We start from the raw sequence: 576716 nt of genomic DNA, 5'->3' as shown, positions 1-576716 counted from the left end.
TTTATATTCCTATTTTTAACTTGGCAAATGACTATACTTAAAAATGACTACAGTTTTCAGCTACTCTTCTTTCTACCTAGGGAGGGAAATGCAGCAAAACATTTTGGTAAAATTCAACAATGTGAGGAAAAAAAGAATTCTCAGTAATTAAAAGTAGACATGAACTTCCTTAATCTGGTAAATGGTATCCACAAAAAATATTTAGAATCCTACAAGAAGAATTATAATTAGTATTAAAAATTTTGACTCTTTCTCTTCGAGATGAGGAATGAGAAAAGAATTTATGTTGTCACCACTTCTAACCAACATTGCATTGGAAGGCTTAATGAGCACCATGCAATAAAAAATTTAAAAAGAAAACAAATTGGAAAGAAAGAAAACAAAACTGCCATTATTAACAGATAATATGATGATGTGCACAGAAAATCCAAAGACGGTAGTAATAGAGTTGATCAAAGTACCAGAATGAAAAATCAATATACAAAATAAACTATTTCACACAACACAATCAAACAGAAAATGAAACCTTTAAAATACCATTTGTAAACATATGAACAAATATAAATTTCTTAGAATAAACCTGACAAAAGATATATGAGACTTTTACAGAGTAAATTATAAAAGGTTTCTTATTAAAAATATTAAAATAGTATTAAATAAATGGAGAGATATAATTTGTTTATGGAAAGGAAGACTCAATATTATAAAGGGATAAATTTCCTTCAAATTGAATTATAAATTCAATGCAATCTTAATCCAAATACCAACCACTTTGTATGTGTGTGTGTGTTTGTGTATGTGTGTCATTTCAAAAGTTGTTTCCAAAAATATGTATGAGAATGCAAAAGGCACTTCAAAATAAGGACAAAGGTGAAAAAATTTGAATTACCGTACAGCAAGATGTATTACAAATCTGTGATATTCAAGACAATGTTTATTAACAAAATACAGACAAAAAGATTAACAGAACAGAATGGATATCCAGAAACTGTGCCTTGCGCGTATAATTTATACTAAAAGTGGCACTTCAGAGAATGGGGGAAGACAGACTTTTTTGTAATTTAATAGAGTTTTTTTCTTAGCAGTTTTAGGTTTACACAAAAATTTAACAGAAAATACAGAGTTCCTACATGCTATTTCATCCAATCCCTGGTTTCCTCCATTATTTATATCTTGCAATTATAACATTTCTTACAATGCTGAGCTAATATTGATAGATTATTATTAACTGAAGTCTATAGTTTATATCAGGATTCAATCTTTTGTGTTGTACATCCTATAAGTTTTGACAAATATATAATGATACGTGTTCATCATTACCATATTATTCTGAACAATTTCATTGCCCTGTGCTCTACCTATCATCCTTCCCTCTTTTCCACTCACAACCACTGGAAACCTCTGGTCTTTTTACTAAAAGGCACATCTTTAAATAAACGGTCTCAAGATGCTTAGTTACTCATAAGTAAAAAAAAAATTTTAATTCAAAGCTTTTCTCATATCAAACACAAAATCAGTGACAAATGAATTAAAGGTCTAAATGTATAAGACAAAACTGTATGTTTAAAAAAGAATGTAAGAGAATACCTTCATGACTTTGTGGTACAGGTGAATTTCATAAACACAATACCAAAGTACCAACCATAGGAAAACATTGTTAATTAAAATCAAAACTACTGTTTATCAAATGACATTATTAAAAAAGTGAAAAGATAAGTCAGAAACCAGGGGAAGAAAAATATTTCCAGCAACATAACTGACAAAGAACTACCAATACGTTAACAAGATATAAAGGACTATAAATCTGTTGCAAAGATGGTAAAACCAGTATTTAACTCCAAGAGTTCAATCAGGTTCTCATGCTAAATATTAGAGAAAAATCCCCTCTTACTTCAGGCAGTGAGAGAAGAAAAAGAATCATTTTCAAATACACAAAAGCACTCTGTTTAACATGGTCTGCTCCTAGTAAAAACTCCTTAACCAGAGAATAACCTATCAAGGCATTGTAAGAGTCCAGGAAGAGAAATACCCAACTTCACTCAGCTCTAGTCTTCCACATAAGAGAAGGACAATACCCAAATACAGCCTACTCCAAGGAGAGAGAAAAAACTGAGAAACACTTATGAAGTCTACAGTCTAGAGGAATAGTCTCTCTAAAATTTAAGACCTAATCACAGGACTAGTGAATGCTTCCCCTCTCCCACACCTCACCACCACATTACTAAAGACTTCTTTACAGCAATTTCTTTTAGCAAAAATCACAATTTGAAAAGAGCAAGCAGCAGAACCAGACATGGCAGGGATGCTGTAATTATCAGAATGAGAATTTAAAATAATTGTGATTAATATGCTGAAGGACTAATGTTTAAACAGAAGAAGAGATGGGCAATGTATGCAGAAAGATTAAGTGTTAAGAAAAAACTAAAGGAATACTATAAAGTACTATAACAGAAATGAAAAAATGCCTTTGATGGACTAATTAGTAGACAGAGCACAGCTGAGGAAACAATCTCTAATCTTGAGGATATTTTAATAGAAACCTCTAAAACCGAAAAGCAGAGAACAAACAGTAAAGGAAAACAAAGCAAAACAAAAAAGAGAAGACCCACAGACTGTGGGATAACTACAAAAGACATGAAACACAAGCAATGAAAAGATCAAAAGGAAAAGAGAGAGAAACAGAAGATGAAACAATAATAACAATTGCTTCCAAATTAATGTCAGATACTAACGCACAAATCCAGGAACCCCAGAGAACACCAAGCAGGTTAACAAAAACAAACAAACTAACAAAACACCCACAAAAAACATATACCAGAATGAGAATTTAAAATTAATTGTGATTAATATGTTAAAGTCTCCAATAGTTAAAGTAAACAGAAGAGATGGACACTTTAAGCAGAAAGATTAAAATTTTAAGAAAAAAAAACTAGAAATAGTACTATAAAAGAAATTAAAAATTCCTTCAATAGGCTCATTAGTAGACTAGGCATGACTGAAGAAACAATCTCATATAATTTTCAAACTACATTAAATCAAGGATAAAGAAAAGATTCTAAAAGAAGCCAGAAGAAAGAAAACACCTTATTTATCAAGGAGAAAAGATAAGAATCATATTCAACTTCTCCTCAGAAACCATGCAAGCAAGGAGAGTGAAGTAAAATATTTCAAGTGTTAAGAGAAAAAAAAAAACACCAACCGAGAATTCTATACCGCGAAAAGTTATCCTTCAAATGTTAAGGAAAAAAATACATTATTAGACAAATGACAATTGAAGAAATTGTTGCCAGTAGAACTGCCTTGCAAGAAATTTAACAGAAGTTCTTTAGAGAGAAGAAACAAAATATGTCAGAAACACAGGTTGATCATTTTAAAAGAGAATTAAAGAAGGAAGAAGTGGAGGTCAAATAAAAAACTTCTATTTCTTATCCTAAATCAATCTAACGTAATAGCTTATACAAAATACTGGCACCAATGTATTCAATTACATATGCTTATGCATATGCATATAGCATATATATACTTATGTACACATATATATACACACACACTTATGTATGCATAAATGTAACTGAAATGAATGAAAGTAATGATAGCAAGGATGAGAGGTAGAAAATACAATTATTTTATTGTTATAAGTTTTACTATTGATAAAGTGGTATAATGTTATTTGAAAGGGGACTTGGATTAGTTATAAATGTATATTGCAAACCATAGGCCAACAAGCAAGGAAGTAAAAAATAAGTTATAACTAACACATTGAGAAAGGACAGAAAAAATAAACATATAAAGTGCTAAATGACAATCAGAAAAAGAGTAGAAGACAAAAATAAGAGAATATAGGGACTGTTGGAAGGGCACGATTGTGTTTTGAAATGTGAGGACATGAGATTTCGGAGGGGCCAGGTGTGGAATGATATGGTTTGGCTGTGTCCCCACCCAAGTCTTATCTTGAATTGTAGTTCCCATAATACCCACGTGTCATGGGAGGAACCCAGTGGGAGGTGATTGAATCATGGGGTTGGTTTCCCCAGGCTATTCTCATGATAGTGAATAAGTATTCATGAGATCTGATGGTTTTATAAGGGGCTTCTCCCTTTGCTCAGCTCTCATTCTTCTCTTTCCTGCTGATCTGTGAAGAAGGATGTGTTTCCTTCTCTTTCTGCCATGATTGTAAGTTTTCTGAGACCTCCCCAGCCATGCTGAACTGTGAGTCAATTAAACCTCTTTCCTTTGTGAATTACCCAGTCTTGGGTATGTCCCTGCAGCAGTGCGAGAACAGACTAATACACGTATACATTATATCATCTAACAACATCAGAATACACATTCTTCTCAAGCTCACATTTACCAAGATAGACCACATTCTGGGCCATAAAACACACTTTAACAAATTTAGCATAATAAAAATCTAACAATGTCTGCTCTCAGATAACAATGGAATTTAACTAGAAATTAGTAACAGCAGGATAACTGGAAATCCCAAAATGCATGGAGATTAAACAAAACACTTCTACATAACATTTGATCCAAAAAAAATCTCAAGTGAAATTTTAAAAATTTTGAATTAAACATAAATGAAAGCACAACATAGCAAAATGAATGGAAAGCAGTGCTTAGAGAGAAATTTATAGCATTAAACGCCTATGTTAGAAAATTTAGAAAAAATAAGATTTAAAATCAATTATCTAAAGTTTCCACCTTAAGAAACTAGGAAAGAAGAGCAAATGAAATCCAAAGTAACCACAAGAAAACAAATAATAGGAATTAGAGCAGAAATCAATCAAATTGAAAACAGGAAATCAGTGAAGAAAATAAAACTAAAAGCGGAAAATATCAATAAAAGCTATAAGTCTCTAGGCAGGGCTAATCAAGAAATAAAAAGAAAGGTTACAAATTACTAATATCAGAAATAAAAGAGCTGATATCACTGAAGATCCCATGGACATTAAAATGATAAAGGAATACTATGAACAATTTTAGTCCCCCAAATTTGATAACCTAGATGAAATGAACTAACTTTGAAAGATACAAACATTTAAAATTTACACAAGAAATAGATAATCTGAATAGGCCTACGTCTACAGAAGAAATTAAATCAATAATTAATAGCCTCCCAAAATAGAAAGCCATAGGCCCAGATGCATTCACTGGTGAATGCTACCAAATATTTAAGGAAGAAATTATAACAATTCTTTATAATCTCCTTCAAAGGACAGAAGCAAGTGGTAAATCATTGTATGAGTTACCAAAACCAGATAGACATTACAAGAAGAGAAAACTATAGACCAATATCTCTCATGAACATACGTGCAAAAATCCTCAACAAAATATTAGCAAATTGAATCAAGGAATGCATAAAAATTATACACCACAACTCAGTGGAATTTATCCCAGGTATACAAGGCTGGTTCAACATTCAAACATCTATTAATGTAAAACATATCAATAGCTAAAGAAGAAAAATTGTGTGCTCATTTTAATGGATGCAGAAGAAGGATTTGACAAAATCGAACACCCATTTATGATAAAAACTGTTAGTAAACTAAAAATAGAGGGGGAACTTTGTCAACCTGATAAAAAGTATCTACAAAACACCTACAGCCAACACCATGCTTAATGGTGAGAAATTTGAAGCTTTCCCACTAAGATTAGGTACAGACAATGATGTTCCCCCTAATTACTCCTTTTCAACATTATCCCAGAAATTCTAGCTAAAGCAATAAAACAAGAAAAGAAACTGAAAGGTATGCAGATTGAGGAGGAAGAAATACAACTTTGTGCACAGATAACATGATTTTCTACGTAAAAAATCTAAAGGAAACAACAAAAAACTTAACTAATCAACCATTATAGCAAGGTTTTAGAATACTAGATTAATATGCAAATGTCAATCACTTCACTATATAATAGCATTGAACAATTGAAATTTAAAATAATAAACACACTACTATGTACATTAGCATGGCAAAATAAAAAATACTTAGCTAAAAATCAAACAAAACACATACAATATCTATATGAAGGAAACTACAAAATTATGATGAAAGAAATCAAGCAAAAATATAAACAGGTATTCCATGTTTATTATGGATAGGAAAATTCAATGTTGTCAAGATAGAAGTTCTTCCCAACTTAGTTTATAGATTTAATACAATCCCAATTAACATCTCAGCAGGTTGTTTTGTGGGTACTGACAAACCAATTCTAAAGTTAATATGAAAAGGCAGAAGACCCAGAATAGCCAATGGAGAGAGGAGAGGCTTCATGAAGACAGCTGACTAGTGGCATCTTGTACTGCCCTTTTCCACAATGAAAAGAAACAAAATAGTAAGTAGATAATCACACTTCAAATATATCATCTAAGAGAGAACACTGGAATTCTACAGAGAAGTGACAGGAAACTCCAAAGTAAGTAAGGAGTGGAAAGCTAGACAGTCTGCTCAGTGAGTACAAGCTGAGAGCCTGGATGAGCTCCCTAATGCAGGGAAGTGTTAAGTGAGTAACCCTCAGCAATCATCCAAGCCACAGGAAATCCTCTAGCCTCTCATGGGGTCCAATGCTGATACAGACAGCTGCCTGGAGATTGCACAAAAACATTTATTCAAAGAAGGAGCTCATACTGGGTCCCATATACTTCTTGAGCACTATACAGCTACAGCAAGGTGCCAGATTAAGAGCCCACCCTCCACCAGACTACTTCCTGCCTAGGGGCCCAACAGCCTCTGCAGCTCCACATCCCTGGAGCCCAATAAACATTCCCAACCCACAGCCACTGCTACAGCTGCCTGCCACCTCTAGGGCTAAAGTGTGAACCATTAGCAAAGACCCTGCTGCCCCCAGCAGCAAAGCCACTACATCATTTCAAGCACCCTAAGGACAGAGTTCTCCACCCACAGCAGCCACAACAGCAAGCTGCCACAACTGGGGCTGAAGCACAAGCAAAGTGAATGTTCTTCAGTCACCTGCATATAACTGCTGCCATTGAAAACTACCCCACCCTCCCCAGTAGCAAGGCTGCTGTGCAGCCACTGCTACTCCCACCCAAGCATTCTACCTTGGGCCTGGAGAATGTCCTGCTCCTGCTTCCACAGCCAGCACCCGCCAGCACCAACCGGAGGCTTGAGAACAGGTTCACCTGGCCCAGCTCTTTCCCCTACCCAACAGGCTATATGGGGGCCTGGGAACTATCCAGCCAAGCCCTTTACTGCTGGCACCTGAGCACTCTTCCTGGGGTCTGTAGGAACCACCAAACCAGGTGCTACCATCACAGGAGGTACCCATTAAAATGTACCACCTGTGAGCCTGATGACTGTCCCACCCAAGTATGTTGCAGCCACTGGCAACACCAGCACAGACCACTGGGACCCAAAAGTTAATTCTATCACTACTATAGTCATTACCCATTCCGGATCCACTGCCCAGGGATCCGGAAACCCACCAACTTCCCCAGCCTATCTCTGCCACTACCAGCCACCTGAGCAAATTGCCCAGAAGCTCAAATATAAGTCCCCCTGGACCCATTAACACCTGTGCATGTATACACTGCCATGGGTCCCTAACACAGCCATGCATGGCTCGCCACTACCATACTGGGGCCCAAGGACAGGCCCACCTGTCATCTCCATCTCCAGCAAAACTTCAATACAGCTTCTACTAAAAACAGCACACTAAGCCACTGAGGAAACCACAGACACTACCAGTGCTCTTTACAGCCAAATAAAGCATACAAAATAATGCCTGTACTACTGAATGCACCCAAAACCACAGCCAAAGTACCCTACCCAACCAACATGATAGATACCTTTTCAGCAAAAAGACCTCTCCCACAAAAGCAAATTCAAAACAACTGTTACACCACGTATGCAGATATCAACATAACGACATCAGAGATTTGAAAAAAAAAAAAAACAAAGAAAAATGACACTTACCAAAAAAAATTCTCCAGTAATACATTCCAGTAAAAAAATAAAATCCCAAATAAATAATTCAAAGTAATGATATTAAAGAAGTTCAATAAAACACAAGAGAAAACAGAAAAACAATACCAATAAATCAGAAAAACAATTTAGGGAGGATATACATCATAAAAAGAACCAAACAAATTCTGTAACTAAAAATTTCATTAAATGAAATACAGAATACATAGGAAAGTTTCAACAATGAACTAGATCAAGCAAAAGATATAATTTCAGGATGTGAAGACAGGTATATTGAAACAACTCAGACAAAATTAAATAAAAGACTAAATGGGAATGAGCAAAGCCTATATGACATATGGGGCACCATAAAACAACCATATGTTTAAATTTTCGGTGTCCCAGAAAGTAAAGAGAAAAATAAAAGACTTATAAAGCCTATTTAACAAAATAATATTTAAAAAATGCTCAAATCTAGCAAAAGATTTAGGCATTCAGATACAAGAATGTCAGAGATTCTCAAACAGATACAATGAAATTATATCTTCTCCATGGTACATTATAGTCAAGCTATCAAAAGTCAAAGACAAACATAGAATTCTAAAAACTGCAAAATAAAAGTGTCTGGTCACTTATACAGAAACCTCCATCAGACTTTTAGACTGGATTTCTCAGCAGAAACCTTACAGTCCAGAAGAGACTGAAATAATATATTCAAAGTACTGGAAGAAAAACTTGCCAGCTAAATATACTGTATTTGTCCATTTTCACACTGCTATAAAGAACAACCTGAGACTGGGTAATTTAAAACAAAAGAGGCTTAATTGACACACAGTTCAGCATAGCTGGGAAGACCTCAAGAAACTTATAATCATGGTGGAAGGTGAAGGGGAAGCAAGGTATATCTTCTCATAGTGGCATGAGGGAGAGAGTGCAAGGGAGGAACTGCCAAACACGTTTAAACCATCAGATTTCATGAGAACTCACTCACTGTCACTAGAACAGCATGGGGGAAACCACCCCTATGATCCAATCACCTCCTCCTAGGTCCCTTCTCTGATACATGGGGATTACAATTCGAGATGAGATTTGGGTGGGGACACGGAGCCAAGCCATATCATTTCACCCATGGCCTCTCCCAAATCTCATGTCTTTTTTACATTTCAAACCAATCATGCCTTCTCAACAGCCCCCAAAGTCTTAACTCATTTTAGCATTAACTCAAAAGTCTAAATCCAAAGTCTCATCTGAGACAAGGCAAAGTCCCTTCTGCCTATGAGCCTGTAAAATCTAAAACAAGTTAGTTACTTCCAAGATACAATGGAAGTACAGGCATTGGGTAAATGTTTCTAAATAGAAGAAATTGGACAAAACAAAGGGGCCACAAGCCCCATGCAAGCCTAAAACCTGGCAGGCACTTATTTAATCTTAAAGCTCTAAAATAATCTTCTTTGACTCCATGTCTCACATCCAGAGCATGCTGATGCAAGAGGTGGGTTCCCACGGCCTTGGGCAGCTCCACCTCTGTGGTTCTATAGGGTACAGTGTTTCTGGCTGCTTTCATGAGCTGGTATTGAGTGCCTGGGGCTTCTCCAGGTGCATGGTGCAAGCTATCAGTGGATTAACCATTCTGGGGTCTGAAGGATGGTGATGCTCTTCTCTCAGCTCCACTAGGCAGTGCCCCAGTAGGTCTCTGTGTAGGGGCTCCAATCCCACATTTCCCCTTTGCATTGCTCTAGTAGAGGTTCTCCATGAGGGCTCTGCCCCTGCAGCAGATGTCTGCCTGGACATCCAGATGTTTTCATACATCTTCTAAAATCTAGGTGGAGCTCTCAAAGCTCAACTATTGTCTTCTTTGCACCTGCAGGCCTGACACCATGTGGAAGTTGTCAAGGCTTGGGCTTGCACCCTCTGAAGCGACAGCCTAAGCTTCACCTTGGCCCCTTACAGCCACAGCTGGAGCAGCTGGGATGCAGGGCACCAAGTCCTAAGACTGCACAGAGCAGTGGGGTTCTGGGCCAGCCCTGCCCATGGAACAATTTTTTCCTCCTAGGCCTCCAAGCCTGTGATGTGAGGGGCTGCTAGGAAGATCTCTGACATTCCCTAGACACATTTTCCTCATTGTCTTGGCTATTAACATTTGGCTCCTTATTACTTAAGAAAATCTCTGTAGCAGGCTGTAGCAGGCTTTAATTTCTTCCCAGGAAATGGGTTTTTCTTTTGTACCACATGGTTAGGCTACAAATTTTCCAAACTTTTATGCCCTGCTTCCCTTTAAAACATAAGCTCCCATGTCAGGTCATTTTTTTGTGAACTTATATAACCATACACTCTCAGAAAAAGGCAGGTTACCTCTTGCATGCTTTGCTGCTTAGAAATTTATTCTGCTAGATACCCTAAATCATCTCTCTCAAGTTCAAAGTTTCACAGATCTCCAGGGCATGGGCATAATACCACCAGTCTCTTTGCTAAAGCATAAGAAGAATCCCCTTTGCTCCACTTCCTTATAAGTTCCCCATCTTTATCTGAGACCAACTCAGCATGGACTTCATTGTCCATATCACTATCAGCATTTTGGTCAAAACCATTCAACAAGTTTCTAGGAAGTTCCAGACTTTCCCACATCTTCCTGTCTTCTTCTGAGTCCTCCAAACTTTTCCAACCTCTGCCTGTTACTCAGTTCCAAAGTCGCTTCCACATTTTTAGGTATCTTTATAGCAGTGCTCCAATCTCCCAGTATCAATTTTTTGTATTAGTCTCTTTTCACACTGCTATAAAGAATGACTTGAGACTGAGTAATTTATAAAGGAAAGAGGCTTTTTTGACTCAAGTCATTGCAGCAGGAGAGACAGAGCACAAGGGAGGAAATGCCAAACACTTTTAAACCATCAGATCTCATGGAAACTCACTATCATGAGAACAGCATGGAGGAAACCACCTCCATGATCCAATCACCTCCCACCAGGTACCTCTCCTGACATGTGAGAATTACAATTTGAGATGATATTTGGGTGGGGTCATGAAGCCAAATCATATCAGATACGTAGCTGGAAAATATTCTTCATAAATAAAAGAGAAATAAAGTTTTCCCCAGATAAGCAATAGCTAAGGGAATTAATCACCAATAAGCAGTTCTACAAGAAATGCTTAAGTGAATCCTACACCTGGAAGCTAAGGGACAATATCTACAATCATGAAAATGCATGTAAGTATAAAACCCATGGGAAGAGTACACATAAATAGCAGAGAAAAAAGATTCAACTGTTACCAATACAGAAAAGACACCAACTACAATGGTAAATAGTAAGAGAAAAAGAAGAAATAAAGAATATTGAAAACAATCGAAAAACAGCTAACAATATGATATAAACAAAGCCTCACATATCAACAATAAACTTGAATGTAAGCAGATTAGACTGTTCACTTAAAAGAAATATAAAGAAACACTGAATAGATTTTTAAAATAAAAAGAAAAGAAAAAGACTCTAATTATATGCCGCTCACAAGAAATTCACCTTAGTAGTAAAGACACTTATAGAATGAAAGTAAAGTGATAGAAAATGATATTTCAAACAGAAACCAAAAGTGAGCAGAAGTAGCTATACTTTGACAAACTGACTTTAAGTCAAAAACAAGGGAAGTTTGTAGTGATAAATGAATACAGTAGAAAAAGTAGAAAGATTTTAAATAAGCAATCTAGCTATGCATCTCAAGGAACTAGAAGAGCAAGAACAAATCAAACCCAAAGATAGCCAGCAAGGAATTATAAAGATCAGAGTAAAACTAAACAAAACAGAGACTGAAAAACAATACAAGTAATCATTGAAACAAAAGTTGGGTGTTTGAAAAGATAAACAAAATTGATGAACCACTAGCTAAAATAACCAAGAAAAAATGAGAGAAGATACAAACAAAAAAAACTTAGAAATGGAAGAGGAGACATTATAATATAAATACCGAAGATTATCAGAGAACTATTATAAACAACTATAAAATAAACTGGAAAGCCTAGAGAATAAATTTATGCACACATAAAACCTATGTAGATAAAATCAGGAGGCAATAGAAAATCTGGAAAGACCAATTATGAGTAATGATATTGAATTAGTAATAGGAAAATCTCATCTGCCCAACCCCCAAAAAAAGTCCGGGACCCAATGGCTTCACTATGGAATTCTCCCAAACTTTCAAAGAGCATATAACGTCAATTCTCCTCAAACTCTTTTAAAAAATTGAACAGAAGGGAATTCTCTCTAACTCATTCTACAAGGCCAGCATTATCCTGATACCAAAATCAGATAAAGACGCAACACCACCAACAAAACCTACAGGCCGATACCCTGATGAACACAGACACAAGAATCCTTAACATAATGCTAGCAAACCAAATTCAACAGCACATTAATAAACTAAAATACACCATGATCAAGTTGGATTTATCCTAGAAATTCGATGATTGTTCAACGTATGCAGATAAATAAATGTGTTATATTACATCAAAATAATGAAATACAAAAACTATATGATCATCTCAATAGATCAGAAAAATCATTTGATAAAATTCAACATCCCTTTATTATAAAAACTCTCAAAAACTAGGCATTGAAGAAACATACATCAACATAACAAAGGCCATGTATTATTACAAACCCACAGCTAACATCATACTGAATGGGGAAAAGCTGAGAGCCTTTCCTCTAACAATGAAACAAGACACGAATGCCCACTTTCAAAACTCCTGTTCAACATAGTGCTGGAAGCCCTTTACAGAGCAACCAGGCAAGAAAAAGAAATAAAAGACATTCAAATTGGATAAAAGGAAACTGTATTTTCTCTTTTCGCAGATAATATGATCTTATATCTAGAAAATTCTAAAGACTTCACAATAAATTATTAGATCTTATCAATGAATTCAGTATATTTGCAGTAAAAGCAACATACAAAAATCAGGAGCATTTGTATACACCAATTATGAACTAGCTGAAAAATAAATTAAGAAGGCAATCACATTTACAATTGCTACAAAAAAAGATAATAAAATATTTAGGAATAAACTGAATGAAGGAGATAAAAGATCTCTACAAGAAAAACTACAAAATGGAACCAAACAAATGGACAGATATCTCATGTTCATGGATCAGAAGTATTACTATCATGAAAATGACCATACTGCCCAAAGCAATCCACAGATCCAATGCAATCCCTATGAAAGTGCCAATGTCATTTTTTCTCAGAAATAGAAAAAAATTGTATCATTCCTATGAAATCAAAAGAGAGCCCCAGTAGCCAAAGCAATCCTGAACAAAAAGAACAAAGCTGAAGGCATCAAATTACATTACTTCAAAATATATTACAAAGCTATATTAACCAAAATTGCATGATATTTGTTTTAAAACAGACATATAGGCCAATGGAATGGAATAAGGAACTCAGAAGTAAATCTACATATTTATAGCCAACTGGTTTTCAACAAAGATACCTAGAACATACATTGGAGAAAGGATAATCTCTTCAGTAAGTGGTGCTGGAAAAAATGGATATCCATATGCAGAAGAAAGAAACTATATTCATATGTCTCATTATATACAAAAAGCAATCCAAGATAGATTAAAGACTTAAAAATAAGACCTCAAACTATTAAACCACTAGAAAAAAAAAGCATAGGAGGAAAACTTCAAGACATTGGTCTAAGCAAAGATTTTACAGCAAGATCTCAAAAGCACAGGCAACAAAACAAAAATAGACAAATAAGACTATATTAAACTAAGATGCTTCTGCTTAGCAAAGGAAATGATCAACAGAGTGAAGAGATAACCTGTCCAATGGGAGAAAATACTTGAAAACTATTCATCTGACAATGTAGTAGTATTCAGTATATAAAAAGAACTTAAACAACTCAACATTAAAAAAATAGATAATCCTATTAAAAATTGGGCAAAGTACATGTACAGACATTTCTAGTCAAATGACCCACAGGTATATGAAAAAAATGTTCAATATCATTAATCATTAGGGAAATGCAAATCAAAACCATCATGAAATATCATCTTACCCCAATTATAATGCCTATGATCAAAAAGACAAATGATAACAAGTACTAATGAGAATGTGAAGAAAATGAAATCATTGTACACTGTTGTTGGTGGACTTTGTTCACTCTCTTTTATTCTTTTATTAATAAAGTATAAATATATTTATATAAAAGTATATAAATGAAAGTATTAATCAGTACAGATGCTATGGAAAACAGTATGAATATTTCTCAAAAAAAAACCCAAAAACAGAAATATCATATAATCCAGCAATCCCACTGCTGGGTATTTATCCAAGAGAAAAGAAATTAGTATATCAAAAGGATACCTTCACTATCAAAAGGATACCTTCACCCCAGTGTTTATTGAAACACTCTCCACATTTACAAAGATATTGAATCAACCTAAGTTCCAGAAAATGGATAAATGAATAAAGAATATGTGGTACATATACACAATGAAATACTATTTAGCCATGGAAAAGATTGTTACCAAGCCATTTGCAGCAATATGGATAGAACTAGAGGTCATTATGTTAAGTGAAATAAGCCAAGCATAGAAAGACAAATATCTCATGTTCTCACTCTTATGTGGGAGCTAAAAAAGTTGATCTCATGGTTGTAGAGAATAGGATGATAGTTACCAAAAGCTAGGAAGGGTGTATGGGGAGGTGGTGGTAAAGAGAGGTTGGTTAATGGATACAAATATACAGTTAGATGAAAAGAATCTGTTCTAATGTTTGATGGTAACAATGTATTATACATTTCAAAGTAGCTAGAACAGAGGACTTGAAATGTACCCAACACATAGAAATAATGAGTGCTTGAGTTGGTAGGTCCCTCAGATACCCTGACTTAATCATTACACAATCTATGCATGTAATAAAATGTCACATGTACCCCATAAATATGTATAAATACTTATATCAATAAAAATAAAATAATAATAATAATAATATTAAAGGAGAACAAAGTTGAAAGAGTGATATAATTTGAATTCATGACTTATAAAGATATAAGATAATACTGGTGAAATCATAAATACATCAACGGGAAGCAAAAGAAATCCCAGAAATAGGCATTATATAAATATGAACTTATTTTTAACAAAGGAGCAAAGGCAATACAATGAGGCAAAGATAGTCTCTTCAACAAATGACTGAAATAACTGGATGTCCACATGCAAACAAAATAAATAAATCTAGACACAGATCTTATACCTTTCACAAAAATTTACTTAAGATAAATTATACACCTAAACGTAAAATGCAAAAATATAAAACTTCTAGGAAATAACAAAGGAGAAAAACTAGAAGACCTTGGATATTGTGATGAGTTTTTAGATACAACACCAAAGGTATAGTCCATGAAAGAAATATTTGATAAGCTGGACTTCATTAAAATTTAGAAAATTCTCTGTAAAAGACACTGTTGAGAGAATGAGAAGACAAGCCATAGACTTGGGGAAAATATTTGCAATAGACACATCTGTTAGAGAACTGTGATCCAAAATATATGAACAACTCTTAAATCTCAAGAAAACAAAAGCAACCCAATTCAAAATGGGCCAAAAACCATAAGAGATACATCACCAAAAAAATATAGAAATGATAAATAAGCCTATTAAAAGATGTCCCACATCATATGTCATCAGAGAAATGCAAATTAAAATAACAATGAGATACCACTACGTATATATCAGAATAGCCAAAATCCAGCACACTGACAACACCAAATTCTGACAAGAATGTGTACCAAAGAAACTCCTCTGTTGCTGGTGGAAATGCAAATTTGCACAGCCAATCTGGAAGACAATTTGGCAATTTCTCACTCAACTAAATGGGATATGACACAGTAAGAATGCCCCTACGCATGATTTGAAAGGGGTTTAAAATTATATCTACATAAAAACCTGCACATAGATATTTAAAGCAGCTTTATTTATAATTTCCAAAACTTAGAAACAACCATGATGTCCTTCAGTAGCTGAATGGATAAATGAACTAAGATACATCCAGATGATAGAATATTATTCATCCCTAAAAGGAAATGAGCTGTGAACCCATGAAAAGATGTGGAGGATGCTTAAATATATATTGCTAAGTGAAACATTCCAATCTGAAAAGGATATATTACATAGGGTTCCAACTGTACGAAAATTTCCAAAGACAAAACAATGAAGACAATAAAAAGCTCAGTGGAGTGGGCAATGGGATAAATAGACAGAGCCCATAGAATTTTTGAGACAGTGAAAATACTCTGTATAATACTCAAAAAATGGATACATGTCATTACATTTTTGTCCAGTCTGTAGAAAGTACAACTCAGAGACTCATCTCTAACGTAAACTATGGACTTTGGGTGACTATGATGTGTCAATCTAGATTGTAAAAAATGTATCAATCTGGTGGAGAATGTTGATAACCAGAAGTCTATGCATGTGTGGGGGCAGGGAATACAAGGAAAATCTGTATCTTTCTATTTTGCTGTGAACCCAAAACACCTCTAAAAAAAAAAGTCTTTTTATAAAGTAAAGAAAGTAATTGAAAAGTAAAAATAAGTAAATAAAGTGCAGAAAATACATAAAATCTCCCCAAGTGCTTTTAAGATGAGGCAAAGTTTGATGTGTAAAAACCACCAATATACTACTGCTATTCTAGTTTTATAAAATGAGTAAAAGAGCGTTTCTTCTTTCCTATTCTTGGAGCCTCTTTGCATAAAGAGAATACCTGTCCTGTGAATATTTGGTCACGCCTATAAGATCATTTGGGAGTACAAATCCCCACTGATATGGATTGGCTGTGTCCCCACCCAAATCTCATCTTGAATTGTAGCTCCCATAATTCCCAAGTGTTGTGGGAGGGACTTGTAGGAGATAATTGAATCATAGTGGTGGTTTCCTCCATAATCTTCTCAGGGTAGTAAATAAGTCTCCCGAGACCTGATGGTTTTATAAGAGAAAATCTCTTTCACTTGATTCTCATTCCTTCTTTGCCTGCTGCCATGCTTTTTGACTTCTGCCATGATTGTGAGGCCTCCCCAGCCACGTGGAACCATGAGTCCATTAAACCTCTTTTTCTTTATAAATTACCCAGCCTGAGGTATGTCTTTATCAGCAGTTTGAAAATGGACTAATACAGTAAATTGGTACCAGTAGAGTGGGTGCTGCTGTAAAGATATCCAAAAATGTGAAGCAACTTTGGAACTGGGTAACAAGCAGAGTATGGAACAGTTTGGAGGGCTCAGGAGAAGACAGAAAAATGTGAGAGTTTGAAACTTCCTAGAAACTTGGAGGGCTCAGAAGACAGGAAGATGTGTGAAAGGTTGGAACTTCCTAGAGACTTGTTGAATGGCTTTGGCCAAAATACTGATAATGATATGGACAATAAAATCCAGGCTGAGGTAGTCTTGGATGGAGATGATGAATTTGTTGGGAACAGGAGTAAAGGTGACTCTTGCTTTGTTTTAGCAAAAAGACACATAATTTTGCCCCTACCCTAGAGATTTGTGAAACTTTGAACTTGAGAAAGATGATTTAGGGTATCTGGTGAAAGAAATTTCTAAACAGCAAAGCATTCAAGAGGTGACTTGGGTGGTGTTAAAAAGCATTGATCTTCAAAAGGGAAACAGAGCATAAAAGATCAGAAAATTTGTAGCCTGATGATGCAATAGAAAAGTAAAACTGATTTTCTGAGAAGAAATTCAAGCCAGCTGCAGAAATTTGCATAAGTAATAAGGAACCAAATGTTAATGCCAAGACAGTGGGGAAAATGTCTCCAGGGCATGTCAGAGACCTTTGTGGCAGTCCCTCCCATCACAGGCCCAGAGGCCTAGGAGGAAAAAATAGTTTTATAGGCCAGGCCTAGAAACCCCCTACTTTGTGCAACCTAGGGACTTGGTGCCGTTTGTCCCAGCAACTCTAGCCATGGCTAAAAGGGGCCAAGGTACAGCTCAAGCCATGGCTTCAAAGGGTGCAAGTCCCAAGCCTTGGCATTTTCCACATGGTGTTGAATGTGTGGGTACACAGAAGTCAAGAATTGAGGTTTAGGAAACTGTCTAGATTTCAGAGGATGGAAACATCTGGATGTCCAGGCAAAGCTATGTTTCATAAAGAACCTCTGCTAGGGCAGTGTGGAAGGGAAATGTGGGGTTGAAGCCCCCATGCAGAGTCCCCACTGGGGCAATGCCTTGTGGAGCTGGGAGAAAAGAGCCACCATCCTCCAGACCCCAGAATGGTAGATCCACCAATGGTAGACCCACAGTGCAGCTTGCAATGTGCACCTGGAAAAGCTGCAGACACTCAATGCCAGCCCATGAAGGTAGCCAGGAGGGAAGCTGTACCCTGCCAAAGCACAAGGGTGGAGCTGTTCAGGGCCCTGGGAACCCACCTCTTGCATTGGTGTGACCTGGATGTGAGACACGGAGTCAAAGGAGATAATTTTGGAGTTTCACAATTTGACTGCATTGTTGGATTTCAAAATTGCATGGGGCGTTTAGCCCCTTTGTTTTGGCCTATTTCTCCCATTTGGAATGAGTGTATTTCTCCAATTTCTGTATCCCCATTGTATCTAGGAAGTAACTAACTTAATTTTGATTTTACAGCTCATAGGCAGAAGGGACTTGCCTTGTCTCAGATGAGACTTTGGACTGTGGACTTTTGAGTTAATGCTGAAATGAGTTAAGACTTTGAGGGACTGTTGGAAAGGCATGATTAGTATTGAAATGTGAAGACATGATATTTGGGAGAGGTCAGGGGCAGAATGATATGGTTTGCCTGTGTCACCATCTAAATATCATCTTAAATTGTAGCTCCCATAATTCCCACATGTTGCAAGAGAGACCTGGTGGGAGATAATTGAATCATGGGGGTGGTTCCCCCATATTGTTCTCATGGTAGTAAATAAGTCTCATGAGATCTGACGGTTTTATAAGGTGAAACCCCTTTCACTTGGTTCTCAGTCCCTCTTTACCTGCCACCATGTAAGATGTGCCTTTTCCCTTCCAACATGATTGTGAGGCCTCCCCAGCCAAGTGGAACTGTGAGTCCATTAAATCTCTTTTTCTTTATAAATTACCCAGTCTCAGGTATGTCTTTATCAGCAGCATGGAAACGGATTATATACTCACCTTAAAAAATAATGCTGTAATCACATTCTTATGGGCTGGTAGCAGGTTTTCTTTGGAATATATGTGCAGTAGCAGAGATTCTGAGTCATGAGATATTCATACACTTAATATGACTAACTTCTGCCTGCCTACTCTTTGACATGACCACTCCAGCCCACATTTCACCAGCCAGGTATGAGGGCTAGAATAGTTCCCATGGCCCTACCAACACTTGACTGTAAAGGGCCTTCAAAATTTTACTACTCTAACAAAGTTATATCTCTATTGTTTTCACTTGCATTTATTAGACTACTAACAAAATTGAGCCGTCCCTAATATGCCTGTTAGTTTGTCAAGTTTCTCTTTTACAAATTCCTTTATTCATTTTTTTCTTTGGAGTGGCTTTCATTTTTGTTATTGTTGATCTGAAGATTGTATATTCATCTTCCAGATATTAATCCCATAGTCATTTTGATATTGCAAATATATTCATATTTTCTCATTTCAATATCATTCTATGCCTTTGACTATTTTCCAAACCTTTTTAACAGAAAACATTGACTTTAATCAAGGTTATCAATCTTTTGCTTTAAATGTTGATTAAGAAGTTTTTTTGTCCCAATTCATTAACCACCTTTTCATTTTGTTGATTGTTTCCTTTGCTGTGCAGAAGCTCTTCAGTTTGACGTAGTTCCACTTACTTATTTTTGCTTTTGCTTGCTGTGCTTTTGGTAAAAATACTCAAAAAATCTTCCAAAGGCCAATATCACAGAGGTTTTTTCCTATGTTTCCTTTCAGGGGTTTTACAGTTTCAAATCTATGTTTAAGTCTGTAACCCATTTTGAGTTGATTTTTGTCTATGATGTAAGAGACCAGTCTCATTCTTCCGTGTGTGGATTTCCAATTTTCCCAACAGCATTTATTAAAGAGCCTGCTCTTTTTCTATAGTGTCTTCCTATCAGCCTTGTAGAAAAGTCAAAAATTAGTTGACTGTATATACTTGAGTTTATTTCTCATCTCTCTAGTGTTGCATTGGATTGTGCATCTGTTTTTATGCCAGTACCATACTGCTTTAATTACTATTGGTTTGTAATATAATTTGAGATCAGAAAGTATGATGCTTTCAACTTTGTTGCTTTTTGTTTCTTAAGTTTGTTTTGGCTACTTGAAGTTTTTTGTGGTTCCATACAAATTTTAGAATTATTTTTTCTATTTCTGTGAAAAATGTCATTGGAATTTTGATAAGGATTACATCGAATCTGTATATTACTTTGCATAGTACAAACATTTTAACAATATTAATTCTTCCAGTCAACAAACACAGGATATCTTTCCATTTATTTGTGTCTTCTTAAATTACTTTTATGAATATTTTATAGTTTTCAGTGTACATGTTTTTTACCTCTTTGGTTAAATTTGTTTCTAAGTATTTATTCTTTTTGTTGCCATGATACATAGGATTGTTTTCTTGATTTCTTTTGTATTGAAAGAAAATATTTGCAAACCATATGTCAGATAAGGGGATTCAGATAAGGGGATAATATGTAAATATATAAACAACTCATACAATTCAATAGTTTAAAATCAAATAACCTTATTAAAAAATTGGTAAAGACCTGAATAGAGATTTTTTCCAAAGAAGACATAAAAACATCACTAATCATTAGGGAAATGCGTATAGAAACCACAATGAGATATCACCTCATATGTGTTAGAATGGCTGTTACCAAAATGACAAGAGATTAAAAGAGTTGGCAAGGGTGAGGAAAAAAGATAACTGTTCTACAATGTTGGTGGGTATGTAGATTGGTGCAGTCACTGTGGAAAACAATATGAAGGTTCCTGAAGAAATTAAAAGTAGAACTACCATATTACCCAGCAATCTGTCTTCTGGGTATACACCCAAAGGGAGTTTACCATCTTGTAAAGATATCTGCACCCCCATTTCATTGCAGCATTATTAACAATAGGCAAGATATGGAAACAATTTAAGTATCTATTGATGGATGAATGATAAAAAATTGTGAGATATACACACAGACACACATATGACTGAATATTTTTCAGCCATAGAAAAAAAATAATGCCATTTGTGACAACATAGACCTGGAGAACATTATGCTAAGTGAAATAAGCCAGACACACAAAAATGAATGACATAATTTCACTTATATGAGGAATCTTAAAGAAAAAAAACTTAAGCCTTAGAAACAGAGAGTACAGCAGTGATTTTCAGGGGTGGGGTGATGGGAGTAGAATGAGGAGATGTAGGTCAAAGGGCACAGAGTTACAGTTACATAGGGTGAATAACTCTAGAGACCTAATGTACAGGATGAGGACTCTGGATATTTCCTGAGAGTAGATTTTAGGTACTTTTCACTTATACACACACAGAGACACAAGGTAACTATGTGAGATGAGGGATATCTTTAATTTCCTTGGCCATAGTAATTATTTCACTATGTATATCAAATCATCGTGTGGTACAATTTAAATAAATACAGTTTTTAAAAAGTTCTTTTTGATTCAGGGTTATAAGAATATTCTCCTATACCCTACACATAAGCTACTCATTCACCTCAGTGCCATTCAAGATGATTTTGAAATAAATCCAAAACATCACATTATGAAATCCACAAATATTTTAGTATATATTTCCAAAATCGATGACTCCTGAAAAATAAATTCACAATACTGTTATTAAGCCTTAAAAAGCAATTCATTAATATCATCAAAGCAGCTTATCTTTAAACAGGAAAGATTAGGAAGTTTAGACATAGAGAGTTACAACACAGGACTCAATGTGTTAATGGCGTACAAAAAGTAAAAAGGAGCTATGGGAGTTCAGGGAAAGGGGAAATGATTTTCAGCACTAAAGAACAACTCACCCAGGGGAAAGAATCACTGTTTAAGAAATTTAACAACTGTTTGCTTTTGGCTTTTCTCAGAAAACTGGTTCTGAAATAGTACACAGAAGGAAGTTTCTTTTCTAACAGAACACTTGCAGATTTTTGTGTTCTTTCTCTTTTCCCTAGTAAACAGGAAATAACAGGAAGAAGGATTCAGTTGAAGCAAAGAAGTTGTACCTTCTCACTTTTGAACAATTTCTAAGCATTCAAAGCCTCTGGATACTATATTAGAATCATCATCTTCCTAACTAAATGTACTTTCTTTTTCCTAGTTTTCAAAATTTTATCTCTAGCCATTGAGGGTATCTTTGAATTGCTTGCTTGAGCCAAGCTTCTCCAGAATTACGTATTACCAAAAGTTGGCCAATGTATTTCAGCTGCTCTAGCATTTCTGAAACATTCATTCAGGCCTTGCACTCAAATTTGGTATCTTGATATAGGTGAGAGGATCTACCTTTTTCTTATATAATTTTTGCCTTTTAGGAGCTCAGAATGCACGAGGTTAAAAAAATATAACCTGCTCCATCAAATGATGATAATATTGGACTATAACCTATAGAACGGGGGAAAAAAATCCATGAGTCCATGCTGACATAAATAAGTAAGTAAAACATATTGACACGATGCATTGGAAAAGGTACAACATCATTTCTATACTATTTTTGCACAAAATGCACAACTTCAAAGAGGAACAGTCTATAAAAATACTTACCAGTTCTCCCCAAAAATGTCAAAGTTATGAAAGACAAGGAAAGACTAAGGAACTGTCACAGGTTGGAAAAGACCAGAGACGGGACAATTAAAGGTAACATGGGATCCTGAATTGGATCTTGAAACAGAAAATGAACATCAGGGGAAACTAGGTGAATCTGAGAAAGGTCTGTATAGTTTCATTATGGTATTGTACCAATGTTAATTGTCTGGTTTGGCTAATTTTACTATGGCTGTTTAAAATATTAACATGGCAGGAAGCTGAATAAAAGGTACATGGGCACTTTCTGTGTTATTCTGCAACTTTTCTTTAAGTCAAAAATTATTTCAGGAGGGAGGCTTCCAAGGTGGCTGACTAGGAACAGCTCCAGTCTGCAGCTCCCAACAAGATGAACGCAGAAGATGGATGATTTCTGCATTTCCAACTGAGGTACCTGGTTCATCTCACTGGGATGTATTGTACAGTGTGTGCAGGCCACAGAGGGCGAGCTGAAGCAGGGCAGTGCATCGCTTCACCCGGGAAACACAAGGGAAGCCAAGGGAAGCTGTGACAGTCTGTACCTGGAGGAATGGTACACTCCTGCCCAAATACTGTGATTTTCCCTCAGTCTTCACAACAGGCAGTCCAGGAAATTCCCTCCCATGCCTCGCTTGGTGGGTTCCAAGCCCACAGAGCCTTGCTTACTGCTAGCGCAGCAGTCTGAGATCGACCTGTGATGCTGCAGCTTGGTGGAGGGAGGGGTGTCCAGCATTGCTGAGGCTTGATGAGGCGGTTTTGTGTTCACAGTGTAAACAAAGAGGCCAGAAAGCTCAAACTGGATAGAGCCTACCATAGCTCAGCAAGGCCTACTGCTTCTCTAGATTCCACCTCTGTGAGCAGGACATATCAGAACAACAGGTAGCAGACAGCTTCAGCAGACCTAAACATCCCTGTCTAACAGCTCTGAAGATAGCAGTGGTTCTCCTAGCATGGTGTTCAAGCTCTAAGAACAGATAAACTGCCTCCTCAAGTGGGTCCTTGACCCCGTGTAGCCTGACTGGGAGACACCTCCCAGTAGGGGCCGACAGATACCTCACACAGGCAGGTGCCCCTCTGGGATGAAGCTTCCAGAGGAAGGATCAGGCAGCAATATTTGCTGTTCTGCAGCCTCCGCTGGTGATACCCAGGCAAACAGGGTGTGGGGTGGACCTCCAGCAAACTTCAACAGACCTGAAGGTGAAGGCCCTGACTGTTAGAAGAAAAACTAACAAACAGGAAGGAATAGCATCAACATCAACAAAAAGCACATCCACACCAAAGTCCCATCTGTAGGTCACCAACATCAAAGACCAAAGGTAGATAAAACCACAAAGATGGGAAGAAATCAGACCAGAAAAGCTGAAAATTCCAAAAACCAGAATGCCTCTTCTCCTCCAAAGGATCGCAGCTCCTCACCAGCAAAGGAACAAAACTGGACAGAGAATGAGTTTGATGAGTTGACAGAAGTAGGCTTCAGATGGTTGGTAATAACAAACTTCTCTGAGCTAAAGGAGCATGTTCTAACCCATTGCAAGGAAGTTAAAAACCTTGAAAAAATGTTAGACTAATGGCTAACTGGAATAAAGAGTGTAGAGAAGAGCTTAAATGACCTGATGGAGCTGAAAACCATGGCACGAGAACTTCATGACACATGCACAAGCTTCAATAGCTGATTCGATCAAGTGGAAGAAAGGATATCAGTGGCTAAAGATCAGACTAATGAAACAAAGTGAGAAGACAAGATTAGAGAAAAAAGAGTGAAAAGAAATGAACAAAGCCTCCAAGAAATATGGGACTATGTGAAAAGACCAAATCTATGTTTGGTTGGGGTTTCTGAAAGTGATGGGGAGAATGGATCGAAGTTAGAAAACACTCTTCAGGATATTATCCAGGAGAACTTCCTCAACCTAGCAAGGCAGGCCAACATTCAAATTCAGGAAATACAGAGAACGCTACAAAGATACTCCTTGAGAAGAGCAACCCCAAGACACAGAATCATCAGATTCACCAAGGTTGAAATGAAGGAAAAAATGTTAAGGGCAGCCAGAGAGAAAGATGGGGTTACCCACAAAGGGAAGCCCATCAGACTAACAGCAAATCTCTCAGCAGAAACCCTACAAGCCAGAAGAGAGTGGGGGCCAATATTCAGCACTCTTAAAGAAAAGAATTTTCAACCCAGAATCTCATATCCAGCCAAACTAAGCTTCATAAGTGAAGGAGAAATAAAATCCTTTACAAAAAAGCAAATGCTGAGAGATTTTGTCACCACCAGGCCTGCCTTAAAAGAGCTCCTGAAGGAAGCACTAAACATAGAAAGAAACAACCAGTACCAGCCACTGCAAAAACATGACAAATTGTAAAGACCATCAACACTATGAAGAAATTGCATCAATTAATGGGCAAAATAACCAGCTAACATCATAATGACAGGATCAAATTCACACATAACAATATCAACCTTAAATGTAAATGGGCTAAATGCCCCAATTAAAAGATACAGACTGGCAAATTGGATAAAGAGTCAGGACCCATTGATGTGCTGTATTCAGGACACCCATCTCATGTGCAAAAACACACATAGGCTCAAAATAAAGGGATGGAGGAAGAACTACCAAGCAAATGGAAAACAAAAAAAGCAGGGGTTACAATCTAGTCTCTGATAAAACAGACATTAAACCAACAAAGAACAAAAGAGACAAAGATGGCCATTACATAATGGTAAAGGGATCAATTCAACAAGAAGAGCTAACTATCCTAAATATGTATGCACCCAATACAGGAACACCCAGCTTCATAAAGCAAGTCCTTACAGACCTACAAAGAGACTTAGACTCCCACACAATAATAATGGGAGACTTTAACACCCCATGGTCAATATTAGACAGATCAAGAAGACAGAAGGTTAACAAGGATATCCAGGACTTGAACTCAGCTCTGCACCAAGCGGACCTAATAGACATCTACAGAACTCTCCACCCCAAATCAACAGAATATACATTCTTCTCAGCACCACATCACACTTATTCTAAAACTGACCACATAATTGGAAGTAAAACACTCCTCAGCAAATGCAAAAGAACAGAAATCACAACAAACTGTCTCTCAGACCACAGTGCAAATCAAATTAGAATTCAGGATTAAGAAACTCACTCAAAACCGCACAACTGCATGGAAACCAAACAACCTGCTCCTGAGTGACTATTGGGTAAATAATGAAGTGAAGGCAGAAATAAAGATGTTCTTTGAAACCAATGAGAACAAAGACACAATGTACCAGAATCTCTGGGACACAATTAAGGCAGTGTGTAGAGGGAAATTTACAGCACTAAATGCCCAGAAGAGGAAGCAGGAGAGATCTAAAACTGACACCCTAACGTCACAATTAAAAGAACTTGAGAAACAAGAGCAAACAAAATCAAAAGCTACAGAAGGCAAGAAATAACTAAGATCAGAGCAGAACTGAAGGAGATAGAGACACAAAAAACCCTTTGAAAAATCAATGAATCCAAGAGCTAGTTGTTTGAAAAGATCAACAAAATAGATAGACTGCTAGCAAGTATAATAAAGCAGAAACAAGAGAAGAATGAAATAGAGGCAATAAAAAATGATAAAGGGGATATGACCACTGATCCCACAGAAATACAAACTACCATCAGAGAATACGATAAACACCTCTATGCAAATAAACTAGAAAATCTAGAAGAAGTGGAAAAATTCCTGGGCACATACACCCTCCCAAGACTAAACCAGGAAGAAGTTGAATCTCTGAATAGACCAATAACAGGCTCTGAAATTGAGGCAATAATTAATAGCCCAACAACCAAAGGAAGTCCAGGAGCAGACAGATTCACAGCCAAATTCTACCAGAGGTACAAAGAGGAGCTGCTACCATTCCTTCTGAAACTATTCCAATCAACAGAAAAAGAGGTAACCTCCCTAACTTATTTTATGAAGCCAGGATCATCCTGATACCAAATCCTGGCAGAGACACAACAACAACAAAAAAAAGAATTTTAGGCCAATATCCCTGATGAACATCAATGTGAAAATCCTCAATTAAATACTGGCAAACTGAATCTAGCAGCACATCAAAAAGTTTATCCACCATAATCAAGTCGGCTTCATCCCTGGGCTGCAAGGCTGGCTCAACATATGCAAATCAAAAAATGTAATCCATCACAGAAACAGAGCCAACGACAAAAACCACATGATTATCTCAATAGATGCAGAAAAGGCCTTTGACAAAATTCAACAGCCCTTCATGCTAAAAATTCTCAATAAATTAGATATTGATGGAATGTATCTCAAAATAATAAGAGCTCTTTATGACAAACCCACAGCCAATATCATACTGAATGGGCAAACACTGGAAGCTTTCCCTTTGAAAACTGGCACAAGACAAGGATGCCATCTCTCACCACTTCTATTCAACATAATGTTGGAAGTTCTGGCCAGGGTAATCAGGCAAGAGAAAGAAATAAAGGGTATTCAAATAGGAAAAGAGGAAGAAAAATTGTCTCTGTTTGCAGATGACATGATTATATATTTAGAAAACCCCATCGTCACAGCCCAAAATCTCCTTAAGCTGATAAGCAAATTCGGCAGAGTCTCAGGATACAAAATCAAAGTGTAAAAATCACAAGAATTCCTATACACAAATAACAGACAAACAGAGAGCCAAATCATGAGTGAACTCCCATTCACAATTACTACAAAGAGAATAAAATGCCTAGGAATCCAACTTATAAGGGATGCGAAGGACCTCTTCAAGGAGAACTGGAAACCGCTGCTCAACAAAATAAAGGAGGACATGAACAAGTGGAAGATCATTCCATGCTCATGGATAGGAAGAATCCATATCATGAAAATGACCATACTGCCCAAAGTAATTTATAGATTCAATGACATCCCCATCAAGCTACCAATGACTTTCTTCATAGAATTGGAAAAGACTACTTTAAAGTTCATATGGAATCTAAAAAGAGCCTGCATTGCCAAGACAATCCTAAGCCAAAAGAACAAAGCTGGAAGCATCATGCTACCTGACTTCAAGCTATACTACAAGGCTACAGTAACCAAAACAGCATGGTACTGGTACCAAAACAGATATCTAGACCAATGGAACAGAACAGAGTCCCCAGAAATAATACCATACATCTACAACCATCTGATCTTTGACAAACCTGACAAAAACATGCAATGGGGAAAGGATTCCCTGTTTAATAAATGGCGCTGGGAAAACTGGCTAGCCATATGTAGAAAGCTGAAACTGGATCCCTTCCTTACACAATATACAAAAAGTAACTCAAGATGGATTAAAGAGTTAAATGTAATACCTAAAACCATAAAAACCCTAGAAGAAAACCTAGGCAATACCATTCAGGACACAGGCATGGGCAAAGACTTCAAGACTAAAACACCAAAAGCAATGGCAACAAAAGCAAAATAGACAAATGGGATCTAATTAAAGTAAAGAGCTTCTGCACAGCAAAACAAACTATCATCAGAGTGAACAGGCAACCTACAGAATGGGAGAAAAATTTTGCAATCTACCCATCTGACAAAGGGCTAATATCCAGAATCTACAAAAAACTTAAACAAATTTACAAGAAAAAAATGAACAACCCCATCAAAAATTGGGCAAAGGATATGAACAGACACTTCTGAAAAGAAGACATTTATGCCCCCAACAGACATATGAAAAAATGCTCATCATCCCTGGTCATCAGAGAAATGCAAATCAAAACCACAATCAGATACCATCTCACACCGGCTAGAATGGCGATCATTAAAAAGTCAGGAAACAACAGATGCTGGAGAAGATGTGGAGAAATAGGAATGCTTTTACACTGTTGGTGGGAGTGTAAATTAGTTCAACCACTGTGGAAGATAGTGTGGTGATTCCTCAAGGATCTAGAACTAGAAATACCACAAGACCCAGCAATCCCATTACTGGGTATATACCCAAAGGATTATAAATCATGTTACTATAAAGACGCATGCACACATATGTTCATTGAAGCACTATTCACAATAGCAAAGACTTGGAACCAACACAAATGTCCATCAATGATAGACTGGATTAAGGAAATGTGGCACATATACACCATGGTATTCTATGCAGCCATAAAGAGGAGTTCATGTCCTTTGCAGGGACATGGATGAAGCTGGAAACCGTCATTCTCAGCAAACTATCACAAGGACAGAAAACGAAACACCACATCTTCTCACTTATAAGTGGGAGTTGAACAATGAGAACACATGGACGCAGGGCAGGGAACATCACACACAGGGGCCTGTCGTGGGGTGGGGGTCTGGGGGAGGGATAGCATTAGGAAAAATACCTACTGTAAATGACAAGTTGACGGGTGCAGCAAACCAACACGGCACATGTATACCTATGTAACAAACCTGCACGTTGTGCACAGGTACCCTAGAAGTTAAAGTATAATTTTAAAAAAATTTTCAAAATAAAAAGTTAAACATAAAAAAAGTCTGTTCCAATAATACACAGGTATACTGTGGCTTGGGTCCTCCTTACAAACATGTTACCCTTTAAATAAATACTGGGCCAGATTGTGACAGAGCAGATTTGCTACACAGAGGCCTTTTTCTTGGAGGCCTCAAAGTCTCTCCCACTATGTACTGTGTATCCCTCAGGATCAGCAATAGAAGAATTACAGTTGGAAAAAATTTTTTATGCTTCATGAATGGCTTAGAGCACCTCAAATACCTCGTGGAATAATTTTTATTTGCTGTAGTTGGAGACAACAAATAATTGGAGACAACAAAAGATGGTTTTAGACATAACTATGGACTAGAGGGAGCTTTCTATGACACATGCAGACTTCTCTTTCTGGTTCCTTATGCCTTGAGCATCTCTCCTTTACTCTTCCCTCTGTCCATGTTCTGCCTTCAATTAACAACACTCTCAAGACTCTAATCTCTGAAGTGAAATTAAAGCCAGCAGTCGTCAGAAAATTCCACTGAACATGTGCACATGTGTGCATGCATGTGTGCATCTGTGTGTATGTGTGTCTCTGTGTGTGTGTGTGTAGTTTAGGAAGGTCTCATGGCACCAATCACCCAACTTCTATCTGTCCATTCACAGGAGAGCATGGCTGGACCTCAGCACAACTGCAATTAGGTGTTTGTACCTGCTGCTGTAGTCTCCCTTTCTGTCCCTTTTCTCCTTATATGACATCCCCCCATCTGCCTTTCCATTTTACATGACTAGCTCACCCTCTGCTACAGCAGAAGGAGATCCAATAACATTAATTATACTGACAGTCTGTCACATTAATATAATCATTCTTTCCATTCATGGACAGCATGAACAATTTAAGCGCTCGGGAAATTGTACATCCTGCCAAAATACTAAGTCTTACCCTGACCTCAGTGAGCAGGAAATGCTCCTGGCCAGACAATAATTTGGGGATGGGGATAAGTATTTTGAATCCACAGCCTCGAAACAAGATCTCTGACTTTGGAAGTTAATGAGTTACTTACTTTGAAAGTAATGAAAGTTAATGAAGTCTCCTTCCAAAGCTTGCTCCTAACTTGAACCTCTCACAGACATAGAGGAGTCTGGAAGACAATTTGGTCTGCCTCTGTGAACTGTTCAATTCAGATGTAGAAACATCCAAAGAAAGCTGTTTTGATGCTAATTGGGACTGCTTCTAGCCTTGCTCTGCTATCCCTGTTTCCAGAGATGGCAAATGTGGAAATAGTATCAGAAGATGTCCTTATGTTGTTAATTAATAAAAGAATGTTTGAGGAGAAAGGAAGATGGATATGTACATAATGATTTTTTAATAGTTCAGTTTTTTGTGTAGGCTTCTGACCTCCCTACGTTTCTTCCTTATCCCACCATTGTTATAATACTGTAACTAATCTATAGCCCTTATTCAAATTTCACCAGTTTTTTCTGCTTATGTCCTTTTTTTGCTCCAGGATCCCACAACGAATGTAGTTATCATGTCTCCTTGGATCTCTTCTGATCTCCAAATCCTTTGGGTTCTTTCTTTACCCCACTAAGATTGTATTTTCACTGTAGATTAAGCTGAGTTTCATTAATTGTCTTAGCCTGGCTGGGGTCAGTAGGGTCTCTTTAAAGAAGCTGCCATGCTGCAGGTAAACATGGGTCTGAAGTGCGGAACTGCTTTGTTTCTCACACATATCCACCTAGTTTGCCTAATAGGAAACTGGCTCATATATCAAGGAAGTATTGGGGCATCAAACTACAAGCACACAGATACTTTTTAAGTCTCATGCATTCTATTTAAAATTTTTAGAGATATTTTACTCAATAAATTATACATACTTATTTTAATTCAAAAAAATATTTTCCCAAATACTCTAAACAAAGTTGACATACCAGAAAGATGAACTATATTTAGTACATGGCTTGAAGTACTCATTGGCATACTTCTGCGTACTTCAGTTTGAGAAACTCTAACAGTGTTATTTTACTGTTTCAAATGCATGATACTGGATTACACAAGCCATTGTGACAAACTGCTGGTGTCCGGACATTACTTATAACACTGTTCCTATGAGTAAATGCTTTCCAAGTTACACACAACTGACTCACAAATAAACTTTTGGCCCACAATCCATTTATATGTTGGGGACTGTTTGTACTAATATAAGATCCTTGCCACAGGATTTTTAAAAGTCATTGCAACAAATAATTCTTTTAATTTCTAAGAAAACCCACCACTTCTGCAAGTTGTATGTTGTTTTTATCTCTAGATATCAAATTGCCTTAAAGCAAAACTTCCCAGTATGGATATATCTAGTTGGGAAAACAGTCTGACAACAACAAAGAGAAGATAAATGAGAAAGCAAGATTGAACATAACTCATTTACAAGAAAAGGCCTTTGATTCTGTACTTTGTCCTTCAGCTTCAGAATTCAATTTTCCTACTCAATTTTCTGCTGTTCAAATGCTGCAGTCGTTTTGTTGCTTGGATATAAATGGTGGACTCCAGCTCTGAAAGAAACAAAGTTGGTGAAAAATTCACAGGAAGCCAACTCCTTCTTTCAGTTCTTTGTCAAAGCCCTTTGTATTTTCAAAGTGATCAAAGGCACTTGCAGGTGAAAAGCCGAGAGCTGTCAGTGGTGCTAGGGAGGGCGTGCTGTGGAAATGCTATCCTTTTAGGAATACAGTTTTTTTCTGAAGGAGGAAGAGTGAGGGAATTGTATAAATAATCCTAGAGGCCATTGGAGTACAATTTTAACTTGTCAGCCCTATTTAAATTTGGGTCACTCTTGTTACTGGTTCTGGTTATAAAAAACCTCCCTCGGGGGTAAGAATCCTTTCCTCTCCTCACAAGATCTTTCCTAATTCTCCTACCTCCCCTTGTTCAGGCATCATGCTTGGAGGAGAGCAACATCATTTATGTAGCAGCCCATTTCAAGCTTCTTTTAGATGGAGATAATTACAGATGGAAAATGTGCCACAGAAAGAGACCACCTGTGGTCAGTGCCTCACAAATGGAAATGTAAAAGGTGACTTGTATGGATCACAATGCTCTGCAAAGCTAACTTCCTGAGTAATTTTAAATTCTTTTAAGATGGAATATCTCTCTTCAATTAAGATTTGGGATAATCAAATATTATAAGGGAGCCTTGGGACATAGCATATTTAAAGAGACTTGCCTGTGTGCACAACTCATGCTGAAACAGAAGTAGATTAAACTCCATGCCACTCATATAAAATCTCTGACCTGTGAGAGTTTATTATTTATAGTAGTGGGTCTGCAAACTACAGCCCTCAAGCTAAATCTGACTCATCGCCTGTTTCTTTGTTGTTGTTTTTTTCAGCTTACTGGTTAAGAATGGTTTTTATACTTTTATGTGGTTGGAAAAAAACAAAAGAAGATAATGTTTTGTGACACATGAAAAGTATTTGAAATTCAAATTTCAGTGTACAGGAATATAGTTTTGTTGGAACATGGTAATGCCCACTCATTTATGTGTTGCTTATGGCTGGTTTTATCCTACAACTGCAGACTTCAGTAGTTGCAAGGGATACTGTGTATGGTCTTCAAAGCTTAACATATTTACTATCCGGATCTTTCTGAAAAAAACTTGCCAATCCCTGTTTCATGTTCACTGAGAATTCACTTTTTCTAGTGATGTGCTGCAACGAGGTAGGGCATTCTTGGAGCAGGAGACAAATGTTATAAAGGAGAGGGGGAAATAATCCCAGAGAAGCATGAGGGCATCGGAAGGCACACCTGCCAGCATCACAGGTTGTCTCAGCTAGGGCTGTGATTTGCTTTTCTCTGAAGAACTTCATGCCTACAGCCTATATTTTTAATAGAGGGAACTAGGATACAGCGAAAGTTGCACAAATGAGGACACAGAAAAAGAGGAGAGAATAGTGGCAGCTATAACACAGACATACATTATTTTCTGTCTCTGACTCCTCTTCTCTCCCTCACTATCTTTAGTGGTCGCACTTGAGATATGAAGAGGATGGGGAAAAAGAGGGAGGAAAGTAGGAGGGAGACAGAGGTCAGGATGGAAAGGTGGAAAGTAGGAGGAGGAGAGAGAGAATTGTAGAACGAAAACTGAATGTTAGAGTAAAAGAGTAGAAAACAAAGCAGAAATCAAAGTGGGGAAGGTAGAGAAAAAGAGATTATGGAGTAGTGAAGAGGGCCTTCCAACTATCTATTCCTACCACAAGTTAAGCTTTCTAAAAGGAGGCCATAGAGGCTTTGTTAATTCATTGATTGACTGATGATTGATTGAAATGAAGATCAAGACACTAAAGACAGAGGATATAGAAAGGTGATAGAAGAGAGATGTGACATGAAAAATTAATTTTAAAAACTATAACGTGTTCAAAACCAGCTTTTGAATTTTTTGCAATTGCACTTTTAATTCGAATAAAAGCTTATACATGGGCTTAATATAGTTAGATAAGTTCTGGCCTGACCTCCAGCCATGCACCACCTCTCTCCCTTTACCAGGGGTTTCCACAGAGTACAGTTCAAGGACCCCCTACCCTACTTTGAAATAATAATCATCACTTCCTCACCTGGGGTTAGGGGGTCATTCTGATTTTACAGGAGGGAGTCGTTTTGAATCTAATTACCTGAAAGAGAGCGAACACAAACCCGTATTTGCAGTCTCTGTCCATATCGAACTTGTATAACAGTCATAAAATCGTTTACAGTTTGGTAATAACACAGATGAATTTGAAGCTCACACATTTTTAAGCTATATTGTAATTCTCACATGGAACCCGAAAACACTAAGTAAAGGGTTAGAGCATGACACATATGAAACTGTCATAGGTGTTTTTCCTGTGATGTGGGGCAATTTTTTAGGGCATCAGATATCTAGAAGAGAAGTAACATTAATTCTGAATTTTAAAACAACATTAGCAGCACGAGAACTACGTGAATAGGATTCCTTATAGCCTTAATCCATTACAAATTTGGATTTATAAAGGTGTTTGCCATAATATTCCTTTTTTTCTTTCTTGTCTTTTTTTTTTTTTTTTTTTTTTTTTTTTTTTTTTTTTTTTTTTGCAGTGGCGCGATCTCGGCTCACTGCAACCTCCGCCTCCCGGGTTCACGCCATTCTCCTGCCTCAGTGTCTCTAGTAGCTGGGACTACAGGCGCACGCGGCCTCGCCCGGCTAATTTTTTTTGTATTTTCGCAGAGACAGGGTTTCACCCTGTTTGCCCAAGCTGGTCGCGAACTCCTGAGCTCAGGCAATCCGCCAGTCTCGGCCTCCCAAAATGCTGGGATTACAGGCGGGAGCCACCGCACCCGGCCAACATTTGTTTTTCTTTGAAGAATTTTCCATCCTTGTCCACTCTGGCACACAGGTCAACTTGTTAGAAGACCAGGAGACATGGGATTTTCTACACTCACTTTTGCCACTGTGTGGTTTGGTTCAGACCACACAAAGCACATTAGAAAACACAAATGTGCCAAGTGTGCCTGCCTACCTTTCCATCACATTTGCAGCCCCCCTTTCCTATTTGAACATGGAATGCCATAACCTTAGGACAAATCAGGACTACTTAAAAGGGCACCTAAATGTTCTAATGAAAATAAATTTGAATGTCACTCATTATTTTGCATTGAGAAATGTACTAGAAATATTTGTGGTCAAAGAGGAAGTTTTACTACCCTGAAATGTTGCCTTGGAAATGCACAGTGAGGAACAGGTAAATGAAATCTTTTCCCTCTAGTTTCATCTCTCCTCTGTGGCTAAAGGAAGTGTTATATAGAAATATAATCATCAGCTCTATCCCAAAATCAACAGAAAAAATGTTAAGGACTGGATGCAGTGGCTCATGCCTAGAATTCCAACACTTTGGGAGGCTGAATGGGAGGATTGTTTGAGCACAGGAGTACAAGGCCAGCCTCAACAACATAGCAAGACCCCATCTGTACCAAAAAAAAAAAAAAAAAAAAAAATTAAAAAATTAGCAGGCATGGTGGTGCAAGCTTGTAGTCCCAGCTACTTGGGAGGCTGGGGCAGGAGGATCTCTTGAGCCCAGGAGTTCAAGGCTGCAGTGATCTACGATTGTGCCACTGCATGTCAGCCTGGATGAAAAAGTGAGACCCTGATCTCTAAAATAAATAATAATAATAAAGCTAAGCACAAATTACAAATTGTCTTCTATTTACATAAATAGAAGTGGATCCCACTACTGAAAATATGAGTTATTCTACAGCAAACCTTGCCCCTTCTGGGTAGGCAGGTTATCTTGGAAATCAACAGATGTCAGGTTAAAATAGAGAATCACAGCCTCACACTGAAACCGTCATGATAGGATTAGTCAGTTCCCTTATAAGAAGAGACACAAGAGAGCTTGCTTTTTCTGTCTCTGCTCTCCTTTATGTGAGTATACCAAGAGAAGACAGCCATCTGTAAATCAGGAGGAAGGCCCTCACCAGACACTGGATCTGCTGGATTTTTGATCTTGGACTTCCCAGACTCTGGAAGTGTGAGAGTAAATGTTTATTGTTTAAGCTGCCCATTATATGATAATTTGTTATCACTGCCTGAGCTAAGACAACCATCTTAACCATTTTTAAGTATACAAGTCAGTGGCATTTAAGTACATTCACATTGCTGTGCAACTATCACAGCCATCCATCGCCAAAAGTCTTTTCAACTTGTAAAACTGAAATTCTGCACCCATTACACAATAATTCCCCATCCTCTCCTCCCTCATTCCTTAGGAACCACCATTCTGACTTCTGTTTCTGTGAATTTGATTACCCCACATACTTCATGTAAGTGGAATCATACAGTATTTGTCTTTTTGTGACTTTATTTCCCTCAGCATAATGTCCTCAAGGTTCACCTACGTTGTAGCATCCATCAGACTTTACTTCCTTCTCAAAGCTGAATAATATTCCATTGTATGTATACACCACATATTATGTATCTATTCATCCATCAATTGGTGCTTAGGTTGTCTCCAACTTTTGGCTATGGTGAATAATTCTGCTACGAAAAGATATTTATAAATGTATAAATACCTTTTTGAGATGTGGGATATTTTTTATTTTCATAATCAGTGTGAAGGTGGGGGGGCCATATGCCGAGGTAGGAGCAATAAGAAAATCATTTATTACCTTGGTGTCAAGGTGGAAAAAAATGTCCAGCAATGCAGAAGACAGTTTCCCACAATGAAGAACTTTCCTACCTAAAATGCCAATTGATACTCCCATTACAAAACACTGCAAGAAGAAGAAATATCAAGAAATAGGCCATTGCAGTAAATCAAGTGCCAGGTGATGAAGCCCTGAACTATAGGGGAGATAGCAAAAAAGAGGAACAGGTAAGTATGAGGACCCTTTGACAAGATTCAAGGCCAACAGTCTGAGATAAGAGTTCTCTGCATGGTTTAAGACAGTTTATTGATCATTACTGGGCCCCAATTTCTTATTTATTTGCAAGATGAAAATATGAATTATTTCAAGTTTCTATCAGTTCTCACATTCTATGGTCTTTTGACATTAGATTTTGACATTAAACATGACTGTCGCACACCTAAATGAGGACGTATAGATACTTGGGAATCCCTACTGAAAAACCTGATCTTTGGAGAGCTTGTGAAGTTGGTCAAGTTTGACTTGATAATCTCTCAGCTGTCCTTATGTCAGTACTTTCCCACCAAGCACCTGCCCATGAACATTCTTATAGGTTCCTGGCTGCCTAAAACTTCCTGAGGTGCTTTGAGAGGATTTGCCTTTCTAGAGCCATACCCATGCCCACAAATATTTTTCATGTTTCTATCAATTGATAGAAATAATTAGCTACTGCCGCATAACAAACTATTCTAAAACCTAGTGGCTTATATTTTAAGACTTAAAATAATAATCAATTATTACTTCTCATGAGCCATGGGTGGGCTGGGCAAAATTATTGAACTAGAATGACATAAGCTGATCTCAACTAGGCTCACTCATAATTCTGTAATCAACTAGCTAATCAGCTAGGGTTGGCTGGTCTAGACTACCCTGAGCTGTTTTCATAGGTGTGGCAGGGTTTCACAAGAGCAGAAACAAAGCCTCTTTTAAGGCGTAAACTTGGAGCTTGCGTGCTGTCATTTCTGTTACATTATTAGCAAGTAACAAGGCCAGGCTCCATCTCTTAATGAGAGGCACTTTCAAAGTTACACTGCAAATACATGATCACAGAGAAGAATAGAAGAACTGGGTCATTTTTGCAACAAATATACTATCAAAACTTCATGTGTCCTCCAGTCTACTCTCAGGAAATAGCTAAGTGACAGCTAGTACTATCACACTAATCAAGACCATGAATTCCTCAAGAATTAGGATAAGTCTTTTATCTTGGTAATCTTGGTTATACAGTATAAGAGTTAAGGCAAGCCCTGAAGAAATATTTGTTGAAATGACATGAAACCCATTTACAAAGGCATTTTAATAGTTACCACAGAAAATGTTTTTCTGACCCTTTCTTCTCTAAAAGTTAAGTAGGCAATTTAAGGATGTGCTTTATAGAACGCTATTGTGTTGATTTGGACTGTTACACATCATTGAAAGAACTAAGTCTGTGATTGTACTATACAGCATATTTTTTAAAATCTTATTTAGCTTGTAACTCTTTTATACCATGCAGAGGACTCAATATTTCTTCACTAATGAGCAACAGACTGCTGTCAGTTAATAGCTGGACAAAAGCAGCTAAACTAACATGACTAGGGAATTCTCAAAGCAAAGAGGTGGAACTACTCTAAATTAACATATCATGTGGCTTTAGGTTTCTCTGGTTTCAACCCAAAACTGGTTTTTCTTTCCTCCCTGCCCTGAATATTTTTAGAATATTTTACTCAGTGATGAAGTATCTGTTGCAGTTTACTCAACCTGCATCTTTTCTCCTCTTATGATAGAGCCACCTTTAAAATCTTATCCACCACTTGGCCCTTACTGCCAATGATTGGATTAATTAGGGCTTGCTATTTTGATTAAAAAAACAAAATGTCTAACAATGTGTCTTGTCTTTAACACACCAGAAATTATTCTTAAGGTCAGGAAAAACATTGAACTATTTGGAACAATTTAGTAATTCTTGGGTGATTACAGACACAATTACTATAAAAACCAAATAATTTAGGCAGACCATTTCCCATTAATTTTGCAAAAAGCACTTCTCTAAGTAACAATGAAGACACTGGAACAAATAGGATGTTAAAACATTTGGCCATATATTTTTCATTGGTGTGGTTTTGGTCATGGTCAAAACTAACTGCTGAGACTAGTATTACGCCTCTTCTGTGTCCTCTGGAAAAGAGGATAATAATAGAACTTATCTCAAAGAATATTTGTGAGGGTTAAATTATCTAATTCAAGTAAAATATTAAGTAAGTATAATGCCTGGCACATAGTAACTAATCATCACTATCAGCTGGAGTTCCGTTAATTTGCTTCACTGATTAGTCATTGCTCTTACACAAAATCAACGCTTGATTCTTATTCTGAACAAATGATGACTTTATTGCATTCCAACTGAGCATAGAGCATGGTACTATTATTAATAATAGTAATAATTATAATATCAATAATGGTACTGTGAAAAATAAAAAATCAATTTATCCAAAGTTTCTTTTTAGAAGGAACTTACCTTCTAAACAGGGATATGGAATATTACTACACCATGACCCCCCAAAAGTGAATATTTAATACCAATGAAAATTAATTATGAGTAAATATCAATATCCAAATGATGTTGATGATTCCCAAGGAGATCTAAAATTGATTGTTTACGTGGAAAAATAAAGTTAAGTATCTATGTCACAGTGCACACATATATAAATGCCAGATGGAAAAACAAATCTCTATGACCTTGGGGTAGAAAAAATATCTTATTAAGAAACAAAAAGTGCCGGTCAAGCAGGAAAAGACTAATATATTGAATTCTTCTAAATTTAAGAACTAAAAAGAACATTTTGTGTGAAACGAACGGTGCCATAAATAAATTTTAAAAACAAATAATTGGCACAGAAAAGATAATTGTAACACAAATAACTGTCCAATAATTAGTATTCAAATATATAAAAATAAATCTGCAAATGAATAAAAGAAAGTCAAACAACCTAATAGGAAAATATTGAAGAATATGAATATACAATTTACAAAACCAGAAAGCTGAATAGCCACTAAACATCAGAAAAAAAAATGCTCTACTTCCCTGGCACAAATTAAAACAATGGCAATCCTTAACACATCATCAGGGTAGCAAAAAATATTTAAGTCTGGCAAAATCAACAGTTGACAAGGAATTGAGAAAATGGGATTGCTCAGGCATTGCTAAAGGGAATAAAAATTGGCATCACCTTGAGAGTACTTTGCCATATCTAGAAATTTCTATAGCCTATCTATACCACTACCTACTATACACCCTAGAGAAAATCTCCCACATGTATAATAAGACATAATATACATAATGAGGCAGGTTTAGGAATATTTATAGAAGCATTGTTTATAAAAGCAAAAAAAATTCGTATTAATTATACTAGAGTCATATAATGAAATATTACATAGCATTTAAAATTAAGAACTATAACTGCATGTTTATGTATTTTTTTATAAGTTACACAGCCTGAATGAGCTGCTGTAACAAAATACCTTAGACTGGGTAACTTATAAACAATAGAAATTTATTATATACAGTTGGGGAGGCAAAAAATCTAATTTTCACATGTCAGTAAATTCAGTGTCTAGTGGAGGATTGCTCTTTGTTTCAAACATTGCTCCTTCCCACTGCATCATCATGTGAAGGAAGGAAAAAACAAAACCCCTCAAGCCTGTTTCATAATGGCTCTAATCTCACACATGAGGGCAGAACCTTCATGACCTAATGGTGTCTTAAAGGCGCCACCTGTTAATACTATCACATTGGAGATTAGGTCGCATCATACGAATTTTAGGGGAGCACCAACATTAAGACCATAGCATGTATTGTATAGATCAACCTTGAAAAAATAATTCTAAATGAAAACAAATTACAAAATATTACATATAATGTGACATTCACATAAAATTTAAAAACATACAGCTATATTATATAAATGAACTGTGAATGCCTGCCAACTTTAGGCAAGTGGCTATATGTGGAAAAGAAGAAAGAGAAGGAAATCTGTGAGGAATTAAAAAAAAACTTTAGTTTCTGTAACTTTTTTTTTAATAAAAACCCTTAAGTAAATACAGTATGGGAGATATTAATATTTTACATAATCTGTTTTGGATATATACACATTAAAAATAATATTTGGGAGGAGCATTTCTGGCTTTTTTGAAATATTTCATAATAAAAGGAAAAGTAAACCTTACCAATCCTTTAGGAATACTCATAAAACCATTAATAAACCTAAGCCCATTATGATAACATCACACCTCTAGAGCTGTCATTCGTTGGATGATTTTGATCTTACAGAAGACAACCAAGACCAAGAAGCATCTAAGTTGTCAAACCAAGCTCCAAAACTACGTGTCCAAACTCTTAATTGTTATTCTTAACAGAGATTCTCAGTTCCTTATATAAAGCTACTAAATCTTACTTTATAAGCTTGGTTAAAAGTTGTAAAAAGCAAAATATTACTAGAAAGAAAAGGAGAAGAAATAAAAATATACTAAAGGGACATGAAATTATTAAAAGTTAAATGGTGGCTATTAAATATACATATGCATATATATATATGTAAATCCATAAAGCCAATAGTAGTGTACAAAATGGCACAAGAATATACGCTGGTAATGATATCAAATAATTGATAACATTTGTTATCATGCTCTGTGTACTCTAAAAATAGAGGGACATCTGCAATACATTTTAGAAAAATGCCCATTAAAAATGCTAACATTTTTTGTTTTATGGGCTTCATTTCCATTGTGTACAGTAATAAAAGATTTAACCCAAAAGTGTGACTCTAATCATGGCAATTTCAAACACAGTATAAAGTTGTCAGCTTTTTGGAGTTGTGGAACATATATTTCTTCTAGATGAGGTTTACTTCTTTTACACATACAGCTTCCCTCAAAGTGTGACTGCAAGTAGACTATCTAAAGGACAGTGGAGGAGGATTGCTCTCAGAGAACAAAAAATAATTATAAAATTCTTTATGTACAGAAAGGATTTGTCAGCATTTTAACCCCTGAATGTCATGCAATATATCTATGAATCTCAACAATAAAGATTAAACATAAATGCCATTAGTGTTAATTTTATAAATTTGTTTTTTACCTCAAATTCCAGTTCTTAGTTTAACTGAAGTCATATATAATACACAGAGAAAATATTTTAATAAAGGAAAATGGATCCACAGATGATAATTTGCAAGAGATGGAAAGGAGATTATGATGATAACTTTGGTAGTGTTATAAATTATTTTTTTAAGTTAACAGGAGAAAGGCTTGCCCTCTAATTCTCATGGTTAAGAGTTTGAAGAAAGCTGTACCTCTATCAGATAATGTAAAATCTAATGAAAGATTCTAGGAAATCAATGGACTATTTTATTGATACAAAATCTCAATCTAAAACTTTTAAAAGTTTCTTCATTTTCTTTACTATAACACTCCATCGTTTGGCTATATAATCTTCAGTAATATTTGACTAAATTTTCATAAATTTTAAAAAATCTATTTTATAGTCCTTCAGAGTTAAATGCATAATCAACCAGTTTCCTTGCAACATGCATCTAAACCAGAATGAAGAGCCACATTCTTTGGTCTATCTCATGTTCTCTCCATCTTGATCTTAATTGCATTATTGCTAATATTAGTATATTAATTTTTTCATCTTACATTATTTTAAGTGGTGCAGAAATGTGTAATAAAACACTCAAATGTATCTGCAAACAAGTTCTATTTTTATATAATGATGGTTGCTTGACGGAGGCTGAAAACGTTGACTAGTAGGCAGAGAGGGATGACAGTGCTTGATATTCACTTGCTGGATGAAAGTCTAAAAGAAATAAGAAAAGTGATTTAAAGGTAGCAGAGTAAATGTTGAGGTCCCATAATACACATAGATGAGATGGGTTCTAGAAATAGCCTGCCTGTATATTTTGATTAAAGAGTAAGGTTTAAATATCCTGGCTGTTGAGAGAAGAAAATCTAAACACACACACACTTGTTGAAAGGTGTGGAAATCTCTGGTTTAGAATTTGATATCAGTTCCGAGAAAGTGGCATCTCTTATAGAATACTAGTAAGCTATACCACATAGTTTGATTCTGAACTTGGCATAGATATGTGACATGGGAATAAATGTACACCTGCAAACCAGCTCATTTGATGAGGTCAAAATGAAGCCTTTTGACTAAAACTACCAGCTTTTGACCAAAGGTAAGTTGTCCTTTCCCACTAGCTTTTTATCCAGTGCTACCACCTTATTTTGGTTCCTCATTCTGGTGGACTGTGGTCATTAGTAAAATACTGTCATCAAGCAGAAATCAATGAACCCCACTTCAAGCAGTTGAACGTGAAGGATGTCTTCAAGGAGAACTACAAACCACTTCTCAAGGAAATAAGAGAGGACACAAACAAATGGAAAAACATTCCATGCTCATAGATAGGAACAATCATATGAAAATGGCCATACTTCCCAAAGTAATTTATAGATTCAATGCTATTCTCAGAAAGCTACCACTGATTTTCTTCACTGAACTAAAGAAAACTACTTTAAATTTCATATGGAACCAAAAAAGAGCCCACATTGCCAAGACAATCCTAAGCAAAAAGTACAAAGCTGGAGGCATCATGCTACCTGACTTCAAACTATACCACAAGGCTACAGTAACCAAAACAGCATAGTACTGGTGCCAAAACAGATATATAGACCAATGAAACAGAACAGAGGCCTCAGAAATAATGCCAAACATCTACAACCATCTGATCTTTGACAAACCTGACAAAAACAAGCAACGGGGAAAGGATTCCCTATTTAATAAATGGTGCTGGGAAAACTGGCTAGCCATATGCAGAAAACTGAAACTGGACCCCTTCCTTACACCTTACACAAAAATTCACTCAAGATGGATTAAAGACTTAAACATAAAACCATAAAAACCCTGCAAGAAAACCTAGGCAATACCATTCAAGACATAGGCATGGGCAAGGACTTCATGTCTAAAGCACCAAAAGCAATGGCAACAAAAGCCAAAATTGACAAATGGGATCTAATTAAACTAAAGAGCTTCTGCTCACCAAAAGAAACTATCATCAGAGTGAACAGGCAACCTACAGAATGGGAGAAAATTTTTGCAATCTATCCATCTAAGGTCCAGAGTATACAAAGAACTTAAACAAATTTACAAGAAAAACACAGCCCCATCAAAAAGTGGGCAAAGGATATGAACAGACACTTCTCAAAAGAAAACATTTATAGGGTCAACAAACGTGAAAAAAGCTCATCATCACTGGTCATTAGAGAAATGCAAATCAAAACCACAATGAGATACCGTCTCACGCCAGTTAGAATAACAATCATTAAAAAGTCTGTAAACAACAAATGTGGCAAGGATGTGGAGAAATAGGAATGCTTTTACACTGTTGGGAGTGCAAATTAGTTCAACCATTGTGGAAGACAGTGTGGTGTTTTCTCAAGGATCTAGAACCAGAAATACCATTTGACCCAGCAATCCCATTACTGGGTATATACCCAAAGAATTATAAATCATTCTACTCTAAAGACACATGCACACGTATGTTTATTGCCGCACTATTCACAACAGCAAAGACTTGCAACCAACTCAAATGCCTGTCAATGATAAACTGGATAAAGAAAATGTGACACATATACACCATAGAATACTATGCAGCCATAAAAAAGGATGAGTTCATGTCCTTTGCAGGGACATGATGAAACTAGAAACCATCATTCTCAGCAAACTAACACAGGAACGGAAAACCAAACACTGCATGTTCTCATTCATAAGTGGGAGTTGAACAATGAGAACACATGGACACAAGGAGGGGAACATCACACACCAGGGCCTGTCAGGGGGTGGGGGGTAAGGGGAAGGAGAGCATTAGGACAAATACCTAATTCCATGAGGGGCTTAAAACCTAGATAATGGGTTGATGGGTGCAGCAAACCACCATGGCACATTGTATACCTACGTAACAAACCTGCACATTCTGCACATGTATCCCAGAACTTAAAGTATAATAATAATAAAAAAATCTGAATAAAAGGATTAAAAAATGGTATTCTTAGTTACCAGATCTCAGACATAGTAAAAGGCATGAGCCGTCAGTGCAGTAAAAAGGAGACAAATAATAATCTAATAAGCTGGCTGATACTGACTCCACAGGTGAGGTCACAACAGGCATTTGGCACTAAAAAGAAATGAAGGAATAGAAATAGTGGGCAGATCTTAATATACTCTGTGCTAGAATGCTTTTGTAACTACACCTATCCGTTATGGTTTTCATAAATTCTTCTGCTTCCATTTTGGCAACTGTTCAAATATTACAATACCACCTTATCTGTTCCTCTTGTACAATTGTCCCTGCAACAGAATAATCACATTCAGGACCATATTAGCATCCCAGTAGCCAGAGCAACTAGTAGAAGAACTCTTACATCCAAGTCTCTCTTGCTATACTCTTTATTTTACAGCAATGTCCAAACAGTTGTCAATACCTGCTATGTGGTTTACAAAGGTCAGGCATGGATGTGCCTCTTATAGATCTATCTCTAGGCTATTGCATCTGTTCCCTTGGGTCATATGATACCACCTTATATGTCTGAGAGACAGGCTTTTCCTGTCTCATGGCCATAATCTCACATATATCATTTGGATAGAGCTCCTTGATAACAGGGACTATTTTTTTATTTTGATGACAAACACCCAAGTGCTCAGGACATAGTGTTACATGCCAGATATGTGTTTCTGAACTGATTGAATGTAATTTCCTTCAATTACTTTAAATATTTATAAATCAGTGTTCAGTGGCTTTGTTGTCCAACCAGCTCCATTGACAGCCTTCATACTGAAATGATTAGCTATTGCTTTGGGTGTTGAATAGAAACAACACAACTTCTAGTCCCTGATTATTCATTTAAGAGGGCTTATATTAGATACAGTATTAGTGTCATGATTGATTCCGCCTTCATGTCATAAAAAAGTGTCTCAGACCACATATGGAAATTCAGAATGCAGCAGGAATTCTAGAGCTACTGAGAACCTTGGTCATGGCTTTTAGCAGAACAGAACACAAGAAGCACCTGATCTCTTGCTGGATGCTGTAAGGGTAGATGGATCTGGGAGAGTGCCACATGCAGCTCTTGAGATGTTAAGATGCTTACACTCAAGGAATAAGCTAGACATTCAAATATATCTGAAGTTTGAATAAGATTTTGAATTCCCCAAAACTTGACAGTTGACTGATCTATGTTGTGTAATATGAGGGATTTTCAAAAAGTTCATGAAAAAAATGAAATTAAAAGATAAAAAGTAAAAGATATAAACTTTATTTCTCAACATAAGCTCCACAAAGTTCAAGGCACTTTAGTAAGAAATGATACCAGCCATTTGGTCCATCACTAAAGAATTGAGGGTCCTAGGAATTTACTCATATCAGTGCAGTCTTTTGTACATTATTAACTGAAGAAAAATGAATGTCCTTTATAGATTTTTTAAGATTAGGAAACAAAAAGAAATCAGAAGTAGGCAAATCAGGATTCTAAAGTGGTTGCCTAGTAATTTCCCATCAAAAATCTCATAAAATTATCCTTGCTTGATGAAAGGAATGAGCAGGAGCATTATTGAGGTGGAGAAAAACTCTGTTGAAAATGTAATGGGCATTTTCCTGCTAACGCTTCAACTAACTTACTCAAAACACTCTCATAATAAATAGATGTTATCATTATTTGGCCCTTGAGAAAGCCAACAAGTAAAATGCCTTGAGCATCCCACAAAACTGTTGCCATAATCTTTGCTCTTGACTGGCCCACTTTTTCTTTAACTGGACAACTTCCATCTCTTGGTAGCCATTGTTATGATTTTGCTTTCTCTTCAGGATTGTACTGGTAAGGCTATGTTTCATCAGCTTTTACAATTCTTTGAAGAAATGCTTCAGAAGCTTGATCCCACTTTTTAAAAATTTCCATGGAGAGTTCTGCTCTTGTCTGCAGCTGTTGTGGGTGCAATACTTTTTGCACCCATTGAGTGGAAAGTTTGCCCAGCCTTAATTTTTCAGTCAAAGTTGCGTAAGCTGAATACATTGAGATTTCTATAGTGTTGTCTATTGTTTATGCTGTTAATTGTCACTCCTCAGGGCACAAACGAGATTGTTTTTTTCCCTTACCAATCAATCTGGATGGACTGCAGCTGCAAGATTCAGTTTCAACATCATCTTGTCCCTTCTTAAATTACATTATCCACTTGTAAACTGCTGATTCCTTTGGGGTATTGTCCCCATAAACTTTTTGTAAAGCATCAATAATTTCATCATTCTTCCACCCAAACTTCACCATGAATTTTGATGTTTGTTCTTGCTTCAATGTTAGCAGAATTCATGTCGCTCTGACAGGGGCTTTTTAAAAATTGATGTATTATACTTAGTGCCTCAAACTAGATTCTGTCCAGACATGATATAACAAGTTAGTACAAGTTTATTTTGATGCAAAAATATTTTGAGATCCATGCAAAGTTTTTTAAAATATATAATAACTATTTTTCATTAACTTTTTGGAGACCCCTCATATGATAGGAACAAATATGCAGGTAAGAATGGGCCGGCCAGGGTTTATGGCTGCTCTTACTTCTTTCCCTCCTAGATTCTCAGTCTCTGTCTCATTCAGCTGCCTTAAATCATTTGAATATCACTCATGCTTCCCCTCAACACATCCTCTATCTCTCTCTTCTTGCTCTCTTTTTTCTAAATTACCTACCAATCTATTTTGAGTAAAGAGTAAAAAAAATTTTCTTCTTAATTCATCCAAACCAACATGAAAAGTTTTTAAAAGCAACTTTCCGGGAAAATAAAATCTAAGAAAACATAAAACAAAACAGTGTCCAAACATACGAGGTTCAGCATGGTACTTGCATAAAAACAGACATATAGACCAAAGGAAAAGAATAGAAAACCCAGAAACAAATCCACACACCTACAGTGAACTCATTTTTGACAAAGCTGCCAAGAACATACACTAGAAAAAAGGCAATCTCTTCAATAAATAGTGCTGGGAGAACTGGATATCCATATGCAGAAGAATGAAACTAGACCTGTATCTCTTGCCATATACAAAAATAAAATCAAAATGCATTAAATATTTAAATTTAAGACCTCAAACCATAAAACTACTAAAACTACTATAAGAAAACATTGGAGAAAATCTCCACAACATTGGACTGGGCAAAAATTTCTTGAACAATACCCCACCAAGCATAGGCAACCAAAGAAAACATGGACGACTGGGATCATATAAAGTTAAAAAGCTCCTGCACAACAAAGGAAATATCAACAAAGTGGAGACAACCCACAGAATGGGGTTAAATATTTGCAAACTACCCACTTGACAAGGGATTAATAACTAGGCTTTATAAGGAGTTCAAACACCTCTATAGGAAAAAAGCTAATAATCTGACCAAAAGATGGGCAAAATATTTGATTACTCATTTCTAAAAAGAAGACATGCAAATGGCAAACAGGCACATGAAAAGGTGCTCAATATCATTGATCATCAGAGGAATACAAATAAAACAATAATGATAAATCATCTCGCCCCAGTTAAAATGGCTTATATCCAAAAGACAGGCAATAACAAATGCCATCTAGGAAGTAGAGAAAAGGGAACCCTTCTAAACAGTTGGTGAGAATGTAGATTAGTACAACCACTATGGAGATCACTTTGGAGGTTCCTCAAAAAACTAAAAATTGAGCTACTATATGATCCATGATATAGTTTTACTGTGTCCCCACCCAAATTTCATCTTGAATTGTAACTCCCACAATTCCCATGTGTCATGGGAGGAACATGGTGGGAGGTGATTGAATTACGGTGGTGGGTCTTTCCTGCACTGTTTTCATGATAGTGAATGATTCATGAGATCTGATGGTTTTAAAAATGGGAATTTCCCTACACAAGCTCTCTCGTTTTGCCTGCTGTCATCCATGTCAGACATGACTTGCTCCTCCTTGCCTTCTACCACGATTGTGAGGCCTCCGCAGCCACATGGAACTGTATAGTCCATTAAACCTCTTTCTTTTGTAAATTGCCCGGTTTCAGGTATGCCTTTATCAGCAGCATGAAAATGGACTAATCCAGCAATCCCACTCCTCTGTATATACCCAAAACAAAGAAAATCAGCATATTGAAGAGATATCTGCACTCCTATGTATTTTGCAGCACTGTTTACAGTAGCTAAGATTGAAGCAACATAAGTGTCTATCAACAGATGAATGGATAAAGAAAAAATGGGGTACTTACATGCAATGGAGTACTATTCAGCCATTAAGAAAGAATGAGATCCAGTCATTTGCAACAACATGGATGGAGATCATTATGCTAAGTGAAATAAGCCAGAAAGACAGACATCACATGTCCTCACTTATGTGTAGGATCTAAAAATCAAAACAATTGAACTCATGGACATAGAGCATAGAAGGATGGTTATCAGAGGCTGGAAAGGGTAGTGAGGGACTTAAAGGGGAAAAGGTGGTGATGGTCAATGAGTCCAAAAAAATAGAAAGAATGAATAAGACCTACTATTTGATATCACAACAGGGTGACTATAGTCAATAATAACTGTACATTTTAAAATAACTTAAAGAGTGTAATTAGATGGTTTGCATCTCAATGGATAAATGCTTAAGGAGATGGATACTCCATTCTTCATGATGTGCTTATTTCACTTTGTATGCCTGTATCAAAACATCTCATGTATCCCATGAATATATACGCCTACTATGTACCTACAAAAATTAAAAACAAAAAAAAATTTTCAAAGGATGAGTTTCATAGGGCATATATTTATGAGCCAAATTTACTAAATTAAACAGGTCAGATTGGCTGGCACCACTTGCTTTCCTCCCCACACTCAGAACATTTACCATCAAAAGAAATAACTTTAAATATGACTTACAGTGGCTATATATCCACCAAAATGAAAACAAAACCAAAAGAGACAAAAAAGTCTTTTTGTAACTCCATTTACCACCAAACTTCCTGAGAGACAAGGCTAACCTCACTGTGTTCCTTCCACTTAACCACCTGCCACTCACTCCTCAACCCACTGGGTTTGGCATCTGCCTCCAGGGCTCCTCTAAAGCTGCTTCCAGGAAGGTCAGCAACAGCCTCCTGATTGCCAAATCCAATTCCCAGATCTCTTTAACTGGTTCTTTCACCCTGTTAACCAATTCTTCATTCTCAAACCTCTCTTTCCTTGGTTTCTGTAATCCTTTTTTTTGTTTGTTTCCATTCAATTTTTTAATTACTATACTTCAAAATAATGTCATTAATAAAACTAAATCACAAGCTGGAAAAGTATTTGAAACAACAATATTCTTTTTAAAAATTTTTTGAATTTTGCTAATTCTTCATTCTGGTCTGAAACAATATTCTTTTTTTTTTTTTCTTTCAGAAGACAAGGCCTTGGCTATGGTGCCCAAGCTGGTCTCCAACTCCTGGGCTTAAACGATCCTCCCGCCTTGGCCTCCCAGTGTGCTGGGATTACAGGCATGAGCCACTGTACCCAGCACTGAAACAATATATTTTTTCTTTTTATTATTATTATTATTATACTTTAAGTTTTAGGGTACATGCGCACGATGTGCCGGTTAGTTACATATGTATACATGTCTTACCAGTGAATGTTCACGTTTGTTAGTTTCAAAATATACTTGAAAAGACTAAAAAATAGTATGAGTTTCTACCACATGTCCTTCTCCTACCTCCCCCCAAACTCCTCTCTCTCTTGCTGGTAGTGATTACCACTTATTAAATCAATCTCTTTATTTTACTCTCATTTGTACTCACTTTCCCTCTTCTTACCCCAAATTTCTTCTACTTCCATACCTCCAATTTCACTTACTGAGAAGAAAGACTTTTTAATTGACTTAACAAATCCTGGTCTCTTGGCTCCCATTTCCCACTGTCTGCTGACCAACTCTGCATTTGCTGAACGGCATTATTCCTGCTACTATCTTGGCCTAGAGGAATAAATTGAAAGGGCAGTCTGCCCATCCCATCTGCAGCCATGGGTTTTTGCATTTTAAAAGTTTACTTACCCTTTAAGGTATAATTTGAATTGTAGGGCTTTGATCTCATCAGTCAGAATTCATCAGTCTTTCCTATGAACTGACGCTTGTATTTTCAGACCTCTCATGTTAGCATATCATGAAAACTAGCTCCTTTTTGCTCCCCAATATGACTGTTAGTAGATTTTAAACTCTCTGAGAACAGAAATCTATCCTGAACATGTGTTATGTAGCTTAGTACAATACCTTACATTAATTCGTTCACACATTCACTTATTTTTATCATGAAATATTTATTGAACACCTACCTGTGCTAGATACAGTTCTGGCCATTGGAAGCACAGTGGCATACAAGACAGATACAGTCCTTATCCTTAAGGGACTAGTCAGAGAAAATAGCCATATGAAAGGAAACAAGCTAATTACAGAGAGTGGCAAGTGCTATGAAGAAAACAGTGTAATGAGAGAGACACTAACATGTCAGAGGCCACTCTGTATATGAAGTTTAGGAGGCGTCTCTGACAGCTCAGCTGAGGTCTAAGTGATAAGGACAAGCAAACCACAAAAAAATCTTGAGGAATAACATTCCAGAAAAAGGGAATAACAAGAACAAGTGTCCAAGAAGAGAATGGAGAGGTAACCAGAAAGGAAGTTAAAGGGTTTTAGTTTTATTTTTAATGCATGCAATGGGAAAATATAGGAGGGTATTAACCAAGAACATTATGTGATCTGAATTCCAGTTTTAAAAATCCAGTTTTCAAAAACACTCTGGCTGCTACGTGAAAAAGAAACTGAAGAGCAGATGCAGGAGACTAGGAAAAAATGGTGCAGGAGCCTGGGCAAGTATAATGGTGGAAACTAGTATGAGCTAGGTTGGGACTGAGGAAATGGTGGAAAAGAGTTGTATTTGTGATAGATTTTAGAGTTGACATCAACAAGATTTGCACTGGATAAGGTGAGGTCTGAGAGAGAGTTATTACATAGTAGTTAATAAAGATTTGTTGATTCAATGATGACTTACGTGTTCAGGTACTTCCAAGCTAAGTGACCTTGTAAAATCCTCCAAATATGGTTTAAAAATAGAAAAAAAAAAGTTAAGCAGATGTGTATGTATGACTGCCACCAAGGGAAAAAATGGCATTTCAATTGCAGCCTAAGTCCAAATATCACACCCATCTTCCCTCCACACATACACACCACTCTCATATTTCTATATTTCTTGGAGAAAGATTTGTGCATTTTTAAGTAGACTTAAAAGGAATGTAGAATGAAATCTAAGGAGATATATATATATATGTAGAGGTGTCTGACTATCTTTGGAAGTGTAGGAGAAGGATCGTTTTATGTTAATAACAACGCAAAGGACTCCAGACTTTTAAAATGATTTGACACTTTAGCCTGGAATTAATCAAAGGGTCAAACAACCATGATTACAAGAAACTCAGCTTTGACAAGTTCATAAATACACATTTTAGTAGTTCTTTAAAGTTATGAGAAAAAAAATTTCTCTACAAATGAACAATTTTTATGTAAGTTATATCTAAAACATCCTAATTGTCCCCAGGCCATCTGTTTCCACAAGTAAAAAATAAAAATACTTAGAAGGAAAGATTTTAGTGATTTGGGGAAAAAAAACTCTGAATAATAGTTCAATTTATATTAGGTTTCAGAGTGCACCAGACCTATACATATACTTCTTGCCAAGTTTGCATTGACTGCTCTTATAGTAACTAATACTGCCTCCATGTATCTAAGAATACGTATACGTAGTAAGCTAATTGAGCTTTGAGAAGTCTTTTTAAAATAATTTTTGAGTTACACAAAAGTTGCAAAATAGTACAGTTTCTATATATCATTCCCCCACCTTTCTCTAATATATACATTTTTTATATAACCATAAAGAATTTATGAAAACTAAGAAATTAACCTTAATATAATACTATCAACTAAGGAACAGAACACATTCAGATTTTATCAGTTTCATCCACTAACTGTCCTTTTTCAGTTCCAGAATGCCACATTGCCTTTAGATCAGGGATCAGAAAACCGTGGTCCCAAAGGCCAAATTTGGCTCATTGTGTCTTTTTGTAAATGAAGCTTTATTGGAACATAGCTATGGTGACTTATTTACATGTTATTTCTGACAGATTTTGCACTAAAATAATAGGAGTGAATAATTGTAAGAAAGACTGTATGGCCTACAAAGCCTAAAATATTTACTATCTGGCCTTTTACAGAAATAGTTTACCCACCCCTGATTTAGATGTAATGTCTCCTTGATCGCCTTCAGTCTGTGACCTTCCCCTAGCCTTCTCCCATATTGCATGACTTAGGTTTCTTTTGATGAAATTGTGGTTACCTAGTTTCACGAAGGCCACCATGGAGGGGATGTGCTCTCCTCATTCTATTACTGATTACAATAGCCTTGATCACTTGGCCAGGTTAGAAAGTTTCTATTTTTCCTTTTGTAATTAATAGATATTTTAACAAAGATAATTTGAGATTATGCAAATATCCTGTTTTGACTAAACTTTAGCAAATAAATGTAAGCATTCATAATGGACTTTGCCTGCAGTAGTTCTTACTATGATGCTCTGATGGCAATTTTTGTATTAGTTTCATTCCTTTTACATTTATTAATTGCAATTCTTCTATAAGGAAGAGTTGTCACTTTGTCTTTATTTTTAATTATATGGGTATGCATTTATATTCATTTTGCGTTATAATCTAGTACTATTATCATTTATTTTGTTGTTCAAGTTGTTCTAAATTTGGTCATTGAGAGCTTTTATAGATTAGTTCCTGTGCCCTTTTGATATGCCACAATTTTTTGAAGACTTTATTTTAAACACCACAAGATACTCAAGCTAATTTGTGTTTTCTCTGGCTCAGTTCTGGAATAAAACAGTTCTCCAAGGAGTCCAGGTTCCTCTTATTAGAGAATGGTATTTAGAAAACAAAATCTGCATGCTAATTGTGCCCGTTTCAACTGAGGTATGACTATTCTAGCCACTCTCAGTGGATAAAGCTAATATAGTAAGCTTACATGTGTATCTGTATACATATTTTTAAAAGGACTCCATATTGATACCTCTGATATCAGTCCACCTCTATAGGGTTTAATCTATTTTTTTCATTTTCTTATTTTCAAATTCTACTTCTGACAGTGAGAAATATGGCTCTTTTTAATCAATTTTATGTATATACACACACACACTTATTTATAAACTATAGTATAAAAATAAAGTAGTTTCAGAATTCCTAACCCATACCTCTGTGAGGGACAAAATTGCCAATTACAGTACAGTGTTTATGTACAGGTTTTTTTAATCATTAGCTTTATAGTTTGCAGTCAAAAAGCTGTTTCCCAAAGTTACTTGGGTCAGTCCTTTTCTTCTACCCCCTTTGGTTTGATTTTTTTGGTCTGTATTATATTGCTTAAAAGAAAGTCAAATTCCTACCTTTTCGGACAAAAGACCCCAGGGCAGAGTTCTTATATATTCTATATTTCCCATCCAACCACTTAGGACTAATAACTTCACAAATTTGATTATTAGGTCATACTTGCGTTTCATTGATTAATCTTTAATTTTTTAACTTATTCAGCCAATAATGGAAAATTGAAATGACAGCACTATGGCACAGGCATCCAGTCACTTCAACTCTTTTTGAGTCACTTCAACTCTTTTGACTACTTAAACAACTGCCTTGACTCTGCTAGAACTAACTCAGGCACTTCTGTGCTGACAAAGCCCAAGAGCCCATAAATGACCTTTTATAGCAGATATATTCTTCTTCAGAATATATCTTTATATTCTCTTAACATCAATTCCTGCTCAGGTCAAGCTCAGAGAGAAGAGAAGAGAGGACATCTAAGAGACACTCTCTGACTTTTACATTTTTTTTCCTGGCCCACATTCACTTCATTTATATATCGGATATGTTAACTAAAAGTAATTTTCATAATCATATAAGCTGGGGACCATGATAAATTTTAATACATATACATTCCACATTACATTTTAGATGGAAGGGCTGCCCTAAATTTGCTTACATTTCTTTCAATCCTTATGAGGCAACATACACAAAGCATTTGGGGATTATTGTCAAGCCTCTTAAGGTTGAGACTCTTCCAGAATAAAATGAAGAACAAATCCCCTTAGAGAAGGCACAGGTTCATCATAAGCTAAGAGAATCATGGAATGGTATCCTGCCTTAGGGCAGAGCAGAAAAGTTAGCAGGTTTAGTTCCCCATTAAACCTGAATTAGGGTTAAATGAGCTAGAAGAAGCTGTTGAATTGCAAGGCTGCTGTGAGATAAAGACAGCCACTGCTACATCTTATGGTGTAGAAACCTTGAAAGCATAATTCTGAGCTGTCCCCTCACTCACTTACTGATCTGGCAGCAGGCCCATAACTAGCTCTAGGCTCAGCCCTGTACTTTGAAGAGTTTGAAAGAAATATGAGAAAGCCTTGCTCTCCAAGGACCTTAGAGACTCACCTTTACTTCCTTCATGGTCTGCCACCCGATGATAGTAACCAGAATAACCTTGATAAGAAGGTTTAACTACTCTGAAATACCTGCTGAGAAGTTAACAGTAAGTTGAAGCTAAATCACTGCATATTTTTAAATTGAAATATGCATGAAAAGGAAGATAAGTCTGTGCTGCTTAGGATAGTGTAGATAGCCAGGATAAAGAAAGATGAGAAATTCAGATATATCACTCAATCATTAGCAGTGTTTCTGAAGACACAGAAATCAAATGGTATGTGAACCAAAGGGCACTAATGTTTCACCTTAAAGTGGAACCAAATCAGAGACTGAAGATGAGGCAGGCAAAAATTTTCTAAGACCACACAGCTAAGAAAGGGAAACTTGAATAACGGGCATTGTTTGCGTGTTTTAAATACATATTCAGTTGTTTGAATTATGATTGGAGCAAAACATATCAGGCTGAAGAGTCTTACAGCCACAAAAAGGCTAAAGGGAAAGGAGAGGATGAGTGTTTTTTCAGAACTGCAAACTGGAACATGGGTCATCCAAACCTGATGAAACTAGGGTAACCATAATGGGCAGAGCTATAAAGGAGCAGTTAAAAAATATAGTGGATGAAAGCCAGCAGAAACCAAGATCAAGAACTGAGTGCATGACAGGGCTACGTAAATGAGTAACTTCCCTGTTCTGGGTAACAATAAAGGTTAAAGCAGAGAAACTACTTTAAAAGCATACAGTAAAATTTCAGTCATCCTTCATATGCTTATAGTGAATTATGTTTTCCAAAGCACATTCACATCCCTTGACTGTGTTCTCATAAGTACAGTAAGGTGTATTATCCATGCTTTACAGATAAAAGGAAGTTAAAGGTCATGAACGCCAAGTAGTTTATACTGTGTCACACAGCTAGTTAGCGGCAGAAGAGGGTGGGAAATCTCTTAATCTCTTTCTCCAATACTCTGTCTAATATATCATGCTGCATCTTCCTAGCAAACAGAGTCATCATCCACAAGCCCATTTTTGCAATCTGGGAAAAAGTCTAAAAATGTTCCACAAGCCCCACATGGGCAGGCTCCTTCCCATTCTGTGCCAAATATCCCCACACCACTGTCTCAGGTGATGCCATGCACTGGACTTGCTGCAGGGCTTAGCACATGACATTCCTTCTGCCTAGAAAAGGGATCCCTCCGTATTTCTCCTAGTTCATGGTGACTCCTCTTTCAGCCTAAATGTAATTTCCTTCAAGAAAGTCTCCCCTGAACTCTAAGCTGCCTTAAATATTTCTATGTGATATGGTTTGCTTGTGTTCCCACCCAAATCTCATCTTGAATTCCCACATGTTGTGGGAGGGACCTGGTGGGAGGTAATTGAATCATGGGGGCAAGTGTTTCCTGTGCTGTTCTTGTGATAGTGAATAAATCTCACGAGGCCTGATGGTTTTAAAAAGAGGAATTCTCCCGCACAAGTTCTCTCTCTTTGACTGCTGCCAACCACGTAACACGTGACTTGCTCTTCCTTGCCTTCCACCATGATTGTGAGGCTTCCCCAGCCACTGAATTTAATTAAACTTCAGTTTAATTAACTGAAGTCCAATTAAACCTCTTTCTTTCGTAAATTGCCCAGTCTAGGGTATGTCTTTATCAGCATCATGAAAATGAACTAATACACTATATTATATTACTCTATAAACACTTCGTATCATAACGTTGTTTTATTTTACATTTCTTTAGATCAATAATTGATCAATCATCTACTCTCCCATTAGTCTAAAAGTCTGCTCTGCTCACTTTTATATAGTAATTATTTACTAAAAATTTGTTGATTAAGGAAATGACTGCTGGACTTTCTTCTCATATGGAAAGAAATCACTAATTTTCTGAAATAATTTATTCATGTTGAATATTATGTCTAGGTCATGTATGTCCTCATGTGTGACAATTACCTGGTGTGCTTGCAAATATGTATCCCAATTCCCAGAGATTTAGATTTGGTTTATATCAAGTGGATCCCAGAAGCATTCATTTTTACATTAAGCCTCTCAGGTGTTTCTGCTATGCATAGTCCACAGACCATACTTTGAGACACACTTCCAGGGTAAAGATGTTTCCAAAGAAAATGAGTACAAAACTGTTCTATCTTTAGGCTAGATTCAATGAAAGACAATTGATATGAAGGATAAAGCATGGATATATACAGAGACAGAGACAGGGATAGAGACAAAGACAAAGATAGAGATAAAGAATAGAGACATAGAAAGATAAATAAGTGATCAAAATCTAAAAGGATTCAGAACAGCTCTAAAAAAAGAGGCACTTAAATCACGAATTATAACAGTATATCTTCATTGTCTCTTCAGTACTATCTGGTTTTCATGAGAATCCATGTGTACATCTGCTTGTATATTTTTGAATGCCTCTTCTTTCTCTAGAAAATACAAAGAACAGGGGAAATGTAGTGGAAATTGACAAAAGGTGAGTTTTTCTGGGAGCAGTTCCAATTTGAAAGGTTTATAGTGTCTTCATAGGCCAGGTGGTCTTAAAAACAACAGCAACTGCATCAACAAAAATCCTATTTTTGTAGGAGAAACTGAATAATTCCCTATGGAAAAAAGTGAAGGTAGCATTCAAATTTAGTTAGTGCCTGGACATTTTAATACAGATTGCTGGGATGCATTATCCTTACTACCAGTAGCTTGACCTCAAGGTATTTCCCCAACCTATAACTTCCTGCCCAAATGGGGAAGACCCTGACTCCTATTTCCTCCTACAAGTTCTCTGACTTAGTATCAATGCAAGCCCTCTTTCATTCAAGAAAGCAAATAATAAGGAGATTAGAATCCTGCAAAACAATCTTCCCCACCTTCTTCTCACCTCCAAGAAATATTTTTCTGCAATTCATTTTTCAACTGATCTTAGTTATCCTAGGGTCTCACAAAAAAGACTAAAGAGACTTTACTAACACATTAGTTAAATAAATAAGTTTTCTTATCTATTTTCTAAGTCCAGAAAAATTTCCCTAAGTAGAAACCCATAGGATCTCTATTTCCAAGAGGCAATTCTTCATTACCATTAAAATTTTTAGTAAAAGTACCTTATTTGCTATTCTGAGCCAGGCATATCTTCCCTAGAGAGTCTATGAAGTAGTTCCTGTTTGCTATCAAATACTTTTAGAATACTGGTGAGGTAAAACATGCCTCAAAGTGAAAAGATTCATTTTGAAATAATTGCTTCATACAAATGGCTAAGATTCATTTCCAAAGCTGATTTGAGCTGACTTCCCAATTGCTATTCTCTGTCAACTCCACTATAACTTCTTTATTCCTTTCCCATGATCAACAGCCATGGAATGAGTTTCACTGCTGTGGTTATAACTTTTAGACAGTGGAAATTGCTGAGCAAAGGTGTCCTTCAACAATCTCCAGTTAAAGAATTTGTTTGTTAGAACCGGTTAGGACAAACACTGTCAGTGCCAAGGTCTTATACAATGAAACTCCTTCCCATTTCCTCCCCGTGAATGGCATGCAAAGGTCAAGCATTTAACGACCTCTGGAATTCCAATTGTTGAACACCATCAAATATGTTGGCAATGATCACACCATTAGGTCTTCTTCCTCTCTTTCTCTTTAGCTATCTAGATGTATCTTCACAGAGTTTTGGCATTATGTTATTTAGAACAGATAAAATATGATTTAGCTAAGAAATTAGCGTTTGAAGTTTCAGAAAGGGATTGTCTTACCAGAGGAAAGTAAATGTATTGGAAAAAATAGTCAGTTGACAACTGAACTGTAGATTACTCTCACATGTAAGGGGTGGGATATTAGGAAGAGTCCCAACAGGAATTGGATGTCATATTTAAAGGAGTGACTGAAAAGACTATAAAAATGGGGGAAGGGTTAAGGAAAATTCCTAAGAGATGGTTTTCCTGAAGATTATACAGGAGGAAATAAATGAGTAGAGGGAAAACGCAGAGCCTAAAACCCAAGAAAAGCTGAAGCATGGGACAAGGGTCACCCTCCAGGAAGAATGGAGGGACACAGCCATTGTCAGTCCAATAGAGAAAGCCAGGGGAATAAATACCCAGGCCATTCTATCTTCATGGCCTCTAGTTTATCACCAACATCTCCCATTGGGTGAACCCAACTGGATGCCTGAGTACAAGATAACTTCGTTGATGCAGTCCATACAGGTCAGCTACCTGGTCTGAAAGTATGGCAGAGAAGAGTGGATACTGGTTCTGGAAGTAGAAACAAATTATCCAGGAGAAAGAAAACAATCTCTCTCTTTTTGTATTTAGTACCCCTCTTACTAAATCCTTTACTTTACAATTTCTGCAGTGTCATAACTCAATCTTTTTACTACACACACACAGCACAAACTTAGATACTATTGGCCTATTTGGGAAGGATGGAACTGGGCTTTTTTTTCAGAATTAAGTTTATTTTTAAAGAAAATGTATTTTATATTTAACTTCATGCACAAAATCTTGATTTTACAAGAAAATTTTCTCAAATAAGTACAAGACACTTCAGTATTTTGTTTAAAGTACATAAGTGGATGAATGATAAATTTGTATACTAAAAGCAGACATTAAAAGTTTGGAAATTTCAAACATTTTTATGTAGTAAAGCATGTAAAATATCCAGTTTTTATAAAGTCTGAAATTTATTTTAGATTCATTTCAAAAGTGAAAATTGTTACAAGAACAAAAAAAATGGAAATTATTAATAAGTTCCACTGCCACCTGCATTCTCTCATTCGCTATTTCTTGAAGTAACCAGTGATAACACCATGGTGTTTGTCCTTGCATGCATTACTTCATCCTCATTAAAATGCATATATATGTAATACATATTATCCCTCAAGTTGTTTTTTGTTTTTCTTTACTTAAAAAAAGCAGCAATTCTGCAAGGTCAATAAATGTGGATGTAGTTATGAGTCCTTTTTAATAGTAGCATTGTGTTTCATTGTTTCTTTGTTTGAGACAGAGTCTCATTTTGTCGCCCAGGCTGGAGTGCAGTGGGGCAATCTTGGCTCACTGCAACCTCCTCCTCTCGGATTTAAGCGATTCTCCCACCTCTGCCTCCTGAGTATCTGGGATTACCGGCTGCATCACCAGGCCTGGCTAATGTTTTGTATTTTTAGTAGAGATGGGGTTTCGTCATGTTTGCCAGGCTGGTCTTGAACTCCTGGCCTCAAGTGATCCACCCAACTCGGCCTCCCAAAGTGCTGGGATTACAGGCATAAGCTACTGTGCCCGGCCAAGTTTCATACATTAATGCATTATAATTTGCTCCCCAGTTCTATTATTGATAAAGATTCAGGTGATCCCCACCTCTGGCCATATATACAGAATTCTAATCAAGTTAGAGTGTTGTTGAAGAACCAGTTGTGTCAACACCAGAGTGTATTAGAATATTTAATCTGTCTCACTGATTTATTTGCTTTTAAGAGACTGCATAATATATTTATCAAGGCCATGTTTGAACCTAGACTTCACTATGTATCGGCTATGTGACCTTGGGCAAGCTTCGCAGTTTCTTCACATGTGAAATGGGAACAATAATAGTATCTCTCTCTAAGAGTAAAGAATTAAACGAGGCCGGGCGCAGTGGCTCACGCCTGTAATCCCAGCATTTTGGGAGGCCCAGGCGGGCGGATCACGAGGTCAGGAGATTGAGACCATCCTGGCTAACACGGTGAAACCCCATCTCCACTAAAAAATACAAAAAATTAGCCGGGTGTGGTGGCGGGTGCCTGCAGTCCCAGCTACTCGGGAGGCTGAGGCAGGAGAATGGCGTGAACCCAGGAGGTGGAGCTTGCAGTGAGCCAAGATAGCACCACTGCACTCCAGCCTGGGCGACAGAGCAAGACTCCATCTCAAAAAAAAAAAAAAAAAAAAAAAAAAAGAATTAAATGAGTTAATGTTTGCAAAGCATTTAGAATTATTAACATAATAAGAGTTACATATGGTTTGTTAAATAAATGTAAATAAATTCCAATGGCATACCTTTCTACTTCTGTTCTAGTAAATTTTTAATATCTGATAACACTAGTTTCCTTCACCACTACTCCTTATTCTAAATTGTCTTGGCTACTCTTAAGCAATTATGCTTCCTTTCATATGTACTTTAAAATACTTTTGTCTTAGCCAGTTGGAATTCTGATTGGAATTGTCTTAGAATATTATATTAATTTGGAAAGGATTAATATTTTGTTAAATTTTAAAAAATACTTTTGTCTTAACCCATTGGAATTCTGATTGGAATTGTCTTAGAATATCATATTAATTTGGAAAGGATTAATATTTTATGATATTAAATCTTCCATCCAAGAACACAAGTTTCATTTATTCAGGTCTGATTTTATGTTTTAAAGGTGTATTTTGTAACTTTCTTCATAAAAGTTCTGCTCCTTTCCTGCTAAATTTTCTTCCTAGGCATGTTATAATTTAGGGGACTTTTGTGAATAAGATGATTTTTCATTTCTGTGTTTTAAAATTTTTATTTATTTTGAAATAGATAATATATATACAGCTCAAAATTCAAAATGCACTCAAGAATATACAGTGAAAGCCTTCCTCTAATCCCTTTCCCTAGTTTCCTTTCTCCTATGGTTTTTATTTCTTAATTTTTTTAATATTTATTTATTTATTTTGAAATGGAGTCTCACTCTGTCGCCCAGGCTGGAGTGCAGTGGCATGATCTTGGCTCACTGCAACCTCCACCTCCTGGGTTCAAGTGATTCTCCTGTGTCAGCCTCCTGAGTAGCTGGGACTACAGTATTTTTAGTAGAGAGAGGGTTCCACCATATTGGCCAGGCTAGTCTCGAACTCCTGACATAGTGATCTGCCAGCCTCGGCCTCCCAACGTGCTGGGATTACAGGCGTGAGCCACCAAACCCAGCACTTTCTGTGGTTTTTAAAAGGCCCTTTCACAACTTTAAAAGTAAATAGGTTTGATCTTCATATCATAGAAATGCATTACATGCAAAAACGGTATATAGGGCTTTCAACCTACTGCCCTTTAATTATACTTGGATTTCAACATAGCCATCATCTTTTGTGGTTCAACATTTTCTCTGATTTACTGAAAATATTTGTTACTTAATGTAGGATGTTTTCATAAACTTATCTTCATGAGCAAACATCTACTCTTTGATGAGTAAACAACAGCTTGCAATGTCATTATAAAATGTCAGTGAAGGTTAGAAAGAATATAAGGTAAATAAGCAATATTTGCATCAATGTCTAAAATGGCTTTAGTGAAATAACACTACTCAAAAACTGTCACACATTCCAACTAAGAAGTGTCATGCTAGAAGAATGCTTTTTTAGGTTCCTACCTCTGCAACTCTTTTCCATAAACAGATAGGATTATTTGGCCTCATTTACACAGAAACAGTCTTTTCCATCTTGGGACTATTCCTGTCTGAGGTTGGATATTGTATGCATTGCAGCCCCACATCTCTCTCTTCCCTAAAACAAAACTGTCCTTTCCCACCTCTCCTAGCTAGGTTAATACCTACACCATGTACCAGTTCCCCAGCTGGGAAACCCTGGTAGTGGAAGTCCAGCTCACAGTGAGCCCAGAACCAATAGAGACCACCAAGCACTGTGCTTTCTTCTTTATGGCGGTGAAGGCATGTTACGGTAATTTGACTTCTATTTCGTATGGAGTATCATAGCATGCTGTTGACCATGGTCTCTTAAGATCTTCACTGAAAAGCAGGTACCTGAATCTTCAAAAGGTTTATATGCCACCCTTCACAACGTGTGTATCTTCCCAAGGCTTCCAGCATATTAGTCGCCTCTTGCTCATCTTGCCCAATTAGCATATATCATTGATAGGACAGATCTGTGTGAGGTTCTGTGGCATATCCAGGCCATCCAGATTACTTAGGTCATATGTGACAAAAATCAGACTTAACAGGGCCCTAAGGCAATACTGCAAATGAATATTACCATCTGCTTCACATAAATGTAAACAGTTTCTGATCCTCTCTTCTGATACAGACAGAAAAGAATGTGTTTTTTACATGAATGACTGCATATTACGTACCTGATGTCTTATTAACCTGTTCTAGCAACAATACCCTTCTTGCTACCCAAGCGCTGCACTGTACCAGGGCTATTACACAGTTTAGTTGCTGTAGTCTTTAGTTATTCCCCAGGATCCAACCAGTTTCTGCTGAGGCCAGACTGGCAAAGTTAATGAAAATAAGATAGGGAACACTATCTCTGCATCTCTAAGGTTTTTAACTGGAGACACCTAGCTCTGCTATCTCACCCAAGTGTCATGTTTTTGATTTACTCTTTTAACCACAGTAGGGGGCAGTTTCAGCATTTTCTGCTTGACTTTCTCCACTATGGTGACTCTTACTGCATAGGCAAAGGACCAAACTGTGTGTTGGGGTTTGGAGGAAGAAAAGTGTAACTCCAATGTGAAGTATAATAACCATAACTATACATTCAGGTAATGGGGGGATAATCGTAATATGCTCACTGGGAGTTGAACTTCAACCATAATTCCAGAATTCCTTCTTTCTATTGTTGTTGTACATGTTAAGCAGCACATTTGTTGGTTGTCCCTCTCCGGAGGGACATTCCGTATGCCTCTGGAATTAACACACTCTATCTACCAGCTCTGCAACTCCCTGTCAGTCAACCTTTCTTAGCTGCCTCTATAACTTTGCCTCTCATGATAATTTCATTATCATGGCTCCTATCAGGTAAGTGCTGCCAACTCGCTTTTATTGTTACAGGTCCCACCATTCCAATGATATTAAGCCCAGCTCTGTGACCATCTCCACTACCACCAGGCCTGGCCTGCAAAAGAGAGCCATTACTCCCCTCACCTTCTTCTGGTAGTCTTGACTGGTGTCCTCACCAGTGCATTCTTGATGGTTTTGGTGAATGGTATGTCCTCTAGACCCTTGTGAAATATCAAATTCTGTTGGCTTTTCTGGCCTCATATAATATAATATATCCATTCTGGTATGCCCACTTTCTGGAACCTCTTCATTCCTTTATATGTTGTCTGACAGGGCATTTTGGGCAGTTCTATTTTGTTCAGCATTGGTTATTATTTCTTGCAGACTTATAAGAGCCACGCTAGCAATGACTGTGATCTATCACTTGAGGCTTTGCCAGGGTGATAAATCCTGTGTCTTGAGAAACTAACCCTAAGTCAATAAATTATTGCTTATCTAGTTTTACATTCTGGCCCCCTTGACCATGTACCCTCAACATCCCAGTGGTACTCCAATGGATTTTGCCAATACAACATAGCAAATTCCTGTAGCTCCTTCTATGGTAATCTTTTCTCTCCCTTTTCAGATCCAGCACTTCCCCAGGCAGACCTTGCCAGTTATTGACTTAGCAGCCAGGAAAGGAAGTGGGGGGCAATTCTTACCCCCTCTTACTTTCCCTCTTACCAGGGAAGTGTAGTCACCTTTTTAATCTGTGAGGGTTCAGAGGAGTCTGCAGAGCCAGCATCCTCAGGGTTATCCATCCAAATGTCCCCATCCAGTATTTCATAGTCTCAGGTTTGCCCAAACAGGGTCTGTTAGTGTAAGAGTTCTGCCTTGGTTGAACACCCAAACACCTTTGTAGTTAAGCAACTCTAACTACCATTTACGGCTCAACTGTATCAGAAATCTCATAAGATATGGGGCTTTTTGTTATTTACCAATGAGGCACTCTGGCCCTCAAAATTAACCGGTGACTACATATTAATGGATCTCAGTTTCTCATTAGCTTTGTGCAAGGCAATTTAGTAGTAAGCAATTAGCTCTGCTATCCCCATCACCACCAATGTCTTTTAAATTTCTGAATTACTACACTTGCAAAGGCATTCCTCTCTACTAATGAGGTTTTTTCAGGTCATCACCAGTGAAATTTGTAGTGTTGTACCACTACCAAGTGCCAGGTCTATCTACATCCCACATTTCACTTAGGACAGCATCCTCTTTGCCTACCAGGCAGTGAGAAAACTAGTCCCAGATTCTCATCATACCACCTGTGTGGTCAAACCGCTTCTGGCACCACTTGTGTTAGCTGAGGATTTCTAAGAAGCAAATGTCAAGATGGGACCAGATATAAAATAGATTTATTGGGGAAACCTATCTTTGACGGAAAATATAGAGAAAGCCTTAGGAGGCTGGGAGAACCATCAGACTAGGATGCATGTCTGGCCCCTATTAAGAAGAGAGGGAAGAAAAAAAAGCCAGACTGCAATGAATTTCCACAAAAGTTTCAGCAAGTCTCATAGAAAATCCTTGAGCCAAAGTCACCTGCAGAAAAGTCACACATTTCCCAGGAATAGGCCTGCCTTAGTATCTTCTCTGTGCTCAATCACTGGCTGAAAGAAGCCTGTGGGAAGTCAGACTTTAGCATGAAGGTGGTGGTTAATTCAGAGGGCAGCAACTGGAACCTTTTATGGCCATGATAGACATATTGTCTTATATTTTTATTACTATAAGCAATTCTGCAATTGATATCTTTATATATGTTTTCTTTTATACATGTATAAGATTTATATAAGTAGGTGCAGGTTACTGGAACACAAGTTATATGCCTTTTTCATTTTACTAAACCCTTAATGACGTTCTTCAAAATAGTTGTAATAATTTAAGCTCCCAGTAGCATGTAATGAAAACTTCCGTGTTTTGCCAACTCTTGATATAATACATTTCAAAACACTTAGCTGACTTTAATGGATAAATAGTGAAATCTAATTTTTGCTTTCATTTGTATTTATCTGATGTCTAATGAAGTTGAATATCTTTTTATGTGTCTATTGGTTATTTGAGTTTTTTCTTCTGTGAATTGCTTGTTCTTGTCTTTCTCCTATTTTTATCTGGGTAGTCTTTTCCTTTTTGATCTTTAAAATCTGTTTTAATATACTCTAGAGACTGGTCTTCTATCTGTTGTACATATTGAAAATATTTTTTCTTTAAGTTTAATGATTGTCTTTTCATTCTGTTTATGGGACTATTCATTATGCAGAAGGAGTAATTCTTGCTATACTCAAATCTTACTATTTTGATTTGTGCTCTTGGGATCCTGTTTTAAAAACCTTTCTCCACCAAAACATAAAGATTTGCAGCTATATTTTCTTCTACTAGCAGATTAAAAACTTGCTTTTCATGCTTAGTTCTTTCTGTCCATGTGAAACTCATTTTTTATATATGTTGGGAGGTAGAAATATAATTTCGTTCTTTGATGTGTCCAAGGTTATGTTTATAATTCATGGCCATTTTCAGATTTTCAGTGAGTACTACTCTTTAAAGAGTAGTAGAAACAAGTTTGAAACAAGTGCACTACATGGGCACTCTGCAGAAAAGAATGAGTGAGAATATTTCAGATACATTTGCCTCATTTTGGAACTTCTTACATTTATAGTAAATTGTGGGGCTACAGGAGAATAAATGGGTAAATAAGCTTTAGAATATATTTATTGGCAAAACAACTTCCCACTGACCTGTTAAAAGGATATTTAGCTAAGATATTAATAGTGCTAACAGTATTTAGCTGTTACTTGAATTTGATTATACAGATAAAATTTGATATATAATTTGATTTATAAAGATAAAATTCAAAGTTACATTTATTTGACTTTAAATCAGTTGTTTTAGAATTGATTTCAGTGTGAAATGCTAAATTATGTAAAATGGAATATGTTCGAAATATTAAAGCAGTTTGTAAAAACTAAATAAACATGAAGGTTTCCATGTAAGATTATGATGAGTTCAGCTTTTAGTCTCTTTGTTAATCAATTAGGAACTCAGTTACAAGTAAAGGGAACTCAAGTCAAACTGTCTTGAGTCAAAAGAGGCCTTAATTGCCTCACATACCAGGACAGTCTATAGAATAGAACTTTCAGCGTTCCAAAACTCAAAAGCACCAGGCCTCTAGTTTGAGATTTTGCCGCGGACTATGTCAAGTCTACTCGTAGCCTCTCTCTTCATGATTGCAAGCAGCATTGATATAGCACCTCTAACACCATTTTCTCCCAGGAGCAGATTCTGTGGGAGAGGGCAAGGACTTCTTCCCAGAAGCTACAGCAAAAGTTTTGCAGTAACTTCCTTTTTGTTTCTGAAGTACAAGAACAAAGATTGGCTCCCCACAGAAAAGGTGGTTTATAGTTAGAATAAAAATGTGACTGGATGCAGGGCCTCCTGAACAAAAGGTGTTCACTATGTTCCCTCATGCTCAGATTCCCATCAAATAACCATCTCAAATAACAATAGAGAAAAAGTCCCCTTAACCCCAGAAATTGGAGAGCAGTAATATTCCCAAGTGAGAATATTTGCAGAATTTCTCTGAATATTGTGAAGACATGAACAGACTGAAAAAGAGCCCACCCTAAACCTTGTTTGGGAAGGGAATAACAGAACACCTGGCAGCAACCTGCTACCACTCCCTAAATCAATGAGTGAGGAGTGGAGGAGAAGCGAGAATCAGCCCAGAAGGACCCCTCCATAGTATCAGGAAGCATAATGAGTTCCAGAACCACAGAAAGTACAAAGCACACAGTTCTTACAGCCTGATTTACCCTCTCTATGGTCTGTCACAACTGATGAGGAGTGTCGACACCACTGCACTGGGCTCCTAATAAAGGAATCTTTTCAGGTAAAGAATGGAGATTCTGCTTTGATTAACCCCTGGACACCATAAAAATCATGACAGAAATCATTCCTTACATAAGTGGAGGTTCCTATAACAACTTCATCTAGTTCTTTCTCTCCCCACTCTCTGTGCACTTTGAGATTTCCAAAGTAGCAATTAGCTACAATAATCTCTATTTTTTCTTCTCTGTTTCTCCAGATCATAAAAAATGAACAGAGATTTACATGATCTCTGAAAGAACATATTTAAACTCCCATTTCTGACACTCATAGATCTCCCTCTATAAGCATTAGAAAAGAGTTATTAAAAAGCAACCTCTGAACAGACAAAAGAACATATGCATTCAACAGAGGTTTGTTTTAATTTTCTTGAGGAATTAGCAGATGACCACCATTCCTCATAGAATTACTGCAAAAAAGAAAAGTATATCAAATTCTTTATTATGTGGCATAAAGGTTCAGTAAAGCATTGTGCTCATGGACTAAGAATAGGAAATCAAAATAATCATGCTATGAGACTAAGAAAGTTTTCATGGAAATCTGATTCCTGAATTTAAAATTGTAAAGGAGGCAATGAAAAGCAGATTGGATGGATGCTATACATTCCAGACTTCAAGCCTTGGATCAACCTAGCTACTTATTTTTTTTTCTGTATCAGCACCCAAGCAATCAGGAAAAATAAAATTGTCTAAGTAGTTACACTTCAAATTGATGATTGAAGAACTCCACTTGGACACTCAATAGCCTCTAACAATCTGACTACATATTCCAAATTAATGTTGTTTCCCACTAATTGAGCTATTTCACGCCTTCACTTAGAACATTCTACAACAGCAAGACTCATGCTAAAATCAATGTAGAACAGGAAATGAGGATGCCAGTATGTAATCTGATTCCAAAGTTTAAGAGGCTGTGCAGTGGCCAAAAAACAGCCATATCCCATTTGTGAGTAATTGTTATTGTTTAAGAATAAAAATTTTTTTATTTTAAAAACATTTTACATATTTTACTTAGTGAATAATCTCACCTTATCTTTATTGAGAATATCATGAACATCAGTTTGGAAACTCCCTCATACCTTCCCTTCAAACACACAAACCTGTCTGGGTTCTTACTTACACTTTCTTCTCTCTTTTTATAGTGAAGGACATGTTCCTCTCCACATCAAAGATCAGTCTCTCAATCCTTCCACCCATGCTCTGCCTTCTATTCCATCTAGTCAAATCAAGAACTTTACTTCCACAAATTTCCCCTTTCTCTCCTGCATCAATAACTTTTTTTCCTTCTGGAATATTCTCATAAGCCTAAAGACATTCTACACTTTCTTTTATTTTTAAAAATAATTAAATAAGGGGCTTCATTTTACCACAGCTTTCACACCATGTTTCTGATTTTTATAGCAAAATGTCTTGAGTTACTTAAGCTCATTTTCTCCAGTTTCTCACCAAATTTTCATGCTTCTGCCTATGTCATCTGGCTTCTGTCCCAACTTCTCCACTGTCAGTATTTTTATTGAAAATAATGATTATCTCCTTATTGTGAAACTCAAAGGATACTTTTTTCTTCTTGCTTGACCTCGCAGCTATCCTTGATAACAGTTGTTCACTGCCTTCTTTATGACTCTTTCCATTCTCAGGTTTTTTACATTATATTCTTTTGGTTATTTTTCTTATAATATTGACCATTCTTCTCCAGCTCCTCCACTGTCAGCTCTTGTAGGAGACCTCTCAGTGCTGAAGTTCTTCAGCAATTGAACTTGAATCATTTTCCCTTTTCTATCGGCATTCTTCCTTCAGATCTTTTCTTGCTTTAAACATCATTTATGTGTTAACAGTGCTCAAATTATATTTCTAGAACTTGTCTAATATTCCATCTTCTCAACACCTCCATAAGGCATACCTGTTTTACCCCTATCTTTTCTATCATTGTAAATTGTTCCATTTGCTCCAGCAAGAAGCTTTGAAGTCTTTTTCCCCTTCACCCTCACATCCAATAAGTCAGCACATCTATCTGAAAAAATATACTGTGCTACCCGAATCCAAACCAGATCTCTCACACAGATGGTTGCAATAGCCCACTAACTGGACTGCATTTTCTCTTTGGCCTTTCTACAATACTTTCACCCTTTTTAGAGGATTCAGAACAACCCTATAAAAACATCCATCTCTTCCTGCTAACAACCCTGGAAATAGCTTTCCATTGCACTTTAAATTCTTATCTTTATACTTATCTCATGCCATGACCATCCTTTCTTACTATGTGTCAGTCATGCAGGATTTTTTTTTTTCAGTCCCAGACTATCCAAAAGTCTTTGCCTTACAGTTCTCTTTACTTAGAATATTCGTTCTTCATCTGGCTGGTTCCTATTCATTGTATAGTGTAAAAGTCACCTCCAGAGGGAAGTTTTCCTCTGTTTGTGCTTTCTAAGTAGCTTACTGAAGGTATTCTCTATCACAGTACACCATTTATTGACTCATAGAAAATACTAAAGTTGGCCGGGCGTGGTGGCTCATGCCTGTAATCCCTGCACTTTGGGCAGCTGAGGTGGGCAGATCACAAGGTCAGGAGACAGAGACTATCTTGGCTAACACAGTGAAATCCTGACTCTACTAAAAATACAGAAGAATTAGCTGGGCGTGGTGGCAGTCACCTGTAGTCCCAGCTACTCGGGAGGCTAAGGCAGGAGAATGGTGTAAACCCAGGAGGCGGAGCTTACAGTGAGCTGAGATTGCACCACTGCACTCCAGCCTGAGTGAAAGACTGAGACTCTGTCTCAAAAAAAAAAAAAAATTAAAGTTGCAATTATTTAATTTATATGTTGTTTATATTACATTGTTTATTTATTTTCTCCCACTAGCCATGGAAAAGGTGCCACCCAAAAGGAGCTGTGATATTTGGTAGAGGAATGCCACCCTCTATTCCAACCAAGTTCTGTTAGGAAGAAAGCAGGGTGAATAAACACCTCAACCTCAATCCCCATCTCCTCTTATCTATTTCTGTTTCCTTTTGTCAATCAGACCCAAAGAGCAAAAGAAGCTAAGCTAGATGCTGTAGACCATAGAGATCAGCATCCTAAGAAACATAACAGGACAGAGGAGGGCTGAGAAGGAATCTGAGAGGCAAATTGAGACTACCCAGGACATAGATTGAAGATAGAATGAGCTGAGTTTAATGGGAAGTCAAGAAGAAAAGCATAGTATGGGGGTTCAGTCATGGTGGTGGGAAAGATTTTAGAGGAAATAAACACAAACCTTCTTGGAAGGCCAAGAGGTTTGCATAGCTTTAGTAAAAGTCTTGGCTGAAGGCAGCTGAGTTCTCTTAAAAGCTCAGGGCATAGATACATAAGAATGTAGAGGAGTTTATCTAAAGAGCTTGCTTACTCATGTGGTCCTAAAATTAACCTTTGATCACTCATGGGCAAGACGGCTCTCCTGGGGCAGGGGTGACCAGATTAATTACCCACAGGTGTGCTGACTCAAAGTCAACCATGTTAAATAAATGCCCGCAGGGCCAGCTAGTCAGGGCCATTGCCTCTGACTCTTTACAGCACCTTCCTTGGTGTCTGTGAGTGGCTTGGACCCCTAGCTGCTCTTTGACTGAATATTGGTGTTTGAGTACGTTATCCATCCGTCATGCAAGCTGGGGTCTGCAGAACAGACCCCCACAGTAGAGAGCATTCTGTAGAAAGGGTGTGATCAAATCAACAATGGGAAAATAAAATCTTTCCTGAATTGAAGAAAGGGTTGAGTCTACCAGTCAAATAACAGACTTGCAAAGGTTTGAAAATATACTTTATAGATAATATTCCTTAAAGCACAAATCAAAGATTTACCAAAGCTCTCCAAGAAAAGAGACTAAATAAACAACTCAGTAATTAGCAAAATAAATGAACTGGAAATAAGCAATAAAACTAACAAACCAGAGACTCATATTTTAATTATTTATAAATGTTTAGAAAATTTAATGCAAATATTAAAAATAAACCCTTGAATCATAAGAATCTTATAAAATAGATTCTCAATTTCAATCATAGATGATGTTAATAAGATTGAGTAATAGAATAAGAAAAGAGCAAAATTATTTTACAGGGTTGTCAGTAGAAAGAATTTTATTTTTGGCATTTATAGGTAAGGAAAATAAGATCATTTTTAAAATAAAAATGATAATGCCAAAAAGCTATAAATAGAAAGAAAAAAGAAAACATAATCAAATATCAGAGTACATAAAAATAACCTCTAAGGAGTATTAACACAGAAAGATATAATAAGTATAACTGGGTTGACATTCTCTATTATAAAACAAAGACTAATATATTTATCACAACTCACTAAAATTAAAATTAAAGTTCAGTAAGAGAAAGTTTTAAAATATTCTCTTGATCTGTGTTTGGGTCTGTATTAGTCTGTTTTCACGCTGCTATAAAGAAATACCTGAGACTGGGTAATTTATAAAGGAAAGAGGTTTAATAGACTCACAGTTCCACATGGCTGGGGAGGACTCAGGAAACTTACAATCATGGCAGAAGGCAAAGGGGAAGCAGGCATCTTTTTTACAAGGTGGCAGGAGAGAAGAGTGAACAAAGGCAGAAGTGGTAAACACTTTTAAAACCATCAGCTCTCATGAGAACTCCCTCACTATCATGAGAACTGCATGAAGAAAACTGCCCCCATGATCCAGTTACCTCCCACCAGGTCCCTCCCTGAACACCTGAAAATTACAATTAGATTACAATTCAAGATGAGATTTGAGTGGGGACACAGGGCCAAAGTACATCATTCTGCTCCTGGCTGCTCGTGAATCTCATGTCCTTACATTACTAAACACATCACGGTATTCCAGTAGTCCCTTAAAGTCTTAACTCATTCCAGCATTAACTCAAAATTCCAAGTCCAAGGTTTCATCTGAGACAAGCACAAGCCCCTTCCACCTATGAGTTTGTAAAATCAAAAATAAGTTGGTTACATCCAAGATACAATGGGGGTATGGGCATTAGTTAAATGTTCCCATTCCAAATGGGAGAAATTAGTCAAAACAAAGGGGCTACGGGGCCCATGCAAGTCTGAAATACAATAGGGAAGTCATTAAATCTTTTTTTTTTATTATACTTTAAGTTTTAGGGTACATGTGCACAATGTGTAGGTCTGTTAGATATGTATACATGTGCCATGTTCGTGTGCTGCACCCATTAACTTGTCATTTAACATTAGGTATATCTCCTAATGCTATCCCTCCCCATTCCCCCCACCCCATGACAGGCCCCACTGTGTGATGTTCCCCTTCCTGTGATCATGTGTTCTCATTGTTCAATTCCCACCCATGAGTGAGAACATGCAGTGTTTGCTTTTTTGTCCTTGTGATAGTTTGCTGAGAATGATGGTTTCCAGCTTCATCCATGTCCCTAAAAAGGACATGAACTCATCATTTTTTATGGCTGCATATATTCCATGGTGTATATGTGCCACATTTTCTTAATCCAGTCTATCATTGTTGGACATTTGGGTTGGTTCCAAGTCTTTGCTATTGTGAATAGTGTCACAATAAACATACGTGTGCATGTGTCTTTATAGCAGCATGATTTATAATCCTTTGGGTATATACCCAGTAATGGGATGACTGGGTCAAATTGTATTTCTAGTTCTAGATCCCTGAGGAATCACCACACTGAGAAGTCATTAAATCTTAAATCTCCAAAATAATCTCCTTTGACTTCGTGTTTCACATTTGGGCACGCTAATGAAAGGGGTGGGCTCCCACAGTCTTGAGAAGCTCCTTCACAGGCTGATGTTGAGTGTCTACAGCTTGCCCAGGCACATGGTGCAAGCTGTTGGTGGATCTACCATTCTGGGGCCCAGAGGCTCTTCTCACAGCTCCACTAGGCAGTGACCTAGTGGGGACTCTGTGTGGGGGCTCTGACCCAACATTTCCCTTCTGCACTGCCCTAGCAGAGATTCTCCATGAGGGCTCCACCCCTGCAGCAGACTTCTGCCTGGAAATCCAGGTGTTTCCATACATCCTCTGAAATCTAGGCAGAGGCTCCCAAACCTCAGTTCCTAACTTTCGTGCACGTGCAAGCTCAACACCACATGGAAGCTGCCAAAGCTTGGGGCTTTCACCCTCTGAAACAATGACCTGAGCTGTACCCTGGTGCTTTTTAGCCAGGGATGGAGCTGGAGCAGCTGGGACGCAGGGCATCAAGTCCTGAGGCTGCAAAGAGCAGCAGGTCCCTAGGCCCGGCCCTTGAAACCATTTTTTCCTCCCAGGCCTCTGGGCCTGTGATGGGTGTGGCTGCCTTGAAGATTTCTGACATGCTCTGGAGATGTTTTCCTCATTGTCTTGGCTATTAACATTAGGCTCCTCATTACTTGTGCAAATTTCTGCAGAAGACTTGGATTCATTGCCAGAAATTTTTTTGTTTGTTTGTTTTTTTTTGGCTACCACATGGTCAGGCTACAAAATTTCCAATCCTTTATCTTCTGCTTCCCTTTTAAATATAAGTTCCAATTTCAAACCATTTCTTTGTGCACACATAAAACTGAATGCTTTCAGAATAATCCAGGTCACCTCTTTAATGCTTTGCTGCTTAGAAATTTCTTCCACTGTATACCCTAGATCATTTCTCTCAAGTTCAAAGTTCCACAGATATCTAGGGCAGGGGCATAATGCCACCAGTCTCTTTGCTAAAGCATAGCAAAAGTCACCTTTACTCTAGTTCCCAACAAGTTCTTTATCTCCATCTGAGACTACCTCAGTGTGGATTTCATTGTCCATATCACTAACAGCATTTTGCTCAAAACCATTCAACAAGTCTCTAGGAAGTTCCAAACTTTCCCACATCTTTCTGTATTATTCTAGGCTCTCCAAACTGTTCCAGCCTCTTCCAGTTACCCAGTTCCAAATTCGCTTCCACATTCTCCAGTATCTTACAGAAATGCCTCATTACCTCAGTACTAATTTTCTGTATTGATTCATTTTTACACTGCTATAAAGAAACACCAGAGACTGGGTAATTTATTAAGGAAAGAAGTTTAATTGATTCACAGTTCCACATGGCTGGAGAGGCCTCAGGAAAATTACTATCATGGAAGAAAGCAAAGGGGAAACAGGCACTTTGCACAAGGAGGTGGGAGGGAGGAGTGAATGAAGGAGTAACTGCCAAACACTTTTAAAACCATCAGTTCTCATGAGAACTCTCTCACTATCATGAGAACAGCATGGGAAAACTGCCCTCATGATCCAATCACCTCCCAGCAGTTGCCTCCATGGACACCTGGGGATTACAATTCAAAATGAGATGTGGGCGGGGAAACAAAACCAAACCATGTAAATGTCAAAAAAGAAAACCAAACAAACCAATTACATTGCAAACACTATATTAAAATAATATATGAGACTATCCCAAACCTTTACTTATGAGTACATTTGTAACCTAAACTTATTTTATTCTTAAAATGAAGAGAATAAAAATAAATGAATTATGCATTCAACTCCAGAATTTAGGAGAAGGAGGAGGAGAAGCATAAGGAGAGTGCAAAAACATAAAACAAACAAACCAACAAAACAAAACAAAACAAAAACATGTCTACAGAAAGCAAGAAGAACAAAAGCAAAAAATAATACATTGGAAAATATGTTGTTTTAAAGAGAGAATGGATATGTAAATGCAATTTCTACAAACACACAGATGCACACACACAGCTGTACTGAAAATATTCATGAAAAATGTTTAAATGTATCATGTAATACACTCTGATGTTATTATTGACAAATAAGCTGCATACATTTAATTTCCACAGTTTGATAAGTTTTGACATATGTATACACCCATGCAGCCATCAACACAATCAAGATGATGAAAATATCTAACATACTCAAAAGTACCCTCATGTCTCTTTGCAATCTCTTTCCATCCCCTCTCCTTCCTCCCCCATCCACAGAGAAACACTGATCTTCTTTCTATCACTATGGATTAGTTTTAATTTCTAGATTTTTAAAAATACAGAATCATAAAGTATGTGCTTTTTTGTCTGGTTTCTATCACTGAGAGTAATTATTTTGAAATCTTTCCATGTGGTTTCCTGTATCAATAGCTCATTCTTTTTTATTGTTGAGTAATATTGCATTGTATGGATACACCACAATTTATTTGCTCAATTATATGTTGATGGATATTTGTGTTGTTTCCAGTTTGAAGCTATTAGAAATATTATATTCCTGTTTAGTTTTCTATTTTTAATGTGTCCATAACCTTCTTAAACTGATGGTACAGCCACTAATGAGACATAAGCCATAGATCTAAACAGTGTCTTAAGACATAAAATGTATATCAAGTATATCAAGGAGAAGAGAGGAAAATAATAAGAAGTTATTTCTACTATGACACAGTTTAAAGATACAGTTTAAAGATCCCCTTTAGATCCACCTCTTTCTTTAAAACCTAGCAGATAAACAATATTAACAGTTCACTTTTAACATTCCTGTTAATCGGCTATTAATTCTTAAGAGGGAATTAATAGAAGTCAACATAGAACAAGAATAGAACATAAGAAGATGGGGTTGGGAAGAAGAATAGGGACAGGAATGATAATAGGGATTACAGAAGGAGAGACACGTTGACGAAGCCAATTGACAAGGTGCAAAGGACAAAATTCACCTATGTGCCAATTTCATTTAAATTGTCTCCCTTGACCCTTTGACATATATGATGCAGATACCATATCTTTTCCTAAATTTCCTCATTTCTTTTGCTTTCTCTATATAGACTGCATTCAAATAGCAGGCCTTCATTTTTGTTAATATTCCTCCCCCCAGATATCTTCACATGGTAAAAATTATCAATACAAAATGAAACGGTGGCAGTTGGTATTAGGTTCAATACATGTACAGTCAGCCCTCCATATCCACAGTTCTGCATCAATGGATCCAGTCAGTTGCACATTAAAAATATTCAGAAAGAAACTGAAATAATAGTAAAACAATAAAAAATACAAATAAAAAACAATACAGAATAGCAGCTATTTACATAGCATTTACATTGTATTGGGTATTATAAGTAATCTAGACTAGAGATGATTTGAAGTATATGGGGAGGGTGTGCATAGGTTATATACAGATACTATGCCATTTTACATAAGGGACTTGAGCATGTATGTGATGGCAGCAGCAGCCCCCCTAGAGCGGCTGCTGCCATGACCCTGGCTGCAGGTGGGGAGGCTTGGCCCAGAGCAGGCAGGAGCCCCACCCTCCCAGGTGCAGCTTCAGCTATCAAAGCCATGGCTACAGACTCGGACATCTCTGCACTCTTGGGGGCACAGAAAGGCCCCCCAGGCCCCACAGGCTCAGAGGTATCTGCTCCTGCTGCCTGGTCTCTCACCACTCCTGGCACCTGCTCTGGTCTCAGAGCAAGGTTTGGCCTGAGCCCAGGCACTGTCACAGCCTGACTGGATGCGCACATGCTTGGGGCAGCACTGACATGCCAGCCCCCTGCTGCGTTGGCCCCCTCTCAACTTTGCATTGATATGCACAGGAGGGAGGCTGAGGGGGGCTGAGGGCAACTCGGTGCTGGCCTGCAGGCACCCCACAGTACAAACAGCCTGGGCACCATAAATGGCAGCAAGAGGCAGGCAGGCTCCTGGGCTGAAGGGCACAGTCCCAGTGAGCCCCACCTACAAGCCAGGGGAGGCCTGAAGCCTGGGGGCCAGGCTGCTGGTCCAATGGACCAGAATGAGAGCTTGTGGTGCTTTCTCTGGGTGCGCCCATGGCTGCCCATGGACCAATTGCCACACACTTCCTCCCCTCTTAAGCTCATATAAATCCCAGACTCAGCCAGACTTGGGGAGATGACAGGATGACCAACTGTGGAGAGCAGCTATCCACCCTAGGGTCTCCTCTCTGCTGAGAGCTGAAAAGATGATGGGATGACCAGCTACAGAGAGGAGCTACCCACTTCAGGGTCTCCTCTCTGCTGACAGCTGAACACTTAATGAGAAGACCTGCCTGCAGAGAGGAGCTACTCACTCCAGGGTCTCTTTTCTGCTGAGAACTGAATGCTAGTTGGGACACCCTGCCTGCAGAGAGGAACTACTCAATGTTGGTCTCCTCTGAGCTGTTCTGTTGCTCCGTAAAAGTCCTCTTTGCCTTGCTCACCCTCCACTTGTCCATGTACCTCATTCTCCCTGGACACAGGACAAGAACTTGGGAACTGCCATAGTGGGGCCAAAAGAGCTGTAACACAAACAGTGCTAACACATGCCCCTGGCTCACCACATTGGGGGAAACAAGAAAGAGAGAAGAAAAAAAGACAAGAAGAAAGAAGGAGAGAAGAGCTGTGGCCCTTCAGGGATCCCAGACCTAGGACCTCCTGGTGCCAGGGCTGTGACACCCTCTTTGGGGCTTTGTGGTTCCTGGCATCTCCAACCCTCCAGGTGCTACCATTTTTCCCAGTGCCAGCTGTGGAAGCTGCTTGTGGTATGCTTCGTCCAGCCACAGCCTCACAAAAAGCTGTCACCCGTGCTGACATTCCTGGCTGTGAGCAGTGTCCAGACCCCATACTTTCTAACACACCTTTCACCACTCTGTGCCTGGCTTGCCCTTGGCAGGTGCGGGGTCCAGGCCAGTAGCACGAGCTGAATGCAGCCTTCCAGGACGAGTAGACCCTGCGCCACTGGCCACAGAGGTTTCTGACTGGCAAAGCGACACCTGAAGCATTCTGTAACACATGGATTTTGGTATTTGCAAGAGGTCTTGGAACCAATGCTTTGTAAATAACAAAGGATGACTGTGTATTGGCATACAATTTATAATATATGTATGATAACTAATAATAGCAATAGCTTAAACAAAATAGAGTATTATTTTTCTTGCACATGAAAATGTCCGGAGTAGGCAATCCAAAGCTGATACAGTATCAGCTTGGTATTAGGAAACCCTATCCCTTCTATTTTATGCCTTTCTAGCCTTAGCCTGAAATCTTTTGTTCAGAGGTAGTTTATTGGTTATCTGTGTATATGTAAGCCTATGAGGATCTGTCTGTATGTGCTCTCTCTCGCTCTCTTCCTCTCTCTCTCTTTCCCTCTCTCTCTCTGTCACACACACACACATACACACACACACACGAGTATGGTGTAGTAATGTAACAGTGAAAGCACAAAAATAATTAATATAACTATTAATTTTTGTTTAAGGGGTCTTTACCAATCTCTGCACATAGACTAGGATAATTTTAGAGCACCGAGGTAATATGCAAAAACAGTAAATGTGTAGTTTTAAAAACTAAGTCTGGGATTAAAGGAGAAGTATGTAAACCCATAAAAACTGATACGCTGTTCAGCATCTTTTTTACTGAGTGGTTCCAGTCATGCATGCACACACGTATTTTTAACTTTTAATCAGATATATCTTTAATGATCTACCACTTGATCACCTCCTTTCTAGAATCAGTGTTCCTTTGACCCCAAGATACCTGCAGGTATTGCCTCTTTTAATAATCACAGCATTCGTATGAAGTATACATTATCATTTCCATTTTGAAGATAAAACAACCTCTAGCACCACTTTTTGGGTAAGGTTTTATTGAAGGATAACATACATAGAGATATGTGAGCAAATGTGTATAATTCAATTTGTTCTTACATGCCTTTTAGCCATCATCTAGATCTGGATTTAGAACATCTTCAACATCCCAGTAGCTTCATTTATGCCCTCTCATAGTCAATAGAGAGGTCTAGCCTACAGATGGAACCTATGAGATCTGGACAAAATCATTAAGGGAGTGCCATCATGGTAGGAGAAAAAAAACATTTGAGTGCAGAAGTTCTAGGAGACAATTGAGAATAAAGGAGTCTCATGTACATACTACTTGTGAGCACCATGTTACACACAGAATAGGTTTTATTGGGAAAAATCTCACAAATGGAGACATAGCAGAGCACACATGATCCCCTAAGCTCTCATCTCCACAGGCAGGACTCCAGGAGAAGAACACCACTCCCATAGCACTCTAGCATGTGTAAGAATAGGTAGGAACACTTAGATTCCTAGGTAACCATGGAAACTTCCTCCTTAAGGAAGTGACTCTCCTAGAAGCAGCTGGTATCTGCTAGTTCTTTCATTTAGTTAATTCAGCCTTGCTAAACTACCAAAAGAGAAGAAATAAGCCTCCAGAACCATCTAGATGTCTCTCCTTGCCTAAAGAAGAAGCAGTATCAAGGAGTTGAGAGCAATCAATTATTTCAAATGCTGCTGATAGGTCAAGTGAAAGAACTGAAGATTGGATTTAGTAACAGGTAGATCATTGACCATGTAGACAAAGCCAGTTTTAATGGAGTGCTGGAGGAAATGCCTTAGTGGAATAAAATTAAGAGCAGTTGAAGAAGAGGAATTGGAAATAGTGACTATAAAGAACACTTGCAAGGAGTTTTGCTGCCAAAGGCAGAGAAAAAAATGGGTGACTTAGCTGGCAGGGGAAATGAGATCAAGCACAGTTTTTCTTCACGTTAAGTCAGCCTGCTTACAGGAATGATGCAGAAGAGAGCAAAAACTGATAGGAGGAGTAAAGGGAAACAGCAGTGTCCTGAGTGAGACGACTTGGGATCTTGTGCACAAGAAGGGTGTAGGACTTTAGAAAGAATAGAAAGGTTGATCTATCATAACAAGTTTGAAGACAGATTGCAAGTGGAAAGATGCTGGAAGGAGGGGTAGATGTGCTGGTGGTGGTGGTGGTGGTGGTGGAGAGTGGGTCCATAAAAGTTCTCCTCTGATTTCTTCAATCTTCTTAGAGAACTAAGAAGCAAGGTCACCAGCTGAAAGTGAGGATGACAAGGTGTTGGACATTTGAGGGGAGATGAGAGGCATGAAATAATCATCTGAAATTATATGCTATTGAAAATAATTGGTAAGCCATTCTCAGTGGGCTCACACTAGGAGTATAGTAGCATCTGTCAGAAAATTAAACAGCTAAAAAACCTAAGCATTATTCACCCAGAAAAAATATGAGCATGCCTGAACTCATCACTCCCACATAGCCCAAATCTGACAGTTTTCTTCCGTAACTTAACATTTAAGATGTTGAGTTACAACATGTTTGCTATGTTTGTTTTTCATTACAATATTTCACGTTGACTATTGAGAACTATAAGCCAATTTCCTTTTAGACTCTTGATATTTTGCTATTAGTTACTGTTGAACAAGAGCCATATCAGCTGTGCAGCACCTCCAGGGAAAGGGTGGATAAGTTTGTCTCTGGCAAGATGGAAGAAAAGCTACTTGTTAGCTTGTTTCTTCTATTTCCTTTTGTTAATTCTTTGTTTCAACTAGGATGAAAAATCTAGACCTCTTTGCTTCATTTTGGTGACTGTATTAAAAGGAGACCATCTAAATCAACTGAGATAGCTCAGTGTTCCCTTACAGGCACATTTATCAAGTTAAAATCTGGGTCATCTCCCCTCATGCAGAAGACAAAAGGAAATCATATTTTCAGGTCTGTCTTGATGCATCCATAAAAAGAAGGAGTAATTTTTTTTCTGTTCCTGAAAAACATGAAAGAGCCTCTATTCCAGTTGTCACTGTGGAACAAAACAGGAAAGAAAGAGACTGAGCTTTTTGGATTTATTTCATTTTGATCATTCAATATGTTTTCAATAAGATGCTAGATTTGGTTTTAAAATAAATATGAAAAATGTAATGGCAGATACATCGGGCAAAAGGTTTGGCTTGAGTTCGCAGTGGATGATAACATGGGAATACCAGATGTGGAGGGAATACATGAGATGAAGAGCAATTTTATAAGCTAAAAAATAGTGGGCTCAGCATTTTTTAGGACTCTTGGTGCTTTGACTATTCATCTTTTAATAATAAGTAGAGGATGAGTAGATTATTCAGCAGTAACCTATTACAGCCAAAAATTCCAGAAAACCCATATAAGGCTTCTTGTAATCTACAACTATGCGAATGCATGCATAAAACTAAAGAGAACTCTGAGGAAGGAATGATATGATTGTGCCCCAGTGCCTCCTGGCTTATACAATAATACTTGGCCCATGTTGCATCAATTTGCTAATATAAACATGATATTGACTACATTTTATATGGTAATTATATATCTTCAAGAGGAAGATAAATTTGAGATGCCAATGATTTAAAGAGGAAAAACAATTTATATCATACTATACATAGGAGACTTTCCATCTGGATCATTCACTGATTTTTGAACAGTTTGAAGTGACTACTGAAAGATCCAAATGAACTTTATCTCCGATATAACTTGATAGAGTTATCAGACTAGAAACTTTAGAAAGAGTGCAAGTGAAGAAATGCACATATCAGAGAACTATCACCCCCAAAACTATTGCTTGAATTAGAATTTTTAATAGGGAACACTAATTAAAACCTTGTAGGATATTTGGCTTTATCAAACCTTTGTATAAATTCCGTTGCATCTATATGCATAAAATATATATAATACATGTATAATTTCTAGTGATTTATTACTTATAGATGATAATATCTTTTTTAAGATTTATTTGTGGCATTAAACTTAAATACACTTTCCAAAGGAGCCCAGGACACTCATCCCCTCATGAAACTTACAACATTTTTCTTTTCTTGCCATATATGCTCTATTTTAATGTAGAGAGAGAAATAGAAACTTAAGTTTCAGAAGACTTGGCACACTCAAAAGCATACATGGAGGCTTGTATCCTACATTGCATATAATTACTATTTTTTCAAATTATGTTTTGGTAGGAGCTTATCCAGATTAGCTATAGAGCAAAGGAATGTTGGGGCAGGAAGTAACCCTAGAGAGGGTCAGGGCTCTAGGCCGATTAAAATTGTTTTATGAGTAAAGAAATTCTCTTGGGGAAGTTAAAGGTCATCACCAGTGTTACATTATTGTATAGCATGGTCTCTGTCTTCCGTTGTATAGTATATTTGGGAAAGTTATACCAAGTATATATAAAGACAGACTTGGGGTCAGTCTAGTCCACATTAAAATCTCTGCTAAACTAATAGCTATGTAACTTTGAGTGTTATTCAGCTTTTCTGAAACCCAGCTCCTATATCTTAAATCAAAGATAATAAATAGCATAACACATACAATTGTAATGAGAATTAGTGGAGGTAATCAATGTAATAGGTCATAGCACATATAAAATATATAATAACACAGGAAATGTATAAATCTACTATGCTAAAATTCCCAATGGTATTGTAATAGAGAATAAAATAGTCTTCTATAAATAGCTTAACAATTAAATTTGAGTGGAGTTTCATGAAAAAAATTCTTCAGACTCTTTATATTCATGACTTTCATTAGTTACAGAGGGTTTAATATTGAATATGAGGCACTTAGGTACTCTACGTGTCTATGCAAAATCAAACCGGTATGAAGGAGGTCTATGCAGATGAAACAGTGGGTGATCTTATGCACCTATTTGCAATGCAAATGAACATGATATATATTCATATACACCTGACTGAAAAAACTTGAAGTAAACTGGCCCTCTTGATTTATCCTTTTTCATTAATTGAATCTGGTAATATTAAAATCAGATCTTAACATCTTCAATGCATAGATTATCATTTTAAGTACAGACAAAATATAAGAAAAACACTATATTGTACTCTTATTTGTTTGAATTTAGTCGATCCAGATGTTCATTCTCTGCATGTAAGAATTCTGAACCTGAACATCAAAGATTTTTGCAAAGTACACCCAGCGAGATGCCAACCAAGAGTCATGACCAACTGGCACCAAAACAACTCTTTTTGGCTGATAGGCAAATTGTACTTGGATCAGGGAGAAAGCCAAAGCACTGAAGATTCTCTCACAGCTTTCTAAACAGCAAATAGTTTTATTCTTCAGAAAAGGGGCTCCTTCCTCAAAGCCTCCTTGTAAACAAATAACCCAAAACATATACAGACAGCAATGGCTCTTACTGGAGCAAGTTTTTAAGCAGTATTTAAAAGTTCTTCAGGCTGGGAGCAGTGGCTTATGCCAGTAATCCCAGCACTTTGGGGGGCCAAGGTAGATGCATCACTTGAGGTCAGGAGTTCAAGACCAGCCTCACCAACATGGTGAAACTCCATCTCTATTAAAAATACCAAAATTAGCCATGCATGGTGGCACATGCCTGTAATCCCAACTACTCGGGAGGCTGAGGCAAGAGAATTGCATGAACCCAGGAGGTGGAGGTTGTAGTGAGCTGAGATCGCACAACTGTACTCCAGCCCAGGCAAGAAAGTAAGACTCCATCTCAAAAAAAAAAAAAAAAAAAAAAAAAAAATTCTTCAAAAAGGGGCTTAAAAGTTTTAGAGAACTATTACTGCTATTGCACATTGGGATCCATTTAATTTATTGTATCATTTCAAGTCCTTTGAGAAACAGATGCCAAAATGAATTAAATGTTTGAAGGATTTATGGGAGAAAACACCTGTGAAGGATATAGGAGAGAGAAGCAGGGGAGCCTTCAAACCAAGCTGCAGGTTTGGCATCTGACTAAGGAAGAAGGAAGAAAGGGTGATTGTGTACAAGGAGCCTCAGACTATAATGAAGCTCTGCGAGTATCTCAATGAGGTCAAGAGGGAGTGCTAGAGCAAAGATTCGCCTGTAGAGGAGTCCAGTGTCAGGCAGAAATGGCTCAGCTCTAGTAGCCAGTTGTTGGCTGGGAGCAGCCTGCAAGAAACTGTGGCCTTGGCAAAAACATTATGAATCCAACATATTTTTGAATTGTTGTCCACTGGAGACTGTCAGCCAACCCCAGTACTTGCAGAAAGTTCTCTCAAAGGGATATGGGAGCAGTGCATCTTCGTAGCTACCACTGATGCCTCCCTAAAACACTACCCACAAGGATTCTATAATCGGGCTACTTAGAAAGACAAGAGAGTTAAGAACAATTAAAACAGTTATATGCAGCTTTCCATATATAGTATTATATGCAATACATTATAGGCAATAGTTAGGGCTCTGATGTTAATTTCCAGTTCCTATGAAATAAATTGGTAAAACCTTTGGTCCGGCATGGCTTAAAAGATTATAATTGCTTCAGTTGTTGTACAGCTCAGGTTTCTTTCTTAGCCATTTGTGGTCCAGGTTTCCTTCACATGTGTTTCATGCAGTTATAGGCTGAAATGGATTTTCCATTGAATAATTGACCATATTACTAATACTACTACAGAAATGATCAGTTCAACTGCATAAAGTTCTTATCTCATAAACGTTTCCATAACTATCTTCATAGTCTATTCATATAATTTTTCATACACTATTTCAATAACTTTGTGACTCCTTTATTTTGTAAAACTTAAAGATTATCCTTTGTTCTTTCTTGACAATTATTATTATGTGGGAATGGTGACTTCCTATAAAAGATCTTGTGAAGTTCATGACTATTTTTCTTCTAATAATAAGTAGAGGATGAGTAGGTCATTCAACAGTAATCTATTATAGTCAAAAATTCCAGAAAACCCATAGAAGGCTTCCTGTAGTCTACAACTATGAGAATGTATGCATAAAAGTAAAGAGTACTCTGAGGAGGAAATATGATTGTGTCATATGATGGGAATCATGACTTCCCATATAAGAGCCTGTGAAGTTCTCCTGTTACTTACTGAAGTGCTTCTGTTGTTCTGCACACAGAGAAATGTAGAGCATTCAAGAAGAAACGTTATTATGTCTTCTTTGAAATTTGCTAGGGAGCAATAATTCTAGTATTTCCTCGGTAAATCCTGTATCTAGATGAATCAACAAAGTACAGACTGTCTCTTGAGCTAAACTTTTTACCATGATGGTATAATCTAACCTTAACCTAGAATGTGCCAAGAATTTTGACAACTCCTCCACAGGAAAGAATGCATTCTGTTACAAGATTCCTCCCTGACTTACGCTGAGATAATTCTCTGCCAAGCAAGCACAGAAATCAGGTGCCAGCCCTTATGAGAAATGAAAGAAATTAATCTATAATGGGAGTTGGAATAGTGACAAGCTTTATTCCACTTTGTATCCTTCCTTTCCCCAAAGTATGTGAATCAACTGGGTCTATGTGAACCTGAGAGAAGCCTTGTGAGGATTTTTAACACAACTACCATTCTCTCGGACTCATTTTTGCTTTAACCATATTAGGACATACCAAGAAAGTTGGATTAATAACAATGCCAAATTTTAATGTAAACAATTCCTATTGAAAAAAAGACTTAATCCTTTGCTTTGTGTGTTAATGAAAGTTATCTTTCAGTCTCAGATTGCTTCAAGGGTTTATCACCGTTCTTGGACTACACAGCTTGGTCACATTTCCTTATGCAGAGAAGAGGTGGAGAAAATGTCTAAAGCAGGCAGCCAGTTGCCTCTTTTAGTTTTTTCTTTTTGCAATACTCTCAATGACCTGTTTCTTAAACTAAAGCAGAAGTATTACTTTCATCTTTATACAAATCATTGCTTTTTAAAATATTACAAAGTTGTCCTTATCACTAAAAAATATAATAAAACTAATATAAAGAGTGAATTTATAAAGTTTTACATACTCACTGGGAAAAAAGTCAAACATTACAACAAAGTGTGTAAAAAAAAAAGAGAGAGAGTGAATATTCATCTTTTTCCACTTCCCTCTTCTCCCATTTCCACTCTGTTGGGGTAACTGGATCTTTTGCCATACATTTTTATAAAAGTTCATTCATATTTTAGTTATTTTTCTGCAACTATTTTTCTTTAACAACATATCACTGACAGCCAACTGTATTAGTGAATACTTGTCAATCTCATTCTTTTAAAAGTAGTACAACATTCTGTTGTATGAACTTTTAATTTAAGTGATCTATATTAAGGAGTATTTTAATTGTCACTAATTTTCCTCTATTACCGTTAAAATCGGAAGAAATATCTTTTTCCCTATGTCTTTGCACTTGGGTAAATGTTACTGTAGGATAATCCCAGCAGTGAAATTGATGGATCAAAGGGTAGACAGAGTTTAAATTTTGATATATATTGCCAAATTGCCTTTTTAAAATGTTACTAACCATACATTTCCATAATCATATGCACGTTTATCTTTCCCCATGCACTTGTCATAACTGGGTGTTATCAATCTTTTTGATGTGTTGCATTTCCCAATTGTAAATTACTGAAATCATTAATACCTTCAGGATATATTTTTAAAGATGGAAATGTGGTTTCACCTGCTTAAGCATTCTAAGGTTCAGCAATATTTTGATGCATATTTTATAAACCAAAAACTAAGAGGTAGAAAAGATGACTCCACTAAGTAGACGATGCCATCAGCAGCTAGGAGTAGTTTGCTATTGGGTGGTCCCCAAACTGGTAGGAATTCAAACAGTTAGTGGTGGTGATCGCAAAGTTACTTTCAATGTTACATTCTTTTCAACATTTCAAGATTGGGTTTGCTGAAGTGAAAATAGCACAGGCTTTGAAGTCAGTTAGAACTAAGATCAAATTCCTGCTCTCATTCTTAATGGGTGAACTCTCTGAGCCTTAGTTCCTCAAATGAAGGGTAGTTGTGCTCTGTCCTATCTCACAGCAGAGTTAAATATATAAACAGCTATGAGGAACAAATAGACAAATGTGCCATATAAAAATTAAATATTCATAAAAACAATGTACCATTTTAAAAAGTCAAAAGACAACAAACGTGGGAGCATTTTAAAATTTGCTTCCTTCATAATAAACATACACTTCTAAAAGTGGAATTTCTGTATAAAAGGATACATGCATTTAAGTTTATAAATATGCCAAACTGTTCTGAAAATAAGTTTTACCTATCTATATTCTCAATTGACATTGAATAAAAATGTCTTTGTCTCCACACCCTGACTGATCATGTGCACTATTGACACATTTTTCCCCAACTTGATAGGTTAAAAAAAAGTTCCTTGTTGTGATTTACATTTCTTTAACAGTGAATTAATTTGAATATCTTTTCATATGTTTATAATAATTTATTTTTGTTTTTCTATCAATTTTCTGTTCTTCACTATTTTTGAAATATTTATTTTCCTATTGAGCTGTTTCTAAATCAGTTTTTAAGATCTCTTATATGTTAACTAAATTTTTCTTGTTTTACCTGTTGCAAATAATTGTTCATTCTATATTCTTTGGTGTTTGATTTTTTTACCATGGTGATATATTATATTTAATATAAAGTAAAATTCTAGACTATGTAGACAAACATATATGACAAACCTATATCTGCATATAATTACTTTCTTCTAGTGCAAAGTATACATTACCCATGATAAATCCAGGTAGGAAGAATAAAACACTAAATTCCTTATCATTGGGTAAAACATGTTAATGTTGTTTTGAGGTGATCAGCGCCGCATTTTGTAATTACATAGATATATAGATTTTGACAAGACCATTCTGCAAAACAAGCCTCAGCCAAAAGAAGGAATTTTATAATTGCTTTTAAGATGCTCAGAAGGATACATTTAGGGTAGAGCAGCATGAGGTGAGAGTGGGGAATTTTACCAGGAAAATTTTGAAGACCCTGATTCTCGCCACAAAAAATTGAGCTGCTGATTCTACCAGTCTTTTTATAGCCACATTCAATTATTTAATTGTACTAATGCTATTTATTTCTGTAAATTTATTTTCAGAGAGTGATCTAAAGGGTAAAAATCAGGCTCTAAGTTATGTTTTGATAGCTTTCAGTTCGGAATCAACATTCATCATGCATAAGGCATGAAAGTATGGTTAAAATGGTTTATTAACTCTTGTGAATCATAAGCATAAAAGAATCAGTTGATATATTTCTAGTAAATGTAATAAACCCCAAGATAATGCAGTACTTGGGTCAATCTTTTACATCAAGTAATCCCAGGAAAACTGGAGATTGTAAATAAATCTCCGATATCTTGCTCATTTTAGTTTTTGTTTATCTGGATGCATTTTGCTCAATCCCTGAAACTCATAGTTTCACAGACTCATTGAGATTTTCATGAACTATAAAAGCAATTAAATATTTAAATACAAAATTCTCAAATTCAAGATATTACTAAACTGAAAATTGTAAAAAATAACTTTTGAACCAAAACTTTCTGTGGTAATCATGAAGTAAGCAATTTATGTTTCTTAAAATTAAATTTCACCAATGTCTTTGAAATAAGAAGAAGTTAAAGATGAGTATGAGATTGCCCCTACTTTCTAGTAGCATTTTTTCCATTCGGGAATCTCCATGAAAATTTTAGAGGGAGAGAGGGCCTCTGGGTCTTATCTTATATAACATCATTGCCACTACATTATCCAGCCCACTACCTCTGGCCCCTATTAAGATGATCTTGAGAAACAATTTCTATGGATTAGTTTCAGAAGGATATGCACTTCTAAAAATAACTGCTTGGCTTTCACTTTATGATTAACATACATGTTGTAAAGGATTATGATATTTTATTTGTTATAGCCACAAAGAAACTCAGAGCCAAGCTAAGAGCCCACTTCTAGCAAAAGAACAGGATGTTATGATACACATTACAAGAGCTAACTATCCCTGCTGGTTATCTCAGTTTTATATCCTATTTTTCTTACATTCTCATTTCCTCACCTGTTTTATTTATTTATCTTTTTGGCTTATATGTATTTCTAGAAGCCACCTCAAATCCTCTTTTAGAAGAAAGGGGTAGAGAAACATTAAATATATGAGTGAATAAAGTAAATAAATAACAACACAGATGATAAGGATATACACAGATTAAGAACTCTGACATATTGGTTTGGAAGATTATCTAAGTCTGCATAAATAAAGTGACTGTTATGCATCAACCACTTTGTTTTATCCAGGCTTTTTATCATGTTGAAATTACTAATAAATTGGTTCATACCTCATCTCATACTATATAATAAATGTTTCTTTAATGTTGCTTGTGAATCAAGTCATTGTAAAGTGAATCATATATTTAATCTACTAGAGAAACTTACCATTCAAGCACTTCGTAAAGCACAGAATTTTAATATTCTATTAAGATTCAACTTCTTATATAGATGAGGTTTCCATTATGCAGATTCAGAATTTATGTTCCCTGATTTAAAAGAAAACTAGAGTGCAAAAGCAAGGTAGAAGTCCTTGTGCTCTCATATACCCAACCCCCTTACACTTTCCAAAATTTTCACTACCTACATTTTCCTAGAAAAAATCATTTAATAGTTTCATGTAATTTTTTCCAAATTAAAAAATAAATATTCATAAATAATGTGTGTAGCTATATGTGTGCAAAATATATAAAGTTAGATAAAATAAGAAAGAACTAAACAGACACTTTTGAAAGAAAAGATCCAAAAAATCAGTAAACATGAAAAGGCATTCAAGTTCCTAAGAAATCAGGGGAATGCCAGTTTAAACCATGATGTAGTATGCTCCACAGGCACCAGAATGGCTAAAACAAAAAAAGATGAAAAATACCAAGTGTTGGTAAGAATGTAAGAAATGAAATCTTTCATACACTGCTGGCAGAAGCACAAATTCATACAACCACTTTTGAACATCGTTTGGATATATATATATATATATACTCAAGAAAAATGTGGACAGTCTCTAAAAGACATACAACAGAATGTCCATAGGAAAACTATTTGTAGTAACCAAAAATTGAAATCTACCCAAATACCCATAGATAGTAGTATTTTGCTATCAAGTTGTTGCTGTCTTCTGCATATATGTTTCCTACATATTTCACATTGTATTACTTTTCTTTTAGCTTTATTTTCAATAATGAGCATCAGATAGCCCGAAAAATGCAATTCAACTTTTTAAACAAGGATTTGATAAGTTCTTAATACACTGAATTCTATACTGGGCTCCTCAATTGAAAACCAACCCTGAACCTCTTTTCCAAGCTGCTCTTAGACGAATATCTGCCCCCTTCCAGCCCTGTTCCCACTAAAGAAATGTACAGAGGTCTCCAGGAGATCATACTGTAAATACTGCCCACTGGCCCATGCTAGAGAGTTCCCGAGCTGTCTTTCCTCCAGCAATGTCCCCATTCACCAGACAAGGAAACTTTGGATGAATGAGATGAGCCTGGCCATGGGCTGTGGTTCCTCTTCAGACCATTCTTTGTGATATCTCAGACTTTGGAGTTCCTAGCTGAAGTGTCCTGGAGTTCCAAGGTGGGGGAGGGAGAGGTTGGCTAGAGCTTGGACATGTATGCTCCTATACACACATATATAGGAGACCCTTGCTGAGCATAGTGGGAGCCAAGAGTGGGGAAAGTGGCAACGACTGGGGACTAAGAATCAAACTGAGGACCAGATATCCCTGCATGACTAACTTCTGGTGCAAAATTCTGAGAGGTCTGAGAAATCTAAATTCAAACCTGTCCTTTCAGGTCATTATGAAGGTATATTTCTGAAGGTAAGAGGATAGAACACATTGTAGCCAACAATTCATTAGACTGACAATACTTTAAAATATTAATATTTAGACTTATTGACTTATACTATGCGGGCTTCATTTGTCCTCTGGCTGTGGCTCCCACAAATGTTAGAAGTGGGCCTACATGTGATGGAACTAAAATGCAATAGACTTTCCTTATGTCCTTCCCTGCTACCACTACCATTAGTTTGGTTCCTAGATATTGAAAGATAATTTTAAAGTTTTTGCCAAAGACAGATGCTTGTAGGGTGGTGGCTTGAAAACACAAATTGAGCAAGATGGTAGCATGGCTACATGAAGAGGTATGGAGTTGTCCACAGAATGCTCTTGTTTCACTGGACTATATCAATCTCATTGTGTGACTTGGTCTAGTTGATTTTCTTCTCCAAGCCACTTTCCTACTAAAAAAGAAAGGACAATCACACCTTTTTCACAGGACTACTGTGAAAAAATCCTTACATAATTTATGTGATTTGTGCTTGGAATATTGCACAGTGTTAAAAAATATGGTAAACACATTTTAGGAAGCAAATAAAATTTGGACAATCTGATTTATTTTTGTCTACAACAGCTGAAACCTATTTTACTTAGCTTTTAAGTTCTTTTATAGAGGTATCACTGTTTTTTATGTGGCTAGACATCTCAGCCTTACACCTGGTTCAGAAAGTGCTCCAGAGGGCCAGTGGCTGGGAGAAAAGTGCTATTACCTTGCTAGTCATCTTGTTCCTCAATATAGCCCTTACCCTACCTAAGGAGTTTTTCCAGCCAGAAATTCTCCAGTAGTTCATACCCTCACTTGACCTTTTCTGGCTTCACTGGGTAGACATTGAGTAGGCAGAGCTGGGTTTTTTTCAAGCTCAAAAGGGTTCCGTGTTATTTCTCTTGGGCATCCATGATGCCCTCAGTCAAGTCTGATTAGCAAGTTACATTGAGAGTTCATTTAGTAATTGGAAATGATCTGTGTGCCTTTTATGAAGGAAAGCGGTTATGAGAAACTTTCTCATACCTGGTCAGATTCCTTTCTCATTTATATCCTTTTTTTTGCTTTTATATTTTCACTTCTTTTAAAAATTAAGAAGATAGAGGTAAAGAAAAAAAATCCTACAGTATGTGAAGATAGGCAGTAGGAAAGGATTGAAATGGAAAATGAAAGAAGGGATAGACATCCCTTTATCACACTGAGGTGCCTGAATTCACTTCCTGGGAGTGTAGGCTGAATAAGTAGCACAGGTTGTTTGGAACTGAGATCCCACCACATCTAACAGACTCCAGGGCTTCTGTCATTTCATTACTCTATGGCACCTAGCTGAAAGCTTATGGTCTTCCTCTATCTTGTGGTGACCACAATGGAATTGAATTTGATACCGGGAACAGCAATTTATGAAGGAGTTTGATAAACTGGAGCACACACCAAGGAGGTAGCCCAGGATGGTGTAGGGTCAGCAAGTCTCATTGACTTCTCATGTCAATGAGAAGTAGTGAAAACACCTGTGTGTGTTTGGTCTGGAGAAGAGGTAACTGGCAGTATGACATGCAAGTGTGTCTCATGAAACAAACAAATTTAAATTGCTAATTTTTTCCCTATGAGAGATAGAATCAGTTTCAAATAATAGAATAGCAAATTCTTAGTAACATATTTTTAACAAATAATGCAGTCATGCTGCCCAGTGAGGGAATTAGTGGGTTACTCATCAGTACAATTATTCAGAAAGCAGAAATCATCTCAATGTTTCTAATTGTTTCATCATCTTTGATAGATGATTGTCTATCAGATGGGTTTTTTAAACAGGCTTTTGCATTTGGTGAGAAGGTAAAGAAAATAATGTCAATTTAAAAAAATCTCCACACTTAAATTATTTAAAGGGGAATGTTTATTCATGAGTCTCTTTTGAGACCTGTTTGATTTTGTTCCTCTCTACCAGGTGGCTGTACATAATCTGGCATATCCCTGGCCTGGAACTTTCCTGTGGGTGAATCCACTAAAGAGCATAAAGGAGATCAGTTTTATTTATTCCTTTGAGTTTTTATAAACTCTGAATTGAAATACCTACTTTTTGAAATTCATAAAATAAATGGTAATTTTTGTTCATTTGTTTTTGCTTTTTTAATTATACTTTAAGTTCTAGGGTACATGTGCACAACGTGCAGGTTTGTTACATAGGTATACATGTACCATGTTGGTTTGCTGCACCCATTAACTCGTCATTTACGTTAGGTATTTCTCCTAATGCTATCCCTCCCCCATGCCCCTACCCCATGACAGGCACCAGTGTGTGATGTTCCCCACCCTGTGTCCAAGTGTTCTCATTGTTCAATTCCCACCTATGAGTGAGAACATGTGGTGTTTGGTTTTCTGTCATTGCTATAGTTTGCTCAGAATGGTTTCCAGCTTCATCCATGTTCCTTCAAAGGACATGAATTCATCCATTTTTATGGCTGCATAGTATTCCATGTTGTAGATGTGCCACATTTTCTTAATCCAGTCTATCACTGATGGACATTTGGATTGGTTCCAAGTCTTTGCTACTGTGAACAGTGCCGCAGTAAACATACGTGTGCATGTGTCTTTATAGCAGCATGATTTATAATCCTTTGGGTATATACCCAGTAATGGGATGGCTGGGTCAAATGGTATTTCTAGTTCTAGATCCTTGAGAAATCACCACACTGTCTTCCACAACAGTTGAACTAGTTTACACTCCCACCAACAGTATAACAGTGTTCCTATTTCTCTACATCCTCTCCAGCATCTGTTGTTTCGTGACTTTTTAATGATCACCATTCTAACTGGCGTGAGATGGTATCTCACTGTGGTTTTGATTTGCGTTTCTCTGATAACCAGTGGTGATGAGCATTTTCTCATGTGTCTGTTGGCTGCATAAATGTCTTCTTTTGAAAAGTGTCTGTTCTTATACTTTGCCCACTTTTTGATGGGGTTGTTTCATTTTTTCTTGTACATTTGTTTAAGTTCTTTGTAGATTCTGGATATTAGTCCTTTGTCAGATGGGTAGATTGCAAAATATTTCTCCCATTCATGTAGGTTGCCTAGTTAACTCTGATGGTAGTTTCTTTTGCTGTGCAGAAACTGTTTAGTTTAATTAGATCCCATTTGCTAATTTTGGCTTTTGTTGACATTGCTTTTGGTGTTTTAGTCATGAAGTCCTTGCCCATGCCTATGTCCTGAATGGTATTGCCTAGGTTTTCTTCTAGGGTTTTTATGGTTTTAGGTCTAACATTTAACTCTTTAATCCATCTTGATTTAATTTTTGTATAAGGTGTAAGAAAGGGATCCAGTTTCAGCTTTCTATATATGGCTAGCCAGTTTTCCCAGCACCATTTATTAAATAGGGAATCCTTTCCCCATTGCTTGTTTTTCTCAGGTTTGTCAAAGATCAGATGGTTGTAGATGTGTGGTGTTATTTCTGAGGGCTCTGTTCTGTTCCATTGGTCTATACACCTGTTTTGGTACCAATACCATGCTGTTTTGGTTACTGTAGCCTTGTAGTATAGTTTGAAGTCAGGTAATGTGATGCCTCCAGCTTTGTTCTTTTTGCTTAGGATTGTCTTGGCAATGAGGGCTCTTTTTTGGTTCCATATGAACTTTAAAGTAGTTTTTTCCAGTTCTATGAAGAAAGTCATTGGTAGCTCGATGGGGATGGCATTAAATCTATAAATTACCTTGGGCAGTGTGGCCATTTTCATTATTGATTCTTCCTATCCATGGGCATGGAATGTTCTTCCATTTGTTTGTGTCTTCTTTTATTTCATTGAGCAGTGGTTTGTAGTTCTCCTTGAAGCAGTCCTTCACATCCCTTGTAAGTTGGATTCCTAGGTGTTTTATTCTCTTTGTAGTAATTGTGAATGGGAGTTCACTCATGATTTGGCTATCTGTTTGTCTGTTGTTGTTGTGTAGGAATGCTTGTGATTTTTGCACATTGATTTTATATCCTGAGGCTTTGCTGAAGTTGCTTATCAGCTTAAGGAGATTTTGGGCTGAGATGATGGGGTTTTCTAAATATACAATCATGTCATCTGCAAATGGGGACAATTTGACTTCCTCATTTCCTAACTGAATACCCTTTATTTCTTTCTCTTGCCTGATTGCCCTGGCCAGAACTTCCAACACTATGTTGAATAGGAGTGGTGAGAGAGGGCATCCTTGTCTTGTGCCAGTTTTCAAAGGGAATGCTTCCAGTTTTTGCCCATTCTTTATGATGTTGGCTGTGGTCTTGTCACAAATAGCTCTTATTATTTTGAGATACCTTCCATCAATACCTAGTTTATTGAGAGTTTTTAGCATGAAGGGCTGTTGAATTTTGTCAAAGGCCTTTTCTGCATCTATTGAGATAATCATGTGGTTTTTGTAGTTGGTTCTGTTTATATGCTAGATTATGTTTATTGATTTGCATATATTGAACCAGCCTTGCATCCCAGGGATGAAGCCAACTTGATCTTGGTGGATAAGCTTTTTGATGTGCTGCTGGATTCAGTTTGCCAGTATTTTATTGAGGATTGTTGCATCGATGTTCATCAGGGAGAATGGTCTAAAATTGTCTTTTTTTGTTGTGTCTCTGCCAGGCTTTGGTATCAGGATGATGCTGGCCTCATAAAATGAGTTAGGGAGGATTCCTTCTTTTTCTATTGATTGGAATAATTTCAGAAGGAATGATACCACCTCCTCTTTGTACCTCTGGTAGAAATCGGCTGTGAATCTATCTGGTCCTGGACTTTTTTTGGTTGTTGGGCTCTTAATTATTGCCTCCATTTCAGAGCCTGTTATTGGTTTATTCAGGGATTCAGCTTCTTCCTGGTTTAGTCTTGGGAGGGTGTATGTGCACAAGAATTTATGCATTTCTTCTAGATTTTCTAGTGTATTTGCATAGAGGAGTTTATAGTATTCTCTGATGTTAGTTTGTATTTCCGTGGGATCAGTGGTGATATCCCCTTTATCATTTTTTATTGTGTCTATTTGATTCTTCTCTCTTTTCTTCTTTATTATTCTTGCTAGCAGTCTATCAATTTTGTTATCTTTTCAAAAGAACCAGCTCCTGGATTCATTGATTTTTTGAAGAGTTTTTTGTGTCTCTATCTCCTTCAGTTCTGCTGTGATCTTAGTTATTTCTTGCCTTCTGCTAGCTTTTGAATTTGTTTGCTCTTGCTTCTCTAGTTCTTTTAATTGTGATGTTAGGGTATTGATTTTAGATCTTTCCTGCTTTCTCTTGTGGGCATTCAGTGCTTTAAATTTCCCTCTACACACTGCTTTAAATGTGTCCTAGAGATTCTGGTACATTGTGTCTTTGTTCTCATTGATTTCAAAGAACATCTTTATTTCTGCCTTCATTTTATTATTTACCCAGTAGTCATTCAGGGCCAGGTTGTTCAGTTCCCAGGTAGTTGTGCAGTTTTGACTGAGTTTCTTAATCCTGAGTTCTAATTTGATTGCTCTGTGGTCTGAGAAACAGTTTGTTGTGATTTTTGTTCTTTTACATTCACTGACAAGTGCTTTACTTCCAACTATGTAGTCAATTTTGGAATAAGTGTGATGTGGTGCTGAGAAGAATGTATATTCTGTTGATTTGGGGTGGAGAGTTCTGTAGATGTCTATTAGGTCTGCTTGGTACAGAGCTGAGTTCAATTCCTGGACATTCTTGTTAACCTTCTATCTTGTTGATCTGTCTAATATTGACCGTGGGATGTTAAAGTCTGCCATTATTATTGTGTGGGAGTCTAAGTCTCTTCGTAGGTCTCTAGGGACTTGCTTTATGAATCTGGGTGCTCCTGTATTGGGTGCATATATATTTAGGATAGTTAGCTCTTCTTGTTGAATTGATCCCTTTACCATTATGTAATGGCCTTCTTTGTCTCTTTTGATCTTTGTTGGTTTAATGTCTGTTTTATCAGAGACTAGGATTGCAACCCCTGCCTTTTTTTGTTTTCCATTTGCTTGGTAGATCTTCCTCCATCCCTTTATTTTGAGTCTATGTGAGCCTCTGCATGTGAGATGGGTCTCCTGAATGCAGCACACTGTTGGGTCTTGACTCTTTATCCAATTTGCCAGTCTATGTCTTTTAATTAGGGCATCTAGCCCATTTACATTTAAGGTTAATATTGTTATGTGTGAACTTGATCCCGTCATTATGATGTTAGCTGGTTATTTTGCCCGTTACTTGATGCAGTTTATTCTTCACGTTGATGGTCTTTACAATTTGGCATGTTTTTGCAGTGACTGGTATCAGTTGTTCCTTTCCATGTTTAGTGCTTCCTTCAGGAGCTCTTGTAAGACAGGCCTGGTGGTGGGTAAATCTCTCAGCCTTTGCTTGTCTGTAAAGGATTTTATTTCTCCTTCACTTATGAAGCTTAGTTTGGCTGGATATGAGATTCTGGTTTGAAAATTCTTTTCCTTAATAATGTTGAATGTTGGCCCCCCTCTCTTCGGGCTTGTAGCTTGTAGAGAGGGATCTGTAAAGATCTCTTGTAGAGAGGGATCTGTAAAGATCTCTTGTAGAGAGGGATCTGTAGAGATCTCTTGTAGAGAGGGATCTGTAGAGATCTCTTGTAGAGAGGGATCTGTAGAGATCTCTTTCTGCCAAGACATCCACTGTTAGTCTGATGGGCTTCCCTTTGTGGGTGACCCTACTTTTCTCTTTGGCTGCCCTTAACATTTTTTCCTTCATTTCAACCTTGGTGAATCTGATGATTATGTGTCTTGGGGTTGCTCTTCTTGAGGATTATCTTTGTGGTGTTCTCTGTATTTCCTGAATTTGAATGTTGGCCTGCCTTGCTAGGTTGGGGAAGTTCTCCTGGATAATATCCTGAAGAGAGTTTTCCAATTTGGCTCCATTCTCCCCATCAGTTTCAGGTACACCAATAAGACGTAGGTTTGGTCTTTTCACATAGTCCCATATTTCTTGGAGGCTTTGTTCATTTCTTTTTACTCTTTTTTCTCTAAACTTCTCTTCTCACTTCATTTCATTAATTTGATCTTCAATCACTGAAACCTTTTCTTCCACTTGATCAAATTGGCTACTGAAACTTATGCATGCATCATATAGTTCTCATGCAATGTTTTTCAGCTCCATGAGGTCATTTAAGGTCTTCTCTACACTGTTTATTCTAGTTAGCCATTCGTCTCATCTTTTTTCAAGGTTTTTAGTTTCCTCATGATGGGTTCAAACATCGTCCTTTAGCTCAGAGAAGTTTGTTATTACTGACCTTCTGAAGCCTACTTCTGTCAACTCATCAAAGTCATTCTCCGTCCAGCTTTGTTCTGTTGCTGGCAAGGAGCTGCAATCCTTTGGAGGAGAAGAGGCGCTTGGGTTTTTAGAATTTTCAGCTTCTCTGCTCTGGTTTCTCCCCATCTTTGTGGTTTTATCTACCTTTGGTCTTTGATGTTGGTGACTACAGATGGGGTTTTGGTGTGGATGTGCTTTTTGTTGATGTTGATGCTATTCCTTTCTGTTTGTTAGTTTTTCTTCTACCAGTCAGGTCCCTCAGCTGCGGGTCTGTTGGAATTTGCTGGAGGTCTACTCCAGAAACTCTTTGCCTGGGTATCACCAGCAGAGGCTGCAGAACAGCAAATATTGCTGCCTGATCCTTCCTCTGGAAGCTTCATCCCAGAGTGGCACCTGCCTGTATGAGGTGTCTGTCAGCCCCTACTGGGAGATGTCTCCCAGTTAGGCTACACGGGGGTCAGGGACCCACTTGAGGAGGCAGTCTGTCTGTTCTCAGAGTTCAAACACCATGCTGGGAGAACCACTGCTCTCTTCAGAGCTGTCAGACAGGGCCATTTAAGTCTGCAGAAGTTTCTGCTGCCTTTTGTTCAGCTATGCCCTGCCCCCAGAGTTGGAGTCTACAGAGGCAAGCAGGCCTCGTTGAGCTGCGGTGGGCTCCACCCAGTTCAAGCTTCCCAGCCACTTTCTTTACCTACTCAAGCCTCAGCAATGGCTGACGTCCCTCCCCCAGCCAGGCTGCCACCTCGTAGTTTGATGTTGGACTGCTGCACTAGCAGTGAGCAAGGCTCTGTGGGTGTGGGACCTGCTGAGCCAGGCACAGGAAGGAACTTCCTGGTCTGCTGGTTGTGAAAACTGAGGGAAAAGTGAAGTATTTGGGCAGAAGTGTACCATTCCTCCAGGTACAGACTGTCACTGCTTCCCTTGGCTAAGAAAGGGAAATTCCCCAACTCCTTGCTCTTCCCGGGTAAAGCGACGCCCCACCCTGCTTCAGTTTATTCTCTCTGGGCTGCACCCACTGTCCAACCAGTCCCAGTGAGATGAACCAGGTACCTCAGTTGGAAATGCAGAAATCACCCGTCTTCTGCATCAGTCACACTGGGAGCTGCAGATGAGAGCTGTTCCTATTTGGCCATCTTAGGTTGTTTTCCAATAAATGGCAATTTTAAGCTTTCACCTGGCTCTGGGACCTCCTCATAAATTTTGGCTAAGAATACCCAGATCATGAAATAACATTTTCCCTGTTACCTTCCAATATAGGGGGAAAGCAATAAATACTTCCCTAAGTCGTTTTTTTCTCTTCATGATTCCCTTGCCATCCTCACCCAAGGCAGTTGTGGGATGGAACTAGGGGACTAAGATAAAGAGAGTACCCTAGTCAAAGAGCTCTCACAGTGTGCTCACAAGCATCACATGCTCAATTCCATGATATGCTGAGTCCTGGGCAAGGAAGGAATTCTCAGCACTCTTGTACCTGCTACCTGACATTCTTGAGCCTCTTACCCTGCTATGGTTTTCTTTAATCAGCACTTCAGTGATTTACTTATTATGTTTATTGTTCATTGTCTCTCCTAACTAGAATGCAAGCCCCATGAGGGCAGCATCTTTGTAGATATGTGGTATAAATTTTGTTCCCTGATGCATGCTAAGTTTTTAGAACGAAGTCTGTCATAGTGTAGGCTCACCAACATTTGTATGAATGAAAGAACATGGTGAATGGGAATTCAGTGTTAGTTTAAAAAAATTCATTAACGGGATAATATTTTATTAGAATCTTATTAATTTTACCAGTAAATATTGTATTAATCAGGGAGATATATATATATATGTGTCATATTCATGAGATATATATACAGAGACTTATTTTGAGAAATTTGCTCACATAATTGTGAAAACTGAAAAGTCAAAAATCTACAGGGTAAATTGGTTGCAGATTTAGGGAATAGTTGATATGCAGTTTGAATCCAAAGGCTGCCTGCTGACAGAATTTTCTCTTCTTTGGGATAGGTCAGTTTTTTTCTCTTAATGCCTTCAACTGATCGATTGAGGCCCACCTACATTATGTAGAGCAATATGATTTACTCAAAGTCTATTGATTTAAATGTTAATCTTACCATAAAAATGCCTTTGCCAAAAAATCTAAAATAATATTTGACCAAATATCTGGGTACCATGGTCTAGCAAAATTGACACATAAAATTAACCATCTCAATGTGTCAACTTTGCTAGGGCATGGTACCCGGACATTTGGTCAAATATTATTCAAATAAATTTAGAATTTATCACAAATGTTTGATATCATAATTTGATTTACAAATATCAATCTAATACTTTATTTTACAGCTGAATGATCTCAGAGAGCAACCCCTTCCTTCTATAGGCCAAGAAATGGAGTCATTGTGAGATTAGTAACTAATTTACCCAAAATCACAGAGGACCCACACAGGATCCCAAGGCTCCTGACTAACAAGCCTATGTTCTTCAACTACAAATGCTATAAAACAAAACAGCTATAAAATGCTACTTTAAGTGTTTTGGCCTCTTTTGTTTTGTTTTGAGAAGAAGCTTTGGCATTTTATAGTACAACAGAGTGACTAAAGCCATGTTCTAACCTCAGATAACTGTAGATTTAGGAAGTTTATACTGTGGTGTTTTATGGTTTGGGGAGATGGCGATCTGACCTAGATATCTGCACTTGAATATATATAATCAGAATTATTTTCTAATTGTTTCTATTGTCTTCAAGGCAGTTTATATTTTTTGCTAAGCCCTACTGGGGATGTATAAAAGACTGGGGAAGGGTGGGCCATAATAAGGTAAAATAGGTTGGACAAGATAAGTTGGCCAATATCTGAGTAAAGACTTCAAGGAACTGTAGGAGGAAGCAAATGAATATTTGTGGAAGTGTGTTTAAATCAGAGAGAAAAGCCAGCAAAAAGGCTTCAAGTTAGGAGTCTGCCTGGCCTGCTTAAGAAACAGCAGGGAGGCCGGTGTGCTGGGAGCAGAATGGATGACCCAGTGATGGGGAAATTCATGGCAGATGAGGTGTGGGGCAAAGGTACATAGCTCATGTAGGGTCTCATGGGCCATTTTGAATTTTATTCTGATTTGAATGGGGAACCATTGGAGGGTTTTGAGCTGAGGAATGACATGATATTAATTTTAAAAGGAATGACTATGGCAACTGAATTTATACTTTGGGTTGTTGTTGGTGTTGGTTGGGGGTTAGGGGTGGGGTTTGTCAAAGCAAGGAGACCAGTTGAGTTGAGAGACTACTGCAGTAATCTGAGAAATTCTGGTGGTTCAGACCAGGTGTCTCTGGACCTCTCCAAAAAATAGACAGAGTTTTGAATGTGGAATGTGATTGGCAGAGAAGAAGTAAGGATGATTTCAAAGGTTTGCGGCCTGGGTAACTGGCAGGAAGTAGCTGCCATCTACTGAGATGGAAATGTCACCCACTGTGATTGGAGTATGTTTAAGGAGAAAGAACCAGAGTTCAGATGTGGACATGTCAAGTTTCAGAGGTCTGTTAGACATCCAAATGGAGATACCCAGTTGTTAGCCTGGAGCTCTGTGGAGAGATCTGGGTTAGAGATATAAATCCAAGAGATACAACTTTTCATTCAATTTGATTATTTATTGGACGCTCTATAAACTCTGTAAATACTGGGCACTAACCTAGACATTGCAGGTACAGATATTAAGAATATATAGTTTCTCCCTCAGAAATCTCTTAATTAATGAGAAAAGCAGACATGTCAACAAAACTGCAATATTTAATAAAAGAAGAAATAAAGGCCTATAAAGGTGCTGATACAGGGAGAATTAACTAATTCCACCCTGGGGAATAGTCAGGAAGACCTTCAGAGAGAAAGTAAACAATTGATTGGAACTTAAAGATTAAGAAGGATTTCTCTGGGTGGACAAAGTAGGATCTTCCAAGCAGAGTGGAAACCATGAGCAAATGCAGTTTCATTCTTCAGAAGGTAAATGTGCTCTGGCATGCCTTAACTTATAACAAATTAATCAACTCAATACCTGCTACATTTTCCCTCACAATTTGGAATATATAAAGAGGCACATGCTACTATAGACCAATACCTGGTCATATATGAGATTGAAGGACCTTTACTTACGAGGCTTAAAAATAAAGACTTCCCTTCATGTCAGTTGCAGGTTTATATCTAGTTCTATAATATTAACCGAGGTGTCTTTTCCTATGTTTTCTGTGCATGATGACTTTTTAAAAATCAAAGACAGAGCAGCAGCCAGAGTAGTCTAGTTTCATGGCACACAGAATGGAGGATATTGCTGAACCCAGATTTAAAAAAAAAAAGAAGTCAATTCTTATTTTTTTAAGTATGGCCCTGAGCTCATCTCAGAGCATAAACAATAGAATTTAGAATATGTTTTATGACTCCGTCTGGCACCTCCTAAACTAGATCAAGGTTCTCTAGCTCAGGGAAGAAGGGCAAAGGATGAGAAGGCACAGAGAGGATATAAACAGAGAGGTTGGTAGTGCCAGGCTCTGAAGAAGGTCCAACTTGGAAGGTCATTTCAGACAGGCGTGGAGTCAGCATTTGAGGCCTGTCTGGTCTCTACTCCTGCCAGGACTACCCTGTCAGCCAGCTTGGCAGGTATGGACCACCCAGCAGGAGTTTTTCTTGACTGTGCCCTAATCTTTTACTTTCCCAAGTTTCTCTATATGGGTACCTCCCCTTTTAAAAGCTCCAGACACAGCCAAGCACCACTATTGCTCCAGCAAAGTATGAAACCCCAGAAATCAATGGTTTGGGGAAGAGTCTTAGGGGAACTAAATGCCTCCTTATTTTTAGATGCCATAGAACAAGAGCAGTTCAGGATCAATAACCATCCCACCCCATGATAAAACACGCCCCTTCCAGAATCTTTCCTTTTTCGTTCATTCTAGGTGTCTGTCTGGAACAGCTGGGGTATTTGAGCCACAGCTGAGCTTCTGAAAGCATTCTAAGGAACAGTTTTTCACTTATCTGATTCCTTTGAAAATAGGGGTATCTTATGTGATATCTGCTATCCCAGAGTCTTTGGTCCTCTGTTCCTTCTCAAGTCTTGGCTCCCGTGTACTACTTCAAAGCCCTATAGATATTTTATTCTAAAGAAAAGAAACTTGGTTCCTTTAAGTTGTTTAAACATTTCTTTCTGGGTATAAACTTGGGTTTGTGTCTGGGAGCTCTGTTAAAAAAAAAAAAAGTCTTTAGTAAGCCAAAGCTGTTAGAAGCTTATAAGTAAGTGACATTACAATTGACCGTCAGTAAGTAGTGGAAAGATTGCACGACTAGCTACTCCTTCAGATCTGAGAAAACCTGGAGCTAGATTTTTGTACTCTCTACTCAGAAAAGCATATAGTGACTCGGGGTTTGATGCTGTACAAAAATGACATGCTTATGCACAACTTTAACTTTCTGCAACACTTTTACAACTTCTTGTGAATGAAGTAGGCAGGGCTCGCATTTGACAGATGAGCTATGTCCAGCGTGAGGCAGAGTTAAAACCCTTTTCCTGGCTCAGGAACTTCAGGCTGGGGCCTGTGTCTGCTCTCCCTGCATCCCTGTCCTCTAGCAGATACCTCTCTGCTAACATGCTGAGTGTCCTTGGTAAATTACTCATTCTCTCTGTCTCCGTCTTCTAACCTCCACAGTAAAGTCCTTCGTAGTTTTAACTATCTTTTCACTGTGCCCCAGTGAGCAGGAGTTTGGAACTTGATTGCTGATGGAAAGGCAATATTTGGATGGCTAAACACGCTTTCCAAGGTATCTCGCTGATCTTCCTCTCATTCCTGGAGATAGCTAACCTTTTTGTAAGTGTTTCTTTGAGTCTGTGGACTGCATTTAACGCTCTTGTAGGTCCTGCTTTCATTTGGGAACGGGCAGGCGGAGAGGAAGGAAGTGTATTGCAACTACCAATATTTTCCTCTAGGAGGAGCCGCGCAGCTCAGTTGAGAGTGACACGCACCAACTCCAGCTCCTTGCCGGGAAGACTTCATCCCAGCAACTCGGAATGCTTGGCCCGGGCGGCACTCGGCCTCTCCGCAGCAGTTCTCGAACTGGCCTCCTTGAACGTCCGCTTCCCCTTCGCTTCTGCAGCCTGGATCTGGGGGACGGCGGGCCAGGCGCGGCGTGACCCCTGGTGAACGGTGGCCGCCTTTTCCCACCCCTGCCCTCCCATCCTCCCTTCCCGTTTCACCCCGCCCCCTCTCTCCTCCCCAAGCCTGACAGCCCGCGAGCTGCCAAGCAGGGCGCAGCCATGGGAAGAGGAGGAGGGCTAGGGAGCGGCGGCGGCGGCGGCAGCGGCAGCAGCGGCTGCTACAGTGGCGGTGGCGGCGGCGGCTGCTGCTGAGCCCGGGCGGCGGCGGGGACCCCGGGCTGGGGCCACGCGGGCCGGAGGCCCCGGCACCATTGGCCCCAGCGCAGACGCGAACCCGCGCTCTCTGATCAGAGGCGAAGCTCGGAGGTACTGGAGTGGGGCTCCGGGAGTCTGGCTTTATTTTCCTCCTGTTGTGCCAGGGGGCCTGAGAGTGAACCCTGGGACTCTAGTTGTTTATGAAAACGGGAGGATCTGTCTTATATATTTACACAGATAATTTTTTATTCCGGATGACTTGGCTGTGCTCCCCTCCTCCTTGCGAAGAAGTTGTTTTCTGCTGGTGGGTTGTTGTAACCCAATCTAGTGTGTGTGTGTGTGTGTGTGTGTATGTGTCTGGAAGTTGGTGAGGGCGGCAGGGAGTTGCGGGCGACAGACGAACCATCACACTCTGGCGTCTGCTCTGGCCCGCGAGTAGTGTACGTGGAGGGGTTTACTCCGGAGACAGTTTTGTTAAAGTCATAAAAGTTTTGCTAGTGTGTTTCTGTTTGCCATCATCTGCCTGGCTGAGGCAGGAACTGCCGAGGCTGCTGCTGCTGCGCGGGGAAGAATCCCCGGCAGCGCGACTGGAGAGACTGGGAAGGTCGAGCTGTGCGCGTGGACACAGCGCGCAGAGCGCGCGGTCTTTTGCGCGTTTGTGCGGGCCGCAGCCGCACATTGGCACCGATGGAACTGGGGTCAGTAGAGTGACAGCCACCAGTCCGCATGAACTGGGGTAAGTGGAAATTGTGGCGAGCCGACCTCCCCCAGCCTCTGACACACTAGTGGTTGTAAAATCAACCAGGCTTAAAGTTTTGACAGAACTGCCAGAGGCTGCGGGTCAATGGGGTGGCCGCGTGTCTAGGGAGAGGGCGCTGGCGGCGCAGAGGGTGCGGGGCAGGGTCACCCACTTGCGAGTGCGTGGGGAAGTCTATTTGGGGCGAGTGCTTTATATATAGCCCGAGGGGATGCCTGCTGAGATCGAGCTGCGGGGGCTCTCGGTCTGGCGCGGACTGTGTGTCCTGAATGAGTGTACGTGTGCGCTGTGTGTGCGCGCGCGAGTGTGCGCCTGGGGAGGCGTGTCGGCGCCTGAGCCAGTAGGGTGTGCAGGGTGGAAGAGGCCACAGAGGTGCCGCCTGCCTGTTTGTGCCACCAGGAGACCTTGGAAGGGACAGAGAAAGGTAACGGAAGGCCAAAGTGTTGGGAAGTCAGAGTAGTTTCTGCATAGGATTAAGTATTAAGGGCTTTAAAATAACTAAACGCATTGCCGTGAGTGGCTGAGGACTGGAAGTGAGGTTTTGGGGAGTTCTCAGGAGAACTGCATGGGAGGGCGTTTGGGAGGTCTAAGGGATGTGTAATATGTGTGAGTACAGAACTTCGGAGACAGACACAGGTTGGAGCTATGAATTTGAAATTTTCAGGGTGCTGCTGTCCACAGTCCAGGGACTGGCTGGTTTCAGAGGTGTTCAGGCTCCCTGGTGTGTGTGCCTGGGAAGACACTCATCTTTTCTTGCAGACATGGGATATTGTGGCAGGTCAGGCTCTGTTTCCTGAGCAACTGGTGTTCCAGGCTAGTTTCCACCTGAATCACCCTAGAAGTATCTTTTTTTCTGATGATAAATGTTGAAACCTTTCCAGAAATTAAAATGCTGGATAGAAACAAAATTGATGCAGCAGACAGGATTGTTGATTCTATTTATTCAGTGATTGGGAGCTCTTTTTCCTTTTGAGAAAAGCAAAGCTCAGTGTTTCCAGATTAGATTTCAAGGAGTCTTCAGCTATCTACAGCTTCCCTTCAAATGGGCCTTTGGATGGAGCTGGAAGGATGTGTTTTGGCCTCAAGACCTTTGGAAGACATCATGTGTAGCTTAAAGGGGTTGTCCCGTCTCTCATCATCTTCTTCCACCCTTATAAACTTCTTGTTTTGCATTAATCTAAGGAAAGTTGGTGTGTCAACGTTTAGCTTTTTTTTATTGGAGTAAATATATCACAGTGAAATTATAGTTATGGTCTCCTGAAGCCCATGGAAAGCCAACACTTAATGGGCAAAGGTGTGAAATGAAAGTCTATAAATGCAATGACAAAGTGATGAGATGAGTGCATTCTTTTTTCAAAATGAACATAACTGTGCTCACAAAAATTTGTTTTAGCCAGGCTTTGGGCCCATGTTTTTTATTATTAGTTTTTAAACAGCAGACTCCACATCATAAACCACTTTAAAATGGATACTAGAGGCCTCCTCTATGCTATCTCTGGCGCCTGCTTAAACAGATGTTTACAGTGCTTGGTAACCTATGGGATTGTCATGTTGAGTATCTTGTTAGCTCAGGACATAATGTTTATAGCATAATATAATAAATGAAGCCACAGTTGCAGCATGTTTCTTCCAAGTGCATGAAGCAAATCTTGCAGCAGGGAAACAAATCTTGCAGTTGGTCCAACTTGGCTAGCCTTCTTTGGCTATCTCCTGGTGAGCAATGTTAATGTAAAGATAAATGTGAGTGACATAGTGAGAAAGTGGGACAGTAAATTGTTTAGCTTAGTGAAAAAAGCATGGATTATGTTTTTTAAATCTGCTAACCTGAAGATTACACTTCTCAGGTCGTACCACTGGCAAATTGCACAACTATGGGAATTTGGTTTGCTTTTAAAGAGCAATTTTTAAAAAGTATGTCAGTAATGAAAATAACTTATATTTCTTAATGTGTTTATGTGTGTCCATACAAGCCAATACTTTTTCTTCTTTGAAAAGAACCCTATAATTTCTGTGGTAATTATTTAAATATTATGAGCATTCAAATCACCTAATCACCTTTTCAATCTTCAATTGATAAGAATCGAAGTTTGGTAAGACTGGAGTCATCCCTCAGCCAATTGTGTAAACAAGACAGTACAGAATGTCTTTCTGGCAGGTAATTTTTTTCAACCTGAAACAGATAATATAAATAATATGTCCCACAAAAGAATTACTTAAGATGATAATTACTTTAGAGGTAATTATCTGGTGCATGAACCTCTATCTGTGAAAATGGTCTAGTCTATCTCTTCTTGGAAATAATCAGTTGGAAATCTCCCTTTTTCATTGGTCAGTCCATTCTAGGAAAGATTCATTTCTAGAAAGTTCTTATACTGAATCAACATTTTCTTCCATCCACTTGCCTATCCTTCAGGAGCTGACCACAATGAATCTAGTCTCTTTTCCCTGTGTTTACCATACTTGAAAACAAATATTATCCTCCTTGCTGAATCCCCTTTTGCCTACTCTTGGAGCAGTTTTTCATCCACTATAGGGTTCCACCCTCCTCTGCCTTGAACAAGATGCCCTTGATTGTACATTATCATTGTATTAGTCTGTTCTCATGCTGCTAATAAAGACATACGTGAGACTGTGTAATTTATAAAGAAAAAGAGGTTTAATGGATTCACAGTTCCACATGGCTGGGGAGGCCTCACAATCATGGCGGAAGGTGAAGGAGGAGCAAAGGCATGTCTTGCATGACAGCAGGCAAGAAAGCATGTGCAGGGGAACTGCCCTTTATAGAACCATCAGATCTCATTAGACTTATTCACTATCATGAGAACAACATGGGAAAAACCCACTTCCATGATTTAATCAACTCCTACTGGGTCCCTTCCACCACATGTGGGAATTATGGGAACTACAATTGAAGATGGCATTTGGGTGGAGACAAAGCCAAACCATATCATTCCGCTCCTAGCCCCTCCTAAATCTCATGTTCTCACATTTCAAAACCAATCATACCTTCCCAACAGTCCCCCAAAGTCTTAACTCATTTCAGCATTAACTCAAAAATCCAAAGTCCAAAGTCTCACCTGAACCAAGGCAAGTCCCTTCCACCTATGAGCCTGTAAAATCAAAAGCAAGTTAGTTACTTTCTGGATACAATGGAGGTACAGGCATTGTGTAAATATGCCCATTCCAAATGGGAGAAATTGGCCAAAACAGAGGGGCTATAGGTGCAAGTCCAAAGTCTAATAGGGCAGTCATTAAACCTTAAAGTTCCGAAATGAACTCCTTTGACTTCATGTCTCACATCCAGGCTGTTTTCATGGCTGGCATTGACTGTGGCTTTTCCAGGCACATGGTGCTAACTGTCAGCCCCTACCATTGTGGGGGCTGGGGAATGGTGGCCCTCTTCTCTTAGCTCTACTAGGCAGTGACCCACTGGGGACTCTGTGTAGAGGATCCAACCCCACATTTCTTTTCCTCATTGCCCTAGCAAGGGTTGTTTATGAGGGCTCTGCCCCTGCAGGACAACTCTGCCTGGACATCCAGGCATTTCCATACATCCTCTGAAATCTAGGTGGAAGTTCTCAAACCTCAGTTCTTGTCTTCTGTGCACCTGCAGGACCAACACCACATGGAAGCTGCCAAGACTTGGGGCTTTCACCCTTTGCAGCCATGGCCTGAGCTGTACCTTGGCCCCTTTTAGACATGGCTAGAGGGGCTGGGACACAGGGTACCAAGTACCTAGGCTGCACCTAGCAGGCCCAGAAAACCATTTTTCCCTCGTAGGCCTCTGGGCCTGTGACGTGAGGGGCTGCCATAAAGGCCTCTGACATGTTCTGGAGACATTTTCCCTATTGTCTTGGTGACCAACATTTGGCATCTCATTACTTATGCAAATTTCTGCAGCAGTCTTGAATTTCTCCCCAGAAAATGGGTTTTTCTTTTCTATGGCATCATCAGCTTGCAAATTTTCCAAACTTTTATGCTCTTTTCACCTCTTGAATGCTTTGCTGCTTCGAAATTTCTTCTGCCAGATACCCTAAATAATCTCTCTCAAGTTTAAAGTTCCACAGATCTCTAGGACAGGGGAAAAATGCCACCAGTCTCTTTGCTAAAGCATTAACAAGAGTCACCTTTGCTCCAGTTCCCAACAAGTTCCTCATCTTCATCTGAGACCACATCAGCCTGGACTTTATTGTCCATATCACTATAAGCATTTTGGTCAAAGCCATTCAACAAGTCTCTAGGAAGTTCCAAACTTTCCCACATCTTCCTGTTTTCTGAGCCCTCCAAGTCTCTAGAAAGTTCCAAACTTTCCCACATTTTCCTGTCTTCTTTTGAGCCCTCCAAACTGTTCAAACCTCTGCCTGTTACCCAGTTCTAAAGTTGCTTCCACATTTTTGGGTATCTTTACAGCAGCACCAGCTCTACCATTACCAACTTACTATATTAGCCCATTCTCATGCTGCTAACAAAGACATACCCAAGACTGGGTAATTTATAAAGAAAATTAGGTTTAATGGACGCACAGTTCCACATGGCTGGGAGGCCTCTCAATCATGGCAGAAGGTGAAGGAGGAATAAGGCACTCTTACATGGTGGCAGACAATAAAGCATGTGCGGGGGAACTACCCTTTATAAAACCATCACATCTCATGAGACTTAATCACTATCGCAAGAACAGCATGGGAAAAACTCGCCCTCTTGGTTCAATGACCTCCCACTGGGTTCCTCCCATGACACATAGGGATTATGGTAGCTACAATTCAAGATGAAATTGGAGTGGGGACACAGCAAAACCATATTACTGACTGTCCCTCCTAATGTGTGTTTTCTAAACAAAAGATTTATAATTTGTAGTTCTGAACATTCTATATCTATTAAGACAGTTTAATATTAATGAAATTCTTTAGCCATTTCATTACGCTCTTGATTAATTTCATACCTATAAACAAGATAACTTGTTCTTTTCAGATTATTAATCATCCATAGTCAAAGCATTTTTATAATAGCTTCAAAACATTTTTTCATGCCTGAATGTACTATAAATTTATGGAAAGTATAATACTGTGCGGGTAAATAAAATTCTATAAACAGTGCAAATAGTGACTTAATTTCTCCCTATCAAGGAATATCAACCCCAAATATACCGAAAGTAGAATGTTCCAAAGATAAACAAGTTGAAACTACATGTTATAGACAGGTAGGGACTATGATGTATTTTTTTCATAGGCCTCATTGTGTCTGCTTCCATGAACATGAGTCAGTACTAGCAATCAGGCATTTATTGAAGGCTTGTTCTGCCAAAGTCCCAGAGAGTATGCCATCTGGCCTTAAATGAAGTGAAAGTACATCAAATAAAGATACTTCCTTGGGCAACTGGGATTTGAGATGTGCATGCAGGACATGTCTAAGTCAGCCATCTACTTTTTCTCAGGAGGTAAATGGCTTGCCAATGCCACAGGAAGGTCTAAAGTGTTCACACTCCATAAGCAGGTCCCATGTCCTGTTGTAGGTCTGGACAGGAGCTGGACAAAGGCCCTGTTACTCTTAGCTTACCAAGTCTTAGCTGCCTTGGAAGAAGAGAGCAAATCTGGCTTATCCAGAGGAGAGGCCTGAAGTGTGCATTGGGCACCTACCTGGTGTGATTGATTTCTCTTTTATGTATCTGTCTTGGGCTTCCAGCTAAATTGTGAATTCCCCTTGCCACCAAGCTAAGAATCTGCCACAGCATTGTCTTCCTGCACACACACACACATACACACACACAAAAACATATATGTTGGATGATGAAGAGACAATGTCAGTTTTTCAGCAAGTCTGAATGTGAAACAAATGGCTATGTTTCTTGGTGCAGTGGGGTGGGAGGATGAGAGAGAAAAAACCAACCTGTGATATAAACTGACATCTGAGCCTACCAAAAGCCCTTTGAGAGACCTTTGATCAAGACAAGGGGATAATCATAGTGTTGTGCACTTAGATAAAATTGTCCATGCTAGTCGTGTGTGTGTGTGTGTGTGTGTGTGTGTTTCTTCACTTTATCCCCAGCATTATGGTCTCAATTCATACACATTTGCTTTTTTGCTTTATTCTAGTCTGATATGAAGGGAAGAAATAAGCAATGATTCAGTTCCTTTTTTTACATTTCAAACATTTATTTCACTACTCCCCACCTCCCAGTCCTCACCCCCCAAAATTACAAGAGACCCATTGGCAAGTACTTGGACATGCAATTTTCAAACCAAAGGTTTACTTTGCTATAAGAAACGTCTAAGTTAGGATGATATAATATGAAATAATAGTAAATTAGATGTCAAGAAACTTGGGTCCTCTCCAAGCTCTGCCTTTAATGGGCTTTGCAGTTTTTGCCAACTATTTAACCTTCCTGGGCTTCATATTTCTTGTATGTTAAAAACAAGCAAAAAGGAGAAGTAAACAAAATGACCCCTTAGAATTCTCTTCAGGGCTATTGTTTGAATCCATTTAATTATCGAATTTCTCTCTTCTTTTAAATGTAAGCATCAAAAAATGTTTGCCTATTTTATTCTCTCATCATTAATTTTTAATCAATTAAATAAAATAAAAATTTTATCAAAACCATGCTTCTTGCTTTCATTCTAAAACAATGCAATTCATCACTATCTGATGCAGAAAGTCTTTCTGAAATATTGTTTTTCTCTTTTGTTGTTGTTTTTTTCTTTGTGCTAAAGAAAATTCATTGATGAGTACCAGGTTCTTCAAAGAAGGATGGAAAAGTCATTGTTTTTTAGTCTCAACTTCTTTGTTCAGTGCTTCTTCCTACCTTTTAATATAGGCAAATAAAGCCTTAGGCCAGGCACTAATTTTACTTAGTAATGATTCATAAGAAGGTAGTGATTTTGTCAGAAATTGCTGGGCTGCATGCTTTTAATCAGTATCTAAACTTACCTTCAAATACTCCATTCCAAAATCAGCAGATAACTTCTTCTACAGAGTCTTTCAAACTTCCAGATGTGTTTACTGTTTTGATTAGGGCTTTCTTCTTTTGTTGTTGATAAGACTTCAGCCAGTTTTCTTTAGGCTAACATTATTATATTCCCAATGAATTATACTTCTTAGGTTGTGAATTTGTTTAAAGATAAATCTATCTCCAGCTGGCTGGCTTCTAAGTAAAAAGGGGTATCCTAGGGAAGAAGTGCACTTCACAGGGATTCAGTACAGGTGTAGAGAATTCCCTGATAGAGAATTGGAACACATCAAGAGTTTGCAAATTGAAAAGGTACTTTTATGTACTTATCCATGGTGGACAACCTGTGTCCTAGGGAAGAAGCGCATTTCGCAGGGATTCAGCACAGGTGTAGAGAATTCCCTGATAGGGAACTGAAACACATCAAGATTTTGCAAACTGAACAGGTACTTTTATGTACTTATCCATGGTTGACAACCTACTGTGCTAGACATTTGCTGTAGTAACTCCTTGATTTTTTCCTCGGTTGTTTATAAAATTAAACATTTGAAGTAGCCTATTGAAAAGTCTTAAAAGAGGCATCTCCTCTATTCCTTTAGAATACAGTATATTAAACAAGTGATAAAGTCCAAAGAAAAATCCTTATTCTTTTCTTGCTTTAAAAAATGCACTTTATTTTATTAAGCATTATATCTATCTTTTAAAACTTTGAATTGCCATATCAATGAAAGTAGAGTGTTATCATTACAAAACAGAATCGCAGATAGTTCTTTCCCTGTGCTTATTGAGAGAAAAGGTGCATAATTGATGCTGTAAATGATCATCTTGAATTTGATGATGGCTGGTGAGAAACCTCAGTCAGACATTCAATTTTGATTGCCATTGGTCAGAAAGGCAGCCTTTGTTCTTCGTCACTATGTGGCACATGATCCTAATTCACCCTATCAGCTGCTTCTCTGCACACTTTCAAGCTATGTGATTGTTATACTAGAAAGCCTCTAAGTTGGCCAAACTAATGAAGACTAATCTGACAAAGCATATGTGAATGATAAATTCTGTAAAGACCGTGAAGATAGAGCCTCTGCAGTGGCTTCTTCCCCTGGGGGTAGAAGAAGATACCAGAATCCCTGGGCAAGATGAAATAGATAAAGGAAAGGCATCAATTTTATACCTAGGAAATCAGAAAGATTAAAGAAAGAGAAGCAAGAATAAAGAAGAACTACTACTTTCATAGTTCATTCTTTCAATGTAGCACCTTATTTCCCATAGAGACATTGGTGAAACCATGCTTTTCTTTGCCATAGAATAGGTGTTCAGTAAATATTTTGCAGGTGGCCTTAATATGTAGTAAAACAGACAGAAATATGGAAGCATTGACAAGAAGTTTGTGGATAATTTGAGGGCAAAAGGATGTAGATAGGATCAGGTTCATAATGCAAATTTGCTATTATTCTCCTTAGATTAATGATGTCACTCAAACTTCATGACCTGCTTTCCAAGGTGTATGCTGTTCACAGCCTTGGAAACATTTAGAAGTTTTTAGTACTTGGAGCAAGATGGATATATGTTTCACGTTTTATCTAGGACTTAGTAGGACTTGGGAGACATATTTACTTTGCCAGATCTTAGTATACTTATTATGGAGCATGACATTTTAATTCTCTTTGCTTTTGTCCTACAAAGTTTAGTGTTTTAATTTATTTTTCTCAGTGCATATAGGGAGAGAATTATTTATATAATCTGAAAAGTACTTTGAAAACTACTTGGGAAAATATGTTGAATAAATAAGTTTTTTTTTAAATTAGCCTACAGGATGTAAGTCTGGCCAGGCTAGTGGTATTTTTGGTATCATTGTGAAAAATCAAAAACAGAACATGTATTTATCAATCCATTAGTGTGTTCCCAGGAATGTGCTAGACACTAGGGAATACAAAAGTAGTATAAAACATGACTCTTGACTTTAGTACCAAGCATTCAAGCTAGAAGGCAACACTATTAATGTACATTCATGGTGTGATTATGGAACAGTCGATGACTGTACAACTTAATGAAAAGTTCATTACAAACTATAAATGCTACATTTATTTAGAGAGAAGGATAATCTGTTTGGACTGAGGGATTGGAAGAGTGGCCTTCATGGGCAACATGGCTCCTGAGCCAGGACTTAAGATATGGTATTTTTTTTTTTTTTTTGGTTAGGTAGAAGGGTTGGAGAGGTTTCATGCAAGGAGTTAGGAACTGAGGACCAGGAGGTGTATCTTGAGCTCACTGGGGTTACTGGTAACAGGGAGGAGGCAGAGAGTACCAGGCTGTGGATTTGTTATCCATTGGAAGCTCTTCCCATTGCTTATTATGGTCGCTGCATATAGGCTCATCCCTTGGGTAGGGCTATTGGAGTGGCCACCCTGACCCTATTGCTGATTGGATAGTGGTGGCTGCTGTGTGGTATTTCAGCACATTTATCTTTTCTGAACATTATGTAAATTCAGTCTGAAAACTTCTTTCTTAAACAATGTTCCAAGAGGCCTATTAAAGATGCCAACAATATGACTTCCATTCAAGAATATGATCTTGAATGGGCTTTACAATGGCAGAGCTGACCTGAGATTACCTCCTCTGCTCCTGCTCTCAAGCCATGTGCTGATGCTGACAGTCCTGGCCCAATAGAGCCATAGGACCTCACAGAACTTGAGATCATCTACCAGTGGCTGTCAACCAAGCCACCCCTTTCTGCTAGGTAGTGCATAGGGACATTGGGAAATACAGTTATTATAAGAACTGGAAAGAGTTGTAGGCTTTTGGTGCCTGAAGTCAGAAATGCTAAATTTCTGTGATGCCAGGGGCAGTCCTATATAAGAAATTATTGTGCCTCCTCAAATGCCAGTAGATCCCTATTGAAATACTTGAGTCTCATATCCTCACTTTATTTATAGGTGAGGAAATGGGAGGCCCTGAGAAGTGACAAAACTTTCTTCTAGGATTAAACTTCACAGTCTCAGTGACAGATTTATAACTCAATTCTTTTAGTTTTCTTTCAAGAGCTCTTGTTGCAGCACCACAGTCCCTCCTATTAACATGGGCTATAACTATGGAATAGCATGTTGTTTATCTCTGCCATTTTTATAGAAGGATGATAGTTAGCTATGTTAACTATCTGAATGGGTGGAATGTGAATTGAGATAACTGGTACTTGACCAGCAGTTCTTTCCCCTGGGAACACACACAGATTCACCTGTAAATTAGGGTTGGCAGATGCCTGTTGAGAAGTCAACCATAGCCAAAGCTTACAAATTGGTTGACTTTTTGGAAAGGGCATGGAGTAGCCTTTGGATTCACACAAATCTGCTTGTCTGACAGGATTTGAATACAACCCTTCTTATCTTTACTATCTTTGTGACTCTCAGCCAATTAAACTCTCTGAGCTTTATCTGCAAAAAAACAGGTGATTATTCTTATTTCACAAGCAATGAGTCAAAATAGTGTCTGGCACATATTGGGCACTGCAGATATAGAGAATTCCCTACAGTATCTTTTTGAGCATAAAGACTTGAAACCTTCACTTATAAAAGACCCTCTTGATAACAGTCGCTATTTTTTTCTCCTCCTTTCCCCAAACAACGAAACTAGGGCTTCAGTGAGTCCCTGAAGTGTTTACTTTGTTTGAACTGTTGAGATTTCCCTCCTCCAGAAGAGTCTTGCTGGCCAGAGATGAGTTCCTTTTGACTTCTCTGTCAACGTGCCTGTATTATTGTCACATAGTAAAAATGGAAGATATATCTAGATGGTTATTAGCAGGTTGTGAAACTTAGATTTTAAAGTCAATAATAAAAGCCATTCCTGGGTAGAGAAGTTTTTCAGAGAGATTTCTACCTTGCCAGCGATGAGAGAGCCTCCTTAGGTGAGGTGAATACTTTAGGCAAGTTAAGGGATAACACAATATAATTTATTTAAGTAAGTTTTTTATCTGGGACTAATTTCAGGTTTGCAGAAAAGTTGCAAAAATTTTAGAGGTCCTGTATATTCCTCACCTAGTTTCCCATGTTGACATCCATAATCATGATATATTTGTCAACACTAAGAAACCAATGTTAGTACAGTACTATTAACTAAAATCCAGACTTCATCCTAATTCCCCCAGAACTTCCACTCACATCTTCTTTTCTGTTCCAGGATTCAATCCAGAAGCGTGCACTGCTTTTGATTTTATGATTTTTAAATATTGTGCATATGCTTTTTTAATTTGGGCCCTCTCATGTGTTAAACTTACCGGCCTTTGTAACCAGATAGCAAGTTCTGTAACAGAAAATACAATGATGTTGAATCCAACATCATGCTGGGCACAAAGTATGTTCTCCAAACTAATTAAATTTATCACAGCAACAAGAACAAAGTTTTACTCAGCGTACATATGTAGCTGAGTCCTCATTGGTAAGCTAAGAGGTACTCATAAGAGTGGGATAACTTGGAAGAAATTTGATTTTGAATGTGTGCCCTGAACATTGGTATAAAACAGGACCCCCTAAATCATATATGAACTGAGTCTGTACAATGTGCCTAGCATTGTGTGTGCATATCACACTTACTCCTGATAACTGTAAGGCACATAGCCTTGAGTAACTTAGCTGAGGAAATGAGACCAAGGGAAGTTAAGTTACTTGGCCAGGGATTCACAGCTAGTAACAAAGCTGAGATTAAAACATATGTTTTTCTGGCTTCAGAGCCTACACTCCTAATGCTGTATTCAATTACTCCCACACTTCTCCACTTGCTTAACCCCTATTCTTGGTGTCCTTTTTCTAGGTATACAGAATTTGAAAACTCTATATTGTCAAACTACAGCAGACCTGGATGCATGGTATATACTTCTTTGTGAGCTGGATTAAGTTTCAGTCTTGAATTTGTGGATTATTTTCAAAACCTGCCTAACATCTGTAAAACATGTTATTTTTTTAATATGTAGATATCCACATAAATTGACCACAATGCTCTTCAGAAAGTCCCATAATCCAATAATAAATAAATTTTTGATACATGGCTAACAACAGGCACAGAAGCATCTCCAAAGGGCAGGACATTGATATTGTGTAATAATTTAAAGTATTTTATGATTGTATAATGTGCCTGAGTTTTGGATAGTTGACCTCTATTTCTCAGTCTTTACATAGTTACTGCTTTTTTAAGTGTTACATGAGGGATGTGGAATATTCAGTGTAACATTTGACTAATCTTTATATTTTGAGTGGCCCAATTGAAAATTACCCTTGGTTGCCTTGGAACTCTGGGCATGATGTTCAAAACTAGAAATTCTTGCAAATCATTTGAGCTTTGGCTCTGGGAAGATAAACAACATGAATAACTAGGTTAACCAGGGCTGAAATTTCTCTAACCTATAATTCTAAATTCAGAAAAGAATGGGCTTTAGGGTTTTTTGTTTATTTTTGCTTTGATTACAAGTTGTTGGAAGCCTAGAGTTAGTATCTAATAACACAATCTATGTAAAACACAAATTATTGGCTCAGAATGATATCTGATTTCTAAGAAGATATGAGGAGGCAATCATGTAAAAACGTGCTTTTCTTCCTAGAAGGAATAAGCTGGGATTAGCCAAAAGGTAATCCCTTTAGAGTCTAATGTTTAGAGCATTGCATATTTTTAAAGAAGACATATTACCTTTTAGAACATATGTAGGAAACCATTTTCTTTGCTTATATGGCTACATAAAGTTGTCATGATTTTAAACCGTGACCTTAGATACGTTATAGAAGTAATTACAGGCACAATCTGTGAATAAAGATTTGCAAACTATGCTTCACCAAGCCTCAGGGACTATTGGATGTCCAGAGGACAGAGCCATGTTGGATGTCTTATGGGCCTTCAGTACTGCAAAGTGGTGTGCTTTCATGTTTTATACACAGCAGTTCTGAGAAAATTTAAGTTGAAAAAACAGCCTCTCTTCTTATTTTATTTATTTATTTATTTATTTATTTGAAACGGAATCTTGCTGTGTCACCAGGCTGGAGTGCAGTGGCGTGAACTTGGCTCACTGCAACCTCTGCCTCCCAGGTTCAAGCGATTCTCTTGCCTCTGCCTCCTGAGTAGGTGGGACTACAGGTGCAGGCCACCACGCCCAGCTAATTTTTGTATATATGTATTTTTAATAGAGACAGGGTTTAGCCAGGTTGCCCAGGCTGATCTTGAACTCCTGAGCTCAAGTGATCAGCCCACCTCAGCCTCTCCAAGTGCTGGGATTACAGGTGTGAGGCACCGTGCCGAGCCATCCTGTCTTCTGAAGAAAAAAAAAAAAAGCGAACAAAAATGTTTAAGCCTGGTATATATTTTCTTATATTGCATAAGCTACTTTTCTGACTGCCTCTCTTTAGAAATTCCTCTGATTTCTAGAGAAAAAAAAATCGCATTAGCTTTTTGGTTTCTAAATTCAGGCTCACTTTAGTAACTGCTAGATTATAAACTCTTAGAAGGCAAAGGGCTATGTATTCTCTACTTGTGGACACTCAATTAGTTTGCTTAAGCAATTACTTCTGTGTAAGCAACATTAATGAAGTGCTTACTATGATCAAGGGCTATACCAAGTCCTTTTTTATATTATTTAATCCCACACAAAACCCATGATCGGCCTAATTGTACACTTGGTGAAACTATGATGTAGGGAGGTTAAATAATTTGTTCAAGAACCCACAGCTGGTAAGTCGCACAGTGTATTCAAACCCAGATCTTCCTAATTGCAAATGTGTCCAACTCCCATGCTTCTAACCACTGCCTATGTGATGGTTCTTTGAAATTCCTCCCTCCAAGAAGTGGAATTTAATTCCCCCCGTCCATTGAATGTGGGCCAAACTCAGGTGACTCATTTCTATTAAATGGAGTAAAGTGGAAGTGAAGATGTGTGGCTTTAGCGACTAGGTCATTCAAAGTGGCTCCTGTCTTGGTTGTTCTGTCTCTTATACCTATTGGGCATTTAATCTGGGGAAAACCAGCTGCCATGTTTTGAGCTGCTCTGTGGAAAGGCTAACATGAAAAGATACTGTGGATCCTACAGACAGCTTCAAATGAGGACCTGAGGCCCTCAGACCAGTAGCCAGTATGAAACTGAAGCCTCTTGACCACAGCCTCCATGAGAGTAATGGAATCTTGACCCCCTAGTGAACCACAGCCTCCATGAGAGTAAAATTCAAGATGGAGCCTTGACACCCAGTGGAGCCTCGAGATGACTGCAGTCTTCCACCAACAGCTTGATTCATGAAAGACCATCAGCCAGAGCCACCCAGCTAAGGTTATTCTAGGCCCCTACTCCTAGAAAATAAATATTTGCTGTTTTGACTGCCAAGTGTTTGATTAATTTGTTACGCAGCAATAGATAAATAATGCAGCCTAACACTGTCCTGGTCATTTTTAAAAAAGAAATTGTTTTAATTTTACTAAATCACAAATTTTAAAACATTGACACAGCAAGGAGAAACTTTCCAGAAAAAAAATGCTGCCAAATTTAAGTAGTAAAATATTAATGTCCAAAAAACATAATAGTTACAATGACATCTCTAGGATTGAGGATTTTGTAAGTCAAAGGTCAGCTGCTTAAAAAACCCATAATTTTAAAAGGAAGGATATTAATAATAACTGCATTATTGAACATAGATAGCATTTTGAACTTTTAAGAAATCCTCATGGGAAAACTCAGGAAATAATCTGTTTGGTAAGTTATCACTCATAATCTTAAATTGTTAGGTGGATGTTTGCACTTTCCATGATTTGAAGAGGAATATAAAGCAAAGTTGAATTTTAACCTCTTTCCTAGTGATTTTACTCAGCTTTTCAAAGGGGTCCTAAAAGCTCAGAGGTCAAGTCATTTCTTGGTTTGCTCTACCTGACAAATTGCATTAACTCTGCTTTATAGCCACTTGCAGTTTAATAAATGACTTGGACTTTGATTAATATCTTTAGTGCTTAAGCCCAAGAATTTGTATAAGACTTTGGGATATAGTACTGTAAATTTATCTAAAGATGGACACTGGAAGGTAGAAGGAGATATGTTAGTGTTGGTTTGGGTACATGTCTAGGTACTGAATTTGGATCATCATAAGTCCTTACAGAAGATACTTGTTGACTTGTCTTTTAAAAAATATGTGAAAGTGATTTCTTAATATATTTACAAAGTGATCTAAGTGATTTAAGGAATTCATTCATGAAGTGGATATGACTAGTTCTTGTTTAGTATTCAGAATGACTGTAAAATAGAAATGCTGATTTTCCTTGCCCAGATTGTAGAACACAGATCAAACCCTCCTAGTCCTTCCCTTAAATGTTTTTTCTCCATGCAGCTTATGCCCTGAGTTCTCAAAACATTTTTTATATTGAACTGGACTGGATAGTATATGCCTGACCCTGATTCATGGGATTATGCTGCAAGGGAATATAAAGATGAATATTGATAGCCTGAGTGTGAAAATTCATCATTACTCTCATCCTCAATCATTAATTCATTTGTTCATTAACTCATAAACACACTAAATGATTCAACAGATATTTATTGAACGTTTACACTTTGCCCAGTGGAGCACTGGACTAGGTGCTAGCATAGTATAATAAGCAACCCAGAAATAGCCTCTGCCTTGCTGCATTTCATAGTCTAGGACGGAGAAAGGCATTAACCAAGTATAATTTAAAATTGTTTTAAGTAATGTGAAATAAACATATATGAGAACTTGACTCAGGTTGGTATATTTGATGGTTAGGGAAAGCTTCAAAAACGGGATATTTGAGATCTAAGTAAGAGGGAAAAGAAAGAGCATAATGGGTAGAGAAAAAATAGGATCCAGGAAGATACTTAGTACTTCTGAGAACTAAAAACAGTCAAGTCAGTGTAGTCAGAGTTCAAAGAAGGAGAAAGAACATGATCCAAGAAGAAGCCAGAAAAGTAAGCAGGGACTACATCTTACACGATGATGTAGGCTGTATTTTAGTTTTTACTTATCTTAAGAGCAATAGAAAACCATTGAAGGGTTTGAAGCAGGGGAGTGACATAATCAGGTCTGCATTTTAAGGAGGTCACCTGCTCTATTATGAAGCCTGAATGGAGGAGGATGGAAAGAGATATTCAGGGAGCTGGTTTATGAGTCTGTTGTAGGCCAGAGGTATTGGTAGCTTGGACCAGGGTGATGATGCTGAAGATTGAAAGGAGTTAATAGATTTATAATATATTTGTGAAGTAAAGTTGACTGTACTTAGTGCTGACTTAGATAGTACTGGTGAGGGATGTCATGGTAAACTCCAAGGTACTGGGCTTCTTCAACTGAGTGGAAAACACTAGAGGGAGACCAGGTAAAGGTTGAAGGAAAGTGAGGAACAGTAGTTCAGTTTGGGGATATTTTGATTTGGAGGCCTTTTTAAGACTTCCTCAAAGAGACACAGTGCAGTCTTGAGTCCTGGATCAGAGGAGATACCTCAATGTATAAATTTGTAAGACAATGGTTTATACACACTATTAAAGCCACTGAGGTAAGTGAGATCATGTACAGAGTGAAAATGAAGTGAGAGAAGAAAGCATAAGTCTGAGCCATGAGAACTCCAACATTTAAAGGCCAAGTGGAAAAGTTGACACGAGTGGGAATTGTGACTGGGGTAGATGCTAGAGGGGCATCTCAGAGGCCAAGGAAAGAGAATCATTTAAGGTGCTGATGAGGGGTAAAGTAAGAAGGTCCTGTAAATGTCCTCTTGGATTAATAAATTTGATGTTTTGAAGGACTTTAGGGAGAATGAGTTTGTTGTAGTGATGGGGGCAGAAGCCAGAATGAAGTGTCATGGGAAATGGGTGGAAGTCTTGAAAGAGAGACAATGAATATAGATAACTCAAGATATGTGGTCAAGGGAAACAAAAAGGATAAGGCTTTAACTAGAGGAGGAAATGGAGTTAAAGGAGGAGTTTTTTTTTTTTTTTGAGACGGAGTCTCGCCATGTCGCCCAGGCTGGAGTGCAGTGGCACGATCTTGGCTCACTGCAAGCTCTGCCTCCTGGGTTCACGCCATTCTCCTACCTCAGCCTCCTGAGTAGCTGGGACTACAGGTGCCCTCCACCACGCCCAGCTAATTTTTTATATTTTTAGTAGAGACGGGGTTTCACCGTGTTAGCCAGGATGGTCTCGATCTCCTGACCTCATGATTCGCCTGCCTCGGCCTCCCAAAGTGCTGGGATTACAGGTGTGAGCCACCACTCCCAGCCAGGAGGAGTATTTTTTAAAGATGGGAGACTTGAGCACATTTGAACACTAATGGGGAAGACCAGTGGGGAGGATCAGGGGTGGCCTGAAGATAGACAGAGGGTGGATAAATAATCATGTAGGATTCCTGAGAATATAGAAGAAGTTGGATCCAGAGCACAGCAGGGGGAATTAGCTGGCCTTGGAGAGGAGAGATGATCTCTATCCTCTATTCTAGAAGGAAGCCAAAGGTGATGTGTGCAGATGCAGAGGTGTGTTTGATGTGGTGAAGCCAAGTCAAAGGAGTTTTTGTTCGATGCCTTATATCTGCTCCAGAAAGCAGTTGAGTCACCAACTGAGACAGGGAGAGAGAAAGGGGCTGGCATACTAGGAAGGAAAGGGGATCATTTCAGATATTTGAGGAGGACAGAGTAAGTTGGAATATGAAAGGGAATAAATGAGTAAAATTTAGTAGGACTGCTAGTCACTGCTTGAAGGCTCAGCTGAGGCTGACGATCATGAATTCATGGTACTACTGTTAGAATTATTATAAAATATATGAGCCTTTTTGGAGGTGCTCAGCAGTTTACCAGACACAGAAAAACAGGGTCATCTAGGCTTAGGATTTTGTCAGAGAGGTATGATGAAAAGATTGCAAAGGAGTTTGGGATATTGGCATGGGCAAGGGAGCTTCTGGAGTGATAAACCAGGAATCTAAGCCTGCTAGGGAGGGACATATAGACAGGAGAAGGAGAGTATAGAGATCTTTCTGAAGGTTAGAGGAAATTTGTAATCAAAGTGGTTGATTAAACAAGACAGAAGTATAGCAGTCAGTGATCAGCCCAGGATGCTGCACCCCAGATCAATTAAATCTGTATTTCTGGGTGTAGGGCCCATCCCAGTTTCTCAGGAGATTCCAGTGCTTTCCTTAAGGGAGAATATTGATATAACTGTTATTAAGACTATTGTGAAAAAAGATATTAGCAATGTGAAATCAAGACAAAAACACAAACACAGAAAGAAGTTAGACAAAAACAAAAAACACTGAAATTACACATTTTCTTTTTCACAAATCAAAGTCAAATTCACGGGCCTTCTTCCCTGACTCATTCTCCCTGACATTAGAAGTCCAAAGGGAGCAAGTAAAGTCTTTATGGGGAAGATGGTATAATTAAGCACCAATTACCTAGGGACCAGATGCTTTGGGATTTGACTGATGAAAACAGATTAGAAGCATGGTGAATTTGTTCACTACAGTCTTTTTGGAGGGGCAACACTCTTGGCTCACTTGGCATGAGGTAATGTCAGTCTGGCTACAAAGATTTGAATGTGGGGCTTGAGTTTCTAAAAGGGGACTGATCGGACTTCTCTTAGCCAGGATACTCGGACTTGGTGGCTATATCATGGCTCACAGTGTCTTGGAATGGTCTTGAGCCCAGTTGAAATTTGTTGAAATTACATATGAATATTCATTAATGTATTACTTGGAACTCAGTGAGAAGGATCATCACTGCCAGATTTCCTAGTTAGGAAAACTTACCTTCATTCCTTCCAGTTAAATAGAAGACCATTGTATAGTTCATTTTGGGCTAAGTGGAGTGTTTATGAAATGTGTAGGGCTTATAGGCATAACTATTGCTAAAGAAAGCCCAGTAAAGCTTGACATCCCCTCTGTTGCCCTTGTCTGTCATTCCATAAATGTAATGTCAAGAGCATTTTTAGAGAAGATGATCACAGGATGATTCAGGTAGACATGGAGCAGGTTGTGAAAACACTGGCATGTTTCACCAATGTATTAGGGTTTCCAGAGAAACAGGACCAGTAGGGTGTGTGTGTGTGTGTGTGTGTGTAGATTTATTTTAAGAGATTGGCTCACACAATTATGGAGACTCGCAAGTTCAAAATGTGCAAAGTGGACTAGTAGGTTGGAGACCCAGAGAAGAGCTCATGTTGCAAGTCAAGTCCAAGTCCGCTGCAGAATTTCCCTTTGCTTGGGAGGTCAGTCTTTGGCTCTATTAAGGCATTCAACTGATTGGAGGGCAGTTTACTTTACTCAGAGTACATCATTTAAAATTTTAATATCATCTAAGAACACTCTCATAGAAACATTTAGGGTAATGTTTGACAACATATCTGGGCACCATGGCCCAGCCAAGGTGATATAGATATAGATATAGATAGATATAGATATAGACATAGACATAGATAGATATAGATATAGATAATGGATATATATAATGGATATATAATGGTTATATAATTAAACATTACACCTGGGAAGTTACAGCACTATCTTCTCTGGATTAAACAAAAACAACAAAAATACTCAGTCCAATTCATGATTTGTTGAGGGTCTGTGTAGAATATAGAAATTATACAAAAGTTTGGTTTTCTTTAGGATGGTGAGCATTTTATAAAATATGTATATATAAGGAGAGGCATTCTCTTGTAACACTTAGAATAGTCCTGTACACATAGAAGGCACACAGAATGTCCAGTGCCAGTGACATGAGACTTCATAATGATGTGTTTGAAGCCAAAGCTTTGTGTAGTAAAAAGCCATGAGCAGTTAATAAATTTCCATTTGATGGCAGCTATAAATATTAACCAGAAGACTCATAACTGTGTTTTCAACTCACATACCTGGGTTGGGGCAGAAGCAATAGTTTCAGCAGCCTTTATTTATCTGTTTTTAATTCCATCTCACCATTGTTAAATTTACCTGAAATAATTGCCATTTAACAATGCCCTCAAAAATCATCTTATTGCCTGGGGACTGATTTTCAGATTCCTGAGCCCAGTATTCAGAATCCTATATATTCCCTCAACCTATCTTTCCATGTGTATTTTCTGTTGAGCTTCAAACTGAACTACCTCTTTGCTCTCAACATATTCTATTTGTTAACTTTTGTTCATGTTATTCCCTCTAAAATGACTTTTCTCTAATTTTTTTCATTCTCTCACTCTTCTTGTCTTTCGAGGTGGAACTCAAATGCCACAACGTCAAATGCCACAGTATCTGCTATGATCCTTCCCCTTTCCAGCTACAAATTCCTCTTTCCTCTACCACTTCTTTGGCACATTTATTAAGACTCGCGATTTCTCTCATCTAAGTCTCTTGTGCAATGTCTTACTGTATGTGGCCTGAATTCAGGATCTATGTCTACAGCCTCCCCTTTAGCCTCACTCCAGTATCTTGCAGGTGGGCAGTCCTCTGTAAACACTTGTTAAAAAAGTCAAAACACATTTTTCAAATCAGAAAGAACCTAACATACAAAGCCTCATTGTCATTTTTAAATTTCATCGAAGAGCTATACATTGAATTTTTTGTGTGTTCTCTATAGTACCTAGCCATGTGCTGGACAGTGGACCCACAGTGGACATTCAGTAATTAGTAATTGATGGATTTATTCTGTATTTAACAAAATTTTCTGGATGCTTTTAGACTGAAGGAGATTGGTTTGATGACACAAGTTTCAAAAGACAATGTTATTGCTAATGCACATTATGAGGGAACTATGATATATTTTGAAGTCCAACAAATAGAAAAATGAATCAATCACGAGTCAGATTTATTGATGGAATTGTGCCACCATCAAGTTCTAAAGTATTAGTAGTGATGTTATCAGAAAATATCCCACTCTGAGATCATCTGTAGCCAGCTTTATACTCTAAAAGAATAGTCTGAGTATGTTCTGCTAGGAAAAGGGCTCAGTGGTCTAGGAATTATTGTTTTTACTTTTTCAAAGTTTATAAACTTGGCATGACTGTGCTTTTCTGTGGCTTCCAATCTCTGGTGATAAGTTTTCTCAAAATATTCCTGATTTATCCTGATGTAAATCACAATTCATAAATATCAAGAGAGACTGCCTACAGTACCGTCTTCTGATTTAAAAACACATTTGAATCAATATTTACTTATATATAATGCATTCTGCTGAATGAGGAAGTTCTGACTTGTTAAGCTCAGTATGCTTCGATAAGAAAGCAAAATCTTTTTATTGGGTTTTTAAAATGTATTTTAAGGTCCTTATCTCTTGGTGATAGTTCTTTACATATTGAAGTGCCAGAGAATAACTGTCCAGTAGCTGGACAAGAGAGACTCATAATATGGCAGTTGAAGCCAAAGCATTAAGCAAAAACAGTTATTAATATTAACAGGCTCACTGTAGAGAGAAGCCATAGTTGTCAGGGGAGGCAGAACTGCCCAGGAAACCCATCTTTGTCCTTTTGTCTACACAGGTTGGGGCAAAAGCAGCAGTTATTTGAACTCAGCAAACCTGTGTTCCATATTGAAGGCCTGCATAAGTCAGGGACCAGGGATGTGATGAAGACCAGACATGGACTTTAGGAGCACACAGTGTAGAGATAAAACTGCACTCATAATGTAAGCTAATGGGAAGCAGGAACGATGGAAGCAGCAAAGACTTGCTACAGTGGGAGGAGTTATGAGAGACTTCCCAGAAGATATGGCATCTGAGCTGATTCTTAAAAGTTCTGTAAGAGGCCAACAGGCAGAGAAAAAATGAAAAAATGCTATTAAACAGGATAGCCCATAACCGTGGGGATATACCAGAGGATGATGTGTTAGGGAAATGGTAAGTACTTTAAAGTGGCTAGATCAGAGAATGTTCGAGGGCAGGTGAAGGGAAAAGTAGGCAGGGTTCTTATATTTATATCAGTGATCTTGGACTTTGTCTTGGGACCAGCATCTAGCTGCTACCAGAATTTCTTATGTCAGTGAGTAACATGATCAGATTTGTTATTTTAGCAAGACAACTTACACTATAAAGTATAGAGAGGTGTTTGGAGTGCACTGATTGAACAGTAGTGTGGAGATGTGTTTTTTAATAATAAACCAAATGAGTAATAACATGTCTTACTCTTACATAATTAGTAAGATCTTGCCAGCATCTTTGTTGGATGAAAGGAAGCCTAGTGTTTATCACCAAATCTTTTGAGATGTCAGTATAACACAACACTGTATTCCATTTTTGAAAACAGCCATCCCTATAGTGTGTGAAGAGAATACTTAAAGTGCAGACAGACAAGTGAACACAGCACTTCTTTGTCACATGCAGTCAAGAAACCAGACAAGATATTTAAGCTATGATTATTAGTGTTGGCAAGGGTTCAGCTCCAGGGAAAATAAATACACTGAGTTAGTGGTGGTGATGAGATTGACACGAGTAGAGTTGTATTTTCCTTTTCATGCTGTTGCAAGGGAAATGAAGCTTTAAACATAATGAAATTGGTTCTTGTGAACAGCAAATCTGCTATTTCTTCACTTTTTATGGCTTTGTCAACAGTGATCTAAGTTTTGCTTTACTTATTTATTTTAAATTTTGTTTTATTTTAATAGTTTTTGGGGAAGAGGTGGTTTTTGGTTCCATGAATAAGTTCTTTAGCGGTGATGTCTAAGATTGTGGTGCACCCATCACCCAAGCAGTATACACTGTACCCAGTGTGTAGTCTTTTATCCTTCACCCCCTCCCACCCTTCTCCCTGAGTTGCCAAAGTCTATTATGTTATTCTTATGACTTTGCATCCTCAGAGCTTAGTTCCCACTTACAAGTGAGAACATACAATATTTGGTTTTCCATTCCTGAGTTACTTTCAACTCCATCTGGGTTGCTGCAAATGCCATTATTTTGTTCCTTTTTATGGCTGAGTAGTATTCCACGGTATATATATATATCACATTTTCTTTATCCACTCATTGTTTGATAGGCATTTAGGCTTGTTCCATATTTTTGCAATTGCAAACTGTGCTGCTGTACAAATGCATGTGCAAGTTGTGCAACTGCCTCCCTCCCTCCATCTCTCTCTCTTTCCTTTCTTCCTTCCTTCCTTCTTTTCTTCTTTCCTTGTTTTCTCCCTCCCTCCCTCCCTCCCTGTCTCCCTCCCTCCCTCTCTCTCTCTCTCTTTCCTTCCTTCCTTCCTTCCTTCCTTCCTTCCTTCCTTCCTTCCTTTCTTTCTTTCTTTCTTTCTTTCTTTCTTTCTTTCTTTCTTTCTTTCTTTCTTTCTTTCTTTCTTTCTTTCCTTTCTCTCTCTCTCTTTCTTTCCTCTTTCTCTAGCCCTGCCACCCAGGCTGGAGTGTGGTGCCGTGATCTCAGCTCACTGCAACGTCCAACCTCTGCCTCCCAGGTTCAAGCAATTCTCCTGTCTCAGCCTCTGGGATTACAGGTGCCCACAACCATGCCTAGCTACTTTTTCTATCTTTAGTAGAGATGGGGTTTCATCATGTTGGCCTGGCTGGTCTCAAACTCCTGACCTCCATTGATCCACCCACCTCAGTCTCCCAAAGTGTTGGGATTACAAGCATGAGTCACCATGCCCCGCACAAGTGTCTTTTTCATATAATGACTTCTTTTCCTTCGAGTAGATACCCAGTAGTGGGATTGCTGAATCAAATGGTATTTCTACTTTTAGTTCTTTAAGGAATCTCCCTACTGTTTTCCATAGCGGCTGTACTAGTTTATATTCCCACCAGTAGCGTAAAAGGGTTCCCTTTTCACTACCTTCATGCCAACATCTATTATTTTTTTATTTTTTAATAATGGCCATTCTTGCAGGTGTAAGGTGATATCACATTGTGGTTTTAATTTGCATTTTCCTGATAATTAGTGATGTCAAGCATTTTTTTCCATGTTTGTTGGGCATTTGTATATCTTCTTTTGAGAATTGTCTATTCATGTCCTTTGCCCACTTTTTGATGGGATTATTTGTTTTTTTCTTGCTAATTTGTTTGAGTTCCTTGTAGATTCTGGATATCTTGCCAATTCTGGATATTAGTACTTTGTCAGATGCATAGTTTGCAAAGATTTTCTCCCAATCGGTGGGTTATCTGTTTACTATTATTATTATTATTATTATTATTGCTGTGCAGAAGCTTTTTAATTAATTAGGTCCAATTTGTTTATTTTTATTTTTGTTGCATTTGCTTTGGGGTTTTTGCTCATGAGTTCTTTGCCTAAGCCAATGTTGAGAAGAGTTTTTTTGATGTTATCTTCTGGAATTTTAATGATTTCAGGTTCTAGATTTACATCTTTGGTCCATCCTGAATTGATTTTTATATAAGGTGAGGGATGAGGATCCAGTTTCATTCTTCTACATGGGGCTTGCCAATTATCCCAGCACCATTTGTTGACTAGGGTGTCCTTTCCCCACTTCATGTTTTTGTTTGCTTTGTTGAAGATCAGTTGGCTGTAAGCATTTGCCTTTATTTCTGGGTTCTCTATTCTGTTCCATTGGCCTATGTGACTATTTTTATACCAGTGCCACGCTGTTTTGGTGAATATGGCCTTATAGTGTAGTTTGAAATCAGGTAGTGTGATGCCTCCAGATTTGTTCTTTTTGCTTAGTCTTGTTTTGGCTATGTGGGCTCTTTTTTGGTTCCATATAAATTTTATGATTTTTGTCTCCAGTTCTGTGAAGAATGATGATGGTATTTTGATGGGAATTGCATTAAATTTGTAGATTGCTTTTGGCAGTATGTTCATTTTCACAATATTGATTCTACCCATCCACAAGTGTGGGATGTGTTTCCATTTGTTTGTGTCATCTATTATTTCTTTCAGCAATATTTTGTAGTTTTCCTTGTAGAGATCTTTCAACTCCTTCGTTAAGTATATTCCTAACTATTTTATTTTTATTTTTGCAGCTGTTGTAAAAGGAAGTGAGTTCTTGATTTGACTCCCAGCTTGGTCATTGTTGGTGTATACCAATGCTACTGATTTGTGTACATTGATTTTTGATCCTGAAACTTTACTGAATTCATTTATCAGATCTAGGAGCTTTTTGGAGGAGTCTTTAGGATTTTCTAGGTATACAATCATGTCATTGGTGAACAGTGACAGTTGGACTTCCTCTTTTCTGATTTGGATGCCTTTATTTCTTTCTCTTGTCTAATCACTCTGGCTAGGACTTCTAGAACTACGCTGAATAGAAGTGGTGATAGTGGGCATGCTTGTCTTGTTCCAGTTCTCAGGCAGAATGCTTTCAACTTTTCCCTATTCAGTACAATATTGGCTGTGGGTTTCTCCTAGATGGTTTTTATTACTTTGAGTTATGTCCCTTCTATGCCAATTTTGTTGAGGGTTTTTATCATAAAAGTATGCTGGATTTTGTCAAATGCTTTTTCTGTGTCTAGTGAGATGATCATATGATTTTTGTTTTTAATTCTGTTTATGTGGTGTATCACATTTATTGACTCGGGTATGGTAAACCTACATGCCTGGTATGAAACCACTACATCCCTAGTATGAAACCTGCTTGATCATGATGTGTTATCTTTTTTGAAATGCTGCTGGATTCAGTTAGCTACTACTTTGTTGAGGATTTTTGCATGTATGTTCATTAGGGATATTTGTACTTTTAGTTTTCTGTTATGTCCTTTCCTGGTTTAGGTATTAGGGTGATACTGGCTTCATAGAATGATTTCCTCTTTTTCTATCTTTTTGAATAGTTTCAGTATCCAATTCTTCTTTAAATGTCAGATAGAATTCAGCTGTGAATCCATCGCTCTTGGACTTTTTTTGTTGGCACTTGTTTTTTTATTACTGTTTCAGTCTCACTACTTGTTATTGGTCTGTTCAGAGTTCCTGTTTCTTCCTGATTTAATGTAGGAGAGTTGTATATTTGCAGGAATTTGTCCATCTCCTCTAGATTTTCTAGTTTGTGTGCATATAGGTGTTTATAATAGCCTTGAATGATCTTTTGTATTTCTGTGATATCGGTTGCAATATCTCTTGTTTCGTTTCTTATTGAGCGTATTCGGATCTTCTCTCTTCTTGGTTAATTTCACTAATGGTTTTTCAATCAATTTTGTTTATATTTTCAAAGAACCAGCTTTGTGTTTCACTTATCTTTTGCATTTTTTTTGTTGTTGTTGTTGTTTCAGTTTCATTTAGTTCTTCTCTTATTTGGTTATATATTTTCTTCTGCTTCGTTTGGGTTTGTTTTTTTCTTGTTTCCCTAGTTCCTTGAGGTGTGACCTTAGATTGTCTATTTGTGCTCTTTCAGACTTTTTGATTTAGGCATTTAAAACTATGAAATTTCCTCTTAGCATCACTTTTGTTGTATCCCATAGGTTTTGATAAGTTTTGTCATCATTATCATTTTGAAAGAATTTTTAATTTTCATCTTGATTTCATTATTGACCCAAAGATCATTCAAGAGCAGATTATTTAATGTCCATGTATTTCTATAGTTTTGAAGGTTTCTTTTGGAGTTAATTTTCATTTTTATTCTGCAGTTGTCTGAGAGGATACTTAATATGATTTTGATTTTCTTAAATTTATTGAGACTCGTTTAGTGGCCTATCATCTGGTCTGTCTTGGAGAATGTTCCATGTGCTGATGAAAAGAATGTATATTCTACATTTTTAGGTAGACTGTTCTGTAAGTACCTATTAAGTCAATTTGTTCCAGGGCATAGTTTAAGTCCATTGTTTCTTTGTTGACTTTCTGTCTTGATGACATGTCTAGTGTTGTCAATGGAGTACTGAAATCCCACACTATTATTATGTTACTGTCTATCTTGTTTCTTAGGTCTAGCAGTAATTGTTTTATTAATTTGGGAGCTCCACTGTTAGATGCATATATATTTATGATTGTGATATTTTCCTATTGGACTAATCCTTTTATCATTATATAATGTCCCTCTTTGTCTTTTTTTTTTTTTCCACTGTTGTTGCTTTAAAGTCTGTTTTGTCTGATGTAAGAATAGCTACTCCTAGACTGGCCGCAGTGGCTCACACCTGTAATCCCAGCACTTTGGGAGGCCAAGATGCACAGATCACAAGGTCAGGAGTTCTACTAAAAATACAAAAAAATTAGCCAGGTGTGGTGGTGTGCGCCTGCAGTCCCAGCTACTCAAGAGGCTGTGGCAGGAGAGCCACTTGAACCCAGGAGGTGGAGGTCATAGTGAGCCAAGATTGCACCACTGACTCCAGCTTGGGCAACAGAGCGAGACTCTGTCAAAAAAAAAAAAAAAAACCTACTCCTGCTCACTTTTAGTTTCCATTTGTGTGAAATATCTTTTTCCACTTCTTTACCTTAAGTTTATGTGAGTCCTTATGTGTTACGTGGGTCTCGTGACAACAGCGGATACTTGGTTGTCGGATTTCTCTCCATTCTGTCATTCTGTATCTTTTAAGTGGAGCATTTAGGCCATTTGCTTTCAATGTTAGTATTGACATATAAGGTACTGTTCTATTCATTATGTTAGCTGTTGCCTAATACTTTTTAAAATTATGTTATTGCTTTATAGGCCCTGTGAGATTTATGCTTTAAGAAGGTTCTGTTTGGGTGTATTTCAAGGTTTTGTTTCAAGATTTAGAACACCTTTAAGAAGTTCTTGTAGTGCTGATTTGGTAGTGGCAAATTCCCTCAACATTTGTTAGTCTGAAAAAGGCTATCTCTTCTTCATATCTGAAGCTTAGTTTTGCTGGATGCAAAATTTTTTACTGACAATTATTTTGTTTAAGGGGGCTAAAGATAGGACCCTGCTCCCTTCTGGTTGGCAAGGTTTCTCTTGAGAAGTCTGCTGTTAATCTGATAGGTTTTTCTTTATAGGTTACCTGATGCTTTTGTCTCACAGCTCTTGATTTTTTCCTTTGTCTTGACTTTAGATAAACTGATGACTGAGTGTCTAGGTGATTATCTTTGCAATGAATTTTCCAGGAGTTCTTTGAGCTTCCTGTATTTGGATATCTAGGTCTCCAGCAAGGCCAGGGAAGTTTTCCTTAATTATTCCCTTAAATAAGTTTTTCTAACTTTTAGATTTCACTTCTTCCTCAGGAACACCATTTATTCTTAGGTTTGACTGTTTAATATAGTCCCAAATTTCGTGGAAACTTTGTTCATTTTTAAAAATTCTTTTTTCTTTGTCTGATTGGGTTAATTCAAAAGTCTTATCTTTGAGCTCTGAAGTTCTTTCTTCTTCTTGTTCTAGTTTGTTGCTGAAACTTTCCACTGAATTTTGTATTTCCCTAAGTGTATCTTTCATTTCCAGAAGTTGTGGATGTTTTTCTTTATGATATCTATTTCTCTGGAGAAAATTTCGTTCATATTTTGTACTAGTTTTTAAATTTATTTAAATTGTTTTTTGCCTTTTTCTGGTAACTCCTTGAGTAGCTTAATAATTGACCTTCTGAATTCTTTGTCTGGAAATTCAGAGATTTCTTCCTGGTTCGGATCCATTGTTGTGGAACTACAGTAATCCTTGGGGGTTTTATAGAACTCTGTTTTGTGATATTACCAGAATTACTTTTCTGGTTCCCTCTCATTTGGGTAGACTATTACTTAAAATTGCTTTTGTGGACTGTGTTTTTTTTTTAATTTCTTATTTTTTCTTTCTTAAGAATCAGACTCTAATGTTTATTTTAGCCTAATTGGAGTCTTGGTGCTTGTAGGGGTGAAGACTCTGTACGAGATCCTTAGTTACAGAATCTTCCTGCACTGGTTTTCCCCAATGCTGATTTTAGTAGTTACATTCTTGGTGTGTGGGTGAATTCACTGTCTCCTGTGAAGCTGGAATGGCAGGGATCCCTTGACGCTTATGTCCTCCTCTCATGGTATACAGTTTATTTACTGGTCTTTTATTTACTGAGTTGATGATTCAGGCTTCAGGACAATTGGGGAGGTATCCCCCAGCAGGCACCAGTTGTGGCTAAGGCAAGTGGGTAGATGTAATACCCAATGGTGAGCCGAGGTCACAGCCTTGATGAGGGTGGCTGGAGGAGCTCTCAATTAGGTGTGCTGAAATTTTATCGAGGTGAAGAGTGGGAGCTTCCTCAGCTCCCCTGCCAAGTCAGAAAGAAAACTATTCACCTCACAGCCTCACTCCTGTCCTAGCATTTCAGCTATTCAGATCAGACAGGCATCTCTTTTTATCTATAGGAATGTTGTTGTTCCAAGTAGGGAGGAACTGTGACTCTGCCTCTCATGCAGGCCTGAATCTGGGGTTTGCTCCTCTTGTGGGCGATACTCACCCCGGAGTGTTCCAGAAAGGCTGTCTACAGGTGTATCCATGCTGTGTTCCTGTGGGGGAAGCCCCAGCTGTGTCTGCAGTGGAGTGCCAGGGGGAACAAGGACTCCTTTTCCAAGGCCCTTCATGGTCACAGAGGCTGCTTGCCTATTGGGGTATAGGTGCAGACTTTCCCTACTACACCTGGCACTGCAATTGGGTCTCTGCTGTGAGAAACTACCCACTAGCAGAAAGATCTGAAACTCATACTATTCAGATTATTTTGTCTCACGTAGTGATTCCTTGATGTGGTGTTCTCCTCTTTCCCCTAGGGATGGGCTTCCTGAGAGCCAGATTGCAGTGACTGTTATTGTTCTTCTGGGTTTAGCCACCCAATGGAGTTACCAGGCTCTGGGCTGGTGCTGGCGAATGTCTGCAAAGAGACCGGTGATCTGATCAGTCTTCAGGTCTCCTAGCCATGTATACCAGCACCTGCTCTGCTGGAGGTGACAGGATAGGGATGTAGACTCTGTGAGAATCCCTGATTGTAGATAGGTGTAGTGTGCTGGCTTTCTCAAATGCTAGTTATGCTAGTATTGAAGTTGCCACGTGGACAGACTAAGGACCTCTGGTTAGCCAGGATGTTGCAGGCAGTGATATTAGCTGTTTTTTTCTCCTTCCTGGGAGCAGTATTATTGTCATGAGTATGGCCTGAGTTGGTTGGCCTCCAGCCAGGAGGTGGTGTCTTTTGTGTTCGGCTGCCAAGGCAGATAGAAAAATACCATCAAGTGGGGGCAGGATTAGGCGGGTCTGAGCTGAGACTCTTCTTGGGCTAGGCTTGCCACAGCCACTATGTAGGATGGGGAGGATGGTTTTCAGGCTGATGGGGTTATGTTCCAGAGGGGATTATGGCTGCCTCTGTGGCACAGAATAGTTCACCAGGGAAGTGGAGAATAGCCAGTAGTGAAAGGCTTCACCCAGCTCCCACACAGTTGGTGAGCCCAATCTCACTCCTGCCATGCTGTGTTAACAGCACCAAGTTTAGATCCACGCATCCTGCTTGTGGAACTCAGTTTTACTCCAGGCCATACACTTCCCCACTGAGAAAGCAAGCAAGGCTTTCAGGCCACACCCCTGCCTGTCTGCCCACAAGGTTCCTGTGCTCATATCTGCTGCAGTTCCCATTCACCCACCAGATTCTGTTCACGCAGGTTCATGCCCCCTCAAAATTATCACAAAATTCATTTGGAAGCTTCTTTCACCTTGTGCCCCCTCCCTAATTCTGCTGGCTGCCTTCCCTGAGGGCCCCTGTGAGATATAGTCAGGCATGGCTTCCCTGGGTTTGAGCTGGAGACTGGGAGTGCCTACAAGACTCTTCCTGCTGCTGCTTCTACTTTTGTGTTTCACGTGGCTCCCTAAATCTGTTCCAGTTCTAGGTAAGGTTAAATCCTTCTCTCATGATCTGGATTTTCAGATTCCCCAGTGAGGATATGTGTTTGGAGGCAGGTTTTCCCCCATTCACACTTTGGGAACTCATTGCTTTTTGCCTGTCTCACAGAGTTTGCAGCAGCATGTCACTTCTTTCAAAGGATCTGTGAATTCTTTCCATTTTCCTGATATGATCCTGTGGTGGTTCTTGGAAAAAAGGTTCACAGTCTGAGTCTCCACACACTGTTCTGTCCATCCAAGCAGGAGATGTATGTTAGCCCTGCCTGCTATCTGCCATCTTTCTTCTGTCCCCAATCCTTCTCTTTAGATAGCTGAGATACCATCTTTTGTTTCTTCTGACTTGGTTCTATTCACTGACATTCCTCTTTATCAAGTAGATTTTTGAACTTTCATGGAAATTTATTCCCAATTTATATGGAAATAATTCCCAATTTATATGAAAAGCTTATAAAGTGATTCATTAACCAAGTATTTACTGAGGTGCTAAAAGTATACTCTGAAGCAGGAGTGGCAAGTCCTTTGCCTTCATGGAGATTGCATTCTCTTGTAAATCTTACATGATGGTCACTAGATTTAGGAATAAAGGACTCCAGCATAAAACACTGACACTTCTGCTGGAGAAATATTTTACAAACTATATATATTGAAGCCCAAACTCTGGTTTATTGGTAAAGGAGTAGCACTGATACTAGAATTTTGTGATCAACATGTTGGGATAAGAAGTCAGAAGGCTTAGATCTGTGTTCTTTTTCTCCCACTGGCTATAGGTTGCTTTAATCTCTGAGCTGCAGTTTCCTCATCTACAGAATAGGTTAGACCAGATTAGTGGTCTTCAACTTTGGCTGTATATTAGAATTATCTTACTCTTGACCAATTAGATTAGAAATTTCGGGCCACACACAGTGGCTTACGCCTGTAATCCCAGCATTTTGGGAGGCAGATACGGGCGGATCACAAGGTCAAGAGATGGAGAACATCCTGGCCAAGATGGTGAAACCCCATCTCTACTAAAAATACAAAAATTAGCTGGGCGTGGTGGTACACACCTGTAGTCCCAGCTACTCAGGAGGCTGAGGCAGGAGAATCGCTTGAACCTGGGAGGCGGAGGTGGCAGTGAGCCGAGATCGTGCCACTGCACTGCAGCCTGGTGACAGAGCGAGACTCCGTCTCAAAATAAATAAATAAATAAAAATTAAAATTAGAAATTTCCTGGTGGAGAGGAAGGCAGAGGTATTTTTAAAGCTCTCAAGTGATGTATTTCTGTTTTAAGGTAGGACTAAAAATCATGGGACTACGTCAGAAGTTCTAATTATAAATCTATAGGTTAGTTTTCTCCAGGCATGGGTATAGTGCTTAAATGCCTTTTAAATTTGTTACCAACATAGGAAAAAAAAGGTTTCCGGCTTCTCTTGAAAAATGGAAATATTAGGCAACAGTTGGGCTTATGTTTCTGAGTGGTAAAAATTAAACAAAGTAAACGAGTCTCCGTTTCATTTGTTCCTGTTGCCTTCCTGGCTCTTGAAGGCATTGTCATTTGTGAAAACTAAACTAGATGGTCTTTAAAGTCTCCAATTATTTGAATTGCTTATTTCCACAGCCAGAAAAGAGACGGTAAACAAACTATACCTTTATCTGTAAGCTAGTTGGTTTGTGAAATCAAAGGGAACTTAATCTTTGAATATGGAAAAATCCCAGGGTCCAATGGAAGAGAAACTCCATCTCATTAATAGCAGGACTCCACAGACTGCTATGGAAAAGACACCCACCCGGGGCTAAGAGGGAGGGAGGCGGAAGAGGACTTAATTCATTTTCTGGGCGTTTTTAATGAAGCTTTCCCCTCTTTCATTATTTCTTATTTGGGAGCTGGATCATTAGTTGGGATGTGACTGGCTTTCCCTGGGGAGCAAAAAGGAGATTAACAGAGGTTTTGCTCGCTTCTTCCTGTGATTTACTGTGGGAAGTCTCCCAGGTTCTTACCTTCGCTTCTCTGTGGCCTTCATCTTCATGGTTTCTTGCTGTGTCTCTCTGAGAGCAAGTACCTGGGTGAAAAAGGCTGAGTGTGTGGTTTTTTGGCAACTGCCTGGCATTGGATTTAAGTGGGTATATTTGAATTACTAGAATTTTACATTTTATAGGTTCAAAATATGCACTTGAATTCTGTAGGACCTCTTACCCAAATTGAATAATCCTTTGTGCCTTGTTAAATTTTAAAAAGTCACACTATCAACATTATGACATATGGTATATATGATGGCAATAATAAAAATAACACACTTATTGTCCACTTTAATGTGCCAGCAGTGTTCCAAGTGATTTGCGTAAATATCAAATTTGTTCCACACAATTATCCTATGAACTAAATGTTATTATTTCCTGGTTTATAGGTGAGGAACACAGAGGCTCAAAGCAGCTATTTGATTTCTCTTATTTCAAAATTAGGGAAAGTGAGATACATTAACCTGTATAACCAGACCTTGTTAACTGTTTTTGGTAAATTCCAATGTGTATTGATTTTCACAAAGACAAATCACACCATTGTTATATTAAATATTAATTTTTTCATAGTCCCTCAAGGTGCTTACTGGCTATATTGTTACTGTCTTTTGATGTTGTTTATACATGGTGGATTACAGAATTCCATGAACATAAAAAATCTTGACTTTATCCTAGCCTATTTCCTATTCTTACCCCCTGCAAAGTAAAAAGTTCCAAATAGCGTTAGTAAGCCAAGCAAACTACTTACTAGCCACATGAACCTACTAGCCTCTCTGCCTCAGTTTCTTTGTTGGGAAAATGGACAATACCTAACTCAACTCATAAGGATATTTCTAGAATCAGGTGTAATATCAAATAAAAATATATTTCCTTTTTCCTAGAAGATACCCATGTATATCTTAGGTACTGATGTATTCATAGTGATGCAGAACATAAAATGTTTATTCTTTTGCTTAGCAACAACTATCCATAGAGATTTTTCCACTTTAGAGATTTAATCCCATTAAAGGTTTTTAGATTGATTGGACAATGAGAATGTTTTTGTCTCTCTGAAACTGAGGCTGAAAGTTGATTTCATTCTCTCACTTGTTCCCAGTAAAAGCTCCTTCCGTGCTATCACCAGCTAACTGCTGCCAGGCTCTTTTCAGTGCAGATAGACAACATGATGGATTAACTTCTCTTGCTGAAGTCATTTCTACTCTTCATTGCTGAAAGATTGCTTATTTGTGTGCTCAGCTTCTTGAATAAGTTGGCACATTCAGTGAATCTCCCCTTGTATAGTTCATACCCACTTGTCAGTAAAAGATTTGTTGTGTGCAGAAAGGGAGTGGGGGGACAATAGCTCTTGCCTGCTAAGCAATCTAAATTATGAGTTGAGCCTTTCATTCATTGCTTTACATGTCGTTGTATGCTTGCTATTAACTAATTGTTGCTGTTTATGGGAAAAATAGTTGCCTTTTAAAAAGAAAAAAACTGAAAAGAGGCATCCATATTCTTCTCAGGTCTTAGTCCCTGGGTGAGTGGGTATGTGCATAAACATATCTATCATATATATGTAAATATAAATTTATATACATGTGGTATATGTGCATACTTAGTGTAACTAACGCTATATATAATTCATGTGGCAAAATTCAATAAGGACAACAGTAACAAAAAGGCCAGGGAATGTAATCTTCTCCCCTGAAGACTTCAGCTGCCCAAGAAACTTATTTGTCTTTCATATTGTGGAGTAAATAAAGTTTTATTTTAAAGCAACTTTCTCAGATCTTTAAAATTTTTTTTTTAGATACAGGGTCTTGCTCTGTTGCCCAGGCTAGAGTGCAGTGGCAAGATCATGACTCACTGCAGCCTGGAACTCTGGAGCTCAAGTGATCCTCCTGCCTCAGCCTCCTGAGTAGCTGGGACTACAGGTGCAGGCCACTGTGTCTGGCTAATTTTTTTTTCATATTTTTGGAGATGGGGTCTGGCTGTGTTGCCCAGGCTGGCCTTAAACTCTTGGGGTCAAACAATCCTTCTGCCTCTGCCTCCCAAGTACCTGGGATTACAGGCATGAGCCACTCAGATCCCTTTGTGTTGCATGTATAAAACCAATATTTTAAAATCTGAGCAATCTTTTTTAATCCTTGGAGTAACCTTATGAATGTAGTAAATAAATAATAAATGCTCTGAGATCTATAATCTCTACTATTTTAAAGATTTATAAAAAATTTATGAGTTTTTATTTTCATAATTAGTATTTTATATAGTTGTAGTAAATAGTATTTTATAAATTTATAAATATATTAATGCTTTTAAAATTTATTTTGGAGTTTTATGTTGACTTCAAGATAATGTTAAGTCTTTTAAGGGTTACTTATTAATACCATTTTCAGCTTTTATTTATTCAAACTCAAGTAATGAAAATTTCTGCTTAAAGGAGAAGGTTTTACTTCCAGCCTTTTCAGGATTAACTTGAAAGAAAATGTCGTTAAACTCAAAAAGCTATACATAGTACACCACCAAATACCTGCTTTCTGGCACTAATAAATTAGTTTTTTGAATACGTCCACCTTAGTAATGAATTATCTGCCTGTATATACTTCCATTTTAAAGGATAAATGCCATTTGTTACCTGTGTTTCAGTCACAGATTTTTACTAAACTTTGCTCCCTGGTATAAAACACAGAATGGGAATTTGCAGTATAGTTGTGAAAAAAATCAATTTGTTTCTTATATTAAGAGCCTATAAGCAAGGTAGAGATGGTTAACTGAGGAAATTCAATGATAACATCCAAGCTGAGAGCCAATTCAAGAATACAATCCCATTCTCAATAGCCACAGAAAGAATACAATACCTAGGAATACAGCTAATCAAGGAGGGGAAAGACATCTACAACAATAATTATAAAACGTTGCTCCAAGAAATCAGAGATGACACAAAAAAATAGAAAAACATTCCATGCTTAAGGGTAGGAAGAATCAATATTGTGAAAATAGCCATACTGCCCAAAGCAATTTACAGATTCAGTGTATATCAAACTACCAATGACATTCTCCACAGAGGTAGACAAAAACTATTTAAAAATTCATACTGAACCAAAGAAAAGCTCAAATAGCCAAGGAAATCCAAGGCAGAAAGAACAAAGCTGGAGGCATCATGTTATCTGACTTCAAATCATACTACAAGGCTACAGTAACCAAAACAGCATGTCACTGGCACAAAAACAGACACATAGACAAATGGAACAGATTAGAGAGCCCAGAAATAATGCCACACACCTACAACAATCTGATCTTTGATAAAGTTGACAAAAACAAGAAATGGGGAAAGGACTCTCTATTCAATAAATGGGGCTGGGAAGCTAGCTAGCCATATGCAGAAGATTGAAGCTGGACCCCTCCTTACACCATATAAAAAATCAACTTGAGATAGATTAAAAACTTAAATGTAAAACCTAAAACTATAAAAAACCCTGGAAGATAACCTAGGAAATGGCATTCTCGACATAGGACCTGGCAAAGATTCCATGACAAAGATGTCATGACAAAGATGTCAAAAGCAATTGCAACAAAAGCAAAAATTGAGAAATGGAAACAGATTAAACTAAAGAGCTTCTGCACAGCAAAAGAACTATCAACAGAGTAAACAGCCTACAGGATGGGAGAAAATATTTGCAAACTATACATCCGACAAAAGTCTGGTATTCAGAATCTATAACAAACTTGAACAAATCAACAAGCAAAAAACAACCCAATTAAAAAGTGAGCAAAGGACATTAACAGACATTTTTCAAAGGAAGACATACATGTGGCCAACAAGCATATGAAAAAATGCTCAATATCACTAATCATTATGGAAATGCAAATCAAAACCACAATGAGATACCATCTCACAAGTCAGAATGGCTATTATCAAAAAGTAAAAGAAAAACAGATGCCTGTGAGGTTGTAGAGAAAAGGGAATGCTTATACACTGAAAAGGGAATGCTTATACACTGCTGGTGGGAATGTAAATTAGTTCAGCAATTGTGGTAAGCAGTTTGGTAATTTCTCAAAGAACTCAAAGTAGAATTACCATTAGACCCAATAATCCCATTATTGGATATAAACCCAAAGGAATATAAATCGTTTTACCATAAAGACACATGCATATGTATTTTCACTGTGGCACTATAACAGAGACACAATAACAAAGACATGGAACCAAACTAAATGTCCTTCAATAGTAGCCTGGATAAAGAAAATGTGATACATATATACCATGGAATACCATGCAGCCATAAAAAGAAATGAGATCATGTCCTTTGCAGCAACATGGATGAAGCTGGAGGCCATTATCCTAAGTGGACTAACACAGGAACAGAAAACCAAATACCACATGTTCTCATTTATAAGTGGAAGCTAAACATTGGGTACATATGAACACAAAGAAGAGAGCAACAGACAGTGGGGCCTACTTGTGGGTAGAGGGAGGGAAGAGGATGAGGATTAACAAACTACCTATCAGATACTATGCTTATTACCTGAGTGGCAAAATAATCTGTACACCAAACCCCTCTGACATGCCATTTACCTATGTAACAAACCTGCATAGTACCCCTGAACTTAAAAGTTAAAAGAAAAAAAATGATTAATGAGCGTGACACTAGAACAATATTATGATGCAGGGCTATTTTTTGTGTGTTTGCTAGCTGGGCTTGAGATTTGATAAATAAGTCCCATTGTCCTAATCCGCTAGTGATGATGTTCTAGCCTTTGAAATTCAAACTACTACTACTTCACTTTGAGAGAGACTGCATGAGAATTGGACCCAGCCTGGGGCTTTAGACACCATGATTCAAATCTTGGCTCTTATCATTTTTTAGCCACGTGTCGTGGACTCAATGTTTTTGTCTCCCAGCTCCCCAGATTCACAGGTTGAAGCCCTAACCTCCAATGTGGCTGAATTTGAGATTAGGGCCTGTGAGGAGCTGGTAAAAGTTAAATGAATTCTTAAGGATAGGTCTCCAATCCTATAGAGTTGGTGCTCTTACAAGAAGAGGAACAGACACCCGAGTTCTCTCTCTTTGCTATATGAGGACATGGTGAGGAGTGGCCATCTGCAAGCTCAGAAGAGAGCCCTCACCAGGAACTTAAGTGTCTGGCACCTTGATCGTGGACTTCCCGACCTCCAGAACTGTGAGAAATAATTTTTTGTTGTTTAAATCACCCAAACTGTAGTATTTTGTTGTGGCAGCCCAAGCCAATTATTATACCATGTAAGCAGGTTACTTAAATTTACTAAATATGTAAGTTACTTAAAATTTCAAATCCTGGTTCTAACTTTACTAGCTATCACTTTTACTAGCTAACACATTACATTTTCTTCAACTTGCCGCATGCTTTTGCTGTGAGTTTTAAATGAAATTGCTTAAGTACTTTGCTTATCATACTGCTGATCCATAGTAGGCACTTAAAGTTAGTTTCCAGGAAGTTTGGAATGGATCTCACTTATGCAAATGGTTGACTTTGACGGTGCTTGTTCCTCTCTGGAAAGGGTTCACCTCCCATTAGAATAGTCCTATGACTGCAGTAATTTTGTATGTTAAACTTACATGTATATCTGCAGAATGTTAAATCTGCAAACACCATCCATCAACCCAAAAGCAAAAAAAGAGTGTTTCCTAATAGTTAATAGTTGGTAGCTTAATAGGAAATCTAGAAAAAAAATGTTTAATAATGAAGGCTATATTAATACCAAGTCTCATTTGAGTGCCTGTCAGTAAGGAAATAGTTATCTTTCATTGTTAATCAATGAAGACCAGTTGCCATAATTAGGGCTCTGGTGTGTTTTCTTCACATGGTCTTCTAGGACCTAATGTAATATCATTTGAGAGGCTCAAAGAGGATCCCATATTCCCAAAGGTATCTTAGAGTCCTTAGCTGCCCAACATCCCACCATTAATCATGCTTTGCAGATGAAAAATTGAAGACTCCTTGTCTCTGAATATCTGGGATATGCTTTCATTCCTAGGATGGACATTTTTCTTCTTCACCAATAAGGAAGAAAAAGGGACAGAGGTGATTTATAAGAGCAGTTCTACTGAGTGAAATGTGGGTCCTAGCAAAGGAGGACACAGCTGCCCCTTGTAATAGTGGAGGGAAGGAAGGAGGCAGGCTGGCTGTACTTTGCCCTCCTCAACCCTAAACCCTATCTGTTTACCACAGTGGACCTTTTTTCTGAACTCTAACCTCATTATTTCATTCATTATCCACGTAATATTCATTAATGTTCTCCAAGGCTCTTAGAATAAATCTTTAACATTTCCCCAAAAAGTCACAAGGTCTGACACCTGCCTTCCTTTTTCCAGCTTCCTATCATAATCCTCCTTTTTGGCAGTGGCCACGCTGATCTTCTTTCAGGTTCCCAAGCTCAGCATTTGCTTTTCATTGTGAGCTCCTTACATCATGACTGTCAGCCCGATTGTCATTTCTTTGGGGAGGCCTTCCCTGAACCCTGGAACTAGATCATATACCCCTATCATGTGCTTTCATAGCACCATGAATGTCTCCTTGGTGGCAGTCCCCAGTAGGAGAATTCTGTGTTTATCTGTATGGCTGTTTCATAAATGTTTATCTTCCTCCCAATAGTCTGTCAGCACTTTGGCAGCCAGTTGTGTTTTGCTGTTGATTCTACCTCCAGCACAGAATGTCTCTTAGTATTTATGGAAGGGGACATGAAAAAAGAAAAAGTCCACTGCATGAAAATTTAATCCAGCGAGACTGAGGCCTGAACATCTAGCTTTAGGGAAGCCAGCTTCTAGCAGGACAGACTGGTAGGGACTAGGTAAGGAGAATGGAAAAACACAGGGAATGAGCATCACTTTCTTTAAGACTTTGCCTCTGGCAGACCCCTCCAAGTAACAGATTCCAAAGAGATTGTGAATGTTCTCCCTCTGGTATGGAGTCTCCTGTCCTGTCAGAAACATGGTACCCAGAGGCCAAAGCTGCTGCATAAGCAAGTTATCATGAAACTATTCCAGGACAGGTTTCAGAAGCAGGGTCTTAAAAATGAGTATTAAATCTGATGTTCACCTAGATACATTTCCAACCCACATATAGACACCGAATTTAACAATGAAAGTGGAAGTTACTCTGTTGAGGATTTATTTGAAATGTTGGTTTTCTCTTGTCCATCTGATACAGGTCATAGCTCTGTTTCTGTCATTAGATTGATTTTCATGTTTCTCAACACAGACTCTCTGTGAGTCAGAGATAAGTTTAATTTTTCAGCATGGCCATAGGAATGATGAAGTCATTCCTCATTAAAATGAAGCTAAGCAAAATTTAATAGTATTTGTTTAAGATTCCTTATTTACTTTTCTACACAAAAAGAGTTGCAAGGGGAAAACAAAAACTTTAGCTTTGAGTAATTTCCTTAATTCAAATATAGATTTAAACCACTTTGTCATAATATGTAAATGAACTATTGCTTTTTTCACCACAGGTCTGTTTTCAAATAGATAATGAAATTATATAAATAATTACCTTATATAAACATAAGGTTACTCATTATTGAAAGCAATTTTCTTTTTTTGTTTCTGGTTTATTATGGTTTAAGAGTGAGCCTTTGTTTTAGATATTTGAAAACAAAATGTGTGTGTGCATGTGCATGTGTGTGTATGTGTGTGGATATGTGTGTATCTAGGGAGGTCCTCAAATTCAAAAATTATAATACAAGGTTGTAATGTCAGCACTTCCTATTGCATAGTTTTATAATGGGGATATATAGCTATGCATTAAAATGCATTATTGAAATGGAAAATCAGGATGTGTTAAAAATGAATTAGTAATTATATTAAGATCTGAATGGGAACTAGCATACAATGTAACTTAAGCTTTTGAAAAATAAAAAAAATCCAGAAAATAATTAATGATAAGTTAGTTTCAGTATTACATTGATAAATATTTCAAGAATAAGCTATAAAAAATGAGGTAGATTTATTATTTTAAGGTTCATACTAAAAGATTGTAATATTTACTTAACCTTTCTTTATTTAATTTAGAATAAGATTACTGTCATCTCTCTAAGCATCTATGTAATAGTGTTTTATTTACTTTTCCATTAAATATTACTGAGATAAATAAGGAGTCCTGGTGAATGAAATATAATTTAATAAGCAGGGTTTTCTTAGGTGAAAACTAATCATGTCCTGCTATAAATGTATATTGAGAGAGAAGCTGAATAGACAAGCTCCATGATTTAGTCAATGATACGACTTCAGGGAAAATGTTTTTATGCCTTATTGGCCATATCTTTTAATACTCGCACTGAAAATAAAATTACATCCCAAGATTATAAGGGTTGTGAAATTTTATAATTAGATATTTAAGTCCTGAATTGATTAGCAGCAGTATAAACATAGAAATGGATTTTGGGTTAAATCTGAGAACTATTTTTTTGTACTAAAATTTGCATGCAGATGACAATGGGAAAATCAAATGTTTTCCTGGAAAATTTTCAAATGGGACAAATAGTCATCTTTCTGGAAATATGAAATAAAGGGAGTGGTAGTGGTTGGACTATAAACCTCTCTGAAGGCCTTTTAATCTTTAGCTGTAATTCATGTTTTATCACTATTGAATTTTCAAAACGGAAAATACCTTAGAAATAATTTAGTGTTACCTTGTTGATATTACCAAAAAAAAAAAAAAGTGCTCAGAGTCACATAACTTGATTCAGTCAGAGCTGGTACTAGATGCTCAGTCTTCTGACTTCTAATTCAGTTTGCTTTCATTATCTACTACCTGCTGCTGACTCAGAGCTCCTCAGCTATCTGCAAGTGGATGTGTTTATTGAACATTTATGATGTAAATGAACTGCTCTCAATGCGAAGGATGCCATGGTGAATGGGAGCTTACTTTCTGAGTCAAAAATTAGTTTTCTGTCTTTGTGTTCTAAATGAAAGTGTCCTTTTGCTTTATCTGAAGCAGAAAGTTGTAAGTTTGTTTATTTTACTTTTGAAATTTTGGAGAATTGGCAGTGGGGTCATGCCATCAGAAACACATACATGCAATGCATGGATGCACGGTGTGAATGAGCTCTCTGGAAGATGGTAGATTATGGGAAAGAAGGAAGCTCAGAAAGAGAGTGGACCAAGTCAAGAGGAAAGAGAGAAGAAACAGGCAAGTGTGGAGCAGAGGAAAAGTAGGAGGGTCATGAATCCCTTCTGCAGGTGTGTGCTGAGTGACTGGAAGAAGGAAAAGAACCAAGGAAGTCTCCGCCATGTTATCTTAGTTTTGTTAAGGGTATAAAGAGATTAAGAGAGTTTAACTAGGCCATCCTTAACTCTAGGACATCCCTAGAGGCCCTGGCAGAACTAATAATCTAAATTATGAATGGCTGTGTGTGCACACACACAGGATGCACTTACTAATGTCTATCATTATGAGTATCTTCTGTCTTCTCCACTACAAAGAAAGGAAGGGAATGTGACCCTCTTTCCAGATTAGAAGTAACTAGGGCATAGTAACACAAATGGTTGAATTAAACTGTTTGAAATGGTGCACTGGAATATATTTATTTTGGGGCAAATCATGAAGAAATAAAAAAGGAAGAGATTCTCTTTTGAGAAAGTTTGTTTCCTATTGTCAATTGAGCAACTCTGTGAACATTCTAAAGATAAAGAATGATTATTCTGTAAAGTGCTGGGATTTCTGGTGCTGTGTGACAAAGTCTGGTTCCTTTTGTCTAAGTTAGTTATAATAATCTTTAATGAAAAGCAGAGGGGTCCCATGGTTTGGAACAAGTATCTGAGTCAAGAGTTGACAAGTAGAATAGCTGGGCTCAGAGGCTGCTGTCGAGTTGACAAAGCCAGAACAGTACATTTGGACAGAAAGAATTTGATTTTCTTATACTGAATGTGATGATCTTGAAGAACAGATTTTTTTTTTGCATGAAAATAAATCTTTATTTTCAATTATTACCCACCGGTAAGAGAAAGTTAGATTAAGGGTATAAAGGGATTGAAGAGGTTTCTACTTTTGCCCAGTCCTTATTTTGAATAGCCTTCCACTCATCCAAAGTCATCTCTTTTGGACCCTCCTCTTTTACCTCTTCAACTTCATTCTCCTTATTTTCAGTGTCTGCCACTGGATGATGTTCTTCACCTTCAGGTGTTTCCTCAGTCACATTTGATTGATCCAAGTCACTGCAATTATAAGATATTTGTTTCTGAATGTATTTGGGGGACTCTGTTAATTCATCTTTGACAATTCCCCAGTTGTGAGATCTGCTACCTCCATGTTACAGGTCCTCGTGCTTCAGGCCACTGTAATGTGAAAAAAAAGATCTATCACTTCCACTATACCTATCAAATTCACGTTTGCCACGAGAATCAAATCCATCTCCTTGGCCCATTTCACGTCCACTGCCCTCTCGACCTCTTCCAAGACCACCATGACCTCGAATAGGTAGGTCAATAATCAGTCTATCAACTGAAAATTCGCCTCCTTCACCCCTTTCATCAAGTGGCTTTTCAAGTCTTCGTTCACAAGGTGGTCTCCTTTCTGGTCTTCTATCAGTTATTTTCCCTTCACCGTGAAGTTGTTGAGCAGGTCTTCTTCCAACTCGTCTTATTCCTTCTTCTTTTTTTGTTTTTTTATTTTTCCTCTAGGCAAGCTTTATTCTTTGATTTCTCTATCCAGGAAGGGGGCTGTTGGTTGCATCTTACCCAAATGGAATGCAATGGGAATTGGGAGCTTGAGTTGTGTGGAGGAGGAGTTGTCAATCTTAACAAATGACTGTAGCTGGCGTGTGGTGTCCATCAATCCTTGAGGGCTTGGCCATGCAGACTAGGGAATGGTCAGAACAGACTCAACAGAGGTCTCTAGAGCTTTACAATATCAAGGTTCAGGGGGTATAGACAGTAAGGAAAAAGACCATTTCCTGTTTCTGTCCATTTTTGGTATAGTAGACAGTTAAGGTTTTTTCTTTTGACTAGCTTTTAAAAAATTACTTAGAAAATGGAAAGCTTATAAACATTCATAAGTGAATTGTTGAATTGCTACCCCAAGTGGTTTCCTTACCTAGTCACCACTTAACCAGAAATACTAGAATACATGGTTCAACTGGAATTCAACCAGGCAGATAACCTGCCTATTGCTCAAGCAATCATCAGGGTTTTTAAAAACAAAATTAAGCAAAAAAGACCTTTCCCCAAATACAATCATTACTTTGTATGACCCATTCCTAAGAAAGCCACATTCCATTTCAGAAAACATGACCGCTTAAGGTACAGTTAAAACAAAGTCCTTGCCTTCAGGTGCTTACTTTCTGTTTTCTTTAAATTAACTGCTGAAATGTTTATCTTGTGTTTTGTGCTGCATTCCTGAAAACTGTAACTTTTAAGGACATAGGCCTCATCTTTATAAAGGAAGAAGAAAACAGCAAAGAGGTGTCTCATTTGGGAGGCAGAAGGTTATGACCAATGCTGGAAGTCTTCCTCTTCCTTACTTGTTATTCAACAAGACGGGTTCTGTGGTGTCGCATGAGGTGTGAGTTGGAAATGAAAGCTGCACCACACTTCTTATATTCATAGGGCTTCTCCCCAGTGTGGGTTCTCTGGTGCACCGTGAGGCTCAACCTCTGTCTGAAGGCCTTCCCACACTCATTACACATGTAAGGTTTTTCTCCATTATGGATTATCTGATGAGTAAGTAGGTATGAGCTACATGTGAAGGCCTTCCCACATTCATTACACACAAAAGGAAGATCTCCACTGTGAATTCACTGGTGGACAAAAAGGCAAGAGAGCTGACTGAAGGCTTTCCCACATTCACTGCAGTCATAAGGTTTCTCTGCAGTGTGAATTATCTAGTGCATAATAAGGTGTGAAAAACAACTAAAGGTTTTCCCAAACTCTTTACACTCATATGGCTTCTCACCAGTATGGCTTCGCTGATGTACAATAAGATTTGCAATCTGCGTAAAGGCTTTGCCAGAATCGTTACAGGCAGACGGCTTCTCCCCAGTGTGGATCCTCTGGTGGACAATATGGTTTGAGCACCCAGTAAATGTTTTCCGACACTCATTACATTTACAGCATTTTTCTGTAATGTGGACTTTCTGGTGCCGAGCAAGTTGTGAGCTATAACTAAAGGCTTTCTCACATTTACTGCACCTAAAGGTTTTTTCTAAGGAGAGGTTTTTTTGATATACAGTCAGATTTGAACTCTGATTGAAGGCTTTCCCACATTTTGAGCAAACATAAGGTTTCTGTCCAGTGTGGATTCTCTGATGCACATCGAGCTTTGCACTCTGAATGAAGGCCTTCCCACACTCATGACATTCAAAAGGTTTCTCCCCGGTGTGGATTCTCTGATGCACAACGAGGTTTGCACTCTGACTAAATCCTTTCCCACACATGCTACAATGTAAAAGACTTTCGCCCAAGCTGGGTTTTTGGATTGTTAACAGTGTCAGAATTAAGGCTGTATTTTCCCACAGATTTCTTACATTTCTGGTCTTCCTCTTCTTTGAAGCTTTCAGGTAAGTGACAGTCATTCACTATCACTTATCTGAAATCTTTCCTTTCCCTCCTTATTCTCTGCCTCTTTAACATGTTTTCTTTTTCACAAGCCTCTCTTAACTCAGGTCCTTAAGGATCAGCTTTCTGAATTCTTCCTAATATGATGCGGGGGTTTTCAGCTTCCTCACGTATCTCAGTTTTTGGAACCAGTAACTGAAGGTTCTTGGTTTCAGCACCTTTTCTTCCTCTTCTGATCCATCAAGGCCTGTCTGACGAAACTCCCCTGGGGCCCAGACTTTGATGTTCTCAGAGTGCACTTGTTGGCTGGATGCCTGACCTGGGAAGTTTTCTTCTTCCTCCTCCTCCTTTTTCACCTTCACTGGGCGGCATGGGCCTAGGGCCATGGCTTCTCTCAATTCTGCAGTCATCTTCTCTGCTCAGCAGGGGAACGCCTATAGCTGGGAGCTGCCCAGCACAGGTCAAACCCCATCTAAGCTTTATGTTTCAAAAGCTTCTTCTTGAGTTTCCTCCCAGGGCCAAGATGAGTATTGCCTACGTGCGCAGCTGAGAGGCCCGACCAGAGTTCACTGGCTCTGCAGCAGGAGGCTGGGGGACCAGGACCTCAGCTCCTACTGGCACGAGAACAATGACCCTTATTCCTTCTTTCTTAAGCACCATGGACGGCTGCATCTCCTCTTTCCTGTCAACCACGCCAACGCTGAAGGGCAGCGGGTTCTTGCTGTCTTTCTGGGACTCCTTGCGCAGCTAGCTATTTGCCTGCCGCCTTGGAGTTGGTCTGGGTCGCAGCCTGAGCTGCCGCTCTTGGCCCCAGAGACGCCGCCCCCGCCAGCTTCTTTTTTCTTGTTCTTTCCTGCCTTCAGCACCTCGAAGGGGTCCGATTCGTTGTCAAATAACTGGTCGAATCGGTTGGTGACCAGGCAGCTGAAGCCTTCCTGTAACTGCCCAGGCATGATGGTTGCTCGGCGGCACATTCCTCCACGGATTGCAGCGGGCTGCGCCGAGCCAAGAGCGCGAGCTTCAGCTCTTCCCACAAGATCGAAGAACAATTTTTTTGAAATCCGCCTGTAAATGTCAGGCAAGGTAAATTTCAAAATGAAATTTTAAAGTCTCTAAAATGGAGTTATGTTTAATTATGACTTTATGACAAATTAAAAGATAGTTCTAGATAATATTATTCTAGAAAGAAGCTTCTCTTGTTCTGGGAAAGAGAGACAGTTTGGAAACTTGAGACAAGACCCTTATTGTCTGTTTTATTATTTACTGCTAACAAACTGCATTCTCTCACTGTTCACTGGAATAGGTGGGTCCAGGGAACTTAGGAAAGCCTAATGGGAAGTGAGAAAAGTAAATTATTTCTTATATTTTTATGTATACAAATAGTTGATAAAGGAGGAAGTGTAGTGGTGGGGTGTATCATGCAGATTTGGATAGAAGAGATAGTATAATTATTCACAATTATAGATAAGGAGATCTAGGCTTCACATTTTCACTTCTGGAATATTCCACTTTGACAGAACAGTCTACTGTCTGCCTCAGCCTATCCTGGAGATGTCCTGGTGGTGGGAGAGGACCTGCTTTCTCCTTGCTGTGCTCCTACAGTTTGTCTCTGCCAGTCATGTCCAAGCCCCTTGTCTTAGTGCCTCACAAGACCTCTTCCTCTGACCAGGATTCAGGCACCTTCTCAGAACCTTCATTCCCCTGACAGCAGGACCAGCCAGTCTCCCAGACCCGGGGTAGTGCGAAGAGGAGAGCAGACTCCTTAGACCCAGAGTCCCAGGACACTTGGCCTCAATTCCCGTGACATCTATATCACCCAGACAACTGGGAAATGGAGTTGCTGGTGCCAAAACAAAAGCATAAGCTGTGTTTCTCAAGTTTGGACTTTACCTGGGCTGTTGCTTTATTTTCTAGCTGTTTACTGATTTTTAGAAGCATAAAGGTTTCTTTCTGTGAAGTTCCTGGGGACACTTAACGGAGTGGGGACAGGTATTCCTTTTGTCTTTCAGAAAGGCATGTTAAGAGTTAGTCTCACAGTAATTTAAGTCTCACCTCCTAAATGGGGTAAGAGTGGGGAGAAATATATGTGTGTATATTTGTGTGTGTATATAAATAATATATATACTACTAATATAATTAATAATGTGTGTATAAATAATATGTAAATAACACATTATATTATATATCAATAATAAATATTATTATATTAATATATTATATATGTTATTACATTAATATATTATATATTATCATAATATATAAGATATAATTATACATTATATACTATTTATTATATTATATCTATAACATAATATATTATATATTTATATATCATTATATAATATATTACATGTATTAATATATAATATATTATCTATATAGTAAATATATGGGGTGTGTATTTGTGTATACACACACACACACGCACATATATATCCTGCATTGTTTGCTTAGAATCATGCTTTGCAATTATTAACTGCTTTTTCTTCCTTCCCTTCATCTAATACACCTGAAGAATATTTCAGTTAGCCAAAGGTGAGAATCCAAATTCATATTTGTATCCCCAATAGATTTCCCCCAGAATCTCGGGGTATCATTTCATCAATAACAGTTATGCAGATGTTCTATTGCTGTGTCCAATGCTTGCTTCGTTCATATGAAATTTGACTTTTGGCCATTCAAAAAGCAATCAGTGCCTTCTTGTTGATTAGCACTAATCACCACAAGATCCTTCCAATAGTAAATTTTCCAGAGCAAAATTCTAAACTTACAGATTAGTTTGCCGCAGCCCGTAGCCCTACACTGTAAGGATCTTGCTTTCCATAAGGTCCATTGTTAAATGGAAATGTTCCCCTGGCTCTATGCAGTGCTCAGGTGTTTCTTACTCAGCTGAAGGACTAATGAATTTAGTTTGAATCTAAATTTGGAGTAAAAAATGCCACTCAGGAGAGCTGCTTCTGTGACTGCATTGCCTTCCAACCTGCTTTTCCATTTTTCCTTATTACTCCATGTCCTTGAGGAGTTTATTCCTTTATAGCTTTTGTGATCTGGCTGTAATTATTTTGAAAAAAATTTTCATTATACTGGACATTTTGGATTAAGTCCTCCAAATTTTCTTATTTGTGAGAGTACAAGTCACTATTTACACTATGGTAAACTGCATGCAAACATCTGAGTACCTTTCTGTTCCTGTCTTCAGCTGGGCCAGCAGTAAGCTGGAATAGCCTATAATTCGATGCTTTTCTGAGGAAGTACGTTTTCCTTTTCCCTCAGATTCCTGGTGCCTGGTATAGCACTTTTTTGATTTGCTCTTGTTCTGGCAATAGGTCAGCTGGCTTTCATGGTCCTTAACATTTCAGGTAAATAATTCCAACAGTTGTGACTGGAAGGAATTCAAATCAACTCAAGGCATCCACTCTATGTTCAAAATGCCATGTTTTGAGTGATTTGTCCTTTGGTTAGTAACTTTAAAAAATATGAGGACTGGAAGGAGAAGCTACTATTTGAGGAACTAATGGAAAATCAAGCAGTTTTTGATGTACTAAGATATTCACTTATGATGCAAGGAGTGTGATCATTGACCTTCCTACTTATCTAAACATTATACTCTCAGAGCATGTGGATAGGTAGCATAGCCTAGTGGTTAACACACATAGAAAAGTCAGACTGCCTAGTTCGAATCCCAGCTTCATCACTTGCTAGCTATATAATCTTTATTAAATTAGTTAACTTTCCTGTGCCTCAGTCTGGTTTTCCTGAGGATTAAATGATTTTATATTTGTTAAGTGCCTAGAACTGTAGCTGGTCTGCAACAAGTACTATACGTCTTTGTTTAAATAATAAATTAAATGACAGTATTGTTCATATGGAGAAACAGGGGTCTTAGGCAGCTTAGGAGTTTTTCTAAAGTAACAGAATCATTTAATGGCAGGAACAACAATATTATCACTGCCCAGAACCCTAATGGAGAACTATAGCTCTTAAGGGTGATGTGGGGAGAAATACACTGATGAAAAACAATCAACATTATTAAAGACAGGATGGGAGAGAGTGGGAACTCGTCATTCATTTATCTAATGGCTTAGTCAGCAAGTAACTAATGCCTACTTTGGGCCTTGACACTATACCAACATTGTGCAGAAAGTGATTAAAATGCAAAAGAACATTCACTTAGGCTGGGATAAACAAGATCTGATGCAAAATCTGATGATGAGCTTGTTGATGTTGAGTTGACAAACTATGCAGCAGGTCAGTGGGGGGGGGGTGATTATCATAAAATTCCATCCCTTAAACATCTACAGGAAGATGATTATTTTAAGATGCTTTACTTCTGGAGATGTATGCTTTACTTCTACTTAGAGAATCTGGCTTATGTTCTCATGTTCTGGTTTTATATGTAATTGGTCATGAGCTTAATTTGAGCCAAGCATTTGACACAGTTGCCCCCAGATGTTAACTCATTTGTGGATTGTATAAATGCTATTGCACAAAAAAGAAGTATATATATATACAAATAGTCATAGTAGACCACATCTCAGTTAATGGCTTCAAGTCTAGATGAAATGTTTTAAGAGGGATATTGACAAATTAGAGAACATTAGAAGCATTTGCCAGAATACTGGCAGGGCAAGAAATTATGCCAAATAGTAGAAAGAGAATTAGATGCCTAAGTGGAACATGGTGTGTAGCCCATAAGAATTTGAAGGATTGTCACTGGTAGAATAAGATGTTATTCTTGGCTGCTTCCAGCTGAGGAGTGGTGGATGGGTGACTAAGGCCTATAAGAGAGCAAATATATGGAAGAGTTTCTAGATATTAAAATCAATTTCCAAAGAAACAGCCTGGCCTCTAAGGGAAAGAGCTTCTTGTGAGTAGATGTGTTTAGGTGGGGCCAGATGAACAAGCTCCTGAGCTCTAGGGATTAGACTCCTTCTGCTGGATAGGAGGTACAACCAGGTCATCCCAGAGGTTCCTTGTGTTCCAAGATTCTGTTACTCTATGATTTCATGACTTGGATGTCACCTCCCTTAGGTTGGTTACTCTAAATAATGTTAAAAGTCAGTGTATGCCTTAAGATTGGGTGAATTGCTATGACAGAATGAGATTTACCAGAGAAGCAGTTGAGTCTAAGAATGAAACTACTGTTTCTAAGTGAAAGAGGTATGAATAACCTAAAGATAATATTTTTCTCTGTAGATAGAAAGAATTTGTATTATAAGTCTGTGTTGGGTGTATAGTAGGGCATCACCAGAATTCACCCTAACTGGGTGAATTCATGGCAGTGATCGGTAGAATATGTAGTTTAACAATGAGGCCTTATCACTTCTAAGTAGTTTCTTTTTGAGACAGAGTCTCACCCTGTCAACCAGAGCTTTGCCCTGGAACTCTTGGAGTGCAACGGCGCGATCTCGGGTCCCTGCAACCTCCGCCTCCCAAGTTCAAACAATTCTCTTGACTCAGCCTCCCGATTTCTAAGTGGAGAGTTATGAATGGCCCAAAGATAATATTTTTCTCTATAGATAGAAATAATTTGTATGCTAGGTATGTGTTGGATATATAGCAGGACATTACCAGAATTCAGCCTAACTCGGTGAATTCATGGCAGTGAACACTGCAATATGTGGTTTAATAATGAGGCCTTATTCTTAAGGCAAAGCTCAGAAAAGCTGATAAGCAAATTAGAAAGGTCTATTGAAAAGTGTCTGTTGGCCGGGCGCAGTGGCTCACGCCTGTAATCCCAGCACTTTGGGAGGCTGAGGCGGGTGGATCATGAGGTCAACAGATTGAGACCATCCTGGCCAACATGGTGAAACCCCGTCTCTACTACAAATACAAAAATTAGCTGGGCATGGTGGCATGCGCCTGTAGTCCCAGCTACTCAGGAGGCTGAGGCAGGAGAATCGCTTGAACCATGGATGCAGAGGTTGCAATGAGCTGAGATTGTGCCACTGCATTCCAGCCTGGTGACAGCAAGACTTTGTCTCAAAAAAAAAAAAAAAAAGAAAAGTGTCTGTCTAGCCAGGCGTGGTGGTTCATGCCTGTAATCCTAGCACTTTGGGAGGCCAAGGTGAGTGGATCAGTTGAGGTCAGGAGTTCAAAACCAGCTTGGCCAACATGGCGAAACCTTATCTCTACTAAAAACACAAAAAATTAACAGGATGTGGTGGTGCACACCTATAATCCCAGCTACTTGGGAGGCTGAGGTAGAAGAATCGCTTGAACCCAGGAGGCAGAGGTAGTAGTGAGCCAAGATTGTGCCACAGCACTCCAACCTGAGCAGCAGAACAAGACTCCGTCTCTGAAAGAGAGAGAGAGACGAAAGAGAGAGAGAGAGAAAGAAAAGAAAGAGAAAGACAGACAGACAGATAGAAAGAAAGAAAGAAAGAAAGAAAGAAAGAAAGAAAGAAAGAAAGAAAAGAAAGAAAGAAAGAAAGAAAGTGTCTGTCTGCCAACCTGCTTCCACAAAGGCCCCTCTTCTGATTGTAGAAGTGCCTGGTTTAGGATGGCAGTGTGCTCTACCTGCTGTCTGGTGAGTAGTCAGGATTGGACTTCTGTAAGACACCCTCTGAGAGGCTTGCAAATACCTTCAGAATCAGGCAGAGGTCTTTGGCCAGTTATTTCTGAATAAAGCATATCTGCGTGTCTGTCTGACCTAAGCCTGGGAACCACGATGGAAGATACTGTTTGAACAACAACAACAACAACAACAAAAAGGCAGGGAACTTAAGAGAGAAATGGATTTTAGTCACTAAGAACACGAAGAGGAACATTTTGATAATATGTACTCTATACAAACAGAATGCTTATACAAGACAATCAAAGAGGAATGGGTAGTTTTCTAAAGAGTAAAACCTGTATTGTTAGGAACATATATTTGTTTACAATATATTTTTTCTTTTTTCACCCTTGATTTTTAACTATTTAATAATTTTCTACAATATTTTTTTCTTTTGCCTTTTTTTTTTTTTTTTAAACAGAGTCTCGCTCTGTTGCCCAGGCTGGAGTGCAATGGTGCTATCTTGGCTCATTGCAACTTCTGCCTCCTGGGTTTAAGTGATTCTCCTGCCTCAGCCTCCCGAGTAGCTTGGATTATAGGCACCTGCCAACACACCTGGCTAATTTTTGTATTTGTAGTAGTGACGGGGTTTCACCATGTTGGCCAGGCTTGTCTGGAACTCCTGACCTCAAGGCCCACCTTGGCCTCCCAAAGTGCTGGGATTACAGGCATGAGCCACCGCGCCCAGCCTGCCCTTGATTTTTAACTATCCCTCCTGTGAAAATTTAAGTCTTTCTATGGGTTAAAGGGAACTGGTAAAGAGCACTGGATTTATGCTTGGGCTGGAATTTCCCTCTAGGTTTGGATGTAATGAAGGCAGTAGAGATTTGGGTTTATAACAGAGGCAGATTTGTGAAACTATAGGAGTTGAAGCCTGAGGGTCCCTCACTTGCAGAGACCCCTTCCAGGGTCCTGGAAGGAACCCTGCTAATGTGTTATTATGGTCATTTTTTTTATAAAAATTGCAAAACATAATGTGTTTCAGCCATGACTGGTTAAGATTATTGTCTTCTTCCAATTCAACTTTCCCTCCTTTCTCCTTCCCTTTCTAGTTGGGTGGCATTAAAGTGGTCATGCGCATTTTGTATTTGTAATTATGTATTTTTTTTTTCTTAAAAAGGACCCCCCCACCAAATTGTATAAGTTTCAGGCCCTAAAAACATGGATCTTCCACTGGGTGTAGGAATGGAATGAGTAACAATTTGGAAATTGCCTGTGTAGCAGAATCAGCGAAAAGTCAGAGTCAGCAGTCAAAATGTTGTGATAGGGTGAGTGAGAGTAAATTGGAATCCATAATCCCAACAGCATTTGACGGTGGGAAAATGGAGCTTTTTCCCCCCTCTTTAGGGTTCATTTTAAAGAATTCCATGCAAAGGATATCATGAATTGAGAAATATACATCAGATTCATCAGATTAATTTTTTTTTTTTTTTTTTTTTGAGACGGAGTCTCGCTCTGTCGCCCAGGCTGGAGTGCAGTGGCGGGATCTCCGCTCACTGCAAGCTCCGCCTCCCAGGCTCACGCCGTTCTCCTGCCTCAGCCTCCCGAGTAGCTGGGACTACAGGCGCCAACCACCATGCCTGGCTAATTTTTTGTATTTTTAATAGAGACGCGGTTTCACCGTGTTAGCCAGGATGGTCTGATCTCCTGACCTCGTGATTTGCCCGCCTCAGCCTCCCAAAGTGCTGGGATTACAGCCGTGAGCCCCCACGCCCGGCTTTTTGTTGTTTTTTTTGTTTTTGTTTTTGTTTTTGTTTTTTTTGAGATGGAGCCCTGCTCTGTCGCCCAGGCTGGAGTGCAGTGGCACACTCTCGGCTCACTGCAACCTCCGCTCCCAGGTTCAAGTGATTCCCCTGCCTCAGCCTCCCGAGTAGCTGGGATTACAGGCACGCGCCACCATGCCCAGCTAAATTTTTTGTTTTTTAATAGAGACAGGGTTTCACCATTTTGGCCAGGATGATCTCCATCTCCTGACCTCGTGATCTGCCTGCCTTGGCCTTCCAAAGTGCTGGGATTACAGGCGTGAGCCACTGCACCTGGCCTAAATTCTTTTTAAAAATAGCAAATTCTTAAAAATAATGCAAATTGATGATGAATTATGAAAATCATGATGAGAAACTCCTGACTGAAGAGAGAAATTGTTGGAAAATGATTCTCCTTTTCCTCTACTACTTTATGTAATTATAAAGCCTTTTTCTAAAGTTCCTGTCTGATGCAGAAATACTGGCCAACAGAAATTCAAAGGAAAGTTGAGACTTTTGAAGTTCAGGCAATTTATATGGTGTTTCAGGTGTTACTACCTCTAATAGTCTATCAGTAAAACCCTGATAGGGGATGGTCTCTCTTTTTTGCCTTCTACTCCATCTCTTCTCACACACACTTGTGATTCTTTTTCTTTTTTTAAAAAAATTTTATTATTATAATACTTTAAGTTTTAGTGTACATGTGCACAACGTGCAGGTTTGTTACATATGTATACATGTGCCATGTTGGTGTGCTGCACCCATTAACTCGTCATTTAGCGTTAGGTGTATCTCCTAATGCTATCCCTCCCCCCTCCCCCCACCCCACAACAGTCCCCAGTGTGTGATGTTCCCCTTCCTGTGTCCATGTGTTCTCATTGTTCAATTCCCACCTATGAGTGAGAACATGCGGTGTTTGGTTTTTTTTCCTTGTGATAGTTTGCTGAGAATGATGGTTTCCAGTTTCATCCATGTCCCTACAAAGGACATGAACTCATCATTTTTATGGCTGCATAGTATTCCATGGTGTATATGTGCCACATTTGCTTAATCCAGTCTATCATTGTTGGACATTTGGGTTGGTTCCAAGTCTTTGCTATTGCGAATATTGCCACAATAAACATACGTGTGCATGTGTCTTTATAGCAGCATGATTTATAATCCTTTGGGTGTATACCCCAGTAATGGGATGGCAGGGACAAATGGTATTTTTAGGTCTAGATCCCTGAGGAATCGCCACACTGACTTCCACAATGGTTGAACTAGTTTACAGTCCCACCAATAGTGTAAAAGTGTTCCTATTTCTCCACATCCTCTCCAGCACCTGTTGTTTCCTGACTTTTTAATGATCGCCATTCTAACTGGTGTGAGATGGTATCTCATTGTGGTTTAGATTTGCATTTCTCTGATGGCCAGTGATGATGAGCATTTTTTCATGTGTTTTTTGGCTGCATAAATGTCTTCTTTTGAGAAGTGTCCGTTCATATCCCTCACCCACTTTTTGATGGGGTTGTTTTTTTCTTGTAAATTTGTTTGAGTTCATTGTAGATTCTGCATATTACCCCTTTGTCAGATGAGTAGATTGCAAAAATTTTCTCCCATTCTGTAGGTTACCTGTTCACTCTGATGGTAGTTTCTTTTGCTGTGCAGAAGCTCTTTAGTTTAATTACATCCCATTTGTCAATTTTGGCTTTTGTTGCCATTGCTTTTGGTGTTTTAGACATGAAGTCCTTGCCCATGCCTATGTCCTGAATGGTATTGCCTCGGTTTTCTTCTAGGGTTTTTATGGTTTTAGGTCTAACATGTAAGTCTTTAATCCACCTTGAATTAATTTTTGTCTAAGGTGTAAGGAAGGGATCCAGTTTCAGCTTTCCGCATATGGCTAGCCAGTGTTCCCAGCACCATTTATTAAATAGGGAATCCTTTCCCCATTGCTTGTTTTTGTCAGGTTTGTCAAAGATCAGATAGTTGTAGATATGCGGCATTATTTCTGAGGGCTCCGTTCAGTTCCATTGGTCTATATATCTGTTTTGGTACCAGTACCATGCTGTTTTGGTTACTGTAGCCTAGTAGTATAGTTTGAAGTCAGGTAGCATGATGCCTCCAGCTTTGTTCTTTTGGCTTAGGATTGACTTGGCAATGCAGGCTCTTTTTTGGTTCCATATGAACTTTAAAGTAGTTTTTTCCAATTCTGTGAAGAAAGTCATTGGTAGCTTGATGGGGATGGCATTGAATCTATAAATTACCTTGGGCAGTATGGCCATTTTCACAATATTGATTCTTCCTACCCATGAGCATGGAATGTTCTTCCATTTGTTTGTATCCTCTTTTATTTCCTTGAGCAGTGGTTTGTAGTTCTCCTTGAAGATGTCCTTCACATCCCCTGTAAGTTGGATTTCTAGGTATTTTATTCTCTTTGAAGCAATTGTGAATGGGAGTTCACTCATGATTTGGCTCTCTGTTTGTCTGTTGTTGGTGTATAAGAATGCTTGTGATTTTTGCACATTGATTTTGTATCCTGAGACTTTGCTGAAGTTGCTTATCAGCTTGAGGAGATTTTGGGCTGAGATGATGGGGTTTTCTAGATATATAATCACATCCTCTGCAAACAGGGACAGTTTGACTTCCTCTTTTCCTAATTGAATACCCTTTATTTCCTTCTCCTGCCTGATTGCCCTGGCCAGAACTTCCAACACTATGTTGAATAGGAGTGGTGAGAAAGGGCATCCCTGTTTTGTGCCCGTTTTCAAAGGGAATGTTTCCAGTTTTTGCCCATTCAGTATGATATTGGCTGTGAGTTTGTCATAGATAGCTCTTATTATTTTGAGATGTGTCCCATCATTACCTAATTTACTGAGAGTTTTTAGCATGAAGCATTGTTGAATTTTTACAAAGGCCTTTTCTGCGTCTATTGAGATAATCATGTGGTTTTTGTCTTTGGTTCTGTTTATATGCTGGATTACATTTATTGATTTGCATATGTTGAACCAGCCTTGCATCCCAGGGATGAAGCCAACTTGATCATGGTGGATAAGCTTTTTGATGTGCTGCTGGATTCGGTTTGCCAGTATTTTATTGAGAATTTTTGCATCAATGTTCATCAAGGATATTGGTCTAAAATTCTCTTTTTTTGTTGTGTCTCTGCCAGGCTTTGGTATCAGGATGATGCTAGCCTCATAAAATGAGTTAGGGAGGATTCCCTCTTTTTCTATTGATTGGAATAGTTTCAGAAGGAATGGTACCAGCTTCTCCTTGTACCTCTGGTAGAATTCGGCTGTGAATCCATCTGGTCCTGGACTTTTTTTGGTTCATAAGCTATTCATTATTGCCTCAATTTCAGAGCCTGTTATTGGTCTATTCAGAGATTCAACTTCTTCCTGGTTTAGTCTTGGGAGGATGTATGTGTCGAGGAATTTATCCATTTCTTCTAGATTTTCTAGTTTATTTGCATAGAGGTGTTTATAGTATTCTCTGATGGTAGTTTGTATTTCTGTGGGATTGGTGGTGATGTCCCCTTTATCATTTTTTATTGTATCTATTTGATTCTTCTGTCTTTTCTTCTTTATTAGTCTTGTTAGCGTTCTATCAATTTTGTTGATCTTTTCAAAAAACCAGCTCCTGGATTCATTAATTTTTTTGAATGGTTTTTTGTGTCTCTATTTCCTTCAGTTCTGCTTTGATCTTAGTTATTTCTTGCCTTCTGCTAGCTTTTGAATATGTTTGCTCTTGCTTTTCTAGTTCTTTTAATTGTGATGTTGGGGTGTCAATTTTGGATCTTTCCTGCTTTCTCTTGTGGGCATTTAGTGCTATAAATTTCCCTCTGCACACTGCTTTGAATGTGTCCCAGAGATTCTGGTATGTTGTGTCTTTGTTCTTGTTGCTTTCAAAGAACATCTTTATTTCTACCTTCATTTCGTTATGTACCCAGTAGTCATTCAGGAGCAGGTTGTTCAGTTTCCATGTAGTAGAGCGGTTTTGAGTGAGTTTCTTAATCCTGAGTTCTACTTTGATTGCACTGTGGTCTGAGAGACAGTTTGTTATAATTTCTGTTCTTTTCCATTTGCTGAGGAGTGCTTTACTTCAAACTATGTGGTCAATTTTGGAATAGGTGTGGTATGGTGCTGAAAAGAATGTATATTCTGTTGGTTTGGGGTGGACAGTTCTGTAGATGTCTATTAGGTCCACTTGGTGTAGAGCTGAGTTCAATTCCTGGGTATCCTTGTTAACTTTCTGGCTCGTTGATCTGTCTAATGTTGACAGTGGGGTGTTAAAGTCTCCCATTATTATTGTGTGGGAGTCTAAGTCTGTTAGTATGTCACTAAGGACTTGCTTTATGAATCTGGGTGCTCCTGTATTAGGTGCATATATATTTAGGATAGTTAGCTCTTCTTGTTGAATTAATCCCTTTACCACTATGTAATGGCCTTCTTTGTCTCATTTGATCTTTGTTGGTTTAAAGTCTGTTTTATCAGAGACTAGGATTGCAACCCCTGCCTTTTTCTGTTTTCCATTTGCTTGGTAGATCTTCATGCATCCCTTTAGTTTGAGCCTACGTGTGTCTCTGCATGTGAGATGGGTTTCCTTAATACAGCACGCTGATGGGTCTTGACTCTTTATCCAATTTGCCAGCCTGTGTCTTTTAATTGGAGCATTTAGCCCATTTACATTCAAAGTTAATATCATTATGTGTGAATTTGATCCTGTCATTATGATGTCAGCTGGTTATTTTGCTCATTAGTTGATGCAGTTTCTTCCTAGCCTTGATGGTCTTTACAATTTGGCATGTTTTTGCAGTGGCTGGTACCGGTTGTTCCTTTCCATGTTTAGTGCTTCCTTCAGGAGCTCTTTTAGGGCAGGCCTGGTGGTGACAAAATCTCTCAGCATTTGCTTGTCTGTAAAGTATTTTATTTCTCCTTCACTTATGAAGCTTAGTTTGGCTGGATATGAAATTCTGGGTTGAAAATTCTTTTCTTTAAGAGTGCTGAATATTGGCCCCCACTCTCTTCTGGCTTGTAGAGTTTCTGCCAAGAGATTAGCTGTTAGTCTGATGGGCTTCCCTTTCTGGGTAACCTGACCTTTCTCTCTGGCTGCCCTGAACATTTTTTCCTGCATTTCAACTTTGGTGAATCTGCCAATTATGTGTCTTGGAGTTGCTCTTCTCGAGGAGTATCTTTGTGGCATTTTCTGTATTTCCTGAGTTTGAATGTTGGCCTGCCTTGCTAGATTGGGGAAGTTCACCTGGATAATATCCTGCAGAGTGTTTTCCAACTTGGTTCCATTCTCCCCGTCACTTTCAGGTACACCAATCAGACGTAGATTTGGTCTTTTCACATAGTCCCATATTTCTTGGAGGCTTTGTTCATTTCTTTTTATTCTTTTTTCTCTAAACTTCTCTTCTCACTTCATTTCATTCATCTTCCATCACTGATACCCTTTCCTCCAGTTGATCACATCGACTACTGAGGCTTCTGCATTTGTCACATAATTCTCGTGCCTTGGTTTTCAGCTCCATCAGGTCCTTTAAGGACTTCTCTGCATTGGTTATTCTACCTATACATTCATCTAATTTTTTTTCAAAGTTTTTAACTTCTTTGCCATTGGTTCAAACTTCCTCCTGTAGCTCGGATTAGTTTGATCGTCTGAAGCCTTCTTCTCTCAATTCATCAAAGTCATTCTCCATCCATCTTTGTTCCATTGCTGGTGAGGAGCTGCTTTCCTTTGGAGGAGGAGAGGCACTCTGATTTTTAGAGTTTCCAGTTTTTCTGCTGTTTTTTCCCCATCTTGGTGGTTTTATCTACCTTTGGTCTTTGATGATGGTGACGTACAGATGGGTTTTTGGTGTGGATGTCCTTCCTGTTCATTAGTTTTCCTTCTAACAGACAGGACCCTCAGCTGCAGGTCCGTTGGAGTTTGCTAGAGGTCCACTCCAGATCCTGTTTGCCTGGGTATCAGCAGCAGTGGCTGAAGAACAGCGGATATTGGTGAACCGCAAATGCTGCTGCCTGATCGTTCCTCTGGAAGTTTTGTCTCAGAGGAGTACCCAGCCGTGTGAGGTGTCAGTCCACCCCTGCGGGGGGGTGCCTCCCAGTTAGGCTACTCAGGGGTCAGGGACCCACTTGAGGAGGCAGTCTGCCCGTTCTCAGATCTCAAGCTGTGTGCTGGGAGAACCACTACTTTCTTCAAAGCTGTCAGACAGGGACATTTAAGTCTGCAGAGGTTACTGCTGTCTTTTTGTTTGTGTGTGCCCTGCCCTCAGAGAGGGAGCCTACAGAGGCAGGCAGGCCTCCTTGAGCTGTGGTTGGCTCCACCCAGTTCGAGCTTCCTGGCCGCTTTGTTTACCTAATCAAGTCTCAGCAATGGTGGGCGCCCCTCCCCCAGCCTCGCTGCCGCCTTGCAGTTGGATCTTAGACTGCTGTGCTAACAATGAGCGAGACTCCATGGGCATAGGACCCTCCGAGCCAGGTGCGGGATATAATCTCCTGGTATGCCATTTTTTAAGCCCATTGGGAAAGTGCAGTATTAGGGTGGGAGTGACCCGATTTTCCAGGTGCCATCTGTCACCCCTTTCTTTGACTAGGAAAGGGAATTCCCTGACCCCTTGCACTTCCCAGGTGAGGCGATGCCTCGCCCTGCTTTGGCTCGCACTCGGTGCGCTGCACCCACTGTCCTGCACCCACTGTCTGGCACACCCCAGTGAGATGAACCCGGTACCTCAATTGGAAATGCAGAAATCACCCATCTTCTGTGTCGCTCATGCTAGGAGCTGTAGACTGGAGCTATTCCTATTTGGCCATCTTGGTTCCTCCCCCAGATCACACACTTGTGATTCTTGCTGGCATTCACACTTACTCTCTCTTTATTTTTTGAGACAGGATCTCACTTTGTCATCCAAGCTGGAGTGCAGTGGCGCCATCTCAGCTCACTGCAGCCTCCACCTCTGGAGCTCAAGGGATTCGAGTAGCTAGGACTACAGGCGTGTACCTCCACCCCTGGCTAATTTGTGTATTTTTTGTAGAGCTGGGGTTTTGCCATGTTGCCCAGGCTGGTCTCCAACACCTGGGATCAAGCAGTCTGCCCACCTTGGCCTCCCAAAGTGCTGAAATTGCAGGTATGAGCCTCCATGGCTGGGCACTTACTGTCTTTTTAATTATCAGCTTGCAAATGAGAAATCTGCCCAAGGAGCCTGAGCTTGGTGAATACAAGTTCATTTCAGCCCCATTGGTGAGTTTATGATTCTATGAGACTTTAAAGATGTATTTTATTTGGACATGTTAAAAAAAAAAAAAAGAACTGTGTGTTTCTTCACAACATCCAAAATAATTATTTTATTGGTATTGATAATTATTATTGAGGAATAGGGAAGTCATGCATGTTATCAACCACTTCCTAAATGATACCTAGTTAACACGTTAGGGGAGGGAATTGAATCTGAAAGTGATGCCCATTTAGTGAAGCCAAGCAATGTAGCAAGAGTTGAGAAAAACTTATAAAGGGACCTCTTAGCCCATGTCCATAACATTGTCGTTAACATAAAGATAGGTTGCCAGAGAAAGGGTAATTGTATGGTCAATTTAGCCGGGTCTGAACTCTCAAAAATCAAGCACTCTCATTCTGTTAGGGTGAAGTCAGAGAAAAGAACCTTCACAAGGTTTGAAAACACAGTTGTAACATACTGGGCTGTGTTCCAGGGCTAGCATTTGACTCAGATTTTTATCTTGTGCTTAGAACCAGCCTACTGTTGTCTCTGTGCAGAGAGAGTACTAAGTAGGTACTTAATAATACTTGCTGTCCAGCACATAGCTCTGTGCAGAACGAGCACTAAGTAGGTACTTAATAATGCTTGCTGGCCAGCATGTGGATGGATCATGTTTATAAGTGTGTATCATAAACACTTTGCCTTGAGGAAATTGTTTTCTTTTTAGAGTTTTCATACTGTGGACATCCTTAAAAAGCCCAGAAAATGTATCTTTATGGATTGACATGTGACTCCTTACATATGAAGTTAGAACCCAATGAAATGCTGTTCTTTGGACTGAACTTTCAAGACTCATGTGTGTGGTGTCTAATTCATTAACTAAAAATATGATTCATATTTACCTTATGTAGGACTACAGGTATCCACATATCCACCATTAGGATATTCTTTAAATCTGGTAGTTTGGAAGATTTCCAGACATTGTAAAGAGTAAATGCATCAGAAATAAGCATTTTCCAGAAGAGGGAGGTATGAAATTGTAATGATCAGCCTGTTGCTTAGTCCTGGAAATGTGAAATCAGATCAAAATGAAAAAAATGCTTTCCTTGCATTCTCTTCCAGAAATATGCAGCCTGCTGCTCTTTTGTCTTCAGTGTGACCATGCTGCCCTGAGGAGAGCCCAGAACTGTTTTTAAATTCAAAAGGACAACTGCTTTCTGCTCACTCAGGTCCACTGAGGCATGCTCCAAGACAGGAAAAAGGTGCTTAGTGGGGCTCTTTGATAGAGATTCAATATATGAATTTTACTTTGAGAATAAAAAGCTCACCCACTTTTAAAAGGTTAATCAAAAGCTCATTGTAGTGTATTCTTCCTTTCCTATGCAGTTTCCTATGGAATCAGTTTAAATTCTGGCCTCAGAACAGCAATATTTTTCACAGAGGCAGTCCTTCTGCCAAGTGGCTCTAGAAGTACCCGTAATATCCATGTCAGGAGTATGAAAAATGAAAGGGATGAACACTTCCTTCAGAAATTATACCTTTGATTCCTTTACTTTACGGCCAGACAGGAAGAATCCTGAGAGAGGTCTTTACTGAAAGTTCAGTATTTATGAACTACATACTGAAAAATGAAAAACGATTCCTAGCACTGAGTTGCTTACCCTGTCAAGTTTACCCATTATTTTCAGGCTGTTGAGCATTGTTTGAAAAATCGATCTGAGAGCTAAATGAGACTCTGTCCCTTACCATGGTCTTGCTGTTATAAATTCACACTGGGCTATTTCCATTCCCTAAGTTTGCTTTGCCCTTTCCTACCCTTTACCTCTATGGTCTTCCATGCGGTAAATTTTCTCTCACCCTTCCTGGTCTAGCTCTATTTCATCTTCACTTATGAAGGCTTCCTTGTTTTCCTTTTTTAGAATTAATTGCTAATTCCTCACTGCTCTCTAAGCATTAATACCCCCATCATAGCCTTCATCATAATATGTTTTGTGCTGTAGTTATTTATGTACTTACTTGTTTTTCCCCCTTCTTTGCTCTTTGATTAAATGCATGCCAGATCCAACTTTACAGATGAGAAAAATGAGCTCTGAAGTTCAATAACTTGCCCAAGGCTACCCAGTTAGAAGAGTTATGGACTTCACTCTGAATATGGTGACTTTTGTTCTAGTGTGTTGCCTTCTCTAGTCTTCTTAAGAAAAACCTTGTCTTCTTTTCTTTTTTCCTTAGGTTGACTTATTCTATACATTAGAAGTTTCTAAATTATAATCAAACTGTCATTCCAGGGTCATAGTCAGCCACATGTAAATCAGAATGCAGTTTTACATAGATTCATTATTACTGTGCATGGAGATTAGAAGCCAACTCACAAGAAGACTTAATTTGGAAAGATATGTAACCAACTTCACGTAAGTGCTAGCCTTTCATTGATTTCTCACCTCCATTCTATATTCCTCCTGGCACTTCTTTTAAATCTGTTCTACTGAAGTCCATACTCTACCCCCTTGCTCTCAGCCGATGATCTGTTTACCTGCTCTGAGAAGATTTAGATCAGTAGTTCTCAAACTTTAATATGTATAAAAATCACATGCAGAGCTCTTTCTAACATAGTTTCCCAGGACTTTTCCCAGGAATTCTGATTTCAGCAGGTCAGGGTGGGGCTCATGAATGCTCCGTTCTAACAAGCTCCCAGGTGATGGCAACACAGCTGGTCTGAGGACTACACTTTGAGAACCTCTGATTTAGGCCATCCTCTGCAATAGGATGTCTTCTCCAATACATCTTCTCTGGATATTTATCCTTCCTCTCCTTCTATGAGAATTCAGTCGTTCTATTCTCAGGCTGAACCCTCTCACCACGAGCTTTTATCCCATCTCACTTCATCTATTTCAGGACCTTGCTTCAACTCGGCTCTCTTTGAATCTTTTATATCACCCTCTCAATTGCTTTTTATTCTCTACTGCTTGACTAATAAAACTGTTCCTTTCTCAGTTGTACTATTTAAGATACATCTAATGATTCTAAGCAAAATTATTTTCTCTAAGAATGGTTGACAATTTCAGATTCAACTCAGCTGGCTAGGAACTAAGTTTCTGTAATTTGGGAATTGGCTTGTAGAGAGCAAAATTAAGAAACCAAGTTTGGCCAGGCACGGTGGCTTACGCCTGTAATCCCAGCACTTTGGGAGTCCGAGGCAGGTGGATCACGAGGTCAGGAGATCGAGACCATCCTGGCTAACACGGTGAAACCCCGTCTCTACTAAAAATACAAAAAATTAGCCGGGCGTCGTGGCGGGCGCCTGTAGTCCCAGCTACTCGGGAGGCTGAGGCAGGAGAACGGCATGAACCCGGGAGGCGGAGCTTGCAGTGAGCCGAGATCGCGCCGCTGCACTCCAGCCTGGGCGACAGAGGGAGACTCCGTCTCAAAAAAAAGAAAGAAAGAAAGAAACCAAGTTTAACTTTTTTAAATGGATGTGAGTGGAAGAGACTAATGAGATACCACAAAAGAGTTAACTTCTTACATTTCTGTAGTCTAATACGAGATAGTTTCTCCAGGAATTAACACAGCACATCTGGTTCACTGACCTGAGTTTGTTTCCTGGTGAGGCATTGCACTATCATCCATATCTCAGGCAAAGGTACTCCAGCATTTTGTAGTTAAGCAGTTGGAGGAGGAGTAGGGAGAACTTCTGTACTTTGAAACATTTCACAGTGGACTACTTTGCATTCTAATGATGTTCTCCTTACTTAAGGACTTTGTTATGTAAGGATACTTTGTCCTTCTGATAATCACTTACACTTTTCTTCTGTGTTCATGTCACTTCATTAATCCTGATTACTTGTAATGAATCATAATCTTACCCACTTATTCCTGTGTGACTCATTCCTACTTGTATTCTTAATAGTATTTTCTATGTCTGATAACACATTGTCAATTGACCATGCTATTTATAACGTAAGCGTTGGCAAAAAGGTTTACTTAGAGAAAAGCTCTACATTTAATTCCCCGGTGCCTCAGTTCCCAAATTTGCTAATAAAGATTATACTTAGCTGTCACTCCACGTTTCATCAGTAGGATTAAAATGAATAGAGATCATGAAATAAGACAATGAAAAAAGATAATTATAATGGACCAGATTGAGAAATCCCTACAAATCAACACAAGCGACCTGCCATGTCAGATTCCTAGATGCAGTTTATTTACTCAGTGGGCAATATTTCTTCCTTATTCTTTCTTTTTCCATGATGCCTTCCAAAACTATATTTTAACCAGGAGGGAAATACCATTTGTCTTCTGATATAGGAAGATCCTACTGAGAGATTATATTCATATATTTCATCCATCGGCCTGTAGGTGGAATTGTATTTAAAATACTAATAAAGGTTATTATTGCTTATATATCTAAAAATGCTCCAACTCTCCAAACAAAGCTTATACTGTTGATGATATTTATCAGTGGCTCTGAACACTTGCATATCATAAAATTCTCCCTCAAAATTTAACCTTAAACTCTTTCAGGCTTGTCTTGGTCACAGTGGGAACTGAGGACAGCTGCTCATGTTTTTTGATAGAACAGCTCTTAACATGCTTTTGCTCTTGCCTCCCACTGCCCAACACCAGCTGCATACACACAGTCTACTTGCTGTGTGCATGCTCTGGCTCCTGTCTCCTTTTCCTTCAGCCTAGTTAGCCTGGTTTTATTTGGTTTCATCATACAAAGTATCTATTAGTAAAACTTTTATGAACTCTGATTATAGTACTAAACTCATAATAAAGTAATCAGAACTTCATTTATTAAAACACTGTCTTGAGCTTATTTTTTAATTTAGTACACATGACAATTTGGTAAGGTAGGAATTTTCATTCCCCTTTTGTAGATGGGAAAACTGAGGTCCAGGATATAGGTAACATTTTCAAAGTTAACTCGTAAGTAAATGGCTTAGCTGGAATTTGAACCCAGGTTTCTGCAATTCTAAAGCCCACCCTTTTAACTGCTATGCGCACAATTACTGTATTCTTATTTGCTCTCTGAAATACAACACCTTATTCTCATTTCATCTGCTCTTTCTGCCCTATACACTTCAGTTTCTGCTCTATAGAAACCTGCTCGTATTGTGACATCTCAATTTTTTTTGTACCTTGGCAGGGTTTTGATTGATGTATTGGTGTTCTGAACTCTTTAGCATATGTATTAATAGGGAAGACCTACCAAATATTTCATGTAATAGGGATTATTTTGTCTACCTATTTTATCTTTCTTTATAATGTAAGTTTGTAGAGGGCAGAAACTATAAATTGCTCAGTTAGGGACTCCACATTGAGCCAAGCACATACATACTTGACCCAGAGAAGTCATCACCATCTTTATCGCCACAGCTAACATATGGGTAGTGCTCACCATCTACCAAACATGTGCATGGATTATTTTATTTACTCTTCACAATAACCCTATAAAGTAGACTATGTTGCCATCCCCAAGGTTGAAAAACTAGCCCAAGTTCATCGAGTTACTGCATGACAGAGTTCGAGTCTAACCAACACCAATCTACACGTCTGTCAACACAGTTAACTATCCCACACTTCTCAGTGGAATCTAGAGTTCCACTTATTTCCTATTCCTTCCATTCTTCACTATATGTCCTCTTTGCCTTCTTATCCTGTTTCTCTACTTCTCACTTTCTGCCCTATACGTATCTGCTCAATCTTCAATCTTCTCTGCCTTACCCTCTCTTTTTCAATTTTGTTCTCGTTCTGTCCTATCCTGCCTCCCCACTCTTCTTACCTCATTTTCCTAGTCCCCTTTTCTTCTTTTTTTCACCTTTTTACCTCTTACATATTTCTTTTTTAAAAGTAACTTCAAGCTTGATAATAGATTCTTCAACTCTCTTAGCAATATCGTATCCTAACCATAATAAAATGATAGTGTGCTAGGTGTAAACAGAAGTAGAATATGAAATTGAAATGAAGAATCTCTTTACTTTTTCTATTAGAAACATAAATAATGAGTGACTGTAACATCTTGGTCTCCATAATTTCTAAGTGTTAAATAAAACACATTTCTTTTTTTTTATTTAACACACACACATCCACACACACATAAACTTGTTTTATGCATTGATTGCCATTTATTGAGCAGCATATTTTTGGAAATGCAACAACTACAAAAGAATTTTTAAGTTATTATCATACAGCGACATTAATAGGCTCATCACTTTGCCTTCTTTCCTTTGTTCTATCATGTAGAGGGTTGCTTTAGAGTTCATTGTGTATTGATATGAATTATCATTGATGTTTTATTAGTCTGGATGTCTCGTCTTGGGCATTTTGATAAATTTCTTTTGCTCCAAATCCAGAAGTTATGGCCATTCATCTTTATAAATAAGATTTTTTTAAAAAGGTAAAGTCATAAAATAAATATTTCAAAGCAGTGTTGGATATAGCCAGCTGAATAAACTGCCCTTTCTATTTAACTTTGAACTCTAAACCTTATTTAAATATCCTCCCTTTTTTCTGTAAAGAAGACGAGAAAAAAAACAATTTCAGTAGATTCTAAAAGAAAATATAGCAAGAACATTTTCATAAGAGATATCTCACATAAAAAGCTGTAAAAATTGGGCAAGTATTTGCACCTAACCAGTAGAACTTAGAAGAGAAAACATGAAATGAACTTCTTAGCTTATGGAATGGTGTGGATAGGTTTGCATTACTTAGATGTTCACAGAGCTCTAGCATTTACTTACTGAAACACTGGAATGGTTCATATCCCTGTGGTTTCCACCTTATTTCTTCCAGAAGGATTAGGTTGTATGCTGCCAGAGACCACATTGACTCTTAGTAATGGGATCACCAAATTCTGGTTCACAATTTTGTGCATAGAGAGATTGCACTAATATCTCAAAATTGTAGCTATGATTATAACCCTGGCATAGAAATCTGAGCTATGCTGGCAGTGTCATGCTGTACAATCGAATCCACCTGATTATCTCTGCATTTGTGACAGCTGGGCTGGCCTTCATTGGCATATGCCTCTTTGCTGTGCCCAGGGCTTTGAATGCAAAATGAAAGATCAGCATGATATTAGGGGCCCATGATCCATAGATGTAGCTTCGCAAGTGAACAGTGTCTCAGCTTTAACATGGCCCCCAGTATCCTGCTTTATCTTTCTGGACTGAAGTTCCTATGACAGATTTGTTGCTTTAAAAAAGTAATTTTGCAGATTTGTCCTTTTTTAAAAGAAATAAAGATGGCCTTCCATTTCCTACTGAAAGTGATATGGTAGTATCCATCTTATAATTGCACAGATTCAAAAATAAGCCGCAAGTATGTTTGCTGAAGTATAACTGTGGACTATAAAATACAGATATCATAGCCTATAATATGGAGGGTAGTGTGATGTTATAAATCCATTTTTCTGTGTTTTACATTATCATAAAATTTAACTACTGAAGGGAAAGTGAAGGTTTTAATATTTAACTAAGCCTAGCACTTGAAGAGAAACACATATATTTTACTTGGAAAAAAAGGAAGTTCCATTTTGGACACTGCAAATGACAGTGCCAGCTGTTGTCATAATATTTCTAACATCCGCTGAGGATTAATTCCAGGCCCAGCAAATTCACTGGATGAGCAGAAACAGCCAAAGAAGTAAACACTGGTGCTTATGCTGTGATATTATTAAATTAGGCATGAGACTTCTACAGAGTTGGATATGTAGTGAACACTGGATTATCATGCCTGAGGATCATTTGCTTTGTGTATATCTGCAGAAAATTGAATCCTGAACTTGCTTTCTTCTGCCTCTTGGCCCTCTTCCTCTGTAGAGGTATACTCAGAAAATGTGATCTCATTTGAATATAAACTTTTCTATTAATATTCATTAAGTACTCATACAATATAAGCTGAGGAAACAAAGTGGTGGGTGTAAAACACAGGCCTCATGTAAAGAGCTTACTTTCACTACAGAGGCAATGTAGCATAATGAAGCAGAGATGGGTTTCAGAGGCAGGTAGACCAGAATTCAAATCCTACTTCTCCTAAGTATGGCCTTGGGCCCATCACTTAAATTTCTGAGACTCAGTTTCCTTTTCTATGAAAGGTAGATACTAATCATGCTACAGAGTTCTATTGAGAATTAGAAATATTTACAGATACTTAGACCACTACAAGGTAGCTATTTTTCTAGAACAGGCATACCTTATTGTATACATTCTATGTTTCTAGAACAGCCATACCTTATTGTATACATTCTATGAAACAGAATATGGAAAGTGCTAAATGAAAGGTACAATCAGAGAATTCCCCAGGCCCTCAAGAAGGAAGGCGGAATGGATGAGGAAGTCTGCTGTCCAAGGGGTGGGCCAGAGCTAAGGCAAGATTTGTGGGTGGGCCTTCACTAATCAGGCACAGGGAGAGGGCATTCCAGGAGCAGATGTAGATCTGGCCAAGGAATTAAGGCAGGAATGCAAGTGGCGTTTTCCAGGCAAAAGATTAGGAAGTTTTAGATCAGCCTGAATATGGAGACCTTGAATAGCAAGCCGACTGAGGAATGCATGAAAGAATGACTACTAGCTGGAATAAGAGATAAATCTCAAGGCCTCTTTTCTCTTTCACCTCTCCTCTTGCCCACATCATGGACAGATAGTTCTGGCTTTTCCTTATACTCTGTTTCTGTGAGCAATTTTAAGAAGGCAGAGTGCATAACGGTATTACTTTTATGTCTGCGTGTGTATTGCCACCATGAAGCCTATAGTTTTGCTTTTCAAACTACTAGATTGTGACCTTGTAATGATCTGGCAAAAGGCTGAATTTTTAAAAGCAGTAAATCCATATAGTGGATAATATTGGGAAAAAATTAGGGCTAATACTGAGGAATGAGAAGATTAGGAAAGAGATAAATAAAATATGGGTGGTATAAATAAAAATTAAAGTGAAAATGTGGGGAAAGGACTGCTTATGATTCACCTTACAAAATTTCTACCTTATGGGGTCTGTTTTCACTGTCAGTTCTTTCTGTGAATGCATGTTCATGAAGATACTGAAGGCTGTTTTTCTATAGGCAGCTGGTGGTTTTCTGCTGTAGGCAGAAGTGGTTGAGGTAATCCTAGGGAGGTGATGCTGAATGGGGCTGTGGTCCTACTTTATGTAAGATTATTATATGTGAAAGAAAGAGTAATTTTTAAAAGTAATTAACTAGTGGTAGATTCTGAACTAACATTAGCAAAGGTTGATTATAAATCAGATTTTATTTTTACTACTGATTTAGAAAAAATCTTTGGAGAAATAGATTTGGAATGGTTAAATATCACTTTAGGGAGCACATTTTGGTATCACAGCTTAAAGGTACTCTTAAGAGAAAGCTTTACAAATGGGGCAACCTGAAAAGACACATTTCATATGCATTCAAATTCAAGATAAGACCCAAAGCTCTGTTGCCAAGGTAAAGGTTTTGAGAGTTAAATGGGAATTTGGAAAACAATACGCAAAAATTGGCTTAAAATGTAGATAAGCCTACAAGTATTTACAGGGTGGAGACATCAAAGAATGTAAGAAATAGTTTGGATCACTAACAGGAATGTGTAATGGGAAGTCAAAATTTATGCTGTCAGGAAAAATTCATATTATTGGATAGAAACTGTATTATTTGGTACATTTAAGATAAAATGAAAATTGTGTTTTCAAAGGGTTACGCCTCGCAGTGGATGAGTGATTGGGGCGTTTTCTGGTTTCAGTGATTCTGTAGGCAGAAAACAGTTTTTACTGCCAAGTGTGTCAGTGGAGGTGGGAAGACAGAGACCTTGCTGTGTTAAGTGAAATCTGTTGCTTAAGAATAAAGCTGGGATTTCTGTAGAATGGAGAAGGAGTTTGGTATTATCATATTATCAAAAATAAGTGCTCTTTGAAAAGTAGATTTTTTAAAGTTTGATTATCAAGTATTTATTTAAAACTACTGCCTAAGTATTTAAACAGTTTCAGGCTCTGATTTTGTTTTTTTTACAAAGGAAACCTATGCCTAAAAATTATTTTAAGTAGTTATATGGATACATGAGCTACACAGTTTCAGACCTGTGTATATGACTTTCTAAGAGGTCTATGGTATCCAATAATAAATGATTTTATGCAGGGATTTAACACATAATGGGTCATGCATTATCTATACCTTGTTAATGGGATCTATATAGAGTGATAGCAGAAAAGAAAGTTAATTTTAGGATCCTTTAATGCCTATAAATTTAGAGCAAAAGAAATATTTCTAAAAGTTCAACTTTTATATACATATGCCCAATCACAAGTTTTACAGACATTTTTACACGTTTAGGCCTGAAATATTTGATTCCGCTCTTATTTGTCAAGATACAATATAATTACATTAGTAAAATGCAAACAGGGCAGATAAGTTTTCCTTCTTTTTCCTATGCTATAGTCATGCTGCAAACCCTCCATTACAGTTTTTTGGCTGAGGTAGGTCTAGATGTCTAGAGGCCAACTAATACAGTTTTATATAATCAACATAGGGAAGTCATTTCAGAGACTGGCATTGAGCTCTTGGAGGGAAGAAAATGAACCTTAAAGCTTCTTGGGAATATCCCTCACTGCAGCAGAGTTTATGTGCTCTAATGGATGCTCCATAAATGCTTGAGAGAATATAAGTCCCATAGGTTAGCATATACTTAATTCTACCTATCATGGAAACCTCTCCATACATTCTATAGCTGAAATATTTTAGGAGCTCAAAAGGAGTAACAGAAACTAAAGGGAACACCAGCTCCAAGATTGGATTTTTAGGCTTTCTTTCTAGTGTAACACTTCCCTTCCCGTTGGGCCATCGGCAACCATATCCTGGCTAATTAGAAGTGATTTTCAGGGGAAAGGAAGAGGTCGTAAGTTCTTGCCTCCCTATTTTCCTTCTTCTTGGGTTCTAGTAACTTACCTTAAGAAGTAATGAAGTCCTAATAAAACTCCTAATATTCAGAAACCAACTCTAATTATTCAAACATGTTGAGGAAAAAATGTCTCCTTGCGTCCTCTTCAGCTTAAAACTCCCCCAGTACCATCAAGCATGGACGGATATATGATAGTGGCAGTATCCAGAAGACACACCATCTATGTAACAAACCCTGGAAATAAAGTATGGTATAATCCTAAGCATTCGCTCAGCACTCTTGCTTCTGGGAATTTGCTATGAGTCAGCCACAGGCATCTCTGTGTACCTTCAAGCCCAGATTAGCACGTATGGAGGATAAGAGAGAAAGTGTACTTCCTGAATACATCTTGGGTAGAGTAAACTAATCCTTAGCTAGGTTGATGACATCCTTATCCAGAATTTAAAAGTTCAGTAGAGACTCTTCTTGAAATGTCGAATTTTTATTTCTGCTTATTGCCCTCTATAGATGAGTGAAATGCAATGAAGATATTCATGGCTACTATAAAAATGCATTAGTTCTTTTTGGTGAGCTACTTGACTATCAGAGCCAAATATGTAGGTAGTTGGAATTAAATTTCCAATTTAGCATCCCCCTTAGAAGGGTGATGGAAGCTCCCATATCTTGGTATTTCTCTTTCTGAGTATCTGCTGTCTCACTGAGGCAACATGCTAGCCTCCATGTTGTATTATTTCACAGGTATAGAACTAAGTGACACATTGCCAATTCCCACCCCCCCCCCATTTTCTTTGATGGAGGTAGATTACATTTATAAGGTGTAGATATTGCTTGAAGGTACTTGTTGTTCTTTCTTATAAGTAAGCAAGAAAGAGAGCAGCAAATAATAGCTAGAAGGAAGATGTGCCCACACCACATTCAGGCCACTTAGTCTATCTAGTAAGATAGAGTGTTTCAGGCATCAAGCATGTACTGGGAGACATGCACACAGAAAAAGGACAATCAATAGACTCCTTTGAGAGTGACATGGTAGGTCTGAAGAGTGAATGTAACTTTTTGTCTCCATCCCCTCAGTGATTCATGAATTATTCATTAGCTGTTTTTTTCCACCAGGATTACAATCATTTTACCTTTGCTTGCCAGCCTAGTGGGTTATTAACAGTGGTTACTCTATTTATTTACACATTTTCCTTGTGTATGTTATTCATCCTGTATTAGTTCACCCCCACCCCTAGTCACCATTCTTTTTTCTTTCTTTTGTTTGGCCTTTCATGGCTACCATATTACCATGTGATCAGAAAAAAGATGCACTGGTGTCAGAATTAGGCCAACACAGACATATGGGATGGTAGGTTCATTTGGGTTGGATAGAGAGCTGTTTGAAACTTGTATACACATTTTTCAATTTCAAGAAGAAACATCTGCAGTAAAGGAAGCACTGCATAGTTTGCAGTGGTCTAATGGAGGTGAGCTCAGGAATCTCAGATGCATTTAGCTCTACAAGTCTCCATTATACAAATGATGTTGAATGTTTCATCTCTTGCTACAGATTAGTTTTGGGCCATCATAAAAAAACTTTCCTGAAGATTAAGTCAAACTTATCTATGCATGCCTTCTTTGGATACATAGATCCACCTTTGACAGCTACTCTGTCCACTAATTCTGTCAAGTAGGACTGAGCTTTCTTGAACACCTCTCCTTTTGTTAACAAGAAGGAGAAGAAGAAAATTAAACACTCCTGGCATCTGCCTGGCTGTGATTTAGCCCTTGGTAAAAAGTATTACAAATTGAGACGGTGCCAGACTGCTCCTGTGATTCATCTCTTCTCCTGTCAAGACCAGTTGAGGCAATGCAATTGGAAACCTCTCTAGTTTGTGAAGAGACACTTCATGTTGGAAGGAACAGCATAAGTACTATTGAGTACTTAGGCATTCAAAGCAGAGAGAATTGGTCCCTCCTGATTGGGTGAACAATCACTGCAAATTAAGGTCAAAAGTATTGTCAACCAATTCAGTGTACTAGGCTTCTTCATCATTTCCCATGACTTGTTCTCTCTTAGAAGATGGTTTAGCAAATTGGAGCAATTTTTTTTTTTAAATCTTGGTGCAGCATTAGTGATAAAACACAAGAAAGTTTAAGGCTGGATATAGCATGTGCATCTATATCAAGATGCAGATCCATAGAGAGATGTGCTTGATCTTGGGATGCTGGATGAAAATCCAGGCACTGTGTTGTGGGAGCCTGATTTCTGAAAGCTGGGGCATCATTGTTTGGCTTATGACGTTTATAAGTGTCAGGTATGTCTTGTCCCACAGAATACTTGTTATAGCTGTTAAAGGACAGATTGTCTTCAAGACAATTGGTACCCATGCCGGAGTAGGGTATATTCTGACAGAAAATCCATTTACTCTCATCTGTAATTTATCCCCTTAGTTGAAACATGATCCCAGTGTAGGGCATTTACCTTTCAAACTCCATTTAAATCAGTGTGGTTTCTTCCCACCTTAATGAATTTTACCTCATTTCTTTGTCTTGCAAAAACCCAGGGCAGAATGGTAAAATTTCAAAACAAATCTTTCACAAGGCTGGAACTAGACACTCTGTTAGGTCACATGCAAGTTATTTGCAGAAGAGGAACACTTTGCATGTGAATAAGAGAAAGCAAAGCACTTACACCAGTATTCAATGCTCTTGGGGCCAGGAGTGAGGGGCCTTCCATGTTTGCAGGACATCTGTTTGGGCCTTAAGTTCTGCTACAGCCCCAAGTCCTTATCTCATATCTGCCTGGTGTCCTATTTTTCTGCTTAAAGAGTCAAAGACTAAAATTCTTATCCTTGTTTCCCATTCATTCCTAAGTTACTTTAGCCTTCACATGGAGCCACCATGCTGTGGCCCACAGAGTGTGCTATTCGCTTAAACTTATTTATCTTAACCCTTTTGTGAAATATGGTTGCATTCTTAGACTTTCCTTGCTTGTCACAGTTTACATTAATCCTGGAACTTTTGAGTCTTAAGCGCTACATGATAGTACTCTTTCTACTGGTTTCTAATGTTACACGAATGCCTCTCTTTCCCATTTTATCCCTTTCTCTCTGTTGGTTTTGACTTTAAGCTCTCTGGCTGTTTCATGGCAATGATTATTGGTGACAGTATTATCTATTACCAAGTGTTTCTTGTTCAGTTTTGCATAGTTTCAATGTCTTTTTAAGCAAGGATTGCCAAACTACAGGCCACCTGTTTTTGGAGATGCCATTTAATTGGAACACTGCCATACCCATTCATTTACATATCATCTATGGCTCCTTTCTCACTACAAGGGCATTGTTTAGTAGTTAAAACACAGACCTTATGTACTTTCACCTCAAAACCTAGAATATTTACTATCTGACTCTTTACAGAAAAAGTTTGCTGATCTCTGCTTTGAAGAAGAGAAAGTCATCAGATACATACAATGCCAAAGAACTGCTGGCTATGAAAGAGATATTGTAGAATTCTACAATTTTCTTAAAGAATGGAAAACATTGGAAAAGAGTCACCTGTTTACAGGTGATTTGCATTTCTATAGGTATCAGAATAATGTGGGTGCTTGTAGGTTGGGGAAGGAATGGCAGGCCTTCTCTCTCTGTCAGTATCTTCAGGCCCTGAAGTCATACAATCAATGGATTGCTTTTCCTCTTCACTTTTCCATTTTGCCATAATTTTGCCAAGGGGGAGGTTGGAAGTGGGTTAATATTTTGCGTTAGAAGAGCATTTGGATACATCCTGATAATTACTTTATCTCAGATATTCTTAGATTCTCTCTAGTGAATGCCACACCTTCTCTGTGCCTCAGCCTGGCATGGCCCAACTGTGCTACTTACCTTGGGTTCCTGCTGCTCCGCTTAAAGGGAATCTCTTTCATATGCCTAGAGCCTTGTTTACTCAGTTCAGGTCTGTGCCAGTTGACACCAAGTCAAAAAGCACTTTAGACAGAAGCCTGCTTTGAAAGTGCTAGCTAGCAGCAAATAAGTCTGGCTTAATTCCCCCTTGAGTCTGGAGATCTGATTGGAAGGGTAAAAGGGAGAAAGGGATGATTTATTTGTTGACTGGATTGACTACTTTATATTAGTAATTATGAGGCAATTCTACCCACATTATCTCATTTAACTCCCCATAAAAACCCTACAAGGGAGGTAATATACTTTGGAAAACTGAGACTCAGAGAAATTAAGTAAATTGCAAAGTCCCCATGCTATAAGCATTATAGTCTCATAAGCAAATGTCATGAGCTTCTTCTAGCTTTTTCTTCATGCTCACAAAATGGTTGAAGGAGATCCAAGTATCATGTTTCTAGTTAAAAAGAAGGTGCAGAGTAAAAGGCAAAAGGCAAACGGACAAGCCAACCCAGTTTGTTCTCTTTCCTAGATGTCCTACTTGGTGACTTCAGCTTATATCTCATTAGTGTGCATCATAGGATTATCTCTGCAAGGGAACCTGGAAAATATAGAAATTTGTTTGTGTTAAGCTGGGCACCTTGCCACCTCCATAAAAATGTGCTCTATAGGTACAGAGCAGGAGATAATCATTATTAATAGGCAACTTATAGTCTCTGTTTCAAGAGGTCATTCTGGACCTGAGAAAATTGACAATCTCTGGTCTAAACTCTTACAGGCCTCTCTTGCCTTCATTTAAGATGAACTTGATAGAATAAAGATTATTGTTGTTCTCTAATCTCCTGGGTATGAGACAGAGAGGTAACAGATGGAATGATTTCCTTCTGGCTTCCATAGCAAACCAAAGCATGTGCCAGTGAAGAGTGGCAACTGCTACAAATACTTAGCCAAACATGGGGAAGAGTGTTGATGCTGTAAGTCTCCTAGCTATGTCGAGGCAGCAGGTGTCTCTGTAGATCAGGGCAGCAATCCCTTTGGTAAGGGCATGAAGAGGGCACTTGGGACTACTGGATTGCATCAGCTTGGCAGAGAAAAATGTAGCATATACTGGAACTCTAGCTGGGTAGGGAATTGACAAGTTGAACCACAAGTTGACTACTGTTCAGTCAGCACTAGCTTTTATCTTCCAGTCACAATTCCCTGTGGCTCTTCATTGATCGTCCACAAGCTCCAGGCCTGGGTGGTGCCTGTTGTGATATAAGAAGGGAAGAGTGATGGTTTCCAAAATGTGAACACTCATGTGTACAGTTTTCATGTTGATAATGAAATGCTAGAAGGGGAACAGCTATCTGATGCCTATGTCTTTGTCCATACCTGGCTACCCATGACAAAGTTGTTGTTGTGGTTGTTGTTTCACTCCAGGCACAGAGCCGCAAGAGTAGAAAAGAAGAATTCCATCCTGCAAAAGAAAACTGAATCCCCCTTGCTTGGTCACTTAGGGAATCAAGTTCAGGAGGGCTGGACATGTTTTCTGTTGCTCTGTAATAGGGGCTGAAACTTAGTTCAATTATGGTGCTTAGCTGAAGCACCATGACTGAATCTTTTTTTGAGAAGGAGAAAGGAGAAGATTTTAAAATGAAATGCCATAAGTGTAACATAGTACATATAGAGGTCACAAACTTGGAAAGCCTGTGGTGTCTTGGAAGGTCACATAAATGTGTGAAACACGCCAGTTGCACACAGGCAAGCACATGTCCCTTCTAGAGAAATTATTGCCACTGAGGAATGCTGGTTCTAATCTCCACCCTCCCTTCCCCTCCCCTCCACTCCTGTAAAAACCAGAGGTTTGGAATTTTGCGTGAATAACTCAGTTTGTTAGTGTTGACAACCAAGCATGACAGTAGCTCATTTGGACCCTTTGTCCAAATCAGGAAACAGCAGCCCTTCCTTCATGGCAGCGCTGTAGCTACGCCAGTCGAGTGTGGGCTGGATTTCAGCCCTTACTCTCCTCCTTAGCTGAGACTTTGTGCCAGACACAAGCTGCCCAGCTGTAGACAGTGGGCCCAGAAGTTATCAGTGTTACATGAGCAAAACAAAACATATCTACGGGCCATACTCAGACCATGGATTATTATTTTGCAGCTTCTGTAGCTGCGGTTAAAGCAAAGCTCTGGGGCCAGATCACCTGGCTTTAAATCTGGGTTCTGCCCTTCAGGCAAATGACTCAGTATTTCTTGGCCTCAGCCTCCTCTATCTGTAAAACGAAGATAAATACTTGTACCTACTTAACAGGGTTGTTACAAGGATAAAATCAATACTGTGGGGCAAACACTTAGCTCTACAGAGGGTGGCATATAGCACTTAATGTTATATAATACCAAAATCATGTGAAAATCTGATTTTTTCACACTTAGAGAATACACAGCATATAAAATGATAGGAGAGTGCATGTCAGACTTTCATGATTATTTTCTGCTTCTTGGGGAAATGCTTATGCCTCTTTGGTCACTGTGAAGACAGAGAACTCAAAATAGTAAGCATTACTTACTAGCTGGCCTACTAAGGCCACAAGAACAAATGAAGTAAACACTCTGCTTGAACCACTGATTTTGTTTGCCTGCATGAAACACTTGCACAGGTTGACAGCTGACATCCGTAACAATGACATCCTAAAACCATTAAGAAATGATTAAATTAAGTTCAGTATTATCTGTTGCAAAAGACAAAGATGTGTGAGGTACGTTTTAGAATAACTTACAATGAAAACAACTAAAAAGTGTGGAAGTTTAAAGTGGTGAGTATTCAATTGCTTGAGTTCATCTTCTACACTGGCTCATTATCTGGAAGCTGGGCCACAGAGTTAATACTCCATCTTTAAAGACTGTCACAGGTGTTTGCATCTAAGATGCATCAGGTTCTGCAGTAAAACTTTGGTTCCTGGCACTGAGACAATGCTAGGAGGAGGGTGTTAACTTAGTACTGACCATAATGAAATCTGTGGTTGACTGCAAGGACCTGGGTTGAAATAAGACTAAATCCAGTAGTATTGCTCCGGTAGGTTCAATCATATTCAGGTGTTCAATAACGATTATAAAGAAGTGTCAACCTGTCATGCTTACTTTAAAACATATCCAGAAAAGAGAATCCAAGGAAGTTTATTTAGTTCTACCTGCATTTAAATTAGCTTTTTTTTTTTATCATTACATCAATGTCATTAGGCCCTAAATGATATTAAGAGTGTCTATGAGACCCCAAAGACAAAGATTGTCCCCTAAACTTCTATTCTTATTTGTTTAACATGGACTTGGCCCAGCTACCTCCAATCTAAAGCTTCTTTCTCTAGAGTAAGGTATCTCAATCTATGCACTGTTGACATTTTGGGCCAGATAATTCTTTGTTCTTGGGGCTACCCTGTGCATTTTAGGATGTTTAGCAGCATCTCTGGTCCCTACCCACTAGATGCTAGTGACTTCCTTCCCCTCAACTCATGACAACCAAAAATATCTGTATACATTGCTGTAATGTCACCTGGGGAGAAAATCTTCCTGGTGAGAAGCACTACTCTAGACTAAGAAAAGTAGCCAGATTTTTAAACACAGAAGTGTTTTTCCTCCCAGAGGCAAAAAGTGCCCTAGAGATGGAAGAATTTTGAAAATAAGCTCTTCCACAAACTATACTGCCAAAATGGTTAGAGAAAGATCCTATAATCACCATGCTTGACAAATGGTGTTTTTGTTAAGCCTCACAGCAGTTTTGTTCATGTATTGTGTTAATTGCAATTAAATAAACTAGTCTAGAAGTGCTGGTCATCATCCAGCCCATTCATATCCCTCATTTACAGTACACATCCAGACTTCTTTCAGAGTTTTGCTTGCCCATTGGTGCTCACATATAAAAACTCAGTGGGTGAGAGTTAGGGATTCATAGAGCAGAGAGGGACCTCAGCTCTTCATGTCCACTTTTCTTGTTTTAAAGGACAAGGCACTGAGGTCCAGAAAGTGGAATTTGCAGCACAAATTGCTATGATAAACCTCAGTGATTCCGCCCCTGGGATCTTCAATGATATAGGCACAGAACATATAACTATTACTGAGTAAAATGTTTAAAATTATGTTCTTATGGCAATGTTCAAGGTTTTAGGCATAAGTAAGACAAAGCAGAGACAAAATAAAAAATATTTTTCAAATTGAAGGCTTAAAAAATTAAGGATACCCTCTATGTGCCTTCTGCTTTAGGATCCAGAATCTTATGTTTGTTTGCTCTTTATAACACATGACTGTGTAATATCAGTCAATTGTGACTCGTAAATTTCCATTAATTTGCCTAATCATATTTAGAAATTATGCCTACTAAATAAATTATGGTTGGAACTTGAAAGGAATAATGGCTTAAATAAGTGATTTGTTCTTTAGTCAGAAAAATATTCTCACGCTCTCTCTCATACCCTCATGAAGCACTGTCATCTCCATCTAGTTTATAATTAAGGCAATGGGACCAAAGTCATCCTGTTGGCACAGGATGGCCATCTCTGCATCCAAATTTCTTTTACTAATTGGAGAAAACCACTAATTGTACATTTTAAACTCAAAATGTCTTTAAGTATATATATATTTAAAATATATTTTATTATTTTTATTAATTTATTAATTATAATTATATTTATTAAAATAATAATTATTTTTATTAATTTATACATATGTATAATTTATGTTTTCTCCATGTGGTTAGCTGTTGATCTAAAGGAGAAGGAGCAAGGCAGGAAAATTATCAGGTTCAGTGTTTAACTGGGAGATGAGGACATCACTAAAAGAAAGGTACAGCATGTTCTACTGGTATGTACAAGTTTTGATTACAAGGTGTACTCTTGCCACCTGGTGTGGTGTCTCAGCTAACTTTAGTTTCTGATTACCGGGGTCTCTGAGACAACTCTCCAGGGTCAGGTATAGAGCTCCTTTTGCCCTTGGCATGTTCCAAATCGCTTCCTTATGCTCAACCTTCTGAGCAATACAAGGAAAAATTCCTTGTATTGGCATGTTATGAAGGTTATTGAAATACTTTAGGAAATGCCTTTGACCTTGTTTTGTACTTAGAGGATGATCTCATTCAGAAATGGGTAGTGTCAAAATATGGAATGTGCTAGTAAAATAAGCACACAATTCACTTAAAGAAACAAAAACAAGACAAGACAAAACAAAACAAAACTTGTTTGGGATGGGTGAAAGGCATGGGGCTGCAATTCATCCTGGATTTTAAGGTTAGAAGTGGTTGAAAGAAATGTGATATTTTTACCTAAACCGTGGTCGACTATACTTTTACTTTTTAGCAATGATGTGAATGAAGAATGGCTTTGAAGACTGTTGGTGGATTTGACAAATATTTATCAAGAGCCTGCTATGAGTGTCACCATTATAGGTGGTAGAGATTCCACAATGAACAAAACAGAGTCCTTTCTTACATTTTGTGAAGGGAGACCACCTCTAAACAAATATATATCATGTCAGGTAGAGATAAGTGCCATGGGGAAAAACAAAATAGGGTAAGGGGCTAGGTGGGGCAGGATCAGACCAAGGAATTTATATTTTATATAAGATTGTCAGGGAATGCCTCTCTAATTAGATGACTTTTTTTTTAATAGAACTGAAGGACATAAAAGGACGAGGCTTATGGATATCTGGGGGAAGATGTCAGAGGCTGTTATAAAAGTTGCAACAGGAAACTGATTAGGACTCTTAGCAGACTTATATGTGCTTAGAATGAAAGGGATTGGGATAAAAGAAAAGAGGGGAGCTTTGGGAAAGCATTAAACTGTGGCCACAGCACTGATTGGATAAACCATAACATTGGATTATGTGTCTGCAAATTTCTTACATTTTTTTTAAAGTGTCAGACCCATAGCCCTAGTAATAAGCAACATGGTCTTTTCTTTGAGCATAGTTGTAATGAACATGTTATTCTTTTGGAGTTATCCTGCAAAGCTTATCAAACTCAAGAAGCAATAGTTTATATGCATTGCCCAGGTTGAATATTATTAATTTGGGTTGGGAAGTGATATGACCACATTCTGACTGACTATAGGCCCTAGTTCAGTTTACCTGATTTTACGCCCAATTTTTAATGAGAAGGGAGCTTGCTAGGCCAGGCAGGAAGAAAGAAATGGGGACAGTGTCAAGCAGGAAATGCAGAAGAGTTGAGTGTAGGTAAATCCCATCTTTCCTGGCTTTACGTTGCCTTCACATCCCTCATAATGATCTTCTACCTCAGTCTTCAGTATAAGCAGTATGTTGTTCTAAAGGTATGAAGTCTTGGCCAGGCACAGTGGCTCACGCCTGTAATCCCAGCACTTTGGGAGGCCGAGGTGGGTAGATCACGAGGTCAGGAGATTGAGATCATCCTGGCCAACATGATGAAACCCCATCTCTACTAAAAATACAAAAATTAGCTGGGAGTGGTGGTGCACACCTGTAGTCCCAGCTACTCGGGAGGCTGAGGCAGGAGAATCGCTTGAACCCAGGAGGCGGAGGTTGGAATGAGCCGAGATCGCACCACTGCACTCCAGCCTGGGAACAGAGCGAGATTCCGTCTCAAAATAAAATAAAATAAAATAAAAGTAAAGGTATGAAGTCTTTTCCAAGCTAAGGCAAGAATGCTGAAACCTCAATCATAGCACTTTTCCAAAAGAGTCTTACCTTATATTCTGGATCTCTTCATTATCTCAAGAGGGGCTTCTTTCTCTTTAAATGTGAAAAGAAGAGAGGCATCAGCTAGCCCTGTTAGCCCAGGGCTAAGAATTGCTCCAGATTTTTGAATGCTTAACCTTAAACAAAGTCACATGTACCAGTGGAAAGTGGCTCCCCTGTTTTCAAGGACAGGTCAGATTTTAACTACGTGCCTCTTAGGCTTGCCCTGTCTTCGGAGTTGTTAAACATGCATGTTGGGAGCTGTTGACTGTTTTTTTTTTTTCTTTCTTTCTTTTTTTTTTTGCCTTATAATTTACTTTTATTTTAAATCTATTATACTTTGAACTGTTGACTGTTAGAGAAAGCAGTACTGGCTTAGGATCAGCAGAGAATATGCTTGAATTCTATTTCTTAAACTGAGGAGAATTTCTGTTTGTGCCCAGTCCAAGTCATTACTTGAGCAATTTTTTGCGCATTTTGCTGCTTAAGTGTTTTTTTTTTTTTTGCTTTTACAAGTAATTTTTTTTAAAAAAAGTTATCATACACTCAGCAAACATTTTTTGAGCACGTACACAATGCCCAGCCCTGTGCCATGCATGTTCAAAACAAAAATAGGTAACATTATATCTGTGCTTGTGAAATTAATACATTTGTTAGAAAGATAAGACTTCAATCAGTAAAGCAATCCAAGAAGGAACAAGTACAAATCCAGGTAGGAGACATTAGCTTAGTGGAAAGAGTCCACTGAGGTAGGTAGACTTGGGTTTGAGTCAGAAGCAAGAGCGTGCTTTTGTGAGATTTCGCTTATCCTGTGTGGGCCTCAGCTTCCTGTTATGTAAAATGGGATAATAGTACCTATTACATTGTCACATTGGATTGCTGTGATGACTTGATAATATTTATATACAAAGCAACCAGTATAATGCATGCTCATAGTAAGCACTTATTATATTATTATTATTTATTGGACAAATAATTAGAAGGTCTGGGTTATAATCTTGATTCTACAATTATTTAGTTTTGGTAAGTCACTTAACTTTATCATACCATTCATGCATATTACCTATAAAGTGAAAGGAACAGAGGTTCTACAATTTATCTCCCAAATTCCATGGTATTTTGAACCAAAATGTATTGAATAAGTATTTGATGTTTGCTTCCCCTTCTTGTTAGTGATATTTACAATAGCAATAAAACATCAATATTTATTTAGGACTTGCTCTGGAGCCACGAGCCACGGTGTGTTCTTGACATTATGTTATTTACTCCATGCTGCATACTCAGTGAGACAGATAACCTTGTCTTGTTTCCTAGATCCTAGGCCATATTTTATCCAGTTTAATATTTCTGAAATCAGAATGTATTATGTAGTATTATGTAGTTAATAAATATATTTAATGTGGAAATTTTTTCCCAAAAGCCCTTTCTAAGTGAGATAGACCCTCTTATGATTGAGGATGTCTTCCAAGGGAAATAAATATTTTTTCTATATTTCTGATGGTAAAGTTGAAGCATAGAGAGGATAATTTACATGACCAAGATTAATGAACTAACAAAAGCAAATTCAGGACTTGAACTTAGGTTTGTTTTATTTAACAATGCTCACCCTACCATACTTCTTGGGAGCAAAAAATTTAAAAAGTTTCTAACATATATTCATTAGTTCTTTCCATTTTTTATAGCAAAATATATTTGATCTGTCTCTAGAATGAATGATAGATTCACTATTTGTTAACTTTTAACAGGAATATATTTCAGTCCCTCTAGCCTGACTTTATAGGCTATGTACCCAGTACATGAAAATATATAGTAGCCTCAATTTAATGTTGATGTTTATTTGATGTCGACATCACTAGTGACACTGGTCAAGCGTATCCTTTTAGATAAGAGCCTATTAGAATTATATATTCCCTGTAGAAATCTTACCTTGACCATAGTACATTTAACAGCAGATTTTTCTCAGACTTTCAAAATCCTGAAAGTCTGGGTCATTACAAGAAAACAAGGATGTGGTCATAAACAGTTGATTATTAAGCAAATTCATTGAAAATTAACAGCAGTATTCTTTGACCTCACTCTTTATAGCCAAACTGCTAATCTTGGGTAAATTATAAGATTATATTACTAAACCATTGACATTTAGCACAAATTAGCTATCAAATGGGTCAGTTGTTACTGTTGGAAACTTATGAAAATACATTAAATTTCTTCCCATTTCCTGTATGTTTCTTTCTCTGACACAGAATCTTAGAGGCTTTTTTTGGGCTGGGAGAACTTCCCAAATAATCTAATGACTAGTTGAATAATTGTTTATGATATAAAATCAGCTTTGTTGTCAGAATGATTACAGTTTCAGGGTCATAGTTAATAGAAAAATATTTCAGTGAAGATTACCATTAGTCGTTGTAAGTATCCCTTGATTCAAGAAATGAAACTTTTATTGAAAAAACTATTTGCAGAGCTGGTGCCCTGATGGGCCTTTCTGAAGTTTTTAAAATTAAGAAATCCTATCTCTACTTTTAACAAGACATGAATGTTAGTATATTCACCCAGACTAAATGAATGAATGAATGATCACATTACACATGCTTGGGATTTGATTTCCTTCCTCTGGTGTTCCACTGGACTAGCAGCTTCAGTACTCAAGTGCAATTGTAAAATTACACATGGTGGAATTCAAAATGGTGTACATCAGTCAGGTCCTGGAAAGACACACAATCTAACTCAGAAGTTTCAAGAGACTTCAAGGGGAAATGTACAGAAGTATGGGTAGGATTAAAGTAGCTAGCAAGGAATGTTGAGTCACTCGGACCCTAGCTGCCATGAGAAGCTGTTATCTCCTCTGGACCTGGAGCTGCAGAAGAAGGAAACCGTGTTACTGTAGTCCTGAGAGGGCCGGAGCCATGGAGGAGGGGTCTTGTGACAGAAGCTAGAGTTCTGGAGAGACATAGGCTAGGCCAGAGCATAGGAATGTGGGGAAGACATCCCTGACCTCTCTGTCAACCTTCTAATCTCCATTGTTCAAACCCAGTAGGAAGTTATCCAGCATTGAGCCTGGAGAGTCAGCCCGCAGCAGTCAGCCTCCTGAGTGCAGAGCAGAGGAAGACCTGGAATGGATATGCTATAGGAGGAGGGCCAAACAGAGAGTAACTAGTCCAGATGGGAAATGCTATTTTAGACCTCATACACTGCCAAAAAAGAATGGCATATTCAAGGAATCCAGGACCTTGACCTCATTTGATCTTGGATTTGCATCCATTTTCTGATAATTTCTTCCAAATACTCTTGTAAGCATCTGACAGCAGCCAGGAGAATTGCTGGTCAGTTCAGCCTGTCCCAGCTTCATTGCTGAGGTACATATGTGGTTAAGGAGCTGAGAGAACTGGTCTGATAGCTCACCAAAGGGGGCCTTTCCATAGGAAAATAAAATAAAGAGAAAATTCATTGAGAATCTGTCCAGAAAGGACAGTAAGTAGGCATGGAATCATAGTAGTAAGGAAGCATGGAGGAGGCAGGTGCATAAAAATGACTTGTGATATTTTTGAAGCTATATGATAATGTTCTGACCCACACTCTTGCCAGCCTCTGCAATCTTCTGGAGGCTTCATATGAAAGCAGGATTGGTATGCTGTTTATTATAAATAGTGAGACCTAAGAGATGATTACTGTCAGCATAAATGGATATTACACATTGCACCTATCTCCCAGCAGGAAGTTTGTTTGTTTGTTTGTTTGTTTTAGACGGAGTCTTGCTCTGTCGCCCAGGCTGGAGTGCAGTGGCACGATCTCGGCTCACTGCAAGCTGCGCCTCCCGAGTTCACGCCATTCTCCTGCCTCAGCCTGCCAAGTAGCTAGGACTACAAGCGCCCGCCACCACGCCCGGCTAATTTTTTGTATTTTTTAGTAGAGACGGGGTTTCACTGTGTTGGTCAGGATGGTCTTGATCTCCTGACCTTGTGATCCACCCGGCTCGGCCTCCCAAAGTGCTGGGATTACAGGCATGAGCCACCGCGCCCAACCAGAAGTTTGTGTTTGATGTCACTGTTGTTTCACCAATTTAAAAGAAAATGAATATTTTTAAAGGAAAAGAAAAAAGATATCACACTGTGTGATGAAATTTGTATCTATGGGTGGTTATTTGCTACTTGGTAAATAATTAAAGCCTGTACTGGTTAACTTTCCTTTAGCAGCTGACAACAAATAAACATCCTCACCTCACACCTTATACACTTTACTCCATGGTTCATTTTCAGTATTATTTTGTACTTCTCTTGCTTCATCATACTATTGCCTGGCAAAATTCCAACCCAGATTTAATCCTGCTTTCCATCTATACCCTGCCTACACCTGAGAGTTCAATGTTACTGTGGAAAATGCACACTGTGGTGACTTGTTTCACTTTAAATGCATGGGCCCTAACCTCACTGAGCCATTTATTAGTAATGATTGGCAACTCTCCATATTTCTTGAATCCACTCACTTTCCTAGTCTCCTGGACAACTATGTGACAACTCCTCTATCCTCAAGCCTCCAACAATTACTTCTCATACCCTAACTCTGCGCAGATAACCTTTTTTCCTATTTCACTGCAAAAAGCCCAGAAGTAATCAAAAGTGAATCTACAAGCTTCCACCACCACATCTACTCCTCCCAGTCTCAGTGACCATATGGTTTGCCTTCCTTCTGTTAACAGAGAGCTTCTATCAAAGATGAACCTCTCCACTTGGCACTTTATTTCCCTCTTGCATATTCAAGGACATTAGCTCAGCAATTTTCTTTCTTTCTCCTTTCTTGTATTATTTATTTTCTCCCTCCACCAGAAGTTGTCACCCCAACTTCTATTAGAATGACTTCGGAAGCGCAGGCCTCAAACCTTTTTTTTTTTTTTTTTTAACACGTCTACCTCTATTAGCACTCCCTGCTCCTATTTTAGGAATCCAGGCTTTAACGCTAACAGTTACAAATTAAGCCACAAGCTTTGTAAGTATTTGCCTGTGCTCTAGCTGCTAGTGGGTTTTTGGAAAATCAGTATCTGATGGGCATTTGAATACATTTGCTCTTGTGGCTTTAAACAATGTCTGTACAATAAAAACTTGAGAATTTATCTCCTCTGAATTCTAGACATTTCTATTCAACTACCTAGCTGGCATTTCCACTTGCATGCCTTAAAGGCCCTCAATCTTATCTGTACTGAATCGATCACCCCCCTAACTGCCTCATCCGTCAGTTATCCCCATTGCAGTTGGTGACATTCCATCCTTTGGTTGCTTCGGTTAAAAAATGTTGGAGTCCCCTTTGACTCCTTTCTTTCTCTCATTTCCCAAAGCCAATTCTTTGGCAAATAGTAACCATTTATCACATTTTCCACTGCTACTGTTCTGGTCCAAGCCACCATCCTCATTCACTTGGATTATTGCAAAGGCCTTTACCTATTCTATATGCTTTTATATTTGCTCATTTTTCTCCCTTCACCCCTATTTTGCTTTCAGCACAGTATATCATCTCATGCATCTACTCAAAGCCTTCTAATGCCTTCCCATTTCATGATGGCCTATAGAGCCCTTTGTGATCTGGTTCCCTGAAATCCTTGACTTCATTTGGGCAGATGTTTCTGCTATAACGCTATTTATGTGTTCTGTAAAACTTTTTGGTCTGCAAGATGTACTTTGAAAAATAACAGGTCTTATGGTAAAATTACGATTGGAATAGAACACTCATATCTTATACAACATAAAAAACTGTAGCACTAACCAAAGCAATAATAGATACCTTGGGAGATAACAGGAAGGCAGGCAGCTCAGATTGACTGAAGGCGACTCAAGGAATATTAAAAATGCACAAAAACAGTAGCATGGAGATGCCGGCTGGGGAGCTGAGATGAGACAGATGAATGGAGCTCTGAGCCAGAGGGCCTACCACAAAAGTGGTCATAGGAAGAATGAGCAGATAGCTTTGCCTGGTGGGAGAGGGCGTATTTCTTGGGAGACACCTCTGGGTGCAGGCGCTCATCTTTAATTCCCTTAAGAGAGCCGAAATCACTGCAGTCTGTGCAGCAGCCAACTTCAGGGATTTTTCCTTTCCTGCTAAGGTTATAATTCTGTTCTTGCTATTCTTACTCCTCTTGCCTAAGAAAAATCTTGTTTCCATGTAATACCAATATTATCCCACTATTTACCAGTAGCATATGAGCTGCTTGCTGTTACAGAAACACATGCTGTAATAGAACAGACTGTACTCCTTGGGTCATCTTTGTTATTTCCCATGTGTCAGGTGAGCACCCACCTTGTGACTTTTGCTACTGGTCTTTCCCCGCCTGGAATGCTTTCCCTCCAGAAGTCCTCACGGATTTCTTCTTCTATTTCAGATCTTTATTTAAAAATATTTTTCATAGTTTGAACCTCTCTAACCAGCTGATTTAAAAGAACAACACCACCCCAACAACATTCTCTACTTTACATCATAGTTTAATTTTCTCCATAGTATTTATCATCATCTGATATATTATAATACTCATGTATTGGCTGAACCACATCCATAAGTATTAAGATCCGTGAGGGCAAGACTTGTGGGTTTTTAAACTTGTTTTCCTCCTTTGTTTTTCTCTATTATATCTTTAGTGTCTGGAATAAGGTCCAGCAGATACAAGGCATTTACTAAATGTTGGATGAATGAATGAATGAAGCTCAAGCTCCATCTACAAACAGTCCTCTGTTTTTTGTTTTTTGTTTGTTTGTTTGTTTTTTGTTTTTGTTAGCTGTTATCTGGCTTTTTTTGTTAGATAATAATTTGTCTTTCTTTACTTACTGATTTTGTTTATGTGTTTGCAGGTGTGTGTGTGTGTGTTTGTGTGAAAGAGGAGAATGACTTTTATCAAACCTGGTTTTATGTCTTCCTTAGGATGCATCAGAGTTTCATGCTGTTCACACTACCCTTTGGGGTATTCAGACATTTAAAGTCTTAATATTTCAGCAATAAAGTCTTAATATTTCTGGCCTGGAAAAATACTGTGATATGGGTTGAATTCATCTTTTTGCACCCCTCTGTCATCATAACCACTCCCTGCTCCCATTCTAGGAACCCAAGCTCTTATGCTAACAATTAAAAATTAAGTCCACAGACTGCAGATAGACCCTACGCTTGAGCTGCTGGTGGGTTGCTGAAAAATTAATATTTGATGGAAATTTGAATTAATTGCCTCTTTACCCCCTACCAATCCCTGTGTATGGTCAAAAAATAGGACATTCCAATACTCCACAGTGATGGCCACAGTGCTGGTTTGTGCTGATGTTATAAAGGAGCAGGAAGATGGTAATGAACTCCCTCTGGTGCTGGACAAGGCTTCACAAGGGTGGTGATGAAAACAATGTGAGAAAATGGACTCAGGGGATCTCAAGGCAGAGAATGGTGGGGGGATCCAGGAATCCACATATTCAAAGACACAAAGAAGTACAGATTTCTGAGGTGTTCAGGGAATGGTGATTCATTAGGTATGGGGCTGGGGGTGGGGCACAGGGTAGGCAGAGGAGAGAGCAGTAGGTGTATATGCCATGAAGATTTTGGAATCGATCCAACTATACAGCTATCAAAGGTTTTTGGTGATACAACCAGATTCGTCTTCTCACTCCTTACCTTTCTCACCTGATCCCTCCCTGGCTTTTCCAAACTGTCAACTATAAGGCTGTGTGACCAGAGAGCATGCCCCTGTCCCCAGTACTCAGATAAGTGCCTGACACATATATATATATATATATATATATATATATATATATATATATAGACAACCTACTTGTTTATGTGTCTGAACAAACTATCAATATTCATTTCTGCATTTTCTTTTCAGCAATGCTTACACTGTCTTCAAATCCTTTAGGGCCCTACACTTGACTATCAGGCTGCCCATTGAAAACTAACTTTACAGGTTGTTCATTGGTTACCATGATGGCACAAGTAACCATTCAGTAACTTTTTTTTTTTTTAACTAGAATTGAAAGCTTTGATCCATTCTCTTTTTCTGGTCTCATTTCCCTTCTACCAGATCTGATTCATGGTGCAACTTTTGGTGGCATCACCCCTTACTCCAGCAACATTTTTGTATACCCTGAGGTTATTACTTTGATGTCCTGAACTTATGGCTCTGGGGGATATTTTTTTAAAGGGGTCAGAGAAATAAGGTTGAATTAGAGAGATTCTTAGAAGTTTATGATTAAAACACTATCCCCTCTGATCTGAGTCCCAGTTCTGCCATTGACAGGTTGTGTATCATTAGCAATAGCAAGCTACTTCACATTTCTGAATCTCAGTTGATTGAGCAAAATTTAGATAATCAAAGACTACTGGAGATGTGATGCTTTGACACAAAGAAATCTACCTCTTTGGTGAAATTTCAATTGTGTAGGAGCAGTTATTTGGGAGAAAAGTGCCCTCTCACCTTCTTAAATCATCTCCTAGGGCTATAATAGGAAATACGCAGCTTTTGCTGAGAACCCAAATGACATTGTGGATTATCCAGCTCTAGTCTTCTCTCTCCCATATAGAGGCCGGTTATCTTTGTCACTTCACAGCTCATTAGCAGCCCAACTCAGGGCCATGGAGAGGAAATAGATGAGATGAAGCTTAAATATGTCACATTGGTTATTTCTTAGCAGCTCTGATAAAAGGCTTAGCAGGGGCCAGGCGTGGTACTGTACGTCTGTAATCCCAGCACTTTGGGAGGCCGAGGTGGGCCGATCACCTCAGGAGTTCCAGCCCAGCCTGACCAACATGGAGAAACCTTGTCTCTACTGAAAATACAAAATTAGCCAGGCGTAGTGGTGCATGCCTGTAATCCCAGCTACTCGGGATGCTGAGGCAGGATAATCGCTTGAACTCGGGAGGCGGACGTTGCGGTGAGCCAAGATCGCGCCATTGCACTCCAGTCTGGGCAACAAAAGCAAAACTCCGTCTCAAAAAAAAAAAAAAGCTTCAGCAGGGTGAGGTTAAAACTCAAATAAAGAGGTCTGAGGATTATCTGTGATGTTAGCTCATGTGTGTTACCTTCCTGTCTTCCCTTCTTTGTTCTTATTTCTAGGGATTAGTTGACTGCAAACATTAATGGGTTAAATATAAAAAATGACTGCAAACATTAATGGGTTAAATATAAAAAATCTTTTCTATCCTGAAGGTCTTTGAAAAAATGATTTTATTACTTACTGGAAAAGAAAAATAAAACAAAGCTTGCTTCACCCAGAATTTATTTTTTCTTCTAGTTAAAATGAGCAACTTCTTTAACCAGAACTGACCTTGAAGACAAATGGCTAAAATAAAACATTTGCTGAATTCACTGGGCGCATCTTACAAGTAATTTTTGGATTCTGCATTGACTGCCTACAAGTGCCTTCTGGGTGCAAGTCCACAGGCAAGATTTGTTCTGCAAATCTTCCATGACCAAGGTCACCTCTTTGGATTGGCAGACCCAGGGAGTCCATATTGGGAAGATAAATTCACACTTCACCCCTTGTTGAGATCTCCAGCCTTGCTCCTCTGATAACCAGGTCTCTCTTCTGTCCTATTATAATTTATGACCTTTGAAAAGTGACTTATATCTGGGGCTATTCAAACTCCCAGCTATCTATGACCATATGCATAAATGGTTCTAGATTTTTTAAAAAAAAGAAGCTATTCAGAGATATTGGGATACCCTATAACCAATATAAATGGGTAATTCAGCAGAACCAGGTGCTGGGGTTGAGAAATAGATGTGGACAATTGGGGCAGGGCCTAAGAAAGATTGGAGGCAAAGACAGTGACTAGATGGGGAGCTCTGATAAGGTAATGCCCAGGCCTGTGCTTGGAATTCTGCCACAGTGGGGACATTAGTGGGGGTCTGTAGTCATTGCAGGGTGAGAGGAGGATAGAAAGAAAAGATTGTGTGAAGGTCAGTGGAAGGTCCCCCATTTCATTGCTAAGAGAACTATGTATGCACGTTTTCCTGTGTTTAGTCTCACACATAATTGTACCTTTAAGAACTGATCACACACTGCATTTCCCTGGCAGTTTTTGGCATCTCAGATGAGGAAGAGTGATGGGCAACAGGTGATGGTGACAACTATTAATAAGATCTGAAAGTAAACAGTCTCATGAAAGGTGGCCAGGAGAGGGCAGTCACCTTTTATCAGGAGCACAGACTGAATTTGCAAAGGGTACTTAAGCTACAAGACTGTAAAGCATGATGCAGGCTTAACCAAAATGCAGTGTCTTGAGCATAGTAGACTCTTAGTGTATGTTTGCTAAATATACCTTAGCTGCTGCTGTTCCCCAGAGCTCATCAGAGTTCCATAGAAACCTGGTCCCTTCCAGAAAACCAAAGAATGACTAAAGAAAAGTGATTGCAAATCCAGAAAGCAGCTTTGCCTTACTGGTTGGTAACAGCAGGATTTTCTTTTCCTTGTAGTTTATTTTGGCTTAGGCTACTGTCTCTTTCATGAAGACAGCTACTATTTACAATTGTTGTTAACATGTTTTTCCTTTTTCATCTCCCAATATACTCTCTTCCTGTCGTTAAACACAGTCAATTTACCAATGGAATCTGCTTTATAAGCTCCTGCATTTTCTTTTTCCACAGATGGGATTAATGCCATTATGTTCTATGTCATCCAAATAGTCTTGGCTTCTAGGCACCAAGGTGTTGTTCTAGAGGAAAGAAGAGTAATGGTCGACACAGGCAGGCTGAGGGCTAACCTAATGATTTCATGCATTTAGTGGTAATTCTTAATTAAGATCCCAATTTTATTCTGTTGGATTTAGTCTATAACCCGCTGAAAATCATTCTTGAATTAACACTGGGTGGATATAAAAGCAGAAAGCCAAGGACTTTGCACTGTTCTCAGCTGTAGCTGTTTATTTAGCTGGAGAAAATTTAGTGGGTGGTCCAACCTTCATAACCAGGAAGAATAAAATAGAGGTGTAAAGGCCTTGGTGGAAGGAGGGCAGTAGCAACCTTTCCATTTCTTCAGTTTTATCGCAGCCTATGAAATTAGTTCCTTAGGTATGTTGATCTTGTAGGAGCTAGTATTTTAACATTTGCTCCATCAAGTTGTTTGGTTTCAATCTAAGAATAAGCCCACTGAAAACTATTCCTAATTTGTGAAATGAATAACAATAATAGATGTTAATAGAAACAAAGACTTCATTTGGTTTGTTTTTAGAGGGGGCACAGAGAATGTAGTAACATAATAAGTTAGATTTTTGTTGTTTTCTTTTTCTTAGTTCTTTGTAGTCTTTATAATCTCTAATTGGCATTTGCTCCTGACTTTTCTCAGTGTACTTCCACATGGAAGAGACAAAAGTCTCAAAGCTGGTGTAGAAAAACCCTTAATAAATTGCCCATTAATTAGCCACCTTGATTTCCACCTTTAAAGCAGTTAATTGAAGTAAGAATTTGTTAGATTTTTCTCAAGCATAGCAGAAATTAAGATTAATTTCTTAGGTGTCATTGCTACTTGCCTACTTAAACCACCAGTTCATCTTTATCATAAATACTTAAGCCAAAAGTCACATTAGAGGCAATATGGCACAGTGATTGTGGACCCCGGAGTCAGGTGAGCTGGTTGAAATCCTGGCTTGGCTACTTCCCAGCTATGTGACCCTGGGCTTCAGGGTTCCCTTTTGCAACATGACATGATTGCTGAGCTGCTTCTTAGGGTTGTGTGTGGCTCTGGTAAGATAATACAGGAAAAGAGCTGAAAGCAGTATCTGACCCTGGAGAGAAAGTAGGGAAGAGACAATAGAGGAAAGAGGACAAGGAAGTGGGAGATGAAGAGAAAGTTCAAGAAGGAAAGTGGAAGAATCTCAAATAGAAAGTTAATTTTCAGTTTTTCCTGAGAAGAGATATATAGACGTCTTCATGTGGCTTTGGAGAGCCTTGGAGCCCATCAGCAAGACGGTTGGAAATTATACTGAAACAGAAGTGTAGACCTATGTGACTTATGTCCTGGCCAGTTGCCTCATGTCCTCTGTGGTCAGGTTGATCTCTACTGGCACTGTCAAAAGATTTTTTATGGACAGCTGGTTGGGGTAAACTTTGAAACCTGATTGTTTGCACTTGAGTGCCAGAGTGTGTAATTATTTACCGGTGTTCACTAAGGATGTCAGTGTAGCTTTTTAGGGGGAGAAAAAACTTAAATTTAAAATTTGGAGGCATCTTTTTCAGTCTGCCTGCCCTGGTGTTTGTTTTAACACTTAGTTTGGCATGTAACAGCTGAAGCTACTGGTTAAATCATTAAGCATTTATTATTTTAAAACTCATCTTCTCAAAGCAAAAAATAACTATCATGTTGAAGTTCTTTCCTCTAAGAATGACATTTACTGTGAGTTTTATACCAATGGACTAATTGGAGGGTTGAGAAAATAAATTTTGGAAAGACAACAATAACTTCAGAATTTTCCTTGGATGGAGGTTTCCTTTTTAAACCTGAACTGAGCTTTAACAAAACAGTAACTGAACTTTGAAATGAAACAAGAGTGCTGAATTGAAAGCTCCAGGAAGGCAGGGATGTGTCTGTGTTGTTTATGACTATAACCTCTGGGCCTAAATCAGTACCTATCCCATGGTAGGCACTCGGTAAATACTGAATGAATGAGTACAGTATGAAAATTAGCATGGCTGATCCTTGGAAAAAATATAAGTCAAAAGGGAATAGCATGCATATGTAACTAAAACATCAGTCCACATGCTTGAAATGTCATCACTTTTTTATGGTCAGGACCTGTTTTTTTCTGCTCCAATTAAAGAAGAAAATTGTAATGTAAAAGAAGCAAGAAGTGAAGTATTTGGTATTCATGTGTTTTGACATCTGCAGTAAGTTTAAAATAAATTTCTAAATCTTATTGTATTGAAATTGTATGAGTTTCTTAAGTGGTATTATTCATTCAGACTTAAAGTGAAGTTAGGTTGCTGTCACTCATAGTGGCCTTTTTTTTTTTTTTGGCATTATTAAAACAACATGTCTTCTGGGTGTTTTCTTGTATTACAAAAGCGTGTGTGTTTTCTCTTGATGCTGTGCCCTGTCTGTTGCCATTGAGGGGTCTAAGGACCAAATGAGGTCTTGTTTCCTTCCTGATATTCTTTTGGCCAGTTTAGAATATGCCAGGTCCATTCGCACAACTAAGCGGCTCAGTTCTCTCAGTTCCCTGGTCTTCTCATATTAGACTGTTATCCATGAGCTTGAAGTTTAGACATGAAAAAGAATGGTTGTAATCCTCTTCCTTCTCTCGCCCTCTTCCCTTTTTTTCTTAAGTTAGCCTTTTGAATTCATGATTCTAATAATTAATATATATTATTATATAATATAGTATATATTCATAATAATGATTAATGATAGTATTAATAATTTTGTGTGTGTGTGGGCAGCTACTCATACAGAGGAAAACAGATTGATTGGTGGAAATTACATTAATTTCATAACCTCTTATTAAAAGAGTTTGTGTGTGTGTTGTTGGTTGTTTGTTCCCTTTGCAACTCAACATGGTCTTCTTGAGGTGTAGGGAAAACATATGCTTAGGAAACAGAGCCTCCTTTTCTCCTTTTGGTATGGAAGACATATGCAAAAAGAATGAAGGAACTCATTGTCTCTAGCCAGGGCTCTGCAAAAATAGTACTGGTAGAGAAAAAGCTCTAAAAGAAGTAAAAGTTTATAGTGCTTTCTCCTGGCAGAGTTAACCTCATCTTCATCAGCTTTTCCCCTGCCTCAGAGAGGCAGTTTTGGAATGACCAAAGCAGAGTGCCCAACCTCTCTGTTCAGAGTTAGCTAGCATTTGGATCACTGTCTCTCTCTGCCTCAGTATGAGTGGAATATTGCATGACCATTTCTGATTTCTGCCATGAGCACACTCGGCCTAGATGAATAAATCCTCCTTGAAGAAGGCGGGGCATTTTGGCATTCACAAGAAACCATGTTCATATCTGATCCTCCCCCTGGAGAAATGTGGCAAAGTGAGAAAGACTCACTCTTTGGGACTCCAAAAATGTAAACACAAATAAAAATGCAAGCTGAAGAAGTCACTTGAAGTAGGAAAAAAAACGTGTTAAACTCTCTGTTAGTCATGTGACTTTTTCTTGGCATTCAAGGAGCCAGGAGGCTCTTGTGGTCTAATCTGGAAAGAGTCGCTAATCGCTGTGTCACCTTGGCAAATTGGTTGATCTCCCTGTGCTGGAGTGTTTAGTCCAGCTGCTGGATGGGATGAAAGCAAGACCTCACTGAAACCAGATGCTGTCTCTCTGAAAAGATTTCAGCAATAAATAAGATCGTATATACTTTGTTCCTGGCAGCAAATACTGAACTGCTATAACCCCCTGTTTTCACTTGCTTCTAAATTTCTGGAAATATCTCCTTTGGGCTTGAATTTTTCCATGCTTGTCTTCAGCCCAAAACTTTTTGGAAAGTTTGACCAAAATTTCACTTAGCTGTTTTTCCTGAATTATGGGAGAATAAGGGCAATGCATTGTTTTTCAGCTCATAAATTCTAATTTTTCCCATTATTCCTCAGAAAAATAGCTGCTACATTTAAAGTGTTTAGAACTAGTAAAAGAATCTTGGTATGGTAAAGAATACTGGCAGAAGACAAATTTAAGTCTCTCAGTATTTCCTTCTAACTTTAAACATGACCACACACAATCAGGACACACATAAAAAGCTCTGGTGTAGTTTTATAGATGGCCAAAGAGAAGATTCTGCAAATTCTCTCAGTAACTCATCCCAAGTTACCAAGAGGCAACTTTAGCTACCATCAGTTGTTACCTTTCTCAACCATTTGCTCTGTCTGTGGATCTGATTTCTAAAAAGATGTCACGGTTATATGTTGGCATTGACCCCTTGTCTACATTTTAAATAAAGTTGACCATTTCTTTTAGGTAGCCTTCATGTGTGATGACCTCAGTCATATCTGCTGACCTACTAGACTCAAAATTCCTTTACAACAGGGCCTAGGTCTGTCTACCTCACCATTGGCACTGTAGTGCTCAGCAGGGTATGACACATGTAGTAAAAACTGATTGTTGAATGAATTAAATGACCATAAGTACAGTTGTTTTTGCTGCAATTTGTTCATTGATTTGTCCACTAAGACATGCATGCATGTATTCAGTGAGTATCACTGTGTCTCTACTTTATGCCAGGTATTGGTATGAATGTTGTGAATATTTCTTTGCTTTGATGGATAACACAGAAGTTTTGCTGATACACAACAAAATAATTTTATTATTTGAGTACAATTAGTATGCCTGTAGTTGGAATATTAGTCCAATATAGCTAAAGGCAATCCCAGGGAATTTATCACTTACTGAGCGTCCATGATGTGCCTGGCCCTGTGTTAGGTACTGAGAAGAGATCAATTAGACCAGTTTCTGCAGGAAGTCACACATAGGTTAACAGTGCCAAGACAAATCCTAAAGTACCTATTATACAAGGGGAACTATAATAAAGAGCCAGGTGAGTTGAAAGCAGGAGAGGTATCATTGTACCACAAGATACCTTGTGATCTTGTGTAAATCCCCTGAACAATCAGGAAAAGCTTTATGGCATAGCTTTATGGTCAGAGATCTCATGGGGACAGGCAGTTAGTTGCAATGCCTTTTATAGCCGCATCCTTCACTCCTTAACCCTGCACTGTCTGCCATTCATTCTCTCTGTGCTTTCAGCCTTGAGAAGCTGGCCAAATTTCTCAGGACTGGAAAATAAACTGGAATGACACTCAGGCACTTGATATCAAGATTATTAGGGTCATGATTGTGTTTAAGACCCTAAGACCTCTTGATGCTTTTACAAGAATGGGTACTTTTTTTGTCCCTATGTTTTCTTCTTTTGCCCCAAGTTTCAAGAGCATGTTACAGCAGCAGTATAAGCATACACAATCAAAGGTGATTGAAGTGAGGACAACTGGCTCAATGAGCTCCAGCCACTTCAACTCTCCTTCTAGTCCCTATCCCCTTGCCCGGAATGCTTCACCCTCAGATTTTGACATAGCAGGCTTCTTTTTGTCATTCAGATCTCAGCTCAACTGCAAGGATTTCTCTGACCTGAATTTACATATGTGTCACCCCTTCTGGTCTCCGTTGCTCTCTATCACATCACCTATTGGGCTACCTTTATAGCATTTATCTCCACCTGATTGTGTCCTTTTCACTGTTTTTCTTTAAACTTTTTATTGTCAATTTTCTTTCACTAGATGCCAGTTCCATGAAGTAGGAAACCTTTACCACTGGTCTTGAGTGCTCTTGAAAGTGTACGTGTGCAATAGGCACTCAAAAATGTTTATGGAATGATCAGCTGGATGCGTATATGGCAAGTGGCGAGAAGCCAAGGGAATAGGACAAGAGTCCTATTGTGCTCCTTGCCTGAAGAAAACCTCTTGCAAGAATCATAGGCTGTTCTTGAGGGTGCCTTTGCCTTGGATTCGCCAAAAATTCTTCTGTTTCTTTTGTGTGAAAATTTTCCCCTCATACACAGCAATGGGCACTAAGAATGCATATATCCAGACTTTTCAGGTTACAGGATGGCATCTCAGATATAGTCTTCCTTTGATCTATATACTATGAAGCCATAATTTCTTAAGCCAGTATCTTTTTCAGGATTTACTCCATATTTCTTATTCTAGGCCTTTCAGGTGGCAGCTGCACTGGCTTTCAGATATAATTTAGAATTTAGTTTCGGATTTGTAAAGCTACTCATGCTGCAGATCTTCTCTGAAACATTTCTGTCACATTTTAGAAAGCTTTACATTTTCGTCTGGTAACGATTTTCATCTGCCAAAGAGCTCATCTACTTAAAAAGCAGATCACTGAAGCCACACTTGGCACATATTACTTTGGCTTATTTTCTTTTGATTTTTTTGCTTTGCTGGGATTACTTATTTATGAAGAAAGAGAGAATATTGACTTCTTATTTTAGAAGAGAGGATATTACTTGGGTTGAGAGTTCTAGTTATATAAAATGTATTTATCTAAGTTGTTAACTATATCAAAAATGGAGCAGTCAATCTTTGGAAATAGTTCAGGGTGAAATGTTTTTAGCATGTTCACATATTCTCTTTGCTGTTTTTAAATAATTTGGCAAAGCTTATTTGCATTTCCCAAATTAACAATTTTGGCCAAGAGGAAAAGCTAAAGTGTTGGTTTTTCTCAGCTCAACTTTTTGGGTGTAATTAATTTATAGGCAAGATTTTATGAAGGGAGAACAGATAGGACCTTTCTACAAAGTCCCTGAGCCAAAATAAACACCCCATTGTTCCATCATTTTGTATTGCACATAGGAAAACATCCATCCCTATCATTATTCTGTTAAAGGGACACAGATTACCAGATTTGTAATTTTAAAAAAGGCCATTTGTTGATTGAGCCACTTTGCGTATAAAGGGTGGTATATGTTGCCTGCCAAATTTCTGTACAAGAAAAAAAATCATATATCAAAAAAAATTTTCTCATTCATCATATAAGAAATTTATGCATTTTAGTATGTACCAGAAGAAATGGCTTTGGCATTTTCTGTTTTTAGCAGTCTGTTGAAATTTCTTGATTAAAGACATTTTCTGTTTGAAGGTTAAAATGACCATATAAATACAGATTAATTCAGTTTTAATAGGTGCATCTTCCTGTCATTTACCACTTTCTCTCCTCAATATCAGCTACAGTGATCAACATATATTTAGCAGTGAAACTGATATATTCTGTTTATCTTCAAATCATAAGCTTTTTGTTTAAATACAAAGGAAAATCTTATACCTCTGATTTTAATATGACAAATCAAAAAGTCCACACCAAACTCCCAACTCATCCCAAAAAAGAGATTGCTATCTACTCATCACTGTTCTCTGCTTCTAAGATTTGTTTCCCTTGGGGTTACTGTTTGAGCAACTTTTCTTACTTCCAAGATTGTTTTTGTGGTTTTAAGAAAGAATCTGAATTCCAAGATTATTTTTCTGGTTTTAAGAAAGAGTCTGAAAATCTAGAGATTACTTACCTTGTGGTGAGGTGGTTGTCTATGCTTCTGTTCAACAAAGGCCTCATATACTGAATGGAAAAAAAGCATCAGGACCTATAATTTTCTAGGCATTATGCAAGATAATAGAGGCGACAAAAATGATGTCTTGCTTCAAAGTCTTAGATCTATTTCCCTTTGGGGGTTGAGGAATGAGAAAGAGATTTTTAGATGAAAAACAGGAAGCCCAATGAGGACTGTGTGGCAATAGTTCCTAAAATGAGCAAAGAGATAAATTTACTCTTTTATATGATTACAACCAAATCACACACTGGTGAGTTTCAAAACAGTAGTTTTCATTTAGAAAGCAAATTAAGTGGAATAATTCAACTGAGTTTCACTGCAATGGGATTCATTCTAGATGGTTCAACTCTGGAATTAGAAACAATATCTAAGGATGTTGCTGATAGTAGTCAGCAGATAAATACCAGTAAGTCGTATACAGGTATACATCATTTTATTGTGATTTGCTTTATTGTGTTTTGTAGATAATTGTGTTTTTACAAATTGAAGGTTTGTTGCAACCCTGTAACAAGCAAGTCTTCTGGCTCCATTTTTCCAATGACTTGTGCTCATTTTGAGTCTCTGTGTTACATATTGGTAATCCTTGCAATGTTTCAAACTTTTTTATTATTATTATATCTGTTTTGGTGATCTGTGATGAGTGACGTTTGATGCTATTATTATATTGTTTTGGCACACCATGAATTGCACCCATATAAGGTGGGGAACTTAATCACTAAATGTTGTGTGTGTTCTGACTGCTTCACTGAATGGCTCTTCCCCTATCTCTCTCCCTCTCCTCTGGCTTCCCTATTCCCTGAAACACAACAATATTGAAATTAGGAGCGTTAATAATGCTACAATGACCTCTACGTGTCTGATATGGTTTGGTTGTGTCCCCAACCAAATCTCAACTTGAATTGTATTTCCCAGAATTTCCATGTGTTATGGGAGGCACCCAGGGGGTGGTAATTGAATCATGGGAGCCAGTCTTTCCCATGCTATTCTCATGATTGTGAGTCTCACTAGATCTGATGGGTTTATCAGGGGTTTCCACTTTTGCTTCTTCCTCATTTTTCTCTTGCCACCACCATGTAAAAAGGGCCTTTTGCCCCCAGCCATGATTCTGAGGCCTCCCAAGGCATGTGGAACTGTAAGTCCCATTAAAGCTATTTTTGTTCCCAGTTTCTGGTACGTCTTTATCAGCAGCATGAAAACAAACTAATACAGTAAATTGGTACCAGTAGAGTGGGGTATTGCTGAAAAGATACCCAAAAATGTGGAAGTGACTTTGGAACTGGGTAACTGGCAGAGTTTGGAAGAGTTTGGAGGGCTCAGAAGAAGACAGGAAAATGTGGGAAAGTTTGGATCTTCCTAAGGACTTATTGAATAACTTTGACCCAACAGCCTGATAACGATATGGACAATAAAGTCCAGGCTGAGGTGGTTTCAGATGGAGATGAGGAACTTTTTGGGAACTGGAGCAAATATGACTCTTGTTATGTTTTAGCAAAAAGACTGGCAGCATTTTGCCCTAGAGATTCATGGAACTTTGAAAGTGAGAGATGATTTAGGGTAACTGGCAGAAGAAATTTCTAAACAACAAAGCATACAAGAGGTGAATGCTTGGGTGCCATTAAAAGCATTTCATTGTGAAAGGGAAATAGAGCATAAAAGTTCAGAAAATTTGCAGCATGACGATGCAGTAGAAAAGGAAAACCCATTTTTTGAGGAGAAATTCAAGCCAGCTGCAGAAATTTGCATGAGTAGCAAGGAGCCTAATGTTAATCCCCTAGACCATGGGGAAAATGTCTCCAGGCCATGTCGGAGACCTTCATGGCAGACCTCCCATCACAGACCCAGAGGCCCAGGAGGAAAAAGTGGTTTTCTGGGCCAGGCCCAGGGTCCCTGTGCTGTATGCAGCCTAAGGACTTGGTGCTCTATGTCCCAGCTGCTCCAGCTGTGGCTGAAAAGGGCCAACACAGAGCTCGGGCTGTGGCTTCAGAGGGTGGAAGCCCCAAGCCTTGGCAGCTTCCATATGGTATTGAGCCTGTGGGTGCACAAAAGTCAAGAACTGAGGTTTGGGAACCTCCGCCTAGATTTCAGAAGACGTACAGAAATGCCTGGATGCCCAGGCAAAAGTTTGCTGCAGATTTGGGGCCCTCATGGAGAACCTGTGCTAGGGCAGTGCAGAAAGGAAATGTGGGATCAGAGCCCCCACACAGAGTCCCTGCTGGGGCACTGCCTAGTGGAGCTGTGAGAAGAGGGCCACTGTCCTCCAGACCCCAGAATGGTAGATCCACCAACAGCTTGCACTGTGCTGCTGGAAAAGCCGCAGTCACTCAATGCCAGCCCATGAAAGCAGACAGGAGGGAGGCTGTACTCTGCAAAGCTGCAGAGTAGAGCCGCCCAAGACCATGGGAACCCACCTCTTCCATCAGCGTGACCTGGATGTGAGACATGGAGTCAAAGGAGATCATTTTTGAGCTTTAAAGTTTGACTGCCCTGCAGGATTTCAGACTTGCATGGGCCCTGTAATCCTAATCCTGTTGTTTTGGCCAATTTCTTCCATTTGGAACAGCTGTATTTACCCAATACCTGTTGTATCTAGGAAGTAACTAGCTTGCTTCTGATTTTACAGGCTTATAGGCGAAAAGATTTGCCTAAGATTTGTCTAAGGTAAGACTTTGGACTGTGGACTTTTGGGTTAATGCTGAAATGAATTAAGACTTTGGGGGACTGCTGAGAAGGCATTATTGGTTTTAAAGTGTGAAGACATGAGATTTGGAGGGGCCAGGGCCAGAATGATGTGGTTTGGCTGTGTCCCCACCCAAATCTCAACTTGAATTGTATCTCCCAGAATTCCCACAGGTTGTGGGAGGGATCCAGGGGGAGGTAATTGAATCATGGGGGCCAGTCTTTCCTGTGCTGTTCTCATGATAGTGCATAAGTCTCCTGAGATCTGAGGGGTTTATCAGAGGTTTCTGCTTTCGCTTCTTCCTCATTTTTCTCTTGCCGCCACCATGTAAGAAGAGTCTTTTGCCTCCTGCCATGATTTGGAGGGCTCCCATACATGTGGAACTGTAAGTCCAATTAAACCTCTTTTTGTTTCCAGTTTCAGATATGTCTTTATCAGCAGCATGAAAACAAACTAATACAGTGTCCAAGTGAAAGGAAAAGTCACATGTCTCTCAGTTTAAATTAATTAAGCTTAGTGAGGAAGGCATGTTGAAAGCCAATATAGGCTAAAAGCTAGGCCTCTTGCACCAAAGAGTTATCCAAGTTGTGAATGCAAAGGAAAAGTTATTGAAGGAAATTAAAAGTCTACTCCAGTGAATACACAAATGATTAAAAAAAAAAAGTGAAACAGCCTTAGTGCTGATATGGAGAAAGTTTGAGTGGTCTGGATAGAAAATCAAACCAGCCACAACATTTTCTTAAGCCAAAGCCTAATCCAGAGCAAGGCCCTGACTCTCTTCAGTTTTATGTAAGCTGAGAGAGAAAGCTACAGAAGAAATGTTGGAAGCTAGCAGAGGTTGGAAGTTTAAGAAGCCATCTGTGTAATAACATAAAAGTACAAGATGAACCAGCAGGTGCTAATTTAGAAGGTGCAGAAGGTTATCCAGAAGATATAGCTAAGATCAGTGATAAAGGTTACTAAACAACAGATTTTCAGTATAGACAAGATAGCCTTCTATTGGAAGAATAGGTCAATAGAAGATCTAAGACTTTCATAGTTAGAAAGGAAAAGTCAATGCTGGGCTTTAAGACTTCAAAACTTCAAAGGGAAGGCTGATCCTTTTTTTATGAGTTGATGAAGTTGGTGACTTTAAGTTGAAGCCATTCTCCCCAGCCTTGCTAGAGAGACCAAAAGTCAAATTCAGGAAATACAGAGAACCCCTGCAAGATTCTACACAAGAAGATCATACCCCAGACACATAATCATCAGATTTTCCAAGGTCAAAATAAAAGAAAGAATGTTAAAGTCAGCTAGAGAGCAAGGGCAGGTCACCTGCAAAAGGAACCCCATCGGGCTAACAACAGACCTCTCAGCTAAAACCCTATAAGCCAGAAGAGATTAGGGGCCTATATTCAACATTCTTAAAGAAACAAATCTTCAACCAAGAATTTCATATCCATCTGAACTAAGTTTCCTATGTGAAGGAGAAAGAAGATTCAGAGAAGCAAATGTTGTGGGAGTTTGTTACTACCAGACCTCCCTTATAAGAGATCTTGAAAGGAGCATTAAATATAGAAAGGAAAGACAGCTACCATCTAATACTAAAACACACTTAAATACACAGACCAGTGACACTATAAAGCAACCACAAAAGCAAGCCAGCATAACCAGCTAACAACACAATGACACTATCAAGTTCACACATATCAATACTAACCCTGAATGTAAATGGGCTAAATGCCTCACTTAAAAGGCACAGAGTGGCAAGCTGGATAAAAAAGAAAGACCCAATGGTATCCTGTCTTCAACAGACCCATCTCACATAGCCTCAAAATAAAGGGGTGGAGGAAAATCTACCAGGCAAATGGAAAACAGGAAAATGCAGGGGTTGCAATCCTAATTTCAGACAAACAGACTTTAAACCAACAAAGATCAAAAAAGACAAAGAAGGGCATTACATAATGGTAAACGGTTCAATTCAACAAGAAGACCTAACTACCCTAAATATATATGTACCCAACATAAGAGCACTGTATTCATAAGGCAAGGTCTTAGATACCTACAAAGAGACATAGACTCCCACACAATAATAGTGGGAGACTTCAACACTCCACTGACAGTATTAGATCATCAAGGCAGAAAATTAACAAAGACATTTAGGACCTGAACTCGACATTGGACTAAATGGATCTGATAGACCTTTACAGAACTCTCCACCTAAAAATAACAGAATATATATTCTTCTCATCACCACATGGCACATACTCTAAGATTGATCACATAATTGGAAACAAAACAATCCTCAGCAAATGCAAAAGAACTGAAATCATACAATTTCAAAAATCAGAGGGCCCTTAGGAATTATGCTAAATCTACTCTGTCTATACTCTATAAATGGAACACAATACATGTGTAATAGTACACCTGTTTACAGTATGGCTTGCTGAATATTTTAAGGCCACAGTTGAGACCTCCTGCACAGAAAAAAAAGATTTTTTTCTAAATATTAGTCCTCATTGAGAAAGCACCCAGTGACCAAAGGGCTCTGATGGAGATGTACAAGGAGGTTAATGTTGTTTTCGTGCCTGTTAACACAATGTCCATTCTGCAGCCTATGTATCAAGGAGTAATTTTGGCCTTTAAGTCTTATTATTTAAGAAATACATCTTGTAAGGCTATAGCTGCCATAGATAGTGATTCTTCTGATGGATCTAAGAAAAATACATTAAAAACCTTATGGAAAGGATTTACCATCCTAGATACCATTAAAAACATTTATGATTCATAGGAGGAGGTCAAAATATCAACCTTAACAGCAGTTTAGAAGAAGTTGATTCCAATTCTCATAGATTACTTTGAATTGATTCAAGACTTCAGTGGAGAAAGCCGCTGCAAGTGTAGTGGAAATAGCAAGAAAACTTGAATTAGAAGTGGAGCCTGAAGATGTGACTGAATTGCTACAATCTCATGATAAAATTTGAACAGATGAGGAATCACTTCTTATGGATGAGCAAAAAAATAATTTCTTGAGATGGAATCTACTCCTGGTGAAGATGCCGTGAACACTGTTGAAATGGCAAAAGATTTAGAATATGACATAAACTTAGTTGATAAAGCAGCAGCCAGGTTTGAGAAGATTGACTCCAATTTTAAAAGAAGTTCTGTGGGTAAAATGCTGTCAAGGAGTATCACATGCTACACAGAAATCTTTTATGAAAGGAAGAATCAATCAGTGTGTCAAACTTTACTGTTGCCTTATTTTAAGGAATTACCACAGCCACCCCAGACTTCAGCAACCACCACCATGATCACTCAGAAGGTGTCAACATTGAGACAAGACTCTCCACCGGCAAAAAGATTATGGCTCACTAAAGGCTCAGATGATGATTAGCATTTTTAGCAATAAAATATTTTTAAATTAAAGTATATACATTGTGCTCTTTTTAGACATAATGCTCTTGCACACTTACTAGACTACAACAGATTATACACGTAACTTTTTTTTTTTTTTGAGACAGAGTCTTACTCTGTAGCCCAGTCTGGTGTGCAGTGGCGCAATCTTGGCTCACTGCAAGCTCTGCCTCCCGGGTTCACACCATTCTCCTGCCTCAGCCTCCCGAGTAGCTGGAACTACAGGTGCCCACCACAATGCCCAGCTAATTTTTTGTATTTTCAGTAGAAACGGGGTTTCACCATATTAGCCAGGATGGTCTTCATCTCCTGACCTCGTGATCCACCCTTCTCAGCCTCCCAAAGTGCTGGTATTACAGGTGTGAGCCACCGCGCCTGGCTAAACATAACTTTTATATACAGTAGGAAACCAAAAAATTGTGTGGCTTGCTTTATTGAGATATTTGCTTCATTGCAGTGGTCCGGAACTGAACTGCAGTATCTTCAAGGTATGTCTGTATTCAAGTTTATATTTTGGCATACATTCTTCTTTACTTGTTAAAATCATGGTCACCTCATTATTATATGACTGATCAGAATTTGCAGGGTTGCTTTGACCATATACCATTGTTCTACAACTACACAGATGTCTGAGTCCTAAAGGTGAATCTGTCTGGCCAATTCTGGGTTTAACGGCCTATATAAAAAGTAGATGTTACACACCTTGTATAACTGAAGCGCCCTATCACGGACACAGCTTAACTCTTGGGTGGGTCACTTAGTCTGCTTGGTTGAGGTTTCAGTGCTTTTCACATCTACAGAAATGTCCTATTTGTCTAAGGCAATTTTATGAAGTAAATTTACTCTTGTCATCCTTTCCAACCTGAAAATAGAGGATATATAATTTTTAGCATTCCATTATTACCTAGGGGATGGTCTTCAGTCATTCTTCCCTGAATTTATTACACTGGCCCTATCTTCTTCACCTGAAATAAGTTAAATGTAGAATTAGCACTAAAGAGAAATAGAATGAACTTCTTCCGGAATGGGAATAGGAAATGTAAAAGAGTAAATCAGAAGTGAATCACTTCTTTTTTTGTTGTTTTTGTTTTGTTTTGTTTTGCAAATCTATATTTTTTTCCAGCTTTATTTAGGTATGATCAGCAAATAAAAGTTGTATATATTCAAGGTGTATGACATGATGATTTGATATATGTGTACATTTTATAATGATCACCATGATCAAATTAATTAACACATCCTTCACCACACAGTTACCATTTGTGTGTGTGTGTGCAAGAGGAGGTAAGGGAGTTTAATCATTTTTGAACACTAGCTACAACATAATTCAATTAAAATTCTGAGAAAGAAGAAAAATTGTCATGCAGCTGTTTAATTTTAGAAGCATTAACTGACAAAATCCAAGTCTTATGATGAATACTCAGTCAAATTTTCATGAATGAATGGGAGCCTTTACCTCTGAAATTGTTGTCATGGAAGAAAACACTAACACTGTCTTACACAGTAATTCAAGTTACCAATTGAGTTAAAGTAGCAAGATGAGCCATGGTTGTAATTGAGAATGGCAACTATGGTGTTCTTATCTAATCTGCTACCTAGTTTGCCTTTTTGCTCTAAAATGGTGACTATGTTAGAATTCAAAGAATAAAAGGCCTTTATCCTTTCAGGGGAAATACAAGTAACAAGCTTAATTTTTTTTTTTCTTAACACTGATGAAACTCATTTGGGGCTGTGGAAATTGCTGCTAGCATTGAACCTCTTATTAACATTCAAGGTGTGCCAGTTTTGCACAAGCTGTGTCATATTCAGAGATAGATTGTTGGCACAAACTAAGGCACTTATTCTCTTGTTTTTTCACTTCTTTCAATAAGAACAGATAAATATACTATTTCTAGATAAGCAGTTGAAACTGTTCTGCTCATCTCTTTGGAATAGGTTTGTGGGGGTATCACTGTATGACATGCCGAATAAATATACAAGGGAAATGCTCCCGCATACATTGAGATATAAATGGATGTCTATTTTAGAATATGTTATTTCTTAAAAGTAAAATAAGTTTTGGCTGGGCACAGTGGCTCACGCCTGTAATCCCAGCACTTTGGAGGCCAAGGTGGGTGGATCACCTGAGGTCAAGAGTTCAAGACCAGCCTCGCCAAAACAGTGAAACCCCGTCTCTACTAAAAGTACAAAAATTAGCCAGGCATGGTGGCGTGCGCCTGTAATCCCAGCTACTCAGAGGATGAGGCAGGAGAATTGCTTGAACCCAGGCGGTGGAGGTTGCAGTGAGCTGAGATAGCACCATTGCACTCCAGCCTGGGCAACAGAGTGAGAGTCCATCTCCAAAAAAAAAAAAAAAAAACAAAAAGTAAAATAAGTTTTTAAAGTCACTGATTCTGTTTCTAAGGAATTCTCAGCTGGGGCTTCTGAGTCAATTCTCGATGGTTAGCACTTATGAGTAGCAGAAAAGGAAAACTACTATGGATTTTCTCTACAATGATTTGAGACAGTGAATGGGGCTTTCTGGCAGGTTAGCAGTTAGGAACATAGATGACCATAGATTTTTTTTTTTTTTAGAGCGGGTCTCGGTCTCACTCTATCACCCAAGCTGGAGTGCCGTGGTGTGATCATAGCTCCCTGAAGCCTCGACCTGGGCTCAAGCAATCCACAGATTTTTGAAGTTCACCCTGGATTGTTGTGTTCTACACAGAGGTTCCACCTTTTGCTGCCTTTTATGGTTACTATATTATTATTTTGATGTTTCTTAACCAGCTGAATCACATTGTAGTATATGAAATATGTTTTGGCTCTTGTTTTAATGGTTATTTGCTAGCAGATTTCACAATGGCCCAATGAAACAACCCATTCATTGCTATTTGTTGCAATTCATGGTGACTAAACATGACTCCATGGTACGGCTCGCCAAAGTCTTGGTTTATGTGTGACTTCCAGGGGAGAGAGATTGAGAACCATCTGTTAATCATTTTGTCCCTAAACTAGAGTTTTTCAATGGAGTACTTGGGCAGTTGAATTAGTATGTTTCTCGTAGGCTAGTGAGAAAAATAGCTTTTTTTTTGGCATTAATCAGACTGCTGACCCACATCTCTGGGAATACTTGTGACAAGATCCAGCCTGTATAATATCACATATGATTTGCTTTTCTTCTTGGAAAGGACACATTGTGGCTTTTCTCTGGAATCTGTGAAGAAAATGCTCCTGAGCCTAGAAACTGGAACTGAGAAAGCTCTTCCTGGTCATATAACAATAAGTCTTGTGAGGGTCAACCCTTGAGCCATGAGGGCAGCTTGAAGGAACATGGGGTTGAGAGTCATGGATTCAGTGATTGGAACTCACTTGACTAACCAGTCTGGCTCAGCCACCCCTCTTAGGATTGTCACAGGGATATGTGCCTACATATAGAAAGTCATCAGAACTTCTGTTTATTTTTCTGTGTAATATTTATGGACTTGTTATGTTTAACTCTAGGCAAAGGTATAGATTTGGAGGTCTTTGATATAGATGATAGATAGATAGATAGATAGATAGATAGATAGATAGATAGATAGATGAAATATATTTTAGCATGCAAAGGAGGCTACAATGCACACTCATGTACCGGTCACTCTAATGAATTCATCAAATGTAAACATTTTCCCCAAATCTGCTTCTTAGCTATTATTTGTAAAGAAACAAATTATACAGAAAAATTTGAAGGCCCCCATTTTACCTTCCCCAGTCTCATTATTTTCTCTGCCACCCCAGAGAAAACAACTGTCTTGCATAGGTATTTATATAATTCTGTTTTATACTTTGCCACTTTTACTACATATATGAAGCATGCTTGTTACATACATGAACATAAAATATACATGTTTTACTGTAAGTGTGGAATGTATTCTAGAATTTGCTACTTTTACTACAAATATTTTATTTTCAGAATTTACCCTTGTTATTATATAACCCTAGTTCATTTTTTTAATTGCCGTATATTACTCCATCTTATGAAAATACCACAATTTATTTATTCCCATACTAATCAGAATTTGAATTGATACAATTTTTAATTAAAATTAATGATGCTGAAAGAAATGTTCTTTTTATACATTTCCCTCAGGGTGCATGTGATAGTTCTTCTTGCATATATATCAGTGTACTTGCTGTGTCTTAGGATATGTACAATTGCATGTCTATTAGATATGCCAAATTGCTCTGCAAAGTACTCATACCAGTTTCCACTCCTACCAGCAATGAATGAGAACTTTGTTTCGCAGGTCATTGCCAACACTTGATTATTATCAGATTTAATTATTTGCCAGTTGATGGATGTGAATTGCTCTATCACTGTTTTAATATTCATTACTTTGATTATTTATAACATTAGGTATACTTTTCATAGGGCCATTTAAATTTCCTCTCATCTGAATTGGCTATTTCTCCTCTTCGTTGATTCTTCTATTATCTTTTCTTCTCTTTATTAATTTATAGAAATGTGTGTATGTGTGATCCTAATATGTGTCATAATATCTATGTTCATATTTCACATATAAATATAATGAAATACTTGTCTCTGTTATATATAGGTTGAAAAGTTTGCTCCCTATCTGCTGATTACATTTTAATTTTGTTCATGACATCTTTTAACACACATGATTTTTAATTTTGATATAGTTAATATTTTTTATTACTCTACATTTTGAGAATTGCTCAAGAAATGACTTTATTTTGCATAGTCATATGCTCTAATTTTTTAAATCTACTTACAATAGTTTTATGTTAAATATGTCAACCTTTGTTTCACCCGGAATTTTTTATATGTATGGTATAAAGCATAAATCAATTTTTTTTATTATTGAGAATGCTTTTATTATATTATATCTTATTCTATTCTATTTTTATTTTTCCATAGGTTATTGGGGTACAGGTGGTATTTGGTTACTTTAGTGGTGATTTGTGAGATTCTAGTGCACCCATCACCCAAGCAGTATACACTGCACCATATTTGTTGTCTTTTATCCTTCATCCCCCTCCCACCCTTCCCCCAAAGTCCCCAAATTCCATTGTATCATTCTTATGCCTTTGCATCCTCATAGCTTAGCCCCCACATATCAGTGAGAACATACCATGTTTGGTTTTCCATTCCTGAGTTACTTCACTTAGAATAATAATCTCCAGTCTCATCCAAGTCACTGCCATTAATTCATTCCTTTCTATGGTTGAGTAGTATTCCATCATATATATATATAGTATATGTATGTATATATGTACATATGTACATATGTATGTATATATGTACATATGTACATATGTATGTATATATGTACATATGTACATATGTACATATGTATATATGTATGTATATATGTACATATGTACATATGTATGTATATATGTACATATGTATATATGTGTATATATGTACATATGTACATATGTATGTATATATGTACATATGTACATATGTATGTATATATGTACATATGTACATATGTACATATGTATATATGTATGTATATATGTACATATGTACATATGTATGTATATATGTACATATGTATATATGTGTATATATGTACATATGTATATATGTGTATATGTGTGTATATATGTACATATGTATATATGTGTGTATATATGTACATATGTATATATGTATATGTGTGTATATATGTACATATGTATATATGTATATGTGTGTATATATGTACATATGTATATATGTATATATGTGTGTATATGTACATATGTATATATGTATGTATATATACTATAGTTTCTTTATCCACTCGTTGATTGATGAGCATTTGGGTTGGTTCCATGATTTTTCAGTTGCGAATTGTGCTGCTATAAACGTGTGCAAGTATCTTTTTCTTATAATGACTTCTTTCCTCTGGGTAGATACCCAGTAGTGAGATTGCTGAATCAAATAGTAGTTCTACTTTTAGTTCTTTAAGGAATCTCCACGCTCTTTTCCATAGTGGCTGTACTAGTTTACATTCCCACCAGCAGTGTAGAAGTGTTCCCTGATCACCGCATTCATGCCAACATCTACTGTTTTATTTTTTTTTATTATTATGGCCATTCTTGCAGGAGCAACATGGTATCACATTGTGGTTTTGATTGCATTTCCCTTATCATTAGTGATATTGAGCATTTTTTCACATATTTCTTGTCCATTAGTATATCTTCTTTTGAGAATTGCCTTAGCCCACTTTTTGATGAGATTGCTTGTTTTTTTATTTTCTTATTGATTTGTTTGAGTTTGTTATAGATTCCAGATATTAGTCCTTTGTCAGACGTATAGATTGTGAAGATTTTTCTCCTACTCTGTGGGTTGCCCATTTACTCTGCTGACTGTTCCTTTTGCTGTCCAAAATCTCTTTAGTTTAAGTCCCAACTATTTATCTTTTGTTTTTATTTCATTTGCTTTTGCGTTCTTGGTCATGAAATCCTTGCCTAAGCCAATGTCTAGAAGAGTTTTTCCAATGTTATCTTCTAGTATTTTTATAGTTTCATGTTTTAGATTTAAGTCCTTAATCCATCCTGAGTAGATTTTTTGTATGAGGTAAGAGATGAGGATCCAGTTTTATTCTCCTGTATGTGACTAGCCAATTATCCAAGCACCATTTGTTGAAAAGGTGTCCTTTCCCCACTTTATGTTTTTGTTTGCTTTGTCTAAAATCAGTTGGCTGTAATATTTGGATTTATTTCTGGGTTCAATATTCTGTTCCATTGGTCTATGTGCCTATTTTCATACCAGTACCATGCTGTTTTGGTGACTATGGCCTTATAGTTTGAAATCAGGCAGTGTGATTCCTCCAGATTTGTTCTTTTTCCTTATTTCTTGCTTTGGATATGCAGGCTCTTTTTTGGTTCCATAAGAATTTTAGAATTGTTTTTTCTAATTCTGTGAAGAATGATGGTGGTATTTTGAAGGGGAAGGTTTTGAATTTGTAGATTGCTTTTGGCAGTGTGATCGTTTTCACAATACTGATTCTACCTATCCATGAGCATGGGATGTGTTTCCACTTGTTTGGTCATCTACGATTTCTTTTAGCAGTGTTTTGTAGTTTTCCTTGTCAAGGTCTTTCAACTCTTTTGTTAGGTATATTCCTAAGTATTTTATTTTTTATTTTTTTGGCAGCAATTGTAAAAGGGGTTGAGTTCTTGATTTGATTCTCTGCTTGGTCGCTGCTGGTGTATAGAAGAGCTACTGATTTGTGTACATTAATCTTGTATCTGGACATGTTGCTGAATTCTTTTATCAGTTCTGGGAACTTTCTGGAGGATTCTTCAGGGTTTTCAAGTTAAATGATCATATCATCAGCAGACAGTGACAGTTTGACTTCCTTTTTACCAATTTGGATGCTCTTTATTTCTTTCTCTCATCTGATTGCTCTGGCTAGGACTTCCAGTACTATGTTGAAGAGGAGTGGCGAGAGTGGGCATCCTTGTCTTGTCCCAGTTTTCAGAGGGAATGCTTTCAACTTTTCCCCATTCAGTATTATGTTGGTTGTGGGTTTGTCATAAATGGCTTTTATTACATTGAGGTATGTCCCTTGTATGCCAATTTTGCTGAGAGTTTTAATCTTAAAGGATGCTGGATTTTGTCAAATGCTTTTTCTGCATCTTTTGAGATGATCATGTGATTTTTGTTTTTAATTCTGTTTATGTGGTGTATCACATTTATTGACTTGCATATGTTAAACGATCTCTGTGTCCCTGGTATGAAACCCACTTGGTCATGGTGGTTTATCTTTTTGATATGTTGTCAGATTCAGTTAGCTAGTATTTTGTTAAAGAGTTTAGCATCTATGTTTATCAAGGATATCGGTCTGTAGTTTTCTTTTTGGTTATGTCCTTTCCTGGTTTTGGTATTAGGGTGATGCTGGCTTCATAGAATGGATTAGGGAGGGTTCCCTCTTTCTCTATCTTGTGGAATAGCATCAAAAGGATTGGTATCAATTCTTCTTTGAATGTCTGGTCGAACTCTGCTGTGAATCCATCTGGTCCTGGGCCTTTTTTTGTCGGTAAGCCTTTAATTACCATTTCCATCTCACTGCTTGCTATTGGTCTGTTCGGGTTATCTAATTTTTCCTGATTTAAGCTAGGAGAGTTGTATTTTTCCAGGAATTTATCCATCTCTTTTAGGTTTTCTAGTTTATGTGCATAAAGGTGTTCATAGTACTCTTGAATGATCTTTTATATTTCAGTGGTGTCAGTTGTAGTATCCCCCATTTTGTTTCTTAATGAGGTTATTTGGATTTTCTCTCTTCTATTCTTGGTTAATCTTACTAACGGTCTATTGATTTTATTTATCTTTTAAAATAACCAGCTTTTTGTTTTATTTATCATTTGTATTTTTTCTTTTAATTTTATTTAGTTCTTCTCTGTTCTTTGTTATTTCCTTTCTTCTCCTCGGTTTGGGTTTGGTTTGTCCTTGTTTCTCTAGTTCCTTGAGGTTTGACCTTAGAAAGTCACTTTGTGTTCTTTCAATCTTTTTGACATAGGTGTTAGGGCTATGAACTTTCCTCTTAGCACTGCCTTTGCTGTATCCCAAAGGTTTTGATAGGTTGTGTCTTTACTGTTGTTCAGTTCAAAGAATTTTTTAACTTCCATCTTGACTTCATTTTTGACCCAATACTCACTCAGGAGTAGCTTATTTAGTTTCTGTGTATTTGCATGGTTTTGATGGTTCCTTCTGGAGTTGATTTCCAGGTTTATTCAATGTGGTCTGAGAGAGTACTTGATATAATTTCAATTTTCTTAAATTTATTGAGGCTTATTTTATGGCCTATCATATGGTCTATTCTTGGAGAAAGTTCCATGCACTGTTGAATAGAATATGTATTCTGCAGTTGTTGGATGAAATGTTCTGTATATATTTGTTAAGTCCATTTGCTCCAAGTACAGTTTAAATCCATTGTTTCTTTGTTGTCTTTCTGTCTGGATGACCTGTCTAGTGCTGTCAGTGGAATATTGAAGTCCCCACTATTATTGTGTTGCTGTTTCTCTCATTTCTTAGGTCTATTAGTAATTGTTTTATAAATTTGGAACCTCCAGTGTTAGGCGCATATATGTTTAGGATTGTGATATTTTCCTGTTCACAAGGCTTTTTACCATTATATAGTGTCCCTGTTTGTCTCTTTTAACTGCTGTTGCTTCAAAGTTTGTTTTGTCTGATACAAGAATAGCTACCCCTGCTGGCTTTTGGTGTCCATTTGCATGAAATGCCTTTTTCCACCCCTTTACTTTAAGTTTATGTGAGTCCTTATGTGTTAGGTGAGTCTCCTGAAGGCAGCAGATACTTGGTTGGTGAGTTCTTATCTATTCTGCTGTTCTGTATCTTTTAAGTGGAGCATTTAGGGCATTTACATTCAATGTCAGTATGAGATGTGTGGTACTGTTGCATTCATCGTGCTGTTTGCTGCCTGTGTACCTTGGTTTTTTGTTTTTTGTTTTTGGTTTTTAACTTGTATTTTTGTTTATAAGTCCTATGTGATTTAGGCTTTAAAGAGGTTCTGTTTTAATGTTTCCAGGATTTGTTTCAAGATTTAGAGCTCCTTTTAGCAGCTCTTGTAGTGCTGGCTTGGCAGGGGCCAATTCTCTCAGCATTTGTTTGTCTGAAAATGACTGTATCTTTCCTTCATATATGATGCTTAGCTTGCTGCATAGAAAATTTTGGACTAATAATTGTTTTGTTTGAGGAGGCTGAAGATAGGGGCCCAATCTTATCTAGCTTGCAGGGTTTCTGCTGAGAAATCTGCTGCTAATCTGATAGATTTTCCTTTATAGGTTACCCAGTGCTTTTGCCTCACAGCTCTTAGAATTCTTTCTTTTGTCTTAACTTTAGATAACCTGGTAACAATGTGCCTAGGTGATGATTTCTTTGTGATGAATTTCCCAGGTGTTCTTTGTGCTTCTTATATTTAGATATCTAGGTCTCTAGCAAGGCTGGGGAAGTTTTCCTCAATTATTCCCTCAAACATGTTTTCCCAAACTTTTAGATTTCTCTTCTTCCTCAGGAACACCAATTATTCTTAGGTTTGGTCGTTTAACATAATCCCAGACTTCTTGGAAACTTTGTTCATATTTTCTTATTTTTTTCTTTGTCTTTGTTGAATTGGGTTAACTCAAAGACCTTGTCTTCAAGTTCCACATTTCTTTCTTCTACTTGTTCAATTTTATTGCTGAGACTTTCCAGAGCGTTTTGCATTTCTATAAGCTTGTCCAATGTTTCCTGAAGTTTTAATTTTTTTCTTTATGCTACCTATTTCCTTAAATATTTCTCCTTTCCCTGCTTGTATCATTTCCTTGTATCAGATTTCTTGCGTTGGGCTTCGCCTTTCTCTAGTGCCTCCCTGATTAGCTTAATAACTAACCTCCTGAATTCTTTCTCAGGTAAATCAGAGATTTTTTTCTTGGTTTGGATCCATTGCTAGTGGACTAGTATTACTTTTGGGAGGTGTTAAAGAGCCTTGCTTTGTCATATTACCAGAGTTTGTTTTCTGGTTCCTTCTCATTTGGAAGCTCTGTCAGAGGGAAGGTCCAGTGCTGAAGGCTGTTGTTCGGATTCTTTTGTCCCACGGGGTGTTCCTTTAATGTAGTACTCTCCCTATTTTCCTATGGATGTGGTTTTCTGTAAGCTGAGCTGAAGTGATTGTTATCTCTCTTCTGGGTCTAGCCACACAACCAGTCTACCTGGCTCTGAGCTGGTACTGAGGGTTGTCTCCACAGAGTCCTGTGATGTGAACCATCTATGGGTCTCTCAGCCATGGATACCAGCACAGTGTTTGGGGTGTCTCCTGCATCCTGCAGGAGCAGTCCACTTCCTTCAGAGGGTCTGTGGGTCCTCTCAGGATTCCTGGTTCATTCTTGAAGTCTAGATCTATTTTTTAACAGTCTAATCCTAACACCATTTACTTAGGAACACTCTTTTTTTCATTGTTCTGTAATGCCTCCTCTGTTGTAAATTAAGATCCCATAAATGCCTTGGTATTTGCTAGACTTTCTTTTTCTTCTGTTGTTTTAAAATTTTCTCTCCCAACAAGATAAAATATTGTGTAAATATTATATGTTTATACTAAGCATTTTTATCTTGTACTGAATAATAGTGAGAATGCTTCAAAATTTCACTGTAAGTATGCTATTAAGTACTGTATAGGTTTTTGGCTGACTTATTTTTGTCAGGTTAAAACTGCTCTCTATTTCTAGTTTATTAAGACAGTTTATCACAAGTATTAGCCTATAAATAATGGTTTTTCTGCACATTAGAATAATCATTTGATTCCCACTTTTAAATTATTTATGCTGTAGATTATATTGATAGATCTGCCTGATATTAAACTATCCTTGCATTCTTGATCTAAATCTTACTTGAATGGGATGTGTTACTGTATTCTCTCTCTCTCTCTCTGTATCTCTCTTCCTCTCTTCATCTCTCTTCTGCAACATCTTAAAGCATACTTTGGTAAATTTGCTTTTTATAGTTATTGATTTTCAGAAATATTTCTCTGAGAAGTTAAAAATGCAAAGGTTTTATTTCACCTTGTTTCAAATATAGTAATTATCTAGGAATAAGAATTGTCCATTTTCTACCTATTGAGAATCAAAACATTCACAGAACATAAACCTACTTGTTTCAAATATAGTAGTTATCTAGGAATAAGGATTGTCCATTTTCTACATATTGAGAAAAAAACATTCAAAGAACATAAGCCTAAAACCTCTCTTTCTTTTGTTTCTAACCTATGGGAAGCCTGTCACTTTTCTAAAAGTTATGATCAGGCTGAGCTTCACTTCCCCTTCCTGGGCTCTCTGGTAGAATATGCCCTCCCAAGTCCTCCCTAGTGTGAGTCCGCCCCTGCCCCCACCCATCCCCTCTATCCACCACCGCCCCCGCTCCCAGGCTGCCCTGCAGTTGTTTCTTAATGCAGCAGAAGGCTGCAACAACCACAAACTACATTGCCCATGCTCAACCCATGCCCATGTCCTCCTGCACCCCCTAGTCAGACTACCCACTCCCACAACAACCGATATCAGTGTTCCCATATTTCATGCATTATCTATCCTTCTCTCAAATAAAGCAGATCTAGCACATTTTAATTATCCTTTGCGACAGTCTCTACTATTTTCCTTGTTTTTTTTTTTTTTGTCTAGAATTTACTTTCATCTTCTGATTCACAGGAAATTTGTTCCATGTTGTTTTTTTACAAGCAATATCTAGTTGAATTACCCACCATGTTTTACTTTTTTCCTCACCATTAGTTCATTCACCTAATAAATTCTTATTGCATGCCTTGTGTTGTCCTGCTATTGTACATGCCTGGAAATATAGGAGTCAACCAAATCATCTCTGAGCTCATGTAGTTGACAATCTAGTTAGAGAACAGAGATGATAAACAAGTAAACAAGTAAATATATATCAAAAATAAGTGCCATGGAGAAAAATTAAGTAGTATAAGGATTGTTATTTATCTAGGTTGTCAGGCAAGAGCTTACAGATGGGTGACATTTGAATGCATACTTGAAAGAAGTCTGGAAGAAAAGTATCCCAGGTAGAGGGAATAGCATATGCTATTTGGGATCTTCAAGGAACATCAAAGAGACCAGTTTGTTGGAGCAGGATGAGCAATAAGAACGTAGTGGTAAATGGAGGCAGAGATAGTGGGTGAGAGTGGGGTTAGGAAAAAATCAGATAGGACTATCAGACCACTGTAAATACTTGGTCATTTACTCTAAGTGAGATAGGACGCCATGACAGGGTCCTGGAAAAAAAAAAGGGACATGTTCTTATTTTAGTGAGACCAATTTGGGTGTTGGGAATAAGGAGATTCAAAAGCAAAAGCAGGTAGGCCATTAAGAAACTGTTATAATAATCCAGATAAATGTTGGTGCCTTGGTTAAGGGAGATAAAGATGGAGATGGTAAGAAGTGATCGTATACTGGATGTAATTTGAAGGCATGTCTGAGAGGATTAGTTGATGGAGTGTTACTTATGGGGTATCAGTGAAAGAATAGAGGAATCTTTCCTGAGAATCTGGAAAGATGAAGGTGATATTTACTGAAATGGCCTACACTCTTGAATGAATAGATTAGGAAGTAAAATTGAAAGTCTGGTTATGGGTTTTATAAGTCTGAGATGCCTATAAAACATTCAAAGAAATTATTAAATAGTGAACTGGATATATGAGCCTATAGTTCAAGAAAGAGGTCTAGATTAAAGTTATGATTTGGACAACATCATCATATATGTGGCATTAGTGTCATGATTCCAAATGAGATAATCCAGGGAATAACTATAGAGAAAAGAGGAGAGGAGGATAATTTCTGGTGATATTTCAATGCTAAGTGGTTGGGAAAATGAAGAAAACACAGTGAAGTTGACCAGGATGAAGTACTTACTGAGGTGGAAGAATCAATGGAGAAGGGTGTTCGAGATACAAAATTAAGATAGTGTGTCAAAGAAGGGGGAGTGATCCATTGTGGCAAGTGTTATTCATTGGTTAAATAAGATGATTAAGAATTTGCCACAATGTGGAAGTCATTGGTGACTACAGCAAAAGCTATTCCATTGATGTAGTGGAGATTAAAGCCTGATTTCAGTAAGTTTAAGAAATTGGGCAAGGAGGAATTAAAGAAAGGAGAATAAGACAATTTCTTCAAGAAGTTTTGATTTAGAGGGGAGCAGAGAAATGGGTCAGTAACTTCATGAGCAGTAACTGAAATAGGAGTAAAGGTCTTTTCCTCTTTTTCTAAAAGGAGATAATTTTAGTGCACACTTAAGGTGATTCTTATCTTCCTGCAAAAATAGCTCCTTTAGGTATTTTTCAAAATTTTATACATGTATATTTCTATTGCAATCATTTTTGGGGTAAAAGTGATTTCTGGTTACAAGGTTGAATTGTATGGTGGTAGTGAGGTCTGAGATTTTAGTTCATCCATCACCCAAGTAATGTACATTGCACCCAATATACACCTTTTTTTATCCCTCAGCCACCCCACCCCCTCCTCAGTCTCCAGTGTCCATTATATCACTCTGTATGCCTTTGCACACCCATAGCTTAGCTCCCACTTATAAGCAAGAACTTCATGGTATTTGATTTTCCATTCCTGAGTTACTTCTTTTAGAATAATGGCCTCCAGCTCCATCCAAGTTGCTGCAAAAGACATTATTTCCTTCTTTTTTATGGCTGAGTAGTATTCCATGGTGTATATATACCACATTTTATTTATCCACTCATTGTTTGATGGGCATTTAAGTTGTTTCTACATCTTTGCAATTGTGAGCTGTGCTGTGATAAACATACATGAGCAGGTATCTTTTTGATATAATGACTTATTTTCCTTTAGGTCGATTCCCAGTAGTGAGATTGCTGGATTGAATGGTAGATCTACTTTTAGTTCTTTGAGAAATTTCCACATTGTTTTCCATAGAGGTTGTACTAATTGACATCACTACCAGCAGTGTATAACTAATCCTTTTTCACTACCTCTACACCAGCATTTATTGTTTGTTTTTGGGGTTTTTTTTGTTTTTGTCTTTTTATAATGGTCATTCTGGCTAGGAAAAGGTGGCATATCATTATGGTTTTAATTTGCATTTCCCTCCTTTAGGTATTATTTAATGAGAGTCTTTTGGTGGTAAAGTATCTTAGTTTTCATGTGTGCTCACACACACATACACAGAGTTTTTAGTGACAGGCTAGTTGGGTATCAAATTCTGAATTGATGTTTTTTTCTCTAATACTTTTAAAGTTTATTTGTGTTCTGGCATCTGTTGTTACTAAATAAAAATCTTCCACCAGTCCATATGAGTTCATTAGCAGGTAATCTGCCTCTTATTTTAAGCACTTTTAAAGATTTTTCTGTATCTTGATGCCATATGATAGATCTAATTTTTATTTTTACTTTATTATATTTAGATTTACTTTACTCAGTAATTACTGTGGGCCTTTAATCTGCAAACTCAATCAATTATTCGATTTTATAAAATTATCAGTAATAACCTTTTCTATAACTGATTATTTGCAGTTGAATTAAATCCTCTCTTTCTGGAATTCCCATCATATGTGTGTTGGAGCTTCTCAATCTGCCCTCCAAGGCTCGTAACTGCTCTTTTAAATTTTTCAGTACTACTCTCTTAATTTTTTTTTTAAAAAAAACAAACCTAATATTGCAGTGTTTGGCACAGAAGAAGAAGTTCAAAGTACAACTTTGCAGTGCCACGTTGACCAGCTATTCTGGCACTGGTTATTCTTTAAAGTTATTTTTAAGGTTAACGTACCTTATCAGGCAGCAGGTCTCAAAACCTAGGGAAGTTTAAAAGCCTAAAGGCAGCCTGGCAAAAATCAAGCTGATTAAAATGCTCTTTCCCATTTTCTTGTCCTCCTATGCCCTCATCCCTAAAGAATAGTGAGAGGGCCTTTCTTAAAAAGATATGTATAAAATAGCAGAAAGAAAAAGGGGATCCAGCAAACGTGAGAAGACATACTTAGATAATTCACAGTAAATGTTCCAAATAATATTCAGCCTCACTAATTCTCAAATAAATGTAAAACAATGGCAGATCATTTTTATCCATTAAATTAGTGAAAATAGGAGGAAAAGAACATTTTGCTGACAATTGTTAACAGTGAAACTGAAATTCTCTTCTTGTCTAGTTTGAGTCTAAATTAGGACAGTTTGAAAGCAATTGGGTGATATCTATGAGAAATCTCATAAACATTCTACCCTTCCATGTAGCAACATTGCTTCTGTGAATCAACCATTAGGCAAATAAATGGAAATAACAAACCAAATTTCCCCCCACCTCCCAAGAGATGTTTATTGTAACATTACCGATAATATTGAAAAACTAGAAGCAATCTATATCAGTGACCCACCCTTGTTTTGACTGTCACTCACCGTAAGAAAATATTAGGTATACAAAGTAACCCAACAGACACACCCATGCATCAAAAAGTTCCATATAAGGAAACCGTTCAATCCATTCCATTTATTTAAACAAGCCAATGAACAAAGCTGGCTTTGATCCACGAAATTGATCCTACAACCTAAGAGTAGGTTATGACTCAGTTTGAAAAGCACCAATCTGAATGTCCTATAAAAGACATATGATGGAATATGAATTAAATTTGATATTCACAATTTTTTATTTTTTTTGTTTGAGGGTAGTTGGAGGGGTACTATGTTTCTTCAGCCAGCAAGGAAGATAATGTTTCCAGATAACTCCATATAATGGAGATTTACTGTAATGATACCAGATCTGTTCTACTATGCCCAGCCATTCTTATGTATCTGTCTCTCAATGCATCATGGGTCCTTTATGGATTCTTTTGTGATGTCCTCAAGCTTCCTGTCCACTCCCTAGCAACTTGCCCAAACTGATAGAACCCGCCTGAATCACTCAACATCTGATTTCAAGCATTTTCTCTCGGTCAGCCTTTGGTATTAGGACTTTATTCTCAGTCTAATCAATTAATATTAGCTGAGCTAGGTTGATTTCATTTGAATCAACAAAGAATTGCTAAAAGCTGCATTTCCTAGAAAATGTGGCAATATAATTGGCAGGTACTTGAGAGTCTTTAATGTTAAATGGAAAAAAATAAAAAATAATAAGAGACAACTTTTTATATGGAGCATGTTTTCGGTTTTCTTTAGATATTTTGTTAGAGACAAAAAAGGAATCCAGAATTTATTTTATACTATATTAGTACTTAACAGATTTCTACATAAGCAAGTATTATGCATTTGTAATCAGAAAAAAATATCAAAATTAGCTCTGTGGAAAATGATCATCTTGCAAGCAAGCATCATGTACCCCTACTTTTGATTTAGCTCATCTTCTTGATGTAAATATGAAGTGTCTGCGGTTGAAATTCTGTTTGAAGCGGAAATCTTCATGTTTGTCTTACAAATACCATCTAAGAGTACATTGCTCAGTATAAAACTTGTTTTGGGGGTTGGGTACAAAAACCTGCAAAGATATACTCCAGGCTCCTTTTCCCAAAGTCCTTCACTTTCCTACTCTTAGTATAACCATTGTTTTGTAAAATTTAATAAGGCCCCTAATAACTTGGGGTTTGGGAATTTGATTTGAGGTAACATGCCTCAGAGTATCACCTATTTTTTATTAAACCAAAAAATTTCTATCTGACAAAGATGTGCATTTATGTGGGCCTTAATAATTCCCCCAAATAAAACTATTCATAAGTTCTAACAGTTCCAAATACTTTTGGTTTCAGCACACTAATAGGATTTATAGCTGTCTTAGATAAGGAGCAGTATCTTCTAAAGCTCATGAAAAAGCCATATCAGAATGCCATGTGTTCAGGTATATTTCCTTTTCTTTATGGTATCAAGAATAAAATCTCAGCTTATGTTTTCACACAAGTGTGGTGTGATTACTTTTTCCCATTACTCTTTCGATTGAGCCTGACAAATGAGGTGAAAAAATCTTTCTCTTTCAAGGATGAACTAGAAAGATCTAGGCTGGCTGGTCACAAAACCACTGACTAGTTGGCCCTTTGTCTTTTTATAACCCCTCATTGTCTGGGATCCGACATCATAGTGAGTCTCAGACATGTTCCACAAGTCTAGATAGCCCTCATCCATGTGTTCAGTGGTCCAGCCCATAAGCATCCAAGCCAGCAGGGTGAGGAGGGGAAGTGTAGGGGATGCTCATTGCCCTGAAGGATGCATATGCCACTTCCATTCAGGTCCTGCTTGCCAGAACATAGTCATGTGACCACAGTTAGCTGCAAGGTTGGCTGAGAAATGCCTTTCACTGGGTTCTATTACTAACTGAAAATGGGAAGAGTGAAAGTTGGGGATAACTAGTAAATATTAGTTAGTCCAAGTCATGGATTGTGGTATTAATTCCATGTGCAAGGAAGGTCATTTAAATGTTTTATGCAGAAGGATGCCATGATGATAATTATGTTTCAAAGCATATTTCTGTGTGTGAGAGAGAGACTGAAAGAGAGAGTGAGATAAATGGATTGGAGAGAATTTGTCTGAGTGTTAAGTGGCCATTCTCAAACCCAAGTGGGAAATGGTGGCTAGTAACAGTAGTGAGGATAAAGGGGGATGGAATGGACTCAAAAGATACAGAAGAGATAACATCAAAAGATGAAACAGGGGCAGAGGAGGAAGAAAAGACATCCAGATAACTCCTAGGTTTCTGATTTATACTGCAAATTCTGGGGATCAGGTGTTTATGGACCACTGAGTTTAGTTTTAGAAACGTGATTTAGAGGTATTTGTCAGATAGGTGGTTTCTACACATTCAAAATAAGATTTCAAAACATATTAGCCACAATTCACAATCAGCAAAATTCTCAAATCTAGTCATTGTCAACTAAACTATTAAAATGAATTTTCCCCTCTGAGTGTTTCTCATCTTAAAGGGTTTGTGTGTATTACATGTCACAGAATGGCTTATTGCATATAAACATGGGAAAGCAAGCCAGGCAGAAGGAGTCTTGTAACCAGCTAAAGGCCCAGCTACTTCTTGAAGCAGTCATAAATCATGAACGGTCTTCTTGTGTTAATAGCGTGGACAGGACTGTTGGTCACACACAGGAAAATGAGTCACACAGTCTTGTGTGTACAGCAACTCACTCCACACTCAATGATGGGAATGGTCATGATTGTTCTAACTGTGTGAGCAGCTACAAGAATTATGGCAAAGCTCCAGAGCTAGAAAGCTGGTTTTATTTTTTATGTCACCTGAGTATGTAATTCACTAAATGTTTAGTATTTTATACCTTTTAGTTGACTTGTGAGCCCTTTCTAAAGGAGATCTATTTCCCTCTACTAGAAGGTAATCAGAAAAACCCTAAACTACGTTTTCTAAATGCTGTGTTCTTCTGCCCGATTGACCAAAATATACTTAGTTGATTAGGACTTTGAAGGGATGAGATGAGGGGACTAAATTAAGATGCAGGAATTTCAGTTTTCTAGGGGTTTTCTGTAAACTACTTTATACTGCTGACAAATGGTTAAATGTTTACAATGAAACTAAGTATGCTAGGATTTCTAATGAGCAATGAAATTTTAGAATTCATTTACTCATTAATTTCTTCATTTACAAGATGTACAATGTGCTGTCTTCTGGGCATTTGGGGTACTTTAATGAGGTAGCAGTGAGTACAACAGATGGTCACTTCTGCCTTTGTTCTTATACTCCTTGGAGAAGGGAAAGGACCAGATTCAGATACCCTATCGCTGCTTTCTACCCATCCAGATCAGAGCCTTTGCTGAGTTCTAACGCTTAGCCCTCTTCTCAGCTGATTTGGCTGCCTCCATTGTAATAGGCCTCATGAGACTCCAGCCTAGGCCTGGCCTTCAGTTCAGCAGGCAGAGCCCAGAGATGTACTGGGCAAAGGTCAGGGGATTTATTATATGAGGCAATGGTCTGATGTGATTTAATTTACTCCTCTGGTACCAGATATGTGTGTGTGTGCATGAGAGAGAGAGATTGAGAATGACTGATTTGGGAGGGATTTTGTGAAGGTTTATATATCAAAGCAGAAAGACCAAGAATTTAGAGATTAATACATGCCAAGTGGTAACCAAGAAACTTCTGTGGGATCCCACCTCCAACCCCTCCCTCTCTGCCAGATTTTAACCAAATCAGTGTGATGTGATCTGCTTGCATATATGAGTGAAAGAAAAAGGAAATTTAAAAAGTTCTTGATATAAAGCCTGGAGGAAACAATACGAAAATCCAGCCTCTATTTCAGCAATATCTGCCGGACTATTGGTTAGTATTCCCTTACTGTTACTTATTGTTTGATTAAAAGGCTGATAGTCAGGGTTTTTTTTTCTAACTTTTGCATTTTTTAGATATAAATCTTTAATATATGGCTTTGGCCAGATGTTTTCCTTTCTCCTCCCACTTCGTTCTTCCCTCTTCTGGGTTAATTTCTCATTGTTCTCTCTTCCCTTTACTTCTCTGCCCTTTTCCTTTCTACTCTAAGCGAAACTTCTTTTTTTCTGTGCTGGAGTTTATAAAGTATTCTTTTAGGCAAAGAAAGCCTTTGGCTGCCTTCCTCCTTGTCTGGTCACCATCAAGATATAATTTTGGTTTTCAAAGGTTGTTCTCTGAAGGAAGGACTAGTTTTCTGAGCATTTAGAGAGCGGATACATTTTGAGAAAGTCAACAGAGATAGTAATTTGCACTCAGGAAATACTTAAGGGTTTTAATTCTGTTCCATGTGTTACATTTCAACAGTTTACATTAAGAAAAGTATTGTAAAGAGAAGTGATACCACAATTGCATGTTTATTTTGCATCTTTAGTCTGAGAGATGGTCAGTACTTTGAAGGAAAGAGAAATAGGGCTTTGTCCCCTTCTGCTTCTTGCGATACCTCTTTTCAGATTAACTCTGATGCTTTAGGTTTCTTACTGCATGCCTGATTAAAACCCATCCCATAATGCCTGATGTGATGGGAACCACCACTTATTCTATCTCAATGGAAAGTATTCACATGAACTTTCAACAGAAGGACATTCTCCCACCTCTTCCAAACCCCTCTTTTAAAACCGTGTCCATGGGCCTTTATCCATGTCTTCAACAATTTGTTTAAAACTGGTTGTGCTAGGTAGTGGGCAATATAAAGATGAGCCACAGGAGAGAGATGACAATATCACTGATTCCTTATAGTGCTGTAATAAGGGTTTATTAAGGCTGTGATAGAAGTAGAGAGGAGAGGCACCTGACTTCACTTGGGAGTGGGGTTGTTGCTAAGGTGTTTCTAAGTTGAAATGTCCTTGAGCTGAGGTTTAGGGGAATGAGTAGCAAAGATGGATTAAGTGAGAAGAGGATAGGAGGCAGCAGGCCCAGAGGTGTGAATAGCCCGGAACCTTCTGAGAAGATTCCTTTGTGGACGGAAGAAAGGGGAGGTTTGTGGAAATGGTGGAAGATAAGGTAGAAAGAGGCCACATCAGATCACACATGGCTGGATGTACCTCTCTAAAAGTACTGGGGGGTTTGAAACAGAGGCTATAAATTGGCAGTTTAAGAAAATCACTGTGGTGTCAGTGTGAAGAATACATTTTTGCAAGATTCTAACTAGGATTATTTTCAGAAATTTAGGCCCAATTTAGTCCAGATGTCAGGGCTAGTTTGGAGTAAATTTCTTTCTTTAATTACTCCAGGGCTCTTGTATTGCTTCAAAGAAAGTAGAAAGTGGAACTCACCCTCATTCAGGGAGGGTGGGCAAGCGACCAGCCAGCTGGGGAAGGCCAGAGAGCCAGGTCACCTTGTGCCCACACTTGTTATGATTTGTTTGTATTGTCTGCCTGATGATCAATGATATTAGCTATGACAGCACGTATGAGCCTGGGGTAAGTGTGTCTTCTTGCTACTTGAAGTGCTTCTTGAAAATAGTGGCAGGCTGAAGACAACAAGGAATACTGAAAAAGCCCATTGGACTGGGGACAGGAGACCTGGTGCTGCTCCCAGCTTGGCCGGCACCAGCTCCGGGGGCTTAGACACATTACTTCACCTCTCTGGGCTTAACTTACCCCATTTGTAAAATGCAACCTTTAGACTAACACTGTTCTCGGGGCCATGTTCAGCCTCTGGCTTCTGTCATTGTGATCCTGCCTCCCCAAGTTTCCTCTGGGCCCCATCACTACTAACCCTAGGCTTCTAGACATTCTGATTCATAGAGAAATAGGAAAGCCCATTTATCTTAAGTTAATGTCAGCCAGAAATACAGTTGTGTCTTAAGGAATCTAATCTAGTGAACATGGAAAATAATTTTCTAAGGAAAAAAATTGATTGGTGTTCTGTCCTGAACTGATGGCAAAAGGGAAGCAGAACCACTTCACACATCTCAATCTCTCTGTTTTTTCCTTTTTATCCTCTTGAATTTTTCTGCCTGTTTGTCTTTCAAAAGTAGAGAGGAGTTTGAATGGGGATGCTGAGGAGACTGAGGGTAGCCACCGATGGGGGAAGCTGGACTGTGGGAAGCCGAGTTCTGCCACCTGACAAAGGGGCACGTGTTTAGTGTTTATTTGGCATAGCAGCTGTTCAGGTGGAGCCCAGGCAGAATTTTGATGTCGTTGGGACCTTCCATACCTTTCTGAAATTCTCTTGCACCAACACCCGGCACCCTCAGGTTATGTTCTGCTGCCCAAAGCCTGAGGCTCAACTTCTAGCCCTCTCTTTTCTCTTTTACCGGAACTAACTTCTAAAAATCCAGAAATGACAAGTAGATGGTGGTCTGGATGTTCCTGAGGTGGAAAGAGAACCTCTAGTGCCTCTGGCTGACATTATATCCACTGACAGGTCCCCTCCCGCACGCATACATGTCACATGTTTCTGCTTATTTATCAAATACAGCCCATGCTTTGGTGATTGAGAGCAGAGTGGGGATTATAAGTTGATGCAGTAGGTCTGTGTCTTGCCCTTAGAAGTTTACAAACAGCAACACAGGCACCAAGAGCTCATCTGTTCCACCCACAGGGATTTATCATCTTGTGACTTGGATATTGTGGAATATTTTATAGTAAAGGTTAAAAAAAAACAATGTAGGCACAGAGGAGTTAACAGCTAAGTTGCGGTGGGGAGTCTGGAAGGCTTCATGGACGTGGTGATATTTGAACGTGACTTTGAAGGCTAGGTAGAGTCCTGATTTGTCTAACAGTAGCCTTGAAAGTAAAGGAAACTTGACCATGAAGAAGGCTGTTGAAAGTCTGGAGAAAAGAGAAGGTAGGGGACTAAGACTCTAGGAGAAGGTACTACGTTCCAGGGAGAATGCAGAGGTAGAATCCTCCCTCATGGTGACAAGTTAAATGTGAGAAGGGATGGAGTAACCAACTGGGTGAACCCTGATCTCATTAAGCAAAATAAGAAATAGAAGAAATGAATCTGCATGCTCATAATGTAGGGATCAGAAGCAGGTAGGAAATGCTGACTTTATTTTAGACAGAGATTATTTTAGGTACTCCTGTGGACATCCAGGTGTATTATTTCCCTATGTCTGAAGCACATGTCCTTTGGTTCTTTAGCATTTTGATGATGATGCTCCATGTAAACTGCCCCCTAGGATTTTCTATAAGTTTTCTTCCTCATTCGAGAGTAAAGTTTTAACTGGTAACATGATCACAAGTGGTTGAAAAGTTAAAATGTTATTCATATAGCTTTCCAATGAGGGGAGCATGAATGGTTTGGTACTGTTTTACAAGATGTGAAAACTGATTTCACTTAAGTAGACTGTAACATAAAGTTTATGTGTCTGTCCCTTTGGCTTCCTGGTAGGTGGACAGTCTCTCTGAATCAATAGTGGCTCAGCCTTCTGATTTCAAACCTCTTTGGCCAGCCAACTGGTTTAGGAGAAACATGCCCAGGTCATTGAATTATAATTTCCTGAGTTATGGTGTGGTGGTCCCGTAGGACAGTAAACATAAGCCTCCTGGGAACTGAACTTTTAATTCAGGAGGACTGAAAACAAGCTCTTCTGAGCCAAGATTTGCAAGGACATGTTACAAAGATAGACTGGCCTTCCTGCTTCCACACCATTTTTTCCTCCATAAATACATGCTCCTTTTCCGTATTTTTCTTCTACCCTAGTCTGTTGTAGATTTTGACCTTGGCTGTTACTTTCCTACCAACACATTGCCTATTTTTAAGTTTCCTGGTTTGACCTGATGTTAAGATGGAAAGCAAAGCTAGCAAACTGATGGAGATAGGGCCTTCCAGCCTTTCTAACTTTCCCTGGGATCATCTCATGTTGATTTACATGTTCAAAAAATTTTTTTAAATAAATAAATTGCATCAGTTGATCCAGAGGTGATTAGACTCTAGGGGCCTGATTTATCTTAGCCAAACTTAAGAGATGAGCCAATACACCAAAATGCCAATATATTTGTTTGTTCTCTATGGCACTGTCAAGCAATTTCATTTCATCTGATTATTGTGTTCATTTTCCTGAAAGATAGTGAACCCAGAAAACAAGAATCAGAAGGTCATTTGACAACTGTGGAGTTGGAATAGAGGGAACTGAATGACCCTCTATTGGGTCATGAGGGAGAGCATCATCAAGCTTTGAGAAATTATTGCACCTGTCTCTGTGTTGGGACATTTTTTTGGTCCCAGGTAGTTGGAGGAGACAAAGCTGTAAATTATTTACTAGTTTTTCAACATTTCCTTATCAGTTATCGTTAACTGATGGAACTAAGTTTTCTCTAAAGTCCCTTATGAATAAAATTGCTAGACATTGCAAAAATGCCCCTCTCAATATTGACATGCTTCAGTGGTGATTATCTTCCTGATTAATGTTTACAGTCAATCTCAAGCTCTATAATGGACTCTTAAAGGCTGTAGTAGTATTCTATTGCTTCCATAACATATCACCACAAACTTAGTGGCTTAAACAATACCCATTTATTGTCCCACAGTTCCATATGTGAGAAGTCTGGGCACACCATGGCCCAACTGGGCTCTTGCTTAGAGTTTGCAAGGCAGAAATCAGTGTTGTTAGGGCCTCTAGGGATGAATTTTCCTCCAAGCTCATTCCAGTTGTTTTCATGAACTGAGTTCCTTGTCATTGTTGGACCATGTTCCCCATTTCCTTGCTGGCTGTCAGCTGGGAGCCAGTTTTTGCTCCTAGAGGCTATCTGCATTGCATCTCATGGTTTCTGTGTGCCCCCTTCCAGCAACAAGATTCTATGTACCCCCTTCCAGCAACAATATTCTATGTACCCTCTTCCAGCAACAGAAGATCAAGTCCTTTTCAAGTTTCTAATCTCTCTGACTTCCCCTTCTGCCATATCTCATTCTGCTTTTACAGGCTCAGGTGATTACATCCGTTTGTGCAGATAATCCAAGATAATCTCCCTGTTTTAAAGCCAGTGGGTTAGCCATCTTAATTACATCTGCAAAATTCCTTCACAGCAGTACCTAGATTAGTGTTTGAATAACCCAGGATGGTAATCTTGTGGGGGATCTTTTAGCATTCCATCTACCCAGTCTCATCAGCAACACTTTGAAATATTGTCGTTGAGTGATCATTTCTGTGGCCAGCTGATTTCATCTATACATGTGTATTCTTTTTATTTGCCATTTTATAGGATAATATTTTCTGATCTTAATTCCATATTTCAGTATTAAAATTACTTGACATAGATCCATAAATCATCATCTGTTGCAAAAAAGCACATTAATTGATTGGTTGAATGGGGAGATTGATATTTCTTTTCTCTTCTTCTGCTCAGGTGGGGGCAACTTTTGGGGGCAGATGAGTTCCGTTGCCACAAAACTTATATAGCACATTTGGTTTGCACTGAATCAGCGATTCTCAATCCTGGCCATGCTTTAGAATTATACAAGAAAAATCTTCAAATATCAATACTCAGTCCCTACCCTACTGATCCAATTCATCTATGATAAAGCCAGAGCATTGATTTTTAAGTTCTGCAAGTGATTCTAATATACAGCCAAGGCTAAGAACTACTGATATGTTCCAAACACTCTATTTTGGAGATAAAGAAGTTGAGGCTGAGAATGAGAACTTAGTCACATAAAGTTCCATAACTACAGACAGAAGTTCTGTCCTACAAAAAAAAAAAATTTGATGCTTTAATTGTATGTAGAGTTCAATGCTCAGTAATTATGTACAAAGTGAGTGTTGAGACGATCTGGAACACCCTACTTCTTGCTTTAGTAGGAAGACTATTTCTTTCTACTACTTTAAAAAATTATCAGATCTTGCAAAATAACTGTATGAAGGTCTCTTCTCAGCAGCTTTGGCCTGCCTTGTGAGTAATAATAAACACAGATCTATTCTACACTAGCTAGGGAGCTGGCCGCATGGATTTCTACTACCTCTCTGTGTTCCAGAGCTTCATGGTACAATGCAGTAGCCACTAGCCACATGTAGCTATTAAACACTTGAAATGGAACTAGTTTCAACTGAGATGTATGTGAGTGTAAAAGGCATACTAGAATCAAAGATTCAGTATGAGAAAAAAAGGTGCAAAATATCTCATTAACACTTACATTGATTACATGATGAAATAATATTTGAATATATTGAGTTAAATAAGACACATTATTAAAATTAATATATCAATTTTTAACTTTTTTAATGCAGTTGCTAGAAAATTTACAACTATGTATGTGGTTGGCATTTGTGGCTCACATTATATTTCTGTTAGACAGCACTTTTCTAGGGAGTATTTTCTATTAAAGCTATTAACAATGAATGGTCCAAGTCCAAGCTATTATACCTCCTTTGATCCTGAAGAGTGAAGGGGTACACTGTAAACTTCCTGGAGATGAGACATGATATTGATCTGCCCTGTGTTTGCCATCTATCTGGCAGCCAGTCAGTCTGGCCAAATAGACTTCTATTTTTACATAGAAGCTTAAAGGAGGCAGGATAATGCCCCATGTCATGGAGAGAGCACACTGCATAGCTCTTGAGTAATGTACCCAAAAGTAGACCAGGTGCTTTTGGAGGTTCTAAGGCATAGCGATAAATATTACATCCCTTGAGCAATGTAATACAGCCCTTGAAGAAACTGCCATGTCAGCACTTATGAATTATCACTGTCTTTGACAGGCCCTATGCACTGAAAATATTATGGTGTCTACCTCTCTTTATAATTCACATCCAAATATTACTCTGTCTTTTTCTTGCTCCCTGTAGTTTGTTCTCATTCACTGCTACCCTGATTGTGTGTTTAGTGTGCCTAGTTCACAATTGAAGAAGCATGGGAAAGTAAAGGCAGGCCTTGGAAAGATCAAGCACAGTTCGAAACCCTACCCAGAAATATTCTGTCTGTGTGAGCTTGGGAGATTTACTTAACCTCTCTGAGCTCCTCTAAACTTCCATTTTCTCATTTGTGAAATGAGCCTTTCTCTTGCAAGGTCTGTCTGAAGGTTGAATGAAATAAGAAGGTACCTGGCACACTTATTTTTTGGGTAGATGTTGTGGTGAACATCTACTCTGTGGCAAGCCTATGGCTAATTGTTAGGATGTAATCGTGAGTGAGACACAGCTACTGCTTCCAGCTAAGAGAAGAGAAAGACAAGGAGCCTGGTAACATCGGGACATGAATAGCCGTCAATGAAAGGCAGCTATTATTACACTGCACAGTGCAGGATTTGGCTTATAACAAAATTTTAGAAGGGTGTTCAGGTGAGGGAATTGAGACCCATAGTGATTAAATGACTACCTGAGTCACCAGCTCGGGCAATGCTGGGCTGATATCAGGTTATGGGATTGCTGACTCCTCCTCTAGTAATGCCTTTCCTGGGAGATCACATTGCCTCACTCTTGGTTTCCCAACTTGTTTACCTTCAAAGAATAACTTTACCATGTTGGACTCGATAAAAGGAAAGAGGGGTTTCTTCCAATTTTTGCTCCATTTGTTATTAGGGCATGCTAGTAACTAACTGTCTTTGAAAACCTACGCTTCTGTTAACTCCAAAGAAGGCAGGAACACATGCACTTCTTTAAGATATAAAAAGTATTTAGTATACTATAAATTATTATAGTAATCATTGTTAGATTATATCTCACCAAGATAATGAATGTTTTTGTTTGAAGACTTCACTGTATGAGAAATTGTCTCCTATAGCTTATTTATCTCCTTTTAGATTAGGTAAAACAAAATTTTCAAATTTGAGTCTGAAGAAAATTCCAACATCTTTAAATTTGTTTAAGGAACATTTTCCATGATCTATATGATCTATCATAGTAATTTAAAAAATCAGATTTTAGAATGAGCCACGTGTAGAAAGAGAAAAAAAAGTAGAAAGTCAATAAGAGGTTTCATTTTTCAAATTTTGTTTTGGAAAAAACTACTTGGTAGGGACAATGGTGTAAAGTAAGATATAAGAAGGAATATACTGTTCAAATAAGCGGCCATGCAATTGATTTTCTCTTTCATGTAACAATCACATCTGCATTGTGAATCCGTTAATGCACCAAGTGAATCAAGCTTAGTGAGTTGACAAACATCCACAGGGATAGTTGCGGGGAGGCATTATAAAGTGCAATGTGGTCCTAGTGAAACAGAATGCTTCGTTCTTTGAGAAAGTTCCACTCTGAATAGAATAAATATGCATACCAATATCGGAGTATGGCCAAGCATTTGGCTACTGACGTGCCCCTTCTTCTTTCACTCCTCCATAAAGGAAGAGACAGAGACTCAGGTTCTTGTAACTCAGTTGCCTTTTTTGAGTTCTCCCAAGAAAAGTTCTAACTTCAAGCCAAGCGTCTTGTCACTGGGATTTCTAATTTTTAGTTCTAGAAATCCATGATTTCACAAAACAAATTATCCAAACCTAACGACAACCACATAGAACTTTCTTAAAGTAGACGAGGGAGGAATTAGCCCCTAAAGTATTTCCTGCACAATTGGAACTCACTATAGAAGATGTACAATTGCCTGTACACCCAAGCACAAATAGGCTGTATTATTGCCTTATCCTAGGAGATATACACTTTACATTATGATGGTCCTTCCCTTTCCTGGACCTTCATATGATGTAAGTGCTTGATTTAGGAATAGGGTCTTACATATTGTGGCTGGCGAAGAGCATATTTGCTGATTGCTCTACCACCTGCCTAGATGTCCTCTTCATGATATATAAATGAGGGTCCCTACTCTCAATATACCCCATAGGAACATAATAAAACATGAATAGTCTATTTGTTACTACTACCAAGAAGACTTCAGTAAGTGTAATAACTAACCCTTTTGGATACATGCAGAGGGAATGCCAAATGCTTTAAATAAATTATCTCATCTAATCCTGATTTTTTTATTAAAAAGGGAAAATCTTATCATATCAATATTAGAGATGAGTAAACTGAGGTTTGGTAGACCTGGGATTTGAACCTAGCCCTCTGTGACTCCAAAGCACATTCACTTAACCCCAAGCCCACCCTCTCTGTAAATGAAGATTAATGATAGCATCTGTGGTAGAAGCTAATGTCTCCTGACCTGGGAAAATATCTTTCAATGATTATTAACTAAATGTGATCAGCTGCCAGTGGATCAGATGTCATCAAATAAAATCGAGTGTCCAGGGTTTACTCAACAGTATTGTCTCTTACATTTTTTATCAATGTTAGTAGATTGCTTAATCTTTGTACCTGTTACCTCACATGAAGCCTAGATAGCATCAGTCCCTTCCCCAGCCAGTTTGTGCTGGGTTCAGCTTCTGGCTTGTGAATCCAGTCAGTGAATTAATGTTGGTAGCTTAAAAACAGCCCTGAGAGAGGTATTTACATCACAGAAATTGGCAAATGATACAAATCATGACCCTTTTTTTAAATTCCAGGGAGACAGGTGTTAAACATTTACCAGTACACCACTGTCTATGATTCAAATCGGGACATAATAATTGTATTTCTGAAGGTAAACAAATGCACACTGAGTACCCTTGAAAAAAAGCAACCTTCCACAGCTACAATCACACCTAAGTCACCTAAGTCTTTAGTGAATTTTTTGTCCCCATCATTCTGCATTTGGGAGGACCTTTTACAACATAACCATAATGATTTTATATGTCATTTGAAATTTTAAAAAATTACTTTATTTGTTCATTTTTGTTATGAAAGCAAATATGCCCATAGTAAGCATTTAATGTTTTTGAATGTAAGTGCAGACATATAAACCATAAAATGTATATACGAATGCTACCAGTAGAAATAAAATGCAAGCCACATATGTAATTTAAAAATTTCAACTACAGTCATGCACCACGTAATGACTTTTCAATGATGGACTGGTCCCATAAAATTATAAAATCATGTTTTTATGACATCTTTTCTATGTTTAGATATGTCTAGATACATAAATACTTAATATTGTGGTAAAATTGCTTATACTATTCAGTAGAGTAGTAACCTGCTGCACAGGTCTGTAGCCCAGAGCAATAGGCTATCCCATATAGCCTAGGTGTGTAGTAGGCTATACCATCTAGGTTTGTGTAAATACACTCTGTGGTGTTCACAGAACCATGGAATTGCCTAATGATGCATTTTTCAGAATGTATTCCTGTCATTAAGTGATGCATGACTGTAATCACATTTAAAAAATAAGAAATATTTGTTTTAATAATGGATTTTAATTCAGCAGTCAAAAATATGATTTCAACTTGTAGTCAACGTAAACATTATCAAGATATTTTGCTTCTTTTCTTCTTGTACTAAGCTTTCAATTCTGTGTATATTTTATACTTATAGCACATATGAATTTAGATGCTAAATTTTAATCATAAATACTTGATCTGCATTTACATTTCATAAAATGTAAAGCTTAAAAAGTGGGTTCATATATCCAATCTGTTATAGACTTACATATTTAATTAAATTAAATTTAAATTGTCATTGAATTCCTCAATTGCATTAGCCACATTTTAAGTGCTCAATAGCCACATGTGACTTATTGTAACATAATTGGTCATTGCAGGTACATACCATTTATCCTTATTTTATAAAATTGGAAACCTAGGCTGGATGTGGTGGCTTATGGCTATAATCCCAGCACTTTGGGAGGCCGAGATGGAAGGATCAAGTGAGGCCAGGAATTAGAGACCAGCCTGGGCAACACACCAAGACCTTGTGTATAAAATAAATAAATAAATAAAAATAGCTAGATGTGTTGGCACATGCCTATGGTACAAGCTATTTGGGAGGCTGACGAAGGAGGATCCCTTGAGCCCAAGAGTTGGAGACTGCAGTGAGCTATGATTATGCCACTGCACTCCCAACCTGGGTGGCAGAGTGAGACCCATGTCTCTTCAAAAAGTAAAAATACAAATAATATAACAAATAAATAAATAAAATTGGAGACCTACTATATATACAACTCCCAAAAGTCTTTTCCCCCCTCACACGTTACACATTTAAAATTCCCATCCTGCATTCCCTGCTGGATCTCCAAGAGGAGAGAAATCTCTGCAAAAGTAGTTATATCAAAACTGTCTGTGAGCTTTTTCTTCCTCACTCATAGGAAGGAAATAAATTCACATAAGGCATTTTGGATCTGACCATTTTCCAAATTATCATCACCATAAAAAGTTGGTAACAACATGAACTCTGAAAGCAAGCTGTTTCAATGCATGCCTGGTGCTAATGAAAACCAGCAGTTTTAAATGCCCTTTTGGGTTAGCTTCTTCCTTTTTCTGTGCTGTATTATTAGAAAAGCTTCACCAAGGAGATCAACTAGATACAATTTCACAATATTTCTTAGTAATCAATGTTGGCATTTACTCTTCCCATATATTAATTTATTAACATCATGCTTCTAAGGATGCTTTAATCACTTTTTTAAAAAAAATACTTGATACAAATTAGAGGGTGTTAGTTATTTTAGGTGGTGATTTGTTTTGTTTCTGCAAAATTACAAACCAGATATGAGCATATTATTCCCTGTGTGGCTTAATAAACTTTTTTTTCTTTTTTGAGACAGAGTCTCGCTCTGTTGCCAGGCTGGAGTGCAAGGGCACAATCTCGGCTCACTGCAACCTCCGCCTCCTGGGTTCAAGCGATTCTCCTGCCTCAGTCTCCCGATCAGCTGGGACTACAGGTGTGCGCCACCACACCCAGCTAATTTTTGTATTTTTGGTAGAGACGGGGTTTCACCATGTTGGCCAGGATGGTCTCAATCTCTTGACCTTGTGATCCACCTGCCTCGGCCTCCCAAAATGCTGGGATTACAGGTGTAAGCCACCACGCCCGGCCAATACACTTTTAATATAATTTTTGATAAAGGTGTTAAGGAGACTTGTCACCAAATAGTCTAGTCTTCACATTAAATTCACATGATACTCCTCATCTCTATTTAGCTCTCTCTCACCTCCAGTAATGACCTCCCTTGTCTCTCAGTCTTTGGTCTCTTACCTTCAACTTCCCACTAGCCGTTTCTCACATTTCCAAAAGTCTTGTAATTGCCTTAAAACACCAAGTATCCAAAGCAGTCCTATGACCTTCTCCTCCTGCTAACCAACTCAGATCCCCAAATCCTGATTTCTTTCACTAGCACTATCTCTCATCCACACATACTCAGTTATTTGTGATAGACATGTCTATCATCTCTCATATCCAATCATCACCAAATCTTATCAATACTTCTCAGTGATATTAAGTTAAGAAGTCATGAAGGGCGGCTGTACCCTAAGGAAAACCCACTTTTGCACAAATCTGAGTTTCTGATCAATCTGAGTTCAGAATGCTGTTTTAATCTGGTCCTACCTCGCCAATCTAATTTTAGGCCCTTTTATTCGTGAATTTGAACCTTGTTCTCTGTTCACCAGCTTCCTCAGAATATTGTCCAAAACATACTCAGAATTCATACTCATATCCAGAACATTTGCTCTGAGCTTTTACCATACAAGTTCACCACAGTTTCTCTCCCTTTTCCATATCCACCAAAGCCTTATCTGTCATTTAGTTTTAATTTTAAGCCCTTCAGTTTGATAGCTGATTTTTCCCTAGTCTGACCTTCTATTTTCCGGTATGCTCCTTCTTTTCACAGCTTCATGTGTTTGTACTGCCTTATTCTTGAAGAACCATTATTTTGATTGCTTTTGCATTAATCTCCATAGTGCCTTGCTCAGTGTTAGCAGGAACTAGTAGTTTAACATATACTTGCTAATTCTAAATTAAAGAGAATGAAACATATTGTTTTCTTTGCCTGGAGTTGGTTATAGCATGCTGGAAAAAGTATTATATCTAACCTTCATCTTTTCTCATGTGTTTATGAACTGTTTTATAGCCAAAGAATAAGTTAGTATATCATGGGCCTAATTATGTAATTTGGAGGCCTCCTCTGCTGGGCAGTCTACAGATTTAAAATTCATGCCAGCTGCATTACACTGGTTTTGAACTTGCTTTTTCTTGAGAAAGATGGGGAGCAGACAAAATGCCTCAGGCTTTGAGGGTAGAAATGGTGTGAGTTCCATTATGCAAGAATAGAACCCCATTTTTTAATCCCTCCTGCTGAAAATCTTGCCATGAGGCTATAGCCAAAGAATGTGTAAATATCAAAAGAAATTTAGAGAGGGATTTTCCCTGGGAAAATATTGCAAGCTTAAAAAACCCAGTGGGCTAAGGTCCAATTTAGTAGATTCCTCCGAACAATGCCATCCTCTACTTAGATTGTTACAGAACTTCTTATGACAGCATTTGAGTAGACTCCTGTACCTCTGGGTTAAAAGGTACATGTAATAAGTTTAGGTACCTGGGCAAAAAGGGCTTGGCAGAGGGGAATAGAGGGACTTTCTTTTTCTCACATCTAGTATATCATTACATTGTAATGTTAGATAACATTAAAGTTCCAAACTTCGTGTGTCAGCACTCTGACGTTTCCTAGGGACATTTTGTCTCAGCTAGAATCTAATAGAGAAGGATTCCCTCATCTAGAAGCTGCCATGTGGGGCTCTGTGAAGATGACGTGGACGGTGTACAATCCAATTGAATGTCACGTCTCGTGGCCTGGCTCATGTGAGGGCACTAGAGAGAGTTCTCCAGAGGAGTGCAGATGGGGCTACTTTTGGAATCATTCCCACTGAGCCAACATCAGTGGAAGAGAAGGGGAGGAGTTAGATTCTAATAAAGCCCTTATCTTCTGCTGAATCCATCCACATTTTTTTATCCTCCTCCTGGCCCCTGCACTTAGTTAGAGTCGGGTCCCTATGCAGTGTTCCAGGCGGCAGTGAACTGCATTCACCTCCTGTTTGGGAGCATGGCAATTTTAAATACTCTTTTCTGCTGTAAGAGTATGCAAACAGATTTCTGGTTAATTTTGTGTTGAGGATTCTTGTTTGTTTTTTGTTTTGATAGAGCACATTCTATGGACGTATGTTCAGCTTGTAAAGGAAGTGTTATAGTTCCTTTTTTTTTTTTTTTTTTTTTTTTTTGGAGATGGAGTCTTGCTCTGTCACCAGGCTGGAGTGCAGTGGCGCGATCTCGACTCACTTCAACCTCCACCTCCCTGGTTCAAGCGATTCTCCTGCCTCAGCCTCCCGAGTAGCTGGGATTACAGGTATGCGCTGCCATGCCCAGCTAATTTTTGTATTTTTAGTAGAGACGGGGTTTCACCATGTTGGCCAGGATGGTCCCAATCTCCTGACCTCACGATCTGCCTGCCTCGGCCCCCCAAAGTGCTGGGATTACAGGCATGAGCCACCACGCCCCACCTAGTTCTTTATTTGGAAGAAGTGAAGTTCATTTGCAGGCAGCTGCTTTCAAAAGTTTGGGGATTGGAGGAAGGTCATCTTCTATTCAACTGAAGCAAATGCCACTTGTTTGTGGCATCTGCCAGGCATCCTTGAGATGTCTGAAGAGGTGACTTCCAAACCAGAGGATGCAGCCTTCCGAGAAATGCAAACCTGTTCACATTCTTGCTCAGATGGGAAGCAGAAAAGGCTGCGTGGGAATTGGGGATTTACTGTTATACTCTGGCATTGGAATAGCAGGTGCTACTGGAAACTTCTTTACCTGACACTAAGTGTCTTGGGAGATAACAAGTAAAATTAACACAGCATCCAGTTCTTCAGTGCTTTCTCCACTTAAAAGGAATCAGGCTGGGCACAGTGGCTCATACCTGTAATCCCAGCACTTTGGAAGGCCAAGGCGGGTGGGTCACTTGAGGTCAGGAGTTTGAGACAAGCCTGGCCAACATGGTGAAACCCCATCTCTACTAAAAATACAAAAATTAGCTGGGCATGGTGGTGCACACCTATAGTCCCAGCTACTTGGAAGGCTCAGGCAGGAGAATCGCTTAAACCTGGGAGGCGGAAGTTGCAGTGAGCTGAGATCGTGCCACTGCACTCCAGGCTGGGCGACAGAGTGAAACAAAAAAAGAAAAGAGAAAGAATCAAATGCAAAGTAAATATTTAGTTACCAACAGGATGGCATTTTTAGCCTATAACTTTTTTTCAGCCTTTTAATATATTTCTGCTGGAGGTTTCCAGCTTTGATTACATAGCCTGTTCACCTAGGAGTAAAGGACATTGGGAGGGAGAGATGCTCAGTGGTTCTCATTTGCAAAGTAGAGGAGGATGATGAAAGGCCATCAGCTCAAGGCCTTCCAGGTTAGGAATTAAAAACATGAATGTTGTAAAAACCACAACTCATATTTATTTGAAATCTCACAAAGTGTGAGATTTATTTGAAATCTCACAAAGTGTGAGATTTATTTGAAATCTCACAAAGTGTGAGATTTATTTGAAATCTCACAAAGTGTGAGATTTATTTGAAATCTCACAAAGTGTGAGATTTATTTGAAATCTCACAAAGTGTGAGATTTATTTGAAATCTCACAAAGTGTGAGATTTATTTGAAATCTCACAAAGTGTGAGATTTATTTGAAATCTCACAAAGTGTGAGATTTATTTGAAATCTCACAAAGTGTGAGATTTATTTGAAATCTCACAAAGTGTGAGATTTATTTGAAATCTCACAAAGTGTGAGATTTATTTGAAATCTCACAAAGTGTGTTCATCTGCATGTTTCTCACGTGAAATCTCACAAAGTGTGTTCATCTGCATGTTTACACTCAATCCTATGAACGACTCCATGAAGTAGTGTATGAAGGAGAGTTCCTCATGCCTGTGGATTTGCACATGGGGATTCAGATACAAGAAGACAATTTAGTTTACATAGAGATGTGCTTTTTTAAAGAAATTTTTAAGAATATAAAATTATATGGAACAAAAAAGATAGGTCCTCTGCTGTCTAGAAATTAAAGTACGTCAAGAATTTTATCCCTATGTAGAATTACACAGCCATTGCCGGGGGCCACATCTGTAGGCCCATGAAAAAAAAACATCTTTGCTCATTATTTCAGCCTGATTAGGGATACCATGAAGGGCTATTCCATTAGGTCAGGTTTGCACAGTAATAAAAATGAAGCCAGTAGAGGATCTCGTGGAGCTCCTGGTATGATGATAAGTCTCTGAGTAACTTGTAAATAGTGCAATTTTATGGAAATGTTGCAGCTAAGCTTTAAAGTAGTTGGCATTAGTTGTCAGACACAGCAACAGCTCTACAAAAGGCAATATGCTGAGTTCATTTTCAACCAGCCCAAACTTGCCTCAGAAGATCCGGGATGTGGACACCCTGGTATATTTTTTCTAGAAAAGCTTATTTCCTTCCTCCAGATAAAGGTGTATGGTCACTGAGGTGTTGTGCTGACAGATGTGTTGATCTACTCTCTCCGTTAGACTGAAGGGCTCCAGGTGTGGCCACACTGGGCTTCTAAATGGCTAGCAAAGCCACAGACGCATCCCTCTTGGTGTCTGAGGTGTTCACATTCCTGGGTCTTTCAGATCTGTATTCCTCATGAAAATAAAACCTCTCTACGACACACTGTGTCCTTGTGGGTTTTTAGTTTTACTAGGGAGTTTTTGTTTCCTTTTGCTTCCTGCCTTCTTTCTGCTTCCCTTCTAGTTAAACCTCTTTAGGATGGCTCATTAGCAACTCGTTTTGAGTGGTTTGAGCTCTTTTGTTCACTGGGAAACAGATTTATGAAATGTTACTATTACCACGATTGTTCTGTTTTTCCTTTTGTGGCCCGTCCAGCTCAAGGCCCCATGCTTTCTGATACTGCTGATAAGGTTTTCTATTTCCAGATCAAATTAAAGCAAACCTTACTGGCCCTGTTACTGAAGCTGTGCATGGGGGTCATTTGCTGTGAGGTGTTTCTATGGCTTTGAGCCAGGGTGTGAACATCTCTAGTGTTCATGTTATTTCCTGAGACGAGCACTCACGGGAAGTAGAATTTATTACAACCTGCTGTTTGAGTTCATGAAAAGTAGGACAATATGAGACTCTGGGGCAGTGAAAGACTTACTAGGATTCCTTCTGGAACTGACTCGTCAGCTCATTCATGTCTTACCCAGTCTTTAAACAGTATTTCGTGATAATGGTCTGCTTTTAATTGCTGGGCTTTACCTTACCCTTTTTGTGATTGCAGGTCCTACAGGTATGGATCTCTGGCAGCTGCTGTTGACCTTGGCACTGGCAGGATCAAGTGATGCTTTTTCTGGAAGTGAGGGTGAGTTCTGCTTTTCCATTTCCACCCTCAGTGTTTTGAAACAACACTGAACTGTATTTGCTACATCCAAGTTTTTTGGATGATTTTATTAAAAGATGCAAGTTTTACATAGCAGCAAATAGGAAACTTGACTTAGCTTTAAAATCAGAAACTAGTAGGACTTTTCTGTGGATGTTTAGGAGGAATGCAGTAGTCAGTCAACTTTGGCATCTGATGTTTTCATATCAAAAATTAATACTACAAATCATGCTGAGGACATTTTTGTTGAAGACAAGCCAAGTCTCTTGTTCTCAGGCTCTGGGAGAAATATTGAAATTACACTGAAGGGTTATTAGCTTACTGTTCACTCAGCTCATCTGTGACTAAGGATATCTAATCTATTTCCAGAGCTCAGAATTCAGGCTTGTTAATCATATTCTCGGAGAAAAGAAATTGCAGGTTTCAAATGAATTTCACTTCTCACTCTCTGGGTGATTACCATTTGGCTAAGTTGAGGAAAGAGACACCTGAAATAGTTGAATGATATACCCAGAAATTATGAGCTTCCTTCCCCATCTCTATAATTCTCCCTCCCTTTTTTATATCCCTCTCCTTGTAGAGAAGTCTCAATATGTTTAAACTATGTTTCATAGCAGACCTAACTAAAACAAGGAAGAGTAATAGAAGGGAAAGGGAAGAAGAACTTTTCTGTCAGAAAGAAAACTGTGCTCTCTAACGGGTGGGAGACTTTTTTTTTTTTTTTTTTTAATGAGTACTTGATGTTTTTTCTTGCCTGGGCTTCTACAGAAGAAAGAAAGAATATATTTCTCCCATGCTATGACACTGAATTTAGTTGTTGCTTTAAGAGTGTCAGACTCCCCTTCTCACCATTCAGCTCATGTTGGAAAACACAGTTTAACAGCAGACTTAGCGCCTTAAGATGTCCTCCCTGACCTTCTAGCCAAAAATAAATCCGTAGTAGTGAGCTGCTGAGGGTGACCACAGTCACTTAGAAAATGAGAAGAGTAAAATATGTTATTTTATCTCTTAAAGCAATTTAAAAATATTTATAGAAAAGAGTCATAATTGTTGGAAATATTTTTTGGTCTCTCTGGCGTTATAATGTCAACATTATGCAAGTCAAACATGGAGAGAATTGCAGGCTCCATTTCAGCAGCTTTTCCCATGGCTGGTTTTAGACCCTGGTTCTGAGCCAAAGAATTGCAGCTGAGATCCTCTGCTGTTCCAAAGTCATGGTGGCTTAATCTCTCGTTTCTTCATTAAGGTGACTTTCACTCCACTGGGCAAGATTTGAGGAATTTAAAAAACTTGTGAAATGAAAAGTATGGCATAGGAAATCTTTAAAGAAAATTAAAAATGCATCCCCAGCTGAGAGATTAGAGCTCAAATTACATTTTAGAACTAGAAAGTCTGCAAGGAGCATCTGTTTCAGCTGCTTCGACATTTTACTAAAACTTTGAGTTCCTGAGTGAAGAGAAAACATCATTAGTTGCTTTTAATGTTTGCTTTTTGTTTTTCTTTTTAATAGTTTTGTTTGATTCATTTATTTGTTCAGGGAGAGCAGAATATAAGCAAATGCAATAGTTTATACTAAACACAAATCACATATCCTACCAGTACTTACGCATAAGAAGTAATTTAACAAAGAAGAACATTTTTGTCTCTTTTTTTTTTTGTCTTATTGAACTAACCAATATTTCTTTTTCCTTTGGAATATGTGCATATTCCAGAATCCTTTCTTAAAATGGTCTAAGGATTAAGGATGGGGCATGATGTTTACGTAAGAAGGCATATGTAAGCACGTTCCAGCGTGTGTGTGCATGCTTGCCTCTGTGTGTGTGTGTGTGTGTGTGTGTGTGTGTGGGTGTGTGTATTCTAGTTCTGGCCACTTATCTAATGAATGGGTTCATGGGTTCATGGGTTCAGCCAAAGTTACTGCATAACATGACATGGGTCAGTCTCAGATAACATTTATGGACCATGTGTTTGTTTTTCTGCCAGGTCTGGATTGTAGCCAAATCATTTTATTTTTATTGTGTCTCCTGTTGAATAAGGCAGACTAAAAATATAGATTAAATTTTTAAAAAGAAAAGATACTACTATTGAATTCAGTTTGTTCAGTGAAAGATGTGGCATTGATGGGTAAGTGATCTTGGAAGCATCACCTGGAGAAAAGTCACCCAGGAGCTGATAGAAGATGACAGACCTGTATGCGTAGGGAAGGGTAGCACTTGAGCAGGGATTTTCTTGCTTGGGCAGATGAGCAATTAGAAATATACTGGCCCTGAAAGGATTTTTTTAATTAAATCTAATTGCCCTGTGAAAAATTTAATGAGAACTAAATTTGAACAGTGCCATTATTGTGTTAGCTAAAGTGTTGTAATAGATGTTTTCTGTCTCTCATCCTTAATATGAAGTTCTCATCCTTAATATGAAGCTCTATATCTGCTCCTCAAAGCCAGTTACATAGTCTAGAGGAGAATTTTTTATTCCAAAATCAGGAATGATCCACAATGCCTTGTTTTCAAAGGGCTTCACATGGTTGACCTATCAACTGATTGTATCCAAATTGCTGCTGCTGGAATAATGCTGCTAATGAGAAATGTGCATAAAGATCTAATGGATATAAGTATTCTTCCAAGGAGTGCCTGTTATAAATTAGGTTGTATATCTCTACTATTTCAATCAGTCTACCCTTGAATATACCCTTTGACCTCAGTAACCTAAGGTGGAAGTAAGCAAGCCCCTGCCTTGTAGTTCAGTCTAGCTGGGACATGAGGAATGTCTTGAAATTAATGAGAGACTGTATACCTTTAAAGTCTAGATTGTGTGATGAAGAGAAATGGTCAAGATGCCCTGAAAAAGAATAGATCAAGGTGGACTAGAATAGTTAATTCAACAAATTCAGTGTACTGATAATTCTTAAGAGCTTCCTATTTTCAAAGCCTGTACCTATGGCTATGAGGAATACATTGATTCTTCCCTCAAGGAACTTTTCATGGGTTAATAAATCAGGCATGTACACCAAGAATTACAATATCAGGCATTGTATATTAACTATCAAAATGGCTTGAATCACACTTTATAGAAGTGATGATGACGGGAGGGATACCTCAGCTGTGGTGAATTACAGCTTCATGAAGGAGGTTGACATTGTTTCCGTAGAGACTAGAATGTCAGGTTTAAGATTTTAAAAGGCTGAGAAGAACAGAAGGCTATTACAGGAATAACTTATGTGATAAAGCAACAACATAAACAGAAGTGTACAGATGTAGATATGAGATGTCTATGGACAACAATTCATTCACTTACTAGTCAATGGATGGTTCTATTTTACACATTTAACATTCAACAAGCATTTCTTGAGCACTTACTTCGTGGAAGGCATAGGATTAATTTGGCCAGGGTGTGTGGTACATAGGTGCTATATTTGTAATTATTCCCTTTGGAAGCAAACTTAGGTCAGTAGGTTTGAGTCAAATTATAGAAGGCCCAGAGATAGCAAAGGCATTATGGAAAAGGCAAGACTTGCTGGGCCCTTGAAGAATCGGTAGCATTTGGAGAGGAAGAAAAGAAAGAGGAAGTGTATGCCATATCCAGCAAGTAATAGTCCTCAATATTGGAGGCCAGACAAAAGCGCTACCTGCATGATGGAATAGTGTGTGTGTGTGCATATGTGTGATATTTATATGTAACATATATAGTATCTACATGTAATATTGATATATAATATTTACATACAACATATTTATATTTGTATGTGTGTAATACATACACTATATATGTACACATATACATATACATGTATATATATGTACACTATATGTATATAGTATATGTATATGCACACCAGTTAGGTGTGGCTTGCAGGCAAAGCACATAATTGACATCACTCAAATTCTGCAAAAGGTGTTATATCATTCTGTACCATTCAGGGTAAGAGACTTAGGAATGAGATGCCACATCCTAAGGGAACCAAGAGCCCCAAAATAATTTTTTCTGTATATTTTGAACATTTTTCATAAACCTATGCACACTGACAAAACACTTACTTGAAAGGAAAGACACCCCTGTTCTCATTGCTATCAGACAGCAACAATTTATTTTTTAAAATAAACTCTATTCCACCACAGTTGAAGTTCCACAGAGCTCTGAGAGGATGTCAAGACATGTCAGATATATTTCACACAAGTATTAGAGTCATGGTTTCAGTTAGTAAACAGTAATGAATGCATCTGTTAAATGTGTTCAAGAATGAACACTTCAAGGCTTTCCATTCACAGTGAAGGTGGGGAAAAAAGCCACAGAGCTTTTGATTGCTGCTGTCTTCACCATAATCCAGAGGCAAGAAGAAATCTTATGGTGTGTTCTAGTGCAATGGCCTGCGTCCATGTACATCAGCAATCCTCTGTCCCCTTGTCCTCCTGATATTGCAGAATTTATTTGATGTTGGAGTTCAGCAGATCACAGCAAGCTGGGTTAATCTAGATGGTGCCAATGTAGATAATGACACATAAAAAGTCTTTCAAGAAGCTTTTATTAAGTCATTTTACAGATTCAAGGAGGAATTTTATGTATTTATTTATTTATTCATTCAATTTTGCATGCATGCATTTATTCATTTTTTTGTTTTAGAGATAGGAACTTGCTATGTTGTGCAGGCCCCAAACAGTTCTACTAGCTTCAAACAATCCTTCTTCAGCCTGCAAAGTAGTTGGCATTATAGGTATGAGCCACTGTGCCCAGCCCAAGGAAGAATTTTGAATGTATATTCCTGCTTTTAAGGAGCTCACAGTCTTTAGAAGAGAAAACAGAGAAATAAACATAATTTAATAGTGATCCTCTTAGATTATTAAAGGGTTTTAATCTAGGTCATAATACTGTTAGATTTTTACTTTGTCAATAATACTAGTAATAGGATAAAAGTGAATTTGAAAGGGATGAATTAGAGGAGGAAGTTGATGACAAAAGGTCAGGAGAGAGATAATCTAAGTGTGACAGGGATGATAAAAAATAGATGGATCACAAACACAGGGATGTTAAGAAGACAGAATTACCAGTACTCAGAGTCTAATTAACCTGTGGATTTTTGACTCGGGGAACTATCAGTGCCTTCTTTTCCATCCATTTCTAAGTTTCTGCATTTTTAATTAATGTGATCATCAGCAATGACTCACGTTTAATGCAGTGAAGTCCTGGTGCACAGTTCAGCCTATTAGCACTAAAGTGGTACTTGCACAGAACAACTCTGTAGGGGAGGAAACATGCTGAGGCTGGATGACAGCAGAGTGTCTAAGCTACGCTTCTTTTGTACCATTTCTCTGAACTCCTCATGCCTGTGTCTACCCTGGGTCCTGCAGCTGTCTGCTCAGCTCTGCAGTATGGCTGTGGTATAGCTCAGGCTACTATGCAGTGAGGGTCTACAGCAAGGACAAAGGTCTGAACTCCCTCCTCATTGTAGTCTCTGGACATGTGTGACTCTATCCCAAAACCTTGACAATCCCCCAGATATTTTGTCATTGCTAGAGTATGTACTTACTCATGGGATACAATAAAATATATGCAGGATGAGTTGAGAACAGCAGAGCCATGTGCTGGGCAGAGTCTGGGAGGTTGGTTAGGCTCCCACGGAAAATGAGTGACTCACCCCTACAAAGAAGCTGGCAGTGTGAGTGATTAGATTTGTGCCACAGCTAATTAGTAAATTGAAGGAGTGGGACCACCCAAGAATACTCAGAACCCTGAATGTTAGTTAAATTCACACATGCCAGTGATAGAGTATATTTCTGGTCTTCCGCCTTAGATGCCAGCTCTTACGGGAACAGAGCCAGTCCTGGTTATATAATAGAATGTTTCCACACCACTTTGGTTCAGTATCCTAAATTGTGGCTCTTGTTATGGGGTAGACAGGAATGAGGTTGACATAATGTATTTGGTGTTTGGTGATGGCAAAGAGTACCTGTTCATAGACACACCTGGTTGTCCACCTCTGGCTAGAGACCAACCCAAGTTCAACTGTGCAGAAGTCCATGTTGGCCTTTACTGGCCCAGCCAGCCTCTACCTGAGATCATTCCCTACAACAAGGGGCCCAGGATTCCTCAGTCACCCCAGCAGCTTTTCCCAAGGAAAACCATCTCATGAAGAATTTGCCATTGATGATTTTCTCCTCACTGTGCATCGAAGTCAATGGGTTTCTTACTGAGAGTTGGTTCCTTTGAAACCTTAACCTTACACTGTATATGATATAGAACTGTAGGCAGTCCAGGGTCATCAATAAAGACATTTTTGGGGCCTCTACTTGGCTTGTAACCACCTGCTTATCCACAGTACTGTGCACCTAGCTTGTCATCAGGCAGAGTCACCAGCAGCCACAACAAAAGGGTGCACCTTCGTCTTTTCCAAGCAGCAGGCAATGTGGCTCCATTTTAACTTTTCTGGCAATACTCACATGGATTGTTAAATAATGCTGTCAACAGTGTCATCTTCAAACCCGAAGCAAACTTCCTCATCATCTGTAGTTAGCAGCATAAAGACGGTGATGATGTGTAACATAAACACACTTTGAAATCTGATGCAATTGACCCTACGAAGAGAGTATTCCTTAGTGCCCTGTCTGGCAACTTCTGGACAGACCAGGAGGCCTTGGGGCTTAGAGCACTTCTTCAGCCTCAGCTGCAAATCCATTTTTTCTAGTCCCTTGTTCCCAGGATGAAGCCACAGTGTTTCATCAGATACATTTATCAGGAATCTCTGTTTCTGTTTATATAACAATTTAACTTAAGCCTCAACCTTCACAGTGTACGCATCACATTTCCATGGAAGGATTGCAGGTATTAGAAGATGGTGGATCATGTCTTAACCACAGGGGAAATGTTTCAGGATGTTTTTATAGAAGTTTTCACTAACAAGCAGGACACAGGATTGGCAGAGAGGTGGGGGTAGGAGGCAGGTGAAGGGTGGCATTTGTTGTGTTTCCCTCTTCTAAATGAAGTTATAATGACATCTGTGTTTCAAGAGTGTGGCAAGTTTGGACTGAGCTTGAAATAAATACAGTTTAATTGGTTTCAAATAACTGAACAAAATGACCATTCCATGCCCTGTGTAATAAAATGTTATGGAATTAAAACTTACTAGACGTTAAAATCCATGAAGGATATTTTGCTGGATGCCCATCCTTCAGCATTCTGATGAGGATCTTCATGTATTTGTTCAATGAATAAGTGAATCAGCAGCTAAATCCTGACCTTTGATTTCCTCAGTTCTCTCCTGCAATTGTCACTGATGCTCTCATCTCCAGTCCTGAGCAAGGCAGGAGTTGAATTAGTATCCCCTTATAGTGGGAGGGGTCTAGAAATGCTGTGCCACTTTAGAAGCTAGGCTTTGTGGGCTTTTCCGGGGGATGGAATGATTTTATTTTCCTGCTTTCTACTCCAGATACCACCAAGATCCGAATTCTGCCCTAAACACTAATGTGTGGGAGCCTGATGTCCTGCCTAAGTCTTGTCAACCTCTTTCCAGGTGACTGAACTCTGAACCCCATGCACCAGTCACTGGCCAACATTCTGCATTAAGTGACCCGGTCACCCAGCACCATCCCCCTGACACCACCTTTATCTCTACACCACCTGCCTCCCGCCTGATTAAATCTCCTCAAATATTGACAGACATAATGATACCTGAAGATCCCAAATCCAAATTTTCTTTGCCCCTTTGGACATTGAACTTTAGATTACAAAAGACCCTGACTAGGGATCCTGTGGATAGCTGAGTCCATTTTCTTAGCCCCATTCCTTAAATATCAAGTCTTTCTAATTTTCCAATGAGAGCACATGAAACTCTCAAGGTTAAAAGTCAATTTATATTAATAAAATCTTTAATTTCTTGATTTCTGAATATGAAAAAATGATACTTTGTGTATCTTTTAATTTTTTGGAAAAACCTTCCAAATTTGTGGAAAGAGAAATAATATTGACTACTGGATAACCATGTGCTATGTGTAAATATTAACAGATTCACCTTAGTGGGCACTGACTTGATGATGTTTGCCACATTATATTTTCCAGAGCCTTGGCTCTCCCAAAAAATGAGAGGTCATTTTTCAGGGGAGGACCATTTTGTGTTTGGCTAACATTTAGGACATATAATTTCTTCTCCTCTACATGCCACTGACCCACTGCATCCCTGGTTGGAGCAAGAAGAGCCATGCTTTCCTTAATAATAGCTAATGGTGAAAGGATGTGTTGTAACAAGAGCAGAGGAATAGGGAAACAGGAGAAAGACAGTCAGTTGAAGAGTCCTGCCCTGTGTCAGGGCACCGTTTGGCCAGCTGGGTTTGCTAGGAGTAGAATATAGAAAGTACATGAAGTGCCATACTCAGACAGCTCTGGCTACGTTGACAAACTGGTATATCATGGTGCCCAACTTTCTTTGTTAGCCGGGCCAGCATCATACCCTCTAGTATTTGCTCTGAACTTCGTAAGCACGGTTGACTAGCTTTCTTTTCCTCTGCAGTTATCATTCAGAATGAATAGTTTCTAAGAGGCTCTTATTGAGAAATAGAAGGAGGTAAGTTAACTTCTGTGCATACCTTGGTCATATTTGCTTGACAAACTGATGTGTATACTAAAGCCATTATGGGTGTGAAAGGCAAAAGCATAAGTGCTCCCCAGTATGACCTGGCTATTTTGTCTTACTTCTATATTTGATTGCTAAAAATATATGTTCTTGGGTCAAAAAACTCACTTTAAGGGAAAAAAATGGAAGAATATTAATAACCAAAATAGAAGAATATTAAGAACTTTAACATGAGATGTATTTAGATTAAAACCATCTCTTTTTGGATTTTGGCGGGTGATTTCTCCAACATGTTTAGAACTGGGTTGCTATTCACCCAAAGGTGGAAACTTTTGATGTTGGAGAATACCACTGATGCCTTAAAGCAGAGGGTAAAAGGAAAAGACTGAAATTCCAGGCTAAAATGAGGAGAGCATGGCCACCACTGAGCCCAAGGTAGCATTCAATAAATACTATATAAATTATTGATTTATTTCTACAGTTGGTTGATAGAAGCTTACTATGATCTGCCTAAGGGTGCATCAAATTCCTCTGGTACTTTGATCCTATTCTTCACTATCACTTCCTTGGGGGCAGCAGTTAATCAGGTAGAGGCTTATCCTGTCAAGAGAGTAAAGGGAGCTATGGAGGAACTCGCTGGGAGGAGAAGCTGGTCCTCAGAGATGCTTAGGGTTTAGGACCAGTAAGAGGCAGTCTCTACACCACCCACATCTGATTCTTGTTTCCTTCTTCTCTGCTATGGTCAGGAGAAACAGTTTAGATTAGGGATTTCAGAGCAGTGGTGTTGGACTTTGTCAAAACTGCATTTGAATCCCATTTATGAATTGTGTGATTTTTTTAAGGTTGAGTTCCCCAGAAGTAGGATGCTGAGACAAGGATTCCTATGAAAGTGAATTATTAGAAAATGGTCCAGGGAGAAAGCGATAGGAGAGTAGGAAAATGAGACGGGGAAGGTAAAGAAACCAGACAAGGATACAATATCAAGTAGTATCCAACAGTGGTGTGGTTGGGTAGAAGTATCTATCTCAGCAGATTTTGAGTTGTCCAGATTATCCTCAGTTGGTGGTTAAGGTTAAATTTGCATCCTCACGAGGATGCAAATTTCTACACACTATCAGTTGTCCAAGTGCAGGTAAAGCTGGCTCCAGCAGCCTGAGGGCAGCCGACAGAGAGACACGGGTCCTGGGTGTGGGAGTGAAACCACACATGAAGCCTGCATGTAAAAAAAAAAAAAAAGGTAAAGAGGGGCTGGGCGCGGTGGCTCATGCCTGTAATCCCAGCACTTTGGGAGGCCGAGGCGGGTGGATCAAGAGGTCAAGAGTTTGAGACCAGCCTGGCCAACATGGTGAAACCCTATCTCTACTAAGAATACAAAAATTAGCTGGGCGGGGTGGCGGGCACCTGTAGTCCCAGCTGCTCGGGAGGCTGAGGCAGGGGAATTGCTTGAACCCAGGAGGCAGAAGTTGCAGTGAGCTGAGGTGGTGCCACTGCACTCCAGCCTGGTCAACAGAGCAACACTCTGTCTCAAAAAATAAAATAAAATAAAATAAAATAAAATAAAATAAAATAAAATAAAATAAAATAAAATAAAATAAAAATCAATAAAATAAAATAAAGTAAAGTAAAACAAAATAAAGGCAAAGAGATCAATCTACATCACCAAAGCACTGACAGCATCTGCTACAGTGACTTTGGTAGTTTCTTACATTCTCTGAGCCTCAGTTTTCTTCTCTCTTAAGTCAGAGGAAAATGACTTGTTTAAAAAGGCTTCAATGAGGTAACACAAGTAAAGCACGTATTGAGATTACTACACAGGAAAAGCAGTTACTGAATACAATTAGTCAACTGGTAATTGGTAATAATTATGTAAAATTCCTATAATTATAGGGAGCGCTATACAATTATTATATATAATTCCTATAATTGGAATTACCAATAGGCTAATTGTATTCAGTAACTACTGTTATTGTCCTCAAGTTGAGTTATTATTGCAAACCCTGAGGCCTGAATAAACATGCAAACTAAACTGACATGTAGAATTTTATTTATAACAATATATGCCTAAAAGAAGCGGTTTATTTGCACAAGGAAATTTTGGAAGCTACAGATAATTTTAATAATGACTATCTTGAAGATGTTTCTAATGTTTAAGACATAATAGCATAAACCTTTATAAAATGGGATACTGTTATATAGTTATAGTTGTAAGAATCAGTGTTTAAAGGATGGGTTTGATGAAATTGTACTACTCTAGTTCCTGTGCTTCTAATAAAATTAAATCTGATTAATACAGCAAGTAGGTCTTTGGTGAGTTGATTCTGATGCTGGGAGTGATTTTCTTAATTCTTGCTCAGAAAGCCATCCATGAGAATTAAATGAGATAGCATGTACAATACCTGGTATAGTTACTGGTAAGAGGTTTTCAGTAGAGACCAATCTCCTCTTTGTTTACCTTCTCATCAAGAGAGGAAGAACAAGGAAAATTAGGTTGCTTTTTTGAGAAAATACTTTAGGCCAATTACAATCATCTGAAAGTAGAATGAATTTCTAGGTTAGGCAAGACTAGAGTTAAAGCGTGGGTGTGCAGGGCTGACCTGCCAGGGTACTCTGTACGGAAGTACATGGAAATGTATGCCCAAATACAGCTTCATATAATTGTTTTGATCATACACAGTTTCCACATGAGATTATATTTGAATGACTAATTCAGCAAATATAAAAAAGGAGAAAACCAGTGGACAAGATGATTCCTAAGGTTCCTTTCTTCCTGGTCTATGCCCTAGTGTATTATTTGAATTGATATTCACTGGAACACACAGTTACTGCTGGAGATTGAGTTATAAAAAGATTCAAATGGTTTACTCCATTATATCTACTTAGGAAATCTTTTTTTAAAATAACTGATAGATGTTCAGTTGTGCGAAACGAAAGGTATTTCTGGCTACCCCTTTATAGTTGTGTACATGACTGCAGAGCCATCATTTCATGCTTACTTCCCCACATTCATGTACCATTTTCTCAAAGGAAAATGATTGAATGAACTTGCTAGTTTTGATTCTGGGGTTTGTTTTAAACAACTGATATTTAAATCCACCTAGTCCTCTTTAGCTGTTCTCCTAGGAACTTTAATATTAACAAACAGCTGAACTTATACATTTTGTAAAAGAGTTCAGACAATGAATTCATTCTTCTTGAAATGCATGGAAGTACCCAGGTGCTAGCTACACCCAAGAGCCTTTTCTAAATACAAAAAGGATTGACAAACCAAGCATTCATCCTGTCTGCGTCCAACAGTTCGGAATCAAACCATGAACTTGCTGTTCCTCTGTTTGTGGTTAGCTTGTTTGTATATTTTTGAGGAAGATGATTCAATGCAAGAAGTAGTTTTATATAGTACGTTAAGTAAATTTCCTATATGATATACTTAATCAGAAAAATATTTTTGAACTAGAGCTCACAGAACATATGATTACAATAGTTTTCAGAAAGCAAGGGGCTAAATGAGGATTTCTCAACCTTGGCACTATTGAGATTTTAGGTTAGATAATTTTTCTATGGTGGGAGGCGTGTCCTGTGCATTGTAGCATATTTATCAGCATTTGTGACCTCGTACCCACTAGATACCAGTAGCCCCCCTTCTCAGTTGCAACAACCAAAACAACTATAGACATTGCTAAGTGTTCTCTAGGGGTCAAAATGGCTCCTGCTTGAGAACCACAGTCTAGATCTGGTAGTTGCATATTGAACTGACAGTCCCCAGGATTGTTGTGGGGATCAAATTAGATAAAACTTGTTTATATTTTTTAAAAAGTAAAACTCATACATATAGTTACATTACACCTCTTCTTTTCATTTGTTACTCATCTAAGATTTTTTGAGCCAGATGATGGAGACCCATAAATAAATTAACCTTAAGAGGCTCAAAGGTTTGCCAGGTAAACAAAGAGGTTAGAAGAAAAAGAGAGATCATGTCAGATGTGCCTTAATGAATGTGTGTATGTAACATGTACAAAAAGTTATGGGAACCCCAAGAAAGAAAAGACTCCTTTTGAATGAAATCAGAGAAAACCAACTGGACCATACAGTTGAAGCTCTATAATAGGAATTACCAATTAACTAATTGTAACTAAATACTCTTTTATACAATGTCATATATTCATGTAGTTTTTAAATCTAGAAGTAGTTAAGGTTCATAATTGTCATTTCTCAGGGACAGTACTGAAGTGGTATCAAATCTAAATGAGCAACTTAAGAATTGAAGTTGTCAGACAGCTGTTAATTCCCCTTTTTCATACCTGCTCCAATGATAGCCAACAATCAAACAAAAATAATAAAATAAAAACGAAAGCAAAAAATACAACTCAGATTTCACTAAGTACAGCAATAAATATCAGAGACATTAGGGAATAATAATAGGTCAAAGCAGAAATTCATTCCTCAGTATGTTCTTCAAGTGGAAGAATTAGGTCTGTTTTAGTTCTGTTGATTCTAAAAGAAACATTCAGGCTATCAAGAAAACCTGTTTTAAACTCTAAATCTGACACTATAGATAGATAGATAGATAGATAGATAGATAGATAGATAGATAGATGATGATGATAGATAGATAGATAGATAGATAGATAGATAGATAGATAGATAGATATAATTCTGCCTAAGTAATTATCTGCTGGTACCAAAGAGATTGACAAAGAGATTCACTAACCTACCAGAATTTCCTAACCTTGTTCCAGGGTATTCTACATTAAATACTCATTACCACGGAAATTCCACATAAAAGCTGTCATGCTTGATGGAGCCATATTTACATGAAACGTTGCAGCATTTTCTTCTTTAAACCTCTTCTACAATTTGACCAATTCCATGCTCCAGGGAGCACTCAGAGGTTGATTAGGACATGAGTTGTTAGCATGTGCTGCCCTAATGGTTATGAGTCACATTTGTTTTGGAAGATCACCCTTAAAGCCTGTCACTCATGCTTGTTTATGGGAAATGCAACAACTTAAACATCAGTTAACAAATCCCCATGAATGCATGGTCATATTTGAGTGCTTCTAACAAATGCTTCCTTTCATTTCTCCCTTGACAGCCCTAAGAATTAAAGGCAGTGCACTGGGAGACATCCATGAACATTTATTAAAGGAAGCATAGGAGAGTATGATAACTGCAAAGCCAGCTGTTCATATTATTGGTGTGAGATTAAATTTCATCAGTCTTAAAACCTGCTTTTTACCACTAGAGAAATCAATCTGCCATATTTAAGGTTACATTAATGTGGAACATTCCACATACTGAACTGTCACATGCCTTTAAAATAACCATGCCATGCTGTTTTTTTTTTAAATCATTACAAGTGAAACAAACAGCTGACAGGTGGGGATCTATTGGTATATTCAAGTTTTTCATGTGAAAATTTCCCCCAATATTAGTTGTAATCACAACTTGATTATGAGAAACAAACATACCATATATAGGCAGAACTATATATCAGTAGCCTTTATATTTGACAGCTCACTATAAAATCCGTACTATGATTCAGTGAACATATTTATGTCTTATATCTGGGTTGATCTGGTTGCCTTCAGCTTTCCTCACTTGAAAAAACTGTACTTAAAAAACTGTAATTTAATGTTAAAGTTAATTAACACAGCAAATATTTATTGATGACCTATTATTTACTGGGTACTATTCTCGGTGCTTGCAATGCCTCAATGAACAAAAGAGATAAAAATCTCTATGGTCATGCTGCTTGATTTAGTGAGATATATGTGTGTTTGTGGGGTGGAGGACATGCATGTGAGGCAGACAATAGGCTACAAAAATAATAAATTATCTAGTATTTTATAAGGTGGAAAGAGCTATGGAAAACTGCCCCATTTGTTCCTCATCTGAGTATACCCAAAAGTTGATCTTTAATATTTTATATGAGTCTCCTAGGTTCTAAATGTTAGAAACTAATTAAAAATAAGTTGAAACTAAACTAAATATCTTTGTGATCTCTCTGGCTAGAAGCCTCAGGACCAGTCCTCACTGTTTACTGATGAGGAAGCCGAGGCCCAGAGAATTAAACGATGTAGCCAAGATTTCAAGCAGTTACTGTCAGAGGTAGGACCAAGACTCACAACCTCCTTCTCTGGTGTGTTTTTCTCAATCGGTTAGCATTTAACAGCAAGTGTTTTAGTTGAAAAAATTTATTTGAAAATCTGTTTGAAACATGACAAAATAGGAAATACCTGCTTATTCCCTCACTGCAGAGTGGTCCTCAGCAGAAAGAAGATTTTGAAGTTTATGAATTATGTTCAGACAAGACCCTTATAAAATCACTGTCCTCTCTCCAGTGGCAGAAGTGTGGCCCCTGACTCCTCACCCACCCTCATTCATCTTTCGTATTCCTTGAAAATTACCACTGAGTATTTTCCTTCTGCTTCCTGCAGCACCAGCAGAAAAGATGAGGATGCGTCTCTTGATTGCCATCACAAATCTCTTTCTTATGCTTGCTTCCATTCTTATTCTGCACATAACTTGGACTTGGCCATCATTCTTAGAGCTCCTCTAAATTGTTTGATTAAAAGATTGTTTATAAGTCCAGAGTCAGAACGGAATTGAAAAGGCACTGCACATTTTGATGGAGAGGAATAAACTCCAGTCAAAAGTCATGGCTTCTGGACTCACCACCCTAAGGCAGCCTCACTGGAACTTGGTTTTCCAACTGTCAGTGGAGTTTTAGAATTTTCCTACTTGCAAGCTTGTTGTGAGGATTAAATGGTTAAGAGAGATTGTGTCTGTTATGGAATTGTGAAAACTGTAAGTTGCAGTCCACACTGTAGAAATCTTAGTTACCTCTGCCCTTTCTTTCTCTAAAGACAGGTTGCTAGTGGAATAGACAAGTTTGCCATTATTTTGAAGGTTGCATTAAGCATATATTATGTTAGTGAAGTTGGTCTTCTGAAAGTTGGAAGGGACCTCAGAGGTCCTATATTAGACCAACTGTGGCTGTTCCTTAGAATAAGCTGGGAGTTTTCTGAAAAATACAAATTCTGAAGCCTCATACATAGAGATTCTGATGTGGAAAATCTGGAATTGATGGCAGCAGTGGCCCGTCTGGAGCCGCTGCTGTGAAGATGCCGGCTGTAGTGGGGGAGGTGCGGCTGGGGTTGTACCCTCCACAGAGCTGCCAGGTGGGAAGCCTGACCCTTCTGAGTTGGCAGGTGTGAAGCCCAGTGCTCTTCAGGCACAGTTGCAGCTGCCCATCTGTGCCTCCAGACCTGGGCATCCCTGTGCTCTCAGGGGCCCAGGAAGCACCCCCTGCTCCTGCAGGCTTGGAAGTGCCTGCTATCACTCCCTGGCCTCTCCCTGCACCTGCACCCAGCACCCGCTCCAAGGTGAAGCAAAGTCATGGCCAAGCCTGGATGCTGTCATGACCTGGTCAGGTGTGCACACACTCAGGGCAGTGCTGACACACCAGCTCCCTGGCACATTGGCACTCTCTGGACTTTGGACACCAACCAGCATGAGAGGGAGACTGAGAGGGCACTGAGGGGTTGTTCAGCGCAGGCCTGCAGGTGCCCCTTGGCATGAACAGCCTGGGTGATGTGGATGACATGTAGATGGTGGCAGAAGGCAGACAGGCTCCTGGGCAGAAAGAGGCCAGTCCCCAGTGAAGCTCCACCTTCAAGCCAGGGATGGCCGGAAGCCTGGTGGCTGAGCTATCAGTTCCAAGTGGAGTCCTTGGCTGGGAGTGAGAACTTATGGTGCTTTATCCAGGCCTTCCCATAGCCACCCATGGACCAATAAGCACACACTTCCTCCCTTCTAATCTCATAAAATCCCTGGAGTTACCCAGACTCGGGAAGATGTCGGGATGACCTGCCTATGGATAAGAGCTACCCACTTCAGGTCTCCTGAGAACTGTACTGTCACTCAGTAAAGTACTTCTTCACCTTGCTCACCTTCCAGTTGTCTGTGTATCTCATTCTTCCTGGATGTGGGACAAGAACTCAGGACCCACTTAATAGCAGGACTGAAAGAGCTGTAACACGAACAGGGCTGAGACATGCCTTCCCTGCCCACCACATTGTAGGTGACAAGAACAGAAGAGCTGCAGCCCTTTGGGGAGCCCAGACCTGTGTGACACCCTCTTTGGGGGCTCTGAGGTTTCTGTCATCTCCAAGCTCCCAGGCGTTACCACATTCCCCTCGTCCAGATGCAGTTGCCCACGGTGGAAGCCATTTGCGTACATCAGATGCAGCCGCAGGCTTGCATGGAGCTGGTGCCTGTGCTGGTGCCTGGAGCTGCTCACCCCACCACGGAAGCTGGTGTACTTGGCTGTGCACAGTGGCCGGACCCCATGCTTACCCACTCACGTATCCCTCATTGCTCCATGCCTGGCTTGCCCTTGGCAGGCGTGGGGTCCATGCTGGTAGCACAACCCGAGCATAGCCTACCAGGCCATTGGCAGAACAAGCCCAGTGGGCCCAAGCAAAACTTGGGCAAATGTGCCACCAGCCACAAAAAGGAAACACAAAGGTTTCCGGCTGGAAAAGCAACACCTGAAGAATCCTGCAACAGAATGATGCTCTGGAGTGTTTTCTGTGCTAGGTGTGCTTGTTTGTTTGACGAAAGCTCCAAACATGAGTCTGAAGATTAGCCAGTTTGGGAAGCCTTGCTTCAGCTTTCTACTGACATTAAACTCCTTCTCCTCTCCCATTTCTGTCTTCACTTAGAAATGGAAACCCACTAATTACTCAAGATCTTACCTTTTCCATTCAGTCAACTAGGCCCTTGCACCCCCATTACTTTGCGTTCCACCTTGACAATTGCTATTGCCAAACATCGGCATTAATCTATTTTGACATCTTCTTTCCACCTGCTGCCCTCTAGTGGAAGTGCTGACAAGCAGCAAAATATTTAACTGGGAACAGCGGGAAAGTGACCAGTTTGAGTTGGCCAGTTCACACAAGTCAGCGCAGGTCCCCAGCATGATGTCTACAGACTACAGCTATGCCAGAAATCGTTAGGATGGCCTCCAGCTGTTTGGACACTATTTGCACACAAGTTACATTTAGAGCAGAACTTTGTAAAGACCCTGGCATTTATTCATGGGCTTTTTAAAGGTTTCAAAAATCTACCTGGAAAACATTACCCTTGGGATATTTTCGTTTCTGTGTCCCTCATTTTCTTCTTTTGTCATTTACCCAAATTCTTCTTCTTGCAAAAGAAGGTGGTTCTTTCCTGCCTTCCCTAACCTTTGAATTTTCCAAATCTTGCAAAAAATAAAGATACATATATCTTTAAATAAAGATACATATATATAAATTCTTACAGTTTAGAAGCTTCCAGTCGCCAGGTGAAAGGAGTTCACATGAACTGAAAATTGACAATGTAAAGGACACTGTGTTCTCCTACTGTGCCTCCAAGTCTCTTTGAGGTCTGTTAGTAGTCTTCTTTTTTCCAGGAGACACTGAAGTTAAGAGAGTTTAAGAAGATTGTAGTATGTCACAAAGCAAGTGGAAAAGCTAGCACTAGAACTCAGGTCTGGCTGATGGAAAACCCTTATGTATTTTTTTTAATGTGCTTCTTTGGTGTTTAGTGATTATTTAGTCTTCCGTGAAGTAATAAATAATAACTTGCATGGTAAATGTTATTAAGGCTCGAGGTACTAAATTTATAGCAAAAATCATTCAGCTTTTTTTTAAATGAATGTTTAATAATCAGTGTGTCTCTGCATAATCTCCAATTACTCCTTTTAGCAGAGGAACATGGCAGGAATGCGGGTACGTTTGGGTGGGAGGAAAAGACTGCAAAAGTCACAGCACTGATGCAAAGTTGAGACTAGATTTCACAGGGCAGGTGCCGTATACTCCCTCAAGCTTTGAAGAAACTAAATAGTTATCTATGTTAACCAATAGGGCAGAACTCGTACTCCAAACACCGATATAAACCGTGTGTGTGTTTTGTGTATGTGTGTGTCTTTCCCCCACAGCATTCTGCACAATTATTAACCCTTTTTGTGTAGTGGTTTTTCATAGTTTTATCCTTGATTGTTAATATCATGGTAAGTGATGTGTTATAAATATATTTTTCCTTAAGTATCATAAACAATCTAAGATTTCATTTGGCTGATTTTTCTTTTCTTAGTATTGCATATCATTATTGCTGTTAGAACACTCATACATATTATTCAACTTCTTAACTAGAATGTACACACACACACACACACCCACACACATGTGCATGTACAGAACTGCCTTCTTTCTCTTTGATGGTAGAAAATACAGCTCTCTATAGTAAGAGAATTTGCTTTCAGTCTCAGACATACCCTTCATTCTCTGCATGACTGGTAAAGAGCGGAAAGAGTAATACTTAGGATCTGGATTCCAATTCCCTGTTCTCTGACCATTTAAAAATGTTGTTACCTTGGCCAGGTAAATACAGTTCTATGAACGTCAGTTGTGCCTCAATTGAGCAGGCTTGTCCAAAGGATTCCTCAACGATGAGGTATCCTTTCAGCTGTATGAGCTGAACCTTGATTTGTGCAACAGTTTAAGCCCCTGAATAGTCAGATAAAAATCATGTTAATTAAAATTAAATAGCTATTGGTTGGATCTGGTTTTCCACTGGCTTGCATGAATGATGTTTTGCCTTCCTTTCTGATACTCAGCTCAGAGGATTCCTTCCATTGGGTTTTCTTTCTTGTAGTTTTTCTGGTTCATAAATAGCCTATAGACAAACACTAAACTGTTACAGGTAAAAGGACCCTAGATTAAGCCTTTTATAAAACAAATAGTCCTGTGTAAATAATGACATCTTATTTTATGTGTGTGAATTTGAGTTTTAGGGTGTAGGGCATGTCTGGCTAGATGGCTAAAGGCTGAGCTCCAGGCAGCCAGCTGCTATCCAATCTCCACACCTGGAATGTTCCAAAAAACCTCCTGTGTTTTCTTTCTGCAGCTAAGCGCTGATGAGCAGGATTTAAGAAGTACAGCCACACACTTTTTGCTGCACGTTTTTTAAAGTTTGTTATTTTTGTCATAGATTACTTGTTTTGAATCAAAAATTTTTAAAGAAAACTTAATCTCCCAAATTTTAACCCCCCTGAAGTTTCAGGATTCCAAGGAATATTTTTATTTTAAGATGCATAAAATACTCAGTACATGTACAAAGGTAATGCTTATAAGAAACTTAGAAAAAAAAAGGAGCTAGTAAGATTGAGAAGGGGAAGAATATCTAAGCTAACATTACTAACCTGGCAACTATTATAGGTGGCTGGATAACATGAAGGCATAAAGCTGAACGCAGTTAAGAAAATAGACTGGATTTGAATCCTGGCTCTACCTGGATTAGTTTTGTGACCTCAGAGAAGTTGCTTCCCTTCTCTGTGCCTCAGTTTCTTCATATGTAAAAGGAGATAACTATAGTGTCTAACACACAGAATTATTGTGAGGATTAAATAAGTTAATACATATAAAGAAAGTCCAAAAGTATGGCACACAAATGTTTAATATATGTAAGCTATTATTGTTATAAAACTAAAGAAAGAGAACCCAGAAGACATTCAGTTTGGTGGGATTCAGATATATGTTTTCCTTTCCTCCTCCTCCTCCTCCTCTCCTTCTCTAACCCCACTATGCTTGCCTCCCAATCTATCCCTGACTCCTATTTTTCTTCCTCCCAACTTAAGAATTGTCACTAAAAATATTTAGAAGAAAAGAAAATGTGCATACTTCAGGGGTGCCAAGCTTTTGGGTAAAGTACACTTTTCAGCTAACATGACTGTATCCAACAGTAATGGGCTTTATGGCAAGAAAAAGCTTTTTTCTCAATAAATGGGTTTTAACTTTGTAATGGATTATTCTCTTTGCATGGGTAATTCTTCTGGAAGATGGAAATTGGCTCGATGATAAGATAGGACAGTTGGATTTAGGGATCTAGATTAAGGGACTATCATGTATGCTTTTAGGAGAGAAGTTTAATCTGCAAAACCTACTTGTCTTATTTAATTAATTGTTGCTCTTAGCTGCTCAATTTTGTACAGGTGACTTGCATGAAAGCAAAATGTATGTCAAAATCCAAAAGCAGAGTGAAGCCTCGGGACTTCAGTGCTTTTGGGTGTCTTTCCAGACCTCTGCTCTTCCCCCACCCTCACCAAGGCCCCACTGACCTCAAAGGGCCCTTCTTGCCAGGCCATGAATTACGTCTGAGCCAGAGGGCTGGGACTACAGCCAAAGCCAAATGAAGGTGCAGAATTTAGGACTAAAAAAAGCCTGAGCACGTGGCACTGGGTATAGCAGATAAATTTGTTGGAGAAATGGTTTATAAATAACATGAAAAGGAAAAGGGGATAGAGGGTCAAAATATTGAGCTGTTGAGAGTTGTTCAATATTTGAGGTCAGTCTCACCATTTTTAATACTGAACCCAAAAGTAATACACACTGAAAAAAAAAAACTCTCTGAATAAAATTAACTACAGCTGGGCTTATTTTTTCTTATCAAGACATTTGTAAGTTTGGCAGCAAGCATTTTTAAACAGGATCTCTATTATATGAAATAAATTTAAAAACATGTGTCTACAGTCAGGACAAACAAGTGAACAAAAACAAAGCAAAAGCAATAAAGAAGCCCCATGAAGGCATTATGCTTTTCTGAGGACAGTATAAGGCTAGGATACTGCAGAAACTGAAATACTTAGGGATCTTATTGAAATAGTTTTCTTTTCCTCCAAACAAAGCAACCATCTCAGAGGGATAGATGGGCTAAAAGACAAGGAATAAAGTAAACAGAAGATTGGTAACTTGGGAGGTTTTCTTTTCCCCTTTCTCTTTTTGGTTTTGATTTGCTTTTCCCTTGTTAAAGCCAGAAAGGATAAATTTTGGTCCAGAACTCCCAAGACCAGAGGGTCAGGGAAAGCCACCCCGAGGCTGGAAGCTATGAACTTATCGCTAGTCTAAACTCCACCTCCTTCTTCCCTGGGAGTCCTGCACAAATATAACTGCCTGATCTTTCTGTTTACTGGCAAAGGTTTTGCTCCCTTCTCTTTCGTATCGGAATGTGAATTTGAGGAAAGATTTGGGGTTTTTTTTTTTTTTTTTTTTAAGAAACAGAGACTTGACTTATTCCTCCCACAAACTCTTACCCTGGCACAGGGAGACCACAAACTAAGTGAAAACAAGGTAAGAAGCTTAGAGAAATGGGACCATATGCCCTCCCCGGAGCTGAACCGTGTTCCCTATCCACCATCACCTTGTCTTCCCATGCTACTACTCCACTCCTGTCTCTTCCACACTCTGGGTCACATGTCTACCCCTTACTGTGAGTTATAATCGCCCAGGAAGGGTAACCCATTGACTGAGGGCCAAGCTTCTGATAAGTGAATGAACTTGTCTTTTCTCCTGGCCAGATATCTGTCTTTGCCAGAGAGGGCTGAGTCAGGGAGACTAAGATTTTCAAGGTCAAATTGTATATTGTTTAAAATTGTGAAAATTTGCTTTCTGCATTGAATCTCATTTTCAAAATAAAATTATGCCTTAAGTCAGATCATACTGATGCAGATTCTGCAGATGTTAAGAGGCTTCCGTGATTGTATTTGCCAGCTGCAGGTCAGGCAGTGGTGGATGGTGGTAAGAAGTAACCTATACTTTTGGCTGGGAGCTGTGGTTCATGCCTGTAATCCCAGCGCTTTAGGAGGCTCAGGCGGGCAGATCACGAGATCAGGAGATAGAGACCATCCTGGCTAACACAGTGAAACCCCGTCTCTACTAAAAATACAAAAAAATTAGCCAGGCTTGGTGGCACACGCCTGTAGTCCCAGCTACTCGGGAGGCTGAAGCAGGAGAATCGCTTGAACCCGGGAGGCAGAGGTTGCTGTGAGCCGAGATCGCGCCATTGCACTCCACACTCCAGCCTGGGCAGCAAAAGCGAAACTCCATCTCAAAATAAATAAATAAATAAAAAGTAACCTATAGTTTTGCAGTAGAATTTTGAATTCAAACTCAGGCTTTATATTTTCTCCAAAGTAAATTGTATTTTGTTCATTTTAATCCATTGGTTGACTCTAATGAGATCTTTCTGACTGGAAATTCTGCCCTTTTTTTCCTCTATAACTGAATTACCAGTTATCTCTCATCCATGTGTTTGATAAATCCATATGAATGTCCTTTTTTGTTTTCTACCAAAGCCTTTATAACAAAACCAAATTCATAGCTTTGTCAACTACACTTGAAAATTATGCCCCAGGCTTTTCAGGATTCTGTAATTAACTTATTGAGTCATTTGTTTAACCATTGGTGAATTCATTTATCTTTACTCAGGCCACAGTAACGTATTTTACTTACAACATATTATGAGAAACTACATCACCTGCTTCACCGAAATTGAAAAACATTAGATGAACAACACTGCCCTAAACCATATTTCAATAATCCTTTCATGAAAAGAAAGGAAGTACATTTCCTATAATGATTTGTTCTTAGTGAAGCCATGTTGACTCCAAGTGACCTGTTGTTTCCTTTCTGGGCTCATAGAAATAATCTAACCATTCTAAAATATTGATGGGGATTCAGGTCAAAGGTATAGTTTTAAAAATTCACCATCTTTAACCTGTTAAACATTCAGTATCTCCTACCTTCTGTCTTCCAAAAATCCAAAGAAATAACCATTTATTGTTCCATTTATGCTTTCAGTATCTAGGACATAGCTAATCTGATAGTGAACATTTGAACTTATCGTTAGCTTTGAAAATATGCCCTATTGTCCTATTGGCTTTATACTAAAGTTTTATTAATACATTCCCTCAATAGTCTCCAGTCTTTGCCCAAGAAGAAGAAAATTCTGTAAGAGTTTCTTTTTACCTTCCTTTCTTCTCTGAGTGGAATAATCTTTTTTGTTGTCTTCATAGTATTTTAGAGTTTTGTGAGATCAGACAAAATTTACCTCAGCTTATAGCTTTATCTTTTAAATGGAAAAACTCTGAACTATTGATTATTGTGTCATCTTGAAAAAATAGTCTATGGAATATATATAGGTAGTTGTGTTATCTTTTTCAGTGTTAAGTTGACCTTTTTCTTTTAGTGCATTGTGAATATTTAAAAGGTCATTTGTGCAACATATAAGAGGATTGACAGGTTTCCATGCATGATGCTTAATGTGGAGGTGATTTCTTTCCATCAAGTTATTATGCTTGGAATAAGTAACACATCTTAAAATTACAACCTTGCTGTAGCAAATCATCAGATGGGTTACCATTACATGGAAAGAGCCAGTGAAATAAAGACCATTAAGTTCAGGTAGACAGAGATGGCGGTGAGAAATTCACAGCCAAAGAGGGCCATATGGAGGTGAAAACACTGGTGAATGGCTCTGGGACCCTAGGAGTCTACAGTAAGTCATTGGGAAGTTGGAGAGAAGAAAGGCAACATTAGCTAGGTATTTCATTCATTCCTCCATAAATGCTTATTGGGAGCATGTTGTGTGCCTGGCATTATCCTAGCTTCACTGAAAAGAATGAGGGACATATAAAATGAGAAGGTGAGAATAAGTGAGAAGTAATTGCTCTTTACTCTCAATTATAGCTGGGCAAGTACATATATGAATATGCTTTTTTGTTCTGAACACACACTAAGCAGTTGGTCAAAGTATTAAGCTAGAGACAACTTCTACTTTCAAATGTAGTGTTTCAAAATAATAATAATAATAAAGATTTCAGGAGAGTTTACATATAACCATTTAGAGATTTAAGGATTAAAATCAGGAGGGAAGGAGAAATGTCTCTGCTGGGGAAAGTTTTTTAAACTAGTGTTTTCTACTCAGCTACTCAATGTGATTTCTTTTATTTTCTTTCTTCCATTGCTTATTGGCATTTATTGTGGGGAAGACTGCTGTGTTGGCAGCATGAGAGAGATGGGAATCAAGAAAATGGAAACACCATTCAATATTCAAAAGCCACTATCTCCTTAAAAACAACCACAGATCATTCAGTTTTGCCACATACTCAGATTACACACTAACTGGAGGATGTTAAAAAGTGTTCTATTACAACCAGTTATCCAGTTTTTGCCACTTAAACTCTGCTGTGAGAAATGTGACTGTAGAGCAGCCTTAAAAAGAGATCATCTTGATATTAAGCAGTGTTACTCATACATGCTTATTGACATTCTAACAGGTGACTTTGAATGGATCTTCAGGCTCAGAAACATGATTGTGTGCCTAGAACTGGTGAGGCTGGAACAAGGTGTACAGAAGTGAAATGACCACTTGCTTCCTCTATTGGATTTCTTTATCCAGCTGTGCAATTGTTTCAGGGACTACAGTTGATTTTCCTGATGCAAGCCTAGCAACTTGTTTTTCAGTTCAGCACAGTAAAATCTGAACAGGAGAGAACTCCCTGTTGGCCACCCACCTCACAGTCTTTAAAAGGGAACTCTGTACAGAAGCATTCTGCATTAGGCAAATGTACACTTCTGCAATCAAAATGAAAAACACTTGAGCTGAATCGTTTTTCGTTAGCTTTAGTTTCCAGCCCTGATTAAAAAGAACACAGGGAACCCTGCAAGTTTAAGCGGTTTTGGCAGCCGAGGAAACAGCTGTGACATTGTCAAAGGTTGTCTGTAGGAGCTGTGCAGGCTGCTGACAGCACTGATAATGCCCAGAAATGGGGCAGACGCTTTTCGCATTTGGTCATCAAAGGAGTGGCAGCGGCTAGGTTCAAGAAGTGAACTTTTGACCCTGTCTGAGACAACTGGCTCTCGTGGATCTTGTTCTGTCATTCTCCAGTCTGATTTTCTCTTTCAGAACAAGTGGGTAGGATCTTTGGTTTTTAAACTGTTTGACTGTTATTAAAAGTAAGCTAGTTCTTATAGCTGCAATTGGAAGGGATGGAAGGTGAGGAAGAAGAGCTGGTATTTCCCACTATCCTGCAGGGGTGGGGAAATCTATCAACGACTGTTCCACTAATCTGCGGATGAATTATCTAGGGAATATCATGCAGTTGCCAAAGTTTTCAGCATCTAAAAGCCTCCAAAGTTCTCTCTGTGAGGGTCTACCTCCCCTGTCTCCAGATCCTTCCCATGCCCCTCAGACTCAGCACTTGTCCACTGTCCTTGCTACCAGGGAATCCCTCTGCAGCCCCCTTACCCTCCTGCCCCTCCCAAAAGAGCTCCAGACTTTGACCTTTCTCTTCCACCTCAACATCTGTTTGTGTCTTAAACTGATGTCCATTGAAAGAAACAGATAAACTAATTAATGCTGAGATATGACTTATGAAGTATTATGAATGTGCTAACTCTCTCAGGCGTATGTGCATTTTAATAGAGGACCAGCAGTCCAAAGGCCGGTCTCACTCCACTGTGCCCCTCTAACAGCACCGAGTCTATTTCCAAGCAGCCAGAGACCAGGCCTGAGAACTTGCCCCAGACCACCAGCATCCCCACTGAGAAAGCAAGCAGACTCAACAGTTTTTCAGTGTTTCAGTGTTTCAGTGTTTCAGGGAGCCTGCAGCAGCAATACAGTTCCTTCAAAGGGTCTGTGGATTCTCTCAGCTTTCCTAGTATGTTGCTGTGGTAGTTCTTGGAGCAAAAGTTCACGATGTGAATCTTCACATGCTGCTCTGTGTGCCGAGCAGGTGCTTGCAAGCTAGTTCTGCCCCTATCTGCCATCTTAATCCTAACACCTCCCATGTTTTTTTAATTTAACTTCTATTTTGGTTTCAGAGGTACATGTGCAGGTCTGTTATATAGATAAATTGGATGCCATGGGAGTTTGGGGCATACATGATTTCATCACCCAGGTAATAAACATGGTTTCCAATAGGTTAATTTTTATGTCCTCACCCGCCTCCCATCCTCCACCCCCAAGTGGGTGCCAGTGTCTATTATTCCCTTATTTGTGTTTATGTGTACTCAGTGTTTAGCTCCCACTTATAAATGAGAACATGCAGTGTTTAGTTTTCTGTTCCTGTATTAGTTTGCTTAGGATAATGGCTTCCAGCACCATCCATGTGGCTGCACAGGACATGAGCTCATTTTTTATGGCTGCATAGTATTCCATGGTGTATATGTATCACATTTTCTTTATCCAGTCTACTGTCGATGGGCATTTAGGTTTATCCTGTGTCTTTGTTATTGTGAATAGAGCCTCAGTGAACACACGTGTGTGTGTGTCTTTATGGTAGAGCAGTTTATATTCCTTGGATTGTTGGGTAAAATAGCAGTTCTGTTTTAAGTTATTTGAAAAATCTTCATCCTGCTTTCCATAGTGACTGAACTAATTTTACATTCCTACCAGCAATATAAATATTCCTTTTTCTCTGCAACCTTGCCAGCATCTGTTATTTTTTTGAGTTTTTAATAATAGCCATTCTGACTGGTGTGAGATGGTATTCATTGTGGTTTTGATTTGCATTTCTCTAGTGAATAGTGATCGTGAGTATTTTTTCATATGCTTATTTTCCATGTGTATGACTTCTTTTGAAAAGTATCTGTTCAGGGACATCATTCCTATGAAAATGCTAGTTAATTATACAAGTATTACTTGTTTCCAATAATCGATTTTTTAGAAAACCTTATAATCAATATTGCATTAAAATTTTCAACTGTGTGATTCCTTATCATTTTCTTGGATGCAAATGCCTTGTGTCAGGTACTATATCTCATAAATCTATATTGCATCTAACAAAGTGCTTTGTGTAAAGTAGGCAATTAATAAATGCTTGTTTAATGAGTAGATTTGTTTTTGTTTTATTTTGCTTTCTATGTTTTCCTAAGGATGTGCGGAATTAAGCCAATGGAAACTGTCTCTCAAAAGTTCTTATATATAAATATTGATGTCAAAGTCACTATTTTTGTACAAATAAACACATTTACCTAATTTGGTGAGCATTTATAGAGTCCTGCCTATATTCAAGGTCCCTGTGCTGATCAGTGGGCAACTGAAGAAGTATGAGGCACTGTTACTGCTGTCTTCCTTCCCTAATTGGGTCCTATAGCTTATCTTGGTAGAGCTACCTCCTAAGGAGGCCCATCTGTGCTGTTGAGGGTACATCTGAAGGCAGTGCACTGGAATGTATAGCCTAGGACTGGAATTTGGAGTGAGGCCCTGAGAGATCATACACATTTTTCACTTGTGGGGGAATGTCCTTAAGTAGAAATAGATCGTGATTTCAGATATTTGATCCAAACCTAACTTCCTCATTTGAATTGAGTATGCTAATAACTATTCTTGAGGCTCTGGAATAGTGATGACATTTCCTGTTTGGGAAATCAGATGCTGATTTCTGAAGCAGAGTTTTAAAGTTGAAAGATGAAAAGGGAACAGAACAATAAACACAACCTTAGACTGAAGGGTCATTTTTCTAGTCCAACTTCCCTCCACCTAGCTGCCACCCAAGACTGTCCCTCAGCCATCCTTAGAATATTAAAATAAATCCATTGCAGTGCTCAAATGACTTGTTTCTATTTGAAAATCCTTGCCATTGGAGAATTTTTCTATATATCGTACCTTAATGGCTCTCCATGAATTTTGTCAACAGTCTGTCAGCAATGTACTCATGAAAATATCTCATATCTATGTGTATTCTATCACTTTAGCCTCCTTGACTTCTAGACCAGCAGTTCCCAAACTTTTCAAATGTGACCCCTTTTAGTATCAACTTCTGTTTATAAAAGTACAAAAGCCCTCACATCTTATACTTTCTTTTATGCTTTTATTTATTGAGATATTAGACAACACATACTTGCAGGTGACATGGATTCTTAGATCTAAATAACTCCACTCTCCATGGTCACTGTCACTTCAACACAGGTTGATGCAGTCCTTAGTTTGGAAAACAGTTTTGGCATAAATAATCCCAAACCTTCCTATCACTTTTTGGAGCTTTTTTCTTCAGGCTTTCCTTGCATCTTTCTTAAAATGTGAAGACTACATTGGATATATTATTAAAATAATGTCATTATTAGTACTATGTTTAAAGTTGACCTTTTCTTCCTAGCCACTGATATAGCAGTGCCAACTGTGGACTCTCTTTAGAATGAAAACTTTAGTAATAATAAGTCCTTAGAACACAAACACTGTCACTTGTAAAACACTTTTCTATACTTACTTGGTAACCTACACAGAACAGCGGTTCCCAGACTTTTTCTTTTTTTTTGTCTTGTGGGTCCTTTATATATTCTTACAAATTATTAAAGACACCAAAGAGCTTTTGTTTATGTGAGGTTTTGTTATTGATACTTACTGTCTTAGTAATTAAAACTAAGAAAATTTTAAAACAACACATCCCATTAGCTGTCAGAGCATCATCACGTCTTGTAGGCTCTGGAAAACTCCACTGTACACTCATGAAGAATGAGTGTGAAAGAGCCAAATAGTAGCTTAATATTATTATAATAATAGTTTAACTTTGTGAGCTCACCAATATAATACATATTCATGACACAGTCCCTAACATCTAAAAACTTACAATCTAAGGCCCAACATAAATACTAATAGATGATGCTAAATTCTGGCTTCACAGTGCTTCCTACAATAATACTAAAAATATATGAATTTAGACAGAGGCCAAAATGTGTTTATTAACCACTTGGCTTTGCTTAGTATTTTGTTACCCACCTTGGAGAATTGCCTCTGCTGATTTACACTTTATAAGAAGCAGCCCTATGAAATTTTTTATCATAAGTTTAACAATGATGTAGAACATACTGTTTCATTTTATAATGATCCTTGGGCAAAATGGTGTAATATCTGTGGGAGAAATGCTCAATGCTGCAGTAAAAACTATACTTCTCCTCAGAATCAGGTATGTTCTTATATGGTCAGTATAAATCTTATAACTGTGCTTTCTGATCTCCTTTGGCCACCAGGAAAACAGGAGCTGACAATCCAACTTATTATAAATTCTTCAGGGTCTGATGTCATTATTTCTATAAGATTTTCCCTGGCATTATCTTATTTCTCAGGTCTCACTTTTCCTTTGTTCTGATTTATTTTTCTTAATATGTTTTATTGTGCATGTGTTAATATGTTTTGTTGTGTATTTAATTGCCAATGGGGATGAATGAATAAGTGAGAAAGAAAGATACTTGATCCAATTGAGTGGGACTGCTTGAGTACCTGGAGTGGTGCAGACCAAGCAGGGTAACTGTATCAGGTTTCATTAATGAAATGGGTCTTAAGTGGAGATTAGGAAGGAAAGGAAGTGGGTTGCTGGAGAGGCGGGGTGTTTTATGTGACAGATTGGCTGTAATAAAGATGCAGCTGTGGAGTGAGTGAGTGATGTCCTGAGCACAGTAAGGAGATCTGGCTGACGTGGCACTGCACCTCATTGCCTTAATATCTTTTCATTTGATTGAAGAGGCAGCTGAGGGATAGGTGCTCTTGAAAAGTGGAGTAACCATTTCCAATTAAGGAAGGACTCTCACTTCAGTTTCTAAAATAAATTAGAAGGGAGAAAATATGAAGTCTGAGAGATCAATTAGGAGAAAGTTCTGGTGCTACATATAGAAATAGGCTTATCCGCATATGCAGGTGAGAGTACGAAGAAGAATCTGTGAATGGCAGTCATTTTTTGTAGCTGGTTCCAATTAAAATTGATTCTCTGTAATGACTGCTTATTGGCTGCTGCTCACCAGGTCTGCCTTTTTCATCATTGTCTGCAGAACATATCACAGTATACAGCACAGAGTAGGTGCTTCATAATGTGTTAAATGGATGAAATGGGTTCCTACCTCCAAAGGAGATGGAAAAAAAAAAACAGGCAAGTAAATAAAGTGAAATATGTATAAATTGCTTTAAGAATGTTTTATAAAAAAGGACAGTAGCCCAACAGCATTCACAGTAGGCTGGCTGGAGTAGCAGTCATTGAAGAAACCCATGAAAACAGCGGCAGAAGCAAATGTGCAGCTGCTCTGCCTTTTCACACTGTAGGGCAGCATACGAATAGTCCTGGAGCACCAGGGCCCTTAGACTGTGGGATTTTTAAGTTACCTAGTTGGCACAGCATTGACTCCTCCTCTGGTGTGATTAGGGGCCAGGATACAATAAACATAGGTTATGTTGGAACTTTGATGCCAGCCTAAACTTGCCAGTTCAGTGTTTGTGGTTGCAGGTAGTATCAGCTCCTCTCCTGATATGATTGAGAGACTGAGGTCCAAGGCTTCAAGTTGAACAGAATTGATTGCCGTAAGGATTGGGTTAGAACTCTTCCAAAGCACTTAGCAGGAAGCCAGTTTACTTTTCTTGGATGCCAGCTTCCAAGAAAAGATCAGTCTTGAGCAAAATAGTCCTTCACTCTCAGCTCAGAAGCCTAATTGAGAGGGTATCCTATAAGTATCACAGCCCACTCTGCTAGTAACCTGTTCTACTTCAACCTGTAAGGCCCATGAGGCTAGCCAGTGACATCACTACAGGACACAGTGGAGGATGTTTAGGAATGGCTGGGTGATGACCAGGGTGCAGATTGTGTTTACTCAAGGCTGATTGAGAAATACTGTTTTCAGTGGTGTGCTTATAAATGTTTAACAGTGGTGGGTGGAAGGGGGGCTCTGGCTTGTAGCATTTTTCTAGTGTCCATGGTGTAAATACTCCCAACATGACCAACTTTAAGTTACCAATGTGATTGAAAGTAGAGTTTGGAAGCGAGGCACAGTAGCCCACTGTTATGTAGTATTTTTGCCATACAGATGCATAAGAGACATAAGTAACCTGAAGAACATAGATAATTATTAAATGTAGTAAAATGATCATGAAGTGACAGATCTTGAGTGTTTTATCACATTTGTTTCTAATATAATTTAATTTTAAGTTGCCATAATTTAATTTGTAGTTAAGACTATGTTAATAATTGGCTTATGGAATTTCTGAGAATTCAAAAACCAGTGCCCATAGGTGGATCCAGTACACCACTAGGTAAGAACAGCCTAGAAGTACTTCTAGGCTCTTGTTCTGAAAGGTGCCAAGACTGGCATCCATGGTTCCAGTGCCAGGGTCGAGGAAACACTTACTAGGTCCTGCAGTATTGCTCCCAAATCTCTTTCAGTGGCCAGGGAAATTATCAGTCTGAAGGCAGGCTGAATGGCTTGCTTACATTCAGGTCCCAGTATCTACGATTGACAATCGGCTTCATTTGTAAGTACCAGATGGTGCAACTCCATGTATCCAGGAGGCTGGGAGGTACTGAGAGCAGACTGATAGTGTCAAGAGACACTGAAATGACTGCCAGCTCTCTCCTGCCATATCCACTACTAAGTGAGAAATTCAGTGACATAGTCACTGAGGACTCCACCACTGCTGGGTGTTGGGGAGGGCACACTGAGTATTTCAAGACAATCCGGGTAAGATTTTTCTTGGAGGGATTCAAGTACAAAATAGTTAATATGCAGAAATGAAGCAGAAATTATTATACCTCAGAAATGAGTCAGATAATACTAAAGAAAGGAAGAAAGGAAAGCATGACTTGAATCGTGTCTTTAATGATGACCAAAGAAGTTGGGTCTTTAAAGATGACAAGAGAAGACTGATCAGGTAGCAGTGAGGTGGAAGGGGAAAGATGAGAGAGGGGACATTCCTGGTAGAGGAAGCAAGGTAGACAAAGTGTAGGAATGTGAAAGAGCATAATGTGTGTAAGTATTGTTCAGGTGACTTCTTGGGTACCTAGATAGTAGACAGAGAGAAATTAGAGGTAAGAATGGAGGAAGGGGAGACTCAGGGCCAGGTTGTTGAGGGCATTTTATGCCATGCTAAGGAGTTTCCAATTTTTCCTTTCAGTAATAGCAAGAAACTTAAAATGAGCAGGGGTTTGTGTTTTTGAAAGAACTGGGAAAACACCTCTGGGCACTCCATTACCTGGGGATAATGGGTGAAATTTCCCAAGTTAGTGCACAGGCTGCTGGGTAGGGCTTGAGGCTTTCCTCTTGCCTCCTATTTCAACACTGTGGTCTTTTAGGGCTTGTCCTCAACATGTTCTTAAAAGGAATGTTTGCTAACTGCCAAAACAGTAGTCTTCATATTTATTCTGTTCCTTTCCAAAAGGTAAATTGAAAAAGCAACATACCCTCAGCCAAGAGAATTAATCTTTTATCACCTAAGTTACTGCCCACTGCCTTTCAGTTTTAAAGTTAATTTAGTGTGCATAAATGGCTATGAGCCCCTGGAACTCTCTTTATGTTTGCATCTTATATTCACCAGACCCTCCTTCTGCCTCTAGTTCCAGAATTTTCTTTGTCTTATTTTCTTCAAGAAATGTATTTCTTTACATTGGATTGCAAATTTGGAATACACACAGTCAAAGCCTTTTAAAACCATTCTTTTAAAAAAGGACAAGTTTCTTGAGAACATTTTTAAAGGAAAAAGTTAAAATAGATGTCAATGGAAGATGCAAATATGAATATAAAATATGAAAAGCATCTATAGGCTGGAGCTTCTCAGTAGAACTCTACTTCATTTAAAGTCATATTATCTGGCACCATTTCAAAGCTTTTGGTTACTTGGTTTTGTAGTTAGAAAAAAACTATAAAGTTGAAATATTGGGCTCTTTACATGACCATTTTGCTAGTAGCAGTGGATGAAGCTTTTCTCTAAGAGATCAATAGCTTTAGTGTAAACTTGGTCAATACCTTATTGGAAGAGGTGACTATGTCAGATTAGGTAGAAACTTTAAAAGCCAGCAAGTTTCCAAATGTCCTTCTGGAATTGGCCTCCTAGGGCCATGTGGACCAGAGAGGTCTTATCACAGAAGTCATAAACTGATATCCGTAAGCCAAATCTAGCTCACGGGCATGTTGTTTGGCCTACACCACATTTTTTTTTTTTTTTTTGAGACAGAGTTCACTCTGTCACCCAAGCTGGAGTGCAGTGGCACAATCTCAGCTCACTCAACCTCTGCCTCCCGGGTTCAAGAAATTCCCTGCCTCAGCCTCCTGAGTAGCTGGGATTACAGGTGCCCACCACCACGCCTGGCTAATTTTTGTATTTTTAGTAGAGATGGGGTTTCACCGTCTTGGCCAGGCTGGTCTTGAACTCCTGACCTTGTGATCCACCCCCCCGCCCCTTGGCCTCCCAAAGTGCTGGGATTACAGGCGTGAGCCACCACGCCTGGCCCACACCACATTTGTATGAAGATGAATTGGTTATTTTTAAAAATTTGAAGAATTTAACAACAAAAACAACAACAACAACAACAAACTTTTGTGTCCAGCTTCTTTTTTTTTATTGTCCCAATAGTTAAGGGCAATCCTGGGCCTGCATTCTTTGAACAGTTGGCTAGACTTAAGTAGCTGCTGCCCCTTTTAGATGGGGCAAACATTCTCTACTTTTTCACAGTTCCCTTCAAGGGTGCTTCAGCCATTTTTGCTACTCACTTGGCTTCAATAAACCAAGGTCATGTTTAAAAGATTAAATAACAGTTATTGCATGCGCACCAAACCGTCGCAAGGAACCAGACTTGTGTACCAGAACAGAGTCCTGGAGCATATCTCTGTTAGGCTAGACATCACTCTTTTAGTTATGGGATCATGGAAAGGTGCAGAAAGTTCCAGGGAAGGGGTCGGGAGGGATTTGGTGAGTGAGGCACTTGGAGGCATGGGTCAATAGCTTTTCATCAGCTAGCATGGAAGTACTTTTAGCATTTAAAAACCTATGGCACAGTGGGATCTTCTAGGAAAGTAGACCCTGGAGATGGAGATTCACATGTAGCACATTTATTAGGGGGTGCCACTAGGATCAATATCTGTAAAAGAGAGAGAAAGGATGTAAGAGTGGGCAGAGGGAGAAGTTGAGCTGCAAAGCAGGCCCAGTGCCAGCCTCAACTGGCTCCATAAGGAGCTCTGGCACTGGAATGCCCTTTTATATTTGTTTCCCATGGGACCAGGATGGCTAGGCCATTCTACTCTGACATGCATCACTCACTGAAAGTGGGAAGAGTCTTGCTCTTGAGTGAGGAAATCCCCTGCAACTGAGGCAATCCCTCAAAGGAGTAAGAAATGAAAGCTCCTGGCCTGGAGCACCTGCAGCATCTGAAACAAGAAATCCTTCATTGAACAGGATCTGGGCAGCACACCAGAGTGATCACAGTCAGCAGCTATACCAGTGACAACAGATGAATATCAACTCTGCCTTTAGCCCCTAGGGTATGACACCTGGCCTACCAAGGCTGTGCCTAAACTCTTTGGACTGATTCAGAATCAAGCAAGTCCTAGCCTAAAGAGAGGAGTTTAATGTCATGCTACGCTCTAGCCCAATATTTGCTGACTTGTAATTCAGTCATTAAAAAAATTCTTTTTATCTTCACATAGTTTTAGATTGTCAAACTGTTACCGTTCTGTGTCCAGAAATTAAAATCTATTCTTTCTATTCTTTTTTTTTGTGTGTGTGTGTGTGTGTGTGTGACGGAGTTTTGCTCTTGTTGCCCAGGCTGGAGTGCAATGGTGCAATCTTGTCTCACTGCAACCTCCGCCTCCTGGGTTCAAGCAATTCTCCTGTCTCAGCCTCCTGAGTAGCTGGGATTACAGGCGCATGCCAACATGCTCAGCTAATTTTTGTGTTTTTAGTAGAGATGGGGTTTCATCATATTGGTCAGGCTTGTCTTGAATTCCCGTCTTGAATTCCCAACTTGAGGTGATCCGCCCCCCTCAGCCTCCCAAAGTGCTGGGATTACAAGTGAAATCTATTCTTATATTTTATTGTAACCTCAGAAAAGAATGCTTTTTTGAGGACTAGAGTTCTGTCTCTTTTATTGTCTTCTCCTTTCTCTTTCCCAAACCTATAACTCTATTTTGCTTAGCACACAATGAATAATCAGATGTCTTAAATTGTGGCTTACATAATTACTAGTATAACTTTTTGCTTTTTTTTATTTCATTTTAATCTGTTCATGAGGACTGTTACCCAGGTATTTAAAAAAATCTCACTCCATTGTTTTAAGGTTAGTGGTTCCAAAGGGATTTTAGAGACCCTGACCCAATAATAGTTATATTTTTCTAAGTGGTTCTGAAGCAATGGTCACAAGTAAGAAACTGCAGTTCAAAACACATCATAGGTTTGTTATTTTCCAAATTCTTATTAAAGCATTAATGCAAATGGAATTTTCCTACTAGTATTCTGCTTTCTCTAATCCTTGACAGGATAAATTGCTAAACTATAATATGATTTATTATAATTTTATGTTTATATTAAAAATATAGAATATGATTGCCCTTTGATGTCAAATACTAAAGATCCTGCTACTATTTCAGTTGTGCTGGTTCTTTTCTTCCTTATCTTTCATTCACCTTTTCAATTCATCTCATAAACATTTAATGAAAAACTTATTGTGTATCAAGGGTTGTTTATTATATGATTTGTAATTCAAAAACTTTCTTTCTCTGGTCTGAGAATTTTAGAAACATAAAAAGAAAGAGGGAGGGAGACCAACTGAGAGTATAAAAATAAATCTGGCATTTATTAACAGTTAACCAATTTCTTTTTTCTATAATAATTTATCTACTAAACTGTATTTTTTAAATTATTGTTTTCGTTTTTGTTGCATATATTTAAGGTATACAACATGATGTTTTTTATAATTACTAGAGTGAAACAAATTAACAAACTCATCTCCTACATAGTTATCTTTGGCGTGTATGTGTGTGGTAACAGCTCCAGAAATCTACTCTATTAACAAATTTCCAATATGCAATACAATATTATTAATGATAGTCCTTCTGCTGTACGTCAGATTCCTAGACTTATTCATCCTTCATAACTGCTACTTTGTACCATTTGAACTACGTTTTCATATCCCCTGTGAAAATGGGAGGGGGGCGGTACCATTTGCATGGAATATCTTTTTCCATCACTTACCTTTTAGTGTATGTATGTACTCAGATCTAAACTGAGTTTCTTGTGGAAACCATACAGTTGGATCTTCATTCTTTACCCATTCAGCCATTCTGTATCTTTTTTATTGAGGAGTTTAGACCATTTACAATTTAAGTAATTATTGATAGGGACAGATTTAAGCTTGCCATTTTGTCAACTGTTTTCTATTTGTTTATAATTCTTTTTTCTCTTGCTCTCTTCTTCAGTGTTTTGTTGGATTTTTATGCTGATAGGTTTTGATTTCTTCTTTTGTGTAACTTCTATATATTTTTTCTTTGTTGTCACCAAAGGGCTTACATAAAATATTTTAGAGTTGTAACTGTCCAATTTATGCTGATAGCAACTTAGCTTCCTTTGCTTATAAGAACTCTCTGCTTTTACCTCTTCTCCCCCATTATATGCTACTAATATCCCAATGTACATCTGTTTATATTGTGTATGTAGTAACATAATTTAGTTATAGTTGTTTTAATACTTGTCTTTTAGTTTTTATAGTAGAATGAACATATTTACCTACCACTGTTATAGTAATACAGTATTCTGTATTATTTTTTACCAATGTGTTCCCTACTCTGCTGCTTTCTTTTTGTTTCAATTTTAAGAGCTATCTTTGGCATTTTTTATAAGGCAAATCTAGATAAACTCTCTCAACTTTTGTTTGTCTGAGAAATTATTTATCTTGCCTTTATTTTTGAAGGACAGGATTGCTGGGTATAGCCATCTTTGTTGTTAGGTTTTGTGTTCTTTTTTCTTTTTTCAGCACTTGGAATATATCATCCAACTCCCTTCAGGCCTGCAAGGTTTCTGCAGAAAAATCGTCTGATAATACTACAGAGATTTCATTATAAGTAGCAAGTCACTTTTCTCTTGCTGCTTTCAAAATTCTCTTTGTCTTCAACTTTTAACAATTATAATGTGTCCTGGTGTGGGTCTCTTTGGATTCATCTTATTTGGTGTCCTTTGGGCTTCCTGGATCTGGATGTTTATTTTCTTCCCGGGACTGGAAAATTTTCAACCATTATTTCTTTGAATTTTTTTCTCTCTCTCTTCTCCTTTCGTATATTCCATAATATGTATATGGGTTCACTTGATGTTATTCCATAATTCCCTTAAGCTATCTTTACTTCTTTTCATTCTTTTTTCTTTTTGCTTCTCTGACTGGATAATCATCAATAATCTGTTTTTGAGTTAGCTGATCTTTTCCTCTGTTTGATTTAGTCTTCTCTTGAATACCTTCTGAATAAAAACAAACAAACTGTTTTTCCTCTGCTTTCACAGTTCAACAGCAATCAGTAAAGAAGCCCTTTGTGACAAAATGTGTTTTTAGGGAAGGGGTGGTTTCCTTCACACAACAAGTAAGCAATCAGTTCTGCAGTAAATACCAGTTTGGTGTCCTCTAATTCAATTCCAACACTTCTACTGAGAGATCCTACAGATTGGGGGCTCAGTCCCCGAGACTGTCTTCCTCAACCAACTTACTGTACTATTTATTTCTATGATTTCTGTTTGGTGCTTTTTAATATTTTCTATCTTTTTGTTGAAATCTCACTTTGTTCATGCATTGCTCACATAAACTCAGTGAGCGTCTTTATGGCTGTTATTTTTAATTCTCTGTGAAATCAGTTACCTCCATTTCATTAGGGTCAGTTTATACAGCATTTATCTAGTTCTTTTGTTTGAAATATATTTTCCTATTTCTTTATTTTCCTTGACTACCTAGTGCTTTCTTTAAATTATATAAAATAGCCATCTCTCCCAGTCTTGTCAAACTTGCTTTGTGTAGCAGAGGTACCTCACCAATCAACTTGACCAGAGATTTGTGGTGCCTCTTTTTTTTTTTTTTTTTTTTTTTTGAGACAGAGTTTCACTCTTGTTGCCTAGGCTGGAGTGCAATGGCGCCATTCAGCTCACCCCAACCTCCACCTCCCGGGTTCAAGCGATTCCCCTGTCCCCTGTCTTAGCCTCCCGAGTAGCTGGGATTACAGGCATGCACCAACACGCCCGGCTAATTTTGTATTTTTTTTAGTAGAGATGGGGTTTCTCCATGTTGGTCAGGCTGGTGTCGAACTCCCGACCTCAGGTGATCCGTCTGCCTCGACCTCCCAAAGTGCTGGGATTATAGATGAGAGCCACCGCGCCCGGCCTGGGGTGCCTCTTAAACTTTTGTGCTTATTCAAACCACCAGTTTTGTTCTTAGTGGCCCTCGGTAGGAATGTCCCAAGTCCTAAGTTAGTGACCAAGGTAGAGAAACCTGTCCCTCAAGAAGCAGCTAGAAATATTGGGGCTCTAGATGAGTGGTCCATCTTCCTCTTTCCTCAGGGATAAGCTGGGAGCTGGACTTTATGCCCCACTCACTCTGCAGTCCAGATAGAGGATCTGTGCCAAATGCTTGTGCTCTATTTCAGGCAATGCTCTCTTTAAACATTTACTTTGCTCTCTCAAATGACAGGTCTCATTAGCTGTCCTGGATAAGTGAATTAGCTGGAAGCTTGGTTATGTTTCTGGAGTGAGGAGCTGCAGGAAGTGCCCTCATGCCTGTTCAGACTCCCGGAGTTCTACTAATTGCCTGCTCCATCAGCTCCCTGATGCAGGCTAATTAATAGCTTAATCCACGGACAGCAGCTAGGAAAGTCAGAATATTATGTATGTAGTCTAACTCCGTCCAGGGAGAAACTGAGAGCTGGGTGTTTTTGCTTGCTCACTCTTCACTGAGCTTGGAGAACTAGCTGCTGGTAGTGCACATGAGCTCATTTAAAACCACTTCTTTGTTCCTTGTGGTCTTGGGGGACACATAAATGCCAGTCCCCCATAGCTCCCAGAGCTAGGTGATTTCAGAGCCAGTCTCTCAGGTGGGAGCTGTAAAAGTTGGGGTGCTCAATGTATGGACAAACTCCTTCCAGGAGAGATTAGATGCTTGATTTTATCATTGGATTGAGCTGGGGGAGAAGGCACAGGAAGTGCCCACACACTAGTGCCCACATACCCTTTCAGGCTCCCAGAGGTCTTACTAATTACCTGCCCCACTGGCTCTTAGTCCACTTAGTAATGCTATAAGGAATACCTGTTGCTGGGTAATTTATGAGGAAGAGAGGTTTATTTGGTTCATGGTTCTGCAGGCTGTACAGGAAGCATGATGCTAGCATCTGCTTCCAGTGAGGGCTTCAGGCTGCTTCCACTCATGGCAGAGGGTTAAGGGGAGCTGGCATGTAGAAATCACATGGCAAGAGATGAGGCAAGAAAGAAAGAGGAGAAGGTGCCAGGCTCTTTTCAACAATCGGTTCTCTCGTAGAAACTAAGACTGAGAACTTAACCACTGCCCTGACAAGGGCACCAAGCCATAAATGAGAGATCATTCTTATGACCCAGACACCTCCCACAAGGTCCACCTCCCACACTGGGGATCAAATTTCAACATGAAGCTTTCTGGGGCCAAACAAACTGCATCAAAATCAGGCTCCCAGTTTTAGACTATGTAGAACTTTAATCCTTGGGCAGCAGCTGGGAAAGTGCAATAAAACCCCTACCAGAGAGAAACTAGGAGCTGGGCAATATCGCCTGTTCACTCTGTACTAAGCCTGAGGGAATTGGGGTAGGAAGTTCTTGCACACCTGTTTAAAATTGCCACCTTGTTCTCTGTGGTCCAGAGATACTTGCAAATGCTGAGCCTATCTGCTCCCAGAGCTAGGTGAATTGGTGATTATGGTTTGGCTCTATGTCCCCACCCAAAGATTGATCATGGGGATGGTTTCTTCCAAGCATTCTCATGATAGTGAGTGAGCTCTCACAAGAGCTGATGAAGTTTTAAAGGTGTTTGGCAGTTCCCCCTTTGCTCACTTTCCCTCTCTCCTGCCACCATGTAAGATTTGCCTTGCTTCCCCTTCACCTTCCACCGTGATTATAAGTTTCCTGAGCCCTCCCCAGCCATGTGGAACTGTGAGTCAATTAAACCTCTTTCCTTTTTAAGTTACCCAGTCTCAGGTAGTTTCTTTCTAGCAGGGTGAAAACAGAATAATATAAGGAGCAAGTCCCTCAGGGAGGAGCTGTAAAAGTTGAGGTGCTATATGTGTGGTCCCAACCCTTTAACTTCTAAGAAGGTAAAGCTAGGAGTTGGGTTTCCTTCCTGATTACAAAGTGATGTGCCTGGGTGGTGCTATTGGTGTGAATTAACCAATTTCTTAAACATCAACTAGGTGTTCCAAACTGTGCTAAGGGCTAGGGAAAAGGCTTTGTTATCCTTATTCTGAGAGAGCTTATAGTCTAATTAGGAATAAGAAATTGACACAAAATAACAGCAAATAACAAGGCAACATAATCAGTTGCTACATGTTATGGCGGTATATAAATGATGGTAGAATTTAGAAAACTGAAAGGGGACAGGATAGACAAGAGTGGTCAGGAAGGCTGCATGGAAGAGAAGGAACTTGATTTGGGATAGAAGAAGGGGCTGGGATTTGGGAAGACAAAACGAAAGAAGAGGGCCATTCCAGTATCCAAGTAATGACAGATAGAGGCACAGGGCATGTATTAACACGAGAATAGCAGAAGTTTGATGTTGATTAGAACTTATTACCAACTTCTTACAGAACTTTCCTCTAAGAATTCTGAGTTTGAAAACATTCAACACCTCAATCTACTTTCAAGATTTCCTGGCAAAGTGAAGGAAGCAAATACCTTTATTATTTTACAACTGAAGTTACCTGCTTTGTCAGTTATGATCTAGGCTGATTCTAACTACCTACTGGCAACCTAGAACAGTCAAAAGAGCTAGGAATTCATTCAAAAGACCAAAATCTGCATTCTCTGGTAGTGTGAGCATGAGCAAATCACTTCATCTCCTTGAGCCCCAGTTTTCTCATCTAGGAATGAAAAGTAGAGCCTTATCTATCTGACCAAGTTATTATGCTATTAAGTTATATAAGTAAATGTGAAAATTCTTCTTAAACAATAAAACAATATAAATTTTAGTTGGTACTTTTGTTAACATCTACACTAGACCACGTTTATATAGGTAATTTAAAAATAAAAAAGAATGGGGAATTCATTCTTATGTCATGGATTTAGATTTTTTTCGTAGTACAAAGTTAATCGCTCAGCAGTGTTTTTTACATTTCAAGTAGCAACCATCATATTGCCATGAAATTTATTTAGTAACCCCTAACTGGTTTTTTTTTAATGAAATAGCATAGAATGAAAGTATAGTGTATATTGTACTTTTTAGGGCAGTAGATTATATCATTTGTCATAAAGATGAGTCGTTTAGTGACACACAAAGGCATAAGTGACATACACACTGGTCAAAATGTAAAATATATTTCTTTTTGTGGATTGTTGTCAAAGAAGATTGAAAGACACTAATTAATAATATAGTATTTCAAATATAAAATCCTCAGTCTTCATATTTTGAACCCTCAAATTAAACTAACCAAAAAGATAAATTTCAGAGAAAAGTTATTTTATGTAAAGAAAGTGAGATTTTGATGAAATGAGACATGCTACCACATATTCTTTATTTTCTTCTTATGTCTCTTGCTGAAACCCAAATTCTGTCTTCACTTCTGCTACCCAAGTATAGAAAGCAAAAGGATTTTTGTGTGTGTTTCCATCAAAAGCTACATGCCTAGAAACTCATTGTACTCTATTTTTTTCTGGTAGCTCTTGAGTTGTTTATTTTAACTATCAATCAATATTATATAATTTAAAAATAAAAACTTAATTTGTGACAAAGTCAGTTTTCAGTCTGGGTTCAGGAAAGAAAGGGATGGCATATGCAAAAAGGATGTAACCAGGAAGAATGCAATAATATGTCTATATACAAGAGGGGTGATAGAATTAAGGAAACCAACCAAAGATGGTGAAGAACCCAGAGCTAGGAAAAGGTTACTAGCTCCCAGGCCTGAAAGGGCACAGTGTTCTAGGTTCCAGAAGTGACACTGAGCAGTGGGAGAGGAGCAATATTACTAGTGCCATCATGGGAAACCAGTCTTTTCAGGAAAGAGAGAGGCATGGAGGGGACAGGTGCCAATGGCTGAATCCAATGAAGACCAAGGGTTCTGGGCAATGTCATCTGTAATGGCCAACTTCCTGGAGCACAGAGCAGGGAAGACGAGAGTGGAAAATGAGTGTGGAGCAACAAATGGGGAGTAACCAGCAACCTATTATATGAATGATCATTTTTCATGTCAGATGGTGGCATATAGCTTTTCTACTCAAATTCAGTTTCCTTCCTCTGTTTGCTAACTGGCCTAGACCAATCCTGATCTAGCCCATGGTAGTTTACTTTGGTTCCTAGCTGTTGGGTAGCCAACCAGTGGTGTCTTCCTGCAGGAACTTCTTAGAAGGGCCAAAGATATAGGATGAAGTGTCCTCATTGATTTCATAGACACAACCAGTTCTAGATCACTGGTTCAAAGAGGGTAATAAATTAGTAAAGTGGTAGAACACGAAATTAGGAAGATTCATTTCTGCTTTATTGTGAACTGGGTCAATTTTTGCTTTCTTAATATTAATCTTGAAAAAGATATCCTTTGAAATCTCAAAATCCTTTTCTGTAATTTAAAAACAACCTTACCATCTGTGTCCTCTGTCATATGGTACAATATTCAAGAGGGTGAAATAATGGTCCAGTGACTAAGAAAAACCTTAAAGGATAAATTGGCCTTAGTGACTGTCACTAAAATGTAAACATGGCTTTAAAAAGTAAATCAGGAGGCATGAAAGGGCCTTGACAGCTAAGGCTCTCAGGAAGGTTCTAGAAAGACATGAAGCACAATTTTATAAGTGTGATATAGGAGTTACTCTTCTTTTTTTATTCATGTGTCATAGAAGGGAAAGGAAATTTCTAAAGGAGTAAGACCAGCCAGATATCACAAGAATATACAGGAATGTAAGGATAGCATGTTCAAGGGCAACATGAGGAGTAAGAGAAAATGTCCTGGATGCCAAGACTAGCTGTGTTCTTGCAGCTGCTGGCTCCTCCTTGGCAAACACACCATTGGCAATGAACTGATCTGATGTGAACCCCTCTAAGTCCTTGAGACTCTCTTTTTATTGCAAAGCTTGCCAGCCTCTTTACCCAGTACATGTACTCCACTCTAAGAAGAAAAAACAAAACTAAGTGACTGCTAAGCTCATGGACAATGTTTTTGGGTCTCTCCAGCAGCCAGCTAGTGGCTGACTAGGTAAAATCATTTATTTTTCTCAAGATGTTGTGATTCTGGGAATGCAGGGTTTGGCTGCCATGTTAGTCTGGATTTTCTGAGATGCATCCCTGCAAGAGATTCACTGGGAAATTAGATGTGCAAGAGATTTATCTGGGGAAATGCCTATGAGGGAAAATGGAGAAGGAGCTGCAGAAGGCTGGAAGAGATGACCACTGCAGTACAGGTCTAATCCCAGTGGAAAAAAAAAAAAAAGGAGAGAAGGAATGAGAAAAGGGAAAGAGAGAAGGAGGGAAGAAAGGAAAGAGGTAGGGAGGGAGGGAAAGTCTTAGACATCAGTGCAGTGCCAAGAAAGTTTTGGCAAGGCTGATGGGGAGTCTTCAAACCAAAGTCACTTGAAAGAGGAATCCCCTCATCATCCCTCTAGGAATGGGCCTGCCTTGGTGTCCTTGTCATGCAAAGTCACTGGCTGGGTGGATTTCAGAGCATAGCAGCTGAGGGCATAGGCCAGTTACACTCTGCCATAGGAGGCTTGAGAGATGCATTTTCATAGCTGCCACATTTGCCACTGAAACCTTCTGGGAGTGATGGGTTGTGCTGGAAGAATTTGAAGATACTATCTTATGCTCCAGATAAAGAAATGCATTGATGAAGGCCCTTCACTATTAGATTTATTTTTGTGTGTCCCAACTATTATATAAATTCCCCTATCAAGGAATTTTCAATGTTTTCTCCTTGCCCTTAGATATGTGATCTTATATCCCAGGTTTGCTGAGACATTCCTCTTACAGATAGTTCTACTGGCTCATGAGTGTAATGTGTCTAAATGTATGGTTGGAAAAATGTGGTTATTAGATCTAAATTTTAAGTCCAAATTTCCTTAGCCTGTAGTTTAGAGTCTTCCACAGTCTAGTCCCAACCACTTTTTCCAACCTTAATTACCATTGCACTTTATCCTGTATTTCAATTCATTTGAAATATTTGCTCCTTTCTAAATTACTCTTGCTTACCCACCACTATCTCTTTGTTCATACTGTTCTCTTCAACTAAGGTTAATTAATCAACATGTATTTATTGCCCCCTTCCCATGGGCCAAGCCCTGTGCTTAGAACTGTATGTTAGGGGACAAAACGCACATGGTTTCTGTCTTCTTAGAGTTTGAATTTAGTAGAAGAGGAACAGACAAATACACAGGTCAATGGACAGTGCATACTTACAAATCATGTGACAGTGTCAAAAGTAAACAAAGAGGGTTCCCTGACAGAGAATTAGAGGAAGGTTTTATTTTAGATAGAGCTATCAGGAAAGAAATGGCATTTCAGCTGGAACTTGAATGTTAAAGGGAACGTAGTTACTAAGGACTTAAGTCCTGCAGGTACCAGTTCCATCATCTTCAAGATATTGCCATGATCTTCACAAAATCTTTACTGACTCATCATTGGACTCTCAACCAATTTTAGCCCTGTGCTATCTGCATCTTTTATATCACAGAAAGTGTTGAAGGTCATACTATATACTAAATGTGTTTGTCTCCAATCAGACTATACGATTGTGGAATGTTAGACCCATGTGTGATGTATGTCTTTGTCTCCTATCAGATTATATGATTTTGGAAGGTTAGAGCTATGTCTGTATCCGGCACAATATTTATCTCTGTATCTGCATGATACTTAGGATAATAGTATGTGGCCACATCCAACAAATACTTGTTGAATGAATAAACAGTATTCCACTCTCTGCAAGTTTGGCCTTTCTGACATTTGTCTGAATTATAGAAGGAGAAGGAGGCTTTACATAATAGTTGAAAATTACTGTTCATGTAATACAGAGTTCTGAACTTCAACCAGAAGCAAGTCTACAGCAGATGAAAACATTTTTAATGAGGGAATTAGCTGTGGATAACTTTCGGATAGGATGTTATAAGTTTAGCATTTATATTAAAATCCATTATTATATGCATAATTAAGTTTTAGGAAGAAAATCTGGCTGAATAGTAAACAATTACTATTTTCAAACAGTTCTTCAGCAGTTAGTTACCACTGGCTTCTAGAATTTAACTGTTTTTTTTTTTTAATATATCACACTAGCATGTGGGTTGAGACACAACATCACATTACATTACATTACATTACATTACAACATCACATTACAAATGGGTAGTCCCTTCACTTGTAGATCAATCAGTAATAATATAGATACTGATTTTTACAGTTTGTAAAATTATTGTCATTTCTTTCTCTTATTATCTGTATTCTCAGAAACAAAGAGTATAAACAAAGAGAAAGGACATGATGTATTTTTGATAGGCTACCATCTCAAATTTTCATTTCAATGTTTATTTGGAGAAACACTTTTATCTAAAATGGACCTTTTCCATTTTACAATTGCACTTGCTCTCAGAATGAGAACTGCGCCTTCCAGGAGAGATTTCCATCTGACTCCAAAGCCTTGACCCTCACAAACAGTGTTGTTTGTAATGGCCCCTGGTTAGAAACTCTCAGCCTAACAAGCATGCAGCATAGCCCCTGAAGTCTCTCCTCCTATCTGCATAAATTGGGGATGTAGAACTCCTGCATATCAAGCCTCACTTACTCATAAAATGCTGGGAATCATTCCAAATTGCTCTTCCAGAGGAGAGTTTGTTTTTATAATTATTTCAGATAGAGATGTTTCAAATTCTACATAAATGCATAATATTATTTCTGATTGTGCTTGCTTGGTATTTCTCTTCCTGTAACACCTACTTAGCCATTCTCCAGGGACCACTTCAAGGACTTTTGTAATCCATATAGCTTTCCTAAGCTGTTCTAACTTTCAGCAATCCCAACCACATCACTGACCTAGTTTGTAATGACTCACCAGACAATGTGTCGGGTCCTCTAGTAATACTTTGTTAATTCCAAGTTATCCTTGCTGCTGTTGTTTCTCAGTGTGTGTTTCTATCTGCGCTCTCCAGTTAAGCTGTAATCGACTTAACCACTGGGCTTTGTCTTATACTCTACTTCTCACAACCCTTGCCTCTTAAATTGGTTAATGTATGTTTGATGACTAATTGTACACATAATAGCTACTTGATAAATGTTCTTAAGAAAGGGACAAATTAAGTATTTTCCCTGATAATCCTCTATACCAGGCATCGCTGTGGAAAGCTGCATAGTTGGGAAAGCGTCATTTCAAAAACAGGAAAAATCACCTGTAAATTATTTCAGGGATTTGACTTTGACATTATGTTGACATAAAAGAGGCTTAAGAACAGCTATTAGAAAATAGAAACAAATAAATGAATGAGTGAATGGCATACCTAAATGCCATGAAATGTGAAAATGATACAAAATGTTAAGGTAATCCTTTTTTCTTCTCTAATTAATCTCCACTGGGTATGGGGAATAGGGAAGAACTGGGGTATTCGTAACAGGCAAACATTCCTGATTCTTGCCCTACTAAAGGTAGGGACATTAGGAGAAAGGATCATCTACTTGGAAAATAAACTGGCATTGCTAAGTCTAAATGATTGAGTCAAGTGCAAATTTTATAGGCCAAATAGAATTTTCACAAGTCCATTGACTGTTGAAAACTACTTGTACCCTGGCTCAAAGGACATTTTCTTGCTGTCTGTAGTAAGCGGTCTGTAAACTGTGTTTAGGACCTGAACCAAATGCTGGCCTTTCACTTCTCAAACTATAGCTTAGTAATCCCAGCTCAGAAGTCCCTCCATACACAATTTAGTAAAATTAACATCAGAGCATAACCATGCTTTGTTCCCTCCAGAAGTAAAATGTGAAGTTTCTTCCCATTGGAAGTCTATTTATTATTAGTTTCAGATGTTGTGACACCGTTTTCATCCAAATGTTAGAGAACAGAAAGAAGCCTTTTTTAAAAGCGTAACTTTCATTATTCATCTAGGTTTTTTTCAGGGTCCTTGAGAAATGCTAAGATTATGCCTTGTGTTTGAGAAGTAGAAAAGGAAAAAGGGAGGAAAACCACCTAGAGAAGTGCTTCTCAAACTTTAAGGCACACATGAATCACCTGGGGACCTTGCAGATTCTGATTCTGAAGGTCAGAGGTGGGGCCTGACATCCTGCATTTCTAACGAGCTTCCAGGGGATGCTGATGCTGCTGGCCCACAGACCATACTACTTAGAGCAGCAAGCTTTATAGGCCATAGAGGACAATTTTTTTTTTTTTTTTTTTTTTGCATGGAGCACAGATTACTGCTCTACTCTAGGTTACAATTCCAAGGAAATAATGACTAAAGAAAAATACTGCTGTTTCAACATTTCTGAGTCATTTAGTAAGAATGGAAGGTTAACATTAGCAATTTAACATTTCAAATGTGGTGGGAGTATTTATTGATGTACTAATTTGCATTTTGTTCCTGCCAAATCTTTTTACTCTGTTGGCTCCAGGGAGTTTGAAAGTCTAGGACAGAATTTTTCTTCCTAGGTTTGTTTACATATTGTGGAAAAGAAGTGAGCATCTTTGGAGTTAAGGAGAGTTAAGACCCAAGTAGAAGAAAGAAAAAGACTATGAAAGCTTTTTAAAATGTTTATCCCTGTGTAAGATCTCCAAGGCCCCTCCCTTGACCCAGTAGTAGCAAATGGAGCCACAGTGATGGCTGAAATTGAATATCCCACTAACTTGGTAAAAGTTGGGCAGGCTCACAGTCAGACTTAAATCATTTTAGAGAAGTACAATAATGTGGCATTCCTTGCACCCTGGTGATATGCAGAAAATACATACCTGCTTCCGACGAAATTTAAACATGGACTGTTAACAAGAATGTACCCTTAAAGTTTTGTAAACTCTACAGCAAAGAAAAAAAAAACTGCTACAGAAAAAATAAGGATTTTTTTTTCTAGCTTTACCAGCGACCTATACTTTCATTTCTTCATGTTACTAATTACAGAAACTTTCAGCAGAAATGTATCACTCTTGAGCATCAGTTAGTTCTAAACATTTTAGCTCTTAGGAGCCTCTGGTGACATCTGTTCTGTTGTTAGTTTTGCTCCCTGACTAGATTGTAACTTCTAAGCTCAGGAATCATGTCTTCAACTACTTTTCTTTAGTCCTAACCTAACCAAGAGTTAGGCATTTAGGAAATGCTCACTATAAATGTATTGACAAATGATTATGTATAATTAGCTCTTCATCACAATATTTTTCATCATCGAGAAATAGATTTAAAGGAGATATTTTCAAACAGTATGGATGTATCATCCCCTTACCTTTATGTATGTGTCTGGTTGTGAATAGTCAGCACATATTGTGGTTAAACTCAAGAAACAAGGGAGGTTATTTTCTAAGCCTGCATCATAGCAGTAGAAATTTGGGGAAAAACAAACAAACAAACAAAAAAACATAGAATTAATTGAGTTGTAATCAAAGAAAATTATGTGACTATAAATTGTAATATTTCTAAAATATACCCACATATGCCAATCTATTGTAAGAAAATGTTCGCAGAGGGAAAACAATGGAAATTCCTAGAAGCTTTAGATAGATTCTAATGATTGGAAATAAGTATTACAAATGGTCCACATTTTAATGTGACTTCTAGAATTTTTTAGAAGTCATAGTATCCTTTCACGCTCTTATGCTGCTTGCTTACAACATACACTTGGGTCACGTTTTTCTGTTAGGAAATATCATACTAATGATTTGTGATCATATTTACCACTTGGGGATCTTGGTGGCCATGATAAGGAATTTGGACTTTATTCTGATTACATGGGAAGCCACTAGAGAATTTTAGCCAGTGAGGTAGCATGATCTTACTTATGCCTTAAAAAGGTTAATTGTTTTGGTAGTTAATTGAAGGAAGGCAAAAGTGGAAGTAGGAAGACGAGTTAGGAAACTATTTGATTGTTCGGGAAAAAGGTGCTGGATGCATGGGCTATAATAATAGCAAAGGAGATGGAGAGAAGTGAATGGATTGAGATGGAACTGAAAGAACTTGTTGATGGTTAAATGAGTTGGAAGGAGTTAGAGAAAGTGAAGTGACAAAGATGACTCAGAAGTGTTTGGCTTAAGTACCTGAGTGGATGGTGAAACAATTTTCAGACATAGAGAAGAATTTAGGAAGAACAGTTTTTTTCAGACATTACTTGAGAGTTCTGTGTTAGGATTGAGATACCTATTAGATACCAACTGAAGATACTGAAGAGGCTGAGTAGAGTCTGAAGTTCAATGGAGAGGCTCAGACTAAGATAGAAATTTGGAACCATCAATGTGTAGATGATATTTAAAGCCATGAGACTCGATGAGATTCCCTTTGCAGGGGGGAAAAAAAAGCCAGAATATTGGAGGGAAGAGTTTTGTGACAGGACAATATTTATGGGTCGGGCAGAGGAAAAGAAGCCAGTAAAGGAGACCAAGAAAGAACAGTCAGTGAGCTAGAAGGGACACCAAGTGGATCAGGCATCCTCAAAGCTAAGCAAAGAGCATATTTTTAAAAGACAGTAATGTACTGGGTCAAATGCCTCTGAGAAGTTAAGTAATATAAGAAATAAGAAGGGACTATTGAATTTGATATGAACAGGTTTAGTGGAATGGAAGGATTAGAAGTAAAACCAAAGTAGATTCAGAAGAGGAGAAATTAGGAAGTAGAGACAGCCATTCAGGCAAGGACTTAAAGGATCCAGGAGTGGAAAGGAAATTCCTGGGAGCGCAACCTCTAAGAAGCCAAAAATAGAGTATGCTTTCCATGTAGGTTTTTAATTCTTTTTTGGTGGTGTTCTTTAGAAAGAGAAATGTCTGTTGGGATTATTGTTTGAAATGGTGTTGGGGGCCCAACCATTTCTGGCTTCTATAGATCCCCTTTTTGAACATGCTCATTCCCTTAAAAAAAAAAAAAAGAAGAAGAAGAAGAAGAAGACTAGATTTTCTAATTTAGGGCAAGGGGCTAATAGCAAACCAAACTCATTTGTAATCTAAATGGTCACACATTATTTTGGTTGCTCTTCAGTGGCACTAGCTGCTGTTAGGAAGTTCATTTTACACACACACACACACACACACACACACACACACACACACACACACACAGCATTTGCTGCAGATCCTAAACTTGAAGCCCTGGATCTTCCTTACATCATTTACCCAGAGGTATCTTTGTCAACCTTCTTAACTTACATCCACCAGAAAGTAGAACAAGGCAGAAGTTGTGTGGGAGTTCTGTTCCTCCCCATTTCCCCCCTCACCTGCTGGCGTCAGCACAATAAATACTGTGTTCAGATCTTGGCTAACTGCTTCTTTTCCCACATTCGATCAGGGAATACTTAAAGCCATACAGTGTCCTTGTTCTGCCAAAAAGCATATGGGGCAGGTTGCCCCTTCAGGCTGACACAAAGACACACTGTGCAAGACATCTATGGCCAGTGGAGTGGCCATGTATGGGTTATCAATGAGGCTTTTGACTTTTTTCTTTATGTCGTATTGTCATCACATTAAATAGAATTCAAACAAGGAAACAAAATTTATATTCTAGACTTTTAAGGCATTGCCTGCCCTATAGCTATGAAACTTTTCTTTCTCATACCTGGTATAATTTTCCACTTTAAACGATGTTGTGTGATTTGATTACCGTTTTGACTCTCATTTAATTGGCCATTTAAAAAATTTTAACTGAAGTTAGATTTAGATTTAAAGTTCAATACCCATAAAGGATACTTCTCAAGAGAGCCAAGAACTTCAGAAGGCACAATAAAAAAAGGGCAAAGTTCAAAAAACTAAGTGTCAGGTAGGTACTTCACCGCCCAGGGACATGTCTAGGTAGACTGTCACCATATCCATCTACATTCGCTTTCTAGTAGAGCTTCCATTTTCTACTGCAAAATAGTTTCTGGAACCACTTCCATGTTGGCCAAAAGAGAGTGTCAACAATTCCTTTCCAAAACTGGCCTTTAGAAAGTGAATCTAAAATGTTTGATTCAAGTATGTGAGGGGAGCTGCATCAAAGTTTTCGTTTTTACTACATACAAAAGTGACAGATAAATCTGTAAAATGTATGCATTTTTCTGCTAAGACTGCTAATTAATTTAAAAAGAGATTGTTAGAATAAAAGGTCAGAGAGTAAACATATTACAGATATTTATTGAGAGCCTGCTGTGTGCAGAGTTGGAAAAAATAAAATGAGGCTGCTCCTTTCAACAGACTTACAATCTAACTGAGGGAGCAACAGCATAAACGTATGCAAAGCAAATAATGCAAGATACAGCATAAGACATAATTAACTATCAGATGAGTGACATATATGATAAATACCATTAATTCACAGGCAATCGTAATCAGAAGCACTTAACTTACTATGTGCCAGGCATTCTGCTCAGTACTTCATATACATTATTTCATTTTTTTGAAATATTATTTCTACTTTATAGATGGGAATTGGCTCTGATCTTCCCCCTATTCTGGAGAAAGCAAGGATAATGGTATAAGGTAGACAAAGACCCAAGCAGACATGTTGGTCTGGGGCAAAGGTCCATTTAAGGGAATGGAGAGAAATGAACCCTGGGGCCAGCATTAGTCTGTTTACAACCATATCCCAGTGCCTAGTATAGTGCCTTGCACATAATAAGTGCTCAATAATATGTCTTGAAAAAACAAATGGCCCTCTGGTCTGTGCCTGTAACCCAGATCAAGTGCCATGGAATAAAGTTAATTAGTGAATTAAAGCCACATACCACATAGCTTAAGGACCCATCCCCAAGACCTCCCAATTCCCAACTATGACAATAAAGGATTGCAGTGGAAAAGATACATCATAAGGGGAATAGCAATAGCAATTCCAGCTCACTGGGGTCTATTTCATGGAATCTGACATGGTCAACAGTTCATAAGTTTATTTCCAGGCTGCAAGACCCTGCAACATCTGGCCTCTTGCACCTCCACAACCTCAAATCCTTCTGTTCTTCTCTCACTCTCTCTACTCCTGCCACACATACCTCCCTTCTACTCCTCAAACCCATTTCAGGGCCTATATTCTTGCTTCATATTGCCTGGAATGTTCTTCCAAAAACATCTGTGTGGCTCATTACCATACCTTCAGATCTATAACAGCCACTCTCCCCACATCTTCCCAGCTGCCTGACATTATAATACACATCTGTTTCCTTATGTGTTCATCCCTGTACACACTACAACATGGGTCCAGGAAGGCAGAATTCCATCTACTGTTTTTGCCATTGAATGCCCAGCAACTAGGACAGTGCCTGGCACATTGTAAGTACTCACACACAGCAACTCTAACTCAGGATTACTTTTTCTAGCTCTGAAATATCTACTTCCAAGAGAACGAAATTTATTCAAGAAATGTTGGATGGAAATTGAAGAGTGAGCTTGGAAACAAGACACAGAGTGGCAGGAGCCCAGACCAACCTGTTTATGAAAGATGCCTTTGCCCATAGAGGGAAAAATACACCTTAAAACCTCTGCCAAAGTATATGCTTTCTTAGGACACCTCTGACATGCTGAATGGCACCTGGTCTGAGCAAGATCTATGAATTTGCCAAAACAACTAATTCCTGTGACTTAAGAGTCACTACTACCAGTATCAGCCTAGTAAACAAGTACCAAGCAACGAGCACCACATATGTCAGTATCCAAAGACAAACATGCTGCTGCATGCAAAACCAGACAAATGCATTCACTCAGGTGACAGCGAGTGGAAGAAATTAATCTTATTTTTATTATTTTTTCCCTTATCAAACACTAGCAAGGGACTAGATGTCATAAATCTAGTTAAAATATGTTGACTTTGCCTCAAATTTGAGTATTCATGGTTCCAAAAGGACACTTGTTATAGGATCTGATGATGTACTTTAGAATCTTCTTTTGTGCAAATTGAGACTTCAGAGAACTCAAAATATATGGTAAATTCAAAGTAATATTATAAGTAAAATCATAATGCCTCACAACATTTTTTGAAAGTTAAATATTTAGTAATTTTACAAATATGTATTGAGCACTCCCTATATTTAAGGAACTATGCTAATGCTGTGATGGATCAAAAGGAGAATGAGCCATGATCCTTACCTTCAGACTTCAAGCTTATTATTCATTGGGCAGTTAGATAACTAACATATCAGACATGGAATAATAAGTGCCATTGTCCAGATATTAAAAACAAAATTGGTGTTGTGGAAGCACAAAGAATGTAGAGATGGATCCCAACTAGGAGAAAGAAAAATTGCTTCCTAAAGAAGACACAGATTGACCTTGAAAGGTGGTTGGTTCTACACAGGACTAGAAGGTAGGAATTCTTCATTTGTTGGACTTGCTAATTTTTTTTGGTGTAAATATACCCACTGTGGTTGATTTAAAGTTGATAACGTGATGCAACTGAACACAGAACTGGGAAGAGAAGGTGGCTCCAGCATGCTACCTATGAGTCACCAGCTGAGATCCAGACTTATTTAAATCAACCTCCTCACTACTATTTTGAATGAGTGAATTCACAAGTCTTAAAAAGATCTATGATAACATTATAAGGGAAGAGATAGTCACTTCTGTCATTCTCCCTTACATCTCCATCTCACCTTCCAATATTCTGTTTGAATATCCTTCCAATTTCAGTCATATGTTCCTGGCTGGCCTATCTAGGATTAATCTTGGCCCAGTGCCAAAACGTGATTCTATTTATTCCTTTTAGCATTGCTGTGATTAATCTGCACTCCTGTTATCCCATGGCATAGCAAACTCTCTTACTGATTATGGCCTGGTATTGACACCTCTGCTGTTCTCCATAATGAAAAGCAGCTTTTGGGGTGACTAGCTGGGCAGGATGTTTTGCTGCTCTTGTACCAGTAGGAAGGAAAAGCTGGAGGAATTACTGGGAAGCTTTGCAGAAGGAAGATACAGGCCAGCTGAGAGCCAGCATTCATATTGCCTGTTTCTTTCAGTATTCTTTGTGAAAACACCACCACCAATGTGTTCCCTGGAAGTCACTACTGCACCTTTAACTGGCCTTATTATGCTAGGGACTGCATTTGAAAAGCCAAACTCTAGTATCTGTCTTTAATTGCAAGCGGATATCTCAGCACATGCACAAGCTTATGTCAGGAGGATGTTTATGAAAAACTCACCAAGCAGAACACTGCTAGACAGGAAATAAATATGTGAAGCTTGAAGTTGTTAGGAAACTTCCACATTTGTCCCTCTAAGCCAGAGATGGGACCTGTGAGAAAAGAAGGTCTTTATCATTGCACATTGCTTCTTGTTGAAGCCCGGCTATTCTCAAAATACATTTACAGAAAAATGTGGCTACTGCAGATGTATTTAAACATGTGCTTTTTTAAATGACACTGGTTTATCTTCCAAGTTTGTTATCTACTATTTTACTGTAAAGCATTAAAAAGTGTTTGAAACCACCAGCACCATTTCACAGTTCCTGTTTTATTTGTTTAAATTCTCTAGCTCATGTAATATGCTGTATGATTTACTGTTCAAGTAGAGAAGAAATACACTCCCTCATGGAGATGTGGGGAGGTAATACTGTCTCTTGGAAGGGCTCAGAGATTTCCTGTTTAGATTACACAGGCTTCTTTAGAGCTGCCAAGAGTCATAACATGTACGAGATAATATACTTTGGTTCAGGAAAAACTATGGATAGGAATGTAATTAATTCACTGAGCCACAAAAGATATTCCAGCTTAGAACTGTCACTGCACTCAGGCCTGGTGGACTCAGTATGCCAAGGGGTAGCCATGACCAAAAAGAGGATTGCCGCCTGAGGACCCACTGAGTAGTATCCAACCACAGAGCAAAAGGAGGGGGCCTGGCTGCTAAGGACATCACATGTCTCACCTGCTTCTTTGAGAATTGATCCCTGAAGGGTATTTCTTTCCAAAGCCTCAGCCACCTGGCTTCATCAATATAACTTTGTGATGCTTGTGACATTGAGATCAATCAATCAGCATGTACTTTATCAAGTGCCTCCTCATGAGTACCAATTGTGGCACATAGTGGGGAAACCCTAGAGGCAGAGCCCTGCAGAGGATATGGTGATTCTGACCAGAGCAAGAAGGTATAGTGAAAAGTTTCCTAAATATATTTTGTGTCTTGTCATAAGAATCACCTGGCAGGGAGGGGTGTGGAAGGGCAAGGTAAGCATACACATTCCCAGGACCTTTCCAAAATGTAGAGTGACCAGGGACTTAGAGATTCAGACTCTATCAATCTGGGGCAGGGCCCTAGACTTGGTATATTTAATAACTGCTGTGTGAGGCCCTTTACATGCATTACCTCCTGTAATTGTATAGAATGGTTTCTGTATATGGTACTATGTTTATTGTGTTTGCACTGTCTATTCAGGGGTGTTTCTAAATGCCATTGCTACACCACTGGTGAATTATGATTCTTGCCAGAACATTGATTCTCTTACTCTTGCTTCCTTAATGACACACTAGAGAACTGGGATTGGCTGCATTTAGTCTCAGGCTGAATCATTGCCATAAGTAGATTTCCATCCCCTACTCCACCAACTTATTTGCCAAACACCCTTAAAGAACAGAACCCACTGCCTACATGCAGCCTGCACCAGGAGGGCCTAAATAGTCTAGCTGGGTTTATGACAACATCCCGTCTTCACATCAGCAAAACCCTAAGTGCACAAAGTCTAATGTAAACACAATGTCAAGTTCTCCATAGGAAAAGACATGCCCCTGCTGTCAAGGTAGTGACTAGCAATAATAATAATGACAAAAACAATAACAATGATAAGCATATATAACACTTGCTTATCACTAATTGTATTGTAAACGAAATGATTTGCATGTACTAACTGATTTAAATCTTATATATATATAGATACTTTTACTCTCTCAATTTTAAACACAGAGAAACCAAGGCCTAGATATGTGTTTCTGTTGAGAAGTTGAGTACAAGGTTGAGTGTAAGTAGGGAAAGTTCAATTGCAGTCAGTTCTAGTCTTGGTAAGTACACTGTGAGGCGCTCCACCTCCAAGCATAGCAAATTAATGGTTCCCCAGTGTTTGCAGAATCAAAATTAAGTCCTTTGGCTAGGTTCTCCCTGATGTGCCCCTGCTTCTTCCCTAATTCAACACATCCTCAGCTCCATCCATGCATTCCCAACACATCACAGCTCTTTACATGCCCAGGCTGTGTCTTCTGCACCTTTGTACCTTCTGCACCTTTGTTTCCTTGGCCCCAACTGCCCTTTCTTTTCCTCCACGTTACCCTTTATCCCAAATTTAGCACCTGTCTCAAGGAGTCACCTTCCCAAGGAAGTTTGTCCAAATTTGTTAACAGATATTCCATTGTTCCTCCAATGCTTGACCACTCTTTCTTTATAGATCCCTGCCTAGAAAAATGTGGGCTCACTGAGGCCAGGGGATGCAGCTAGTTTATTTTATAACCCAGCATTTAAAAGTGCCTATTTATTGATTTGTTGGGAATAGTTAATAAATGGAGTCCTTGCAGATCATAACCAAGACCACAGTTCGTAATGGTTTCATTAACTTTGTTACTATTGCATGTGATTCTCTGCTTATGGTCTTCCTTTACTTGTTTTTCCCTTACTGCTCAGCACCTCTAGACATTAGGTACATGGCTCTGACGCTAATTAAAATTGATGACTGAGAATGACACTTCCATTTGCTAAGCCAGCGCAGTTTTGTTCATTGTGCTTTACTTTTTAACCAGCACCCTTAGCATAAATCTGTAGTCTTTCCATGAGGGTACCATTTGTTCCTTTTATGTCTCGATTCATTACATATTTTCAGGACTGTTAGCTGACTAAGACTTTTTGCTTTGTGAAAATGTCACCAAATGCACGATAAAGGCAAAGTCACAAGATGTCTGTTTGCAAAAAAAATTAAATGCTGGTTTGTGAAGATTCAAGGCTGGCCAGGGCTCCCCAAGCATTTCCAGGCCAGAGCTTTGGCTCTGCACTCTCCTTAGGATCTCATGACTGACCCCCACATTCCATTTCTGCCATCGTGGAAAAATTTGTCAACTTTACTGCTGATGTTAGGCCTGGAAATTGTCATCCATTAGTTTTCTCAGATTCAAGCTGAAAATTGAGACAAACTTCCTACGTAATTTTGACCAAAATAACACATATCTTTATGTGCTATCCCATGATTAACATATTTTTAAAACCACTTTATTGAGGTATGGTTGGCATACAAAAATCTGTGCATATTTAATGTATACAGCTTTATGAATTTGGAGATAAGTATACATCCATGAAATTATTACTGCATGTATGCCATAAACCTATCACCTACAAAAATTTCCTTTCACTTTATTTGTTATTATTTTGATTAACTTAATTTTTTTCTTCCTTTGAACTGTCAAAACTTTCTCAAGTAATACATAGTTGTCAGTTATACAAACTTACTGAACCTTGACCAAAGGTCCTCTTTTAGTGCTCATCTTAGAGAAAGAAGTAATGAAACAAAGTGTTCTCTGATTTGTAGCAAAGATCTGTGATGGTGGTGGGAATGGTTCTAGAAAATAATGGTAATAATAAAAACTTAGAGTATCAAAGCAGCAAGTAGATTTGAAGGAATTGTTACAATGCAATTTTGCTTTCCCGCCACTTTAAAATCAAGGTGTAGTACTTTATTTACTTTAGGAAAATGTTTGCTTTTTGTCATAATTCCTTATTGCATATGAGAGTAAATGATCTATAGATGAAGATAATAATAAAATTTAGAGAGAGAATAAAAAAGAAACACTTTCACAGCTGAAAGGCTGCTTCCCAGTTAGCTAACTGGGAGGAGTTACTGAAAAAGTACATTGAAAAGCGGCTCAGGGGCAGGTGAATTGGACTCACCAGGCTCTGACATTCAGAGAGATGGGAATGAGTCAGCTCACTGTCCAGTACATCTTTATTTTATTTCTCTTTCTTGTTTTATGTCAGAAATAGATTTCTTGGCATTGTTACTGTGGGTTTCTATTAAGGACTGAAACAAAAGTATTAATAATCTGAGAGTATGTAAAAAAAAAATTCATTTTCTCCTACTATACTCTCATAACACAGAATATTTTAGTGACCAGAGATCACCAAAATGTGTGTGGTGTCAACGAAAAGAGTCAAACTCTGTAAAATATTTGAAGAGATTTTTTCTGAGCCAAATGTGAGTGACCATGGTCTGTGACATAGCCCTCAGGAGGTCCTGAGAACATGTGCCCAAGGTGGTCAGGGAACAGCTTGGTTTTATATATTTTAGGGAGGCATAAGACATCAATCAAATACATTTAAGAAATACGTTGGTTTGGTTCAGAAAGGCAGGACAACTCAAATGGGGGACTTCCAGGCTATAGGTAAATTTAAACATTTTCTGGTTGACAATTAGTTGAGTTTGTCTGAAGACCTGGGATTAATGGAAAGGACTATTCAGGTTAAGATATGTTTCTTATTGGACCTAAAACTGTGCCTGGCTCTTAGTTGATTACTGCCTGGATCTGGGAAGGAAGGAAGGAAAACAAAGGGGGAAGGGGATTCTCTATAGAATGTGGATTTTTCCCATAAGAGACTTTGTAGGGCAATTTCAAGGCATGGCAAGGAAATAGACTTTGGGGCTAATATTTTTTCCTTGTCTCATAATGTTATGCCAGAGTCAGATTGAAAAGCAAGTCACAATATACAAGGTCAAATAAAACCCATCTGATGAGAACCCATGGTTTGTAGGGCATGACTCCCCAGAACCCTTAGGTAGGAATTTGGGCAAGATAAAAAATCGGAACTTAGTCCTCGGCGGGAATCTCTCCCCACACAAATTCTTCAACAGATTCTTCAGTGGGACACCAACTGGGTGTTCTCTAATTCAATTCAATTCTGACAATCTACCTATCTACCTGGAAATAGCATCAGATAACCACAGGTTTAGGGCTCATTCCAACAATACTGTCCCCCACTTCAGATGCCAACTGCAAGTAATAGGTTGTTACCTATACTTCTAGTCAATCAGCTGTAAATTGGTGTTCCCACAACCTCCCCCTCAGGTTTGATAATTTGAGACAGCTTGCTTACATTTACCAGCTTATTAGAAAGGATATTACAAAGGACACAGATGAAGAGATGGATAGGGTAAGGTATGTGGGTTGGAGTTGCAGAGTTTCCATGACCTCTCTGAGTGCAGCATCTTCATGTGTTCAGCTATCCAGAATCTCTCGGATTAAGGCATTGGCCACTGGTGATCAAATTAACCTTCAGTCCCTCTCCCCTTCCTGAGGTTGGAGAGTGGGGCTGAAGTGTCTCAACCTCTAATCAACTCTTGGTCTTTCCTGTGATCATGTCCCATCCTGAGGCTCTCTAGGAGCCCCCAGTCATCAGTCAACTCATTAGCATACGAAAGACACTTATCACTACAGAGATTCGAAGGATTTTAGGAACTGTGTCAAGAAACGGAGACAAGGTCAAATATGTATTTCACAATATCACCAGCAGTTTCACTGGGAGGTAAAACTCAGTGTTTACTGTGGGCCTGAGCCATGCTGACCCTCTAAGAATAACTTAGAGGTAACGTGATCAGATATGGGGAATTCTGGAGAAACACCTTTCACCACCAAGCCCAGACAAGAGATGCATACTTTTCTAGCTGGGATGCTTACAAAGCAACCCACTCTAATACTTCAAGGTAGAGTGACACTACATTCATCATTTTTCATTTTTTCCTGTTTTTTATGCCACCTACTACTAATGTCAATCAAATTATGACTGTGTTTATAGTGGATGAATTATGGACCATCTCACACCATAAAGTTCTTTTTCTCTCATATTGAGCTTTTCACCTCCCTTCATTCTCTCCCTACTTCCAGGATCATTCACATGTTTATTTCTAAAAATAAACTTTTTTTACTGAACTTTTTTTCATACTGTTTAAAAAGAATTTATATTTCTCCTCATTCTTACAAATAAGATTCAAGTTTAAACTCAAATAATGTAGGAAATCTTTTTTTAAAAAATTGTTCCCTACTGTGTCTAGGCTTGAGACCAAAGGTAATTAAGACCTGGTTTTCATTTGCTGTGATTTGTGTGAGTTCTTTTTAGAGGTTAGGTGCAATTTTAATTTTTAAAAGGGGGATTATTATGAGAGGAGAAATCATACTTTATCATTTGAAAATGATGCCATAACAGGTGTTAGCAGAAAAATCAAACTGTAAGATATTTTAAAGAGATTTATTCTGAGCCAATATAAGTGACTGTGGCCCCATTGAAATGAGCGAGTTCCCTGATCCCTCTCACAGAGCTTGCGACAGGGGTGTGGCTCACCTGTTCAGTTGCCCCACTGCTCAAACCCCTAGGGGGAGATTACAGACGGTCAGGTGCAGAGGCTGGAGCAAGTGCCTTGGCCCCTTGGCCCCTTAGCCCTGAGGTAGTGTCTAGGGTTGGGGCGCCTGCAACCCCAGTGTTACAAAGTTCTTTCAGCTTTGCAGTCCACAGACAGCTTGAGTGTTAATCAGCTCAATGGACCCTCTGCCTTATAGCAAGGGCAGAGGGCCAGTGTGACAGCTTTCTGTATCCCAAGCTCTTGCCCAGTGTCCTAGAAAAAACAGATCATACAGGGGCTCAAAGGACGAGTGCAAGGTTTTATTGAGTAGTGGAGGTGGCTCTCAGCAAGATGGATGGGGAGTGGGAAGTGGGGATGGAGTGGGAAGGTGAACTTCCTCTGAAGTCGGGCAGCCCAGTGGCTGGACTCTTCTCCAACCTCCCCCAGCCAAGCTCCTCTCAGCGTCCAGATGTTCCTCTTCCCTCTCTCTCTCTGCCGCATCATTTCACCATCTGTCTGCTGGTCAGCTGGCTTGCTGGTGTGCTGGTCTGTTGGTCTGCTGGTCTGCTTCTGGAACCTCGGGTTCAGAGTTTATATGAGTGCAGGATAGGGGGTGTTTTGGGCCAAAAGATAGCTTTTTGGACATGAAAACGGAAATGCCTGTTCCCATTTAGGGCTGCAGGTCTTCAGGCTTGAGGGTGGGGCCTTTGCCCAGGAACTACCCTCTTCTACCCAGTGTTTCCCTGTCTCCTGTCCATATCACCAGTATACACAGTCTCAAGGAGTCTTGAGAAAGTGTGCCCAAGGCCGTCAGATTCAGTTTGGTTCTGTATGTTTCAGGGAGGCAGGAATTACAGGCAAAGACATAAATCAGTACATGGAAGGTATACATTGGTTCACTCTGAAAAGGCAGGATGTCTTGAAGTGGGGACTTGCAGGTCATAGTTTGGTTCAGAGATTCTTTAATCTGCAGTTCGTTAAAGGAACAAAACTGTACAGAAACTTAGAGTTAGCAAAAAGAAATATTTAAATTAAGATAAGGATGCTATGTCAGAGTCAGCCACAAAATGACCTGTTTAGCAAGATTAATGGCCTATAGGTGTGACTTAACCCTTTCCTTGCATGGCCTAAGGTCTTGTTTATAATTTAGTATCTTATTGCCCAAAGAGTCTATTTAGTCAGTCTTATGATCTCTATTTTAACATTAATGCTGGTCACTTGTGCCTAAACTCCAAAGGGGAGGTATATCCAACCTGCCTTCCCGTTGTGGCCAGGAACCTTTCTCTGGAGTCCCCTTGGCCAAGAAGGGGTCCATTCAGTTGGTTTGGGAAGCTGAGGATTTTATTTTTAGTTTACACAGGGTCATATCAGATTGTTTTGACAGGGATGACTAATGGTTTTCTTCTCTTTCTGTTTCAGCCACAGCAGCTATCCTTAGCAGAGCACCCTGGAGTCTGCAAAGTGTTAATCCAGGCCTAAAGACAAGTAAGAATTTCAGTCCTTTTTCTTCCTTCAATGATATTTTCCATGTTTTAGTGTAATTAAGCTACTATCCTTTCTCTATTTTATTTGGGATGGTAGTAACTGAAATAGTGACTGAGTTGAAATTTTATAGGCAAGCAAAACATTTTTTAAGGATTTATTTTTTAACTTCTGATATAGTTTGGATGTTTGTCCCTTCCAAATCTCCTGTAATCCCCAATGTTGAAAGTGGAGACTGGGAGGAGATGTTTGGGTCATGTGGGCAGATTCCTCATGAATGGTTTAGCACCCTCCTCTTTGTGCTGTCCTCACCATAATGAGTGAGTTCTCATGAGATCTGGTTGTTTAAAAGTGTGTGGCACCTCCCCCTTCAATCTCTTGCTCCCACTCTCGCCCTGCGAGACACCTGCTCCGCTTCACCATGATTATAGGCTTCCTGAGGCTTTCACCAGAAGCAGATGCTAATACAGCCTGCAGAACTGTGAGCCATTTAAATCACTTTTTTTTAATAAATTACCCAGCCTCAGGTACTTTTTTATAGCAATGAAAACAAACTAATACAACTTCTCTGCAAGGCTGCTTTTTTCTATTTTTGCTTATGCTTGGAGGTTAAGTAAGGCCAAATTAATGAAGGAGGAAAAAAGAGGAAATGATACATCATGGATCAACAATTATTTATTGAATTTAGGAAACTGCCTCTTTTTGTAAATTCTTTTTAAAATTATTTTCATTATTATCTTGAAGTATTTATCTAAGGTTTACACTGGTAGAAAGTTAAACTTGTCTCTCCAACCAAATTGCCTTAAGCTTCAAAATTATGCCTTCTTGTAAGCTCTTTCTTACCCTTAAAATGACTTTACACATTCTCCCCTGGTCCTTTGACAATCTCCTCTTCAACCACAAGACAGAACCCCAACATCAACTCTGTGGGGAAGCGTCTCCAAATTCTCTAGTCCTGAACAATATTCTGCCTTCTCTGCTTCCGTGGAACTTTGTCCTTTACAACATGATAGCGTTTACCTCCTGACATTTTAGTGTGTGTGTTAGCCCTGCATATAGAACTCACCAGATTGTGTGGACTGCATGAATGAATTAATTCTATTGAACTCTAAGGCAAAGCCTAAACTTTATGCTTCTTCTAAATCCCTTACATCTCCTAAAAAAAATTCTGATCCATAGTAGTAAGTACTTGTTTAATTAAATTTTAGGGATGGATATTTTTCATCAGTGGAAGTATATGCTAGAGTCCATATTATGCAATAAGGGAAGGGAAGACAGTATACCTAAATCAGTTAAGATATTGCTATTCTTGTTGTTATTCTGGAGTCACGAAATCATAATTTGAATTTTATGACTGAATTGCAGAATTAATTTCCAATGTGAGATTTTAACATTATTTCCTTGGAGGTGACCAAAAAGGAGAGTTGGTACTGTTTTTAACAACTGTCATTCAATTGTCAGTTGTGCCAGACCACAAATCCTTTATAGCCCTCCTGTTTAAGAAGCATCTGACATGTTAAGCTGCTCCCTAATTAACACAGAGGTTATAAAAGAAGTGGCTGTTTGGTTCTGTTTGGGTTTCCCAGCCAGTATATTCCAAAGCCTTTTTTCACTCAACAGATGAGTGATGTGCTTTATATTCTGTAAGGAAATGAGAAGTAATCAGTTGAAAATGTGTTACTAATGGTACATGCTTCACATTGAAACCATCCTCCTGACACAAACATAATACTTTGCCCTCCACTGTCCCCCAAAGTGGCAGTAGGATTTCTCTAAGTAATTTTCTTTACTTATATGAGTGCAGGATAGGGGGTGTTTTGGGCCAAAAGGTAGCTTTTTGGATATGAAAACGGAAATGCCTGTTCCCATTTAGGGCTGCAGGTCTTCAGGCTTGAGGGTGGGGCCTTTGCCCAGGAACTACCCTCTTCTACCCAGTGTTTCCCTGTCTCCTGTCCATATCACCAGTATACACAGTCTCAAGGAGTCTTGAGAAAGTGTGCCCAAGGCCGTCAGATTCAGTTTGGTTCTGTATGTTACAGGGTCTAAGAAGCGTAAACATTGTGCCTTGTTGAAATACAGCCTCTAGGTATGGAGGATGTGTTGAACAACTTCCTACCAGTCATTTGGCATATGTTGATTTCCTGTCTTCATGATACGTAAGACGACTAGCTAATTATCATTCATATGTGGTAAGTCACATAGATACTGACTTCCCCTATCTTTCCAGCTTTTTCTTATCAAAAGTCACCTGCTCTCTGTCCCAGGAACGACTGGCTAAAGTAACCTATATCAGTGTCTGTAACAGTGGGCACCTATCATAGTGCACATGCTTGAACATATCATTGCCTTTTATCATCACGAGCCTCACATCCAGATGTGACAGACTCAAGTGCTCACATCACCTCACTCTGTCACTGTATACATTGTTACCGTGTCACAAATATTTAACAGTCTGCTGTGTACTCAATCTTTAGCTGTGTGCCCTGAGGGAGACAGAGTAAGATACTGCCCTGACATCAAGGAGCTCACATTCTCCCTAAAGAGATAATTTCACATGAAAAGTTAGTGTTTAACATGAAAAGTTAGTGTTTAACATGAAATGTCCTGAGAATATAAAATTATAATTTACACGTTTCCTGTGTGTACTTTTCTAAGTTCTCAGATTCAAAACAAAACCCCATGGAAGAAAAAATGAAATAAAGACCCTGTCAGGACAAATCCTAGCCAGAACTGACCAAACATAAAAAATAAATGCCACTGCCCTCTCCAAGCCACCTTTACTTTATACTTGGGTCCAAGAAGCCCAAACATTGTGCCTCATTGAAATATAACCTCTAGGTATAGAGGATGTGTTGAACAACTTCCTACCAGTCAGCGCAGTGCAGTGACCATTTAGCAGCATCTCCCTCCTCTCTCCTTCCACCCCCTGCCCCATCTCTCCTTCCTTGCATCTATCTTCCCCTGCCAACAATAATTTTCTTATGTTCTAAGTAAATATCTTTAGTGCTCTCCCTACTACCTAAACATTAAACTTCAAACCTTTCCCAAGACCCTGAACACCCATCCCAGCTCGTAAGTTCAGGCTACTTACCATTCCCCAGGCACACTGTGTTTTCCCTCCTCTGGTACACTGCTCATGTCATCGAATCTATCTTCCTCCCACCCCATCCTGGATTCTGTAAATATAAATCAGTCCTGCCCACCTTTAAGTTTCAGTCAAAACCTGATACTCATGGCCTGAAGCAATCCCTCCCTTCTCCATGCTGGTCTGAGAGAGGTCATGATATTTCAGTAGCTCTGGAGAGACACATATGGTCAAACCAGACCAGCTAAAATTAACCCATGCTATGCACAACCTAAAGAATCACCTCTTGCTGTAACCTCTTTCTTCTCTTGCTCACCAAAAACTGTCTGTCACATTTGCTAAGTAAGCCCTTAGGGCTTTGCTGTGCTGGCAAAAGGTCTTAATCCATGTGAATGTGCATTTTTGTGTTAGTGAGCACATGCTAACATGCCTTCCACAGATTAGTTTCTTAAGAAACATTTTCTGGGGGAAAAAAAGACCTGTTTTTGGTTAGTAACCCCAAAAGGACCTTTCAGTTCACATACGTGGGTAGCAGCATACTCCACTTATGCAAAGGTCAGCCCAGGGTAAATATGAGCAAAACACAGACTTAGGATAAGAAGAATGTTAAGGGAGTTTACAGTTTAAAGAGATATCCAAACAACTTTTTTATATTTTAAAGAAGTAATGCTATAATTTTACTACAAAGAAAACTTCTTTTTATTTCTGGGGAGAAGAATAGGAAGAGTTACAATCTCCTAGAGAAAAGCAAAACATTTTTAGTATTCCCAAATAAGACAGGCACCTCAACTAGGGTGCTGTGGTTGCACGTTCTTTGTAGTTTTTCAAGAATTTTATTTCTCTGTCATGATTATTTATTGGCAGAAGATTTGTTGGGCCAAATATATAAGACTTTCTTAAACACATATAGAGAAAAAAATTAGATGATTGCACATCTTTCTGAGGGAGATTTTTCCCCTATTTTTAAAAGTCATTGCTTTTCACTGAATTTGTCTTGTATTCCTATAAAAGTGTAAATTTTGTGATTGATAGCATTTTTACCTCAAAATGAAATGAATATCCAACTGGAGCAAGTTTTATTGACTGCTTATTGGAGCATAAATTTGTCTAAGTTTTCATGAAAATAGGCATTTGAACATGAGTATTAATGGCTGAGATCAGAGGCAAGTTTTGAAAGGATTCCAAAATATTATCATATTAGATAGGCAAGCAAATGAATTGCTTGAATGCTAGAAGTTCACAAACATTCAAACAATTGTGAGTTACATTAACTTCAATAAAAACTTTTGCAGGACAAAAATTTAATATAGTAAACTTCATCTTGCTTGTCCAGGTCCGTATACATTCTTAGCTGGACTCTTGTCCTAGCTTCCTAATTTTTCTTCCTATCTCCTATTTTTCCCTATTCCAAGCCACCATACTCTGTTCTTGATTAATTCTTCCTGCCTACCTCTGATTCAGTGATTCATCTGCCCAATCATCTATAGTAGCTCCAAACTCTTTTCTAAATTATGAATAAACTTATCTCCCTGGCATTCAGAAAATTCAACAGCATTCATCTTATACACTTTTCTAGCCTTATCTCCCTTTTCTCTTATGTACTCCTATGTTTATATTCCCTGCATTCTTGCTTCATTATATCCATTTACAATGACCCTTTTACCAGTAATTTCCTCTTCTTTCCTCTCAGTCTGAAACAGTCCTTCATAGATTTTGTCCTATGAGCCATATTTCAAATACAACTTTATCCACAAAGCTTTGCCCAGTTCCCACAAGAGGATTCTGCTTTTGCTTTAGAATTGTAGCCTTTTTTTCCTCTCTCGCAAGGAGAGAGAGCGTAGCACCGCAGTTTAAGTACTCAGCCTCTGGAGTAAGCTTTAGTTTAAGACCCAGTTCTACTGCTTACTTCCTGTATGATCTTCTCTAAATTTTATGACCTCTTTGTCTTTTTTTTTTCAATCTCTAAAATAAAGATGCTAATAGTACCTACCTCATAAGATGGTTGTGAGAATTATAAGTGTTGATATATTTAAAGTAGTTAGAATAGTATCTGGCCCTACAGTAAGCTTACGTGGTATTTATTGTATTCTCTTATGGCTCTTATTTTATTCCAATGTGTATTAAATTGAACCGTATGAAATTGCCCATGTCAACTCTATATTGGACCCTAAAATCATTATGTCATTTGGTTCAACCAAATGTAGTGCTTTTTGCACCCCCCCCCCTTAATAAATTGAACTATCTCTAAAGATAGGGACAATATCTTACACATCATTATATCCTACAGTACCTGCTACATACTTGACATATGCTGAGTATTTCACGGATGGTTATTGAATTTTGCACACACACACACACACACACTGCAAAAAATAAACAGAAGCCAAGCCCTCCCCAGTATCTTAAGTACTCTTTGGCTACCAGGGAGTTTCCTCCATGCTGTTCAGCAGTCATTTATGAAAGGAGAGTGATAAAGATATAGAGGAGGAGAATTTTATCATGTCTATTGCTGAGTATAAATACTATGCCTTTCCAAAAAGCCTTCCACAGAACCTTTCCTTCAGGTCAGGGACCTAGTGTCATGGGTCGGTCTTGGATAACGTTGCAGGACATATCAGTTCAACTGCCAAGGGAATCATAAATAGTCCTACTCCTGCCTGGGGCCCACCACTGCCTCTCTGCTTTCATTCTTTTTTATCAGATATTTTCAACATCAAGAACTTATTAGCTGATAATTTAACTAAATTAAGTATAACATAAGGGAAATGTGTCCTGGCAGAGATGGCATCTTAGAGTGAATGCACAGTCTTTATTGGTTACCAAAAAAAAAAAAAAAAAAAAAACTTGAGCTTTGGACAAGCAGTAGAGAGCAGAATTGATACTGGGTTCTGACATGGAAGCTGACATTAAATTATTGACAGTCTACTTGTTTATAAACTATTCAATAAACAATTTAGTAAGTAAACATAGATTCTTGCAATCCCTTTTAAGGAAACAGTGTTTATGTTGGCTCTCTCTTGTACCCAACCTAGTGCTCAGCCTTTCCTGACTCACATAAGCACTAATCTCCAGATAACACCAAGCACCCTAGGGTTATTATTTATCCCCCTTCCTTGTTCTCTGAAATAAGAGAAAGGCAGGTTAAATTATGCACTTTATGTAAGAAGAAATGGAGGTACAGAGAAAACAGCTTAAGTCTCTTAACAGCCCGAGAGAGTGAAGAAGATATTGCCAATGCAATGAGTTGTATCTGTCCCTAGGTAAGTAAAATATTAATTAAAGCATACAACTATATTAATAATTAAAACAACAGTCTTTACTTATATGGACTTTGCAGTGACTTTTTTCCAGCCTGAAATACTCAGATAATGACTGCCATTAGTTTCACACGTTAGTGCTTTATTATATACTGCTTTGTTTTCACACAAAATCGTTGAGAGGTAAGAATTTTTTGAAAGAAATATTTGGTCTTAACTTTTTTATCCCCCTTCAACTTCAAGCAATTTTCTGAGCAATGATAAGTGGTAAGTAGATATTTACCACTTAGTTTACAAGAGACCTGTTTCTCTCTGTGCATTGGCTTAGGCACTATTAATGAAACCTTTGGAATGCAGGTCCCTTCTGGTTGTAAACATATACTGAGGTCTTCTATTTCTTTTGGAGCTCAAACAATAAGAAAACAGTTAGAAATCTGTTTGTGGGCATAGGTCTCTAAAAGCCTTAATCTTAGAAGTGAGTAAAAAAAATTTTAGGCCAGACGCGGTGGCTCATGCCTGTAATCCCAGCACTTTGGGAGGCCGAGGTGGGCGGATCACGAGGTCAGGAGATGGAGACCATCATGGCTAACACAGTGAAATCCCATCTCTACTAAAAATACAAAAAATTAGCCGGGCGTGGTGGCGGGCGCCTGTAGTCCCAGCTACTTGGGAGGCTGAGGCAGGAGAATGGCGTGAACCCGGGAGGTGGAGCTTGCAGTGAGCCGAGATCTCGCCACTGCACTCCAGCCTGGGCGACAGAGCGAGACCCCGTTTCAAAAAAAAAAAAAATTAGAGCCTAAGAAGGATGATTAAGCATCTTACTTAAATTTTCAGTATGCCTATGTACACTCTGTATACTGACTTCTAGCATGGTTTCTTTGCCAGCATAACACACATTTTTTAAAGGGATAATTCAAGACAAACATTCTTTCACCCTGGGTGACCCCAATGGGTGGTGAACACTTTTTAGTAACTCTTGAAAGTTAAAGCATCCAACAGTTGGTTGCGACCTTTTTGGTTGTGACCTTTGAGTTCTTCTAGCTTATAGCCCACTGATTTGCTGCTTAATTCCACAGCTTCAAAACCAACTCTAATCACTGCTCCCGAGAGAGCCCTAGCTTCTGCATACATGAGCCTCTCACCAGGAAAGGATACCTGAAGTCCAGAAAAGCCCTTTATTCACACTGGCTCCTCCTAGTGGGGAACAGTTTTTTTAAATAATGTACATTTATGCACTGGGAAAATATCTTGAATTTATTATTTAGGTGTAACCAGACTTTAATACAACTTAACCTACACACTGAGAAAGCAGACATTTACAAAAAGATTTATGGCTTTGACAAAGCGTTCAAATGTAGTTACCATTAAATAGTAGTTCAAGTAATTGTGTGTCTCATGGCAAATACATGCAATATAAGGTAATATATATTTAAGCCAAAAATAACAAGAGGTGATCATTTGCTAAACAAAGAACTTATTACTTAGGAAAAAATGTTACACAACTTTCAAAGGACTTTTGAAAATATAGTATGATTTATAGGAAATTTATTTGCATATAATTCACAATATCTGGTACAAGGTAAGCTACCTCTGTGTTTTTTTTCTTTAGGTCAACAAATATTTAAACCAAGGGTTGGCAAACTGGCCCTCAGACCAGATGCTTGTTTTTGTAAATAAAGTTTTATTGGACCACAGCCATGCCCGTTTGTTTCAGATTGTGTTTACTTTGAGGCTACAGTGGCAGAGTTGAGTAGCTAAGACACAGAGCATAGGTCCACAAACCTAAAATATTTACTCTCTGGCCCTCTAAAAAAAAGTATGCCAAACCATTCTAAACAGAAAAGCAATTAATTCTCTTTTTTCAACTCTTATTTTAGATTTAGGGGGTACACGTGCAGGTTTGTTACATGGGTCAATTGCATGTCTCTGAGGTTTGGTGTACAAATAATCCCCTTACCCAGGTATTGAGCATATTACTTGATGTTTTTCAACTCACACCCCGCTCCCAATCTTCACCACTCTAGTAGTCCCCTGTGTCTACTGTTGCCATCTTTATACCCATGTTTATCCAGTGTTCAGCTCCTGCTTATAAGTAAGAACATATGGTATTTCGTTTTCTGTTCCTGCGTTAATTCACTTATGATGATGACTTCCACATGCATCCATGTTGCTGCAAAGGACATGATTTTGTTCTTTTTTATGGCTGCATAGCTTTTCATGGTATACATGTACCACATTTTCTTTATCCAGTCCACCATCAATGCGCATCTAGGTTGATTTTATGTTTTTGCTGTTATGAATAGTCCTGTGATGAATATATGAGTGCATGTGTCCTTTTTGTAGAATGATTTATTTTTCTTTGGGTATATACCCAGTTATAGGATTGCTAGGTTGAATGGTAGTTCTAATTTCCTTGAGAAATCTCCACACTGTTTTCCACAGTGGCTGAACTAATTTACATTCCCACCAGCAGCTATAATATGGTTGTTTGTTTGTTTGTTTGTTTGAGACGGAGTCTCGCTTTGTCGCCTGGGCTGGAGTGCAGTGGTGCGATTTCGGCTCACTGCAATCTCCGCCTCCCAGGTTCAAGCAATTTGCCTGCCTCAGCCTCCTGAGTAGCTGGGATTACAGTCGTGCACCACCACGCCCGGCAAATTTTTTTTATTTTTAGTAGAGACGGGATTTCACCGTGTTGGTCAGGCTGTTCTCGAACTCCTGACCTCGTGATCTGCCCCCCTCAGCGTCCCAAATACTATACCCCCCCTCAGTATAATATTTTAATGAACTAATCATCAAGTTTGTACTGGTTACCATCTTTTAGTCTCCTGTTATCTTCAATTTCATAATTGGCATTAATGACAATACAGTATTCACTTTATAAATTTGCTTCATAGTAAACTCTTCTGAAATAAATTACAGTCATGCATCACTTAACAGTGGGGATAGGTTCTAAGAAATGCATAATTAGGTAATTTCATCATTGTGTAAACATGAAGTGTACTCACACAAACCTGGATGGTACAGTCTGCTGCACACCAGCCTTTATGATATAGTCTATTTTTCCTAGGCTACAAATCTATACAGCATGTTACTGTACTGAATATTCTCAGCAATTGTAACACAATGGTAAGTATTTATGTATCTAAACATAGAAAATGTACAGTAAAAATATAGTATTGTAATCTTATGGGACGACTATCATATATGCAGTCTGTCGTTGACCAAAACATCATTATACAGCACAAGACTATAGTTGAAAATTTTAAATTACATATGTGGGTTGCACTGTATTTCTGTTTGCAGCATTGATATATACATTTAATGGTTTGTATGTTTGTGCTTGCATTCATAAATATTAAACTGTTACAGGGAGCATATTTTCTTGTGTAAAAAAATAAATAATTTTTATTTCTAATGACATATAAAATTATTATGGTTATGTTTAAAGAGGCTTGAAGAGGTATTATGGTTATGTTTGAAGAGGCAACGGAAACGTCACCTTTGTCATTGACCAAAACATCATTGTGTGGCTCATGACTGTAATAGTGTAAAGTAAGGATTCAATGTATCGGCTAATCAATGTGGACATATCATTCAGTATTATTAAAGATACTCCATCCAATGAAGACTGAACACCTGTAAATGCTTGGTGATGGATGGAAAGGGCAATTATTTGCAGCTGGACTGTCTGAGACATGTCATCATTATTGCATAATATTTATTTAATGAAGGATCAATGCACCATACAGCTCCAGTTTGAGAGCACACTTGACATTGTAGTTTGTAGATCTTTTATAAACTGAATGCTATCACTGAATTTTTGCTGAAGAATAAAGACAAAAGATTCTCTCTTTAGGAAATTGCACACTTTAAAGACTCATAAACCTGAAACCTCACAGAATCATAATAGATGTATTTTCAGAGACAATTTCTGAGTCCTTGACATATTCTCAAATGTCATTCATGTCTTCACTGCCGCAGGTTATCTTTTTATTTTTATCTGTCATGGAAAAGCAGCCTTTTTTCTTTTTTTATCTCTTACTATGCCTTAATAAATAGAATTTAAAACCCCGAATTTGAATTATTGTGAAAGCCAATATTTGTAGCAAATCCATCTATGCTCTGTGTTGTCAGCACATATGGTTTTGTGTACCTGCTACCATGAAACTCTGCCAGGGTTATCCTCAGAGAAATGGAGAGACACCTGATGCCATCCTTACTCTGACAGAAGTTTTTCTTTCTGTGAATTCCAAAAACTTTTGAAGTTATGCATCTCTTGCATTGAACTTCAGTGGCTTGGGTACACATGGTATCTTCCTTTCTAGATTGTAAGTTCTTTGAGGGCAGGGACTGAGCCTTTCTCATCTTTATATGCTCTGCTGCTCCACCCTTGGTTTAGCCAGGGCCTTACAAAAAGTAGAAGCTTAAATAATGTTTATTAGATGAATATCATACTAAGTTCCAGAAATTACCTGAGAGCAATTGAAGAAGGGAAGTGTGGAGGGAGAGGTGTTACCATAGATTTCATAGTGTTTGAGTTTGGCATCCTTTTCCTCAACACTAATACTAACACAGATAAGTAACCTAACTGCCTTCTAAAATCTGAGAGCAGTAGATGCATTTTCTCTTTTGGGACTTTTCTATCTCATGTGGGAACAACAAACAAAGAAGGTCCTGCGAAAGTCTTGTGGGTATTTATTCTTATCAGTGGTTGTGGCAAACTCTCTTACTGGTTTCAATTGGTCCCACAGGCTATGTGATGAGGACTTTGGGGTTTGGGGAGCTGGGAACCATGAGTTGTCTCTTAAGTATGACCTAACATACTGCTAATACCCCACAAGCTTCAATTTATCCATCTCGAAATGGAGATACTAACATCTATCTCAAAGGGTCATTGTGAGGAGCGAGTAGGAACGTAGAAAAGTTCCTAGCACAAAGTAGATATGGAAGATATGGAATAAGATGTTAGGTATTTTATTATTTTTACTGCTGCTGCTGCTGTTACTACTACTGCTATTATTATTACTACTCCTGGAAGAGTAGGACTTGCCTGGGACACTGACCCTACTTACCCCTTCACCTCATTCACCAAAACTTATCTCCTATATAAATTCATGTATATTTTTCTGGAAGGATAAGAAAAATCCTTCATCTAGGTAGCGTATTTTGTATTTGAATAGTTTATGTTTCAAATCCCAGAGAAGGCCTATACAGCCAAATTTGAAAAAATAAATAAATTTAAAAATAAATATTCAGTGTTTCATATATAATAAAATACCTAACATCTTATTCCATATCATATGTGTGTGTGTGTGTGTATCTTTTAATTGCCATGTATTTCTACCAAAAAATACAAAACTTAATTTTGCATCCTGAAAGACCCTCGTTTGAGAATCCCTGCTTTTATGTTCTGCTTTAGTCCAGGCACCAGATAGCTTAGGTTGTCACTTTACAACTGGAGCAGCAGGTAGGGCTGAGAGGCTCGCCATACTCCAAATTACCAGTGCCAGTCCCATGGCACCAAGACAGGAAAGGCAGACACTCAAACAGAAAGGTAGTGCAATTAATTGCTTCAAATTCTTTACTCAGGGCTGCCCTTAGGCATGATCAGATAAAATGTACACATTGTTTGGAACTTGGTAAAATGTTGTTTCCTTTCCTTCCTCCTTCCCCTGACAGACTCTCCTTAGGTACAAAAAAGATGAGGCTGTACACATAGCTGTACACATAGCTAAAAGCATACACCTTTGAAAAAGGTGTCTTTTTCAAAGAGCACCTTCACCCCTTACTGGACTAAACTCAATCCAAAGCTCTTTTCTCTAAGCTTTATAACACTTACTGCCTGGATGAGTCATTTGTCAATAAATACAGAATATTTGTATAGGTGGGGTTCTTGTATATATGTACGAGCCCCTAGAGTCTCTAACTTAAAATTTATTTTTGCTTTAGAAGTTCAGGAATAAGGAGGCTTTGATGATCAATTTTAACAACCGCAATATATAATACAGTAACTAATGGTTAGGTGTCCAGGCTAGCCCAGGGCAGCCTGTGTGATTCATGCTGCTGGTGAACTGTGGCTGGCTAGGTGAACTAGATCTGGAATTCTGTGGTGCCTAAGGGAGGGAAGGGGATATTTCCCACACTATCTCATCCTGCCCTCACTATCGCTACCCCCAATCTCTCTCTACATTCTACCCCAACTACCCTGCTTTTTCTGTGAAAGACCAGCTGGGGCAAATATTTTGGATTAAGTAAAATTTGTCTTGGGTAACTTCCCAAAAATTTAGTTTTTAACTGAATAATCTTGGTTAATCCATGAGTAAATAAGCTTGTAGAGTATAGTCAGCCTCACTGTGAGGAGCTGACAAACCAGAAAACCAGAGGAATATACACCAATTCCTTCCTGCCCTGCAAACCTCTGCTCCTTGAGGTTTTTAAAGAGTGGCTGCCTAATGGATTAGTCATTAGTTATTGACAGGACCAAAGAGATATGCCTGGCTCCTCTTGGAAAAACCAAAAGACTGAGAGGGAAAAGTACACCAAAAAGATACCTAAGGAGGCAGACTGCTATAAAGAAAATAATTAGGAGAGGAAATCATATGTTTTCAGATGAATAGAATCTGGGGATGAAAAAAGCAGCCTTTTCAGGCAGATGATGGAAAGATAGAAACTAAATTCAGAAGGATTAGAAGATGATTAGAAGGGCAAGAAGTCATAGAACACCAAGATTTCCCAAATTACCAAAAGAAAGCAAGCCCAGTCTTGTTCAGCCTGCAGAATGAGAACGCCCTTCTAGTAAGATCCATACAATGAATTTCACAAATGTTGATTTCTTTCTCTCCTCTTTGACCCCATAATCACCTCCTTCTACTTGCACAACCTTGACCATCACCACTACCTATAACTAATAACCAGTTCTTATGTTCCCCTCAAGGCATAACACAAAAATATTTTCTTTATGATAACTTTCTCTACAAAAAAGAGGGAGAGAGAGAGAAACAAGTCAGGGGACTTCGTTGGTGAGTGTAGACCACAGGAAGAACCTAAAATCCTAGTGGGCTGTCAATATAGACAGGCTGAAACCACTATCCTGAAATGGTGGTTCTAGGTAGGTATGCCCATCAGAATCATCTGTGGATAAGTATTTTCAGTAAATATACATGCAGGACCTCTACCTCAAATGTACTGAATTGAACTTCATTGCTGGAGCTTAGGCATTTCATATTTGTTTCCTAAGCTGCTATAACAAATTACCACAAACTTGGTGCCTTAATAAGAGAAATGTATTCTGTCACAGTTCTGGAGGCCAGAAGTCCAAAGTCAAGGTATGACCAGGATTGGTTCCTTCTGGAGGCTCTGAGGAAATTCTGTTCCATGCCTCTCTCCTAGATTTTGGTGACTGCCAGCAATCTTTGGTGTTCTTTGATTTGCAGAAACATCATTCCAATCTCTGGTTCTGTCTTCACTTGACCTTCCCTATGTCTGTGATTGGTCTCCTTTCTGTCTCTTATAAGGACACCTGTCACTGAATGTAGAGCCTATCCTAATGCACAAGGAGCTCAATTATACCTTAATTATATCTGTAAAGACCCTTTTTCCAACTAAAGTCATATTCACAGGTACCAAGGTTTAGGACTTGGACATATCTTTGGGGGATACAGTTCAACCCATTACACATATGTATTGAAGGGAAAAATTCACGCCACAACTGATTATCCTGTAAAGAATGTTGGCTTAACTTAACGCATTTAACACACCATTTCTCCAGCACTTAGGAAATGCTAGGAGATGCAAAGCTGAAGCTAAATAGGCTTCTTTATTGCAGAACCTCTCAGAGGCTCTCATCTGTTTGTGTGCATTATAAATGTCCAAGAGAAAGAAAAGAATCACAACATTTCCTGGAAATACTTGACCAGGGAACTTCTTTTCAAGGGATTACCTGTTAACTACCTCAATGGACACTAATGACTAAAGGAATACACGCTGCTGGTGATCATGGCACTTCCAAACTATGCTCAATGGTGTGGGCATGAGTCTACCACAGTGTCTAAACACTTAGAGTGTTAATGTCTACACAACCTCTCCCTGGATATGAGCACACATCCTTCATCAAATATCCACAGTGGTTCCCTAGAGGATTTGCATATGTGCATGGATTTTTAGATGTCTGGTCTCTACTCTTGTCTTCAGCCATTTTTGTAGAGAGAAATTGGCAAAATATTAGCATGAATGGAAGGGAAAGGTGGCCAAGATAATACATTATGCCTCTTTTTTTTTTCCCTGAAAACAGCCCAGAATATCTGAAAAGGGAGAAGTGACTTAATCATTTCTATTCCCACAATTCTGGTCCTACAAAATTGATATCAGTATATGATTCATCCAGAAGTTCACAGTGGTATTTTTAAAAAAAACTTTTAGAGGTTACCAGGGCATCTCACTATTTTAAAATTTAATACCTCAAGGGAAATAAGCAACTACCTTGAATTTTTGCATGAATTGCATTCGAGAATAACTGAATAGTTGGTGGAATAAAGTTGTTTTTTTAAAAGTAGGCATATTCTAGTTAATAAATATAAAAGAAATGGTAGGATTAGAAAAATCACTACATTACAAACTCTAATGACATAATAGATTTAAGCAAGATGATCAGTGAATGATAAAATATTTAGGTATGCTGTCTTCTAGGTGAATCAAGCTGACAATACCTTGGACCCACATTAGTCTTACCATATGATACTATATGTCTCCTGATACTTAAAATAAATATCAAATAAATCTTGATAATTGTTGAAAATTGTTGATGAACATATAGTTCACAGCACCACCCATGATATATTCTTTCCATGAGAATTGATCTGAATCAAAGTAAGCCTCTAGGTCTAACTGCCAGTGTATAGGAAATAACAGGGATAGAGGAACATTTTTAAAGTCTTTAAGAATGCAGTAAGCTGAAAGAAATTGTCTGGTTTCTGCAATAACAGCAACAAAATTATGTAATAAGAAGAGAGAGAGAGAATCATGGATTTATACAAACTTAAGAGACACTGTGTGAATCTAGTTTGTATCCTGATCAAATTAACTGTCAAAAGATGTCTTTTGAAACATGATGGGAAATTTGAGCATAAACTAAGTATTCTACGATATTCAGGAATCATTACTAATTTGTTATATATGATGTTGGTATGTTTTTTTAAATGAGAAAGTTTTTAGCTTTTAGAGATACATACCTAGATAGTTATGGGTGAAAGCATATGATTAAAAAAAAGATAGTGGAAGTATACAAAACAGGATTGCTATATGTTGATAATTGTTGAACCTTGGTGATGAACATATACGAATTAATTAAACCATATTTTCTATTTTTATGTTTATTTTGCAAATTCCAAAATAAAAATAGAATAATCCCTCATGAACAGATGGTCTCAAATTTCATCCTCAAGTAAACACAATTCACATTCTCAGTGGAACCCATGAGAATATTATGAAGTATACGTCTATCTCATTTCATTGTATATGGAATCCTACCATTCCTTTTGTCTTTATTACTAGTGGCCAGAGTTCTATCTTGAAATGTGGGAAATGTCCTTATATGAACAGATTAGTTTAGAGAATTATTGTGAGAAAACCAGAAAATATTTGAGTTCTAGCTAACTGGATATTGAATGAGTTGTGCTGAAGTATGTGGTCATAAAGGGTTGATAATGAAATACTTGCTTTCCAGTGGCAAGGAAAAATAAATGTCTTAGCTAGAATTTACAAGGTCATTCTTGAAATCAATCAACGTGGGCTGAAGATCTCATTGCTGCTGTTATCTGGCACGATGGTATTTGTTTGTGCACAGCTCTGTTGATGTGAGCTATCAAATATTTCTTAGAGCTGAAATCATCTAATAGCAAACATTGCTATGTCCCAATGGATATTCCAAGACTCTTTGGCCATGGAACATTTACATTCTATCCCCTTTCATCACTCCTGAACAAACAAAAACAAAAAAAGGAAAGATAACCAATAGGCTTTTTATTTAATTGAAAACCAAAGAGAGAGAGAGGAAAGAACCAGTTAGTTGCCATTTTCTAAATGCAGGCTTTTGTTTGTTTCTGCCTTCTAATTCTTTGCTCTTGAAGCTATAGCTTTCAAGCTTGTGTATACAGGCCCAGAGAGAACATTTGAAATGTGGCCACCCTACCCATGTCCATGCCACTCTTCCTGCCTTTCTCTCTGCCTACTTCTGCTCCACCATCCCAGGTCAGGGGCTTGGAGGCTGACAGCATTACAAGTAATATAGTCGTTCAAGCTCATATAAACAAGATGAAATCCAAATAATAACCAAAATGTATTTTATTTCAAGGACTGGACTACTCAGTTCCCTCAGTTTCGCTGACCGATTTCTAGGAGCCCTAGGCTCAGCTCTTGGTTGTCTCAGAACTGAGGAGAGTACTCATTTGCACCATATGCATCTGCTTGTTAGCCTGTGCTACCAAAATTGATTCATTACTTGGCCTTCTCTGAAAAGAAAAATGAAAACAAAAATGCACTCTTAAAAATAATTCTTAAAATACAACCAGGAGGCATGTGCCTAGACATGGCTCACCTTCTACCAAATCATACTTTATGATTTTCCACAATATTATCTTCTATTCCTCCTGCCCCTAAGGTTCCATGGAGCAGAGCAAGTTGAAGAATGTTAAGGTTTTACTAAACTTTTTAGAACAGAGGCTTTGGGGAAGCAAGAGAGAGGTACACTGAAAATGAAGTGTCTGTCTCTGCTTCTATTAATGTCATAGGACTAGAAGTTGACCTCATAGCTGATTACAAACGAACCCTGCAAATTGAACCCCAGCACATGCCTCTCATTATCCATTCTTCTCTTTGCAGGATGGGGTCCATGCTCACATATCAAGAAAATGGTGGGTTTCAGTCTGGCTCACTGGGTGAGGTTTTGGCATGCAAACTAATATGGGTTAGTGTACATCACCCATAATAAAAGTAAAAGCTTTTTTTTTTATTTACCCAGGTAAATAAGCAAAAGGCAGATCTAAAATACATTAGAGTTAAGTTCCATAGGGACAGAAATGTCTGCTTTGTTTGTTGTTATACAATTGACACCTAGAATGGTGGCTGGACCATAGTGACTACAAATAAAATATTTCTTAAGGGAATGAATGGTTCTGCAGGATAGATGTTCTCTGCATTTGGATAAGTGATGATACTATAGACTCAGAGCCTAGATAGAAAATATTGTCCCACTTTCAGTTCTGCAAACTGACTTGAGGTGCTTGGTGACGTCCTGCAGCAAGCAAACCAAATGAAGGCATCTCTGAGACCCCATAGTCACCACCAGCATGCTAGCCTCCCATTACCTTGCCCACCCTAGATTTTCAAATTGGGAATCACTGTGGTACCAGACTGGGAATCATGACTTGCATACTTTCTCATATTGGGGCTTGGGATTTTGAGATCTTATTTCCTTTTTTGGCTTCTTGAGATCTGAAATTGTTGTTCAGAGAAGCATATTAAGACAATGACTCTTCCATTACCGTGCATTTCTGTTACCAACAGAGGAGGTAAGTGAATCACTTAAAATGATACAATTCCATCCACTTCAGTACACCATAAACATATCCTTAGCTTTGGCTATAATTATAGTATGTGGGTGATGCCGCTGAGAAAATGGTATAATTATAACATTATGGTTGAGAATTGTCTGAGTAGAAAACACTGAGCTGTACTGTGCAAAGTTTAAGGCGGAATTATGGGTCCCTTTTTAATATGAATAAAATTGATTAGCCAATTGCAACTGAGAGCTTTGTACAATGATATTAATAATATAAAAATCGGCCGGGCGTTGTGGCTCACACCTGTAATCCCAGCACGTTGGGAGGCCGAGGCGGGTGGATCACGAGATCAGGAAATCGAGACCATCCTGGCTAACACAGTGAAACCCCCTCTCTAATAAAAATAAAAAAATATAGCTGGGCGTGGTGGCAGGCGCCTGTAGTCCCAGCTACTCTGGAGGCTGAGGCAGGAGAATGGTGTGAACCCGGGAGGCAGAGCTTGCAGTGAGCTGAGATCCTGCCACTGCACTCCAGCCTGGGCGACAGAGCAAGACTGCGTCTCCATAAAAAAAAAAAAAAAAAAAAAAAAAAAAAAAAAAAAAAAAAAAAAAAAAAAAAAGTCAAGGGCCAAAGTAACAATGTAGGAAAAATTTGATGCTTTTAATTTCATTTACTTCTAGGAGTCTTACATGCAAGCCTAATGCAGAGTAGAGAAGCTCACCAACTTGAAGGAAGCATGAATGAAATTACAAGGAAATCTAGCTTAGAAAAATTAACCCTGTAGCTTGGTTTTTCGACTCTTTGCTCTTGGCAAAAGGATCTTACATATGTATACCAAATGTCTATTTGAAAATTTTGTTTCTCTGAATATAGCTTTCTTTTCTCTTTAACACACTGGTCCAGTGGTTCTAGATTTTATGCTCCCATAAATTAAGTAAGACAGCATTCTATATCATGGCTGAGGTGTTAATGACATTATGCAGTTGTCACATTTTGAAATATAAACTTCAATGCGAGCTTTTCACTGTGTGTAAAGTTTCTCTGTATTTTTTTAAAAAATTTTTAAAGACCAGAGATTTTCAGCAACAAGAAACATAAAGAAGTAAAAAGAGCGTAGAAACCCTGCCCTAGAGGACCTGCTCCACCACTTAAAAGCCATGTACCTCTTGAAGCCTGTTTCCTTTATTTCCAACACAGGAATTTTTATATTTACACCCTAACCATCACATGGGTCACATGTGATAACAATGTGCAAGTTTCTTACAAGTGTTCTAGGAATCTGTAAGTCTTAGAGTTCTGAGGTTTATTCCCAAAGGACAGGAAATTGTGGGTTACACCAAACAGTTAAACAGGGTGGCAGGGAATCCCTGTCACGTACCCAGGCCTTTGGGTTATTTTCTAGGGTGAGGGGACATGGCCAGTAGTACAAAGAGCATGTGAACGCGTGGATGTGGGTGTGTGAGGTCATGAGTGGGTGTGTATGTTTATGTACAACACATGTATTGGAGGATAAAAGGGAAAATAATTTGTCTTCCTGACTTCATCTCTATTCCTGGCTTTTCTTAGATTGTTATTCCTCTCTACACAAAGCGTCAAAACAGAAACCCCTCCCCTTCTTTATTATATCAGAAATCTGGGAATTCAGTTATCCTTGTCTTATCCTACTCCCTGTTCTGTTCTAAATATATAATAACAATAAGTAATAGTACTACTACTAGTACTAGTAGTGGTAGTAGTAGTAGTAGTGGTGGTGGTAGTAATGGTAGTAATAGTAAGAGGATGAAAAGATGGAGGAGGTGAATTGGAAATAGGGAGGTTTCCTGTAGCTGACTGACAGTTTATATAGCAACCGCCTGCAGATTTAGGTTTTTTCTGACTGCGCTTATTTTATAGCAACCTCAACAAGCTGTGACAACCTGCAATATCTTTAGCCCTTAAGATACTGTCTCTTAAACCTGACCAATATTTCTTATTTCTCAAAGAGTAATGATAGTCTTTTCTGTCTGATAAGTTCAAAAGGCACAACTGATTTTCCTAACATTTTCCTCAAATGAAGGGAGTATTTGAAAAATGGAACTCAAATGAGGAGCCACCTCAGAAGCCTAACTGGAGCATTCAGACTGCATCAGACAGACTTGGCTTCAGTTCTGACACTGATACTTACTAGCTGTGGGATTTTTGGACAAGCTTCTCATCTGTAAACAAGTATAAATACTACCTACTTTATAAGCTCGTATGAAAATTCCCACAAAGTTTGATGTTAGTTTCCTTTCTTTTTGTGCTCAGCTCTAAAAATATGCAGTGTAGTGAGTCACTAATATTTCATTAACATAAGGGAAAACTATATACCCAACCCAAAAGCTGAGATTCTTCAGAGCATTTTTTAAAGAGGTTCTAATTAGGAATTTTATAAATGGAATACAGAGTACTTTTTAAATAATAATAACAATGATTAATTTAAGTTACTAAACAAAATACCTTAATGAATTTGAGAAAAATAAACTGAAGATAAATATTAATTATTAAAAGAGAAAATTATTAAAGTAATAACATGCAAGTCACTTGATACTTGCAAAGTAACACAGAATTAGACATAAAGCCACATTTAAGAGGCAGCAAAGCCAAAATGGCTGGCCCCCTTTAAAAGGCTCTTGGCAACAGACATATGGAAAACTATCATCTCTTCCCTGGGCCTTTCTTCCTACTCTGGATAAGCAGCATCCTTCACACAAAAGAACATCCAGGATAACTAAGAAAGAGATGAAATGATTTATCGGAACTAGTTAAAATAATTAAATCTTAAAAGCATGTTCTCCTGGGCATAGAGTGGGGTGATTTCTGCAAACATTTTGAAAATAAAGTACCCCTAAAACAAGGATTTGGTTTAACTGCTAGAAAACAAGGTGACAGGTTGAGAAAACTGAAAATTTTCTTAAAATCTTGTTTACTTGAATGGTGAGCCAGCCACCCAGGGAAGAAACCAGAGCTCTTTCCTTTAAGAAATATAGACTTCAGTTGGAAGAAAAAATTAGTAGGTTTTAACCTTCAACCTTCTAGTGAAGTGAGAATATTGATTGAACACCTATTATTAGAATAAATTTATCTTAAGTGACCCAGGGAAGGGTCGTGGGTGATGGGAACTGTCAAGAAAGAAAAAAAATATGGCTGTGGATCTTAAGTACTTACAATCTACTGAGGGCTCTTGTCTCCATTTTCCTTAGACCGTGATGTTGCTCAAAGTCACATAAGAGGGCACATAAATTTACTGAATAGTATTACAGAAAGCAGCAGTGACACTGAAATGCTTGCATTATATTCACTATCCCAGTCATCTGCAGTTGCCTGAGGGATTTGCAAGCAAGGACAGGAAAATGCTAGTACCAACCAGTTCTAGATAAAGAATTTATTTGCTCCAAAAACTTTCACTGTATTAAATTAAATTAGATTGGCTGGAATTAAAAGGTAATAAGGCCCATTTTCTTATGTAGGTCATCAATTAATTTAACTCTAAAGATAATTCCAAAAGAAGAGGTTTAAAAATTGTTTAAGTAGTAGTAACATCATTGGAATTTATGTAAAACTTCCCAATGTACTCACTTTTACAGATAACATATATATATATATGTATGTATGTATATGACTGCTGGCATAATGATCAAAATGATCAGTTTTATTACTTTGTAATCACATCAGGCAGCACTGATGGTTGAAATAAAACGTGTTAGATGAGTGAATGCAAAGATAACATATAGCAAATGAAAGTCTTTGTCTATGAAGCACATGATTGTTATAATTGTTGCTGCCCTTTTGGGATCCTGAACCAGATTCCCCAAATAAGTAGGTAACACAGAATTTGTCTTGAGCACTTTTTCAAGCATTGTAATCCATGCATTGAAGTAGGCTTTATCAGCCTACAGCTATAAACTCCAAGGTGATTTTAAAGTCTGAATGTTTATAGGTCTTCATTAGGATAAGCTGGGCTTACCATATAAATCTATGAGGACTTTGCTAGAAAAATAGTGAAATTGTTGAATAGGGAAAAGAGATAATGGTAACAGGATTTGCCTGATGTCTTCATCCTAGAAAAAAAGATTTCTGCTTGGGCATTAAGGACCCCAGTGATGATTCTGGGAGACTTTCAGGAATGTTGACAAGGCTGGAGCTACTCAGGATTTGATGCCAAAGAAGCCACACTGCACATGTGTTCCTCTAAGGTGTACTTGGTTCTCATCTGAGAGGCAAAGGCTCTACTTCTTTTTAATTGTTTGGTCCTAAGTTACCTTCAAACTCCACCTAACCACATCTCTAATCCTGTGTATAGCCTTTCCAACATCTTGTAAATTCCAAGGGGTTGGGGAATCTTTAGGTTCCAAGGCTGAGCTAAGTTATAAATGAATACCCTGTGCAGTGTTGAGAATGAAACAGAAGCTTTGGTGCGTGGTAGCCCACTGTGAGTGGGGTTTCAAAGGAGCAGTCCAGGGGCCCTACATGAATAGGCATATATGGGCCAAGAGACAGGCTTCTCTCAGCCATACCATAGTATACTGGAACAATGAGAAATGGGAGAGGACATACTTCTTATAGTGACACACTGACCTGTTTTCATTCTCTCCTCTCTGTGCTTCTCCATTTCCACTTATTGCCCCTATTGCATCTGTCCAGTAACTGTTTCTTTAACAGTTTTCCAGACTGACATTATTAATCCAGAAGATGGATGGTAGTTTTTTAATTAAAAGAGAAAGCTGATTTTATTTGGCGAGACTTCTGCTATCATCTTCAGTGTTATATCCCAATATGAGTACTTTTTTTAATGTTCTACTAAATCCAATAGTATATTCACCTCACTCTCGAGTTAAACTCTTAGCTTTAAAAAAATTAGCCAGAAAAAATTCATAAGAAAAAATACAGTATTTTAAATTCTATAAATGAGCTATATCTTAAAATATTTGGGGGCATAATTCAATTGTATCCATTTTACTTTAAGATCATGCAAAAAGGGAAAGGCATAGATGCTATTTTATTGATATGCTGCTCCGTGGATTTCAAATTCAACATCATAAGCCAAGATTTGTGGGACCAGAGGAATGTTCAAAAGTATAATCTGACACATTATCTGCTGCAGGAATTAAGTAAAATATTGCATACATCTCACTTCCTATACCAAATAGAGAGAATGAAAGTACTAGATTTTGTATTACAGATAGTTTAGACAACTATAGGGAATTCTGAACTTTCAAACTTTTATATCCTGAACTCAAGATTTGGGCCTTGAAAAATAAAACTGATAAAACTGCTACAGTGTAGATTTTTAAAATTACAGTTTTCATGTGGTGAAGTTGACACTTTCTGTTGGTATGGCTAGAAGTCAGATAGATGCTTAATTTGAAAGACCATGTTTTTATTTCTTCTCTTTTTCTTACCCTATGATTTCATTGACCTGAAGTGGCTTTTAGTGCCGTTCAATTCACACAGAAGCCAAAATTGGTTACTGTGTTAAGAAGAAACCAAGATGTTTTATTTAGTTTATGAAACACTAGCAAAATTACTATTTGATGCAAAACTGTGAGGAAGTTTTGTAGTCATTGAAAGGAGCAAGAATATAGACTGCTTGCAGTTCCAGTGTCGAGACATTCATTATCAGATTTACCACTTGAAAATATTATCAAGATAGTATTTATATTGTGTTTACCACGTAAACTAAGCACTTTAGTTCTGAGCACTTTACATATTTTAAATCATTAATAGTGCTGTAACAAGCCTCTGAGGTAGGTACTGTTATCCCTCTTTAACAGATAAAGAGACTGAGGCACAAGGAAGAGAAGTGACTTGCTGAAATCACACACAGCTGAATGTGGACCCTGATTCAAATCCACACATCCTGACTCAAGCATCCTTGCTCTGTACTACTGTGCTACAGTGCCTCTTTACATCCTCCTGATGTAGAAATCTTCTTCTAGAATAATGAGAAGCAGTGTGAACTTTGAAGTAGGACTTCCTGGGCATGGTGCTTTCCATCTCTGGGCCAAAGTTTCCTCATCTTTACAAAAGGATTACGATCAACCCCCATCTCATACTGTGGTTAGGAGAATTGAGCAAGACCATATACTAAAAGATGTCAGAACAGGGCCTGACAGATCATAGTGCCCAATAAACATTGGCTCTTGTTATCATCATAAATATGTTAAAATGAGCTTTAGTATGTGGATAATAGTAGCAGAATTTCCTGAATGAGACATGTTAAACATTTATTAAGCAGGCACTTTTTGGAGTTTATCTTATAATAATTCAGTAAGGTTACTCTTGTCATCCCTATTTCACTGAATTTGAGGAATCTCAGGCTGCAAGATAACATATTAGTTTTCTAGAATCAAATAAACAAGGATTCAAACTCAGGATATATTGACCCCAAAACCTCAGATCTTTCTGCCATCCCTATCTTGTTCTAAACCCCAGGTTTGCTCATCCGGGCCCTAGTCATTGATCAAAAAGCACCAATACAAATCAGAGTAGAGAAAGTCATATTGAGCTTGTGAGATTGTATTATGGGCATGGTAACAAATGTAATTCAGCTGTATTGGCACAGTGCATAACAACCACACTTAATTTCTGTGCTAAGACCTGTCTGAGCCCATAAATAAAGTTACATTAATAATTACCAAATGGTAAGGGACCACTCAGAAAATCTTGGTTGATATAGGAAGTGGCATCTGTGGCTTCTAATGGAGAGATATTGCTTCTTGAATCAGTGCTAGACCATTGCTCTAGGGGGATATTAAGCCTTCTCTGTCCATGGGAGATGTGAAATTCAACAGCTGACCTGACTGCTTGTCGCTGTTGATGATCCTATAAAATCTCCTCTAAGATACGAACTCTGTGTTCTAGTCCAAATCAAGTGAATATTTCCTGTTTGTTGACCTACAACTTCAAGGGTATGAGGTCATAAGTTTAAAAAGATTCCTTTTCTCCCCAGTGTTGTAAGAGTTATTTTAGTTCTATCAAATGCTCCAAGTGAATACTGCATATTTCCTTTTTGCCAGATACATTAGCTATTCACTCTTTTTTCCTATCTCTTCTATGCTTTTATTTTTTCCCTCATCTGTTTAACCAATGGTACCCTGAATTTTAGAACCAGACAGGTAGTAGGACAAGGCAGGTGAAAATGCACAGGTTGTAAATTTCAGAATGCACATTCAAATTCCATCGTTGTCTCTTACTAACTGAATGAATGTAGGTAAGATGCTTTACCTCTCAGAGTCTTACATACCCCATCTATAAAATGAGAATAATACAAACTGTCTTCTGTGGTTTTCTTGAGCATTAAATGTCTCTATTTATGGAATATAGTTTAACATAGTAACTGATTCTGTACCAATGCCCTGCCCCCCATGTAGGCAAACGCATGTCCCGAAAGACCCAAAACAAGTTGTCCCTCTTTTCAAGATGAAGATTTGTAATCTCTCCTTAAATTTATCCAGTTCTGGTGTTTAATTTCCTTTATAAGCCAGAAGTTGTTTTACGTCTCACCAAATCTTATAACATGAATATTAATTACACTGTCTTCCAAATGTGAGCCTCTAATTACCTTAGGCCAATAGCAGAGCCTCTGATCTTGTCTTTTCTCCTTTTCCGCTTACCAGACAGCACATTCTGCCTGAGAGTTGAGACCCAAAAAGATGTAAATCAACTAGGGGGCAAAAATGGAGTTTCCTAAGCTCGTCCCAGAGTTTGACTCAGTAGGCCTGAGGTGGAGTTCAGGGGCTTAATGTTAAAAACAGGCTACCCCAGTGGTTTTGCTGCAGGTGGACCAGACTCCCAAGACCACATTTTGCAAGCACTGGCATTTAGGAAGAGCACGTACCTACTCTAGCAGAGTTTATGCAGACTATCGTTGCAGCCTAGTTTGTGCAGACTATTGATTGCAGCCACTTGGCAAGGCTCTATAAGAAAAAGGGAGCCAACATGTAAGTAAATTATCACGGCTGTGAAACTCCTCATCTGAAAGGGTTTCCTCTCATCCCCTCATCCCCTTGTGTCTGCCCCTGAATGCCAGACTATCTTCTCCAGCCCCAAGTCAACCTCTCATTTTTAAGCCATTCCTCATTCTCCTATATAGTCCAAAATAGCGAATACATTTTTAGGAATTCTCTTGCTTTATGGGCGTTCATCCAAAAATATTTCATTATAAGAATAAGTGCTTAGCTTATCCTGTAGTGTCTTTCTGCTCTAATATTTGGGCCCTTCCTTTCCACATAGTTGCATTTTCTTTGACGGGCAGATGCTGCTGCTTTAATATTTTTCACACCTTTGTGCTTCTAACAGAGCAATTATTTCAGGTTGAGGGCACTTGGAGAGCTGTAAGAGGATAAGGAGCCCAGGGCTCTGCCTTGGATTTGTGTACCTAAATGTTACCTAATTAGATAAACCTGAGGAAGATGTGGAAGCAAAGTAGAATGGAACAGAAAGTGTTTGAATAATAAGAATTTGGACATTGCTGCTCCGTGGTGACATCGGCAGACTCTAAGCCTCTTGCATCATTTTATTCATTCATGTATGAGGGGGTTATGCTCAGTCATAAGTCACTAAAATTTGTATTCTACATCCCATTAGTAAAGTAACTTTTAAACACATGATACATATGTTTACATATTTGTAAGTTATATATATGTACAAGGTTCTAATATATTCTGTTCATTGTCAAACATAAAATATATATAAATTTTGTTTAATATAAAATATAAAATTGGCATTAGTAGACACTGTCTACCGAAATGAGACACTGTCTCATTTCTGAAAAAAGCACAATATATACTAAGTTAAAGGTTCATTCCTAATAGCAGTAGGAGTAGATCTTTATTTCAAATAGTCTTTGGGATAATTTCCTATTTTGGAAGACAGCTTATCAGATTTGGTTAGAGCTGATGAAAGCTTATTCTAGGGTTAAGAAAAGTATTAGCCCAGCCATTTTCTTATTGTTGATTTGGGCTTGCATAATTAGTTTTACCTTCAGTATGAAGTTTCTTTACATGAATCTTTTTAACCCACTTATTTGTTATACAATTATTAGTTAAATCAATATTAAATCAGTATAATCTATTTATCCACAAAATCAGTCATACAGAACCTGCAAAAAACATGTTCTAACATGTTACATGAAGAGGTAACTAAAGATACTACGAACAACCCCTCTGAACGGTAACACTCCCACTCTTCCTGCAAAATTCCTCTCATAGCAAATGCAACATGTGACTCAGACACAGGCTGACTGAAGGCTTTATGCAACTCTTACATGCTCAATATTAGAAAACCTTCATTTGTTTCCTATTTTATATAAACAACACATATAAATAAACGTTTTAGTATCTTCTCATTACCCAGTGGATTGTCTTGCATGGTCCATTTTGAAGACGGTAAACTGTAGCCTCTATTTTTATTTAATTTCAAATACCTGTTTGCCAATATTCACAGCCAGCTCTTGTTAATGTTCTTTTCTGTCCTGTGAATCCTGATGTCGTATCTTGCAACATCACCTCTAAAGCCTATCTTTGCACTCCTGTCCATCCCCCATTCTCTATTATTATGCTGCCTCTGATGGCCAGAGAAAAAAATCTTGAAAATATATATTGTATTGCCCTACCTGGCGAGGAATCAGCAGTTATACAATTCAAAGTTGCAGCAATTCACCACATTGTTTAGCACCCTGCTATGTGTAAGGAGGAAGCTTGATTTAAAAAATATATACAATCATGCCTTCTTCAAGAATGTTTGGGAGCATGCAAGAGCTTAATGCTCATGGACATTTACTTTATTCCAGCAAATTTAGACCCAATCTCTGTGTAGTTTCATTTTGTTTTCCATTTCCTGATTAACTGACTATATATCTAGCTACTTATTTGCTGCCATCTAGTGTAATAAAGTATGTTGATTATACAAGGAATTTTGAGCCCATTATGTAGTTGAATATCAGTACTCAAAATGATTCTTTTTTTCTGGTTTCTTATAAGTTTACAAAATGCCTAGTCAGGGACCTTTCTTATCACTGTAACCCTGAACATGGTCTTAATCTTGTGTCATAGAATCTAGGGTTCAGGATCAACCTTCGTTCATTTTCTGTAAATGTGACATTTGGAAACTGGGTAGGGGCTTAGCAGTTGGTGGATATGAAGTAATTATATGAGAGTAATCATTAAGAGATCATCTCAGTTTAGTGACCATGATTTTTTACTCATGGAGGCGGCAAAACACAGCATGGATTCTTACCAGTAGTGTGACCATGGGCAATTTATTTCTCTCTTGGAGGCATCATTTTCTTCATATCTAAAATGAAATGGTAGGTCCAGGTGACTGTTAAGGTCTCTTCTAGCTCTAAGAGTCTGTGTCTACATATAAATGATTTTCTCTGCCAAAGTAGTGTTTTTAGAGTCCTTTTTAATGCCAGAAATGAATACGGCTTCTCTAGTTCTTCTAAGTGGCCATCTATCCTTTGGTGATGGTTAGAAGTAAGCAGAGATCCTGGCTAGAAAGAGAGAGAGGAAAATGTGGACCATGATTTTATTCCTTTTATTCTTGAGAGTTGTCCAATGGGATATTGCCCACTAGTGGATAAGTAGATACTTGCCAATATGCACCTGACCTCTTCTCTTCGCTCATAATGGGAATTTAGAAGTATAATACCTGTTATAATCAACTTCCTAATCTCTATCCCTTTTTTGTCACTCTATTTCCTACTGTAACTTCTCTATGAAGTACTATAAGTCTACAGTAACATACTGATGTTTCCCTTTCCTTATGAAGTTTTATATAGCTACTCCAGTACATCCTAAAATGTTCCTTTTTATTGCTTTTATAGTGGAGTCTTGCCTGTTGGCCAGGCTGGCCTCAAACTCCTGAGCTCAAGTGATCCTCCCACCTAATAGTAGCTGGGTATTCTTCTGAGTAGGTGGTCCTAAAATGTTTTATTTTCAGATTATTTCATAGGTATAAGTCTTATTTTCCCAACCAGGCTGAAAATTTTCAGAATCAGGAATTGTCTTTAGTTTCTTATTTTTTATGAGGGGATGTGGCATTATTGCTTAGGGAATTCTGATATTTCTGATAATAAAGATGCTTTTCTGTTTGTTCATATAAATTAGGGTAAAAGAGGAAGTACAAAACTATCTCAAATCAAGTACAGGACTCTTAATTATTACTAGCTATCTAACAGCTCATAGAAACCAATAAGTCTCTGAACCTGATGCCAAAAAAAAGCAACCTTACCATAAAGAGAAAATCCAAATAAAACTGAAAGAGGCAGTGGGCAGTGCTACCTATGGGAAGAAAACTTTGAAGTGGGAAAAATCTGGATTCACATCCCAGCTTGCTACTTATTACCTTTGTGTTTTGGCTAAAAATTATCTAATTTTCCTGAAGTTAAGTTTCCTTCTCTGTAAAATGAGAGTTATAATAATATATACAGCACACTACACAGTAGAGTTGTGAAGATGGAATGAGAAAGCAAATGGCAAAAACTTAGCACAAAGTAGGAGCTCAATCAATCATGGTTAAAAAGAACTATTATCCATTGTTATTTTTGCTTATATACAGTAAGAATTATCCAATACAAATGTAATCAGAGCATCTGCAATTGAGCTTTATAAAGTGAATTATAATTCTCATACCATAGTGGTTCTCATCAAGGGTGATTTTTTCCCCCAGGGGATATTTGGCAATGTCTAGAGACATTTTACTTGTCACACTGGAAAAGAGGGGAGTGCTACTGGCATCTAGTAGGTAAAGAGTAGGAATGATGATAAGCATTCTCTAATGCACAGGACAGCATTCCACAACAACAAATGATCTGATCCAAAATACCAATAGTGTGAAAGTTGAGAAACCCTACCATGAAGCCTAGGGAGTCCATTACTTCTGACCTAAATTTGTTTTACATTTAAGAGTGGATGTGGATTAAAAGTAGCTTCCATTTTGGTAGGTTATGAAGAGAGTTGTCTAATCTGTGCTTTAGATTCTAATTTTGAGGCATATTTTTAGGCTAAGGCATTGCAATATATAAGGCTTTCTAAGTTTCAGACATTTTCTTGGAGGTCAACAAACGAAGGCTTGGGGATCTATTAACCCACCAGAGTAGTGTAATAATGGTGGTGGTTGTTTATTGAAGACTAACCATGTGCCAAGTACTCTATAATAATCTGATTTATTTTTCAGCAATGTATAAGACAGGTATTTTGCTCTCATTTTACACAGGGGAAAACTGGAGCTTAGAGAACTTATGTAACATTATTAGCAAGTTGCACAGCTGGGATTCAAACTGAAATCCAGCTAGCTTCAAAGACTGTGCTCTTTCTACTGCTGCATACTACCCCTACCTACCAAGGCTCTGAGATTAGAAAGCAGGATGGGTGTGTTTTAAAGGAAATAAGGTAGGAAAGTTTTCAAATATTAGAAACTCTGCACAAGAAGATTAGGTCAATTTCCTGCTGAGGGGCCCTTGAGTATCTATGAACTCGATGAAAACTCTGAGCTTCTCAGGAAGGTAGACCAAAGGGAAAGGATTCATCAAAATGGATGTTAGCACTATGCCATGTGTATTACTCCATCCTCACATGGCCAAAAGGACATACCTGAGACTGGGTAATTTGTAAGGAAAAAGAGGTTTAAAAAAGTTCTCTTCGATGGCTGACTAGGAACAGCTCCGGTCTACAGCTCCCTGCGTGAGCGACGCAGAAGACAGGTGATTTCTGCATTTCCATCTGAGCTACCGCGTTCATCTCACTAGGGAGTGCCAGACAGTGGGCGCAGGACAGTGGGTGCAGCGCACTTTGCACGAGCCAAAGCAGGGCGAGGCATTGCCTCACTCGGGAAGCGCAAGGGGACAGGGAGTTCCCTTTCCTAGTCAAAGAAAGGGGTGACAGATGGCACCTGGAAAATTGGGTCACTCCCATCCTAATACGGCGCTTTTCTGATGGGCTTAAAAAATGGCGCACCAGGAGATTATATCCCACACATGGCTCGGAGGGTCCTACGCCCACGGAGTCTCGCTGATTGCTAGCACAGCAGTCTGAGATCAAACTGCAAGGCGGCAGGGAGGCTGGGGGAGGGGCACCCACCATTGCCCAGGTTTGCTTAGGTAAACAAAGCAGGCAGGAAGCTCAAACTGGGTGGAGCCCACCACAGCTCAAGGAGGCCTGCCTGCCTCTGTAGGCTCCACCTCTGGGGGCAGGGCACAGACAAACAAAAAGACAGCAGTAACCTCTGCAGACTTAAATGTCCCTGTCTGACAGCTTGGAAAAGAGCAGTGGTTCTCCCAGCATGCAGCTGGAGATCTGAGAACGGGCAGACTGCCTCCTCAAGTGGGTCCCTGACCCCTGAACCCCGAGCAGCTTAACTGGGAGGCACTCCCCAGTAGGGGCAGACTGACACCTCACACGGCTGGGTACTCCTCTGAGACAAAACTTTCAGAGGAACGATCAAACAGCAGCATTCACGGTCCATGAAAATGCACTGTTCTGCAGCCACTGCTGCTGGTACCCAGGCAAACAGGATCTGGAGTGAACCTCTAACAAACTCCAACAGACCTGCAGCTGAGGGTCCTGTCTGTTAGAAGGAAAACTAACAAACAGAAACGACATCCACACCAAAAACCCATCTGTACATCACCATCATCAAAGACCAAAAGTAGATAAAACCACAAAGATGGGGAAAAAACAGAGCAGAAAAACTGGAAACTCTGAAAAGCAGAGCACCTCTCCTCCTCCAAAGGAACACAGTTCCTCACCAGCAACAGAATGAAGCTGGACGGAGAATGACTTTGACGAGCTGAGAGAAGGAGGCTTCAGACGATCAAACTACTCCGAGCTACAGGAGGACATTCAAATGAAAGGCAAAGAAGTTGAAAACATTGAAAAAAATTTAGAAGAATGTATAACTAGAATAACCAATACAGAGAAGTGCTTAAAGGAGCTGATGGAGCTGAAAGCCAAGGCTCGAGAACCACGTGAAGAATGCAGAAGTCTCAGGAGCCGATGCGATCAGCTGGAAGAAATGGTATCAGTGATGGAAGATGAAATGAATGACATGAAGTGAGAAGGGATGTTTAGAGAAAAAAGAATAAAAAGAAACAAACAAAGCCTCCAAGAAATATGGGACTATGTGAAAAGACCAAATCTACATCTGATTGATGTACCTGAAAGTGATGGGGAGAATGGAACCAAGTTGCAAAACACTCTGCAGGATATTATCCAGGAGAACTTCCCCAATCTAGCAAGGCAGGCCAACATTCAGATTCAGGAAATACAAAGAATGCCACAAAGATACTCGTCGAGAAGAGCAACTCCAAGACACATAATTGTCAGATTCACCAAAGTTGAAATGAAGAAAAAAATGTTCAGGGCAGCCAGAGAGAAAGGTCGGGTTACCCATAAAGGGAAGCCCATCAGACTAACAGCGGATATCTCGGCAGAAACTCTACAAGCCAGAAGAGAGTGGGGGCCAATATTCAACATTCTTAAAGAAAAGAATTTTCAACCCAGAATTTCATATCCAGCCAAACTAAGCTTCATAAGTGAAGGAGAAATAAAATACTTTACAGAGAAGCAAATGCTGAGAGATTTTGTCACCACCAGGCCTGCCCTAAAAGAGCTCCTGAAGGAAGCACTAAACATGGAAAGGAACAACAGGTACCAGCCACTGCAAAATCATGCCAAATTGTAAAGACCATCGAGGCTAGGAAGAAACTGCATCAACTAACGAGTAACATAACCAGCTAACATCATAATGACAGGATCAAATTCACAGATAACAATATTAACTTTAAATTTAAATGGGCTAAATGCTCCAATTAAAAGACACAGACTGGCAAACTGTCAAGACCCATCAGTGTGCTGTATTCAAATTGTCAAGACCCATCAGTGTGCTGTATTCAGGAAACCCATCTCACATGCAGAGACACACATAGGCTCAAAACAAAAGGACGGAGGAAGATCTACCAAGCAAATGGAAAACAAAAAAAGGCAGGGGTTGCAATCCTAGTCTCTGATAAAACAGACTTTAAACCAACAAAGATCAAAAGAGGCAAGGCCATTACATAATGGTAAAGCGATCAATTCAACAAGAAGAGCTAACTATCCTAAATATATATGCACCTAATACAGGAGCACCCAGATTCATAAAGCAAGTCCTGAGTGACCTACAAAGAGACTTTGACTCCCACACAATAATAATGGGAGACTTTAACACCCCACTGTCAACATTAGACAGATCAACGAGACAGAAAGTTAATAAGGATACCCAGGAATTGAACTCAGCTCTGTACCAAGTGGACCTAATAGACATCTACAGAACTCTCCATCCCAAATCAACAGAATATACATTTTTTTCAGCACCACACCACACCTATTCCAAAATTGACCACATAGTTGGAAGTAAAGCTCTCCTCAGCAAATGGAAAAGAACAGAAATTATAACAAACTGTCTCTCAGACCACAGTGCAATCAAACTAGAACTCAGGATTAGGAAACTCACTCAAAACCACTCAACTACATGGAAACTGAACAACCTGCTCCTGAATGACTACTGGGTACATAACAAAATGAAGGCAGAAATAAAGATGTTCTTTGAAACCAACGAGAACAAAGACATAACATACCAGAATCTCTAGGACACATTCAAAGCAGTGTGTAGAGGGAAATTTATAGCACTAAATGCCCACAAGAGAAAGCAGGAAAGATCGAAAATTGACACCGTAACATCACAATTAAAAGACCTAGAAAAGCAAGAGCAAACATATTCAAAAGCTAGCAGAAGGCAAGAAATAACTACAATCAGAGCAGAACTGAAGGAAATAGAGACACAAAAAACCCTTCAAATAATTAATGAATCCAGGTGCTGGTTTTTTGAAAGGATCAACAAAATAGATAGACCGCTAGCAAGACTAATAAAGAAAAAAAGAGAGAAGAATCAAATAGACACAATAAAAAATGATAAAGGGGATATCACCACCAATCCCGCAGAAATACAAACTACCATCAGAGAATACTACAAACACCTCTACGCAAATAAACTAGAAAATCTAGAAGAAATGGATACATTCCTCGACACATACACTCTCCCAAGACTAAACCAGGAAGAAGTTGAATCTCTGAATAGACCAATAACAGGATCTGAAATTGTGGCAATAATCAATAGCTTACCAACCAAAAAGAGTCCAGGACCAGATGGATTCACAGCCGAATTCTACCAGAGGTACAAGGAGGAACTGGTACCATTCCTTCTGAAACTATTCCAATCAATAGAAAAAGAGGGAATCCTCCCTAACTCATTTTATGAGGCCAGCATCATCCTGATATCAAAGCCTGGCAGAGACACAACAAAAAAAGAGAATTTTAGACCAATATCCTTGATGAACATTGATGCAAAAATCCTCAATAAAATACGGGCAAACCGAATCCAGCAGCACATCAAAAAGCTTATCCACCATGACCAAGTGGGCTTCATCCCTGGGATGCAAGGCTGGTTCAATATACACAAATCAATAAATGTAATCCAGCATATAAACGGAGCCAAAGACAAAAACCACATGATTATCTCAATAGATGCAGAAAAGGCCTTTGACAAAATTCAACAACCCTTCATGCTAAAAATTCTCAATAAATTAGGTATTGATGGGACGTATTTCAAAATAAGAAGAGCTATCGATGACCAACCCACAGCCAATATCATACTGAATGGGCAAAAACTGGAAGCATTCCCTTTGAAAACTGGCACAAGACAGGGATGCCCTCTCTCACCACTCCTATTCAACATAGTGTTGGAAGTTCTGGCCAGGGCAATTAGGCAGGAGAAGGAAATAAAGGGTATTCAATTAGGAAAAGAGGAAGTCAAATTGTCCCTCTTTGCAGATGACATGATTGTATATCTAGAAAACCCCATTGTCTCAGCCCAAAATCTCCTTAAGCTGATAAGCAACTTCAGCAAAGTCTCAGGATACAAAATCAAAGTACAAAAATCACAAGCATTCTTATACACCAACAACAGACAAACAGAGAGCCAAATCATGAGTGAACTCCCATTCACAATTTCTTCAAAGAGAATAAAATACCTAGAAATCCAACTTACAAAGGATGTGAAGGACCTCTTCAAGGAGAACTACAAACCACTGCTCAAGGAAATAAAAGAGGATACAAACAAATGGAAGAACATTCCATGCTCATGGGTAGGAAGAATCAATATCGTGAAAATGGCCATGCTGCCCAAGGTAATTTACAGATTCAATGCCATCCCCATCAAGCTACCAATGCCTTTCTTCACAGAATTGGAAAAAACTACTTTAAAGTTCATATGGAACCAAAAAAGAGCCCGCATTGCCAAGTCAATCCTAAGCCAAAAGAACAAAGCTGGAGGCATCACACTACCTGACTTCAAACTATACTACAAGGCTACAGTAACCAAAACAGCATGGTACTGGTACCAAAACAGAGATATAGATCAATGGAACAGAACAGAGCCCTCAGAAATAACGCCGCATATCTACAACTATCTGATCTTTGACAAACCTGAGAAAAACAAGCAATGGGGAAAGGATTCCCTATTTAATAAATGGTGCTGGGAAAACTGGCTAGCCATATGTAGAAAGCTGAAACTGGATCCCTTCCTTACACCTTATACAAAAATCAATTTAAGATGGATTAAAGACTTACATGTTAGACCTAAAACCATAAAAACCCTAGAAGAAAACCTAGGCAATACCATTCAGGACATAGGCATGGGCAAGGACTTCATGTCTAAAACACCAAAAGCAATGGCTACAAAAGACAAAATTGACAAATGGGATGTAATTAAACTAAAGAGCTTCTGCACAGCAAAAGAAACTACCATCAGAGTGAACAGGCAACCTACAAAATGGGAGAAAATTTTCGCAACCTACTCATCTGACAAAGGGCTAATATCCAGAGTCTACAATGAACTCCAACAAATTTACAAGAAAAAAACAAACAACCCCGTCAAAAAGTGGGCAAAGGACATGAACAGACACTTCTCAAAAGAAGACATTTATGCAGCCAAAAAACACATGAAAAAATTCTCATCATCACTGGCCATCAGAGAAATGCAAATCAAAACCACAATGAGATACCATCTCACACCAGTTAGAATGGCAATCATTAAAAAGTCAGGAAACAACAGGTGCTGGAGAGGATATGGAGAAATAAGAACACTTTTACACTGTTGGTGGGACTGTAAACTAGTTCAACCATTGTGGAAGTCAGTGTGGCGATTCCTCAGGGATCTAGAACTAGAAATACCATTTGACCCAGCCATCCCATTACTGGGTATATACCCAAAGGACTATAAATCATGCTGCTATAAAGACACATGCACACGTATGTTTATTGTGGCACTATTCACAATAGCAAAGACTTGGAACCAACCCAAATGTCCAACAATGATAGACTGGATTAAGAAAATGTGGCACATATGCACCATGGAATACTATGCAGCCATAAAAAATGATGAGTTCATGTCCTTTGTAGGGACATGGATGAAATTGGAAATCATCATTCTCAGTAAACTATCGCAAGAACAAAAAACCAAACACCGCATATTCTCACTCATAGGTGGGAATTGAACAATGAGAACACATGGACACAGGAAGGGGAACATCACACTCTGGGGACTGTTGTGGGTTGGGGGGAGGGTGGAGGGATAGCATTGGGAGATATATCTAATTCTAGATGACGAGTTAGTGGGTGCAGTGCACCAGCATGGCACATGTATACATATGTAACTAACCTGCACATTGTGCACATGTACCCTAAAACTTAAAGTATAATAATAAAAGAAAAAAAAAAAGAGGGTGAAATTAATTTTAACAATGTAGGTTATTTATCCCAATATATCCAAACTATTATCATTTTGACATGTAGTGAAGCTAATAAAAGCATTCATTGTTAATGATCTATCTCTTACATTATTTTTTCCTAATAAATCTTCAGAATCTGGGTGTGCATTTCAACTTTCCAGCACATCTCAACTGGGATGTGAAATTTTCAGCAATTAAAGTGAAATATAGCCCTATCAAAACTATTAATGTTGCATTTAGGAAAAAGATATTTTTCACTCTTTTTATTTTTAAATTTGAGTTTAAATTAATTAAAATGGAATAAAATTTAAAATTCAATTCTCAGTCACACTAGCCACATTTCAAGTGCTCAATAGCTACGAAAGACCCATGGCTACCATATTGGACAGCACAGATCTAAGCTCTTATTGCTCAGAATGTGGTCCCCAGAGCAGAATCAACAGTATCTGTGAACTTATCAAAAGTGCAGTATTTCAGTTCACACCTACTGAATCTGCATTTTAACACGATCCCCAGGTGGTGCTTGTTCACATGAAAGTTGTGTCTCTCTAAATCGCAGATCTTTCCAACAAAGAGCCCAGAAAAAGCACATGAATCAATAACTGTGAGGAATAAGGAAACTTGCCACAGGAGAATGGTGCCAGGTTTCGCATTAATGATGTGCTCTGGTGAAAAGTCGTAGGTTTCCCACAAAGGCAACCATGGCTGTTCTATTGTTTGAACTGACACAGAGCCATTCTAGAGCTTGGAGTTGGCTCTGCTCCCAGAATCTACATCAAAGAATCTAACACTAACTTCCATGACTACCACAATTAAGGCAGCTGCACACCCCACCACTATATATATTTGAAATTGCAACTTTAGAACCCCTGTAACACAGCCGTGAGCATGTTTCTGCTACACACAAGTGGAATTTAAGGTCGAACCTCCCTGGGAGACACCAGGAAGATCACCCACAAGGGTGGCTTTTGTTGTCTGCCTCACTGTCATCCTCTGAGAGCTAACACAGACACAGTCAACATCCTCTTATATGGAGGTTGGCCCAGATGCCCCTGGGGATTCAATGCATTCTGCTTCACCTCACTAATCCTTATTTGGTTTGTTTTTCACAGAACTCAGTATTTGATGGGCCTTTCAATATTTTCCTTTAAGGAATTCATTGTACTAATATAACATAGAAGCTCATTGTTCTAATAAGTGGTCCCCAATGTTGGCTGCACATTAGAATCACCCGGGGCATTTTGAAAAATACCAATGCCCAGGCATCACCCCAATCTAATTAAATTAAACCTGTGGAAGGTATTTTGTTAAAGATCCCCAAGTGATTACAATGTGCAGCGAGAGTTGAAATCCACTGGTCCAATTAGAAGGAGGCCTTAGCTAGCGGTCAGGTGCCCAAGTAAAAGCATCTCAAGTTTTAATGTGCATACAGATAGCTTGGGATTTGTTAAAATGCAGATTCTGATCCAGTAGGTATGGGTGGAAATAAACCCACATTTGTGTACAGATGTTTCTCTTGTGGTATGTGGTTGGTGATCATCCTCAGTGTGTTTCCATTTCCGGCAAACTGGGTTGAGTTGATGACCCTATTCTTACTCCTCCCTGAGGAGTAAGTCTCTCCCTCAGGCTCCCAGTTCTCATTAATCACTACTTTCTGTGATATTCTGAAGCAATTATTATCTTTACCTGCCTTTTTTCATTAGCTACTTCTCTATCTGCTTATGTACATGAGTTATTTCCTCTACTGGATTACGCTCTTCAAGGTAGATCCACATATCATGTCATTTTTATAATTCTCACTGCACCTAAAGGGTGCCTTATACACAAATGCCACTGGTTGATTAATTGAAACAGGGAATAGCTGATGTGATCATCTCAAAAAATATCCAAAAGACTTAAAAATGCAAGATATTTTTCTTTGTTGGACAGAAAAAGAAAGTTTAGACAGGCAAGGGGGTAGGAGATATTGAGGCTTTCAATTTTTATTTCACTCGGTACATATTTAAATTTTGAAGAATTATTTTGTAATTTAGTGATTTTAATTATTTGTTTGGAATAGGGCACTATTGACATTTTGGACTAGATCATTCTTTGTTGTGGCTGTCATCCTGTGCATTGTAATATGTTTCACAGCATCCCTGGCCTCAACCCACTAGATGCCAGTATTACCCTTTACCCCAGTCTTGAGAACCAAAAATGTCTCCAGTCACTGCAAAATGTCTCCTGGGAAACTCATTCATGGTTGAGAACCCTTAGTTTAGAAAAATGGAAGTGTGACACAGCTGTCTTACCGCACTAATATAGACCTGAAAAAAATAAAAATTAAAAACACGCACATAAGAGAATGACAAGCTATGTTCTGAGCAATATGTGTATATATAAATATTAATATAAAAATGTTCTCTGTTCCTGCGTTTTGGAGGCCATGTGCTTGTAGACCATATTTATCTTTGTATTTGTCATCTTGGTCATTCTCTTTATAAAAATAGAGGTATATTGCATGCCAATGCCCCTCAGCTTATGAGGTTACATCCCAATAAGCCTGTTGTAAATTTTAAAAATCATAAGTTAGAAATGTCAAAACTTGAAAATGCATTAATACCCTGATAAACACATCATAAAGTTGAAAAATCCTAAGTCAAACCATCATGAGTCAGGAACTATTTGTATATGAAACATTTTTAAAATCTGAACATAGACTTAGGAATTTTAATATGTAGCGGTAGTAATTCCACCAAGCAAGAGAATACATAGAGCAAAAATCATTAAGAAACAGTGACTGAGATGATTCTCATTCTCAGGAAACTGGTCCAGACCCTTTACATAAAATATTCTGTTCAGTGTGCTGTGATCCTTGGACTGAATATACTGTTTTAGGAAGCAGAGTTGTTAAGCTAAAGCCTGCACATCAACAGGTGTTCAATGTCTGCTGAATAAATGAAGAATGAATGAATATTAACTGCACCTCTAAACCCTAAAATTAAAAAGCTTTAATGTGCTCATCACAAAAGACCCTATTTTGTTGCATTTGAAATTTCAAGCTTCAAAAATGAAATTACATGCAAGAGTATATTATCATCAATGAGAATAAATGGCCTCAACAAAATTACAAGATAGAAAACAAAGTTTCATTTGTCAGTTGGTTTCTTCTGGCAATAGAAGGCTCCCCTTAGACTTCATTAGCTTCAGATATTTCAGTGACAGAAACTTAATGTTGGCAAAGCACTGCTATACTTTCAGGCTTGGATTGGAATGCCCCACATTTACTTTTTCCTACCATTCCTGGCTAAAAACTTGAATGTGAGAACCAGACACAAGGCTCTAGTGGTAGCAAGCAGAATGTCTCCTAAGCTCCAAGGGGAAAAAATGATATAAGTCAGTGGTTCCCAAATTAACCATCAAATGCTACACATTAAAATCACTGGGGAACTTTTAAAAATTAAATGCCCAACTAACAACAAATTGTATGAAAAAGAAATTTAGAAAACAATCCTATTTTTAAAAGCAGCAAAAAAATAAAATACTTAGGAGTAAATTTAACCAAGGAAGGGAAATATCTGTTTACTGAAAACTATGAAATGTTGATGAAAGAAATTGAAGATGATAAAAATAAATGAAAAGATAAATATGCATGGATTGGAAGAATTAATATTGTTAAGAGATCTATACTACCCAAAGCAATCTATAGATTCAATGCAATCCTATCAAAATTCCAATGTCATTCTTTATAGCAGTAGAAAAAAATCATAAAATTCATATGGAACCACAAAAGACTCTGAATAGCCAAAGCAATCTTGACCAAAAAGAACAATGCTGGAGGCATCACATTATCAGATTTCAAAATATATTACAAAGCTACAATATTCAAAATAGCATGCTACTGGCATTAAAACAGATCTATCAACTACTGAAACAGAATAGTGAGCCCAGAAATAAACCCACACATCTATGATCAATTGATTTTCAACAAAGATACCAAGAACACACAATGGGGAAAGACAGTGTCTTCAATAAATGGTGCTGAGAAAACTGGATATCCACATGCTGAAGAATGAAATTAGATCCTTATCTCATCCCTTATACAAGAATCAACTCAAAATAGATTAAAGACTTAAACATAAGCCCTGAAACTATAAAACTAATGCAGAAAATATAGGGGGAAAGCTACATGATATTAATCTGGGCAGAAGTTTCATGGATATGACCTCAAAAGCACAGACAACAAAAGCAAAAATAGACAAATGGCATTGCATCAGACTAAAAAACTTCTGCACAGCAGATGAAACAACAAATAGAGTGAAGAGACAACCTACAGATTAGGAGAAAATATTTGCAAATCATATATTAGATAAGGGGTTAATATTCCAAAAGGTACAAGGAAATTAAACTACTCAATAACAAGAAAGCCAATTACCCTATTAAAATATAGGCAACAAACTTAAATAGACATTTCTCAAAAGAAGCAAGTATCACCCTTATTTAAAACCTGGCAAAGACACAATGAAAAAACAAACTACAGGCCAACATCTCTGATGAACATAGACACAAAAATTCCTTGACAAAATACTAGCAAACTGAATACAGCAGCACATCAAAAAGTTAATTTGCCATGATAAACTAGTGTGTTAGGGTGTTCTAGCATGCTATTAAAAAAATACCCAGGACTGAGTAATTTATAAAGAAAAAAGGCTTAATTTTTTCATGGTTCTGCAGCCTGTACAAGCATGGTGCCAGCACCTGGCCAGCTTCTGGGGAGGCCTCATGAAATTTTTATTCATGGCAGAAGGTGAAGCAGGAACAGGCACATCACACAGGGGAAGCAGGAGTAAGAGAGAGTGTGAGGGAGGTGCCACACACTTAAACAATCAGATCTCACAAGTACTCACTCACTACTGCAAGGACAGCACCAAGTCATAAGGGGCCCACCCCCATGATTCAAACACCTCCCACCAAGACCCACCTCCAACATTGGGCATTATATGTCAACATGAGATTTGAACAGGTACAAATATTCAAACTATATCAAGTAGGCTTCATTCTTGGGATTCAAGGTTGGTTCAACATACACAAATCAATAAATCTGACTCACCACATAAACAGAATTATAAACAAAAACCACATGATTTCAATAGGTGTGGGAAAAGCTTTTGACAAAATCCAACCTCCCCTCATGTTAAAAAAAAAAAAACCTTAAGAAACTAGGCATTGAAGGAATATTTCTCGAAATAGTAAGAGCCATCTGTGGCAAACCCACAACAACATAATAATAAATGGGCAAAAACTGGAAGCGTTCCCCTTGAAGACAAGAAAAGGATGCCCTTTCTCACCTGTTGTATTCATGACAGTACTTGAAGTGCTAGCCAGAGCAATCAGGTAAAAGAAAGAAATAAAAGACATCAAAATAGGAAAAGAAGAAATCAAACTACCTCTCTTTACTGACTATATAATTCTATGCCTAGAAAAACCTAAAGGCTCCACCAAAAAAGCTCTTGGAACTGATAAACAACTTCAGTAAAGTTTCTGGATACAAAATCAATGTGCAAAAATCAGTAGCATTTCTATACAGCAATAGTGTTCACATTGAGAGCCAAACCAAGAATGTAATCCCATTTACAGTAGCCACAAAAGAAATAAAATACAACTAGGGACACATCTAACCAAGGAGATGAAAGATCTCATAATGCTGCACAAGTACAGCCATTTGATCTTCAACAAAGATGACAAAATTAGCAATGGGGAAAGGACTCTCTAGTCAGTAAATGGTACTGGGATAAATGTAAATGTCAGTAAATGGCTAGTCAGTAAGTGATACTGACTAGCTATATGTAGAAGAATGAAACTGGACCCCTACCTTTCACCATATACAAAAATTAACTCAGGATGGATTAATTATTCAAATGTAATATCTCAAACTATAAGAATGTAATATTCAAATATATCTTAAATGATATACAAACTATAAGATATATATTATATCTCAAGCTATATACAAACTATAAGAATATAATATTCAAATGTAATATCTCAAACTGTAAGAATCCTATAAGAAAACCTAGGAAACACCATTCTGGACATCAGCCTTGGAAAAGAATTTATGACTGACTTCTCAAAAGCAATTTCAACAAAAACAAAAACTGACAAGTTTTTCTGTGTAGAAGCTCTAGTTTAAGAAAAAGAAACCAGCAACAGAGTAAACAGCCTACAGAATGGGTGAAAATCTTCACAAACTGTGCTTCCAACCAAGATCTAATATCTGGCGTCTGTTAGGAACTTAAACAATTGAGCAAACAAAAAACAACCCCATTTAAAAATGGGCAAACAGCATGAACAGACAGTTCTCAAAAGAAGACATATAAACAGCTAACAAACATGAAAAAATGTCTCACATCACTAATCATCAGAGAAATGCAAATCAAAACCACAATAATATGCTATATCACGCCAGTCAGAATAGCTATTATCAAAAAGTCAAAAACAACAGATGCTGGCAAGGCTGCAGAAAAAAAAGTGAACACTCATACACGGTTGCTGGGAATGTAAGTTAGTTCAGACACTGTGAAAAGCAGTTTGGAGATTTCTCAAAGAACTTGAAACAGAGTTACCATTCAACCCAGCAATCCCACTGGGTATATATCCAAAAGAAAGTACATTGTTTCTTTTGGATATTGTTCTACCCAAAAGACACATACACTCACATGTTCGTTACAACACTGTTCGCAATAGCAAAGACATGGAATCAACCTAGGTGTCCAACAAAGGTGGATTGGATTAAAAAATGTGGTACCTGTCCACCATGGGATACTACACAGCAATAAAAAAGAATGAAATCATGTCCTTTGCAGCAACATGGATGCAGCTGGAGGCCATTATACTAAGTGAGGTAATACAGGAACAGAAAACCAAATACTGAATGTTTTTACTTATAAGTGGGAGCTAAACATTGGGTAAACATGGATATAAAGGTGGCAACAATAGAAACTGGGGACTAACAGAGTAGGGAGGTAGGGAGCTGAGAGAGGACTAAAAAACTATTAGGTACTATGTTCATTCCCTGGGTGATGGGATCAATCATACCCCAAACCTCAGCATCGTGTGATATACCCAGGTAACAAACCTGCACATGTATTCCCTGAATCTAAAATAAAAGTTGAAATTACAATTTTTAAAAGGATAGAAACTAGTCATCAGCGTGTTTTTTAATTTTCCAGGTGACTCTAACATTCAATAATTATTTTAAATAATTATTTCTGTCTGTAGACCTTCTGCCAGCTACTAAGTTTCAGGAATTTTGATGGTCTCATTAAAGAGAACCTGACAACCCCATTTACAAGTGCTTCAGCTAAGTTTCATTTATAATATTTTCATATTGCCAAGGATCCAGTAGTGTCTTTTTTACAGTGAGTTACAAATTCCTGTTTTTGTGACAGTGACAGGCCAAAATTAATGAGCTGTGATTTTTAAATTGAAAAAGTGACTGTCCAATAGAGACTAAAAAGAAAACTAAAATTATATTTCGTCAATTTTGTGTTAAGCATGATTTTTTGCTTTGTATGTTTTAGATAGATTTTTTTATTGAGATAAAACCCAAATAGCATAAAATCCACCTTTTTAATCTCAAAGTGGTTTTTGGTATATTCACAATGTTGTGCAAAAATCACTACTATCTAACTCTAGAACATTTTCATTACTTCATCATGGAACCCTGTACCCATTAGTAGTCACTCCCAGTTTCCCATTCACCTCATTTCCTGGCAACCACTAATCTACTTTTCTGTCTCTCTGTATTTGACTATTCTTAACATTTCATGTAAATCAGATACTATAATATGTGGCCTTTTATGTCTGACTTCTATCACACAGCAACATATTTTCAAGGTCATTCGTGTTGTAGCATGTATCAGTATTTTATTCCTTTTTAAGACAATACTTTATTATAGGATTATACCACATCTTGTTTATCCACTCATCAGTTGATGGACCTTTGAGTTGTTTCTACTTTTCTGTTATTTTAAATAATGCTGTTATGAGCATTCTTGCACATGTTTTTGTGTGATCATATGTGTTTGCTTCTCTGGGCATATACCTAGGAGCAGAATTGCAGGGTCATATGGTAACTCTGTATTTAACATTTTGAGGAACCCCCAAATTGCTTTCCCCAGTAGCTATACCATTTTACATTCTGAACAGAAGTGTGTGAGGGTTTCTATTACTTCACATCCTCTTGCTTTCTATTTTAATTATTTAATTATTTAATTTAATTATCTAAGGTGCCTTTTACCCTAACCAACCAGAAAATAAACTTGACTGAATTTAGTGCTAATTGTTTTTGCATAGTCATTCAGTATAATTGTCTTTGACATCTCAAAACACTGCTTATGCAGAATACACTTTTTTAAAACAGTGAAATCATAGCAATTCTATTTCCTAAGTCAGTTCTTCTTCAGGGTAGTAAGTTATAGGTCTTTCAGGTCATGTTCCTGTTTCCATCTTCCAAAAGGCAACATTATTAGAATCTTGTTGCTGTATCTGCCTTGGCATATCCCCCTCTCTATCCAGAGAAAAGATCACTGACAGAATAGTGTCCCCACCTTTCTATCTTAGAGGTCTCATTACGAGTCACTATGCTTTTAAAAGAATTAATGGATAAAGAGCTAGACATCAAGAAGAAGAGAGAAAATTTTAAATAAGACATAGGAGTGTATGATCACTCTTTCTAAGATGATTAAATGAAAATAATTTGAAAGGCAATAAACTAACTGCACCAAGTAAATCTTGTGAAAGCAAAAGGAAAGAGGAGAAGGAAGATTTGAGTGCTGAAAACCAGGATAAATTGTATTCAACCACCAGCATTAAGGGAAGTACATACAATACATTTTATGAAGAAAGTGTTCCATGAAAATAAAACAACAAAAAGTAAGTTTGGTGAAGGTTTAAATGATAAATGCCAATAGTAGTATATGTGCAATTATCTACTGACACTGCTATACAAATGAGCTATCTATATAGGCTGTGACCACATAACTTCACCTGCCAAACCACAGTACTATAAATAAATACTTTTCCCAGACACTACAGAGCTCAGTTGACTTGAGATTCATCTTATGGTAACTGGAAATGTAGACTGTGCCTTTATTTGGGTCAATCCTACAATTTTCTTTAATGTACCAGCAATTCATTATTTAAAGTTTACTAGAGTTTAATTTAAAATTATAAAAAAGGAAGAAATTGGCTGGGTATGGTGGCTCACGCCTGTAATCCCAGCACTTTGGGAGGCCAAGGCGGGCAGATCATGAGGTCAGGAGATCGAGACCCTCCTGGCCAAAATGGTGAAACCCAGTCTCTACTAAAAATACAAAAATTACCTGGGCATGGTGGCACACGCCTGTAGTCCCAGCTACTCAGGAGGCTGAGGCAGGAGAATCGCTTGAACCTGGGAGGCGGAGGTTGCAGTGAGCCAAGATCTCACCACTGCACTCCAACTTGGTGACAGAGCAAGAATTCATATAAAAAAAAAAGGAAGAAATTAATAGTTCAGGTGAGAACTTGTGAATTTTTATTCTCAACTCTAAGCTAGTAAGTGCTTAAATAGAAGACTTTACAACGAGCTGTACCTTCTTAATTCTACAGAGAATCATGAGGAAAATCAAATATAAATGTGAATTTCTTATGTTCAGTATTGTCCAAAAAGAAAATATTTTATTAAATTTTTTGTCAGTTGCCATCATTATTTAAAGCCCTCCTGCCAGTAGCCTATACTATTTTTGGAATGGAGTGTTTGCAGTTTCATAACCACTTGATAATACCATAGGTTAAAAAAAAAGTCTACCAGTCTTTTTCAGATGGCCTCTTTGACAATGCATTATTTATAGGGAAGTTCAGTTACTTTTAACAATAAAGACAAGCCAAAAAAATTACAGATCTCTTTTACCATATTTTGATATACTAGCAGCATCCACTCAGGACAGGACCTTTATTAAAAGGGGGCTTAAGGTACTTTTAATTGGAGGAATTACTGAATTCCTGAAGCTCTTCAAACAAAATAGCACTTGGGATATGACAAGAGTACTTTGGAGAAGGCTGCTTGGTCCCAAAGCAGAGATTCAAGACGAGGACTCCAGCTAGCTGGGTAAGGGGTTCCTTCCTCTCAACCTAAGTGTTTATGTAAGCCTGCTGGGGGCCAGGAACTGCGTAAAACTCAGTAAGCTCAGTACTTCTCAGCACAGAATCCAGTCCCAAGGAAGCACCCAGCAAAAATTTAGGTTGAATTTTCTTTAAAATAAAATAAAGAAAAAAGTAAAATTTAAAAAAAAATACAGTTCAACTACTCAGCCCATTCCGTTCCGGGTAGTTTTGGCTCAGAATGCTGGAAGAGTTGGATAGGCTATTAGTGAGAGAACTCAAAACTCCCCAAACTCCACTTCAGTACTCTTCCTTTATAATATATTTTTTCTGAAAAGAGTATTGCCAATATATCAATAAAGCTTTTTGCTATGACTTCAGAGTGCCCAGGTCACTAGGGAAAAGTATCAAGTAGCATCCTGAATCCACAAATCCTTTGAGAGCCAGCCACACAGTATCTGCGTGAGTGTGGTAATTCTCTACCCTTACGAGTGTCATCACAGAATTGCAGCATTCTCTTTTCATTGTTTCTCAGGAAAACATAGACAAAGGCTCTGCTTGGATTTTTTTTTAATTTAACACTAATATGTAATAATATAGCAACATCTCCTAGTTATCTAGAACTCAGGCTTTGATAGCTATGACTGTCTAGAATACAGCCGCAGAAAATCACCTCTGAACAGTGAGGGAAATAGCTGCCACAGTATCACCACCTACTCCAAGCTTGAACCTCTCAACCCGCAACCAACAGACTGCAAGTAGTTCAGTACAGCTTTGAATGCAGCCCAAGACAAACTCGTAAACCTTCTTAAAACATTATGAAATTTTTTTGCAACTTGCTCATCAGCTATCGTTAGTGTTAGTATATTTTTTGTGTTGCTCAAGACAAGTCTCTTCTTCCAGTGTAGCCCAGGAAAGCCAAAAGATTGGACACCTATACTTTGGATGTTTCATCTAGTACCGATATACTTATAATTACATGTTTCAACTAGTACTAATGAACTTATAGTTACAGGATGAAATTCCAAATTAGCAATGTTCATCATTTGCTCTTCCTAGGTAACAACAGTTAACAAATCATAGGTTGACAATCACAACTGATTGTGAGGATGGAAATAATAACAATGAGCATTTATATAATGCTTACTCTATACCAGGCACTTTTCTAAGAACTTTACATAGATTAGCTCACTTAATCTTTACAATAACCCTGTGACATACCATTATTATCCCCATTTTACAGGTGAGGAAACTGAAGAAGTTAAGTAATTTGCCCAAGATTACAGATTGTATGTGATTGAGGTAGGATTTGAACTCAGCAGTCTGGCACCAAAATCAGTACTCTCAGCCTCTACCCAGTATTATCAAAAGTAATTTCCTGGTAGCTTCTTTCAATTGTCATGGCAACTCTCAAGATAAAGAATTATTGTTTTTAATAAATAATGTCATTCCCAGAAATGAATTGTGTGTGAATCATACTAAGCTGCAGTGAGAGAATGAATATCACCATCACAGTGGTGAATCTACTTAGTGTAGGGGTAAAAGGCCAGTCTCTCCCAGCAGCCCTGCACATAGGTACACCGTAATTCACTAGGATAATCCCTGATCGCCATGCTGTCATAAAAAACGTTAAATGATGTTTAACAGGTTTCACTAATGATTCAGAGAATCTTATAATATGTCTTAGGAAAAATAATTTCAGGAGTAACTTTCAGTTAGCTAGACAATACAGTTCTTTTGAGCATCTCATAATCTATGCCAGACAAAGGAAACATTCTTGCCTTTCTTTGAGGGAATTATAGACCAACAATCTTATTAATTTTCAACTTTTGTCGAGGCAAGATTAGCTTCATGAACAATGTTTCTCAAACTGAAAGTAGTGACCTGTATTAGTAAATCAATTTATAGGGTTGCAAGCAGCATCATTTATAAACTGAAATCAGAATTCATTGCAGGCAGTAATTTTGAGACATTTTATTTTACATGTGCGTGTGTATATCTATCATATAAATAAGTATGTGAGAACATTTTAAAACATTTAAAATATGTTTATATATCTAAAGTTTAAACATAAATATATATTTATATTAATAATATAATTAATATGAATTAATAACATATTAATTCATATTAACTTATATGAATTTATATTAACAATATGTAAACAATATATTAATTAGTAATATATTATACTAATATTAGTATGTATTAATATATTATTATAATATATTATATATTAATTTATATATTATATATTATATATTAATTAATAACATACTAACTATATATTATTAATATTTTAAATATATTTTAATATACTTAACTTTATACTTAAAATTTACATATATATATAAATAATTTTCCTGAAAGTCACTTTCAAAAACTTTGAAAGCCACCAGTGCAGTGGTTAAGAATACAAATTTTGGGCTGGGCATGGTGGCTCACACCTGTAATCCCAACACTTTGGGAGGCCGAGGTGGGTGGATCCCAAGGTCAAGAGATTGAGACCATCCTGGCCAACATGGTGAAACATTGTCTCTACTAAAAATATAAAAATTAGCTGGGCACGGTGGCACGCACCAGTAGTCCCAGCTACGCGGGAGGCTGAGGCAGGAGAATCACTTGAACCCCGGAGGTGGAGGTTGCAGTGAGCCAAGATCATGGCACTGCATTCCAGCCTGGCGACAGAGCGAGACTGCATCTCAAAAAAAAAAAAAGAATACAAATTCTGAAGCACAGCTGTTGAGTGGGAATAATGGCTGTGCCACTTAATAACCAAGTGACTTTGGGCCAGTTATTTTACTTCTCTATGCCTCAGTGTCATCTATTCAGTAGTGAGAATAATAGTACCTAACTCATTCTAGTTTTGAGAATAAACACTTTTTATATTACATATAAAATGTGTAGGACAGAGACCCCAAAGGAGCCGTAGTTGCTGTCATATTGTTATTCTGTTCCTGCTTAAGAAGGGGACTTGGAAAAATAATGATGTTGAATGCAGTAACTTCTTTCACTCATGGAAGAATTACATATTCACATCTTCTTTGCTCATCAAACCTTTGAAGATCATGCATGTCTCTTTCTGTAACATCGCCTTAACCAAATATAAAGGCTAAATACAAAGGTGTTTTTAAATAACTTATACATTTAGGCCAGTCACACAAAGATTTTACCCAAAGCCCATGCAGGCATAGTCCAAGAAGTAGACTTGCTCTACTGCAATCACCATCTCTTGTTTATTATTTGTGAAAGGAACATTACGGTTTCACCACAGTTGGCCTGGCCAACGTGCTTATGCAGTCCTCAGAACATATGAAAGTGATTTCGGCTGACAATAAGTATTTCCTCACTTTGGCTTATGTTCAATAATAGCCATTCTTTATCCAGATCAGGGTGACTGAGCATGCTGTAACCATTCTTCTCTTCTAAAACTGACCCTTGTTTGACTGCATATGCAGATTGCTTAGCAGAACCCATATCCACCATAACGGGCCAAAAGTCATTTGATCCAATGTGCTTTTCTTTTTTTTTTCTTTTTTTTTAATTCCATGAAATTTTATTAAGTAAGACAAATTAATTATAAACATTGCAAAACACTTTTTTTTTGAGACACAGTCTCACTATGTCACCCAGGCTGGGGTGCAGTGACACGATCTCAGCTCACTGCAACTTCCGACTCCCAGGTTCAAGTGATTCTTGTGCCTCAGCCTCTCTGAGTAGCTGGGATTACAGGTATGCCCCACCAGACCTGGCTAATTTTTGTATTTTTAGTAGAGACAGAGTTTCACTATGTTGGACAGGCTGGCCTCGAACTCCTGGCCTCAGGTAATCCACCCGCCTCAGCCTCCCAAAGTGCTAGAATCACAGGTGTGAGCCACTGCTCCCAGCCCCAAACATGATTTTTTGATTGAATGCTTAATGTCTTTCTATTATTATTATTATTATTTTTATTATACTTTGTTCTGGGGTGCATGTGCACAACGTGCAGATTTGTTACATAGGCATACATGTGCCATGTTGGTTTGCTGCACCCATTAAAAATTAATTCAAGATGGATTAAAGACTTAAATGTTAGGCCTAAAACCATAAAAACCCTAGAAGAAAACCTAGGCAATCCCATTCAGGAAATAGGCATGGGCAAAGACTTCATGACTAAAACACCAAAAACAATGGCAACAAAAGCCAAAATTGACAAATGGGAGCTAATTAAACTAAAGAGCTTCTGCACAGCAAAAGAAACTACCAGCAGAGTGAACAGGCAACCTACAGAATGGGAGAAAATTTTTGCAATCCGCCCATCTGACAAAGGGCTAATATCCAGAATCTACAAAGAACTTAAATAAATTTACAAGAAAAAAAAACCCCATCAAAAAGTGGGCAAAGGATATGAACAGACACTTCTCAAAAGAAGACATTTATGCAGCCAACAGACACATGAAAAAATGCTCATCATCACCGGTCATCAGAGAAACGCAAATCAAAACCACAATACCATTTCACACCAGTTAGAATGGTGATCATTAAAAAGTCAGGAAACAACAGATGCTGGAGAGGATGTGGAGAAATAGGAACGCTTTTACACTGTTGGTGGGAGTGTAAATTAGTTCAACCATTGTGGAAGACAGTGTGGCGATTCCTCAAGGATCTAGAACTAGAAATACCATATGACCCAGTGATCCCATTACTGGGTATATACCCAAAGGATTATAAATCATGCTGCTATAAATACACATGCGGCCGGGCGCGGTGGCTCATGCCTGTAATCCCAGCACTTTGGGAGGCTGAGGCAGGCAGATCACAAGTTCAGGAGATCGAGACCATCCTGGCTAACATGGTGAAACCCCGTCTCTACTAAAAATACAAAAAATTAGGCAGGCACAGTGGTGGGCGCCTGTAGTCCCAGCTACTCGGGAGGCTGAGGCAGGAGAATGGCATGAACCCGGGAGGCGGAGCTTGCAGTGAGCTGAGATAGCGCCACTGCAGTCCAGCCTGGGCAAAAGGGCAAGACTCCGTCTCAAAAAAAAAAAAAAAAAAAAAAAAAAAAGACATATGCACACGTACGTTTACTGCGGCACTATTCACAATAGCAAAGACTTGGAACAAACCCAGATGTCCATCAGTGATAGACTGGATAAAGAAAATGTGGCACATATACACCATGGAATACTATGCAGCCATAAAAAAGGATGAGTTCACGTCCTTTGCAGGGACATGGATGAAGCTGGAAACCATCATTCTCAGCAAACGATCACAAGAGCAGAAAACCAAACACCACGTGTGTTCCAACTTAACTCATTGTTCTTAGTGATAATTCACTTAGGGACAAAGTTAGGCTCTCTTAATTGCAACATTCCTTTTAGAGGTGCTATAAATGGATGTTGAACTATACTATTTTTAGATTTAATCTTTAAAAATCATAAGAAAGCAAGAAATATTACTAGTTCAGAAATGATTTTCTGTTCCTGGCTAATCAGAGAAGACCTAAGAGTCTATAGTAGTCATTTGTTGTCTTCGTAGTAAAAGTAAGATTCTAATAGGATTTTTAGACATAGTGAGAAAGGTGTTCATTTTAAGATTATGGTAGTTCCTCTCAGATTTAGAAAGCCTTAAGATGACACTAAGGAGTTGGACTTTAGGAATGCTGAGTGTCTTCAGCCACAGCGGCACAATGGTACTAGATGTGACAGGATGTGATTAAGGAGAAACTAAACGGCCAGCCACAATATAGTTCTTCTTGCCTCCAAAAGAGGAGTTACCCACTTTCTCACACTCACTGTGATACATTCCATTTGCTAAGAAAAGTGGCTTGTGTCATTCTTGAGCACTACTTTTAAGTTCTGATATATTAAATTCATTTACTCTGTATTAATAGCATTCAAATATTTAGTAAAGTTAATATACCTCTCACACTTTTTCCAAATTAACCCACCAGCTGTGTCCTGTGCTTCAAGCTATCTTATAAGACTGCAATCAAAGTGTCAGCCAGGGCTGTGGTCTCATCTGAAGGCTGGATAGGGAAAGATTGTTTCCCATGCTTGTTTACATGGTTGTTGGCAGGATTCAGTTCCTCAAGGGTTTTTTTATTTTTATTTTTTATTTTTTTTTTTGAGATGGAGTCTTGCTCCATCACCAGACTGGAGTGCAGTGGCGCAATCTTGGCTCACTGCAAACTCCGCTTCCCAGGTTCAAGCAATTCTCCTGCCTCAGCCTCCCAGGTAGCTGGGATTACAGGTGCATGCCACCATGCCCAGCTAATTTTTCTATTTTTAGTTGAGATGGGATTTCACCATGTTGGTCAGGCTGGTCTCGATCTCGTGACCTCATGATCTCCCTACCTCAGCCTCCCAAAGTGCTGGGATTACAGGCATGAGCCACCACACCCAGCCAGTTCCTCAAGGGTTTTTATACTGAGGGCCTCTACTTCTTGCTGAGTGTTGGCCAGAGGCCATGCTTAGTTCTTTGCTGTGTGGTTCTCACCACACAGCAACTTACTTCATCAAAACCAGCAAAAGGGTGAGTCTGCTAGTTAAAAAGAAGTCTCAATCTTTTGTAACCTAATCATAGAACTGCCATCCACTCCATGCTGCCATATTCTTCTGATTAGAAGCAAGTTACTCAAGGGAAGGAAATACATAAGGCTGTGAATGAGAGAAGACAGGAATCATTGGAGGCTACTTTAGGGGCTGTCTGCCACAGCACTTAACAGCACATACCCAGCCATAAAATTTTAAAAAGCAGGAAAGAGAGAAGGAGGGTTCAGGGTAAAATAAAGAAAAGAGGAAGGTGGAAGGGAAGAAAGGAAGGGAAAGAAAGACATTTAAAAAGACAAGAACAAAACAGCTCTGCTACACTACATCTGTATCAGAGTTCCATGTGCAGACACACACGTCATCACATTAGCACCACACCCATAAATTTCCTATTTCTTATTTACAATGAGAAGGTAATAAGGACTTTCTATGCATCTGGAGTTAAAAGGAAACAATAAATCTAAGAATACTAAGTTTAAGTAACCAAAATGTGTTTCAAATTAGTTATTTTTTCTTTTTAAGTTTTTTTTTGTTTCAGCTGACAAAGTTTTTTATTTCTTTCTGTTTCAAGTTTTGAAGTTGAGTTTATTATTCTTGCTATTATGTAACAGGCATATTTTACAGAGAATATAGGAACCTGATTGACATTTGTATTTGGTGTTCTATTGTTGTTTCAACTCAAATACCAAAATTATGTTTTTGTTGTGTACGTTATTGTTCATAATTATATATGCCTCTTAATTGTAAAAGTGAAGCTGTAAAATTGTAAAGTACTTTGTGTCTCATCTATTCCAGGCATTCTACTAAGGAAATCAAGACCAAATGGCTTGGGAAGGTCAACGTTAAATAGTGTCAGAGCCAGCACTAGAGTACACATCTCTCAATTTCTAATCTAGTGCATTTCCTTTTCTTATTTCTGTGCAAATGAACAGTTAGAATGTGAAATAGTCTCCTCAGATATACCAGCATTAAAACAGTTGTGGTTTAAATATTTAGTTTTAATAATTACTAACTTTGTAGAAGGACCTAAAATAGTGTTTGTTTTCAGTGCTTCGACTAATAGTAAAAAGGAATATTTTCAGTGCTTCGACTAATAGTAAAAAGGAATATTTTCAGTGCTTTACTGTATGAGAGGTGCTTGCCTAACGAAATACACATCTTTTTCACTGTACTCATTTGTAACAGATAATGTGGGCTCCTACACCTCAGTGTTCTGAGAGGGGTTGGTAAACACTGACCACATAGAGAGAGCTGCCCATCTGCCCTCGGTACCAAGGCACATCCCATCCATGCCCTAAAACTCTTGTAAATTTCTCCATTCATACAGGAAAATGAGTATTTCTTACAACAATATGACCGTGGAATTTGATTACAAAAACACTCCTGCTATCCCCAACATGTGCTCCCAGGGCTAAAGACATATCTGCAACTCAGGATTTTCTGAAGATTCACTTGTTTGTACTATTGAGGGCAACAGTTGTTCTCAAACAAGGATGCAGTTCCTTTCTTCTTACCCTGCTTATTTTTCTTTTTATTATTATTATTATTACACTTTAAGTTCTGGGGTACATGTGCAGAACGTGCAGGTTTGTTACATAGGTATACATGTGCCATGGTGGTTTGCTGCACCCACCATCCCGTCATCTACATTAGGTATTTCTCCTAATGTTATCCCTCCCCCAGCCCCACAGCCCCCAACAGGCCCCAGTGTGTAAAGTTCCCCTCCCTGTGTATGTGTGTTCTCATTGTTCAACTCCCACTTATAAGTGAGAACATGTGGTGTTTGGTTTTCTGTTCTTGTGTTAGTTTGCTGAGAATGATGGTTTGCAGCTTCATCCATGTCCCTGCAAAGAACATGAACTCATCCTTTTTTATGGCTGAGTAGTATTCCATGGTGCATATATGCAACATTTTCTTTAACCAGTCTATCATTGATGGGCATTTGGGTTGGTTCCAAGTCCTTGCTATTGTGAACAGTGCTGTAATAAACATACATGTGCAAGTGTCTTTATAGTAGAATTATTTATAATCCTTTGGGTATATACCCAGTGATGGGATCGCTGGGTCAAATGGTATTTCTAGTTCTAGATCCTTGAGGAATCGCCACACTGTCTTCCACAATGGTTGAACTAATTTACACTCCCACCAGCAGTGTAAAAGTGTTCCTATTTCTCCACATCCTCTCCAGCATCTGTTGTTTTCTGACTTTTTAATGATCGCCATTCTAACTGGTGTGAAATGGTATCTCATTGTGGTTTTGATTTGCATTTCTCTGATGACTGGTGATGATGAGCATTTTTTCATGTGTCTGTTGGCTGCATAAATGTCTTCTTTTGAGAAGTGTCTGTTCATATCCTTTGCCCACTTTTTGATGGGGTTTTTTTTTTCTTGTAAATTTATTTAAGTTCTTTGTAGATTCTGGATATTAGCCCTTTGTCAGATGGGCGGATTGCAAAAATATTCCCCCATTCTGTAGGTTGCCTGTTCACTCTGATGGTAGTTTCTTTTGCTGTGTAGAAGCTCTTTAGTTTAATTAGCTCCCATTTGTCAATTTTGGCTTTTGTTGCTATTGCTTTTGGTGTCTTAGTCATGAAGTCTTTGCTCATGCCTATTTCCTGAATGGTATTGCCTAGGTTTTCTTCTAGGGTTTTTATGGTTTGGGGTCTTACGTTTAAGTCTTTAATCCATCTTGAGTTAATTTTTGTATAAGATGAAAGGAAGGGATCCAGCTTCAGCTTTCTGCATATGGCTAGCCAGTTTTCCCAACACCATTTATTAAACAGGGAATCCTTTCCCCATTGCTTGTTTTTGTCAGGTTTGTCAAAGATCAAATGGTTGTGGATGTGTGGTGTTATTTCTGAGGCCTCTGTTCTGTTCCATTGGTCTATATATCTTATTTGATACCAGTACCATGCTGTCTTTGTTACTGTAGCCTTGTAGTATAGTTTGAAGTCAGAGACACAATAAAAAAAGAAAATTTTAGACCAATATCCCTGATGAATATCGATGCAAAAATCCTCAATAAAATACTGGCAAACCTAATCCAGCTGCACATCAAAAAGCTTATCCACCCCGATCAAGTCGGCTTCATCCCTGGAATGCAAGGCTGCTTCAACATACACAAATCAATAAACGTAATCCATCGCAGAAACAGAACCAGTGACAAAACTACATGATTATGTCAATAGATGCAGAAAAAGCCTTCGACAAAATTCAACAGCCTTTCATGCTAAAAACTCTCAATTAACTAGGTATTCATGGAATGTATCTCAAAATAATAAGAACTATTTTTAACAAACCCACAGCCAATATCATACTGAATGGGCAAAAGCTAGAAGCATTCCCTTTGAAAACCGGCACAAGAAAAGAATGCCCTCTCTCACCATTCCTTTTCAACATATTATTCAAAACTCTGGCCAGCGCAGTCAGGCAAGAGAAAGAAATAAAGGGTATTCAATTAGGAAAAGAGGAAATCCAATTGTCTCTGTTTGCAGATGACATGATTGTATATTTAGAAAACCCCATCGTCTCAGCCCAAAATCTCCTTAAGCTGATAAGCAACTTCAGCAAAGTCTCAGGATACTAAATCAATGTGTAAAAATCACAAGCATTCCTATGCACCAATAACAGACAAACAGAGAGCCAAATCACGAGCAAACTCCCATTCACGATTGCTACAAAGAGAATAAAATACCTAGGAATACAACTTACAAAGATGTGAAGGACCTCTTCAAGGAGAACTACAAGCCACTGCTCAAGGAAATAAGAGAGGACACAAACAAATGGAAAAACATCCTCATGGATAGGAAGAATCAATATCATGAAAATGGCCATATTGCCCAAAGTAATTTATAGATTCAATGCTATCCCCATCAAACTACAATTGACTTTCTTCACAGAATTGGAAAAAAACTACTTTAGATTTCATATGGAACCAAAAATGAGCCTGCATAGCCAAGACAATCATAAGCAAAAAGAACAAACTGAAGGCATCACACTACCTGACCCAGCTTATTTTTCTACATAGGATCCCCACATCCCTGCCTTTGCTAGAATGGAAACTAGACAAGGACCAACTTTTATCAACTTGTTCATTTCTCTATTCCTAGAACACAGCCTGGTACAAAATTTGCATTTAATAATGTTTGTTGAATGAATTTGAATGATGGATTTGTTTAGAAGGTTTATAACATCCCATGCCTTATGAGTTTGTTGCCAGAGGAAAAAAGAAGCGTGTTTTTGGTTCATAACATCAGGTATGTAACCTGGAGTTTGGAATCATGAGTTTTTATGCATTTGCTTCATATTATTTATTTTTAAGAGATCTTTCAAAGTATTGACAAAGATACTTTAAGATTGAGAGCCTCCCTGATAACCCAGGAATGAGAGTTTTAGATTAAGTTTACAATATGATTGAAGGCTAATCATATAAGGAGAAAAAAAATAAGAAAAAGAAGAGAAATTTGAAAAGAAATCTCCAAAATGGCCATGGACATCAGAACACTGAGAATTCATCCACAAAAACGTGTTTTGCTTCATACCTGTCTGTTGCACATCTATAGCAGCAGATTTCATAGATGCAGAGGAATTTTGGCTAAAATCCTATCACATAAGAGGCATTCTGCACTTACTTCACAAATTAGAATTAACACACGCGTATGTATAAGTTGTTTAGAGTGGGCATCTATTTAATGAGTTTACTGGCTGAATCCTTTAAAAGAATGCAAACATAAGTGCCTTTTATCAAAAATCAATGAAAAGATAAAAGGCCCTGTAGTGCATGCTGTGGTTCCCACACTACATCCCCCACATCCACCTGATGTCATCACAACTGTCTATGGTGTCCATTTGCCACTATGCACCCTGCCGGGCAGACTCAGGTGCCTGCCTCGGCAAAGACCCTCAGCTCATGTGCAGGTACAGCCTAGAAGTACATGGGGGTGAACATCTCTGAGGCACCCTTCAACCAGTGAGTACTGGGAGCGGTAGATAACAGTGGCGGTGCATATTCTACACAGCTCCTCAAAGGAGCCTCAGTGGGATTGGGCCCCATTAGCCACTGTGATAACCAGCTCAGTAACACACACATATTAGTTGTTCTCCCTTTCCTTCCCACCCTCCCCATTCCCTGACTGCTAGATCCGGAAGTCACCTTCCAGATGAACTACCTATATCCAAATCCTAATCTCTAGCTCTGGTTTCTTAAACAGGTCCTACGAAATGCTTGAAATAAAAGGAAAAATGGTTTGTGTCTAGAATCAAAGGCTGACAATGGCAAGCAACAGGCACTAAAACTATGACCCAGGAAAAATGCTTTTCTGGAAGACATCGGCATTACCTCCTAGACACGGAATACACTGGCTTCATCCCAGTAGTTTCTTCACACACTTTAAATACGTGTCTCATTAGGATCACATATGACTCACCTGATTTCATGCCTTGCCTTTTCTTTTTATTCTGCAGATTCTTCTAAGGAGCCTAAATTCACCAAGTGCCGTTCACCTGAGCGAGAGACTTTTTCATGCCACTGGACAGATGAGGTTCATCATGGTACAAAGAACCTAGGACCCATACAGCTGTTCTATACCAGAAGGTGCCGCCATCATGCCTTTCTGATTTTCCTCTCCATGGATGTACCTACTAAAGTACACTGAGTCAGATGTACTGTGGGAATGGAAGTGATTTGTTGTGATTTATGCAATCAATGAATATTCATTCACTCATTTGTTGAAAAAAATATTAATCAAGCCCATCCTATGTGCTGAGTACTATTTTAGGCCCTGGAGATATAGCAGTGATTACAAAAGACAAAATCCCTGGTCTCATGGAGATTTCCTTCCAATGCAGGGAGACAGGCAATAAAAATTGAATTAAATGTCAGCTAGTAATACAGGTTATTAAGAAAAATAAAGCCAGAAAGCAGCATATCAGCAGTGTGTGGGAGTTTGTGTATGTGCATGAGAATGTGTGAGAGTGTGTCAAAGTGTGAGTGAGAGCATGTATGGATACATGTGGGCATGTGCATGTGGATGAGAGTGTGTGTAAGAGGCTTGAATGATACTGAAATGCATGGTCCTAGGAGGCCTCTCTATTGTGGTGTCCTAGACCAGAGACATAAGTGAAACGGGACAGGCCACGTGAATATCTGGGGGAAAGGCTATGCAGGCAGAGGAAATTGCAAGTACAAAGTCCCTGAGGCAGTCTTGGCATATTTGAGGGATGAAAGAGGCCAGCACTGAAGGCACAAGATTGAAAGTGAGGAGAGTGATATGGGAAGGGATCAGAGAGTTACTTAGGGACTGACTATGCCAAACCTCATAGGCAAGGGCAAGGCTTTGAATTTTACTTTATTTGTGGTGGAAAGCTATAGGTGTTTTTGAAAAGATGTATGCTTTAAAAGATGTAGCTTGGTTTCTAACCAGATAATACACTCCTTCTCTTAAATATATTCAGTAAAAGACTGTAGTACTTTTTCATTTTTACCAGTGACCCTCTAAAATAACAGAGGAAGGGTGAAACAAAGACCTCTCAATATAGGTACCACCCAAGTTGTTTATTTCTTCCCCTTCACCTGGCATTATTTTCGTTTTTGTTTACTCTCACTGTGTATATTTTTCCCTTTTTTACATTTTAGGCTTAAACCCTTCATTATCTCCTCTTTTCCACCCAACCCCCAGAGAAGGCCTAAGCCAAGATGCAGGGTTAGTGAGTACCCTTTATCCTTGGCTCAAGGTGTTCGTTAGTCAGAGGATGACATTGTCTATCCAACCGAAGAGCTGGAATAGGGAAGGAAGATGCAGCCAGCAGTTAAGGGTATGAGCTCAGGGCTAACAAACCTGCACTTCAGTGTAGTTCTGCACTTTCTCACCAAGGAATACTCAGGAAATTAGCCAGTTTGTGTACAACTCAGCCTCCTCATTTGCAGAAAGGAGATAATGGACTTGCCTCATGGCTTCTTGTGAGGATCGTATGAGATAACCCATGAAAAATACTTGGCAGAGTACTTGACACATAATAAGTACTCACTAAATGGTAGCTGGTATTCTTATTATCGGTAGTATAGTGATAATTTAAAAATAATTATGATATAGAAATCCAGTTCCTGGACTATAAAATGACTATAAATGGTGTAAGACCATTTATACCAATAAATTATTATAATTATTTGAATTATTGGTATAAGAGCATTTTAATGCAGAGCTGCTGCTTAATTTGCAGATAAAAAAATACTTGGAGTTAGCAACCAAGTGGACCTTCCCCACCTTTCAGTATAAGAGAGGTCTCTTGGATGAAGTGAAGTGAAGATGAAATGTTTGGGCACCAAGTATACTATATTTTTCCTTAAGGCTGACACCACAGAGAGGTTGGGGCCAGTAAACAGAGTTGATTTCTATAAATACATTCAGACATGAAGTTAGTATGTTTGATGACACTTTTGAAATGTGTGGAATCATTAAGTTATTTGTACAGGCACAATTAGCCAAACTGTAAAGAAAAGTAGCAGAATAACCTCTTAAGCTGGGCCCACTTTATGAAAATAATTTTTTGCTACCTCAATATTTACCAAATTTGATGAGCAAAAAGAGAAATCCAAAGGAATGAAGCCTTGATAAATATATATCCCTTGCCCTCATCAATCAGGGTCACATAACTCTGTCCACAGGCATCTTATGCACACTCCAGTCATTTCAGCATCTCTGGTTCAAATCCAGGATCTACACTACCAAGGATGCTGCAGAAAGTGTGACTGGGTAAAGGGAAACGTTCAGACATATTCAGAAAGATGTCTTAGATTTTGCCCTGGTAGTGTTTGGAATCCCAGGAGGGTAAGTACAGCTTCATGATTAAGTGCCAACCCAAACTTACAAAATTAGATATTTGTGTTTTTTCTATAAAATATAACTATTTTGAATATCTTAGCCAAACTACTATGAGCCCACAGCCCAGTTTATCCAAGAAGGGTAAAACTGAGGGATTAGGAGTATCAGGACTGGACTGGACTGATTAGTGTACAGTTATATTTGATTTCTCATTGCCCACTTCACAAAGAAGACAATACAAATGCACTTTCTGACTCTTGTCACTGTTTCTTAGAACTCAGTTGCCAGGCAACTCCTGAAACTATAGAAACATGCTTCTCATCCCTGACACATAAATAAAACTCTGAGATGATTTTATCCAAAGTCAGAGTCAGTGGGCGGTGCAGTTGTTTCAGTTTGCTGGCCTGGCCTCAGTATCTAAAGCACAACAGAACGTGAACATGTCAGGCTGTCAACAGGACAGTTCAGGCACAGCCCTACAGGCAGTTGTGTGTTTTGCCTGGCTCTGCTCCTTGCCAGGTGGCTGGCAGAAAAGGCAGCCTCCACATGTTAGAGCAGCAGATTCAAAACAGTGTCTGCCATCCTGTGATGGCGATAGTGCCAAATTCAGCCTCTGAGCTTGCAGGGGACTCAGGATGAATGCACATTACAGGCATGGTAAAAAGAGGCTCTGGGAAGCATGTTCGAGCTGCTCTGCTCTCAGCTCCTTGCGTGTAAATGCTGTGTTTTTAAAGGAAGTGGGCATGTGAATACTCAGTCCTTAAGGCTATATCCCCCACCTCTTCCATACCCATTCAACCCCACTTCAAAAATTACCCTGGTCTTAAGAGAAATTTCATTTTCTATACAAGGTTGTGTGGAAAATCAGTAGGGAGAAAGGGCATTATTACTTTCATTTTTCTTAAACAAAAGTATTAAATTTAAAGCCAAAAACATGCGCTGTCATGAAAACAGCTGCCCTTAAAAACATAAATGATGTTTTATTTTTATTATTTTTTTCTAGTTGGTTGTCTTTAGATGAAAAACATTTCTTCTGCTCTTTATTCTTATTTTTAATGATAGTCTCTTTCTATGGTTCTCACCCCTTCCATTTCACAAGATAGTCTGGGAGCAAACCTAAAGCACTTAACTTTTGGGAGTAAGAGCAGAGGGGAGCTTCCATACATTGATTTTGGTCATCTGTAGAGACATTCAACCCAGAGAAGGCAAGTGACACAGTATCTGTTTTATGAGCTAATTTGGGTTCTTGTCTACATTTAATAGTTTAAAATACAAGTTATAAATATTTATTTAAAATGAAATTCAACATTGGTTCATGAAGAAAGAGGTTGGAAGTAGTGTTTTGAACTAGCTGTTTCTGATCCATCATGCTTAAAATAAATGCTCTGTTTGTCCTGTGGAGTTCATGGATTTGGGATAATCTAAACAGGGTTTTTTAAACAGTCCTCATGGGGAACAAGGTACTGACATGCACTGTTGAGAAATTCTGTGAATCATGAAAGAGCTAATCTTTTAGAAATCCAGACCTGTTAAGCACTAATCTACATCTTTGGAATATCTTAATACTTTGAGTTTTCTAACTTTTATACTATCACTTATGCTAAGTACATTTGATATCCCTTCTATTATGTGAAAGCCTCATTTTCTGGGCAATCTTCTTACAACTACTCTCTTTAATGCACTCTTACTTAATTTGAAAGTAAATATCAAATTAAGCATACTATAGTTCAATGAACCACCCACCTATTCCTAATTTTTTCAACATTTCTCTTCTGACTCTACATACACACATACTTACACACACACACACACAAACACACTTTATCTTTTCTTCTGCCTTTTGCCCATTTACTTTTTGCATCAGAGATGAATCTCTCATTCAAGCATATGCAACATTTTTTTTTTTTGAGATGGAGTCTTGCTTTGGCACCCAGGCTGGAGTGCAGTGGCGCGATCTTGGCTTACTGCAAACTTTGCCTCCTGTGTTCAAGCAATTCTCCTGCCTCAGCCTACCTACTGAATAGCTGGGATTACAGAAGCATGCCATCATGTCCAGCTAATTTTTGTATTTTTAGTACAGATGGGGTTTTACCATGTTAGCCAGGCTGGTCTCACTCTCCTAACCTCATGATCCGCCTGCCTCAGCCTCCAAAAGTGCTGGGATTACAGGCATGAACCACTGTACCCAGCCAGCATATGCAACTTTTAAGAGTCTCAACCAAAGCAGCAATTCACTGTCTCAGACCCTGGAGTCTCTGCCATTTAAATCCCAATTTCCTTCCAACAGCTGAGGAGCAGCTGTCTCAAGGACCCTCTGATACTACACAAGTTTTCTCCTAGTGCCAAGCAGACCAGCCTGAGAAACAGCTATAAGAAGGAAATAGGCGTCTTCTCCCAGCTTGGCATCCTTTCCTTTCAGGCCCTGCCTTCTCTACAACCTGCATTGTCCTCATTGTCCACTGCTGCCCAGCACCCATCCCACGGAGGGATGGTCCCAAACCTCCACAGTCTGGCCTGTGAGCCAGAGGCGCCTCTGCCTGAGCAGGGCCATTCCTACCTCATCTTCCACAACCACAGATTACATGGTTTTATGTCCCTTTGACTTATATATTGTCTTCTCAATTAATAGGCTAGTGAATAACAGGGAGATGATGAACTACCTCACCCAAGTAGCAATTCTAATTTAAGAAAATTTTCCTGTCATTCCATTGCCTTTTACTTCCATTACCACACTCATGCCCATACTTCCTTACCTCAATCCCTTTGACCTCTCTGTTTCTTCCCTTCCTTGCCGTATTGCCATCTATTAAACTTTTACCCATCCTTCAAGAATGCTAAAAACATACCTCCACCTTGAAGCCTTCCATGAAGAGCCAGAGCAATCATTCCCTCTTCTGAACTTTTAAGGACCCTAGAGAGCACTACTAATGAGCACTTACCCACATTACTTTGTAATACCGTTTTTTACTCTTTCCTTCTGAGGCAGGAGGAATTCCTTAGACATCTATGAATCCCCCATAGTGTCTGTCATTATGTTTTAGACATAACCAATTCTCATTAAATGTCAATAGAATGAATATAAGAGGCCCAAAAAACTACTCAGATGGGAATTTGAGTATTATTTTAGCCTGAAATTAGGGGATAACATCTTACTTATCTTTATATCTGCACAGCGTTGGTGCTGGATATAATGCATCACTCTGCCTGGCGCACACATCAACTTGTCTCCTCAGTTTCTTTCACCATAGGCTGGTGAAACAGCCAGGTCTAAACCTTCACTGTTCTCTGGGAATCTCTAGTTTGGGGGTGATTCTCTGTACTGTTTTAATGAACATTTTTAAAATGTCCCTAAGTCTCAGAACCTTCATCTATAGAACGGGCATAATAAAGTACCTACCATAGGAATCGATTTATGAGCAGGCATAGCATATGCATTCAATAAACGGAAGTTTTACCGTAGGCAGAAGTACCAAACGGCCTCGTAGCAGTCGTCAGACACTGATGATACTGTCCACTGATGTGATATGTCTCGGAAATGGTGTTACTAAAATACCTCTTCACAAAATATTTGTCTTCCAATTTATTGAATCAGACTATCAAGCACCTTACTTGGACTTAAGCTACAACATGATTTTTGGAACAATTAATCTTTTTTTAACCCTTCGTTTTAGGAACACTCAAGAATGGACTCAAGAATGGAAAGAATGCCCTGATTATGTTTCTGCTGGGGAAAACAGCTGTTACTTTAATTCATCGTTTACCTCCATCTGGATACCTTATTGTATCAAGCTAACTAGCAATGGTGGTACAGTGGATGAAAAGTGTTTCTCTGTTGATGAAATAGGTAAATCACAGGTTTTTGTTTCATTTGACATAGTTTTAGACTAAATAAATGGGGAAGCCTGCAAGGTCCAAGTATAATCAAGTAGGAAGACTTTGTAACAGTGTTCTATAGATACATGGAGATCTGTTCTACAGGAGATGGGATCAGCTGGTGAACAAGAGGAAAAGGGCAGGGGAAACTTAAGTTGACTTTAACATAAAGCAGCCTGGCAGTAAATGTTGTGAAGGAAAGAATAGGAACCTTGTGGAGTCTTTTCCTTTAGGATATCTTTGAAGCTGCGTTGTGTTCTTATGTTCCACTGCAAATGGTGAATTTAATATATTCTTAGGATTTCTTACTTCCTAATTATTTGATAGGATCCTTATATTCAAATTCACTGAAATACGTTGGCCTTTGACCTCTACCATTGCTGTAATCAAAGCCTAGATTTTCTTTATCACAAAGCATAATCATTCTGGAATTTTACATTTACAAAACAGCCAGTTACTTTAAAGACATGTTTATTAGATCTCAGAACAAATACTGGAGACAATCAGCTCAGTGAACTAAGTGAAAGATCCAAACAGAGGATCCTTTGCCCATCATATGGACGCAGGGTGGAAACAAAACAAATAAAACAAACAATTGTAATTAGAATAGTCATGTTTATACCTTAATAGTATAAATAGCAAAATAGAAAGAATCAAAGAAGGACTTTGAGTAGCTGAAATTAGTGCCTCAAAATCTATCCACAAAAGCTCATTTGTTGCTTATAGGAATTTCTCGTTGCTTCTCCCAAATGTGTTGTTCTTTTTATGTGGTTTTCTAGGCATAAGCTAACTGGAAGACATAGGAGTATGTGGCTAGAACTTACAGATAGAAACAAATAAAATCTAATAGGCTGACTTTAAGGGAGAAGATTAAGAGAACTGTACCAAGCAGTAAAGATAACCCAATTGCTTTGCAAAGACAATTTAGTATGTGTCCTAACATCAGTGGGTATAGCTGTTGAGTTGAAACTAAATGGGATAGCAGAATGGGATAGTAGCAAGAACACTGGGTTAAAACCCATGTTCTAGCCCTGTTCTCTGCCAATAGCCAGTCCTACTCATTTACCTGGCTGACGTGCCTGTCATGTGTCAGGCACTGTTCTGGTGGTGGTGGTTATAGAATAAGTACAATACAGTCAAAGAGGGGAGTCAGGCATGTTCACAAATAATTGCAGTGCAGCGTGATAGGTGTTAGCCTGGAAATACGTGGAATGCAGAGCTGCAAAGGTGGTGGCCAAAGGCGTGAATGACTGACAGGCCTGAGGGATGAGGAAGGGCTGCACAGAGATGGTGACAGTTTAGTTACCTCTGAACTGGAATTGGACTCTCCCTATTTTTAAAAAAGTGATGACCCACAGTGGTCAAAAGCATGAGTGAGTATTGTCAGGTACCACAGTGGACTTGCCTTTCAGTAACTACTAAGTTCCAACAGTAACTTAGTAGTTACTTAGTAGTTACAACAGTAACTTAGTAGTACTACAGTAACTTAGTAGTCCCAACATGTTCAGGGACTCAGGAGCAGTTAGGAAGCCCTCCTAGTCAGCTGGAGAAATCATCAGTAGTTGTTTGTGCCCCAAAAAGGAATTTGGACTTTAACTGTCACGAGGTACATTTGAGGATGTTTAAATAGGGAAATTACTTGAGGATAGTAATGGTTAACAGTCACAAAAGTCTTACCATGTGTCAGGTATAAAAACCATCTTTTGCAATCGCACTTTACAGATAATGAAACCGAGGCACAGAGCAGTTAAAGGACTAGTTCAAGTCAAACAGCTAGTAGATAGAGCTGGGATTTGAACCTCCAGCCTCCATGCTCTTACTCTTGAGGCTTTGCAGTACCACTTGTCTCTTTATTAATGCTCAGAGAAATTAATCTTGTTGCAATGTGAAACGTAGATTGGAGTGGGACGGACTAGAGGTAGAAGAGGTTAAAAGACTGAGATGATCAAGGTAAAAGATTATGACAGGTAGCTACAACTAGCACAATAGTTGTGGGGCAAGGTGCTGAGAGTGAAAGAGAACAAAGAACTAATGTAACCCTAGTAGATCTTGAGAAAGTTGTCAATCATTATAAGCCTCAGCTTCCTCATAAAATATGTATGTATGGTACTACCTCACAGGGCTATTCTTTGGATTTGAAGTACTATATTAGTTAGACATTTGTCATTCATTCAATTCATTCAGCAAATATTTATTATGCTCTTCTCTCAGGCCAGTCAGTGTTCTCCATGCTGGGGATAGAAACTGTCTTCCCTGGTGGGATTTAATCCCAACGAGGATGGAAAGCGACAATGCTATGGAGAAATATAGGAAAAGAGAATAGGAGTGTTGGAGAGGTTGCAGTGTTGAGTTTTCAGGATTGGCATCCCTGAGGCAGTGGCATTTGAATAAAGAAGGATTGGAGAGGATGATTATGTGTGTGTCTCAGGGAAGGGCATTTCAGCAAGGGGGCACAGCCAGAAGAAAGATCTCAAAGTAGGAGCATGCTTTTCCTCACTCAATGAACAGCAGGCCAGCGGTGGAGTGGGCACAGAGTGAGCGAGGAGACTGGTATGAGACCAAATCCCACAGACAAGACAGTCAAATCTACCCAACCATTGCCAAAGACTTTGGCTTTCACTTGGAGTGAGGTAGGCAGCCTTTGGAGGGTTTTAGATGATGAGCGATGTGATCTAACGTAAGTGTTAGGATAATCACTGTGTCAGTTCGCTTGAGGATTGCATGGAGAATAGACTGGAGGGGGACAAAGACCAAAGGAGTACAGTGGGGAGACAAATGAAGCAAGAAGAATGAAAAAGGATAATGGCCAGGACCAGGTTATTAGTGGTGCAGGCGGTGAGACATGGTTGGATTCTGTTATATCTTGAAAGTACAGCTGACGGAATGTGGATTAGTGAGGAAAAGATGAGCCAAGGACAAGTTCATTGTTTTTATCCTGAGCAACTAGAGGAATTGAGTCCTCGTTAACAGAGATGGAAAAGAGGAAAGGAGAGCAGGTTTTGGAGAGGAAGAGCAAGGGTTTGTTTGGGGATATATTAAGTTTCAGATATTTTTAAAATATCTCACAGGAGTTGTCAATATAGCATGTAGATTTATGTATAGAGATAAAGGAGAGGTCATTATTATGCCTGTAATGGTATCTCACAGGAGGTCATTGTTATGCCTGTAATGGTGGTACCAAATCTTTTCCAAAAGGACCTTGTCTCATATCCTCTATTTTTCAAATGCAGCATAAGTAATAAGTTATAGAAAATCTTCCATTAAAAACAATTTTATAGTTTGGTCACTTTAAACGGTTAAGCTTTGATTATCAGGATTCCTGAATCTCCAACAAATCCAGAAGGGTGAGGAGTTATTGCCATTATATCGGCATATGTAGTTTGGCCATTTTGCATATCCTTCCAATTTAATTTTCAAAATGTAGTCATGATTCATCAAATTTTGACTCTCCCTGTTTTTAAAAAGGTGGTGTCGACCCCACAGAGGGCAACAGCATGCTCCTCCACCATAAGGCCTGTTTTCACTGTGGGTGCACACAAGAGCTTCCCTCTTTGGCCAACAGATTTGACAGCCAGTAAGAGCTCCTCACTGTGTATATCTGTAAAGTTATCTCCAGTCAACGCTAGGGATGCACACTCTGCAACACTCTAGGTGGCCTTCTGTATATATGGCAGAAAAAGAAAGTAAATTTTACTCTGTATCTGCAAGTGATTTTCAAAACCCTCAGTAATGAGATCCAACTAGCAAAAATTTACCAGGAACTCTCTAGAATATAAATTTAGACATAGTTCCTAGCTTTGGAATCCATATTTTTCTTCATCAGCCTCTGAGAAATTGTGGTCTTTGAGGTCCTACTAAGCAGAATGCAACAAATTTTCGTGGAACTGTAGAGTATATCAATAGAACCTGAGGAAAACAATGTTTCAAGTTGTTCATGTGACATTTAAAAAGACAGAAAACACTGAAATGTCACCATTTGTGAGACTAGCATAATGCCTTCTTCCTTCTTATGTCAGAAGAAAATATCACATGTGGCTAGGAAGATCACAAAGCTAGGGAGCATTAGCAGAGTGTGCAGGAATGAGAAGATTGAAGAAGAGTAAAAAAGGATAATGGCTAGGACCAGGTTATAGTGGTGCAGGCAGTGAGATATGGTTGGATTCTGTTATATCTTGAAAGTACAGCTGACGGAATATGGATTAGTGAGGCAAAGATGAGTCTTTCAGGGAACAACGCAGAAATGAGGTAAACAGGGTCTCTGCCCCCAGGCCATACATAGTTGCAAGAAAAAAGGTTTCTCTACCCCTAGTTCCGAAGCAGCCCCATGTCTAAATTCTGTAAGTCTTTCTGACTCTCTGTTTTTTCAGTTTCAAGTGAAAATAAATTCCTTTGCCAAAATCCTGATGCATTTATGATATCAGAGCAAAAAGAAATATACAACATGGCAGATCTTGTAAATAGTGATCAGATTTTTTACTCCAAAAGGAATTTTTGTAAGGGCTTATTTAGAAGTTAAAAACAAGTCATCCTTGAGTTAAAAAAAAAGTTACTCTCTTATAAAGTGAAAGTTATAATAAGAAAAATATTGGAAGAAATAAGAGCATGAATGATCAAAAATGTAGAAAGTAATTTGGTCTTCTGAGAAGAATGCCTTCCATTAATATTAAATTGTGTCTGTCTGTGTACTAATGCTCTGTTGAATTGCACAGTGCAACCAGATCCACCCATTGCCCTCAACTGGACTTTACTGAACGTCAGTTTAACTGGGATTCATGCAGATATCCAAGTGAGATGGGAAGCACCACGCAATGCAGATATTCAGAAAGGATGGATGGTTCTGGAGTATGAACTTCAATACAAAGAAGTAAATGAAACTAAATGGAAAATGGTAAGATGTTGCTACACCTTACACTTTGACTTTTCTTTCTATTTCAACAAACTCTCTCTCATTTATCATTAGACTTTCCTTTGACCTAATACCACATGTTCATGCTGTATGCTCCATAATTTCTTAATTGAGAAAACATTATTTAATCGGTAAAATATTATCTTGAAATTCTGTAAGACAGGAGATGCTTATGTATATATGGAGGCCTGTGGAAGGAAAGGAAAACTATTTCTCCATTCATTCTTGCTGTCCAGTTTAACTTTAGAGCAAAATTATAGACTGGCCACTTAGCTGTCTTTGGGGATGTGGATAAAAATGGGAAAGTTTGTGATCCAGTCAACAGTGACTATGGCCAAATATTTTCCCATGATTTCAGTTGCTGCTACTCAAAGGACTCCCACTAAAACAAATTCATACGTGTCTATAGGAAAACAGAGGGAGGGAATTTGTCTCTTAGAGGTTTCAGAAGGATGTTTTGTTACATACCTCAGAGAAGAATCAAGCTGAGATTCTTATGTAGGCAATTAGAGAGCATGGTACCAGTTGACCTCTGAATCCCTCTCTTCCTTACCAAGCATATGGAACTCAGCATTTTGATAAATTTCACATGGCACATAACAAGAGGAAAAACAGGAGTATCATGCTGCTCCCAATATAACTAATTCTAAATCTGTCTAACCATAGCCACAGCCACAGCCACAGCCAAGCCAAGCAGTTTCTGGCCACTCATCAGGTGATGCCCAGCAGCCTGGCACAGATCACTCCCAGAATTTTGAGACACCAGGACATTCAGTGAGCCACTGAAAAAGATGCCAATTTTGTCATTAGAGGAAAGTTAAGTTTGGAGGAAATTTGAGTAGTTACAATACTGGGCTTTGAGGCTCTATTTTCTGAATCATTTTAATTTAGATATCTGTTCTGTAACTTGGTACAAATAAAATGCCTGATTGGATGCTAAGTCAAACAAGACTGTCTAAATCCAAGCTACAATCAAACATTATTTAACAACAGGTACTGAAATAACTACTATGCAGAAGGCACTGTGCTAAATACCTGAGGTGGCGGTTCTCAAAGTGGGAGCCACAGACCCTTGAGGGTCCCTGAGACCCTTTCAGGGAGTTCAGTACTATTTTCACAATACACTAAAATATTATTTTATTAACTATGTTGAAATTTAACTTAATGGCACAAAAGCAATGCTGGAAACACTGCTGGCACCTTAGCATGAAGCAAGGCAGTAGGATCAAATTTTACTAATAGTCATGCACTCCCAATGAAGAAGGAAGAAAAAGCCAGTTTCACGTATGAAGTTCTTGATGAAGCTGTAAAAATTGTTAATTTTACTAAACCTCGACCTTTGAGTACATAGCTTATTAATATTCTGTGTGACGTATGGGAATTACACATTAAGCATGTCTGCTGCGTACTGAGGTATTGTATTTGTCTTGAAGAAAAGCGCTTAAATGACTGAGTTGCCAGCTGAACTAGTTGCTTTTATTGCTTGGAGCACCATTTTTACTTGGAAGAGCAATTGATAAACTGGCAGATGGTTATTCATATTTGAATTGGCAAACATTTGTCAAAAAAGAATGAGGCAAGCTTGTCGCTTCAAGAAAAACAACTGACAGTATTTTTTGCAATGGAAAAAGTTTGACTTTTCAAAGCAATTCATTTTGCCTTTTTCAAAAATTTGTGTCTCCAACCGTGAGCTTGATAGTGTTTTAATATTTGAAGACTTTTCTTGAAGAGATTGATGGTGATATTAATGAAAGTGACTTTTTAATTATATTGTGTAATAAAATGTATGAACATTTAGAAAAATCTACAACTCAGTGAACCAATATTTTCCAAATGACTAATACATGATGTAATCAAATCATGCATGGAGAAATGATCCATTCAAAGTACTAGATAGAATCGTGAATTTTTTTAATGATCAAAAATTTTTTTGTATATTTATTGTGTACAACATATTTTTTTGAAATATGGATACATTGTAGAATGGTTCTATCACACTAAGTAACATATGCATTACCACACATACCATTTTTTTGTGTGTTGAGAACACTTAAAATCTACTCAGAGATTTTCAAAATACAATACATAAGCATTAACTATAGTCACCATTTTGCACAATAGATTTCTTAAACTCATTCCTACTAACTGAAAATTTTAATTCTTTCATCAATATCTCCTTAACTCTGCACCCTGCCCACAACCCCTGATAACCACCATTCAACTCTCTGCTTCTGAGTTCAACTTTTTTAGATTCTGCATATAAGTGAGATTATGTGGTATTTGTTTTTCTGTCTCTGGATCATTTTTCTTAATATAATGTCCTCCAGGTTCATCCACATTGTCACAAGTGACAGGATATCCTTCTTTTTTTAAGGTTGATAGCATTCCATTGTATATACCTACCACATTTTCTTTATCCACTTATCCATTAATGGAACATAGGTCGATTCTATTTCTTGGCTGTTATAAGTAATGAACATGGGAGCCCAGATATTTCTTCAACATACTGATTTCATTTTCCTTGGATATATACTTAGTAGTGGAATAATATAATGGATCACATGGTAGTTCTATTTTTAATCTTTTGAGGAAGCTTCATATTATTTTCCATAGAGGGTATACTAATTTACACTCCCACCAATAGTGTGCAAGGGTTCCCTTTTGACCACATTCTCACCAACACTTGTTATCTCTTCTTTTTTTGAAAATAGCCATCCTAACATCTTTGTGCACTCTATGCCTTCTGTGAGCTGATAGCTCATTGTGGTTTAAATTTACATTTCCCTGATGATTAAAGATGTCAAGCATTTTTCATATACCTGTTGGCCATTTCTATATCTTCTTTTTAAAAATTTATATTCAGGTCCTTTGCCCATTTTTTAATTGGGTTATTTTCTTGCTATTGAATTGTTTTAGTTCCTTATATATTTCAGATAGTAACTTCTTATCAGATGTATGCAAATATTGTCTCCCATTCCATAGAGTGTCTTTTTACTCTGTTGATTGTTTCCTTGGCAGTGCAGAAGCTTTTTAGTTTCATGTAATCCCGTTTATCTATTTCCACTTTTGTTGCCTGTTCCCAATGGAGTCATATCCAAAAAATCATTGCCCAAACCAATGTCATGGAGCTTTTTCCTATATTTTCTTCCAGTAGTTGTACAGTTTCAGGTTTTACATTTAAGTCTTTAATCGATTTTGAGTTTATTTTTGTATATGAGGTAAAATAAGGGTATAATTTCATTCTTCTGCATATGGATGTCCAATTTTCCCAACAACATTTAAAGATAGAGTCCTTTCCTTACTGTGTATTCTTAGCACCTTTGTGATAAATCAATTTACTGTAAATGTGTGGATTTATTTCCGAACACTTTATTCTTTTACATTGGTTTATGTCATTTTTATGCCAGTACCATGCTGTTTTGATGACTATAGCTTTGTATTATGTTTTGAGGTTGGTAGAGTGATGATTTCATCCTTGTTCTTCTTGTTCAAGATTGCTTTGGCTATTCATAGTCTATTGCAGTTGCATACAAATTTTAGAATTGCTTTTTCTATTTCTGTGAAAATTGACATTGGAATTTTGATAAGGATTGCATTGAATCTGTAGATTGCTTTAGGTAGCAGGGACATTCGAACAATATTAATTCTTCTAATCCATGAACATGGGCTATCTGTTCATTTATTTGTGTTGTCTTCATGTTTTACAGTTTTCAGTGTACAGATCTTTCACCTCTTTGTTTAAATTTATTTCTAGGTCTTTTATTTTATTTTTATTTTTATAGATATTGTGAAAGGGATTTCTTTATTTCTTTCTCAGATTGTTCCTTATTAGTGTATAGAAATGTTACTGATTTTTGTATGTTGACTTTGTATCCTGCAGCTTTACTGAATTTGTTTATCTGTTCTAGCAATTTTTTGTTGAAGTCTTTAGGGTTTTCTATATATAAAATCATGTCATCTGTAAGCAAGGACAATTTAACTTTTTCCTTCTCAATTTTGGATGCCTTTTATTTCTCTCTTTTGCTTAATTGCTCTGACTAGGATTTTGAATCAAGTAGAATAGAGTAGAGGAGTTACATTGAATAAAAATGGCAAGAGTAGGCATCTTCATCTTGTTCCTCATCTTAGAAGAAAAGCTTTCCACATTTCACTGTTTATTATGATGTGAGTTTGTTATATATGGCCTTTATTGTGTTGAAATACAGTCCTTCTATATCTAATTGTTAAGGGTTTTTATCATGAAAGGATATTGAATTTTGACAAGTGCTTCTTCTGTATCTGTTGAGATGGTTCCATGGTTTTCGTCTCGGTTCTGTTAATGTGATGTATTATGTTTATGTATTTGTGTGTGATGAACCATCCTTGCATCCCTGGAATAAATCCTACTTGATCATGGAGAATGTTCCTTTTAGTGTGCTTTTGAGTTAGTTTCCTAGTATTTTGTTTAAGATTTTTACATCTGTATTTATCAGAGATATTAGCCCATAATTTTCTTTTCTTGTAGTGTCCTTTCATGGTTTGGGTATAAGGGTAATGCTAGCATCAAGAAATAGTTTGGTAGTATCCCCTTTTCTTCCACTTTTTGGAAAAGTTTGAGAAGGATTGGTGTTCCGGTGAAGCTTCCAGTGAAACTGTCAGGTCCTGGACTTCTCTTTGATGACAGACTTTTTATTACTGATTCAATCTCCTTACTTATTATTGGTTTATTTGATTTTCTATTTCTTCAAGAAAGTCTTAGTAGGTTGTTGTGTGTAGGAATTTATTCATTTCTCATGCATATAATTTTTCAGAATGGTCTCTTATGAACATTTGTATTTCTATGGTATTGGTTGTAATGTCTCCTCCTTCATTTCTGATTTTGTTTTTAATTTGGGCTTTCTCTTTTTTTATTATTTAGTCTAGCTAAAGATTGGTTGATTTTGTTTATCTTTTCAAAAAAATTTGTTTCATTAATCTTTTCTACTGTTTTAATGTGCTAACTGAAAAGCACATTAAAAGGATCATTCTCCATGATCAAGTAGGATTTATCCCAGGGATGCAAGGATGGTTTATCACACACAAATACATAAACATAATACATCACATTACTAGAACCAAGAACAAAATTATGGAACCATCTCAATATTTTCTATTCTCTATTTCATTTATTTCTGTTCTGATCTTTATTATTTCCTTCCTTCTATGAACTTTATGCTTAGTTTATTCTTTTTCTGGTTTCTTCAGGTAAAATGTTAGGTTATTCATTTGAGATCTTTGTTTTCTGATGGAGGCATTTATTGCCATGAACTTCCATTGCTCTTAGAACGACTTTTACTGCATTCCTTAAGGTTTGGTATGTTGTTTCCATTTTTGTCTCAAGATATTTTTGATTTTATTTTTTACTTTTTAACTATTTTTTTAGGTTCAGAGATACATGTGCAGGTTTGTTATATAGGTAAATTGCATGTCACAGGGGTTTACCATACAGATTATTTCATCACCCAGGTAATAAGCATAGTACCCAGAAGGTAGTTTTTTGATCTTCACCTTCCTTCCACCCTCTACCCTCCAGTAGGCCCCGGTATCTGTGGTTTCTGTCTTCGTGTCCATGTGTTCTCAATGTTTAGCTCCTACTAATAAGTGAGAATATGTGGTATTTGTTTTCCTGTTCATGCATTAGTGTGCTTAGCATAATGGCCTCCAGCTCCATCCATGTGACTGCAGAGGACGTGATCTTGTTCCTTTTTATGCCTGAGCAGTATTCCATGGTGTACATATACCACATTTCCTTTATCCAGTCTACCATTTTCTTTATTCCATGTCTTTGCTATTGTGAATAGTGCTATGATGAACATACACATGCATGTGTCTTTATGGTAAAATGGTTTATATTCCTTCAGGTATATACCCAATAACGGGATTGCTGGGTCAAATGACAATTCTCTTTTAAGTTCTTTGAGAAGTTGCTAAACTGCTTGCCACAATGGCTGAACTAATTTGCATTATTACCAGCACGGTATAAGTGTTCCCTTTTCTTTGCAACCTCACCAGCATCTGTTATTTTTTGACTTTTTGATAATAGCCTTTCTGACTGCTGTGATGTAGTATCTCATTATAGTTTTGATATGCCTTTCTCTCTAATTATTAGTAATGTTGAGCATTTTTTCTTACACTTGTTGGCTCATGTTTGTGTTCTTTTGAAAAGTGTCTGTTTATGCCTTTTGTCCATTTTTTAATGGGACTGTTTGTTTTTGGCTTGTTGATTTAAAGTTCCTTATAGATTCTGGATATTAGACCTTTGTCAGATGTATAGTTTGCAAATATTTTCAGCCAGTCTGTAGATTATCTGTTTTTTCAGTTGTTTCTTTTGCTGTGCAGAAGCTCTTTGGTTTAATTAGATCCCATTTGTCAATTTTTGTTTTTGTTGCAATTGTTTTTGGCATCTTTGTCATGAAACCTTTGCTAAGGCCTATGTCCAGAATGGTATTTCCTAGGTTTTCTTCTAGGGTTTTTATAGTTTGGGGTTTTGCATTTAAACCTTTAATCCATCTTGAGTTGATAGTCGTACATGTTGAAAGGAAGGGGTCCAGTTTCAATCTTCTGCATATAACTAGCCAGTTACCCAGCACCATTTATTAAACAGTGTTTTCCTCATTTCCTGTTTTTGTCAACTTTGTCAAATATTAGTTGGTTGCAGGTATGAGGCTTTATTTTGGGGTTCTGTGTTCTGTTCCATTGATCTATGTGTCTTCTTTTTTAACCAGTACCATACTGTTTTGATTCCTGTAGCCTTGTAGTATAATTTGAAGTCAGGTAATGTGATGCCCCTGGGTTTATTCTTTTTAGTTAGGATTGCTTTGACTATTTGGGCTGTTTTTTGCTTCCATATGAATTTTACAATTGTTTTTTCTAAATCTGTGAAAAATTACATTGATAATTTGATAGGCATTGCATTGAATGTGTAGATTGGCTTGGGCAGTATGGTCATCTTAATGATATTGATTCTTCTAATCCATAAGCATGGAATGTTTTTCCATTTGCGTTATCTGTCATTTTCTTTCATCAGTGTTTTGTAGTTCTACTTATAAAGATATTTCACCTCCTTTGTTAAATGTATTCCTAGGTTTCTGTGTGTGTGTGTGTGTGGCTATAATAGGCTATGTTAACCTGATAACAACTTAACTTTCTTGCATAAAAACCTCTACACTTTTACTCCACATACTGCCCCCCCAAACACATTTTAAATTTTTGATGTCACACTTACATCTTTTTATATTGCATATTTCTTAACAAATTATTGTACCTAGTATTATTTTTAATAATTTTATCTTTTAACCTTCATTCTAAAATAAAAGTGATTTGCATATTATCATGAAAATATTAGACAGGTAATGTGATGCCCCTGGGTTTATTCATTTTAGTTAGGATTGCTTTGCCAATTGGGCTGTTTTTTGCTTCCATATGAATTTTACAATTGTTTTTTCTAATTATCTGAAAAATTACATTGATAATTTGATAGGTATTGCACTGAATGTGTAGATTGGCTTGGGCAGTATGGTCATCTTAACGATATTGATTCTTCTAATCCATAAGCATGGAATGTTTTTCCATTTGCGTTATCTGTCATTTTCTTTCATCAGTGTTTTATAGTTCTACTTATAAAGATATTTCACCTCCTTTGTTAAATGTATTCCTAGGTTTCTGTGTGTGTGTGTGGCTATAATAGGCTATTTTAACCTGATAACAATTTAAGTTTCTTGCATAAAAAACTCTACACTTTTACTCCACATACTCCACACACACACACGTTTTAAATTTTCGATGTCACACTTACATCTTTTTATATTGCATATTTCTTAACAAATTATTGTACCTAGTATTATTTTTAATAATTTTGTCTTTTAACCTTCATTCTAAAATAAAAGTGATTTGCATATTACCATGAAAATATTAGACTACTTTAAATTGGACTGTGTACTTACTTTTACTAGTGAGTTTTATACTTTCATATGTTTTTATGTTACTCATTAGCCTCCTTTTCTTTCAGCTAAAGAACTCCCTTTAGCAGTTCTTGTAAGATAGGTCTGTTGGTGAGGAATGGTTAATTTAAATATAACAAAGTACAAAAAGTTCATCAGTAGAGTTTCAGGTTTCATATTTCCACTAACCTGTAAGAATTTATCATTTGAGTTTTAGTCTATTGTTAAACAGAAATGTTCACAATTATGTGAAAAGTTTATTAAAATATTCCTCATTTTCCTCATTATTTATCTGTGTGAGGCCAGGTTTTATTCATTTACTTCAACGAAAATAGCACATTCTAATAGATTTAATTCAGAAGCAGTTATAAAAATACAGTCATCTTCCTTTAAGTCTGACATTAAATAAATTTGCAAAAATGTAAAACAGTATCACTCTTCTTACTCTATTTTTTGTTGTTTGGGAAAGTACAATAATTTTTATGAAAATATATTATTTAACAAAATCGATTTATTATTTTCAGTTTAAAAATAAGGATTTTAAAATTTTTTCATTTCAATTTCTAATACGGTAAATAGTGATAGGTATAACCCAACTAAACCAAACTCTTTAAGATTCTCAAATTTTTAAGCGTGTAAAGGAGTCCTGAAATAAAAAAGTTAAACAACCTAGAAAAAAACAAAGATATAAATCAGCATGTTAGCATTCATCAATTCAGTTACCATCATTTCATCCCTAAAAGCCATGGCATATAGTTACGTCTCACTGAGCCACCACTTTGAAACTCCCACCCTGTGCCAGGTACTTGTGAGCATGTAACTTTGTTAATCAACTGTTCAGGGCTATATCCCAACATGGCTTTGTTGCACTTTTCGTGGCACCTCTGCTAAATCTCATTAGGTAGACCAAAGGGGTCAGTTAACTTTTTCTTTATACCTTTTATTCATGATATTTATAAGTTTGGTAATTTACAAAGGTCTTGGACAAAGACCAGGGGCTTATCTATAATAATTTATTTATCTCTTGAAGAAACAAACAATATAATTGGTTATGAAGCACAGGCGTCATAAGCAGAAAACAGGTTTATAAGTAAAGGGGGAAAACCTAGTGTGTGTCGCTTGCATCAGGAATTCATGTTACCATTTGGCAATATGAATTTGCTTAGCAGTGTGCTTTTCTTCCCCCTCCCCCCACAGGATCTTGCTCTGTCCCCAGGCTAGAGTACAGTGGCCCAATCTCGGCTCACTGCAACCTCCACCTCCAGAGTTCAAGTGATTCTCGTGCCTCAGACTCCTGAGTAGCTAGGATTACAGGCACAAGCCATCACACCCAGCTAATACAGCTAATTTTTTTGTATTTTTAGTAGAGACAGGGTTTCATCATGTTGGCCAGACTGGTCTCGAACTCCTGACCTCAGCTGATCAAAGTGCTGGGATTATAGGCATGAGCCACTGTGCCCAGCCACCCTTTTTAGTAAATACATTTTGCATGACCATGTGGTTGTTTACAGCTATTTATCTAGTAAACCAATAACTTACAGTTTTTTAAAGGCTTAATGGATAGCATGGAATTATTGATGATATCTGTGCCATATCTTGAGGACCCACTGTATACCTGATATAGCACTGGACTTTGGAAATGAAAAATAATGAGTGATCTTGGGGAATTTACAATGTAACATAGAAAGGTGTGTATCACTAAATTTGCACAATGAAATATAATTAATAATAGAAGAAGTATATTATCTGGCAGAATAGAGTGGGGAAAAGTACCAGCAAAGACTTAGAATACCAGCTCTCCTCAATACTTGCACTTAGACTTGGATGAGAAACAGTTCCCCGCACAGGCAGATGACAGGGTTAGGTATGATAGGAGCCACGTAAGTAGGAGCCACTCGAAATCTGAGTTTGGTGTGGCTGGTGTGGAGGGTTGAGGGAATATGAAGAGAGGACCACAACTTGAATCACTGAGGGCCCTTTTTTGATCCTATTAGTGAGATCTTTAAAGAAATTGTATTGGTGACAATAACAGAGAAATAACGGCTTTGAGGATGAAAACATAGGCTTTAAAAAAAAAAACTTAAGAAAAAATAATAAAGTAAGTTCAGTATTCACTGTCCTGCCTTAAAGAAAGCATTTTAGGCATGCAAATATCCCATATATTCAGAGGCTTCTATAAAAAATACAAACAAACCCTGTCATATACCCATGAGGCAAAAAAAGATACTTTGTGAGTAGAAACTAATTGAGGTAAAAGAAAAACTTATTTTAGAAGCTGAAGGCCCAGCTGCTGACTTAATAAAACAAATTATGAGAATTTTGTTTATGTGAAAATCCATGCTGTTGAAAACGCGAGTGTTTAAAGTTTTCTATAAACAGGAACAAGGTGTTCTACCAAAAAAAATGTATGAAAAGCACATTGAATACCTGCTTTGAGTATTTGACTTGGAGGAAAATACCATCACTAGTTGAGTATACCTCTTTGATAGCAATATGTGTTAAAAGTCTAACAGTCTCACTCTACCCCTCCCCGAGAAGGTAAAGGAATATCCTGACCTTAAGGGTTGTGAGACCTAGATGTTTCTTACCAAAGAACTCCGGTGACTTTTCTTTGCAGATTTTAAATAGCAAACTATTTTATGGTGCCTTTAAGGCTTCCAGAGCAAGCAGATTAGGTATGTAGTTCCTTTTAATAAAAGTATTTGGAAGTTCAATAAAGGCAATTATGAATTTTCTAGGACCTTTTCCAATTCTGTGATTATGTGAATGACTACCCAGAATTTCCATCAAACACTGATATACAACTTGCTATGGCTACAATTTATTTTGGTGTGAAAACATGTTTGTTTTTCTGTTCTTATGTCTCCCTTCATACAAAAGTATAATATCCCAGATATGTAGGCATATAGTTCTGCCATTCAGAGTAATTCTAATATGCTTTAATCTTATTAACTATCTGGAAGACTAATGCACAGTTATAGCTGCATTTCTTTAAGCAAGTCTATCATATCTTTGGGTTTATACCAAACTAAATTTGTGAACTATTATCCATTTACAAAATGATTATTTACATCAATCTTCCTTTAAATAGCAAATGCTCAAATGCATTTTAAAATATTACCTACTTTATAAAAATCCATTCTGAATAAAAATGGGATAATACCTGTAGTGTTCATTGCATTGAGTTGTTGACTGTTTGGCCAATATGCGTTTATATTTTGTCTTGAAAGATGGACCCTATATTGTCAACATCAGTTCCAGTGTACTCATTGAAAGTGGATAAGGAATATGAAGTGCGTGTGAGATCCAAACAACGAAACTCTGGAAATTATGGCGAGTTCAGTGAGGTGCTCTATGTAACACTTCCTCAGATGAACCAATTTACATGTGAAGAAGGTAAAAGAAATAAAAGATTAAAATAGTAGCTAACCTGGCTTTTGTCAATATAACAGTTGATTCACCCCTGCACTGGTAGTGTGTTGTCCAAATCAAAATATATTAACATCAGATATCAGGGTGAGAGACCTTGAGCTCACTATCTGTAACAGATATTGTTCATTGCAAAAGCAGAAGGAAGATTTAGTTTCCAAATTTTTCATTCAGGAAAAGTCCGGGGGGCAGGTGAAAGTTTAGAGACAGGAATTTGGTGGCAATCTCCGGATGGTAGAATTCAGATGATTCTTTTCTTTATATATTTTTATATTTCTGAAATTTTCTATAGTAAGTTTGTTTTGAATTTATAATCAGGAAAAAAAGCTGTACTGATGGTTAGGGAAGAAAGTATGTATCTATATGGATGGATAGATATGTGGCATCTAAGAGGAAACCCAATACTGAGTCAGCATAGGTAGTCAACAGCAGGTGCATACGGTTTTAGAAAGCGGAGGTGTGGCTTTCACCTAGAGGAATGCCTAATAAGTAGTGTGGCAGTCATACTTAAAGGAGAAGTGGAACATTTGAAAACCCTATGTAGGAGAATCACAACAATGATTAAAGTTTTTAAAAATGGGACCTATGAATTTAGAATAAAAGAATTAAAACTTTTAGATACAGAAATAAAGAAAACTGATTAATAATGAGCAGAAAGTATAGAGTATTATTATTCTCAAATGGGAAATGGCTCTATTCCATCTTCATTGAAAACAGAAGTTTACAGGGCTATATGTTTGTTAATGAAACAACCACAAGCTACATAGAAAATAAATTTATATTTCATATTTACTATACAGGTAGAATCTCATGATACTAAATAGCATTAGAATGAAAATTTCTATAGCACCATTTTCTCTAAACTCTAGTTAACTGAATTCTTGTTTCCAAACTATTTGATATTATGCAATTCTGGCCTTAAAAGTACGATAGCTATACACCCTTAAGCTTAGTGTAGTGGCATTTAATTCACTTTTAACATATATTTTTTAAACTGTCTTTTCCTTCTGTTACTAACAAAAAAAGAAGCTCTAACTTTATGTTATTTTCCTGAATATGTCATTGATATGAAATTATAGACACTACAAGACAAAAAATGATTTTTTCTCCCCCACCAATTCTTTAAAATGCTTATAATATCTCCCTAGGGGCTTTTAATAACTTTTTAAATAAAAGACTATTTCAGCATAAAGACCTACATTTTAAATGGCAATGTTAAGGTAAATTTCATCTGTAATTTTTATGAAAAAGTGGTTAGCCTCTGCCTCTGTGGTAAGAATGCTGGGTACCAACTGCAAAGTAGCTGGCAGGTACTCAATCTTAAGGAATGAAATAGAAGTTTTACAAACAGGTTCCCCCAAGTCTCATACAAAGTATACTAAAACCTGAAGATGGGAGCCTGAGTAGTGATCTTTCTGTCAATTTTATGTATATAATATACATGAGACATATTTATTACATTTTAATAATTTAATTTATTGATATAAATATGTATATTTATAGCTGTAAAATATATGTTATTTGTGTCTAAGAATTTTCTGTCATAATTTATCAATAAAAACTCTGCCTTCATCTTTTTGATAAATCTTCAATCTGGAGGCTAAGAAAATCACCACAGTTAAAAAAAAATAGAAAAGAAACCGAGTGGGCATTATTTAGGTAGTGTGTTAATAAGCAACACTTTTTTCCTGGAGCTGAAACCGTTATGATACTCCCTGGACACATAGTATGCTTAAAGCAGATTGTTTGTTTTCATAAAACACACATTGATTTTGAACTATATGCTGTTTCTTTATTTTGAAGTTTTTTTTAATGTGAGGAGATTTGAAAAGTGGACAGAGATGTTCATAAAACAGAAAAAAACTAAGTCATTGCATTCTGTTTCAGTGGTTATCAAGAGAAATCACTGACTTTATTAGATGAATAAAAATTATGAATTTTTTATGAAAAGGGAAAGGGAAACTGTGCTTCAACTATTCGTAATTCTGAAAGCGAAATATTCTTGTGTGTTTCAGATTTCTACTTTCCATGGCTCTTAATTATTATCTTTGGAATATTTGGGCTAACAGTGATGCTATTTGTATTCTTATTTTCTAAACAGCAAAGGTAGGTGTGGAGTAGTATTCTTTGGTATTGTATTTTGGTTATATATTTACCATTCATATAAAACTCAATGTGTTGTATTTATCATAGACAACTTAGAGGTTTAGATTCTATCTGGAGACTTGTACAGGACATTAAGAGGCTTAAGCTGGTGACTATGCATACCTTGTGATATGTACCTCTTTATCCAAGAGCTAGCTCTTTCCCTCAAGTCCTCAACAAGTTGACCCATTCATTCCAGGACTTCAAAGTATCACTGAGCCTTTGACTGAGTCTGATACAGTCCTTATATACAGACAATTTTTTTTTTCCTTGAGACGGAGTCTTAGTCTGTTGCCCAGGCTGGAGTGCAATGGCGCAATCTTGGCTCACTGCAACCGCCGCCCCCCAGGTTCAAGTGATTCTCCTGCCTCAGCCTCCTGAGTAGCTGGGATTACAGGCACTCACCACCACACCCGGCTAATTTTTGTGTTTCTTTAGTAGAGACAGGGTTTCGCCACGTTGGCCAGGCTGGTCTTGAACTCCTGATCTCAATATACAGGCAAATTTAAGTGGCAAACTACCCAGGTAGATAATTAAGTCTAATAAAACTTTTTTTAGACTTCATATAATGGTGATTTCAAGTAAATTCAGGTTTAATTTAAATTATTTGGATATTTATGATTTTGTGTTTTACCTGCATTTATAAACACAGCTAAAAGTCTTTAAAAGTGTAAAAAGATTCCATTCCACTTTCTCTTGGAATCAAAAGTCTTGAGTTCCAGTTACCATTTTGCCATTGCTGTTTGACCTTGTTTGAGTCCCTTAATCTCTCTAGGCCTCCATATTCTTGTGGGTAATATGAGGGTATGGGTTATATAATCTTTAAAGTTTCCTTGAGCTATGATATATATTATTTATATTATTCTGTTTTTATTCCTGATAGAAACTCACTACACACTACAGGAAATTTTTTTTAACAAAATATGGGAAAAATGATTGGTACTGATTGCCAGTGTCGTACATTTAAGTTTTTGTTTGTTTGTTGTTGTTTTCTTTGTTTGTTTTGTGTTTTTTTGGGGGGTTTTTTTTGTTTGTTTGTTTGTTTTGAGACAGAGTCTTGCTCTGTCACCCAGGCTGGAGTCTGGAGAGTGCAGTAGCGCAATCTCAGCTCACTGCAACCTCCGCCTCCCAGGTTCAAGCAATTCTCCTGCCTCAGCCTCCAGAGTAGCTGGGATTACAGGCATGTGCCACCAGGCCCAGCTAATTTTGTATTTTTAGATACAGTTTCACCATGTTGGTCAGACTGATCTCGAACTCCTGACCTCAGGTGATCTGCCCGCCTCAGCCTCCCAAAGCGCTGGGATTACAGGCATGAGCTACCGCTCCTGGCCCCATTTAAGGTATTTTTAAAGTCCCACTGGTTAATCTTGCTGCTTCTCCTAGAATTAAGGTGACTAACACTCCCAGGTTGCCTAGAACTCTCCTGGTTTTTAGCAATGCAAGTCCTGTGTGCCAGGAAATCCCTCAGTTCCAGGTAACCAAGAGAGTTGATCCCCTTACCTAGAATTGAAAATACGTTCTCCAGCTGAAGCCAAGAGGCATCTATAAATCAAAATGAGATCTATGTTAATATATTTTAAAAGATTTTACTTTGTTTTGTAAGGTAGTATAGCACTTGTAAACTTCAAAATAGAATTTTGTTAGGAAGAAGAATTATTGGGACGCTAGATTTCTAGAGTGTCAAGCATGCTAAAAGTCTAACTGAATGCAGAAAGGGTTATTTTCAGTAGAGCTTCATGTCCAGTTTTATAATATAAATCAATTGGAAAGTAAAATTCATTCTGAATTCCATTTTGCACCTAATTTCTGGCAACATTCCTGTTTTCCAAAAAAGCAGCTATCGTAAATCACAACACAATTTTCTGTTGTTTCACAACACAATTTTCTGTTGTTTCAGGAAAATAAATAAATATATTTTTAGAATTTTGTGTATTTAAGTAATGCCAACAACAAAAAAGCCAGATTATTCTGTTGATTAATTTCAGTTTATTAATATATATATTTGGTGGGAAAATTTATACATAACTTCAGTAGATAAACTCACGAGGTATGTAAAGTAATTAGCTCTTAGTATTAGCTGCGAATTTCTAGCCATTGTGAAGGCCAAGTCAATTTGTTATGTTGTTTAGTTATATTAGTTAACAATATTAGGAAGAAAAAATTATCCTCTCAAAAAGTAGGATTTCCAAGAAAACATATTACTTCTAATACAGTGCTTTTTATAAATAATGAAATGCTTAACTATAATGTTTAGTCAAAATCACCAAATTCTACAATTGATTTGAAATCTTTATTGTTCTCCCAAATTTCCTGCACTAAATTGAATTTTCTGTAGGAAAGAATTAACTTTTTTTTTATTTGCCCATTAAAAACCCTTATCATTGTCTAAATTTGCATGTTCTACTGAAAGTGGGAAATAGTAGCAAATATTTGTCAGCAAGTATGGACAGAACATGTAGTTCCAACAATTAAATTGATACAGCAAAGAACGAGATTTTTCCTAGAACTGTAGGGCTGTAAAGTGGCGTCAGGTCCTACATGCCTTTGAAATTTTCTGAGTCCACAATTCATTATCCAACCCACTTCACCCTGCTTTAATCCAGTTAATTGAGTCAACTCTAGCAAAATTTATAATTTTATTTGTATCTGATACAAAATCACAAACATAGTTTCAAGTCAGGCTATTATTATACTGGTTCCTACCACACAACCCTCCCAGCCTTTGAGCTGTTACCAATTGAGGAAAGAAATAACTGAATCAGCCTAAAATAGAATTTCCAAACCAGTAGCGAAATTCAGCCTACAGATTCATATTTTGTTATTTTATTTTAATTAGTTTTGATTTCAGAGTGAAGATTTTCCTACAAAGTATTTGTAAAATAGAGAATTTTCACACAAAAATCCAGATTTGGGGATTATCTTTTAAAAAATGAAAGATGTAGTGAAACTAAACAAGGCAGCATATGCTGCAGCAGACAACCAGCTATCCTATTTGGGATTGGCTCACATTCTTTAATTTGCCACCATCCTCATTCCTCCTAATGACTTTGCAACTGGCTTGCTTTATTCATCTGCATGACCTGCTTGGGCCCCTTAGATTTACGGTCTGCCACTGTGGCATAAGGTCACTACAACCCCTAGAAAACCACTAGCACATGCCTGAATGCATCATCCTATTCAAAAAGGAAAAGCACACGTCACAAAGTCAAACATCAGCCATTTGGAAACCTTTGCTTCCTGTAATTAGAGTTATGTTCCATCTTTTTATGTTTTTGGGAATTTGAAATACCAATTTTGAGATGCAGAATCAAAAAAAAAAAAAAAAACAGCGAAACAGCAGCATGACACAAAGAACCTGGGTTTTGATTTGGAGTCAGGTTCTCTGGGTTTGAGCCCCAACTGTGCCAACTATGAATGCATGATTTGAACATGTTCCTTAATTTTCCAAGTTTTTGCACAGATATATCATCTGCCTCCCTGGGAGTCATAAGGATTAAGTGAAATGTTTAGTGCAGGGGTCACAAATTTATTTCATAGAGTCAGTGTACATTTTTTGGCTTTTCAAGCCATACAGTCTCTATCACAGATACTCAACTCTGCCACTGTGGCATGAAAGTGGCCATAAACAAAATGGAAATGAATGAAGATGCTTGTGTTCTCTAAAACTTTATCTACACAAACATGTGACAGGCCAGATTTGGCCCACAGACCTTAATTTAGTGACCCATAGTTTAGTGCAAAGTATATCCCACAGTGTCTGATTTATCAGAAGCACTAAAAAATTATAGTAGTTATTATTAATAATTTGTATTGCTTATTTCTACATCTGTAATTCATCAGTAACAATATGCTTTAACATTTGCCCCACTGAGTAGTAGAGGCTACTTAATGCAATTTATAAAATGGAATTTTGCTTATTCCTTGGATTAGGTAAAATAGCAAGTGGAAATACTGAGAAAATGTATTCCTTATGGAATGGACTAGACTGACCATTCACACTGAGTGGAATAGCAACTGATATCCAAAAATCTGGTTACCACCTGTTCATGACAGTGTCATCTCTGAATAGTCAGGAGTTTTTTAAAAAATTAAATGAATTGTTTGGAATAATCTCTGAGCCTTTTTCCAGTGCTATAATTTGATTTTAAAAAATAAACTCCAGGCCAGATACAATGGCTTACAGCATATAAATCCAGCACTTTGGGAGGATGGGGCGGGAGTATTGCCCTGAGGCCAGGAGTTCCAGACAGCTCGGGCAATGACTAGAGCAAGACTCCATTACAAAAAATGAAACAACAAAAATTAGCACACCCTGTAGTCCTAGCTACTTAGGGGGCTCAGGCAAGAATATCGCTTGGCCCAGGAGTTTGAGGCTGCAGTGAATTATGATTGCACCACTGGACTCCAGTGTGGGCAATGAAGTAAAACCCTGTCTCAAAAAGTTTTAAAAAAAATTAAAAACACCATAAATTCCAATTACACTATTAATGGTACAAAATAGATACATGATTTATTCATTTTTATGACCAAAAAATAATTTAAAGATTTGGAACAAAAAATGTAAATGCATCCTAGAATTGTATATATACACCCATACTGATTAGTTAGAGATAGTTAAAATTTAATCTGTCCCATCTGAAATGAATCCTGTAGTAAAACCCTGGTTAATAAGATCATCTTAGATAATTTCATAATTAATATGAACTATATGGCTAACCTACCCAAGTCTACCCTTTTTCAAGGGTGTAAGTAATCTTGGCTCCATGTGGATTGACTCTTTTTTCTTTCTTTCCTGTACAAATTACTGATGAGATGTACACTAGAATTGCCTTATAGCTGAAATGGAAATCAGCTTCAGATGAAATTAAATTTCTTTCTTTCAAATACTAAATCTGGCTGAAAATAAAAAGCATTAAAAAAAAGGATTGTGGGAAAACCACATTTTCTTTTAATAGACTTCAGATGAGGCTTTTTGGGTTTTTTAGTTGTTGTTCTTTTTTTCCTTCTACAGTTTTTCTTTCTCATTTACAGTCTAATATTTTCTTCTGTTTCTCATACTCCAATTATATAAAGTACCAGAATATTTGGAAAAAGTAATAGTATTGCCAATATTTTATTTCTATCTTTTGCTATAATTGAGAATATGTAGCTTTTAAGATGTCAAAACCAAAATTTTATATGTTTTCAAGGATTAAAATGCTGATTCTGCCCCCAGTTCCAGTTCCAAAGATTAAAGGAATCGACCCAGATCTCCTCAAGGTAACTAATAATTTTATCTAAATTGTAGCTAGTACTAATTAACACCTGAAGACTCCTGTCATATGTTGAAGGTTTTCTGTAAGCTATATATATCACATTCAACTTTCTTGTATCTCTTCTCCTGGAGAAAAATTTTTTAAATATTCTATTTCTTAAAAATAAGAAAACGTCATATGTATTTAAAAAGTTACACACTAATTTATGTTTTTTATATGTTTTGTTACTATTGTTCTTTTTGTAACCATAATTAATCTCTGAACATTATTTGCTAATTCATTTAATTATTGTGAGTTGCTTTTCATAGATCTTCATTTTCTTTCTATTTTCTAGGAAGGAAAATTAGAGGAGGTGAACACAATCTTAGCCATTCATGATAGCTATAAACCCGAATTCCACAGTGATGACTCTTGGGTTGAATTTATTGAGCTAGATATTGATGAGCCAGATGAAAAGACTGAGGGATCAGACACAGACAGACTTCTAAGCAGTGACCATGAGAAATCACATAGTAACCTAGGGGTGAAGGATGGCGACTCTGGACGTACCAGCTGTTGTGAACCTGACATTCTGGAGACTGATTTCAATGCCAATGACATACATGAGGGTACCTCAGAGGTTGCTCAGCCACAGAGGTTAAAAGGGGAAGCAGATCTCTTATGCCTTGACCAGAAGAATCAAAATAACTCACCTTATCATGATGTTTGCCCTGCTACTCAGCAGCCCAGTGTTATCCAAGCAGAGAAAAACAAACCACAACCACTTCCTACTGAAGGAGCTGAGTCAACTCACCAAGCTGCCCATATTCAGCTAAGCAATCCAAGTTCACTGGCAAACATCGACTTTTATGCCCAGGTGAGCGACATTACACCAGCAGGTAGTGTGGTCCTTTCCCCGGGCCAAAAGAATAAGGCAGGGATGTCCCAGTGTGACATGCACCCGGAAATGGTCTCACTCTGCCAAGAAAACTTCCTTATGGACAATGCCTACTTCTGTGAGGCAGATGCCAAAAAGTGCATCCCTGTGGCTCCTCACATCAAGGTTGAATCACACATACAGCCAAGCTTTAACCAAGAGGACATTTACATCACCACAGAAAGCCTTACCACTGCTGCTGGGAGGCCTGGGACAGCAGAACATGTTCCAGGTTCTGAGATGCCTGTCCCAGACTATACCTCCATTCATATAGTACAGTCCCCACAGGGCCTCATACTCAATGCGACTGCCTTGCCCTTGCCTGACAAAGAGTTTCTCTCATCGTGTGGCTATGTGAGCACAGACCAACTGAACAAAATCATGCCTTAGCCTTTCTTTGGTTTCCCAAGAGCTACGTATTTAATAGCAAAGAATTGACTGGGGCAATAACGTTTAAGCCAAAACAATGTTTAAACCTTTTTTGGGGGAGTGACAGGGTGGGGTATAGATTCTAAAATGCCTTTTCCCAAAATGTTGAAATATGATGTTAAAAAAATAAGAAGAATGCATAATCAGATAGATATTCCTATTGTGCAATGTAAATATTTTAAAGAATTGTGTCAGACTGTTTAGTAGCAGTGATTGTCTTAATATTGTGGGGGTTAATTTTTGATACTAAGCATTGAATGGCTATGTTTTTAATGTATAGTAAATCACGCTTTTTGAAAAAGCGAAAAAATCAGGTGGCTTTTGCGGTTCAGGAAAATTGAATGCAAACCATAGCACAGGCTAATTTTTTGTTGTTTCTTAAATAAGAAACTTTTTTATTTAAAAAACTAAATTAAAACTAGAGGTGAGAAATTTAAACTATAAGCAAGAAGGCAAAAATAGTTTGGATATGTAAAACATTTATTTTTACATAAAGTTGATAAAGATATTTTTAATAATTTAGACTTCAAGCATGGCTATTTTATATTACACTACACACTGTGTACTGCAGTTGGTATGACCCCTCTAAGGAGTGTAGCAACTACAGTCTAAAGCTGGTTTAATGTTTTGGCCAATGCACCTAAAGAAAAACAAACTAGTTTTTTACAAAGCCCTTTTATACCTCCCCAGACTCCTTCAACAATTCTAAAATGACTGTAGTAATCTGCATTATTGGAATATAATTGTTTTATCTGAATTTTTAAACAAATATTTGTTAATTTAGAAAACTTTAAAGCGTTTGCACAGATCAACTTACCAGGCACCAAAAGAAGTAAAAGCAAAAAAAGAAAACCTTTCTTCACCAAATCTTGGTTGATGCCAAAAAAAAATACATGCTAAGAGAAGTAGAAATCATAGCTGGTTCACACTGACCAAGATGCTTAAGTGCTGCAGTTGCACGCGGAGTGAGTTTTTTAGTGCGTGCAGATGGTGAGAGATAAGATCTATAGCCTCTGCAGCGGAATCTGTTCACACCCAACTTGGTTTTGCTACATAATTATCCAGGAAGGGAATAAGGTACAAGAAGCATTTTGTAAGTTGAAGCAAATTGAATGAAATTAACTGGGTAATGAAAAAAAGAGTTCAAGAAATAAGTTTTTGTTTCACAGCCTATAACCAGACACATACTCATTTTTCATGGTAATGAACAGAACATAGACAGAAGAAACAAGGTTTTCAGTCCCCACAGATAACTGAAAATTATTTAAACCGCTAAAAGAAACTTTCTTTCTCACTAAATCTTTTATAGGATTTATTTAAAATAGCAAAAGAAGAAGTTTCATCATTTTTTACTTCCTCTCTGAGTGGACTGGCCTCAAAGCAAGCATTCAGAAGAAAAAGAAGCAGCCTTAGTAATTTAGAAATCATTTTGCAATCCCTTAATATCCTAAACATCATTCATTTTTGTTGTTGCTGTTGTTGTTGTTGAGACAGAGTCTCGCTCTGTTGCCAGGCTAGAGTGCAGTGGCGCGATCTTGACTCACTGCAATCTCCACCTCCCACAGGTTCAAGCGATTCCCGTGCCTCAGCCTCCTGAGTAGCTGGGACTACAGGCACGCACCACCATGCCAGGCTAATTTTTTTGTATTTTAGCAGAGACGGGGTTTCACCATGTTGGCCAGGATGGTCTCGATCTCCTGACCTCGTGATCCACCCGACTCAGCCTCCCAAAGTGCTGGGATTACAGGTGTGAGCCACCGTTCCCAGCCCTAAACATCATTCTTAAGAGCATTGGGATATCTCCTGAAAAGGTTTATGAAAAAGAAGAATCTCATCTCAGTGAAGAATACTTCTCATTTTTTAAAAAAGCTTAAAACTTTGAAGTTAGCTTTAACTTAAATAGTATTTCCCATTTATCGCAGACCTTTTTTAGGAAGCAAGCTTAATGGCTGATAATTTTAAATTCTCTTTCTTGCAGGAAGGACTATGAAAAGCTAGAATTGAGTGTTTAAAGTTCAACATGTTATTTGTAATGATGTTTAATAGATTTTCTGCTACTTTGCTGCTATGGTTTTCTCCAAGAGCTACATAATTTAGTTTCATATAAAGTATCATCAGTGTAGAACCTAATTCAATTCAAAGCTGTGTGTTTGGAAGACTATCTTACTATTTCACAACAGCCTGACAACATTTCTATAGCCAAAAATAGCTAAATACCTCAATCAGTCTCAGAATGTCATTTTGGTACTTTGGTGGCCACACAAGCCATTATTCACTAGTATGACTAGTTGTGTCTGGCAGTTTATATTTAACTCTCTTTATGTCTGTGGATTTTTTCCTTCAAAGTTTAATAAATTTATTTTCTTGGATTCCTGATAGTGTGCTTCTGTTATCAAACACCAACATAAAAATGATCTAAACCACTCTGTATACTGTGAATTATCATTGTAAGGAGAGCTTAGCACCACTGGATCAAATACATCAGCATTGGGTATGGAGATTTTTATGTGCTGAGATATAGAGAGGGAAACATATGCCCCTTCCCTTATTTTTTGAGAAGACAAAAGCCCAACTCAGAAATATCCCACTGGCTTGGCCCTCCCCTTAGGCTGTGACTCCCCATAGGCAAAGGTTCATAGAGCTGTGTATTTGATGCATCATGGAAAATAAATGACATGGGTGTCGGATGAGGGAGAGTGATATGTGAGCATTATCTTTACATTTCCAGCTTGAGCATGTTGTCTGGAAGGAAGGAAAGCAGCTCTTCCTCTGCCATTCACCCATTGGCCTAAGTCAGTTTATTGGACTAGCTGCTTGTTATCATGGGAATCAGCTAATAAGTCAGGCTTGGGAGGAAGGCTGATTAGGTAGGTTGTGTAGGAGCCTGAGAGAGCCATGAAGTTTAGATTCCTACAGCAGGAGGCAGGATGCAGGTGAGGTAGCTGCTGAACCCTAGGCTCCTGAGCAGGCACTGGATTCTGAGATGTAGGAATCTGGTGAGGACATTGATAAACCTACTAAACAATGAGGTATTGCTTCAGCAAGTCAAATGCAAAGTGCCACAACTTTTTATAATACTCAAGTGTTATGTTAAAAAAAAAATGTCTTCACCTGCTGCCTTCTGCCCTGTGAGCAGCCATTACCTGAAAGAACCATGGAGTGAAGCCTCAGGGCTTCTTCATATAGATGCTTTAAGATATGAGGAGTACAGGGAAAAGAAAGCCTGCCTACTTCCATGGATTGAAATAACACAATTCTATTTCAGAAGATTAATGGTGTGTTGAAAATGGCTACACACATCTTTCAGCATTTCAATTTCTCAAAGTTTCTACTAACCCTTTATTCAAGTGCTATAATATTTACATATTTACATATTTGTATACCAAAATATGTCTTGTTATGTGCTTGTTTTAGGGTAAGAAATAGTGACCAGAAAAACCAGAAGTTACTTAAATCTAAACTTTTTAGTTTGGAATCCAAGATCCCACATAATTTTCCCCAGTCTCCTTTGAGAGTTTAAAATTTAAGACCTAGATGTAAAGGGCACAGCTTCTGAATAAGAATTTGACGTTTGGTTAACATTCAAACTCTATTGCTGTGGAAATCTAATGAGCATATGATGTCAGCTATGTTACACGGGAAACATTGCTCATAGTTTAAATGATCCCTGACTGATAAATGACATCTGGATAGGGAGAAACTATAACCACCTGGAGATAAGTTATACTTTGGACTTGAGTGTAGTGACTCTTGTAATTAAGCATTTCCCCTATAGAAACTCTGGAAGCTATGTTTCTGGAGATGTAACAAGAGTAACTGGCTCCAGTGAGGCATAGAGCTTCTAAGCCTGGGAGACTCCTTTACCTGCCCAATACCTTCTCTGAATCTGAGCTGCCAGTTGTAGGAGGAGAGGAAGGAAAAGAGCTTCTGGATAGCTATATAAACAGCTGTTTAGATTGCTTCATGCACTGTTATCATTACTGTGACTCTAAAGCAGAAAGCCTGATGCTGTATCCCTTCTGTCCTACATCCCTCTGAGTAGACTGGAACCAAGTATGGTGAATCTGGGGAATGTGTGGTTGAGCCTAAGAAGATCCCCTTGCATATGTAGCAAAAGACACTTGCCATTTCTTGAACAAAGTTTGTGCTTTCCCATCTCTATGTTCTTGGTCATGCCTCCTCCTTCAACTAAAAAGCTCCCACTTACCAACCCTGCCTGTCAAGATTCCCTTCACCCTTCATGGCCCAGCTCTAATGCCTCCTTCATGAACTCTCCTGTGATTCCCACCATCCAATCAGTGATTTTTTCTTCTGAACCATGTTTAATGGTGTTTATCACATTACTTTGGTAGCTCAACTGACAAACAGCTAGTATAGATTTACCAGTATGTATGCTGGTGAATATCTTATCTCCAAAATGCCCTTGAATGGATAATTTTGTGGTCAAATAAATTTGGAAAACATCTCATACTACACTCCCATCTGGGAGAGTCATAGTGCATTTTGACATTTTAAAGCTTCTACAGTTTAAAGAAATCCATTTAAATTTAACACATTATTTCCTAATTAATAATGAGAAATAAAGAATACCCAGTATTGTATTATTAACACTTAGGAAAAACTGTATAAGGAGAGTAACACACCTGGCACAAAATAAAGTTATATTAAATTTCAGATGAATGTGAATTTGAACAAAACCTTTTATATGATGTCATTAAATTTTTACTCTCAATAAAACTTCCTAAAAATTGAATGTGAAGGAGCTGCATGATTAAAATAAACACAGATTCTTCTCAACTCAACTCAGATATGACATTTTTCTGAAAGTCTGGACGTCTTAGAGCATTCATTATCTTCTCTATGACAGTGACTTTTTATATGCTTGCTGAAACAGATTTTAACTTTTTCCCTTTTTCAGTCCAAAGAATGATTGACATATGGAATGTACCAATATTAACAAATTCTGATTCTTATTTAGGACACCCATTTTTCTATGAAATCTGAGCTTATAACACCAAGAAATGCTTATGCTTATATCACTTCTCATAAGAAGGAGCATATGTTACTGTGAAACTGCAGAATAATATTTATCTGTTATTATCTGAACAAAAATAACTCACTCCTAATGCTGCCTGCTAAGTTAAAAAAAAAAACTTCGAATATAATAGATCTTTTCACAGTAGTCCCAGGAAGCAGTCTTTGTAGGAATACATAGAAATCAATTTTGTTGATCTCTTGTTAGAAAAGAATCCTTACACAATTGTTCTGTGGGCATTAAGAGATGTTACCAGCTTTTTCTATAAGGATAAAATAATTTGTGAAGAAATTGTACTCACTTTGGCTTTGACAATGGTACTGTAGTCAAAAATTCAAAGTTGAAAGATTTTTATTGTTACCTTTCCTTTAATGGTACCATATGATTAAAAAAACTTGCATATAAGGACTTTATAAAGTACTTTCAAAGGTATTATTTCATTTAAACTTAAGAAATCTGTGTTGTAGGCTTGTCAGATATTATTCTTAATATTTTATTGGGAAAAAAAAGGCTCGTAAAAACTAAGAGATTTTCCCAAAGTTAATAAACTAGTGAGTGATGAAGTCAGGATGAAAACCCATGTTGACTAGTCCAGAGTTCCCAAAACAACGCAACCTATAATATTACTGGATGGGGGAAAAGCTTTGGATCCTATTCACAGTCTGAAGAAAATGGAAAGTTAATTGTTTTGTAATAATTATTATTCAAAGATAATAACTAATCTTTGAATAATCTTTGGTAATAATAATTCTTTGAATCCTTTGGTAGAACTCAAAGAATCACCTGCCAAAGACAAAAGATTCTTCTCTGATAAACATAACCAGCTAGTAAATGTCTAACAACCAGTTTTGGAGTCGGGGGGATCTAGATTTGTAACATTTGCCAATTTCAATGGTGTGAATACACAAATATGGTGATTTTAAGCTATTATCTTATCACTCCGCATGAAGTTGGGAAAAGATGGCACAGTCAGCTCTCATAACTGTACAGACCAGCTCCAGGAAACCACTGAGTCTACACAAGCTTACAATTTCATCTAATGCTGACATTTTTTATAACGGCTAGGTAGCATTTTTAGCTAACATTTATCAAGCACTTACCATATGCCAGACACTCTTCTAAGCACTTTACATTGATGAACTTATTTATCCTCACAACAATCTCATGAGGTAAATCCTATTTTCCCCAGTTTACTGATGTGGAAACTGAGTTATAGATCATTTAATTAACTTGACCAAAGTCACAAAATTAATCAATATTAGAGCCAGAATGCAAACACAAGCACTCTGGCTTTAGAGCTTGTGCTGTACATTTAGTGCTATCCTACCTTTGAATAATAATTGTGTCCAGATTGGATGCACATAATGACAACAAAAGGCAGCTGATTGCTGAGCACTCCAGGCAGGCAGTTCATATTCAGTATTGCTAATTTTTATATAACACAAGCATCATCTTTCCATGCCTTCAAGACAACTATCTAGATTCGTATGTGGGATAAACAGAGATTACCAAATGTCTGCTTCTGAGTCTTCCACAATGCCATGGAGACTTCATTGCATGCTTTCCCCTTGGCTCCAAGTGTGCTGCTGGCCACTGAGCAGAACCGGACAACAGATTTCTCTAAACCAGTGATACAGTGCATCCAGGTCAGCCAAACTCCTCGATACTCCTTGTTCTCTTTATTCACCCAGACACCCCCAAACAAGGCTGTGCAGATGAGCTGTGAATAACTAGAGAGAATTAAAATATGACTGGGGAAATATCATTTTTACCCACAGGACCATGTAAACAACCATGAAAAAGTCAACCCTTAATAGGGATTCCTCTCACAGACACACCCCAAATCCCTGCCTTCCCCACTTCCCATCCCCAGGCTCACCTTTCTCTCTGAGAACCCCTCCTTCTCCAAACCATCAAAATGTGATCATTTCACTTCCTTAGAAAAACCTTATCCCACTTCCACAAAGGTGGGTTTGTCTCATCCCTCAAATCTAATCCCAGATAACTGGTGATACAGTACAAGATAAGTGTTATCCTCCTTCATCATTGAAAAATAGACATTGAGTTGAATTTCAGAAGGTTTCTTGATGTATAAAGCGTTCTGGTAAGAGGCAGAAGCAGGATTTTCCCTCTGTCTCCAAAACCAGCCTTGTTACTAAACCATAATTCCTCCTGTCATGCCTCCCTGATCCCAATGACAAGCATGTTCACACATATTCATCTAGGAGCTAATACCATAAAGAGGTTTGAAGAATAGTTACCAAGCACCTACTGTGCACCAAGGATATTCTAGATGAAGAGAATGTGGGTACAACATAGGCTCTGCCTTCAAGATTACACCTAAGGCAAGGTCAAATCCTTGTGATATAGTGACAAGTCAGTATTAGCACTATATGCTGTGTACAAAGTGGGAAATAATCTTTCTGGGGCACTCGAGAAGAGTGGTAGGAAGTGAAAAAAAGGGGGCAACCAAATATACTACTCACCTTACTGCCCATTGGAAGGATTTTTCTTCATCTTCATCTTTCTGGGATGCCCCTGATTTGATTATAAATGTAGCTGGTGCCAGCATGTTAGGCAAAACCATTTGTACCAGACTGCATTTTTCCCTTCTAAGTCAGTTGATTGTGAGAAAATGCCCATGAGGCCATGAATGCAGACTCAGGAACAGGAAGCAATGTAGAAAGAGAAGCTATTGTAGGAGTCAGCACTATCTGTTCATGCAGATTCCTTTTGTATTCCATATTTCTTAGAACCTAATCTCTTTCCATGTGTTGATGGATTGTTGCTGCACACTCCCACCCTTATAAAATGATGAGCTAATTAACATATAGATCATGACTGGCAACTTAATTGTATGGTCACTTGCTGTCCCATGGTTAGGCATTCAGATTCTGCCAGTGTCTAATATCAAACCAAAACTATTTCTAAAAGACTAGTTATCTGCTGAAGAGAACATGGTTTGCTCCAAAACTCTAGGGGTCTACAGTGTGATTCCCTTATTGGGGCTATCCAGCAACTCCTTACAGAAGCACTAATTACCACAGAAATGTCGAGTGTTGTTGAATTTGCTGGGTCATACTCCCAATGGACATAGTGTGTCTGTGCTCCCAATGGACGGAGCAGCTTGTATTGTATCCTAGACTTGCTAGAGTATATTTTCTTACTCTAGGCTCACTTAAATCCAGCAGTCTTATGGGTTGCTAATAAATATTTTAGAGCAGCATATTCAAATGTAATGTATATTGTCTCCAAAATCCAAATACCATCAAGTATTTTAGTGCTCACAGTTTAATGTGCAAGTATTACACTTTGGAAGGGATAGTTTGACATATTCCAGATATATGGACCTCCAAAATCTGCATCTCTTATGTTCTCATTCAGCCCATCCAGGCTAAAGAATAATGCAAAGTGACATAAAACATGGAGATGTGACTCTTAACACACATTTGTCCTGGGACTGTTTTTTTGGACTCTTGGCTACAAGAATTATTATTTGATCTCTCTATATGTGTTTTACTTCCTTCTCTCTTAGTTAACCTCATTGGTCCTTTGTCGTAGATAAAACTCTTGGTTTAAAGTAACAGAAACCAAAAATTGGCTTAAGAAAAAAGGAGAATGTATCTATAAAGTTATGGTAGTGTCTCACAAAAATGCAAAGAGAGGAATCAGGAACCTCGTGATGAATTGAAATGAGAGATTAGAAAGTTGCCAAAATACTGGAAGAAATTTCACTCTATTGTTTGGCTTTATTGGTGTTAGTCTCTTTCTCTCTCTCTCTCTCTCTCTCCCCTGCATACACCCACTTCCCTATCCCCAGTCCCTCTCCACTGAGAACTTGATTTTTTCTTTTCAGTGCAATTGGGAGAAAGAAAGCAGCCTCTATACTGCTTCCCAGTTGATATCAACTTTCATTTTCAGTTGCTCTAAAAGAATAATTGATGATGCCCAAATAAACACCTCTTTCAAATATTCAGGGAGGAGAATTGATTTAGCTCAGTTTGGATGAAGTTTCCATGTTCATCCAATCAACTGTGTTGATGTAAAGAGGGGAGAGTCACATATCACAAAGAAGAATGCTGAGACCAGCCGCTGTGATAAGAAAGAACATTTTCAGAGAAAGTAGGTTGGGGTGACATCAAACCAAATTACCTATGAGAATCTTTTTCCTCAGTGAAGAAGTTTCTTTTTTATTCTAGACTTTCTTTTTTTTCCTTCGTTTTTCTTATTTCCTTTGGATATTAAGCAGACATCTATGCCCAGCTTATTTTAAGTTTATTACATTCTGAATTGACCCTTTGGATATTTACAGAAGGGATTTATGTTGGAAGAGCAAATGATTACTAGGGTCAACATGTGGAAAGGAGTGCCCACTCACCAAGGTTGGGCTACTGATACTGGACCACCAGTTTAGAAAATGAAATCCAGCCAGTTGTTGTTGTTGTTGTTTGGTGGTGCAGCCAAAAGTTATTGATCGAGATATGTCTGCTCAATTTTAGCTGATTGGAGTACATAATGAAATGTATTTTTTTCCTGATTAACTTTCAAAAGTTAAATTCTTTAGTTAAAAATAACGTTAATTTGTATAGTTTAAATTACACAGTAAGTTATTCACCTACCAAATATTCTGCATCACTATTTAGTCTGGCAAGAAGCATTTCAGAAGAAATTATAACTCTTACAAAATCAACATAGTGACAAATAAAATCAAAGGAAAAGTTGGTGACTTTCAGCTAAACGTGGTATAAAAATAATCTAAATTTTTATGGTTTGGGTGGACATGACAGGATTTGAGTGCTCTACTTGTCATCTCATCTTTGAAGAACACATATTTGAGACGTTAGATGCAATCACCAACAAGAAGAATAACAAAATTAATCTGGCCTATGGAATGATGGACACATCTCAGACAGATCTGTTTGACAGAGTGTGTGAACAATTTGAATCTCTGAGTACCCGAAGCAGTAGTCGATGCCAAAGAATTCATTGCTCTGGGCACGAACTTCCAAAGTACAGTAAATAGGAATATTTTCATGATATTTTACCTGTATTTTTACAACTCTAATTTCTTATTGTAATTAAAAGGCAACATAGAATAAGAATTTTTTTCTGTTACTAGCTTTAATATTTTAATTCATCTTATGTGACTACTGAGTTTTATAATCCTAAAAATATGTGGTCTTTATTTTGATTAAACTATTAAAATGATAAATATTAAGGCAAAATGAATGTAACACCTTACACATGACTATGAACTTGTATTTGTTTACTAACTTTATCCAAGTGTGTTCATATAAAGCTTATTTTCTACTTATATATAAGTTAGGTAAAAGGGTTATTATACGGGCCAGGCATGGTGGCTCATGCCTGTAATCCCAGCACTTTGGGAGGCTGAGGCGGGCAGATCATGAGTTCAGGAGATCGAGACCATCCTGGCTAACATGGTGAAACTCCTTCTCTACTAAAAATACGAAAAATTAGCCAGGCGTGGTGGCATGCACCTGTAGTCCCAGCTACTCAGGAGGCTGAGGCAGGAGAATCACTAGAACCTGGGAGGCAGAGGTTGCAGTGAGCCAAGATTGCGCCACTGCACTCCAGCCTGGGCAACACAGCGAGACTCCATCTAAAAAAAAAAAAAAAAAAAAAAGTTATTATACCCATTTCAGGGTTGAGACAAAGAACTTAACTTCCTAGAGCCATTCCACTAATTAGAATATCTGATACTAGACCTCATGTCTCCTTACCACAAGCTCTGTATTCTTTCTTCATTTAAACTCTACACTTTCTACATTAAACTATTCAACTTATTCAGACTGAAACTGAAAAAGTTGTGAATGTCCTGTCAATAACAATAATCAAATGTGAATGTGCACAGAAAAATATGTAATCTCTAAGTGAATTATTAATTTCAAAAAGAACTACCAACCTACGTTAATTGAATTTTTTTTAATTTGTATCGTTTAAAAGTATAAGTCTGCATATAGGCATTATAACATTGTATGAGATGTTAAATCTTTCTTCTGATTAAAACTGGAAGAACAAAACTAAAGAAAATATATACCTTCATCATATTCCTTTCTAAGCAGAACAGGCTATGTCTTAATTAGTCTGCCACTAAAATAATGCTTTTAAATAAAAATAGAGAAATTTGACTTTATTCTCTGGAATAATTTAAATAACAAAGGACTTCTTTAAAGTTATGATAGACCTTGACCTAATACATTTATGGGGACAGATAGCTAACAAAGTTTTCGATTTCTTGTACTTTGTTGAACTAGTAAAATTAACAACTGCCTCTTGAGTCAATGTTACTTTTTATACTTTTCTAAAAGTCATTCCTTCCATCTAAATTTCCAAATTCATCGTTAAGTGTTATCAAATGTAGCTGCAGTTATGTACATTTTCTCACTTATTCTACAGGCATTTTGTTCTTTCTTTTTTCTTAGTTGAACTTGTCAGACATTTGTTTATTTTACTGCTCATTTTGAAATTCCATTTTAGGATTTAATAAAAATTCTAATTTTTTGTTTTGTTGGCTAATCGAATTATTCGTCTTTGCTGCTATTTATCTCCTCCTCTTCATATTGTTTCTCTTTTTCAAGCTTATTGATTTAAATGTTTCCTGAGCTGAATACTTGGTTGACTTATTTTCAATCATTTTTGTTTAAAAATAAAATAACTTAAAGAGTCTTTGCTTGCCTATGGGCTGTGGTCCCACATGCAGTGTTTTTATATATAGTGTTCTACTTTTCAATAATGCATGTATAACCTATAATCTCACTTTTGAATTCTTATTTGTTTGAATAATTATTTATACTGTTTTTCTTAAAGTTCCAAGTAACAGGAGATATTTTAAGTTAAATTTTCATTATTGGCATCTAAATGTGTGACATCATGAGCAAAGAAAATTGATAAGAGCACCAAATTTTTAGAACTTACTGAAATTTACTTTGCATACTAACACGTGATCAAATTACGTAAATGATATTTGGATGTTTAAAAAAATGTGCATCAGACCAGGCAAGTGGCTCATGCCTGTAATCCCAGCACTTTGGGAGGCCAAGGTGGGTGGATCACTTGAGGCCAGGAGTTTGAGACCAGCCTGCATAACATTGTGAAACTCGGTCTCTACTAAAAATACACAAATTAGCCACTCACAGTGGTGCACCTAGGAGGCTGAGGTGGAAAGATCACTTGAGCCTGGGAGGTGGAGGTTGCAGTGAGCTAAGATCGCACCACTGCACTCCAGCCCAGGTAACGAGTGAGACCCTGTCTCAAAAAAAGGGTCGGGGGGAGGTGGGTGGTATCATTTATTTTTAGGTACAAAGTTAAAAATATAACTACTAAAGATTACTAACAGCCTCATTCAAATCTAAATGCTTGATATTTATTCACTTGATCTCTCACAACCTGAGAGAAGTAGATTAAAATTCTTCACCATGCTTATGATTTCTTTTGGTCAATTCATTTATATATTCTGATGTTGAATTCCTAAAGGCATACATTTCATTACTGTAACAAGCAAAAGAACTAATATACTAAGTAGGTCACTTTTAATTTCAAATAACAGAAGCAGATAATGCTATAGTAGAGTGCCCTGTACACAATTCAAAGTCAGAGAGATGGCTAGACCTCAAGAAGGTAATAGAATCAAAGACCTATAGCTACACAGAATTTATTTTTGCTTCTATCAATCTATTTCACTCTTCCATTTCTTTCTGCATGTATATGACATTACATGATGATACATGTGGCATGTGTACAGCACATGGAGGATGCTCCACTCACCACAGCTCCCAAGCACCAACCCTTCTGAAGTTACCTGTCAAGCTGTCTGAAACATAATCACTTCTTCTTTTTTGTAGTCTCGGAACAGGGATGCTGACTGACCCATCTTGGGTTAATTACGCACTCTGGTCCAATTAGCTGTGGCAGTGAAACTGGGCAAAATCACACTCTTCAAAGTAATTGCTGTTACCCAGCCTTGTCCATGGAAAGAGGAAGCCGTTGCCAGAGAAGAAGGGCTGGACAAACAACCGCTATGTGTGCCCTAGAATAGGAAACCATTTTGAAGGCCTAAGATATATCCAAGGCATATAGTGAGAGTAATAAATTAAGTACATTTAGAAAAATGAAGATAAGTATTATTCCAGAGCTGTCACTGACACTTCATACAATACAACTCAAAATATTTCTATGGAGAACATTTATAGTGATTCATATCCTCTCAACACAGTGGACAGCAAAAGAGAAAGAATAAAACAGAAAATAGAAGGGATATAATCACAGGAGAATTCTAAACACAACCAAAGAAAAGTTAGGAACAACACTATCTTGTAAATATTTCAAACCAGGCACACAGGCAAAGTAGTAAAATTAAATGACATCAGCAGTTAAAAGGAGAAAAGAATGGTAAATGTTTGTGTCTTGCAGCTAATTTTATAATTTGGAATTTATATCAATTTTATTGATCTCATAATGCTGGCAAAATACAAGTCTTATAACACCTATATAACACCTTATAACACCTATATAACCCCAGGTGTTATAGTCTTATAACAGCTATAAAACCCCAGAAGTTGATTGTCTAAAATCTCACCCACACAAGGGCAAAGACTTATATCCCAATAGATATATTTCTGAATGGTGCTCAGATGGGCTTAAATGAAAGATGACTTATTTAATAGTACTGAGTTTTATTATGCTACTAGTCTGTGGCTAGCATTCATACTGAATTTAAAATAATGGACTATTTCCTTTTAGATTAGTATCAGAAACATAATTTATTGACTTGTAGATGACTCATTACAAATAATAAATTTCAGTTGTAATAAATATAGTACTAGAGTCAGAAAATGAACTTTTTAGCTTATTAATATTTTATTTCTTTTTATAAATCTACAGGGAAGATGTAACTAATTTTTCAAAAATAGAAAAAGCAGAAGAAAATGAAAAACAGAATATATTTTCCTAAAAACAAGCATTTCAATAGCTCAACGGAATAAGGTAGCCTCCCCATGAGTGTATTGTGTCCATTTATTAAGATTGAATATTCAAATAAGTTAATATAATTTAATTACATAAAATTGGTTGCATTTTAAAGTCTAAAAATAACATACAGCAGACTCTGAGCAGAGTTTATCACGCAGAATATTTATTGGGGAATGTCCTTAGGATCAACATCTGTGGCGGGAAGGGAAGGAAGCAGGATTGGGCAGAAGGAGAAGTCAGGAGAAGACTCAAGAAAGCCTTGACTGACCCCACAAGGTGGTTTTGGATCTGGAATGGCCCTCAGAATTACCCTGAATTGTCTTAAGATGTCCAGGCCTTCATACCCCTGCTTCAATTAGGGGGCAATATATTTGCAACAGCCATTCTGGAGAGCAATTTAGCAGTATTTAATAGAACTGAGTAAGCACATAACTCTGTGACTTGCCATACTACTTGTTTGTGTGTGCTCCAGGAAAACTGAAGGGAATTGGAGTTTATTATGGACTGAATTGCTTTCCCCTCAAAATTAATATGTTGAAGCTTCAACCTCCAACATGACTATATTTGGAGATAGTGCCTTAAGGGGGATAAGGTTAAATTAGGTCATACGAGTAGAGCTCTAATCCAATAGGACAAGTGTCCTTATAAGAAGAGGAAGAGACACCAAAGATCTCTCTCTCTCGCTCACTCTGTCTCTCTCCCTCTGTGTCTGTCTCTCTCCCCTCTCTGGCTTGTAGAGGTCTCAGGTTTCCAATGAGACCTCTATAAGCCAGAGAGACCTCAGTGGAAACCACCCCTACTGGAACCTTGATCTTAAACATCTAGCCTCCAGAAGTGTGAGAAAATAAATTCATGTTGTTTAAGCCACTCAGTGTGTAGTATCCTGTTAAGGCAGCTCGAACTGACTAATACAGCGTCTATGTGTTGTCCAACATTAGGGAACTGGATGAACAGAATGGGGTGGATGCATATGACCGTCCAATTCAGTGGTCAGAAATGATGAACTAGCTGATGATGATAGCAATAGCGGCAAACATTGAATGCACTTCTAGGAAATGACAATAATAAAACTAATATTTACTGAACACTTATTATCTGTCAAGCTTTTTTTTAACCTGTATTATTTTCATTCAGTCCTATGTTATCTCCATTATAGTGTATCTAAATGAAGAAACAGATATTGAGAGGTGTAATAATTTGTTCATAATAACATGGCTAAAAAATCACAGAGCCAGGTTTTGAATGCAAGAATTCCAGTCTTGAGAGATCATGCTTTTTACAACTACCTCAGGCATAGATCCTTTAATGGTTAAAAAAAAGAAAAAAAAAAGAAGAATGAAAGAAAACAAGATCTATCATAATACTCTTTGTATAAATGTAAAGCACAGTAGTATATAAATTAATATCATATATATTTGAATGATACTGGCTGTGTTGGTTAATTGCATATGTCAACTTAATTGAGCTAAGGGATACCCAGATAGCCGGTAAAACATTATTTCTGGGTGTGTCTGTGAAACTATCTCCAGAAGAGATTAGCATTTAAATCAGTAGACTGAGTAAAGAAAATATGTCCTCACCAATATGGTGACATCATCCAATCACTTGAAAGCCCACCCAAATAAAACAAAAACAAAATCAAAACAAAAAAAAGAGTGAGGAAGAGCAGATTTTTTTTCTCTTTCTCTCTCTTCTGGAGCTGGAACATCCATCTTCTCCTACTGTCAAATACCATGAGCTCCTGACCTGGGCCCCCTCTTCTGCCTCACTCTTAAAACCCTTTTCTCTCTCCCTTAAACATTTTGTAACATTTTCCCAACAGTACCTTCCTTCCCAGATCATCTTTCCTCATTCTGAATGTCTGCTTCTTCTTTCCTCAGCTTGGCTATGTCCTGCCCATTCTTCAGTCTGTGCTGAAACATCCTTTTTTTCAGGGAGATTATCTTGGCTCCCAAACCAGGTTAGCTCTTCATAGCATTTATCACAATTTTATTATGTCTTTTTTGTGCCATTATCTGTTTTCCTGTCTTTCTTCCACCTAATCTGAGGGCATACATTTTATCTACCACGTTCACCATCTCAAAGCCTAGCAGAGTGTTTAACATGTATTAGCTGCTCAGTTAATATTAAATGAATGAATTCCATAGTTGTAGTTTTTAAAAAATAGATAGAAATATTTAGGCACTTTTCCCTTTAAGAGGCAGAATCTACGCTTTCTCCCTTTGAGTCTGGTGAGCTTGTGACTGCTGTGACAAAGAGTAGAAGTGACACATATGATTTTGAAAGCTAAGTCATAAATAGTAATGCACCTTCCTTCTGGCTCTCATGGTGTACTCTCTTTGGAGGAACTCATTCACTATGTGAGAATGCTGAAAACACTGTAAACACCATGCCTAAGAGGCCTTGTGTAGGCACCCTGAAAAACAGACCTGGCTAACTCCAGCCTTCCACACAACTCTGCCAAGAAACCAGAGGATCAGTAACACCACACTCGGCCCTTCACACCAGGCCATCCACTGGCTGAGTGCCACTAAATGACTCCAGCTGAGGCTACAAAGAGCAGAATAATTGCTTAACTAGCCCTATCCAAATTTCTGATCTGAATATGTGTGCTATACTAAAAAGGTTGTTGTAAACATCAGTAAGTTTGGGGTAGTTAGATTTGCAGCAATAGCAACTAGAACACCTGGAGACTAGAGAAGAGTGATATAAAGAAATCCTGAAAATTGAGATCACCTGTGTGTACCACCATCTGAAAAATAAAAGAGAGTTACACACATACAATACAGCTACACATACTCTGGTAAAATTTTCACATTTCAAAGAAACCTAAAATTGCCAGGATTTCAGGTATAAATCTGTCTCCTGCATTATAGAATGTTTAGCACCTCTGGTTTCCAGATACTAATTCTAGTAAAGCCAGCAGGCATTGTGATAATCCATAGACATCTTTACACATTTGAAACTGTACAAATAATAAAACTCATTTTTCACTAATCTTACAAATTAAATTGCATTCTTTCTATAAACACAAACATTTGAAAAAGATATTACAAGAATATGACATCATAGAATTTTCCAGCTATCTTAACCAAAAGCTTTTTGCAGCTTTGAAATTTTTAACACTTTGTTTTAGAAACTTCTTAGAAGAATTTTAAACTTATATCAGGAATTTGAGTGTGGTATCAGTGTATAGGTTCAGAATTGCCAGCCCAGGCAACTCCCTTTGGGAGATGAAGAGGGAAAAGAAAAGTCTCTACCATTAGGAAGGATTTTTTGAGGTGCCAAATCCTGGTAATTTTCTTCCCAGCTTCATCTTGAAAAAGGAATACATTCTCATTACTACTTAATTTTATATCACAAACTTGCAAGGTTTCAAAGCTATCAGAAATGCTCTGTAAAGCAAATCTCATTGCCACTCTAAGGAATATGCAATTACAGTAAAATTCAATAAAACTTGTTTTAAGCTGGAGGCATCATGCTACCTGACTTCAAACTATACTACAAGGCTACAGTAACCAAAACAGCATGGTACTGGTACCAAAACAGAGATACGGACCAATGGAACAGAAGAGAGGCCTCAGAAATAATACCACACATCTACAACCATCTGATCTTTGACAAACCTGACAAAAACAAGAAATGGGGAAAAGATTCCCTATTTAATAAATGGTGCTGGGAAAACTGGCTAGCCATATGTAGAAAGCTGAAGCTGGATCCCTTCCTTACATCTTATACAAAAATTAATTCAAGATGGATTAAAGACTTAAATGTTAGACGTAAAACCATAAAAACCCTAGAGGAAAACCTAGGCAATACCATTCAGGACATAGGCATAGGCAAGGACTTCATGTCTAAAACACCAAAAGCAATGGCAACAAAAGCCAAAATTGACAAATGGGATCTAATTAAACTAAAGAGCTTCTGCAGAGCAAAAGAAACTACCATGAGAGTGAACAGGCAACCTACAAAATGGGAGAAAATTTTTGCAATCCACCCATCTGACAAAGGGCTAATATCCAGAAGCTACAAAGAACTTAAATAAATTTACAAGAAAAAATCAAACAACCCCATCAAAAAGTGGGCAAAGGATATGAACAGACACTTCTCAAAAGAAGACATTTATGCAGCCAACAGACACATGAAAAAATGCTCATCATCACTGGCCATCAGAGAAATGCAAATCAAAACCACAATGAGATACCATCTCACACAAGTTAGAATGGCGATCATTAAAAAGTCAGGAAACAACAAGTGCTGGAGAGGATGTGGAGAAATAGGAACACTTTTACACTGTTGGTGGGACTTTAAACTAGTTCAACCATTGTGGAAGACAGTGTGGCGATTCCTCAAGGATCTAGAACTAGAAATACCATTTGACCCAACCATCCCATTACGGGGTATATACCCAAAGGATTATAAATCATGTTGCTATAAAGACACATGCACATGTATGTTTATTGTGGCACTATTCACAATAACAAAGACTTGGAGCCAACCCATCAATGATAGACTGGATTAAGAAAATGTGGCACATATACACCATGGAATACCATGCAGCCATAAGAAAGGATGAGTTCATGTCCTTTGTAGGGACATGGATGAAGCTGGAAACCATCATTCTGAGCAAACTATCACAAGGACAGAAAACCAAACACCGCATGTTCTCACTCATAGGTGGGAATTGAACACTGAGAACACTTGGACACAGGGTGGGGAACATCACACACTGGGGCCTGTCGTGGGGTCGGGGGAGGGGGGAGGGATAGCATTAGGAGATATGCCTAATGTAAATGATGAGTTAATGGGTGCAGCACACCAACATGGCACATGTATACATATGTAACAATCCTGCATGTTGTGCACATGTACCCTAGAACTTAAAGTACAACAAAATAAAAATAAAAAATAAAAAAATAAAAAATAAAACTTGTTTTTACCAAAATTGAGGAAATGGGCAATTCTGGATAGAGTTCTGTATATCATATTATGTATAGTGTAATACCTTACATTATTGCAACTTTTATCAGGACATTTTGGTCATCATATATCTCAGCTATATTCTAGTCCCTTTGGCCTTATTTAAAGAACAAAATGTCCTTATTGGACAATATCTGTTTACTTTTGCTTGAAAACTTCAAGAATTATGATAGGCTAGATCTCTAATGATGTGGCTGCAAATTGTGGAAGTCAAGAGTATAAACATCTTTGTTACTGTCTTGCTGTGTATTAGGGAAACCATCCCACCTCCCCCAAACTCATATCTACAGACAGAAATTTTATTGGATGATTTGTTCTTTCTCTAGTACTCCTTATATCAAATAATAACATCAGCATTAGAGATGGTCCAAGTTACAAAATATGAAATCCACCAAAGTCCACTCTCCCTGACCTCCAAATATTCATTCTATCACCAAGATTCAGCTTCTGCCTATCCCTAAAATTTTCTCTTCCTTTTTTAAAAGTTCAGACGTTTCACAACTACCCCTTCTATAAGCTGTGGCCCCACCAAAAGTTTCTTTCTAAAATACATACTTACTCATGCCAAACCTTTGGTTAAAACATGTTGATGCCATCCTACTGCCATAAAAGTAAAGTCTATACCCCTTAGCCTGATATTCAAGGCTCATCACAAACCTGTCTTGTGGTCCTAGCCCGTTGTAAAGTTTACTTTTGGGCACTTCTAACCTTATCATCACCTACAATCAACCCTTAATCAAAACTCTGAGCTTTAACTTTGGCACGATGATTTTGATGGACTTTGTGGATTTTACTGTTAAGGAATTGACTTAGTGGACTTAACCCTGTTTTGTATCCTGACTTTTCCTGGCCCCATCAAATCTGACCAATAGAAAGAGCTATGCCTCCTCCCTTGACCACAACAAAGACATTTCTGAAATAACCAAATTCATCTGTATTCTTTTGAATAACCATTCACACAGCATTTTTCTGAGCTCATTTTAAAGAAATGTTTACACTGGTCCATGGTTATAAAAACAGCGGATGTCAGTGGGAAAGCACAAGAGAGATCCCGAGAGATGTCTGCCTCCTCAGGAGTTTGTACAAAATTTTGGTGCACACAATAGGGGGCGCTGCTCCTCTCTCCTCCTCGGCATCTCAAGTATTCCCAGCATACAAACTCTTGTCCCTAAACTTCCAAGCCACACAAATAACAGGGAAGCTAGAAAAAGGTAAAAAATTGTCAGGGTGAGAAGGCAGGAGTCAGAAGCAGGGCCAGCTTCATGGGTGTGTGATAGCACAGAACCCCTACATAGAAAGGCTACCTAAGTCCATTCTGGCTGCTATAACAAAATACTGTAAACAGTGTAGCTTTTAAATAACAGAAATTTATTTCTCACAGTTCTGGAGTCTGGAAGTTCAAAATCAAGGTGCCAGCAGATTCTGTATCTCTATATCTGGCGAGGGACTGCTTTCTTATTCAGATGGTGCCTTTAAGTTGTGTCCTCACATAGTCAAAGGGGAGAACTTTGGTCTTTTCAGCCCCTTATAAGAGCACTAATCCCATTCATGAAGAAGAACCCTCATAACCTAATCCCCTCCTAAATGCTCCGCCTCCTAATCCCATTAAATTGAGGATTAGGTTTCAACATATGAATTTGGAGGAGAACACAAATATTCAGGCCATCTGCAAGGGCCCACAGTTGATTTTATGTTCTGCTGTTCCATCTTGAAATTCTTAATAATTGAATAGGGGTCTCACATTTTTATTTTGCACAGGACTCCTCAAATTATGTGGCCTGGCCAGCTCTGGTCACAGGGTTTGGGGCCCAGCACTTCTACCCACAGTTAGCCTCCAATAACAAAAGGTTTGATATTGGATTTTCTTTGTCAACTTCTTTTTACCATCCAGGCTCAGATATAAAACATTTTAATCCCATCTACCCCTAAAATTGGTTATAAGGTATTTTGTCAGTGCTCATTTTATATTACCACTTCCTAGCTCAGCAGCTGATTTTCTGCCCAGAGCCTTCAGTCAAGGGAACAGGCTGTCATTTCTTTCTGTTTGACCTAGATTCTTTCTTTAAAAATCCTAACATAAACTCTTCCAAGATGACTATAATGACTTAAATGGAACTGGAAATCACCTTTCTGCGGCAATATCACTCAAGACATGGGAATAAGGTTTTTATAAAGCACATTATGTAGCTGAGGAGACAGTGACACTAAACAAATTGAGAACCATTCAATGCCATATGAAGTCAGTGGATGAATTGTTTGGTAAAAGTTATAAATGATATAAATTAATAAATTACTATTTATATCTTTAATTCTCTTTAAACTATATACACAATTACCTGGGAGATTCTGGTCTCTGCTACTATGATCATTTTTAGTAGTAAAAAGTCAACATACTTTAAAAAGGGAAAAAGAAATAACTGAAGGATTTTCTGCCCTAGTTGCAGAATATTGTAAACTCAGTGAGATTAGATTGATTATTCAAGCCCAAGAAGCCCTGAAGTTACTTCCAGTGGAGGCATGTCTTCTGAGGTTACAACTCTGAATTTGGCAGCACTTATATTAGTAACAATATGAACATCTTTGATCAAGAATACACTAGACCTTCTCAACAAATAACATAAAATAGAGCTCCCTGAAGTTTCATTTCATTCGGTGATGATGGCTCTCCTTCAAAAACAGACATTGTCATTCAATGATGCATCAAAATATCTCAAATCCTAAGTGACTGTCAAAAAAAATCCTCTTAAAAGAATCTCAGAAGGATGGAGTCCATTTTAGAGGAAAATGAGTTGTGTGGATGAAAAGTTCATCTTTAGGAAAACCTAAAACTGCTTTCCCAAGAAGCCAGAAGGTGAAAATAGTAGTGCAGGAACCAAAGGAACAAATAAAAATGTGTAACAACTCTAACATGCAAATGGAACAGGTTGTAAGTGACTGAAAACCACTTATGGTCTCTAATTAGATTAGATTACTAGCTTTCTTTAGAATCAGAAAATGGAAGCCACTATTGATAATCTTTATCAATCAAAAGTCGACTTGAAAAAAAACCTCATTGATGGTGTTAACTTAAATGTTTCCTTTAATAAGGCTTGAAGAAGAAAAACAAAAGATATTTTTAAAGTTTCTGTGAAGAAAATAAAAGAAGCACTTAGAGTTCACATGAAAAGTTTCCAAACTGGGCAAACATTTATAGTCTGAAATGCACAGCTTAAAAATGAAATTCAAAAGCCTCAGCTCAAACTTCAGATAGTGCTTGAACTGCATCAAGAACATGTAATGCAACTTTGCAAAAAATTAATGGAGGAGGGAATTTACCACTTACAAGAGAGAAACCAAAAAATTTCCCAAAATATATAAAAACATGACCACATACATCTGAAGACAGCTCCTACAGGGAGATGGCTGAAAGCCTGGGGTAAGAATAAGCTCCTTCCATCAAAGGAGTATTCTCTGCCATGAGGAAAAAACTCTAGAAAGATCGTTGGAGCTTTGTGAACTAACGAGATGTTCAAAGAGCCACGAAGAGAAAATGGTCACAACAGTCAAAATTTGGTAGAAGTAGAGTTTAAGTTTCAGTTTTTTCCAGGTGGCCCCTTTTGTCATTGCTGTTCCACATACAGTCCCAGGCAGAGGCCAGAGAGGATCAGGAGATCCGCTAGACTCTCAGGTCCTCAGAGAAGGGGGGTTGCATTGTGAGGACTCAGGGATCTGGTGTCACATACAGGCTGACAGCTTTCACAGCTGCCGACTCTGAACATCTACAAGACATTTGACTGTGTTTTCTCCCTTAAAAATAACTTTATTTCTTTTTTGTTTAATTTCAGTTATTTAATTAATGCTACATTTGCTGTTATTGAAGTTTGATAGAATCACATTTTCCCAAAATACTGTTTTGTGAATATAGGTGGTTTAAATGTAATGCTTATGAACATATTATTTCAACTTCCTTGAGCCCTCTAGAATTAAACAGTTTAATTGCATTAAACAGGCCACTACTCCTTAAACCGCAAACCACTATTACATGACCAGGTGGAGCCATTTGAAACAGCAAACCATTTTTACATGCTAAGAGATGTTATTTAAAATATCTAAAAATAACAATATCTACCTCAATAAGTTTTCATTGGTTTTAAAAGCAAAACGCACACATGCAAACACACACACACACACACACACTAGTTAAACAATTTTTGTTGGTTTAGCCCTAAATCCATAGATTAATCTGGAAGACTGGACATTTTGCAAGCATTTGCTTTGTGTTTTGTAATTTCCTTTTAATCTTTGTTATTTTGTTTAGGATACCCTATACTGTTTAAATATTTCTAGGTATTATGAAGTCAAACTAAGAATTTTCACTTAAAAATTAATCTAATTTACTTATTTTATATCAATGAATTCATCCCAGATTTTTAATTTAGTTGTTAAGCATTCTGGATGTATTTTTCATAGGAACACTATCAGATCACCACTTGAAAAGAACACAGTTTTGAAATTATCTTTCATTTCATGTTGGAGAAGAACACTTGACCAGAAGAGAACGAGGAGGCAGATGGTGGCTTCTGTGAGAATGATGAAGAAGACTCACAGACACTTCCAAGGTCTGCAGCATTGGTGTAGTGGTTTCGTATGTCATACTTTCTTTTATGTGAGTCACACTGCATTTATTTGCCATAATTTCATTTTCATAACATAGGAATGGATCCCAGAGAGAGAGCGATAAAGATTCCTTAAGACTAGTGGGCACAACCTGTATACAGTAGAAAGATGTGGTTATAGTGGTGAGAAAGCAGTTGCCTGAGGTAGAATTAACTGAATAGTGAAAGTAAAATGGCAAAGAGTAGGCCTCTCACTGAGGGTTTGGGCTCATCAAACAAAATCTTGATCCTTTCTGACCTCATTAAGTGTCTTTTCAAGAAGATATGATATCCTCAACGTTTATAGACACTCTGCTGTGCCTTATACTGCCTATTCATATATCTAGCTTCAATTTGTTCATTTTTTGCTTGTTTTGGTTTGGTTTTTACTATAATCTTTTCTGGAGACACTAATGGCAGGGCTATGAATTACTTTTTTTGTAGGAGTCAGAGGGTGAAGCACATCCAAATTGGATCTGTTCGCTGTGGTTTTCTTTTTCTTTTTTTTTATTACTATAAGTTCTGGGGTACGTGTGAAAAATGTGCAGGTTTGTTACATAGTTATACACGTGCCATGGTGGTTTACTGCACCCATCAACCATCATCTACATTAGGTATTTCTCCTAATGCTATGCCTCCATTAGCCCCCCGACCCCCCAACAGGCCCCAGTGTGTGATGTTCCCCTCCCTGTGTCCATGTGTTCACATTGTTCAACTCCCACTTATGAGCGAGAACATGCGGTGTTTGGTTTTCTGTTCTTGTGTTAGTTTGCCGAGAATGATGGTTTCCAGCTTCATCTATGTCCCTGGAAAGGATGTGAACTCATCCTTTTTTATGACTGCATAGTATTCCATGGTGTATATGTGCCACATTTTCTTTAACCAGTCTATCATTGATGGGCATTTACGTTGGTTCCAAGTCTTTGCTATTGTGTTCACTGTGTTTTAAGAGTCATCTGCCTCTACAGTTTCTCCATTTCTTTTTTGATATTGCTCAAATATTGACAACTGCATAGGAAGATATGTACACTCCTATATGTAGATGATTTTTAAAAAGCATTATCTCAAAAGTTATTTTGCTAACTACTATTAGAATGAATGAGCATATTTCAATTTTTCTTACACAAAAATCATTTGGCAGATGTCCTCTCTTAACTAATACAACAAACTATTTTTCCCCCTTTACTTAGGCCTGCATAATGGAACTGTTATTTTGACAGGTTTATGTAAGGGTAATTATTGGTAAACTTTTTGCAAAGTGGCTATAATTATTACCTTCCTGTATTTACCCCCTTTGCAGCTCCTGCCATCAATAGATGGAGTCTGTTTCTTCGCTACTTGAGTCTGCGTGGCCTTGTACCCCGCTTTTACCAATAGAATGTGGGAAGTTGCTGTAGGCCAGTGCTGAACCTGGTCCTGTAGAGCAGGGGTTCCCAACCCCCGCACTACAGACTGGTACTGGTCAGTGGCCCATTAGGAACTGGGCTACACCGCAGGAGGTGAGCAGCAGGCGAGGAAGCGAGGCTTCATCTGTATTTACAGCCACTCCTCATTGCTTGCATTATCGCCTAAGCTCCACCTCCTGTCAGATTAGTGGTGGCATTAGATTCTCACAGGAGTGCAAACCCTATTGTGAACTGTGCATGCAAGGAATCTAGGTTGCACAGTCCTTATGAGAATCTAATGCCTGATGATATGTCACTGTCTCCTATTACCCCCAGATGGGACCATCTAGTTGCAGGAAAATAAGCTCATAATGATTCTACATTATGGTGAGTTGTATACTTATTCATTATATATTACAATGTAATAATAAAATAAATAAAGTGCACAATAAATGTATTGTGTTTGAATCATTCTGAAACAATCCTCCCATCCCAGTCTGTGGAAAATTTGTCTTCCACGAAACCAGTCCCTGGTACCAAAAAGGTTGGGCATCACTGCTCTAGAGGGCCTTGCATGTCTGTGATTTCTTTCTCAGGATGATTAAACTCCTTAAGAACAAGCCTGGCTGAGCCTGCTAGAGAATGAGAGACCAAGTGGCAAAGTGACAAGAGTGATACCAACTAAGTCTCCAGAGACTGAGAGCCCAGCCCAGATGAGTAAAACTAGCTAAGCCACTTACCTGACCAATGGCTAACCGCCAGTGCATTAAGAACCCAGCCAAGACGAGAAAACTTGCCTACCTGATCCCAGTTTAAACTGCTGACCTTAAATAGCATGAGCTAAATAAATGGCTGTTTCAAAGCACTGCATTTTAGAATGGTCTATTGTATCACAAAAGCTTGCTGATATAGGAACTAGCATTGTTCATTGGTTAATTCTTTCTTTTATTCAACAAATATTTATTTCTGGCCTACTCAAAGCCAACCCAGGTTTGACACATTTATCCTAATCTTCAGAGGTTTGTTCTCATTTTATAAAGATGAAATGGAAGGGCAGAGAGATAAATTGACTTGCTGAGGACCACACAACTAGTAGGAGCAGAGCCAGGATCTGAAGCTAGGAATGTTGAAAGGCTCATTAACCTGCCCCCACCAACAACGTTATCACTAAGAAGGTAGGTTATGAAAAAGTTAATGTTCTCTGGGAGCAATGGAATATTTTAGGCCCAAATTGTCAAACTTATGCTCTATTATGACATTGAAGCCATCATGGATCACTTGTTTACGTACTGGAACAGACTTAAGACTAAATTTTGAGAAAAAGTCTGACTTCTTCTGAGAGTACCACATAGCCACCTCCAAGTAGCTGTTGAATACAAGGCCATTAAGAGCTGGTTAGACTATTTTATTATCACAAAAATACTACCCTTACCATAGACTCCCTATCTAAAGTATATTTATGTCAATAAATTAAGTAGAATAGCTTCACTTCCTGTCCTCATCCAAAAATGCAAACTCTGCCCAGATAGCAACATTGATTCTACTCTTAATGAAGCTCATTAAAAGATGGAATGTTTATATATCTAAGTAGGATTGTTTCAGGAAAAGTAATCCAAGTACTGCATGGTTTAGACTTTATTTTAGAATCATGTTCAAATTCCTCTGTCCATTTGGAAAAGGATGGGGGTGAGTCTAACCAACAGTGTTCCATTGGGTCATAAACCTGATGCATGGAATGTATTTTACCTAATTACTGCAGGAAATGCTGAGAGCTAGAGATCTACAGAACTCGAAGCCAAAGTTGCAGTTGAAGCCCAGACAATATGGTCCAGAAACAGATACTGAAATATGGGAATTACGTAGAGAAACCTGAGGAGGGAGATAGTGCATCAAGAGATCAAGTAGAGGTTAAAAGTAACCCTAGCATTTAAATGTTGCCCACAGCTAACATTTTTTTTTTTTTTGAGACAGAGTCTCACTCTGTCACCCAGTGTGGAGTGCAGTAGCGTGATCTCGGCTTACTGCAGTCTCCACCTCCGGGGTTCAAGGGATTCTCCTGCCTCAGCCTCCCTAGTAGCTGGGATTAAAGGTGCCTGCCACCATGCCCGGCTAATTTTTTTTTTTTTTTTTTTTTTTTGTATTTTTAGAAGAGATGGGGTTTCGCCATGTTGGCCAGGCTGGTCTCAAACTTCTGACCTCAAGTGATCCACCCGCCTCGGCCTCCCAAAGTGCTGGGATTACAGGCGTGAGCCATCATGCCCAGCCACCCACAGCTAACATTTTGATGGAGGACAGTCGCTGAGTAAATAAAATAAAAGTGAGACCTGAAGGGTACATTAAAGTGTTAGCCCTTCAGTTCTCACTTTTATCTTATCTACTCAGCGACAGTCCTCAATCACTGTAACTGAAGCACCTCCCACTCACTTTTAAAATCGATATCATAGATTTGTGTTTCTTCGCACTTATTACAATTTTATGTATAGGTAATTTACTCAATGTATTACCTATTTCCCTTTTAAACTATAAGTCCTCTAAGGTCAGGGGCCAATCTGTTTTGTTTATTCCTAGTTTTCTCATAGACCTCAGGACATAGTTGGTGCTCAAGTATTTCTTGAATAAATAAATGTGTAATTACTGATAATCTTAAAAAGGCAAAGGAAAGAAATGAAAAGCTCTAAAAGCTTTCTACATAGAAGATCAATGCTTCTCAAACATTTATATGCACATGAGTCACATGGTAATGTTGTTAAAATGCAGACTTTGATTTAGTAGTTATGGGATAGAGTCTGAGACTGCATTTTTACAAGCCCGCAGGTGATGCCCATGTTGCTGGTGCAGAGACCACACTTTGAAAAGCAGGGGCCTAGATCATGATTCATTATGATTGCCATTTCTGATCCAATCTAGCCTTTTTCATAGAGATATTTCGAAAGTGTCTTAAAAAGCTCATTTCCACCTTTACTCTCAGGCTAATATTGAGGAAATTGCCTATTAAATTATCCAGTGCCTCCTATATGAATCTTAATGTGAAAAATTAAGAAGTTAGAGTTAGGGAACATGGTTCCTCCTGAGAAACTTGTATGTTTTCTCCTCTTTTACAAAAATAAATAAACTAAGTAGTTAAGCCTGTATCCTTTTTTATTCCAACCATCAGTAAATTCAAAGCCAAATTTGTAGCAGAAATATAAAAACTTTATTGACCTACAGGCCAGAGTATTTCTGTTTTATTTCTCTACTGCTCTTCAATTTCTAATTTATATTTCACCTTGTATAGGTGAAATATGTATGTAGCATTTTTAAATAAATATTCATGGAAATGAGAGTGAGCTGAAATTTCAGCAGTTGGTGAATTTGATTCAAAGACAAAAAGCATGGCCTAAACAGAGGTAAGAATATCAAGAGAGTTAAATAATAGGGCTGGAACAAAGGACTCAGTAGATTAGCCAAACCACTTATAAACATTTGCTGTGATATGGGAGCAACACCATAATATTTTGTTGTTATAATATGCCGGTGATAGTAACTAAAATAATCAAGTGAGATTCCAATGCCAGAGCAATATTGCCAATAACATATACTAGATTTCAATCCTCTGCTAGTTTCTCCTTTGAGACTGTAAGCTCCAAGGCAAAAGGAGAGTCTCTTATTTGTCTTCGCTCTCCTTAGTGCCTAGACTTGCAGCAGCTGATGTTTTGTAAGTACTTAAATATTTTAGAATGAATTAATGAGTGAAGCTATTTTCAACCTAAAAAAATCAATGTATCACTCATTTTAAGATCTTTATGTACATAAACCGGTAGCTTCTGATTTTTTTTCAGCTGCCTAGGTACATATGCATTTCTCTTCCAAATCAGGGTATTTTTAATGAATTCCAGTGTTACTTTCTTTGTTAGTATGACAAAATAATGTAATTTGTTTCTCTATTTTGGTTTTCCAGGCAGTCTTAAAATATATATTAAATAAATCCTTGATCTATCAGAAAATAAATATTCTCTTTTTTCCCAACTTTTATTTTGGGCTTGGGGGGTACATGTGCAAGTTTGCTACATGAGTAAATTGCATGTTGTTGACATGTGGTGTATGACTGATCCCACATCCAAGTAGTAAGCAAAAATGAATATTTTCTGAGCAAATATTTGATGAATTCTGTTTCTCAGTTGGATGGTATCTAAAGAATAAGACTGTGAATACAACTGTGAAACACATTCACTTTTTAATGATGAAATGATGACAAGTTCATTTAGTTTCTCATTGAAAGATGTACTTTAAACCTACTAGAATTCATTGAAAAAAATGCTAACATTTATAAACTGGAAGATAAACTTGCGACCCATTCTAAACTAGAAAAATTAAGCTAAACTTTTCTGATTTATTCCTGATGTGTTGGTTCATTTCTATTTTCTCTATGGTAGGCTCTATGGAGAAATATATACATATACATATATATGTGTATATATATATACATATGCATATATATGTGTATATATATACACATATGCATATATGTGTATATATATACATATGCATATATATGTGTATATATATACATATGCATATATATGTGTGTATATATATACATATAGGTGTGTGCACATATATATATATATATATATAATATTCCAACTTTCTTAGTCTCTACATCCCAAAATCATTAGATAGTCAAGGCTTCTGTATTTCAAATGTTGGAACATCCAGAAGATTTGGAAGTACAGATGAGGCAGGGGATCTAGGGAGCTCCTCCCTCTCCACCTTACACATACCAGTCACCACATATTTTCAAAGGACTCCTGAAATTTGCCTAGGATGGGCCTAGGTGGAACTTAATACATACATACATACATTCATACATGCGTGCGTGTGTGTGTGTGTGTATATATATATATATAAAGAAAATAGAGTTTCTTCCCCCAAGGAGCCAATAATAAATACAGCAAAAGAGGTAATACATCAATTCAGTCTTAACAAATGCCACAGAAAGCTAGCATGTTCCATAGAGTAAGGAAAGGTAGATCACAACTGATTGATACGATCAGTGAATGACTCATGGAGAAGGTAGCATTTTAGCATTTAGGGTCTTAAAATGGGCTTGTTTCAAAAGTTATTATGACATGAGTTATATGGAACATTTTATATTTGCTAATTGGGTAGAACCCGCAATTCAGCAGGTCATTTTCAATATTTCTATGTGTTGCTACTAATGTTAGGGAAAGCTTATTTGAGCAGCAGAGTGAAGACTACAACCCCCATTTTCCACTTTAACCTAATTTTCTTGCCATTATGCCACACTACCTTTCAACTAGTAAAGTATGGGTTATCATATTACTGTTTATATTTTTTCACTTGCCAAATTTTGGAGTCTATCGAAAAATCACATTAACAAAAATAAACCTCCCATCTCCCACTCAGAAAAAAAAAAAAAAGCAGATGAGGCGAAGTTGGCAGTGGATTCGCTTTCAAACTATTACTGAACAACATTCAAAAATTCTAATAATTAACATTTCTGAACACTTACTTTAAGCAAGGATCTCCATTAAGCATCTTATAAATGCATCACTTCATTTAATCGTCACAACCGTCCTAAGAGGCAGGCTTCTTTTTTTTTTTTTTTTTTTTTGACTGAGTCTTGCTGCTGTGGGTCTCGGCTGGAATGCAATGAATGGTGCGATCTCCGCTCACTGCAATCTCCGCCTCCGGAGTTCCAGCAATTCTCCTGCCTCAGCCTCCCAAGTAGGTAAGATAACAGGAGCCCGCCACCACGCCCGGCTAATTTTTGTATTTTTAGTAGAGACGGAGTTTCACCATGTTGGCCAGGCTGGTCTCCAACTCCTGACCTCAGGTGATCCACCCCCCTCGGCCTCCCAAAGTGCTGGGATTAGAGGCGTGAGCCACAGCGCCCGGCAGAGGCAGGCATTATAATTAATCTCTTATACAGATGAAGATGCTTAGGTGCATGAAATTAAGAACTTACCCACTATCACCCACGGAAAAAGAGAAGAGTTGGGGTTTGAATCCACGCAAGAGCCCACGCCCTTAATCATTAAGCTACCAAGATATAACTCTGTAGATGGGAAACCATATCTATTAACTGGCTCTGGAATTTTAAAAGGCAATTTTATAAGTTACAAAAATAGATATGGATAATTATTTATTCAATGGAGCTGACTCACAATTCAGAACACCCAATGTGATTTATTCTTTGGTTGGGGAAACAATTATTGATCCGGTGTTGATTCGTGTTCTGGAAACCACATGAAAATACCTAAGCAGCCGCAGATGCTGAGCGGAGCTGGGCCAAGTTGGTAAGAACTGCTGGTGGTAGGAGCTCCAGCATAGCGCACAGGGCGGGCCCAGAGAAAGGCGGGCCCATTGTTGGGGGATTCGGCTTCGGAGGAGGGGACAGCATTCAGGGGTGTACCAGGCCCCAGAGGCAGCGGAAAGGGAGACTGTGGGGAACTAGGAGCAACAGCAGGTACACTCCAAACTCTATTGACGGTTCGAAATTCCCGCTTTATCCATAGAGATTCCTTTCTTCATATTTCCTTACAGTGCTCTGGGTCCATTACAGGCTTTTCTTTTCAGACACCTCTCTCACATCCGCGGGTCCTCGGCCCCCATCCTTTATTTTTGCTAGGCCGCTAAGGACGCTAGAAAGCGATTCGAAACTCCCGCTTTTTCCATAGAGATGCTTTTCTTCTTATCTCCTTACAGTGCTCTGGGTCCATACAAGTTTTTGTCTCAGGCACTTCTCTCACATCCGCGGGTCCTCGGCCCCCATCCTTTATTTCTGCTAGGTCCCTAAGGACACTAGGATGACGGGGAGGGAGCCAGGGGACCCAGGCTTCAGGACTGAGAGTGAATTCTTGAGGGGAGGTGAGGAGGAAAGAGGAGGGACCAGAGCGTGGGGCAGGCGAGCGGCGAAGGACCAACTGTGTGGGGTAGGGGAGAGGACGAGCCCCGGGACTCAAGCCAGCAGACAGGAGGACCCAAAAGGAAACGGAACTGTCACGCTCCTGTGGGGATGGTTGAAGCCAGCAGGCAAGAAGACAAAGAAGGAAATGGGACTTTCACTTGCCTGTGGGGACGGTTGAAGCTGAGCCTTGAAGGTCACAAATCAGTCTCTGCTGCTCACTAAGGAATTTGACAAGCACTGAATCACCAGCTTGACACCGAATTTCACAGGGCAAGACCATATTCACTGAAAGGATCTTGACCTAAGAAATCAGAAGAGCAGGCAATTCATTTCTAGGCAATTGACCTAGAAATGAATTGCCTGGCTCTGCCATTATGGCAAAAGGGATATCATGCAACGATAGCAAATGGAATATTAGTGATGGTTTTACAAGGAAATAACAGGGTCTTCTTTGGGGGAAGGAGTTGAGAGAAAATCAAGCTCAAATTTAAATGCATTTATTTCAAGAGCCAGATTCTGAGACAAAACCCTAGTAAAACCTTTTTTATTTAAAAGGTTAGGTACCAAAAAAAAAAAGTTGGGGGTGGAGGGAGTTTCCATTAACTACTTCAGATTACCATGTAGCACTATTAAAGAATAACAGTACTATCAAATAGCAATTATTTTTAATTTTACTCCAAAAGGAATTTTACTGTATCATGGGAGGCTATTAACAAATATTTTTCTGCTGTAAGGATCAAGTTTTAACTATTTAAAGGATTTTATATGTAGTTGTGCTTGCATATGTCATACATAAGATAATAATTCGAGATAATAATTCAAGAAACAAAATATACAGCTAAAATTCTCTGAGATTTAAAAACCATTAATAATTGCTAATGCAAAATATTTCAAAAAGAAGAAAATGAGATATCTTGATGAAATAACATATTGTCAAGCAATATCTGTTTTGGTTAACTTCCTTTTAAACAATAATATGCCCCCAAATTGCTTTGAGTAACTACATCAGGAATTTTACTTACATTTTACTTTGGACTAGTTACCGCTTTCACACACCATACATTGGTCCATGTTTTTTCCTCAACCTAACATCCCTGAATTTCAAACTTGTATTTTCCCTTTCTTCTTTGCTATAGAAAAATCTAAAGACAAGTGTCTCATACTTGTTTACATTACATCTGAAGATGTAAACTCATCCAGTCAGAATGGATAAATTGACTTTTGCAAAGTAGCCAGCATTTACATTCTGGGATTCTGAAGAATTTCTTATGATTGATTTCATAGGACTAAAACTGAAACTCTTATTCTTCAGCAGTTAGCTGGCTATCCCCAAAGGTTAATCCCTTATACAAAATTACAAGACAATAGAAATGCAGAGAGATTGCTTTGAGCACATTAATTTCCATGCATCTTTTATTTACCAGTTTACCAAACAAAATATAAGAAATAAGCATAACAGCAGAAAACATTTGTGACATGATAGTTAAACAAGTATTTTTAACATCTTTAATTAAGAATAATTACAGTTAAAAGTCATGCCTCAGATTTAATATTGCATTAGGTTTTAATGCAGTAAAGAAACAAATATAAATAAGTCAACTGGGGTGTGGGTGGTAAGGAGTGGAAAAGACAATGCATTTGACCACTGTTAATATTGATTATAACAAAAATTCTCTCAGTGCAATGGAGCCCAAGTAGGTGCCCTATGAGTTGAATATAGAAATGTTAGTATTTGAGCTATGAACACTATTGTGGTGCTTTAGATCTTATTTATTTATTTAACACTATCTACTGTTTACTACTTTCAGGCATGGACCAAAGCAGTGAAGGATGTATGAAAAAGATTAGCAGTGTGAATCTTGACAAACTTATAAATGACTTCTCACAGATAGAAAAGGTACGTAAAGATAGAAAACAATTCTACTATATAGGGATACATGGAACAGATTTTGCCAAGGGAAGAAGTTGGGAAGAAAGAAAAATATACCAAAAAATGATCAAGATAATAATATTATATTTTGCTATGCTCTTCTCTCTCATTTTAAAACTCCATGTTTAAAATATATCTGGCTTGGATTCATTTGTACTAATACATCAAAATGTCCCTATGACAGGGGAACAAATAATTTATGTACTTTTGCCAAAGTCAAACAGAAAATACATATAGTAGTCCCCTTATCTGAGGTTTTGCTTTTTACAGTTTCAGCCACCTGAGGTCAACAGTGGTCCAAAACTATTAAATGGGAAATTCCCAAAATAAACAATTCATAAATTTTAAATTCTGCACCATTCTGAGTAGCACGGTGAAATCTTCCATTGTCTCTGTCAGTCCTGCCCAGGATGTGATTCATCCTTTTGACCAGTGTATCCATGTTGTATTATAGACCACTTGTCTGTTAGTCACTTGGTAGCCACCTCGGTTATCAGAAGGGTGAGTACAGTACAATAAGATAATTTCAGAGAGAGAGACCACATTTATGTAACTTTTACTACAGTATATTATAATTGTTCTATTTTATTATCAGTTATTGTTATTAACCTCTTACTGTGCCTAATTTATAAATTAAACTTCATCATAGTTATGTATGTAGAGGTAAAAACATACTATATATAGGGTTCAGTACTATCTGTGGTTTCAGGCATCCACTGGAGGTCACGAACATATCCTTCCATGGATAAAAGGGAATTGCTATACTTGAAAGCCTACATTGTCCAGGCAGGGCACGGTGGCTCACTCCTGTAATCCTAGCACTTTGGGATGCCGAGGAGGGCGGATCACGAGGTCAGGATATCTAGACCATCCTGGCTAACACGGTGAAACCCCGTCTCTACTAAAAATACAAAAAATTAGCCGGGCGTGGTGGCGGGCTCCTATAGTCCCAGCTACTCCGGAGGCTGACGCAGGAGAATAGCGTGAACCCGGGAGGCGGAGCTTGCAGTGAGCCGAGATCGCGCCACTGCACTCCAGTCTGGGCGACAGAGCGGGACTCCGTCTCGAAAAAAAAAAAAAGAAAGCCTACATTGTCCATAAACTCTGGAATGGTTTTAGTAAACATTGAAGTAAATGCATATTTCAATCTGTTATTATAACTACTCATTTTTTAGTATTTCCTGTTCTATCTCTTCCATTTTCCTTCTTTTTTGCCTAAAAGCAAAGCCATTTAAAGTCTGTCTCCCCAACTCTGGACAAATGGTAGACCAAACCCACAAGTGTATATTGGGTTTATCCTCCCTCCTCTGCCTTCAATAGCTGTTGAAAAATGTAGGTGGTTAAATGAAAGAATTGGGAAGTGACTTTGTGAAGCAAGAGTGGGAGGGAGGCTAATATCTACTTCTGTTTTCTCTTCTTTTCTTGTAATTCTTTTCTATTCCTTCTTTTCCTCAGCACACACACACACAAATGTCATAATGAAAGAATTTTTATGATCATGCGTATTTTGAAGTAACATTATGAGCTTTTTTTAAACGGTAAAGTTAAGTGTTCTTAACCGAGTGATTCCTAACATAATAAGAGATAAAAGAGAAAGGAATAAGAAGCATTTTTGGTGGGAAAGGAGTTAGTGCAATGATTTTGGAAATTAATTTGGAAATATCTGTCATATTCTTAAACACTTTAAATAAGAAATAATTGTTCATTTTTGAGGTGATGATGGTATTGTGGCCATATTTTGAAAGAGTCATCTCTTGGAGATACATATGGATGGTAATATTAACAGATGAAATAACATAATGTCAGAGAGTTGCTTTAAGATCAATTCAAAAGTGGTGAGACTAGGGCGGTGGATAGAGATACAGATGATATAAGACTGTTCATGAGTTGATTTTTGAAGCTATTTGAAGAGTATATGGAGGCTTATTATACTATTCACAAAAATACCCAAGAGATATGGTCAAGAATGTTTAACCATTACAAAAAGTAGAATATGGCCTCTGTCTGTCTCTCTCTCTCTCAGTAAGAGACTGGTTAAATAAATTACAGCATATTCAAAAATGAAACTGAATGTAGCTGTTAAAAAGAATGAGGTAAGCCAGGTGCGGTGGCTCACGCCTGTAATCCCAACACTTTGGGAGGCCAAGGCAGGTAGATTGCCTGAGCTCAGGATTTTGAGACCAGCCTGGGCAACATGGTGAAACCTTGTCTCTACTAAAATACAAAAAATTAGCCGGGTGTGGTGGCGTGCCCCTGTAATCCCAGCTACTCAGGAGGCTGAAGCAGGAGAACTGCTAGAGCCCAGGAGGCAGAGGTTGCAGTGAGCCAAGATTGCCCCACTGCACTCCAGCCTGGGTGACAGAGTGAGACTTCATTTCAAAAAAAAAAAAAAAAAAAAAGAATGAGGTAGATCTATGTGGGTTTACATGACATCGTCTCCCAGATAATAGTACTAAGCGGAACAGCCAAGGCACAGAACAGAATATAATATGATTTCTTTGTATAGCTGTACAGTCATAAAATATTTTGGAAACATATATAAGGAATTGTTAACCATGGGACTGAGAGTTGAATAGTTGGAAAGAAAGTGGTTCAAGTTAGGTCATATTTTTACTTTTCATTTATAACTGCTAGTCTGTTTTAATATTTTACCATGTTACTTTTTAATTTGAAAATAAATTGGGAAGTGGGCTTATTTAAAATACAGTCATATATTGCTCAATGACAAGGATATGTTCTGAGAAATGCATTATTAGGCAATTTTATCATTGTGTGAATGTTATAGAGTATATTTACGCAAACCTAAATGGTGTAGCCTATTACACACCTAGGCTTTATGGTATAGCCTACTGCTCCTAGGCTACAAACCTGGACAGCATGTTACTATACTGAATGTTGGAGCCAAGTGTAACATAATGGTAAGTATTTGTATATCTAAACATAGAAAAGGTACAGTAAAAATATGGTATAAAAGATAAAATTGTTACACTTGTATAGGGCAGCTCCATTATAATCTTGTGGCACCACTGTTATATATGCAGTCTGTTGTTGATCAGAATGTCTTTATGCAGTACATGACTGTATATGTATTTTTTTATTAGACTATCAGATATTAAGTGGTTTGTATTTTCATTAGTCTGCATATACTTAATAAAAAATTAAACTAGCAGCATTGATTTGTTAATAATAAGTATTCTATTTCTTCTACAGAAAATGGTAGAAACCAATGGAAAGAACAATATACTGGATATTCAGTTGGAAAAGAGTAATTGTCTATTAAAAGTAATGCAAGCAAAGGAGGTCTCCATTAAAGAAGGTTAGTTATTTGCTGCCTGAGGAATGCTAATTCTAATGAAAGTGTTTTTCCGTTCAACAGTGATTAATATTACACCATATATTTGTAAAGTGTTTTAAGTCCACATAGAATTTTCCAGACTATCATCTCATTTATATCCTTACTATAGCCCTGAAAGACATGTAAGATGGGTATTATTACTCTACCTCACCAATGAAGAAACACAGAATGAGACAAGTTAAATAATCTTTCTGAGACTGCTCAACTTTCTGAGGCCAATAAGAAATGGCCAATTGAAGTCTCAATACAGGCCTATAAAAACCATAGGGAAAAAAATTAAGTTGAATTTCTACCTTATAATTACATCAAAATAAATGTCAAATGTGTCAAAAATTTGTGTTAAAAATGAAGCTGTACACATATATTGATTTGCTCTGTCAACTGAGAGAGCCTAGAGGCAATAATACCCCACTGACATTGAGCATACCTGGTTCCCAGATCTTGGTTCCTTATACCATTCTCTAATAAAAGGAACCAACGTTTTTTTGAGACATGGCTGATTATAGCACTGGGGCAGGAAATATGCACGATAAGCCTCAAGCATCTTGTAATGGCAGAAAGTAAGAAAGTCCTCAAAAAGGAAAAAACAAACAAAAAAAAAGCACCCCACAGTGTTGGGAGTATGTTGAAAGTGAGACAAAAGCCAACTGAACGAGCCAAAACTGGAACAACATGAGCTAGCCCAAAGTATAAAATAAACATCCATAAATCCTTACTGATACAAATAAATGATTTAATAAATAAACAATTGGGGAAGAAGACACACATCTTCTGCGCAGAAGAATTACAAATGACTTTTGTAGATATTTTGCCCTCAGGGAGGAAGAGCATGGCTCCACACTCATTAATCGTGGGCTCAATATAGTCACTTTCTTTACTATAGTGAAGACACAGTATGGAAAGGGTGAGGGTAGGGGAAAAGTAACTACAAAGTGGAGAAGCCTGACAAATACTACCTCAGCACAAGATCAACATAAATTGTTATATCATATTGATAGTATATACTCTTGATAAGATACAATAAAGATGGCACTTCTGTGGTCTTTCTCCCCAAAACCCATAACCCTAGTCTAATCATGAAATAAATATCAGAAAAATTCCCATAGACATTACAAAATACTTGATCAGTATTTGCAAAACTGTCAGAGTCATCAAAACTAAGGAAACTCTGAGAAATAGTCACAGCCAAGGTTTGAAGATATAGCCCTAAAAAGTAAAGTTTATTAAAAGTTAAAAAGATGAAACCACAGAAAAACTAGAAGAGAAATGTAGGGTTTTTATTTTTATAATGGAGAAGGACTTTCTAAGTGTATGACACAGCATATAGAAACAATGAAAGAAGGATTTGTACTTTTGACTCTAAAAAATTAATAAACTTTTTGGAGCAGTTTTAGGTTTACAGAAAAAAATTGAGTGAAAGTACAGAGAGTTTCCATATACTCTCTCACCCCACCACTTCCCTATTACTAATATCTTGCATTAGTATGGTACATTTGTTACAGCAGATGTGCCAATTGATCCACTATTATTAACTAAATTTCGGCCAGGCATGGTGGCTCACACCTGTAATCCCAGCACTTTTGGAGGCCGAGGAGGGTGGATCACGAGGTCAGGAGTTCAAGACCAGACTGGCCAAGATGGTGAAACCCCGTCTCTACTAAAAATACAAAAATTAGCCAGGCATGGTGGCAGGCGCCTGTAATCCCAGCTACTCGGGAGACTGAGGGAGGAGACTTGCTTGTATATTCAAACATTTGAAGAAGAAATAATACCAATCCTACTCAAACTGTTCCGAAAAACAGAGGAGGAGGAGAGAATACTTCCACACTCATTCTACAAGGCTGATATTACCCTGATACCAAAATCAGACAAAGACACATAAAAAAAATAACTACAGGCTAATATCTCTGATGAATACTGATGTAAAAATCCTCAAAGTACTAGCAAACCAAATTCAACAACACATTAGAAAGATCTTTCATCATGACCAAGTGGGATTCATCCCTTGGATGCAAGGATGTTTCAACATATGCAAATCAACCAATGTGTTACATCATATCAACAGAATGAAGGCTAAAAATTATATGACCATTTCAATTGATGCTGAAAAAGGATTTGATAAAATTCAACATTCCTTCATGATAAAAACCCTAAAAAAACTGAGATAGAAGAAACATAACTCAACATAATAAAAGCAATATATGACAGACCCAAAGCTAGTACCATACTGAATGGGGAAAAACTGAAAGCCTCTCCTCTAAGATCTGGAACATGACAAGAATGTCCACTGTCACCACTGTTATTCAACATAGTACTGGAAGTCCTAGCTAGAGCAATCAGACAAGAGAAAGATATAAAGGGCGTCCAAATTGGAAAGGAAGAAGTCAAATTATTCTTGTTTGCAGATAATATGGACTTACATTTGGAAAAACCTAAAGACTCAACAAGAAAACTATTAGAATAAACAACTTCAGTAGAGTTGCAGAATACAAAATCAACATACAAAACTCTGTAACATTTTTATATGCCAACAGTGAACAACCTAAAATAGAAATTTAAAAAGTAATCCCATTTACAATAGCTACAAATAAAACTGAATACCTAGGAATTAACCAACAAGTGAAAGATCTCTATAATGAAAACTGTAAAACACTGATGAAAGAAATTGAAGAGGACACCAAAAAATGGAAAAATATTCCATGTTCTTGGATTGGAAGAATCAATATTGTTAAAATCCCCGTACTACTCAAAGGAATCTACAGATTCAATGCAATGCCTATCAAAATACCAGTGACATTCTTCAAAGAAATAGAAAAAACGATCTGAAAATTTGTATTGAACCACAAAAGACCCAGAATAGCCAAAGCTGTCCTAAGCAAAATGGAAAAAACTGGAGGAATCATATTACCTGACTTCAAATTATACTACAGAGCTACAGTAAGCAAAACAGTATGATACTGGCATAAAAACAGACACATAGACCAATGTAATAGAATAGAGAACCCATGAACAAATCCACACATCTATAGTGAGCTCATTTTTGACAAAGGTGCCAAGAAAATACACTGGGGAAAAGACAGTCTTCAATAACCGGTGCTGGGAAAACTGGATATTCATATGCAGAAGAATGAAACTGGATTCCTGTCTCTCACCATATACAAAAATAAAATCAAAATGGATTAAAAACTTAAATCTAAGACCTCAAACTATGAAACTGTTACAAGAAGACATCAGGGAAATTCTACAGGACATTGGTCTGGGCAAAGATTTCTTGAGCAATAACCCACAAGCACAAGCAACCAAAGCAAACACAGATAAATGGGATCACATCAAGTTTAAAAGCTTCTGCACAGCACAGGATACAATTAACAAAGTGAAGAGACAACCCACAGAATGGGAAAAAATATTTGCAAACTACCCCTCTGACAAGGGATTAATAACTAGAATATATAAGGAGCTCAAACACCGCTATAGGAAAAAAATCTAATAATCCAGTCCAAAAATGCGCAAAAGATTTGGATAGACATTTCTCAGAAGAAGACATACAAATGGTAAACAGGCATATGAAAAGGTGCTCAACATCATTGATCATCAGAGAAATGCAAATCAAAACTGTAATGAAATCTCATCTCATCCCAGTTACAATGGCTTATATCCAAAAGACAGGCAATAACAAATGCTGGTGAGGATGTGGAGAAAAGGGAACCCTCGTACACTGTTGATGGGAAGGGAAATTAGTACAATCACTATGAAGAACAGCCTGGAGGCTCTTTGAAAAAATGAAAATAGAGCTACCATAGGACCCAGCAATCCCACTGATGGGTATATACACAAAAGAAAGGAAATCAGTATGTCAAAGAGAGATCTGCACTCTTTGTTGCAGCACTGATTACAATAGCCAAGATTTGGAAGAAACCTAAGTGTTCATCAACAGATGAATGAATAAAGAAAATGTGGTACTTATACACAATGTAGTATTATTCAACCATAAAAAAGAAGAGATCCTGCCATTTGCAACAACATAGATGGAAGTGGAGATCATTATGTTAAGTGAAATAAGCCAGGCACAGAAAGACAAACATCATATGTTCTCATTTATGGGATCTAAAAGTCAAAACAGTTAAACTCTTGGACATAGAGAGTAGAAGGATGGTTACCAGAGGCTGGGAAGGGTAGTGGGGGGCTGGAAGGGAGGTGGGGATGGTTAATGAGTATTTAAAAAATAGAAAGAATGAATAAGACCTACTATTTGTTAGCACAGTAAGGTGACTACAGTCAATAATAGCTTAATTGTACATTTTAAAGTAACTTAAAGAGTGTAACTGGATTGTTTATAACTCAGTTGATAAATGCTTGAGGGGGTAGATACGCCATTCTCCATGATGTGCTTATTTCACATTGCATGCCTTTATCAAAACATCTCATATACCACATAAATATATACACCTACTATGTAACCACAAAAATTATTTTTAAGAAATACAATTTTATTTGTTCTAAATCTAATGTCCTTTCTGCTGGATAGTACTTAGCAAAAAGCATAAGTTGTCATAAGAATGACAACTTATGGAGCCAAGTGTGTAATAATTCACTCAGGAAGGAGGGGCGAACTACACATGATCAAATTTATTCAACAACAAAGAATGATATATGGACATTTTATTTTCTGCATTTGATGCCAGACAGATAAATAATTTATTTGCCAGTTAAAGATAGTAATAATATTAGTATTGAGAATCAAGTACTGCAGGAAACTCTTTACATGTATAATTCCTTTTAATATTTGCAACTATTGTATGAAATACATATTAATATTCGTATTTTTGGTTAATCTTAGAGCCCATATTTGAGCTCAAAATGATTATTGATTTACTAAATTATACAGTATAAGAAATAGCTTAATATTCTGACCTCTGGTTTTTAGGAAGAATTTAATAGGCCATCATTTTCAAATTACACAGTAAAGTCCAACAACAACAACAACAACAACAAACAGTGTGGATTAAATTTTGCAAAGAGAATTAAAAGCCATTGTTCAAAATTTGTGAATGGTATTCTCATGAAGAATTTATCTAGGTTCCATTGTAGAAAAATGTGGTGAGAGAGCCACCTTGTGTTTAAGTTTTGAAAATACACACTTTTGAAACATTCAGTTGCAGGGTTCTGTTTTCAATTTACGGATTACTGAAGTAACTTCAGCTACTATATTCTATGAATGACTGGATTCATTATTCTAAAAGGCACAAAGACAAGTGATGGCAGAGTCTGTCTATGCCTCTTTAATTTTTGAATTCTATCAGCTAGCACAGTGACACTCATGAAGCAGATTCTCAGCTAATTTCTGTCAAATGTAATTTAACCGTTATTCTCTTACTGGGAAATAGCAGGATAGAGAAAATGGAGGATGAGGGGAACTTTGAGTAGATGATGGGGATGGTAGGGAGAGCAGGGAGGAGTGAAAAGCCACAATAGCACCTTATAGCATCACAAAGCTTTAAACTTCTGCAAAATACTTTCATTTCTATCAGCATAGTTGAAAAAGTACATGAGACTGAGTGCAGAATCTCTAACTAAAAGGTGAAAAGTTTTGAATTCTCCCTTCACAGTATTGGTTCTTTCATTCAGTCGACAAAATATATGTTATTTTCATACCAGAGATTCTCTACTTACCCCTTATCTGCTTCAGCTTACTGTGATATTACCTATCAACCCAATAATCACTGAACAAATATTTGTGGATTGCCTACTATGGACCACAAGTGTTCTAAACAGTAGGAAGCAATGGTAAGCAAAACAAAAAATAGTCTCTGCTGTTGTAGCCCTAATAGCCAAGTGGATTTCTAAAGTAATAGAAATTACCACTACTATTGCTGTCCATCTTGGCTGTTGCTGGTGGCTACCAATATTATAGTCAAGGCTTGGATGCACGTGTCAAGGCTCTAATATTTGCAATGAAACTTCTAACTTCTATTATGTCAGCAGCCATTGGCAGCACAGTTGCTGAAGCCTTGGAACACTACTTACTGAGTTTTTACTCCTTTTATTGCTAATCTCTTGGTCTAAGGCTCAAGCCTAAGTACTAAGAGGACAGACTGGAAGATACAGTAAGAAAAGCATTGTCTTTTACCACACAATTGTATCACACATTGTCTTATACCAAAACAATATAATTTGACTCCCTTTCCTTAGGATGTTCTTTCATGGAAGATTTGCATGGACATACTTCTTATAGTTCCCCAGATATATGCAGGTGTGCCTTACTACTTAGGGCAGAGATTGCTTAGGCACATGGTAGGATCCATACTATTCTGTGCTTTAGGAAAGTCATTACCAAGTTTTGAAATTCATTTGGCTTAATGAGTGAGTTAAAAGTAAAGGCTCACACCTATAGTCCCAGCATTTTAGGAGACTGAGCGGGGTGGATCACCTGAGGCAGGTGGATTACTTGAGGTCAGGAGTTCGAGACCGCATGGCCAACATGGTGAAACCCTGTCTCTACAAAAATATACAAAAACTAGCCAAGCATGGTGACGCGTTCCTGGATCCCAGCTGCTCAGGAGGCTGAGGCAGGAGAATCACTTGAGCCTGGGAGGCGGAGGTTGCAGTGAGCCGACATCGTGCCACTGCACTTCAGCCTGGACGACAGGGCAAGACTCTGTCTCAAAAAAAAAAAAAATTATATTTTTCCTTTATATAATTTTCTTTAAGGTGCTTGGCTGCTTTATTAATATCTTGTAATTTCGAATTAAATATTATTATTATTATTTTTAGAGACAGGGTCTTGCTCTGTCACCCAGGCTGGAGTGCAATGGCATGAGCATAGCCCCCTGCAGCCTTGAACTCTTGGGTTCAAGTGATCCTCCTGCCTCAGCCTCTTGAGTCAATAGGACTACAAGGCACACATCACCATTGCCCGGCTTAAATATTATTTTATTTTAATAATTTCAACTGAGAGAATAATTCCAAAATGAAAGCAAGGGATTTTAAAATAAATTTATCTTTTATGTTTCAGAATGTGCTACTCTTCATAATATAATAAAAGGGCTACAACAGACCATTGAATATCAACAGAATTTGAAAGGTAAGTTAGAAAAAAAAAGTAAAATCTAAAAAAGCATTGTGTATTTGAGCACCTTTAAAAATAGGAAGTTTTCACATTGTTGATAATAAGTTTCAATTTATCAGCTAAAAGAGGACTCCTTACTACTTAAAAATACTTTCCTAGATGATTATGAAATAAGAAATGTTATCCTGAACAGAACAATTCAGTCATGTTCTATCTGATAGTGACATAAAGGGATGTTTTATATAGGTCATATAGTTATTACCTTCAAAAATTTAGAACTCTATTTATTCTCAGTAGCATTCTTGGTCTTTAATAATCTTGTGTTCAGTTTTGAAGAGTGGATATTACTAGTTAAACCATAATTTTTTATTTAAACCACAGTGATAGTTTACCATTTAATTTTTTTGTCATAGACTAAGACTATATTTGTGCAAGTGAAGTCAACACATTCAGCTTATCTTATCTGTAACAATCATGTTAATCAAACAGGCCTACCACTCACAAAACAGACCAAGTATTTTGTGCTGTTCTGACTCAGCTGTGATGGCTGTGAGATTTTCTTCTACTATATCAGAGATTAGACTAAATTGCCTTAAAGGCCCCTTCCACATAAAACTCACATCAAATAAGCATTTCTCATCTTAGACCTCTGCCTTTATTTTAAAACAAGCACCTTATATATGTGAGCTAAAATATTGATCTTATATGTGATTCCTGTAATTTGGAGTGTTAAAAAGGGGCACTCATGCTCCTATTTCAATGCCAGGGCTCAAAACAACTTTTCCCTTCCTTGTGACTAAAATACCGCACCCAGCTGGGTTCTCTATTCTGTTCCATAATCTACATGTCTGTTTTTTTTTAACAGTGCTATACTGTTCTGATTATTGTAGCTCTATAATATATTTTGAAATTAGGTAGTGCAATGGCTCCAGGTTTGTTCTTTTTACTCAAGATTGCTTGGGCTATTTGAGGTCTTTTGTGTTTCCATATGGATTTTAAGATTGTTTTGTCTACTTCTGTAAAGAATGTCATTGGCATTTTGATAGCGATTGCATTAAATATGCAGATCATTTTAGATAGTATGGACATTTTAACAATATTAATTCTTCTAATCTATTTATCTGTGTCTTCTTTCATTTCCTTCATCAATGTTTTATTACTTTCAGTATACAAGATTCTCACCTTCTTTGGTTAATTCTTAAGTATTTTTTTTGCCATTGTGAATAGGATTGTTTCTTAATTTCCTTTCCAGATATTTTGTAATTTGTATATAGAAATGTGATCGATTTTTATATGTTGATTTTGTATACTGCAACTTTACTGAATCTGTTTATTAGTTCTAATAGGTTTTCTAAGTATATAGTCATGTCATCTGCGAATATGGATAATTTTCTTTTGTTCTGATTTGGATGCCCTTTATGTCTTTCTCTTTCCTAATTGCTCTGTCTAAGATTTCCAACACTATGTTGAAAAGAAGAGGCAAAAATGCTAAACACACTCCTGAACAATCATTGAGTCAAAGAATAAACCAAAGGAATTTTTAAAGTATCTGAGACAAATGAAAACACAACATACCAAAACCTATAGGATACAGCAAAAGACATTTTAATGGGGAAGTTTATGGCTGTAAAGCCTAAATTTAAAAGGAAAAAATATATATATATCCAATAAGTAATCTATCTTTACACCTCAAGGAACTAGAAAAAGAACAACAAATTAAGCCCAAAGGTAATCAAAGGAAAGAAATAATGAAGATTATAGGATAAATCAATCAAATAGAAAATAAAAAACAACAGAAAATTTAACAAAACTAGGAGTTTGTTTTTTTTTTGAAAAAATAAACTAAATTGACAAATGCTTGGCTACACTGAAAAAAAAGAAAGATGTCAATATATAAAAGCAGAAATGAAAGAGAAGACGATACAACTGATATCCTAGGGGGCATGAGGAGGATAATAAGGGACTATTAAGAGCAACTATATGCCACCAAACTGGATAACCTAGAAGAAATAGTCAAATACCTAAGAATATACAACCTGCCAAAACTGAGTCAGAAATAGTCAGAACACACCAATAACAAATAAGGAGATTGAGTAAATAATCAAAAATCTCCCACCAAAGAAAAGCCCAGGATGAGGTGGCTTCATGGGAATTCTATTAAACACTCAAAGAGAAAGTAATACCGCTTTTTCTTAAACTCTTTCAAAAAATAAAAGCAAAGGGAACACTTCCAAACTCATCCTATGAGGCCAGCATCACCCTAACACCAAAATCAGACAAAGACACTGCAAGGAAAGAAAATTACATCCCAATATCCCTGATAAACACAGACTCAAAAATCTTCAATAAAATACTATCAAATAAAATTCAACAGCCCATTAAAAAGATCATATATCCTAACCAATTGGGATTTATCCCTGGGATGCAAGTATGGTTCTGTATACACAGATCAATCAATGTGATACACCATATGTTTTCTATTTATTATCAAAATGAATAGAAAAAAACACATGAACACCTCAATAGATACAGATAAAACATTTGACAAAATTCAACATCCACTCATGATTAAAACTCTCACGAAATAGGCATAGATAGAGAAGATAATAGGCATGGAAGGATCTTGCCTTAACACAATAAAGGCCATAGATGAAAAGCTCACAGCTAACATCATAATCAATGGGAGAAAACAGAAAACTTTCTCTTTAAGATCCAGTACAAGGCAAGTACAAGTTTTAAAATAGCCTTTCTTGGCCGGGCGCTGTGGCTCACACCTGTAATCCATATCCTGGCCAACATGGTGAAACCCCGCCTCTACTAAAAAAAAATACAAAAATTCGCTGGGTGTGGTGGCACATGCCTGTAATCCCAGCTACTCGAGAGGCTAAGGCAGGAAAATCACTTGAACCAGGGAGTTGGAGGTTGCAGTGAGCCGAGATCGCACCACTGCACTCCAGCCTGGCTGCAGAACGAGACTCCGTCTCAAAAAAAAAATAAAATAAAATAGCCATTCTTAAAAATGAATATTGTATGATGTCTCTTGCAAATAAATGATGACTCATTGAGTTCACTTTCCCAATGCTTTTACAAGCCTTGATTGAGCAAGGTAATAGATAAGAACTATCTATATTTGACCATTTTCATCCAATTGATTGCCAAGATAGTATGATTAATCTGCTTATTTAAGCTACCCAGTGGTTTCCTTTCCAATAGCTCTTTTCTCTCCTTAATAGGAAGCTGTTTTTCTTTTTCAGACATTCACCCTTCATTCACTTAACCATATGCCTCAGGGGAAGCTGATCGCATCCAAGCTCCAAGGGAGTTCTTTTGGAATAATTTTCCTCTCTCCCAAGAGATGGACTATGTTCTTCTGGTTGTTATAAGACTGTATATAATGCCTAAAATTGTTTCAGATTTCTTGTTTCTAGTCTAAAAATCATGCCAGCAGGATGATTTTGGAGGATAGCAAGAAAAGTAAACTAAAAGGATCTGGTTTTTTGGTAACATTATTGAGCTGATTAATCAATTACCCTTTGGGTTTAAGAGACTTTTCAGTTACAATGAGAGAAATGCTACCTTCCTTTAGTCTTATCAATGAATCTTTTCAGTAGGGACTTATGAATTATGTAAAAGATAATTCAATGAGATGTAGAAAAAAATTGCAATTCTTATTTATCTTTATTTTCATCTGAAAATACAAAGCCAGTCATCTTACAAAAATTTAATAACTGGGATAATATTCCTTTTTCTATCTATAAGTTAATTATATGTCACGCATGATACACAAGGTTCTTCTTTCTCTGAGGAGAATGGGAGTTCTAAAACTGAACAATTGCATGTTTACTTTTTCCCCTAGTTTCAGTGTATGGCCATGTAGTACAGTTTATATGTTTCTGGATAAGAGGATTGATAGATAAAATTAGCTAGTTCTAATCAAACTAATCCTTTCAAAATGGACAAGTAGTTTTAAAAAATAAAACATATATTGAGGACAATAATAATTACAATAATGCAAGCACAAGCCAACAATAAGAAAGTATCAGAGCTGTCACTTCTCCTACCCCCATACAAGCTCTTTATCAGGCATGTTAAGTTAAAAAGTAGTGAAAGTCTATTAGACTTGATAAAATGTCAGCCAACAGTGGCCAATTAACTGATTTTGGAAAATTAATTTATGGAAAAACCATTGTATCTTTAGAAATGGTTCCACCATTAAGCAACTTCAGGGCTGAAAATGTGTCACTTTTAAGTATTCTCACTTGCACATAAAACTTGGAAACAGAATTCTAACTTTAATGAAAATCCTTCAAACTTACCTCATCTTTCTGGTAAAACATATAAGGATCTCAGAAGTTGTCACTCCCTGCTAACAACAAGTAAAACATTGAGCAAACTGAAAAATCAACATTTCTTAGACTTTTGATCAGAGAAGTGAGGTCGCAGGACAAACTGATGCATCTAAAATTGGAGACAGGGAGGCAGACTCAGAGAATCACAACTTAACAAGAGCAGAAACCTCCCTGTTTGTCAGGCTAGGAAACCCTAAAATGTAATTTTGATGAATTGCAGATGGCTCATTGTAGTCAAATCTAAGAGATTAAAAATTTCAGGGGACCCAATCCCATAGGAGAGCCCCTATAGTTTTGTAAGTTTTACCTGTGAGAGCTCTACTAAGATCTCACAGTTAAGATATGAGAAAAATTCCCTCATGTTGTTGGCTGGAGGAGAAGAAAAGTAACCATTTTGAAATAATCCACAGCTTCTGTTCTTAACAAAGCCTGACTTGAAAGAAGCTATTTTATCTGAGCCTAAACTACTGGGGTTTTAGCCGAGGATAAGCTGCCTTAGGGGAGGAAAATATCCTATTTCAGCTCCCCCTAGCCTTCCCAACTCCAGCCCACTCTAGCCATCCCATCTCACCAAAGGGGAGAGGGACTAAGAAGCATGTGGGTAACTCACAGTCCAAAGACACAGGCTTACTGAAAGACTGAGACCTAATCATAGGACTATAGAATGCTTCTCCTTCTGCAACACCTTACCATCAAATCACTAAAGGCGTATTTACTGGTACTTGGTCTTGAGCTTTGTACAAAAAATTACAAGGCACACTAAAAGAAAAAAAATAGGCAGCTTGAAGAGACAGAGAAAGCATCAAAACCAGACACGGAAATGGCAGGGATATTGGAATTATTAGACCAGAAATTTTAAAAAACTACAGTTAATATGCTAAAGGCTCTAAACAGTGTAACACAAATGAAGAATGCCTTTGTTGGACTCATTAGTAGACTAGACATAGCCTAATGAAAATAATTTCTCAGTTTCAGGAAAGATTCTCTGAGCTTGAGAATATGTCAATAGAAACTTCCGAAACTGAAATTTCAGAAAAAAAAAAAAAAGACTAGGAGAAAAGTAACAAAATATTCAAAAACAGTGTAATAACTACGAAAGCTGTAACAAACACTTAATGGGAATATCAGAAGAAAAATAAAGAAAGAAAGGAACAGAAGAAACATCAGAAGCAATAATGACTGAGAATTTCCCCTAATTAATATCAGATACCAAACCACAGATCCAGGAAGCTCAGTGAACACCAAGCAGGGTAAATGCTCAAAAAACTACCCATAGGCATGTCATATTCAAACTGTAGAAAATAAAAAACAAAGAAAAAATTTTGAAACAAGTGATGAAAATTATTTACCTATAGAGGACCAAAGATAGGAATTATACCCAGCTTCTTCTCAGGAACCATGCAAACAGTAAAGGAGTAGAGTGAAATATTTAAAGTGCTGAGAGAGAGAGAATAAAACACCAACCAATAATTCTGCATCCAGCAAAATTATTGTCCAGAAAGTAGAAATAAAGACTTTCTTAGACAAAAATTGAGAGTATTTGTTGCAAGTATACCAGCCTTGCAGGAAATGATGAAAGAGGAGAGAAGCAAAATGATATAGGCCAGAAACTTGGATCTACATAGAAAGGAAGAACATTAGAGAAGGAATAAGTGAAGGTAAAATAAAAACTTTTATTTTTCTTATTCTCAGTTGATCTAACAGGTAACAATTTATTCAAAATTATAGCAACAGTGTATTATTAAGTAATTATAGCTTATGCATAAGTGAAATGCATGACATCAATGACATAAGGAATGAGAGGAAGGAATTATGAATACTTTAGTATAAAGTACTTGTACTACCTGAGAAGCAGTATAATGGATTTGAAAGTGGACCTGAATTCATTGTAAATGTATATTGCAAATTCTAGGACAATCACTAAAAAAAAAATAAAAATAAAAATAGAAGTATAATGGATTTGCTAAGAAAGAAGAGAAAATGGAATCACGTGAAATACTCAAAACCACAAAAGGCAGAAAAAGAATAGAAGACAAAAAATAGGATCAAAGAACAAGGTCTATGAATAGAAAAGAGTAACAAATACAGCAGATATTAATCCAACTTTATCAAAAATCACTTTGAAAATCAATAGCCTAATACACAGTTTACAAGACAGAGATTATCAGAGTGGATCAAAAAACATTACCCAACTATATCTTTCTACAAAAAAAAAGTCTACTTTAAATATAAAGGCACATATAGATTAAAAGCTAAGGGTTGGAGAAAGATATGCCGTGCTAACACTAAGAACACTGGAGTAGCTATATTCATTTCAAACAGCAGATTTTTAGAGCATGAAAAATTATCCAGGATAAAAAGGGGTATTACATAATGATAAAAGGGTTAATTCTCCAAGAAGACATAAAATTGTTTTATATATGCATCTAGCAAAGGCATCAAAAATATATGAGTCAAAGATTTATAGAACTGCAAGGAGAAATAGATGAGTCCACTATTGTAGTTGAAGATTTCAACATTCTTCTATCAGAAAATCAGTAAGGACACAGTTGAAATCAACAATAACATCAATCAATTGACTATAATGGACATCTATAGACTATTTCATCCAACAACAGCAGAATACACATTCTCCTCAAACTTAATGAATACTCACCAAGATAGATCCCATTGTGGTTTATAAAACACACCTTAGCAAATTTGAAAGACCAGAAATCATACAATGTCTGCTGTCAGGCCACAATGGAATTAAAGTAGACATCAAAAACAGAAAGGTAGATGAAAAATCTCAAAATATATGCAGATTAAAGAACACTTTTAAATAATACAGTGGTCAAAAAACAAATATCAACAGAAAATTTAAAATATTTTGAACTAAATAAAAATGAAAATACAATTTATTAAAATTTGTGAAATGCTGCCAAAACAGTGCTTAAAGAGATATTTATAGCATTAAATGTGTATATGAGAAGACAACAAAAAACTAAAATTAATTTAAGCTTCCACTTTAGGAAATAAGAAAAAGGAGAACAAATTAAATCCAAAATAAGTAAAGAAAAGAAATAATAAAAATAAAGCAGAAATTAATAAAATTGAAAACAAGAAATCAATAGAAAGCAATGAAACTAAAAGCTGTTTTTTTGAAAAGATCAATAAAATTGACAAGTCTGTAGCCAGATGAACTAAGGAAATAGGAGAGATTACGCAAGTTAATAATATCAGAAATGAAAGAAAGGACATCACTACAAATGTCATGTTCATTAAGAGGATCATAAAGGAGACCAGCCTGGCCAACATGGTGAAACCCCATCTCTACTAAATATACAAAAATTAGCCGGGCATGGTGGTGCATGCCTGTAATCCCAGCTACTCGGGGGCCGAGGCAGGAGAATAGCTTGAACCCAGGAGGGGGAGGTTGCAGGGAGCCAAGATCGCGCCATCGCACTCCAGCCTGGGGGTCAAGAGCAAGACTTCATCTCAATAAAAAAAAAAAAAAAGAAGAAGAAGATAATAAAGGAATACTCTGAACAACTCTGTGCTCAACTCAAATATTTGATAGCCTATGTGAAATGGACTAATTTCTTGAAAGACACAATCTGACAAACTGAAGCTATCATCAAGATTAAGATTTGTATTAAATATGACCCTTAAAAATGTAACACTTTTCCTATCGGTTTCTCATCACAACCTTTGAAAACTAATAGATTTTAGATCTTTACTTAATTTTAATACTTTGATATAATGCCTCTGCAAGTTTTATATGTGGACCCTATTTCCAAGGCTCCTCTGAATGTTACTATACTACAGAACAAACCTTCCTAAAGCATTGTTCAGATAATGTCAAAAATCTTTACTGATTTGTCATTGTTTTGTTTAGCTACTTCTTAGTTTTGTTTATAGTCAAGGTTTTAATTTTAATACTGTGATTTAATACCTCTGCAATAGTTTCATAAGTGGACTCTATTTCCAAGGCTCCTCTCAACGTTACTCTACTACAGAATAAACCTTCCTAAAGCATTGTTCAGATAATGTCAAAAATCTTTACTGATTTGTTGTTTTGTTTAACTACTTCTTGGTTGTGTTTATAGTTAAGGTTGTAGAGGGGAAATTGTAATAGGATGTCTATTGAGGCTTTTCCTGTTTACCAGGAATTAGTGACTAGGGCCCATGCCACAATTAACAACAAAATAGCTACATATTTCCATATTCTAGTGACATCTGCTAAAAAGTCGCCAAATGTTGGAGTGAGTCCAGACTCTGCATATATTTGCTACAACCACCTAAAGGACTGGAACCTCGAAGTTAAATAGAGAATTTTTTACCTCTCCTCATTTCCTGTCTCCACCCGCCAAGAGATGACCCAGAGGAAAGACAGGGAAGAGCAACTAAGGAGTAAACTAAGACTTCTTTCCCACTTCTATTGACTCTTTACAGCCACTGATCTAGCCAGTGATAAGGATCATGAAAACTTTCAGTCGAATAGGAAATTACAGTTTTAAACCGACCTGGATGTTTAGTAATCAAAATTAACCACAGGGTTTTTAAAATTTGTTAAAAATATTAAGGTACTGTTTTCAGTTACCCAAACCAGAAACCTAAAAAGAAAAGGCTCCCCCTTTCTCTTTTGCCTCCTCTATCTAAAGGGTCACTAAATTCCTAGGTAATTCTATCATCTAAATAATAATTCTCCTCATTGCTTCCTTTTTTCCATACTGCCGCTGACGTAATTTAGGTTCCTGTTATCTCTTACTTGACCTATAGTTACTGATCTCCATTCCTCTAAGGGTCAAAACCCTCTCATTCATCATCCACATTGCCAGATAATCGTTTTAGCATGTAACTCTCATTATTTCACTTCTGCACTATTCAGAATTCTTTGGTGACTCCCTGTAACCTCTAAAACCAAAATCCAAAATTGTTCATCTAGAATATGTCTACCTAGTGATAGGATCCCAACCTATATAGCATCTCCTGCTCACACTTTACACTTCAACAATACCGTACTTGAATTGTAGTTTTTCCAGGCTGTATTCACTCAAGCCCATGGTCTTCTGTGCGATTTTCTGTATTTAGAATGCTCTCTCTTAACATGGGGTAAGCCTATCACTTAAATCTCGTCTCAAGTAGCTTCTCTTCTCTAAATCCTTTCCTGACTTCAAGCTGCCCTAGGTTTTCTTTTTACAGATTCCTGTAGTATTTCAGATATACTGCCATTAAAGAGCAATTATCATAGCATATTATAACTACTAACACATTTGACTCAGCACTAGGCTGTAAGTTCTTTGAAGAGCAGTAACTCTTTTCACTTTCATATTCTCAGTGTCTAGTGTGGTGCCTGATGTGTAGCAGCTGCTGGATGCATGTTTGTTGAATGCATACATAATGGAAGCTAAAATGTTGAACATATTTTCATATTAATTGAAAAGTGCTATATATTATGATGTTCTTTGATTATTCTTACACAGGTGAAAATGAACAACTAAAAATAAGTGCTGATCTTATAAAAGAGAAGTTAAAGTCTCATGAACAGGTGAGTTTATGTATCATTCTATTCAGTCAAGTCCCTGTGGAGATTTATCTTTTCAAATTAGGAAAAAAAAGAGGTTTTTAAATTAATAAACACAGCCAAATGTTTGTGGGTGTGTGTGTGTGTGGAGATATACGTATATATGCCAAAATCTTTAGTAAATGACAATTTGTTTTCAAAGCAATACTAGTTTTAAGAGTTTTTTTTTTTTTACAAAATATAATGTACTAACAAATAACTTGCATTACTTTTTCTTTCTACCAAAAAGAGATGCAGTTATTTTGCTACATATTTTTCAATTATGTTAATAGAGGTTTTACTCTAGTAAACTCTATTTGTTACTACTTGTGAACTTTCTTATTATAATGTAAATGAATCTATACTCTTTATGATTTGGGTAATCATTACACCATTCCAATACAGGGGGCATTTCATGTGGATCACAAATTATTTCTCTCCCAGGAGCCACCATACCCTCTGCTACTTTTCCTTATCTCCTGTAGGAACAGTGTAGTGACAGCAGTTGTAGAACACATGAACAGTGTCTAAAAAGCATAAAAGATGCTAAATAAATGTCAGTTCCCTCTGCTCTTTGAGAGGTTCATTATGCTAACTTCCTCATCTCTCAAGAGCTAATATGTCAAATTCTAGCAGACAAAAGATCCTCAAAACTCAAGTTGAATCTATAGGAGCCTTCAACTTGAAGAATCTTCTCTAAATTCAGTCTGGTTCCTCATCTGAGGACCCTCTGAAGAAATCTGCCCAGAACTTCTGGTTAATCCTGTACAGTAATAAGTAGCATTCTAGCTATGCTCTTAGAAAATTTAGCTTTTCATCACCAATTTTGAGATGGTTTTTAAGTATTTCTGAAATGAATCCTACCCTTTCTCCTCCTTTCTTTTCCTTTTTCCCTTTATTCTTTCCCAATCCTTTTGATATATTGACTCTAGATCTCAAAAATAGATGGTAAAGTCAGGTTGTAATTGGGGTGGGGAACCAGGGGGAGAAAATTTGACCTACTTTCCTTTCTAAAACTTCAAGCACTAGGATACTGCTTTGTTGAGAATACTACAGGAATGTTCAGAGGGGAAGAAATTAAAGAGAAAACACCACAACCCAAGAGTCTGAATTTCTTACTTAGTGGCTGCCCAAAGCAAACTATGACAACGCAGATTTGCTAATTCAAAACCTCTGAACACATCTAAAATTCATGGAGAAAACTCCCCAGGAACAAACTCAGGAGGTACCCAATAGCAGTATTTGTGAGAGTAGAAGGATTTTGCAACTTGTATAGAGAGAATCATTGTTTTTTATATCAAGAGTGAAACCGGAGGCTATTCCTTGGAATTTAAAATTCCCAGAAAGCATATAAAAAGAAGACAACCAATTGTAACCTATTGGGGATTAGTCTCCTTAGAAAAATGAAAAGATTACATTTTTTAGGAATGGCACAGGCTAAAATGGAAGAGAAGATCTAGTGAGATAGAGCTTGGCTCAACCCAGATAGAATAGTCTTCATGCCTGGAGGCTGAAATGCAAATCCTGGGTCTCACCGAATTAACTGGCAGCATTCCACTTTCCTGGTGACATCTTCCTGTGGCAAAAATCAGTGGAGAATAGAAAGGTACATAGGTTTGTCTCTTGTGGTTTCTCAGAGCAGCAACAGCTTAGTGCACACAGTTGTCAGGAGTAGTTTATAAAAGCTGCTCTGTAGTTGCCCATCTAGAAGTCTAGATACATAGAAAATGGCAATTTGTGGGATTGCCAGCTGGGTTCACCTGCCCAGTTTTAATTAGAACCGAGAAGTTGAATAGCTTTGTCCATTCCTACAAGTTGCCTGGCAGGATAAGTAGAACAAACAGGAATCCAGACAAAATCTCTTGAACTGAGATAATATGGAGGAATGTATGCCAATTTTTAATTGTGGGCATAGAAGCCAGTGTGTCTTGACCTGTTTTAAATTGTTTAACCTCCTCAATACCATGAAATATCTATTAAAAGCTATGAATCCTCACTGGGAAAAATGTGCACACACACACACACACACATGCACACACAAATAAATACATGTATAATTTTACATTAAAATTTGGAAGTTGATCAAAAGCCTATTCACTGGGTCTAGGTTAACAGTTCTTACCTAAATAATTCTTATTGGTACTCCCATTCATTCAAGAAATATACATCAAGATATATGTGTGTGCACATATATACATGTATTTACACACAAGGAGTTGGGAACACAATGGTGAGTCCCAGCTGTTAAGTATTAGAGGCTTTTATTGACCTCTTGCCTTTATTATTGCCTTTTTATTACTATCATACTTAACTTTTATTCTTCCTGCTTTCCTTTTCTCTTGCCTACATTTTAGGCCTCTGAATAATTTCTTCATGTAGGACCATACCCCTGGTAAAGTTGTAAAATTTATCTTCACAATTGTAAAATAACTGTCTTCCATCACCACTCTCAATGCTCCTCTCCCTGTTCTTAGCATAATAAATCACCCCTATCCTTCAACAACCTAAGAAGCTAATCTCAGGCAGCTGTCAAGCACTTTGCAAATCCCAAACTCATCTTTCTCTCTATGCCTCCTCATAAAGCATACACTTACCATGGGTAATGCTTAATCTTGCTCTGGGAATTAGGAATATTTATATAATTTTTGGAAACAGAAGTTCAGCTTGCATTCGAAGAGACTCATCTTACATTATAGTAAGCTTGCTAGCTATTGAACAGTGCCTTTTGTTGGCTCTAATGTATGGTTTTGGCTTATATTGAACATACCTTAATTCTGTAGTGGCATTTATTCATAAAATTAAATATTTTGAGCATCCTTAATATTCTAAACCCTGGTAATGAGTATCCAGAAAGCAAAGATAAAAAAAGACATTGTTTCTGTAATATCTTTATCTTATCTCCTTGGATCAGAAATTGATCTTTCTTATGGAATTCATGAAGCAGAGAGTAGAGTGGTGGTTAGGCTGTGGTGGAGGCAGCAATTGGGGAGATGTTGGTGAAAGGATAAAAAAATTTAGTTGGAAAGGAGGAATAGAATCAGGAGAGCTATTGTACAATTTGGTGATTGTTATCAATAACGATGTATCATATACTTCAAAATTGCTAAGAGAGTAGTTTTTTAATGTTCTCACCACAAAAAAGTGATAAATATGTGAGGCAAATGGATATACCTCACATATTTAACATATATTTAACATATCCATAATATAGATATGTTAATTGGCTTGAGTTAGGCATTCCACAATGTATACATATATTAAAACATGATGTTGTACATCATAAATATATATAATTTTTAATTTTCAAATTAAAAATTTAAATTTTTTTTTTTGAGACAGAGTCTCGCTCTGTCCCCCAGGCTGGAGTGCAGTGGTGCCATCTCGGCTCACTGCAAGCTTCAGGGCCTCCCGGGTTCACGCCATTCTCCTGCCTCAGCCTCCCGAGTAGCTGGGACTACAGGTGCCCACCACCACGCCCAGCTAATTTTTTTGTATTCTTAGTAGAGACGGGGTTTCACCGTGTTAGCCAGGATGGTCTTGATCTCCTGACCTCGTGATCTGCCTGCCTTAGCCTCCCAAAGTGCTGGGATTACAAGCGTGAGCCACCACACCAGGCCAAAAATTTAAATTAAAAAATAAATACTTTATACATACAAAAAATAAAATAAAATGGGTCTATCTCAAAGCTGATTATTCAAACAATGAACAATATTTTTCCTTGTAGATATAACTTTTAATTATTAGAAAGGTGAAATTGTTCATTTATATTACATTTATAGTACCTTTTAAAAAAGTAACATAAATGGAGAATTTTTAAAGTATTTAAAAAGTAATATGAATGGAGAATTTCACCTTTCTAGGAATCAGAAGTTATATATACATATTTAAATTTTAAAAATTAATATATATTTTAATCTTTAGGAATATAAGAATAATATTGCCAAACTTGTAAGTGAAATGAAAATCAAAGAGGAGGGATATAAGAAAGAAATAAGCAAACTTTATCAGGACATGCAGAGAAAAGGTAAGTCTAAAATAAACTTGCTTTTTTGTTATTGATTCAAGAGATATAATGTGTGGGTTTGTTACATGGGTATTTTGTATAATGCTGGTGTTTGGGCTTCTAGTGAACTCATCAATTATATAGTGAACATAACTCGTGGTAGATCATTTTTCAACCCTCACCCCTCCCACCCTCCCTTCTTTTGGAGTTCCCAGTGTCTATGGTTTCTATCTTTATGTCAATGACTACCCATTGTTTAGCTCCCACTTATAAGTGAGTACATGCAGTATTTGACTTTCTGTTTCTCAGTTAGTTCACTTAGAATGATGCCCTCCAGCTCCAACCATGTTGGCAAATAACTCAGTTTTATTCTCTTTCACGGCTGCATAGTATTTCATGGTGTATATATACCACATTTTCTTTATCCAATCCATCATTGATGTGCACTTAGGTTAATTCCATGACTTTGCTATTGTTAACAGAACTGTGATAAACATGCAAGTACAAGTGTCTTTTTGATAAAACAATTTATTTTCCTTTGGGTAGATACCCAATAGTAGGATTACTGGGTTGAATAGTAATTCTATTTTTAGTTATTTGAGAAATCTTTGTAATGTTTTCCATAGGGGTGAAACTAATTTACATTCCCATTAACAGTGCATTATTGTTCCCTTTACTCCACATCCCTGACAATATCTGTTATTTTTTTGACTTTTTAGTAATACTCATTTTGACTATTAGTCATTTTGACTGGTTTGAGAAGGTATCTTATTGTGGTTTTAACTTGCATTTCTCTGATAATTAGTAATGTTGAACATTTTTTCATATGCTTGTCAGCTGTGTGTATGTCTTCTTTTGAGAAGTGTCTGTTCAAGTCCTCTTTGCCCACTTTGTATTGGGGTTGTTTTTGTCTTGTTGATTTGTTTAACTTCTTTGTAGATTCTGGATATTAGTCCTTTGGTGGATATACGGCTTGCAAATATTTTCTCCCATTCTGTAGGTTGTCTGTTTATGCTGTTGATTGTTTCTTTTGCTGTACAGAAACTCTTTAAATCCGATTTGTCTATTTTTGTTTTTGATGCATTTGCTTTTGAGGTCTTAGTCATAAATTCTTTGCCTAGGCCAATGTCCAGAAGAGTTTTTCCTGTGTTTTCTTTTAGGATTTTTATACTTTAAGGTCTTACACTTAAGTCTTTAATCAATCTTGAGTTAATTTTTGTGTATGGTAAGGGATGGAGGTCCAGTTTAATTCTTTTTCATATGGCTAACCAGTTTTCCCAGCACTGTTTGTTATAATAAATAGGGAATCTTTTCCTCATTGTTTATTTTTGTAGAATTTTTGAACATTAGTTTGTTGCAGGTGTGTGGCTTTATTTCTGGGTTCTTTATTCTGTTTTACAGATCTATGTTTCCATTTTTGTACTAGTACCATGCTGTTTTGGCTATTATAGCCTTGTAGAATAGTTTGAAGTAGGGTAACGTGATGCCTCCATCTTTGTTCTTTTTGCTTAGAATTACTTTGACTATTCAGGCTCTGTTTTGGTTCCATATAAATTTTAAAGCTGCTTTTTCTAATTCTGTGAAAACTTACATTGTTAATTTGATAGAAATTGAATATGTAGATTGCTTTGGGTAGTATAGTCATTTTGATGATATTGATTCTTCCTATCCATGAGCATGGAATGCTTTTTCATTTGTTTGTGTCATCTATTATCAAACTGTTTTGTTCTCCTTGTAGAGGTTTTTCATCTTCTTTGTTAAATGTATTTCCAGGTAATTTTGTGTGTGTATGGTAATTGTTAATGGGATTGAGTTCTTGATTTGGTTCTCAGCTTGAGTGTTGTTGGTTTATAAGAATGCCACTGATTTTGATGCATTCATTTTGTATCCTGAAACTTTACTGAAGTCATTTGTCAGGTCTAGGGGGACTCTTTAGGGTTTTCTAGGTGTAGAATCTTTTAGATGAATCTTTAGGGCTTTCTAGATGTAGAATCATATTATCAGCAAACCGATAAAATTGGACTTCCCCTTTTCCAATTTGAATGGCTACTATTTATTTCTCTTTCCTGATTGCTCTAGCTACAGACTTTCAGTACTATGTTGAATAGGGGTGGTGACAATGGATATCCTTGTTTTGTTCCAGTTCTTAGGGGACATGCTTTCAACTTTTCCCCATTCAGGATGATGTTGGCTGTGGGTTTGTCATGTATGGCTTTTGTTATTTTGAGGTATGTTCCTTCAATGCCTATTTTTTACGGTTTTTATTATAAAGGGTGTTGGATTTTACCAAATGCTTTTTCTGCATATACTGAAATGATAATATAGTTTTTGTTTTTAATTCTGTTTGTGTAGCAAATCACATTTATTGACTTGCATATATCGAACCATCCTTGCATCCCTGAAATAAGGCTGTTTGATCCTGATGAATTATCTTTTTGATGTGTTACTGGATTCTGTTTTGTTGGGGATTTTTGAATCTATGTTTATCAGGGATATTGGCCTGTTGTTTTATTTTTTATTAGGTCCTTGCCAGATTTTGGTATCAGCATGATACTGGTTTCATAGCATGAGTTAGAGAGGCCTCCCTCCTCCTCAATTTTTTGGAATAGTTTCAGTAATATTGGTACCAACTCTTCTTTGTACATGTGGTAGAATTTGGCTGGCCTGTAAATACTCTAGTCCTGGGATTTTGTTGTTGTTGGTGGTGGTGGTATATTTTTTATTATTTATTCAATTTTATAACACATTAATGGCCTGTTCAGAATTTCAGTTTCTTCCTGGTTCAATCTCTGGAGGTTGTATGTTTCCAGAAATTTTTCCATTTGCTCTAGATTTTCTAGTTTGTGCACATAGAAATGTTCATAGTAGTCACTGAAGATCTTTTGTATTTCTGTGGTATTAGTTGTAATGTCAACTTTATCATTTCTGATTGTGCTTATTTGGAAACTTCTGTTTCTCTCTGTGTTTCTTGGTTAATCTAGCAAGTGATCTATCACTTTTGTTTGTCCTTTCAAAAAACCCAGTTTTTGTCTCACTGATCCTTTGTATGGATTTTTGGAGTTTGGTTTTCATCTCATTTTCACTTAGTTCTTCTCTGATCTTTTGTTATATCTTTTCTTCTGCTACCTTTGAGTTTGGTTTGTTCTTGTTTTTCTGGCTCATTTAGGTGCAACATTGGGTTGTTAATGTTACATCTGTCTTCCTCAAGTAGGCATTTAGTGCTATAAACTTTTCTCCTAATACTACTTTTGTGTATCCTAGAGGTTTTGGTATGTTATGACTGCGTTTCCTTTTGTTTCAAAATAAGTTTTTATTTCTGTTTTTTTTGTTGTTGTTTTTTACCCAAAAGTCAACCAGGAGCAAGTTGTTTGGTTTCTATGTATTTGTGTGGTTTTGCAAGTTCCTTTTGGTATGGATTTCTGATTTTATTCCATTATGGTCCACATATACATTTGATATAATTTTATTTAAAAAATTATTGAGACTTGTTTTATGATCAAGCATATGGTCAATTTTAGACAATGTTCTATGCACAGATGAGAAAAAATGTATATTCTGCAGTTGTTGAGTGGAATGTTCTGTAGATGTCTATTAGGTTCATTTGGTCAAAAGTCCAATTAAAGTCCAGAGTTTCTTTATTATTTTTCAGCCTCCATGATCCAGTAGACTGGTCTCCAAGCTTTTAAATTATTCCTTCTGCTTGGTCTAGTCTGTTGCTAAAACTCTCAACTATATTTTAAAATTCGTTTAGTGAATTTTTTAATTCCAGAAGTTTTTGTTTTGTTTTGCTTTTTAAAATGTGGCTACCTCCTCTTTTATATCCTGAATCATTTTCTTGGTTTCTCTGTGTTGGTTTTCAACTTTCTCTTGATCTCTTTGAGTTTCCTTGCAATCCATATTTTGAATTTTTTATCTGTCAATGGGGCATTGACAACCCCACTACTATTGTATAGCTGTCTATCTATTCTCTTAGGTTTAATAATATTCGTTTTATAAATCTGGGTGTTCCAGTGTTGGGCACAGTTAAATCTGCTCGTTAAGTTTTTTGTTGAATTGAAGACTTTATCATTATATAATAGTAGTTAGGTAATTATATAGTAGTTAGGTAATTGCTGAATTGAAGCCTTTATCATTATATAATACCCTTCTTTGTCTTTTTTACTGTTGTTGGTTTAAAGTCTGTTTTAATTGATACAAGAATGTCAACCCCTGTTCTTTTTCATTTTCTATTTGCATGGTAGATCTTTCATCACCCCTTTACTTTGAACCTATGGTGTCATTACACATAGGATGGGTCTCTTGAAGTCAGTAGATGGTTGAGTCTTGTTTTATTAACCCAATTTGCCAATCTGTGTATTTTAAGTGGAACATTTAGGCTGTTTATGATTCATATTTATATGTGACATTTTGTTCCCTTTAGAGTGTTGTTAGTGAGCTTTATAGTCTCAGTTGTTTGTTTTATAGGATCTGTGAACTTTGTACTTCTGTGTGCTTTTATGGTAGCAAGTATTGTCCTTTTGTTTCCATGTTTAAAACTCCTTTGAGCATTTCTTGTAGGTCTGGTCTGGTGATGATGAATACCTTTAGCACCTACTTATTTGGAAAAAACTTTATTTCTCCTTCCTTGTTTGGTGGATATAAAATTCTTGGATGGCATTTTTTTTTTTCTTTAAGAAAGCTAAAAAGAGGACCTCAGTTTCTTCTGGCTTGTAAGGCTTCTGTAAGAAGTCTGCCGTATAATCATTAGACTATTTAAGGTCAATGCCAAAAAAAAAAAAAAACCCTCAAAGGCAGCTAGAGAAAATAGCCAAATTACCTATAAATGAAATCCAATCAGGCTAACATAGTAGACTTCTTACAGAAGCCTTACAAACCAGAAGAGACTGAGGTCCTCTTTTTAGCCTTCTGAACTCAAACTCACAACCTCAGGTAAACTGCCTGCCTTGGCCTCCCAAAGTGCTGGGATTACAGGCATGAGCCACCGCGCCTGGTCCTTCATCTGTATGTCTCTGGGATAGTAGCTGTCCAAATATTTTTGCCATTTGCTTGTTGAATTGTTTGACTTCTTCTTACTGAATTCTTAGTGTTCTTTATATATTTTTGGATATAAATCCTTTATCAAATATCTATCTGCAAGTCTATGGATTGTCTTTTCATTTTCTTAACAGTATTAAAGAACATAAATTAATAACTTTGATGAAGTCCAATTTATAACTTTTGCCTTATTGTTGGTGCTTTTTGTTGCTTTCCAAGAAGTTGTGCCTACGTGGTCCTGTAGCTTCCCATGGACCTGCAGGTTCCCCGTACTTGCCAAACTCAGAGCAGCTTGTGGGGTGTATTTGCAGGGGATTTGGTGGTATGGTGATGCAAAGACAGAGATCCTCTGGGCAGTAGCAGTGGCCCACGACAGGTACACAGCCAGTACAGCACCCACCATCTCAGTTCAGGCCTGAGGCATATGCAGGCATGCCTGCATGAGCTAGCCACCTGGTTTTCTTTCCTCAGGAAGTTCCTAAGTGACCACCAACAGTATTGCCCAGTGTCACAAGGGCAGACGACCTCCTTAGTAGTTTGGCAGTCAGCAGATTGTTGCAGGAGTGAGGAAAGCCAAGAAGCACCCTCACTTACCCTTTCTGCAGGGCTCTGAGTTCCTTTGGTGTTGATCTCTGCTAGACTCTTGCTGCCTTCGTTTTCTGCACTTTGGCTTCTTCCTGTGGGCTCTCTGACAGATCCTGGCTCTCTTCCCTCAGTTTTCGTTTCAGAACATGTCCATTTACAAGTAACTTTGATCTCTTTGAGAAGAACTAGCATCCAACATTCCTAGACAGCCATGTTGGCCAGGGTGGTCTCGAATTCCCAACCTCAAGTAATCCACCTGCCTCGGCCTCCCAAAGTGCTGAGATTACAGGCATGAGCCACTGCACCTAGCCCCTTGATGCATTTTAATTTTGGTTTTGTACCTTCCTATATATTTATGCATGTAAATACAACATTTCTAAATTTGGTTCCTAGTATTTACACTTAATGTCATCTAATGTGAAACAGTTAGTATTCTTATAAAATTAAAATTAGTATTAAATGTATAATTAATAATTTTTATGTATAGTAAAGCATATTGAATATAATTTCACTAATGAAATTTTCCTCCTTCAGTAAAGCAGATCTCATAAGCCTATGTTGAGGGTTAATCAGTTTTATATGGTTGTTGAAAACCTTCCTTAATGAGCCTATCTTTATGCACATCATATGCAGCAATTAACTTAAAATGGGTAATAAGTTACATGTAAAACCTACATCTGTAAAATTACCAGAAGAAAGCATAAGAGATTATCTTTGTGATCTTGAGTTAGGCACAACTTCTTGGAAAGCAACAAAAAGCACCAACAATAAAGGCAAAAGTTCTAAATTGACTTCGTCAAAGTTATTAATTTATGTTCTTTAATACTGTTAAGAAAATGAAAAGACAATCCATATACTTGGAAATGGATATTTGATAAAGGATTTATATCCAAAAATATATAAAGAACACTAAGAATTCAATAAGAAGAAGTCAAACAACTCAACAAGGAAATGTCAAAAATATTTGGACAGTTACTATCCCAGAGACATACAGATGAAGGGCCAGGCACAGTGGCTCACACCTGTAAATCCCAGCACTTTGGGAGGCCAAGGCGGGCGGATTACCTGAGGTCGGGAGTTCGAGTTCAGAGACATACAGATGAAAAATAAGCCATGAAAAGATACTCAACATAATTAGTAGGTAGGAAAATGCAAATTAAAACCTCACACCTTTTAGAACAGGTAAAATCTTAAAAATTATCAATGCCATGTTGATAATGCCAAATGGAGCAACTGGAACTCTGAAACATTATTACTGGGACTATAAAATGGTACAGTCACTTTAAAAATAGTTTGGCAGTTTTTTAAAAATGCAGTGAGTTAATTTGGGTCCTCTGCGAAACAGATGCCAAGACAGGATTAGACATTTGAGAAGTTTATTGGGGAAAACATTTATGAGGGTAAATGGGAAGGGAACCAGGAGAGACTGGGTAAGCTGTCAGTCTGTAATACAGGTTTAACCTCTGTGAAGAAGAGAAGAAAAGAAGGATCTTGGGTAGGGAAAGTGTTAGATTGTAACATTTTCTAAGAAAGTTTCAACAAAGTTGAGCCAAATTTGCCCATTAAATAAGTTCTGCAACTTTCAGGAATAAGCTTGCCTTCGTAGCCCTATCAAGCTCAGTCATTGACTGGGAGTAGCTCTTGAGAAGTATGACCTCAGCGTAAACATGGTCATGAAAACAGGGAGTCAATTATGCTCTCCGAAATTGGAGATCTAATAGGTGCATTTTCATGGCTACAACACTCCACCTACTGTACTACACAGAGTTACTTCTCTACATGAGTTCATGTAGCAACTCTTCTGTGGTTCTTGTTGGCCTCTCTTCCTAAAGGGATACCTAGAAGTATTATTTAAGTGTTCTTCCTAGTGACCTGACCATATATTTAGCCAATGGGTTCCAGATCCCAAAATTGGTTCAGGTCTGGAGACTGAGAAAAGGATGATAATTTTTTAATTGAGGCATGTACCCTAGCCTTGTGTTCTTCCGTTTTTGTTTTTTTTTAATTGTAGTACCTGTTAAGCAGAATTGGCTATCCATCTATTAACTATCTCTACAACTATCTGCACATCAAGTCTTTTTGGCTGCTCTCAGCCTTCCTGGTAATTTGGTAATTGTGGCCTCCTGCCTTTTGGCAGTTAAGCACTATCATCTGGCTTTTATTACTTTGTGGTGGAGAGGCCTGCCATCCCCATGGGTATTAATGAACCTAGCTCTATGGCAACCTATTTTACTGTCAACCCTGGCTTGCAAAGGAGACTGACCACTGAATTTTTTGTGATACTTTTTTACCCCTCACCAGCACATTTCTGGTGGCCTTGGCTAATAATGTGTCTTCTGGGCCCTCCTGAAGAACATAATCCTTTTGTAGGTTGTCTTACCTCATGTAATATATTCCTACTAGCATGCCAACTTTCTACAGCCTCCTTATTTCTTTCTTTACTATCTGTCAGGCAGCTCAGATATTTTCACTTCACTCAGCTTTGGTCATTGCTTTCTTTAGAGGTTTAAGGCCACTCTAGCAGAGCATTTGCCCCATCTCCTAGGGCCCTTGCTAGGATATTACGTCTGTTGTCCCTGAAGAGTAATGCTGAGTCAATGAATTCTTGCTTACCTAGTCTTACTTTCTATCTTCTTTGATCCAGCAGCCTCAAAATCTGTTCTCAGGGATACTCACATAGCTCTTCCCAGTACAACCTAGATAATTCTTGCAGATACTTTTAGATATAATCACTTTTCTCCCTTATCTCCCAGCCAAGTTATGGTGCATCTTGACCCTAGTTATTGACCTAACAGCCAAAAGAGGAGATCGAGGCAGCTTCTGAGAGCAGCCTCTGCATCCTTCACCACAGGGGAATTGCTAGCTTTTACTAGGAAAGAGTGGGCCACCTCTTCAGACTCCAAGGGCTTAGGGAAATCTTTAGAGCCAGCATCCTCAGAGGCATCCATCCACATGTTTCCATTCTATTTTTCAGGATCTCAGGTCTTTCCAACCGGGGTCCAAATTTTATCATAGTGGAACTGCTTTGGCTAAGCATTTAAACATCTCTGGAGTTCTTCAAATCTATTAGATTTTCTGTTGCTTAGCTGTGTTTGGTGTTCCATTACCAGAGGTAAGGACATGTTTGTAAGCTACCAAAGAGATCTCTCACTCTCACATTTATTCTTTAATTCTGTAACTTTTTGCTAACAGCCCTCAATTTCTCATTATCCTTTAGTATAATGTCAATTTAATTTAGCAGTAACCAGATAACTCTACTGCGTTTGTGGGCATTATTTCCATCCATATTTCAAATGTCTTAATGATAACTAATGTCTTGTGAGGCATTCCCCACCACCAGAACATTTTTCCAGATTACTTCTGGTGAAATCTGTAGTAATTATTAACACCATTGTATACTAGGAACTACCAGTGCTCCACATACCACTAAGGATGGCTTCTTCATTGCCCAGAAAGTGGTAAGTGAGCCCATCTTAGAACCCCATTATACCTGTTTCCTTGTGCTAGTTCAGGTCCTTAAAGGAGGAAACACCAAGATAGGATTAGACATCTCCCAGAATTGGCCCACAGTAGTATTCCTTCCATACCCTGTCATTGACTAGTTGCAACCATAGAAGCATGGCCTCAGCTTAAATGCAGTAATGGATTTTAGAGTGCAGGAGCTGGGGCAAGTGATCAGTTAGGATTCCTGAGATCTGAGAGGCTCATTGTCATGGCCGCCACATAACACACCATCTGACCCAGCATTCGCACTCCTGGTATTTACCCAAGAGGAATGAAAGCATATGTCTACCCAAAGACCTGTTTGTGAATGTTTACAGCAACCTTATTCATCATGGCCCAAACGTGGAATCTAGCAAATCCATTAACATAAATAAACAAATCATGGTACATCCATGTAATGGAAATTACTCAGCAATAAAAAGCAACAAACTGCTGATACATTCAACATTACAATCACTTCAGAAGCAATATGCTAAATCAAAGAAGCCAGACACAAAAGTCCACATACGATATAATTCTGTTTATACAACATTCTTGAAAACGAAAATTATGGTGACAAAAATCAGATCAATGTGTGCCAGTATTTGAGCAAAAGGATAGATTATAAAGGGGCACAAGGGCTCCTTTTGAAGTGATAGAAAAATTTTACCTGATTGTGGTGATGGTTAGATTCTTGTATATGGTCCTCGAAACTCCTCAAACTGTACGCCTCAAAAGAGATTTTGCTATATATGAATTATGCTGCAGTAAATCTGACTTTAAAAATACAAAAAAACCTAAGCAAGCTCAATTATAAACATTTTTAAAAGGAAATAAATATAAATTCATTTATGATCCAGATAATGGCATTATCAGATATATAATTTACAATGACTCTGATTAATATAATCAAAGAAATAAAGAATTTGGGGAATTTTTTTTGTTTGTTTTTTTGGAGACACAGTCTCACTCTGTCACCCAGGCTGGAGTGCAGTGTTGCCATCTCGGCTCACTGCAACCTCCACCTCCCAGGTTCAAGCAATTCTTCTGCGTCAGCCTCCTGAGTAGCTGGGCCCACATGCACGTGTCACCATCCCTGGCTAATTTTTGTATTTTTAGTAGAGACAGGGTTTCACCATGTTGGTCAGGCTGGTCTCGAACTCCTGACCTCAGGTGAGCCACCTGCCTCAGCCTCCCAAAGTGCTGGGATTACAGGTGTGAGCCACCAAGCTCAGCTGGACTTAGGGAATTTTTATGGAGAACTGGAAATTATACTAGAGAAGTAGATGGAAAAGTAAGTGCTAAAAACACAGTAGGTAAAAATAAAGTTTCACTGTATTGGTTTAATAGCCAATTAGATACACTGGAGATAGAATTAGTAAGCTGGAGAACAGGTTAGAAGAAAATATCTACTCTGAGACAGGGAGAAGCAAGAAAATGGCATATACAGAAAAGAACATGTGAGATATAGGAACTGGTAGTAAAGTCTGTGAAAGGTTGTTGTCTCTCATCTAGTGTTGGGCCTAAAGTTGCTGCAGTCAGAAAGGCCTACAGGTAAAAAGAAAAGTTGGATATCAAGTGGAAATACTGAGAACAAACTGGAATTTGCATCTTTCTTATACCTCCTTCGACCTTAATGACATGACGACCTGCAGGAAAAGATGGTGCCCTACGCCATTGAGCTTCAAGGACACCTGGCCTGAGACTTCTAGCAGCTAAAAAAAGAAATCTGTTGGGAGCTTAAGAAGCTGTGGAACCAAATGTTTTTCCTTATCACTGAGATGATCCATTGATAAGTGACAACTTGTATAAATTGCACTGTTCCCTGGGGCTCTACATTGACCTTCAAAAAATAATAGCTGCTGATTTGGTGAGCCGGAAGGCCAGCAACACCATGTGTGAACTGAAACACTGCCCAGCATCCTATACTAAACATCAGAGAAAATTAGTTCTTGCTATACTTCCATCTTCCAAACCTTGTGGAGATTTCTCTTACGGCTAACTCTACCTTAGAACATATAGACAAGGGAATTCTGGAAAACATAGTTCTAATTTAGCTAAGTTAACATAGTACAAAAACACCAAAGACAAAAGGGGGAATAAATGGAGTTAAAATGTTTTTAAGGTTTGTATCATGTCCATAAAGTGATAAAAGTACTAATTTTATTAAATTCTAATATGTCAAGTATGCATGCTATAAACTCTAAGGTAACCACTAAAGGAAGAATAAAAGAATATTTATCAAGCTAATGATTATCAATCTAACAGAGGAGGAAAAAAGGGAAGTAAAAATAGTTATTCTGTCTAAATGAAGATGAGAAGAGAGAAATGAACATAAAATGTAAAAGCCAACAAATAATAAGCTAGTTGATTTAAACCCAAATATATTACTAAATGCATTAAGTTAAACTTGAATGAATTTCCAATTAAAAGACAAAGATTGCCAGATTGAATAAGTATAAAAATCTGCTACTATGCTGCTTTCAATATACCTAAAATACAAAACTATAGAAAGATTTAAAATAAAAGATGGAAAAGGATATAACATGCAAATAGTAGCCAACATGAAGCTGGCATAGCTATACTAATATTGGACAAAGTATACTTTAAAGCAAGAAGCAGTTCTAGAGCAAAAGATGGATATTTTGTGATGTAAAGTGTTTGATTTACCAGGGAAATAAAACAACAATTCTAAATGTATATGCACCAAGTAAAATTCGCAGAACTAGTAGGTGACAGACAAATCCACAATCATAATGAGAGACTTTAATTCACCTTTTAGTGGTAGAAAAGTACATACAAATATGCAAAATTAGTAATGATATAGAAAATTTAAGCAACAAAATAAACAACTGATACTAATTGACATAAATGATATACCCAATAAATGCGGAATACGTATTATTTTCAAGTGTGCATGGAACATTTAAGAAAGTTGACCATATCATAAATGAAAAAGTAAATTTCAACCTATTTCAAAGGTTTAAATCATACAGAATAGGATCTACAAATTTATTATCTAAATATCTATATCAGAATACCATTTGACCCAGCCATCCCATTACTGGGTATATACCCAAAGGACTATAAATCATGCTGCTATAAAGACACATGCACACGTATGTTTATTGCGGCACTATTCACAATAGCAAAGACTTGGAACCAACCCAAATGTCCAACAATGATAGACTGGATTAAGAAAATGTGGCACATATACACCGTGGAATACTATGCAGCCATAAAAAATGATGAGTTCATGTCCTTTGTAGGGACATGGATGAAATTGGAAATCATCATTCTCAGTAAACTACCGCAAGGACAAAAAACCAAACACCGCATGTTCTCACTCATAGGTGGGAATTGAACAATGAGAACACATGGACACAGGAAGGGGAACATCACACTCTGGGGACTGTTGTGGGGTGGGGGGATGGGGGAGGAATAGCATTAGGAGATATACCTAATGCTAAATGACGAGTTAATGGGTGCAGCACACCAGCATGGCACATGTATACATATGTAACTAACCTGCACATGGTGCATATGTACCCTAAAACTTAAAGTATAATAATAATAAAATAAAAAAAAAAGAAAGCTAGGAAGCCCTTCATTGTGGGGCTTGTAGATTGTCTCCTTTCTCGTTAAAAATCAAAGATTTTCTTGAGCCTCTCATCCTAGATGTCATGGTGTCAAAGAAATTTGATAAAGCCTAAAGATATGATGTGAACATGAGAATGGCCTGATCATATGGAATAGTATAGCAGGGGCTTCATGTAGCTCTAGAGTCATCCAGTAGTTTGAGCCCTTCATACCTAGAAACTCAGGCTTTGTGTCCCTCTTCAACCACTGTATCTCCCATTTATTTTCCAGGCCTTTGATGTTTAATAGTTTAAATTACCTTATTCATTCAAAAATATTTGGCAAGTGACCTCTGTGTCTCAAACATTATTCAGGGTCTTGTAAAAAACATAGAAAAGCTATTCTATACATACAACATTTCTAAAATATGTTTCATTAATAAAATTTACTTTTTTAGGAATGATTTAAAACACTAAAGAAATACAAACATAATAATTTTGAAATTTTTAACAAATGAATTTTATTTATTTCATTTTATTCAGTTGAATTAAATGAAGAAAAGCACAAAGAACTAATAGAGAAAAAGGAGATGGAAATTTCAGAGTTAAATGCAAAGCTAAGAAGTCAAGAAAAAGAAAAACAAAATGAAATAATCAAGCTACAACTAGAAGTAAGTGTTTGAGTCTGCTAAACTTGAGGACACATCCCTTAGTCTAAACTGTACTTTGATTGTTTTTCATCACAGTGAGATACATTTTAGGATTAGAAGCAATTCTGTGAGAGGGCTCCACACGTGCTCATTCTCCACCAAATGATTGCAGTAATCACGTACCATACAACTGTCATCTGCATTGCCTTTCAGCACTTGACCTGAAAGTGGACCCTTCAGTTGTTCGAAAGGTCCTGGTTTTTAGGGAGGATATTGCTTCCTCTGAGAACTTTTCTTCTCGGTATTTCCCACTTGACATCCAACTTTTCCTTTTAACTGCAGGCCTTTCTGACTGCAGCAACTTTAGGCCCAACACTAGGTGAGAGACAACAGCCTTTCATAGACTTTACTACCAGTTCCTATGTCTCATATGCTCTTTTCTGTATATGTCATTTTCTTGTTTTTCCCCGTCTCGGGGTAGATATTTTCTTCTAACCTATTCTCCAGCTTACTAATTCTATCTTTAGTGTATCTAATTGGCTATTAAACCAATACAGTGAAACTTTATTTTAGCTATTGTATTTTTAGCACTCACATTTCCCTGACAGAAAACTCAAGGATTATCTGCATTTTATGGTAAATTCTATGTAGGTTTCATAATTTCTACCATTCCAGCATGGGAAGAATGTTTCTAACGCTTCACATTTATTCTCATCCCAGCAGAAATTTGTCAAACCCCAGTAACCAACTAGAAATTTATTTTGCTTTATTTCTCATAAAAAAAACAAATTTCTTCCTAATAACTTTCTGGAAGAATATATATCCTGGGGGCAAACAAACCAAATTCCTACAATATTTTTTTTAAGGGACTTCTAATAGGGCGTCTCAAAGGCTGAGGCTCTAACTCTTTGCTCAAAAGTCTTGAGTAGGCCAGGTGGCTCACACCTATAATCCCAGAACTTTGGCAGGCCGAGGCGAGCGGATCACCTGAGGTCAGGAGTTCGAGACCAACCTGGCCAACGTGGTGAAACCTGCCTGTACTAAAAAAAACACAAAAATTAACTGGGCGTGTTGGCAGATGCCTGTTATCCAGCTACTCAGGAGGCTGAGGCAGGAGAATCACTTGAACCCAGGAGGCAGACTTAGCAGTGAGCCGAGATTGTGCCACTGCACTCCAGCCTGGGCAATAGAACTAAAAAAATAAAATAAATAAACAAACAGTCGAGTAGTTCATTTAACCGGATATCACAATCTCAAATGTACTTTGACAAAATATTTGTCCTTTAAATGTTTTCTAGACCCTATCAATCTACCCTTCCATCATTCTTCCGTTGCTTCCCCCCACCCCAACTTTCATTTTACCTTGTAAGAATTCACAAGTCTTAATTAAAATCACATACTACTCATATTCCTGAAACTTTGGAATCCCCAGGGTACTTGGTGAGTTACCTTGAGTAATCACTGGGCAGAAAGAGGACTGATGTTGACTTTAGATACCCTTTGCTGCTGGTGCTGCTGCTGCTGCTGCCATCTGACCAAGTGTACCACAAACCACAGCAAAGGCTGAATGGCCAACTGAAATTAATAGGCCATGTTTCAAGATCTACTACCAACTTCTAATCCTCCTCTGTTTGGAAATTTGCATTTTGTTTGCCATTTGGGCCTTATCACTGGTCTATTATTTGACTGGTATACACAGCTCCTTATTTGTGTTCATTGTACCTAACCATTTCTCTCCTCAAACCAGAGCATAATCTCAGAGTTTATTCTTAGTCCTCAGAGAGGCTATGTTAACTAAATCTGAAGAGAAGAGTTATATAATGGAATATTGTGGAAAAACAAAAAAAAATTGGCCTGTAAGAATGGCCTATGAGAACTTTTTTTAACCTGATTCAGTTTAATTCAAACCAGCAAGGGTTCAAACTATATCGACAAGATCATATTCAAATTCTACTGTTCAGCCTCAAAGTTCCTGCAGAAAGCTACGTGAGGTTTTCTTCCATGACTGTTTATTACATTTTCTTTATAATACACGCATTTTAACGTAAAAATATTTTTACCTATATTTAAGTTAAACTAGATTCTAAACCCTGTCTGCACTATAGAATCACGTGATGTTTTGAGAAAAAGATGATGCTAACTGTACACCAGAATCTCTAAAGTAGTGCCCAGGCATTTGGTACTTTAAAAACAAAGAAAAAAAAAAAACCTCTCCAGGTAATTTTACCATGCAGTCAGGGTTAATCTTGTTTTTCTGTTCTTTGCTCTTTCTGAAAAATTATTTCTTAAAGATTTTTTCTATTGTCTATACTGTAATATACACCTGAATAACAGATTACATGTCAAGGGTAACATGGATTATAATTATAGAAACAATTGTTTCTAATTGTCTAGAGTTTCAATAACTTTCTTTTCAATTTGATTCAGTTTGATGCCAAACTAGCAAGAGTTCAGACTAAATCAAAATCATATCAGGATTCTACTGTTTTGCCACAAAGTATCTACAGAAGGGTATGTGAGTTTTCCTCTCAGTATTTGTTGCTTAAGAAAACTTTCTAAGCATGTTTCTATAAAAATCATCTAATTCTTATTAACAATATAAGGTATTTTTTAAAATACCAATAGCAGAAGTGCATTTCTTTATTTTGTTGTTCCTTGTACTAAATTTTATTATTTCTGAATTGTAATAACAAATTTTTTGTTTCGTTTAGAAACTTCAACATTTTCAAGAAGAAAAAAACAAGGAGATTGCAATTCTTCGTAATACCATTCGCGATTTAGAGCAACGCCTTTCTGTTGGCAAAGATTCTCACCTTAAGCGTAGACGGTTTTGAGTTTAGCAGTAAATTCATTAGTTGGTATTTATTTAAAAGCAATCAAAAGTTTCACTTCTGTTTTCAATATATGCATACAGCCTATATAACAAACAAAGTCAGCTTTAAGGTTTTTATTGAATTTATTTGGACAAATCCGTACTGTATCCAATTCTGTACTGCATTCTTGCTTAATAGTATTAACCATAAAGGAGGTCAGGTTTATAGGGTTTGGTTTACCTATTAAACCATCATTGACTATGGAAATACTTACTAAGCAATATAGAGACAGACAATATTATCTTTCCCCTTATATCTTTTAAGACAGCCACTCAAGTTTTAGAAGAGTATGATACAACATTAGAGAAAGAAAGATACAAAGGCTTTATTCATGTGTGATAGTAAAAATCAGGATGAGTCTTAGATATACAAAAGATAAATGGATATTTAAAATAGTTATATATGCTTTTTAGCAAAATATTCACGTGTTAAGTATTTCTGGATCTTAAAATACAAAATCCACTTCTTTTATTAGTTAAAAGTAGAAGATTGAAAAGACAAAGTAATATTGTTTTGAGAGATAAGTAAAGAAAAAAATGGAAAGCATGTCTTTGTTGTTCTTCCTCCATTCTAAACTGCTAACTATCCAACAGAAACCCCTAGGTCATAGTTTACGTTTCTATTCTCATTAAAGCAAATAGAACACTGGAAAAAGAAAAAAAAAGACATATTAACCAAAAGCTGCAATCACCTTTCAGTTGCCCCATCATAAAAAACATGGTTTGAGTCAGTATTTCTATGACATAAAATTTAAAATCTGGAAGCCAATTCAGTAGATTTCTCCATGTTTGCACAAATCTAATTTCTATTTTTGGTTCACTAATTTGGTAGTTTATAAAAATGCTGGAAATGAAATTGTGTCTAGACTAAATTGGGGAGTATGTCCTATTTTAAATATTTAGTTTGAAGGTCATTCTCACTTTTTTGCCTGATTCTTTCAGCGTCAACTAGTACTGGCTTCTGTGGGTATAAGCTGCTGACTTATTTGTCAGGCAGCTGGAGGCAAACGTCACTGACAAGATTCAGTTATGTTCTCCTCTGCCCGAAGTCCCTGTCAGCTACATAAAGATGGGAGGTTTTCTTTACACTGTCAGGTGATTGCAGACCCTGTTTTTTCAAATATCAGATGTCGACAATGGCAGCAGCAGCTCCTAGGAGCCAACTCTGAATCTTTGGGCAATTTACAGAGTAATTGATTTATACATCTCTTTCGACAGAGCTTCTTTTGTAAATCTTGTAAATCTTCACTTCCTGGCATATCTTGGTTCTCTGGGTGACCCTGCCTATGCTGACCCTTGTGCTTATGGTGGTGATGAAGGCCTGGAGGAGCAGGATGAGTAGGAGCATTTGGTGCTCCTGGTTGCTGATTCTCTGAAAGCTCACTGCTGCCAAGGTGCTGATGTCCGTGATTGTGATGATGCTCATGATGGTAATGAGGCGATGGAGTTTCAACTGTTTTATCCACAGTAGCCAAAGATACACGTTTACAAAAGTCTTCATCTTTGAGAGTCTGGAACAAATTTATAAATCACTTTTTAACAAGCTTATAGAGATAGGAATAATGCGTGAAAAATGATTTGTAGAGCTAACATATGTGAAATTCCAACTAGTTAATTAGAATCGAGCTGGCTTTGTATTATATTAATGAGAAAGAGTCTAATGTTAGTCTCAACACCTAGACATTTTATTAAAGGCTTAAAAAGAAAGCCAAACCACTGTACTTATATTTGCAGAAGCAAATGAAGTAAACTGGCAAAAGGAACTTGGATTGCAGGAAAATCAAACTAATATCAAATCCTAAATTCAGTTGATCTGGGCCGGGCATGGTGGCTCATGCCTGTAATCCCACCACTTTGGGTGGCCAAGGCGGGTAGATTACTTGGGCTCAGGAGTCGGAGACCAGCCTGGGCAACATGGTGAGATCCTGTCTCTGCAAAATATACAAAAATTAGCTGGGTGTGGTGTCAGATGCCTGTAGTCCCAGCTACTTGTGAGGCTGAGGTGGGAGGATCGTTTGAGCCTGCAAGGTGGAGACTGCAGTGAGCTCAGATGGTGCCACTGCACTCCAGCCTGGGTGACAGAGTCAGACCCTATCTCAAAAAAATAAAAATAAATAAAAAATCAGTTGAACTATATGGAAACTTCTATACCTGTGTCAACGGTGCATCTTATCTAATACTATATGATACTGTAATCTAATATTATCTCTGATAATTCAAAAATGCTAATAAACTCTGCTCAAATGTGTTAGTTTTTCATACTTCAACCTATGCCAGGAGATGTTTTGAACTTCACCAAAGCTTTGCTAATGTCTCCCTACCATAAGGCTGTCAGCTGAAAATAGCAAATTACTGCCCGACTCCCATTGACCATAATATCCATTCCACGTGATCCTAGTTCTTTAATTTACTGGAAGTCTTTACTGTTTTGTGGTACCTACTAATCAGAGACTCAAAGCCTATTGATACAGAAATGTAACAGTAAATCTCAACCTAAGGCTAATTTGCAAATAAAATTACGAAATCAACTTAGAACCCAAAGACTAACTAACTGATATGCTTTTGATGTTTTGAAGATTTTAAAAGGTTATAAATTCCATTAAATTTTAGCATACAACTACTAAGTGGTACTTTATTTGGTTATTTCTGAATTACTTCTACATTAGAAGCTAATAGTGTTTGCTTACAAACTTATAAACAATTTGATACATGTTTAAAATATACTGTGTAATGTTCAAAGTGTTCAAGGTTTAAACAAACACAAATACCTATGGTAGTAGTCTAATTTCTTTCATTTATTTATTTATTTAGTGACGGAGTCTCACTCTTTCGCCAGGCTGGAGTGCAGTGGCACGACCTCGACTCACTGCAACTTCCACCTCCTAGGTTCAAGTGATTCTCCTGCCCCAGCCTCCCAAGCAGCTGGGATTGCAGACATGTGCCACCACGCTCAGCTAATTTTTGTATTTTTAGTAGAGATGGGGTTTCACCATGTTGGCCAGGATGGTCTCGATCTATTGACCTCGTGATTCATCCACCTCGGCCTCCCAAAGTGCTGGGATTACAGGCGTGGGCCACCGCACCCTGCCAGTAGTCTAATTTCAGAAACGAATTACTATATTTTACTGATTATGTGATGCATATTTCTTTAGATTTTAATATCTCTAAAATTAGAATGTACCATACTGTTGGTGGTGTTTTCTCACTGTATCCTAGTTTAATTAGCAGCATTTTTTTTTCCTAAATAGTACATAAGATGTCATATAATCAGTGGTATCTAGGAGACAATGAAATAGAAAAACTCCAATCTGATTTGGCATATCAGATACTAATAGTGTCTGATCTGTAATTCGTATTTACAGATGATTCACACATTTTAAGCATATTGTGGTAACTATTAACTGCCTTTTTCAATATAACTGGGTATATTTATAACTAGCAAGCATTTGCACAAATGAGAAATGCAGAAATAATCCCAAAATATGAGGAATCATTATAATTAGTATTTATTAAATGCTTAGTATAGGTTGAGTTAGTACTTTTCTTTCATTACTCTTAGTATTTTCTTCCATTACCTCAGTCTCCTCATCTTTAAAAATAGTAAAATAACCCTCAAAAGATCATTATAAAGATTAAAATGTGAAAATTACATAACTAGAGTAAGTAACTTATACTCCTTAACAACTAAATTAATTAATTAAATTCGTTAAAAATTTGAGGCAGCTTTCTTTAGAGCTGGGGAAAATCTGAAGGAAATACAACTTACAGATAAAATTGTGAATTGTTTTTAAACCTAAGTTCAAATTTTCCCAATCTGACTTCTCAATGGAACATTGTTTAGAATTATTTTCCTTTTTGTTATGAATGAAAACAAGTCTAGTTAATACAAATTAAATTCTTTGAGTGCCTTTTTTATTTAAAAAAGATTTAAATATAGTTCTTCTCATAACAAGGAAGAAATATTTTCATGGTTGTTAGGAAATAAATACCAGTAATGAGTAGAAAACTTACTCCATTTTGAAGTAAACTCAAACTGCAGATGGGCAGGCAGTGGAAGGGCTTCAGGAAAAATCTGATAGCCTTGCATCTTCAATAAATTAAGTAGTTTCTGGCCCCAGTTCCATTCCAAGTAATGCTGTGTTACGTAAGCTTTGCTATTTTTATGTTCTTGTGCTAACATGTTCAGGATACTACAATAACATTGCTTTTTTGTGTTGACTAAATTTTTTGAGCACTTATGCCCATGCAACGTCATTTGGTGGTAACTGAAATACAATACATTGATTTTTAATTTCTAAAGCTCTTCTAGATAAAGGCAGCAACGTCGATCTTCAAAAGATGTTTTAAACTAGAGGTTAGGCCGGGCGCGGTGGCTCACACCTGTAATCCCAGCACTTTGGGAGGCCGAGGCGGGCGTATCACAAGGTCTGGAGATCGAGACCATCCTGGCTAACACAGTGAAACCCCGTCTCTACTAAAAATACAAAAAATTAGCTGGGCGTAGTGGCGGGCGCCTGTAGTCCTAGCTACTCGGGAGACTGAGGCAGGAGAATGGCGTGAACCCGGAAGGCGGAGCTTGCAGTGAGCCGAGATCGCGCCACTGCACTCCAGCCTGGGCAACAGAGCCAGACTCCATCTCAAAAATAATAGTAATAGTAATAAATAAATAAATAAAGTAGAGGTTAGATGACAGGATGTGTGTTTAATTATAAAAATTATTGTTATTTATTTTTAGTACACCTGCAAAAGCATTGAGTTTTTTAAATAAGTGTTTCATGATAAACTCTTAAAAGATTTCCTCTTTTCTCCCCAGAAAAATAATTCAGAAAAATACCGTGAGAGAGCAGTTTCCACATTTCTTTTCACAGTAAGCAATCTTAATGGCTTCTTCTACATATGGGAAAGTTAGGAAGGAAAAAGGCAAACCAAGATGATACACAAGACGGCCACATCTAAGAAAAAGGACAAATACAATGTCACTATAATATTTTCTGTATCACGATCCTACTCAAATACAGTCTGGGATACGTATTATAGGTTTAATGGTCATAACTAAGACCCTTTCACGCCTTTACTAAATTTCTCTGGATGAGAGCTACAAATGAGCTCCCAGGCACTGCACACCAGGTCAGGTCATAGCAACACTATAATTAGTCTAATACTAGTATTTTGAAATGTTATAGATATGTCACTATATAATATCAAAAATGTCATCACTGTGACTTGGTAAAATACAATTTTGTGACTGACTTATAAATTCTACCAGTGCCCAAACCACTAACTTATAAATTAGGCTCTGAAAATCACTTGAGCTTATCATAACTGCTAAGGCAGCACAAATTTGACACAACAAGAAATCATCACATAACAAAAAGATCTCCAAGCCTTGGCCAGTAGCCCATTTATTTAAAAATGTATCTAATGCAATGAAAATTTCAGCACAATGAAAGTATTAGAACATGTGGCATTGTCAGAAATGGTGGGGTTAAAATGTTCTTCTTGCCCACATTTTACCTAGTATATATGGTTTTATGTGACTATCAAAGGGTTATACTTTTAGGTTATCCTAAAAATTAGAAGTTTAAAGGCCTAAAAGAATGAAATGTGAATTTTTAAAAATTTAGTATAAGACCAAGTAGGGCTCACCAGACTCCAGAGAGTCAAAAAAAACAAAGCACCAACTAAGAATGTTTATAATGGCATAATGCATGAATTGAGATTCCCTCAAAATAAAAATGTTTTATTTGTTCATAGAATCAAAAGTAGATTTGTGCAGATCATGCCTAAATGATTAACTCACTTTACAGTTCAGAAATTCAGGTATGTAGCCTTAAAATTATTATTTAGATTAAAATTAGAAGATATGGTTATTCATTTGCAAAAGAATTAGGTTAGAATTGTACAGGATATACAAATTGGTCATTCTTTTTATTTAACCGAAATGCCAATTTACGGGGATAATCAATTTTCTGTATTTTCCTCTTGGAATGGTGAACTCTTTTACATGCCTTACTTTTTAAAAAGTCGTTTCAAAAATAAAAGTCATTTCAAAAAAAATAAATGTGAATAAAGAGTTTATAAACTATTTGGCAATAATCAAAAGCAAATATATTATTTTAAATCACTTACTATTAAATACAAAACAAGAAGAAATCAAGTGAAGAGATTAGTGGAAAAATCTAGAGGAGTGGTCACCAGGAAGTAACTTGAGATAATAATTACGGATATGAGATAAATATACTCACGATTAAGAACCCATAGAATTTGACTACTGACTGAGGTGAGAAGTGTGATGGAAGGAGTCAGTAATACATTCCTGTCACACAGTTTTGTGAAGGGGTGGATGGCAGCAAGGCTGCCATACCTGATGGTTTTTGTGACGTCCTGCAAAATAGTGGATGATGACTGGGAGTGCAGGGTCTGAAAATTATAGGATTATATGCCCTAGTGGTTGGCTGCATCTGCCTCCAATAGGTTGTATATAGAAATCACACAAAAGTGAAAGTATAAGCATGTTTTAGAAGATAATCAATACAGATTTGAATAATTAAATTTAAGATGTTTGTGAATATGTCTAGGAAGTAGACTCGTCTGGAGTTCAGTCATTGTGTTTCAGCTTTGTATATATGGGGTCATCCTAATATGTGTTTTAATTGTAATCAAGGGATAGATGAGATTGCTCAGGTAAAATGTGCAGAGTGTGAATAGGCAGAAACCTGTATAGCCCTGAATAACACAAACACATACAGAATAAACCAAGGAAGAATGTGGGAGGAAGAAAAATCAGGATGTGGAAGAGGAGGAAGTGTGGAGGAGGAGAAAAAAGAGGAAGGATATGGGGAAAACCAGCAGGGTATAGTGTCATAGAAATTTTTTAAAATGAGAGTATTTCAAAAATAAGGAGTGATTTTTACTTCTAAATGTTAAAGAGAGATTATATGAGATGAAGACTGAAATATGGCATTGTATTTAACAGTAAAGAAGATTGTTATGTGTGATGGGAAGTAAATAAATAGATACGAAACAGTTATTTTTAAATTTGGGATGTGTTTGTGTGTATGTACAAACCTATCATATATGAGGAAGTCATCTTTGCTTCCATTTAAAAGAGTCCAGACATCTGTTTGGTTTTCTTCTTGTTGATAAACAGGAATATGCTCTGAAACCTTATTCTTAAGATGTGTGTATTTTAATCGAGAAGAGATTCCTTGATGATTAACAACAATATAAGAAATATTAGAATATCCTTCTTTCTTCAGTTTTACTCGCAGGTCTTCTAATCTAAAATATTTGGGAAGAAATACATAAAATGAATAATCTCATTTGATTTGATTAGTGGTTTTTCTCCCTCTTCCTTAATTTTCTATGTGAGACTCTCCTTATTTTTAATTAACCCATACTGCACCTATTCTTTATACTGTTGTAAAAGATTTTAAAACTTTCATTTTTAGAATTACTTAAAACTTGTGCTTAATTAAAACCTTATGCTTACACAAACATTGGTTCATTTAGTTCTCAAATTAGCACGATGAAGTGTATATATTTTGAATGTATCTTATAGGTAGAATGGATTCAACCAACCACAGATAAAAAATGGTTGGAAAAAAAAAGATGGCTGCATCTATAGTAGTGAACATGTAGACTTTTTTTCTTGTCATTCATTATTCACTAAATACAGTATATAAATTCCTTACATAGCATTTACATTGTGTTAGGTATTATAAGTAATCTAGAGATGATTAAAGCATATGAAAGTATATGCATAGGTTATACATGCCATTTTATATAAAAGATTTGAGCTCCATGGATTTTGGTGTATGAGGGGGATCCTGGAACCAATCCTACACCATTGGATGACTGTAAGGAGAATTCCACCCAATGAATATCTGGTGAATAACTCAACAAATATTTTTTATATTTATTTGTTAAATAACCCAAGACTTTGATAGCAAGCCTAGTGTTCTTTCTACTCTGACAAAACAGTCTTCTCTGCCTCTTGTATTGAAGTAACTGTTCTATTTGCAGAAGTACATTTTAGAGCATTTTCATTACACAAGTAATACATATTTAGTAGGAAGTTATAAAATATAGGTGCACAAAAAGAAGAAAAAATTTCCATAACCCTAGGAAACCCGCTGTAAACATTTTGGTCTGTATCATCCTAGTTTCTCTCTTCTAATATGTTCTATGCAAACACATAGTTTTTCTAAAAGTGTGACTTAATACATTATTTACACTTTTATTTTATGTCTATATGCGTGTGTGTATTTAATAGCCTTCCCCTTAAGGTATTTTAAGCCACAGAAAGACTGTCTTACTTAGATGCCTGCAGTATGCACAGGTATCAGCTGGCTTGAAGAAGAGCAACCACAGTCACTGAACCACTGGAGTTTAGCATTGGATCTTGATCTCTTATGCTCCAGGCTGGGGGTTGCTTACATAAGGAGCTTTGGTCCTGGCTCTCTGTTCCTCCCGATGGGAGGAGACAGAGAGCCAGGGCAAGCCCCAGGCTTCTCCACATTGCTGGGGTTGTCCTGTAAAAGAGAAAACCTGTCACTCTTCTTCATAGTTAACTTCACAGTCCTAACTATGAATTTCTATAAATCCTGCAGACATAATTCCACTTCCTAAAAATACCTAGCCCATGAATTCTGTCTCCAGAAAGTTATGTTCAGACTGTGGCTTATATAAATAAGTCTGTGACTTATATAACATTCTGCAAACACAACCTAACTTTTGTTTGAGACACACCAAGTTCTGACTGTTCTTTCTATCCTCCAAGAAGAAAGGGATAGGCCAGGTGCGGTGGCTCATGCCTGTAATCCCAGCACTTTGGGAGGCCGAGGCTGGCGGATCACGAGGTCAGGAGATCGAGACCATCCTGGCTAACACGGTGAAACCCAGTCTCTACTAAAATTATACAAAAAAAAAAAAAATTAGCCAGGCGTGGTGGCAGACGCCTGTAGTCCCAGCTACTCAGGAGGCTGAGGCAGGAGAATGGTGTGAACCCGGGCGGCGGAGCTTGCAGTGAGCCGAGATCGTGCCCCTGCACTCCAGCCTGGGCGACAGAACGAGACTCTGTCTCAAAAAAAAAAAACAGAAGAAGAAGAAAGGGATAAATAGAGAATTCTGCACAGAAATGAAAAGAGCCAGCAAAAAGAACCAAGGAAAAAAGACGATGGCAGAGAAGACAGTATACCAACATGAATGTGGCTCATGTCGGGCCCTTAGCTCTTCAAGTTCAAACATTCTATATTTATCTCTTGGGTATGGCTCCCTTTTGTTTCGCTTATTCCTTGAAGTCTGGCTGTATGTATCTAACCAAGTAGAAATATCACACATCTGCCCCCTCTACCATTTAAGACTCTTTGAAATCCACACTCAATTAGCCTATTTATTGGAAAGTTCCTATGACTAGAAAATTCCTAAGACTAGACAGCACTTTCTTTGGTAAAAAGATGCTTCCTCTGAGCAACGAAATTAAAATGCTTTTAAATACCTGACTAGAAATATCCTCAAAACTAGGGCTAGCTCTCTAAACAGAGATGTTCAAAAACAGGTGAACTGTAGACAGGTGATTAAAAAAAAGAACACATTCAGCAGAGAGGAGCAAAGAAAAATCCTCACAAGTAATTCAGGCTCATTTTGATGTAAGAATCTCTGGGGAGAGATCAGGACAAAATTTGAAAACTGGGAAGTCAATATATTTTCAAGCACTGATTTGAAATTTTTAAAAGCAGATGCATTTCTTTGGAGGTGGGGAGCTAATGGTAAATTACTTACAGTGAGCCCAGAATTAAGAGAAGAATAGAAAAGCTAAAATCAGATAGATCTGGGCTTTAATGCACAGGTAGATATAGATAGAATTTTTAACCCTGATTGTCTTTCACATTATTTAACACATCAAAACTCCTACCTATATATAATATCTTGATAAGAACTTGACTAAAGGAAGAGAAAAAACTAGACAGAGTGAGGTGAGAGAGGTAGAGAGAGAGGACAAATTAACTTATTTAAGACCACTCCAACTACTTATTTTAATATTTAAAATATTCTAATATTTTAAGAAGAAGAAGATATATTTGGACTACTTCTAGAAAATTCCTCTAGAATGGTATTTACAATGATAATACAATTATCCTTATTATAGCTAATGTTTATTTAACTTTTATACAAATATATTCAGGTGGCACTAAGCACTTTTATATATCATGTCAGTTAATCCTTAAAACAATTATGTGACCATTATCCCCTTTTGCAGCTGAGAAAAACCATGGCTAAGAGTTTAGGTAACTTGTCTATGATCACACGGAGAGAAAGTCAGTCACAAGAGAGACTGGATTAAAACTAGTTTTGTCAAATCCTAAGCTACATCTTAGCTACTGCAATATATTGAGAGTTTTTAGATAGATCACCTTGTAATAACTATAGCCGCCAACTATTTTTGTTTATGCACTAAGATGCCAAAGAAAACATAAAAATAATTCAAGCTGTTTTATTTCTTAATAGAAAGGCTAGGTTTTCTCTGTTTCCTAGACCACAAATCCAGTAGTTACAGAACCTTGGCAAAAAATCAGCACTTGGTTTTTTCACTTTGTCACAGAGCACATGTTTATTTATCTATTTATTTATTTATTTATTTTTTGAGACGGAGTCTTGCTCTGTTACCTAGGCTGGAGTGCAATGGCGCAATCTCAGCTCACTGAAAACTTCGCCTCCCAGGTTCAAGCAATTCTCCTACCTCAGCCTCCCAAGTAGCTGGGATTACAGGCGCCCGCCACCACGCCCTGCTAATTTTTTATTTTTAGTAGAGACGGGGTTTCACCATGTTGGCCAGGCTGGTCTTACACTCCTGACCTCGTTATCCGCCTGCCTTGGCCTCCCAAAGTGCTGGGATTACAAGCGTGAGCCACCGCGTCCAGCCCAGAGCACATATTTCAAGTAGCTGAATGGTGAATACAAATGAAAAGACTGTTTCACTCATTTCCCTCATTTAGGTTTATGATGAAAAAATAACCCATTGGCAGAGAGTTGTAGCTTAAGAGTTCACACTTTCGGATTTCTTCTGTCATAATCAACAGGCTGCTCAATTTTGTTTTCTTAAAATTATTTCCTACACAATAAACCTTTGATAATTATAGTTGTCAGACAGCTATATAAAAATAATGAAGATAAATAACAAAATTGGGTTTCCTGGAAGCTGATCCAATAAGAATTGAAAAGTAGTTGTAAATTTCACTATGTCACCACTTTTCAATTGCGAAACTTAAATTTCATGGCCACATTCAGACCTACATTTATGTAAAATTCCTCATTAAAAAGCAGGATATGTACAAACTTTCTCTGTCCTCCACCTCTGAACTTTAGGCCAGCATCTGAAAGCCCCTAATTCACCCGAATGCTCTCATTCACCATTTAAAATACAAAAGTTTGCATTTAATCACAGACCACCTAATTGTTGACATGGGTTTTAGCTTCTTTAAGGGTGACCACTTCTGCACTGTGGACTGAACCTACTGTACCCCACTCCACCACTTTTTCTTCTGAAACTGCTCACAATATCCCTGGACATTTCTACAACACTAGAATGAGCATATTTCAGTGTCTGCTCTTCAAATCCAAATGGCTGGGTTTTTTCCCTGTTTGTTCTTACTCTGCCCTTCAGTGGAAAATATTTAAATTTGAACATATAATACTGCCTATGTAACATCACAACAGATTATAGAATAAAACGTTTGGATTTCTCCAGCTTCCTCTGCTCTCAGCTGTGCAGAAGACAGGGCAGAAATCAAGAACTGACAAATGTGCGCACTGGGAACTTCACCTACCACACCCAAGTTCAGACTCTTATTCTTTTTCTCTTTTATTATTTTTATTTCCTCTATCCACCTGTTTTCTGAATCTATTCTATGGAAAAAAACAATTTATCAGACTCAAAAAATATTTACCAAACTCTAAAAGAATAAAGTATCAGAAAACACGAAGTTCCTACTTACACAACCCCTTCCAACGGGCCTGCTTCCTTTCTCCTTGCTTTACTCTGGCAGCTCCACAAAGCCACAGCAGCACACTCTGATATTTATAGTCCTGTTGTTTACCTCACCCCTCAGGTATAGTCCAAAGTTCAATGTTCATTCTTGCAGTGACCTTGCAAGCAGAGCAAACCCCTGAGCTGATTGTTATCAACTTAAAAGAAAGTAGCAAGTGCTGCCATGCATAATATGGGGAAAACATTTTGACAATTACTAATTTATTCCCTATCCTTTTCAGTCACCCCAGAATCTAGGATTTAATGGTACAGTCGGGGGCGGGAGGAAGGGCTGAGGGTAAACAAGGCCTCCAAGTCTCCTTCTTTCCCAAACTATAACAGGGAAAAACATTTGCTGAGCCAGCGAATTATGCTTCTGCTTTAAAAAAAAAAAAAAAAAAAAAAGAGAAGCTTTTTTTTCCTTTTGTTTTGCTTCTTGCAGTGATGAGGTGCTAGCTTAGCCCACACACTGTGACCTTTGTTAGAAAAGTCACCTGCTGTTACAAGTTACTCTGGTCTCCTGTTGTTACAGACTTACACGTCGATTGTGTTCTATGTTTATAACTTGAATTCATGTGGGATTTCATAGGACCACTGCTCTTTTCTTGTTAATTTAAGGAAATAGAAAAATAGACTTCCTATCTGAGGGAAATCAGACCTCATTTTTATTGTCACTGAAGTCGTACTTCCTGGAAGACCTATGCATCCCCAGAATTTTTTGAGAATCGAATATAAAATCTTTACAAATGTGAATACCATAAAAATAAAAATTAAAGGTAGTAGTTGGACATGGAAAGAGTGTGGAAATTTCAAGATGTACAAATGAAATAGCTAATTCCTACTATTTCAGAAGAGGGTATTTTCTTTCTGGTAACACTTGTAAGTTGGCATGCTCACTGTAGGTGAGGTAAGGAGCAATGTCAAATGATGTCATTCCTAGATAGCAATGGTTTTCGAGTAGGCCTTGCTTTTGTCATCAATTAATTTTTTTCCTAATAATCCCCCACTGATTGCTGTATACTGAATACTGTTGTACAAGGTGCAGGAAATACAAAGAGACTCAGATGTTATCCTTCCTTTCAAGAAACTTCCTATCAAATTAGGAGGTTACCATTTGAAATCCAAGTTCTCTTTACTTGCCCTGAGCAGTTGTTACTTGCCTTTTGGGGTCCCATATCTCTTTGAGAATCCAGTTACATAATCATTTTTTTAAAGAGTGTCATTAAAAAAATCTTCGTACAAAGCAGATATTCCTCCCTGTAGTTCATTTCCTTGACCAATTTAAGTAGTCATATTGAGGAAAGAGAGAGACCCTCTCATATTGTTTTATACTCAGTACCTGTTTTAAGAAAAAAAAAAAACAAGGATGTGAAATCAAAGACAAGCAGCCCGGTGCCAGGCCCAAACCAGGCCTGGGCCTGCCTGGCCTAAACCCAGTAGTTAAAAATCAATTCATAACTTAGAAACCGATGTTATTCATAGATTCCAGACATTGTATAGAAGAACACTGTGAAACTCCCTGCCCTGTTCTGTTTCTCTCTGACCACTGGTGCACGCAGCCCTTGTCATGTACCCCTTGCTTGCTCCAATCAATCACAACCCTTTCATGTGAAATCTTTAGTATTGTGAGCCTTTAAAAGGGACAGAAATTGTGCACTCGGGGAGCTCGGATTTTAAGGCAGTGGCTTGCCCACGCTCCCAGCTGAATAAAGCCCTTCTTTCTACAACTCAGTGTCTGAAAGGTTTTGTCTGCAGCTCGTCCTGCTACATTTCTTGGTTCCCTGACCAGGAAAGGAGGTAACTGATAGACATAGACGGCAGAGGTAACCCCTTGGGCGGCTTAGGCCTGTCCTGTGGAGCGTCCCTGCAGGGGACTCCAGTCAGCCTGAGTGACGCGATCCAAAGAACGCTCCCGGGTAGGAAATTGCCCCGGTGGAATGCCTTGCCAGAGCAGCGCGTAGCAGGCCCCTGCAGAGGATTAACACGATGGCTGAACACCGGAAAGAACTGGCACTTGGAGTCGCGGCATCTGAAACTTGGTAAGACTAGTCTTTGGAACTTGCCCCACTCCATCTGAGTGGAAGTGTGGCCTGATCACCCACGGCGTGCCTGTATTGGCACTTTTGTTCTGGTTTTGACTTGGCTTGACTTGGTAAGACTAGTCTTTGGAACTTGCCCCACTCCATCTGAGGGGAAGCGTGGCCTGATCACCCACAGCGTGCCTGCATTGGCACTTTTGTTCTGGTTTTGACTTGACTTGAATTGCTGGATACTTTGGTTTTGATTTTGACTTGGCTTGAATTTTTTGGTACTCGGATTTTGAATTTCGTGATTTTGGTTTGGTATAAACGGTAAAAGTGTGTGTGCGCCCTCTTTACCCGTTCTTTTTCTTGTGGTGAGTGTGTGTGGTGTGAGCGTGGTATTTTGTCTCGGAAAAAAAACATGGGTCGGGCACAAATAAGCCCACCCTACTAGGAGCTATGTTAAAAAAAATTTTTCAAGAAAGAATTTAAGGGAGATTACGGTGTTACTGTGACACCAGGAAAACTTAGAACTTTGTGTGAAATAGACTGGCCAGCATTAGAGGTGGGTTGGCCATCAGAAGGAAGCCTGGACAGGTCCTTTGTTTCAAAGGTATGACACAAGGTAACCTGTAAGCCAAGGCACCCAGACCAGTTTCGGTACATAGACAATTACAGCTGCTTTTAGACCCCCTTCCCCCCTACAGTAGTTAAGAGAACAGCAGCATAAGCGGCTGGCAGAGGCAAGGAAAGACCAGCAGAGAGAAAAAGAGGCCATCTATACCAATTCTAAGTTAATTTAGACTAAACAAGGTCTTATTAATAGCAAAGGATAATTGAAATCCCAAACTTAACAAGGTTTTCAACAAAAGTGAAGTTTGCTAAAAGTTAACAGTGTAACATGTATTATGGTAACTTCTAATCTTGTGGCCTTAGACTGTCTAGTCCAAAGACATAAAGAAAGTTCGCTTTAAAAAAAAAAAAAAGGAATGGTTATCTTAAAAAAAAAAAAAACAGAAAAAAAAAGGGGGGGAGGCAGAATTTATGTAAAAAGAGTGTTATAAGGTAAATTCTTCTCCTAAAATAAATTAACTGGTTGTTAAAAAAAAAAAAAACTGTTTGTAATGTCAGAAAGTTGAGACATGTTAAAAAATTGTCTGCGAAAGTCGTAAAAGAAAATGTTATAAAAAAATTTTTATGCAAAAAATGTTGTATAATTTAAAAGTAATAAGGCCTCCTGAGTACTATTAAAGAAACTGTTTATGTACAAGGTGTATAAGCAAAGTAAAATATACCTTTGGTAAAAAAAATTATAAGGAGGCATAAGAATTAATTTTTACCTACATTAAAAGGTTAAAAAAATTATTGTTTTAACAGTTTAAGCAAGTTTTAAAACATTAATTTTAAAGAAAATTCTGTGTGTAAACATATTAGCCAAAGTTAAAAAGGTATCATCCAGTTTTTCTGTGAACTGGACATTAAAGTAAAAATGCAACAGGTTTTTCTTAAAGCATCAACTTGCTCTTTAACAAAAATTATAAAAGATTAAAAAGAGTCTATAAAATCTTACCTTATGGTCAAACATAAAAAATTGGATAAATATGTCTACAAGGTTTTATTAAAATTAAGTTTAACATTAATAACACGCTAATAAAAAGGTAAAACTTAACTCATCTGGTATAGAAATCATACAAGAAGCATTATTAAATATAAAATGGTGTTTAGCTTTCTTTGATTTAAAAACTAATAAAAATTGGTGCTAAAGGAAACATTCATTTTACTAGAGGATCATAGAAGTTGAAGACTTAAAACAAACTTTGGCAATTAAGACAGCATACCAAGATGCAAATGCCTGGTTGGAATGGATCAAATATTCCATCTGCACATTAAACAAAAGCAATTGTTATGCTTGTGCACATGGCAGGCCAGAGGCCCTGATTGTCCCCCTTCCACTAAGGTGGTCCTTCAGTTGACCAGGTGTGGGCTGCATGTAGCTCTTTTCCAGGATTCTGCAGCCAGGAGTAATAAGTCATGCCAAGCTCTCTCTGCTATGTCCCGAAGTCCCTGCCAGTCAGCCCCCGAGGGCCATCCAGCTTCCATCTCCCAACACTAAGTTCACGTCTTGTCTCTCACAGCAGGGAGGAGACTTAGCATTCCTTGTAGACCTGAAGGGATGCAGTGAGCTTAAGAATTTTCAAGAGCTTATCAATCTGTCTGCCCTTGTTCATCCCTGAGCAGATGTGTGGTGGTATTGTGGTGGACCTTTACTGGGCACTCTGCCAAATAACTAGAGTGGCACTTGTCCTTTAGTCCATTTGGCTATCCCTTTCACCCTGGCATTTCATCAACCAGAGGAAAAATAATAATAATAAGACATCATAAAGCAAGAGAAGCCCCTTATAGGTCTTTCAACTCTCACATCTATTTAGATGCAATTGGAGCCCCGCAAGGAATACCAGATTAATTTAAAGCTTGAAATCAAATAGTTACAGGATTTAAGTCAATATTTTAGTAGATGACAGTCAATAAAAATGTAGATTAGATAAACTACATCTATTACAACCAACAGCAATGAGCTTTTCATGAGTTAAAAAGAAAAACTCATGTCGGCCCCAGCCCTGAGGCTACCTGGCCTGACAAAACTCTGGACACTCTATGTGTCAGAAAGAAAAAAAATGGCAGTTGGAGTTTTAACCCAGACTGTAGGGCCCTGGCCAAGGCCAGTGGCCTATCTCTCAAAACAACTGAATGGGGTTTCCAAAGGCTGGCCCCCATGTCCAAGGACCCTGGCAGCAACGGCCCTGTTAGCACAAGAAGCAGATAAGCTAACTCTTAGGCAAAACCTAAACATAAAGTCCCCCCCATGTTGTGGTGATTTTAATAAATACCAAAGGACACCATTAGCTAATGAATGCTAGACTAACAAGAGACCAAAGCTTGCTCTGTGAAAATCCCCGCATAACCATTGAAGTTTGCAACATCCTAACCCCGCCACATTACTCCTGATATTAGAGAGCCCAGTTAAACATAAACTATGTAGAGGTGTTGGACTCAGTTTATTCTAGTAGGCCCAACCTCCGAGACCACCCTTAAACATCAGTAGACTGGCAGCTGTACGTGGGTGGGAGCAGCTTCGCCAACCGCTGCAAAGTGACTCTGAAGAAGACCACAAGCCCTGCTCCAGTCACACACGGAAGCTGACTGGTCCACGCATGGCCGAAGCATGAGGAAACTCATCGCGGGACTCATTTTCCTTAAAATTTGGACTTGTACAGTAAGGACTTCAACTGACCTTCCTCAGACTGAGAACTGTTCCCAGTATATACATCAAGTCACTGAGGTAGGACAAAAGATTGCTACAGTCCTATTATTTTATGGTTATTATAAGTGTACCAGCACTCTAAAAGAAATTTGTTTGTATAATGCTATTCTATCCAAGGTATGTAGCCCAGGAAATAACCAACCTGATGTGTGTTATGACCCATTTTAAGCCTCCCATGATCACAGTTTTTAAAATAAAATTAAGGACTTGTCCTTTTCTAGGTGACACAAGTAAGGTAATACCTAGAACAGAAGAAAGAGGGGTCCCCAAAAATCTAACCTTAAAATTTGACGCTTGTGCTGCTATCGATAGTAAGCAGCATGGAATAAGATGCGGTTCTCTAAATTGGAAAAAAAGTTACACAGTAAAAAAAAAGTATATCTGTCAAAAATCATATTTTTATGAGATGTGTCAATACTGGTCTCGTGTCATTTAGGCTACTTGGAAAAAAGATTTAAAAATCCTGTTTGGCTCCAAAAAGGAAAAATCAGCCCCTCCTGCATGAGTGGGAGCTGCCACCCTTTAGAACTGATAATCACAAACCCCTCAGAACCAAAGTGAAATGAAGGAAAATATGTAACATTAGGCATTGATGGAAAAGGACTAGATCCTAGTGTAAGCATCCTAATAAAAGGAGGGGTTCAAAGATGCTCTCCAGAACCAGTATTTCAGACTTCCTGTGATAAACTAAATGTGCCAGTACCAGAGACTCCAGGAAAAACCAGAAATTTGTTTTTGCAATTAGCCGAGCATGTAGTCCAGTCTTTAAATGTCACTTCATGTTATGTTTGTGGAAAAACTGTAATAAGAGTTTCCATAAGAAGAACTTCCATAAGAAGCCCGAGAATTAGTTCCTACAGACCCAGTTCCTGATGAATTCCCAGCCCAAAAGAACCACCCTGACAATTTTTAGGTTCTAAAAGTCTGAATTATTGGACAGTGTTGCATAGCTAGAGAAGGAAAAGGATTCACTCATCCTATAAGGCGGCTTAGTTGTCTTAGGCAAAAGCTGTATAATGGTACCACAAATACAGTGGTGGAGTTCCAATTACACAGAAAGAGATCCATTCAGTCAATTTCCAAAGTTGCAGACTGCTTGAGCCCACCCAGAATTCCACTGGGACTGGACGGCCCCCGCCAGGTTATACTGGATATGTGGACACAGAGCTTATGCTAAGCTGCCTGATCAGTGGACAGGTAGCTGTGTAATTGACACCATTAAACCATCTTTCTACTTACTGCCCATAAAAGCAGGTGAACTTCTGGGCTTCCCAGTCTATGCTTCCTGCAAAAAACAAAGCATAGCCATAGGTGATTGGAAAGATGATAAATGGCCCCCTGAAAGAATCATACAATACTATGGACCCACCACTTGGGCACAAGATGGCTCTTGGGGATATCGGACCCCCATCTACATGCTCAACGGAATCATACGGTTACAAGCTGTTTTCGAAATTATTACTAATACAACCGGTCAAGCCTTGACTGTTCTTGCCCAGCAGGAGACTCTGATGAGAAATGCTATCTATCAAAATAGACTAGCTCTTGACTACTTGCTAGCAGCTGAAAGAGAAGTTTGTGAAAAATTTAACTTTACTAATTGTTTTCTACACACAGATGATCAAGGGCAAGTAGTTAAAAATATAGTTAAAGATATAACAAAACTGGCACATGTACCCATACAAGTGTGGCACGGACTCAATCCAGGATCCATGTTTAAAAATTAGTTCCCAGCAATAGGAAGATTTAAAACTCTTATAATAGGAGTTATAATAGTAATAAAAACCTGCTTACTGCTCCCTTGTTTACTACTTGTACTTCTTCAAATGATAAAAAGCTTCATCGCTACTTTAGTTCACCAAAATGCTTCAGCACAAGTGTACTATATGAATCACTATCAATCTATTGCACAAAAAGACATAAGTAGCAAAAATAAGAGTGAGAACTCCCACTAATAAAAAGTGAGAGTCTCAAAGGGGGAAAATGGGGAAAGAGAGCGACCCTCTCATATTGTTCTATATTGTTTTATACTCAGTACCTGTTTTAAGGAAAAAAAAAAAAAGAAAGTGAAATCAAAGACAGGCAGCGCGGCGCCAGGCCCAAAACCAGGCCTGGGCCTGCCTGGCCTAAACCCAGTAGTTAAAAATCAATTCATAACTTAGAAACCGATGTTATTCATAGATTCCAGACATTGTATAGTAGAACATTCTGAAACTCCCTGCCCTGTTCTGTTTCTCTCTGACCACCAGTGCATGCAGCTCCTGTCACGTACCCCTTGCTTGATCAAATCAATCATGACCCTTTCTTGTGAAATCTTTAGTATTGTGAGCCTTTAAAAGGGACAGAAATTGTGTACTCAGGGAGCTCGGAATTTAAGGCAGTAGCTTGCCGATCCTCCGAGCTGAATAAAGCCCTTCCTACTACAACTCGGTGTCTGAGAGCTTTTGTCTGCGGCTCATCCTGCTACATTATTGGTCTATCTGCAATCAGAAAGCAGGTGTTTCACTATGTCCTCTTTTCTTTACATGTGAGCTTAGCAGGAACCTCCTGACCCAAAAGAATTTCATCCAAGTGTTCAAGTTGATTGTTATCAACTTAAAGTAGTTTTGAAAGTGGTTTCAAAAGAAAGTGCCAAGGATTATGTGTATTGAGGCCAGTGTATGTCTAAAACCTCAGGTGGCAAAAGGAAAAGATGAGGAGCTTGTAATGTTTGAAAGGAATTTATTCTTAGAGGGCATGGTGTCTCATGCCTATAATCTCAGCTACTCAGGAGGTTGAGATGGGATCACTTGCACCCAGGAGTTCGAGGATACAATGAGCTATGATTGTGATGCAGGATTTTTTGCTTCTTAGCTCAGCTAAAATCTAGGTTCTTGTCTCACAACCAGAAAAAATTAGGCATGCAGACACATTGGAAGGCAGGGAGAGTGGAATTTATTAAAAGAAAGCTCTCAGCAAAAAAAAAAAATTAAAAAATTAAAATGGGGGGTTCCTGCCAACAGGCTTCCACCTCACAGATTGAATACCAGCCCGCCACACAAGAGCTGAAGAGACAAGGCTCCTCCCCACTCCATAAGGTGAGAATTCCCAGTGGTTCCACCCCATTCTCCCAGTGCACAAGGGGACCCCTAGTCGGTTGTGGGCATCTTTAGGCAACCCTCCTGTACACAATGACCTGGGCAGCATTTGGCTGTCTCCTGTCTCTATCAATTGCACCACTGAACTTCAGCCTGGGTGAAAGAGCAAGACCACGTCTCTAAAAAAAGAAAATAATAATAATAAAAAAATGAGCTGGGAGTGGTGGCTAACACCTGTAATTGCAGCACTTTGGGAGCCCAAGGTGGGTGGATCACCTGAGGTCAGGAGTTCAAGATCAGCCTGGCCAACATGGTGAAACCCCGTCTCTACAAAAAATACAAAAATTAGCCCGGCGTGGTGGCGGGTGCCTGTAATCCCAGCTACTCGGGAGGCTGAGGCAGGAGAATCGCTTGAAACTGGAAGCAGAGGTTGCAGTGAGCAGAGATCATGCCCTTGCACTCCAGCCTGGATGCCAAGAGAAACTCCATCTCAAAAAAAGAAAAGAAAGAAAGAAATTGATCCATTCCTAACAGTCTCTTCTGTGCTGGGCAACCTGGAACCAGTCAGCATTTTCAAGAAAGCAGAATTTCCAAACAAACACCAACTCGGTATTATACAAAATTACATTAAATCAAACAAATCAAAGGAACATTTGTTGGTTGCTTATGCTAGGCACAATGCTAAATGTTGGGACTACAGAGATTTAAAAATAAAAACAAAAAATGGTATTTCTTGTTCTCAGGGACCTCAAAATCTGATAGGGTAGACAGACAAGTAAGCAGAAAAAACAAAGTATAAAGCTTGATCCCCTCTAGGATGACTGTAAGCACAAGATTCTGTTGGAAACTTGGAAATGAAGACAGGAGCGTTGAACCCAGCCTGGAGATAGGATCAGTATCAGGTTGGTGCACTTTCCAGCAAGTTCAACAGGCATTATCTTGGATTTTACATTCCACCTACAGAATACTCAGCAAACCTGACCACAGCACTGCCTAGACCAGGGGTGTCCAATCTTTTGGCTTCCCTAGGCCACATTGAAATAATTGTCTTGAGCCACACATAAAATACGCTAACACTAACAATAGCTGATGAGCTAAAAAAATTTTTAAAACACTATGTATAAAGACGGTCATTCTCTATTTATTATTCCACAATGCTTTTAATTTAAGCATCATGGAAATCTTTCCCCGTCATAGACATTCTTCTGTGTCAGTGTGTACAGAGTTACCTCACTCTTTTTAAAATGCACATTATTTTATTCTATGAATGGTCTGTAATGTGTATACTCATTTTCCCTTTCTAACTGAAGCAAAGATTTTGTAAATAAGACATTCATTTTTATTTTACAGTTTTCCATGTTTATGTAACTGAAAAATATAAATATTTAAATAAAGCAATCAAATTTAGAATATATACTTTCGCTGATCCGAGAATTAATGAAAAAATGGCAAAATATTTATTCTCTTTGAAAAATGACTCAATTGTCATTTAAGAGTTATAACTATTAAAACAAGCCATGACCTTAGTCCTGAATACATATTTGTGCAGGATTGTCTAATGTTGGGACTCAGAAAAACATACCCAAAATGAAGGCCGCAGAAGCAGCCTCAAAACAGAAATTTTTCTCTGACCTTCTCCTACCCTACTATCTCTCAATCCCATTCTCTCTCAAGGCTAGCCATAAAAACTAGAATCTGTCTTACTCAAGGTGGGTCATAGAAACTAGAACCCCTTTACCCAAAGCCAGCCATAAAATCTAAAAATTTTACTCTAACTTTCCCTCCACTATAACTGCACAAAAACTGGCCACTAAAAAATTAGATAACTAGACTTATCTTGTTTGATTATAGGTCATAAGACCCCCATTCCAGAGAGGGCCCTGTGCCATATCCAAAAAAAGGAATACATGCTCAGAGAGGCGAAGAAAAATCTAGACAGACAGACCTTTCTGAGTTTCCCCACTCAGTCTATTAACATTAGATCATATTTTTTGTCCAATCATGTTTCTACTTGCTGCCCATACTTTGTTAAACCTAAACATAAAAATGGACAATTTCCCCTGCATCTTTGGGTCTTAATTTTAAAGGCTCCCATGTATACATTAATAAATGTGTATGCCTTTTCTCCTATTAATATGCATCTTATCAGTGATTTTCTGCAAATCTTCGGAGGGCAAAGGGGAAGTTTTCCCTTTTCCCCTATACTAATCTTTAAGGCACATATTCTAACTTTTACAAGAAGCATAAAATCATGTGTGCACATATATTTCTGTGTATGTGCATGTGTATGTGTGCATGCATGTGCATTGGAAACCTAGGCCCTGGAGCATGACTCCAGAGTGAGAGTAAACAGAAGACAAGCACATGAACAAAGACTGGGAAGATATGCTCAGAATTAACAGTGGTTCCCCTTCAGAATAAACATGATTTTTAGTTCTTCTTTGTATTTTTATGTATTTTCTAGAAAGTCTAGAATAATAATAGCTATCATTTATTGGATGTTTACTATATTCCAGTCACATTCTGTCTTTTATAGGTAATAAATAACACATTTAATCATCACAATAGTCATTACCCTGTGAGAAAATAGGTACAAAGATGTTAAGTAACTTGACCTATATTCACAGCTAAAAGATAGAGGAGCTGGGATTCAAACCCAATGGTTTCAGAGCTCCAGAGTTTAACTGCAACAATAAACATGAATTTATTTTTCATCATAAATGTGGATAAGTGTGTATGTACATACAAATATATATATATATATACACACACACACACACACATTTATATATGCATGTATATAAAGGCTAGACACATGCATGCTGAGGCTTGGTACATTTGAATAAATGCATAACACCTTAAGTTGAATTCCATTCTCATGGTTGCGGAGAATAGTCATTATAACTATTCTTCAAAAGACCTCATTTGCTAGTCTTTTTCAACTGGACAAAGAAGAAACTAGAGTGAGGAGGACAAAGGCTTTGCACAACTTTTCCTACTACTTGACTAGCAGCAGAGTCAGGGCTGCTGAGTCTGCAAGCAATAGGAAAGGCTTTGCAGATTCAGGTTGCTTTTTGGAGATTACAATTCTGATCGATTTCAGATGGGCATACTGTACAATTATGAAATGCAGATTTGAAATCCTTTTAGTCAAACTTTATCCAGAAAGCAATTTTGAAATCTCTCTCCTCAACAATCTTCTAGCCTCTGTTTGAACACTACCAGGTCAGAAAGCCCACCACTCAGAGTGGGGCCATGTTCTCTTGCTGAGCCTCACATATTCTAAGTAATGGTCTCCTTACACTAATCTGACATCTCATGGTGCAAGCTCTGTACTCAACAACGACACTGAAAAATATATAATCCAAAGCTGATGTGGTTCATCACTTTGCACAGCTCCTTCCTTTTTAATTCTACCTATTTTTGTATGTTCCCACTCCACTTACCCTGTGAGATAACAAAGGTAAAGCTAATATTTGAAAGTAATGTGTTTCCATGGAAAACAACTGTTTCTTTGGTGCTCTCATAGTCTGGGGTCATCTTATCCTCTTAAATGTTACAGCATTTAACTATAAGAGTTAAAAACTAGTGCTAAGTAATGGGCCAATAATATTCCTAAAGTGCTGGAATGTACTGCCATAAAACAAACAAGAACCTAGGTATGTAATATTCCAGGATTCTAATTCCCCAACTCTAACTCCAAACCATCAGACCCTGGCCTCCAGCTCATATATCTTTGACTGCTGGACACATCTGGACTGCAGAACATCCTGGACCAAACCTTGGCTACTGCTTCTTAGGATGTTCCAGCTTCAACTTTTGATTTACCACACCCTGGGTTCTGGCTCTGCTCATATTTGGCATCTCCTCATGCCTTCTTGCCAATATTTGCATATATATTGTCATTATTTCAATTTCAGGACCGACCCAGTTCACGTTCCTGAAGGCTTACCCAGGCAGATGGTATAAATCCAGATCTCCTTCCCACCTGACTTCCCTCCACTCCTCAGCATGGCTCCTTTATTCCAGCCTCAGGGCCTCTCTCACACACGATCAGCGTCTAGGGTTCCAATGTACATGTATGCACATGTACACACATACACATGCGCACACGTACACATGCACATACGCACTGCACCTTTGTTAACACTATCTTCCTGTCACAAATTGCCTTTCCCTCTACTCTCAGATTCAAATCCTACCACAGAGTTAAAAGTTCAGGCTCTGGAAATCAGATTGCCTGTGTTTGTATCCGGCTTTTCTACATATTAACTAGATGACCTTGGGCAGGTTACTTAACTCTCAATGTCTAGGTTTCCTCATGCAAAACGAGAATAATAGTAGTACTCATCTGTGGTGGCACTGCTAAATGTCTATTTGATGTCAATTTCCTTCCTTCTTCACCAATATCCAGCTCCACAGCTTTTTAGGCAGCTATGTTGTCAGATGAAAGAAAAACAAAAAGCCTTCATTTCTCAACCAGTTATGCCACTGGGTGTCCATGTGATATCGTTCTAACCAATGGGATGGAGTGGAAATCTGAAGTCTGCTAGAAAATCTAAGGAAAGATTTCCATTTATTTGCACTTGTTGCTTTTGTTATCTTTCTACTGGGATGCCAGTGCGATGCCTTAAGTGGACCAGTCATTTTATAACCATGGGGCTAAAAAACACACATTGAGCATGATGCAGCTGAAGGTTAAAGGAAGCTAGAAACTTGATGGTTTCTCACACATTTGTATCAGCCCCAGACTGCCTACTCCTGAACCTTATTATGTGAGGAAGGATGAGCCTTTACTTCATTATGCCACTGTGATTATGATACAAACAAGAGGCAGGGAAATACTGGTTAAAAGAGAGCGGTTCCCTGGCAAAGGCCCCATCCTCAAGCCTGGAAACCTGCAGCCCTAAATAGGAACAGGCATTCCTGTTTTCGTGCCAAATGTTGCCTTTGCAGGACCACCCTGGCCCACCACACCCCCATCCTGTACCCATAAAAACTCCAAACCTCAGGCTCCATGAGCAGAAAAGCAGCAGAGCAGTGTGGCAGAGGAGAGAGGAGAAAGAGTGTCTGAACATCGAGAGGAGTTCGGCTGGGGACTGTCAGAGAGATCAGCCATGGGATGGCCAAACCCCAGGGGAAGATTATCTTCTCACTCCATCCGCTTTCCAGCTCCCCATCCATCCTGCTGAAAGCCTCCTCCATCATTCAATAAAATCTCTGTATTCACCATCCTTCAAGTCTGTAGGACCTGATTCTTCCTGGATGCTAGACAAAGACCCGGGTACCAAGAGGACAGGGTGTAAAGGGCTGCCACCCTGACTCTCCACTGAGCTGGTTTAACACTTAGCCATCCGTGGACAGCAACTGCTAAAAGAGCATTAATTGTAACACACCCCTAGATGCTGCCATGGGGCTAGAGCCCAAAAGCGCTCACCCCATCTCCTGCACCTGCCTGTCTGCGTGCTCCCCCTCCCTTAAGGGGTGTGAATGTGCAGCGGCCAAGCAAACAAGCCACACCCCTGTTGCAAGTCCCATAAGAGGGTCAGAGAACTCTCCCATTTCAGTCAGGTTTCTGTTACCTAACAGTGTGTATGTGACTGTGAGGGTTGAATAAGAAAACACACATCAATGACTAGCAGAATGCCTGAATAAGTGCTTATAAGAGTGCTAGCTAGAGACTGGGCATGATGGCTCAGGCCCATAATCCCAGCACTTTGGTAGCCCAAGATGGGCAGATTGCTTGAGCTCAGGAGTTCAAGAACAGGCTGGGTCAATATGGCAAACTCCCATCTCTAAAATGTGTATATATATACACACACACACACACACACACATATATACACACACACACATATATATATATATATAAATAAAGATTGCTAGCCGGCATTGTTATTTCAAACCTCAACTCGACGGCTTCGAAGCCCCTTTTGTGAGATCTCCCTCCTTAATATGGCACTTAAAATTTGCACTACTCATTGGGCACATATCTTAAGTCCAATTCTCTCCTACTGCTATGTGTTTTTTGTATTGCTGTTAAACTTGTATTTCCTAAGATTTCCCATAATGCTTATCTGAATTCTATGCATATAGGTGCTACTCACTAAATAAAATATGTATTCAGGAACTTTGAAACTGCTTTGGAAACATTTGAAAGGTTGTATTCTCACATTTCTTGTTTTACTTTATGGCAAGAGTCTTTAAAACTAATAAATTCTCTAGCTGAATTAAACAGCTGATTGTTTTTTATGGAAATATCTAGGTAATGAACTTCTATTTCCTTTTCTTAGCTTTTGATTACTATAGAATTGACACATTATTAAATGGTAGATTTTGAAAAGCTATTAATTCAACATACATTTTAATAAAAGTATTAGCTATATATACAAACTTTATTACGCATCAAATAATACAATGCTTTAATAAGCTACTCTTACCCCAGGAACTGGACTATAAATAGACCTAAAGCTGCAAGAGAAAATACACTGTCTGTAGTGACTTCTTCACTTGCATAACTTGGACTACATGGCCTCTGAAAAACAACAGGTCCCTCCCCCTTGTCCCCACCCTGTGAAGATGCAGGAATAGGATCATCCAGGAAATCCTTCCCTCCCTGGATCCTTCACAGCATTGTTTTAACATATTCCTCTACTATTTGTGTATTTTTAAAATTATACTTCCAGGCTATGAACTTCTAAGGGCCAAAAGTGTGTTTTACTCAGTTTTGTATACTCTACAGCTACCATCATAATACTTGCCACAAAAAAGGTCCTCAGAAAACATTTATTATGTTTCACTAAACTAAGTTGAGCTGAAATTGGCCAGGAACAAAAACTGGAAATTTATTTGCATCATAGTCAAGGGAAAAAATGTTTCAAAGAGTTAGAGACCTGTTTTCTATCTCCATTTGATGGCTATGTGAAAAGCTCCTTTTTTAATAGATCTGCTCTCCCAAATAATATTTGCTTCCTCCTGTTTCCCAGAAGTCATATAAAAAGATGTATGGCAAAAATCCTTGGGAATCCCAGCAACAGAAGACGTGTTGTTTGTAGTGTCTTGGTCACTGTCCTTAGGGTGTGTTTTTCTTAACTGAACAAGTAGTTCTGGAATATCTAAGTGCTGATATCGTTCTAAACACTTGAAAATACATCGCTATCCTTATAGAGCTTATAGTTCAATGCTAGAATGAATGTCAGTAAGTGTTAAATAGCAAAGAATAGAAAAATAGAGAAGTCACCCAGTTCATAGAATTTGGCAAAAGCTTCCCTGGGGAGGTAAAAATTAGCAGCAATTATAAAGAAGTGTAAAACTTAACCAGGTGGAATTGGAGGCAGATGAAAGAGCATGTGCAAGGACATGGTAGGAGGGAGGAGGACAGATTGAAGGAAATGAGCAAAGCCTATGTAGCTGGAGCCAAAGGTAAGCAATGAAGTAGGAAACATGTACAGAGGCTACACCATGCCAGGCCATGTAGACTTTGTGGGAGTTTGTGTGTAACATGATCAGATTTGTATTTTAAAAGATTCCTTTGGTGCGTGGTGAGGGATGCATTGAAAGGCAGCAAAGCAGCCATGTGTATCACGGATAGTCCAGAAAACCTCAAAAGGCCAATTTCTGCCTTTTCAACCATCAGCTTTCTTCTTACAGATACCCAGTACAGATACTTTTTTTTTAACTTTTAAGTTCAGGGGTACAAGAGCACGTTTGTTACACAGGTAAACTTGTGTCATGGGGGTTTGTTGTAGAGACTATTTCATCACCCATGTATTAAGCCTAGTCCATTAGTTATTTTTCCTGATCCTCTCCTTCCTTCCACCCTCCACCCTCCAATAAGCCTCAGTGTCTGTTGTTCCCCTCTATGTGTCCGTGTGTTCTCATCATTTAGCTCCCACTTATAAGTGGGAACATGCAGTATATGGTTTTCTGTTGCTGTGTTAGTTTGCTAAAAATAACAGCCTCCAGCTCCATCCATGTTCCTGCAAAGGACACGATCTCATTGTTTTTTATGGCAGTATAGTATTCCATGGTGTATATGCACCACATTTTCTTTATCCAGTCTATCATCGATGGGCATTTAGGCTGATTTTATGTCTTTATAAAAGAAGCCTAGTGGGGCCATTTTTGCACTGAGTCAGAATAGTTTGGGGTTGGACTCAATTTTAAAGTGTTGCTCTAAAGTTGTTGCCAGATTCAATATTTAGGAAGACTCAAAATTCATGCCTTACCATCTTGGTGACCACAATTGTATATTATGCTTGGTTTTGTGTCCTGAGAAAAGGAAGCCAATTTTTTTCCCTTAAAGTAATGCAATTTAGAGTCTCTACAAACAGTAAGAAGTGACTGATATGAGAAAAGAGTCAAGAGTCTTATGAGGATTATGTTTGTGTATGTTTAAGTTAAGGAATTTGTGAGTTGGCATGACAGCCTGCGGGAAAACAGCTTCATGATTGTCTTTCTGTCAGAAGCAATTTTCAGCAGGCTCCCATCTTCCTCGGCTTCCACTGTCAGTGCCAAGACACAGCCCCTCAGGCCTGGGGCCAGGTAACCATAAGACTTCAGTCAAATCTTCTTTGCATTTTCTCTGAGAAAAGCCTGCAGTTTCTTTTCTTGATCTTAGTCCAAGGGTAAGGTTTTCTGGAAAGTTTGAAAAGAAATTTATGCCTAGCGGTTGGAGGCCTATAGAAAGGGAAAGCAGTATGTTCCTATACGACTATTTTTATTTTTTTGGCTGGAGAAAGCTACAGGAAGCAGCCTTGTAATCAATTGCTTTGGCATACCTGAGCCCTTGCAGGATGCACATTGGCTATTTCATACTCACACAAAGAATATTACTTAGTACAATACTGACACCAGGAAAGCTGAATCTATATAAGATAGTAAAAGATGCTAAGCAACAAAACTGGCTATATTCCTTCATTTATTTATTCATTTATTTCTAAATAAATGAGCATTGATTAAGCAGCCACACTGTGCTAGGTAATGGGAATTACAGTGTCATTGATTTCACTAGGGTGGCACCAGGATAAATATCTTGTGAGCTCAGAGATCTAGATCCCCGAAAATGAAGGCCACAGTGCAGACCTTAGTTCAAGCTATCAGGTTAGACTTGGCTTAGACTAAGTTCTCACAGTATTTTGGAGAAATAGGTCTTCCTGGGGTCCAGACAGTGTCCCCATCCTGGTAATGCCTAGGGTACGGGTATATCTGACCTCTACTGCTGAAATGGGCCCAATATTCTCATAGACAGTTGTTTTTGGGTAAACATAGAAATTGACCCTTCTTCTGTTTTTTTTTAATTGTTGTTGGGTTTTGTTTGTTTGTTTGTTTGTTTTTGAGATGGAGTTTCACTCTTGTTGCCGATGCTGGAGTGCAATGGCGCAATCTCGGCTAACCGCAACCTCCGCCTCACGGGTTCAAGTGATTCTGCTGCCTCAGCCTCCTGAGTAGCTGGGATTACAGGCATGTGCCACCACATTTGGCTAATTTTGTATTTTTAGTAGAGATAGGGTTTCTCCATGTTGGTCAGGCTAGTCTCAAACTCCCGACCTCAGGTGATCCACCTGCCTTGGCCTCCCAAAGTGCTGGGATTACAGGCGTGAGCCACTGTGCCCAGCCCCTTCTGCTGTTAAAGCTTGAAACTTGTATTTGTTTTATCTGAGTTCCTTCCTCAGGAAAGGACCCTCAGGCCTCTCAAAAAAAAAAAAAAAAAAAAGTAGTAGTTTCTGTTTTCTTACACATTGTTACATTTCTCTCTTGCTATATAAACCCCTAGTTTTAGTCAGTTAGGGAGATGAATTTGAGGCTGAGCTTTCATCTCCTCAGCTACAGCACTCAGTTAAAGCCTTCTTTCTAGGCAATAATTGTCATCTCAGTGGTTGGCTTTCTGTGTGGCAAGCAGCAGGACCTAGCCTGAACCCCTGGTTTTTCAGTAACAGTGCTACTTTCTGACTTGCTATCTGAGCTCCTGGAATCAGCTCTCAAGATGCAGGCTACATTTGTCCCAGAAGCCTTGCTGTGAGTTTACGTGCCTTCAGAGTCCCATTAATGGACCTAGTGCCAGCTACCCAAGTACCAGAGGCTCTAAACCCCATTAAAAATGTACATGTGTTTGTGTCTGCCGACCTACTTCCCTCCCTACCTACCTAACTGCCTGTCTCCCTCATATCATATCGCTATGACAATAGGAAAAACTGAAGCTGTGGTGGTATTTGGAGAAGAGAATCTGGATGATAGCTTGGAGGGAGACCTTGCCCTGTGTGTCTTTGGTCTTTTTTGTATTCCTTAAGAGCACATCTCCTTCTAGCTTCAGCTCATTTACTCCTTTTGCAGCAAAGTGTCTCAAGTTTCTGTCTTCATGACTCCTTTCTACGTCTTCCTTTGTATAAGTTGCCAATGGCTTTTATGTTACTAACTCCAATGATCAGTTTTCTATCTTCTTATGATTACTTATCAGTATCTGACTCAATAAACTCTTTAGTTTTTCTTAACCAGTGTCTTCATTTGGCTTCTGGGACACTATACTTGAATGGTTTTATTTTCTCTTCTCTCATTGTTCCTTCTCAGTCTCCCTTGTTAGCTCTTCTTCTTTTGTTTGACATCTGCATTTTGGATTGTCCCAGGGATCTGTCTTGGGTTCTTATCTCTATCTACACATGCTGTCTACATGGCTTTATTCATATTTATGACCTAACACCATCGATGTATTAGTGATAGCAAGTTTATATCTCTAGTACTACCTCACTTCTGCTGACTCACCATCTCCAGATGGATGTCCGGAGGCATCTCAAACATAACATATCTAGATCAGGACTTATGACTTCCTTGTGGTCACTCAAAACCTGATTTTCTCCCAGTGTTCCCCCATCTTGGTACTATATCCACCCAATTGCACAGGTCTCAAACCTAGGAGTTAGCTTTGATTTCTCCTTTTGTCTCACTTCATGGTCAATCTTTCAGCAAGTTCTATAGACTCTATCTCCAAAACATATCACAAAGACATTTATTTCTTCTCATGTCTACTACTCCAGTCCAAACACTAATATTCTGTCTTCGAGGAAACTGCCGTAGCCTCTGAACTGGTCTCCTTCTTCATTCTTGCTCCACTACAATCTATTCTTCACATGAGAGTCCAAGTGGATTTTTAAAAAATCAGTGGTTATTAATTGAGATAATTTTGCCCCCAAAGGGACATTTGGAAAGGTCTTGACACATTTTTGGTTATTACAACTCAGAGAAATAGATGCCACTGGGTAGAGACCAGGGATGCTGCACAGGACAGTGTCCCACAACAAAGAATTATCTGGCTCAGAATGTCAATAGTGCCAAGTTGGAGAAATGCTCAAAATCTTATTCCCTGACTTCTCCTTGCACTTGGAGCAACTCTTTATATTGTTTTACAAAGTACTAGTAATCCGGCCTGTCCCTGCTTGTGTTTCCAACTTCATCTTTTACTATTTTCCTCTTTACATTTTGATTCAGCCACGTTGATTTTCCTGTTTTCGAACATACCCAGCCCATTCTTCCCTAAGGTCTTTGTGTCAGTTGCATCCTTTGTCTGGAATTTTTTTCTCTTTACTCCTCAAATGATTATTCCTACTTATAATAATAATTCACATTTATATAGTGTTTACAAGATGCCAAGAATCCCAATTTTCTAAGCACTATACACATACTAACTTGTACATGCAACCCCACAAGCAGTTACACTGCCAGAAACTAAGGAACAGGGTTTAAATAATATGGCTGAGGTCATATGGCTAGTAAATGAGAGAAGTAGCAAGTAGCTCCAAAGTTCCAGCTCTTAACCACTGCATGGTACTGTAAGGCAGACTTCAGCTTACGTCATCTCCTCAAAGAGACTTTCCTTTACGCACCTCTAAATTTGTCATCCAGGCCAGGCATGGTGGCACACGCCTAAAATCCCAGCACTTTGGGAGGCTGAGGTGGGTGGATCACCTGAGGTCAGGAGTTTGAAACCAGACTAGCCAACAAGGTGAAACCTCGTCTGTACGAAAAATACAAAACTTAGCCGGGCATGGTGGTACACGCCTGTAGTCCCAGCAACTCAGGAGGCTGAGGCAGGAGAATCACTTGAACCCAAGAGGGGGAGGTTGCAGTAAGCCGAGATTGTGCCATTGCCCTCCAGCCTGGGCAACAGGGTGAGACTCCATCTTAAATAAATAAATAAATAAATAAATTTGTCATCCTGTTATTCTGTCACCTCATCTTACTTCAATCCATGGCACAGCTCAGACCATAATTGGATTTTCTGGGTTCTTATTTATGTGTTTGTTTATTACATGTCTCTTCCAGTAAAATCAGGAATCATGGCCATCTTATTTATTCTGTATTCTCCATATATAAGAAAGTGCCTGGCACATAGCAGACATTCAAAAAATATTTTTGAATGAATGTTACTAAATTGTATTGTTAGAGAAGGCAATATGGCAAATTTATTAAAACCACATATTTTGGGGCCAAATCTATGTTTGGATCTCATCTCTACCACATCATATTATGTGATCTTTGGCAAAATGACCTAACCTTGTTAAGTCTCCATTTCTACATCTTGAAAATGGAGGTAGTAACTACCTCAGAAGGTTGACATAAGAATTAGATAATGCTTATAAAGCTTTCAGATTTACATGTGTTTAATGTATGTTAGCTATTAATATTAGAGAAAATAAAAAAGGCATAATGACAACCTAACTATACTCCAAATTTACTTTTTTTTTTTTTTTTTGCCTAAAGGCCTACACTCATTTACATATTATTGCCACAGCAAGTATCAGAGCCAGATCTTCAATATCCAGTTCTAATACATCCGATCCTTGAGTAAGAGTTGCTAACTACCTATATTAATGGACTAGCACATGCTTAATTAGGCATATTCTTGTCAGTTTTGAATTAACAACTAGAATTGATATTTCAGTAATTTGATGTTTCAAGAATAAGCTTTTCTTTTATTAACCCTAAAAATTACTTCAACCTAAATTAAGTTCATGCAGTAGTATTCTACAAAATCAAAGTTTTCCCATTATGGTTTCTGAAGAGACTTTAATAAGAGTTAGCCAGTTTCAAACCAGATGGTCTTTATAGTGACATAGTGGGAGGAATCCTATTTGAGGATAATGGGTCAATAAGAAACCCAGAATTGTAGTTTGGTCTACAGAGTAAAGAAAGCTAAACTTCCAGGGCAATCACTCAAAATAATAATAGAAGAATCCAAACCGTAACCAAAACACCATGGTACTAATACAAAAACAGACACATAGACCAATGGAACAGAATAGAGAGCCCAGAAATAAGACTGCACACCTACAACCATCTGATCTTCAACAAAGCTGACAAAAGCAATCAGGAAAGGACTACCTATTCAATAAATGTGCTGGGATAACTGGCTGACCATATGCAAAAGATTGAAACTGGACCTCTTCCTTACACCATATACAAAAATCAACTTAAGATGGATGAAATACTTAAATGTAAAACCCAAAACTATAAAAACCTTGGATGAGAACTAGGCAATATCATTCTGGAAATAGAAATGGGCAAAGATTCCATGACAAAGACACCAAAAGCAATTGCAACAAAAATAAAAATTGATGAATGGGATCTAATTAAACTTAAGAGCTTTTGCACAGCAAAAGAAACTATCAACAAAGTGTTTACAACCTACAGAATGGGAGAAAATATTTGCAAATTACGCATCTGACAAAGGTTGAATATCTAGCCTCTGTAAGGAACTTAAACAAATTTACAACAAAAAAACAAAAAAAGTGGGCAAATGACACGAACAGACACTTTTCAAAAGAAGACATACATGCAGCCAAAAAGCATACAAAAAAAGCTCAATATCATTGATTATTGCAGGATCTGGCCAGCAGCCTGCAATGCAACGGGGCTCTTTCTTTGTTCCCAGGCAGATCAGCAGGTCAAGAAATAAAAGACACACACAAGATAGTGAAAGCTGGGTCCAGGGGAGTCACCGCCTTCTGGTCCTGCGATGCCGCCAATGCACTGGATATACCAGCATTTATTATTAAGTTTAGTGAGGGCAGGGGTAGGTTAGTGAGGGTTTTAGGGTCATTTGATTATGAGGTGAGATGGTCACATGGGGATGAAGTAAGCCTTTAACGTAACATTGGTATGCAGAAGTACAGTATACAGAGATAAGAATTTACAATATAGTGTGTGCATCAACAATTTCTAACAGAGCCTTAAAACAGAAACACAGTCTCTCCATAACCTATGATTAGCAAGATATTAATCAGCAGTAACAGTTGCAGCAAAAGCTGGTTGCAAACAATCAATAGAAACAGGATGTGAAGCTAGACAACCAGTTAGACCAGAAATTCTCAGAAGGGAGTATGCCTTAACCCTAAAGAGGCCTAGAAGAGCTGTGGCAAAATAAGGACGTTTATAGCCCTATCTTATCCATATGAACAGGCGCCCCTCATGCATCTGCTTATAGGCTCTCCACAAGAATCACATTCCATTCCCAGAGCTATGAACATCTGCTTTTCTGGGATAGGAATCTTGGTTATGTGAAACCTCCCTGACTGCACGTCCGTTTATAGGCTCTCTGCAGGGGGAAGCACATTACGCGCTGTTAGCTCATTCTGGCAGCCCAACCTGGCATTGTCTTTACACAATCCTGCATGCAATTTTGTATGTACAATAATCAGGAGCATTTCATCTTTTACTCCACAGCAATAGTTTCAGGGGGTCTCCCTACAATTGATCATTAGAGAAATACAAATCAAAACCGCAATGAGTTACCATTTCACACCAGTCAGAATATCTATTATTAAAATATCAGAAAATAACAGATGCCAGCAAGGTTGCAAAGAGAAGGGAACCCTTATACACTGTCAGTGGGTGCATAAATTAATTCAACTACTGTGGAAAGAAGTATAGTGATTCCTCAAAGAACTAAAAACAGAACTGTCACTGGACCCAGACATTTTATTACTAGGTATATACCCACAGAAATATAAATCATTCTATCATAAAGACACATGCACATGAATGTTCATTGCAGCACTATTCACAATAGCAAAGACACGAAACCAACCTAAATGCCCATCAATGACAGATTGGATAAAGAGAATGTAGTACATATACACCATGGAATACTATGTAGCCATAAAAAAGAACAAGATTGTCTTTTGCGGGAACATGGATGGAGCTAGAGGCCATTATCCTTGGCAAACTAATGCAGGAACAGAAAACAAAATACTGTATATTGTCACTTGTAAGTGGAAGAGAACACATAAACATATAGAAAAGAACAGCAGACATTGGAGCCTACCAGAGGGTGCGGGGAGGAAGAGGATCAGAAAAAAAATAACTATTGGGTACTAGGCTTAGTACCTGAGTGATGAAATAATTTGTACAACAAACCTCTGTGACACAAGTTTACCTATATAACAAACCTGTACGTGTACTCTGAACCTAAAATGCAAGTTTTTCTAAAAAAAAAAAAAGGAAGCCCAATCAACGGAATGAAAATAAAAGAGCAGCAGGAGCAAAGGTTTGAATCTTTCTGAGACCTTTTAAAATTAAAGTAATAGTTACACAATCAACTTTTGGGTTTATATCCAGCCCAGAGTTGAGGCCCCAGGAACCATGTTCCAGGGGATTATAGCTGACTTCCTGGGAAAAAAAAAATAATACTAAGTGCGGCAAGAAAAAAAAGCAGATTGAAAGTGGGACTGTGGAAGGCTGGTTCTAAGAATACACCCAATGATTCCTTCCTCCTGATATCCATATCCTTGTGTAATCACTTTGAGAGGTGACAACATGCTAGCAGCCCTCACTCGCTCTCAGTACCTCCTCAGCCTCGGCATCCACTCTGGCCATGCTTGAGGAGTCCTTCAGTCTGCCACTGCACTATGGGAGCCCTTCTCTGGGCTGGCAGAGGCCACAGCTGGCTCCCTCTGCTTGTGGGGAGGTGTGGAGGGAGATGGCGCAGGCGGGAACCAGGGCTGCCTGCGGCACTCACGGGCCAGCACGAGTTCCTGGTGGGCGCGGGCTCAGCAGGCCCTGCACTCCTAGTGGCCGGCCGGTGCCAGCCACCCTGGGCAGTGAGGGGCTTAGCACCTGGGTCAGCAGCTGCAGAGGGTGCGCCGGGTTCCCCAGCAGTGCCGGCCTGCTGGCGCCATGCTCGAATTCTTGCCAGGCCTCAGCCACCTCTCATTGGGGCAGGGCTCGGGACCTGCAGCCCACCATGCCCAAGCACCCCCCCAGCCCTGTGGGCTCCCATGCGGCCCGAGCCTCCCCCTTGGGCGCTGCCCCCTGCTCCATGGCACCCAGTCCCATCAACCACCCAAGAGATGAGGAGTGCGGGTGCACAGCGCAGTACTGGCAGGCAGCTCTGCCTGCGGCCCTGGCACAGGATCTGCTAGGCAAAGCCAGCTGGGTTCCTGAGTGGGATGGAGACTGGGAGAACTTTTATGTCTAGCTAGAGGATTGTAAATGAACCAATCAGCACTATGTGTCTAGCTAAAGGTTTGTAAACACACTAATCAGTGCTCTGTGTCTAGCTAATCTAGTGGGGACTTGGAGAACTTTTGTGTCTAGCTAAAGGATTGTAAATGCGCCAATCAGCACTCTGTGTCTAGCTCAAGGTTTGTAAACGCACCAATCAGCACCCTGTCAAAAGGGACCAATCAGCTCTCTGTAAAACGGACCAGTCAGCTCTCTGTAAAATGGACCAATCAGCAGGATGTGGGTGGGGTCAGATAAGGGAATAAAAGCAGGCTGCCCAAGCCAACAGCGCAACCCACTGGGGTCCCCTTCCACACTGTGGTAGCTTTGTTCTTTTGCTGTTTGCAATAAATCTTGCTGCTGCCCACTCTTTGGGTCCACACTGCCTTTATGAGCTGTAAAACTCACCATGAAGGTCTGCAGCTTCACTCCTGAGGCCAGTGAGACCATGAACCCACCAGGAGGAATGAACAACTCTGGCTGGGGTGAACAAACTTCAGATGGGAGGAATGAACAACTCCAGATGTGCCACTTTAAGAGCTGTAACACACCGCTAAGGTGTGCAGCTTCACTCCTGAAGCCAGTGAGACCAAGAACCCACCAGAAGGAAGAAACTCCAAACACACATCCAAACATCAGAAGGAACAAACTCTGGACACACCATCTTTAAGAACTGTAACACTCACCGAGAGGGTCCGTGGCTTCATTCTTGAAGTCAGCGAGACCAAGAACCCACCAATTTCGGACACAACTTCTCCTTGAGCTAGGTGGACATAGTGACTCATTTCTAAGGAATAAAATATAGCAAAATAATGAGCTGTCACTTCCCAGACTCTAATTTCCATCCTTCTTCCCTCTTCCATTTCCTCCCTGGCTCTGAGCAAAGCCAGCTGCTAGGCTGTGAGCTTTCCTATGGAGAAGTACATGTGACAAAGAACTGAGGGAAGCCTTCAATGCAATAGCCAGCAAAGAAATGAATTATATCAACAACTACATGAACGAGCTTGGAACAAGAACCTGTCTCCATTGAACCTTCAAATGAGAGTGCAGCCCTGGCTGCCATTTTGACTGCAGCCTTGTGAGAGACTTTGAGAGAGAGATATTTCAGCTAAGCTGCTCCCAGATTCCTGATCCAGAAACTGTAAGATAATAAATGTTTATTGTTTTAAGTGGTTAAGTTCTGGGATTATCTATTAGACAGTAACACATAATTAATACAGAAACTGTGCCAAAAGTAAGGGCCCCATTAACTCATTCATTTATTTGTTCACTTAACACTTACTTTTTGAGCATTGGTGAGATAAAGCCATCCGAAGGACAAGAAGAGTCCTCTGTCTTCTGAAAGTGTCATTTTATAGAAGTCCACGAACATCTAGAAAGGGCAGAAGTATTGAAGGCCCAGTCAGGGAAGGCATTCCAGAGAAGGTAAACTGAGTTCTTGGCCAGAACTCGTTGGATAGATAGTATTCAACAGGCAGGCAGGATGGGGACAAAACAAGTGGAGAAGTGAAAGGATGGTGGCAGACAGGAAACAGGTTTAGAATCTGAGACTCTACAGGTTAGTGAAAAGTATGAGGGGAAAAAACACAGAAGAAAAAAAGCAAGACTCATTTAAACTTTCCTTGCTGGACCATCACCACCAGCATCAGGGACTCTGTGGAAAAAAAGTCATCCTCTGCCGACCCTGATATTGTACATATGATTGTTAATTCTGTCAAAGATGGGAATGCAGAGGACATAATTTCTTCATTTGGTTTATTGTACCATTTCTGATGAGATCATTGTTATACTACTACATTGTTCCTAAGCTTGAATGAACCATTTATCACTAAAAATGAGGGAGAAACAAAGCAAAAAAATTTTTCAGATGCAACTTCTTGAGGATTTATATCTTATCAGCTAGACTCTAGAAATTTAGCTAAAATGTTGTATATGTGTCATGAAATGTGGGAAGAGAGAAATTTTTAAGCCACAAATGCAAAACACCATTGGAAAAGATGACAGAATGATGATTATCATAGAGTTTTGAATTCCAGATATACAACAAGTGCACATCTATGTTATTAGCTTTAGACCTTTCCATGGCTCTTTCTGGAGTGTTTGGAAAAAATCTTGTAAACTTTACTCTGAAAATATTCTTTATTTCAGAAGTGAAACATTTGAAGAGAAGATATAGGATCCTCTCAAGCGTCTGTTAATGTTGTTTTTATCACTGGCATCAATTTTTAATGTCTTGCGTTATTTAACTTAGACATTTCAATGATGAACATTGTTATGGAGGCTGAATTGTGTCCCCTCTAAAATTCATATGTTGATATTTTATCCCCTAATACTCACAACGTAATGGTATTTGGAAATAGGGACTTGAACGAAATAATTAAGATAAAATGAGATTATATGAGTGGGCATTTATCCAATGTAAGTGGTCTCCTTATAAGGAGACTAGGACACAAACACGCACAGAGAATCATGTGAATAAAGAGAGAAGATGGTCATCTACACACCAAGTTGAACGACCCTCATTAGAAACCAACCCTACAAACAACTTGGTGTTGAACTTCTAGCTTTCAGACCTGTGAGAAAATAAATTGCTGTTGTTTAAGTTACCCAATCTGTGATATTTTTTTATGGCAGCTCCAGCAGACTAATTCAGCAGTCCTTATAGTTTCACAAACAGAATAAATAGAAAAAAAAATAATTCACTGAAACTTGTTACCATCCAACAGTAAATGTCTTTAACTCATCTATAAACAGTTTCACATAATTTTCTCACTTAAAAAAAACTTCTGTTAACAAAAGACATTCATTGGAGATGCATTTTGAAATATACATAATCTAAATTTAAAAATTAAAAAGTCATTATCCTTAATCAGTTAATATTACAGTTTATTGCCAGTGGTTTTTCTTTACAAACACATACACTAATGGTTCAAAATATCCTAACGCATCATGGATATTTTTTACATATTGTCAGTGTGACTTTGGGCATATTGTTAACTTCCGTACACCTCAGTTTTGTCATCAGTAAAATGAGGATAATATGAACCGTTCAGGTTTTTGTTAATGATTTATATTAAAGTGCTACATACAAGGCACTTAATAAAGTGCCTGGCACCTAGTAAGCAAACAATAAGTGGTCTGTATTATTTGTATGTCCTGCATTTTATCAAAAGAGGGTCTTTCTGCATGTTATTTTTGCAATCTGCTTTTTTTCATATTTTATATAGCTATTACTAGTTATTTGTTACATTATCTTTCTGGGTATAAAAGTTACCTACACATAAGAATGTCCTCTCCTGGTCTCATGGAGTTTTTGTTTGAACAGCCTTTCTTCAAGACTCTCAGTGTAGAATTTCATGCAGTTTTAAGACTCTTGTTCTGTTAGCAATCTCCTTTCGTTTAGGAAAATTTCTAAAAGCATAATTGGGGTTGAGAACTCACTCAAATTTGAGACATTGCCAGGCAGTAAAGGAAAAACAGCAGTTCTTGCTGACTCTGCATCACAGCTGCCAGATGCGTTGGTTAACTTGTGGAAAGGGAAACAAAATGGAATTGCGAAATGAAATGCTTTGGAGACCACAAAATGGTGGGGGCAGAATTGAAGTTTATCCCTCTGGTACTTTTAGTAACAGTTCTAAGGGTCATCTATATGCCAAGCCCACAGGTCTGAGCCAGTAGCAGGCTGCCATGGGGTGGAATGCGCTGATAAGAGGTAACTGCAGTCAGGGTACCAAGTGTACCAGGAAGCCATCTCTTCCATGCCTCCTACACCACCACTGCCACCAAAAAGCAACCTCCTTCACCTGAAGTTTTGTTCATTGAGCTTTCCTAAAAGGCATAAACTCACAAGAGAATTTCAACCTGAATTTTTTAGGATGAATGAGTTTCTAGTTCTTTTTCAAAGTGGGTGTCATGGGGGGAAGGAAACAGCTTGAGAGAACACTCAGCCCATGTGTGTAAGAGAGACACCAGCTCCAAAGGGTGAAACAAATAAAAGGAAAGCTGGAGGCTGAAGCTTTAAGCCAGCTCAGTTAAGTCTTGGTTTACCTCCAACTGTGCAAGGGCCAGTCGAAGCTGTGCAGGGGAAGGGGTGTTGTGATAGATAGTCAATGTCGCTTACAAACACCGTGTGGCTATCAGGAGGAAAAACTGCATCCTAGCAGGGCATCAAGATATCACTTTTGTACATGCAGGATAAGGCTGTCTCCATATAAAAAAACACCTGCTTTTATCCAGAGGCACTTTATGGAGCAGCCTTGGGCCCTATAGAAAGACACAAGACAGGAAGTGTGGTGAGCTCCTGCCTGTCAACAGTAGTTCTTTCTTCCAGTGCTTCCATTATCACATCAAATCAAATCAACGTATCTTTGTCAGGTGTCCAGGATGGGCAAGACCTGGCATGAAGGTAGCTCTGCCAAATGGAGGCTGCTCTGAGAAGGTGGCAGCTCTTTTTTGCAGCAGCTGTATCAGAGGACTTTGGCCTGGAAGGCTGTGAGGAAGCCAGTGATAGGAAGACTGGAGGAGAGAGCCACATCTCATACCCAAATGGTCAATTGCCACATATGTCTACATTGAAAAAGGAGCAAGTGATACCACAGGCTGAGCCAGTAGGGCTTTCCTGCCAGCTAGCTGTTTCAAAAAAGACAAAATTAGATTGTCTCTGATGAGAAGACTTTAACATGGATCTTTGAATAACCCTAAGAGTCAGATGTGACTTTATTTCATAAGAGATATATTTCATGGAACAATATGTTCAAGAAGGTGAGTCAATGGCAAAATATTGCTGCAGTTGGTTGTATTTATTTTAATATTGTTCTTTTTTTAATTTTATATTTTTACTCAAGAAGATGTAATTTTTATTATTATTATTATTATACTTTAAGTTTTAAGGTACATGTGCACAACGTGGAGGCTTGTTACATATGTATACATGTGCCATGTTGGTGTGCTGCACCCATTAACTCGTCATTTAGCATTAGGTATATCTCCTGATGCTATCCCTACCCCCTCCCCCACCCCACAACAGTCCCCGGTGTGTGATGTTCCAAACAAACAACCGCATCAAAAAGTGGGCAAAGAATATTGTTCTTTTCTGCTGGTTTTTCTACCAGAGTTTGAAAGCATGGAACATTGTCAGCATAAACTTTATGCTATAAAGATGGCTGCAGTAGGACCCCTAAAATAACACAATTCCCAGACTATTGTTTACAACTAAACAGTTTCACTCATTTTTTGTCAGTATGCCTGAAAACATGGGTTCTTCATTTCTTTGTCTGAAAAATGAACATTGTACTGCCAGATAGATAATGATGCCTACCAAGCCTCCCTAGCCTACAGTTTTCTAAAGAAAACTGCCAGCTAGAACCCTGTGGAGGAGAATTGCAGCAGACCATTGGTCCTAATTATGACCGCACATAAGAATCACTGGAGAATTTTAAAAACTTGTAACTGTCCAGGCCAGGCGTGATGGCTCACACCTGTAATGCCAGCACGTTGGGAGGCCGAGACAGGCGGATCATGAGGTCAGGAGATTGAGGCCATCCTGGCTAACATGGTCAAACCCCATCGCTACTAAAAATACAAAAAAAAAATTAGCTGGTCATGGTGGCACACACCTGTAGTCCCAGCTACTCTGGAGGCTGAGGCAGGAGAATTGTTTGAACCTGGGAGGCGGAGGTTGCAGTGAGCTGAGATCACACCACTGCTCTCCAGCCTGGGTGACAGAGCGAGACTCTGTCTCAAAAGAAAAAAAAAAAAACAAAAAAACAAAAAAACTTGTCATGTCCAGAACCTACCCGCAGATTCTAATTCCAGGATTCTAATTAATCTTGGAGGGGGTTCAATTTATAAAGGCATTATAGAAGATTCTGCTTTGCAGCCAGAGTTGAGAGCCACTGCTCTAGATCATTCCATAAGCTGGGGTCTCTAGCTGCTCTCCGCTATATGCAATTAATCTTGTTAATTAATTGAAATGGCCTGTGTCAGGATCTTCAAGATCATCCCCATATTCAGAGATTTGCTAGAAGGACTCATGGGACTCAGGAAATCACCACATAGCTAGGATTTATTACACAGATGAAATAACAAGAATACACAGTGAGATCATAATGGAAAAAGACACAGAATTTAGAGAAATCCATGCATGGGCTTCCTATGCTCTCTCCTTCTGTAAAGGGAGACATGATGTGAGTGACTTACTTCCTTCAGCAATTAAAAATGCTGTACCATGTATGCAATGTTTCTGCCCAGGAAATCCCACTAGAGACTCAGCGTTCAACATTTTTATTGGGGGCTCGTCACATCTACTCTCTGCGTAACACATGCCAAAATTCCAGACTTGCAGAAGGAAAGCAGGTGTTCAGCATAAATCACATTTTCACAAACAATCTAGGCACAGTGAAACTTCTTTATCATTTGGAATTTATTCCAAATAATTATCTGTGGAAATTATTGTGCTAAGGGCCAACCTGCAAGCAGACCCTACTAAAAATAGCAGCCTTAGGCCTGCTATGTTGACATTCTGCCCATGGCCCAAAACAGAGATAATGAATATCAGCTAGACTAATAAATTCTCTCTCAGGAATTTGACTTGAAAAACACAAAGAGCCTCAGGCAGTTGATTTTGAAATAAGTGACCAGACACAGAGGAGAGAAGCAAAAATTGAGAGAATGGTTGAGTCGCATTGATGACACTGCTCTAGTGAAGAGAACAAATTCCAGTGGTGAGAATTCAATAAGATAACTTAGTTTTTTGAGCTCTGTCATTCTTGTGTCCCAAATACTGTTTCTCTTTATTCCCTGAAACCTATCACCCCACTTACTCCTTGTTCTCCATGAATTTTCTGTTTCTTAGAGCCACTTCTGTCCTCTCTATAAATCTCAAGAATTTTCTCCTTTCTACAAACCTCAATTACTCAGCCAGAGTGAGTTTTTAACCCTTCGAATGGAAAGCGCTAACATATCCACTCATCACCTGATAGTGAGCCAGGACCACCCATGACACAGGCTGGGACAGAGCAACCACTGTCACCCTCAAAGAAGAGAAAAAGAGGAATATGAGCTTGCCACCCAGAATGGGCTTCACAAAGCCACAACCATCATTTTTAGCAACATGCTGTCTTCCACACTAATTGGACTTTTTAGCTGAATTGGTTAATTAATAACTTTGCAGAAATTATTGACAAGTTTTGGTCATGGAGATCATAGAGATTTAGTCCCTGTGGATCCAGAATAAAAGGCAAATAATTGAGAATGGTGCAAGAATTTCTAGTTTTACACCAGGCACAGTGCTTCACATTTGTAACCCCAGCACTTTGGAGGACTGAGGCAGGAGAATCACTTGAGGGCCACGAATTTGAGACCAGTCTGGGCAACAAAGTGAAATCCTATTTCTTTTTTTTTTTAATATAAAAGACGTAAAATTTATTCTTTTTTTATTATTCTACTTTAAGTTTTAGGGTACATGTGCACCATGTGCAGGTTTGTTACATATGTATACATGTGCCATGTTGGTGTGCTGCACCATTAACTCGTCATTTAACATTAGGTATATCTCTTAATGCTGTCCTTCCCCCCTCCCCCCACCCCACAACAGGCCCCAGTATGTGATGTTCCCCTTCCTGTGTCCATGTGTTCTCATTGTTCAATTCCCACCTATGAGTGAGAACATGCGGTGTTTGGTTTTCTGTCCTTGCGAGAGTTTGCTCAGAATGATGGTTTCCAGCTTCATCCATGTCCCTACAAAGGACATGAACTCATCCTTTTTTATGGCTGCATAGTATTCCATGGTGTATATGTGCCACATTTTCTTAATCCAGTCTATCATTGTTGGACATTTGGCTTGGTTCCAAGTCTTTGCTATTGTGAATAGTGCCACAGTAAACATACATGTGCATGTGTTTTTATAGCAGCATGTTTTATAATCCTTTGGGTATATACCCAGTAATGGGATGGCTGGGTCAAATAGTATTTCTAGTTCTAGATCCCTGAGGAATCGCCACACTGTTTTCCACAATGGTTGAACTAGTTTACAGTCCCACCAACAGTGTAAAAGTGTTCCTATTTCTCCACAACCTCTCCAGCACCTGTTGTTTCCTGACTTTTTACTGATTGCCATTCTAACTGGTGTGAGATGGTATCTCATTGTGGTTCTGATTTGCATTTGTCTGATGGCCAGTGATGATGAGCATTTTTTTTATGTGTCTGTTGGCTGCATAAATGTCTTCTTTTGAGAAGTGTCTGTTCATATCCTTCGCCCACTTTTTGATGGGGTTGTTTGATTTTTTCTTGTAAACTTGTTTAAGTTCTTTGTAGATTCTGGATATTAGCCCTTTGTCAGATGGGTACATTGCAAAAATTTTCTCCCATTCTGTAGGTTGCCTGTTCACTCTGAGGGTAGTTTCTTTTGCTGTGCAGAAGCTCTTTAGTTTAATTAGATCCCATTTGTTAATTTTGGCTTTTGTTGCCATTGCTTTTGGTGTTTTAGACATGAAGTCCTTGCCCATGCCTATGTCTTGAATGGTAATGCCTAGGTTTTCTTCTAGGGTTTTTACAGTTTTAGGTCTAACATTTAAGTCTTTAATCCATCTTGAATTAATTTTTGTATAAGGTGTAAGGAAGGGATCCAGTTTTAGCTTTCTACATATGGCTAGCCAATTTTCCCAGCACCATTTATTAAACAGGGAATCCTTTCCCCATTTCTTGTTTTTGTCAGGTTTGTCAAAGATCAGATAGTTGTAGATATGTGGCATTATTTCTGAGGGCTCTGTTCTGTTCCATTGGTCTATATCTCTGTTTTGGTACCAGTACCATGCTGTTTTGGTTACTGTAGCCTTGTAGTATAGTTTGAAGTCAGGTAGTATGATGCCTCCAGCTTTGTTCTTTTGGCTTAGGATTGACTTGGCAATGCGAGCTCTTTTTTCGTTCCATATGTACTTTAAAGTAGTTTTTTCCAATTCTGTGAAGAAAGTCATTGGTAGCTTGATGGGGATGGCATTGAATCTATAAATTACCTTGGACAGTATGGCCATTTTCACAATATTGATTCTTCCTACCCATGAGCATAGAATGTTCTTCATGATGTCCTATTTCTATTAAAAAAAAAACATCTTAGTTCTATGTAACTCATCCATTTATATCTTGGTCTCACTCAATGTTTAGATGGACATATCTATGAACTTCAACATCTTTTTAAACAGTGAAATGATCACAAAACTATTCAGTTCAGATTATGTGAAATGCCAGCTTTCAGGTTAAAGCATTAAGCCTTCCTCTATCAAAAGATCATTCATTCAGGGAGAAATTCTCCTTCCTGAAAAAAAAAAAAATCATTCCTTTATTCCTCTCCATTCTACAGCTCATTTTTCTACTGCTAACACTTTCCATTATCATTACATATTCTTTCTACCACAGTTGTTGTTGATTTAAATAAATAGTAGAATCTGAAAACAGGAAGAGGCATTACCAATCATCAGAATTCAAGCCTCTGAGGCCAGGCATGGTGGCTCACCCCTGTAATCCCAGCACTTTGGGAGGCCAAGGCAGGCGGATCACCTGAGGTAAGGAGTTCAAGACCAACCTGGCCAACATAGTGAAACCCTGTCTCTACTAAAAATACAAAAATTAGCCAAGCGTGGTGGCAGGCACCTATATTCCCGGCTACTCTGGAGGCTGAGGCAGGAGAATCACTTGAGCCCTGAAGGTGGAGGTTGCAGTGAGCCCAGATCCCCCCATTGCACTCCAGCCTGGGCTATAAGTGAAACTGTGTCTCAAAAAAAAAAAAAAAAAATTCAAGGCTCTGGTTTTAAATATGAGGATTTGGAGACCCAGCAAGATTTTAGACTTACTCAAAATCTCACAGTTGACTAGAACCAGAGCCAGAACTAAAGAACTCTGATCTTCTGACTTTCAGGCTAATTACCACTCTAGTTCTTTATCTTGTTTTGTTTTTTTTGTTTTTTTGTTTTTCCTGTGCAATTGAATTTAGGCTTCAAAACTATGGGTAACTAAGGACTACCTCTAAAGCTTTTTATCTTTTTGTCTGTTCTCATTCCCAGAAAATATTAACATTCACAAGGCTGTAAATTTGTGATTGTGCAATAAATAAATAATTCAAAACTCTCCAATTTGCTAATGTTTGCTGACTAAAATTACATGTTTCTAAAGAACAGGAAGCTGTGCTCAAAATTTGTACTTTTCAGTCTAAGAACAAGTCAGCACGATGTGTTGTTGGTCATAGTTATATCTAAAAGAGAATATAACCTTCACTCACTGGTTTACTTTTAAAACTGTATCACATGACAGTGTTCAACTCAAAGAAGGTAAATGTTGCCGGGCGCGGTGGTTCATGCCTGTAATCCCAGCACTTTGGGAGGCCGAGGCGGGTGGATCGCGAGGTCAGGAGATCGAGACCATCCTAGCTAACACGGTGAAACCCCGTCTCCACTAAATATACAAAAAAAAAAAAAAAAAAAAAATTAGCCGGGCATAGTGGTGGGCGCCTGTAGTCCCAGCTTCTCGGGAGGCTGAGGCAGGAGAATGGCGTGGACCCAGGGGGCGGAGCTTGCAGTGAGCAGAGATCACGCCACTGCACTCCAGCCTGGGCGACAGAGTGAGACTCTGTCTCAAAATAAATAAATAAATAGAAGAAAGTAAATGTTACCTGTACAGCAACTGCTTTACTCAGAAGTCAGGCGTCAGTTAATCTATCAGTAACCAATGGAGAGGAACTTAGCTAACCATTATTAGAGTCACAAATCAAGATGCTCTCAGAGCATTTAATGAAATGTAGAAATATATTAATAATGCACAGGAAAACAGAAAGTGAAATGCAGAAATAATAATATACAGGAAAATATTTAAAACAATAAGCACTAGATCGTATAATAAATCTTTCAATGTCATAAAAACTCAAGCATGAGAGAGATCAGCAGAGATAGAGCTAGTCCAATTAATATTTTCTAACTAGGCATTTGTGCTTGAAAGTAGTTAAACTAGAACATTTTTGCCCCTGAGGCATATTAGAAAGCCAAGACAGCTTTGGGGTCCAGCTGATTCTTCTATTTCTTCTCTTTGTACAATGAATATCATACTATTGTATAATGAATATTGTATTAATGTTATTGAACAAATCCTTATGTGCTAGAAAAACTGGACATCTATATGCAAAAAACAAAAACAAAAAAGCCTCAACTTTATTTCACAGCATACACAAAAATCAACTCAAGATGGATCATGGATCTAAAACTATTACACTTCTGGAATAAAACACAGGAGAAAATCTTTGTGACCTTGGCTTAGGCAAAGACTTTTAGACATGAAATCCACAAAAATTTTTGCTCTTCAAAAATCGCTATAAAGAGAATTAAAAGACAAAGTGACAAACTACCAAAAGAAAATGCAAAAAAGGATATCTGATAAAGGACTTGTATCTAAATATTAAGAAATCAAAAAATAGTAAAAACAACCGAATTTTAAATGGGCAAAAGATTTGAATATGTGACTGGAGAAGAGCTACAAATACAAATGGCATATAAGCACATGAAAAGAAGTTCAAAATCATTCGTTATTAGGAAAGTAAAAATTAAAACCGCAATAAGATACTACCATTTTCTTACTAGAATGGCTAAAATTTTGTAGGAGGATGTCTAGTGCTAACAAAGCTATAGAGCAACTAAAACTCTCAATATTACTAGACAGAATGTAAAATGGTACATTCATTTTGAAAAATGGCTCAACAGTTTAATATAAATTTAAATATAGATGGACCATATAGTCCGGCAATCCCATTCCTAGGTATTTACCCAAGCGAAATAAAAACTTACGTTGAACTACCTCACATCCACTAGGATGGCCATCATAAACAAAACAAAACAGAAAATAACAAGTGTTGGCAAGGATGTGGAGAAGTTGGAACCCCTGTGCACTGTAAAATGTAATGTAAGATGTTGCAGCTGCCTGTAGAAAACAGTATGGTTGGTGCTCAAAAAGTTAAAAATAGAATTACCATATGATCTTGCAATTTCACTTCTGTGTATATGCCCAAAATAATTGAAAGCAAAGTCTCAGTGAGGTATTTGTACACTCATGGTCATAGCAGGATTATTCACAATAGCTAAAACATGGATCCAACCCAAATGTTCATCGGTGGGTGGGTAGATAAGCAAAGTGTAGTATACACATACAATGGAATATCATTAGGCTTAAAACGATAGGAATTCTGACATATACTACAACATGAATGAATCTTAAGAATATTATGCTAAATGAAATAAGCCAGTCATAGAAAAACAAATACTGTATGATTCCACTTACCTGAGGTACTTAGAGTAGTCAAATTCACAGAGACAGAAAGTAGCATAGTGGTTGCCATGAGCTAGTGGGAAGGGGAATGAAGAGTTACCATTTAATAGGTATAGAGTTTCTGTTTTACAAGATGAAAAAAGTTATGGAGATGGATGGAGATGATGGATAAACAGCATTATGAATTTGTTTAATACTACTGAACTGTACACTTAAAATTGGTTACATGGTAAATTTTATTTTATTTTACTACAATAAAAGAATATGGCTGAGAAAGGGAGATTTTTTTTTTTTTTTTGAGACAGAGTCTCGCTTTATCACCAAGCTGCAGTGCGCCACTGCACTGCGGCCTCTGCCTCCTGGGTTCAAGCGATTCTCCTGCCTCAGCCGCCCGAGTAGCTGAGACTACAGGCACGCGCCGCCACGCCCAGCTAATTTTTTGTATTTTTAGTAGAGATGGGGTTTCACCATGTTGGCCAGGATGGTCTCAATCTCTTGACATCATGATCCACCCGCCTCGGCCTCCCAAAGTGCTGGGATTACAGGTGTGAGCCATGGAGGAAGATTTTTTTTTTAAGTGTGGAAACTGAAGGGAAACCTCAGGGTAGAGACAGAAATTTTTATTTTGGACAAAGAGAATATTTTTATAGCCTATGAGGTAGGATCCAGTAGAGGGAAAGAAGCTGAAAATACTAGAGGAAAAAGTAAACATTGAAAATTACAGAGGAGATGGACAGTGAACATAGGTGTGAAAATTTATCTTGAGTAGATGATAATAACTGTTTTCATTATTCCATTATATTGAGTGCTTACTATGCCACACACCCAACTAAGTGTTATGTATGTTATCTTATTTTGTCCTCACAGCAACCTTAAGTGGTATATACTCTTTTTTTTCTCCATTTAGCATCTGTTGAATCTAAAACTGAGGTTGGGAATATATAGTACAAATAAAACACAAATGTAAACATAAGTGTCATACCAAAACCTGTGTCTTAATGCCTATGTGAAACCGAAGTAAAGAAATAAGAAGAGACGTGGTATGTGCCTGTAGTCCCAAACTACTTAGGAGGCTGAGGCAGGAGAATCCCTTGAGCCTAGAAGTTTCAGTCCAGCTGAGGCAACATAGTGAGACTCTGTCTCTACAAATTTTTATTTTAATTTAAAAAAGAAAAGAAATAAGTAGAGGTGCATGTATTGAAACATTTGCAGGATGCTGAGGAAGAAATTTGTGGGAGTTTGTGTTGGATAGAATTAATGTTCATGAATCCTATGAAATTAACTATTGAGATAGAGGATATCAGACAATATATATCTAGAAAAGTTACAAAGGAAGAAATAGATTAATTGGGGAAGAGGTAATATTTGATGAGAATTTTTCAGAATCAGTGAAAGAATTTAATTCTCAAATATGAGAATTTCATTTCTTAATTCTCAAATATAAGAATTTCATGTAGAAGAGCAGAGATTCACTGAAAATTGCTTGAAGGGGACCTGGCAGCGTTGACCACTAAGCTAAACAAAAATTAATTCACACCTAGACACATCAGAATAAAACTGTGAAACACCGCAAATAATGAAAAAAACTTAACAGCAGTTAGAATGAAAATATAGATTACTTACAAAGTGACTGTTAGACTAAAGCTGACTTCTCAATAGAAAAAAAATAGAGATCCCAAAATAATATAATAATATCTCCAGAGTATTGAGGAAAAATATCAGCTAAATTATCATTCAAGGGTGAGATAAAATAAAATAAAATAAATCTGAATGTGTATGCCCTATGCAGTGAGCAGTAAGGATTTTCAAATGGTTCTTGAAAGAACAATTATATAAAGGAAGTACTTTAAAAAGAGGAAATTCAACTGAAAAGAAAAGAGTTGGGTATCAAAAACCAGTATGTATCAAATAATTTGGTAAATATTTGAGTAAATAAAAATTGGCTATTGAAAAACAGTAATAATAATGACTATTAGATAGAAGAATTTTAATGAGATGAAACTAAAATATTAAACAAAAATGGAAAGTGGAGAAGGTGATTAGAACTAAAGAGTTCTAAAGTTCATTGTTTTTTTCACAAAAATGTAGATATATTAACTTTTGGCTTTTTACGGGTATGCTTTTTTACTTTTTTTTTTTTGTAGAGGTGGAGTCTTGCTATGTTGTGTAGGCTGGTCTCAAATTCCTGGCCTCAAGTGATCCTCCTACCTTGGCCTCCAAAAGTGATGGAAATATAGGCATGAGGCACTACACTTGGCCTGTTTCCTTTTCTTTTTTTTTTTTTAAGCCAGATTTTATTTGTTTTAAAAAAAAAAAAAATCCTCAGGAGACTTAAAAGTTTCAAAGACCTGAAGATGTCAAGGTTCAATGTACAGCTACAGCGAGGTGCTTGCGATTAGTAACTGAGTCATGGAAGGTTCTATAGTGCCTCGGGGACTTCCACTCCTTCATATCACTCCTAGTCTTGACCTTGTGGTTTTCTGCAAGTTCTCGTCGACTGTAACTTTGTAACTTTACACAGGGCTGTCACTCCAGTAAGGAAAAAACAAAACAAAACAAAACCCCTATGGCTATCATTGTTAATCCAGTAGAGAAACTACAGAGTCACAGGGGTCATGTACAACAATGATTCCCGGAATCACAGTCGATAACCTTAAGCAGGTGACAAGCAGACATTCAGAGCAAGATAAGCATCAGAACTCCTGTTTTCCCGGTAGTCCCATCCATGGATAAGCTTGGACAGATTGGTACATGGTGATTTTTTCTTTTTTTTTTTTTGAGACAGAGTCTTGCTCTGTCGCCCAGACTGGAGTGCAGTGGTGCAATCGTGGCTCACTGCAACCTCCATCTCCGGGGTTCAAGCAATTCTCCTGCCTCAGCCTCCTGAGTAGCTGGGATTACAGGCATATGCCACCATGCCTGGCTAATTTTTGTGTTTTTAGTAGAGACGAGGGGTACGTGGTGATTTTTTGCTGGTACGGCAGGCAGGCAGCTTTTTTAGTCAAAAGAAGGTCAGGAATAGTATCCCCAAAACAGCCAGATGCCCTCCATCAAGACAAACTGTTTTTGGATAAAAAGATCCTGATTTCTTTTTTTAATGTAAAGGTAACTATTATAGGAATAAAATTACAATCTCTTAATTTCAAAGGAAAAGAGACAAGAAATGCTTGAATCCAGTACAACAGGAGTTGACAATTTTTTTCTGAAATGTCCTAATAGTAAATATTTTAGTCACTACAGACCATATAATTCGTTGCAAATATACAGCTCTAGCATTGTAGTGTGAAAGCAGCTATGTGCTATATATAATTGAATGAGTGTGGCTATGTTCCAACAAAACTTTATTTATATAAAATAGTTTGGTGACAACCCCTATAATATTAAGGAGAAAAATAAAAACTTTATTTATATAAAATAGTTAAGGAGAAAAAAAGACACACAGAGGAAAAAATGCCTGCCAAATAGAAACACAACAGAATGTAAGCAATAGAAATATAACTGTAATAAATATAAATTCATCAAAATTCCTAGTGAAACATACAGTAATTCATAAAACTGACAAAAAAAAATCCAACTGTGTGTTGATCATGTGAAAGAAAATTAAATTTTGAGACCCCAAACTCATTTAGCCAAAGGGAAAAGTCAAGCTAGGAACTGGGTCACGAAAACCTGCCTCACCATTTTGGTTCCTAAATAAGATGACTACAAGACGAAAAGCTACACACCTCCCTCATATTTTGTCCACAAGGAAATTCCTAGTGAGCTGCAAGATCTTTTAAGGTGTTTCTGTTAAAATTCCACCATGGCAATGTAAATTGATAGCTTATCTTTATAGGTGCAGTCACTCCTAGTCCACCAGACACAAATGCATATCTGATTGTTCTCCTGCCCCATTTTGTCTATGTTATCCCTGCATTTTTCCTCTGCCCCATTTGTTCATGTCATTTTATGTAAAAAAAAAAAAAAAAAAAAATGAAGATTCATTGAGCCAAAGGCATGAATAACTATTTTTCCCTACCTCCTCTTACATAAAAATTGTGTACTTCTCAATATCACGGCCTTTCCCCTTTCTTCAGAGAAAGGCATATAGACCTGTCTCCCAGGCATGCATCCCTAACTTTGGCAAACAAACCTGCTAAAATGCTTGAGACTTGTCTCATCATTTTTCTGGATTGACAATCACAAGAAGAGACACATTAAATCATAACTACACAAGAAAGTTTGAGAGAAAGTGGATGAGGAAAGTTAGAACAGAAAAAATACTGAGTAAACTATATTAGTAGAAGACAAAATACATTAGGAGAAAATGTATTATTTGAGACAAAGATATACCCACCCTGAAGCTATATGCACTTAACAACATAGCCTCAAAATATAAAAATCAAAACTGACAGACTGAAAAGGAAACAATGATAAATCTACAACTACACATTTCTTTCAGAAATGTATCAAGAAGACAAAAACCTAATAGAAGATTTTAACCAAAAAATTTAACAAACTTGATTTGTAGACATATATAGAAGTCTGCACTCAATAATTAGAGAATACTCCTTCTCAAACAAACATGAAACATTTAGCAAAAGTTAGTCATGTACTAGGTCACAAAACCAGTCTCAATAAACAGAAAGCATCAATAACAATCATACCACATTTCTGGACACACTGCAGTAAAATTCAATGATTTGTAACCAAAGTATTTGAACTAATTAGAGAATTCAGTAATGAGATATGGACTTGGTGGTTTATTTGGGAAGTGATCCCAGGAAACAGAGCAAAGGGGCAAACAGAGTGAGGCAAGGAAGGAAGCAAGGCAAATACAGGATGTTTTATTGTGTTTGTTACCTCTTTGAGCAACTGTGATACTATCCTGCTTTGGGATCTCCAAGGAATAGTATGGACTGTGCCTCATAACTTTTCATGAAGAGAACAAGAGCCTGGAAAATTTATCCCTTGACTCTGCTGCTCATTAGTTCAGGGTTGCTCCTGGTATTACTCCTCCACAGTTGTAGTCTGTGCCTGTGCAGCCAACGAACTTCCAGGTCTTCAGGGAAAACCCTGATGTAGAAGAGCAGAGATCCACTGAAAATTGCTTGAAGGGGACCTGGCAGCATTCATGCAACTGTCCCCTACAGGTTCCCTAAAATCCAGTGGCTTGAGGGAATTTAGCATCTGCTACAAATCGCATCCTTGAAAAATTAAAACAAAATGATTGTATGCATTAAGATACATAAATATGTGTAAAAGTGTCAAAAATATTCAAGGGAATAATACAAACTACTTCAAAATCATAGTTTTGGGGTGGATGTAAGAATGAGTGTGACTTCAACTGTAGATATAATTAATTTCTATAGAGAAAAAATGAAGAATCTAAAGGAAATATCACAAAATGTTAATATTTATTAATTTAATAGATATGGGTATCTAGTTATTATTTTCTGTATTTTTTTATATATTCCACAATTAAATATTGTTTTGAAAGAATAAGTTCTGGTGCTTTCAATAGAAAGATTTTGCTTGATAATACATGCCATAATTACTGAACCTTCATTAAATAAAGAAGCTGAACTAGCAAAGCTCAATTTTGTCTAGGTAGGCCCTGGCCTCCTCCAGAAGTGAAATTAAATGTTATGTTGTTTTCTGTTTCTTTAGGGGAAGTGTCTCTTTAAGGATCTGAACTTTGAGCACATGAGTCAAGCTCAAACAACAGTTTTCAGTCACAAGCTGTCTCAGCAGGTCATGGTGGCCTCCATCTTTCAGTTTGTGGTTATCACTTAAATTATCCTGAAAGAGTATTCTTAGCAATCTTTCAAATTCCTTTCCAAGTCCCTGTCAGTTTAGGTTCACCATTTTTATGGTCTAATTGGTTAATTATCATAAAATGATACACAGTGTACATGCGATCATGCTTTATAGCTGTTGTAAAAATAGATTATCACTCTAATTCTGTCTGGCCACAGGTGAGTTTGTTTTAATGGATTACAACAAGATTAGATTAGATTATCAGTCTAATCTTTTCAATTTACAGAAAATGAGCCCTAGAAAAATCAGATTTTTTTGTACTTAGTAACTAGTAGGTGACAAAGTTGAAAATCAAATTTTGGACCCATCATTCTCATCAGTCTATGAGATAATAGAGGTTACAGAATAAAACAAGTTATCTGTGAAGATCTAAAAGTATCACTCATTAAGACATCACAATTTATAGCCACCTCATTTAATCACTGTGGATAGCATAAGTGTAATGCATCTGGCACTAGGAGCCATGCTCCCGGTGGTATTCATGTCCAGCCTGTGCCTGTCTAATGCACTCATGCCCCTGGGATCTTCAGAGACAAATACCTTGCATGATGTCATGGTGTGTTAAGGCAGATCTTGTGTGTTGATATCATCTATAACAGCCTTAGCAAAAGCCATAACATCACTAATGTGATTAGGCACACCCCATCAGAATTATCAAAATTGCCCAGATCATTTGCCATTGGGTCAAAGAACCACTAGACTGGAGAGAACTTTGAGAAGTCACATAGGGCACCTGTATCTAATACAGTGTTTCTCAAACTTTAATGTGTATATGAATCACACAGGGAGCTTGTTAATGCAGATTCTGATTAAGTAGGTTTGTGCTATGGCCTGAAATTCTTCATTTCTAACAAAGGTGATATCAACACTGCTAGTCTTAGGACCGGCCTTGAAGTAGCAAAGCTTTTTCCTGTGCTTAAAAACTGCCCAGGGTCTATGACAAAGAAGCTGTGCTTCTCTGAGACAGGACACTGATGGCCAGAGAGGGTTGGTGGCAGGTGTTTTGTGTAAGCAACACTCACAAAGCTAGTTATGTGCTGTCTAAATGCTTGTCTACACTAGTCAGAAACAGACTATTTGGCACTGCCAAAGTGCTTGACCCTGAAGGTTGCACTGGAGCATCTAGAAACTCAGAGCTAGTAATTTTGCAAACAGCAAATTTCCCCACTCCTTAATTTAGAAAGAATGCATCATGGTCTATCCGCCTAAAAAAGTAGATTGAAGAGGGAAAAAATGCAACTTGGAATGACAGGGTTCAGATCTGGTATCAAACTCCAACTCTTTCGTTTACCTTCTGTGTGACCTTGGGTAAGTTGCTTAAAGCCTTTGACACTCAATTTCCACAAGTCTAAAAGGAAAATCATATTAATATTAACCAAGTCACAAGGACTTTGCACATTAAACAAGATAATGATTTGAAAAGTCCTTTTGTAAATTAAGTGCTCTACATGTAATAGTTTCATTAAAAGGTAATAGTTTTAAAAGAATAGATAAATCCTAATGATACCCTCATTGTATTTTAAAGGCTTCAGCAACTGCATTTTAGAAAAGAGCCAATATTTCATTCTTTATCTATCCCTAGTGAGTCTAACATCAGAGAGAGCAGATGGGCAGTCTTCTCAGAGTCTCAGGCAAAACGGTCACTGTTTATCTTCTCCCAATATTCCTTCCAGGTACCTGTAGCTATACCTGGAAGAATGCTTGTATGCTGTTTAAACACAGGGTGATGCTTATTACAAAATGATGAAGTTCCCCTAAATGTTCTGTAGGTCCTAAATTTATCAGGTGTTCTCTTCACTACCATCTACCCTAATCATAACATGAAACATGTAACGGTGTACAAATTAGATCAACTTAGGTACACATACATAGTATGTGTTTAGGGTTTTCACTTTTTGTACCATTAAGTGTTTAGGGTTTTATACTTCACATTGTGCCTTTGTATATGTACCTAATTTGATTCTCTTAGCTATCTGTAACTTGCTTGTTATTAGTACCTAAGGCTTATACATTACTCCAAATATATATCAAAATAATTTGTAAATGTCTTTTGCCATAAAATATGATGCTTGTGTATTGCAATGGATACTGTGGTTGCCTCCCCTTCTCTTGGTAACAACTCTATATTTATTTGGTATTCACACCTCTTCATGAAGCCTACATACTTAGAACAGGGGGTCTCCCCTGGGAGCTATTTTGCCCCTACACCCAGGATGTTTGGCAATGTCTGGAGACATTTTTAGTTGTCACAATATGGATAGGCAACTTCTGGCAGCTCATGAGTAGAGGACAGGAATGCTGCTAAATATACTACAGTGCACAGGACAGACCCTCACACCAAAGAATTATCCAGCCCACAATGTCACTATTGCTCAAGGTGAAAAGCTGACTTAGAGAACAGCTAACTCTACCTCTAACTCTAGCAGTGGCACAGGTAGTTCAAGCCTGCTTAAAAATCACAGTCCCATCTCGCAAGAATTATAGATTTAGGGTAAACACATGACCTTAAATCGTCAATGAACCTGAAGAAGACATTTCCAGAGGGTTTTTGGAATAACAAATCTTCCTTAATCTTTTGAGAGAGGTTTTAGAAGTGGCTGTTGTTGGTTCCACTTCCAGCTAGGATGAATTAACAGGGACCAATTTTATCCACCTGTTGGAGGTAACTGGAAAGCAGGAAAAAATATAAGACACATAGGACATCAGACTGTGCAGGACAGTGATCTCTAAAAAAGAGAAAAAACTCAAAAATAAAAAGAAACAGAGTATCAGTGAGCCATGGAACAACTTCAGGCAAGCTAATTATATGTGTTACTAGATTAACCAGGGTGGGATGGGGGCAGAAAAATATTTGAAGCAATAATGGCTAACACTTTTCCAAATTCTAGAAACTCAAGATCCAAGAATCTCAATGAGCCCTCAACTGAGGGCTCATTACTCAATAAGTACAAGAAAAAAAAATAAAAGAAAGAGAGACTATCATTATAGTAAAAGAAATTTAAGTCAGTGGTGGAAATCCATAAACTATTTCCCTTAAAAGAGGTCTGTATGTTAAATAGTTTTGTAAAACCTGTTTTAAATATATTTGCATTTCTTCTGTAAATCAGTACTACAATAGAAATAGTTTGATTTTGCTTTTAGCAGAACTCAAAGCTAGCTTGGATATGTCAATAGATCTCATTGTTCTGCCAATGTATTATTCATCAGGGTCACATGGTCAGGCCAGACCGAGCTTACAAGGCAGCCAGAAACTCTGCCCAATTCAATTATCTGTTTCACCACAGCTACAAATCATGTACTTCCTTAATGTATGTGTTTAGGGGCTTGACTCCCATCCCATTCTCCATTTAGAGACACTCAAAGCCAAGGCAGTCTATGACCTCCTGCAAACTTCCCTACCTGCCCTTGACCAGTGGCAGTGGCTCCCTTCCTTCCTCCCTTTCAAGCAGACCCAGCTAAGTTTCCACTGGCTATTTTTAAACTCTGAGTAGCTAAATGAATTAACTCAATTTGTAGAAGAAAAGACAAGGAAGCTGTGTTTTGGCATTTAATCCACACATCTTTCTTCCATCCAGCTTTTCCATTAAATAAAACTGGTACTTTATACCTCCACATTTTTTTAAAAAATTGTACCATTTACACAGTCATGAAAAAAAAATCAACTAGCCTTAAACTATCAACATGCTGACTTTCTGATTACTTGCTAAGAAACCCCAAAAGACAAACTACAGACACGTTCTTAAAATATTTCCTCAAGAACATGGGGCACATTATTCTTGTCACATCCTGACTGCCAGGAGGAGCTACATCCCTCTCCCCAAGTGGAACTACCAGGAATGAAAGCTAAGAAGCCCCATTGTCTGCCTGTGGAACTCGGCGCAGTCACTGCTTGGTATTCCTGGGTCCGTGAGCACAGGCTCAGCTTCCCTGTTTTTTTTTAACAACATGCATGTCCATGTATTGTTTGCCAACTCTTAGGATCCCTTTCCCTTGCATCTCAGCCTGAGCACTTGTTTATTGTGCACACTAAAAAGTACGGTCTGTTGAAGAGAAACAAGGCAATTTCTAAAAGCAAAGTCAGGCTGGAACAGTCTGTGTTCAAAACATAGAGTTTTTGATCTTTTTGTCTTACTTGTCTGTTTTTTTAAATTTATTTTTAATTTCAGTGGGTTTTTAGAGAGCAGGTGGTGTTTGGTTACATGAATAAGTTATTTAGGGGTGATTTCTGAGATTGTGGTGCACCCATCACCCAAGCACTGTACCCAACGTGTAGTCTTTTATCCCTCACCCACCTCCTGCCCTTTCCCCAAAGTCCCCAAAGTCCAATATATCATTCTTTTGCCTTTGTGTCCTCATAGCTTATCTCCCACATATGAGTGAGAACGTTCAATGATTGGCTTTCCATTCCTGAGTTACTTCACTTAGAGTAATAGTCTCCAATTCCATCCAGGTTGCTACAAATGCCATTATTTCCTTCCTTCTGATGGCTGAGTAGTATGCCATGGTGTATAAATATAACATTTCCTTTATCCACTTGTTGGTTGATGGTCATTTGTGCTGGTTCCATATTTTTGAAATTGCAAATTGTGCTGCTATAAACATGTGTGTGCAAGTATTTTTTTCGTAAAATGATGTCTTTTCCTCGGGTAGATACTTAGTAGTGGGATTGCTGGATCAAACAGTAGATCTACTTTTAGTTCTTTAAGGATTCTCCACACTGTTTCCCATAGTGGTTGTACTAGTTTACATTTACACCAACGGTGTAAAATGTTCCCTTTTCACCACATATATGACAACATCTGTTATTTTTGGATTTTTTTGTAATGCCATTCTTGCAGGAGGGAGGTGGCATTGCATTGTGGTTTTGATTTGCAGTTTTCTCATAATTAGTGATATTGAGCATTTTTCCATATGCTTGTTGGCCATTTGTATACCTTCCTTTGAGAATTGTCCAATCATGTCCTTAGCCCACTTTTTGATGGGATTGTTTGTCTTTTTCTTGCTGATTTGTTTGAGTTCCTTGTAGATTCTGGATATTAGTCCTTTGTTGGACGTGTAGATTGTGAAGATTTTCTCCCACTCTGTGGGTTGTCTGTTAACTCTGCCAACTCTGCCGATTATTTCTTTTGCTGTGCAGAAGCTTTTTAGTTCAGTTAAATTCTGTCAATTTATCTTTGTTTTGTTGCATTTGCTTTTGGGTTCTTGGTCATGAATTATTTGCCTAAGCCAACATCAAGGAGGGTTTTTCCGATGTTATCTTCTAGAGTTTTTATGGGTTCAGGTCCTACATTTAAGTCTCTGATCCATCTTGAGTTGATTTTTGTAAAAGGTGAGAGATGAGGATCCAGTTTTATTCTTCTACACGTGGCTTGCCAATTATCCCAGCACCATTTGTTGAATAGGGTGTCCTTTCCCCACTTTATGTTTTTGCTTGCTTAGTCAAAGATCAGTTGGCTGTAATATTTGGGTTTACTTCTGAGTTCTCTATTCTGTTCCATTGGTCTGTGTGCCTATTTTTATACCAGTACCATGATGTTTTGGTGACTATGGCCTTGTAGTATAGTTTGAAGTCTGGTAATGTGATACCTCCAGATTTGCTTATTTTTGCTTAGTCTCGATTTGGTTATGCAGGCTCTGTTTTGGTTCCATATGAATTTTAGGACTGTTTTTTTCTAGTTCTGTGAAGAATGATGGTGGTATTTTGATGATAATTGAATTGAATTTGTAGATTGTTTTTGGCAGTATGGTCATTTTCACAATATTGATTGTACTCATCCATGAGCATGGGACGTGTTTCCATTTGATTGTGTCATCTATGATTTCCTTCAGCAGTGTTTTGAGTTTTCCTTGTGGAGGTCTTTCATGTCCTTGGTTAGATATATTCCTAAGTAATTTTTTTTTACAACTATTGTAAAATGGATTGAGTTCTTGATTTGATTATCAGTTTGGTCGCTGTTGGCATATAGCAGAGCTACTAATTTGTGTACATTAATTTTGTATCTTGAAACTTTGCTGAATTCATTTATCAGTTATAGGAGTTTTTGGGGAGTCTTTAGATTTTTCTAGGTATATGATCGTATCATCAGCAAACAGTGACAGTTTGACTTCCTCTTTACCAATTTGGATGCCCTTTATTTCTTTCTCTTGTCTGATTGCTCTGGCTAGGACTTCTAGTACTATGTTGAATAGAAGTGGTGAGAGTGGGCATCCTTGTCTTGTTCCAGTTCTCAGGGGAAATACTTTCAACTTTTCTCATTCAGTATTATGTTGGCTGTGGGTTAGTCATAGATGGCTTTTATTTCCTTAAGGTGAGTCCCTTCTATGCCGATTTTGCTGAGGGTTTTAATTATACAGGGATGCTGGATTTTGTCAAATGTTTTTTTCTGTGTCCATTGAGATAATAATGTGATTTTTGTTTTTAATTCTGTTTATGTGCTATATTACATTTATTGACTTCTGGATGTTAAACCATCCCTGCATCCCTGATATGAAACCCACTTAATCATGCTAAATTATCTTTTTTGATATGCTGTCGAATTCAGTTAACTATTATTTTGTTGAGTGTTTTTGTATCTATGTTCATCAGGGATATTGGTCTGTAGATTTCTTTTTTTGTTATATCCTTTTCTGGTTTTGGTATTAGGACGTTAACTGGCTTCATAGAATGATTTAGGGAGGATTCCCTCTTTCTCTAACTTTTGGAATAGTGTCAACAGGATTGGAGCCAATTCTTCTTTGAATGTCTGATAGAATTCAGGTGTGAATCCATCTGACCCTGGATTTTTTTGTTAGCAGTTTTTTTATTACCATTTCAATGTCGCTGATTGTTGTTGGTCTGCTCAGAGCTTCTATGTCTTCCTGTTTTAATCTAGGAGGGCTGTATATTTCCAGGAATTTATCCATCTCCTTTAGGTTTTCTAGTTTATGCATGTAAAGGTGTTCATGGTAGCCTTGCATAAACTTTTGTTTTTCTGTGGTATCAGTTCTAATATCTCCCGTTTTGTTTCTAATTGAGCTTATTTGGACCTTCTCTCTTCTTTTATTGGTTAATCTTGCTAATGATCTGTCAATTTTATTTATCTTTCAAAGAAACAGCTTTTTGTTTCATTTATCTTTTGTATTGTTTTTTGTTGTTTCAATTTCATTTAGTTCTGCTCTGATCTTGGTTATTTCTTTTCTTCTGCTGAGTTTGGGTTTGGATTGTTCTTGTTTCTTCAGTTCTGTGAGGTGTGACCTTAGATTGTCTATTTGTGCTCTTTTGGACTTTTTGATGTAGGCATTTAATGCTATGAACTTTCCTCTTAGCACCATTTTTGCCGTATCCCAGAGGTTTTATAGATTGTGTCACTATTATGGTTCAGTTCAAACATTTTTTAAATTTTTATCTTGATTTCCTTGTTGACCCAATGATCATTCAGGAGCAGGTTATTTGATTTCCATCTATTTGAATGGTTTTGAGGGTTCCTTTTAGAGTTGATATCCAATTTATTCCACTGTGGTCTGAGAGAGTACTTGATACAGTTTTGATTTTCTTAAATTTATTGAGACTTGTTTTGTGCCCTATCATGTGGTCTATCCTGGAGAATGTTCCATGTGCTGATGAATAGAATGTATATTCTGCAGTTGTTGGATAGAATGTTCTATAAATATCTGTTAAGCCCATTTTCTCTAAGGTATAGTTTAAGTCCATTTTTTTGTTGTTGACTTTCTGTCTTGATGACCTGTCTAGTGCTGTCAGTGGAGTATTAAAGTCCCCCACTATTATTGTGTTGCCATCTATCTCATTTCTTAGGTTGAGTAGTAATTGTTTTATAAATTTGGGATCTCCAGTGTTAGGTTCATATATATTTAGAATTGTGATGATTATCCTGTTGAACTAGTCCTTTTATAACTATATAATGTCTCTCTTTGTCTTTTTTAACTGCTGCTGCTTTAAAGTTTGTTTAGTCTGATATAAGAATAGCTACTCCTGGGATCTGGTTCCAAGATGTTCGAATAGGAACAGCTCCAGTCTATAGCTCCCAGTGTGAGCAATGCAGAAGACGGGTGATTTCTGCATTTCCAACTGAGGTACTGGGTTCATCTCACTGGGGCAGTACCTGGAAAATCGGGACACTCCCACCCTAATACTGCACTTTTCCAACTGTCTTAGCAAATGGCACACCAGGACATTATATCTCATGCCTGGCTTGGAGGTTCCCACGCCCACGGAGCCTTGCTCACTGCTAGCACAGCAGTCCGAGATCAAACTGCAAGGTGGCAGCAAGGCTGGGGGAGGGGCATCCGCCATTACTGAGGCTTGAGTAGGTAAACAAAGCGGCCTGGAAGCTCAAACTGGGTGGAGCCCACTGTAGCTCAAGGAGGCCTGCCGGACTCTGTAGGCTCCACCTCTGGGGGCAGAGCATAGCTGAACAAAGGGAGCAGAAACTTCTGCAGACTTAAATGTCTCTGTCTGACAGCTTTGAAAAGAGTAGTGGTTCTCCCAGCATGGAGTTTGAGATCTGAGAACAGACAGACTGCCCCTCTGAGATGAAGCTTCCAGAAGAAGGATCGGCAGCATTTGCTCTTCTGCAATATTTGCTGTTCGGCAGCCTTCACTGGTGATATCCAGGCAAACAGAGTCTGGAGTGGACCTCCAGCAAACTCCAAAAGACCTGCAGCTGAGGGTCCTGACTGTTAGAAGGAAAACTAACAAACATAAAGGACATCCACACAAAAACCCCATCTCTAGGTCACCACCATCAAAGACCAAAGGTAGATAAAACCACAAAGATGGGGAGAAACCAGAGCAGAAAATCTGAAAATTCCAAAAATCAGAGCACCTCTTCTCCCCAAAGGAATGCAGCTCTTCGCCAGCAATGGGAGAAAGCTGGATGGAGAATGACTTTGATGAGTTGAAAGAAGTAGGCCTCAGAAGATCAGTAATAACAAACTTCTCCCGGCTAAAGGAGGATGTTTGAACCCATCACAAAGAAGCTAAAAACCATGAAAAAAGATTAGATGGATGGCTAACTAGTATAAACAGCATAGAGAAGACCTTAAATGACCTGATGGAGCTGAAAACCATGGCACAAGAACTACATGACACATGGCAGAAGCTTCAGTAGCCAATTCGATCAAGTGGAAGAAAGAGTATCAGTGATTGAAGATCAAATGAATAAAACAAAGCAAGAAGAGAAGTTTAGAGAAAAACAAGTAAAAAGAAATGAACAAAGCCTCCAAGAAATATGGGACTATTTGAAAAGACCAAATCTACGTCTGATTTGGTGTACCTGAAAGTGACGGGGAGAATGGAACCAAGTTGGAAAACACTCTGCAGGATATTATCCAGGAGAACTTCCCCAACATAGCAAGGCAGGCCAACATTCAAATTCAGGAAATACACAAAACGCCACAAAGATACTCCTCAAGAAGAGCAACTACAAGACACATAATTGTCAGATTCACCAAAGTTGAAATGAAGGAAAAAATGTTAAGGGCAGCCAGAGAGGAAGGTCGGGTTACCCACAAAGGGAAGCCCATCGGACTAACAGCAGATCTCTCAGCAGAAACTCTACAAGCCAGAAGAGAGTGGGGGCCAATATTCAACATTCTTAAAGAAAAGAATTTTCAACCCAGAATTTCACATCCAGCCAAACTAAACTTCATAAGTGAAGGAGAAATAAAATCTTTTACAAACAAGCAAATGCTGAGAGATTTTGTCACCATCAGATCTGCCTTACAAGAGCTCTTGAAGGAAGCACTAGGAACAACTGATATCAGCCACTGCAAAAACATGACAAATTGTAAAGACCATTGATGCTAGGAAGAAACTGCATCAACTAATGAGCAAAATAACCAACTAACATCATGATGACAGGATCAAATTCACATATAACAATATTAACCTTAAATGTAAATGGGCTAAATGCTCCAATTAAAAGACACAGACTGGATAATTGGATAGAGTCAAGACCCATCAGTGTGCTGCATTCAGGAGACCAATCTCACGTGCAGAGACACACATAGGCTCAAAATAAAGGGATAGAGGAAGATCTACCAAGCAAATGGAAAACAAAAAAAAAGCAGGGGTTGCAATACTAGTCTCTGATAAAACAGACTTTAAACCAACAAAGATCAAAAGAGACAAAAGAGATGAAGAAGGCCATTACATAATGGTAAAGGGATCAATTCAACAAGAAGAGCTAACTATCCTAAATATATATGCACCCAATACAGGAGCACCCAGATTCATAAAGCAAGCCCTTAGAGACCTACAAAGAGACTTAGACTCCCACACAATAATAATGGGAGACTTTAACACACCACTGTCAACATTAGACAGATCGACAAGACAGAAAGTTAACAAGGATATCCAGGAATTGAACTCAGCTCTGCACCAAGTGGACCTAATAGACATCTACAGAACTCTCCACCCCAAATCAACAGAATATACATTCTTCTCAGCACCACATTGCACTTATTCCAAAATTGACCACATAGTTGGAAGTAAAGCACTCCTCAGCAAATGCAAAAGAACAGAAATTATAACAAACTGTCTCTCAGACCATAGTGCAATCAAATTAGAACTCAGGTTTAAGAAACTCACTCAAAACCACAAAACTACATTGAAATTGAATAACCTGCTCCTGAATGACTACTGGGTACATAACTAAATGAAGGCAGAAATAAAGATGTTCTTTGAAACCAATGAGAACAGACACAACGTACCAGAATCTCTGGGACACATATAAAGCAGTGTGTAGAGGGAAATTTATAGCACTAAATGCCCACAAGAGAAAGCAGGAAAGATCTAAAACTGACAACCTAACATCACAATGCTCAAAACAATGCTTCATGCTAAAAACTCTCAATAAACTAGGTATTAATGGGACATATCTCAAAATAATAAGAGCTATTTATGACAAACCCACAGCCAATATCATACTGAATGGACAAAAACTGGAAGCATTCCCTTTGAAAACTGGCACAAGACAGGGATGCCCTCTCTCACCACTCCTATTCAATATAGTGTTGGAAGTTCTGGCCAGGGCAATCAGGCAGGAGAAAGAAATAAAGGGTATTCAATTAGGAAAAGAGGAAGTCAAATTGTCCCTGTTTGCAGTTGACATGATTGTATGTTTAGAAAACCCCATCATCTCAGCCCAAAATCTCCTCAAGCTGATAAACAACTTCAGCAAAGTCTCAGGATCCAAAATCAATGTGCAAAAATCACAGGCATTCCTCTACACCAATAACAAACAGAGAGCCAAATCATGAGTGAACTCCCATTCACAATTGCTTCAAAGAGAATAAAATACCTAGGAATGCAACTTACAAAGGATGTGAAGGACCTCTTCAAGGAGAACTACAAACCACTGCTCAAAGAAATAAAAAAGAGGACATAAACAAATGGAAGAGCATTCCATGCTCATGGATAGGAAGAATCAATATCGTGAAAATGGCCATACTGTCCAAGGTAATTTATAGATTCAGTGCCATCCCCATCAAGCTACCAATGACTTTCTTCACAGAATTGGAAAAAAACTACTTTAAAGTTCATATGGAACCAAAAAAGAGCCTGCATTGCCAAGACAATCATAAGCCAAAAGAACAAAGCTGGAGGCATCACACTACCTGAATTCAAACTATACTACAAGGCTACAATAACCAAAACAGCATGGTACTGATACCAAAACAGAGATATAGTCCAATGGAACAGAACAGAGCCCTCAGAAATAATACCACACATCTACAACCATCTGATCTTTGACAAACCTGACAAAAACAAGAAATGGGGAAAGGAGTCCCTGTTTAATAAATGGTGCTGGGAAAACTGGCTAGCCATATGTAGAAAGCTGAAACTGGATCCCTTCTTCACACCTTATACAAAAATTAACTCAAGATGGATTAAATACTTACATGTTAGACCTAAAACCATAAAAACCCTAGAAGAAAACCTAGGCAATTCTTCAGGACATAGGCATGGGCAAGGACTTCATGACTAAAACACTAAAAGCAATGGCAACAAAAGCCAAAATTGACAAATGGGATCTAATTAAACTAAAGAGCTTCTGCACAGCAAAAGAAACTATCATCAGACTGCACAGGCAACCTACAGAGTGGGAGAAAATTTTTGCAATCTACCCATCTGACAAAGGGCTAATATCCAGAATCTACAAAGAACTTAAACAAGTTTACAAGAAAAAATCAAACAACCTCATCAAAAAGTGGGTGAAGGATATGAACAGACACTTCTCAAAAGAAGACATTTATGCAGCCAACAGACAGATGAAAAAATGCTCATCATCACTGGTCATCAGAGAAATGAAAATCAAAACCGCAATGAGATACCATCTCACACCAGTTAGAATGGTGATCATTAAAAAATCAGGAAACAACAGGTGCTGGAGAAGATGTGGAGAAATAGGAATGCTTTTACACTGTTGGTGGGACTGTAAACTAGTTCAACCATTGTAGAAGACAGTGTGGCGCTTCCTCAAGGATCTAGAACTAGAAATACCATTTGACCCAGCCATCCCATTACTGGATATACACCCAAAGGATTATAAATCATGCTGCTATAAAGATACATGCACACGTATGTTTATTGCGGCACTATTCACAATAGCAAAGACTTGGAACCAGCCCAAATGTCCATCAATGATAGACTGGATTAAGAAAATGTGGTACATATACACTATGGAATACTATGCAGCCATAAAAAAGGATGAGTTCGTGTCCTTTGTAGGGACATGGATGAAGCTGGAATCCATCATTCTAAGCAAACTCTCGCAAGGACAGAAAACCAAACACCACATGTTCTCACTCATTGGTGGGAATTGAACAATGAGAACACTTGGACACAGGGTGTGGAACATCACACACCAGGACCTGTCATGGGGTTGGGAGAGGGGGGAGGGGTAACATTCGGAGAAATACCTAATGTAAATGACGAGTTAATGGGTGCAGCACACCAACATGGCACATGTATACATATGTAACAAACCTGTACGTTGTGCACATGTACCCTAGAATTTAAAGTATAAAAAAAAAAAAAAACAAGAATAGCTACTCCTGCTCCCCTTTGGTGTCCATTTGCATGGGGTATCTTTTGCCACCTCTTTACCTTAAGTTTACATGAGTCCTTATGTGTTAGGTGAATCTCCTGAAGACAGCAGAAACTTGCTTGGTTAATTCTTGTCCATTCTGCCATTCTGTATTTTTCAAGTGGTGTATTTAGGCCATTTATATTCAATATTAATATTGAGATGTCAGGTACTATTCTATTCATCATGCTATTTGTTGCCTGAGTACCTTGTTTTTTGTTTTTGGGTTGTTTTTTTTTTTTTCCATTGTATTATTGTTATGTAGGTCCTGTGAGATTTATGCTTTAAGAAGGTTCTGTTCGGTGTATTTTGAGGATTTGTTTCAGGATTTAGAGCCCCTTTTAGCAGTTCTTGTAGTGCTTGCTTGCTGGTGGCAAATTCTCTCAGCATTTGTTTGTCTGGAAAAGACTGTATCTTTCCTTCATTTATGAAGCTTAGTTTCACTAGTTACAAAATTCTTGGCTGATAATTTTATTTAAGGGGGCTAAAAATGGGGACCCCAATCCCTTCTAGCTTGTAGGATTTCTGCTGAGAAATCTGTTGTTAATCTGATAGGCTTTCCTTCATAGCATAGGTTACATGATGCTTTTGCTTCACATCTCTTAAGATTCCTACCTTCATCTTGACGTTAGATAACCTGATGACTATGTGCCTAGGTGATGATCTACTTGTGATGAATTTCCCAGGTGTGGTTTGAGCTTCTTCTATTTAGATGTCTAGATCTCTAGCAAGGCTGGGGATGTTTTGCTTGATTATTCCCTCAAATATGTTTTCCAAACTTTTAGATTTCTCTTCTTCCTCAGGAACACCAATTATTCTTAGGTTTGGATTTTTAACATAGTCCCAAACTTCTTGGAGGCTTCTTTCTTCATTTCATTCTTTCTTCTTTGTCTTTGATGGGTTGGGTTAATTCAAAAGCTTTGTCTTTGAGCTCTGAAGTTCTTTCACCTGCTTGTCTGATTCTACAGCTGAGACTTTCCAGTGCATTTGCATTTCTCTAAATGTGTCCTTGATTTCCGGAAGTTGTGATTGTTTTTTATTTATGCTGTCTATTTCACCGAAGATCTTTCCTTTCATGTCCTGTATCATGTTTTTTTTATTTTTTTAGGTTGGATTTCACCTTTCTCTGGTGCCTCCTTGATTAGCTTAATAATCGACCTTCTGAATTCTTTTTCTGGCAATTCAAATTTTGTCTTGATTTAGACCCATTGCTCATGAGCTGGTGTGATCTTTTGGGGGTGTTAAAGAACCTTGTTTTTTTCATATTACCAGAGTTGTTTTTCTGGTTCCTTCTCATTTGGGAAGACTATGTCAGAGGGAAGATCCAGGACTCAAGGGCTGCTGTTCAGATTATTTTGTCCCACAGGGTGCTCCCTTGATGTGGTGTTCTCCCTCTTCCCCTAGGAATGGGGGTTCCTGAGAGCCAAGCTGTAGGGATCATTTTTCCTCTTCTGGGTCTAGCCACCCAGTGGAGCTACCAAGCTCCCGGCTGGTACTGGGGAGTGTCTGCAAAGAGTCCTGTGATGTGATCTGTCTTCAGGTCTTTCAGCCGTGGATACCAGCACCTGTTCTGGTGCAGGTAGCAGGGGAGTGAAGTGGACTCTGTGAGGGTCCTAGGTTGTATTTTTGTTTAGTGCACTGGTTTTGTGTTGGTTGGCCTCCAGCCAGGAGGTGGTGCTTTCAAGAGCACATCAGCTATGGTAATATAGGGAGGATGCAGACTTGCCCTAGGGCCACCTGTTTGTATTCAGGTTTCTCAGGTGGTGGGCAGGGCCAGAGAACTCCCAAGAGATTATGACCTTTGTCTTCTGCTGCCAGGGTGGGTAGAGAAAGACCATCAGGTAAGGGCAGGGATAGGCTTGTCTGAGCTCAGACTTTCCTTGGGCAGGGCTTGCTGTGGCTGTTGTGGGGGATGGGGGTGTGATTCCCAGGCCAATGGAGTTAGATTCTCAGGGAATTATGGCTGCCTCTGCTGAGTCATACAGGTTGCCAGGGAAGTGGGGGAAGGCCAGCATCACAGGCCTCACCCTGCTCCCATGCAGCCAACAGTCCTAAAGGCAGGTCTCATTCCCACTGTGCTTCTCCAGTAGCATCAAGTTTATTTCCAGGCAGCCGATGCCCAGGGCTCAGAATTTGCCCCAGACCATGAGCTTCCCTGCTGAGAAAGCAAGTCTACTCATAGTTTTTCGGTGTCTCAGGAAGCCTGCAGCAGTGATCCAGTTCTTTAGATTCTCTCGGCATTCCTGGTATGTTCCTGCAGTAGTTCCTGGAGGAAAAGTTCATGATGTGAGTCTCCACATGCTGCCCTGTCTATCTGAGCAGGAGCTGCAAGCTAGTCCTGCCTCTTGTCTGTCATCTTCCGCTATCTCCTCTTACTTGCCTGCTTTGGAGGAGCTTGTAAATGCCATCTCTGTCCAGTTTTGCTTTGCAAAGGTAGGTTCCTTAACACCTACTCACTTTCCCAGGGACTCCCACATGGGAGCAATACTGCCAAAACAAGCTTTGGCTCCTTCTTTAAACAAACCCTTTACCTTGAAAGACTGATTCTCATAGAGGGTCAATAAACCATTTTCTTTCTTCTACAAAGAAATAATTTAGTTTCAAATTGTTAGAAAAATCAAGTCAGAATCATGGGCTCCTACAGTCTCTGCAAGATGTTTCATCCACATATTTCTTGCCTTTGGCTAATTTTAAAAACATCAATAGATCTTTTCTGGCCAAAACAATTCCTTTCACACTTCTATTTTAGTAAGAAATTATCTGAATTATTCCTCATTCTCCAAGTAGAGTTTTAAGTTGAGATTGAGCTGCAGAATTAAAGATGAAATTCCTTACCCACTTTCACTGGGCAGCCAATCTCACAGGGAGTCAGAGAACCGGCAAGTCAGACAAACCCCTAGATTTCCTGGGACCTGCACTCTGAGGTCATCAGCCTCTACAGAACAGGGGCTATGGACACTAAGGTGATGAGAGCCCTACCATCCCCAGCTTAGGTTGTGCACCCACTCCGCATCTACTCCCATCACAATAGGGACTTACTGAGATGAGAAGGGGATAATCTAATGCAGGAGTGGATCCATAGAGCCCTCATCATTTATCTTTGTTTTCAGTGTTTAAAATCACACACACAGGCCGGGCGCAGTGGCTCACGCCTGTAATCCCAGCACTTTGGGAAGCCGAGGTCGGTGGATCACGAGGTTAGGAGATCGAGACCATCCTGGCTAACACGGTGAAACCCCGTCTCTACTAAAAATACAAAAAATTAGCCTGGCATGTACTGGCATGTACACGCACCTGTACTTCCAGCTACTCAGGAGGCTGAGGCAGGAGAATGGCGTGAACCTGGGAGGCGGAGGTTGCAGTGAGCAGAGATCGCACCACTGCACTCCAGCCTGGGCGACAGAGCGAGACTCCATCTCAGGAAAAAAATAAAATAAAATAACACACACAAATACACACACATACGTGATGTTTACTCTGTTGCCAAACACATAGAGCTGTGACCCAGGTTTCATATTTAAGCAGCTGATGTTGGATACTATCGCGTTTCATGGTTAACCATGTTTTGTAGAGTTGCCAATTGTTTTCCCACTTCTGAGACAACAGGACACTAATTTGGTGTGGCACATGGGTTGGGCATGGAGTGTGGAAGGATGCCTCTTTCTCACTGCTACATTAATATAAACACCTTTTAATGCTGTTAGTGAAATGGTTTATACCTACGAAGAGACCACATTGCTGAATAGCATAAAGGTCAGAGTCTTCATTTCCCTTACAAGAGCCTGTCAGAGAAAGAGACAAGAATGGTATTGCCTATCAATGCTAGGGTTTTGGTGCAGAGGCTACTGTTGCATGAAATGTATATTATGTATAAAGATTTCAATTTCTAGACTGTTTTTAAACTGTCATTTGCTCTTCATCATAAAAGACAGTAACTACCTGGGTGATGATTATAAGCAGAGCCCTAGTCCTTACCTCACTTTCCCAGTTACTAACTGTGCTCTTCCAGAAAGCCAGAGAGGGACTGTGGCTCGCTTATCTCATGCTTGCAGCAGCCTAGAGAGAGCCCAGCATGGCTGGGACAGATGTTCTCTGTTTGCCCTCCAAATCTGCTCTCCACCCTTCTCCACCCTTTGCACCCTGCTCCACATCATGAGGGTGTCCTTTTCTTCAGCTTCTGATTTGATTTTGCCAGTGGAAAGTACCAGCAGGAGATTGAAGGGACTGAGGAAGGAGAGATCAGGGCCACTTTCTGCCAGGTTTTGGTTTGGCAGTGGCCACACTCCCCTGCTGAAGGCCACAATGATCAGCAAGCAGCCTCTCCTTCACCTGAAGCTCTCACTCAGCCTCCCTGGGAATTGTATCTTTCCTTTCCCCTCAGGCCTAGGGTATACAGACTCCTTCTCTCTGTGTGCCTCTTCATCCTTTGTCAATGTCCTTTCATCATGCCCTGCTTTTATAGACACTCTCCATTCAACTCTGTTCGTTCACCCCTTTAGACAAATGCTCTTTCATGTGTTTTATGATAGGACCCTAATCAATGAGGATGCCGGTAAAGATTTATGACAATGCATAGAATTTTCTTCAACATGATATAATTCAGGAAAACACCTAAGTGACAACTCAGAGATGCAAGCTGTCAAAGTCTTTTCAGGACCATGACTCTTGAAAAGCAGACTTCACCTTGAATCCCAGCTCTGCAATTTGCTAGCTTGTGATAGCTTGTAGGATAAGGCATCCATGAGTCCCCTAACCCCATCCCAGATGGTTACTCTTGGCCAAGCAAACAATACTAGTCACTCACCCTGCAGTATTAGAGAAACCCCTTGAGGCTAGAAGACTCTACAGTCAGTCCTGGATTCTGGTAGTTCCCATTTTTACATAAACACACACACACACACATATTCACACATATATCCCCTTACATACACTCACACACATAAACACATATACACATTCACATATATTCACTCATACACACTTTCACACTTTTCCTCCAAGATGTCTCAGAAAGACACAATCAAGAGGGATTTCCAGCCTCAGCTAACTGTTACACTCAAACACACCCCTGCTTACACTCATGATCTTCCCCAGCCTCAAGGGTTGAGAAAGCATAGGGCACCACCTCGTTTCCTGCTGCAATACAAATAATATTTACTTCAGACAATAATCCCACCCAGGTGCAGTCTTCATTGAAATTATTTCAAAATACATAAGTTATGAAAGTTTAAATTATTATGTTTTATAACTTTCTGTCTTGTTTCATGGAACTAAAATATAACTGTATCCACACAATTTCAAGTAGCTGGACAAATTTTTTTTAAACGGTAAATCTTTCTAATATTTTGCAACTCATCTATTGTTCAATCCTATCAGGATTTCACTCTGTCTCTTTATGGGAGGATAAAGTGATGTAGTCTCTATGTCACTGCACACTCAGGTCAGGGCAGCTCAGAGAGCATCCTGAAATGAGTACATTTGCCCGTCAAGTTACTTGAACTTTAGTGAAAGAAGAGGAAGAGCAATCAGTGCCCAAAGGCAGTTACTCTATTTCTGATCCTGTTTCTCATGGCTACAAAAACTGGGTTTGCATTTGCCTGGCACTTTACAGTTTATAGAATATTAACAAATGCTGGGGAATCTTGGTGTTGGAATTTAACAGTGAGTGTGGATGATTAGAACAGCATCCTGGAAAAATGCCCCAATTTGCAGTTTTCCCTTGGATTTTCCAACAGCCTTGTGCTTCTTTATTTTCATGTCTGGACAAAGCTCTGGATAAAGGGACAGTTATGACCTGCTAGTAGCCAACACTGAGGGCAGTAGGATGAGGGAGGGGGTGCAGTGACGGCTCCAGCCAGCAAAGGGGTTCTGAGTGGGCACCCACAGCATCTACTATGCAGAGTATTTGCAAATTTGGGAGTCATCAAGTTCTTAATTTTTGTCTCTTGCATGTGTGAAGAAATGTCTTGTAGTTTCCAAACTGTGCTTCCAAAGTCCACCAGGAAGCTGGGGCTGGGATAAGCAAGCAGAACTTTAGCCCCTGCCTCTCATTTCCTTTTTATTTATTTTACACGTTGGATTTCTAGGTAAGATTACAACTGAACAAAGAGTCACCTCATTCTTTAAAAAATGAAAAATACTGATGCACTTTGAAATATAAATGTCCTTGATGGCAGGGTCCTTGTCTATCTTGTTCACTGAGAGACCCCAAAGGCTGCAGAACAATGAACAAAATTCAATCCTTTCATAAATAACTTGAAAAAAAAAAGAAAATATATTAACCAGTTTAATCCTCATGACAACCTTATAAGGAAGACAAAGCAGGTATTTTCTCCCATACTTACATAGGAGAAAACTCAGTTTCAGACACTTGTCCAAGCTCACACAGGTCACTTGCACTGATCTGAGTTAAGTAGCAGTGGTATATTGGAAGAACATATGCCTGGGCATGGGGCTGGGATGTGTTCACATCCCTTCTTCCCACCTGTGTTAAAAGGTGCCCATAAATAAATAAATAGGAAAAATGACTTGGAAAATTTGAGAGCTTCATGCTTTGGACAATCAACAAATCTGAAGTTAACTTTGTGGAAAATTCATATAAAATTCCTCGTTAGACCTGAGGGTACTCTCATAGACCAGTATGTCAGGACAGTTGTCATTCCCTTCCCCTCCTTCACTGGGTCTGGAACACAGGTTTTCCAGCCCTAAGTATGATACTATGGCCTCTTTTACCAGACCCTTTGGTCTAATGGATTTATTTCCTCCCATACCCTTTCCTCTGACCCCAGATTCCCAAACATTCAAGATTCAGTGAGTGTCCCCAGTGAGGAGAGCTGAGCCAACTACCTGTGCCCTTGGACTTGAACAGTTTCTTTTTCCTCTGAGGAGTCAGCCTTCCTCTTCCGGGGGCCACAGAGAAGAAGGAGGAAGCAGAGCCCTGGGGTTAGAGCTTGACCCCAAGCTAAAAACAGGAAATTGATTAAGCAGAGGACTCAGTCTGCAGAGGGGTCAAAAACCAGGAGTCGGTTCAGGGAAAGCAACCTTGGTGACCAGACTAGCAAGCTTAAAAGTCATTCCTGTGGAGGCCTGAGCCACCTGTCTCCTCTGTAATACAGAAGGTAATTGGAAGACTACTCACTCCTAAAGCACATGGATGCCCACTTGGTGTGTGATTTCAGAGGAATCCTAAAACTTTCCCAGCCTGAAGCCCCACCAATTACAAGTTCTTTTGGGGTTGGTAACTTTCCTTTAAAAAAACTATTATTAAAAGGGAGAAATAAATAAACAATTACATGGCATTACATTAGCAAAAAGTAGGCTTTCAACCTATGAGGTAAGGCAAATAGGAAAATCAGAACTTTTTTGCTTTGCTCAAGAAAAAAGGAAAAGAAAAGAGTGTTTGTCCAATTGGCAATCTCATGTGCTCAAATTTAACATAAAAACAATGATAGAGAGAACAGGAAAATTCTTGAAGCCCTCCATAATTTGAGGTCTTTTACTGTTTACACCATAGAGGAAAAGAAAGCACAACAAACACAAAACCAGACAGTCAGATAAAGCAGCCTGGTCAGCATTATGCCGTTTGTCATAATGTCATATTGCTTCCTTTCTAGCAGCGAGCTGAGACCTACTACATATAGGGATCATGAATGAGATAAGAAAAGAGGCCATTGTGAAATAGTGGTTCAGTAAATGTGTCTCCCAGTTCATCCAGGATAATCATGACTTCAAGTGTTCTGTTAGTGGACACCATAAGTGCACTGAATCTGATCAACGCATGTGCTTTCATTTTCAGCTAAGAAAGCAAGTTCATGATAAATAGCCTTGGAAGGGCAATGCTTTTATTTCAAGCAGGAAAACCATTTACTCTGCTTGTTACTAGCTGAATAACTTTGTGAAGCTCATTTAAAATCTCTGAGCAACAATTTCCTTATAAGCAAATGGGATAATGACAGCTGACTAAGAGGGTGGTGAGGAATAAAAAAAAAAAAAGTTAGATAACTTGTCTAAGGCTGCTACTAAAATGTCTGAGACTTTAATAGACCTTCAACAAATGATAGTTTTTTATTATCTTGAGCATTCAGAGAGCAACCCATAAGCATGTGACACCATCTTTAGGAAAGAGTTTTACTGAGGTGAGTTGTATACATGCATGCAGAAAGGCTTACAGGCAGGTAAGCCCCCTGCACTGTCCCGAGGAAGTTCAGGTGACAAGGCCAGGAGTGCTGGGAAAAGTGAGAAAAGAGGACTCCTTCAACACAGGTTTATGAAACTCCAAATAATGGAAGGATCTGGCTCTCAATGGCTAGAAGAATCCATCGGGGTGAAGTCCAGAGCGCCATACCCTCCTTCCTCCCCAACCTACACCCTAAGCATCTGTGCCTCCCATTTGAGGGGTACAGAGCCTGTAGGGACCTCAGGTAAAGGCCAGGTGCATTAGAGGATAGAAGAAGAAGGAAATGGGGAATGAGTGCTTTGGAGACATTTGTAACAAGAGCTCAGAACAGGGGCTCAACTACAGAAAAAAGAGGCAGCTCTCACTCCACCAACTAAAGTCAAAAAGGTAATTATCCTAGGCAATGTAGTCAGACTTTTCCACGCTCTGCCTCAGACACATATTCATCTACATATGCAGTGTCCAGGCTCAACCTCCAAGTTTACAGGAAATCCTGATCTCCCTTCCCTCCATGATTTAATCTTTCCCTAACCCAGGTTTAATTCCTCCTTCTTCCCTTTGTCTAGAATCAGGAAATACCAGGACCTTGGTGTGGTGAGGGGCCTTAGATGTGACTGACCTTCACCTTGTAAAGCAGTCACTGGTACTCTAAAAGGTGGGGAGACTTGCCCCCATTACACACCTAAGCGATGGCACAGTCCAGACCTGAATACAGAATTTTATTCTACTTTATTATGCTGCATGTGGATACTTACACTACAATCCCTGGGTAAAGTGGTCATTCTTGCAGTATCCTATAGTGAACTAACTTTCAAGACTGAAATTGAACATGCCTGGGCTCAAATCCAGGCTCTAATAGCTGAATGATCTTGGGCAAGCAACTGAACTTTACAGAACCTCAGCTTCATGGTTCACCAATTAAAATAATACTCTACATCAGTTACCTTGAGGATGAAAAGAGATAGCATGCAACATAGTGTGTGCCTCCAACACCACAGGTGCTCAATGTTGCTTAATATTGTCATTAATTAAGCTGTGATCAGTCACTGAACTTCAGATTGCTGCAAAGGGCTAAAGTGTCCAGAAGGCTTGAGAAAGAAGAGCCTTCTGAGGAGGAGAAAGTGGAGATGGTTAGCTTTGTGTATTTGGTAATTCAGAGGCATGCTAAACTCAAGAGCATATGGAGGGGGCTGGGACAAAGACCAGAGGGAAACAGAGAACTTAAACCTTTGAGTCCCTCTTGGCTGTTTTATCAAGTTCTCTTTAAAGCAAGTGACCTTCTAACCATTGAGGACTCAAGGCCAGTAGGAAGAGCACAGAAAGTGAAAGGCATCAGAGTTGTCCTTGGGATGAAAGCAGAATCTCTGTGATGGTAGTGTTCTTGCTGGGGCAGTCATATCAGTAATATCCCTGAAAATCCTCGTACTATGACTCTAAACTTAAAAAAATAAAATAGAGACAAAAAAAGGAAGGGACGAGGAAGAAAGCTAACCCTGAAAATTTTTCAGTATCAAATTATAGCAACAGAGATTTTGTCCACCATAGAGTTAAGAAAACTAAACAAACACTACGGTTACACAGAAACCAGATGTCTCTGCTACACTGACAGGTTGCATGCTGGAATTCCAGATGCTATTCTGTTGACCAAGATACATATTCACACATTTTTTGAATTATTGTAATCCTAAAGTGAATTGCCCAAAATGCAAAAAGAACTCCCTTTGGGGTGTTTTTTAAAAAGGTGAGTTAGGAGAAAAAAGTTACCAATTTTATTTTAAGAACTAAAGCCAGCTACTTAAAAGTCTGAGTGTTAGGATCTAAAAAAGATAAGCTGGCTTCACTATAAAAATTGTGAATTCAGCATTTAGCTTTTTCAATGAGAAAGAAGAAAAGACTAGGAAAAAGAAGAGAATGTTTTTCCTGATATTTAGCTCTTCTCTAGGTATAAACCACATCTTAAATCATTAGATGTCAAAAACGAAAAAGCATTTTGTAGGCCTGTGCTCAGGAACCTGTATCAATAAGTCTATTTTCTGCTCATGCATGTGTGTGTGTGTGTGTGTGTGTGTGTGTGTGTTTAGGTGGGATTTGGAGTGGATTTCCATTTCCATGGGGATGGTGGGTAGTCTGGAAAGCAGAAAATCTAAAATTCTCTGTCTTGGAACTTAAAGTAAAGCTTCCTCGTGATCTACTGTCAAGCTGACGATCAGGCCTCAGCACAGGCAGGAGCAGCAGACAGTCCAGCTCTGACCTCACAAAGGGAAACTTCAGTCTATAAATGCTAATCAAACATATCGCCCTGATGCTAATCAAACATATCGCCCTGCAGGATCCACTTGTAAGAGAATTGCCTCTAGAGTGGACTTTGCTATGAACTCATCTCTGAGGCTGTTTTATGATCTTTATAATAGTCAGGTATTGGGAGGGTGATCATTTTAGGTTACCAGGGCCCTAGCCTTGATTTGCACCATATGACCCAGGCAGATTTCCAAGAGAAAGAATCTGCAAGCCAAACCAGTGGATCTTAATCTAGAGTCTTCAGACACTCAAGGTGTCCTTGAAAGTAGCAATAAAAGTCTGAGAAGTTTCTTTAAGATAGTGTTTTCTAAAAAGCATATCTTCATTTGCTCACTATAATGCTGCAAATGCTTGCTAGATCCCCAAGTTTCTATGCTTTTAGCTAAAATTATGTCATTCATTTTAGAAACAAAAGAAATTAGTCACTGACCACAAAATTCAATATGTGAAAAATCTAAGCATAAATTAGACTGGTTCCTTATATGATAGAAGTATTTTCTACTTCACTAAAATATTTGCAGTGTTTACATATTAGCATTTTCTTATATATTTTACCTAAACCTTTTAATATATATTGAGTCACTATAAGCTTATAGTTATAATTCTGCCAATTTCCTTGAGAATTGTGTTTTCAGTTAAGTTCCCAAACAAACAAGTGTTTTAACAAACACTTGGGCTAAGAGATTGGCTAGTAGTTCTTTTTGTAAGTTGAGAATTTTAATGAGGTCAAAATATAAATTTAAAACTGTTTCATCTCTGCATGAATAAATGGACTTACTCTTCCACCATTTTATAGTGATGGTAAACGATGATAGCATGTTGATTTATTCAGAATTTGTAGTGTAAATTTCTATTGCATAAAGTATATACACAATTTGTAAAAATTAAGGATAAAGAGGACTAATGGAGTAGCCATCTTCCTTCCCCTCCTCCTATATGCCCAAAGTAATTTAGAGTTTATTTGAAGCCACTTCTCTAGCAATTGGACTTGCATAGAATCGTGGGGGTTCACACATCACCAGCCCAGGAAACTTCAGGCTGTCCTTTGTTACTCTTTTTACTGAAATTGACATATCAGCAAGTTCAAAATTATCCTGAATAGTAGTTTTGGCATGTTCTACCTCTGGACCAGTGATAACTGTAGTCAGTGTATAATCCTTCCTGTTCAAATGGCCACACAGATTTCCTTAATGGCTTGACCTGCCAAGAGCTAGAGGCCTTCATCATCCCAGGAAAGAGGATGCCAAATACGGAGGATTTTAATTACTCTCATTTTCTTGGAGGAAAATCTCTTACAATCTTTGGAATATATAGCTTAGAACATTCCATATCTGAAAAGTAATGTTTTCTGTTAGCATCTATTGTGCAATTGGCTATAATGTGTTTACTAAAGGGAATATGGAGATGGCTTTTAACTAATTCAAAAACACAGTAAGACAGGGTATGTACACAATATTACATTTACTTAGTATGACAGTAAAGAATCCTTGTTCCCTTTTCTGGGACTTTGAGTTTAGCTCAACAAGATGGTTGCTACATAACTGTTTGAAATATTGATGCCATGTAATTTTTAAAAACATTTTTAAAGGGTGATTTGTTTTGTATTTCCTTGAACTCAAACCCTGAGACAAGGACTAGGTGCAAGCAGTTTATTTAAAAAGATCTACTAGGGAACCAGGTCAAGGGAGCTTGGAGAGGGACATGAGGAAGCAGGGAGAGCTCATGTAAGGATGCATTACTGAGGTCCCTGCCATCAGCAATGGATATTCAATTCTGCTGGGACTTCTGAGTGGTGTACAGACTTTCTCTGAATGGTTCACCTGAAAGATGGAAGGCGGAGCAAATACTCCAACACCATTCTCCCAAGCGTTGGTCTCAAGGGCTTTAACCCCTGGCACTTCTGAGCTGCTCTTGCACAAGCCAAAGATGTTCCCAGGGCCTGGGAGATGGCCTGGGGCAGAATGTGGAAAGACAAAAAGCAGGAGCCTCTTTTATTTTATATTTTATTTTGTGATAAGAGCATTTAGGATCTATGCTCTTAGAAAATTAGGTATTCAATACAGTATCTTTAACTACAGGTGCTATGCTGTACAGTAGGTCTCTAGGACTTATTTATCTTATATAACTGAAATTGTGTGCCCTTTGACCAACGTCTTCCCTCTAGCGGACAGCTTGACTGCAAACTCATGACAGAACGTGGCCAAAACTACCCAGCTAAGCCACTCAGGTATTCCTGACACTGAGAAACTATAGGATATAATAGATTTTTTGTTGTTTTACGCTGTTGAGGGTAATTTATTTTGCAGCAATTGATAACCAATAGACTGTCCATATAAAGTAGAATATTGTGTGGTAATAAAATATCAGATTTTCAAAGAATTTTTGAGGATATGAAAAAGTGATGAGTATACAACATTAAGTGAAAACAGCAGGAAGCAGAACTATGTAGTGCGTGTTAATCACATCTGTTGTTTTCTTCTGATCAGCAGATGTCTTTCCCCTCCTTCTTCTGCTAATAGAACTTCCCTTTCCTATGGGAAAAACATCTCACGTGTTTCAAGTGGTGCTTTGACTCCAACCCACATAGGTCAAAAAAGTTAATTAGATTAAATTAAGGTAACTCATTTCCTTGGTACATCATGAAAGACAGGCTAATGAAAACAAGTCCTGGACCTTTTCTTCCTAGAACTTGGTTAAGGAAAAGAAAGGCCTTAACTCCCAAATAAAGATGGTGAAGATATCAGACACCCTAGATTGAGTAGTTATTAAAGTCAGAACCAGCTTTAGACTTCTCAGTCATAAGCCAATAAACTCTGTTTGCTTAAGCTAATTGGGCTTGGGGTTCTGTCTGAATACACATACAATATACAATATTATCCCATAATTGTATATAAAATGAATAAATAAAATTATTCACAAAGAATAATTTGGGGTAAATCTACCAAACGTTATCACTAGTTCTAGCTAGATTTCATATTAGTGAACTTGCCATATCAGAAATTTTTAAAACAAAACTTCTTAGCCCTCACAGTTGGAAGCTTTGACTCAGTAGTTCTGGATTACAGACTAGATGTTTTATTGAATATTTCTATGTGTTTGTGAGTTTTCCAAAATTTCTCTTGATTTCTAGTTTTATATCATTCTGTTCATAAAAGATATTTGATATGATTTCAATCTTCTTAAATTTGTTAAGACATATTTTGTGGCATATATGATTACATATTATTTATCCTGGAGAATGTTCCTTTTGTGCTTAAGAAGAATGTGTATTCTGCAGCTATTGCAAGGAATGTCCTGTGTATGTCTGTTAGGTCCATTTGGTCTAAGGTATAGTCTAAGGCTAGTGTTTCCTTATTGATTTTTCTATATGGATGATCTGTCCATTGCTAAAAGTTAAGTATAGCAATCTCTTACTATTATTGTGTTATAGTCTAATCTCTTCCTTCAGATCTATTACTATTTGCTGTATATATTTAGGTGCTTTTGTGTGGGCATGTATATATTTACATTTGTTATGTCCTTTGGCTAAATTAACCTCTTATCATTACATAATGACCTTCTTTGTTTCATTTTACACTTTTTGACTTAAAATTTATTTTACCTGTTCTAAGTATAGCTATTCCTGCTTTCTCTTGGTTTCCATTTATATCACTTTCATTCTATGTGTTGTATTCTTACAGATGAAGTGAGTCTCTTGTAGGCAGGTTATGATTGGGTGTTTTTTTATTCATTCAGCCACTCTATGACTTTTGATGGAAGAATTTAATTCTTTTAAACTCAAGATAATTATTGATAGAGAAGGATTTGCTATTGCCATTTTTTAAATAGTTTTCCGATTGTTTTATAGAACCTTTGTTTTTTTCTTCTCTTGTTGGTCTTTCTTTGTGATTAAGAAATTTCCTCCAGTGTTATGCTTATATGTTTTGATTTCTTTTTTAAAAAAGTCCTTTTTTACTTACTATAGGTTTTTGCTTTGTGGTTACCATGAGCACTATGAGGCTTACAAAAAAAATCTTATAATGGTGATAAGCTGATAACTTGACTTTGATAGCATTAAAAAAACTCTACACTTTTACTCCACCTCTCCCTACATTTATAATATTTGATGTCACAATTTCCCGGTTTTTATTCATGAGGTAAATTTCAGCCACCTGTTTTAAAATGGGAAAAGAAGAGAAGAAGCATAAAACCTGTACACCAAAATTAAAAATCTAAGCCCCCACCCCACCCCACCACCAACCATCTGAATGGACCCCTCCTCTAGGCCAGGGCACTCCAAAGTTAACCTGAAAAGCTGATTTAGGCCATGGTGGGAAGTGGGGTCAGACATGGCTCATTATACCCTCTTCCCTTTTAGAATTCAGGAAAACCCAGCCAGCGTTTAATATCAACACAGATCTTAAGTGTGATGAGAAACGTTTATAATCTGTTATCTCTGAAGCCTGCTACCTGGAGGCTTCATCTGCAAGATAAAACTGTGGTCTCCACAACACTTTATCATAACCCAGACATTTCTTTTTATTGATAATAACTATTTCAATCAATTGCCAATCAGAAAAACTTTAAATCTACCTATAACCTGAAACCCCTCTCCCCCTCACGGTCCCCTGCTTCAAGTTGTCCTGCCTTTCTGGATCAAACTAATTTACATCTTAAATGTGGTTGATTGATGTCTCATGTTTCCCAAAATGTATACAACTAGGCTGTGCTTTGACCACCTTGGGCACATGTCCTCAGTATCTCCTGAGGGCTGTGTCGCAGGCCACTGGTCACTCATGTTTGAATCAAAATTAATCTCCTCAAATATTTCAGAGTTTCACTCTTTTTGCTTACATCAGGATAGGTCAGTTCATGTTAACTTACTTTCCTGGTGGGATGGTGTTGAAGAGAGCCTGAGAACTTCTCAAAAACAAGGAAGAAAAGGTAACAGCAGACAAAAAAAGACAGAATAGCATCAATACGTTCTCCCTTGTTATCCCCATCTTGAGAAGGGGGCACATGGGTTTGCCCTTTGATCTTGCACTCTCACCTAGAACACAACCACACTGGCCTATTACACTCCATAGACCTCAAACCACACTAATCCACTATTTACATTCACTTTCACCAGTCACCAGGGGAAAATAGCACATGTGGGGTTACCAAAGGCTACATGATTGGGCTACCCAATTAGAACTTCACTGTGAAACTTCAGGACAAAATGCAGATCTAAAGATCATCCCAAAATGCCCAATAATGTTGGCTATGCTGACCCCAGCTGCTGGACTCCATTCCTTCTATGCAAGCTAAGTTCTCAGGCAAAAGTCTCTTGGAGTGTTTCTGCAGGGAGCAGAGAGCAAGCTCTGCCCTCCAAGTTCTGTATCTTTGCCCTTAAAACTCAGCTCTCAAAAGGGAACCATATAATATTTCTGTAATATCTCTCATAAGCAAGTAAAGATCCCTCCTTAGACTCCCTTAATTCACCTCCAACTATTGCTTTGTTCCTCAGCAACCCTTTAGAGAAAAACCTCTAAATAGAGTTATCTATTCTTACTGTCTTCTCTTCCTTGGCTCTCATTGTGGTTTCAGCACACACTGATTGAGTGTTCACCCCTCTCACTCCCCTGAACTTGGCCTTCTCCAGACACCAGTGATCTCCATCTTAATTTACCTATAACCATCATTGTAGCAGGTTATCACCTCCTTTCCCTTGAAAATTCTTCAGATCTCACTGGACATCTCCATTCTGCCTCTATTGATGACTCCTTTACTTCTTCCAACATTTTACCTCAGTCTTCAACACTCTTGTCTATCTACTCCCCTCTCCTTGAGTGGTCTCACTCAGTTCCATGGCTTTAAATACATCTAGATATTGAATCTTAAACCTACATCTTTACATTGGCTTAAATCTCCAGCTGCCTACTTGACATCTATGCTTGGTGAACCCTAGTCAGCCTCTCCACACTTCCTTGTTTCAATAAATGGCCCCAATATTCACCTAGTTTTTCAGACTTAAGGCATAGGAGATATTTTTACTCTTTTCTTTACACCACACATCCAACTCATCAGAAACTTCCATTTATTCCACCTTCAAAATTTATTTCAAACTTCACCACTGTTTACCACTTTCACTGCTGCTATCTATACCAAAGAAACCATCTTTGTTCACCTAAATCCCTGCAGTAGGCTTGCACCTGGACTCCCTGATTCCTTTTATACTCTTAAGTGGTCAGGTCTCCAGATAGCAACTAGAATGATCTGCCTAAAACATAAATCAGATAATGCCTCAGCCCTGCCTCAAAGTCCTACATAACACTTTGGATTTTGGTTGTTGTTTCTGTTTTGTTTTTTGAGATAGGGTCTTGCTGTGTCACACAGGATGGAGTACAGTAGCATAATCACAGCTTACTGCAGCCTCGACCTCCTGGCTCAAGCAGTCCTCCTGCCTCAGCAACCTGAGTAGCTGGGACTACAAGTGTGCAACGTCAAGCCAGGCTAATTTTTTATTTTTCGTAGACATGGGAGTCTCACTACATTGCCCAGGCTGTCCTCCAACTCCTAGGTCCAAGCAATCCTCCTGCCTTGACCTCCCAAAGTTTTGTGTTTACAAGAGTGAGCCACCATAATAGGCTTCCCATAATACTTTGAATGAAACCCAAACTCCTTACCATGTCCTATAAGGTCTAAAATAACTGGCTTTTGCCTGTTTCTCCAGTTTCACCTCTTTTTATTTTCTGGCTCACTTCTGCCAGTTTGACCAAATTGACCTTCTTCCTTTTCCTACAGCAGATCAAGCTCATTCTGTGCTGGATTGTCACTCTGTCCAGAATGCTCTTCTCCCTAGACATTCATATGGCTCACACTCTCCCATCTTTCCAATGTCCACTCTCTTGTCACCTTCCCAGAGAGACCTCCCTGACTGCTTCATCTTAAATAACCACCCTCTCCATCTCCTTACTCTCCAGCCTATTAACATGTTGTTACATTTCTTCGTACTTTTCCTAACAGTATATTACATATGTATTTGTTTATTGTTCTTTCTCCTCTCTCCTACATGAAAACAAGGAAATTGTTCATTGTTAAATTCTATATGCCGAGCATCTAGAACTAAGCCAAGCACTTAGTATGAGCTCAATAAATATTTGCTAAGTGAATGAGTGAATTGAGCATGGGTGACTGAAAGATGGCTAACAGTTAAAGGCAGGGTCTTGGAAAGTATATCCCAGAGAGAAGTGAACTCCCAGATAGCAAGTCTGCTTAAAGAAACTGACCCTCTCTCTGATTTTCAGACTATATGAAGCCATTACTGAAATGTCACCTGGGGATTGCTAGTGACTGTTCTTCAAACCTGTCTGAATAGTTACTGAAAGCCAAGCTTTTGACTACCATTTTCAGATAATAACAGGAAGTAGAAGAGACAGTCAGATGACCAGCATCAGAACAGCTCTGTAGCAAAAGGCATGTGAGAAAGGAACCATGCATATCCCAGTCTGAGTTTATCCTAGGATTTAACAAAGTGAAGAACAGAACACAGGAAAATTAGCAACATACCAGAGAGAGGGAAAAAAAAAAAAAGATCAACAGAGACAATAAATAAAAACAAATTAAATCTGTGTTTAAAATTTTAAATTTGCATAAATATTTTAAGTAGTGATGCTTAGTTTTGGCATTCATTTCATATGCTGTTTCATGTTGTCCACATGAAGGTAAGTCAGATTGTTACGTATCAAAATATGAGGGCACAGAATGGTGTGTCTGCTGCTGGATAGACACGGGAGGGTTGCTGGCTGCTGTCAATAGAATCACAAGATAAAGGACAGTTGTTATAGTGTCTTTGCACAGACAGGGTGTGGCGCTCACCTGAATGGAGATTGGATTTTATGAGGCACTGACGTGGCTCCTGACGCTAAGTCAGATGTCTCACCCCAGCCTCGATGACCTCTCTTCCTCGTCATGCTCCTGCCTCTCTCTGCAGGAACTCCAGCCTCTTCTGTAATATCTAGCCCAGATCTTCCTTCTGGTTATGACTTCCTCAATGTCCTGATTTCCCACATGAAATGTCACCAAGCATTTTTTCTGATTTTTCTAATATAATATCTTTCCATAAAACAATGAATACCTCCAGGTCTAAATGTGGGCTGTGTGGCTGTGTGATACAGTAGCCACTAGCCATATGTGGCTATTTAAATGTAAATTTATCAACATTAAACAAAATTTAAAATTAAATTCCTAGTCACAGTATCACATTTCAAGTGCTCACTATCCTGGTGGTAAAGGACTACTATATTGCACAATGCAAGTAGAGAATGTTTCTGTGAGACAAAATAGTAAATGTAAGAAGCTGTGTTTGCTCATTCTTCTTGCCAGCAGAATTTCACATAATCCCTTGCCAGCAGAATTTCACAGAGCCCCTGACTTGGTGACTGAGCACAGCCCTCCAAAAGAATGCCTTGAAAACGATAAGAAGGGGAGAGCACAGGTTCCCACATCTCTTGCCTGAATCAGTGCATTTTTTAGAAAAGATAAGTTCAATGATTCTGGTCCTTGCCTTTTTCTGTACAAAAGATAATGTACAACGGGATTAATGATTATGCCTCTGTAATCTATAACCAGATGTACCCTCACATCCAAACTTTGATGACATTTTGTTTGCTTGTAACTTCTGAGCACACGTAATGTAATTCTGAGCACATTTGATGTAACTTCTGAGCACATACTGAGCTGCCACCACCTGTATATAAACAGTGGATTGAAACACTACTTTGGTGCAGTCTGACAGAAACTCCTTGAAAGACTCCTATGGGATTGCAATTCTCATTAAGTCCACAATTCTATTACCTCCAAAGTTCTTTTACATAGTACTGTCCTAGATTAAATGGCAGTAAATGTATGGGGTAAAAACAAACAAAAAAATTACTGAAAAAAATGATATGTTATCCTGCAAACAGTGAGGGATAAAAAGAACTGAAGATATTATCCTGAGGAATCCTGGAATATAAGAACTCAACCCAGAAACTGAGACTAGCAAATGACAAGGAATAGCGAGTGGGATAGAAAGAAAAACATAAGAATGTGACATCACAGATGCAGAGGAAAGAAGAGCTTTCAGGAAGGAAAGAGTGTGCAGTAATTTCAGTGCTGTTGAGAAGTCAAGTGAGATAATGATTGAAAGTATGCAGTAGATGTAGTGATTAGGAAGAGATGTTGGTGATTTGAAGAAGAGAAACTTTTGAGGAATTGTGGGGGCATAAGCCGGACTGCAATGGGTAGAAATGTGACTGGGAAAGTGAAAAAGAAGAGGGCAAATATAGACAACTCTGCAAAAATAATAGTAATAATAATGGTTATGAAATACAGGAGAAATGGGAAAGTTGAAGAATGATACAGTCTAGGGTAATGGTTTTAATGAGAAAATATGACTACGTTACAAGTTAATACAAGAACTCTTTTTTTTTTTTTTTTTTTTTTTTGAGACAGAGCCTTACTCTGTTGCCCAGGCTGGAGTGTATTGGTGCAATCCTGGCTCACTGCAACCTCTGGCTCGCCTCCCGAGTAGCTGGGATTACAGGTGTGCACCACGACGTAGAGAGGGGATTTCGCCTTGTTGGCCAGGCTGGTCTTGAACTCCTGGCCTCAAGCAATCTGCCCCTGCTCAGCCTCCCAACATGCTGGTATTGCAGGTGTGAGCCATTGCACCCGACAAGTTAATATGAGAACTCTTCTAAGCAAAATGAAGTAAATCCTGTAAGCCAATATTTGACTATAAGAATGGGAAAAGCTGGAAATTTAAAACTATCATATTTTTAGGGGATTTGGAGACCTGTAGAATCAAAGAGAACTAGATAAACTAAAATTCCAGGGGAAAGAAAACTGTTTCAAGATGAGTCAAAAATGGTCAGCCTATCCTCCCGCACCCCCTACTCCTGTCCCACATACACATAACACTTTAACAAAAAAAAAAAAGAAAGAAAGAAAGAAAGAAAATATTTTCTGAGGCTTTACTATACAAATTATCTCATAACCCATGTTTTCCTCTGGCTGTGCATCCACCACCCTGTCTGAGAAGATAAGGAATCCCACCTGGTCCTATGGCTCCACCTAGTGTCACCATTGGGGAGCAATTTAACTGCCTTGAGACTAGCTACAGAGGTTGGTTGGGAATGATGTATTTGCTTTACTGTCTTGCCTTCCTCTTCTAGGAGATCATGATTAGCAGCCTTAAAGAAGAGTCTATGATTAATTAGACCTGAACCTCTCCTCACAGGAAACAAGTGAGAACATTTTCGTTCCAAAGGGATAAAAAGGAATCCCATATTGTGACTTGGGAGCTGGATATATAGGTAGCATATGAGAGGATCTGCGTGGGAAAGGGGGTGAACTGCTTTGAGACGCAAACTTATGCATCTTTTCAATAACTTTTCTTTCTCCCTCTTGATTTAATGCTACTTTTGGTCTTGGGTGGAACATTTCCCCACTAAGTATGGGAGCTGATGTCCAGAAAGGTCAGGAGACTGAATGTGACAATCCAGAAGGGCAGGAGTTAACTCCTCCAAGGGTAAAATATGACCAGTGAAGAACAAGGACCAAGCAAATAAGCCACTTCTTTTTTTCTTCAGCGAGCCGTCCAAGGTATGGCTTTTCCTTACAATCCAGCTGGAGAAGCCCTGCACCAAGTAGCCACCTGCTGACTTCTTGGCTTGTGAAGGCAGAGGCAGCACAATGGCACCCATCACATCACACTGCTTAGTATCTTCCCTTCCCTCACCTCCGTCCGTCCTTTCCAATAACTGACCTGAGTGTGCACAACCCAAATGAGCTGCTGGCATCTTAATCCTAGCTTCAGCCTCTGCTTTCTAGAGAACCTGCCTAAAACACTCTCTCTATATATATATATACACACACATATCTATATCTATAGATATATACATATGTATGTGTATACACATACATATAGATATATATTTAGACAGAGTCTTGCTCTGTCACTCAAACTGGAATGTAGTGGTGCCATCATAGTTCACTGCAGCCTTGAACTCCTGGGTTCCAGCAACCCTCCTGCATCAGTTCCCTGTGTAGCTAAGACTACAGGGGCACGCCACCACACCTGGCTAATTTTTTAAAATATATTTCTTAAAGAAACAGGGACTTGCTCTGTTGCCTAGAGTGGTCTCAAACTCCTAGCCTCAAAAAAATTCTCCTGCCTCAGCCTCCCAAAGTGTTATGATTACAGGCATTCAATGCACCCGGCCTATCTCTCTCTCTCTCTTTTTAAAAAATCTATAATAGTCTCCCCTCCACTTTTTCCTTAAAATGTATTTGTTAAAGAAATTCTGTTGTAAGTTTGACACTCTAGGTTTGACTAATTACATCCCCAGGGTGTAATTCTCTTGGCTGGTAGTTACAAGTGAAGCTAGATCAAATTGAAGTCTGAGCTTTTTTGGCAATAATACTTTTTAGATTGAGCCGGAGACTCATTGTATCATTTTATTGTCTGGTTGTCTCCACTTAGTGGTTTTAAAAGTATCAGCCCAATCCATTTATTATAAAGTTCCCCATCAGATTATCACCTGATGATTTCAGGAGCCATTGAAGGACATTATCTAGATTCATTACTTCATTGGGGATTACAAACGGTGATATTATGATTTTCTCATTCCTTTATTAGATAGACTTCTTATAAAAGGAAGGACATTTTCTTATCAACTATTTGTTTATCCTGACATATAGTTGTGCAAGAAAATCAGGATAAATATTTAATGTTTTCTTTTATTTACCAGTTTCCCAATAATTCTTTTGTGTTCTAAAAACTTTCCATGTGTACAATGAGTTATTTTGTAGTATCATTATGGATTTTCACATATTTAATGTTTCCAATCTATTTTCAGCTATATGGAGGAAGCAGCAGAGAAGGGCAAATTTTTAAAAGTGGAAGAAAACTGGTATGCATATTTTCAACCAAGTGAAAACGTCAAGGAGGTTAAAGTAATCAACTGGGTCAAATGCTGCTGAGAGGTCAAATAAGGTAAGATGAGGACTTGAAGCTGGTGACCATACATTTAAAGTGAGGTCAGTGGGTATGGTGGGATGAGTTTTTTGTTGTTGTTGTTGTTGTTGTTGTTGTTGTATTTTGTTTGTTTGTTTGTTTTTTCTTTTTTCTTTCTTTTTCTTTTTTTTTTTTTTTTTTGAGACAGAGTCTTGCTTTGTCGCCCAGGCTGGAGTACAGTGGCATGATCTTGGCTCACTGCAACCTCCACCTCCTGGATTCAAGTGATTCTCCTGCCTCAGCCTCCCAAATAGCTGGGATTACAGGTGTGCACCACCATGCCCAACTATTTTGTATTTTTAGTAGAGACAGCGTTTCACCATTTTATTTCAGTGCTCCGAAATTATCCTAGCCTGCATGCAAGAATGAGTAAAGTTCCCATAAACAAAAGTACAGTTAGTGCTGTTGGCTATTTTGCTGTTTCACTTTTACAGTAGTACTAGAGAAGAGACTAAACCCAGACCTATGGGGCAGAGGAATGTTTATTTATGGAAGTAACAGTGAGGGGGTGGTGTTTGGATTAAAAGAGAGTGGAAGGGAAACCCAAAGGGTGATTTTGGGGGCAGCCTGGTTGGGAAGGAGAAGTCACTCAATTTTTCACCTCTATTCAGTTTACCAGTTTTGTCTTCTGTTGTTGAACTGGACATTTCACTCCTTTTTGTTTGTTATTTAGTTTTTATTTCATAATCATAAACAACTCTGCAATCCAGCTAGGCATGGAAGAGAACAAGGAAAACATGGAACCCAAAGGGAACTGCAGCGAGAGCACAAAGATTATAGGATACTGCAAGCAAATGGGGTGGAGAGGTCCTCTCCTGAGCTACAGAAGGAATGGTCTGGTGGTTAAGATAAAACACAACTCAAACTTATTAGAATTGTCCACAGTCAGAAATGGTGGTCTTCTTGCTGGTCTTGCCATTCCCATATCCAAAGTGCTCCATGGCCTCCACAATATTCCTGCCTTCTTTCACCTTGCCAAAGAGCACATGCTTGCCATCCAACCACTCAGTCTTGGCAGTGCAGATGAAAAACTGGGAACCATTTATGTTGGGTCCAGCACTTGCCATGGACAAGATGCCAGGACCTGTATGCTTTAGGATGAAGTTCTCATCATCAAATTTCTCCCCATAGATGGACTTGCCACCAGTGCCATTATGCTGTGTGCAGTCACCACCCTGATACATAAACCCTGGAATAATTCTGTGAAAGCAGGAACCCTTATAACCAAATCATTTCTCTCCACTGCTCGGAACACGAAAGTTTTCTGCTATCTGTGGAAACTTGTCTGCAAACAGCTCAAAGGAGACGCGGCCCAAGGGCTCACCGTCAACAGAGATGTCAGTGTCGAAGAACATGGTGGGGTTGACCATGGCTGATAGTACAGGGCTTCTGGCAGCGGTGGCGTCTGCAAAGCCCATTTCACTCTTGAAATGCACTTTTGAATAAAACAATCTCACCTGGGTGTCTACTTCAGTAACGTTTCCTTGGGGAAGCCAGGCCATTAAATATGCCTCTCTGCTTACCTCATGTGCCTCAGTGTTCTTCCCCTGCAGGAGGAATCCTCAACAATTCATTCTGGGTTAAAATTTGCTTCAGGGTGCCTTCAAAAATAGAATGACTTAGGCCAATCTTGCCTTTTGAAATGCTCCAAATGAGACATGTTCCCTGTATCTGAAAACTCTTTGACTGGGTAGGACAGTCACAGGAAAGACCTTTTAAATATTGACAAGTTTACGTATTAATAAGCCCATTTTCATGCATCACTCTAGTGCCCCTCCTCAATTTTTTGATCAGTCAATATCTCTCCCAACCACAGAGCAAAATCATAAATTGCATGTTAGTATTCTGAATCCAGTGCTTTTTTAAAAGTGTTATAATCTAATAGTGTTTGTCAGGAACTCAACATTGGTTGGGCATTTGAAAATCAATCAATATTATTCCTCACGTTAACAGCAGAAAAAATATATGATAATCTCAGTAGATACCAAAAAATTTTTTTAATTCAACCCTGTATATTATTAATGTAAAAATCATCTTAGCAAATTAGAAACAGTGAATTCCCTTAATTTGATACATCATATCTATGAGATGTACACATAACATCTCACCAAATTGTAAAATATTAAAATATTGAAAACTAACAATTTCTTATTGAAATAGGAAAACTCCCAATAACTGGACCCATTCTCTCACCCCCTGCCCCACGCTCTTACCACCTCACCTGATAAAAATCCAAGGAGTTTCAATAGTGCCTTCCAGAATGATAACATTTTCACCATAATCCTATCACCGCCTGAAGCAATTAGCAAGGTAAATAAGTGTTAATCCCCACATGATTGGATTTTGGTATCCGACTTCCTGTACAAGACAGAATGATACAAAAACCCACAGTCAGGGAAGAACTGAGCCATTTGCTGTTTTCCTAGGCTAGCTGTGTGACTGAGCCGGTCAAGCCTTGGGAGGCTGAGGCTGTGGAGTTCCATCCATCAACCTTGGAAGAGCTGTCTTGGAGGCAGGCAGGTCCAGAGCCCCACATGCCATGGGACCTGAATCGAGAGCAAGCCTGAGCCTGGGCACTGGATAACTTCCCTGTGCTGAGCCGCCACTCCTGCCAATGCCATCAGCTCTGCGGGAGCTCTGCTGTGAGCTGGCTGCTGGACGGCACCCGCACGGGGCACAGAGCCCTTCCCGGAAATGAGAGGGGCCAAAAACGCCCTCGAGATTCCCATGTCCAGGAGTCAATGGTGAAACCACAAACGGGCTCCAGTCACCTCAAGAAGACGCAGATGCTACCGACGATGGGGTCCAAAGCGGCCTGAACCAGCCCGGAGATGCCAGCGCCTGCGGAGGTGGAAGTACACATGCCCAGGGCGCCCTCTGCAGTTCAGGCCGCTCCCGGAAGCTGCTGAAAATCCACGATTCCATCAGGCAGGAACTCGGAAAGGAGAGGAACCCCAGCCTTGCTGCAGGCCTGCAGTAGGACCCGCTTCAACTGCTGTTCTGGAAGGAGCCCGAGGCACCCCAGTGGGGACCCTCTTGCCGTCCCTGCGGACAATTGCACTGGAACTGTGCCCTGCACGCATGAGAGCCTTGAGGTCTCTGCTGTGGAGATCATTCTTTAATTTGTTCTTCCTCTCCTGAACGTCCTAAACATTTTTCATTTAGAAAAACTCTCTTCATGGAATGAATAATATGTAATATGCTTAGGAACTGTTCTTTTAGATCTACTCAAAATTGCTATGGTTCCTCCATTGAAACTGTACACTCTGATTAAAGCCTTTCCCTTATCCTCCACCTGTGGAGTTGATTTTTGAGCTGGTAGATCAAGATTGCTATAGATGGGCTGGGCGCGGTGGCTCATGCCTGTAATCCCAGTACTTTGAGAGGCCGAGGCGGGAGGATCACGAGGTCAGGAGATCGAGACCTTCCTGGCTAACACGGTGAAACCCCGTCTCTACTAAAAATACAAAAAATTAGCCGGGCTTGGTGGCGGGCGCCCATAGTCCCAGCTACTCGGGAGGCTGAGGCAGGAGAATGGTGTGAACCCGGGAGGCGGAGCTTGCAGTGAGCCGAGATCGCGCCACTGCACTCCAGCCTGGGCGACAGAGCGAGACTCCGTCTCAAAAAAAAAAATAATAATAATAATAATAATACCACAAACATGGGTGTATAAATACCTTTTTGAATCACCGCTTTCAAACATTTGGGATGTATACCCAGAAACAGATTTGCTAGATTGAGTGATATTCTATTTTTAATTTTTGAGGGGACACCATACTGTTTTCCACGTTTTTATTTTGAAGGCAAACTCTGTGGCTTTCTTTATAGTTAGACAATCAGTAGGGAGAGGGAGAGAAGGAAAGCAGACTGTGAGACTTCAGAATTACATTGCGGCACCTAAGCTTCTCTACATTGAAATTTAGAACTGTCACTATAGGAAAGAAAAATGTCTTCAGAGCTACACAAAGTTAATGCCAACCCCTAGTTTCTGGGTCTTGATTTCTAACATCTGCATGACAGTAAAATTTCAAAACCCAAAGCGTGATTTCTCCTGTATGCCTTTTTATCTAAGTCCAGAGATTTTGATGTGCATGGCTAGAGGCTGAAGCTATGGTGGTGCATAAATCTTTCTCCTGAGTCACCTACAGAAAGAAGTGTGTCAGATGCTGCCAGTCTTGAGATGGGTGGAGACTGTGAGAGCATAGCCTCCCTGGGCCAAGTGACCATAACCATGAGCCTTCAGTTTTGCTGGATCTTAAAGTACAATTCATGTGCATCCTTGAGGTGGGCAAACTTCACACTGGCAAGAGTCTACAGCTTCCTGGAATTGTCTGACCTGAAGCTGGTACCCTGGAACCTCATGGCTATCAATTCAAAAGGCACAGGGCTGGGGGGTCTTCCTCATGTCCCCCTAAATTTAATTTCCACCTGTACCCTGTTAATGTAAACTGCATACCATTCAAGGAGATTTTATTGATGACTGTTCTTTTCTGTCACCAGGGAGGTCATGGTCAGTTTCAAGAGAACTCCAGCACAGTGGTCCACTGCCCCTTCCCACTCTGTTGGTATCATCCACAACTATACAAAGGCACCCTGGAGTTCAGCCTCCAATTCTGACCTGTATCACAGACTTTTTCATGCTCCTACCCACCTATATGTACTTCTAATCTTGACTCCACCCAATCCAAATCAATTCCACAAGTTGAGAATAAGGAATAGGCTTCAGTTGTCATGTATAAAGAACTATGAATTCCGAGTTAACCTAAAAGTAAAGCTCCTTAGCATATTCTTGATTGCATAAAGATAGTTTTTATAATTGTGAAAACTTTAAGGCACTTTGGAGAGGAAGCACTAAATAAAGAATGATCTCCATCACAGAGGGCACAGTTTCAAGGAAGTTCACAATAAAAAAAAAAAGTCAATTTTGTTCCCACTTATAAGTGGGAGCTGGATGATGAGAACACAAAAACATATAGAGGGGAAAAACAGACACTGGAGCCTATCGGAGGGTGGATGGTAAACGGAGAGAGAGGCAGGAAAAATAACTAATGGGTACTAGGCTCCATACTTGAGTGATTGATATGGTTTGGCTGTGTCCCCACCCAAATCTCATCTTGAATTGTAGCTCCCATAATCCCCTTGTGTGTTGGGAGGGACCAAGTGGGAAGTAATAGAACCATGGGGACGTTTTTCCCATGCCGTTCTCATGATAGTGAATAAGTCTTATGAGATCTGATGGTCTTACAAAGGGCAGTTCCCCTGCACATGCTCTGTTGCATGGTGCTATGTAAGACGTGCCTTTGCTCCTCCTTTCCCTTCTGCCATGATTGTGAGGCCCCTCCAGCCATATGGAACTGTGAGTCCATTAAGCCTCTTTTACTTTATAAATGACCCAGTATTTCTCCTAGCAGTATGAAAATGGCCTAACACAGTGATGAAATACTGCATACAGCAAACCCCCATGACACATGTTCACCTAAACAACGATCCCACACATGTACCCTGACTTAATGCCAACATCTAGTTTCTTTCAAAGTAATTGAAAATTCTTTCAAAGAATTTCTTTCAAAGAAATTGTTAAATTTTCACATAAATACTAGAATGCTCAAAATTAGTCATTTCAAACAACACTAATTTCAGATGATCCCTTTTATTTAGATGTCTTGCAACTATTTCTCTTTATCTAAAATTGCATAGTCTTATATCTGCCTGTTTTTTAATAATTGTACTTAAAATATAGTTACATTTTTAAAATAAATATAACTTGGAGAGACCCGAGGTACTTGATATTGTCTACACACATTCATTATCAATTCTTTACAAATTCTGCAGCCACCATCAGAATTCATAGGCTTCCTCTTTTGGAAGCTGTCAATTCTTCAATATTAACATGTAATTTATGTATGACCCATTCCAGTGCTTCTCAGCCTTTATTAGCATTTGAAGATACTGTTCTTGCCACCGGTTTTTTCAAGGTATCTGCTGAGGCTGCTTCCTTTCACTACTTACAGCTTCTTGAGTCAAACTAGTTTTTTTCTGTGTCCTGATGATGTGGTTTGTGTATATCTCTCATCTACTAAAACCATATTTGTAAATGAAATATTCGTAGATTTAAGTTCCATTGTTTTCTCTATAGGATTAACTACAGAATATTCTAGCACATGTTTTGGTTCTTGCTGTACCAATAAGAGACTTCACAATGGAAGGCAGTTCCTACTCTTGGTGGAGAAGTCTGTGGTTGTGCAACTCTCCAGAGGGATCTATGTCTGTCCAGTACACCAACCCCAGCCATGCTCAAGTTCATAGGGTTTGGGCATTTGTGCATTCCAATTGTTGTAACAGTTTCCTATGAGTGGTCAAAGTCATGCTCTGAAGTCCAGATTATGATGGAACAGGCAGCCTTAGAGATGTCAGGGCAGTGCAGGATAAATGAGACAAAGAGGCTACACCTGCCCCACCTGACTCCCAGCATCCCAGCCAGCTTCACTGTGTGCCATCAACCCCACGTGAAGGGCATCCCAACCTCCTCCTTCACCACTTATTATTATACGATGTAACTTATAAATAATTTAAAGCAGGGGTCTCAATCCCCCAGAAACAGACTAGTACCAGCCTGTGGACTAATAGGAACCAGGCCACACAGGAGGAGGTGAGCAGCAGGCAAGAAAGCATTACTGCCTGGGCTCTGCCTCCTGTCAGATCAACTATGGCATTAGATTCTCATAGGAGCACCAACCTGAATGTGAACTGGCACTGCAAGGGATCTACCTTGCATGCTCCTCATGAGAATCTAATGCCTGAAGATCTGAGGTGGAACAGTTTCATCATAAAATATCCCCCCAACCCTTACCAGCCATCCATGGAAAAATTGCCTTCCACGCAACCAATCCCTGGTGCCAGAAATGTTGGGGAGCTCGATTTAAAGAACATTATTAATGTCTGTTTCCTGCCTTCATCTGGGAGGTCACAGTCAGCTTCGAAACTCCAGCAAGTGATCCACCCAGCTGTCCCCTCCCACCTTGTTAGTATCCACAGCTCCTGAAAGGCCCCCTGGGATTTAGACTACAGCATGATCGTACCATTGCATGCCAGCCTGGGCAAAAAAGTGAGACCCCACCTCAAAAGAAAAAAAAAGAAAGGAAAAAGAAGAAGGAAAAAAAAGCTCTGAGTTGGATCCCTGCCCCCATTCTGTCAGCTTTGGGCCCATCTATACCAATCTTGATTTACCAGTCTTGATTTCACAGGTGGAAAATAAGGAAAAGGCTTTAAACAATGTGTATAATTTCAATAAAAGAACCATCACAATTTTAAGTAGATCTAAAAGAAGAGTTCCTTAGCACACTGCATATTATTCATTCCATGAAGAGAGTTTTTCTAAATGAAAAATGTTTAGGACATTCAGGAGAGGAAGAACAAATTAAAGAATGATCTCCACAGCAGAGGCCTCAAGGCTCTTATGCGTGCAAGGAACAGTTCCAGTGTAAAAGTCCGCAGCGACGCCATGAGGGCACCCACTGGAGTGCCTCGGGCTCCTTCCAGGGCAGCAGTTAAGCAGGTCGTGTCGCAGGCCTGCAGAAAGGCTGGGGTTCCTCTCCTTTACGGGTTCCTTCCTGATGGAACCCTGGGTTTTCAGCAGCTTCCGGGGCGGGGGGGCGGCCGGGGAGGGTCCTGAACTGCAGAGGGCGCCCTGGGCATGTGTACTTCCACCTCCGCAGGCGCTGGCATCTCCAGGCAGCTTCAGGCCGCTTTGGAACACACCATCGGTAGCATCTGCGTCTTCTTGAGGGGACTGGAGACCGTCTGTGGTTTCAGCCATTGACTCCTGAAAATGGGAGTCTGGAGGCCGTTTTTGGCCCCTCTCATCTCCGGGAAGGGCTTCGTGCCTCGTGGAGGCTCAGTGCAGCAGCCAGCTCGCAGCAGAGCTCCCACAGAGCTGATGGCATTGACAGGAGTGGCGGCTCAGCACAGGGAAGTTATCCAGTGCCCAGGCCCAGACTTGCTCTCGGTTCAGGTCCCATGGCATGTGGGGCTCTGGACCTGCCTGCCTCCAAGACAACTCTTCCAAGGTTGATGGATGGAACTCCATAGCCTCAGCCTCCCAAAGCTTGACCAGGTCCGGCCAAGTGGCTAGTCTAGGAAAAGAGCAAATGGCTCAATTCATCCCTGACTGTGGGTTTTTATAGCATTCTGTCTTGTACAGGAAGTCGGATACCAGAATCCAATCATGTGGGGATTAACACTTATTACCTTGCTAATTGCTTTAAACCATGATAGGGTTGTGGTGGAAAGTTTATCATTCCAGAAGGCACTATTGAAACTCCTTGGGTTTCTATTGGATCAGGCTGTAATAGGGTGGGGCAGGGTGTGAGAGAATGGGTCCAGTTATTGGCAGTTTACTTATTTCAATAAGAAATTGGCAGTTTTCAGTATTTCACAATTTGATGAGATGTTAGATGTATATCTCATATAGAAATGCTTTATCAAATTAAGGGAATTTGCAATTTCTAATTTGCTAAGATGACTTTTATATTAATGAAGAAGGGTTGAATTTTTTAAAAGATTTTTTGTATCTACTGAGATTATCGTATATTTTTTCTGCGTTAATGTGGAGAATAATAGAGATTGATTTTCAAATACCAAACCAAAGTTGAGTTCCTGATAAACTCCATTAGATTATGATGCATTTTTTAAAAGTATATTACTGGATTCAGAATGTTAACATATAGTTGATTTGGCCCTGTGGTTTGGGAAAGATATTGGATGATGAAAAAATTGAAGAGGGGGCATTGGAATGACGCACGAAAAGGTCGTATAAATACTTAAACTTGTTGGCATTTAAAAAGGACTTTCTATGTAGTTGTACCACTCAGTCAAAGACTGTTTAAATGTAGGGAACATGTCTCATTTGCAGCATATCGAGAGTCAAGATTGGCCTGAGTCATTCTATTTTTGAAGGTACTCTGAAACAAATTTTAATACAGAGTGAATTTTTGAGGATTCCAACAGCAGGGGAAAAACAGTGAAGTACATAAGGTGAGCAGAAAGGCATGTTTTAATGGCCTGGCTTCCCCCAAAAAAACATTACTGAAATAAACACTCATGTGAGATTGCTTTATTCAAGAGTGCTGTCCTTAGGAAGTGGGAGTGAGAAGAAAAAGGAGAGGGTCAGGGATGAGCATATTCAATGCTGTGCTTCCTAGTTGTCCAAGCTTAGTATCAAGTATGACCAGAGGTGACTTTATTATTAAACCAATAAAGTTTAACTGTAAGGCAAACTTCCAAAGAGTTTGTAAAACATTTGTCTTAAAACATTTTTATAATTCTCTTAAACAGAATCCCCTACTACTTGTATGAACACTGACTCCACAAATTGGAAACCGCTGTGAACACTAATGGTTGTTTGATCTCATGAAACCATCTTCTGAGAGGCCTTATGAATAACTGCTTCTCAGCACAGTTCACTTGGGAGGAAGAAAAGGACAGAATATATCCACTGTTGGGAGATAACACAATTCTCACAACAAAAACCCCAGTGTACCAAACAGAAGAGGCAGGGAACACTAGCATTCAGTTGGTATTCACAGATTTTCATGCATGTAAGTTAGCATGACAACTACAAAGTTAGGCCACATCTCATACATTTTCAGCAGAGCAGGGGGAAGCAGGATGAATTCCTTTCTCTCTTCAAAGAAACAGAGAACACCTTACAATAGTATTTTGTCATCTGCTAAGAGACCCTCAGCTCATTCTGGAAGTACTTTTAAGAAACATTTACATATTATTATTTGTCCTGTGACCATGGATATATTGATATATTGCAAAAACTTGAGATTCAACTTTATCTTCAGATGGACAAATCTAAATTCAAATGGTTCAACTATGGATTAAGACTCACCATATTAAATGTGATATTACTGGTCAATTTCTTTTATGGGTTTTAGGAAAAGAAAACACTCATATAGTATATGCAGAAAACTATTATGGGATAAAATTCGCTTAAAATATGATAAAAATGTGTAGACATAGATTTTAGACGGAATGTCAGGGAATGATTTTCTGAACCACATTGCAAACTGGCTCCCTAAACAAGATGCTGTCAGAAATCAGTAAACACTAAATCAGACAGCAGCTGAACCACCCTGGGCTTCTCTCTTCAGAAACATGCCTCAAATATTAGACACTGGATCAATCCAAGTGTCTATAGGGAATAAATGTATACAGTAATTATCATGATCTATTTTTGGAGGACAAATACTTAATCAATTTTAAAAAACAATCTGGCAATACTCCATAAAATTAGGTTATGCATTTTCAATGCACAGTTCAGCTGGAGGATGATGTATATCCTAAATAAATTCTCATGAGAATGAGACTAATGTATGTGATATTGGTGATTAGGTTGCATCTGAGTCTCCCCTGTGGGACACTGGAGAGGGAAAGTGTGGCAGAGGCTCATCAGAAGCTGATATGCTGAAGTTGGAAGCAGGTAAAATGTTCCTATAAAAATCTTAGAAACTTGTCAATAAATGGAAAATAATAAACAAGATACACACTCCAATACTTTTTGTAATAATTGAAAATCTACACAAAAAATGTGTCACATATAAGACTGATTGCTACAAAACACACAATAGAAATAAAAATAAAATAGCTGGAAATAAAATAGTAATAAGAATTTCAGTAGAAGTATGAAAGGAGATAAAAGACAATAAGTAATAAAATGCACCTAATTACATAAAATAGGATTGGGGCCTGCACAAAGCACTGTTAAAAATGTTAAGTCAATTCAACTTATTATACCCTTAGGTATAAAAATCATAGCACCCTTGAGGTCTCCCTTTCATATAGTTAGATGAGTGTAGACACAAATAGAAAATATATGGCTGCCGGGCGCAATGGCTCACGC

General features: G+C 38.1%; 3 protein-coding genes, 1 long non-coding RNA gene and 2 pseudogenes across 8 annotated transcripts; 2 read left to right on the top strand and 4 right to left on the bottom strand.

Moving 5' to 3' along the window:
* Positions 1 to 104102: 104102 nt before the first annotated feature.
* Positions 104103 to 403169, top strand: GHR (growth hormone receptor). Of its 4 annotated transcripts, none has more exons than XM_526938.8 (10): positions 104103 to 104620; positions 248309 to 248389; positions 310614 to 310679; positions 369533 to 369662; positions 375561 to 375733; positions 380472 to 380650; positions 391857 to 392022; positions 394071 to 394161; positions 399390 to 399459; positions 399790 to 403169. In XM_526938.8, the coding sequence occupies exons 2-10, from the start codon at positions 248320 to 248322 to the stop codon at positions 400759 to 400761; spliced, it is 1917 nt and encodes a 638-aa protein (XP_526938.2). In that variant the 5' UTR covers positions 104103 to 104620; positions 248309 to 248319; the 3' UTR covers positions 400762 to 403169. The 4 variants fall into 4 exon arrangements, with proteins under 4 accessions (XP_526938.2, XP_024212389.1, XP_024212391.1 ...); XM_024356621.3 differs by lacking the exon at positions 104103 to 104620 and adding an exon at positions 104669 to 105245; XM_024356623.3 differs by lacking the exon at positions 104103 to 104620 and adding an exon at positions 213731 to 214094.
* Positions 147786 to 148618, bottom strand: LOC104006476 (SERPINE1 mRNA-binding protein 1-like; annotated as a pseudogene).
* Positions 403170 to 424229: 21060 nt separating the features above from the next.
* Positions 424230 to 475244, top strand: CCDC152 (coiled-coil domain containing 152). 2 transcript variants are annotated; one of them, XM_016953350.4, is made up of 9 exons: positions 424230 to 424404; positions 434544 to 434632; positions 437876 to 437981; positions 445033 to 445101; positions 454901 to 454965; positions 458902 to 459004; positions 472207 to 472334; positions 474741 to 474824; positions 475025 to 475244. In XM_016953350.4, exons 1-9 carry the CDS (start codon positions 424356 to 424358, stop codon positions 475145 to 475147), a joined length of 816 nt encoding a protein of 271 aa, XP_016808839.1. In that variant the 5' UTR covers positions 424230 to 424355; the 3' UTR covers positions 475148 to 475244. The 2 variants fall into 2 exon arrangements, with proteins under 2 accessions (XP_016808839.1, XP_530813.2); XM_530813.7 differs by lacking the exon at positions 424230 to 424404 and adding an exon at positions 431961 to 432294.
* Position 475245: 1 nt separating this feature from the next.
* SELENOP (selenoprotein P) lies at positions 475246 to 487268 on the bottom strand. The gene is given in 5 exon segments (NM_001115115.1): positions 475246 to 476696; positions 480020 to 480137; positions 482254 to 482466; positions 483504 to 483719; positions 487182 to 487268. Coding segments are annotated over 4 exon segments (1146 nt in total). The 5' UTR covers positions 483707 to 483719; positions 487182 to 487268; the 3' UTR covers positions 475246 to 476084.
* Positions 487269 to 512524: 25256 nt separating this feature from the next.
* On the bottom strand, positions 512525 to 515556 carry LOC107974754 (uncharacterized). The gene is made up of 3 exons (XR_001717743.2): positions 515406 to 515556; positions 513410 to 513499; positions 512525 to 512914 (listed from the first exon to the last, which is right to left on the bottom strand). It is a non-coding gene; the product is annotated as an uncharacterized LOC107974754 (long non-coding RNA).
* Positions 515557 to 566489: 50933 nt separating this feature from the next.
* Positions 566490 to 568722, bottom strand: LOC461896 (peptidyl-prolyl cis-trans isomerase A-like; annotated as a pseudogene).
* Positions 568723 to 576716: the final 7994 nt, after the last annotated feature.

The sequence above is a fragment of the Pan troglodytes genome, chromosome 4 (genome assembly GCF_028858775.2).
Source record: "Pan troglodytes isolate AG18354 chromosome 4, NHGRI_mPanTro3-v2.0_pri, whole genome shotgun sequence".
NCBI lineage: Eukaryota > Metazoa > Chordata > Mammalia > Primates > Hominidae > Pan > Pan troglodytes.
This window is presented reverse-complemented; position numbering and strand designations above follow the sequence as displayed.

Bases quoted from the DNA above. Each gene is read 5' to 3' on its own strand.
- CCDC152 (XM_016953350.4), top strand. From the start codon at position 424,356: ATGGTGGCTTCTGTGAGAATGATGAAGAAGACTCACAGACACTTCCAA. The intron at 454,966-458,901 runs GTGAGTTTATGT...TTTAATCTTTAG, and splicing joins AGTTAAAGTCTCATGAACAG to GAATATAAGAATAATATTGC. The intron at 474,825-475,024 runs GTATGTGAGTTT...TGTTTCGTTTAG, and splicing joins CACAAAGTATCTACAGAAGG to AAACTTCAACATTTTCAAGA.
- GHR (XM_024356621.3), top strand. The intron at 392,023-394,070 runs GTAAAAGAAATA...TGTGTGTTTCAG, and splicing joins CCAATTTACATGTGAAGAAG to ATTTCTACTTTCCATGGCTC. The intron at 399,460-399,789 runs GTAACTAATAAT...TCTATTTTCTAG, and splicing joins TCGACCCAGATCTCCTCAAG to GAAGGAAAATTAGAGGAGGT.